Source organism: Cydia strobilella, chromosome 27 (genome assembly GCF_947568885.1).
Source record: "Cydia strobilella chromosome 27, ilCydStro3.1, whole genome shotgun sequence".
NCBI classification, from domain to species: Eukaryota; Metazoa; Arthropoda; class Insecta; order Lepidoptera; family Tortricidae; genus Cydia; species Cydia strobilella.
In genome coordinates, this window is record NC_086067.1 from 6,213,398 (window position 1) to 6,696,754 (window position 483,357).

Sequence of the window (483,357 nt, forward strand, 5' to 3'; positions counted from 1 at the left end):
AGATCCTCTGTAAACAAACCCCTTGATGCATCAATGTCATATTTTATTATCTTTGAAAACTTGTATGTATAAGTTACTCTATGGTTTACTAAAAAGGCTAGTACTGCACTCTGGTGGCAGAACATTGCAGTAATATCCCCCATTATCTGGGATATAAAAACGCTTAGCGACACTTGCACCGTCCCACTAACCCGGGGTTAACCGGTTAAACCGTTAACCCAGTGTCAAATTGTACTGGTAACCATGGCAACTTCAGGTTTAACCGGTTAACCCCGGGTTAGTGAATGGTGCAAGTGTAGGGTAAGAATAATACTCAGGTTTCAATAAACAAATTTTCTATTCATTTATTTCACGGATAAAAAAAAACTAAAAACTACCAACAGTAAAAAAAAAGAACCTCTCCCCCGCTGTAACACATTACCCTCCCAGTGGCGGTAGGTTAAAAACGCTCTAACAAAGTTCGTAAAACTTATAACGCGAATTGGCAGTTGATTTTTTTTTATATAATATATACAATTTTTAAATTATAATTTAACGAAATACCTCAATGCTTTACCGACATATGTAGTAAATTTTCACTATTTAAAAAAACATTCAGTTAGGCATAACTACTAAAGGGAGATTAATTTGACTATCAGCTAATGTAGATGGCGCTAATATGCGGTAGCACTGGTTGCCAGTTGATTGACTATTGAGTTACCAAAAAACATGGACAGCGCCATCTAGTTCGGTTGTCAAGCTAACACAATCAATTAATGTTTGATAAAGTCCTTACTTTAAGCGCGAATCATTTCGGACATGACCCGCCATATCTCTATCGCACGAGGGATGATGACACATGTTGAATTTTATAACAAAATCTAGTAAAATAGATAGCAAATGAGCAATTTATCACAATAATGTGGATATTAAAATTAAAATAATACAAAAATACAGGATCAGGATTAATTTTTTTTTAACTTTCAAAAAGGAATAAAGTAAAGATACCATTCGATCCCTTGCATTTTATCCAAATAAAGATTGTATGGCAATTATATGCATAAACGCAATATTTCACCGACAAAATCGCAATTTTATCTATTTTCCATATATTCAAGATGGGCTCTCAGTGACCGTGACGTCACGTTCACATATCGTTTTATTAGGAGCGTTTCGCGAGTGAAGTACGACTGTCGGACTTTGACTATCATTTCTGACGTTTATATATATAACTTTAATGCACTGGTCCCATACAGACATTTGATCCCAAAAACAAACCTTATCGATTAATACCATTCATAATAATTTGTCATCATGCCTATTTTATAGCTGTCCCGCCGATGATAACAGCGGTCATTGTCACTGTGCGAGAGGGACAGCTATATAAGTACGCGCTCGCGATAGAGATAGGAGATGGCGGGTCAATGAACTAAATGATTCGTGATTAGCGTAGTTACTTTAGTAGTTATAACGATAAAATTTTTGACTAATTTAAGTATTTTTATTTGGCTATATGCATGGCAGTGGCGCGTTCAGCACGCGTTTTATAATTGGTTAGAAATCTTGCTGTCAGCTGGTTTATATTAACGCCACAGCGTGCGCTGTAATTAAAGTTTTGAAAGGATTAAGGTATTTCTTACATATCGCAATAAATGTTTATACAATAGACTAATTTTAGTCTAAAATTTTTGAGTCGTTCTGAGAAAAAAAAAAGGTTTTTACATTAATTTCAAGCTAGTCACATTAAGTTAAACAAATGTCGAAATGTGATTTTGCTGTTGAGGACCGACTTTTTGATAAAAGCGAATTTGAAAAAAAAATACGTCGCTTTTCTTAAGCGAGAAAATTGTAAAAAATCAATCCTCATTTCAGTTTATAATCCATGAATTTTTTATGGACTGAAAAACATATATCCTCCATAATGTTAAATTCAATGGATATTTTTTTGATTTTTATTTATATTATTTAAACCCCGTGCTGTAATAAATAGATCTATTTAGATGTATTAACTAAGTTTAAACGTTACCTGTTTTATTTCTTAATATTTACATAAATAAATGAATAAATGGTTATAAAGGCTTTTTTAATATTAATATTACATATTGGCTGTCTATTCATGTCAATTTTCATTTTTTTTTTACATAGGAAAATTATTTTTTTGTGATGGCAAAATAGTTCAATTGATTATTACATGAAAATTGACAAGAATTGTACGTAAAATGTTAAATTACATAAAACATGTAAAGATTTGTGTAACGTACTCGACAGTGCGTTTTGAATGTCGAAGCGGTCGTTCATCTCACTCTAACGCGTTAGAAAGAGAGGGACGAAGGCTTACAAGTCTTACAACGAATAAACCTAAGTGAGAGACTTTTTCCTGCCTTATTGTGTTAATGCGACCAAGTATTCATTTTTATACCAAAATTACTAAAAATCAGATTCCTGTTTAGTCGAATAGGGTCAGTATTAAAGCCACGGGTATTTTAAATTAGCAAATAACAGGGTTCGAAATTATCCAGATAATTATAGTCTTTGATAATTATCGGATAATTATCTCAGGTATGGATTGGTGCTATATTTATTTTCTTTGAACACTGATTGTAAAAAATAATGATTGGGGCGTTTTTCAAATAAAAACTGACCAAATATTCGTGACGCATATCGGTTTCATACATTTTCATCACACTCGCTCAGTAAATGTAGAATTGCACGCAGGACCAAATATTCGTGACGCATATCGGTTTCATACATTTTCATCACACTCGCTCAGTAAATGTGAAATTGCACGCAGACTTAGCGGGAACTATAGAAAAAGCGTTTTCCCTAGGGAGTTATGAAGTTTCTAGTATTATAATTAACAGTTTTTTGTCTTTATACTTCATTTTTGTATCGCAAGTGTGATAAAAACCATTGTGTATAACTCGGGGCGTAATAATATTGCAAATTCGTGTCTATAAATCGCTCCGACAAGCCGTCGCGATTTAACTATACTCTCGTTTGCAATATTTAACTTACGCCCCATGTTGCACAATGTACTATTAATATGATTGCGTGCACATTAGTCGACGCAGCGTGCATCAGATAAATGTGAACACAACCTTATGTGTGTCAAAATTATCATCATTTAACAATCTAATGATATTTCGTAAATTTTAGGTTAGTATCAGGCATAAAAATGAAGATAATTATCGCGATAACTATCATTGATAATTATCCTTTCGAACCCTTACAAATAATAACCACTCAGATTTGTAAATTAACATTGCGCTTTGAAGAACACTTAAACCCAAGCCTCAAAGCGCCTAAATAACTGATCAGAAATACAGGTATTAAATCACATTTACTATCGGGTCTAACGCGAATTTACTAGACCCGATTGTAAATGTGATTTATTATGTGTTCAAAATGTTATAAAAATACAGGTTAAGAAAGAAAATTTGTTAGTACAGATCTTTTGATTTTTTTAAGATTTTGACGCCAATGACGGATATATCCGCACCGTAGGTAACGCCGAAGACGGATTAATCCGTCACAGACCACAGAGCAACATAGACCTACGTGCATATGCATAAAGTTCAATTTCAGTTTTGACACACGGCGTCGAAAAGGTTAAAATATTAAGTTCTAAGAGTAGATTTGATATTTGTTTTTCAAGGCGCAACAATTTCACAAAGCAAAGGTTGGCATTTTGACAATTGAAAACCCCCATGGCTACAGTTGGTATCTTTGTACACTCACACACTAGGAATCGTATAAATACGTTCATTTTTTGTGCAATATTATCTACAAATATCACAAAATTCATGATAAGTGAAAAATAGATGTAATTGCACGAAAATTAAGCATATGTAACGTCATAAAAACTATCGTGTTCCGAGTGGGTGATTCATATAAGGCCTGAGATACACTTGTAAGTTTTACCAAAGAGAATTAAGACAGTGTTCACTCCATACATCAGTTTTGTTACCAAAACGACTATTATTTTCGTAGTATACATCTAGCGTCATCTTCACTTTCTTGACACGTGCACAGGGCGGATACGCTATACATCAAAAATCACTTGCGTTTCTATGTGTGAACGGCACGTCTGTACACGCATCATGCGTCATATTGTGAGTAAGTTGCTTAAAAATAGCAAAGATAGATATAACTCCGTAATACGAGTAGATGGATACAGTCTAAGGAAAAAACGTGCCTCGAAAATCAAGAAAATTTGATTCTCGTTCAGAGGGCGCTACTAAGCTTTGGCTTACTGTCGTATAGATGGCGTTGACGGTTTCGTTTGTTATTTAACAATTTTAACGCATAGCAGTGAAAGAACATGGGTCAAAATCGTAAAAATAATTAATGCAAATAAAAAAAATCATTTATCCATATTTAAATACATTTTATCGTATTTTTATAAATCTTCATTTTTATTAGTTTTAAAGTGTGTCGACAGATGGCAGTGAATTTACTGGGGTTACAAAATTTACTATGACAGTACCGCTCTAGTATAAGTTACTCTATGAAAATAGTACTGAGCGGCCGGCTAACGGTCGTCAATCTGGTGTCGCGGGGCGAGGTAATTCGAGTCGGGGCGGGGCGGTGCGCGGCCGTTCTGTATGATACTATTACTTATTCTTTAACACGTGGCAAACCAATAACAAGCGGGCATCTCGCTCGTTTTTGTCCAAAACGTGCAAGTTGTGTAATGAGCTACCTTCTGAGGCGTTTCCCTTGCGCTATAACATGGGGTTCTTCAAGTAGCAGGTATTTAGGGTTCTCAAATGTTGGCAACACATAAGTGGCTCCTCTGATGTTGCTTATGTATGGGCGGCGATGACTGATTCCCATCAGGCGGCTCGTCTGCTCGTTTGCTTCCTATTACTTAAAAGTAGCGGAATTATCAGTACTGCTACTCGACACTAGATGTCACATGTGTCGCGACTGACGAAAAGTGTTTTGCTCAACAATTTACAACTAATATTACAAGCAGGAATTGAAAATAAAGTTTCGGTCAATCCGGTTATAATATTAGCTGAAAATCGTTAAGCATTAGACTTTCCGTTCGTCGCGACATCTATTGTCGTAGCAGCGATAAGGAATTCATGGCACGGCCGGTTGTGTACTTGAGTGGGAGCTATTTTGTTTTACCGGCCAATAATTTTATTTCTTGTAAAATAAAACTATGAAAACGGATTATATCGCGTATATTGAATTTATAATACATCCCGACCCGACCCGTTGACCACGAACGCTGTAAAGAGTTCGAAACGTCGGGATGTATTATAAATTCAATATACGCGATATAATCCGTTTTCATAGTTTTATTTCATGAGTAACTATCGCGGTAACCGAAGACAATATTTTATTTCTTGTAATTAAGTAATCTCATTTTTGACTTTATATAATTCTTGTTTTTCCTACGTACCACAACAATGTTTAAATGTAAAATGTATCCACGAATACAGTGTCGATACAAAACCGATAGGGTTTCATGGCACCATAGAGTAACTTATACTAGAGCGGTACTGTCATAGTAAATTTTGTAACCCCAGTAAATTCACTGCCATCTGTCGACACACTTTGAAACTAAAAATGAATATTTATAAAAATACGATAAAATGTATTTAAATATGGATAAATGATTTTTTTTTATTTGCATTAATTATTTTTATGATTTTGACCCATGTTCTTTCACTGATATGCGTTAAAATTATAAATAACAAACGAAACCGTCAACGCCCTCTATGCGAGTATAGGCCAAAACTAGTGGCGCCCTCTGATCGAGAATCAAATTTTCGTGATTTTCGAGGCACGTTTTTTCCTTAGACTGTATCCATCTATTACGGAGTTATATCTATCTTTGATGGCACTTTTCTGTCTGATGTAATGTAAGATTTTAATATAGAATAAAAAAAAATACTGAGAGTTCCGCTACTTGACGCTAGATGTAGACTACGAAAATAAGTATTTTTTTTAACGAAACCGATGTATGGAGTGAGCCCTGTCTTCTTAATCCTCTTTGATTTCGAGTGACGTTTTCTATAATCAATTTTTATTTGGCTATCTCCTCTGGTGTACACCAAGCTGTAAAAGTGCATGACCACTTGTGCCCTTTTCAACCAAAAGGGTACTTATTGTCGGTTGTCAATAAGGCGCTATTTCCATATAGCTTCAATTCGAAATCAACCTTATCGACAAGCGACAATGTGGTACCTTTTGATTGAAAACGTCACACTTTATTCATAATGTGTATGTTCAATTTTGCAGCTCGCTGTATCTACCGATGTATGTACGACGTGAGTGACAAGAGTTACCTTATTCATAACTTAGCAAACATTTAATTGTTGTCCCTTTCTAAAAAACATTTAACGTTTCAACGATATAGAAAAAAAAACTGATAATCTCCACTCATATTTTTTTTAAAGTTGACCAGCTAAAGAAAATATTTGGGTCTGAAATTTGTCATATAAACATCTAAACCAACTTACTTGGAGGAATACAAAATACAACTTCGTATGGAGATTATAGTCTTTATTTTCTATTAAATATATGTGCCATTCTCAACCAAAAGGGTACTTATTGTCGGTTGTCAATGAAGCGCTATTTCCATATAGCTTCAATTCGAAATCAACCTTAAAATAATGAATGAAATTATTTAATCCAGAAGATATTTCCATATGAGGTCAATAACAGGTCACTCACGTATTTTAAGTCGAAAAACGCTCATGTTTCACTCCGTACCGAGGAGTATCATCAGGAGCTTGCGTTTCTGCTTGTGATTTTGTGGTATGTTTCTATTTTGAGCCAATAAACGAAACGAGTTAAAAAACATTTCAAAATGTTTACTTATACTACATTTTCGAGAACTAAATGTAACGTTGCAAATATTATATGCACGTAAAGTATTCATTATTATTCACAACTACGGGACTTAATCGCGTAAAATGAGATTTAAATTTACCTCCGATGTTTCGAGGACGGCGTTGTCCCCGTGGTCTCGGAGAAGACTAGCTAAAGTTGACATCAACATTTAGGCGCAACGCCGTCCTCGAAACGTCGGAGGTAAATTTAAATCTTATTTTACACGATTAAGTCCCGTCGTTGTGAATAATAATGAGTAAAAATCGTGAAAGTTTAAATCGTATAAGTATTGTCTGGGTTATCAACATTTGTGTATACATGTTTATCGGTGTATCAACTATTTGTGACATTATCAACCAAAAGGGTACTTATTGTCGTAGTAAGGCGCTATTTCCATATAGCTTCAATTATAAATCAACCATATCGACAACCGACAATGTGGTACCTTTTGATTGAAAACTTCACATTTCTTGTGGTTATAAACTGAAATAGATATCATACACAAAATATCTTGTTGTTATTCGTTATTGTCTTTTTAACAAAATAGAAAATTAAATGTGTACAAACTATTTGTCAAAAATTTACTGAATTGCATTGTAAGGCATTTATCAGTTAGAAATGACGCATCTGTAAGAAAAATATTCCCAACCATTGTGTCACATAAGATATCGTAGTGAAAACTAGGGACTGGAAACCGGTTTTTAATTGTATGGGAAAACCGGTTAATAACCGAAATTTCATATAAATAAAAACCGGTTTGCATTCCCTTCTGAAAACTGACATACACGTCTATTGATCAGTATGGAAAGATCTGTAATTTCAACACTTTTGTTTTGTTTGTTCTTCAAGGCGCAATAATTTCACAAAGGTTGGCATTTTGACAATTCAAAACCCCGCGGCTACTTTGTTAAGAAAAATAATCGAGATCGTTGTCACAGCATAACACCCACATATTGTCAACTTAGTGCCAGTTGCACCATCCACACTTGACAGACTGATCAACGTCACCGGGCGCGCCGCGGCGGTTTACTATAAAACTTTCATAGAATAAAATTTAGCGAACTCTTTAACGATGACAAACAGTTTGGTGCAACCGACCCTAAGTAGTGTTAAATGTAAGAAAACATCGCGGCATCAATGTCGCTGAAAAAATAAAAAAAAATAACACGCGAATGCGAAGCGAAGCGATGCGGCGCGTGGTGAATCAATCCTTTGATACCTATAGAAGTGTCCTACGTGGGCGATCTCGTTGCGAACGCGAGCGCCGTGGGCCCGCCGCGCCGCGCCGCTTCGCGTTCGCGAGTTGTTCGCTTACGTAAGACGCAGCTTTAGACGGTTCTAGAACTTGGGATTTTCATTGCATTGCGATATTGTACTCTGTAGTTAGCAATGTATCGAATATTGCATGCAAGTCTTAATGGGGCTTTATGATAGTCAAATGTAAGACGATGCGAAGGTATGTTTTTTTTTTCAATATCAGTACAGTCGTGATAATGTGTAACCTTTTATGATATATTTTTGACACTTTACCGAGCGTGACCGATATTTGTCAAGGTTATGAATTACTGGCTAAATATGACGCAAATAGTTGCCAGCTACAAATGACGCATAAAATAATTACTGCTGTTGAACTCTTACACTCAACATTGCTCGCAAGTAAAGCAATGATTTCAGCTACATATGACGCTTTATCGTCTAAGATGTTGACCATTGTCTGTTATTTAAAACCGAATACTTCCTAGAATATTTTGTGTTGCAATAATAATAAAATTAAGATACTTTCACACCCATTTCTTATTTTCGTAAGTTCGCCTATTTTTCGTGGGCTTACAAGAGATGCTACTATTTTCAGTACATTACTTATCTTTTTGCGTACATGACTTAGTCTTTTATTTATTATAGATGACGAGCGCGCTAAATGTGACGCACGCTAACACCTATTATCAGCACTATTTACCTGTAGGACCTCTATATTCGTCCTAGAGACCTAGACTCCGGTAGTTCAAATTGAATGGTATCTTGTTTGCTGTTCGCGATGTGACGCGATTTTCATCGTTACTCCCATGACACAGTGTTTTCAACGTGTTTACTATGACGCATGATAAAACGTAACCATCACCAGCATAGATGTTTTAGTATTTGTTCCGGGACTGGAATTCCGTGATGGAATAGTAAATTGTTTTCCGGTGGCTTAATTATGCGCTTTCCATCTTTCTTTGTAGTGTTTTCAACGTGCTAACTATGACGCACGATAAAATGAACCATCAGCAGAGATGTTTTAACAACTGCTCCGTCACATCAGCTTTAGACAAATCAGCAAATTCAGCGCTTTTTCCTCTCTGTAGAATTTCTATAGTGGTCCTAGATTCTAGTTGTTTCAAATGGAATAGTAGTTTGTTTGGTAGTAGTGGTGTGACGGGTTTAGCGACCGTTAGAGTGGTGGTTTTGAGAGCTCTAGCGAGGGTTTTGAGGAATTTGTACCACTGGCGCTCGTTGGAGGTGGCCTCAGGGGTGTTGACGAGGAGAGACGCCTTCTCTATTAGGGCGCAGACGCAGCTTAGGGTTAGCTGAAATAAAAAAAGCAATATACAGTTACAGTACAGACAACAGGCAAAGCTTATCGCGGACAACCATTGCAAAGTAGTATGAATTGAAATCTTAAATTTTTTACAGTTTAATCATTTTAACAAACAGTGTCTAATTTGGCCAACAAGGATAGGTATATTTTATTACTTATTTTATATATAAAAAATTTCATTTCAAAGATAAACACCAAAATCCCAAATAAAATTGGCCGTTTCGTACAGCCCGCAGGGCCGCTCGGATGCCGATGTTTTATATGGAACACATTTTATTGCTAATTAGTGAAAGTTGTTTAGTATCTTTTACCTCTTAATACAGGTTTGAAAAACCGTCGGCATTATCTTTATAACACGACTACCTAGTAGAGCCTAGGCTCAAAGATTGACGCAGAGGGAAGCCTAGGCCTTATTAGGATAAAGGTCTAGTCACTTCTGGACTTAACGCTCTTTAAGAGTTACAGACTTCAACAAATGTTAATTTAAGGCGTAACTTACGGGTGTGGTGAGTGCGTAGGGCGTCCTCGCCGGGTCTAACGCTTCTGCTAGTAGTCCGCACGACTCCAAGATTGGGTTCCAGCCTGTGGCGCTTTGGATGTATCTGTTAAGAAATCAAAGGTAATTGTAAATTTTTGATACACATTTTTTTTATTCAACTAGGGAACAAATCAAATTATTTTCGGAGGACGGTCACTTTTTCTTTAGTGTATGTTGTCTATTTCAGTTTCCTTTTTTTTCCGACTTTATCTACTACTTAAACAGCCTGCTGTCCACTATGGGACATTAAATGCAGGGCGATTGTTACTCGCTAAGCTGAGCTGCTTTTATTATGGAACCAACCCAGAAATTGCGAAAAAAATTGTTTTTACACAGAAAACTTCGACATCTGACTAGCCAAAATGTATGAAAATCCAGATTTTATTTCGCGATTTTGGGATTGTAAAGTGTAAAGTAGCTCAGTTTAGCGAATAGAAACGACCGTTTGTATTTAAAGCCCCATGGTGGGAGCCACGCTGGGTTGTGTGCCGCAGGGAGTCATGTCACCAAGGTCTGAGGATGTGGACAGTAGTACTGTAGTACTCACTTCCTATAGTGAGGAGCCAGTATCGCCAAGCCTCCCCCGTCTCGCCGCGCGGCCTGGGGCAGCGCCCGCAGCGCGCGCGCCCACACGGCGCGGGCGTGCGCGTGCGCGTGCGCGTGCGCGTGCGCGTGCGCGTGCGCACCCAGCCGCGCCAGGAACCGCGCCACCAGCGCCTGAGGACAACCACACGATACAACAAACGTAGTCACCCTCAGATATATCGAAGCTGCCGAGTGCTCAAAAATATCTGAACCCGCACTCTAACTCTCTCTTTACTCTCTAACTCTAACTTTTTATAAGTATTAATGTTGAGGTTAGTTTTAATTAGTTTCCATGTTCCTACTCATATCTGTACTCCTAGCATGTAAGTGAATTGGTTTTAAACTGTAAACTTACATTGTTTCCAATAAATAATAATAAATAAATAATAATAACCCCTTGGGAAAACCCCTTTATAGAGGCGTGTTCAGATATTTGTTAACACCTTTGAACGCTCCGATGTATCTGATGGCGACTACATAACCAAGGAATGAAAGGCACTAATTTCTGCCAAGGTAGTCCGAGGCTAAAATGACGCCTTTCACCCGAGTTAAACAGTTTAAACTTTTGTCTTTGTAAATTCCTCTAGAAGGTTCATGACTGGCGGCGGCTTTTGGTTCACTGCTAGGTTCACCTGCAAGGCTCTAAGACAGAGAGAGGTTCAACTTACCCGTCCTTTTCTGACAGTGAGCATTTGCGCGAGCCTGTCGGCGTATAGTAAGCCGGCGAACATTTTGTCGACCAGCTCATGTTTGTAAACTCCTCTAGACGGTTCTTGACTGGCGGCGGCTTTTGGGTCACTGCTAGGTTCACCTGCAAGGCACTAAGACAGAGAGAGGTTCAACTCACCCGTCCTTTTCTGACAGTGAGCATTTGCGCGAGCCTATCGGCGTGTAGTAAGCCGGCGAACATTTTGTCGACCAGCTCGTCTTTGTTTTCGTCCAGAAGGTTCTTGACTGGCGGCGGCTTCTGGTTCACTGCTAGGTTCACCACCTAAAAGGCATTTTATGTAATTTTTTGTGCTTAATCTAATAATCCGAATATTGTGGCTCTAGAATACTCTAGATGAAGATCCTCATTTTTTATTTTCCATACATTTTTTGAGAAACTTTGAGAAACAAAATTGTTTATAGTGAATACGTGCCCTTTTTTTATAAATTTAATATGTCTAAGTCGCACGGAAGTTTTGTTATGGTATACAAATTTCGGTGTTAGGGGTCGATAATGAAAAAGGTTTTTTCTGTAACCTTCTAAGGCTCACGGTCCTACCTTTAGTACTTATTAAGTTGCATTTGTTTGTTTCAACCTATTTTGAAACAAAGCACATTTAACTGCATTTCCTACAATCTACAATATAAGTTCAAATTTCACTGGCATACAGTAGAATCCGCTTATAATGACATCAAAGGGAAGTGACAAACACGTCATACTAAGCGGATGTCATATACAGCATATTGGATTAACTTCTTATTTTTGTTAATTTTTCCAAATTCATCTCAAATTTGTTTGTGAGAAATTAGTTTTATTAACCTTGTACCAATTATCAGCTTTCACCGAGAATCAAAACTAAAACAACTTAAAAGCCATGCACGCTCCAAACGTCCTCGCAGGGAAAGACGTGCCAGTGCAAAAACCAGCGAATGTGTCAGTATAACCAGACATAATTTAATAAAAATTGGATTTATAGGTCATAGTAAGCGATAAGTAAGTCTAAGCGAAGTCATCTTATCCGAATTTGTCACAAAGAATTTTATATGAAAATCAAACTTCGCACAGTAATTGCGTCATAGTAAGCGGTTGGTCAGTATAAACGGAGTCATGATAAACGGATTCCACTGTATTTAAACTTTTTTTGTATGCCTGGGCCTCAGGAGGGTTAAGGCCGTTCCATCGGTTTCATCGGTTTGCCGCTGTCACTGTCACGTTCACATTTTGCAAGAAAGAACGGGAAAGATCATGCGCGCCAAGTGTCCATTTTGATCGAATTTTGTCGATTTTTATTTATTTTAAAAACGTTACCTTACAATATCGAAATTCGAAAGCTATGAACTTACTATTTAAATTATTATTGTTATTTCTTCTTTTTTTATTAAAAGTTTGATTAAAAGTCCGAGTTAGAGGTTACTTTGGGAATTAATTGTATCGAGCGAAGTGTCATAATTCGTGTATCGGAAGCTATGTTATTAAAGATAATTGAAATTGAAATTTGAATTTGAAAATCTTTATTTCAGGTCTGTCGGCCCATATTTTGTTAATATAGTCAAGAACTACATATATTTTTTCCACATCTATGAATATCAACGACTCTTAGAAAAACATGATCATAGAAGGAGATTTTTCGGCTTCTGGCTCAGGGAACCGCCTTAATTACCTGTCTCTTATCCACGCTCTCGCTCTTAGGGCTATCCTGCTTAGGCCTCCTCTGCACCGATTCAATGTTTCTCAGAAACACGTTCGAGTCTTCTTCTAGCTCGCTCTCTAGCGCTTCCTTCTGCGCTGCTTCTAGCTGCTTCTGTTTCTCTTCTCTTTCCTGCAATGGTAGAAATGCCATTTGTTAAAATAGGCTGTAAGCCAGCGGCAGATTTTTGTGATCAAGTTCTTTTTAGACCAAAGTGGTTCAGGCAGGAGTATTATAGTGAATCCTCGTAAAAGTAAGCTTCCGCTCCGTGGGTTGAGGAACGGTAGTTAGCCATAATACTATATGTACTATTGTACTTGTAATGAGGGCTATCGTTTTTTTGCTCACCAGTTGGCGCCTCTGTAGATGGTGGTCCAAAAGACTAAAGAACAGCTGTCAGTCATTGAAGTGACAAGTGACATTTGACATTTCGAACTATGAAAAAGACCACCATCTACACTACCGCCCCTAGCGGCGAATTCATACGCGTTAGCCCTCATTTCTTCCCTACTGAGATTGTATTGTACATATTACATAGATAAGAAGTTATATTGAAGTAACAGATATAAAAAATCATCTTATAAAAATAATTATGCTGTGTTGATATACTAAATTTTAAAATAACAATTCAGTTGGCCATTCTGGTTCTTTTCTCTATTAATATAAGGATAGTCACACAAATTGTGATATATATAAATGTATAAATACTAAATACCTTGAGTATGAGCGCGTTAGATATCGCCAGAGGATCGTTCAGCTCCTCAAGCCTAAGCAGTATGAGATATAGTGCCTCAATGTCCAATAGTAGTTGCTTCGTTCTGCGCATTTCTCGAGGGACCTGAAATAACATAACGTTTTTATATATTTTAGAATTACCTAGCATTTATCTGTAAACACAAATATTTGTACCTGAGTTATGGATGTTAATTATGTATTTGTCGATATAAGACTGTCCCTAAAATCAAAGTGAATTAAGAAGACATAGAGTACTCACTCCATACATCAGTTTTGTTACCAAAAAAACTATTATTTTCATAGTCAACATCTAGCGTCAAATAGCGAAACTATCAGTAGTGCTAGTGTAGTATATTTCGCTGAAAGAAGACTTTATGGTTTTTTTATTCCTTTCTTGTAAGATACCATGTTACTTAAGATGAATTCTTATTTTTGGTCCATTTTTTCGATTAGCATCATAAAAATAAGGGTGTTTTTTTTTTCACATTCGGTTCGATTCCCAGACGAAGCCGGCCAAGTGCGAGTCAGACTCGCCGTCCAAGGGTTCCGTACATTACACAATTTAGACAATGTATTTTTTATGTGAAACGTGAGTGAAATGTCTTTAAAAAAACCCGTAGGGGTCGGATCAAAAACTAAGTAATTAAGTCCGACTCACGCTTGACTGCAATTTCTAATAGGTTTTCCTGTAATCTATAGGTAAAGATCTATTTTGTGTATTTTTTTCAAAATTTTAGATCCCGTAGTTTCGGAGATATAGGGGGGGAATGGTCATTTTTTGCCTATTTTCTTGAATAACTTCTAATTTGTTTATCCTAAAATTATAAAAATATATATATGAGATTCTCACAATGAGCTCTTTCATTTGATATATAACACGATATGGTTTGAAAAACTTTATTTTTTAATTTTCTCATTAACCATCCAAAAGTGGCCCCCATGTTTAAAATTCATTTGATTATGTTACACGTCCGTCTTTGGGTCACAAACTTACATATGTATACCAAATATCAACTAAAGATTTCAACGAGAAAATAGGCTGTGACAGACGGACAGACAGACAGACAGACGCACGAGTGATCCTATAAGGGTTCCGTTTTTTTTCCTTTTGAGGTACGGAACCCTAAAAAAGTTAGTTAGAGTGGGACTAGGATTTGTTATATTTTATTAATTTATTTAGTTCCAGCCACTGACCTCGGCGGGGTTGGTGGTGCTGGCCACGCTGTTGGCCCTCGAGGGCACCGCGGAGGGCTCCGCGCCGCCGACCAACTCCACATCGATGATCTTACGCGGCGCCGTCACGCTGCCACACTACACACATAATAACACATAATATGTTAAAAAAAACAACAATAGGGTATTTGACTGTGTTTAATATAAAATATTTTACACCATGCATGAAATAAAGTACCAAAATATTAATAGAGAAACGTAGACAGCAGTTATTTTTAGCAAAGATAGATATAACTCCGTAATAGATGGATACAGTCTAAGGAAAAAACGTGCCTCGAAAATCACGGAAATTTGATTCTCGATCAGATGGCGCCACTAGTTTTGGCCTACACTCGTATAGAGGGCGTTGACTGTTTCGTTTGTTATTTATAATTTTAACGCATACCAGTGAAAGAACATGGGTCAAAATCATATAAAAATAATTAATGCAAATAAAAAAATCATTTATCCATATTAAAATACATTTTATCGTATTTTTATAAATCTTCATTTTTAGTTTTAAAGTGTGTCAACAGATGGCAGTGAATTTACTGGGGTTACAAAATTTACTATGACAGTACCGCTCTAGTATAAGTTACTCTATGTTTTTAGACATAATTTCTATTTTAAAACCCTATAAAACTATAAAGAGTAGGTAATTTGATTGTGACGTCACATGCTAGTGTTTCATATAAATTCCATAGTTGCAAAATCGTTTTGACAGTTCGAAAAAAGAAACCGATTTGACCAGTAGTCAAATACCCTATACGAAACAAACGGTCATACAAAAAATATTGCTACAGTAATTGCTTAATGACGACCAGTCTGGCCTAGTGGGTAGTGACCCTGCCTGTGAAGCCGATGGTCCTGGGTTCGAATCCCGGTAAGGGCATTTATTTACGAGCACAGATATTTGTTCCCGAGTCATGGGTGTTGTCTATGTATTTAAATATTAATATATTATATATATCGTTATCTGAGTACCCATAACACAAGCCTAGTTGGGCTTACCGTGGGACTTAGTCAATCTGTGTAAGAATGTCCTATAATATTCATTTATAATTAGATAGAATTAGATAAATGACGTCACGATATCTCATGTAAGCGCTATGAGCGTGAATCGGTCCGATCGTGAGTGTACTGTGAGCGCTGTGAGCGTAATTCGGAACATAGCCCTATAGTTACCTGTAGCTTTCCTAGCGAGTTCTCAAACTGTGTAGGCACATAGGCGCGTTGGGGCGCGTCCTCACTTGTAGAGTTGTGTCGGTTGGAGTTGTGGCGCTCGCGTACGTGGGTCTCTTGTTTTACACCTGAGAAATATATTCTTGACTTTTGTATATCTTTAAGACAATGATACTTATACATATACATACATACATTAAATTTGATCCTCAAAACAAACCTGATCAACTTTTCTTATGTGATTTGTTTGATATGTTACATTACATTTTTATATTATATCTTTGTCTTATGTTTGTATACAACTTAGTTTTAGATTAATTAAGGTTTTTTAAAAATGCTGCCACGCCCTAGTAGGGTCCATGTATGTACTGTCTAATAAATGAACCAACACCTTGTAATACCATGGTTGCAATAAATGATTATGATTATATGATCAATGTGGAGAAGACCGGCATATAAAATGTACAGGGTAAGAGCGACATAGGGCAAGAACTCTCGTATTTGAATACAAGAGACCATAGGTACCAATTCTTGGGAGTAGTTGTCAAGGGAACCCCAGGCTTGAGCCGTGGCTAAAATGCCGGGATAACGCGAGGAAGATGATGATGAGGTGATAGCAAAATTATTTCCACCTTGGGCGTTAACACTTGAAATACTTGAATCCCTCACTACGCTCAGCATTCAATGTACTCCCACGCCGTAAATATGTCATTTAGCTCCCTTGTGACTCAATCTAGTTTTTTCTACATATGATTTATGACAAAGAAAAATGTATGATAGGGATGACTGTAATAAAAACGGTTTTATTGTGTAAATGCTATACTTTTGACCTGTGACGGTTCTGTGTTTGTGTAAAAGGTGTTAAGGAACTCGGAACATTAAATTTAAGAACCAACGAGAGCGGGGGCTCTGCCCCTTGCCCCATTGAAGCCGGCTTCGAGGCGGTTAGCAACAGGTAATTACCGTGTTATTTGTTTGTGTAGTTGATGATGTGTATTTGCCTGAACATGGGGTTTATGAGAGTATGTATGTATGTATGTATGTATGTAAACACTTTATTGTACATAAGACAGATTACAAACACAATAAAAGAACATAAATATATACAATGTACAAAGGCGGACTTATCCCTATAAGGGATCTCTTCCAGTCAACCTTTGAGCAATTGAGAATGAAACAATAAACAGATCAAGATAGACAAACGAACACTATGAACAGAAAGTAAATTATGGTTCAATTATTACAAACGTAAATTATTAAAACCTGTAATCTAGAATATAAAATAAACATATATATACATATATATACAATACATATCCATATAAACACAAATATATACCCATATATATATATATATATATTATCACAACTAAATAAATAATCTTAGTACTCAACTAAGTACAACACAAGTCATCAGAGTATAGTTATTAACACATACATAAATTAAATTTGATCCTCAAAACAAACCTGATCAACTTTTCTTATGTGATATTGTCTTCGGTTACCGCGATAGTTACTCATGAAATAGTTTTATTTTCTTATGTGATTTGTTTGATATGTTACATTACATTTTTATATTATATCTTTGTCTTATGTTTGTATACAACTTAGTTTTAAATTAATTAAGGTTTTTTAAAAATGCTGCCACGCCCTAGTAGGGTCCATGTATGTACTGTCTAATAAATGAACCAACACCTTGTAATACCATGGTTGCAATAAATGATTATGATTATATGATCAATGTGGAGAAGACCGGCATATAAAATGTACAGGGTAAGAGCGACATAGGGCAAGAACTCTCGTATTTGAATACAAGAGACCATAGGTACCAATTCTTGGGAGTAGTTGTCAAGGGAACCCCAGGCTTGAGCCGTGGCTAAAATGCCGGGATAACGCGAGGAAGATGATGATGAGGTGATAGCAAAATTATTTCCACCTTGGGCGTTAACACTTGAAATACTTGAATCCCTCACTACGCTCAGCATTCAATGTACTCCCACGCCGTAAATATGTCATTTAGCTCCCTTGTGACTCAATCTAGTATTTTCTACATATGATTTATGACAAATAAAAATGTATGATAGGGATGACTCACCACCGCTGTAGAATGGATGGTTCTGCTGATTCGCCTTGTGCGCTTCTTTCACTCCTTCTTTCTCTTTCTGCGACTGTCTCTCTAAGAACACCTGAAATAACAAAATATAGGTAAGAACCAGGAAAATATTATAATTTATCCACATCAGATACCCGTTTATTATGCATATACAATGAAATAAGTTTATTATGACGCCGCTTATACTGACCAACCGCTTACTATGACGCAATTACTTCCCTAAGTTTGGTTGTCATATAAAATTATTTGTAACAAATTTGGATAAAACGACTTCGCTTATAGAACAAAATATATAATAGTACTAGGTACAAAGATTTACTCCCTAACAAAACACGTCTACTACGCGCAAGGCGGCGCAAGCGCGTGTAGGCGTGCGTTCCGTTGCGGTGCGCGGCAATTACTATGCAAAAACCTCAAAATTGAGGAGGAAGGTACTTGTAGCGACGCGACGAAATCGCGGAGTGAGACACGCCTGCTTATAGTGACATATCGCTTACTATGACCTACAAATCCTATTTATATGAAATTATGACACATTCGCTGGTTATAATGGCCATCTACACGTCTTTACCCGCGAGGACGTTTGGTGCGTCCGACTTAAGCCGCGGCCGACAAGAGGAGTTGGAGCTACTAAAAGTCAGCTACCCCCACAGAGTAGATATTTTCTATTTTTTTTATCAGGTGGCCTTCATGCAGCCAGCCACCGGACACTCATCACTCACCGTATAATAGAAGTCGTGGATGTAAGGCGTCCCAGTGTTTAGCTGAAGCATCTGAATGTTGATGAGCCACTGTTTTTCGCGTTGCGTCATAAGACCGCTATACTCGTCGGTGTCGCTTAATACGGTCACGTCGTCGCCGTTCATATGCCTGAAAAGTGGTACGTTGTTAACGATCCATCTAATATACAGGGTGGCCCAAAAATACGTTTACAAGGTTTTTTCAATTTATTTTATTAAGTAGTTACGTAACTAGTAAAAATTAAGTTAAAAATTAAAACTACAGTCTTTTTGAAAGCATACAAGCTACCGTACGGTATTAATTAATTGGGGTATTTTCTATGAAAAGGGACCTTATTGTCGATGGCGCTTACGCCGCACAGCGTCGCAGAGCCGCGCATCGTTTATAATGGCGTAAGCGCCATCGACAATAAGGTCCCTTTTTATAGAAAATACCACAATTAGCTGTGGTTGAAAAAATACTTTATAAACTTTAGCGGTCCCCCGACGCGACGACGCTTGGAAAATAAAAATATTTGAACTTACATAATATATGTGACGACAATAATTAAAATATTATTTAAAATATTATTTGTTAGTTTTAAATTTATTTTTGACTGCGCATAATGAATTACTATTAATTTTTAAGCTTAATTTTAGTATTTTTTTTTTTTTAATCAGAATTTAATCAATCTATTATTTTTAGTACCAGTATCCATTATTATAATCAATCTATTAAATTTAAATGTCAAGATTTATTTATTATTAATTTTAACATAATTTTAATTTTAATAATTTTAATTTTATAATTTTATTTTAATTCTTATTATAATTGCAACTGTTGTCTTATTGTGTTATGCTTATTATGTATATGGACCAATGTTGTCTGCAATAAATGATAAATAATAATTTAAGTTTTTTTGTGTCGGGGCGTTTTTAAAATTTTTAGATTTTACTTTTATGTGCAATTTTTACTACTAAAGCAAATATTGTAAATACTAAAGCAAATATTGCAAATATTGTAAATAGTAAATACTCTCTTTAATATCTGCAAAGGTCACTTTAACAGTATAGACCTGCTGGAGCTCATACGGTTCAGTCCCAGCTCGATGCGGCTCGCGCTCTAATGCTTTGTTCTCGGTTTCCACCGCCTCTAGTAACGCCGGTTTGCGAGCCCCCTTACGTCGTATTTGTAACACTTACAATAAAGAATTTACTTCCATCGATATATTCAATGTCAATATTCAATATTCTCAACGGCCAACATAGTGTTCGTCAGTAATGTGTCGTCATCATTGCTATAGTATCGCTTATTTATTAGTATCGCTACTGTCATTGTACTTAATTGCACTTAATGTTACATATATTGCTTTGATTGGTTGTCAGTATGTCCAAGTTTTTGGTAGTTTTCTTTTCTTTTCTCTTTCATTTTAATTGTAGTACCTAATTACAGTACACATACGCATGGTCTGGAACACTTGGTAAACTTGTATGTAAACATTCCTGTTAGTTAAGTCCGTTTATTTTAAGTATGTTTTAGTGAGAGCGTTTAAGGAAGTAAGTGTCATCTCAATCATATATGTACCTAACAATGTAACCTATTATCCTGTCGCATACCTCTGTTGTTTCACCAATAAATAAAATAAAATTACTCACCTATGATTATTATTGAACGTCCCATTCGGCCTCTGACCAAACGCCATATTATTAGGAAACTGCCCAAAGCCCCTGTTCAGCATCGGGTGATGGCTGGCGTTGTGATAACTATTATTGTACTGCAACATTGGGTGCGTATTCTGTATCAACTGAACCAGGTTCTGCGATGTCATATTTTGAGTCGGAGCGGTTTTCGAGTTGTTGTAGACGCGACTCTTCTGCAGTTTCGGTGGAGTTTTGCCGTTTTTAGGCGGGGATAGGTTCGGCTGGCTCTTTTGTGGGTGCATCTGCATCATTGGTTCGGGGTTTGACGGGATGGATGGGCCCTGTAAATGAGAAAATAATTAGTGTCAATGTCGGGTGAAAAATTTGTATGTGCAGATGTAGTGCATAATCCTTTTTCATTTCTCATGCTCTGAAAGAGGGTCGGCCTTCCAAACCGTCAACGCCATCGAGCCGAGAATAGGCCCAAGGTTGGTATTGGTGGTAGCGCCATCTGTGCGAGAATCAAATTTTCTTGATTTCCGATGCACGTTTTTTCCTTATACGGACTTACATAGGTTGGTGGTAATTTAACACGTTCGCTGTCCGTGCTCCTATATGGGTCACGGCTCACGCCAAATATATTATTCTTATGCATATTTTAGTTTTGTATTTTTAATATGGATAGTTAAGGCCAGGAGGATATAACCAAACGGAGCCGCCACGTCTGTAATTTGCTGTACAAAAAAGTCTGGCAATCAGATAAACGTCAGTCCATACATTGCGTATGACAATTGGCCGACTATTTTCGACAGAGGGGAACGCCTGTTAATGGCTACTCCGTTTGGTTATATCCTCCTAGAGTTAAGGGGTTAAAGCGTAACGAATACTTACACGAAAATTATGATTAAACTGCCCAACATTCGGATTAAAATTCTGCCTCGGCATTCCCATCCCAGGAGGAGGCATCATCCTGGGCATCATGTGCGGAAACTGATTCATGCCGGGCTGATTCATATTCGGAAACTGGTTGCCATTCGGCATCATCTGATTCTGACCCATGTTCATGTTCGGGCCCATATTGACTTGATTAGGCATCTGGTTCATATGCATGTTCGGATGCATGTTGTTCTGCATGTTGTTTTGGTAGTGGTTGGCGTTTTGCATGAACTGGTTGACGCTTTGGCCCATCTGGTTGACGTTTTGGCCCATCTGGTTGACGTTTTGGCCCATCTGGTTGATGTTTTGACCCATCTGGTTGACGTTTTGGCCCATCTGGTTGGGCATGTTGTTCATGTTGTTGGGGTGGCCCATGGGCATCATGTTGTTCATGGGCATGTTCTGTGGGGCGAAGGGGAGCGGCACGGGGGCCTGGAGGCCCGGGGGTCGCTGCAGGATGACTGGAGGGAATCGCGGCTAAAAAATATATATATTAGTATTATATACGCGGTCAATCTTAAATTTTTAAGGTTATACCTATTGTTGTTATTCCATGATAAAGCATAGTTAAACATCTTAGCGTTCTTAGACCCACTTTACAGATTCAATTCAGATTCAATAGTAGATTTTCGCCTATTTATTTATTTATTTAAACTTTATTGCACACAATATACAATATACACAACAATGTACAACAGGCGGACTTAATGCCAAATGGCATTCTCTACCAGTCAATCATAGGGCCAAATAGAGACACTTACAATTGGTGCAGAGAACAGGGACCGGCCCGCTATCCCTTATAGGGGTTTTATAAGGGTATTGCATAAGGCTTAACTCACCATACCCTTTGCCAGACGAAACCCTTTGTTTTGGTTTTAAAAACCCTTATATAAAGCTACCACATTTGAGTAATCGGTAGCCCAAATACCCTTACAAAACCCTTATCATCCGCTCACCAACACCTTGCATATTGCTTATAAGGGTTAGCCTTATAAAGGGCTTCCCTTTTAGCATATATGCGTGCTAATTTAAGTCGTCTACCTTGTTCATAAAGCACACATTACTTCGAATCCGAGCGATCGTCAGCGGCGACGGCGGCGTTCTTTGACTAGGCACGTATTTTCTTTCCTTTTCATACACTACCGTAGATATATACTAATTCTGTCTCTTTCACGCAAAGGGAAGCCTTTATAAAAAGCGCTTAAAGATAAGGGTAACCCTTATTAAGAGCTAGCCTTATTTTTGGTTAGCTTTTCGGTAAGGGTTAGTCAAAGGTAAGGGTATGAATGGGCTTGCAGTTCAAAAGGGAAAGTCTTTCAATGTATTAGCCATGTTTAAGTGTCACCCATTGAAAGGGTTTTATCGCGGAAAGGGTTGTCCGGTCCCTGGCAGAGAACGGTGAGAGGTGGGTTATTTAATCAATCAATCAATATCATTTATTTGCAATTTTTTTACTTAAATAACTCCCAAGTTATTAAATTCACAATTATAAAAAAACCGGCCAAGTGCGAGTCGGACTCGCGCACGAAGGGTTCCGTGCCATTACGCTAAAAATGGCAAAAAAATCACGTTTGTTATAAGGGAGCCCCACTCTAATATTAATTTTATTGTTTTTAGTATTTGCTGTTATAGCTGCAACATAAATACATCATCTGTGAAAATTTCAACTGTCTAGCTATCACGGTTCAGGATATGTGACGTTTTCATGAATCTAGTATAACTGGATCGGTCATGAGGAGTGGGGGAAAATGACCGAACGGGATAGTCTTATGTATCTTTCAGTAGGAGTAGCAGAGAAAGCGCTGTTATTGTTTGTCCTTGTCATAGTTTCACTTTTCCACCGCTGCCACAACCGAGGTTGTGGCAAACAAATAAGTACGTGACATGTCATGTTTGTTCGTTGCTTGTTTAATTATCGTTGTTTTGTATGAAATTGTGCTTTCTCTTATAAAATATAGTGATGGTTAGCGTTTTGAATGCTTGAACTTTAATAAAATACTGGTGAATTGTTCTGTAATCGGCTGTAATAGCCGCTCTGAGCAAAAATATGAGATCATAACCTTTCACACGTAAGTACGGTATTTTACACCTTCCTCTTAACGCAATATGTGAGAATAACATCGTAAAATTACGTTACACTCAAAGCAATGTAGAATCAAACGATTTCAATAAAAATATCACAATTATTTACGCAAATTAACAAAACATTATTTGTAAAATTATCCGCCCAAATTACGTAGGTAGGTAGGCGTCTGAGGTCAGCCATTTTTAAACTTCTTCTTAATTTAGCTGCATAACAATCATGTTAGGGATACCAGATGAAAATATCATAATTTTATGGGTAATTTTGACCTCGAAGTTTTTTCGTACTTCTAATTTCAAAAAATAAATAAACAAATGTTGTGAAGATTAAATGTGGTGTACATTAATTGGTGTGATTGCGATTTGTGATTTCTTTAAATTAAAACCCATAATACATTTTATTTTACGTTTTATTTACTAAACATGTTTAATTTTGTACCACCTGCGCGAATTATAGGAGGTATTTCATTGTTCATACGCCTAAAAAGAACGGCCCATTGACATTTTATTCAACAATTTTAATACCGTCAAACTTTGCCTCCAGGGTAATCGCCCCAACGTGATATCAAATATTGAGGTAATTTTTACCAATATGGTATCCCCACGTTTATGACGTCATCTATGTCTATCCCTTACGGGCGCACGCGTATAGCTGGTCTATGTAATGCTAGGTCTATGGACGTTTTCAACCAAAAGGTACCACATTGTCGCTTGTCGATAAGGTTGATTTCTAATTGAAGCTATATGGAAATAGCGCCTTACTGACAAGCGACAATAAGTACCCTTTTGGTTGAGAATGGCACATATACAGCCTGGTGACAGACGGACAGCGGAGTCTTAGTAATAGGGTCCCGTTTTTACCCTTTGGGTACGGAACCCTAAAAACAATGAAATTAAATCGCGGAAGACCTGTTCGTGTAATTAAACATGTGCCATTTTCAACCAAAAGGGTACTTATTGTCGCTTGTCAGTAAGGCGCTATTTCCATATAGCTTCAATTAGAAATCAACATTATCAACAAGCGACAATGTGGTACCTTTTAGTTGAAAATGTCACATATGTGTTCAAAACGCGAGATTTTAGTGTTATATACCTGGAAGTAATTCTGAGAGGGTGGAAATGGCGCCTGTTTCTGCCGCAGCTGCCGCTCGATCTCCTCCACCGTGCACAGATTCTTGAGGACCGATGCCGGCTATACAGAAATACAGACTTTATTGGTAAATATAAACATAGTACAGTCGCCATCAGATATATCGGAGCGGCCGAGGTGCTCACAAATATCTGAACACGCCTCTATTGTCAGGGCGTTAGAGTGCGTGTTTATATATTTGTGAGCACCTCGGCCGCTCCGATATATCTGATGGCGACTGTACATTTTACACGTCATAAATTTAACACTATTGAGTACTTAAATATGACCTTATCATTAGATATAAGTTACAAACAAGTAACATTATTAGTAGGTAGGTAGGTACTAGAACCTGTTTTCGAACGGTGCTGGATCAATTACTTACCGGCGCACTCGTAAAGTCAGCAATACGATAGTATGCCTGATCTATTAGAAATGATTTAAGTTTCTTTTTGTATATCGCATCGCTAGTCGAGTCTTTAATGACATTTGGTACGGAGTTGTAGGCAATCGGTCCCATGACGTCGAGCGATTGTCGATGCTTTGAGATTTGCAACCGTGGTCGCCTTCGCGTCGACGTGTCACAAATTTTAGCGCTAGATTTAATTTAATTTTAGCGCTGGAAACATTACACATCTTAAGATCTGGTTTCCTATGAAAGCGGTGACGTCATATACAGCGGCCGTAATACCGCGGTGAATGACGTCACTACAACGTTGTCTATGTCAAAGATAGATATAACTCCGTAATAGATGGATACAGTCTAAGGAAAAAACGTGCCTCGAAAATCTCGAAAATTTGATTCTCGATCAGAGGGCGCCACTAGTTTTGGCCTACACTCGTATAGAGGGCGTTGACGGTTTCGTTTGTTATTTATAATTTTAACGCATATCAGTGAAAGAACATGGGTTAAAATCATAAAAATAATTAATGCAAATAAAAAAAATCATTTATCCATATTTAAATACATTTTATCGTATTTTTATAAATATTTATTTTTAGTTTTAAAGTGTGTCGACAGATGGCAGTGAATTTACTGGGGTTACAAAATGTACTATGACAGTACCGCTCTAGTATAAGTTACTCTATGTCTATGTAAACAAAATGGCGGTTCCCTAGAGGGCGGCGATTGACACCGTAACGTCAAAAAGCTGTGCCGCCATTTGCATGACGGCCGTATTGACGGTGTCGATAGTTTCCTGAGCGTTTTATTTGCGTTTAAATCCCAAATGTACCTTCTGTACCACGAGATTTGAATAAATGATCTTCCCGCACTACGATTATTTTCTTCTTCTGATGATAGTTCATCCTCCAAGTAAAACATCCATAGAAAACATCCATGACTCAGGAACAAATGTCTGTGCTCATCACACAAATAAATGCCCTTACCGGGATTTAAACCCAGGACCATCGGCTTCACAGGCAGGGTCACTACCCACTAGGCCAGACCGACCGTCGTTAGTAAACCTAATATGTGACATTTTTAATCAAAAGGTACCACATTGTTGCTTACCATAAGCAAAGATAGATATAACTCCGTAATAGATAGATACAGTCTAAGGAAAAAACGTGCCTCGAAAATCAAGAAAATTTGATTCTCGTTCAGAGGGCGCTACTAGTTTTGGCCTACAGTCGTATAGATGGCGTTGACGGTTTCGTTTGTTATTTAACAATTTTAACGCATATCAGTGAAAGAACATAGGTCAAAATCATAAAAATAATTAATGCAAATAAAAAAAATCATTTATCTATATTTAAATACATTCTATCGTATTTTTATAAATCTTCATTTTTAGTTTTAAAGTGTGTCGGCAGATGGAGGTGAATTTACTGGGGTTACAAAATTTACTATGACAGTAACACTCTAGTATAAGTTACTCTATGCCATAAGGATGAAATTGGATTGTATCTTTATACGAATAACCTGTCAGAGCGTCCTTATGGCAAGCGACAATGTGGTACCTTTTGGTTGAAAACGTCACATATGCTTACCGTCTGCGTTTGCGGCGGTTGGTATTGAAAAGGCGCATCGTGACGCCACACGGTCGAGCCGAGCGCTGAGGTGTGCTCGCTCTCATCAAGCACTAGCTGGGATAGTGACGCTTCTGAAAACGGTAACAATAGTTCATTATAATTTTAATTTAATTACTTATATAACAATTCAAGTCTTGGAGACCCTTTACACCTAAGGATAATTCGATGATCGTTTTTTTTAATTATATATATTTTATCTCTGACACCTAGAGACTTTTACATTTTACATAAGGCAAGTTGTAATGTTGTGTATAAAATAGTGCTTACCCAGTTGCATATTGGCATCGTCCAAGGTGCTGTGGTGGCGGCGGCTGCTCTCGATCTGAGAAGCCATCTGCTCGTGCTCCTCGAAATCGAAGCCGTCCGCTGTGGAAATAAAATACACATTTATTGGTTGAAAAAACATAAAGACTATGAATCTTTGTTTCAAAGGGTCAGCAAAGTATAGAACGGGCAATTGATATAGAGTATAGCCTCGTAAGACCCACCATATAAAGTTTTTCAATTTTTAACTTGAACCTTATTCTATAAGAAAATTGGAACGAATTTCGTTTGTTTTACAACACAGTGAAACAAAAGAAATGCTACTCTATTTGTTTTATGAAAAGGTTCAAATTAGATTGCAATGAATATGTACATTTGAATGTACATTTAGACTCACGAGGTTATACATTAAGGATATGATAAATATTGCCAGTCACAGGTCCGGATTTGAACCTGGGACTTCCTGTTTCGTGCGTAGGATCACTACCGAGTAGTCTGTAATTGGGTAAAAATATAAAGAGACTTACCCTGCCCAAAGGTCTCATCATTGAGAGCGTCATATTCATCTTCTGACGGCTCGCCGGCTCCTTCATCGTCATTTAAGTTCTGAAAAAAAAAAACAAATTGTTGGAATGAGGGCTATCGTTTTTTTGCTCACCAGTTGGCGCCTCTGTTTTTTTTTTTTTGCTATCTGGCTTTTACTCCCCGCAATTTTGCACGGGGTGAATTTGCCAATGTCGGTTTTTGACTTTCACACGTGAGGAGAATGTTCGGTAGTCTGGGAGGTGTGGTTGGGAAAACCTAAAAACGAATAATGAATCTCTGTTGATGGTGGTCCAAAAGACTAAAGAACAGCTGTCAATCATTGAAGTGACAAGTGACATTTGACATTTTGAACTATGGAAAAGACCAGGCACTTACAACCCCTCTGGTGTTGCGGGTGTCCGTGGGCGGCGGTAATCGCTTTCCATCAGGTGATCCGTCTGCTCGTTTGCCTCCTATTTCATAAAAAAAAAAAAAAAAAACCACTACACTAGCGCCCCTAGCGGCGAATTCATACGCGTTAGCCCTCATTGGAATTGTTTTGATTATATTTATGATGTAATAATGTTTACTAATTTATTTATTTAAGTTTGACATTACATTAGTTTTATTTCTTATCTCTTTTATATTTTGCACTGACATTTGTTTTTATTATTATAATTTTTTAAACTATAAATAATAAATTAACCGCGCAAGCACAAATCATGTGTTTCAGATTGGGAAAAATGGTTTTCTGTTTCTGGCTGTCCCGCTGTTCACCTCTAAACAGTCTCGTATCTTTTTGTGAAATTTTGTAAGCAGGACCAATAATTATATGGATTTTTTTGTAAATTATTGAAATGGCTGAGTCAGAAAACCCACGAGAATACTCAGTCAATAAATTGTAAAAATACTGGTTGCTGCCATTTGCAGTCAGAGAATCTGGTGGGGCTCTTTCCCAGTGAACATCCCGTTTTTAATAATTGTAAGTATGTTTCGAACGATTGTTCACGCTATACCCCTACCTAGTTCTACCTACAAACAAAAGGTCACCACAGTTGCTAACCATATGTAGATGTAAACAAAAGATAAGAAAGTAAAGCTCTTTGTCCTTTGACGACCGACTGGTCGCAATATCTGCATGGGATTTCTAAGAACGTTTTACAAATGGTTCATTAAAAACCATCGCTACACCCGAAATCGCTATATCCACATGAATCTTGTACTAATGTATGGTTTAAATTCATGTGACTTGAATTTTACGTTGCTATAGCTGAATGGTCGCTACAACCAAGGTCATAATAAATGAAAACCACTGTATATGAAAATTTGAAATCAAATAATTTACACAACACTGTCATTCAAAACAACACAGAACTGATGTATACCAGCGAAGAGGTTATGAGTCCTTCCGATATTACAATATGAAAATGTTAGCATCTACTAAAAACAATCCTTAAAAAACAAGATATATCATTGGCTGATACTGTATTTATGTAAGCAGTATGGAAATAGCTCCAGGATATACTTACAGCAACAAGGTATATATTATTATGCGTTTCATAATGATGAAATCATCTTTCAAATATAATTCATCTTATAGCATTAAGATCACTCATAAGAATCACATAAAGATAAGTAACAATGTTCGTAGATGTTTATAAAGATTTCAAGGATGAAAGAGGAGCGGAGACATTCGAAACCTACATACATGATAAATATGTTTGCAGCTTGGATGTAAACAAGTAACAGAATGAAGGCACTTGGTACATATATGTTATACACGACACAGCATTTAAGTATTTTGCCATGGAAAACTTTGATATTATGGAGCAAAAAGTTATAGGTCGCGATAAAAAGGCTGTAATACCAATAAATCACGCATAGAAAGGTGAGAAAGTTAAGAAAACTGGCTCGAATTGAGTCATAACTTTGCAATATAGCACGCTGGCACGACCACTATGTAAGAGTTAAGGCTTATCCCTCGCTAATTTTGCTTTTGAAATGAAAAGAAAACTCAACAAGCTTACCGATGACGAAGTATTGAACCCGAAGAAATTATCTGCCATTGGATTTTCTCATATATCATGGACAAAAATGACATGACTTGTCACACAAATAACGTTGCAACGGCGATGGCGGCGGCCATTGTAGCTGGGTTGCCAGTTGCAATTGTCAAGTAAAAATTCTACTATAGTTTGTCACAGGACTGTCTCATTTCAAACATAGACAGAGAGAATCATACTATAGTTGGTCAAGCAAATCTTGTCAGTAAATAGGAACAAAGAAAACTATACTCATCGTTTTCTTTTGGGTGCTAGTACTTATTTCTTTTTAGCCTTGTTTATATTTGTGTATATCGTCTTCTGTGACTTGTATCTTGTATAACAGTCTGACCTAGAACTCTTTCGCATAACGGACTTGCCAGTATATATTATACTACTCTTTGGTTTTATGTCTCGTCTACCCACGTACCTCCATAGATGCGCTCTAGTTTTTTTCAGATGCCCAAAGAGCATATAATCACTACAGATGCCTTTGGCGGAATCTAATAAATTGATCTTTGCAGAGTGCCATCGAACATGTTTTTAGTAAACAAAATTTTAATTACGCCAATACATTTTCAAAATTTGATTTATTTTTTTCATAGCTAGTTGAACACTATTAACATTTTAAACCTCCAGGTTTTGTAATATTAGAAGTCTAATTTCCCTATTTGAATCTACTCGAGTTTAATGCTTGCTCCATTTTTAAGGTTCCGTACCCAAAGGGTAAAAACGGTACCCTATTACTAAGACTCCGCTGTCCGTCTGTCTGTCTGTCACCAGGCTGTATCTCATGAACCGTGATAGCTAGACAGTTGAAATTTTCACAGATGATGTATTTCTGTTGCCGCTATAACAACAAATACTAAAAACAGAATAATATAAAAATTTAATTTTTTTTTTCCGTAATGGTACGGAACCCTTCGTGCGCGAGTCCGACTTGCACTTGGCCGGTTTTATTAATCAGCTACCCTAATCCCTAAAGCTAACCCTATCAGGAACCCTAAAAACTAATAGGTATTTCAATAAAACAACCAACAACAAAATACTTTCATTTATTGTCATTCACTTATATAACGTAAATGAACATGAATATTAAACATAATTTTACATTTTGAAGTCTTAGAAAAATCTTAACACTAAAACTGCCCCTAGCTTTCACTGATGACATATGACTGACATGGATCAATACGTCCGTGCATTAGGGCTCTACACGATGGCCCAGCGTAGGTCAGTCCAAGGGACGCATTTATGCGTTAGAGGGAGCAAGTGATATTGCTCTCCACCGCATAACTGCGTCCCTTAGACTGGCCTACGCTGGGCCATCGTGTAGAGGAGCCATAACAGGTAATGCACAAATGTATAGAGCCATCCATTTCTGACGTCACGTAGACGTGACAGAGTAGTTTGACGGTGCATGTCATGTAATACACGGACAGTAAGTGTTAATACAATTAAATTAGAAGCTAAAAGAAATAAAATAGTATAGAAATACAAAGGACAATTTCTTGGAAACATAAAGTACCTAGAGTAAAGAGAAAGCAACTTAAAAAGCACCCCATGTAGTTTTTTTTAAGGCCATAAATATAAAAAAAAAGTTTTATTTAATCAGCGAATCTAAAATTTAAATATGGAACCACATTCTTAGCTGGATACTTTTTTCTTTATTGATGCGAAGTATAAATGTTTAGTTTAAGCTTCCCATATAATATAGCCCACAAGATGTCAGAACCTACAACGCACACGAAAACGTACGTGAGCTGTAGAGGGCAGCACCCGCTTTAGCGTGAAGTCAATGTAAAGTTTAAGTTTCCTATTCAGGCCACAAGATGGCAATACCTCCAACGCGCACGGTCCCTATAAGATTTACAAACTGCTCAAAGAGGGTGGAAAAAAATAATGGGCTTTTACTTAAAGGAAACATTCTTGTTTTTAAAAAGAAACAAAACTGCATTCAAAGATTTTTTATATTTTTTTTTTTCAATTTCGCTTGTCGAAAAATATTCTTGACTACTAAATATTCGAATGTATGGATATTTTGTACGACAGACGAGTGTAAGGCCTAATGTTTCTTGGAGAAATGTTATCATTAAAATGTGCATTCTCAAGCAAAAGGGTACTTATTGTCGGCTGTCAATAAGGCGCTGTTTCCATATAGCTTTAATTTGAAATAAACCTTATCGACTTGCGACAATGTGGTACCTTTTGGTTGAAAACGTCACAAATAGTGTTTATTTTTTGAAATTTTTGGTCTGTTCTATTCCCGGGCGAGAGAAGCGAATTAAAAAAATATTTAAATGCAGTTTTGTTTCTTTTTAAAAATAAATGAATGTTTTCTTTAAGTAAAATGAGCTAACTTAAGGTTTTAAGGCACTTTCCCTCCAGGGCCCATAATTTTTTCTCACACTGTATAGTAGAAGAGATGTATGTATGTATGTGACCTAGTTTGACGGCTGAAATAGTTCGCGCTGTACTGCGACAGATTTGTTGGTCACAATTTAATATACCGTGTAATGTACAAAGCCGTACAGCGCCATCTACATCAGTTGTCTAATTGGATGCATATACAATCAGTGCATCTTTGGTATTGTCAGTAAATAGTGTGGGTAAAGACAAATACACGAGAGGCACTTCCTAAGTTTTAGTACATAGTGCAACATAGGGCGTAAGTTAAATATTGCAAACGAGAGTATAGTTAAATCGCGACGCTTACCGGAGCAGAGACTCGAGTTTGAAATATGATTACGCCCCAAGTTACACACAAAGTTTTTCATCACACTTGCGATACAAAAAATTAAGTATAAAGACTGTTAATTATTATATTAGAAACTTCATAATTCATAACTCTCTAGGGAAAACGCTATTTCTATAGTTCCCGCTAAGCCGGAGTGTAATTCCACAAGCGAGTGTGATGAAAAGTATATTATACATATGTATAATATTTGTGACATCTAGCAATCATAACAAAGTATTTCACTGTATTTTTGGTTTATCTACAATCTAAAAAAACTTAATCTAAAATACATTATAACATATCATAATTATTATTAGCAATTCAATTGCGTTTAAATATTAAAAAAGGTTTAAAACGCTTACGTCAAGGAATCTAAAGCTTTTAAGGCATCATTATTTACCCAGTACAGTAACTAACTATATCAGGTATATACCCTTTAATATTTTGACCGCCACGTCTGTTTAAATGACATGCAATAGTATATTTTACTACAGTGTATTAAGGTTCATTTTATACGGTAGCATTTGACGGCGATGGCCGACTGTGGCGGTTAAATGGTAAAACATACTTGAACAAAACATTATACAATATTGAAGCATAATTTATACAATATTCTTCTCAATCAAGTAGAAAATATGGTCATTTAACCTCATAAGTCGTACACAAGATTTTACACGTCGTTTTTTTAGCAATATCTGGGAGACCGCAAATAAAAACTGTAAAAAATGCGCGTTTTCCTAGAGATAAGACCTAGCTAGACCGATTCTTAGCCCCCGAAAGCCACCATATAGCAAATTTCATCGAAATCTTTAGAGCCGTTTCCGAGATCCCCGAAATATATAAATATACAAGAATGGTCGTTTAAAGGTATAGAAAGAAGGAGTGTATTTTTATTGAAAAAGGCTTTTGAAAAAAGTTCCAGCTAATATACCGGGTGTTTCCTGTAACAGGAGCAATAAATTAAACTGTAGGCTGTACTCCTCAAACTGACCAACATTAGTTCAGCAACTTTTAAAAATAACGTGATTTGATTTTCATTACACTTTAAAGTTTATTTTAATACGCAATGTATTGCAAAATTTGTTATGTTTAAGGGGTGACAAGCAACGTCAAACACACAGATGAAATGGATGAAAATAATGTTTAATTAGTATGAAAAAGGTATAATCTAAATGTCATAATTTTAAAAAGTTGCTGAACAAATGTTGGTCAGTTTGAGGAGTACAGCCTACAGCTTAATGAGGGCTATCGTTTTTTTGCTCACCAGTTGGCGCCTCTGTTGATGGTGGTCCAAAAGACTAAAGAACAGCTGTCAATCATTGAAGTGACATCTGACATTTCGAACTATGGAAAAGACCACCATCTACACTAGCGCCCCTAGCGGCGAATTTATACGCGTTAGCCCTCATTTATTGCTCCTGGTTCAGGAAACACCCGGTATAACAAATATAGCATATATGATTAATATCAGTATAATAAATTGAAGTTAATATTTTTTTAATAGCGTTTATCAATAAAAAGACACATCAAGATCGTATATAGATGTACCATTTTTCTAATGCTAAAAAAAACGAAGTATAAAGAAACATTAAAATACTTGGCGTAAAACAGATCTATGGTGAATACAAACAGAGAGTTTAAATTAGTATGAGGTACAGACGCCAAGGATATGTTAAGGAATAGGCAAAAGTGTAATGTGAACATATATTTCACTTCGACTGTACAACAGCTGTCTTTTCGCCCATAAACCCAGCTTGTCTAACTAATGAGCATATATATGTATATGTTTTGCTGTGCCCTAACAGGGTATCATGTACCGACTATATTTTATTTACCACCTGTATGAAATGAACATGATTGCAATAAATAAATGGAAATGGATATGTATAGAGGAGTTTTTGGAGTCTGACGCTTAACCCGTGAAGCGCCCTAATGTCACACGTGTGTCAGTAGTTAGTATTCCATACTACTGTGAAACTGAGGCTCTCCAGGGGTTAAGTGTGTGCTTCTTAATGCTATAACACCACAGATCAAGCCATCTTCAAACTTTTACTTCAAACCAATTTAGATGTCGTGTATATGGCGTTCAAAAACGTCATATGTCATAAGCCGGGTCCACACAGAGCGAGCATATACGCGAGGCAATTTCCTCGCGTACAGAACGGCCAGTGTAGACGTGCCTCGGCCGAGGCGGCGCCTAAAAATGTCGATAAAACACGCGCGCCTCGGCCGAGGCACGGCTACACTGGCCGTTTTGTACGCGAGGAAATTGCCTCGCGCGTATGCTCGCTCTGTGTCCCGGCTATAGGCGATTAAAGCATTAAGATGTGTTTCATAAAATAGTATTAGGCACAAACAGCACTTTTTCTCCCATAATTCCAGCTTGTATAACTTGAGGAGCATATACGTAGGCGTTTTTAGATGTGTATAGCGGAAGATGGCGTCCAAAAGCGTCATAGCATTAAGGAGTGTTACACAAAGTGGTGTTAGGTACAAACAGCACTTTCTCCCCCATAAGTTCAGCTTGCCTGATCGAGGAACATATCTGTAGAGGAGTTTTGGGTGTTTTCTGGTAGCGGGGGGTTCTTTGAATCTTGATGCCCCAGTGGCTGCTGAGGCGGGCGCTGCGGCGCACGGGGGTCACGGTGTGCGTGGGCTGCTCGGACTGGTTGGACTGGCGTCTGTAAAATTACATACATAAATAAATAAATTTTATAGGACAATCTACAACAAAACGACCTAGTCTCACGATGAGGTTGGCAACTGTCAAAGGTTAGCAGAGATGGCGCCATCATAGCTTGCCCCTTTTTCTATGAGATCTGGCTTAAAGGGCTGGCATCCAGGGCATTAAAAAAACAAAAATTTGACACAATTCTACGGATTGACAGGGCAAGCTATGCTGGCGCCACCTGCTAATTATTTCGACCGGCCAACCCCATTCAATTAACAAATATATCTATGAATAAACATGCAAATAAATGCCTTTACCAGGATTAGATAGGGACTCCTGGGGCGGTAAAAGAAAAGAAAAAACAGACGAAAAAAAACCGGCCAAGTGCGAGTCGGGCTCGCGCACGAAAGGTTCCGTACCATTACGCAAAAAAACGGCAGAAAAGTCACGTTTGTTGTATGGGAGCCCCACTTAAATATTTATTTTATCCTGTTTTTAGGATTCTGTACCCAAAGGGTAAAAAACGGGACCCTATTACTAAGACTCCGCTGTACGTCTGTCTGTCACCAGGCTGTATATCTCATGAACCGTGATAGCTAGACAGTTGAAATTTTCACAGATGATGTATTTCTTTTGCCGCTATAACAACAAATACTAAAAAGTACCGAACCCTCGGTGGGCGATTCCGACTCGCATTTGGCCAGTTTTTAGTATTTGTTGTTATAGCGGCAACAGAAATACATCATCTGTGAAAATTTCAACTGTCTAGCTATCACGGTTCATGAGATACAGCCTGGTGACAGACGGAAAAACAGACAGCGGAGTCTTAGCAATAGGGTCCCGTTTTTACCCTTTGGGTCATCCTCATTAATTGAAGAGCCTAGCCGACAAGAGTCGGTGGAGCAATTTCCATGTATCTCTTTCCTGAGCCGTTCGTTTGACCGCCTGATACGACACGACGTTTGTCTTTTCCTTTAGTTAATCCATGTATGTTCTTCTTGGTCTCCCTCTCTTCCGCCTTCCTTCTACTTTCCCTTTGGGTACGGAACCCTAAAAACCTATAAAAACATAATATTGTCTTCGGTTACCGCGATAGTTTTTTATCGCGTATATATATATATATATCTTTACTTGAAAATAATTGTAGTGTATAACTAGCCTTGTGAACCGATTTTGCATGTACAACCAGCCTTAAAGTTTATAGTCTATGATTGTTCATTATTTTTAGTATGTGGGTATTTTTGCACTTTGTAATTTTTCCTCAGTCACCCGTTGACCACGAACGCTGTAAAGGGTTCGAAACGTCGGGATGTATTATAAATTCAATATACGCGATATAATCCGTTTTCATAGTTTTATCCATACTAATATTATAAATGCGAAAGTTTGTCTGTCTGTGTGTTACCTCTTCACGCTTAAACCGCTGAACCGATTTAGTTGAAATTTGGTATACAGATAGTTTGAGTCCCGGGGAAGGACATAGGATATTTTTTATCCCAGAACTCACCCCTCAAGGGGGTGAAAAGGGGGGTGGAAATTTGTATGGGAAATCAATAACCGCTGAACCGATTTAGATGAAACTTGGTATGGGGATAGTTTGAGCTGTGGGAAAGGATATATAATAACTTTTGTCCCCGAAATCATCCCTTAAGGGTGTAAAAAATGGGGTGGAAATGTATAGTGTGGACCAATTTGGGGGTGAAAAAAGGGTGGATTAAAAAGCAGATCTGTTTATGAATTACCCAAATTACTAATTCCACGCAGACGAAGTCGCGGGCAAAAGCTAGTTTCTTATAAAAAGCAGTTTTTCTTCTACTCACAATTTAGCCTGCTGAACAGCGAACCTTATGATGGTACTCTTGAACACGTTCTTCACGTCCACCAGCTTGGGGTCCACGCGGTCCCGCTTCCCACTGTTGGGACTTATCTTGAGCTGCATGAACTTGTCTAGCAGCTGGTCTAGGTTCGCGTCCACTACCGAGTGCTGGAAGTTAAAAATTTCAAATTTAAACTGCTGTGAGACATATTAACATTAAATGTGTCGTTTTCAAGCAAAAGGTACTTTGTCGCTTACCATAAGGACTCTCTGATAGGTTATTCGTATAAAGATACTAGCAAATTTCGTTCTTATGGTAAGCGACAATGTGGTACCTTTTACTCGAAAACGTCACAAATAATTACAAACACACCACTATGCTCGCCTACAACCAGACCTCCCCCAACCGGCTTTCTCGGCGCGCGGCAGTACGCGATACACGGCCGTCGTGAACGCTGCTCGCACTCAGTGCTTGAGAAAGGAGACCTAGGCTCTCCGAAACATGTCGCGTGAGTGACTAAAACAAGTGAGTCTAAACCGTGAAATTATTTAAATGATTTCATGTACTTAGTCCATACATTTATTATTGTTTTTTATTTATTATTATTATTTATAATCCAACCTAGATATAAGAAATGTATAGACTTAGGCTAGTCCTGTAACGTTGCATTTTGTTAAATAAATTGAAATTAAAAAATGTTATTTTAGATTTTAAGTCACAACACTGATAACTTTGACACTCTGCACCTTCGTTGAGCTCTGGCAACCTTACTCACCGGCAGGAACACAACACTATGAGTAAGGTCTAGTGTTATTTGGTTGCGGTTTTCTGTAAGGTGGAGGTACTTCCCCAGTCGGGCTCTGCTCTAGATCTGGAATGACATCTGCTGTGCTGTGCCCTACCACAAAGCGAGATGACATTCACACAGTGCCCACTAGACCAGCCATTCTCAAAGTATGCTTCTGCTGCTTCGTGTACCCCTAGGGCTCCGCAAAACCTCTATTGGGGCTCCGCGAGGATACTTGTAATAAGAAAAAAAGCTGGCCAAGTGCGAGTCGGAGTCGCCCACCGAGGGTTCCGTACTAGGGTCCCGTTTTTACCCTTTGGGTACGGAACCCTAAAAACCAGCTCTCCTATCCAGTGACGAACGAAATCCCCGAGAACAGCTGCACTAAACTAACTAGTAATATGTTACCTGTGTTCCCTTGGCTATAGCTTCTTCCCAGCATTGCACAGAGGCGGGTAAGTCCCCGCGAGTCTCCTCCAGTGCGGCGCGACACTCCCAATAGGCGGCCAGAGACGGCGCGTGCGGGAAGCGGGTGCGGACAGCGCGCAACCAGCGCGCGCATTGCTCCCAGTCGAAGCCCTGGAAGATATTTTATTAGTGACGATTATTACACAAATTTGTCAGTCCAAGCTCAGCTTGACCCGGTTATAGACTTATTGGCAGTGCCGGCGGCTCGCACTGTGTCGCGTAAGAACTCGCCACTTCTTCGTGCTCAAACACTATTTAATGCGCTCCTGACATCAGCTACTGACTGCGATATGTTTGCGTGGCGATGGACGGCTGAGTGCAGTGAATGTCTGAGGTTTTGTGAGAGGATGGATGACAGGTGCTCAACTGTAGTAATTTAGTATTGTAAATATATCATAGTACTAGTTGTAATTTAAATGTAATTAACTTTCATGGCGCATTAGTTTTACACTGTAATGTCATGTAAATGTGTTTTCAATCAAATAAATAAATAAATAGTGACACTTCACACTTTGTCATTGTAAGATCAAAGTTAGACTAACTGATTTGGTAAGTAATACAGTAAGCTGGGAGTGCGCACAGGAACTGCACGACCTGATCCCACCTTCCCCTTTCCATCATCGGACATCCAGGCGCGGGGAGCGAATGCACCCGTTCGTGGTCCATGTTCCATTTGTTCGCACGATACGTTTTGCCTCCTCCTTTTCGGTACGGACGGCTAAAGAATGGAATGCGCTAACGCCATCTGTAGGTATTCCACTTATAGCCTTTCCACTGCGCTACCACTAATAAGCACGTTTATGGATTGTTGTTGGATGCCGGTAGGCCTCCAACAAGATGGAGCGACGACCTGGTGAAGGTCGCGGGAATTCGGTGGTTGCGAGCGGCACAGAATCGGTCGGAGTGGCGAGCCTTGGGGGAGGCCTATGTCTAGCAGTGGACGTCTATCGGCTGACATGATGATGATGATGATGATGGATTGTTATACAACATTCCGTCTAACAAACTGTACTAATATTTTCCCCTGGCTGACGGGACACAATAACAACAAGAAATACTTTATTCACCCTTAAAGCACGAGTGAATAGGCTATTACTGAACCGGTGAGCTCCATCTTAGGCCCTGTCTGCACTTTCCATCAGGTGTGACTAGGGCCAATCGCCGATCAGTTTATAAAAAGTAGCAGAGATACCTGCCCCCAGCCCCCCCCCCCCCCCTGCAAACAAGTTTCCCTACTTTATCACTGATATTGCGGTTTGGATCTTTATTAAAAAGTAAAAATATAGGTCTTACCTCACGCAGCAACTCCGTAAGATCATTAAGCGCTCCCAACAACACATCATCCTCATCAGAATTCAGCGTAGTATCATGATCGCTATCATTCATACACACACTGTCACTCACATAGCTAACCCGACCCCTCCACTTAGTCTTATCATTAAGATCATCATTAGGTTCATTCATGCAGTCACTGTAAGAATCATTGTCGCTATCATGCTCCAATTCTATATTCTCTTTATTCTCTTCATCAAAATCTTCCTTATTTCCTTTATCCTGTTCAACTTGCTTTATGAACAGCGGTTTAATAGGTTTCTCAGCCAAATGATGTATCCCAAAGCACTGTAAGTGTTGGTAGGAGTGTACGGATTTCCCTCGGGACTGCAGCCATTTCTGCAGTCTGTGTTGCATCTCGGCCGGTCTAGGAGTGAATGTCGGTGTTTGTAGGCGGACGCGCTTGCGTTCGCTCTTGATGGCTGATTGTATGGTGTCTTGTGTCACTTTGTCATCTTCGTTTGTGGTTGTTAAGTCGATTTCGTTGAGTTTTTCGCCTGCAAGATGTTTTGAATAAAATTTTGTTATAAGAATGGACGCCTAGCATGAGCAATTTCAGCACAGCAATATAGGGGGCGATCAAATATTACGTAACGCAATTTTCGAAGATTTTTGAACGCCCCCATAATTATATTGCTGTACCGCGCGCGTAGTGCCATTGACTGCTGTCATCATAGTTGGGACAGTAATATAATTACGCGCTAGAAATAATGCTAGGACTCCTGTCATTACACATATATATTCAGAAAGAAGCGGCTGTAACGGCTCTTCGGTTGAAAAATCTAAACCTATAGACATCCTTCAGCTCATCGCACAAGAAGATCTATCGTAATACAATCTCAAAACTGCCCATGCTGGAAGCAAGACTGCAAACAGGTAGAAGTATACAGGAGCAAATACCTAGGAACTCCGTGCACACTAAAAGAGGCAGTTAGCAACCTAAGGTGCGTCTACGCTAGGCGAACCGAGCACGAGCGAAGCACGAGCGGAGCCGTTCTCGGCTTCGTCGTTCGCGGCGTCAACTGTGGACGTACAACGAACCTGCAACGATTACTTCCCTCGAACGTAGTTTTCCGCAGTGTGCTCGCGGCACGAATATGGACGATGTTAATAATATTGCGGCAGCCGCTGCTGTTGCAGCGATTATTATAGCAGTAGTCAGCAAAAAAGGAAAAAGGCCAAGACGATGGGGATCTACAAATCTATATAAAATGAGAACCAAGCAACAAAATTTTTCAACAAAATCCTCTTTTTTTTTTTCTCGGCGATATGAAGCCAATAAACTAATAATTTTATTTTTGCACAATTCCACATCCTTATTCAATTCTTGGGATATACGAGACCATGCATCAATCTTTTTATTTTTTTTATAGTAATCCTCATGTTTTGGGTCCCATATCAATGAATTATTTTGATATAAATCAATTAATTGCAAAGAAGCATCTTCGGTCCACGTTTCCAGGATGCTCGGCTCGAGCGACCGACGTCTGTCACTAAACACGTCCACGAGCGCACTGCGAGCGCGAGGCAAATCCCTTTGTGTTCGTCAAAAAACCGACAACCGGCGGAACGCAAACGAGCACGAACGAAACGCTCGCAGCGCGCTCGTTCGAGGCTTGTAAGTCGGTCCACATTAGACGAATTGTGTTCGGCTCGTGCTCGGCTCGTGCTCGGCTCGCCTAGCGTAGACGCACCTTGAAAACATTGCTAGGCTTCATGGAGGAGCTGGGGTGGTTAGAGTAGCGCTACCTCGTTTCACGCAAAATAGGCACAATAGTTGTTGAGTTGCGGAAAATGCCCAGGAGCACTAACTAATTACGCGCGAGCGATAGAGATAGGAAGGGTCTGCCAGCTAAAAGTGGCACAGAGAGTTATGGAGCGCGCGATGCTCGGGATCTACCTGCGAGACAGAATTCGGAATGAAGTGGGAGTGGCATATCCGATGGGGCCAGCAAGTACTGTTATGGAGACCTCGACTGGGACCAAAGGGAAACCAACGAAGCCAGATGGTCGGACGACATTAGAAAGACGGCAGGGCCGACCTGGCATAGAACTGCTGCATTCAGAACAACATGGAAATCCATGAGAGGCATATGTTCAGCAGTGGACGCAAATATGCTGAGAAGAAGATAGAGATAGGAACAGGCGGGTCAATGTAGATTGATGTAGATAAGCGTCCTTTTGTTAGATATACAGGGGGCACTGAAGTCTTAGGAATTGATAGACTTTGATGGATGATCCTGGAGCACTGTAGAAGTGTAGACTAGACACAGAAAGAAAAATGTTGATATGGCACATTAAACGCAATAGAAAATAAAGAAAATTAATTTCACACCAATAGATGACCACTTCTGGTAGCAGTTCCCTAGCTCCTTCCTGCTGATCCGTTTCAGATGGATGGCGGAGATGGACCTGCGCACCGGCTCCTTTGTCACGGGCTTGGCGAAGCTAGGGCCGAATATTGTGCGCCTTTTGTTGGCAATCAGGCTTCCCTGCTGCATTACCTACAACAGTATTTTTACTGTTAGAAGTATTAGAACAAATTAAATTATTTACAGAAACTACTTTAATTTGTTTTTATTTTAAGTAGAAACACTACTATATAAATTAAATACTGAAATAAACTGACAATAAGTACCCTTTTGGTTGAAAATGGCACAAATGATCTAAAATATTACTATTATTAGGAAAATATTACTTACCTTATGTAAAAATATTGGATCTCTCTGAAGTCTATCAGTATCACTCAATTCAGTCTTATGAACTGTTTTAGGCTTGTACAGGCGATCAAACACAGATTCTCTCTTTTTCGTCGCACTGAGTGGCCGCATCGGTATCATACTCTTTCTAGACGACTCCATAGGTTTTTCAGATATTATTGACTGGTTGATTGGTGCCATACTTTTTCTGGCAGTTAGCTTTGGTTTATCAAATGGCTGATTTGGTAGCATGCTTTTTCTAGTAGATTCTTTAGCTGTCTCAGACATTTTAGACAGATTTTCTGACAATTTCAATTGGCTAGCCATCTTGATAGGGGCCAAAGTTTTTCTAGCAACATTTGGGACACTTTTAACTCCATTAACCGGCAGTTTAACAGAATTGGAAATAATTTTATTGCTGCTAATAAAATCCTTTTTTACAGTATTCATAACAGTTTTTGTCACCATTTTGGCGTCATTCTTAACTTCAGTTACTTTTGGAACAGCGCTTTTCATAACTGGCTTAATTTCTGCAGTTGGTTTCTTTAGTGGCATCGCGGTCGTAAGAGGTCTTTTGTCATTAATGCCAAAATTATTCTTGACCTCTCTAATAGTGCTGGGACATTTGAGATTGCTCTTTGAGAAGTCATTTTTGGGTTTAATGGTATTATTACGTGTTTTAGAAAGGGAAGCGGTCGACGACGCCTTAGTAAGACCCTGGGGCTCGATTTGATTGTATTTCTTGAGGTTCAACTCCCGTAACTGAAAGGAGGATAATAATGAAATAGTAATAAATTTGCAATTACTCAGTAGATTACCTTAGTAAATTACTTACAATAATGTAAATTTGGTGTACCCAATTAGAATTTCTAGATTAAACACAAATAAAATGGATCTTATAAAGATTTTACAAAATGGAATACCTTATCGATCCTCGCTTTTTCTCTAGCAATGCGCTCTTGACGAGCCTTATTCAAGCGTTCTTCCACAGATTCCATGATTGAATAACACAAAAACACTTATTCCACTAGCAAATCCCGTTTACAAATGGGAACCAAACAATACACAACCCAACCGCTTTTCAACATTTGACGATTTTGACGGTTAACCGCCCATATTCGAAAAACTTTGAATTTTTCGGTAGGGTTGTTTGAGCAGCTGCTATAAGCGCGTCAAAGGCTTCATGCTTCAACGGCAAAATGCGTGCACATTATCCATAGACAGTATCAACATAGTATTGTGGTATATATATACATATACGCAAGTAGACATTATCTAAACATTTGTTTTTTTTTAGCCATGCTATGCTAGCGTGACTTGTTAATTTTGACGTACATAGTTTACAGTTTAATTAAATAATTACATGGTAAAAGTACATATTATACTTTTAAGACCAAGAAAATTTTCATAAAATGACGCCAAAAAGAGAAGAGCTTCTAAAAAGATTTAAAGAAGAAAGAATCGCAAGAGAAAAGGCCAGAATACAAATGGTAAGTTTAACATTATGTTCTCAGCAAAATCATCGTAAACATTGTCATACTTTACAGTGCAATATGTATTAAAAAAATTAACATTTGATTTATTTACAGTTACATGATATGAATCGAAGAAAATACAATAAAAATGATGAGAACGCATGGAAATATTCAAAATCGAATACATCTTTAAATATATCAAATGGGAAATCACCGGTTAAGAATACAGCTTACCAAAATGGTCCTCATTTTGCAAGGGGTATAAAGAGTCCAATCAATACAGCGAAATTTCAGAAACACATTAGTCTTACTAGCTTTGGTGAGAATTTTTTAAATGTCTCAGCACCTGTCTGGAGTAATACATCTTTGTCCAGTGATTTGAACACAAAAAGAAGAAGCATGCATAATTCTACAACTGCTGGGCAGAATGAGTCCATGAATACAAAATAAGTTATAACCACTTTTTTTGGAACCGTTTTTAGAAACAAATTTATGTAAGACGAAATTCTATGAATAGATTGATTGCTTTGTCCCTGTCTTGACATAAGCTAGTAATACATTTTAATTTTTTAATGTTAATTATTAAAGAAGTTACGAATGTTAATCATAATAAGTAAATCAGAAACTTAAATTAATTGATTTTATAATATAATTGACTGTAATGTAATATAAATATTTAATCAACTTTCTTATAATTGTTTTAGTTATTTTATGTTTATGAGGGTAGTTCATAAAAAATAAAAATATTTGAACTCATTTGAACTGCATAATTTAACCAGAACCCTGAACTATTTTATAGTTTGTCAAATTTTGTTCCTTATTTTTAAATATGTTCATTTGCTTTAGTGAGTAGGTAAATATCTTTAGATATTAATTAAAATACATAATTATTTTGAATTGGTAATAAAATGTATAATATAAAAAATAACAATACACAACTTACCTTTTAACGCAGTTTAAAACGTGACTCAAATAGCTTGACCTCGGTTTTGTTACTTCGGTTTGACATATGTCAAACAATTCATGAATGGTGAAGCGACAATTATTTAATTCATTAATTCACGATGAATTATCAGAAAAAAACTTGCTTAGTGCTTATTCAAATATATACCATATGAATATTCTTACTGCTTCATAAGAAATTAACAGTATTATACTTGATTCATGATTTATGATCATCTTTATTCACACTGGAAACACTTCTGACACAATCACCAACCGATTGATAAACACCGTTGCGTTGGCAGTACCGCAAGTGCTAATGCCCGGTCGGTCACGAGTCCACCAGCCGCCAGACATTCCGCTTTTAAATACATGTGTTATCAGAACTAAGTGAAGGATTATTTGTGCAACGAAATAAAACAAACGTGAGTACTTCTATTTACATTACGCATAAAAGTTTTCATTTTACTTTTCAGCTAAACGGCATTTTAAAAAGACGGCCTATCAAAAAAGTAAAAAAAAGTTGCCTCGCCGGCCGCGCGAATTCACCGATAGTGAGATTTTTGCAAAACAGGTTTTCAATAGTCTTTGTTAAAGGATACGTTTAATTTTAAGTGTGATAATATTAATAAGGTTTTATTTTATAAGATATTCAATTATATTATTAGTTTTCACACAAAGATTGAGGGTAGAAGAAATTACTAGTTTACAGTAAGTAAACATGGTTTCTTCAAGCTCAAAAGATTATTGCAAACTAACTTTTTACATAAATAAGTAATTAATATTACGAATGTGATAACGTGCATACTGTTTCAGTTTTTATGTATTTACCACACTACAATGACACTACAATTAATATTTAAAACTAGGTAGGTAATTTTGTTTTCAATGGGCAAATTACTTACTTACTCTTTAAATACTTACATTGTTTCTATTTTTACAATTACTATGTATGCCATACGAGTTACGACTAAATAAATAAATAAAATGGGCAAATATAGCTGGGCCCGTTTCTTAAAAGCTTGTAGCTTGTATTACAAGATTTACAAGACTAGTCCCTTTCTAACAAAAGTTGTCAAAAAGTGACATCCGCTTGTATTACAAGTTACAAGCTTTTGAGAAACTGGGCCCTGTGCCCTGTTTATCAAAAGCTTGTAAGTTGTAATACAAGTGGAAGTCCCTTTCTAACAAAAGCTGTCAATAAGTGAGTTCCGCTTGTATTTTACAAGTTACAAGCCTTTGAATCCTTTGATAAACTGGGCACTGGTCAAACAGCTTTGTCAGTAAAAAAAAGGCGCGAAATTCAATTTTTTATGGGACGATAACCTTTCGCGCCTACATTTTTTACATTTGCCGCTTTTTCTACTGACGGAAATGGCTTGACAGACTATAGATACCTAACTACTAACCCTTTTTAGGGTTCCGTACCCAAAGGGTAAAAACGGGACCCTATTACTAAGACTCCGCTGTCCGTCTGTCTGTCTATATCTCATGAACCGTGATAGCTAGACAGTTGAAATTTTCACAGATGATGTATTTTTGTTGCCGCTATAACAACAAATACTAAAAAGTACGGAACCCTCGGTGCGCGAGTCCGTCTCGCACTTGGCCGGTTTTTTTATATGGCCTGGTTACGACGAGACCTATAAGCCATCCGTTGATTATCGCGATAATCCCAGTGTGGCCGTATGAAAAACGTCGAATTAACGCGTTTCCCGTTAGCGTGGCCCCACCCCCACCATATGAAAAACGTCGAATTAACGCGTTTCCCGTTAGCGTAGCCCCACCCCCACCATATGAAAAACGTCGAATTAACGCGTTTCCCGTTAGCGTGGCCCCACCCCCACCATATGAAAAACGTCGAATTAACGCGTTTCCCGTTAGCGTGGCCCCACCCCCACCATATAAAAAACGTCGAATTAACGCGTTTCCCGTTAGTGTGGCCTGTGGCCCCACCCCCAGCATATGAATAACGTCGAATTAACGCGTTTCCCGTTAGCGTGGCCCCACCACCACCATATGAAAAACGTCGAACTAACGCGTTTCCCGTTAGCGTGGCCCCACCCCCACCATATGAAAAACGTCGAATTAACGCGTTTCCCGTTAGCGTGGCCCCACCCCCACCATATGAAAAACGTCGAATTAACGCGTTTCCCGTTAGTGTGGCCTGTGGCCCCACCCCCAGCATATGAATAACGTCGAATTAACGCGTTTCCCGTTAGTGTGGCCCCACCCCCAGCATATGAAAAACGTCGAATTAACGCATTTCCCGTTAGTGTGGCCTCACCCCCAGCATATGAAAAACGTCGAATTAATGCGTTTCCCGTTAGTGTGGCCCCACCCCCAGCATATGAAAAACGTCGAATTAACGCATTTCCCGTTAGTGTGGCCTCACCCCCAGCATATGAAAAGCGTCGAATTAAGGCTTGGCCAAACACACGGCGTAACGCAGCGCCGCGTGGACGCAAGGGGCCGGCGGGACACAGTCTGTTTGACGTCGCTAACCTGTTAGCATGGGCGGCGCCTTGTGTTTTGGCCAAGCCTTTAACGCGGTTCCCGTTAGTGTGGTACTGTGGTCCCACCCCCAGCATATATTATATTATGAAAAACGTCGAATTAACGCGTTTCCCGTTAGTGTGGCCCCGACCCCAGCATATGAAAAACGTCGAATTAACGCGATAATTAACGCGTTTCCCGGCGTTTCCCGTTAGTGTGACCCCAGCATTACACATATTATACGAACGGTCACTTTTTTAGCTATACCAAAGATAGATATAACTCCGTAATAGATGGATACAGTCTAAGGAAAAAACGTGCCTCGAAAATCACGAAAATTTGATTCTCGATCAGATGGCGCCACTAGTTTTGGCCTACTCTCGTATAGAGGGTGTTGACGGTTTCGTTTGTAATTTATAATTTTAACGCATATCAGTGAAAGAACATGGGTCAAAATCATATAAAAATGATTAATGGAAATAAAAAAATCATTTATCCATATTTAAATACATTTTAACGTATTTTTATAAATCTTCATTTTTAGTTTTAAAGCATGTCGATGGCAGTGAATTTACAGTGGTTACAAAGTTTACTATGACAGTACCGCTCTATCTTATTATATCCTCATTGGCTATACCTATCTAGCACAAGTATTGACTGTCTTTGACTAAAAAGTAGGTATTTACCTACTGCAATGCAGTAACAGGCGTGACTAAGATAAGGCATGACAAACAAATAATTATAACTTTGATCTTTTCAAATCGAGAATGAATAGAATTAGACCAAGCCAAGCTAAGTTGGCACTGGCAGAGTTTGATAGCCCGGACTGTGCAAGTGTTATTTTAATTTTAAACGTCAAACTTCTATAAAATTATAAACGTTTCGTCAGTGAAGTGCGGGACCCAAGACTTTGAGCATCATTTGTGAAAAAAAACTTTTGTATTGCTTTAAGACAAATGGGTCCCATACAGACATTTGATCCTCAAAACAAACCATGATACCATTAATAAAAAAATTGTGGAATACCCTATTATAAACTACATCTGTACAGTCGCCACCAGATATATCGGAGCGGCCAAGGCGCTCACAAATATCTGAACACACCTCTATTGTCAAGGCATTAAGTGCGTGTTCAGATATTTTTGAGCACCTTGGCCACTCCGATATATCTGATGGCGACTGTACATAAATCTGATATTAGGTTATGTATGTACATTACATGCGTAACACTAACAACTACCTACGACCTAGGTTAGTTAATGATAAGTAGGCATCGTAAACTGCGAGCGAAATCCATTAAAGTTGGTTGTTGTCAAGTCAAAGTACGTCATTTCAATGGATTTCGCTCGCAGTTTACGATGCCTAATGATAAGACTTTCATCTTATTTCTTATCGCGTTCGAGTTTTATACTTGGTAAATACCTAGTCTGAGAAATTAGCAAAGAGTGGCAGAGAACTTGAAGAAATGGCAAAAAAGAACTAACAGCACAAGATACAAGACATTTATTGGTAAAAGTTAATGTTTTACAGGTCAGTAAATAGGTAGGTGGGTGCACAGTGAGAGCATTTATAGGTCTACCGCGTAATTGAGACGGTTGGTAAGAAGACATTGTAAAAACCCGCGCGACGGCCATGTCCTCCGTCCTCATCAGCCACCCCACACTAGCGTCTATACAGGCTACAGCCATATAAGTTTCGCGCGGTGCGCCATATTTTCAGGGTTCCGGTTCCGTACCCAAATACATATATATATATATATATATATATATATACGTCAAAATTCTATGAAATTATGACGATTAAATAAATTTTACCGTAACTGCAACTAATGTAAAAAACTGTAACTTACCTATAGTGGAAGAGCGGTATTCTCTTAATACCGGTATTTACAATATTTAAAAAGAGATACTATATAGCCCAATTGCTGAAACATTGTATGCTACCAAAAAAAAATATATATATATTTTTAAATAACACTTGGGTAGCCTGTCCAATCAAAAACGCTGCCAACTTAGCTTGGTCTAACTAATACTCACTAGAACTATGTACTTACCTACTCAAGAGTGTACAAGACACATGAATGAGTCATAGAGGACATGCAATCCATTGTGTTATGAAAATCGCAAAATAAAGGCGCCATTGTCTTGTTCGAGTTATATGATTGATTTATTTATATAAACCAGTTGTAATAATGATGCATTCAATTTACTAAATAAATAAAATTATTCTCAAATGCGTGTGGTCATCATCAGTTCGTAAGAAGTAGCAGCAAAATGTCATGTTTTTCTTCTGCATTTCGGACAGACGGACGGACAGCAGTCTTAGTAATAGGGTCCCGTTTTTATGGGTACTGAACCCTAAAAAACCGTCACCAATGTTTGCCTAGGCCGGCAATGTTGTAGGAAAATCCATTACCGGCGCGTCTTACAGGCGTTTAATAGGATATATATGAATTCGATGTGGATTAGATACCGGTCGTATCTGTCGGTGTCAAAAGTGACGTTTTTGGTTGAAGAAGTGACACTTTTGACACTGACATATCCGATCCATATCTAATCCAGATCGAATTCATATCCTATTATACGCCTGTAAGACGCGCCGGTAATGGATTTTCCTACAACATTGACGGCCTAGGCGAACATTAGTGACGGTTTTTTAGGGTTCCGTACCCAAAGGGTAAAAACGGGACCTTATTACTAAGACTCCGCTGTCCGTCCGTCCGTCTGTCCGTCTGTCTTTCCGTCTGTCACCAGGCTGTATTTCATAAACATTGATAGCTAGACAGTTGAAATTTTCACAGATGATGTACTCATATTTCTGATGTTGCCGCTATAACAACAAATGCTAAAAACAGAATAAAATAAATATATGTGGGGCAAACAAAAAAAGGTGATTATTTTGCCGTTCTTTGCGTAATGGTACGGATCTCTTCGTGCGCGAGTTCGACTCACACTTGGCCGGTTTGTTTATACTGCGTGTGGCGTGTGGCAATGGCGTTGCAGACTTATCTTGATCTAACTATGTATGTATTAACTCTTTATTGTACAGAATACAAATATGACACAGGGATAGGCGGTACAAAGGCGAACTTATCCCTTTAATGGATCTCTTCCAGTTAACCTGAGTAGATGAGAGTTGTCCCTTGGGGAAAGAGAAATAATTACAATGTCATTTAAAACTGTCAAATCAGTATTTTTATTTAAAATGCCTTTGATGTTATCGCTTGTGTACAAGTTTGTATCTCCAATGTGTCACTGTCTGAGAATTAGTCTAATACCGCCGCCATCTTTGTTTGACGTCATACCTTATCATACAATGGTTTTTTTAAAGGGCCGACGATTGTGCCTTATGCATTAACTTGCAACCTATTTAACACATTAAGGAACCTATTTAACACGTAGACCTCCTAAGGATCCATCAACAACGACATGACTGTTACCAGTTACGCATCGAGGCGAACAACACGCGAACGAGAAGCGAAGCGATGCGGCGCGGGATGAATCAATCCTTTTGATACCTATAGAAGTGTCCTACGTGGGCGATCTCGTTGCGAACGCGAACGCCGTGGGTCCGCAGCGCCGCGCCGCGCCGCTTCGCTTCGCGTTCGCGAATTGTTCGCGTAAGACGCAGCGTTACGCGTAATAGATTATGCACTAGATCAGCGTAATAGATGATTTTATGCACTAGATCATAAAAATCAACTTTACGAAATTAACAAACTACGAGCATGAGAAGTAAAATTTATAAAACACAATCAAAAATCGCCAACACAACATATCGCCGCTATACTTACTCAACCTCGTATCTGCAACACTCATTTGATGACAAAAACACCCGTATTCCGAATGAAAGAAAAGCGACATTTCCATCAAATGATTGTTGCAGATATGAGGTTGAGTAAGTATAGCGACGATATATCCATTCGTGACTCAGTATAGAAATTAATTCGCCCCGCCTCGCTTCAGTAGTGCATGAATCAGATGTGACGGTACAAAAACTGTACATGGTTCTGTATGTACAAGTGTTTTATAGTGTAGGTAATAACTATCATTGCACCTTATAAAACAAAAGTCCCCCGCCCGCCCCGTCTGTCTGTCTGTATGTTCGTTCGCGCTAAACTCAAAAACTTACGGAACGGATTTTCATGCGGCTTTCACCAATCAATAGAGTGATTCCTGAAACATGCTTTTTAGGGTTCCGTACCCAAAGGGTAAAAACGGGACCCTTTCACTAAGACTCCTCTGTCCGTCTGTCTGTCACCAGGCTGTATCTCATGGACCGTGATAGCTAGACAGTTGAAATTTTTACAGATGATGTATTTCTGTTGCCGCTATAACAACAAATACTAAAAACAAAATAAAATAAATATTTAAATGGGGCTCCCATACAACGTGATTTTTTGCCGTTTTATGTGTAATGGAACAGAACCCTTCGTGCGCGAGTTCGACTCGCACTTGGACAAGACGGAACCCTAAAAAATGTTATTTTCTCTAAATGTCTAAATCAATGTGTAGTGTTTGTCTAACTACAATTTAATTTCTAACACTCAAATGAAGAATTCGTGACGTACGCAATATGATACTCTCTGGCGCTGATTTAAGGATCATAATCAAAATCAAAATCAAAATCAAAAATGTTTATTTTCTTTAACAATCTCATCATCTTAAAAATTAGTGGTTGGAACCTCCTTTTAAGCTTTAAAAGCCTGTGCCAGGAGGTACCGCCCTTCCTTATCTGGAGAATATTAACAATAGCGCGTGCTACATTTATGAGTAGGTATTTATGCTAGGTAAATATTACATTAAGATTTACTTACAGTTACAAATGTTACAATAATAATGCTGAGAAGCTTTATACAAGACATGCAAAAGGTATGTACATATAATTAGAAAAATAAACAGATGTAAAATCCCTCGTGTGTGTGTGTGTGTGTGTGTGTGTGTGTGTGTGTGTGTGTGTGTGGGTGTGAAAATTTTTTGTACGGCTGTGTGTACATATTTTATGTTCAATAGGTTAGTCAAATGAGCAATTCTTCTGTTTCCTCATATGTCTGTGTTAAAAGCCAAGCCGGTATAATCTTTTTGCACTCATAATAGTTTTTACTGTGAATATTAAGGTGTTTGTTAAAGAAGTTATATAAGTGTGCAGATAATGCTACGTAATGCCGTTTTGCAAATTTAGTATTATTTTGAGGTACAGTAGCAACTTTATACATTCGTCTTCTTTGTGTGCAAGTGTTATCATATGGTAATAAGTTATGTTTTTTCAGAACTATGTAAAGAATAAACAATCTTCTTATGGAAAGAAGTTTTGTCATACTATATAGTTTTTTAGTGGGAAATCTTTTTTTCTTAAAATACATGACCTTTAATAGGCTGCGCTGTGCACGTTCCAGTTGTAAGAAACGCGTTTTGGCTGCGCCTCCCCAGATAGGTATACAGTAAATTATGACGGACTGTACCAAAGCAATATATATCTCTTTGAGTAAATCTTTGGCAGAGTCTCTAGATTCATCCACTCCCCTTGGCACCACATATCTTAAACTTTTAAAGATCCAGATTAATTTTCTTATTCGTGAGGAGACATATTCAAGGTGTGGGTACCAAGAGAGCCGCTGATCCATGAAAACTCCTAGGTATTTGGCTTGTGCAACTTTTTGGATGATTGGACAGCTACAACTACATATTCCAGAGGTCAGCGTATCTTCGCAAATATGTATTTTAATAGTAAAATTACTGCTAGGTTGTGTGTTGTTAGAAATACTAAAGCAAACATAGTTTGTTTTTGCTGTGTTAAGCGTTAGTATATTATTATGCAACCATTTCTGGATTTGTCGTAATCCTTGCTCAGCGTGAACTCTAACTTCATCCCAAGTCGCCCCTGTAAAAACGACAGCGGTGTCGTCGGCATACGAGAAGATTTTAGCATTAGTGATTTGCATACCGCAGAGATCATTTATGTAAACTAGGAATAAGGTTGGACCAAGAACGCTTCCCTGCGGTACGCCGTAAGTGATTTCCTTAAGCCCCCCTGTACAGTTTTCTAGTTTTACTTTTTGTTTTCTATCAGACAGGTAGTCCTTAAGTAAAAGAAGCGGAGTTCCTCTTATTCCAATTTTTTCTAGTTTATGTACAAGGATGGGAACAGAAACGGTATCGAAAGCTTTTTTCAAGTCTAGGAATACGGACATACACTTTTGCCGGTCATCTAATTGCTCTACTACTAGTGAGGTTAACGCTGCTACCGCATCTTCGGTTGATTTACGTTGCCTAAAACCAAATTGAGTGTTTGATAGGATATCAAATTGGTTTAGGTAAGCTATTAATCTGGAATTAAGCAATTTTTCAACAACTTTGGAGATTGCTGGTAGCACCGATATGGGTCTGTAATTACTAATATCGTCTCTGCTCCCTCCCTTGTAAACTGGCGTGATAACTGCCGTGATAATGCAGTGGTTTACATGAATGCACGTGTGGATACTTATGCAAATATATTTACATCTCTATTCAGGTTAACTACAGTTGGCAGTGGAGGTAGCAAAACTCGCGCACGAAGGGTTCCGTACCATTACGCAAAAAACAGCAAAAAAATCACGTTTGTTGTATAGGAGCCCCACTTAAATATTTATTTTATTCTGTTTTTAATATTTGTTGTTATAGCGGCAACAGAAATACATCATCTGTGAAAACTCAACCGTCTAGCTATCACGGTTCAGAAATCAGAAATATTTATTGTGTAACTGCCTGGTGACAGACGGACAGACATCGGAGTCTTAGTAAGAGGGTCCCGTTTTTACCCTTTGGGTGCGGAACCCTAAAAAACAGTAACTAATATGTCTTAGAAATATAATATGTATTTGTCTTCTAATATGTCTGTAATGTGTATTAAAGGCTGCCTGCCCTACCCGAACCGAATTATGACGTTTTCAATTTCCGTTTTTCGCGGCAGAGCCTCTATTTACTCAAATGTGCATTCTTGTACGTAAATACCTGTTACGTAAAATGAATTTTGGTTGTCGTTGTCATCATACTGGTTGAAATGCAGCTCGTTAAAGTAATTCGCGACAGGACCAAAAACATTTCACTTTATTTATACCGGTCGCGGATTTCGTTTTCACTTGTGCTTTTACTTTTGTTTTACTCATGTCTTCAAGAGAAAGGACAGCCAAAAGTATTCCACATTTATAAACTGATATATAGTTGGTCAAACCAAATTGGCAGTAAATAAGAACAAAAAAAACTATACTCATCCTTTTCTTTTGGGTGCTAGTACTAGTGCAAGACAAAGATAGTATGATTATCTCTGTCTATGTTTAAAATAAGACAGTCCTTTGACAAACTATAGATGTCGCATACAAAAGAAAAAAGTGACAAAGGCCACCAGTTCAGCTTACGCGGCTTACGCCCCTGGATTTCTAGGCTATAGTATGAATTTTCTCAAATGATTTTTACGCCTCCCATCCCATCCTAATCTGTTAAACAAAAGCCTTTGTTTCTTTTGTTCAGCGGTTACCAATGCTACCACTACTGGCTGAACGGGAACAAAGTCGTTGAAATTTTTTTTACCGTCCTATGGTTCAAATTTTCACAGATGATGTATTTCTGTTGCCGCTATTGTTATAGCAACAAATACTAAAAACAGAATAATATAAATATTTAAGTAGAGCTCCCATACAACAAACGTAATTTTTTTGCCCTTTTTTGGCGTGATGGTACATTGGTACAGAACTCTTCGTGCGCAAGTCCGTCTCGCACTTGGCCGGGTTATTTTAAGAATTTTATATTGACAAATCAAGGCACACTTCGAAATATTGATCGGTGAAAGGAGATCGGAGAAATAATTGACAGGAAATTCAACTTTGAATAATATCAAAAAACCGGCCAAGTGCGAGTCGGATTCGCGCACGAAGGGTTCCGCGCCATTACGCAAAAAACGGCGAAAAAATCACGTTTGTGGGGCACAAAATCGGTGAGCTCCACTTAAATATTTATTTTATTCTGTTTTTAGTTTTTGTTGTTATAGCGGCAACATAAATACTTACATCATCTGTGAAAATTTCAACTCTCTAGCTATCACGGTTCATGAGATACAGCCAGACAGACAGACTGACGGACAGACAGCGGAGTCTTAGTAATAGGGTCTAGTTTTTACCCTTTTGGTACGGAATCCTAAAAATTACCTTGAACGTTTTATATTTTTATCTAATTATCTATACCTACCTACCTATTTTATTATACTCTACTATAAGGTTTACTATAATTATATAAGTATAATACTTTAAATTAAATATACTATAAACGATAAAATAACTCGATTATCTATAATCCGGATTAACGTAAGATAAAAATAATGTCTTCGGTATGTTTATTGTATTCTAAGGATAAAGACCTCTGGTTATGAATCTTGTGTAGGTAAAATAGGTATTCAGTCTCTCCGTATAAGATGAATAAAATGTAAGGAAGAAACGTGCCTCGGAAATAAAGAAAATTCTATTTTCGTACAGATGGCGCTACCACCAATACCTACCTTTGGCCTATTCTCGGCTAGATGGCGTTGGCGGTTTCGTTTGTCATTTATCCCTCCTCATCACATGTCCATACCACGCTAACATCAATAACGTTGTATTAATAATAGACGCCTGAAGTTCATAGTTGACAAAACTAAAATGCAGGCAATATTTAGTAGATGATTGTGACAATCTTGACACATTGATCTTGACACAATCTTGACACTTGACACATTGGTTCCGGAACCTATATTTGATGGCTCACGTCGAGCGCCTGGTGCCATAATATCTACCTACCTTTACTTACATCCTTGGCTAACTAACCTACTACTTCTCATCTTCTCCGTTACCGCCTACTTTCAAACTTCCTCTAATATCGTTCTTAATCCTATCCTTTCTCGTCACTCCACATATCTACAAGTATCACGTCAGTATGAATAACGGTAATTGCTCAAAATTAATATTAATGAGTTCGATACGCAAACACTTTCTCTTTCTCTCATCTCAATGATCGGAATTTAACTGCAATAAAACACGGTTAACGGAATATATATGTGAATCAAAATACATACGGCGGACTAGATACTGAAATTGAGATTTTAGGCGGGTCAAAAAAACCGGCCAAGTGCGAGTGGGACTCGCGCACAGAGGGTTCCGTACTTTTTAGTATTTTGTTGTTATAGCAGCAACAGAAATACATCATCTGTGAAATTTTCACGATTCATGAGATACAGCCTGATGACAAACAGACGGACAGCGGAGTTTTAGTAATAGGGTCCCGTTTTTGCCATTTGGGTAACCCTAAAAATTAAATAAATAAATTAATTATTCTGTTCCTGTGATCTGCCGAAATTAAAAATTTGGCTATAATTTTTTATCTAAATTAAAAAACAAAATCGAGATTTCAGGAACAGATAAAAATGTGACGTTTTCAACCAAAAGGTACCACATTGTCGCTTGCCGATAAGGTTGATTTCAAATTGAAGCTATATGGAAATAGCGCCTTACTGACAATGACAACCGACAATAATTACCCTTTTGGATGAAAATGGCACAAATATTAGAAACGTATAGATCTGGGATGATCAACTACTATAAGTATACTAGGGTGTCCGCTAGCGTGGGCGGGGTACACGAAGCGGGCGCAGGCGCGCGGGTGCCATTGTAGGTATAGTATGAATTTTCTCAAATGATTTTTAGGCCTCAGACCCTTATCCGTTAAACAAAAGCTTTCTTTTATGGAGGGGCGCCTTAGTCGCGTGCCGAGCGCGTGCCAAAGCATCCATGTCGTTAAAAAGCAACTATCGTGATAGTATTAAGGTTCAAAATGTAACAGCTCATTCTGAGATAACGAGTTTGGGTAATGAAGGACGGACGGTTGCCTGTGTGTGGCCTCAGAATACAAAGCTGCTACATACATTTGACTCCTAGCAGGGCTGGTAACCCATGGAGTTTATTACCACGCCTCCTTCTTCTCCCTGAAGGAGAGGCCATTTCAAATTTGAATTAATTCGTTAAATAAATAATAAGCAATGAATGTAAAAAATGAAACAATGTACGTAAGATAAGCATGTGTCAATTTAATAAATGGCTATTCTGATTCTGATTCTGACATACATTTGAACCATATAAATAGGACGGTAACATTTCTTTTTAAACGAGTTTGTTCCCGTTCAGTCAGTAGCGGTAGCATTGGTAACCGCTGAATAAAAGAAACAAAGCCTTTTTTTTTTTCAAAAAATGGACGGCAAAGTCGACGTTGCCGGTTAAAAAGTAGGTCGCGAAGGGCGTAGTTTATGGTCCGTCAAAAAATTAAAAAGTTAAAAACATTGCAGTCTCGATTTCGGGACTGCAATGTTGCATACAAATTCCATTATTTGTCGAGTTCCAAACTTTTTAAAAGTTGAAGTGGCCATATCAAATGAAGGCATAGGTCCATTAAACAGCCAAACAGATGATCAGTACTTATTATTATAATGTTGGTACCGCGACTATTTAGGTGTCTCAAATAGGTTGGCGTATTTTCAGCAGAAAAATACACTTCCATTTTTAATTAAAAAAATAAAACGGCGGCAAAGCAAATCTTTTTACTTTTTTCTGTGAAAATATATACATAAGAATGTTGCTCCTGTAAAATATTTCTATTATATTTGCATTTTTTGCGCCATTTTTGAGAAAAGCACTATATATGACTCGGCTGGAAGGCTACTTGCTGGCTTCGGATTCAATTAAACGGACTCCCAAGGTCGTCCGTTTAAAACGAATCCTCAGCCAGCAAGTAGCTACTTCCGAGCCTCGACAATAATGTACTATTGTTTAACAGATTAGGGTGTGAGACGTAAAAATCATTTGTGACAATTCATACTATAAGTACCTAAAATGCGTCGCCGCCGCGGCAAGCGTCCGCGTCAGTTAGCGTTGCTCATACTATTAATACTATACACTTATGACGTTATTCATAAACGCGTTACTTAACCTGAATTAGCTATGAATCGTTTGCCTTTATCTGTCATTTTGACTTGTATTTGTATGAAAGGGATAAAACATAAATTAATTAAATCAGGACTGTAAAGTTTTATGAATAAGGGGGTTATACAATTCTTTTTAGAAACTTGTAATTGAGAAACTGATGTAGAGATAAGTAACACGCTTTTCTCACAACCATTTTGAGTGGCTTATCAGAGTTATCTGACAGTGTCAACACCGTATCAAAATGTATCTTTTACGATCTGATAGCCTTTGTTATATACTCATTCCAATTTTTAAGACTTCCTTTCCTATAAGTTTCCAACAAACCACCGTGTGGTTTGAATGGCAGAAAAACATATGTATTTAATTGTACGTATAATAAACTTGCATTGCTGACTGTACTTTATAGGATTGTCAATAACTATTTACCCCCCCCCCCAAGCGGCGCGGGCGGCGGGCGGGATAAAGAAATTTCGATTTCCGTTTTTCGCGGTAAAGCCCCAGGTATAGTTTGAATCTTCTCAAATGATTTTTACGTCTAAGACCCTAATCTGTTAAACAAAAACCATTGTTTCTTTTATGCGAGCGGTCGGCCATTGTATGCCATTGTGGCTGAGCGTAAGAATCATTTGAGAAGATTCGTACATACCACAGGGCGGACACGCGGACACGCTATACATCAAAAATCACTCGCGTTTCTATGTGTGAACGGCACGTTCGTACACGCGTCATGCGTCATAGTGTGAGTAAGTTGCTTAAAAATAGTACTGAGAGCACGCCAGAAGTCCGCCAGATTTCTGTCGCGGGGCGAGGTAATTCGAGTCGGGGCGGGGCGGTGCGTGGCCGTTCTGTATGATAATACTATTACCTATTCTGTGACTATACTGTAGAGTCCGACCAGAATAAGGCCGCTTCCCCACTTGGCGGTGCGGTATCGGTGCAGTACGCAGTATTTCTTCCTGAATAGCGCGGAGTCGCGGGCGTACCGATACCGCACCGCCAAGTGGGGAAGCGGCCTAACTCTGCATGGCATTTGCAATGTCAAATCGGTTAAAAGTTAGCTTAGAGGGAATCTCACAGTAATGAGGGCTATCGTTTTTTTGCTCACCAGTTGGCGCCTCTGTTGATGGTGGTCCAAAAGACTATAGAAAAGCTGTCAGTCATTGAAGTGACAAGTGACATTTGACATTTCGAACTATGGAAAAGACCACCATCTACACTAGCGCCCCTAGCGGCAAATTCATACGCGTTAGCCCTCATTCTTGGTCATAGATACTTTGGTATTTATAAATAAATCGTAGACAATAAGTAGATTACGAGTACTCCTAAGCCATTTCAAGCCTACGTAATATCTCACAAACTAGGGCTTCTCTCAAGGTTTTTACGACAATTGTAACGGAATATAATATGAATAATATCAATTAATGTGTTACGTATGTTTATTTTCATTTCTCATGCTATGAAAGAGGGTCATTGTTGTTCTATAAGGTGTGCAGAAAATGATACGTGTCTGCACTAGAGAATTTTACGTTCGAAGTACGATTTTTTTAATTTTTTTACGATTAACAATTGAAATTTGAGTTTAAATGGATTTGTTATACAATTTCCATTCTGATATTTGACTCTCCATTCCATAAATAACGATACTTTTGCCTAAATTGTTAATTGAAAGTACCCTCAAGAAATACTTATAAAAATGTATACTTAGTCATGTTTTAAAACAAACACATTCATTTTACTTTCCTCGTATTCGAAATGAAAAGTAGAGTGTTTAACTCGGGTGAAAGGCAACATTTCAGCCTCGAACTTAAAATAGACATATTTTTTTATATTTGCAGAATGATATCGGCGGTCAGTGACTTCTTAGATGACCTGCGGTAAGAGCAGTTGCTTGAGCTTTTGTTGGTTTGACTTTAATAGTGGGGGGAGCTCTTGCTTCGTTAGTTGTATATTAACTTATGTTTTATGTTTATTACTAATACATAGAATAGAATAGAATAGAAATAATTTATTCGTTAGCACACACAGATAGAAAATTATACAAAACAGAGAAACATAAAAAAGAAAGTGCCACGAAATGGTCTCACCTCAGCACATGTTGTAAGTGTAACTAACTTATTGTTAAAATACAAAAGTTATATTAATACATTTCAAGGTTTCCTTCTACGTAGTATTACCTGTACCTATATAGGTACAGGGTAATACTTAACAAGAAATTTCAAATGAACATTCAAGTAATATTATGTCTGTCTGTAGCTGTACCCCCTTTTTTTCTCGGTGTGGGAATGCTGTTACGAATCGTCCCCCAGACCTGGGTGGGCCCATTATGGGGGGGCATGTGGGACTCTCACCAACCGGCTCTTTCCATTGAGAAAAGAGGGGGAGGAGCCTACCCACTAAACCAACCCACAATACTTTTACTATGGGACCAATCACAAAATCGCGAAAAAAAATTTTACCCTCCCATAGAAAATGGACCAGCCAAAATGTATGAAACACCCAAAACATTTTCGCGATTTCGGGGTTGGTCCCATAGTAAAAGTTGCTCAGTATAATCCCAAAATCCCCCTGGCAACGGGAATGCACATATTTTTGGCCACCCTGTATATATTTATGCCCTTGATTTTTAGCGCTTGTTAAGCTTTTCATTATTAAAAGCGTTTATAAATATGTTTAAATAAAAATAAATAAGCACCTAAATCTACGTCACATGCTGCGAGCGGCTGTTTCGCAAGGTTGATTCTCTCTGCCTCAGTGGACAGCCGCCCTATTCTTAAAACATGACACGCCTGTATCTATACATAGGGGGTGGATAATTTTAAATGGGTCAGCTTGATGTGAATGCAGTATAGTATATGACATTCAAACCTTCATGAAAAGAGCGCACTCCCACCTTATTTATTTTTTATATAAATAAAATAAAATAAAATAAAAATAATTTATTTTCAGACAGTTACAGTCCATAGTTGTTAGTTTAAATAAAACGTTTATATTCAAAAATCTTATAACTAGATACATATTTTCTTCTGCCAAACCACACAGTGGTTTGTTGGCAACACAGTGGTTTGTTGGCAGTTGGCTTAAAGGCCGGCAATGCACTTATAACCCCCATGGTGTTGCGGGGTCCATGGGCGACGGTAATCGCTTATTTTCAGACGATTCGTCTGCTCGTTTCCCTCCTATATCATAAGAAATTGAAAGTAATATTTGTTAAGAGAAATTATAGAAATATATTTAAAATATCACCTGTCACCTCTTCACGGTCATCGTAAGCACTTTCTAAGGAAAGAGTGAAGTGTAGTGTGTGGTCAGAATAAAAACCCGGCCAAGTGCGAGCCGGACTCGCGCACGAAGGGTTCCGTACCATTACGACCGTGCGTTTTGACGACCGGTTTGGCCTAGTGGGTAGTGACCCTGCCTTTGAAGCCGATGGTCCTGGGTTCGAATCCCGGTAAGGGCATTTATTTGTGTGATCAGCACAGATATTTGTTCCTGAGTCATGGGTGTTTTCTATGTATTATTTATATATTTATTATTTATATCGTTGTCTGAGTACCTATAACACAAACCTCCTTGGGCTTGCCGTGGGACTTAGTCAATCTGTGTAAGAATGTCCTATAATATTTATTTTTATATTTATAACGCAAAAAACGGAAAAAAAATCACGTTTGTTGTATGGGAGCCTCACTTAAATACTATTTTTATACAGCCTGGTGACAGACGGACAGACAGACAGACAGCGGAGTCTTAGTAATAGGGTCCCGTTTTTACCCTTTGGGTACGGAACCCTAAAAAGTAGGAAAGCGGACCCCGTACGGGACAAACAGTAGGAGGATGATGATGTGATGATGTTTGAATCTGCCGTATCATTATTTAATCTATGACAGCGTCGTGAGTCGTGACAGCGCCATGGCGTACTTATTTAATATTCCATTTGGACATAATTTGTATGTATTAACTGCCCAGGCGCCGACGATATAACACGACCTTGCAAAGTGATGGCGTGAGTCGAATGGCAACTATGACCTGATTACTGGCCGAAAGTCCGTCCAAGCTAATGCCGGCTGTACACACTCGTCGAGAGACCCGAGCTGTGTATTGTATTCTTTTGACCCGAGTCAGGCCGAGAACAAGTGTGTACATAGTACATACTGCTCCCTTCTCCCTCTTATTCGCCTCGTCTCGTTCTCCAATTGGGTTGGATCATTGCCGAGACTCTCGTCGAGAGGTTCTCAACAAGCGTGTGCACTTGTATAGCCTGTAATTATTAATTTTGCCTTTGTATTTATTTTTGGGTCATAACTGTAATGAGTTGGGGATTAGCCTTCCGCAGCGACTTGTGCCTTTATTTTATGCCTAATGTTTACGCCATAATTTCCAACGTAGAAAATTATGTAACCAGGTACAATTCACTTATTTTTAGCGATTTAAACCCTTCTGGCTTACGAGATAAGGATGTTGTTGACAACTGTAAAGTAATACGACGATCTATTTAACATAATTTACACCAATTTATCACGTCAACTTCTTCAAAGAACGATAATTGATCGTGAAAATACGTTGGCTGTTCAGTAACCGCCTTTGTCTTCATCAGTTGATGCGGTCTAGTTTAAAAAAAAGTCGCGTTCCAAATTAATTTTTTCAAATCTGTGTCGTCCGATTAAAAAAGAGCCGGTCGCGCGAATCGGAGTTCGATTTTTGAAACTTAGGGTTGCCAGGTTTTTAAATTTGGTAGTTTATGGCAAGAACTCTAGAAGACATATTTATTTTGAAACGAACCGCTTTACGTTACCTATTCGCGAGGGAATCTAGACTCTTAGCTTTAGGTAAAAAGCCGGTGAATAAGAAAATCGCTAACTATATAAAAAGTCATCAAGAGAATGACGTGTGGAATAGTTTTATGGACTCATTGAACGAGGATTTGACTCGTAACATAAACGTTTTCGCATGGAAAGTGGTGGAGGAGCATAAAAGTGTTGCCAGGAGATTTCGATTGGATTCTACTTCGAGGGATATTCTTGTGCATTACGACATGGGTTTCTGGTAAAGTTTAAAATTACTTTTATACCATATTGGCTAAGTGTGTGACTGCTGCCCGTAGGTAACAGTGACAACTACCCCTCCACACTCATGTGTATAAAACGCGAGAGAGAAAAAACCTCTACAAAAAAGAGGTAAAAAAATATGAATCTTGTAAGATGCGTTGCCAAGAAAAAAGTTAAAACTATTGTCAAGAAAATGCAAGATCGCGTGTTTCATAAAATATTAAATTACCTTATTTCCCACGGACCGTCTATGGTTTTCATGATAATGTTTATTTATTGTCAGTTAATCGACTTCACTGGCCTTCGTGGAATTTTATTGTCGTTTGGGAAGAATTGCACCTGTTACGTTATACCGTATCTGTATTTTTCACACACACGTCCACGTTGCTATAACGATGGTACAGTCCGGGACATTCCCGGTGAACCACTTCAGAAAAATGTTATACCTCGATCCTTACGAGCGAGCGAAACTCCGCCTCATAGAGATAACCAATTACGATGCATTTAGGATTCTTTATGTTAATAATGAAAAGGGTAAAAACAGGTAATGAGCTAATGAGACGCACATTGTTGTTTAGGCTAAGCATCGCCTCCCTATAAAGATAACCAATTAGGATGCATTTTGGATTCCTTAATTGTCTTATCTTAGTTTGCAAATGCCGTCCGTCACAAAGACAGTGGACGGCATTTTTAAGTGCCATGCTATTGGTCATCACTTGTATGATATCGCCTGACCGTCTGCAAGACGTTTAGACGATTTTTGCCCTTAAGGTGGTTCACCGGGAATGTCCGCGATTGTTGTTGTGAATTATCTTCAAAAATATTGGTACGGTACCTAAGATACATAGAAACTCCTTATATGATGTAGAGCGTAAATTATGTACTTATTCCCAGTTTAGACTGACAGTAAGGCGTGGTGATAATCACAGCAAAACATAATCATTACACCAAGGCTTTAACTTAATAGGCGTTGTTTATAATTATTGTTAATGATAGTTGGCGTCATTAACTGAATACCCTAAACACTAACACATGCACAACATTGCTCTATACACTACCGTTCATAATTATTTGGGCATTCGTAATTTTTTCTATACAGTTGTATACAAAATCGACTTTCAGAATTATACCGCTAAGTCGCAGTCGGGTAACAGTTTTTTGTGCAGTTTACTTTTTTAATTAAAAACTCGTTTTATATTGTATGAACTAGTACATAAGGGTTTTTTAAATCGGTGCATAAAGTAAACTCGAAATTTTAAAGGATGTCTTTGGCAACAATTTGAGGCTCAATATATTAACCTAAATAAAAATTCAATCCAACATGTAAGAGAGAATTGTATGGTGAAAATTGCGGGTGCCTAAATACTTTTGAGTGGTAGTGTACATCAGTTTCCTTACTTAATAAGTTGTATGGGAGGTATGGTACGTAACGAGCGTAGCGAGTAGGGAGTGATTCGAAAAGTGTAATGAATTGTGTTACGAGGGTTAATTAAACAAACTACTCCAGAGTGAAACATAACATTTTTCACCACACCAACGCGTGGAAAATACTAACTGTAAACTGTAAAACATTACAAATCAATTATTAATCATTCGGAATCATCACTTAAAAGGCAATTCTATCAGCCATCATGAGGAAGCCAGTTTTCATAAAAAAGGGTACCATTTAGTTTTTTTTTGAAATCCATTAACTTTTGGGTTATTTAGACTCAGAATCACGAGTATTGTATGAGATAAAGAAAAAAAGTGTCCCCAGTTTTTCATACAAATTTTAGGTGTCAGTTTTGTAACGGTCCATATAAAATGTATGTGCAAATGCGTTACAAAACTGTCATTTTTTTGGGGACATTTTTTTTTCTTTTGAAATCGATAGTCCTTGTGATTCTGAGAGAAATAACCCAAAAGTTGATGAATTTTCGAAAAAAAGTAAATGGTACACTTTTAAGTGAAAATGGAAACAACTGAAAATTGGTACGGTTTCACTCACTATTATTTTTAGTCGCGACAACGACAATATGTTTTGTTGTTGGTGTGGGGTACTGATCTAAATATTTTGAAATATGTCTTACGATAGTTTAATTTCGATAACTGAAAATTGGCATCAGATTACGTTGATTTGGATAAAACGCAACTATCACATTAGATTTTGAAGTACATATGTATATTAAATAGGGTGATTACGAGCTGTGTTGAATAATATTTTAACAAGACATCATATCTTAATCCTGTTGTAACAAAATTATTCACGAATTCTCTCTAAATATAGTGATTCATCATTTCGTAACCGTACAATATGTTATATATTATCTTATCATTATCATATCAATGTCTATCTGCCTGAAATTTAGTATGTAACGTACTCCTCTTTGTGTGGCTGTGTTGATTTTTTTTGGTGAGTGTTTTTATCTATATTCTAAACTAAGTAGATTAAACAAGGCACTAAAAGTATCTGGAATACTTTCCAAATAGAGATACATATATCTCTACAGAGAGCATAAAAAAATGTGTAGTTTCCAAGCAAAAAGTCCCACTTGGTCGCTTGCCATAAGGACGCTTTCGTACAAGCATATCCCGGCTGAAACTAATTGCTATAGTTTCGGCCGGGATATGCTTGTACGAACCTTCGATTTCAGCAAACTTTTCAGTTTCGGTCACTATAGATTAACTGGAAGCCTAGGTAAACCCCAATTCACTTTAATTTTTTGTGGTGACATATGGGAATAATCCTTAAGATAAATGCGCGTAGGACGTAATTCATACTAAAGTTTCACACCTTTTTGGAGTACCTACTTACTTAGATATAGTATTTAGGATTTATGTTTCATATTATTAATTTATTAGTGCTAATTTCGATCTAACGTGTTTATAAATTTGGTACTTATTTATTTTTAACCTCAGCAACTCGAACTTACTTAAGCCTATATATATAGTCATATATGGCATATATATATATGGTATGGTGTGGTGGTATGGTATGGTGTATATATATGGCATATAGTCGAGAAATTCGGACGGGCACCGCCGTGGCGGGGTGGCCTAGGGGTTCATGGCGTTAGCCGCGATAGCTAAAGACGCCGGTTCGAATCCGGCCTTCACCACTGGAGGGCTTCGTCACTTTTTCTTTAATATATGACATCTATTACAGTTTTTACTTAAGCCTACTTTCGTTACTTTCGTCACTCCCTGCGGTGTCAGCATGGTTGCATTTTTATCACCTGTCACTATGCCTATCACTTTCGCACTTACTTACTTGTTATAACGTGACAGGCATGGTGACAGGCGATAAAAATGCGACCGTGCTGAGCCCGCTGGAGTGAAGAAAGTGCGACTTTCGTCACTTTTTAATTTAGTGAAGGCCATGAACTGCCACTTAATTACAAATTCGAAATACATTTTAACCTTCACTATTGAGGTGTAAAATTATATGTGTTAAGTCCCTCGCTACGCGCAAGATTCTGACTTAAAATCACTCGCTTCGCTCGTGATTCAATTATGGAATCTTTCGCTTTCTCGAGACTCAAAATCAACACTCGCCAGAAAAACCAACTTTCCTCTCTTGTTGCACGAATAACTATACATACAAGATATATACAGTGGTACTACTGAACGAAATTAATAACTAGGTTAAATCTAAAATAAGCCCTTGAGGCGTACCAAGGATGCTGGCGGCATTTCCTCGCTGTATCGCAATGCTGATGGTGTGCGAGGAAGCCGCCAGCTCTTCGGTTACCAGTTACGTCAACCAGACGCTGTTTATTATATTACAATTATTAAATACATCATTTTCTATACAAAAACTTTTGCATGATGAAAAATAACCCCTTAATATAAGGTTTCATAGAATAAAATTAACGACCGTTATTATATGTGACGTTTTCAATCAAAAGGTACCACATTGTCGGTTGTCGATAAGGTTGATTTCTAATTGAAGCTATATGGAAATAGCGCCTTACTGACAAGCGACAATAAGTACCCTTTTGGTTAAAAATGGCACATATGTATAATAATTATGCTATATTATGTTTCCTTTGCACATCATTTGCATATAAACACTAATCCGTATCAAACTCAGGGCTATTAACCGATTGCGTTATCCAATGCGAGATAAACGCAGTTCTGTGTTTTACGCAATCTCATTTTTGATCGCTGATCATAATTCGCATTATCAATCATTCATTCAGTCATCAATTTTAAATTCCAAGAAGATAGTGATATTCATCATCATATATCATATAGTTAAGAGTAAGTCTCTTGTCGGTGGAGCAATTTCCATGTTTCGCGGTCCTCTGCCTTCTCTTTGTCAGCCTGATACGACACGACGTTGAGTTTTTCCTTTATTTGATGCATGTACGCTCTCCTTGGTCTTCCCTCCTTCCTCTTTGCTTCAACTTTCCCTTCTATGATGTTTTTGATAAATTCGTCGTGTCGTATCAGGTGCCCAAGCATCTTTGCTCTTCTATTATCTATAGTTCTTAACAAACTCCTTCTCCTACTATACATAAAACCTCCTCGTTGGTTTTCTTTAGTTGATAGTGATATTAAAAGTACGCTTTTTCCAGGGGCGGTAGAATGACAGAGGCACCGGTAGTATGTGTGGAGCATGGGGAGCTACAAGGAAGAGTGGTCGAGAGCCCCAGCGGGAAGGCTTACTACAGCTTCCAGGGCATCCCTTACGCCAAACCACCGCTAGGAACTCTGCGGTTCCAGGTAAATAAAACTTTAATAGTTATTGAGCTATGAGGTTCCGACCTATAAAGCCTCCATCTGAACCTTTTTAGGGTTCCGTACCTCAAAAGGAAAAAACGGAAACCTTATAGGATCACTCGTGCGTCTGTCTGTCCGTCTGTCACAGCAATTAAGCTGAAATTTGGAATACATATGTAAGTTTGTGACCCAAAGATGGACATGTAACGTAAACAAATAAAATTTAAACATGGGGACCACTTTTGGGGGGTAAATGAGAAAAATAAAAAAATAGTTTTTCAAAATATATCGTGTTACATATCAAATGAGATGATTCTCATTGTGAGAAACTCAAATATATTTTTTTTATAATTTTAGGATAAACAGTTTAGAAGTTATTCGAGAATCTATACAAAAAATGACCATTCCCCCTTTATCTCCGAAACTACTGGGTCTAAAATTTTGAAAAAAATACACAAAATAGTTCTTTACCTATAGATCACAGGAAAACCTATTAGAAATGTGTAGTCAAGCGTGAGTCGGACTTAATTACTTAGTTTTTGATCCGACCCCTACGGGTTTTTTAAAGACATTTCACTTACATTTCACATAAAAAATACATTGTTTAAATTGTGTAATGTACGGAACCCTTGGAACGCGAGTCCGACTCGCACTTGGCCGGTTTTTTAAGTAAAACTTCTTTAGGCGCGACTAGAGGGTAACTCAGATTTTTTTCTGACGGAAGTAACGCTCAGTAGTGTTATGTCAAACAACGGGATCCCGTGAAAGATAGATGAGTACCCCAGCCATTTTTGTCTGTAGCTTTAATCCGAATGCGGCTTAGTGTATACATAAGATTTCCTGCTTTTTTTAAGGTATTTTATGTAGAATATGTAGATCCTATACCTATATCATCCAAACGTAAAAGACAAATCGATTGGCATTTGGCACCTGTCTTTTGGTTATCTTTTGGTTTTGGCTCATTAATTTTAATGCGACGCAAATACCTGGATTCCAGTGAAAAATTCAATTGAAAGAATAAAATCCTTAAGTCTGTTAGAAATCACGTTTAATCTAGCACAGCTAAGTTCCCCAGGAGGCTGACTATCTCTTATCACTTATCACGTATTTGCCCAGATAAAGTCATCACTTCTCGAGCATTCAGCAAATATTTGTTTTGCTGAAATCGCCTTGCAGTTGTGGCGTCACATGCTTAAGACTTTTTATTATAATTCTTATGCAATAGTTATAATTACATTGTTAATTAGCGAGCGCCCTGCTAGCGGTCGCACACAGGCACAGGTGCCATTGTAGGTAAAATCCGTCGAACGCGTCCGCGCTTTTCAGGGTTTCGTATTCACCTAGAAACCCTTATAGTTTCGCCATGTCTGTCTGTCTGTCCGTCTGTCCGAGGCATTGCTCCGTGATCATTAGTGCTAGAAAGCTGCAATTTGGCATGGATACAAAAATCATGCATTGCGATTGCGACAGAACGGTAAAATAGAAACTAAAATAGTACATTTTACAACTAGTGTGAAAAGACATTTCACACGTGTTGTAAACGACGTTTTTTAATACAATTGCGAAAAAATAATAAATTAATATATCATTAGTAGAATCATACCACCAAACCAAACCAAAACCAAAAGTACCTATACAGCCCGCGATACTTGAGCTGCCGCAGCCCGCGATACCTTCATACTCGCCGCCGCGGGCCCGGCGCGGGTTGGTCAACGACACCTCCTCATAACTCATGAGGCCCTGGTACCTGCTCCGCGCTAAAATCAATTTTAACTGCGTTTCGAAAGTATAGTTTGGAACTAAAAAGTAAAAAGCACTAGTTCGAGAAATTGAGCTTCTCGCACGCTACGCAGCCACAAAAAGTACCACTTTTTGAGCAACTGTATTAAAAAAAAATTTTTAGGGTACAATATGTTTTTTTATTTTTTAGCTTTGTCCCAATAGTCTGGGGTATCGTTGGATAGCAGTACTGATAATTCCGCTACTTGACGCTAGATGTCGACTACGAAAATAATAGTCGTTTTGGTAACAAAACTGATGTTTAGAGTGGGCACTCTCTCCAACTCTCGCGTCGCGTCGCGTGTGTTTTGTTTAGCCAACTTAAACTCATGCGTTTCCAGGCCTAGAATTCAGTTCTGATTCTGAGGACCAACATCACACATGTACAGTCAAGGGCATAAAATATATACATTCCCAAAGTTTCAAAAATATGTGTGCGCTCTTACACCTTAGACAATAAAGACGTGTTCACATATTTTTTTGCCATTTGTCTGGATCGATATTTTTGCCTTCAACTGTACTTTACTATAGTTGAGTTAAACACTCACTGCACGTGAATACGTAGTATGTAGTATGCTCTCTGTCACACCTACCTGCGGTGGGCGGCGTCCTGGAACCCTAAAAAAAGGGTTCCGTACCCAAAGGGTAAAAACGGGACCCTATTACTAAGACTCCACGGCCTGTCCGTCCGTCTGTCCGTCTGTCTGTCTGTCTGTCTGTCTGCCTGTCTGTCTGTCTGTCCGTCCGTCTGTCTGTCACCAGGCTGTGTCTCATGAACCGTGATAGCTAGACAGTTGAAATTTTCACAAATTCCAAATTATTTATTTGATAAACGTAGGTGCAACAGTAGGTCACAGATGATTTATTTCTGTTGCCGCTATAACAACAAATACTAAAAAGTATGGAACCCTCGGTGGGCGAGTGCCGACTCGCACTTGTCCGGTTTTTTACTTGCTTCGCGTGCAGCGAGTTTTTAATTCAACTATAGTAAGTAATATCTCCGGTGTTGCAGGCGTCCATAGGCTACGGTAACTGCTTACCATCAGGCGGGCCGTATGCTTGATTGCCACCGACGTGGTATTAAAAAAAAGTAGTAGTTTGTAAGTTCTACTAATAAAAATATGGGTCCATGTTACACGCAATAAAAATATTCATTCATTCGTTCATTCAAAGCAAACTCTTTGATTAACTATTGTGCTGGATACTCTTTAGGAAATGCTTGACAGAAAAACAAAAATGGAGACATTAGGAACTAACGTTTTGTTGACATTAGAGAATATCATCGAAAATAGCTTAATTCGTAATATTAGACAGGTTATTGTCAATTTTTTACATTTTTTACAGTTGGTAAGTTTCTCTTTAAAACAGATAGCTTAAGTACAAAATTCACCCAAAATTATTTCAGAACAATATGCAAAATAATTCTTATAAACATCTTGTGGCCACAATTTTCAGTTGTTTTTTAGAAACCGGTGTTCCTCTATATTCGTTCCCGCAATTTTGAAGATCTCCAATACAATGTGTTTTTTTTCGCATCGCCTCAATCCTCAGTAATAAAATACCGTAACAATAAAATATCATATTAAGAATAAGAATAAATTTATTGAAACTAACTAAGTATACAGGTACAGTAGCATACACAAACGGTGTCCGGTGAGCCCCAAACTAGGCTGAGCCACAGAATAAGTAAGAATAGTATATACCTATAGTATTATCATAAAGAACGGCCACGCACCGCCCCGCCCCGATTCGAATGACCTCGCCCCGCGACAGCAGATTGACGGCCGTTTGCCGGTCGCTCACTACTATTTTTAAGACACTTACTCACACTATGACGCATGACGCGTGTACAGACGTGCCGTTCACACATAGAAACGCAAGTGATGTTTGATGTATAAGCGTGAGTGTGTGAGCGTGTGCGTGTGTCTGAGCCTGTATATTGGGACTCACTACAATATCGAACCAACCGTTACACAATGAGTCATTTATTTGACCTTAAAACCTTACCATTAATCAAACACTTATAATTCCAGGCACCTCAACCCCTGGAGCCATGGGATGGCGTCCGTGACGCGACATCAGAAGGCAACATCAGCGCGCAAATAAAATTCGACATGTTCGAGGGTGACGAGAACTGTCTCTACCTCAACGTCTACACCCCCAACATTGACGGAGAATTCCTCCCAGTCATGGTCTACATCCACGGAGGAGGTCTGCAGTTCGGCTCAGGTAGTGCCAGCGTAAGGGGAGCTGATTACCTTGTCGAAAAAGATGTTGTAGTCGTAACTATTAACTACAGATGCGGAGCGCTTGGTTTCCTAAGCTTAAACACCCCTGAGGTCCCTGGGAACGCTGGCTTGAAAGACATGATTGCAGCGTTACGTTGGGTTAAAGAGAATATCAAGAATTTCGGCGGTAATTCTGGAAATATAACGCTTTTCGGTACAAGCGCTGGCGGTGCTTCAGTATCTGTACTCACAGCTAGTCCTTTGAGCAAAGATTTGATCAGCAAAGCTATAATTCAGTCTGGGTGTGGGCTCTCAAGCTGGGCATGGCAGAAGCAGCCTTTGGAGAACGCTAAAAAGCTGGCCCATTTACTAGGCGGCGAATCCGATGAAGCTGATGATATCCTCGAATTCTTAAGAGCGACACCTGCAAAAGAAATCGTGAAAGCTACTAGAAAACTGTTTCCTTCTCAAATGATATTCGAAGCAGGAGTATTAGGTTTCACTTTTGTTGTAGAGAAAGAGTTTCCTGGCGTAGAAGCCGCCATTACAGAATCTTTCACAGATCTATTAACTTCTGGTCGCGTTGCTGAAGTCCCTGTCATGATCGGTTCATCAACATTGGAATTCTTGCATAAAGTCGACACTGATGACTTGCAAGTCTTTATTCCTCAGGAATTAAACGTGCAGAGAAATTCTGAAGAATCTTTGGAGATCGCCAACAAATTTAAAAGCTTATATTTCAAAGGGAATCATACGGCTATCGAAAATCTGAATGGGTATTTCGAACTGATTTCCGATAAACTTATAACCGTCGATACGCATAGATATGTACAGTATTTGGTACATGCAACAACTAAACCAGTTTACTACTACAAGTTTGATTATGTAGGCGAATTGAATATGTCGAAGAAGTTAATGGATTCTCTGAATGTGCATCACGCTGGACATTCGGATGAAGTGGGGTATCTCTTCAAGATGGATTCGCAGGGTGGATTGGAACCCACAGCCCAGGATATTAAGATGAGGGAGAGGATGCTGCGACTTTGGACCAACTTCGCTAAGTCTGGGTAAGGGTACCTATAATTGTGGCGCATAATGCCAGGAGCCCAAAAACTGCAAAACTTCCTATCTTCACATTAGGACCATATGAATATGGGAAGTTTTGGAGTTCGCGATACATGTCATATACAATTATAAAATGTCTTATCGGAAAAACGTTTGTTAGTTTTGCTACGCGTCTAGTCTTAAGATTTCATCTGATTTTAAAGCTGTCTTTGGCAAAAACTTTCTTTGCACTTGTTAGATTTATATTACAATACTTGTAATGCTTTGATACCTAGTTATTTACATAAACTAGCGATCACACGAAATTGTATGTAGCTTTCTTCGATTTCTCAGCCAGAAGTACCAACAGTTTTAGACAAGAGTGGCCTTCAATCTAGCATTAACCTTCTAAAGCTCACTATTCTACCTTTAAATATTAGTCGGATCACTGAAATTCGAATCATTTTGGACCACTTGCATTCACACACCTCTTACTTCCTGCGGCGCTTACTTGTCTTGGTTTCCTCTCCAGTGTTTTTCCATTTGCTGCGGTCCTTTGCCACCTTCCTTCAATTTGTTTACTTCCCATTTTTCGACGATCCTCTCCCACGGAGTCTTATCTATCGAAGTATCCACCGTGTTGTGGCTTGGTCCCTTTTGTTGGAGTTTCCCCTTATTAATTTAGTCGCCCTTATCCCTCATTCTTTCTGTTTAATATATAATCGGCGATAATTTTTACAGCAACCCAACCCCAGACGAGAACCACTACATCACCGTAACCTGGCAACCGGTCACCAAGGACAACCTCTACTACCTGAACCTGAGCAACGAACTCTCCCTCAACACTAGTCCGGATAAAGACAAAATGGCCCTTTGGGAAAACTTGTACAGCAGGCATTTCAAAATCTGGGAGCACCCTCGAGTCAATAATGAAGAGACGCCTGTTAAAACTCAAAAAGTGGAGCCCGTCATTGGTAAGATGATTTTTCCCGGAATTTTGACACGGCTCTTAAGCGTGGTTTAGACTAGCAAAAACTTGCATGCAATTTCGTTACATTGCTGACTAATAAGGTAAACTGCATTCAAAATGTTTATCAGATAATTCAGATACCGCAATGTAATGAAAATTGCATGCAAGTTCTTGCTAGTCTAAACCTCACTTTATAGGGAGCCAGCCTAGGGTTCGCTCGGCAACCTAATCCCAACAATCGGCACAGGCAAATAGTTTTTACAAAAGCGTGACCTTTAAACCCAGAGGGGAACTAGAATTTAGGCTGACGAGCTGATGATTTTTTTATTTTCAATTTCAGAAGCAGCGACAATCGAGCCGGAACCAGCCATAATCAATCCTGAACCTGTCGTAACCATCTCAGAACCTGAAACCAGCCCAGAACCAGTACCCAGTCCCATTGAAGTACCAGTGACCAGTCCCATTGAAGTACCAGTAACCAGTCCCGTTGAAGTACCAGTAACCAGTCCCGTAGAAGAACCAGCTGAACCGGTACCCGTAGCTCAGCCACTAGTAGAAACTGCTGAACACAATGGCGCTGTGAACGGCACAAATGGTGACGTAGAAAGAAAAATAAGGCCATCTAACGAGATCAAAATGGTCCAGAATGGGAACGGGGTACCTAAAGATGTGATCCGAGCCAACGATCCGCCTGAAGACGATTTGCCGAAGAATATCGGGGTGAATAAGTTTGTGAATTTCTTCGAATCGCTCGGCGGCAAGAAGTAATGCCATTGTATTTTTGTATTATTCGATTCGAGCTATATTTTAGTTGTAGACAAAATGATAATATTTTTCATAAAGGGTACGCTGACAGATGTCATCTCAGTACAATTGTGCCATTCTCAATCAAAAGGGTACTTATTGTCGGTTGTCAATAAGGCGCTATTTCCATATAGCTTGAATTTGAAACCAACCTTATCGACAACCGACAATGTGGTACCTTTTGGTTGAAAACGTCACAATTTTAGCGAGACTTGGCGTTTTAAGGTTGTAAATTATATAGAAATGTCACCTGTCACCATACCCTTCGTGTTTGAAAAATACTATGAGCGTAAAGTGCATATTGTAGCCGCTTTTTTGGCAACTGAAGTACCTAGATGGCGCTGTTGCGTTTTGTGGGGACGGGATTGTCAAATTTTAGTGCTTGACTAGTCTAGGTTTTTTAACACCACGTCGGTGGAAAACAAGCTTACGCCCCGCTTGACGCTAAGCTGTCACCGTTGCCTATGGACGCTTACAACTTCAGGGGTGTAACATTTGAGTTATCGACCCTTTAAAAAACTTAACACTTCTTTTTTGAAAAACCACCTCCCTCGACAGAATATTTGCCGCATAAATAACGAAGAACATACAGCGCCATCTACTTTAGCTGTCAAATTTTGCCTACAATATTTTCATTATAGTATGAATCTTCTCAAATGATTTTTACGTCTAAGACTGTTAAACAAAAGCCATTGTTTCTTTTGTTCGAGCGGTCGGCCATTGCGTGCCATTGTGTCTGACAATGGCTCGCGCCGTAGCACGCGCTCAGACACAATGGCCGACCGCTCGCATAAAAGGAACAATGGCTTTTGTTTAACAGATTAGATTAGGGTCTTAGACGTAAAAATCATTTGAGAAGACTCATACTATACAAGTCTTAGTATCGCTTTGTCTATGATTTTTGTTATAGGTTGTGTATTTATTGGCTTGGATAATTTGATATTTGTATAAGAATGTTTGAGGCGATCGGTAAAACTCTGATCGGATATAATTCAGATAATTTTAATTATAAACATTCCAGTGATTTGTTATTCTATAAAAATCATACAAATCGTACAGTCAGCGGCAAAAGTATTAAACAATCGTCGTTTATTGTACGTGTGTAAGTGTCATTATGTAGTTTTCCCGTGTCTTATTCGCCTGCGGCTCATAAAAGGGACTCGTGCGTAATGATAGTCAGTGGCGGCCTGATAGTCAGTGGGCCCCTTTAGAAGTCCAATCTTCGAATATTCTGAAACATTTTCGTTAGAAAACTAGTCTATTAGTTATGTGGTTGTCATTAGCCATTATTTATTGTTAAGAACAACATGCCATTTAAATTTGAATTATTATTATAATATTTTTGACCATTCAAAGTATTTACATTTGTTACTTAGAATGGTGTTTAAGTAAAATAACTTTTCATCAGTCTTCTTATACAGGATAAAAAATAAAAATAAAAAATAAATTTCCGTTACCAGGGAGGTTTTGGGATTATACTGAGCATCTTTTACTATGGGACCAACCACGAAATCGCGAAAATAAAATGTATCCTTCCATAGAAAATGGACCAGCCAAAATGTATGAAACAGCTAAAAGTTTTTCGCGATTTCGTGGTTGGTCCCATAGTAAAAGATGCTCAGTATAATCCCAAAACCTCCCTGGCAACGGGAATGCACTTAATTTTTAGCCACCGTGTATATAAATAATAATTGAAGGCATATTCTTCATAATCAACATTCCAAATTATAATATTATTATTATGTATGTTGTACATGTGCTAATGATTAGTATTGACTTTATAAATAGTTATACATTAGTTTGCGAAAGAATGTGTATTTTTATATATATCTACCATTAATTAGTAAATAAATTATGAGAGTACCTGGCGTTTTATTTAAAGTCTGTCAAGCCATTTCAGTCAGTAGAAAAAAGCGGCAAATTAAAAAAAAATTGCGTGTAGGGTAATTATCCCGTAGAAAATTTGAATTCCGCGCCTTTTTCTACTGACAGAGTTGTTTGACCGACTATATATTTCTGACTGAGCAACATACTCTGGCAAATTAATTTTGTTCGTAGAAAAAGACGAAAAATACAACATTTGTAAGGGAGATCGATTATTCAAATTTTTAGGGTTCCGTAGTGTACCTATACAATACAAGATGGAAAAGAATGGACCCTGGAGGGAAAGTGCCTTAAAACCTTAAGTTAGCTCATTTTATTTAACCCCTAAATGCATGATTTTTTCTTTCTGCCTGAAATTAATATGTTACATAATTGTTTACTGATTCTGGGAAAAAAAAATGAAAACATCGATTTTCACTGCTAAATCAGTGTTAGAATTTACACAGGGCATAGGGGGGTTTATATTTACAATAACATAACATAATTTATGGTAAAAGAAATGTTTCCTTTAAGTAAAATGAGCTAACTTAAGGTTTTAAGACTTAAGGCACTTTTCCTCCAGGGTCCATAATCCATACTAATATTATAAATGCGAAAATATGTCTGTCTATCTGTCTGTTACCTCTTCACGCTTAAACCGCTGAACCGATTTAGTTGAAATTTGGTATAGATAGAGATAGAGTCCCGCGGAAGGACATAGGGTAGTTTTTATCCCAGAATAGATTTTATCCTTTAAGGGGGTGGAAGTTTGTATGGGGAATCGATAAAAAGCCGATTGGATAAAAAATAAGGTATAGTTTGTCAAAGGACTGTCTCATTTCAAACGTAGACAGAGAGAATCATACTATCTTTGTTTTACACTAGTACTAGCACTCAAAAGAAAAGGATGAGTATAGTTTTTTTGGTTCTTATTTACTGCCAATTTGGTTTGACCAACTATACCCAAATTACTAACCACGCAGACGAAGTCGCGGGCAAAACCTAGTTATGATCCTACCTTTTAAATTTTGAACCACATTTCCGAACGCAAACGACCTTATTCAAGCAAGTCATTCACTCAATCCGACGACGAATATCATTATTCATTCGTTCATTCTAGAACTGACAGTGACACTGACAAGTTGCATTATTTGAAAAATGGCTTTTACTTCGGCTGTACGCTTTTGTTCCAACAAATAATTTTATTTATAACGTGAATATTGCATTTTTGGTGTTGAAAAAAACTGTTTTAGTTTCCATATCGTAGTGCTGGTGATATATTGTTTTGTGCTTCACGTGCATCGTTTGATTGGGATCAGCTGACATCTGATATTTTTCCGATTTGGGTAAGTTTTTTTTAAATACCCTACAATTTAATTGATTTGATCCTGATTAAAATTCTTGCACTACAGTATTCCACTTCCTTTATTGTGCTTTTATCACGGTAGTGCATTATAATATGGTGTTTAAATATTACGAAAGTAAAATAGTTTTTAATTTAATTTCTTAAAATTTAGGTAGGTTTATTAAAAGTTTTATAACTGATTACGTACTCTCCGAATATATATTTCTGTCTTAAAGAGCCTGAGCTAAATAATATTATGAAATATGCGTTTGTTAGTCACTGAATAAATATTTCATCATATTTTCAGTTGTGCTAAATAGACGTAAGGTTTTTTTTTATAAAATCAACTGATATTAACTTATTACGAAATGTAAGTCGTGACAAATAGAAAGAAAGCTTCATTAGTGAGTATTACAAAAGTTGTAATTATGTTATAATATCCATTATCCATTAAATTAGACCGTGTTATAAAAATTAAAGTTACATTAGAGTTTGTGAAATTAGGACTTGTAGACGTAGAAGCTTGGCTCAACAAGAGATCTAATAACTTTTTGACAGTGCAAGTCTTATGGTTTCGTCTTGGCAATATTTTACATAAAAATATTTTTGGTCGGGTTTCACTTCTTTTTGTAAGTTGCTTATGACAATCTTCCATATCCTAATATAAAGGGTTGAGGGTAATTTACTATTAAAAATCCTGAAATTCGTATCTGGGGGCATCTTTTATACAATCTGCTTTTTAAGGTTCCGTACCCAAAGGGTAAAACCGGGACCCTATCACTAAGACTCTGCTGTCTGTCTGTCGTCTGTCTGTCTGTCTGTCGTCTGTCTGTCTGTCTGTCTGTCATCTGTCTGTCGTCTGTCTGTCCGTCTGTCACCAGGCTGTATCTCATCAGCAGTGATAGCTAGACAGTTGAAATTTCCACAGATGATGTATTTCTGTTGCCGCTATAACAACAAATACTAAAAACAGAATAAAGTAAATATTTAAGGGGCTACCTGAGGTTTTCATCGATTTTTGACTAGTTTTGAATCGTATCTCCTACTTTTGCACTACACATAGAATTATAAGACAAGCGGCTATCGGTTCTTCAATCTTTTATCTCCATTTTTGTCTACCGGATTGTGAAAAAAATTAATACTTATTTATTTATGATTGTTTTAAACATTGTCTAAAAAAACACTTTTTTCGTATCTCGATTGCTGTGAAAGATCTTACTTATACGAAATCTACATATTTGGGTTCGACTTAGACGTCTCTAAAAATTTATCTAAGGTTTTCATTTTAAACTAATTAACACAAAAGTTATGGCCAGACAGTTTTTTGGCCTAAAATTGTTCAACTTTGATGCCAAATATTTCGAAAACACTGAACTTTGAAGTAAATATGGGATACTATATCTTGGGATCTTTGTAGTGCACAATAAAGTATTTTATTATTATTATTATTATACTATATTGCTAAAATCCGTTGCTGTTAATATGATAAGCTACAAAAAACATTAGAAAACTAAGGGAAGGGAAGGGAAGTGGGGCTCCAACTTCCATACAACAAACTTGAACCCTTGCACCAGTCCGACTCGCACTTGGCCGGTTATTTTTGTAAACCTGTGTTGTGAACAATAAAGTGATTACCTTATAGTCACTTAGTTGAAAATATGTGACGTTTTCAATCAAAAGGTACCACATTGTCGGTTGTCGATAAGGTTGATTTCTAATTTAAGCTATATGGAAATAGCGCCTTACTGACAAGCAACAATAAGTACCCTTTTGGTTGAAAATGGCACATAGAAAAAACACAGACACACACACACACGCATATACAGACTGATTTAGTTTTACTTTAAATTTTATTTATTCTATACAGTGAGTCGCAGAAGATAATTAGTTCCATTCCATCTTTACTAGAATTAATTGTTTATGAAAATACTTTAAAGAAAATGCTGCTGCACTTTGAAAATATCACGTCATGCATACAAAGTCATAAAGTACACATGAAGTTAATATTATCGACCTTATAACCTAAGCAACACGATTCAGTTTCATTTATCCTTCACCAATGTTCGTTTATCTCAAACAATTAATATTTATTACAAACACATACCATATTGCACTAAGCTAGCTGAGTAAATCCAAAGTAAGAAAAAAAGACGGCCAAGTGCGATTAGGACTCGCGCACGAAGGGTTCCGTATCATTACGCAAAAACCGGCAAAATCACTTGTTGTATGGGGGCCCCACTTAAATATTGATTTTATTCTGTTTTTAGTATTTGTTGTTATAGCGCCAACAGAAATACATCATCTGTGAAAATTTCAACTGTCTAAGCCAGGGGTCGACAACCTTTTAGCAGCCAAGGGTCACATAGCGGTTAGCAAAATTGCAGCGGGCCGCACACTATTAATAATTCGTGAATTAAGGTCGTTTGTCAAAAAGGACTACTTTTAATATACATTTTTATGCAAAGAGTGCCGCGATTCAGAGCGCGCTTCGCCCGCTCTTACATGGACGGCGCCTGCGGCGTCCCTCACACTAAAAAGTCGGGTGATGCTCGACATTCAGCGCGCTTTGCGCGCTCTTACATACAGGGCGCCCCTGTATGTAAGCCCCTTATCTTACATGCAGGGCTCCTGCGGCGTCCCTCACAGTTATTCAGCGCCCTTCGCGCGCTCTTACATACAGGGCGCCCCTGTATGTAAGCCCTTTATCTTACATGCAGGGCTCCTGCGGCGTCCCTCACAGTTATTCAGCGCCCTTCGTGCGCTCTTACATACAGGGCGCCTGCGGCGCCCCTCACACTTAAAGGTCGGGCAGAGCCCGACATTCATCGCGCTTGGCGCGCTCTTACATGCAGGGCGCCTGCGGCGCTCCTCACACTTAAAGGTCGGGCGAAGCTCGACATTCAGCGAAGCGCGCTCCGCGCGCATTTACATGCAGGGCGACTGCTCCACACTTAAAGGTCGGGCGAAGCCCGACATTCAGCAAACCCTCCACGCTTACAGGTCGGGCGAAACCCGACATTCAACGCGCCTCGCGCGCTCTTACATATTGAGTAATCAGCACATTTAATGTAGATCTTGTGATAATGGGTCCCAACTCCAAAAAAATAAATTGAAATGAAAGATTTTTCTTTTTCACTAGATCACTTTAGTGACGTAGGACTGATGTAACCCGAAGGCTCGCGGGCCGCAAGCGAGCAGTTCGGCCGCCGGTTGCCGACCCCTGCGTTAATCTGACTGTTGCATTTTCGAAACCCGATTTTTACATTCCCTTTACTCTGCCCAACTCCGGCAACTCCGAACTTTTAGCTATCTTCTAGTGATGTTTAAAAAAACCCTGACACACGTCAAGTCCATGAATGACATGAATATATGAAACACCACAACTATGGAGTAAATAAGAGAGACGTTTTGAAGTCACATGTCACCAAATGTTATGAGTTCGTCTGTTGTTGCTAATTTAAATTCATTGCAGGTGCAAAACGACGTTTGACCTTGTTTTTTCAGTGTGTTTGAGAATTAAATTTCATGTATGTTGTGAAATAATGTGTCTATATTTATACTAGTCTATTGTGAGTATTCAGAGTTCAGACGTCTAAAGCAAAGATAATTAAGTAGACATAGAGTGCTCACTCCGTTCATCGGTTTGTTAACAAAAAAAACTATTATTTTTGTAGTCTACCTACATCTAGCGTCCAGTAGCGTAATTATCAGTACTAAAATAAAAATAAATTAAATATATCTTTGTTTCAGATTTCAGACCCATAAGTGGTTAGTTACATCAACTTAAAAGCTATATTAGTTACCTAAACTAAGTATTGCCTGTTGCCGCTATAACAACAAATACTAAAACCAGAATAAAATTAATATTTAAGTGGGGCTCCCATACAACATACAACAAACGTATTTTTTGCCGTTTTTTGCGCAATGGTACGTAACCCTTCGTGCGTGAGTCCGACTCTCACTTGGCCGGTTTTTTTGTTAGATTTGGATAAAAATTTACTGGTTTGAAGCACTCAATATAGGCGAGATATAAATACGAAAAAATTTCCGAAAAAAATGTATACGTAATTTTTCTTTTAATTACAAAATAATCAAAATATCCATCCTTTTTCGTAACTGTGACATTTCGCTAATAATGTACAGAATAGGGAACTCTACCAATCCGTTTTGCTTAATGAGAGAGTAAGACGAAATGCACATTTAGACCAAGATATGGACAGATAGAATCATCTTCCTCGCGTTATCCCGGCATTTTGCCACGGCTCATGGGAGCCTGGGGTCCGCTTGACAACTAATCCTAAGAATTGACGTAGGCACTAGTTTTTACGAAAGCGATTGCCATCTGACCTTCCAACCCAGAGGGGGAAACTAGGCCTTGTTAGGATTAGTCCGGTTTCCTCACGATATTTTCCTTCACCGAAAAGCGACTGGTATAAATATCAAATGATATTTCGTACGTTCCGAAAAACTCATTGGTACGAGCCGGGGGTTTGAACCCGCGACCTCCGGATTGAAAGTAGCACGCTCTTACCGCTAGGCCACCAGCGCTTCTGGACAGATAGAATACCACCCTGAAATAAATACAACACGGAGGCTAAAAAATAAGTGCTTTCCCGTTGCCAGGGATATTTTGGGATTATACTGAGCAATTTTTACTATGGGATTTAACCCCAAAATCACGATAAAAAATTTGGCTGTTTCATACATTTTGGCTGGTCCATTTTCTATGGGAGGGGTGGGGAGGGTATGGGTGGGCGACATTTGTTATGTGTGTATCTCTTGCTCTTTTGACATGAAATCATTATTAATATGAATTTAAATTTAAAAAATAGTAAAATTTTTACATTCTAATTATTATTCTAGTCCAAGTATATTATTTTAAATCTGACATATTAATTATTTGTATCTCATATTAATTATTATTATTATATTCATTATTTAAATTTATTGGATTGTGATTTCATTGTTGAAAGTTTTGTTTTTATTTTTAATTTATTTAATAACACATAGCTATAACGATGGTATACTAACAATATTCGAATTTAAACTGTTGTGAGACATACTAACATTAAATCATTTTACGGTTTAGACTCACTTGTTTTAGTCACTCGCGCGACATGTTTCGGATTTTCTCGGCGAGCGACGCGGCGCGCGGCATCGGCAGTACGCAATACACGGTCGTCGTGAACGCTGCTCGCACTATTAGTGCTTGAGAAAGGAGACCTAGGCTCTCCGAAACATGTCGCGCGAGTGACTAAAACAAGTGAGTCTAAACCGTAAAATGATTTAATACTAACAATATTGTATGGAATTTTGAACGTTCCGAAATAAAGATTTTATTTTTATTTTTTTAAATTTTTTTTCGCGATTACGTTTTTGGTCCCATATAGTAAAAGTTACTCAGTATAATCCCATAACCTCTGGCAACGGGAATGCACTTATTTTTTTGCCACCCTTTAAATATCATCACACTTGCGTATGACTGTATTGTCAACATTTTAAAAGACAGTTGGGGCATTTTCTATGAAAAGGGACCTTATTGTCGATGGCGCTTACGCCGCACAGCGTCGCGCGGCATTCGGAGCATAGTTAATAATGGCGTAAGCGCCATCGACAATAAGGTCCCTTTTTATAGAAAATACCACAGTTAATCTCGAAGGGCAATTTTACGACATATATACTTCTAAACATACGTGTTTATACTACATGTATATAAGTGGCATATTTCGAAACAGCTTTAAAAGTAACTACGGCTATTCAGAATACCTAAAGACTGCACGATGAAACCCGGCCATGCACGATCCGGTATATCTTTTAACCGAATGCACATATTCAAGCAGTTGTTTTATTTTAATAATCTGTAATTATTCTAATTTATAATAAAAAATACAATCATATTACATTGTATGTGATATGTATGTGTATTACTCTGTGAGTTTTCGCCGAATATATTCCATCATACCTTAAATTTTTTGCCCAGTGTTTTTTGATAATCTTCACTCGCTTCTTATAAATACTACACTATACTACAACGCCACAAATTGTATTTATATTTTCAAAAGCTGTTTTATGCTTATTAGAATGTAATCTCACCAAAAACATACTTTTTGAAACTCTTTTCTACTTGAGGTAGTCAGGAAAACTTTCTACTCCAAGCACTGAAAGTTGTTTTTATATGGGAGGCTTTTTTTTTTGTCATAAAGTCATATTCATCAAAGTTAAAACACCTCAGAAGCTCAGAACTATCTCAATCTGAACACAATCAGAATTTTTTTAAGTATTGTGAAAAGAGAATGTAATAAGGCATAATTTGGTTAATATAATAAAAAAAATATAAACTATTTTTAAATTAAAAATTTGGTAAAGACTGTCTGAAGACCGTAAGCAAAAAAAAATTGATACTGTGGAATGTATAACGCTCAAAGTCACATACAGTCTTACTTTATATTATGTTTCTAATTTTATTATGTAGTTTGATAACCACAAATTATAATAGGAAAAGTGTTGCTTGACAATGTACATGAATTTAAAAGATTTACCACATCTAGCGTGGCCGGCTTTCATCGTGATCGCTTTTAACTTATACATTTTTTTTTAATAACCTGTAGTGTCCCACTGCTGGGCAAAGGCCTCTCCCTTTGATTTCCATGACTCCCGTTGTTGAGCTGTTTCCGGCCAGTTATTAGTGAAGGTGTCTAAGTCGTCCCGCCATCTCCGCCTGGGCCTGCCACGTCCGCGCTTCTTTTGCGGCATCCACTTGGTGGCTATACTAGCCCACCTATCCGGATGCATGCGGCAGACGTGACCTGCCCAGTCCCACTTCAGCCTAGCGGTCTTCTCCCCTACGTCAGCTATGCCTGTTCTGGAGCGCAGTGTACTGTTTCGGATGCGACTTATACATATTATAAATAAAAAAATCCGGCCTTCACCACTGGAGGGCTTCGTCACTTTTTCTTTAATATATGACATCTATTACAATTTTTTATTTATATACAGTAGTGAGACTACCTAAAAACACAAATCAATATATTTAATAAAATAATTTGATTTGTTCCCAAACTTGTTTATACATATTATAGTTATATCCGTATCGGAAGTTGACACTTGTATCCCGTTAATCCCGGGTAGGATAACGCATATCATGTTTTTGAATTTTAATATTTTGTAAGTTTTAAGGTTTTTGTAAGGTTTTAACAAACAAAAAAAAACTGAGTTCGATCAAAAATAAAACTGCGCAGTTTAAGAAGCAATTTAGATTTATAGCTTTTGTGCAAAAATTGTTACAAGTTTTTAAAGTGCGTTTTAGTAAATAAGGGCATAAATGTATCTACATTCCCAAAGTTTCAAAAATATGTGTACGCTCTTACACCTTAGACAATAAAGCCGTGTTCACATATTTTTGAGCCATTTGTCTGCATCGATATTTTTGCCTTCGACTGTACGTGATTTTTTTCTATTGAGCGAAAAATAAAGAAATCAGGTTTAGTTTAGAATCGACGAAATTACTAGAGAAGGGCCTCAAGATTACTAATTACATTTTTGGCAACCGTATTGTTATCTAAAAAGCGCTACGATTTTTCAAAAACTGCTGGCTGAACCTAAGGGTTAAGGTGCAGTACCTTAACCCTTAAATGCATGATTTTTTTCTATTTGCCCGAAATGAATATATCTGTTGCGTAAATGTATGCTGATCATGGGAAAACGGATTAGTTCTATTGAAATAATATATAGGAACAAATAGATTTTATATAATTTTGTATAAAATTATATGTTTTTGTTGTGTAGGCTGCATCCATCAAAATTAGAAAGAAAGAAGAAAGAAAGAAGAAAGAAAGAAAGAAAATACATTTATTTGACGCCACAACATAGTACATAAAAAAGAAAAGCATGCAGACAAAAAACATTTGGACGCCAAAAAGGATCCCCACTCAGCATAGTGCCGCGGCAAACCGTGGCGCTGGTTTTCTGTGGGGACCTGGCTTAATCTAAAAATAATGGCGACACGTACGCCAACGACACACAAATAAAATTTACATTGACATAAAATTAAATTAAATTAAAATTAAATAATCATTTATTTTCAGGCATGGCCCATAGAAGTGTTAGTAACAAAAAACTTAAATACTAATGTTAAACAGTAAGTAGTATTAATTAAAACCTACCATGCAAATCAATATACTTAGAGCTAGGACTAGGACAATACAATACCGGGTGAGCCGTACACATTTACATTACATAAAACATTTACTATTACATTAAAATTTAAAATTTGACTAGTATCACAATCATAAAAACATGTCAATAATCGCACTTAAACTATCGTGAGACATATTTCAAAATATTTATCAGTACGGTTTTTACTCACTATTATTTTTAGTCGCTATTAACATGTCGCCAAAAGCGACTAAAACATAATAGTGAGTAAAAACCGTACTGATAAATATTATGTCAATAATCAGAATAATTTATAAAATAGCAGCGAAATTATACATATAAAACTATGCATTTAAGGGTTACGGTCAACGGAACATAAATTGGAATCAATTGACATACTAGTATCAGAATTATTGGACTAATCTAAACTCGTACAGTGCAATTCAGATGATATGTAATCATAGTCATATTGGTTGTATGTTGTGTATGCAACTTGATGCACCCAGCTGTCATGACGTCGGTAATATATCGAGTGCGCTATGTGGTGCAATAAAAAATTGTTTTAATTACAATTGGGTAGCTGACAATTTTTTTAATGGTATCAGTCGATCAGGTTTGTTTTGAGGATCAAATTTCTGTATGGGACCCATTTTCTTATAGCACTTTACTGAGCAAACGTTCTAACAAAATGGCAGCATATGGATGGTATAGAAATGATGCCAATCTCTTACGGCAGAATTGTTGCAAAAGTGACCGCTTTCAGCTTTAAATAATAGTTCCTAATCTCTCCGGTGGCGCTAGTTAGGCTCTGGGACATGAGTATAACGAACCATATAAGGCAACAAATAACCCGACCAAAATTACGTAGGTTGTTTTTGGTAGTATTTCGGTGTATGGTGGCGCCGCTTAATTTCTGTTTTTTGATGGACACTTTTCATACATAGAGATTTGGCTCCTTTATATAGTCTCCATGTGGCAGCACATGTCACTGTGTCACTTTGCGTCTAGGAGGATATAACCAAACGGAGTAGCCATTAACAGGCGTTCCCCTCTGTCGAAAATAGTCGGCCAATGGTCATACACAATGTATGGACTGACGTTTATCTGACATGGCTATTTTGGCGTTACGTATACATTTGACGTTCCCCTCCTCCGCAAAAATCGGCAGACTTTTTTGTACAGCAAATTACAGACTTGTCGTCTCCGTTTGGTTATATCCTCCTAGCTTTGCTTAGAAGCCGTTTAATTGTATGGAAAACAAGGAATTTTTTTTTTGTCAGTGAAATGTTGCGTTTAATTATATTGTTGCTATACAATATTTTTTTAATAAAATTTAAGGAATCGAATGCTTACGTATTTTTTTTCCTATTTAAAAGTTTAAAAAAAAGTTTTTTTTACACAGGGATTTTTTTATTATTCCCATATATTTTTTAAGTTTCCAATTTATTTTGATAAATTGCTCATTTTCTATCTATTTAACTAGATTTAGTTATAAAATTCAACATGTCTCAATTACTCTAAGAACAAATTAAATTATTTTCTATGAAAATATTTTAATTTGTGTTTTTTCAAGTAGACACACTACTATTTAAACGAAATATAACTTTATTTATTTACATACAAGATATATACAGTGGTACTACGTAAACAAAATTAATAACTAGCTTAAATCTAAAATAGGCCCTTGAGGCATTGTACCAAGGATGCTGGCGGCATTTCCTCGCTGTATCGCAATGCTGATACGTTGTGCGAGAAAGCCGCCAGCTCTTCGGTCACCAGTTTTTAAACTATATACTGAAATAAATGTCATACGAAGGAAAAAAATGACCAAAGCCTCCAGTGTCCAGAGCTGGAATCGAACCAGTTATTTCAGTTTATTTCAGTTCAGTTTATTTCAGTTTATGTCTCAATTACCCTATTATCCAAAACTTATTAGATTGATGAATGAAAATGTGAACTTAACACTGCCGATTGCCACTTACTATAGGACTAACTTAACTGTAAGTCTGCTATCCGACTTATGTAAGTAATGTCGACTACCTTGATGCTGCGATTTTCCGCATTTCTGACACGATAGTCCGAGGCTAACTGTATTTTATTTTTATTTTATTTCAATGGATACAATAAGGCTGCGTGTCCACCAGAGAGATGGGACCTCGCTACGCATCCTCGTACCTCGTACACGCTCAAATACCAGGAACCGAAAAAACCCCTCTTTAAAATTAAGTCATTTATGTGGATTAAGCCTATCAAAAAGCGCTGGTGGCCTAGCGGTTAGAGCGTGCGACTTGCAATCCGAAGGTCGCGGGTTCAAACCCTGGCTCGTACCAATGAGTTTTTCGGAACTTATATACGAAATATCATTTGATATTTATACCAGTCGCTTTTCGGTGAAGGAAAACATCGTGAGGAAACCGGACTAATCCCAACAAGGCCTAGTTTCCCCTCTGGGTTGGAAGGTCAGATGGCAGTCGCTTTCGTAAAAACTAGTGCCTACGCCAATTCTTGGGATTAGTTGCCAAGCGGACCCCAGGCTCCCATGAGCCGTGGCAAAAATGCCGGGACAACGCGAGGAAGATGTATGTGGATTAAGCCTATCGCCAATTAATCGTTATTTTGGGTTATAACACTTTAAACTCTCGCGTTTTGTACACATGTCATTACCGGGTCAAACGCGATTAAATCTCATTATTTTACCTTTTTTTCCGACGTTGCACTAGCTGTGGTCACGGAAGACTGACGTCCCAGCAAAACCTAAGCCCGTCGGAAAAAAGGTTAAATAATTAAATTTTCATATTTCATATATCTTTATTGCGATCATGTTCATTACAGAGGATGGTACAAAACATTTTGAAGTAGGTACATGATACCCCGTTAGGGCACTGCAACAATCTTAATACTAGGTACTGAACTATTTACAAATAATACATTATTGAACTAGGAAATTGCTAAATAAATTATGATAATAAACAAAAACTTTGGTTAAATGTCATTCATATTGCATTATTACTCATTTATGATTGTATATTTAATTCATCAATCAATTTAATCGCGTTAGACCCGGTAATGACATTAATTCTAATACAAAACGCGAGACTTTAAAGTGTTATATGGACAGGATACAAGCACTAAAATCAGCCAAGTATAAGGCCGAAAAGTGAGCGTAGCCGTCGGCCGTACGCAAACCGGTATAGAAACTACCCATAGAAAGTAATCGCTACATAGATATATGCTTGTGTAAGTTGTGCATATTAAATGTCAATTTGCATAGCAAGAGGAGCCTAAGCAGTAGATATCACCAGTTTTAGGATGCTCAAAGAGTCGTGTTGTTTTCAGGGGTCTGAGAGCTCAAATGTAAATTTTTGGGCGACTTGAAGAGCCGCAATTGGACAGTCGAAGGCAAAAATATCGATCCAGATAAATGGCTCAAAAATATGTGAACACGACTTTATTTCTTTAGAGTTAATACTAACAACTATGGACTGTAACTGTGTGAAAATATATTTTTTTTATTTTTTTTATTGTCTAAGGTGTGAGACCGTACACATATTTTTGAAACTTTGGTAATGTATATATGAAGGGTACACGGAAAGAACATGTCTAGTCACTTTATTCGGAAAATGTAGAGCTCCTAATGAACTATTAGTTATATCTTTTGCTACCACTGTATAATATATGTAACACAACATTTTTTAGGTAGAAAAGACCTGGTCACGGAATTACGATACATTATGACATGGTTCCAAATTTTAAAACCGCGATTACTCAAAATGTTACTTAAGTGACTAGACATGTTCTTTCCGTGTACCCTTTATATATTTATGCCCTTGACTGGACCTAAGCTGTGTAACATCACAGATCATATAATACTATACTAGTGTAACATATTAAATGTCAATTTGCATAGCAAGTTAGATTCATTTATTTGCTGTATATGATTAATTGATTATTAATACATATTAGTAGAAAACATGCTTCATCGGCGAAGGAAAACACGCAGATAAATAATAATAATAAATAAATAAATATTATAGCACATTCTTACACAGATTGACTAAGTCCCACGGTAAGCCTAAGGAGGCTTGTGTTATGGGTACTCAGGCAACGATATATATAATATATAAATACTTAAATACATACAAAACACCCATGACTCAGGAACAAATATCTGTGCTCATCACACAAATAAATGCCCTTACCGGGATTCGAACCCAGGACCATCGGCTTCACAGGCAGGGTCACTACCCACTAGGCCAAACCGGTCGTCGGATATAACTTAGGTCACCGGCATACTTACAATACCTGAGAAATAAAGTCAGGGGGGCGAAACTAATCCTTTCGGACATTCTATTCTCGGCTTCGTTCGGCTCAGCATAGCTCCGAGCAATTATTAGGGTTGGCACAACTTGACATCCCTTTTACGACCACAGATAAGACAATGACCTGAATTTTGACTACCCTAAATAGCCTAAATCGCTGACAAACTTCGGTTTTGTAGGAAGTTTCTAGTCTGTACGGTAGTACTATTACTTATTCTGTGGTAAAGTGTAAAATATGTATAATCCTCTTCATTGCACTACTCTCCAACAATAATACCTACTACTTACATATACCATGAATAATCAATATGAATATAATTGTACCAGACAGTGTGTGCATTTTGTCTTAAATATTTTATTTACTCTTGCATTTGTCAGCCTCTCACCTTTGCTACGATATAAACAGCTATACAAACAGTTGTTTAGTCTAGAATTCTAGATATTTATTGGGACTATCCCACACTAGCGTTTTTTGAGCGTCTGCGTCTAATCAGCGCTATGGAAAATGGCGTCGCTGAGCGGGATGTTGCGTCTAGCAGCTGCCATACAGGGGCGTAGCTAGAGGATATGGCGCCCGGGGCAGTCACCAAATTTGCGCCCCCTGACGACTGACAAAAGTTTCCTTGCTGCTGCCTTTTGCCCATTTTGGCGCCCCCCCTTGGATGGCGCCCGGGCACTTGCCCCCTCTGCCCCCCCCTAGTTACGCCACTGCTGCCATAGAGTTGACTAGACCAGGGGCACAGAATAAGTAATAGTATTATCATACAGATACAGAACGGCCACGCACCGCACCGCCCCGCCCTGCGATATAACCGCGAAAATCGAAGTTCGCAAATTGCGGGCATTTTTCTCTGTCACTCTAATTACGCCTTGGCGACAGCAGATTGACGACCGTTTGCCGGCCGCTCAGTACTGTTTTTAAACAACTTACACAATGACGCATGTACAGACGTGCCGTTCACACATAGAAACCGTCCTGTGATTGAGCGGTCGGCAAAAGCTCGTCAATCTGCTGTCGCGGGGCGAGGTAATTCGAATCGGGGCGGGGCGGTGCGTGGCCGTTCTGTATGATAATACTATTACTTATTCTGTGCCGCTATGCCACCAGCGCAGTTAAACTGTAACTAATCTTGCACCATGTTAAGTAAATGACAGAGAAAATGTATGCATTTGTTTGTAAAGTCTTAATAATCTCTTTGTTTCGGAGGCAAATAGAAGCAGTGTACTTGTTTTATCTTCATCAAACATTGCGGATAATGTGCCCTTTATACATACATAGGGTGACTGTAGCGTTGCCACCTTTTTTCTATACACATATAGTATTTTTGGCAACATATTGAAAAAATATAGTACTTACTGGGAAATTTGAACAAAAAAATAAGACGCCGATTTGAGGCGAATTAAAAATCCAAGTCGCATACAATGCGATATCGGTGACATTTGAATACCCCATTCTTGAGTGATGAAAATATAGTATTTTTCGTACTATATTGTTTTTGTATAATATATAGTACAAGTGACTAAAATATAGTACCATACTATATATTATAGTATGGGTGACAACCCTAGGTGACTGCTATAGTTGTGACGTTTTCAACCATAAGGTACCACATTGTCGCTTGTTGATAAGGTTGATTTCTAATTAAAGCTATATGGAAATAGCGCCTTACTGACAAACGACAATAAGTACCCTTTTGGTTGAAAATGGCACAGTTATTGGCCACTACATAGTAATTTATTGGATTTTGATTTTATTGTTGAAAGTTTTGTTTTTATTTTTAACGTATTTACTAACACATAGCTATAACGATGGTACTAACAATATTGTATGGAATTTTGAATGTTCCGAAATAGTTTTTTTATAGTAATTGGCCACTTCTAACAACTTAGAAAGAAACAAGCCAATTGAAGCCTTATTGTTAAGGGTCCCCGGCAAGCTCGGTTCTCCATACAAACGTAGTTACGCTCTCATTTTAAAACGACAGATAGTCTGCGACAGATTGCTCTGAAACTTTGTACTTACAATATGATAAGGTATATCTATGTCTGTAATTAGTTTATGTAGCGTCAGATACCATAGTTAAAAAAATACAGCGAATTTAAGTTTTTCATACAAAATTTGTTTTTGCTCTATTTCGTTTGTTTTATAAACTAGAGCTATACCAACTAATTACAGACGTAGATATACCTCATGTCATTGTATGTGCAAAGTTTCATTACAATCCAACACGTAGTTTTGAAATGAGAGCGGAACTACGTTTGTATGGGTGCAATTCGGCCGAGCTTGCCGGGGACTCTTAAGAATGGCCAATAACTATGCAATGGCCAATAGCTATAGCAGTCACCCTATTCATTTATAGGGTCCTTTGTGAGCATAGACATAGTATATACAAGTAGTTATAGACGCGCCACCGAGCGACCGAGGGTAAGAGAAAGAATATTCATATAAAATTTGGGCAGCAATCAGCATAGGATTTTTTCTCTTTCACTCTATATATTTTGGTATTTTGCCATCGCCTCCTACCTATGATGCCACGCGGTCGGTCATAAGGACAAAGCATGGCACTATTTGTGACGTTTTCAACCAAAAGGTACCACATTGTCGCTTGTTGATAAGGTTGATTTCTAATTGAAGCTATATGGAAATAGCGCCTTACTGACAAGCGACAATAAGTACCCTTTTGGTTGAAAATGGCACATTTTCTCTTTCCTCTTATAGGAATCGCAATAAGACGATCTTACTCTATCAAAAAGTGTCAGGCCCGTGTTTGTGAGCGTTGGCGTCAAGTCAGCGCTATGGACAATGGAGCAACTGCCAACGTTGCGCCGAGCAGCAGCAGTAGGCATAGAGTTGACTTGACGCTCGGGAGACGCTAGTGTGGGGTGGCCCTCAAGAGACCAACGGAAATGTACGAGTATATCTTTTTATACTACGTCGGTGGCAAACAAGCATACAGCCCGCCTGATGTTAATAAGCAGTCTCCGTAGCCAATGTACGCCTGCAACTCCAGAGGAGTTACATGCGCGTTGCCGACCCTAACACTCCTCACCCTCGTTGAGCTCTGGCAACCTTACTCACCTTATCTATATATTTGTTTTCAAGGAACTTTCCTAAGAATACATAACAATAAAGGTGTTATACTAATGTACTGTATGTTTGTGACGTACATCACGAAACAAACATCTCATGATGTCATCTTCACACAACGAATTTGATATAGGTACAAAAATAAGTGATTTCCCGTTGCCAGGGAGGTTTTGGGATAATATTACTGAGCAACTTAATTACTATGGGACCTACCTGAAAATCGCGAAATATTTTTTGCCTGTTTCACACGTTTTCACTGGTCCATTTTCTATGGGAGGGTAATTTTTTTTCGCTATTTCGTGGTTGGTCCCATAGTAAAAGTTGCTCAGTATAATCCCAACATCTCCCTGGCAACGGGAATGCACTTATTTTTTAGCGACCGTGTATATGTATAAGAATATTCAAAGAATAGGTGACACAGTTTGCGATCAACGAATATGGAAATCTCGTTATCTAAAGGGGAGCTCAATAGGGTATCCTTCTAGTTACTCTGGAGAGAGTGTCAGATTAAGTTCCACTAGACTTATATTGACCGGGATATAGACCGTGATTACCTTTTGTATTATTTATAAGCTCCCGATATTTCGACGCAGTTACATGCATCATGTTCACGGGTGACTGAAGATAGCGGGAAAAGGTAATCACGGTCTATATCCCGGTCAATATAAGTCTAGTGAAACTAACCGTGAATCATTCAAAACTCAGAATAAGTTATTCTGTTATGAAATGAAATGAATATCTTTATTTTCAGGCAACTATTAGCCCATAGATACATACCTTAAAACTAGCATACATATTACTATAAAATATATCTTAAAACTAAAACTAAAAATACACGTTTATGGCTTCCGCGGCCGGCCGCGGAACCGCCGGAAATTTACACTTCCAAAACTCCTCCTTGGTGATACCTAATGTGTTTGGTTTCTCATAATCGTGTGCGAGTGTGACTTACAGGTTTCAAACAACTGTTCTCACTATTCAACAGTTTTCAAAGCATTACTCATATGTCTGCATCGTTTTCATAACAATGCTGTATAGGAAATGGCCGATAATCGACCACTAATATCAATGATTTATTTATCTTTTTAACATATAAACAACGAACTAGAATGAGTGGATCTGAGTTGCAGATAAATTAATATATTGCTCCTCAGACCGAAAAGGGGATGGCGGGACGACTTGGACGCATTCTACCCCAAATGGTGGGAAAATGCCGATGAGAGGGTCGAGTGGAAAAAACGAGGGGAGGCCTTTGCCCAGTAGTGGGACACCAAAGTAGGCTAATTAAAAAAAAAATGGCTCCGCCATATTGAAATTCGAAAATATTCATCTACAAACAAAATGTAGGTAAAAAAACCGCCGCCGCGGACACTCGTGCCTGAGGATGGATTCCCAAAGAATCCGAAACATGTCGCAAAAAGCGACTAAAATAATAGTGAGTAAAAACCGTACTGATAAATATTTTGAAATATGTCTCACGATAGTTTAAGTGCGAAAATGTTGGTATATCAATTGTCGTGAAATTTTGTGAGCAGCTTCGGTAGATACTTAGATAAAATTTCTCTGTCCTTTTGTTTTTTGGAAAATGTTAGAAATGGCGAAAATCTACCAAAGGACTTGAGCGATAGTAGGGTCTATGGTCTATGGCACTTAAGACTAGGGTATTCTACTAGTCAAATCAGTGTCTTTTTTACAATTGTCAAAAGGATTTGCTAATATTGAATTTATATGGAACATTACACAATGACGTCACGGTCAACACACCTTCTTTTTTTTTATATATATTTATTATTTAAAAAAAAGAGGTACATTAATTATTACCTTCTTTTTTTTTATATATATTTATTATTTAAAAAAAAGAGGTACATTAATTATTGCTCCTTATCTGCCAAACTGCATAGCAGTTTGTTGGCAGAAAACTTATTCTACCCTTCACCAATGTAAATTAAGTTATTTTATCGTTATACATAGTTATACGTTTTACGGTAACACGTGCAAAGGTATAGTTTATACTTCAATCCGATTGATTAAGTAGAAATTGTGTTTAAAAATAACTACTACCTATCTATGTTTTTCTAATAATTATCTGGTGCTTTATTTCATGCATGGTGTGAAATAATTTATTTTAAGTACAGTGTATGTATAGATATATATGTATAAACAGTGTAGATATATATGCTCAATACTTAATACTCAATATTTTATTGCAAATTCACAAAGTAATTGTACAGATGGTAAACTTATAAGCTAGGTCTTTGTGAACCCTGTTGGGCACTGCAATATACTATAACTATAATTTACAATTATATTATATATATATATGTATAAACTCTTTATTGTACAAAACACAGAACACAAATATGGCACGGAATAGGCAGTGCAAAGGCGAACTTATCCCTTTAAGGGATTTCTTCCAGTAATACCCTATTTTAAGTTCGCTTAGCATGGATAATGATTAAATTTGGCGAAGTAAGTTTTTTACGTTTTTTAAGCTTATCGCGAGGTTTACACTACAGCTCACAGAGCCAATTAGGTATAGTTAATTAGTTTCATTTACTTTCCGAAAATAATTCCCAGCCTTCGAGGGTCAATCGCCACAAGGTTATACAGCAAAAAAAGGAGTGAATGTCACAATCGTCCACGTGATTATCAACCTTAACATGGTATTAATAAGACACAAACTCCTTTATAGTTTGTTGATTGTTGTCGTCTCTGTGAATAATTAATTTTTGACGTCTCATTTGACTGGTTGTGTGACTGTTATTAACTGTCCTTGTAAGACCTGTGGCTACGCTTTGTTTTTAAGTTGTACAGTAGCCATCAGATATATCTTAGCGGCCGAGGTGCTCACAAATATCTGAACACGCCTCTGTTGCCAAGGTGCTAGTGTGTACTTTTTTTTTTTATACCACGTCGGTGCCAATCAAGCATACGGCCCGCCTGATGGTAAGCAGTTACCATATCCTATGGACGCCTGCAACACCGGAGATATTACACGCACGTTGCCGACCCTTTAAAAACCTGTACACTCCTTTTTTGAAGAACCCCATACTGTAGCCCCTCGGGAAAACCTCGGCAGGGAGCTCATTCCACAGCCGAAGCGTACGCGGGAGGAAATTCCTCTTAAACCGCACAGTACGCGACCGTGAGGATGAACACCCTGCCGATGGCGAGCGGTGCGGTGATAGAAAGCGGCCGTTGGCATCATGTCAAACAGTTCTTCAGAGCACAGCCCGTAATTGCGTGTAATTAATTGTGTACGTAATTGCGTGCGTGTTTGCAAAATCGTACTAAAAAGTACGACTAAGTAAATTGATTCATAATTGTCAAAAATATTTTTTTACGTTACTACGACTTATAAGGGGGTTTTCAGAAAAAATAGTACCTATTACTTTTTTTGAAACCATCAACTTTTGGGTTATTTAGACTCAGAATTACGAGTACTATTGAATGAGACAAAGCAAGTGTCCCCAGTTTTTCATACAAATTTTGGGTGTCAGTTTTGTAAAGGTCCATACACAATGTATGTGAAAATGCGTTACAAAACTGATTTTTTTTTGGGACATATTTTTTTTTCTTTATTAATCGATAGTCCTCGTGATTCTGAGTAGAAATAACCCGAGTTGATGGATTTTTGAAAACCGGCCAAGTGCGAGTCGGACTCGCGCACGAAGGGTTCCGTACCATTACGGAAAAAAACAGCAAAAAAATCAAGTTTGTTGTATGGGAGCCCCATTTAAATATTTACATTATTCTGTTTTTAGTATTTGTTGTTATAGCGGCAACAAAAATACATCATCTGTGAAAATTTCAACTGTCTAGCTATCACGGTTCATGAGATACAGCCTGGTGACAGACGGACAGCGGAGTCGTAATAGGGTCCTGTTTTTACCCTTTGGGTACGGAACCCTAAAAAGTAAATGGTACACTTTTAAGTGAAAATGCCCATAAACGCAGATTACAGAACGGCTTTTACTTTAACACTCACCATATTTTAGTTTTACGTGCGTCAGAAGCTTAATGGTGATCGGAAAGGTCACGGTGTCAAGGTCGTCGTGATTTAATGGGTCGGGAAACACGGGCATTGTGATTTGTAGCCGGACTGGTCGATGCGATTTACATAGATATGGACATTATGTATTTAGGTACTAAAGATTCACTTTGCAATGGTTCCAAGAGCGCTAGCTATTGTAAATGCATAGGATTATGTTAACTTATATCAGGGTATAATATTCTTGAGATGGACTGGCGAAAGTTCCAGGTTGAAATTATTCGAAAGTGTAACTCGGATGCAATTCACCCATTCTGACTAGAACTATTAGCGCTTTCACATCGTTCGATCGCCAAAATATTTCGTCAGAAACGGGTGCAGTGCCTGGTTAACAATCTATTATTCCCCTTTTTTCCGCACTTGCACAGAATAAATAATAGTACCTGGTACACAAGGTTCACTCTCTAACAAAACGCGTCTATTACGACAGATATGACCGCTAGGTGGCGCAAGCGCGAGCGGCAACTACTATGGCTAGACACCAAAATTGGTGTTGGCCGCATGTACTTGTAGCGACGCGACGAAATCGCAGAGTGAGCCACTCCTGTTACAAGTGTGATGAGAAACGTTGTGTCTGCCACGGGCTTCGGCTTCAATTCAACCTCGTTCGTAAATTCTTGTTTACCCCCCTTAATACACTAAGTCAGGGTTCGGCAAACTGTGGCTCTTTGGGGATACTATTGCGGCTCTTCAGGCAACACCATTTGCGGCTCTTTGACATTCGTAAAACTGGTGATTTCTACTGCGGTTGGCTCTTTTCAAAACCTCTGCACTAAGTATTAAATAACCTACATTTGTAGGTTAGTTAATGCTGGCACCACACTTCGTTATGTGTTATTAGTTATGCGCGTTATTCGTCCGAATACGACGAAGTGTGGAGGACTTATTCGTCTGTATTTGCCTTATTCGCACGCATAACGCATAAGCGCAAATAGCAAATACGCGTATCCGTTCACTTGCCGGTTTTTTGACACACTTCAAAGGACACGATAAAGACGCAGCGCAATTATTCGCCAAATACGGCGAAGTGTGGTACCCCTATTTGTTGTTCGCTTCACATAAATATATTTAGGCAAATACAGCGAAGCCGCATAACGAATAACACATAACGAAGTGTGGTGCTAGCATAATACTTGGTGCAGGGGTGACCGACCGATGACTAATTTTTAAGCGATCATATAAAAAAGATAAGGCAATCAATCACGTTATCAGGCAATACCAATACTAATACTAATACTTGGTGATCTTGGTATCCATTGCCAACATTACATGAGTTGAGATAACTTATCATTATCACAAGGTCTGGTTACTCTAGTAATCTAGTTACATGCTCCAGTTATGTACAAGTACCAGTCAAGTTGAAAGCTTTTGCTGCTAAGCAAGTTTTTAGGGTTCCGTACCCAAAGGGTAAAAACGGGACCCTATTACTAAGACTCCGCTGTCTGTATGTCACCAGCCTGTATCTCACGAACCGTGATAGCTAGACAGTTGAAATTTTTACAGATGATGTATTTCTGTTGCCGCTATAACAACAAATACTAAAAACAGAATAAAATAAATATTTAAGTGGGGCTCCCATACAGCAAACGTGATTTGTTTGCCGTTTTTTGCGTAATGGAACCCTTTGAGCCCGACTCGCACTTGGCCGGTTTGATTTAATATTAAAATAAATAGTTTAGTTTAGAAGTTATTTTTAGAAAATAAGCAAACATTACAATCCATGCACCCTTATCTCCGAAACTAAAATTCAAAGAAAATAAATATAGCACCACCCATACATGGTTATCAAACACTATAATTATCTGGATAATTTCGAACCCTGCAAATACGAGCGTTTCCGAGGAAGTACGAAACAAAACAATTATGCATTACATCAAAAGCCGCAACTGTTAAACCTAATAAACAGAAACGATGTATTAGAAGGCCGATTTTTTTGGTAACTCCAGAGACATTTTGAGTAACGCAAGAGACACACAACTGTTGGTCAAAACTTGATTCGCTTAGATATCTGTGCGTATATCCTTGTCTAAAGCCCAAAGACCACGGGGTCATCATCTAATCGCTTCGTGAGCGGTGTTATGCAAAAACAGCCAATTAGCATAGTGACCTCAAAAACACGTGCTGTGTACAATCATAATGCACTCGGGTCGTTCAACTCGACACTATAGCCTTGTCTTTAAGGGGGCGTCCATTATTTTTTTTTATTTTAATTATCGCTCTACATGTCAGGCCTCGGAACTCCCGGATTGCATAACATAGTTTTGTTTAATTTTAAAATTTTAATTTATATTTTACACTGTTTTAATTTTCAAAATTTCAGAATTATCCGGGACATGCTTAAATATTATAATCTTGACAATTACTTTAAATAATTTTATTTTTAAATTTTTTATTTGTACCTAAGATATAAAAGTGAATTTTGAATTTTAGAATAGTTCAATTTTGTTTTTATTATGATCTGCGTTACTTTAATTTAATTTATTTGACTTAGGGTGTGTTGTTATAGTGAATTTGTCATAAATTTATTAATTTATCTATTTTTAATGATGTTTGTAATTAAGTTATGTTTATAACATGGACTACTTGTATGAAATAAATGATACAATACAATACAATTAATTACGTAAGGGGTTTTTGAGGATGTGTGCCCTGCACACATCACGCCAGCGGTGTGCCGTCTCTCATAAGGATCTGTTTATTCCAACGCAACTTACGCAACTAATATAACCTTTTCTTTTGTTACAGATAAAATGCCGTAACCAACAGTGCCAATCTACAATAAGTGTTTACATTCGTACTTAAATAAGTTTTAACATGGACCCAGGGTACTTCGATATAGAAAGAAAGCAGAATCCGAGGGAGACGGCCAATCTCATATCGAAATCATGTTTTTGGTAAGTATGGGTTGGCACTGTTCGCACATTGTTATTGGTGAATTCTCAATACATATACATAACATAGGTAACTTGAGACTCCGGTAACAGGGCGGACACGCTATACATCAAAAATCACTTGCGTTTCTATGTGTGAACGGCACGTCGACATTGTGTAAGTTGCTTAAAAACAGTACTGAGCGGCCGGCAAACGGCCGTCAATCTGCTGTCGGGGGGCGAGGTAATTCGAGTCGGGGCGGGGCGGTGCGTGGCCGTTCTGTATGATAATACTATTACTTATTCTGTGTTGTTACGATGAATTCTCAATAGTACTCAATACATATGTGACGTTTTCAATCAAAAGGTACCACATTGTCGGTTGTCGATAAGGTTGATTTCTAATTGAAGCTATATGGAAATAGCGCCTTACTGACAAGCGACAGTAAGTACCCTTTTGGTTGAAAATGGTACATATACATAGGTAGAGTTGCCATATGGAAGAATTAAGGGTATCCGGCAAGCTCGATTCTCCATACAAACGTAGTTCCACTCTCATTTTAAAACGACTAGCTAGATTGCTCTGGAGCTTTGTATTTACAATAGGATAAGGTATATCTATGTCTGTAATTAGTTTATGTAGCTTCAGATACCATAGTTAAAAAAATACAGCGAATATAAATTTTTCATACAAAACTTGTTTTTGCTCTATTTCGTTTGTTTTATAAACTGGAGCTATATAAACTAATTTCAGACCTAGATATACCTCATGTCATTGTATGTGCAAAGTTTCATTACAATCCAACACGCAGTTTTAAAATGAGAGCGGAACTACGTTTGTATGGGAAGGTGCAATTCGGCCGAGCTTGCCGGGGACCACCACCACCTAAGACACTATTGTAACTACTTATTCCTTATTCTTTGCAAATAAATACTTACTTACTTATAAGGTGGTTCACCGCCAATGTCTTTCGATTGTACAAAATGGGTCTTGGAAAGCGAGTCCGACTCGCGCTTGGCCGGTTTTTTTGACTGATGACCTTAATTAAATCTTCCAGGTACACAAGGCCACTGTTTGTAAAAGGACGCAAAGGTCAACTGAGCATATCAGATGTATACAGGTGCGTATTTATTTTTAACTTTTTATGACCGAAACTATCTTATGACACTTAGATGTTTGGCTTGGCAGGCCTCAGCTGTGCGTTTCTCCAGAAACTTCCTGCCTCGCACACAGCTGAACTGTGGAATGAACTGAAAATCGAAATTTCGTTATACATCTCTGTCACTCTTGCATATTCGAGCGATAAAGAGCGAATCTATGTAATAATATGAGCGCTCGCCTACATTGAGGTGGTCGATGGTCTTACAATACCAAAACATGTTACATGTACATAGACTTGAACCTTAAAACCACCACGATACAGCCGCTATTTCAACGACATTGTCGCTTCGGCACGCGCTCAGACACGGTAGCCCACCGCTAGCAGAAAAGAAACAATTGCTTTTGATTAACAGATTAAAAAATCATTTGTGAAAATTCATACTACACATTTGACGTTTGGGCTCACGACTCCAAAATCATCCAGTATAAGTATGTAGATCGGTGACTGCTATAGTCAGTGGCCACTACATAGTAGTTGGCCACTCTTAACAAATCTGAAAGAAACAAGCCAAAAGAAGTCCTATTGTTAAGACTTTAAGAGTGGCCAATAACTATAGCAAGTACAGGCTATATTTCAATTTTAATTTTATTTTGCCATGTAGGTATACAAAGATACACTTATGTCCGTCAATTATTGCACATTATTTCCTTAAAACTATAACATTTTTAATTATTCGACTAATACAATTAACAAATACAATTATCCCATACCTACATCTTTTTCTTCCAAGTAATCTGACACTTTATAGCAAGATTTTTCTATTAATTTATGTTTGACAATTTTCTTAAATTTATAATCTGGCAAATTAGTTATATGATTAGGAATTTTATATTTATATGTCATCATCTTCCTCGCGTTGTCCCGGCATTTTGCCGCGGCTCCATGGGAGCCTGGGGTCCGCTTGGCAACTAATCCCAAGAATTGGCGTAGGCACTAGTTTTTACGAAAGCGACTGCCATCTGACCGTCCAACCCAGAGGGGAAACTAGGCCTTGTCGGGATTAGTCCGGTTTCCTCACGATGTTTTCCTTCACCGAAAAGCGACTGGTAAATATCAAATGATATTTCGTACATAAGTTCCGAAAAACTCATCGGTACGAGCCGGGGTTTGAACCCGCGACCTCCGGATTGCAAGTCGCACGCTCTTACCGTTAGGCCACCAGCGCTCTTCTATAATAAATACATATAAATATAATAATTTTATATTTATATGTATTCATTATTTAATGTTTTGTTTTTCAGATGTACGCCAGGGCATAGGGCGGCGCCCCGCGGAGACACGCTGGCCGAGAAATGGAAACAAGAACTGGATAGCCGGGGTAAGACTAACACTTCAAATTATACTCTTCACATATACTATAGCCGCCGAAATTGAACAATTAGTTGCTGAACCAAACATCATTGGTGTTACAAAGGCGCAAAGGCTTCGGTGGCTCGGCCATCTGGAGCGAATGGGAGACGATCGGGCGGTGAAAAGAGCGTTTGAGGGAAAACCGACAGCTCGCCGCCCGGTCGGGCGACCTAGATACCGATGGGCGGATGTGGTGGACGCTGATCTGCGCGAGCTCCAGGTCCAAGACTGGCGAGAAACTGCACAGGACCGGGATCAGTGGCAAACTGTCGTGTTGGAGGCCAAGACACACTTTGGGTCGCTGCGCCAGAGGAGTAAGTAAGTAAGTAAGTACATATACTATAGTCAAAGGGCGGACACGCTATACATCAAAACACACTTGCTTTTCTATGTTGGAACGGCACGTCTGTACACGCGGCATGCGTCATTGTGTGAGTAAGTTGCTTAAAACCAAAACTGAGCGGTCGGCAAAAGGTCGTCAATCTGCTGTCGCGGGGCGAGGTAATTCGAATCGGGGCGGGGCGGTGCGTGGCCGTTCTGTATGATAATACTATTATATTATGTGCTATAATTGAGTCAGACACTCGCTCCACGCGAATATTTAGTGTGCTCTCTGTAAGCGTCTTACGTAAGCGAACAACTCGCGAACAAGAAGCGAAGCGGCGCGGCGGGCCCACGGCGTTCGCGTTCGCAACGAGATCGCCCACATAGGACACTTCTATAGGTCTTATGGCTCCTCTACACGATGGCCCAGTGTAGGCCAGCCCAAGGGACGCAGCTATGGGATGGAATGAGATAGCAATATCATTTGCTCCCTCTAACGCATAAATGCGTCCCTTGGACTGACCTACGCTGGGACATCGTGTAAAAGAGCCATCAATGGATTGCTTCACAAATACAAAAAATACAAATACAAATGAGTTTATTTCATTACTTTTTACAGCTTTTCTTAGCTCCGCTTAGCTTCGCTTCGCGTTCGAGTGTGGTTCGCCAACGTAGTACGCTGCGTAACACCTACCTGCGGCGGGCGTAGTATAAATCTGAACTTTTAAAGTTGTCCAGGAGACGTAACCTTGTTAACGAATGTAAAATAATCTCTAATTTAAAATGTATTCTCGACTCTAAAATCTAATAATATTCTGTATCCAAGTTGTATATGTTTGTTATGTTTCAGAAAAAGGCAAGAATCCGTCCCTACTGCGTGCTATTATTAAGATATACGGTCTTAAGTTTATCATAGGAAATATATTGTTCGCCATCGTCGACGCTAGCATAAGGTAAGTTTGTAAAAAAAACCCGGCCAAGTGCGAGTCGGACTCGCGCACAAACGGTTCCGTACTATTACGCAAAAAACGGCAAAAAAATCACGTTTGTTGTATGGGAGCCTTACTTAAATATTTATTTTATTCTGTTTTAGTATTTGTTGTTATAGCGGTAACAGAAATACATCTGTGAGAATTTCAACTGTCTAGCTATCACGGTTCATGAGATACAGCCTGGTGACAGACGGACAGACAGACAGACGGACAGCGGGGTCTTAGTAACAGGGTCCCGTTTTTACCCTTTGGGTACGGAACCCTAATAAAAAGTACGTTAATTTCGTACATTGACCCGCTTTGGCTCTCGTGGGCATGGGCGGTTTAGCATTTACATTTTGTTCATTGGGAGTGTTAAAAAAACTTTTAGACATTCTTTACGCCGTAACACAGGAGACAAAATTATAATAAAAAAGATTTTCAATATCCACTCAAGTTACGCGTGACGGTGGTTACTTATAGCTGCATTATAAGTCCTAGTAATTAGACTAGTTTTGCAATATAAACTAAAATAGATATCATATACTAAAGAAAAAGTGACCAAGTCCACCGGCTAACATCCTGACCACTGGACCACCAATAATTAGCAATAATTTGTGTTTATTTTCAGGCTATCCATTCCAATGTGTCTCGAGGGTTTAATAAACTATTTCTCACCAAACCACGCCGGCGTCAGCACCACACTGGCGTACTTTTATGCGGCGGGGGTAGTCGGGTAAGTATTTTATATCATAAATTTACCTCAAATCCCTTGGGATTTACAACATAGTACCAAAATATTTAGATCAGTACGGTTTTTAGTCGCTTTCCAAAAGCGACTAAAAATAATAGTGAGTGAAACCGTACTGATCTAAATATTTTGAAATATGTCTCACGATAGTTTAATTTCGATTAACATATCCACATCGTGCATTACTGGTCTTTAAGATGGGCCCACAGGCGCAATTTTACGTTATGCGTGTATGTAGGGTTATAGGTTTTCGCGGGCTAGGTTTCCGCAACTATAACCTATAATCCCTACATATACGCATAACGTAAAATTGCGCCTGTGGGCCCATCTTAAAGACCAGTAATGCGTATATGTAATGAGCATTCTTTCATAAGCTCTTATCCTTAAAACCACCACGATACAGCCTCTATTTAAACGACTTTGTTGCTTTGGCACGCGCTCAGACACGGTAGCCCAGCAGCACAAAAGAAACAATGGCTTTTGTTTAACAAATTAGGATCATAGGCGTAAAAATCATTTGAGGAAATTCATACTTATACTTCTAAGTAAATGATTAATAAAATATTTCTTTTAACAATTTTTTTCGTTGCAGTTTTATGGCGATAAATGCAAGTATGATGCATCCTATGCTGTTGTGGCTACTGGACATGGCTATGAAAATAAGAGTAGCTTGCTGCTCCCTCATATACAGGAAGGTATGCATTAGAATATATAATAGAGTACCCGGTACTCTTCGTCATCTTATCGTATTCGTTGAAATAAAAGTACGAAAAATATTTCTACAGTCAAGTTTGTATGAAAATTATTTCTGTCAAAAAAAAATTGTTATTACAAGCTTTTTATTAACTTGCAATGTACCTATGTAAGTATGTATGTAATATTGTATGTAACATGTTTGTAAGGGTCAAATCTCGCAAGTTAAATTTGACCAACTTCCCGGTTTCCGTTGTAGCTGAAAATTTGCATACATATGTAAATCGTGTGACAGTGCAATATTATGGTACCATTGATCTGATCTGATGATGGAGACAAACCTAATTGTGTTTGGAGTTTTTAGAATTGTCTCGATGAGTATTAGTTGTTCGTGGAAAGAAAAGTACAGTCAGCGATAAAAGCTTGTACCAAAAACGATTTTTTTGCCAAAAACTTATTTTAAAATACACATTTTTTTTTGTTTCAGCTCCTTCGATTAGAAACCAGCGAAAGCGGTCTCTCCGGTCGAGTACTAACTCTTCTAACCGCCGACGCCCCACGATTCGACATGGCTTGCCTGTTCATGGTGGACCTAGTTCGAACGCCCATTGAAAGCCTGCTGATTGTGTACTTAATGTACAGGCAAATCGGTGTGGCTACATTAGTTGGAGTGGCGTTTCTGCTAATGTTCATACCTTTACAAGGTTAGAGCTATATCTACTTTCAATGCGTGTCGCGTTAGTCACGCACAGGTGCTGTATCAACTTTTTGTCTCCTGGGTTACCAAACGAAAAAGTCTGTGGTAACCACTTACGACTAGAAACAGGCGAGAGCGTTCTCCGGCCGAGTACTACACATTCGACATGGCTTGCCTGTTCATGGTGGACCTAGTTCGAACGCCCATTGAAAGCCTGCTGATTGTGTACTTAATGTACAGGCAAATCGGTGTGGCTACATTAGTTGGAGTGGCGTTTCTGCTAATGTTCATACCTTTACAAGGTTAGAGCTATATCTACTTTCAATGCGTGTCGCGTTAGTCACGCACAGGTGTTGTATCAACTTTTTGTCTCCTGGGTTACCAAACGAAAAAGTCTGTGGTAACCACTTACGACTAGAAACAGGCGAGAGCGTTCTCCGGCCGAGTACTACACATTCGACATGGCTTGCCTGTTCATGGTGGACCTAGTTCGAACGCCCATTGAAAGCCTGCTGATTGTGTACTTAATGTACAGGCAAATCGGTGTGGCTACATTAGTTGGAGTGGCGTTTCTGCTAATGTTCATACCTTTACAAGGTTAGTGCTATATCTACTATCTATGCGTGTCGCGTTAGTCACGCACAGGTGTTGTATCAACTTTTTGTCTCCTGGGTTACCAAACGAAAAAGTCTGTGGTAACCACTTACGACTAGAAACAGGCGAGAGCGTTCTCCAGCCGAGTACTACACATTCGACATGGCTTGCCTGTTCATGGTGGACCTAGTTCGAACGCCCATTGAAAGCCTGCTGATTGTGTACTTAATGTACAGGCAAATCGGTGTGGCTACATTAGTTGGAGTGGCGTTTCTGCTAATGTTCATACCTTTACAAGGTTAGTGCTATATCTACTATCTATGCGTGTCGCGTTAGTCACGCACAGGTGCTGTATCAACTTTTTGTCTCCTGGGTTACCAAACGAAAAAGTCTGTGGTAACCACTTACGACTAGAAACAGGCGAGAGCGTTCTCCGGCCGAGTACTACACATTCGACATGGCTTGCCTGTTCATGGTGGACCTAGTTCGAACGCCCATTGAAAGCCTGCTGATTGTGTACTTAATGTACAGGCAAATCGGTGTGGCTACATTAGTTGGAGTGGCGTTTCTGCTAATGTTCATACCTTTACAAGGTTAGTGCTATATCTACTTTCAATGCGTGTCGCGTTAGTCACGCACAGGTGCTGTATCAACTTTTTGTCTCCTGGGTTACCAAACGAAAAAGTCTGTGGTAACCACTTACGACTAGAAACAGGCGAGAGCGGTCTCTCCGGCCGAGTACTAACTCTGTTAACCGGCGATGCACCACGATTCGACATGGCTTGCCTGTTCATGGCGGACCTAGTTCGAACACCAACAGAAAGCCTGCTGATTGTGTACTTAATGTACAGGCAAATCGGTGTGGCTACATTAGTTAGTGGCGTTTCTGCTGATGTTTATTCCTCTACAAGGTTAGTACCATTAAATCAACGTTTGGACCATTTTTTGTCTCCTGAGTTACCAAAAGAAACGTGTCTAATTTTTTATTTCACATCATGCAACAAAGTTGTTCTAGCTCAAGCAACAAAAAATATTACCGCAGTGGGTTACTCAGGCTAGAAAAGAAAGGAAAAAAAAAGATTTCTTAAAAAAAATCTTTCGAATACCTACCTTTTCTGTTTTCAGGTTACCTGGGCAAGATATCCAGTAAACTACGTCGGAAAACTGCCATGCGGACAGACAACCGAATAAGACTAATGAACGAAGTTATTCAGAGTATAGAAGCTATTAAGATGTATGCTTGGGAAAACGCGTTTGCTAGGATCATAGGAGAGGCAAGGAAGTAAGTATATATGTGGCGTTCCATGCCTAAAGGGTCCTTATGCTAGTTATGCTTAAGTAAAAGATGCTCAGAATAATCCCAAAGCCTGCCTGGCAACGGGAATACACTTATTTTTAGCCACCGTGTATATTTTTTTTGATATTTTTATTTTTAGTTTTAATCGTGTGTCGATAGATGGCAGTAAATTTACTGTGACTACAAAATTTACTATGACAGTACCGCTTTATCCTACATATTCTCTTTGCTTGGTCTAACTGTACTTTACTTTTTCTTTACAGAAAAGAAATGAGCATAATAAAAAAGATGTCGTGGCTGCGCGCAGTCATGATTTCCTGCGTCAAACTTAACACGAAAGTGGCCATATTTCTCTCCATAATATCCTTCCTTTCCTTCGACAACGAGTTAACTGCCGCGAAAGTGTTCGTTATATTCTCCTACTACGAGATACTGAAGTACACATTAGTGGATTTCCTGCCTCTTGCTATCACTTTCACTCTGGAGGCGTACGTGAGTGTGAAGAGGATGCAAGAGTTTTTGTTGTTGCCGGAGGTGGATAATAAGGATGGGGTGGATTTGATGATAATTGATGAGAAGGTCAAGGTTAATGGGGTCTTTGAGAAGATTGGTAATGGGTTAGTATTAATTGTTTTTATATCCTAAACATAATTCCAGATACAATATGATTGCCCACTATCATCTTTTTTTTAAATATTTATATCACTACGGTTTCACTCACTATTATATTTAGTCGCTTTTGGCGGTGCGTGCACGTACAGCTGCCGCGGACACTCGTGCCTGAGGAAGGACACCCGAAGAGTCGCCAAAAGCGACTAAAAATAATAGCGTTGTAAAAGCGTTTAAAAATGCGGCAGTGTTTATAAAAGCGCACAATGGATAGGTTAAGGTTAAAGGGTAACCCAGGAGACGCAACCATAGCAAAAAGAGATTATGTATACATTATTAAATTGTAAAACGGGACTTAATCACGTATTTAAGTTTTAAGATTTACCTCCGTCGTTTCGAGGACGGCGTTGTCCCCGTGGTCTCGGAGAAGACTGGCTGAAGTTGACATCAATATCTTCTAGCCGCGCCAGTTTTCCGAACTACCCGCACTTGGTCTTTTTTATTAGCTTGAACGTTTTGCGCACTAGGGATGTTACTCTGTCTGTGTGTGAGATTATCTATAATTTATATGTTCACAGGCAACAGGCGTACATAAAATCGGACACGAACCTCGAGAAGCTAGCGAAGCCACAGGTCCTTGTGGCCATGAAGAACTACACGGCGTATTGGAAAAACGCCGAGTCAGGAGACAGCGGGGACAATACGGACAGAAAAACGCTGGCGCTTAGCGATATCAATCTAGTTGTAAGTACAGATTATAAACAAATATTAAATAAATAGGTGAATCAACTTTTTGGTGTCGCTCGTTCCCCTGGACAACTCTTTAAACTCTGATTTTGGCACTGAACAGAAAAACGCTAGCGCTCAGCGATATCAATCTAGTTGTAAGTACAGATTAAAAGCAAATATTAAATAAATGGGTGAATCAACTTTTTGGTATCACTCGTTCCCCTGGACAACTATTTAAACCCTGATTTTGACACTATTAACAGAAAAACGCTAGCGCTCAGCGATATCAATCTAGTTGTAACTACAGATTAAAAGCAAATATTAAATAAATGGGTGAAACAACTTTTTGGCATCACTCGTTCCCCTGGACAACTCTTTAAACCCTGATTTTGACACTATGAACAGAAAAACGCTAGCGCTCAGCGATATCATATCAATCTAGTTGTAAGTCCATACAGATTAGACCAAAATATTAAGTATAGGCTGGCAAACCAATTTGTCAATAGAAAAAGCCACGAAATTAAAATATTATTCGTATATAACACTTTAAACTCGCGTTTTGAACACATATTTAATTATACGAACGGGTCTACCGCGATTTAATTACATTGTTTTTACCTTAAATTCCGACGTTTCAGCTGAGTTGCACCAAAGTCAAATTAGTCTCGTATTTTCGGCCGAATATTCGGTTGGGCTAAAACCAGGGACCAGACAACCCTTTCCGCGATAAAACCCTTTCAATGGGCGACACTTAAACACGGCTAACACATTGAAAGACTTTCCCTATTGAACTGCAAGCCCATTCATACCCTTACCTTTGACTAACCCTTACCGAAGAGCTAACCAAAAATAAGGCTAGCTCTTAATAAGGGTTACCCTTATCTTTAAGCGCTTTTTATAAAGGTTTCCCTTTGCGTGAAAGAGACAGGATTAGTATATATCTACGGTAGTGTATGAAAAGGAAAGAAAATACGTGTCTAGTCAAAGAACGCCGCCGTCGCCGCCGACGATCGCTCGGATTCAAAGTAATGTGTGCTTTATGAACAAGGTAGACGACTTAAATTAGCACGCTTATATGCTAAAAGGGAAGCCCTTTATAAGGCTAACCCTTATAAGCAATATGCAAGGTGTTGGTGAGCGGATGATCGGGGTTTTGTAAGGGTATTTGGGCTACCGATTACTCAAATGTGGTAGCTTTATATAAGGGTTTTTAAAACCAAAACAAAGTCTGGCAAAGGGTATGGTGAGTTAAGCCTTATGCAATACCCTTATAAAACCCCGATAAGGGATAGCGGGCCGGTCCCTGGCTAAAACTGATTAAAACGCTGAAAACAAGTTCATTCAGGTCCGAGGTCTGCACTCATAACGTGTTTTTGACCCTTCTCCCGACCGACCGGGCATGTTTATGAAAAGAAACGGAAAAGTCTCATACCTGATCGCGAAGTGTTTAAAAAAATGTTTATTCGGTAAATATTCGGCAGTTCAAATCGAACTATTCGGTACATTGAAAAATATGCCGAACACCGAATAATTACCGAATATTCGGCACCTAGAACAAATGAAATTTTTGGCAAAAAACTTTGTTTTTCAGATAAAACCTGAAACCCTCACCACTATAGTGGGCACGGTCGGCTCCGGCAAGTCCACGATACTGCAAGCCATCCTGCGCGAGCTGCAGCCGAGTCAAGGGCACTTGGAGGTCACGGGGACGGTGGCGTACGCCGCACAGGACCCTTGGCTCTTCGAGGCTTCTGTAAATACATATAATATATAATACTTCCCTCTCTCTCTCTCTCTCTCTCCCTCTCTAATCGTGTATCTTTGTCAAGTTTCTGTAACTAGAAAAAAATGGTATGAAGGTTAATTTCAGAACGATTGATTGGATAATTTTTGTTAAAATGATTAATGAAAGAATAAATGATAAGTGAGTGAAGGTTAATGGTATGAATGATAATTTCAGATCGGTTGATTGAATTATGCCAGAATGATTAATGAACGAATAAATGAATGAGTGAGTGAATGATTAAAAATGCGATTGAAAATAGTATAAAATGAGCGTGTCTTGTTGTGTGACCCAGGGTTTTTTTTTGTAAAACTCGAAATAGCCAAATATTTTTATTATTTTGTGCTCTTTACGTAGGACTGTATTATGTATTTAGGCAACATCCCTCCTGGAGTGAGCGCATGCCACGCGCTCAGACACAATGGCCGACAGCTCACATAAAAGAAACAATGGCTTCTGATTAACAGATTAGGGTCTTAGGCGTAAAAATCATTTGAGAAGATTCATACTATAGTTCAGAGTACAGGTATCTGTGCGTAAATAAATAAACGTTGATGCTATATTATGGTTTGCTTTTGTTTTAGGTCCGTCAAAACATCCTGTTCGGTCAAGAACTGGACCTTAGGAGATACAAGCAGGTCATCAAGTGTTGCCAGCTGAAGAGCGATCTGGAAATACTGTCGCACGGCGACAAGACCATCGTCGGGGAAAGAGGTACTACAGGAATAAATAAAATCAAATAAATAAATATTTGGGGACGATCTTACACAAATCAACCTAGCCCCACATTAAGCTCAATAAGGCTTGTGTTGTGTTATATACATCGATATACAGGTTGATTTTGTTATCACTGACCAAACTCTGAGGGGTGAATATGTAGGTCATATGGTCATACTGAACAACTTTTACTATGGGGCCAAACCTGAAATCGCGAAAAAAAATTCTGCCGTCTCAATACATACTTAATACATGGAATATTTACTTACTTACTTACATTTCGGTGAATCAGTCGGTAAACATTCTGTGAACTGATTTTTAGGGTTCCGTACCCAAAAGATAAAAACGGGACCCTATTACTAAGACTTCGCTGTCCGTCTGTCTGTTTGTCTGTCCGTCTGTCACCAAGCTGTATCTCATGAACCGTGATAGCTAGACAGTTGAAATTTTCACAGATGATGTATTTCTGTTGCCGCTATAACAACAAATACTAAAAACAGAATAAAATAAATATTTAAGGGGGGCTCCCATACAACAAACGTGATTTTTTTTGCCATTTTTTGCGTAATGGTACGGAACCCTTCGTTTGGTCCATAACAAAAGCATCCTGTGTATATAAATATTAATATAGTTAATGAAAACCTATTTCATTGTCACAGGGGCTTCACTATCCGGCGGGCAGCGAGCTCGCATATCGCTGGCGAGATGTGTGTACCAACACGCCGACGTGTACCTACTGGACGACCCGTTAGCCGCTGTCGATGCTAAGGTTATTCATTTAATCATACATAGACAATACTTGATTTTAATTATTGTAATACTGTAAATATTTGATTTTAATTACCTATTCTATTTGTTATTATTGTTTATAGATCTATTTTATAAGAGTGCCTTAGAAATAAGTATACATAAAATGTTGTTACGCCCTAGTAGGGTCCAGGGACCGGCCCGCTATCCCTTATCGGGGTTTTATAAGGGTATTGCATAAGGCTTAACTCACCATACCCTTTGCCAGACGAAACCCTTTGTTTTGGTTTTAAAAACCCTTATATAAAGCTACCACATTTGAGTAATCGGTAGCCCAAATACCCTTACAAAACCCTTATCATCCGCTCACCAACACCTTGCATATTGCTTATAAGGGTTAGCCTTATAAAGGGCTTTCAATGTGTTAACCGTGTTTAAGTGTCGCTCATTGAAAGGGTTTTATCGCGGAAAGGGTTGTCCGGTCCCTGGTAGGGTCCATGATTGTACTCACTTTATTTTAAGAACATCTGTAATACAAAGGTTGAAACTAATTATTCATTATGAATAAATGAATGAATGAAAAGAAATACAGTAAAAATAAAATAGAATAAAAAACCACTAAAGACTAAACTACTTACGGTTCGGTTGCTGATGCGCGGACAACCGGTTAACAATACGGTTTGATTTATAAATGAAATCGTTATGTTCTCCACAGGTAGCCCAGGCTATGTACGAGGAATGCATTCGAGGGTTTCTAAAGCATTCTGCAGTTGTGCTGGTCACACACCACGCGCACTACGCGCGTCACGCGGACAACGTTTGCGTCATGCGTTCTGGAAAGGTAAGACTAATAGTATGAATTTTGATTTAAACTCACGATTTTTACTCATTTTTATTCACAACGACGGGACTTAATCGCGTAAAATAAGTTTTAAATTTACATCCGACGTTTCGAGGACGGCGTTGTCTCGCGCGCCTAGAAGATGTTGATGTCAACTTGAGCCAGTATTCTCCGAGACCACGGGGACAACGCCGTCCTCGAAACGTCGGAGGTAAATTTAAAACTTATTTTACGCGATTAAGTCCCGTCGTTGTGAATAATAATGAGTATGAATTTTCTCACACGTTTGGACACGTTTGGACACGTGGAAAGAATGAGTGAAAGAAGGCTAACAAAGAGAGTGTATAAGGGAGAGGTAGAAACGGGAGTTGGAAGGGGCAGACCTCGGCAGACTTTCTCTGATCAGATCGGGGAAATCCTGAAGAAAGGCCAGGTCAAGAGCACCCTAAACCGGCGAGCGTGTATGAGGAATGTTATCAAAGTGAAGGAAGCGAAAGAGGTATGTCAGGATCGTAGCAAGTGGAAATCCGTGGTCTCTGCCTACCCCTCTGGGAAATAGGCGTGATTATATGTATTTATGTATGTATGAATTTTCTCAAATGATTTTTACGCCTAGGAACCTAATCTGTTGAACAAAAACCATTGTTTTTGTTTGTCATTTGTGACGTTTTCAACCAAAAGGTACCACATTGTCGCTTGTCGATAAGGTTGATTTCTAATTGAAGCTATATGGAAATAGCGCCTCACTGACAAGCGACAATAAGTACCCTTTTGGTTGAAAATGGCACATTTGTTTAACAGATTATGTTCTTAGGCGTAAAAATCATTTGAGAACATTCATACTATAACTATACAGATATATTCATTATTGCACACCACAGTAAAAAAAGTAAAAAGTAAAGTAAAGTAAAAATCATTTATTGTACACAAAGAATTAGGCAGAAACAAAATTAACTGGTCTTAAAACTAAGGGACAATTTATGTACATTTATGCATTTACAATGACGGTTGTACCGGTTCCTACACTAGGCGTGGCCTGTCACGTAGGTAACCAATCCAGACACGAAATATCAGTGACATGATTTGTGCGAAATGCCAATAAAAGTAAGCGTGATTAGTAGTTTTCGCAAAAAAAAACCGGCCAAGTGCGAGTCGGACTCGCGCACGAAGGATTCGGCACCATTACGCAAAAAAAGGTAAAAAATCACGTTTGTTGTATGGGAGCCCCACTTAAATATTTATTTTATTCTGTTTTTAGTATTTGTTGTTATAGCGGCAACAGAAATACATCATGTGTGAAAATTTCAACTGTCTAGCTATCACGGTTCATGAGATACAGCCTGATGACAGACGGACGGACAGACAGACGGACAGAGGAGTCTTAGTAATAGGTTCCTGTTTTTACCCTTTGAGTACGGGATCCTAAAAATAGGCTACTTTCCTAACAAGTAAAGTCAGTCATTTCTTTATGAAAGGCTAAAACTATTTTTTATAGGTTTTCTGTAAGTGCAAGCTTGTTTTTACAGACTATATTTGTGAACCTTAGAAAAAAAAATTATCTTTAGGAAAATAACCGAATAAAGTAATACATTTTTGATTAATCCTTTAAATCAAGACTCAAAGCGTACCTAATGGACCAACAAAGTTTTGCTGCCTGAAGCTAAATATTTAAAAAATTCCGGATCCCGTCATCGTCATTATTACCTATTCTGTTCTGTTCTTTAGTTATTCACCAGTTAAGTTATGTATATTTGTATATATATAAATTCGATGTATATATTTATATTAGTAGTATTCAATATTATTATGTCACGTCGTCCACAACGTGTCCCGTCCCGCACTATGCTGTCCCGCACACTCCGCTGGCTCCACAGAAAACCAGCGCCGTTGACCACGCTAGTCGTGCCAGCTGCATTGCTGAGTGGAGACCATTTCGGCTTCACATCTCTATTTCTACTATTTCGTTTATCTTTGTCTTGTATTTTCTATATATGTGTTGTATTGATGTGTTGTCTGAATAAATGATTTCTATTCTATTCTATTCTATTAGTCAAATAACCAAAATGTGAATGTCATTATTTTAATGTCAATTAAATGATTAATTGAATAACATAATGAATAAAATGTATGATCGAAATGATTAAACTGTTGCCTGCATAGTTAAATAATAATTAAATACTTTTTGTGATCTTAAAATATTCTTCGCTTTCTATTTTAATATTATTTTATTTAATAATATTTATATCATTTAGATTGTGGCACAAGGCACCTACCACGAACTGCAAAACGGTGTGCAGGAGTTCAACGCACTCATCGAGATGGGGGAGAAGATAGAAGAGAAAAAACAGAAGGAGAAGATAGTCTACGAGAACCAGGACAGCGTGGTATGTTACTCTCCTTTAAAAAAAAATATGGTACATTTTAAGCTTATACTTAGGCGCCATTCATTTATTTATCATTTATTCGTAAGACGATTTTTGCCAGTTTTTGATCCCCTCCCTCCCCTTTATAAGAAAAAATAAGAATAGGCCTCCCCCTGTTTAATATTTATTACGTAAGAATCTAATTTTTATTTTTTGGTAATAATCAATTTTGGTTTTATTTTAAAGTTTATTTTTATCATTCATCTTTACATAAGATTTTGATCAGTCCAGGGGCACAAAACCCACTCAGAAAGTGGATCTGCCTCTGGAACATCTCTGGAACAATGGGTTTTCAAAGTTATCAAAATTTTTGTGATCTTACGTAAGAACTATTAAAACCCCCTCCCACCCCCTTGTAAGAAAAAATAAGACATGGTCAAACTCCCTCCCCCCTAAATCGTCTTACGTAATAAATTAATGGAACCTTATTAGGTTAACCAAACGCTACGTTTAACAGCGAAATAAGGCACTCATTCTCAACTTCAGTACCTTAATAATTAGTAGGTCTGTGAGCTGTAGACCTCCCGACCCTCCATGATTTTGAAGTGGCAGACTATTTTTCTTTCCAAAACCTAAATCGCCAAATGCGATAACCTCAGGGGCGTAGCTAGAGGATATGGCGTCCGGGGCAGTCACTAAATTTGCGCCCCCTGATGACTGACAAAAGTTTCCCTGCTGCTGCCTTTTGCCCATTTTGGCGCCCCCCTTGGATAGCCCAGGGGTACTTGCCCCCTCTGCCCCCCCCCTAGTTACGCCACCGGATAACCTGCACAGGAAAATTTGATATATAATAGTTGTCCGTAAACGGGCAAATTAATGAATGCCAGTGTGGCGATCGGGATCAGACGGTACACCACATTGTTTTTAAGTGTCCCATCACCAAGTTTAGCGAGAAAATAGCAGGTCTTAAGCGTAATCTGCATCACCTGATTGGATTAATCAAAATCGACTTCAGGGTTTCACTGCCATATTTTTTGTGTGGTAAGGGTTTTACCAGAATCTGAAAGTGTTGTAGAATCGATATTTGTAATAAAATTCATATAATTTCAAAGGTATACAGCTGTGTATTTGGCGCTGAAAACTTAAGAGCGGAATGCAAAAGGAGTGTACGTTATATAAACTGATTTTGGTAGTTTTACTTGTTTGTGAACAATCATAGATTCACGTATGTTAAATTTAGGTGTAGTTGTATTAATTAAAAAGTAAATTTCTACTGTCATTACCTTAGAATAGTTATGTTATAGCAGTATCCTAGGTACTGGGTAGTATTGATTGAATTTACGACAATATTGCTTTTATTTTAATTAACGATAGAACATACGGTATGGTTGAATGAATATTCATACATTTTTCATAATTGCTTATATTACATAAAAACTCTTTGTGGACACATTTCGCGAAATGTGTCATCAGGAGCAGATTAAAGTATTACGCTAAACACGAATAATTTCGTACACAGCGTACACTGACCCGCCTGTTCCTATATCTATAGCACACGCGTAATTATGATAAGTTAACCTGGATGCAAAGCTCCAGGTCCACAGAGGTCAGGTCCTCCAAAGTTCTATTCTACTGCTTGTCTGCTCTGTAGTACACCAATCAGCCGCATTTCAGGGCAGTTTTCGATATGCCGCTACCAAATGTTGGAACAACCTGCCTCCACCTATTAGAACGCTAAAAACAATTAACGGCTTCAAGTCGAAATGTCGAATGCCGTTTTTCATTTTTCATTTTATTTATTTTTCTGAATTACTTTCCTTCGTCTTCTTCACGCACTAGGCAAAATCTAGACATCTGTTTTAACTTAGTGACGGCAATAAATTGTTATCTTCTACTCATTTTATTGTTATTTTTTTCTCTCTTTATTTGTTTGTTGTTTTGTTGTTTCTTCTTTTTGTGTTCTCATTAATGTTAGTCTTTAGTTAGTTATAAGTTAGGTCCCTATCTAAAATCAGCGCTGCAGCTTACCGTGGCATTACGCTTAGTGGAATTATAGAATAGAATAGAATAGAATAGAATCGGTTTTATTCGTTAACACACAGACAATAGACATACAACATTAAAATAACATAGTGAAAATAAAGTGTCACTAAATGTATGCGCGTGCGATAGAGCTAGGAACATGCGGGTTGTACGAAATTCTAACCTAACTATAAATAAAATAGTTAATTGTTTTTCTCATCAGGAACACAGTCACAAGTTGCGATCGCAGCGGTCCATGTCGGAAGCGTCTCAGTTGTCTTTCAACCTCGATTTGGATAGCAATTTGGACCCGACTTACGAAGGTAAATATTTACATAAAGTATAGTAAAGTCAGAAGTCCAAACTCGGGGTTTGCCAGAGAGCTATGGAGCGCAGCATATTAGGTGTAAAATTAAGAGATCGAGTCCGAAACACCACGCTGCGCTCTAAGACTCAAATAATAGACGTAGCTCGGAAAGCGGCCAAGTTGAAATGGGACTGGGCTGGTCATGTCTGCCGAATGCCGGATGACTTGTGGGCCAAGTTAACCACGGAGTGGGAGCTCCACGAGTCTAACCGGGGATCCGGCAGACCTCGTCGGCGATGGCGGGATAACTTTGACTCCTTCTTGACAGGCTGGCCGGATATAGCATTAAACAGAGACGAGTGGAAAAAGAGGGGGAAGGCCTTTGCCCAGCAGTGGGACACAGTGGGCTCTGAATAAATAATAGTAAAGTGTAGTAGTAGTAGTTTTGGGTCTATTGGGTCAGCCGCATTCGAGCGAAGCCAGTGCTGTCAAACTGGTTTAACTTGGCAGACATTCTGAATCAGATTAACTAACCACTTTATTAAACGTACACAAGGCCTTCCGGTTCGATCGCCATCTTGATAGTAGCCTCGTGATTAATTTCTTTGTTTTTTGCTCATTAATATTGTTTAATGTGTAATATCGATAGCTTTATTATACAGTAATCTAATGTGGTAGTGTGCAGTGAATGGAGAATTAATCTCAAAGCGTGTTTAACCACCATTCTGGAGTCAACGGCCGGTAGTTCACGTGCTTCTCGTAAAATCCAGCTATCGGTTTTACGAGACAACTACAACAACCACCGAACAACGTCGTGCTCTAAGAGCATTTGGTATTTCTACCTCTAACCGTGTCTGGCTAGAGCCCTAGAGGCCCATAATTTTATTGTTTACCGTACACTGGCTATGGCCGATGGCCGATATGTTTTAATCAGGAAATATTAATTCGATCCCACGTGGATCCCACTCTGACGTTGGCGAAATCATCGACAGTATCGATGGAGCCATACTACCTGAAACATTGAATTGAAACGTACACAATGTCAAAATGGAAAAGTAATGTCTTCAACTTCAAATATTACTGCATAAAAATCATCCATGCGGGCTTTAGCAAATGGATGCGCTGCAAAAACAGCATTCTATATCCGTTATTGAATGGGGTTGGCCGGTTGATATAATTAGCAGATGGCGCCAGCATAGCTTGCACTGTCAATCCCTAGAATTGTGTCAATTTTTTGTTTTTTTAATGCCCTGGATGCCAGCCCTTTAAGCCAAATCTCATAGAAAAAGGGGCAAGCTATGATGGCGCCATCTCTGCAAACCTTTGACAGTTGCCAACCCCATTGGACACGAAAGGCGCTGTAAGCTTTCTTGGTATAGTTAATCCATAGCTGCTCGTGTAGAACGACTGGCAATAAGACCTAAAAAGTGTCTCCTTAACCTCAGCCATTATGCCACGGAGTCACCGATTATAATTAGACTTACATACGCTCGATAACACATATCCCTCCTTAATTTTTAGGGTTCCGTACCCAAAAGGTAAAAACGGTCCGTCTGTCCGTCTGTCTGTCACCAGGCTGTATCTCATGAACCGTGATAGCTAGACAGTTGAAATTTTCACAGATGATCTATTTCTGTTGCCGCTATAACAAAAAATAATAAAAAGTACGGAACCCTCGGTGGGCGAGTCCGACTCGCACTCGGCCGGTTTTTTTTTTAATGGATACTTATAATTTTACTTTTTTTAGGAGAAGTCCAGCATAAAGGATCTGTGGATAACAGCGTGTACATCGCGTATATAAAGAGCGGCGGCACCAAATGGTCAATGGCCTTAATGTTCACGTGTTTCCTACTAGCCCAAGTGTTCTACTCGTCTACAGACATATGGCTTAAGGAATGGTTAGTTTCATTCATTCAATCATTCGTTCACTGACTTACGCGGGGCCTTAATGTTCACGTGTTTCCTACTAGCCCAAGTGTTCTACTCGTCTACAGACATATGGCTTAAGGAATGGTTAGTTTCATTCATTCAATCATTCGTTCACTGACTTATGCGGCGTATATAAAGATCGCAAATGGTCCATGGCCTTAATGTTCACGTGTTTCCTACTAGCCCAAGTGTTCTACTCGTCTACAGACATATGGCTTAAGGAATGGTTAGTTTCATTCATTCAATCATTCGTTCACTGACTTATGCGGCGTATATAAAGAGCGCAAATGGTCCATGACCTTAATGTTCACATGTTTTCTACTCGCCCAAGTGTTCTACTCGTCTACTAACTACTGATATATGGCTTAAGGAATGGTTAGTTTCATACATTCAATGGTTCATATAACACATAAAGAGTGGCGGCAAATGGTCTATGACCTTAATGTTCACGTGTTTCCTACTTGCCCAAGTGTTCTACTCGTCTACTGATATATGTGCCATTTTCAACCAAAAGGGTACTTATTGTCGCTTGTCAGTAAGGCGCTATTTCCATATAACTTCAATTAGAAATCAACCTTATCAACAAGCGACAATGTGGTACCTTTTGGTTGAAAACGTCACATATGGCTTAACCCTTAAATGCATAATGATGTATATATGCATCGTAAAAAATATATGTTTTTTTAAATACTATGATTTTTTTCTTTATTTTTCCCTCAATCTATACAACATGACACATCTATTTCAATTTATTGAAAAGTTATACAAAAAATCATGCATTTAAGGGTTAAGGAATGGTGAGTTTCGTTCATTTATTCATTCATTCATTGACTTATGCGGCGTATATAAAGGGCACAAAATGGTCCATGACCTTAATGTTCCCTTGTTTCCTACTCGCCAAGTGTTTTACTCGTCTACTGATATATGGCTTAAGGAATGGTTAGTTTTATTCATTCAATCATTCATTCAACACATAAAGAGTGGCGGCACCAAATAGTCAATAACCTTGATTTTTATACTGGCCCAAGTGTTCTATTTATCTACTTACATAAGGCTTAAGGAATGGTTAGTTTAATTAATTCAATCATTCATTCAACACAAAGAGAGGCGGCAAGTAGTCAATGACCTTAATGTTCACGTATTTTTATTTTTTACTAACCCAATTGTTCTACTCGTCGATTGTCATATGGTTTAAGGAATGGTCAGTAATTTCATTATTCGGTCAATCATTTATTAATTCATTTTAATAAATAATAATTAATTTTGTATTTCATTTATTTATTCAATAAGGTAGATTTATGTTTATGGAAGTGATCAAAATTAGAGATGGCTAGTTTTATTAGTTATTCAATCAATCAATCAATCATGTCATCATTTATTTACCAGCACATACATGTGGTAATTTTATTCAACAGAACATAAGGTACATTTGTATTTTAAGCCGTGATTGGCTTTAGTGTGTGGGACGTATTCGGGACAAGGCATACGAAAAGTTTAAATAAGTCTGCATCTTTTCAAATGATTTTTACGCCTAAGAGCCTATTGTTTCTTTTTGTGGGCGGTCGGCCATTGTGTCTGACAATGGCACGCGCCGTAGCACGCGCTCAGACTCAATGGCACGCAATGGCCGACCGCTCGCTCGGTCTACTATATTATGCAGGTATTTTGTTGTCAAAATATCAAGAAATTCAATCAAATGTTGTGCAAGAAAATGTTGGAAATGTTTGTTGTGTATGGAAATGTTGTTCTATATTATTTATATATATTTGTGACGTTTTCAAGTAAAAGGTACCACATTGTCGCTTACCATAAGGACGAAATTTGCTAGTATCCTTATACTAATAACCTGTCAGAGCGTCATTATGGCAAGCGACAAAGTGGTACCTTTTGCTTGAAGACGACACATTTAATAACGATTGATATTATTTACAGGGTAAATATGGAAGAGGCTAATAGCGCAGCGGTGCGGGCCGCCAAGAACCAAACACCACCTGTACCTACCCCAGGTAAAAATCCGTATTTCCATACTAATAATATTATAAATGCGAATGTGACTGTCTGTCTGTCTGTTACCTCTTCACGTTTAAACCGCTGAATGAAACTCCGTTTGTATGGGTGAAATTCGGCCGAGCTTGTCGAGGACTCGCTATCATCAATACACGCTATCATAGACGGGATAGCAATATAATTACAGGATCAAGCGGGTCTATGTGCGTAATTACTCGTTTTGAGCGTCCTTTCTTTAATATTTTTATTTTTTTCAGAATTCACCGAAGTGTCCGGCAACATGTTCCACCTAACCCGCAACCAGTGTGTGTACGTGTACGCGAGTCTTATCGGAATCTGCATATTCTTTACTTGGAATAAGCTGGTGCTCTTCTACAACACTTGTATACGCGCGTCCATCACATTGCACGACACTATGTTCAGGTGCGGTCTCTTTCTACCCAAATTATACGCTCTCTTTCACTCACTATGGGTTTTAATGAAATGTGACGTTTTCAATCAAAAGGTACCACATTGTCGCTTACCATAAGGACGAAAATTGCTTGTATCTTCATACGAAAAACCTGTCATAGCGTCCTTAGCGACAATGTGCTTGAAAACAACTCAAATAAAGATTTTGAAGGGTTGATAATGCGCATGTGACAACTTTTGAATTGTCTATAGGCAACGCCATCCGCTTACCATTTGATACTGAGATAAGATAAAACTCGCTTTGCCCTGTAGTCTAAGAAATTTGTCTTGACAAATGACAAATCGTGACAAATGTTAAATATTGCCAAACTTGACAATACTATTAACAATTTACTGATAGAAGATTTGACGTATGTGAATATTCTAACAAAGAAATAAAAAGAAGTTGCATACTATAGATAGTAAACAAGCACGATAAAGATATGATTAAATGATTGAATAAATAATTAAAAATGATACACTATCTAGTTTGTAACAGCGAATTCACTTCTAAACGACCCATTTGCATGCTGCCAAAAAACAGCTAAAAAGGCTAGAACTTTTATAATATCTTCTATGTAAAACCCTTTTTAAATAAATAAATAAATAAATAAATATTATAGCACATTCTTACACAGATTGACTAAGTCCCACGGTAAGCCTAAGGAGGCTTGTGTTATGGGTACTCAGGCAACGATATATAAATACTTAAATACATAGAAAACACCCATGACTTAGGAACAAATATCTGTGCTCATCACACAAATAAATGCCCTTACCGGGATTCGAACCCAGGACCATCGGCTTCACAGGCAGGGTCACTACCCACTAGGCCAAACCGGTCGTCGTTTATGTGCTAATAAATGATTATGATTAAAAAATTAGTAACAGGTTTCTTATAAGTGATCCTATTTTAATGTTATTTTTTTTTCAGGGGAGTGACCAACGCGCCGATGTGGTTCTTCCACCATAACCCATCCGGCCGCATCCTAAATCGGTTCTCAAAAGACATGGGGCAAGTTGATACACTGCTGCCGGTCGCTTTGGTTGACTGCCTTGGGGTGAGTTGTAACCATAGAGTAACTTATACTAGAGCGGTACTGTCATAGTAAATTTTGTAACCACAGTAAATACACTGCCATCTGTCGACACACTTTAAAACTAAAAATGAAGATTTATAAAAATACGATAGAATGTAATGATTTTTTTTATTTGCATTAATTATTTTTATGATTTTGACCCATGTTCTTTCACTGATATGCGTTAAAATTGTTAAATAACAAACGAAACCGTCAACGCCATCTATACGACTGTAGACCAAAACTAGTAGCGCCCTCTGAACGAGAATCAAATTTTCTTGATTTTCGAGGCACGTTTTTTCCTTAGACTGTATCCATCTATTACAGAGTTATATCTATCTTTGGTTGTAACGTATAGTTTTTACCCTTCTGTAATTTAAATGGGGTTAGTTGATACACTGCTGCCGGTCGCTTTGTTCTAGCCTTGAGGTGAGTTGTAACGTATAGTTTTTACCCTTCTATCATTTTAATGGGGTAAGTTGATACACTGCTGCCGATCGCTTTGGTAGACCATCTGGTGGACCATGATTGAACCATGCAATTGACTTTCTTGATTTATCACCATCCTCCTGTAATTGTCCTGGCTTCATGCCATTAATACATTTAAAAATAGTAAGTTTTTTGATACAAGTTTTTATTGCTTACTGTTACGCTTTTCTTTCAACAGGCAAAAACTATTGACTCATCGAGACATTCGAGACAATCTAACAAATCCAAACACAATTATAGTATGAATTTTCTCAAATGATTTTTACGCCTAAGACCCTAATCTGTTAAACAAACACCATTGTTTATTTTGTGCGAGCGGTCGGCCATTGTGTCTGAGCGCGTGCCAAAGCAACAATGTCGTTTAAAAAGCAGCTGTATCGTGGTGGTTTTAAGGTTCAAATCTATGTAATAATATGAGCGCTCGCCTACATTGAGGTTGGCGATGGTCCTACGTTACCTTTTGTTTATAGTCTGCATCTTTTCAAATGACTTTCGTCTAAGACGGTAATCTGTTAAACAAAAGCCATTGTTCCTTTTAAGTGAGCGGTCACCCATTGTGTACCATTGAGTCTGAGCGCGTGCTACGGCGCGTGCCATTGTCAGTAGTCAGTAGTAGTCAGTATAGTTGGTCAAACCAAACTGTCAGTAAATAAAAACAAAAAAAAACTATACATCCTTTTCTTTTGGGTGCTAGTACTATTGTAAGACAAAGATAGCATGATTCTCTCTATGTTTGAAATGAGACAGTCCTTTGACAGACTATGAATATAAAATTGTCGTTGTTTCAGTTCTTCCTCGAAGTGGTATCCATCCTCGTGGTGGTGTGCCTGGTGAACTGGTGGCTGTTGCTGCCCACGGGCGTGGTGGCTGCCCTGCTGTTCCTGCTGCGGAGCCTGTTCCTCAGCACCAGTAGGGAGCTCAAGAGGATTGAGGCTATAGGTAAATTATTCATTCACCTATCCATCAATTTATTAATCTTTTATTCATTCATCAATCCATAAATCATTCCTTCTTCAATCCATCAATAAATCAATCATTGTCAAACTATCAATCCATCAATCAATCCAACCGTCAATCCATCCACTCTGTTCCTCAGCACGAGTAGGGAGCTCAAGAGGATTGAGGCTATAGGTAAATTATTCATTCAATCAACCATCCATCAATTTATTAATCTTTTAGTCATTCATCAATCCATAAATCATTCCTTCTTCAATCCGTCAATAAATCAATCATTGTGTCAAACTATCAATCCATCAGCCTATCGATCCAACCAACCATCAATCCATCCAGCTTTTCTGAAGGTGAAATAGCTTTCCTGTAGATACTTATTAGGGTTCCGTACCCAAAGGGTAAAAAAGGGACCCTATTACTGAGACTCAGCTGTCCGTCTGTCTACCCGTCCGTCTGTCACCAGGCTGTATCTCATGAACGTGATAGCAAGATAGTTGAAATTTTCACAGATGATGTATTTCTGTTGCCGCTATAACAACAAACACTAAAAAACAGAATAAAATAAATATTTAAAGGGGGCTCCCATACAACAAACGTGTTTTTTTCCCCTTTTTTTGCGTAATGGTACGGAACCCTTCGTGCGCGAGTCCCACTCGCACTTGTCCGGTTTTTTCGTTCGCTGGTTATACGCGATATAATTCCGTTTCCATTGTTTTATTGAATGTCACTGTTTTGTTTCAGCTCGCAGTCAATCGCTCAACCACACTACCGCCACGGTGGGTGGTCTCGCCACCATCAGATCGACGAAGGAAACACAGGTCACCCTTGCGCGCGAATTCGACAAGTTACAGGTACTTTTTTTAAGATGTATAAAAATACCATAAAACGTATTTATACAATTGATAAATGACTTTTTTTATGTGCATTAATTATTTTTATATGATTTTGACCCATGTTCTTTAACTGATATGCCTTAAAATTGTTAAATAACAAACGAAACCCTCTACGCCATCTATCCGAAAGTAGGCCAAAGGTAGTGGCGCCATCTGTTTGAGAATCAAATTTGATTTTTGTGGCACGTTTTTTCCTTAGACTGTATCCATCTATTACGGAGTTATATCTATATTTAATGAAACTTTCCGTTTGCCGCGACATCTATTATCGAGTAACAGTACTGAGAGTTCCGCTACTTGACGCTAGATGTAGACTACGAAAATACAAAAAATAGTATTTTGGTAACAAAACCGATATATGGAGTGAGCACTGTAAGTCTTCTTAAAGCCCGGTTTACATTTGTCTGATGTGTCGTGTTGTGTTGTGTCGTGACTAGTGTTGTGGATTTAAGCTTTGAGGCGTAAACTACAAGACTTGAGTCGCGACTGCTGAGCCTTGAAGCCTCGAACCTTAAAGCCTCGGAACCTTAACGACTCGAACGAAGAGTTCGTGTTGCTGCTTACGAGCAAAGAAACCTCGAGTCTTTTGGCCTCAAGCTTTAAAGCCTCCTAAGCTTTGAAGGTTTAAGTCTGTAAGGTTTTTAGCAGTAAAGGTTTGGAGCAAAAAGTAAAAGCTTTTAACAAAAAAGATCAACCTATGCTATAGGGTAGGGTGAAATTGAATACGTTTTTGTGAAATAGGGAAAAACAGAAAAAGATAATTATGACTTATCGCGTTTTTAGAGTCGTGACACATATCGGTTTCATACATTTAATATAATTGCGTGCACATTTGTCTGACGCAGCGTGCATTAGAAAAATGTGAACGCAACCTTATTAACCTTTTTGACGCCAATGACGGATATATCGGCACCGCAGGTCCAACGCCAAAGACGGATTAATCGGTCACAGACCACAGAGCAACATAGACCTACGTGCATGTGCATAAAGTTCAATTTCAGTTTTGACACTTCAGTGACGTGGCGTCTGAGTGACAGCTTTTGTTTGACACGGCGTCGAAAAGGTTAAATGTATGTAACCGATATGCGTCACGACACAACACAACACGACACGACAGACATGTGATCTGGGCTTAATTTCTCTTTGGTTATCTTAACTTTTTGACCACAGGACCTTCACAGTTCATCATGGACCCTGGTCCTCAACACGAACAGAGCTTTCGGATTCTGGATGGACATGGTCTGCTGCCTCTACCTCGCCTTCGTTACCTTCAGCTTCTTTCTATTTAGCGACGGTAAGAACGCCTTATAGAATTATCGCAGCAATCAGTCTTGGTGTGTTTTGATAGGACATTGCTATGATATTTTGTCCAGGCGTTATTATTTTCGTGTGTACGTTATAATATTAAATATATTAGCTCCTGATGACTCTACTCGGTACGGAGTGAAACATGTCGAGCGTTTTCGACTTAAAATACGTGAGTGACCCGTTATTAATCTATACTAATATTATAAATGCGAAAGTCTGTCTGTCTGTCTGTCTGTGTGTTCCCTCTTCACGCTTAAACCGCTGAATCGATTTAGATGAAATTTGACATAGAGATAGGTTGAATCCCTGAGAAGGACATAGGATAGTTTTTATCCCGAAAATCATCCCTTAAGAAAGTAAAAAGCCGGGTGAAATTGAGATAATTAATGAAGTGCCTGCTAATTTGTGTGTATAATATGCTCAAATTGAATTGCTATGAGAATTTTTCCAGGCGCTATACTTACTTTAGCTGCTGTTACTAAGTCCACGCAGACGAAGTCGCGGGCAAAAGCTAGTATATTTAATATGTCTGTGTCTCACGGAAGTTTTGTTATTAAAATGTACGTTATAATGTTAAACTGATGCAATTTTTTTTGAATGCAGTTTTGTTTCTTTTTTAAATCAAAGTATGATTCCTTTAAGTAAAATGAGCAAACTTAACGGTTTAAGGCACTTTCCCTCCAGGGCCCATGATTTTTTTCCAGGCTTTATATATTATTTGTTTTGTAGATACGATCGGAGGCAACGTCGGGTTGGCCATAACACAGGTTATAGGTTTAGTGGGCATGTGTCAGTACGGCATGCGGCAGACAGCTGAAGTGGAGAATCAGATGACATCCGTAAGTTAACACTTAACTAGCGATGTACCGACTATTAATTTGGCCGACTAATCGGCGCTCGGATGGCCGATTAGTCGTCCGACTAGTCTACTAGTCGGCCAGTAGGCCGAGCACATGATTGACGCGCCAGTATCTCGCCGCGAGATAGACTACCCGTCTTTTACTAACTGTATGAATTAAAGAGGGACGGGTAGTCTATGTCGCGGCTAGATACTCTCGCGCCAATCATGTGCTAGCCCGGCAGATCATTAGTTTCGTCTAAGTTCGGTTCACTTGCACTTAAAATGCACTTAAAAAAAACAATCGTTTTACCCCTTTCGTCGCGCTATTCATCATATTATATAGGGTGGGCCAGTGATAAATTCTCTTTTCGTATTGACATCTTTCGTTAATAGTACATTATTGTCGAGGCTCGGAAGTAGCTACTTGCTGGCTGAGGATTCGTTTTAAACGGACGACCTTGGGAGTCCGTTTAATTGAATCCGAAGCCAGCAAGTAGCCTTCCAGCCGAGTCATATATAGTGCTTTTCTCAAAAATGGCGCAATAAATGCAAATATAATAGAAATATTTTACAGAAGCAACGTTCTTATGTATATATTTTCACAGAAAAAAGTAAAAAGATTTGCTTTGCCGCCGTTTTTTTTTTTTTATTAAAAATGGAAGTGTATTTTTCTGCTGAAAATACGCCAACCTATTTGAGACACCTAAATAGTCGCGGTACCAACATTATAATAATAAGTACTGATCATCTGTTTGGCTGTTTAATGGACCTATGCCTTCATTTGATATGGTCACTTCAACTTTTAAAAAGTTTGCAACTCGACAAATAATGGAATTTGTATGCAACATTGCAGTCCCGAAATCGAGACTGCGATGTTTTTAACTTATTAGTTTTTGACTGACCATAAACTACGCACTTCGCGACCTACTTTTTAACCAGCAACGTCGACTTTGCCGTCCATTTTTGAGAAACATGCATTTATCATTGGCCCACCCTATAGTAACGCTAAAAATATAATAAAATAAATTAAAAATAGGACAATCGGACATAAGAAAGCGACCACACGGTGTCAATAATTCGAACAAAAGTTTTCATAAGCACCCTATAAATAGGACTTGGGGTAAATAGGTGAAAAGCTTATGGTAAATATTTGCGCTTTATTTCTTTTTGTCCTGTTTTTCTGTCACATAAAGTGCCGACTAAACGGCCATTTTTGCCGACTAGTCGCCGACTAATCGCCGAATACAAATAAGGCCGCATAGTCGGCTTTCCCGACTAGTCGGCGACTAGTCGGTACATCCCTACACTACAATATTTTAGATTTGACGGACGGGAATCTCACGTACGTCACAAATAACGTATTTTGAATAAATAAGAATTCAAACATACAAACTTACACATTTTATTATTGAAATTAAATTAATATTTTGACAGAACTTACTGTTTCACAGGAGCTAGAAACATTACAAACTTTACAAACAGATACTATGTGGATTATTCCATCAAGTTTTTTTTTAAATGACAAGAAAAACAGTAGTTTGTCTATGTGTACAGTCGCCATCAGATATATCGGAGCGTCCAAGGTGCTCACAAATATGTGAACACACTTCTATTGTCAAGGCGCTACGTGCGTGTTCAGATATTTTTGAGCACCTCGGCCGCTCCGATATATCGGATGGCGACTGTACAATGATCATAAATTGTTCGCTTACAGGTGGAAAGAATGTTGGAATACACAAACCTACAGCCAGAAAAACCGGTGGAAGTGGACACGGAAGCACTGAAGTCCAACCATCCGACCTTAAACTTCGAGAAATGGCCCGAACAAGGTAAAGTGGAAGACCTCCGAATATTTACAGACATGAGACACTTGTACTATTGTCACAGGGCGGACATGCTATACATCAAAAATGACTTGCGTTTGTATGTGTGAACGGCACGTCTGTACACGCGTCATGCGTCATAGTGTGAGTAAGTTGCTTAAAAATAGTACTGAGAGCACGTCAGAAGTCCGCCAGATTTCTGTCGCGGGGCGAGGTAACTCGAGTCGGGGCGGGGCGGTGCGTAACCGTTCTGTATTACTTATACTATTACTTATTCTGTGACTGAGCTCGGCTTTCAGGCTTCGCATTAAAAAAAAAAACTGTTTATTTCATTAAAAAGACATGCAATATTTACAGAACTTAACTACTAATCTTAAATTAAAATTTAAAATTTAGACACTTGTTCGTAAAAATACTTGGACCTTAAAACCACCACGATACAGTTGCTTTTTAAATGACATTGTTGCTTTGGCGCGTGGCTTATACGAGAGCTAACCGCTAACCGCTCCCACAAAAGAAACAATGGCTTTTGTTTAACAAATTAGGGTCTTAGGCGTAAAAATGATTTGAGAAAATTCATACTATTGTAAGGACTAGATGGTTTAAACAACGACATCTTGGAAGTGTTCTTTATTCATGAAGCGCTATCTTACTCTAACATTATTGTTTTTAAACATATTAATATCGGGTCACTCACGTATTTTAAGTCGAAAACGCTCGACATGGAGGGCTGCGGCCCGCAGTCTGCACCGTCGACGCAAGCTCCTGATGACACTCCTCGGTACGGAGTGAAACATGTCGAGCGTTTTCGACTTAAAATACTTGAGTGACCCGTTATTAATATGTCTGTGTCTCACGGAAGTTTTGTTATTAAAATTATTGTTATTGTATATGTCTATCCTTATTACTCTTAAGTTGTTATTACATATCGATTATGAGTATTATGGTTCGACTTGGATATCGACTTTGCCCTTACACTATAATTAAATTGCAGGTGAAATCGCCTTCGAGGACGTATCCCTAGAATACGAGAAACCCCCCAAAAGGGAAGAACTTCAGAAACCCCATAAAAAGCACAATGATATCGAAGCCCCCAAAGTGGTTGATGCGAAAGATCTTCCAACGTATGCTATAAAGGGTGTGAGTTTCGTTGTGAGGCCTGCTGAGAAGGTAGCTGTCGTTGGGAGAACCGGAGCTGGGAAAAGCTCACTCATACAGGCTTTATTCAGGTAGGTAATACTATAGTAAATACTTAGCGCCTACATATAATGTTGGAGCAATTTTTCTAAACTGTAGTTGTTGCTATGATATCTCTATCAGGCGCATTCATATTCATCATCATTCTAGCCTTCAGTCGCCCACTGCTGAGCATAGGCCTCTCTTCGTGTACGCCACTTATCCCGGTCCTGGGCTAGTCTCATCCAAAAGTGCCCCGCGATTTTACCAACGTCGTCCACCCAACGAGCCAACGGACGCCAGGCGCTTCTTTCATTCGACAGCGGCCACCAATCTGTCAACTCCTGAACCGTGGCAAAGAATGGGACAACGCTAAGACCAGGGGCCCCTTCCTAGAAAAAAGCCTTTAAATGGCTTTATCGTTTATTTGTCAGCACCGCTGCCTACTGGGCATCCATCGTATGAAAAGGAACCTCGACACGAAAAGAAGAAGAAGAATCGTTTATCGAATAGCCCCAACGATTGGCTTTCCCTTTGAATTGCTTACCCGTTCATTTGACTAAGCTCTAGGAAGGGGTTTCCCTTTCAGAGATACCGCTATGAAATGAAAGGATATCCCATTCGTAATTCAAAAAATTACGACATCTGTGCCGTCAACGCGCTAGACATCCAGTCCTTTACTTTAAACATAAATAAGTAATATTTAATTCTATTTTTACGAAGAGCAAGTTGAAAATGGAATAAGAGTTTTAATTTATAATCGATACCCCTTCAAGAGGTTAGCGCTTAAGGAACGGGTATCCAATGGGTATGGGTATGGGTATGGGTAATGGGTTAAGACATAATGACATGTAAAAATATTTTTTATCAATAAATGATCGTATCGTATCAACCCGTATTTTGAAGCTCTTAAAAAGCCAAATTAAAGGGTTTTCGTTAGCAACGCCTTTGGTAAGCGAGATATTGGATGGGATACCGGGCGGGTCCCTGAAAAAGACTATAATTGAACTATAAGACATATTTATTACAGGTTAGGTAAAACGTCAGGCAAGATCTCAGTGGACGGCGTGACGCCCGAGGAGGCCGGGCTCCGCGCGTGGCGCCAGCGCCTCGTGGCGCTCCCACAACGGCCTGCCTTGTTCGCCGGACCGCTACGGGACAATCTAGACCCGCAGCATATATATACTGATGCTGAGATATACAACGCACTTCACGAGGTGAGATTCTAAGCGCCATAACATATTGATTCAATGTTAGAGCGCCTGATAAAATACTTGGTGCAAAGTTTACTTTTTGTAAATTTTGCTGTCATGGTCATATCAGGCGCTAACATGGAGACAATTGTGAGTGGTATGATAATTAGTGGTAAAGACAGCGTCTCGACGCGCTCCTGCAACGGCCCTGTTCGCCGGACCGTTACGGGACAATCTAGACCCGCAGCAATATACACTGATGCTGAGATATACAACGCACTTCATGAGGTGAGATTTTAAGCGCCATAACATATTGTTTCAATAACCGAATTTAAACTATCGTGAGACATATTAACTTAACTAACTTAGCGGTTTCACACACGTATTTTTAATCACTTGCGCGACATGAGTGTTTCAATGTTAGAGCGCCTGATAAAATACTTGGTGCAACGTTCACTTTTTGTAAATTTTGCTGTCATAGTCATATAGAATAGAATAGAATAGTTTTTGTTCGTAAATACACAGACAATAGACATACATTAAAAGAACATAGTGAAAATAAAGTGTCACGAAATGGCCCCATCTCAGCATGCTGCTGGCGACTTCCAGCGCTGATCTTCCGATGAGACCATATAGATATGTTAATCTGGAGATAATTGTGCGTTGTATGATAATTGGTGGTAAAGACAGCGCCTCGACGCGCACCTGCAACGGCCGGCGTTGTTCGCCGGACCGTTACGGGACAATCTAGACCCGCAGCATATATATACTGATGCTGAGATATATAATGCTTTACATGAGGTGAGGATTTACTCAAATTAATAGGGTTTTGACACATGTTGAATTTTTTAACTAAATCTAGTTTAATAGATAGAAAATGAACAATTTATATTAATTTATTTATAAATTAGAAACTTAAAAAATGTATGGCGATAATAAACAATACCTTAGTTTCCAAATTTTATTTTTAACTTCCAAATAGAACAAAATAATGGTAACATTATAATCCTTACATTTTATTATTCTTTTTGGTAACAAATTCGATCTATAGAGTGAGCACTCTGTCTTCTTAATTCTCTACTTATACATACAGTGCATAGACATTATACAAGTAGTTATAGACATTATACAAGTAGTTATAGACGCGCCACCGAGCGACCGGGGGTAAGAGAAATAATATTCATAAAAAAAAATTCTCTTTCACTCTTATAAATTTCGGTATTTTGCCATCGCCTCCTACCTATGATGCCACCCGGTCGGTGATAAGGACAAAGCATGGCAGTATTTTCTCTTTCCTCTTATAGGAATCGCAATAAGACTATCTTTATCTATCAAAGATTGTCAGGCCCTTGATACAGTGCCTTAAACTGTTTTTTGACAAGTTTTCACAGACAATAAAATATGACATTGATGCATCAAGGCGGTTTGTTTATCTTAGGGCCTACCGGGAAACGCGAGATTCGAAATTTAGTTATCTGCCTCTTTATCGCTCGAATATGCAAGTGATAAAGAGGTTAGATAACGAAATATCGATTTTCTTGTTTCGCGGTAGACCCTCAGATTGTGATGGATTGTGGTAGTGGCGCGCCCTACGCTGAGTTTCGCGTAATATTCCCTATCCCTTGTGTTTAGTTTCCGAGACAAAAACATTAATATCAACTCTTTATTCGTAGGTTGAGCTAACAGAAATGATAAACAACATGCCGGCGGGCCTGTCGACCATGGTGGGCGACGGCGGAGGCAACTTCTCCGCCGGGCAGAGGCAACTGGTTTGCCTCGCGCGGGCCGCCTTAGCTCGCTGTCGAGTGCTGGTACTCGATGAGGCCACGGCCAATGTGGATACCGAGTGAGTTTACATATTTACATACTGTCGAGGCAACTTCTCCGCCGGGCAGAGGCAACTGGTTTGCCTCGCGCGGGCCGCCTTAGCTCGCTGTCGAGTGCTGGTACTCGATGAGGCCACGGCCAATGTGGATACCGAGTGAGTTAACATATTTACATACTGTAGAGGCAACTTCTCCGCCGGGCGGAGGCAACTGGTTTGCCTCGCGCGGGCCGCCTTAGCTCGCTGTCGAGTGCTGGTACTCGATGAGGCCACGGCCAATGTGGATACCGAGTGAGTTTACATATTTACATACTGTCGAGGCAACTTCTCCGCCGGGCAGAGGCAACTGGTTTGCCTCGCGCGGGCCGCCTTAGCTCGCTGTCGAGTGCTGGTACTCGATGAGGCCACGGCCAATGTGGATACCGAGTGAGTTAACATATTTACATACTGTCGAGGCAACTTCTCCGCCGGGCGGAGGCAACTGGTTTGCCTCGCGCGGGCCGCCTTAGCTCGCTGTCGAGTGCTGGTACTCGATGAGGCCACGGCCAATGTGGATACCGAGTGAGTTTACATATTTACATACTGTCGAGGCAACTTCTCCGCCGGGCAGAGGCAACTGGTTTGCCTCGCGCGGGCCGCCTTAGCTCGCTGTCGAGTGCTGGTACTCGATGAGGCCACGGCCAATGTGGATACCGAGTGAGTTAACATATTTACATACTGTCGAGGCAACTTCTCCGCCGGGCGGAGGCAACTGGTTTGCCTCGCGCGGGCCGCCTTAGCTCGCTGTCGAGTGCTGGTACTCGATGAGGCCACGGCCAATGTGGATACCGAGTGAGTTTACATATTTACATACTGTCGAGGCAACTTCTCCGCCGGGCAGAGGCAACTGGTTTGCCTCGCGCGGGCCGCCTTAGCTCGCTGTCGAGTGCTGGTACTCGATGAGGCCACGGCCAATGTGGATACCGAGTGAGTTAACATATTTACATACTGTCGAGGCAACTTCTCCGCCGGGCGGAGGCAACTGGTTTGCCTCGCGCGGGCCGCCTTAGCTCGCTGTCGAGTGCTGGTACTCGATGAGGCCACGGCCAATGTGGATACTGAGTGAGTTTACATTTCACTGGCAAAAAAGTGTGATTGTAAGCGGCTCACGTACGAGTAGCCTATGGACGCTTGAAAGTCCATAGTTGTGACTTGCACATTGCAGAGTCGTTTAATAATCATATATAAATTTTATGAAAACCCTATACAGTAGTAGTTTCATCATCATAGCGTTCGCGAAGAGAAATCACTAAAATCGCATAGTATATATATGTACAGATACACAATACACATAACATATTTACATACTGTCGAGGCAACTTCTCCGCCGGGCAGAGGCACGTGGCGTCCGAATGACAGCTTTTGTGTTCGACTTAATTGGCGTCGAAAAGGTTAAATGCATAAATAAATACAGAGAAACACGTATATCATACATTCTACTTCCTTCCGACATCTGATATTGGATCGGATAATGTGAAAACGCTCTTAAGCTAAGATTTTGTTCCAGAACCGACAAGCACATCCAGAACACAATTCGCACCAAATTCGCGCACTCCACTGTGCTGACCATCGCGCATAGACTCAACACCGTCATGGACTACGATAGAGTCATCGTCATGGATCGGTAAGATATATAAATATGTATTATTATAGGACATCTTATCTAATCAAATATTTTATTATTTTTAATTAGCCTCATAGAGTAACTTATACTAGAGCGGTCTGAGCGGTACTGTCATAGTAAATTTTGTAACCACAGTAAATTCACTGCCATCTGTCGACACACTTTAAAACTAAAAATGATGATTTATAAAAATACAATAAAATGTATTTAAATATGGATAAATGATTTTTTTTATTTGCATTAATTATTTTTATGATTTTGACCCATGTTCTTTCACTGATATGCGTTAAAATTGTTAAATAACAAACGAAACCGTCAACGCCATCTATACGACAGTAGGCCAAAGCTAGTAGCGCCCTCTGAACGAGAATCAAATTTTCTTGATTTTCGAGGCACGTTTTTTCCTTAGACTATTACGGAGTTGTATCTATCTTTGATTAGCCTACTTTGGTGTCCCACTGCTGGGCAAAGGCCTCCCCTCGTTTTTTCCACTCGACCCTGTCATCGGCATTTTCCCACCATCTCCTTTTCGGTCTGCCTGAACCCCGGCCTAATCAAATATTTTATTAAGTCATAAGTCATTTATTCATAAAGCTAATTTACACGTTATAAAAATGGAACATATTTACATATGCCGTTAACAAATACACAAAATCAATTTGAAATAAACATAACATCACCAGGGGGGTGTCACTGCGCAGTTTAGGTATATTTGGCCGGCGCACCGCCCGGGCAGGTGTATGGCAGTGGGCTGCCGCTCGCGCAAAATTGAAAATACGCAATGGCTTCGAAACCTAAATCACGATCTAATCTGTATAAAAGATAATGTTCTGTTTACGGATGTCTGAATAAACGGAAGAACAAAGAAAGCAGAAAAAACATTTTTTTTTAAATTCCGGACTATATTGACCGACATATTTTCAAAGGAATAAGTACTTCTGTGGCATACCTACTTCCGTGAGAATCAGCATACTATCTCCGGCTAAAAATTTCATGTTTACGTTTGTAATTCCTACATATTTATCTTAAAAATAATAAATCAGTAGGTATAGGTACAAAAACTTGTCAACGCAGCTCGGTCATAAAACTGCGGCGCGCAAAGATTCACGGTTCGTGCGCGGTTATAAGTTTCAATTTTGCTTGCAGGCGGCGAGTGTAGGTATAATTTTGTACCTAAATCTGGCTTTTGTGAAGGAGTGAATTTTCTGTACGGTAGTACTATTAGTTATTCTGTGACATCACATAAATCACATTATTCGTAATAATATAGAAATAAAAGAATTAGCTAGTTAACATCCCTTTTGTGGTTATCATTTTCAATTATACAGGGTGGCCAAAAAATATGTGCATTCCCGTTGCCAGTGAGATTTTGGGATTATACTGAGCACTTTTTACTATGGGACCACCAACGAAATCGCGAAAAATTTGGCTGGTCCATTTTCTATGGAAGGATGAATTTTTTTTTCGCGATTTCCTGGTTAGTCTCATAGTAAAAGTTACTCAGTATAATCCCAAAACCTCCCGGCAACGGGAATGCACATGTTTTTGGCTACCCTGTATAAACCAAATGATACCTCATTACATTCTCTTTTCACAATACCTAACATTTTTCTGATTGTGTTCAGATTGAGATAGTTCTGAGGTGTTTTAACTTTGGTGAATTTGACTTTTTCACAAAAAAATGCCTCCCATATAAAAACAACTTCCAGTGTTTGGAGTAGAAAGTTTTCCTGACTACCTAAATAGAAAAGAGTTTCAAAAAAACTGGCCAAGTGCAAGTCGGACTCGCGCACGAAGGGTTCCGTACCGTTTACGCAAAAAATCACGTTTGTTGTATGGGAGCCACTTAAACCAGTCTGTCTGTCACCAGGCTGTATCTCATAAACCGTGAGTCTCATTTGAAATTTTCACAGATGATGTATTTTTGTTGCTGCTATAACAACAAATACTAAAGAGTACGGAACCCTCGGTGGGCAAGTCCGACTCGCACTCGTCCGGTTTTTTTACGGTTCCATACATAGATATAGTATATACAAGTAGTTATGGACGCGGCACCGAGCGACCGGGGGTAAGAGAAAGAATATTCATATAAAATTTGGGCATCATAGGATATTTTCTCTTTCACTCTTATAAATTTCGGTATTTCGCCATCGCCTAACTATGATGCCATCCGGTCGGTGATAAGGATAAAGCATGGCACTATTTTCTCTTTCCTCTTATAGGAATCGCAATAAGACTATATTTGTCTATCAAAGAGTATCAGGCCCTTGAGGCCCAAGGTCCTACCTATATTACTTCTTTAGTTCGATGAAATTTAAACCATATTCAATTGGAACAGTTGCATTTCTTGTTTCTTTAAATTTTCAAACAAATACAAATCAACTCTATTGCTGCACTATAAGTATAGTATGCGGTCTATCTACTGAGCTCGTTCACTTACCTGTACATGGCATTATGTTAAACAAAAACCATTATTTCTTTTGTACCTGAGCGCTTGGCCTTTGTGCCTGATCGCGTGGCTATTGTGTGGGAGCCTCAGGCACAAAGGCCACCTGGCGAGGCTGCGAAAGAGTGCTCCAGTGTTCCTGTGGCCTCGCCTTATAGCCCTGAGGCGGTCAAGAGGGGTTTTTAGTTGGTAAACCGTGGGTCCCATGAGCCTATACGGGAGTCCCACATAACCATCCCAGGCCCGTCCCCGCGCCTGGGTGGTATGCGAAAAGCATTTTCCCCTCTATAAAAAAAAAAGGCACAAAGGCCACGCGCTCAGGCACAAAAGACATAATGGCTTTTGTTTAACATAATGCCATTGTTAGTACGTAAGTGAACGAGCTCAGTAGAGATAGCGTTAACTATACACATTTGTTCCACGGCTGAACCGTACCATAGAGTAACTCATACTAGAGCGGTACTGTCATAGTAAATTTTGTAACCCCAGTAAATTCACTGCCATCTATCGACACACTTTAAAACTAAAAATGAAGATTTATAAAAATACGATAAAATGTATTTAAATATGGATAAATGATTTTTTTTATTTGCATTAATTATTTTTATAATTTTGACCCATGTTCTTTCACTGATATGCGTTAAAATTGTTAAATAACAAACGAAACCGTCAACGCCCTCTATATGAGAGTAGGCCAAAACTAGTGGCGCCATCTGATCGAGAATCAAATTTTCGTGATTTTCGAGGCACGTTTTTTCCTTAGACTGTATCCATCTATTACGGAGTTATATCTATCTTTGACCGTACGTAATGTAATTGCAGAGGGCGCGTGGTGGAGTCCGGGCATCCGTTCGAGCTGCTGTCCCCGCAGGGCCGCGACGCCCCGCGCCGGTCAGTGCTGCTGTCCAAGAGCCAGGTGAAATAATCTAACGCATTTTTACAAGCTTTTTGTTAAGGCCGTTCCATCGGTTTGCCGCTAGCACTGTCACTTTTTTGCAAGAAAGAACATAACATAAACATAATTTATTATTGTCTTCGGTTACCGCGATAGTTACTCATGAAATAAAACTATGAAAACGGATTATATCGCGTATATTGAATTTATAATACATCCCGACGTTTCGAACCCTTTACAGCGTTCGTGGTCAACGGGTGAATGAGGAAAAATTATGATAAAGGAGCAAGCGAGACATAGACTGTGAGACCTTAGTTTTGGATGATGTTGGACATTCTGAGTATAATATGTTTTGAAAAGATGTGTCCCGCCGAGTTTGTTGCCGGTCCCATATTGGGATACCCTCCTACAATTTAGGAGGGAATTAAATCTTCTCGGGTCCGTGGTGTAGGGTTGGAGCCGGCGTAGTTTTTATCGCGTATATATATATCTTTACTTGAAAATAATCGTAGTGTATAACTAGCCTTATGAACCGATTTTGCATGTACAACCAGCCTTAAAGTTTATAGTCTATGATTGTTCATTATTTTTAGTATGTGGGTATTTTTGCACTTTGTAATTTTTCCTCAGTCACCCGTTGACCACGAACGCTGTAAAGGGTTCGAAACGTCGGGATGTATTATAAATTCAATATACGCGATATAATCCGTTTTCATAGTTTTATTTCATAAACATAACTTATTAAAAACACGTGGCATGCTTACATTCATACAAAACAAAGACTTACAAAATAGTGACGTTTTACATGTGCCTGAACTAGGGTACCCTGTGTTTCAGGCGAGAGCGGGAACGGGAAAGACAATGCGCGCCAAGTGTCAATTTTTTATCGAATTTTGTCGATTTTTATTTATTTTAAAAACGTTGCCATACAATATCGAAATTCGAAAGCTGTCAAATTACGATTTAAGATGAGATTGTGTTTTACTCATTTTTTGTTTATAGTGTCACATAATAAATAATCGAGTAAAGTTTGAAAACTGTAATAGATGTCATATATTAAAGAAAAAGTGACGAAGCCCTCCAGTGGTGAAGGCCGGAATTTATATATAGTACTGTGACTACTTAAGGCCGTTCCATCGTTTTGCCGCTGTCTTTGTCAAATTTCGCAAGAAAGAACGGGAAAGAACCTACGCGCCAAGTGTCAATTTTGATCGAATTTTGTCGGTTTTTATTTATTTTAAAAACGTTACCTTAAAATATCGAAATTCTAAAGCTATGAAATTACCATTTATGTTAAGATTGTTTTTTCTTTTTTTTTGTTTATAGTATCACATAATAAATAATCGAGTAAAGTAGGATTAAAAGTCCGAGTTAGAGGTTACTTTGGGAATTAATTGTATCGAGCGAAGTGTCATAATTCGTGTATCGGAAGCTATGTTGTTAAAGATAATATAGTCAAGAACTACATATATTTTTTCCACGCCTACGAATATCAACGCCTCTTAGAAAAACATGATCATATAAGGAGATTTTTCGCCTTCTGGCTCAGGGAACCGCCTTAAAAAAAAAAACACAAATCAAAATATATAATAAAAAATAATTTGATTTGTTCCCAAACTTGTTCGAGTAAAGTTTGATTAAAAGTCCTATTTATTACTATTTTTTATTTATTATAATCAAATGTTAAAAATTACAATTTAACAAAGCTCCACAAAACTGTAATTAACTGTGGAGTCAAGTATCAATCTCTTTTTACACTAAGTTCTATAATTAGGCATATTAAGTAGGGAACATATAACACAATTTGGAGTTAGAGGTTACTTTGGGAATTAATTGTATCGAGCGAAGTGTCATAATTCGTGTATCAGAAACTATGTTATCATAGAGTAACTTATACTAGAGCGGTACTGTCATAGTAAATTTTGTAACCCCAGTAAATTCACTGCCATCTGTCGACACACTTTAAAACTAAAAATGAAGATTTATAAAAATACGATAGAATGTATTTAAATATAGATAAATGATTTTTTTTATTTGCATTAATTATATTTATGATTTTGACCCATGTTCTTTCACTGATATGCGTTAAAATTGTTAAATAACAAACGAAACCGTCAACGCCATCTATACGACTGTAGGCCAAAACTAGTAGCGCCCTCTGAACGAGAATCAAATTTTCTTGATTTTCGAGGCACGTTTTTTCCTTAGACTGTATCCATCTATTACGGAGTTATATCTATCTTTGGTCATAGTAAATTTTGTAACCCCAGTAAATTCACTGCCATCTGTCGACACACTTTAAAACTAAAAATGAAGATTTATAAAAATACGATAGAATGTATTTAAATATAGATAAATGATTTTTTTTATTTGCATTAATTATTTTTATGATTTTGACCCATGTTCTTTCACTGATATGCGTTAAAATTGTTAATTAACAAACGAAACCGTCAACGCCATCTATACGACTGTAGGCCAAAACTAGTAGCGCCCTCTGAACGAGAATCAAATTTTCTTGATTTTCGAGGCTCGTTTTTTTTCTTAGACTGTATCCATCTATTACGGAGTTATATCTATCTTTGATGTTATTAAAGATAATATAGTCAAGAACTACATATATTTTTTCCACGTCTACGAATATCAACGTCTCTTAGAAAAATATGATCATATAACGATATTTTTCGCCTTCTGGCTCAGGGAACGGCCTTAATGTGGGCGTTTACTAAAATAAATAATGAAAACCTCTCTTACAGATCCTGGTGTTGTTGGGCTCTTTCAACTCAGAATCACTAGTACAATTAAACCTAATGATAAAAAAAGTCCCAAAAATTTGTACCGGATTGACCGGAACTCTATTTTCAACATCTGCCTATAATATTAGTTGTAAATTGTTGAGCAATACACTCTTCGTCAGTCGGGACACATGTGAAATCTAGTGTCGAGTAGCAGTAATGATAATTCCGCTATTTGACGCTAGATGTCGATTATGAAAATAATAGTCGTTTTGGTAACAAAACTGATGTATGGAGTGAGCACTCTATACCTACTTAATAGGGGATGTTACTGCAGTTCTGCCACCAGAGTGCAGCACTTAGACTTTTTAGTAAACCATAGAGTAACTTATACATATTGTACCTTTAACAGGTTTTTGAAAAGTTTTCAGAGATAATAAAATATGACATTGATGCATCAAGGCGGTTTGCTTACAGAGGATCTACCGGGAAAAGCAAATACGAAAATTCGCTATCTGCCTCTTTATCGCTCGAATATACAAGAGTGACAGATTTTCTTGTTTCACGATAGACCCTCAGTTTGTGGTAGTGGCGCCCTGGCGCCCCCTACGCAGAGTTTTGAGTAATATTCCCTATTCTCCGATTATATTTATTTATTGTAATGTTTTTCCCCCAGGCTCCTTTAGCGATCCCAGAGAATTTCCCATTCGACCCGTCTGCCGAGCGCGACGTCGACCCGAACGAGACGCTCATCGTGTCGCGCGACAGGACAAGGACTTACTCCAACAGGTGAGAGTCGGACCACGCTAACTCTGCACTCGGACCGTCTGCCGAGCGCGACGTCGACAAATTACCAGGCATTCGTTAATTATCTCAATTCCACCCCGCTTTTCAATCGATGATTTTCGGAATAAAAATTATCCTATGTCCCTAGACTCATATTGATTGGGATATAGACCGTGATTACCTTTTGTATTGTTTTTGTTGCTCATAAACAATACAAAAGGTAATCACGGTCTATATCCCGATCAATATAAGTCTAGTGAAACTAACCGTGAATCATTCAAAACTCTTATCCTATGTGCTTCTCTGGGACTCGAACTATCTCTATGTCAAATTTCAATTTAATCGGTTCAGCGGATTAAGCGTGAAGAGGTAACACTCACACAAACAGACAGACAGACTTTCGCATTTATAATATTAAGTACTAGCTTTTGCTCGCGACTTCGTCTGCGTGGACTTAGTAACCGCAGCTAGTGTAAGAATAGCGCCTGAAAAAATTCTCATAGCAATCATTCAATTTGAGCATATGCTTAATTGTTTACACAAATTATCAGGCGTTTCATTAATTATCTCAATTCCACCCCGCTTTTGACCCTCTTAAGAGCGTTCTTACAAGAAAAGTCGAAATAATGTAAAATTGATGATATTCCCGACCAGATTTAAGATTTTACGCTCATTATTAGAAATAAAGAGTACTTGTTCCAGTAAGAGCGTCTTCTTATCTTTAGGAATATCGTTGTACATTTTAGAAAAAGGACTAATTAAATTAGTAATGATTTTTTTTCTGATGGTCGTTTACGAAAAACCGCGTGAAGCACTGAATTGTGAGCTCTTATTTGTAAATTTTGAGAAGTTTACTCTGCTGAAGTTGGATATTTTGTATTACTAATATCCTGTACTTTAGGAATATCGAACGATATTCTTCCTACATGCTTTTAAGAAAGAGAAAATCAATGTTAAACGAATTGAATTTTCTCTTCGAAACAAGTGTAAATTCCTACGAAAATCTACTTAGTATCGAAGTCATTTTTATACACGAGCAATCTACAACGTTTGCTTATACTGTTGGTATACATTTGTGTTAATCAAATTCTACTTTAATTTTTTGGCAATTTTTTGAAAACTACTCTATATTGCCGATGACGCGCGCTGGCGATCTCAGTACCGCGGCAGAGCTTGAAGAGGTCGGACCTGTGTCGCTCGGCTCCGCACGTTTTCGACGGCGACAACGAGGTTTTTTATCGTTGTGTGCGGTAGGCGCCGTGTAAAACGCTATACTGTGTGCGTGTAAACTGCGACTGAGAAACTTTAATCCGAGTACTGTATTTGTTGTTATAGTATTATAATATAGTATAGTAACATAACAAACTTCCGAACAACAATAAAAATATTTGAAATTACCTGACATTTTATAGATAGCAAATTAAAAAAAAAACAGCCAAGTGCGAGTCGGACTTGCGCACAAAGGGTTCCGTACTACGCACAAAACGGTAAATAAATCACGTTTGTTGTATGGGAGCACCACTTAAATATCTATTTTACTCTGTTTTTAGGGTTCCGTACCCAAAGGGTAAAAACGGGACCCTATTACTAGGACTCCGCTGTCTGTCTGTCTGTCCGTCTGTCACTAGGCTGTATCTCATGAACCGTGATAGATAGACAGTTGAAAGTTTCACAGATGTATTTCTGTTGCCGCTATAACAACAAATACTAAAAACAGAATAAAATGTGGTATTTCCTATAAAAAGGGACCTTATTGTCGATGGCGTTTACGCCATTATAAACGATGCTCCGATATAACTAAGACAGAACTTGTATAAGTTTTGAGTATGTATTACTCATCCTCCTTATGAACCCTGGCAGTACCTACTGGAACTTAGGTTTGGTGCAACATAGGCGGACACTGTTTTGATCATTCGACTCGTCTTGATGAGCAACTTGGGAGAGCAGTACTCATGATAGAGCTGATGCTGAACCGTGGCAGTACCTAGTGGAACTTAGGATTGGTGCAACATAGGCACACGCTGTTTTAGTCATCCGACTCGTCTTGATGAGCACTTAGGAGAGCAGTACCCATGATAGAGCTGATGCTGAACCGTGGCAGTACCTAGTGGATCTAAGGTTTGGTGCAACATAGGCACACGCTGTTTTAGTCATCCGACTCGTCTTGATGAGCACTTAGGAGAGCAGTACCCATGATAGAGCTGATGCTGAACCCTGGCAGTACCTAGTCGAACTAAGGTTTGGTTGACATATCAGTCAAATTTGACAGATTGACAGTTTTTGTCATTTTCAGAGAAAATTATCTTTTTGGGATAGAATTTAGCACGAAGTAACATTGTTAAGTGTAGATTTATAATAGCTGTCAAAATTGACATTTTTGACAGTTTTGGATCCCAGATCGAAACGGCTTGTCCAATTTTGATAGGACCTTCAACATTAGTTATGGGATGGAAAATGTAGTTTGACACATCTGTCAAAACTGTCAAAATTGACAGTTTGACAGTTTTTGTCATTTTTTGTGAAAATTAACATGTTTTGTTAAAGTTTTGTACTAAGTGACATAGTTTAGTGTTCTTTGACATATCAGTCAAATTTGACAGATTGACAGTTTTTGTCATTTTCAGTGAAAATTATCTTTTTGGATATAATTTAGCACCAAGTGACATTGTTAAGTGTAAATTTATACAATCTGTCAAAATTGTCATTTTGCGACATTTTGACATTTTTGGATCCCAAATCGAAACGGTTTGTCCGATTTTGATAGGACCTTCAACATTAGTCAAGGGATGGAAAATGTAGTTTGACACATCTGTCAAAACTGTCAAAATTGACAGTTTGACAGTTTTTGTCATTTTTTGTGAAAATTAACATGTTTTGTTAAAGTTTGGTACTAAGTGACATAGTTTAGTGTTGTTTGACATATCAGTCAAATTTGACAGATTGACAGTTTTTGTCATTTTCAGTGAAAATTATCTTTTAGGGATATAATTTAGCACCAAGTCACATTGTCAAGTGTAGATTTATACAATCTGTCAAAATTGACATTTTGTGACAGTTTGACATTTTTGGATCCCAAATCGAAACGGTTTGTCCGATTTTGATAGGACCTTCAACATTAGTTATGGGATGGAAAATGTAGTTTGACACATCTGTCAAAACTGTCAAAATTGACAGGATTTGTCATTTTTAGTGAAAATTAACATGTTTTGTTAAAGTTTGGTACTAAGTGACATAGTTTAGTGTTGTTTGACATATCAGTCAAATTTGACAGATTGACAGTTTTTGTCATTTTCAGTGAAAATTATCTTTTTGGGATATAATTTAGCAAACAAACCATGTTCATTTTCACTAAAAAAGACAAAAACTGTCAATCTGTCAAATTTGACTGATATGTCAAACAACACTAAACAAAACTTTAACTTCAATGGCCATTAACGTCTCAAAAATTTAATTCGAATTAACTTTAATGCAATTGGTGCGTAATGCAATTGGTTAATGGCGGAACTAATGGTTAATGCAATTGATCAATGGTTAATTAAAATTAACAATTACGGCCAACACTGCTACATATAGCTAAAATAGTTTCGCTACCCAAGCGGTACGGTTACCCTGTACCTGTACCAAATGTAATGACGAAACATGTAAACAAGCGAGTATAATTTCTTTCTAGTATTTTCGGACCAAATAACAATAATTAGGATTTTAAAATTTAAGTACAGTTAGTGTCGTTATAATTGTTTTCAGTATGCTTCACGAAGGATCAAGATTATTTAATCCATCATTGTAGTGCGAGCGAGCGGGAAAACGTGGTAGAAGGGATCGGCATACTGAGCTCGCACAGCCCGCCGCAGCGCGTAAAATACCTAAACTCGCTCAACGCCGAAATGTAATAGCGCTCTTAAGGGATGATTTTCGGGATAAAAACTATACTATGTCCTTCTCCGGGATTCAAACTATCTCAATGTCAAATTTCAAGTAATCGGTTCAGCGGTTTAAGCGTGAAAAGGTAACACAGACAGACAAACTTTCGCATTAATAATGTTAAGTATGGACATAGAGTAACTTATACTAGAGCGGTACTGTCATAGTAAATTTTGTAACCCCAGTAAATTCACTGCCATCTGTCGACACACTTTAAAACTAAAAATGAAGATTTATAAAAATACTATAAAATGTATTTAAATATGGATAAATATTTTTTTTTATTTGCATTAATAATTTTTATGATATTGACCCATGTTCTTTCACTGAAATGCGTTAAAATTGTTAAATAACAAACGAAACCGTCAACGCCATCTATACGACAGTAGGCCAAAGCTAGTAGCGCCCTCTGAACGAGAATCAAATTTTCTTGATTTTCGAGGCACGTTTTTTCCTTAGACTGTATCCATCTATTACGGAGTTATATCTATCTTTGGTATGGATATTTACATGCTTATTTGAGACGTTTTTAATCAAAAGGTACCACAGAGCTTACCATAAGGACGAAAATTGCTAGTATCTTTATACGAGCTGTCAGAGCGTCCTTATGGCAAGCGACAATGTGGTGCTTTTTGCTTGAAAACGACACATTTTATTTGTTAACTCAATGAATGCATATTAACAGGTCTGAAGTGAGCGACGTCGACGGAGGTATTTTCAAGACGCTAGTGGACCAAACGGGCCGAGATACTGCCGCGATGCTATATCAGATGGCTGAGGAGGTGAGTTAACAGAACATATGTGGCTTTCCATCAGCGAAGGGTCCTTATGCACATTGGACAAAGATTTTAGGTTAGGTAGTGTAAGAGTAACACTAGGGCAAGACAAACTTGTAGTTAAAATAAACAGAGATACTTAAATACATTAAAAGATAATAATAAAAATAAAACTAATGCATAAATAAAATTAATTTAAATATACTTACGGAGAAGGATACCTACTGTTTCTCTTGCCCCGAGCAAAATAACCGATGCTTATCTTACCCCAACCTGATCTTTGTTTTTTTTTGTTGTTTTATATGTATTCCTCCTTGTTTGATATTTTTCACCTCATCAGTTCGAACAAGCCTACTTATGTCACTCCAGGGAGTGAAACAAAGTAGTTTTTAATTTAGTGAAGGCCATGAACTGCCACTTCATACTTCTATTACAAATTCGTTTTTTTTTTTTGTTTTTGCTTCTCTGTATTATTCTGTGTAATTCGAAATACATTTTAACCTTTAATATGTTCTCCCTACTGAGGTGAAAAATTATATGTGCAACACGAGAGCGAAGATATTTTACATCTCGTGTTTTTGAGTCCCTCGCTACGCTCAAGATTCTAACTTTCTTCTCTTGTTGCACAAATAACTATTTATTATTTATTTTCAGAGCTACAACAAAATGCTGGCAAGGAAGAGCAAAGTTGAATAACTGGTTCTACTCGCTATATAAAAAAATGGTGCATTAAACAATTAAATACCTTAGGTGCCTTGCCAAAAGGACTATAATCGTAAAGAAATCTTCCAATACTTAAGAGGAAAAGGGGCGACTTCTCCATACAAATGTAGTCCCCGTTTTCCTCTCTCGTCGCCCCTTTTCATCTTAATGATGTCTGATGTTTTTTTTATCGCTTATGTCTCGAATTTAAACTGTATATTTTTCGTATAAATTAAAAATATTTTTACTGTATCCACCATATATATACAGGTCTTAGATTTAAGGCCGGTCCAGACGGGACAATTTTTCGCCAATCTGATTAAACTGTCCGATCAAATCAGGCCGATTATGACCAATATTACCAATTTCAATAACAAAACTTCCGTGAGACACAGACATATCTTCCTCCTCCTCCTCGGTACGGAGTGAAACATGTCGAGCGTTTTCGACTTAAAATACGTGAGTGACCCGTTATTAATATGTTTAATATTACCGATAATAAAATGGAGGTGGGCGTTTTCTAAAATGAATATTGAAAATCTGATTCTCACAGATCCTGGTGTTTTTGGGTGTTTTTAATCAGAATCACTAGCATATTCAATCGTGGTGATAAAAAAATGTCCCATAAATTTGTATGAAAAAAGTACATTCCACTACGTCACGCACAAGTGAAAAAAAGATTCACGCTAAAACGTGACGTAATGGAATGGACATTTCGGGACATCTTTTTTTAATGGCAGGATGGAGAATGCTGTCGATTCTGAGTAGAATGAGCCCAAGAATGTCCAGATTTGAAAGAATCAGATTTTCAATATTTATTTTAGCTAAAACACCCAGGTGCGGTCACAGGAATAGCAATTTGTGACGCTAGTATATTCGTTTGGGGGGATTTTTATTAATTTAGAGGTCTCAAATATCAAGATCTCGCTTCCCACAATCTCCCCCACACCAATCTCATTGGGGTCTTCTCGCTTTCTACAATCCTGCACTAACTACACGTTTCTGTTTGACCCAATGGTTGACTGGTAGAGAATGCCTAAGGCATTAAGTCCGCCTTTTCTACAATTTTATATCGTGCAATAAAGTTTAAATAAATAAATCTAAAATTGGTGATTAAATTGAAGATTGACGCCAATTTCATTTTTGATCAAATCGGTCGATATGATCATCCCGTCTGGACTCTATTTCCCGAATGTTGAGAACATTCGTGATAAATACCCACAATTTTAATGATACAGAAAACTAGGTCGCGATTTAAATCACATTAAAATTATGCATTTCTACTTAAATATTATATAATAATGCCTTTTGCATTTAAACAATGAACGGTTATTGGCCAGGTTTAATATGGCAACATTTTATAAATCATCATAACACCTACGTTTTAACTATGACCAAAAATATGATATTTTTTTACAATAATTGGCTAAGCCATTTTTCATTGGAAAATATGCTGTGAAATTTTTTTTGATTACTATAAGCATCACTTACGAAATGAAGAGAACAACAAATCTCAATTCGTAACATAATTGCGAAACGATCCCTCTGTTCGTAACCAGTTACGAACAAAAAATATTCTTGTTCGTAACTAGTTTGTGCCTTTGTTACGTTTAAATACACCACAACCGTCAGAGATTCACCTACCGGCTATAAGTATCTAAAGTGTGATTAGGTATACTTAATTGCAACTTTGCCCATGCAATGCATTTACTGTCAACTGTACAGTCGCCGTCACATATATCGGAGCGGCCAAGGTGCTCACAAATATCTGAACACGCCTCTATTGTCAAGGCGTTAGAGTGAATGATCAGATATTTTCCCCGCTCCGATATATCTGATGGCGACTGTATGTTGTTGATCACTTAGCTTATACGCAAGGCATTGTAGGAACACCTAATATAATTATAAGACACGGTGTGTATAATTATAAATATGTTTTAGTAAAAGAGGGTCAGTAATCAACCTATTTTTCTGTTGTGTCCTGTGAGCCAGGGGACAACAGAAACACACTTGTAACACGATCATGATGTACATAGTCCATAAATAATTTGTTTTTAAATTATGTACCACTAATATCCCTTTCTGGTGCAATTAAATCCCAGTTTCAATATGTGACCCAGGAGACAAAAAAGTGAATTCACCCTAGAAAAAAGGATTGTTAGGCAACATAATGAAACATATAGGACACAGAGTACTTAAGTATTACTTACTTAAAGCACCAACAAGAAAAATAACGAAATAAAATCCACTTGTTCCATTATTGGATTCCCTAATTGAAGCTAGTACTCTCTAGTACCTGACCCGTCAGGGTTAAACACTTCAGAAAAACTGTGGACAATAGGTACCGTAAAACGGGGTGGCTTTAGGAAAATTTGGGGCTACTTTGATGGTTTTAAAACGGCCATAAAATTACCATTATTCATTATTTACTGAAACTGTTCGTGTAACTAGTTAGATTACTATAATATTGATGTTCACCTGTAAAAAATCTCGCATTAAATATATTTATGGCTTAAAAACTAAAATTTCAAAGTCCACCCCGTTTTACGGTACATTAAAAATTAACGACCCGGGTACATGTATATTGTTATTTCAGTCTCAAGTACTGAAATAAACATACCATAAGGCTATAAAATGTGTATGACCCGTAACGTCAGTGTCTTCTGCTAAAATAAATGTCAATTCAAACTGAAGCTTGCCTTATTAAACATGGTGCTCTATTACTTTTATTAATTTAAAATAATTAGCAAATTATAAATATAGCTATTATTACGTAAATAACGTGCTATTTCGAATTATGTCATTCGTTATAACATTATTTTATCTAATAAGTGTTTCACATAATAAATTTTTTTAGTTGTCAATTATTTAAAAAGTAAAAAAAAAGTGATTCGAATAAGTAACGCCAGTATTAGATTTAATAGTTTTATTGTTATCAACATTAGGTGAAACTTTATTAGGTGAAATAATATTAAATATGCAATTTATCAGTATTCGGGCTCCACTATTTATTTGCCCTTACTTTAATTATGTATTATTTATGATTTTTTATCCCAATCTTTATGTTCTGTACTTATTAGTGTATATAGTGTTATGTACTTAAGTGATCGAATATAAAATGTTATATTGGTTGCATGTACATTGTGATATTTAAAGCGAATAAATATTTTAAATATGAATCTTTGTTTTATTTAGTGAGATCTATAAAAGTGTGAGTTACGCGTAACTTTGTTTCGTAACTAGTTACGATCGACAGGCTGTATCTCATAAACCGTGATAGATAGAAGGTTAACATTTTCACAGATGATGTATTTCTGTTGCCGCTATAACAACAAATACTAAAAACAGAATAAAATAAATATTTAAATGTATCCCATACAACATACAACAAACGTGATTTTTTGCGTAATGGTACGGAACCCTTCGTGCGCGAGTCCGGCTCGCACTTGGCCGGTTTTTCAGATACAACTATCCGTCGGGTAGCACCCCCTACACATTATGCCAAAAATGCCTTAGGTACTTCATTTTGAAAAAGAGCCGACTTCAAAAAAAGGGGGGGGGGAATTTTGAATTTCGATCACTCGAAATTCGGTAGAAAACGGCGAAATGCAAATTTTTAAAAATACTCGCGATACATATCGGAAATCTATCTATTGGTATTGGCCACTCGTTTTCGATTCTATTAGTAGAATTTAAATGCCTAGTAGTGGAAATATTATTGAACGAAATACACGAAATCCAGCGGTCGATATTAAAAAATATAGCTACCAAAATATATATACCAGTTTCTCTCGCTATATCGTAATTCGGTAAGGAATTCGTTTAGGAGGTGCAAGCGCGCACTGCTTGCCCTTAGAGTTGGTCAAAGACGCCTAGTCTTACTAAGATAGCATATAGGTATAGTCGAGAAATTCGTACGGGTTCCGCCGTGGCGGGGTGGCCTAGGGGTTCATGGCGTTAGCCGCGATAGCTAAAGACGCCGGTTCGAATCCGGCCTTCACCACTGGAGGGCTTCGTCATTTTTTCTTTAATATGACATCTATTACAGTTTATAAAAATATAGCTAAAAAAACACCGCTTTCAAGATTATAAAATGGCACTTTTTATTTATATTATAGTCGTATCCTTCATCAGATATCGGATTGGACGATGTGAAAACGTTCTAGCTTATCTTATTGCCGCCAACGGACCGTAAAAGTTGCGCAAGGGCGTCGCCACAAAAATAAATATAGGTATATACTATAGAAGACGCAAATGCATCTACTTCGCCTGTCCGAACCCCGACCAAGCGTCGAGGTTGACCGTCGCTCTTTACAGTCCACGCCGCCACTTGTTGCAGCCGGACGTCCGTGAAAACTTAAAAAATGCTTCGTTGCATGATAATAAACTGCAACAGCCCAAAAATTGCGAGCACCTAAAGGCAAGAACATATTTCCTATCACAGATAAGTAATTTTAAAATTATATTATGCGTAAATTTTGTTTGAAAAAGTCGTCACGCATGGTTTCAATACAAATCGTGGTATTTGCGTCATCTAGCGTATATATTAAATCTGTGGTCGTCGCGGCTGACATTGCGTATTATTGGTCAAGGTCTAAAATAGCTCCTTATTCGCCAAACCGTTTGTTCGTCCATTTCCCTCAAGTTTGCTCAAATATAAGAGTGATAGAGGCAATACAGAGTAGGTACATAGGCAACACTGAAAATTCTTATAACGGTTCTTATTATGTTCAACCTATAACTAGGGAATTTGCGTAGTCTTTTAGGAGATTTAGAGTTAACAACTGACTATGCTAAATGATATATATATATATATAATAGGTACTAAAACTTGTGTATGTACCTTACCTACTCCAAAATTATTTATCTTAAAATACATACTGTTAACTTGACATATTGCTGCCATCACTTTAATATTAATTGACATTCATTAAATAAATAATAATTATAATAATTTGACAAGTTAATTCAATCAGAAATTATTGTATCGGTGCATTGTTGACGTTGACACAGATTATATAATACTATACTAGTACAGATACCCAATCCCATAGTAAAAAAGCGCACCGTCCTAAGTAGCATATACTTGTAGGCTATTTTTTAGTTCACAGTAACGAACTAGATGGCGCACGGAGCTAATACAACTCTTACGACTAACATGCGTTGAAACACCTATCTTGCGACATCTGTTGTAGCTTCCACGCAATAAACCAATACGTCACATTCACTTTTAAGGTAAATTATTACTAGATGGCGTTTCAGATATCAGCGACAAAATTAAAATTTATTTGCATGATTTTGAAGTTTGATTGGGTACTTTAGTAAGGCGTCAAAGTTTCGTTACAAACACTAATTAATAAACTAGTGGATGCGAAATGACTGCTTTTAGTATAAAAACCAGTGTCGCTAAACTCACACATTCATAGCCACGTTAAAATACGTTACACACTTACACAATTGCTTTGATTCGTAGCAACTTTCCATACCAATAGGTTATTACCGGTTGACATTTCTCGAACGGTTATCAACTGTAGGCTACACGAGCGACGGTCTAAGATATAATGTCAAAGTTATAAGACATACGACTCTTTAATTATCTCATTCATCTCACAAAAGCTCGCTCATCGTTCACCTAATACAACTACTGAACACCAGATGGCGCTATTTTTTTAAATATTTTAAAATCACTTACTTATTATAGGCGAGAAAAGGGCTAAAGAAACCAGTATAAGTAAGATCTAATTACGCATGGTTTGTTACGGATCTCACGGTCACGTTACACTGGTGTTTTCGAGATCTCTACACGCCTGCGAGTAGCTAACCGTTGGGAACTTCTTTCATTCGATGTAGGGAGGGGACAGTGTAATCCGAGTGTTTTATCGATATTTGTGTGTTCGGTTAGGAATTGATATTTCATTACCGTATGTTTTATAACATTTAGATTATATTTTATTTATGATCATAATATAGGTAGTGATAATCGTGATTGTATGAAAAATAATATGTAGTACAGTACAACAAATATCTAACTAAAAATTTGTTTCTTATTTATTGACCAACTAGGTTGTTAATGGAAACATTAAATATATCTTAAGGTTAAATAGATAAAATCATAGTTCTTTAAAGTCTATTAACTCGGTATTGTTGTTATTTTGCAATCACAAATCTGCAATTACCTATGTCAGTATTCGTCTTTAATAATTTGTAGCAGCATTTAAGCCCAATCTAGACGGGACAACCTAATTCAATTGTCAAATTAATTGTATGGTGTGTAAGCAAACATTAAACTGGATCATCGATCCCATGCCTATCAAATCAGGAAGGGGCGCTGCAAAATTTCAATATTTGACGCTAGTTTGCGTGGTAAGATACACTTTTTATTAATTTAGTGAGCCCGAATGTCACTAATAATTACTAAATTAATAATTAAGTTTTAGGCGTGTGGACGCTAGATGAGATCAGATGTATGTCAATTTTATCCCCAGAAATCTTTCTCTAAGAAATGCTGCGAGCAAATGGTGCTTTATTTTTGGGGAAACTAATTTTCTTGCCCAGGAGAATTAATCCATTTATTTTTAATATCGGCATCTTTTGGAAATCTAAAACATTTAATAATAAAGAAATGGAAAATATAAATCGTTTATTCATGGCACGTTGCATGCATTGTACGCATAAGTACATTAAGTACCTAGTCTAATTATATTAACGATGAAAATATGATGGGTGTAAAAAACAAGAACAAATAAATGTATATAAAGGAATACAAAGGTTTGAAAGGTTGCCATGAAATGACCCCGACTTAACTTAGTGCTTGATGACCAGAGCTGCCATATTTACTTATAGACATTGATTATCCCAAATAATAATTTATTACCTACTAACCAAACATCAAACTTGAAATATCGTAACAGTAAGCTTTAACTTTATCGATATAAATATCGACATTGCGCAGCATTTAAGTAGCGAAGTTATTTGACATTTAGGATAGCGAATATTCCAGATAAACGTAAAGAATAGTGACAAAGGATTATGAACTCTAAGTTCAAACAAATAAAATATAGTTTTACTTACATTCGTAAATAATGCAAAATAAACAGATTTTTCGTATTTATCGGATTATATTGAAAGAAATAACCACCGGTGATAGGAAATACCTCCACGTGAAAGATTTTTTTAAACCGCTGTGATTTCTGCAGCTTAAGACTGCACAATATGGCATTTTAAATTGAATTAGGTATAAATTTTTGTTAGACGAGCGTACGTATGACGTGAATGTCATTTGAGCATGAAGTTTACACAACAAACTGAGCATAGTCTGTGCATAAAGTGAGTCGGCCGCTCGCTACTATTACAATTGTGGTATTTTCTATAAAAAGGGACCTTATTGTCGATGGCGCTTACGCCATTATTAACGATGCTCCGATATAAATGCAATGCCGCGCGACGCTGTGCGGCGTAAGCGCCATCGACAATAAGGTCCCTTTTCATAGAAAATGCCCCAATTATCGGTCGGTGTCGGTACCTACTACCTAGTACCTACCCATCGTTTCATCGTCTTAATTTGTGCAGTAGACACGCGAGAGTCAATTAGCGTGACTCGCGCCATAGAATATTGTGCTAGCCTCGGGCCTCGCCGCACTTGCCGCTCGCGCTCTCGCTGGGCGACTGGACGAACGGGTGTTGCTTTGCGTGGTTTTAACTCTAAGATTGCATTAAAAAATGAAACGCAGAAAACTTTTTTTTAGTATTTATGGATTTTATGGACTACTACCTAAGCGTGTTTTGTGGCTTATTCAGTGCGGCTACCATGAGTTGACATTAGAAGTTTATGCCGATCGCAGTCTATTAAGCTCGTACCCCTATAATATATTTTTTAATACAGTTGCTCAAAAAGTGCTACTTTACGTAGCTGTTTAGCGTGCGGAAAGTTGGTATTCGCTTCGCTTTTTACTTTTCCAATTTTTGAAATTAATACTTGTTTTAATTCATGACTACTTATTGATGAGTGTTAATATTAGTTTCCTACGTCGTAACCAACATAAAAACCTACTGTTAATGTAAGAATACGAAAAATATACATATTTCATTACTTACCTCTTTATCATTATAACACGTTTATTTTTTAATATTGATAATTGAAAATCCGTTCTTTATAAGTTGTCTGTATGGAACGGAATAGCTCTGGAAGGTAGAGGTAGGAATAGCTGCCGAAACGCCTGTCAAAGAAGAAGCGTTTTTTCTTACTGTTTCCAAAGGCAACATGCGATATTGTTTTCATTCCTTACTTGTTGTTTTTCTTATTTGCGCTTTCAACCAAAAGGGTAGTTATTGTCGGTTGTCAATAACGTTGGTTCTTCCCATAAAGCTTCAATTTGAAATCAACCTTATCGGCAACCGACAATGTGGTACCTTTTAGTCACATTTTATCGCAACTGTATTAAAAAACGTCGTTCGATACACGTGCGGAAATGTCATTCTTCACTCGTCCCGAGTCTTGCCAAGAGCCGTAGGTATATCTCGGTACTCGTAATGACATACTTTCCGCACTAGCATCGAAATGTACTATAAAGGCTCCGTCACACACGCGCGTTTTGCGGACGAAGCGGACGCCGGCGCGACGGGAGCGCTTTCATTGCGCTCCGCTCACGCGCCGCCCGCAAAACGCGCGTGTGTGACGGAGCCTTTATGCGGTTTTCACCTATGAAAAAGTAGGGTGATTCTCGAGGAAAGTTAAGGGTGGTTATGGCGTATAGTTTGTTAAGGTTTTGTGTAAATTGGTTGAAATATGAAGATATTTGCTAATGCAGTCAGCTTTCATTGGTTTATCTACTAAAAAGTCCGCGATGGCACGCGATGATAAATGTCTATCTTTTAAGGATAACTTACTAAGTATACCCATTCTTATCTTCTACAAACAGAAACAGATTTCATAGTATGTGGTATTTGCAAAGCTATTTACACGGATACAGTATTAATAATTATCAAATTAAATACGTTAGTTTTATTAAGCATTTCATACAGATTACAATGGTCCCTTACAAGATACAATTAAAATGAATATCTCAGGAGTAATCGTAAATTAAAGTTTCATTTCGACCCATAAGTATAACTTGTATGAAATGTTAAAGACGCTAACGTCCGTTAGTTGCCAATTTTTACCACCTTATGCGCTGCGATCGTTTTACTTACCCCCACCATAATCTTCGCACGGTGCCAGTTAGCCAACATGAGGAAACAACTCAAAATTTGCATCAAATGCTTTGCCACTTTGCTCAGTAGATAAATAAAATACAACTGTCCCATATGTTTCTTAAATATATATAGAGCCTTCAGAACTGGTATGTCAAAAAAATATCCCTACCTACTTTTAAAAAACCGGACAAGTGCGAGTCGGACTCGCCCACCGAGGGCTTCGTACTTTTTAGTATTTGTTGTTATAGCGGCAACAGAAATACATCATCTGTGAAAATTTCAACTGCCTAGCTATCACGGTTGATGAGATGCAGCATGGTGACAGACAGACGGACAGAGGAGTATTAGTAATAGGGTCTCGTTTTTACCCTTTGGGTACGGAACCCTAAAAAAGCAAAGCATGATAATATCAGGTTCTGTGTGATTCTATTTCTTAAAGATAAACACAAATTGTATTCCTATAAGTAAATTGCTAAAACATAGAGTTAAATAAAAACAACAACAAGAATGAGGAGAGGAGGATATGTTTATTTTTGATAGCTAAAGATAACCGTGGAGAAGACAACCTGTCATTTAATGCCTCAAATCCCTTATAAGCATTTGATTACCTTATTTGTGTTATAGGCTCGCTCGCTCACTGAATACATTGCAGGTTCAATATAATGACGCATTCAGGGTGCTGTTGCGGCTGCCGCGGCAGCACCCTGAACGTCTGGCATGTTTGCGCACGCGCACGTGGACGGCTGGACGGTTTCCATGCGACGCCACACAAGCGCTGCGCCGCGACGCTCTACAAAGTCTGCGTCAGCCGCCACACTCATAGCCTCCTGAGCGTAGTAGCGGGTAGGTGGGACAGTGGCATAGTCAGGAACTGGGCCTCGCTTCACAGACGCACAGCTGTCCATAGCCAAGACACGACAACGGATGATCGCCCTACACGGTGAGGCGCGACAGTCTCCAAAGCAGAAATGCGGACGAGAACTCTCACATGCACCCTTCCACAGGAAGGGTGTCGAATGATTAGGAATAGATTTAGCGCTTAAATTTATTAATTTCTTATTCTGAATTTTTTTCTGCAATCGCCTATGCTTCATTCTTTCTTTCTTTGGTATCTTCAATAAAAGTTTTTAATCTTTTACAATTCGGTGTGTCGCTATCGGCTAGTCGCTTGCGTTTTTTCGGTGTCGTAAATATTTCTGTGTCATATAAATCGCCTTCCTCCTCATTTTTTTCTTGATTTTTAACACCAGGGTAAACTTTTTTGGTGTTAATACTTTTAATTCTGTCGGTCCTTGGCCTAGAAAAAAAAATAGGTACATAATATTGTAACGAACTGCTTTATAATAATATACCTACTATTTTTTAGGGTTCCGTACCTCTAACGGAAAAAAAGGAACCCTTATAGGATCACTCGTGCGTCTGTCTGTCCGTCTGTTACAGCCTATTTTCTCCGAAACTACAGGACCAATTAAGTTGAAATTTGGTATACATATGGAAGTTTATGACCCAAAGACGGGCATGAAACGTAAACAAATACATTTTAAACACGGTGGCTTTTGGGGGGTAAATGAGAAAATAAAAATAAAAAGTTTTCAAACTATATCGTGTTACATACCAAATGGAAGAGCTCATTGTGAGAATCTGAAATATATTTCTTTATAATTTTAAGATAAACTGTTTAGAAATTATTCAAGAAACGACCATTCCCTCCCTTTATCTCCGAAACAACTGGGTCAAAAATGTTGATAAAAAATACACAAAATAGATCTTTACACGCGCATAGGAAAACCTATTATACATGTGCAGTCAAGCGTGAGTCGGACTTAATTACTTAGTTTTTGATCCGACCCCTACGGGTTTTTTAAAGACATTTCACTTTAAAAATTCATTGTTTAAATTGTGTAATGTACGGGACCCTTGGAGCGCGAGTTCGACTCGAACTTGGCCGGTTTTTTTTTATTAGCGTAATTTAGTGTCCCACTGCTGGGCAAAGGCCTCCCCAAAACGCTGCAAATTGTGTTAAAGTTATGAAAATCGGCAAGATTGATCTTTAGTCCATATAAATAAATTTGACCCGAAGCACCAGAAAAAAAAAACAGGAGTAGAGTCCTATCGTAACGTGTGTAGTATTCAATAAAAGGGCATCTTAAGCCGGTTCTAAAAATATATTACATCATTACATTGCAGTGACGATAATTTTCAAAACATACCAAGTTTGGGCTCCTTCAGATACGATAGCGTTGAATAATTTTTTTGTAAAATGTATCTCAAATAATACCTAATATCCAAGAAAGTAATTTTGAAAATAATTTCATAACTTTTTTTTTAAACTGGTATGTCAAAAAAATATCCCTACCTACTTTTAAAAAACCGGACAAGTGCGAGTCGGACTCGCCCACCGAGGGTTCCGTACTTTTTAGTATTTGTTGTTATAGCGGCAACAGAATACATCATCTGTAAAAATTTCAACTGTCTAACTATCACGGTTCATGAGATACAGCCTGGTGACAGACAGACGGACAGACAGACAGACAGCGAAGTCTTAGTAATAGGGAACGAGACTTTTGGCACAGAATAACTAATAGTACTACCGTACAGAAAATTCACTCCTTCACAAAAGCCAGATTTAGGTATAAAACTACTATACCTACACTCGCCGCCTGCAAGCAAAATTGAAACTTATAACCGCGCACGAACCGTGAATCTTCTTACGTACTTTTTAGTATTTGTTGTTATAGCGGCAACAGAATACATCATCTGTAAAAATTTCAACTGTCTAACTATCACGGTTCATGAGATACAGCCTGGTGACAGACAGACGGACAGACAGACAGACAGCGAAGTCTTAGTAATAGGGAACGAGACTTTTGGCACAGAATAACTAATAGTACTACCGTACAGAAAATTCACTCCTTCACAAAAGCCAGATTTAGGTATAAAACTACTATACCTACACTCGCCGCCTGCAAGCAAAATTGAAACTTATAACCGCGCACGAACCGTGAATCTTCTTTGCGCGCCGCAGTTTTATGACCGAGCTGCAAGTGTCGGCACGGGGTTGTCACTTGACAAGTTTTTGTACCTATACCTACTGATTTATTATTTTTAAGATAAATATGTAGGAATTACAAACGTTGATTCTGTAAACATAAAATTTTTAGCCGGGGATAGTATGTCTGATTCTCACGGAAGTAGGTATGCCACATAAGTACTTATTCCTTTGAAACTATGTCGGTCAATATAGTCAGGAATTTAAAAAAAATGATTTTTTCTGCTTCCTTGTTCTTCCGTTTATTCAGACATCCGTAAACAGAACATTATCTTTTATACAGATTAGATTGCGATTTAGGTTTCGAAGCCATTGTCTATTTTCAAATTTTTCAACTTTGCGCGAGCGCCAGTTGAGCACGTGACACGACTATCGTGCGAGCCGAGCGGCATCCCACTGCCATACACCTGCCCGGGCGGTGCGCCGGCCAAATATACCTAAACTGCGCAGTGACACCCCCCCTGCTTATGGAAAGTCTCGTAAAATAGGTACTGAAGTAGAACTGTGTTACTTTGTAATTTTGAAAATAAATAAAAAAAACAATGAAATTATTTTCAAAATTGCGTTCTTGGGGTTAGATATGAGGGTATCACGTATGATTTGTAGTATATTATACAAAAAAAAAATCTGCCATATCGTATCTGCAGTATCGTATCGTATCTGGGAGGAGGAGGACTTGGTAGGTATTGAAAATTATTTTTATTTTAATTTAAAACACGTGACTAAAATGTAATGAGACATATTTTTAGAACCGGCTTAGAATGCCCTTTCATTTAATACCATACACGATATAATAGGTTTCTAAACAAACACAAATTTCTCCTGTTTTTTTTGGTGCTTCGAGTCAAATTGATTTATACAGGGTGTCCCTAGCCATTGGACACAGCCGAAATATACATATGCATTAGGGTATTTAGAACCAGTATACAAAGTAGGTATCAAAACCCGGTGTAGCAGTTACGAAGAAATTAACAAATTACGATTTTTTACTTTGGAGCAGCCTGTATGTGTTAGTAGCTCCTGAGGTAATAAATAGTATGAAACCTTCTTCGACCTTTGTGATTATCTTTTTTATTTATGACACTAATACGATTCTGACTTTTGACAAATGTCATCATTGCCGCACATTTTCGAACAAATTGGCAACAGCACTGCCAATGATTAATACAATATGTTTATTTTTGTTGTCGATTATTGGAAATAACTTTTGTTTGAACATTTTTTATTTTTATTTTTGTTCTAATTAAAAAAATGTTAACGTTATAGAGCATTAACAAGTTTTGGGAACAAATCAAATAATTTTATTAAATATTTTGATTTTGTGTTTTTTTTAAGTAGTCACACTACTATATATAAATTAAGAACTGTAATAGATGTCATATATTTAAGAAAAAGTGACGAAGCCCTCCAGTGGTGAAGGCCGGATTCGAACCGGCGTCTTTAGCTATCGCGGCTAACGCCATGAACCCCTAGGCCACCCCGCCACGGCGGTGCCCGTCCGAATTTCTCGACTATATGCCATCTTAGTAAGACTAGGCGTCTTTAACCTGCTCTAAGGGAAAGCAGTGCGCGCTTGCACCTCCTAAACGAACTCCTTACGGATTTACGTTGTAGCGAGAGAGAGACTGGTGCTGCCATCTATGAACAAGTTTTGGAAGTTATAGAGCATTCCTGAGAAGTAACCCTACGTGGGATTTCAGGGTCTGTCGAATGGCTAAGGTCACCCTGTATAGACTAAATATCAATCATGCCGATGTTCATAGCTTTAACACCATTTGCAGCATTTTAACCAGCATCCGAACACCGAAGTTCGCAAACGGGCATCTTTTTTCACATCACCAACAAAGACACTGAATATATACATACGATAGGTATAGGTAACGACATGCACGATCTAATTAATTATAGGTAATCACATACCTTCTGATGTTGATGCAACTGGTGAATCTGGGAAGTTCTCTGTCGATTGATCTCGTTTGTAATGGACAGGTACGGCTAACTTATTCAATCTTTTATGTTTACCATCTTCCTGTTGAATGAACCGCTTTTCGAAATGATCAATGCAGATATATTTGTGTCGAAGAGCATCTCGAGACAAGTGGGCAATGGTCATAATGTTACCTGAAAATTATATTTATTTAAACTCTATTTTTAGTTTTTTGTCAAAAATTTCATTTTTGATACAAACTTTTATTGCTGACTGTAAGTACTTCTCTTGCGTTGCCTGTGGAAAGCCCAAACCCAAACACAATTAGGTGGCGTTGTTTTATCTCAGAGTTCCAATGGCCACCTCCTGTCTCCATCATCAGATCAGCTCGATGGTACCACAATATTGCATTGCCTTCTTACATATGTATGCAAATTTTCAGCTTCATTGGAAACCGGGAAGTGGGCCTGGCCCTAAGCCTAACTTGCAATACTTGAATACAGACGTCCACCAGACGTCTGTCTGTGTCTACACTACACAGGCAGCAACAAGACAGGTGAAACTAAAAGCTTGTATTAAAGAGGATTTAATGCAAAAAGGTATTTACTACTACTTATGCAAGGCAAACATTGTGTCAGCAAACAATTATTAAATTATAAGAACAAGAACTTTTCACTGGTATATGTAAATATCAATATAAACCAACTAAAATATGGCTACATACTTTACATATAATATACAAAATATCAACTAATATTATTTCCATATAAATAACCGCTGGTAGCCTAGCGCTAAGAGCATGCAATTTTCCATCCGGAGGTTGCAGGTTCAACCCCCGGCTTGTACCAATGAGTTTTTTATAAGTTATGTAACTAACTAGCTCTTCGTTGAAGGACAATATTTATGTGATCTGTGACAATATTATGAGAATCAGCGGGATTGGAAAATCAGCGGGAAATCACTTTCATTAAAACTAGTGCCTATGCCAATAGTTAGAATTAGATGCCAAATGTACATAATTTCCATTGTTTTTAAGGCTAAATTAGATGCTTGTAAAATGATGTAGGTGGGTATTTGGAAAACTTGATTTCCTAAACATCTATCCATGTTGAATTATGTTTCATACTTAAAGTTTAACTGCCCATAATTAATACTTTCCAAGACAAAAGACAAAACTAAAATTTCAAAATGCAATGGATTGGAACACAACGATACACTAGGATTGTATGATCTGTGACAATAACATTATTTGTCACTGTATCTCTGTAATATGTAACATACCTGTTACACAAAAAAATATAATTTATTGAAACAAAATCTGTTTAGGTATATTTTATATCAATAGACAAATATGTACATTGTCAATACAACATACCTAAACTGCAAACACTTTTTAAGAGAAAAGGGGATGGCCGTATCTCCATACTATGTTAGTCCCCATTTTCCTCTCTGGATATTGACATTATGGAAAATATTTTTACATAATTGGATGTACATATGTATATTAACCATAGCTATGCCCCTATGTTTGACTATTTTGAAAATTAGGAGCGAAAACAGATTTCATACAAATTTTTAAAAGCTTTTAACTCTTATAATAATTAAAAATTCCAAAAAAATCTAACATAGCTGTGGTTTATATACAAAAAATTGTGTCAAAATATTCTCAATAATGTTAATATCCAGAGAGGAAAATGAGGACCGTTTGTATAAAAAGGCGATTTCGCGCGGGTCCTCCACTTTCGTCTTAAATCAATTATTGAATTGGTTAGAGGAAAGTTTAATGTAAGAAAGCTTTAAGAAAGTAGTAAAGACTTACCACAGTTGTCAATCCAAGTTTGCAATCGAGCACTGTCGCCAGTTGGGAAGCGGAACATCGACTTCTGACCGGTCATGGCCTTGCATTGGTAATACGAACACGTGGGCGGCATTTTTCTGCATTACTTCTGTTTTCGAAAGCGTACGGTACGGCGTATCAAATCGTAGCAGATTTTCGAGTCCAAATCCAAGCCAGGTCGTCGTGAGTGCTGCAGTAATTGTCGGAGTCCTATTAATTGCCAGTCGCGTATGTGGAATGTCCGTCAAAAGTCCGTTTGAATGCCAGGTCGTCGATTGCAATTATTGGTTGCAGGAAATTAGTAAATAAAAAGGTACCTAAGGTGCGCGTTTGACTCGGAAACCAAGCGAAGTGAAAACTCCAAAAACTTGGATTCTGTTTACAAAGTATTCTTGCGTTTTGATAATGCAGTTGTGAAAGACATTGCGCTTTGCGTTTTTAATTTGTATTTTAACATCAGGCCTACTTTAAAACACCCATTTAGATTATATGTATTCACCGGTCCCTTTTTTACATTTTGTGATAATTTTCGTAATTTATAACTTATACGTAATTCTTTGAAATCAAACATATCATCACACCTTAAAAAAGAGAAAACGAGAAACAAAACGCAGGATAGATGGATGAAACGGAACGCACACACTCGTCCCGTTTTGATGAACATAAAAAGAGGGCCTACCGCGAAGCACGTTCGACGTATTGCCTCTCTGTCGCACTTGTAAATTCGTATGTAAGTGTGACGGGGAGGCAACACGTCGAACGTGGTTCGCGGTAGGCCCTCAGGGCAAAGTATGTTATCTTCATGCAACGTGATACAACGCACCGCGCGCGGTTTGTATGTGTGCGCGACTTGTATCTATGGTCGCCGCACGCACACTCAAACAAAATCTCGACCCGCGTTTCTCAGTGCGCAGGTCGGCTCCATCTAGTGACAATATTCAATATTATTTGGAAAGCCCAAAAACTGTCGCGTGCTGTTACTTATGTGTGTTTACGTCGAAGACGGTCGCCATATAGTTGTGATTTATAACTTTCTAAAATAATGCATTGAATTCGTGCTTTTATTGATGTTTGTATTTAATTGATAATGTTTTGAATTAATGACACTTTAAATACCATTAATTAAGTCTTAATCTGTAGGATAAAAATTTCGTAATGGTCGATCGTGACAGTTGGCGCCATCTATTGATATCGATTTGAAAATAATTATAACGCCTTCGGGATGGGAGGGCATGACGTTGATATTGTTGAAGTTACTAAATTAATTTATGAGACTAACTAATAGGTTACTAAACCACTGATACGCTAATATGTTAATTTTATGATGTTACCTTAATTGCAATGTGTAAATTAGAATTAATAGAATAGAAAAACTGTACTATTGTGTGCCCTTACAGGGTGTCATGAACTGGCTATATAAAATGTAACACCTTATTATGTACATGACAATGCAATATTGAATAAATGACTAAATGACTACTTAGTCGGCGTCCACATTCTTTCACTACACTTACGAAACTATGTAAGTATATGTATAATATCTAGTTTTTGTTTAGTAAACAGATAGATTACAGAAACGTGAAAAGCGAAGCGAAAATGTTGCTGAGTCAATGACATTATACTATTGGCGGTCAAATCTTGCTATAATCAGATTCAAATTCATGCCAATTTTACTGCTCAAAGATGCTTTACAACCAGCATACGTGCGGTCTTTAATTACGCAAAATTAGTACAGAATTCGAGACCAACTCATTCTGGTTAGTAAGAATCCAACTATAATGTAGACGAGTTGAACAACGAATCTTGTTACACGCTCAGTGTACGTTGATAAGCCGCCCCGCGAACATCGATCCCATCATGATTACCAAATTAATTTTTATCGTCACATTTGTCGGAGCTGGTCTCGGTTTACAGTTAAAACAAGTGGTTTTGCTGTCCAGGCACAACATACGGACGCCTTTGACCACGAATTTGCAGTTATTGACCCCTAAACGATGGCCGAAGTGGAACGGGGACACGGGGTATCTCACTCCAAAAGGACGGATCCTCGAACAAGCTATGGGGAGGTATTTCGCCGACTGGATTATCGAAGAGGAGTTACTGTCGGATAAGTGCTCAAGAAATCAAGTGTTTGTGTTTTCTAATACGAGAGAAAGAACTATACAAACCGCGAAGTCGTTCGCTGAAGGCGCTTTTGGCGACTGTGCGGAAGTTTATTATAAAAACATAACGGAAATGGATCCAGTTTTTAATCCAGTTATAAGGAATGATTCAGAAGAGTTTATAAAGACAGTGTTAAGTGAAATGCAAGCGCAATTGAATAAAATCGACTTAAAAGATGCGCTTTTAAGGCTAAATAGAATAGTCGATATTAAAGATTCAGAATATTGTAAAACTGAAAACATTTGCGATTTGAGTGAGGTGAAAAATAAAATAGTTTTCGAGTTAAACAAGGAACCAGATGTTGCTGGCGCGTTACAACTTGGAAATACACTGGTTGATGCTTTTTTGATGGCGTATTACGATGGAATGAAAGAAGACGAGGTAGCATGGGGCCGAATTCGAACGGCAGAAGAATGGGAGTCGTTATTGAAGATATTAAAAGCTTATCATAAGATCCGTTTTCAAACTAAGCTCTTGGACAAAGATCTAGCTTCGACGATGCTTAAATATTTGGGGGATGTGTTTCAAAACGGTATTAAAAAGTTCTATGTACTTGTAGGACACGATGCTAACATACTGTCGTTGATGTCTTCTTTGAATTTTAAAGATTATACGTTGGATGGTCAGTTTGAGAAGACGCCTATTGGTGGGAAAGTGGTGTTTGAGAAGTGGTACGACGACGTGAATGGTAGAGATCTGCTGCGCGTGCGCTACGTGTATCAGTCCTCGACGCAGATCAGAGATGGCGTTGAAGCTAGTTTACTACACCCGCCGCTGAAGGCGCTGCTGCAAATGGAAGATTGTGCTGTTGACGAAAACGGGTACTGTCCGTGGAACGATTTTATAAGAAAATTCAACATAAATAGTTTAGTCAACAATAGTAATAGTCAGACGGTCGGTGAAGGAGCGTTGTTTTAGTTAGGCTCACAAAAATATTTAACAGTCTTTTGTCGGGTGGCAATAAAGTGCGCGCCTTCAACGCCTGGGTAATGCCCCTACTCACATACCTATACTTCTTTGGCATACTAAGGTGGACTCAGACCGATCGGAAAGATCGGAGGGTACGATTACTGCTCACCACACCACACAGCGTATTGTAGCCAAGCCTGACTTCGTGCTGATAGATCAATCGCAGCGCCGGGCCGTGCTCGTCGACGTCACCATCCCCCATGATGAGAATCTCGTGAAAGCCGAGAACGACAAGTCCAGCAAGTACCTAAACTTGGCTCACGGGATAACCGTCATGTCATAGTCGTGTCAGCAAACGGTCTCATAGCGAAGTCCCGACCAACACCTTGAGAGACTCGCTAGGTGGCTAGTATGGATAAAGGGGTTAGATGCAGAAGGCGGTTATGTTGGGCTGGGCACGGCGCGTATACGCGTACATCAGTTCCTCTCTTCGGTCCTGTCTCGCTGGCGGCACCCTAGGTTAGGTTTTTCATAATGTGATTATATGTATTTTGTATTGCTTTTGTTTTTATATTCATATTATAAATGACCTAACTATCGTGTATCGTAAACTTTTTAGTATAGGGACAGTACATGTTATGAAACTATTCTCAATACGTAATAAACTTATAAAGTAGTTATCCTCATGTCAATTGCATCAGTTGATAATGAACTGCGTTAGTATATACTACAGGGAAATTACTATTATCTTGTAACACGTCATTATGAAGAATGATAACAAACAAAAATAGAACTTAAGTTTTAGTCTTTTAGATGTAAGTAGGTACAATATCCTACTTTAACCATAAAGGCTCTAAGATCTAGAGCAGAGCCCAACTGGGGAAATAACTCCACCTTACAGAAAACCGCAGCCAAATAACAGTAGACCCTACTCATAGTGTTGTGTTCCTGCCGGTGAGTAAGGTTGCCAGAGCTCGAGGGTGCGGAGTGATAGGGTCGGCAACGCGCATGTAACTCCTCTGGAGTTGCAGGCGTACATAGGCTACGGTGACCGCTTACGATCAGGCGGGCCGTATGCTTGTTTGCCACCGACGCAGTATGAAAAAATAAAAAGGTTATGTCTTTTCTATTTGATAAAAATAAACAATACTTTTTACCACAAATTATGCTGTAGTCCTTAAATTTTGCAAACAGAACAAACAGGTTTGCTTTTTCTGTGTTGTGTACTATGTTACGACTCTATGATTAGTTTACACTCAGTGACTTTTTTTCCTTGATGATTTTGACGATAGGTATTTTATCTCGTTGGTATTTAATGTATAAAAAAGACAATGTTTTAAATTTTAGGTATATTAGACAGGTAAAATGCTGTAAAATTAATATTATAAAATACCTACTAAAATTGTCAAATTATTTTTATAATTAAAATATAGTAAAAAGTTCGTAGATTTCATATCATCATACAAGTATTTAGAAGTTAAGTTTTAGCTTGACAAATAGTTTTATTTTATTCCATTTCATTTTCTATTTTAACACAAATAAAATTAAGTCAATACTTACAACTCAAATATGGAAACACAAGGCCATAGCGATTTGCCCATTATTACCTATTCTACAATTCACTCTTACAAACTAACAATCAATTAGAGTTTATTATTGTACAAAGTTGTTATCCATGGTCTTCCCGCTGATATTGAAGATGATTTGAAAGAAGAATTGAACACGCTTGGATATAAAGAGGTCACGGTAATTAAAATGAAACTTTCTTCGGATGATCAAAGCCAAGGTCCGTATCTCGTGCAATTACCACCAGGTTCCGATATAACTAAGTTTCGACGAATCAAGTATCTGTGTCATTGTGTAGTGCGCATACAAAAATACAAACCAAACTCGATAACTGTCACACAGTGCTACAGATGTCAACGTTTTGGCCACGCATCTCGGAACTGTAACTTACCTCCACGCTGCGTTAAGTGCGTGGAAGGCCATCCTACGAAAGAATGTCCTAAAAAAGATCGATCTTCTCCAGCTCAGTGCTGTAACTGTAAAGGTAATCACCCAGCTAATTTCAAAAACTGCCCTGAATGCCTGAAATACATTGAGAAGATGAATGCATTGAAGACCGAACGAAAAGCTCAACAACGTTCCTTGCAACCAAAGACCGGGTCTACTCGTGAAAACCATATCCCTGCTTCTCAACAGCGCTGTCGAAATGTATCCTTAACAAAGAGGTTAATACGTGAGCCCAATCCTCAAACAAGCAATCCACCGCTGCAGTCTAGGCAACAAACAACACACCAGTCACTCCCTCGTGGAATGAAGCATAGTTTCAGTGAGACTCTACAAACCAGAAAAGACAACATGGAGCATGACGCTACAATAACTGAAATGATTGATATAATGATGATTTTGAAATCCGTAAAAAGCGAATTTCAAGCATGTGAGTGTATGATGGACAAGGTTATCCTAATTTTAAATCATTTGGGTCATTATGTATAGTACACCTAAGTTAAATATACTTTCATGGAACGCTGACGGAGTGCGTGGCAAGCGATCTGAGCTCGCTGATTTATTGGTGAGTATTACAGCTGATGTGATAACACTTTGTGAAACTAGACTGACTCATAATATACATTTTGATTTACCTGGCTACACTTGCTATCGTGCCGATAAACATCCCAGTGGGAGAGGCCAAGGAGTAGCAATCTTAGTTAAATCTAGTCTTAAACATACACTAGTCCATACACCCCCAACCCAACACCTAGAAGCAATAGGTTTAGAAATTTACTTTTCAAATCGTAAATACGTATTATTTTCCATATATCAGTCCCCAAATCTAACACTATGCCCAAGCGACATTCTGTCCTTGTTCAAAATGAGTCGAAGCGTTCTACTAGCGGGTGATTTTAATGCAAGGCATCCTCACTGGTATGGTCAAGTCTGTAACAAACATGGTAAGACTTTACATAACCTCATGAATGAAAATGACTTTTATATCCACGCTTCTAAAACACCAACACTAATACATTATCGTCCGGAATCAACTCCTACCTTACCAGACTTAGTTATATCAAACCAAATCCACAATATAGAAGAAATCAAAACAATTCAAGCACTTTCTTCAAATCACCTACCCATTCATTTTTACATAAATGATACAGCGTTAATTGGTAAATCTCAAAGTAAAAATAATTACTCAAAAGCTGACTGGGCTAAGTTTAAAACTTGTCTTAATAACAACATTACATTGAGCCCGTCAGTTTATAATTCTAGGGAAGATATCGACAAGGCCGTCAACTTGCTACAATCACTCATTCTCGAAGCCAGAGATGCAAGTATACCTAAATCTGAAGCCATAAACACTAATTCGCAAGAGCCCCTTCCCCGTAATATACGCCGCTTAATCAAGCATAAAAATAGACTTAGAAGCCGTCAACAACGAGTGACTGACCCGGCTGTTCGCAGGCATTTTCAAACGCAAATAAACTTTGCTCAGAAGAATATTAACCAAAAAATTAAAGTTTTCAATGATAAAAAATGGCAATCTAAACTAGCTAAAATTGACAAACCCGGCACCGGCCTATGGCGTTTAGTAAGATCCTTGAAACCTAAAGCAGATAGCATAAACCGTATTAAAAAACCAGATGGCACTTTTGCCACAGAATCATACGAAAAATGTGAAGAATTAGCAACTGCATTCTCATGTAACATGTCATTAACGTATAACTGGAGTAACAGTGATTCCGAAAACATAGTCTCACAGTCAGCATCTGAAATTCAAAACTCGCCAACATCAAATTTCGAATTTCTAGTAAGACCATCTGAAATATATAGATATCTACGTGCATTAAAAACTAAAAAAGCCCCCGGGGATGATAATATAAGCAATGTTCTCTTAAAACACTTAACTAGTAAAGCGGTAGTGGAACTAACCAGAATATTTAACTCATGTTTACGGCTTTGCTATTTTCCTGATAAATGGAAAACTGCTAAAGTCATAGCTATAAATAAACCGGGCAAAGATCCAACTATAGCGTCAAATTACCGACCCATCAGTTTATTACCATGCTTAGGTAAGTTGCTGGAGAAAATTATTTGCAATCGCATCAAACGAACCACATCTGATTTATTAAAGAACGAACAGTTTGGTTTTCGCGACTATCACTCTACAACGCAGCAACTTGCTCGAGTGGCGGAACAAGTTGCTCATAACCTCAATCTGGGAATGTCCACAGGCATGTTTTTACTAGATATCGAAAAAGCCTTCGATACAGTTTGGCATCGCGGGCTGCTACATAAAATGCTGATGTGTCAAGTACCCATGTCTCTAATAAAAATGGTCGATTCTTACCTTTCTAATCGTTTCTTCAGAGTGCACATTGGAGATTTTTCTTCTAAACCACGTCCTATTATAGCCGGGGTACCGCAGGGTTCGATTTTAGGGCCGTATCTATTTCTGATTTACTTAAACGATATACCTGTACAACCTAGAACTACATTAGCATGTTTTGCTGACGATACTGCGTCTCTTACTACTTCAAAGGACACAGATCTTGTTATATCCCGGCTTCAAATGTCTATTGATCTTCTTCACCAGTACTTTACTACATGGAAACTAAAGCTGAATGAGGCTAAAACTGAAGCCATTATTTTTACCAGGCGACGCAGACTACCTAACAGAAGACTAAAAATAAATAGTCACGAAATTCCGTGGAGCTTATGCGTCAGATACCTAGGAGTGAATCTGGACAATAAACTAAATTGGAGCCCTCACCTTAGATTATTATGTTCAAAGGGAACACAAGCTCTTGGTGCACTATCTCCAGTAATGAATCGCCAGTCATGTCTTGGTAGCCAAGTTAAATTAGCTATCTACAAAACTCTTGTGAGACCTGTTATTACCTACGCCTGCCCTGTCTGGAGCAGCACCTGTAACACTAATTATGAAAAGCTTCAAATAATTCAAAATAAAGCACTTAAAATTGCATACAACACCCCTTTTTATACAAATCTACGTAAATTACATTTTAAAATCAATTTACCATTACTAAAAGAATTCATACTTAAACAAACAAAAACATTTTATTTAATTAAAAACCCTCAACACAAAAATAAGCTCGTATGCAACATCGGTCGCAGTCGATTAAAAGATTTGCCTTATATCGACAAGTACAAACGATATAGGTTACCCCATCACTACGTTCTCGAGTCAGACGTGACGTCGCGGGACCGGTCCTGACGGCCGGCCGACCGCGTACCGCCAGCCGGTCGCTTGTTATGCACTCAGCATGCTTATCGTTAGTTACGATTACCCACAACTTATTCGTTGTGCCTTATTGTTTACTTTATAATTGTAACATATATTCAACTTTAGTTTGGGTTAATGTTTTAATTGTAGATGATTATTGTGTATGCAAAAAACGTAAGCTATCTGTGCGAACGTACTAATAGTTATGATGTTGCTTACTTGTAATAAGCATTAGTGGTATTATGATATTACCCATGCCAATGTAATAAACACTGAGTTGTTAAAAAGTTTATAATGAGCGCCTACAGCTCACTAAACTGTATTAAATTATTGTTATTACTGTCTAGGATGCCAAATGTACACTAGATTAAGTAATTACCTTGTAATATATTGTTAAATAAAGAACTTATAAAAAAAAAAAAAAAAAAAAAAAAAAATTATTGTATTCAAATAATCATAATAATTATATTGTTATAGAAAATTATATGTTTCTAATTTCGATCCTGTTTCAAATTGGAAAGTTACGGACAGTCCAAAAAGTTGAATAATTTCTCAAAATAAAGCGAGAAAAATCGTTACTCAATATTACTCATACATGCATAAATGTGAGAAGATTCCGAAAATATCGTAGTTTTTGGAAACTTTCGTTATTTCACAACTTACGGTACGTAAACTAAGTATCCGTAATATCTCACGGGTGCAAATGCTACAACTAAGTGACCCAGATAATAATCCCGTAGCGTAACACAGACGATACGTATCCGTAATACGCTTTGCGTCTTTCGAGACAATCGCTCTTTGCGTATATCACGGATAAAGCTACTGATGAGTTGCCCCAGATTATAAGCCCGTAATTCAATACACACGATACCTATCCGTGATCCGCCCTAAAAACAGTTATTCTCTGCGTTGCAAGGAAGGATTTTTTGTATTTCATACATTTTGGCTGATTAGATGTTGATGTTTTCTATGGAAAAGTGTATTTTTTCGCGATTTGTGGTTTAGTCTCATAGTAAAAGTAGCTCGATTTAGCGAGTAGAATAGAGATTTAAAGCCCCATGATGGGAGACACCCTGTTTAAGAAAGATGGTGCGTATCCGTGAAACACGGAGAATAATTGTCTTAAGGACAGATCACGGATAGGTATCATGTGTACTAAGTTACGGGCTTATAATCTGGGGCAACTCATTAGTAGCTTTATCCGTAATATACGCAAAGAGCGATTGTCTCAAAAGACGCAAAGTGGTGGGAGACATACTGTAGAATTTCTATGTTTATGGAAACATTTTGTGGTATACAGTTTAGAAGTTAACAGCCACATCATAGTCGATGATGATGATGCATCAGATGTTCTGGCGGTAGATTGGGAGCGGCGAGCGGCCTCTCGCGCAGTATGGCGACCAGGTCTCTGAGCAGTTCCACTCCTTGGGCTACGGCCTCCGCTTGCTTCTCGGCCGCTAGGGCGCTGCGCATGGCCGCCTGTTGGAAAAAAACTGTATTAAAATAAGTTAGAGTTTTGAATGATTCACGGTTAGTTTCACTAGACTTATAGTGACCGGGATACATGATGCATGTAACTGCGTCGAAATATCGGGAGCTCACAAATAATACAAAAGGTAATCACGGTCTATATCCCGGTCAATATAAGTCTAGTTAAAATAAGTTTTTGGCAAAATTTCGATTTGACTTTTCTTTCAACAGGCAAATATACTAAGATCAAATTAAATTACTTTCTAAGAAAATATTTTAATTCGTGTTCTTTACAAGTAGTCACACTACTATTTAACAGACAAATAATATTAATCGAGACAATTCTAACAACCCCAAACACAATTAGGTTACGTTGTTTTATCACTTACCTATGGCCACCTCTTGTCTCCATTGTCAGATCATCTCGATGGTACCATAATATTGCATTGCCGCCCAATTTACATGCGTATGCAAATTTTTAGCTTTATCGGGAACAGGGAAGTGGGTGAAATATAACTTGCAGGATTTGACCCGTACAAACATAGTTACATATATTGCAAGTTAAAGAAAAGCTTGTAAAAACCGATGCATTTATTTATCCCTAATCCGGGTTGGTAGTTAAACAATGTCAGTGGAATGTCAGTCTTACACATTGAACATAAAACACAAGGGTTAAGTGACGCTTGTAATCATTGACTTTCCTTTGATAAGGGTAATCGCATGTTTAGATTGAATGACCAATAATACAAAGTTTAATGTAGTTTGTGTACACAAAGATAGATATAACTCCGTAATAGATGGATACAGTCTAAGAAAAAAACGTGCCTCGAAAATCACGAAAATTTGATTCTCGATCAGATGGCGCCACTAGTTTTGGCCTACACTCGTATAGAGGGCGTTGACTGTTTCGTTTGTTATTTATAATTTTAACGCATACCAGTGAAAGAACATGAGTCAAAATCATATAAAAATAATTAATGCAAATAAAAAAATCATTTATCCATATTTAAATACATTTTATCGTATTTTTATAAATATTTATTTTTAGTTTTAAAGTGTGTCGACAGATGGCAGTGAATTTACTGGGGTTACAAAATTTACTATGACAGTACCGCTCTAGTATAAGTTACTCTATGGTGTACATAATTCAAGACCGTGAATGTGGACGTGAACTATCGTAGAAAAATAGATTTTTAATAACCATTGTCCGCATTCAATTATGATCTATCTCCTAATGCGTTTTTTTTTTTCATTTGCATGGCGGTTTCCCTAGTAATGGTCATTTTTATTCCTATTGAATTTGTAAAAAAATCTAACACGTCGTCGTTTATGTCCGGCTTACGATCGTCGTCCAAGCTGTCGCCATAATGTCGCTACTGGTATGTATAATGGTGACTCACCTCAGCGAGAAGTTCCTTAGTAGACAGCTTGTCCTCGGTGGCCCGTGTAGACCACACGTTTATGTGCCGCGGTTGTATCTGTATCTAAAATGTCGCTACTGGTATATAATGGTGACTCACCTCAGCGAGAAGTTCCTTAGTAGACAGCTTGTCCTCGGTGGCCCGTTTAGAGCAAACGTTTATGTGTCGCGGTTGTATCTGTATCTAAAATGTCGCTACTGGTATATAATGGTGACTCACCTCAGCGAGAAGTTCCTTAGTAGACAGCTTGTCCTCGGTGGCCCGTTTAGAGCAAACGTTTATGTGTCGCGGTTGTATCTGTATCTAAAATGTCGCTACTGGTATATAATGGTGATTCACCTCAGCGAGAAGTTCCTCAGTCGACAGCTTGCCTTCCGTGGCCGGGGCGGAACCCTCGGAACACATGTCGTCGTCTATGCCCGGCTTGCGGTCGTCGTCGGAACTCTGTCGCCGTCCGCTTGAAGCTGACAACAAAATATATCTTTATTTAATCGACTGCCATAGGAGAGATACCTAGCCGTTATTCGAAGTGTTTTCAATGGGCTATATGCATGAAATAGTACATTGTGCAACATGGGGCGTAAGTTAAATATTGCAAACGAGAGTATAGTTAAATCGCGACGGCTTGCCGGAGCGATTTATAGACTCGAGTTTGCAATATTATTACGCCCCGAGTTACTCACAATGTTTTTCATCACACTTGCGATACAAAAATGAAGTATAAAGACAAAAAACTGTGAATTGTAATACTAGAAACTTCATAACTCCCTAGGGAAAACGCTTTTTCTATAGTTCCCACTAAGCCTGCGTGCAATTCCACATTTACTGACCAAGTGTGATGAAATAGTATATTTCGATGCTAGTGCGGAAAGTGGCATGTGTAAGTAAAGTCCATATTCCGCGTTAATATGGACTTTACTTCATTTACAACAGACTTTAGAATATCATTTACGTAAAAGTGAGTTTCCTTGGGCTGGTTCTTACTGTTCTTAGCTGTTATAGAAATCGATCCAGCAGTTTGAAGAGTATCAGCTATCAGCTCTTTTCCTAAGGCATTTTGGCATTTTTTTTTTTTATTGGCATAGGCGCATGGCGCACGCGTAGCCAGTTTGAAGTGGGAATGGGCTGGGCATATAGCACGAACGACCATTTCGTGGAGTAAACGACTACTCCAGTGGCTACCATGGTGGGAAGAGCGTCCTCAAAGTAGACCCCAGATGCGTTGGGACGACGACATCAAGAGGACTGCGGGGAAGAAGTGGCTCCAGGTCGCATAGAACCGTGACGAACGGCGCAAAATGAAGGAGGCTTACACCCAAAGAAAAGGGCTAAAGAGGGAGGAGAGAGAGAGAGGCGCTTGGCATTTTTAGGGTTCCGTACCCAAAGGGTAAAAACGGGACCCTATTACTAAGACTCCGCTGTCTGTCTGGCTGTCTGTCTGTCACCAGTCTCATTCCGAGAGTGGGCAGTCAACGTGAAAAAACGTTCAATGGCTTGTAATGGCTTAGTGTCAAAATGTACACATCATCGTGGTCACAATGGTTTAGTGACAAATGGTACACATCTCAAAATGCAAGTACAACAAAAGGGGTGATGGACAAAACGCTTGATTGATATAACATGCTTAAGTTTAAATGAATAACTGTCAAAAACTTAACTAGCACGTGAAAAAAAATTGGTGCTTTTGTAATTAAAAAAACATTTCCTTCTCAACTTAACTAGACGGAGCCCCGCTTCGCGGGGCTCCTATTTTTGGGCGGTTTGCCCTTCGGGCATCTGAAGCTACCTAACAAACCTAACCTACAACCTACGCTTTTTTCCCCAGTGTAATGTGTTCACGGATATCACACTAAATCAATAGGTATTAGGTAGGTTAGGTTCGTTAGGTAGCTTCAGATGCCCGAAGGGCAAACCGCCCAAAAATAGGAGCCCCGCCAAGCGGGGCTCCGTCTAGTTAAGTTGAGAATTCAACGTTTTTAGAATTCAACATTTTCTCATGTACTTGTTTTCCTCGATGCATTTACACACGTGTTCGCGTTAGCTATTATACATTTTGGCACTTGTTCGATTGGACCCGAACACATTTTAACTGCCGTCTATTTTAACCATTGCACTTTTTCCATATGGACATTTTGACCCCTGCACTTTCCAGCCATTGAACGTTTTTTCACGTTGACTGCCCACTCCCGGAATGACTAGTCTGTATCTCATGAACCGTGATAGCTAGACAGTTGAAATTTTCACAGATGATGTATTTCTGTTGCCGCTATAACAACAAATACTAAAAACAGAATAATATAAATATTTAAGTGGGGAATTGGGGATCCCATACAACAAACGTGATTTTTATGCCGTTTTTTGCGTAATGGTACGTACCCCTTCGTGCGCGAGTCCGACTCGCACTTGGCCGGTTTTTAACATTTTAATGCAATAGTTATAATACTTACACGCTGCGCTACTCCCGAGCAGCCTTTCCAAGCGCTCATCAACACTGGACAGGTCTCCTAGGGCTCCGCCGGCCGCTGTCTTCTTGCGCGCCTTGTATTTGATGTCTGCCCAGTACTGGAAAGAAAAATGAGTGAAATTTAGTGGCAGGCGTGGGCGATAGGGCTCCTAACCAACCCTTAACATATTTTGACGTTTCCTAAAATAAATATTGAAAACCTGATTTTTTTCAAATCTGGACATTCTTGGGCTCATTTTACTCAGAATAGTCAGAATAGACAGCATTCTCCGTCCTGCCTTTAGAAAAAGATGTCCCAAAATGCTCATTCCATTACGTCATGTTTCAGTGTGAAATTAGAATTAGTGTTAATGACGTAGTGGAATGTACAATTTTCATACAAATTTTTGGGACTTTTTTTTTTATCATCAGGATTGAATATACTAGTGATTCTGAGTTGAAAGAACCCAATAACACCAGGATCTGTGAGAATCAGGTTTCAATATTTATTTTAGAAAACGCCCATTTACCACTGAGGTACGGTCGTACCGTTACGTCGTAGCCGATAACATGGATTTCCCGGTATGTAGCAAAAATGCTTCGTAGAGCCCAAACAGTAACTTGTCTTGGTCTTGATTAGTGCTGAATGGGTCTTACCCCATTCAGCCCCTCTTAAGGGGGCTAATGCAAAATAGTACTTTTTATATTAAATTGTTACACATTTACACAAAAGTATTTTGAATTTTAATGAAATGCGTGCGTGAAATGCTTGCGTGCGAGCAAGATTCCACAAGCTACTGGTACTGGTACTACTTACTACTAAAATCAAGTCAAAAACTTACACGACACCACTTGTCCGGCGATTTTCTCGCGCCACCACAATCCTGGGCAACGGCGTTCAGCCTTTCAGCCAACAAACGCCAAAGCTTGCACGAACTGAGTCTGGAATAGACCGACTGCTTGCTGGCTGCAAAGTCGGGGTGCTCTTCCATAAACGACAGAAGGAGTTCAAGTTGCTCGCTGCTCACCCGACTGCGGGTCAGGGCCGCGCCTTGGCTCATTTCCCATGTAGTTTAGACGTTTAAATTGTGCATTGTTTTATTTCGATAGCCGACAAACCACGACAAACACTTCCTGAAAAGCTTCGTTTTTTGTTTGACATTGACACTATTGACAGTTATGGCATTTGATTTGTCGCATGACGTTAAGTATGGTGTTGCTAGAATGTGTTGATAGACCTAGACGGTTGCTATCATAGTATTTAACGCAACCCGTTTAAGGCAAAGAATATAATACTCACTAGGTTTAAGGGCCCTCCCATGGCCCTCCACACTCGTACGCGAATCGCGACGCGAAGCCGCGATCGCGAGTGTGGAGTCTAGTTCGCTAATCAGCGAAATCGACTCCACACTCGCGTTCGCGCCTTCGCGCCGCGTAGTCTGGTCTGGAGCGGGCTATAAATCTTAAAAACAGTCGTAGAGGTTATATAGTTGGTCAAGCAAATCTTGTCAGTAGAAAACGGCGCGAAATTCAAATTTTCTATGGCGCGATAACCCTTCGCTCCTACATTTTTTAATTTGCCTCTTCTTTTGTAATGACAAGATTTGCTTGACCTACCATAGTGCACTTAATTCCTTTTATACAATTTGGGTAATACCTATACATATACAAGCAGGCAAACATAATTGACTGTTTATGAGGAGCTAGGTTTCAAGCGGGCACAATTCTTTGAACGCCTGATAATTTTGAATAGCAAAATAATCCAGAGGCGTTATTAAAAACATCTTGCCGTCTATGTAAAAAAAAAAATAGCACGTCGGTGGCAAACAACCATACGGCCCGCCTGATGACCTACCTACCAATACCATTGTGATTGGAAGTTTTAAATTCAGAAATAATATGTGATTGCGTTTAATTAATTGCTTTTGCAACAGTATATTAACTTGAAAATGTTTCGCCTTTTCACTATCTGAGTTGTCAGGAAGAGATCGCTATGTAGCGATAAGTCCGCCTGTTGTTACCTACATACTACATATTTATACCTGTTCATACTTATGTACCATTTCTTTTGGTACTGTGCAATAAAGCAATTTATAATTATTATTATTTTAATTTTTAGAAATGTCCAAATTAAAATGTTATTAAGTAATACTAACTCATTTTAGTGGTAGTATCTTAGTTTTTTAGTATATAGTATTAATAATTTTAGTTTTAATTTTTAGTTAAGAACTTACTAACAATGCTATGGACCTATGAGTTGTCTTAAAATAAACGAATTTTATTTATTTATTTTTATTATTTTTGTCCTTGCCATATCTCGTCGTAGCGGAAGCCGCTCGACCCCAATTACAAAGAAACACCGCAAATCGATGTACAGGTTAGCCGTTTGGCACACGCATACTAGAGGTCAAAACAAAAATTTTTGACACGCAGTTCCTAAAAAAATTCCCGGGGGGGGGGAGTGGCAAAATATTTTTTTTTATGGAAAAAAAATTTTTTTCCAAAACCTATCGTGTGTGGTATCATACAAAAGGGCTATTTGAGGCGATTCTAAAAATATATTACATCATTACATTTCGGCCCTTTTTTAAATTAAAACAAAAAGAATTTTCGAAAGGAGCCCATCAAACTTGGTATAGTTTGATGGGCTCCTCCAGATACGATATGGCTAATTTTTTTTTTGTACAATATACCACAAATGATACGTGATATCCTCATATCCAACCCCAAGAAAGCAATTTTGAAAATAATATCATTAACATTTTTTTTTTAATTTTTCAATTTTACAAATTGACACAGTTCTACTTCAATACCTATTTTGTGAGACTTATGGAACTGTACTGCAGATACGGTACATATTAATCATAAAATGATACGTAATCTCCATGTATCGAACGGGAAATACCTCTTTAACCCTTTAACTGCGCCTTTTCATCAGTTGGTATAGTTTGTTTTGTTTTTGACACAAAATATCAAGATTGTATCCTTCAGATACGATATAATATATGTACCTTACTGTTTTTTTTTTGTACAATATACCATAAATAATACGTAATATCTTGATATCTAACCGCAAGACAGCAATTTTGAAAATAATTTCCTTAAGTTTTTTTTTTTATACTTTTCATGTGTATAATTTTTGAATATTGAAAAATAAAAATAAAAAATCCTAATGAAAAAAAAATAATGTTTTACCACTCCCCCCCCCTCCCCCGGGGATTTTTTTTAGGAACTGCGGGTCAAAAATTTTGCTTTGACCTCTAGTATGCGTGTGCCAAACGGCTAACCTGTACATCGATTTGCGGTTTTTTTAATTCGAACGGGTTACACTATCGGGACCATGGGGTCCCGGACCTTTAGGAGGCATGCGTGGGGCCGAAGCTAATAGCGCAGAGGCCCTTTTAGACATTTTTTATGTACACCAGCTAGAACCCATTCACTGGTAAAACCATCTATTTGTACCCGTGACTGGTACTGGTGGCTGGTACCTACCCGTAAATCGGTACCAGCTGGCGTAGGGGCTATTGTAAATAAAGATAGTTTATTATTCAAATAGGCATATTACCTATACAATGCGCTTATGAACGTCAAATAACCCTACACCGGCTCTAACCCTGAACCCCTGCCTCGAAAAGTGAAGAAAGTGGAGAAGAGGGCCGGGTATGGTCTTGAAGTTTGGCTGGTCAAAAGATTGGGCTATTGTAAAGATGTCCGGACAGGTGTCCGCCATAACAATGTTTTACACGTTATCGAGGCGGTGACTAGATGGGCCCCTGAACCTGAAACTGCCGCCGTGTTCATTTTCACCTCTGGAGCATATAGCTCTAACGACTCCTCTCTGGCAAGCCAGCGTAGAGTCCTGCACGAAAATTGCGATTACGATGGTGAAATATTGCGTTTAATGTTTAAAAGGTAGTCTTTTTAATAAAATATAAAAAAAACGAATAAAATTGAACCTGTTTTAAGGTGAAATTTTTATTCTATCGCCCCAAATTTTTTGGGCTGTCTATAATAGTTAATCTATAAACACAAAGTCACCACTGCAGTTGCTAACCGTATGTCGATGTAAACAAAATGTCGACTGTCGCAATATCTGCATGGGATTTCTAAAAACGTTTTACAACTATATTTTTTTTTAAATAGTTCGTTCGTTTTACAAATAGTTCATTAAAAACCATTGGTGCACCCGAAGTCGCTATATCCACATGAATCTTGTACTAAAGTATGCTTTAAATTCACGGGACTTGAATTTTACGTCGCTATAGCCGAATGGTCGCTACAACCAAGGTCATAATAAATGAATCCACTGTATATGAAAATTCGAAATCAAATAATTTACAAAAAAATCAAAATCACAAATTCTACTTTATTTCTAGTACTTAGAGTACATTCATCAGTTCAGTCTTTAAAATAAGCATACGACTTTTTGTTTTCGAACATCACGGATCCAATACTTCATTCATTAAGGCTGATATTTCCTTGTAATTTCATACACAATTTTAAGGACAGTAGACCTTATAAACCTTAAATACGGTGGGCTTCTGTCAAATTCAAATAGAATCAGTCAAAATCACAGACAAATTTTAGGTCTTTTGCTTACGCATATAGTGTAATTAGTGCTTACGTATCTATGTGTTCAAAATACATAGATACGTATGGATACTAAGCATAAATTTTAGGTCTGTGATGGATACGTACGTTAGTAAAATCAACCTCTTTGGTAAAATTCAACTTTAATTCTTGTACATACTAGTTATAGTTCATAGTCTTTTGTCATTATTTTTGATATTTATCTAGATAAACTTTGTAACCTAGCAACAGCTGTTGTTTACTGTCACACAAAAGTAAATGTCGTAAACAGAAATATTTATAAGCTTTTTTTCTCTATTAATTTTAAAGTGTTACCAAAGAAAAATGGAGCAAGCATTAAACACGAGAATGATGTAAATAGGGAAATTAGCATCCCAATATTATATTTAAGTATAGTCCTCAAGACAATTTTAATTTTGTTCACGACAACCATGTCCGATGAGATTCTGCAGAAAATAGTGCGATTTGATTCCGCTAAAGGCACGTGGGAGGAAGTAGCACATGCATCTTTGGAGGTACCTGCTTATACAAGAGATAAGAGCTATGCCTGAAATTCTTCAGCTACAAGATGGACCCGAATCATGACATCAATTTTAAAGAATGGAGCAAACTGTGTACGGAGCTACAGAGCGTGGCGATGGCGTGACGATATTACCCGAAATTCTCCTAATGTGCTACATAATTATCGCAATGAAAATGGATATAGAGTCAGACACTGCAAGCGGTAGATTCAACCTACTTGGTACTTATATGCTCTTATTATCTTATTGAAAGCAATGTAAATACTTACTTTGCTATTATGTTTTTGTTATTTTCATTCCACTCTCTAAAACGTTTTTTATATAATATTCACTAAAATATATAATTTTTCGAAAATTTTCAGTTAAATACCTACAATCTGAAAAAAGTTTCACTTGCATCGTGATTTCCTAAAACCACACAATATTTTTTTTATATAAGTATTTCCTTTTTGGAAATTTAAAAAAAAAGCTTAAGTTTTGAAAATTTGATGTGTTTATTTATTTTATTATCATTTCAATATATTTTTTGTGTCTAATATATTACATTTTCATATCAATATTTTAGCATGTCGTTTTAAAACGAGAATGAGACGTCGATTGTATGCTGGCGGTCAAAATAGTTATATTAGTTACCTATTTAAGATACAAGTGCGGAAAGTAGGACATTCGCACTGAGTGCTGATAAATTAAAACACGATCGAAGGGAGTGTTTCTAAATCGACACGAGTTGCGAATTAGGTAGGTTCGTTTAGGCGCGCGTGTATCGTACAATGTTTTACTGTATAGCAGGTACATTTTCGACATAGGCACAGAAAGTGCTTATTACCGGACTAGTGCGGGAATAGTTATTTTCGATACAAGTGCGGAAAAGAGGAAATTCGAAACGAGTGGCGATAAATTAAAACACGACCGCAGGGAGTGTTTTAAATCGACACGAGTTGCGAATTACCTATTCGCACGTGTATCGAACAACGTTTTACAGTACATATGGCCCTTTAAACTTTCGACATATGCACAAAAAGTGCACTTTCCGCACTAGTGCGAGAAAGTAGCACCATATGTACTGTAAAGTACTTTTCATATCTCATGCTCTGAAAGAGGGTCATTGTTGTTCTAAAAAGTGTGCAGAAAATGATACGTTTCTGCACTAGTGCATTTTACTTTCCAAGTACGATTTTATTCACTTTTTTACGATAAGCAATTGAAATTTGGTTTTAAATGGATTTGTTATACAATTTCCATTCTAATATTTAACTCCCCATTACATAAATAACGATACTTTTACTTAAATGGTTAATTGATAGTACCCTCAAGCAATGCTTATATAAAATACGGATCAAATGATTTGAAATTAGTCATGTCATGATTTAAAAAAAAACATGTATTCTACTTTCCTCGTATTCGATTCGAAATGAAAAGTAGTGTATAATTTGGATAAAAGGCATCATTTCTGCCGAAGTAGTTTGACGCTCGAACTATTTTCAAACTGATGTAAATTTACTTTTCGTTTCGTTTTTACATTAAAAATACGTACTACACGGCCTATTACGTATAGTTTGCAGGGACCCAGTGAAGAGCTAAAGCAACGATTAGCCGGAGTTGCAAGCGTCCATAGGCTGCAATATCCGTTTACCAATAAGTCTGTCAAAGGACTGCCTCATTTCAAACATAGACAGAGAGAATCATACTATCTTTGGCTTACACTAACTACTAGCACCCAAAAGAAAAGGATGAGTATAGTTTTTTAATTTTTATTTACTGACAATTTGGTTTGACCAACTATATTTACTGATACTGGCAGAATGCACACGTAAAAACTTGAGTCTATGTCATTCACCGCTATCGGCAGTCGCAAAGTCACGCAAATCATTATGATTGCGTCAACAATAAAATTAATATGCATACTACATTCTTACCACTACGGATGACCCCCCCCCTCACTTTCGCCGCCAGAAGTGGGGGGTGGACATCAAGAGATCACAATAGTCAATCTGCAACTGTAATATCATAACCGACTCGACGCACTCGCCTCTTAAAAATTAAACGCGCGAAATAAACGGAGTTGTAACCTAGAAAACCGTGAGATTCGGCTGACTGCATAATAGCGAGCCCAGCGGCCATTTTTATGTAATACGATGTAATAAATAGTTATGCAACGATCATTTTGACCTCATAATTTGGCGGGTTGCGAACAGTCCGTCGCCATGATAGCACACGCTCGCGCGCTTTCTCATTGACAGTTCAGTGTTCGAAATTTGAATTTGTGCCAGTGACATTTAGTGCAGTGACTTTGGATTTTAAAAAGTAAGTTTTCCCGCTGTTGTGGCTAACCCGGTTGTGTTTTTTTTTTCTGCGAATGTGAAAGTCATCGGTACGGAAATGTGCCGTTGTTTTTTATGAAGCGTATGTAGGTATGTATGCTGAGATATCGTAACGTAAAATTACATAGTATTGCCCAATTTTTCTCGGCTCGCTTCCGCGGTCTTGCTTGCATTTAACTATTTTGAAATATCGACAGCGTTCTTATTTAGATACATAAAGGATGATATGAGCTTTTTTGAAAAACGTGCTGTAGCTATAGTTTTTTCGGTAGTTTTGAATATTTTGGGTAAAATAAAGTGCAACCTTTTGATTGAAGAAAAAAGGAAATCACATAAAAAACAAAAGAGAAGAAAAACATAAGAAAAGAGTGTACTCGGTGTACTTCCATCTTAAAGGCTGGCAACGTACTTGCAAGCTGTCAGGTGTTGCAGGTGTCCATGGGCGGCGGTAATCGCTTACCATCAGGCGAATCGTCTGCTCGTTTGCCTCCTATATCATAAAAAAGGCTATATTATGAACACAGAAGATACAGCTTATAAAGACTGAACGTGAACATAGGAGCTCTTTTAAGAGTCCCCGGCAAGATCGGTTCTCCATACAAACGTAGTTACGCTCTCATTTTAAAACGACTAGCTAGATTGCTCTTAAACTTTGAACTTACAATAGGATAAGGTATATCTAGGTCTGTAATTAGTTTATGTAGCTTCAGATACAATAGTAAAAAAACAGCGATTTTTTTAAATACAAAACTTGTTTTTGCTCTATTTCGTTCGTTTTATATACTAGAGCTATATAAACTAATTACAGATTACAGACCTAGATACGTCATGTCTTTGTACAGTCGCCATCAGATACATCGGAGCGGTCGAGGTGCTCACAAATATCTGAACACGCCTCTATTGTCAAGTCGTTACAGTGCGTGTTCAGATATTTATGAGCACCTCGGCCGCTCCGATATATCTGATGGCGACTGTATGTGCAAAGTCAGTAGAAATACGCGCATATTTCAAATAGACCGCGGGCCAGGAACAGATTTCATGACCAATCGCCTCCCGGGCGAAAACTCGTATAGTGGTTAACGGCTATGTATGATGAACCCTCGTGAACGTCAGCTGCTGCTCCGTTGGTGGGTTGAGGAATGGCAGCAAATAAAGTCTATAAAAAAATTTTTGTCATCGCCTCCCGCTTGATACTTTGTCAGATGATAGTTCAGATGCTATTGTAAATAAACAAAATCGTCAGCCGATTGTATCGCAGTGGAAAGTCAATCGGCGTCATCGCGTCGTTGTTAGATGATAGTTTAGATGCTATTGTAAATAAACAAAATCGTCAGCCGGTTGTATCGCGGTGGAAAGACCGTGTTACGCGCTTCGGTGGCTGCCATTCCTCAACCCACTAACGGAGCGGCAGCTGACGTTCACGAGGGTTCATCATACATAGCCGTTAACCGCTATACGAGTTTTCGCCCGGGAGGCGATGACTGACGTAATTTGCGCCTGGCTCGCGGTCCAAAATTTTCTATGGGAAGTCAATACTTCGCGCCTACATTTTTTAAATTTGTCGCATTTTTGTACTAACAAGGTCTCTGTGCCAGAGTATACAGTATACCTACCACCATAGAATAATTCCAAAATTTAAATTCAATATCAAAATTTATGACAAATTTTGGAGCAAAGGTACATGGTCGCGTTCAGTATTATAATAGGGCCGTGTCGTACAGCTGCGTTCGGGGCCCACAAACGGTCTCGCCGGAAGATCAGCAGCGCTGGGCTATAACCGCGAAAATCGAAGTTCGCAAATTGCGGGCATTTTTCCCTGTCACTCTAATTACACCTTCATTGGAGTAAAAGAAAAAGATCCCCGCAATTTGTGAATTTCGGTTTTCACGGTAGCCCCTTTGACTTTTGGGTTAGCATTATGCTGAGACCATTTCGTCGTGAACTATTTATTTATTTTTACGTTTATATTTCTTTGTTGTTTTATACTTTTGTATATTGATGTGATTTCTGATGTTACAGTAAAAAATTCCCCGAAAATAATTAATAATTTTTTATTTTCTATTTTTCTTTTTGTAATTTTTGTAATGTGTTAAAATATGGGTTTGTAAGACCTGAAATAAATGATATTTTTTTTATAAAAAAAAAAAAATATTTTCTACTTTTTATTTTTCCACCGTCGATATGATTGATATATTAACCCTTTGTCTGTCAGGCGGTTAAAAACGTGCCTATCTATATGAAAACGTGTTATTTATCGATTTTCTGCTCTCCTCCGCGTTGCAACACTGATTTGATCACGTAGGTTCGCGAAACGGCAATAGCTACACGGAAAGTGGAGTAATCAATAATCATATGATAAATATTAATTAAATGTGCTGAAACTATCAGAAATTCAGTACCGCAAATCTTTTAAGTCATGAAATAATTAAATTAAATGTTAATATTTTTGGTTTGTGCAAACAATTAATGTTCCAAATTCAAATTCCAAATTATTTATTTGTTAAACATAGGTATGTACAACAGGAATTTGGTGTTGAGGGGCTATCCTGATGTTTGGATGCTAAATATGAACTCCATAATAATTATACTATGAGTTTAATGATATAAAAATATCTACAAATGCAACGGAACCGAGTTATGGCCGCGGTGGCTAGTTGGCAAGTCATCGGTCACTTGGCTGCCCCCCCGCTCGCACCTCACCCCGCGGTCGCCCTGCTGGAGTGGTACGCGACATGCCGGCGGACCTTGAAGTATCGTCTTCAACTGCAGTGTCCACAGGTAAGGGGCAGATCTTGGTAAAATCTCTGCGCAGCAGCCCAGTGGCAGTTTGAATTTCTGCGACTCGGGTAACACCGTCGCGCCCTGGGAAGACTCGTTGTATTCTCCCTAGGAGCCATTTTATTGGAGGCTGTTGCTTATCTTTAATAACGACGAGGGTCCCAATCTTTAGTTGCCCGTTCGTCGATTGCCTCCATTTAGTTCGGATCTGAAGTTCGCTGATGTACTCCAGTTGCCAACGTGCCCAGAAGTGCTGGCGTAGCTGCTGGATCTTCTGGTATCTGTCCACTAATCTGGTACGTGAAGTGAGATCTACCTCCGGGATCGCTGTCATACTTCGCCCGATTATGAAGTGGCCAGGTGTGAGTGGCAATAGGTCATTCTGGTCCGAGCTAAGTGGGGTCAAGGGTCGAGAATTTAAAAGTGCCTCTATATAAGTCAGTGTAGAATACAAATCCTCATAAGTTAGGTTAGCCGAACCTAGTACGCGGCGCAAATGATGTTTTATAGATCGTACACCGGCCTCATGTAGGCCACCGAAGTGTGGCGCATATGGAGGCAAAAAATGAAAATTTATTGATTCTGAAGTTATAGCGTCTGAAATGTCAGAAGCGTTTTGTGCAATAAAAGGTTTGAGCTCGTTAGCCGCTCCTACAAAGTTCGAGCCATTATCGCAAAATATGTCTAAAGGTTTTCCTCTGCGAGCAATAAACCTCTTGAGAGCGGCAATAAAGTTAGCTGTGCTCAAATCGCCCACCAGCTCGATATGTATGGCCTTAGTTTTGCAGCACACAAAGATACAAATATAGGCCTTTATGAGACGACAACCACGCCCCTTACGATTAGCCATCATTACGGGCCCAGCGTAGTCCACATTGACTTCCAAAAACGGAGAGCCTGGTTGAAGTCTTTGTTTGGGTAGATTGCCCATGATTGGAGTTACGGTACGACCACCAAAACGACGGCAAGTTACACATTGGTGTGAAATTGATCTCGCTATACCGCGTCCCCCAATAGGCCAATACCGTTCCCTTACCGAATAAAGCAAGTGCTGAGGACCGGCGTGCATGAGAGCTTTGTGTTGACATTCGAATAACAATTTAGTTATACGATGATTTTTGCTTAATAGAATCGGATGAACCTTGTCATACTCATAATCCGAATTCGACAATCTGCCACCTACCCTAATTAAATTGAAATCATTTGTGTCTATGAACGGGTTCAGTGACGAAATTGTAGATTTTTTGATGGACGTTCCCGATTTCAACTTAGTATATTCTGTGGGAAACGATTCCTTTTGTGAAATTAATATTAAATGTTTTAATGCATTGTCTAATTCCTCAGCACTGAGTGGGCCATTTCTTTTGTTGGACTTAAAGCGCGTGTTGTGAATGAATCGTGCAATATAAGCAAACGTGCGTTGCATGCGCTTCAGGTCTGAGAATTTGTTAAAGGGAAATGGCTCATCCGTGCCGGAATTGACTACCAGGCATGTATTTTGGGTTTTGACTTCAGGTAAGTTACTACTATTTAGTTCTGATTTTAATTGAGGCCATGAGTGCTCTGGTTGGGATAAAAATTGTGGACCGTTCCACCATAACTGGTTGTGCACTATTTCGTTGGCTGTCAATCCACGTGAAATGTGGTCTGCGGGATTTTCGTTGGTTGGAACATGTCTCCAAGTATGGTTGGCACAAGTGGACTGTATCTCTGCTATTCTGTTACGAATGAATGTTTGCAACTTACTTGGATGCATGCTCAACCAACACAATACAATAGTTGAGTCAGACCACAGAAAGCAACTGTCAAATTGCAGTCTCATGGATGTCAAAATCTTGTCTAGCAACCGAGAACCTAGTAGGGCTGCGCATAATTCCAGACGGGGGGTGGTCAATGGTTTAAGTGGGGCCACTTTCCCCTTTGAGCACAGCAAGTTAACAGTCACTTCGTTGTTTTCGTTTGTTGAACGCACGTATGCACAAGCACCATAGGCTACTTCGGATGCGTCCACGAAGATATGTAGTTGTAAATTGACAGGACTGTGACATATTGCGTGTCTGGGGATTTGTACCTCGTTGAGGTTGTGCAACGTGAGCACAAAAGCTTGCCAAACATCTTTAATGTCATCAGGGACAGCTGAGTCCCACGATAACTGGTGCAACCACAACTTCTGCATCATGACCTTGGCTTCTAAAACAGTTGGTGCGACTAAACCTAAAGGGTCAAAAATCTTAGAGATAGTTGACAATATGCTGCGCTTAGTGACAGAGCCCTTAAGGTCTACATTGGTTATGATGCACAAGCTATCGGAGATGCTGTTCCAGGTAATGCCTAAAACCTTGGAACTATGCTCAGGGCATAGGTCCAGGTTTCCTTCGGCGTCTACAGTCTTGTCATTAGCTATATTTTGAAGTACGCTAGTGTCGTTTGATCTCCATTTTCTCAGTGGAAAACAAGCACTATTCAAAACTTCTGTAAGTTTTGTGTAGATCCTAGTGGCGCCCTCCGCAGAGGAGCACCCGGTGATAAGGTCATCGACATAAAAATCCCTAGCTATGATTTCTTTTATAATAGGATCATCACACTCAATTGATAATTGTCGTAAACAGCGGATGGCCAGAAAAGCCGCCGACGACGTACCATAAGTCAAGGTATTTAATTGAAAGGTTTTTATAGGTTGGGAGGGGTCGTCCCTCCACAATATTTGTTGCAAAGGTCGTTGCGATTCAATGACGTCGCACTGGCGATACATTTTTGCGATATCTGCAGTCAAGGCCACATCATGCTGTCTAAAACGCATTAAAATTGAAAACAAATCGTCTTGTATAGTCGGGCCAACTTGCTGCAAATCATTGAACGAGTAGCCAGATGACGATTTAGCTGAGCAGTCGAAAACAGCCCTTAATTTGCTAGTGATACTGTCGCTTTTTAACACAGCATGATGTGGCGCAAAATAGGTAATTTGCGACCTATCGTTATGTGATTCACTCATGTGACCTAACTGTATATATTCATGAATGAATTTTGTGTAGGATTCTTTTAAGCTAGGGTTTTTTTGTAGTTTATTTTCTAAAGAAAGAAACCTTTGCTTTGCTAAGCAATAGCTATCACCTAATACGGTAGGCGATTCTTTGAGTGGAATGGTAAGTAAAAATCGACCGTCAGGTAAACGTGTCGTGTTTTGTACAAAGCTTTGTTCACATTCCATCTCCTCTACACTCAAAGACGTAGAATCATTTGTTATGGAATCTAGTTCCCAAAACCTTGCTAATTGTTTTTGTATAGTGCAATTTTCTATGTTAATTTTGTTTTGTAATTGTGTACTTGTGATATTTTGTGCATGCGCAAACCCGCATATGTCAGTCATGCCTGGTTCCGCGCCTCCTAGGACCCAACCGAATTTTGTTTCATGCAAAATTAAATTTGTATTATCTAAGTCGATTTGTTCTGAGCCTAATAAACCCCAAAATATCTTGTTCCCTAGTAGGATGTCAATATTGGACTTTTCATAAAAATTAGGATCAGCCAACTTGATGTTTTTGGGTATATTGAATGCTTCAATATTCATTGGTTCACATGGCCACGGCCTAGTTATGACAGGTATGACAGTACAGCTTATTTCAATAGAATAATCACTGTATTTTGATATTAAATTAACCGTACAAGTTTTATTTAAAATAGATTCATGTTCGTTTATTCCTGTTATCGAAATTAAAACGTCTTTCGTTTCCAGATTCAACTCTGTGCACAACCGCTCAGTTATAAAATTTGTTGTACTACCACAATCTAGCATAATACGTACTGGATAAGTGTTATTATTAGCAGCGCGCACGTCAACTATAGCTGTTGTCAATACCCCTTCTTCCGGCTCGGCGCAAACCAGGCCAATAGGCGCAGGTGCGGTGGTCGCGCCGTCCGCCCGGCCAGCAGGCGCAGACGCGGCCGGTGCGGCCGGCGCGGGCGCAGGTGGCGCGACCGCGACGGGCAGTGCGAGACCGCTTGTGCTAGGTACCGAGGTACTCGGCGCGTTGTTGTCACGCGCAGTCGGTGTAGTCGAGTGCATAATAGTGTTATGTTTTTTTTTGCAAATTCTGCACGGGCTTAAACGACACTTATTGGTAGGATGCCCGTGGCGGAGACAATTGAGACACAGATTTAAACCTAGGGCCTTGTTTTCCCTATCTTTTGCATTCAAATCTAGAAATGTTTTGCAATTGTAAATGGTGTGAACGCTCGAATTGCATACAGGACACGATTTTTTATTATTATTGGTAATATTCGTTTTAGTAGGTGAATCATAAGTGAGCAAGGCTCGCGGCTTCTCTTGCCTAACATTTCTTTGCTCGAGAGTTTCTAGTAAATCGGCCCGCATCCTAACAAATTTGACCAAGTCGTCAAATGTGTTAGAATCGCCTTCTAATGTTAATTTGTATTTTTCCCACTCAAATAATGTTTGGGTGTCGAGCTTGGTACACACAATGTAAGTCAACAATGTATCCCACTTATCAACTGGTTCCTTTAATATTTGCAAGGACTTTAGGTTTTTTATGAAAGTATCAATTAACCTGCGTAACTGAAAAGCTGTATCTTTTTGCACTGCAAATACGTTAAATAAGGCTTTAACGTGATTCGATATAAGTAAGCGTTTATTATTGTATCTGTCACACACAAGCTCCCATGCAATTTGGTAGTTCGATGCGCTAAATTCGATTGATTTAATCACGAGCAATGCACTGCCTTCTAAGTAAGATCGTAAGTAATGAAACTTCGTAATATCGGATAAGCTAGTATCATTATGAATCATAGATTCATACATGTCACGAAACTCCAACCATTGACTGTACGTACCATCAAACTTACTGAGATTTATTTCAGGCAATTTTACCTTTGTGCGCTTCATATCCGTCACCTGCATATCGGCTGGTGACGATTTAGCATTACTGACTGCAGGTCCCTCCGCCTCGCTCAGCAGGAGCTGGGCGCGAGCGATGCTGCTGTAGTACGTTGCCTCGAAAGTATTTCGCTGGTTGTATTGCTCGGCAGCATCCTCATGGGCACATTCGATCTGTAATTGTACGTCATGGAAGTCATTAAACACTAATTCCAACCTCGAAATGCGCAGCTCGAGCTCAAACCTTTGATGAGGAGTTATTTTTCCTGGTAATTCACTCAAATAGGTATTGAAATTAGTTAACTGAGCCTTACAAGTACCACGACGTTTAATATTTTCTTTTAAAATGGCTTCAGTCATTTTTCACCTCCACAAACGACACTGCAATGCAAAAACAATCAACAGGAAATGAATGTAAATAACACTTACTCGTAATTAGTAATTTTAGGTTAAGATTATTTGCACTATTATCTTTGTTGGTCTAAATAATATCTTTGAACACTAGTTGTATTTATTGAAAATGTATATGTAATACTCTTGTTTTATGCACTAGAAGTTTAAATAACTGCACTTTGATCACAATAGGTAAGGATTTCTAGTTAATTTAGTTGTAATTGCGATAAGCCGGCAACTAGTACTGACGGCGTAAACATGTGATTTTTACCGTTAACTGCAACTAGATAACGATGGCTAAGTAGATATCTATAGTTGCACTTTATGAGGATTCGTATTTAAATTCACTGCTTATTATGTAAATAAGGTATGATTTAAGTTGTGGTCTAGTTTTAATAAGATTACACTAGTAATTTTGAAATGATATATACCTAAGTAGGCACTTATAACAAAGGGAGTGGATGGGAACTTAGCTGGTTTCTAGTAATCCTGCGCTTCTGGTTCCTTAAATCCGTCCATATAGGCTTGTAGATCCCTTGTTGAAGTATTTTTAGTGGACTTAGCTTCTAATTCTTAATTACTCGGATTTCTTTGTTATTGAAAATTACTTATTTACCTGTATTTAGTAAGAAATGAAATGAAAGTTTATTCACGAGAACATATGGTACAGTACAGTAGATATTATTAAGTGTAGGGTAGGGTAGGCAACAGTGGCTCAGCTCGAACAGTGGCTCAGTCGCCCCAATATCGCCTCTATCATGTTGGAATTAGGTTGAGTTAGCCACTGTACCCGGCATTTTTTTTCCAAGCCACTGTTTCCTACCTTACCCTACATTATGGACCCATGATATGATCGGCCTTAGGTCTTAGGGCAGGTGAAAATTGTTTGTATTGACACAGTTCATGCATATCAAAGGAAAATACTTTATATAAATAAAAATATTATCAAAATTAAAATTATTAAGTACAAACGTCAAGTTTTAAGCGTCAAACAGTTAAACAGTTTCTCAGTCAGTTAGTTATTCAAATTCAGCGCATAAGGGTCTCCGGCAAGCTCTGTTCTCCATACAAACGTAGTTCCGCTCTCATTTTAAAACGACTAGCTAGATTGCTCTGAAACTTTGTACTTACAATAGGATTAAGGTATATCTATGTCTGTAATTAGTTTATGTAGCTTTCGATACCATAGCTAAAAGCATATAGCGAATTTAAGTTTTTCATACAAAACTTGTTTTTGCTCTATTTCGTTTGTTTTATAGACTGGAGCTATATAAACTAATTACAGACCTAGATATACCTCATGTATGTGAAAAGTTTCAATACAATCCAATACGTAGTTTTAAAATGAGAGCGGAAATACGTTTGTATGGGAAGGTGCAATTGCGCCGAGCTTGCCGGGGACTCAAAGTTCATCAAACTATATTGAATTTAAATCTATTTTTTTAAACACGTTTTGGACAAGTAATTTTCAAGTGATTTTCACAAAGGAAATACTAAAATATATTAATGCAACTAACATTCAGTATAAAATAGGTACTAGGTAGGTAAATATTCCCATTTACCTACCTATTTTAAAAAATGGATTTATATACTCTGATTTGTAATTATTATTATTATTATTTATTCTATATCAGACAGAAAAGTGCCGTGAAACCCTATCGGGTTTGTATCGACACTGCATTCGTGGATACATTTTACATTTAAACATAGGAAAAATAAAAATTATATAAAGTTAAAAGTGAGATTACCTAATTACAATAAGAGTTGTCGTCGGGTAAAACAAAATATCTCCCACTCAAGTACACAACCGGCCGTGCCGTGAATTCCTTATCGCTGGGCGATTTACGTGTCCAGAAAGTCGTAAGCGGCTCAGGTTTTCCTAATAATTAAATTCCAAAAAACTAACCTCACTCAAATCCTTTTTCTTTCGTAATAATGGAAAATATGTAAAGAAGTAAACTCAAATTTCCCTTTTGCATACTCTAGCATTTAAAATAAATATAGTTGTATCCTTTTAGCTTTGTTTAGTTTCTTAAAATATACGGAAAAGAGAAAAAGTGAGGTTAGATTATTGGAATTTAATTATAAATCAGAGTTTAGATTTGGTTCCGGTTATTGTAAATAACGATTTTCTTCCTCAAAATCAGTAGCACTGTCCGGATCGTCACGGTCGTTTTAGCACGGGCTTTTTTGTTTTGTTATTTGGTTTTAAATTATTAGAATCCAAAAACTAACGATTTGAGTAAGAAAAATTCCTATAGTGAAAATACATATATAATTTTAGTCAAATGACCGCCTGAGCTTACTAAGTTGGTATTACCTATTTTTTTTTAAGAATACTTTTAATACTATTTCCTCCTCTTCTTCTTGCGTATTGCCATAGCTCATGGGGGGGGTCCGCTTGGCAACTAATCCCGAGAATTGGCGTAAGCACTAGTTTTTACTAAGGCGACTGCCATCTGACCTTTCAACCCAGAGGGGAAACAAGGCCTTATTGGGATTAGTCCGGACAGAAAAGCGACTGGTAAATATCAATTGATATCGTACATGTATAAGTTCCGAAAAAGTCATTGGTACGAGCCGTTGTTTGAAGCCGCGGCCTCTGGATTTATTTGCTACAAAACTTAAAATTAAATTTAAAATTTAAAATGATTATGTTGTGGATAAATATCCGGATTTAAAGTAGAGAATCACTAAATAGGTACTATCATATTGTAACACTTATTAAAACTTAGGTAATAGTATTTTATACAATCGTGATAATTATAATACTTAGAGCTCTTCGGTCGAGTACCATGGTACGCGATTGAAAAGCTTGATTATATCACTATTGTGCACAATACTTTATCTACGATTTATCTAAAATAATACTTTCTCTAGTTACAAGTATACAGGGTGTCCTTAGCCATTGGACAAAGCCGAAATGTACATATGCATTAGGGTATTTAGAATCAGTATACCAAGTATCATAACAACCGGTGTAGCGCTTACGAAGAAAATAAATTACGATTTTTTACTTTGGAGCAGCATGTATGTGTTAGTAGCTCCTAAGGTAATAAATAGTATGAAACCTTCTTCGACCTTATTGATTATCTTTTTTATTTATGACATTAATAAGATTCTGACTTTTGACTAATGTCATCATTGCCGCACATTTTCGAACAAGATGTCGAGGTGTTCCGGTTCGAGCGCCATCTTGATAGTTAGCATCGTGATTAATTACTTTGTTTTTTGCTCATTAATATTGTTTAAAGTGTAATATCGATAGCTTATTATACAGTAAACTAATGTGGTAGTGTGCAGTAAATGGAGAATTAATTTTGAAGCGCGTTTAACCACCATCTTGGAGTCAACGGCCGGTAGTCCACGTGCTTCTTGTAAAGTCTAGCTATCGATTTACAAGAGCTAACAAATCACAAATTTTATTTTTTGTTTTAATTAAAAAAATATTAACGTTGGAGCATTCCTGAGAAGTAACCCTACGTGGGATTCCAGGGTTTGTCCAATGGCTGTCTATTACAAGTATCTCGTTTATGTCTTTTCTATGGAAGCGCGGCAGCACGTACGTGATTGGTTTTTTTTTTATAGTTGTCTACAATCGAAATGAATATTATAGTTGAGTTGGGAGTCTATACATGAAAAGTACGCAATTATAGTTTGGTATACGAAATCTTAATTCAACTTGGTACCAAGTACCAACAGTCGACGAGTAGATTTTTTTTTTTATTAAGTCTGGACCTTGGCATCGATGGAACCCGTTTCTCGTTCGGATTACGAGATGTAACATTTACCACTTCATTCACTTTCATGTTAATCGCCAGGCTGTCTGTCTAGCTCGTTGTACGGTTATAGCAAAGATAGATATAACTCCGTAATAGATGGATACAGTCTAAGGAAAAAAGGTGCCTCGAAAATCAAGAAAATTTGATTCTCGTTCAGAGGGCGCTACTAGCTTTGGCCTACTGTCGTATAGATGGCGTTGACGGTTTCGTTTGTTATTTAACAATTTTAATGCATATCAGTGAAAGAACATGGGTCAAAATTATAAAAATAATTAATGCAAATAAAAAAAATCATTTATCCATATTTAAATACATTTTATCGTATTTTTATAAATCTTCATTTTTAGTTTTAAAGTGTGTCGATAGATGGCAGTGAATTTACTGTGGTTACAAAATTTACTATGACAGTACCGCTCTAGTATAAGTTACTCTATGTTGTTACGAGTATATTAGCTGCACAAATTTCGAAAAGCTGCGTGGTAGCGCTACTACTACAAGTTATTATACATCATTGAAGAAATTTGTGCAGCGTAATAATAATCTGTATGTAACGCTTAATGTAATAAACTTATTTAATGTAAGTAACCGTGTAAATAACTTTGTAAATACCACATTATATGTGATATATGAAAAATTCACTAAGCTCCATTGCCTGCTATATTCGGAATATTACTAAATAACCGTCGCCTTCGGTATTTCCGAACCGATACGACCTTCAAACCTTCAAGAAAAGAGCGTACTTATGCACTTACAACCCTGGTTTTGCGGGTCTCCATAGGCTACGGTGACTGCACTGTTTGTCGCCGATGTGGTATATATAATATATCTCGATGATAGTAACAATGTGGTTAGAGATTCAACCGCTGAGACCTTGGCCCGCTGCCGGGTTACATATGACTTATGACATAACACAACTTGTTGCGTGACCTGCGTATATATGTAGGTACATTAGTACATCAGCGCGGTGTTCCGACTTTCAAGCTTTATAACAAGTGAATTTTAAAAGTTTTTAAATTATATTGAATTATTTTGGATACTGGTTATTGAAAGATATTATAAATTCAATATATGGCATATAATTCGATTTCATAGTTTTATTTTACAGGTTCTTGAAAATGTATATAAGTAGGGTAGGGTAGGAAACAGTGGCTTGGAAAAAATAGCCGGGTACAGTGGTTCACTCAACCTAATTCCAACATGATAGAGGTGATATTGGGGCGACTGAGCCACTGTTCGAGCTGAGCCACTGTTTCCTACCCTACCCTACATATTTATAATATTTGTCTTTGGTTACGGCGATAGTTACTCATAAAATAAAACTATGGAAACAAATTATATCGCGTATAATGAATTTATAATACATCCCGAACCGATATAATCCTTTTCCATAATTTTATTTAATGTATGTAAATACACCTGCGGACCTGCGGGACGTTTAGGAAACTCAAAATCCCATACAAAATGACACTTAACACAAACTCATACGTTACGTCTCCGTATCGAATGAAATTTACCTACACTAGGTACAGAATACGCTTCTAAAATTCGCGTAGAGTCGGACCAAACTAACTTTGCATGGCATTTGCAAAGATAAAGTGTGGCCATGGCCATGTCATCATTAAGAGTACCCGGAAAGCTCGGCCGAATTGCACCTTCCCATACAAACGTAGTTCCGCTCTCATTTTAAAACTACGTGTTGGATTGTAATGAAACTTCGCACATGACATGAGGTATATCTATATATAACTCCGGTTTATAAAACAAACGGGTACAGTTAATGGTACTGGTAGCGTAAATGATGAAGACTTGATTCTGCAGTGAAGAAATAGCAAAGTAGTGTAACATCTAAATAGCGGTACATATAATTAAAGCATCTTTTCGGTCGAGCGGCCTAGCGTAACGTTACACCATAGGTGTAAGCGGCAAAGTATAATATTGCACTACATCAACGCACTTCTCAAGTCGGCTCCGGACTGTGACGTTTTTGCCGGTAGTTGGAGGCTAATTTGTGAGGAATGCAAAAACCTTTGTGAGGCAATGGATGACCGTCCGTCCTTAGTTAGTTATTAATATTTCTTTGTATATTGTTTTATTTTGTGTATATACCTCGTTTCTTTGAATTTGTGTAAAAAAAAAATGTCATACCTAGTCCCAGATTGTATACTGTACCTTGTTTGTATGTATTACTTTCTGTCCTAAATTTCGCAGTGCATTAGTACCTACTGTAATGCTGTGTAATTTTTTTAATCAATAAATAAATAAATAATTCCATGCTATCTAACACATCATATATCGTCGCTATACTTACTCAACCTCATATCTGCAACAATCATTTGATGGAAATGTCGCTTTTCTTTCATTCGCAATACGGGTGTTTTTGTCATCAAATGAGTGTTGCAGATACGAGGTTTAGTAAGTATAGCAGCGATATTTTCGAATGGGGTCAGATATTCAGATAGAAAATACTACTTATATTTGTAAGCACATATAAAATAGAATATAATAGAATAGAATAGATTTATTTAAGTCACATGATGGTTGGATTGGTTGGTTACATAGCGTCGGGTGAGAATACGTTTGTGCTATATGCTACCAAAGATAGATATAACTCCGTAATAGATGGATACAGTCTAAAAATCATTTATCCATATTTAAATACATTTTATCGTATTTTTATAAATCTTCATTTTTAGTTTTAAAGTGAATTATGTTCAATGCCAGCGCGAGCTACGAGCGAAGCTGATAACACGTGGTTTCCGCTTTGTAGCTATTAGCGCCTAAGAATAGAGAATCCGCCAAGCGGGTCACTGGCAGTGAAAGTGTTATGACTTATTGGCTTGTACTCTAAACTAAATGAGATGACAGATGCCTCACTGACGCGGGGGTGGAAGTGCGTTCGGAAAAGTGATAAAAAAGTGTGAATTCTCGTTGATTTTTTTTTATTTTTACTCTCTCTCTAAAAGTCATGATCATAGGCACGCTGATAGCGCCTACTAAAAGTTATTTTACATCATTTCGAAGTTTGTGCAGCTCATGTAATTAGAATCGAACTTCACTTACAGGTAAGGTAAGTTCGTTTAATTCCTAATTATATCCGCTTTGATACATATTACGAACAAACAAACATTGCAAGTTAAATAAGAGCTTGTAAAAGTAAATCCACAAACAGACAAAACTACATTTAATATATTTAATAGTTTCGTCAGTATTGTTTGACGTCTGGTGGCATCGGAATGTTTTGTATTGTTGTGCACTTGACCTCAATTAACTGCACGTTTTTACGTTTACGTAAAAAACGGAAACGACATCGACATTATCGAGGGAATCTGTTGGACTCTACGTAATGCCATGACGCAAATGTATATGGGATGCCAATATACAGGTTGAAATATTATAATAACCAACCATATACTGACTTTACAGGTCATACTAAAAAACTTAGGTATATAAGTTATGCGAGTATGGGATCAATAAATAAATATTAGGGGACATCTTACACAGATCAACCTAGCCCCAAACATAGAAATACTTTGAAAACACCCATGACTCAGGAACAAATATCTGTGCTCATCACACAAATAAATGCTCTTACCGGGATTCGAACCCAGGACCATCGGCTTCACAGGCAGGGTCACCAGTGTCACTACACTACCCACTAGGCCAGACCGGTCGTCACAGTCAGCCTTAAGTTTTCTTTCACCTTTTAGTGTTTGTTCCTTTCACATTTCTCAAAGGTTATCTGGAATAGATCCCCTTTAGGCATAAGTTCGCCTTTGTACATGCAATTTATTTATTTTTAAATAAATTAATTTTTTTAAATAAATAAATAAATATTATAGGACATTCTTACACAGATTGACTAAGTCCCACGGTAAGCCCAAGGAGGCTTGTGTTATGGGTACTCAGACAACGATATATATAATATATAAATACATAGAAAACACCCATGACTCAGGAGCAAATATCTGTGCTCATCACACAAATAAATGCCCTTACCGGGATTCGAACCCAGGACCATCGGCTTCACAGGCAGGGTCACTACCCACTAGGCCAGACCGGTCGTCTAGGCCAGACCGGTCGTCAATTTATTTATTTATTTATTGAAAACACATTTACATGACATTACAGTGTAAAACTAATGCGCCATGAAAGTTAATTACATTTAAATTACAGCACTAGCTGTTTGTGTGTTTTTATACGTGCAATATAAATATTAAATATAGTATTCTTATGTATCCATGTATGTCACTTTATTACACATAAATAAGAAGTACTAACTATGATATATTTACAACACTAAATTATTACAGTTTGCAAAGCAATGCAATATTTCTTTACTTTGTTTTGTCTGCTTTGCGTAAACTTATTTATGTGTAATAAAGTGACATACATGGATGCATAAGATTACTATATTTAATTTTTATATTGCACGTATAAAAACAACTCACACCTCACACTCATCACACTGCTATGATTTCTCCTAGTTCTAATTGAACTTCAGATAGTGTAGAACGTCCAAAGGCACGAAAGGACAAAAACACTTTCTGTAGTCTGTATTTTTTTGCAATCTGTGTGAGGTTAGGTTATTCAACAATAGGTATTTATCATTTTTCCTATCAAATTGGCATCATTTTCATAACCCTTTAGTTTTGAATCTTATCATTAAATTAAATAATATTTATTAATCGGTAAACCTATATGTAATTGTACAAATGACTTTGGTAATAAATTCTTTATTTACATACAAGATACATACAGTGTACTTACTTACTTACTTACTGCTGTGGCGCGACGACCCGAAGTGGATCTTGGCCTCCGTCACCAAAGACCGCCATGCTACTCTGTCCAAAGCCGTTTCTGTCCAGTCGACGGCGCCGAGTACAGCCGGATACAGTGGTACTACGTAAACGAAATTAATAACTAGCTTAAATCTAAAATAGGTCCTTGAGGCATTGTACCAAGGATGCTGGCGGCATTTCCTCGCTGTATCGCAATGCTGATACGTTGTGCGAGGAAGCCGCCAGCTCTTCGGTCACCAGTTACGTCAACCAGACGCTTCGCGATTAAATTAAATGTACATTTTTTTGTTCACAGAATGTGCTGAACTTCCACAATGGCGACTCTCGACACCAATAGTAACATTATCGAAACACTGGACATGAAAATAGAGAACAGGAATGCACAGGAAGGCGCGGACGGGAGCAGGAACTTTAAACAGACAATCGACAGGAATCAAGAGGTAAACGGAAACATGGAACAAGAGAACAGAAATTTGGAGAATATAAATAATTTGAGCAGTAAAAATATCGACGAGTGTTTAGAATGTCGGAAAGATGAGAAGAAATTGACTGAGATACAAAAGTTTTATGATGGGAAGAATATTATGATCACCGGTGCGACAGGTGAGTTCAATCTGTTTTTTTCTACGGGCTATATTTTTTTGTACAAAAATGTCTCCCTTGTCTTCAATCTTACATTTATCTTTGTTTGAATCAAAATCATTTGTGCTATCAATCGAAAAATCCAGACTATAAAAATCCATTTTTTTTCGTTCCGGATCGTCACGTTCTAGTGGGTACTGTTATGCTCGTAAGTAAGTAACTACGTGACGCAACGGAAATTTAATATTCCACACAAAAATATTTAAGCCTTTTTTAACAAGATCAATAGAGCGGATTCTTTACTATTAAGTGAATACAACAAAAAATCCGAGACAAATGGTTTTAAGTTAATTACAACATAATTTTACACCAATTGGGTGACCTTGACCTCGTTCAAGGTTTTTTTTTTTTTTTTTTTATACCACGTCGGTGGCAATCAAGCATACGGCCCGCCTGATGGTAAGCAGTTACCGTAGCCTATGAACGCCTGCAACACCAGAGATATTACACGCGCAGGTTATCACAACGTTGATGCATTTTAACTTTTGATGTTTTGTAAAAAATATTTCTTTGATTTTTTAAAGGGTTCCGTATCTTAGGTCTGTTTTTTTCTTAAACATTGTGTTTTTAATGTTCTTATTTTGGCGGATATCGTTTTAAAACGGGTACTTACGATGTGCCAATCTAGTTGTAGTGGTATAGGCCCTATTTTGTCTACAATGTCGTGTATGTATGTGTATTATGTCGTTTTTAATTTTTTTATATATTTTATATCTTATCTCTTCACTAAATCTTTCTTCTGAGCGATGTGGCAATAAGAAATAAAATTTAATTTTTAATTTAGATTATGGATGGTAAAGAAAGGATCGCAATCTCTTATGGCAGAATAGTTGTAAAAGTGACCGCGTTAAGCTTTAAATAATAGTTCCTAATCTCTCCGGTGGCGCTAGTTAGGCTCTGGGACATGAGTATAACATGAACCATATAAGGCAACAAATAACCCGACCAAATTACGTAGGTTGTTTTTGGTAGTATTTCGGTGTATGGTGGCGCCGCCTAATTACTGTTTTTTGATGGACACTTTTCATACATAGAGATTTGGCTCCTTTATACAGTCTCCATGATTTAGATATTTGTTTTTTTTTATGACTTGGCAATCGCACGGCTACATAATGACATAAGTTTAATACGTAAATCAAATTTTATATTAAAGGAAAAAATGGAAAAAGTTACACTTCCGGCAGGATTTCCCGCAACCTCCGCAATCCGTGCGTTGCTCTTAACCAATTGAACTACGGAAGCCCAGAACCTTGCAAATCTTTCCATTCCTTCCCTTATGTATGTCGCTCGCAGACGTATCTGCATGTTAAAAAATTGATTTTAATTCGTAAATATTTGAAATAATCCTAATTGAACATAGCGCTAGCCCTAATAATGACATACAGTTTGAGCAAAGTAGGGGGTGGTCTGTGGAGCAAAGTAAAGCACTGTGTGCGATTGCCAAGTAATTATATGTATTAAAAAAAATAAAGGTAAGTAACTAATATTGTTACGGTTTTAACACCCCCTGGCATTGACTAAAATAACCGACTTGGTATCACATTACATCTCAAAACTTTTTTGTAGTAGAAGAACTGGGTTGCGAGACTTGCATATTTTTAAGTTTGTGCGGTTCATATAATTAGAATCGAACTTCACTTACAGGTAAGTTCGTTTAATTCCTAATAATGTTTTTTTGATGGGATTTCGGTATTTCGCCATCGCCTACCTATGCTGCCATAACCCGACCATAAAAAAAACCCGGTCGGTGATAAGGACAAAGCATGGCACTATTTTCTATTTCCTCTTATAGGTATCGCAATAAGACTATCTTTCTCTATCAAAGACTGTCAGTCAGATGATTGTAAACAACTGAAACTCGACCTTATATTTTCACTATCCTCGGCCTAATTTCTAAATAAGTAAACAATGTACCTATAATCTCGTTTAATCGATCATCTGATCGCAGGAAGTGATCGTCATAATATTACATAATTGCAACACAACCGGACTTATCCCATTTCCCTAGCCTAGCCTAGTTTCCTCTCCGGGTTGGAAGGTCAGATGGCAGTTGCTTTCGTAAAAATTTGTGCCTACGCCAATTCATGAGATAGTTGTAGGTTTAAAGGTAATTATCGATTTTAACTCACCTGTTTAAACACGGCAACCTCATAATAGTGACCGGAAAAACATAGGCAACCTAATTTATTCATGTTGTACAAGTTGTATACTTTCCATTAGAACTTATTCCGTTCGTCAGACAAATCGGTGAAATTTGAAGAAAAATTTTTTTTTCAAAAATTTATGTTAAACGAACGAAAAATGATGTGTTTTTAAACTTTATTGCACAAATACAAATGATGCCTGACCCTAATATATGAGACTTTACTTATTTTATACGGAATAATATATATCAGGGGTCACCAATTAGTTTCTTCAGGGGTCCGGTTCTTAGAATAAAATAACCATCGCGGTCCGTTTGTCACATAAGCAAAAAAATAAAAAACCGGCCAAGTGCGAGTCGGACTTGCGCACGAAGGGTTCCGTACCATTACGGAAAAACAGCAAAAAAAAACACGTTTGTTGTATGGGAGCCCCATTTAAATATTTATATTATTATGTTTTTAGTATTTGTTGTTATAGCGGCAACAGAAATACATCATCTGTGAAAATTTCAGCTGTCTAGCTATCACGGTTCATGAGATACAGCCTGGTGACAGACAGACGGACAGCGGAGTCTTAGTAATAGGGTCCCGTTTTTACCCTTTGGGTACGGAACCTTAAAAACGTCGGCGGTCCGGATGCGGACCGCGGTCCGCCATTTGGTGACCCCTGACATATATCTTTGATTATAGTGTAAAAATTAAAGGTTCAATAAGATCTAGGCACAATTTCACGTTTTTGTGAGAGCTAGTTACCTACCTATGAAATAAATCGGTCAAGTGCGTGTCGGACCACGCATAATGTAGGGTCACTACAAAAAGTATAAAGGGGTCCACTGATTACCAGTCCGCCGGACGATATCGGCCTGTGGTTGTTCGGAACTGTCAAATTTTTGTTCTAACTGACAGATATCGTCCGGCGGACTGTTAATCAGTGGGCCCCTTAAGTAGTGTAACTACCTACTACCTACATCCACTGATTAAAGTTCTCCATTCTTCTCCAGGCTTCCTCGGCAAGGTTCTCATGGAGAAGCTTCTCCGCTCGTGCCCCGGCGTGGAGAACATCTACCTGCTGGTGCGGCAAAAGCGTGGGAAGGACATCTACACTAGGATAGAAGAGATTCTCGACGATCCTGTAAGTTTATTTAATTAAAGATAACTTTAGCGAAGCTAATCGATAGTTAGATTCGTTCGTTAAAATTATAGTCCCCGGCAAGCTCGGCCGAATTTCACCTTCCCATACAAGCGGATTACGGAACGGAATTTAAAAAGTATAAAAATAAAAATTCCCCATGAAATAAAACTATGAAAACGGATTATATCGCGTATATTGAATTTATAATACATCCCGACGTTTCGAACCCTTTACAGCGTTCGTGGTCAACGGGTGACTGAGGAAAAATTACAAAGTGCAAAAATACCCACATACTAAAATAATGAACAATCATAGACTACAAACTTTAAGGCTGGTTGTACATGCAAAAAGTTAAAGCCTTAAAGTTTGTAGTCTATGATTGTTCATTATTTTAGTATGTGGGTATTTTTGCACTTTGTAATTTTTCCTCAGTCACCCGTTGACCACGAACGCTGTAAAGGGTTCGAAACGTCGGGATGTATTATAAATTCAATATACGCGATATAATCCGTTTTCATAGTTTTATTTCATGAGTAACTATCGCGGTAACCGAAGACAATATTAAAAATTCCCCATTCAAAAGTGACTCACCCTAATGTATAGTAGTCCTTAGTCCCTCTCGTGCATGAGAGGAGGCCTGTGCCCAGCAGTGGCACGTATATAGGGTGAAATTTTATTATATTATTATTATATATATATATATATATATATATATATATATATATAATATATATATATATATATAAATTCGATGTATATATTTATATTAGTAGTACTCTATGTTATTATGTCACGTCGTCCACAACGTGTCCCGTCCCGCACTATGCTGTCCCGCACACTCCGCTGGCTCCACAGAAAACCAGCGCCGTTGACCACGCTAGTCGTGCCAGCTGCATTGCTGAGTGGAGACCATTTTGGCTTCACATCTCTATTTCTACTGTTTCGTTTATCTTTGTCTTGCATTTGCTATATATGTGTTGTATTGATGTGTTGTCTGAATAAATGATTTCTATTCTATTCTATTCTATTCTATTCTATTCTATTCTATTCTATTCTATTCTATTCTATTCTATTCTATTCTATTATACACGGTGTTTCAAGACCCACTGAAAACCTAAAAACAGTTTGTTCAGAATCGATTGCGCTATATTTTAATGGGGGTAATTTTTTGATTATTTTTTATTATTTTTACATGCCCATTCTACAAGTTTGTAATGCAACAATATCAATAACTAGCATATACACGTTATTTGTCAATGAGCAACACCCTTAACTGGCCATTGGTAAACCTTATCTCGTTGCAGTAAGGTATGCAAATGGTCAGTTAACAGTGTTTACGATGGTAACTAGCAATTGTTTGATGTCACTAAAACGACAAAGTATCTTGTGTAGAATTACCAGTCGAATAGAATTGTTAAGAATACTAAGCAACTAATATTTTTCTAAATATTTATCGGATTAAAGAATAAATACTCAAGATGAGTTTAAAAAAAAACTATTGGGGTGTCTCAGGTTTTCAGTGGCTCAAGTAACACCGTGTATAATTATAATAAAATGATGTAGCGGGAAAACATTAACACCCGCGGAATGGCCATGTTTTTTGCGCGGTGCCATTATCTTTTGTTCCCTTCTAAATTCCTGACTGTTACGACACTTAGGACCTGTAAAGTTATGGCACCTCCACACGATGGACCACTAAAATGGGCCAGCGTGTAGAGGGTATTGGTGTCGGATGGCTTACGGCGCGGCGGGATGGGCTATAAGGCCATAAGCCATCCGGAAAGAGGAGCCATTATAAATTTCGCAAAGGCAAACGCACATTTGTGCGATTGCTCATTATTCATTTGTTTTGAATGGGCCTGCCATACATTTCATATTTATTCTTGCAGCAATGGATGTCTCAATGAGACGTGGTGACCATACAAATATGCAGTGTGGGTGCATTGCAATTTTCAATTGATAGGTTAGGTGGACGTTGCGGAAAATTCGCGAATAAACCATTTACTACGATATATTAAATTGATTAATCAATAGTAATTTAGTTTTATAATATACGCTATTTCTTCCCCCTAGTTAAGAACCTTAAACGAGATCGAATATGTAGCCATTTGAGGGTAGATGAAAACATTACACGATTAAATAAAATAGGTTAAAGCCAGAACGGTGAGAAACAGATCCAGGCAGTTTTCTATTTGATTGGTTTTCTATCTGATAAATGTTTCAAGTACCTGAAAATGTTTACACATTGTTTACAAAAGATATAGACTAATAGATCGGAATTGCAACCACAAGAATGCCTTTCTATTCCATAACCTTGAGGCCCTTTAATCTGAGGTGAGGTTTACCACAATTATCATGATGGTAAATTACGATTTACCATAATGATTTTGACCTTAAAAATGGTTAGGTACAGTTGAGTTAAACTTTTGAGCACTTTGTGTCATTTAATTGCGACTTGAACAAGAACCCCTAGTGCAAATTTCATTCGACAGCGTGACGGAGGTACGCGTTTGTGTTAAGTGTCATTTTGTATGGGATTTTGAACGGCGCGCCAAGCGGGACGTTTTGGAAACTCAAAATCCCATACAAAATGACACTTGACGCAAACGCGTGACGTCACTTCACGCTATCAAATGAAATTTACACTAGGTACAGAATACGCTTCTAAAATTCGCGTAGAGTCGGACCAAATTAATTTTGCATGGCATTTGCAAATAAAGTGTGGCCATGGCCATGTCATCATTAAGAGTCCCTTCGCACCTTCGCTCTCATTTAAAAAACTACGTGTTGGATTGTAATGAAACTTTGCATATACAATAAAATGAGGTATATCTAGGTCTGTAATTGGTTTATATAGCTCCAGTATATAAAACGAACGAAATAGAGCAAAAACAAGTTTTTGTATGAAAAACTTAAATTCGCTGTATTTTTTTAACTATGGTATCTGAAGCTACATAAACTAATTACAGACATAGATATACCTTTTCTTCCCCTTTACTTCTATAGGTATGTCAGGTCCACCGTGACAGACGAATTTTTTTTTATGTGGGGCTGCGTCTAATATTTCGCTTTTCGGAAGGGTTCCGTCAACAGTAAAGTTTTAGATCCCCCGAGCTTTTATCCGGGCGTTTTCTAAAATAAATATTGATAACCGGATTCTTTCAAATCTGGACATTCTACTCAAAATCGACATCATTCTCCATCCTGCCATTTAAAAAAAATGTCCCAAAATGTCCATTCCATATTCCATTAAGTCACGCTTAGTGTGATTTTTTTTTCATATGTTTGTGCGTGATGTAGTGGAATGTACAATTTTCATACACATTTTTGGGATATTTTTTTTACACCAGGATCAAATATGCTAGTGATTCTGAGTTCCATAAACACCAGGATCTGAGAATCAGGTTTTTAATATTTATTTTAGAAAATGCCCATCCACGCTGTCTCAAAGCGGGTTGAGGACTTAGTTGTATTTAAACATCAATATTATTATACTTTAGTATGCATCTGTTTGCATCACTGGCATTGAACCATATTTGTGACGTTTTCAATCAAAAGGTACCATATTGTCGCTTACCATAAGGAAGAAAATTGCTTGTATGTTTATACGAAAAACGTGTCAGAGCGTCCTTATGGCAAGCGACAATGTGGTACCTTTTGCTTGAAAACGACATATTTGTTTATTGCACCAACAGAATCAATATGTGTCAATTTGACCGTAGGGCCCTTGACGACGTTGACACAAGACAAGTGTTTTTCTTTGACATGCACGTGTGTTGTGTTTAAGGTTGTGTCAGTAAATATGTCAAGGTAATGTGGGTTTTCCTTATAGGTAAAAGGTACAAACCAAAATGATACCGTAAAATGTGCTTTGCTTCCTATTGGGTAATGGTGCTCCAAATGTATACAGTACCGGCCAATAATATATCACCTCCATGTTTTTACAGTATAACTTTTTATTTTTATTTTTGAGTGACTTCCACCTCACTGCTTTAGGTAGCCTAGTGGTATTACTTTGTACGGACAGTGAAAAAAATTGGTCTCATGTAATTGTTTTTTCATAGAGGTTTTTTTTTAAATGTATTGTCAACTTCATTTTTTTACTAGAGGTTTTTTAGTGATATGCTGAGTATCCTATTGTAATTCACAGTATTTCATTGCAATATTCATCATAAATTTGTATAAAATGACTGGTACAATATGCAATCTACAAACTAACCTCTATATTGTTTACTCTATACGAACTCATACAAAAACACTCAAAAGGTGATATATTATTGGTACTATATGAAAACTATATCATAGTCACATTTAAGTGTATTTATTCATATATAAGGTACAAAAACATGTCAAATACAATAATTACAAGGGTGAATCAACTTTTTCTTGTCACTCCTTGCCATGGTTCTCCTGGGTTACTCTTAAAACCCTGATTTTATGGTAATTAAAATAGCCAAACATGCATGTTTGTGGTAGATATAAGGCATTTCCATTGTGCTACCACTAATAAGCACGTTTGTGGATCATTATACAACATTCCGTCCAACTGGGGTTACAAAATTTACTATGACAGTACCGCTCTAGTATAAGTTACTCTATGTTCCGTCTAACAAACTGTGCTAATATTGTCCCCTGGCTGACGGGACACGATAACAACAAGAAATAGTTGTTTCACCCAAAAACAACTTATCACTACAATTGTGATATTTTCTATAAAAAGGGACCTTATTGTCAATGGCGCTTACGCCTTTATAAGCGATGCTCCGATATAAATATAATGCCGCGCGACGCTGTGTGGCGTAAGCGCCATCGACAATAAGGTCCATTTTCATAGAAAATGCCCCAATTAATCTAAATACAAACTATTAAAAAAAAACTATTACACTAAACTAGACTAAATCTAAAAACCGGCCAAGAGCATGTCGGGCCATGCTCAGTGTAGGGTTCCGTAGTTACCCTTCCGTCACAATAGGGTAAGCTGGAGCTGGGTATAGACGATTGAGAGAGAACAAAGGGATGAAATGATGCTTGGTGCCTTTCACCCGAGTTAAACAATCTACTTTTCATATCGAGTACGAGGAAACCAAAAAGACAAGGCAAATTTTCATATTCGGTAATTAAAATTAAAGTAATAGACTTACAGCCATGATTTTTTCCTTCGCACATACTTTCAATCGGAGACTGCATGTCTGGTCGTAATAATCCATAGCGTAAAACTTTAAATTACAATTTTAACCTAGTTTCACAGTTAGCTCAATAAAGAGGCCCACTGACTATCAGTCCGCCGGACGATATCGGCCTGTCAGTTGTTCAGAACTGTAAAATTTATGTTCTAACTGACAGGCCGATATCGTCCGGCGGACTGATAGTCAGTGGGCCCCTTTATGCTTCACTCAGGAGCAAATATTAAAATAAATAAAATTCATTTATTTCGGACAATTCAGAACCCAATCACATATAAAATATTAAAAATAAAATTTAAAATACAATCAACTTTTAGAAATTAAAATTTAAATCACAACATTGTTTAAATGACAATTAAAATAGAATTAAAATAAATAATAATATTTTTATTATTATTATTGAAGTGTTTTTATTGTTCCCAGGTATTTGATAGACTGAAACAAGACGTCCCGAAGTTCCGACACAAAGTGGTGGTGATGCCCGGAGACTGCGAGGCGGTGGGGCTGGGATTGTCACTATCTGATAGACAAATACTTACGGAGAAGGTAACAGAATAAGTATAACTATTAAGAGTCCCCGGCAAGCTCGGCCGAATTGCACCGTCCCATACAATACAAACGTAGTTCCGCTCTCATTTTAAAACTACGCGTTGGATTGTAATGAAACTCTGCACGTACAATGACACGAGGTATATCTTAGTCTGTAATTAGTTTATATAGCTCCAGTTTATAAAACAAACGAAATAGAACAAAAACAAGTTTTGTATGAAAAACTTAAATTCGTATTTTTTTAACTATGGTATCTGAAGCTACATAAACTAATTACAGACATAGATATACCTTTTTCTATTGTAAGTACAAAGTTTCAGAACAATCTAGCAAGTCGTTTTAAAATGAGAGCGGAACTACGTTTGTATGTAGAACCGAGCTTGCCAGGGACTCTTAGATTAAAAAAATAAAAAAACCCCTACGCTATATTCCAAAAGTACCTAATGTACCTATCAATTTTATGCCAAAAAATGCCTTACGTCATTTTGGAAAAGATCTGATTCTCATCAAACTGCTGGATCGATTTCTATAAAACATAGCTAAAAACTACCGCATGGAAACTCGCTTTCACGTAATAAAACCGCATCGAAATCGGCCCATCCGTTTGAGAGCTACGATGCCACAGACAGACAGACACACAGATATTGGCGTCATACATATTTACCAACCCTCTTCTTGCGTCACAGGTTAAAAATAGAATGAGCCTTTATTGCATTCATATCTCATTAGACATCGATCCTAGCAAAAAAGTGCACAGAAAGTTATTCAGCTTATTATAGATTTAAAAGTGGAAAAAATACTGCCTTGGGTGAGACTTGAACTCACGGCCATTTAGTTTCAGTTTCAGTTTATTTATTCAAGAACAATTTACATCGTTTTGAATGATTCACGGTTAGTTTCACTAGACTTATATTGACCGGGATATAGACCGTGATTACCTTTTGTATTGTTTATGAGCTACCGATATTGTTTTGGGAGCTCATAAACAATACAAAAGGTAATCACGGTCTATATCCCGGTCAATATAAGTCCAATTTACATCGTGTTTGAATATTCATTATACCTATATACTATTATTCTTAACCCAGTGAGATTTTGGATCGATACTCCAGCGCTCTGCAAACAGCCACCAAGCTGAGCTGAGAGCGCTGCCCAAGTAACATGGAGTATTGATCCAGAGGTCGTGAGTTCAAGTCTCACCCAAGGCAGTAATTTTTTCCACTTTTAAATTTATTCTAAGCTTAATAGCATCATTCGCAGACGTTTCTGCTTGTTAAAAAAGAATTTAGAAACTTATTCGTAGAAAATTTTATGTATAAAAACATTTTTTGCTAAATGGCCAACGTTTACGAGTTATTTAGGAAAAACTAGTAAAAGGTACCTTTCAAGGATATCCTTGAAAGGTACCTTTTTCTAGTTTTACGTGGGTCATGTCATATGACCCACGCTAGAACGTGACGGTGCGGTCCGGATCCGGCACTTCATATTCTATGATGGGTGATCGATGATCACGTGATGCTTTCTCTAGAAAACTGAAGTGTTGGGGGCTTCGGCCCGGACCCGGACCGTTATATCACGCTATCATTTACACCCCTACCTGTTGGCTTAAAAATTCGCTTTTTTCTCATATACACGAATTATTTTCCGTATTTGGCAGCTTTTGGTCTTCGTTTGGTGAGCCTATTATCCCTATTCGTTTCGTTTCGTTTCGTTTTATTCGTTCCATGTTTCAGGTAAACGTGGTGTTCCATTCGGCGGCCACGGTGAAATTTGACGAGCACCTCCGAGCGGCGCTCGCCACGAATGTTCGCGCGCCACTACATCTGCTGAGGCTTGCGAGAGATATGAAGGATTTGAGCGTGAGTATATTTTATGAATTCACGGTGACGACGAGCACCTCCGAGCGGTGCTCGCCAGCTCGCCACGAATGTTCGCGCGCCGCTGCACTGGCACCTACTGAGGCTTGCAAGAGACGTGAAGGATTTGAGCGTGAGTTTTGGCCTAATTTTTTTTTATACCAACTCTATTTTTTATTAATCGGTGGCCAAAGTTATACGGCCCACAGAATATAATACAAAACAAATTATACTCTTTATTGTACACCTCAGACAGAAAACACAATGTAACAGCAACTCAAGAAAAGGTAAACAACAGTCTTTTCGCTAAAAAGCGATCTCTTCCAGACAACCTATAGGTATACAATATACATGAATATACGAATAACCACTAGCACTATATATACCTAAATTTTTCCAAAATAAGTTAAAAATATTCCTTATTAATAAGTGCTTTTATAGTGTGAAAGATTACTTTAACGAAAAATATGATTAAAATTATCTTATAAGGAATATGTAATAATTTTTTTAAATTAAATCATTTTACGGTTTAGACTCACTTGTTTTAGTCACTCGCGCGACATGTTTCGGAGAGCCTAGGTCTCCTTTAGGAGGTCTCTTTAGGTTCTTAAGGTGGGGTTTTGATTTAATGTTAGTATGTCTCACAACAGTTTAAATTCGAAAATTTTTAAATGTTTAAAATGTTTAATATTGTTTTAAGTTACATGGCGTCACTTGAACTAATCCGATAATAAATGTACCACCTTTATAACTGGTTTGTGACATGCAAATAATGATTATATTCAATTCCATTCTACCTGTAATTCTTCATAATTTCTAGGTGTTCATGCACGTCTCAACGGCATACTCCAACTCCCATCTGGAAGCGGTTCAGGAGAGGTTCTACCCCTGCGCAGCCAGCTGCGACCACCTCGAGACGGTGATAGACAAACTGACAGATGACCAGATCAACCAGATGTTACCCACGTAAGTCAGTTTTGCTGGGCATTTTCCGCAAATCGACGACTGCCTATTTTGCGTAAAAACGGGGTACCGCTACCACAGGGCGGACACGCTATACATCAAAAATCACAGTTACTATGTGTGAACGGTACGTCTGTACACGCGTCATGCGTCATAGTGTAAGTAAGTTGCTTAAAAACAGTACTGAGCGGTCGGCAAACGGCCGTCAATCTGGTGTCGCGGGGCGAGGTAATTTGAGTCGGGGCGGGGCGGTGCGCGGCCGTTCTGTATGATACTTACTTATTCTGTGCCGTTACTCTAACCATAGAGTAACTTATACTAGAGCGGTACTGTCATAGTAAATTTTGTAACCCCAGTAAATTCACTGCCATCTGTCGACACACTTTAAAACTAAAAATAAATATTTATAAAAATACGATAAAATGTATTTAAATATGGATAAATGATTTTTTTATTTGCATTAATTATTTTTATATGATTTTGACCCATGTTCTTTCACTGGTATGCGTTAAAATTATAAATAACAAACAAAACAGTCAACGCCCTCTATACGAGTGTAGGCCAAAACTAGTGGCGCCATCTGATCGAGAATCAAATTTTCGTGATTTTCGAGGCACGTTTTTTCCTTAGACTGTATCCATCTATTACGGAGTTATATCAATCTTTGCTCTAACTTACCCAGCTCCTCCACAAAGCCTAGCAAGGTCTTCAGGCCACTAACTGCCTCCTTCAGTGTGCACGGATTCCCTAGGTATTTGCATGTGTGGAAAGAATGAATGGGCCCTGGAGGGAAAGTTTTCTTTGTTCAAAGAAACCATTCTTTAGTTTTAATAAGAAACAAAACTGCATTCAAAGATTTCTTGAAATTCGCTTGTTTCACCCGGGAATCGAACCGACTAAAAGTAAAAAATAATAAACACTCGCTATTTTATTCTACTATTCGATACAGTTAATGTTAATGATAATATTACTCCAAGAAACATTAGGCCTTACACTCGTTTGTCGTACAAAATATGTATAAAATCGAATATTTAGTACTCATGAATATTTTTAGACAAGCAAAATTACCCTCGGCGGGCGTGTCCGATTCTCACTTGGCCGGTTTTTTACCCACGTCGTTCCCGGTTACATTCTAAAGGAATCCAGGAGATTCTACCCCTGTGAAGCCAGCTGCGACCTGGACACGGTGATAGGCTTAAGGTTGACTGGTAGAGAATGCCTTGTAGCATTAAATCCGCCTCTTGTACATTTGTATTCTCTTTTGAGCAATAATTAATAATAATAATAATAAGCCCGCAGGGCAGCTTGTGGCGAGCTGTTGGGGAGTAACGACCCCACGGACCCGAGTGCTCCCGAGAGTCGGTCAGGGTCTCCGTCTCCGGCGTGTCTTCATCGGTCGGAGTGGACCCCAAGGGGACCCGCAGGACTCTCAGCTCTGGCTTGCCTTCATTGGCCGTCCAGAGAGGAGTCGCTAGAGCTATATGCTCCAGGGGTGGAAGTGAAAGATGCATAAGACGCGAGTTGGCACAGTGGCTGGTAACAGCCACTGGGTAGAAAGCGGCGCACACCTCTCGACACCTCTGAGCCGCTCACACCGGTGTTGCTCCTGGTCGTCTTCACGAAGGCAGTTTCAGGGGCCCATCTAGTCGGCGGCGAGTCACCACCTGCCTCGATAAGGTGTAGAGACATTGTTATGGCAGGTGTCCGGACCTCTCAGCAATAGCCCAATCTTTTGATCAGCCAAACTTCAACACCATAACCGGCACTCTTTTCCACTGTGTTTATAATAGCCCCTACGCCTGTTGGGACCGATTTACGGGTATCTATTTGTACCCGTGAATGGGTTCTAGCAGGTGTATTACATAACAGCAAACTTCTCCAAAGGGCCTCTACGTGTTGGATCTGTATCCCCACGCACGCCTATCAAATGACCGGGATGTATATACCCGTGAGTTTATACGAGATACAAATAAAAATAAAAATAAAATCATTTATTTCGACCAACTTAGGATCATATCACATTACATTGGGACATTACATTAAATAATAAAATTATAGCTAAGTTAAAATTAACATTAAAATTAAATTAATTAATTAAATCATAATAAATAAATAAATAAATAAAATAGGCAAACTGACAGTTGAGCAGATAAACCTGAGGGCCAATATGCCAGTCGTCTGCGCCGTAGCGGTTATCTCTCTCTAAGTCTCTATAACTCTTTCATATTATTTAGAGCGACAGAGACATTAGCGTAACATAATATCAAAGATAGATATAACTCCGTAATAGATGGATACAGTCTAAGGAAAAAACGTGCCTCGAAAATCAAGAAAATTTGATTCTCATTCAGAGGGCGCTACTAGCTTTGGCCTACAGTCGTATAGATGGCGTTGACGGTTTCGTTTGTTATTTAACAATTTTAACGCATATCAGTAAAAGAACATGGGTCAAAATCATAAAAACAATATATGCAAATAAAAAAAAATATTTATCTATATTTAAATACATTCTATCGTATTTTTATAAATCTTCATTTTTAGTTTTAAAGTGTGTCGACAGATGGCAGTGAATTTACTAGGGTTACAAAATTTACTATGACAGTAACGCTCTAGTATCAGTTACTCTATGATAATATACATCGTAAGAGGAAAATGGTTACTACGTTTGTACGGAAAAGCGTTCGTCCCTTTTCGTCTTAACTCTAATGTAAATTAACATATGTGCCATTTTCAACCAAAGGGGTACTTATTGTCGGTTGTCCATAACGCGCTATTTCCATATAGCTTCAATTCGAAATCAACCTTATCGACAAGCGACAATGTGGTACCTTTTGGTTGAAACCGTCACATATTATCGTATTCCAGCATCCTAGGTCCGTGGCCGAATACCTACACGTTCACCAAAGCACTAGCAGAGAAAGAGTTGAGGAAAAGCGTTGGCCAACTTCCTCTGGGCATCTTCAGGCCTGCGATAGGTGAGTAATAGGATTACCGCAAAATGTGAATACTTTGCTCCCCACTGGGTAATTGTCCTCTAATATTTTTTATGTATGAAAACTAGGTATATCACAACCATTGACTTATATATTATTTCGTAAAGACGGGCACCAGGAATGGTGCCAGGCTGTCGGTGACACCGCGCGAGCCAAGCGTTCAGTACAACGCAACTAATAGTTGCGAGTTGCGACCAGTCGCGCGCGTGATGTGAACTCAACAACCAATCGCGTTGTAGCATTCCACCGATATATGTGGTATTTTCTAAAAAAGGGACCTTATTGTCGATAGCGCTGTCGTCCTTTTCAAATCTAAGAAAATCGGGACGACACTACAGTATTGCAACTTTTTTATTTCTACTCTTTTTTGCCACATTATAATAATTTTAGTTTAAATTTAATTTCGAATTTTGGTGCAAAGTTGGCACATTTTACGGTACAATTTATTGTATATATTTATCCATCATCTTCGCGTTGTCCAGGATTTTTGCCACGGCTCATGGCCCGGTGTCCGCTTGGTAATTAATCCCAAGAATTGGCGTGGCACTAGTTTTTACGAAAGCGACTGCCATCTGACCTGACTGTATTTATATGTTACAGTAACATCAACTGCGAAAGAGCCATTAGTATGCTGGCTGGACAACATGTATGGACCCACGGGAGTCGCCATTGGCACTGGTGGGTATCACTACGACTTCGCCCACCTATACGACCATAGACATAGTATATACTAGTAGTTATAGACATGAAACCGAGCGACCACCGGGCGCAGCACGGTTCCATTTTTGTCGTCTATCACTATGCCCCTCACTTTCCCACTTACATACTTGTTAGAACGTGACACGCATGGTGACAAGTGATAAAAATGCGACTGTGCTAACCCCGCAGGGGTAAGAGAAAGACATATTCATGTATTGACAGTTTCATGTATGGCAGCATAATCCTTTTCCTCTTTCACTTATAAATTTCGGTATTTCGCCATCGCCTCTTTGCTATGATGCCATAACCCGACCATGAAAAAACGCCCGGTCGGTGATAAAGCAAAGCATGGGACTTTTTTTCTCTTTTCTCTTATAGGAATCGCAATAAGACTTTCTTTCTCTATCAAAGAGTGTCAGGCCCTTGTAAACGACACGAGTACATGCACCAAAGAAGGCCTATCTTTATTTTATTTTTCTTATGTGTTTGCAGTTTACGGTACCCGGGTCAAAAATTTTTTTTGTTCTAGTTTTTCATCCCGAAAAAATGTGACGTAGTGGAGCTTTTTGTATGGGGTGAAATTAAGTTTTTATTTTTTATCAAGAGAATTATAATCTAAAGCTAGAAAGACATGCAAGTTTTGACCCAACTGTTGTTTCAGTAACGGGTATCCTCCGAACTCTGCAGTGCGACGAGAAAGTCACAGCGGACATCGTGCCCGTGGACATGACGGTCAACTGCCTCATGGTGGCCGCTGCCAACGTCCACAAAATTTACAAGAGGCATGTCATCATTTTTCTGACGGAAGTAACGCTCAGTAGTGACACACGCACAATAGGACACACGTAAAAGTGCCAACATAGCGATAAACGTCATCGTCAAATAAGTTTTATTTCAATCACGCGCACAGACCTGTCATTTTTATGGTGATTGCGCGTAAAGATTACTTTTTTTAAAACGGAACACTTATTTAAACATATTAAGTTTAACTACGACTTTAAGTGTAATTTTATAACCTTTGTCGTATTAACAATCGTTTTTTAACAGTCTGCTGGAACATTTAGTAATATAGAACTCATTAATTATATTATATATTATATTTATCATTTATTGCAGACAACATTGGTCCATATACATAATAAGCATAACACAATAAGACAACAGTTGCAATTATAATAAGAATTAAAATAAAATTATAAAATTAAAATTATTAAAATTAAAATTATGTTAAAATTAATAATAAATAAATCTTGACATTTAAATTTAATAGATTGATCATAATAATGGATACTGGTACTAATAATAATAGATTGATTAAATTGTGATTTAAAAAAAAAATACTAAAATTAAGATTAAAAATTAATGCAGGTAATTTGAGATTTAGGAATTATGACACTACGTCGATTGTAAGTATAGTTATTTTGGGTATGTGCATCTATGTTATGCCGTGTATTTTTTGTCCAGGTCACCGCCCCCCGAGCCCCCGATCTTCAACTACGTGAGCTCCGTGGAGAACCGGATCACGTGGGGCGAGTTCATGACGCACAACCTCAAGCATATAGATAAGAACCCCTTCTCCAACGCTGTGTGGTAAGACATTTTCTTCCCTGCTAGGAGGGATCAAAGTGGCACTTTTCTATTCTTGGACATATTTATTGCCAGTATAAAATATTTATTTATTTGTTTTAATTGTATTGCACAAAATAGTTTAGTTTATTTATTTCACAATACAATGTTCGTACAACAATGTACAAATGACGGACTTAATGCTAAATGGCATTCTCTACCAGTCAACCATAGGGCCAAAACAGAGACACTATAACAATGAAACATGAAAATAGTATGCACATATTTGATTAAAGTTTATTTATAATACTTCTACTATATTTTAGCCTAAATAGTAAATAATATGGCCGATGAGCACGGTTGTTTATTCCTTTGTCTAGGTGTTTTCTATGTGTTTTAAGCAGAGCGAAACTTTGGTGCCGATGACAGACGTATGACGTCAAGCTAAATACAGTGTGTTGTTATCTTGATACTTAATCAAATAACAACTTATTACTTAGCCTCTTTAGTTTACTGATATTGAACCTTGAGAGTTTTTATACGTACTGGCCACGTATAAAAACATAACTAACTGTCTTTGTCATGTTAAAAACAAGATTGTTGGAAAAGACAAGCAATTTCTGTTTACTTATTTTTGTGTAAATTACCAAGCATTTTTATAAATAAAAATCCTACATGCGACTTAACGTCATACGTCTGTCTCTCTGGTTTTAAGTATTTGTATATTTAGATATTATCGTTGTCTGAGTACCCAACTACCCACAACACAAGCCGCCTTAAGCTTATTGTGTACAGAATAAATAGTAGTACAGAAGGTACACTCTCTAACAAAACGCGTCTATTACGACAGATATGACCGCTAGGTGGCGCAAGCGCGAGCTGCGTCCGTTCCGTAGCGGTGCTCGGCAACCACTATGGCTAGACACCAAAATTGGTGTGGGCCGCATGTACTTGTAGCGACGCGACGAAATCGTGGAGGAGGAAATTTGTGTAATAATGTCCTAAGTATTATTATTCTTCTTAATTTCCAGGTACGTGTCGCTGACGCTGCACCGGTCCGCTTTCATGAACCAGCTGTACATTATCTTCTTGCATCTGCTGCCAGGAGTGCTGGTCGACGCGTTGGCTGTCTGTCTAGGAAGGAAACCAAAGTGAGTCACTAAATAAGTACTTCAGACTTCAACATTTATTCAGCAAATAGGCCACAAGGGCACTTTCACACGTCACATTGAATTTACAAACAAGCAAAAAAAACCGGCCAAGTGCGAGTCGGACTCGCGCACCGAGGGTTCCGTACTTTTTAGTATTTGTTGTTGTAGCGGCAACAGAAATACATCATCTGTGAAAATTTCAACTGTCTAGCTATCACGGTTCATGAGATACAGCCTGGTGACAGACAGACAGACGGACGTACAGACGGACAGACGGACAGCGAAGTCTTAGTAATAGGGTCCCGTTTTTACCCTTTGGGTACGGAACCCTAAAAATGACATCAACAATTATAATATACCACTAACTGCAACTATACCAATTTAAACTAACGTATTACAATTACTTATATAAGGTCTCTTAATGTCGAATTTCATAAAAAGCCGGCCAAGTGCGAGTCGGACTCTAAACATTTGACTAAACATTTCTAATAGGTTTTCTTGTGATCTGTAGGTAAAGAGCTATTTTGTATAAAAAAATTTAAATTATAGACAGTAGTTTCGGAGATAAAGGGGGGAAATGGTAATTTTTTGGCTATTTTCTTAAATAACTTCTAAATTATTTATTTTAAAATAACAAAAATAAATATTTGAGATTTTCATAACGAGCTCTTTCATTTGATATATAACACGATATAGTCTTAAAAACTTTATTTTTAAATTTTCTCATTTTTCCCCAAAAAGTGGCCCCCATGTAAAAAAATTATTTGTTTACGTTACATATCGTCGGCCTAAATGGCATACCTCGTAACTCCATTTTTTTTGAAAATCATGTTTTTACACTTAGATATATATACTATTCTGAACGCATCTAACGGCAAAACTCTTAAATACCAAAAATAAACCGTCTACGTTTAAAAAGCAAAATAGAAAAACTCCCGACCGCCATTTTAGTTTGTCTAAATGTTTCGTACGATGTTTCAGATTTCAAATCAGCGGGTAGATGTTCATAGAACTTTGGTCCTATTAGGCCAGGATTACACTTGTAAGTTTTACTTACGTAAGTAGGGACAAAGCTATTTGCTATAATGAGATAACGATATTCATATCTCACTCTGTAGTATAGCTGTGTCCCTACTTACGTAAGTTAAAACTTACGAGTGTAATCCTGGCCTTACGCGTGGGTTCTTTGTCGCTAGTGCCGACTGCCGTCCGATGCGAATTGTTTGTTAGATGTCTCGATGAGTATTAGTTGTCTGTTAGAAGCAAAGTACAGTTAACGATATAAGCTTGTATCAAAAAAATTATTTTTGTCAAAAACTTATTGTTACAGGATGTTGAAGGTGTACCGCAAGATCCACAAGTTCTCTTCTGTTCTCTCCTACTTCTGTACGCGGGAGATACATTTCTGCAACCGGAATATAAGAAATATGTGGGACAGGACGCCTGATGACGATAAACAGGTAAGATAAGATAAAATTTATTTTATTGAAATAAATTCAAAAATTAAGGGGGTTTCCAGTAAAAATGGTACCATTTACTTTTTTTCGAAAAACTATCAACTTTTGGGATATTTAGACTCAGAATCACGAGTTTAATAAGACAAAGAAAAAAAGTGTCCCCGGTTTTCGTACAAATTTTGGGTGTCAGTTTTGTAACGGTCCATACAAAATGTATGTGAAAACGCGTTACAAGACTGTCATTTTTTTGGATACATATTTTTTTTCTTTTTAAATCGATATTCCTCGTGATTCTGAGTAGAAATAACCCAAAAGTTTATGGATTTTCTAAAAAAAGTAAATGGTACACTTTTAAGTGAAAATGCCCATAAATACGCTTAAATAGTACTTAAATACTGTAAGTATACAAACATGATGGTTTAGAAAAGAAAACATATATTTAGCCCGTAAATTATTGCAGGTGCAAAAGGTACCACATTGTCGCTTACTATAAGTACGAAAATTGCTTGTATCTTTATACGAAAAACCTGTCAGAGCGACCTTATAGTTAGCGACAATGTGGTACCTTTTGCTCGAAAACGACACAAATAAACAAACTGTATATATGTGACGTTTTCAACCAAAAGGTACCACATTGTCGCTTGTCGATAAGGTTGATTTCAAATTAATGCTATATGGAAATAACGCCTTATTGACAACCGACAGTAAGTACCCTTTTAATTGAGAATGGCACATATTTATTTGATTTTTCCAGATGTTTCCATTCAGTATGGCCGAAGTGAGCTGGGAGCTATATTTCCAACAGTACCTCATCGGAATCAGGCGATACCTGTTTAAGGAGAGCGACGACACGCTGCCGCAAGCGAGGATCAAGTGGCGAAGGTATTTTTTTTAAATTAGTTTAAAAAAAAATCGGCCAAGTGCGAGTCGGATTCGCGCACGAAGGGTTACCATTACGCAAAAACGGCAAAAAATCACTGTTGTATGGGAGGACCACTTAAATATTTATTTTATTCTGTTTTTAGTATTTGTTGTTATAGCGTCAACAGAATTACATCATCTGTGAAAATTTCAACTCCCGTGTCCCGTTTTTACCCTTTGGGTACGGAATCCTAACAACACACACTGCCTCGGGAGAGACTAGCTAATACGATACGCTTAGAAAATATTAGCATAAAGTTTCCCATAAAGTTTTAAGTTATGCTTACTGTATTGTTTGTCCGCATTTTCGTTAGTCATAATTTGTTTTTTTTCGGAAACGTTGAAAAGGATTGCCATAAAAAAAACCTAACCTAACCTAGCTATCTATAGGATAACCTTATGAAAATCCTAAAAGTTAACAGTTTCAGAATTATGAGTAATAATATATAATATGACAATCATTACTTTTTTTTTTTTACTAGCCTAATTTAGTGTCCCACTGCTGGGCAAATGCCTCCCCTCGTTTCCTCCACTCGACCCTGTCGTTTGTAGTGTCCCCCGCCAATCCGGATAAAATGCGTCCAAGTCGTCCCGCCATCTCCTTTTCGGCCTGCCTGCACCCCGGCCAGCACTATGGTGTTCCGAGGGTCCAACTCGGTAACCATTTTGGCCCACCTTTCAGGGTGCATGCGGCAGACATGCCCAGCCCAGTCCCACTTAAGCTTTAAGCTTAGCGGTCTGGATACCTACATCTACAACTCGAGTTCTGGAGCGCAGTTCCGTGTTTCTGATTCTATCAGTTCTGCGAACACCTAGTATACTGCGCTCCATCGCTCGCTGGCAAACCTTGAGTTCATTACATTATGACTCAATAATTATGTCAAACAAAGGGACCCGAAATAGCCATTACTGGGATTCAAACCCTATTTGTGGTATTTTCTATAAAAAGGGACCTTATTGTCGATGTCGGTTACGCCATTATAAACGATGCTCCGATATAAATACAATGCTGCGCGACGCTGAGCGGCGTAAGCGCCATCGACAATAAGGTCCCTTTTCATAGAGAATGCCCCATTTTGTGTGTGTTTTGGTGTTTATTGTAATACGGTTTTTTGTTTGTTTCAGACTATACTACCTACATCAGTTAGTAAGGTTAATTTTCTCTGCTCTAGCCCTCTACGCTCTATGGTCCATATTAACTACACTATTTTAGAATTTTTAGAACCAAAGAGTTATACTTTTTAAAGTAAGAACTCTAAGAGCCACCCGACTCTAGCGTCTAGTCAACTCTATGGCTGCTGCTCGACGCAACGTTGGCGCAACTGTGCGGCGACGCCATATTCCATAACGCTGAGGCGCTGACTAGATGCCAACGCTGAAGATGCTAGTGCGTGGTGGCCCTAACCATGAAGAATATCTTACAGTGACCCGCCTGTTCCTATCTCTATCGCATGCGCTTTTTTTTTCTTGAACAGTATAATTGTGTATGAAATATAGAAATATATAAAACATCTTCACGTTACTTAACAATAAAAAAATTATTAACAATTATCTTAAAAATAAACAAAATTAATATTTACAAAATATCATACAATAACAAATTATGTGTTGTGTAAGTACTTAATGGGATAATAATAAAAAAATACAATAATAATAAAAAAAATGACACAATTTTCGATCCCCCTCCCCCCCGTGTAACGCGCCGTAACGTTTTCGTGCCCCCTTCCCCTACCGAAAAGTTACGTTGAAGAAATGAGCGAGCGTGTATGAGGAATGTTATGCGAAAGAGGTATGTCAGGATCGTAGCAAGTGGAAATCCGTGGTCTCTGCCTACCCCTCCGGGAAATAGGTGTGATTATGTATGTATTTTATTAAAAAAAATACATTGTCACGTAATGCCTTGTTCCATACTTTTGTAAACATTCACATTATTTTATTACAAAATATTTAAAATATTGAAAAATTTTGAGCGGTTGAAACGCTTATAATTTTTGGCGCGAATTCGACAGAGCGTGATGACGTCACACGTTGGACGGTCCAGCTACTTATAACACTTATGTGAACTAATCCGTCGAACGCGTGACGTCACGTGACGTTTCGCTCACTAGCTTTTCGCGAAAAAAATTTTGTACTTTTTATTAGCAATTAAATGATAGTTTAATAACGGAAATGCATTTGTAACATGATATAACATTAACAAACATCCGAATAAAAAATATTTCGTTCAAATATAAACTTCATGCATGAGGCTAATTATGCGAGTGCGATAGAGATAGGAACAGGCGGGTCGCTGTACGAAATTATTCGTGGTTGGCGTCCTTACTTTAGTGGAGATGTAAAGTGTAAGACAAAATTGTGGCCTCGAACTTGACATTCGAACGAAAATTTAAAAATGTAGTCGCGAAGGTTTTTGCCATATAACATTTGAGTTTCGCGCCTTTTCCTTCTGAGAAATTAGTTTTCACCACACCAGCTGGCAAATGCTCTCTAATACTTCAGAAGCTGATGAGAAAGTTGCATTTTGTCCACAAGAGTGGCAAAGTAATTAGATGCAAATTATGAGTTGTTTCCTCATTTTGGCTGGTGGAATTTACTTTTAAGTGATGATTTTGAATGATACATGTTTAGTAGCGTTCATTTGGTTTTTATTTGTAATGTTTTACAGGTGCATAGTATTTTTCTCGCGTTGGTGTGTAAACTATTGTTTCACTCGGTGGCAAAGTTTGAGTCGTGCCTTAAAACCCTCGCAACGCTCAAGATTCTTCCGCTTGCTCGGGTATCAGTATTAGCAAAGATAGATATAACTCCGTAATAGATGGATACAGTCTAAGGAAAAAACGTGCCTTGAAAATCAAGAAAATTTGATTCTCGTTCAGAGGGCGCTACTAGTTTTGGCCTACAGTCGTATAGATGGCGTTGACGGTTTCGTTTGTTATTTAACAATTTTAACGCATATCAGTGAAAGAACATGGGTCAAAATCATAAAAATAATTAATGCAAATAAAAAAAATCCTTTATCTATATTTAAATACATTCTATCGTATTTTTATAAATCTTCATTTTTAGTTTTAAAGTGTGTCGACAGATGGCAGTGAATTTACTGGGGTTACAAAATTTACTATGACCAACTATGACAGTACCGCTCTAGTATAAGTTGCTCTATGCTATGACAGTACCGCTCTAGTATAAGTTACTCTATGGTATTAGCACGAGTGGTTAAACAACAACTTTGCCCCCTTGTAATACAAATAACTATTCCCAAACTATAGATACGCCATATATTGTGTATTTACACTATTTACTGAATTGTCAAACGCAAAATTTTGACAGTCAGAATTACCAAATTCTAGTCTAGTTCAGCTGTCAAATACGGCCTGCTCCGTAGGTAGGTAGGTAAGCTACACATTTTTTTTTCAAACTACACTTTTGCTTTTAATAGGTTACTCTATAGAAATAAAAATGATTGCAATGTGTACAGAGACAATATTATGCATATTTTAAAAACAATTTTTTATGAAAATTGTATAAATTACTTTAAAAAGTTATATAATATAAGTATTTTAGTTATTTTTTGTACCTAATGTTGTTAAATACTAAGCTATTTTGATAAATGTGATTAAGTCCAGCAATTTTAAATTTTCTAGCAGTTGTTAAAAATTATGATTTTGTAAATATTAGTTAAGAGTACATACTATTTACAATAATATTTTTATATTTTATAAAATACAGTATTTGATTAAGTTACAATTACAATATACATATAAAGGGTTAATATAAATAAAAATGTTAATACCAAAATGTTTTTTTTTTCTGTAGTGTATTCGCAATTGTAGTTTAACTTTCTGGAAGGGGTTTCCAAAATTAGACTTATATTGACCGGATACCGGTATTTTTTCGTTCTTTGTTAATTATTTATTCTACTTGGGCAATTTAATAATACGAAGCCTTTACCTAATAACACACACAAACTGAGTCCTACATTTCGTGTATAAAATAATTTGAAGTATATGGTTATTTCCAAGTTTTTGCAAAAAACCGGTTCCGATCCCTGCGCGAGCTATGGCTCGTGATTACCTTTTGTATTGTTTTCGAGCTCCCGATATTTCGACGCAGTTACATGCATCTTGTTCACGGATAACTGAAGAAAGCGGCTGGGTGTCAAAGTTGTCTAGACCGCGCGTTGTGTGTCAATAAAAGTCTAGTGAAACTAACCGCGAATCATTCAAAACTGGTTTCCAAAATTATCTGAACAGAACTTCATTATGAACATCACAACTGCACGTGTTGAAATAGAAAAAAAAAACTTCGAATTTTCTCAAGGGCAAGTGAATATAAAACACAAAATTGTCATACATTTTTTATTAAAAAACAAAAATTTGCACTAAACATACAAGGCTGAAAAATACATTTAGAATACACAGATAAATAATAAATTAATTACAAAAATACACTTCGACAAAATACTGGAAAAAATAAAGTTATTATAAAGCATACATTTACAAAATATTGTAATCACTCGAAAGAAGCGTAGAAAAATCTATATGCATCCTCCTAAGGCCAGGCCGCCCCAATTTTGAGGTTTTGCCACAGTAATTGCCGCGCACCGCTACGGAACGGACGCCTGCACGCACTTGCGTTTTGTTAGAGATTGAATCTTCTATACCTAATACTATTATATATTCTATGCTGTGCATACAAATGAAAAACCCAAAATTTGCCACTGAAATGTGTATCTATAGTGCAGGGAATAGAGTTGATTATTATTTGTTTGAAAATTTAACAAAACAAGAAATGCAACTGTTCCAATTGAATATGGTTTAAATTTCATCGAACTAAAGAAGTACTATATTTAGGACCTTGGGCCTCAAGGGCCTGAGACTCTTTGATAGAGAAAGATAGTCTTATTGCGATTCCTATAAGAGGAAAGAGAAAATAGTGCCATGCTTTGTCTTTATCACCGACCGGGTGGCATCATAGGTAGGCGATGGCGAAATAGAAATTTATAAGAAAGAGAAAAAATCCTATGCTGCCCAAATTTTCTATGAATATTATTTCTCTTACCCCCGGTCGCTCGGTGGCGCGTCTACAACTACTTGTATATACTATATCTTTGTTGGGCCTAAGAGGATATGAGATTCTACAAAACTTGTCAATCCTGTGCAAATAATATCAGACTAAAGAGATTCATTAATGTTACTGATATAGTTACAAAAGGCTTAAAAACGTCGATAGAAAAAAAACTAATACTAACATTTGATAAATAGAGAAAAATCATTAGTTAGCGAAAGGTCTCCGTTTTAGCTTGAGCAAAAATGTGGCGTTCTCAATCAAAAGGTACCACTTTGTAGCTTACCATAGACGAAATTTGCTTGTATCTTTATACAAATAAATTGTCAGAGCATCCTTATGGCAAGCGACAATGTGGTACCTTTTGATTGAGAACGTCACAAATGCTTTCGTACGTTCGAATGTTCTCCTCTACAGGTCGCAATTCTCATGTTTGATTGTTAAATAGATATTTTTGTCGATCCAATTTTTGGAATATTCTTTTGTTTTAAAATTGCTCCCATAAAATTTATTTTGATTTCGCTAATGCCAAATACTGCTGGCCAAACCTAAGGCCCAGCCATACAAATGAAAAATCCAAAATTAGCCACTGAAATTTGAACCTATAATCTAGGAAATAAGAGTTTATTTTGCGTTGGTTGAAAATTTAACAAATCAATGCAAAAGCGACTCTGTTCCAATTGAATATGATTTAAATTTCATCGACCCGAAGAAGTACTATAGGTAGGACATTGGGCGTTACGAGGCTATAATCGCTAAGACAATGTATAACGACGTATTTTTCTCTATTTAACATAAAAAGTCTTACCATTGGATGGAATCAATCAAAATACAGTCAAAATTATGTAAATCTAAAGCTTTTAGTTACATCTTTTCTAAAAATAATACAAAATCGAGAATCTCCCTCATCTTAAAAATCTAAATTACGAAATATACAATACATAAAGAGCAATGTTTGAATTTATTTTATAAATCAAAACAGGAATGGTATTTTGGAAGAATCGGTACCTATGTCATATCAAGATTAATTATTCTATACGCAAAATATGTGGCAAAAAATACTAAATACAAGTTAAAAAATAATTTTGGTAGTACAAAAATCACATACTTTCTTACTGAACAATAATTGAATATTTCCCTCAGTTGTACAAAAACTACAATTCACTTATTACTTCTACTAAATCAATAAGTATAATTAATAATTTTAGAGAACATTCTTTAGAATTATTCATTATTCCTAATACATCGATGTATCTTATCAAGTATTCTTGCCTAAAATTCTTTTTATACTATAGTAGTGTTATAAAAAAATCATTTGTGACGTTCGACGAAAAAAGTCACGCTTATGTCAAGGGGCGCTTATGTCACGTGGCATACCGCATTAGTATTGGAGCGTCGTGTATAATAGCGTAAGCGCGAACCGCCATAAGGTACCTTTCTTCGGGGAACGTCACATTTTATCCGCCGTTGCGATTTTAAAGCTGGCTTTTAAATTATTAAAAAAAGCAGGTGATCTGTGAAATCTTTTACTACATTGACACACGCTATGACTTTTTTACTTTCATATTATAGTATAAAAATAGTACTTAAGGCCGTCATTATATCATATTATTTAACTTTCATTTTGAAATCCTGAAAAGTTCTTCAGAGCCCGACTAAGCTACAGTCCGACAAGAAATTGTAGAAAATTATTGAGGGCGCCACTTCCTACGTAACTGTCACATTTTTGGCGTAAAACGCACATGGCAACAATTTAGCATGGATTTTATTTATTTTCTACTATTTTATGTCGCACTATACATCTGTCCGTGTATAAGGCAAGTTTGGTGTTATCAGAAATTTCGTATTTATGGTATCACTGCCAAACACGGCTGTCAGTTTGTGCAGAGTTAGCTTGGTCGGACTTTACTAAACATTATTAAGAGGTACGTGTATCTACTATAAGCTTTTATATAAATGCGTGTATACTACATGTTACTAAAGTGCTATAGGCAAGTCAACTAGACTTAAGGGCCACCACACACTAGCGTGTTTTGAGCGTCGCCGTATAGTCAGCGCTATAGCAAATAGCGTCGCCGCGCAGCTGCGCCACCTTGCGGTCATATTTGTCGTAATAGACGCGTTTTGTTCCTTTGGTCCGTTTTCATAACTGGCTGCCAAAGAAGATTTATTTTTGTAAACCTTCTGTACTATTATTAGTATACACTTCATATTTTCAAATGATTTCTACGTTTAAGACGGTTATCTGTTAAACAAAAGCCATTGTCTCTTTTGTGCATTATTTTTATTGTGGGTCGGCCTTTGAGTGCCATTGTGTGATGGCGCGTGCCACGGCACGTGCGGCGCTCACACACAATGGGACACAAAGGCCGATCGCTCGCTCAAAAGAGACAATGGCTTTTGTTTAACAGATAATTCATAATTCTTTATTGCAACCATGGTACAGTACAGATGTAAATTATAATTTATTCTGTGACTAGACTCCAACGCTCGGGAGACGCTAGTGTGGTGTTGCTCTAATAGTACAAAAATAAAACCAAATGGTGTCAAATGACAATTGTCAACTGACAACATTGAGTTGTCAAGTAATTCATGTAATAGTCAATTACCATGTGAACAAAAGGCCTAACATGGGGTGTAAGGTACCTAATGGCGGTCGGCGCTTACGTCACGCAGCACCGCATTAGTATTGGAGCGTCTTTAATAATAGCGTAAGTGCCAACCGCCGTAAGGTACCTTTACCTGTGGGACGTCACATGTGTTTTGAACTTTTATGAAGATTTATGACTGAAATTAATTATTTTTATAAATTTGTGATCACTGTTCAGTACAAATACAAAAACACAACCATTATTAAATCTAGAGTTGTATATGTAATACAAAAGAAATACAAGTCATACCGAAATTCTGTTTTACGTATTTTTTACTACTAAGTAGTAGTAAAAACTAAGATTTTTCGTTTTCGTTCTTCAAAAAAGCTTAAGAATTAGTCTACTTTTTGCCATAGAATAGGAAGCAGATAATTTAATAATTTTACATTAACTTCTTTGTAAATGGCACAGTTATTGGTGTTTTAGTGCAATACGCAAATATAAGACACTTAAAACGGCATTTGACATTTGTCAAAATGACAACACACTTATGACACTGAAATTGACAGTATTTTTTTTTGCTGGTGCCACTTTTAAAAACGATCTGCTTAAACAGACGAGGTGTCCAAATTTATCTCTACACGGTTTTCCTTAAGAAAGGTCTGCTAAGATTATTTTGAGCACTTCGGCCGGTTAGAATATTTTACTGCAGACTACTTGGTCCATAGATAAAACCTCTGCATTTGGTATATTATTGTTTTTTTCACGATCATGTGTTTATTATTAAATTTAAATTATCTACCAATTGTGATGTTTCGTTATCCTTAATAATATAGCGATTCTTATTGCATTTGAGTTACTATAACAAATAATTAATATTAATACATTCCTACACTTTAGGGACTAAGGGCCGATACAGGCGGACTGCAACCCAGCTGCAATTTGTATGGGAACTGCATACAAGTTTCCGTCTGTACCGGCCCTAAGATTAGGGTCACACACAAGATTTAATTATAATTTCTTTTCTTTGAAAAGTTGTGAAAATGGGGTACACAAAAGGCCACATTTTTTTTCTGTATAAACCCTAAAATTTAGGTCACACAAGATTTAATGTTATCATTTGTCTTTTCTGTATAAAGTTGTGAAAATGGGGTACACAAAAGGCCACATATTATTTTTCTGTACCGGCCCTAAGATTTGGGTCACACACAAGATTTAATGTTATCATTTGTCTATTTTGTGAAAATGGGGTACACAAAAGGTCACAATTTATTTTTCTGTACCCGCCCTAAGATTTGGGTCACACACAAGATTTAATGTTATCATTTGTCATTTCTGCGAAAATGGGGTACACAAAAGGACAATATTGACGCTCGAAAGCTCTAAAGTAAGGACGCTGACCACGAATAATTCTGTACATTGACCCGCCTGAGGAATCTCCGCTGACCCACCCATGTTGTCAGCGGTATATGTACCCGGGTTAACTTTTTATTACTTGTCCACTGAAGTGACCTTTTCTGAAATTTGACCCTTAACTTTAAAACAAACAGTTATTGTTTGCGAGAACCACTGTATTAAAGTATAAACTTAGCTGCCATTTTAAACAAATAGAACAGTACTAACGATATGTGTATGTTTGTGTGTATGTTCGTCGCTCTGCTGTATCTGCCGTAGTAGAGCGGATCCGGACGCAGGCCCGGATAGTTAATATCTGGGATTGGCGATTCTGAAAAAAAAAAAGTTTTTTTTAATTGATAGAAATATTTATCGCTGACTGTACATTAGATGCCACGAATATTCGGCAACTATTCGGCCACTTTGCCGAATATTCGATATTCGGCCAAATGTTGCCTATTTTGCCGAACACCGAATATCTGTTGCACCTGCCTAAAAAGAAAAATTACACAATAATAAATAACCAAAAACTAGGTATATTTAATATTTAAAATGTATTCCTGGAAATTTATGAAATACGAAGACCCTTCATTTTGCTGTGAGAAAGGTGCTTGCAAAATGATATACTAATGTACATACAGCTGCAGAAAAGTAACCCTCCTAGCAAAGAAGTTTGTATGCGAAGGTGCTAAGCGAATAGTATTGCTGAGTGTACATTACGTATAAGGCTGCGTTTTGACTAGAGATGCAACGGTAAGTTGTTTGACCGGATACCGGATGTTCGGCCTCATCGGCCGAATATACGGTATCAAACGTACACGTTCAAATTTTAGTGGCAAATTTTGGATTCTTCATTTGTATGTGTCCCGATGTCCTTTTAAAAGGACAAATTGAAATTAGTCGTAGTAGGCGGCGCAGGCGCGGGCATACCGGAATAATGGTTTCTACAAACATGCCACAATAACTACTGATACAAGACATACATACCTTCTTATAGCATGCTTAGCGTAGACAGTCATTATCACGCTATAACCTTGTCTTATCTTACGTCCACGGACGAATTAAGTGAACATTCCGCTCACCAAAGTCCACAGATCTAATAAACAAACACCGGATGGACGGGGGCAAAAGTGCACCAGTGCTAGTGATTAATTAAAAATCGACTTAATTTATCGACATCGTAAAAAACAATACAAAGTTTGAATACATTTAATTGTGTGCAAACCTCTTTCATTTATACTTATTACAAGTATAAAGAACGAATATCTGACATTGACGGTGTCGAGTGACAAGTATTGAATTTACTTTAAATAATTAATTCAGTACAACAATATTTTTCAGCATTCCGATTAATTACATAATGGATATTGTCGCCCAGGCGACGAAGATTAAAGTCTGAAAATGTGGAAAAATGTTGATTGTATTTTATGAAAATTATATAAAATATTAAAAAGGTTAATTGCTCATAAAGTTTATTTATGTGTATGTAGTTTTCTTCTTAATTCTTATTCTTAAAATCACACAACGGTTGTACGTCATTTTTATCGATATCAAGTAATAAAATTAATTTAATTTGTCCTCGCACTTTTAAACGTCAGTTCAGATTTGCCCCCATCAATCCGGTGTTTGCTAATAAATCGAAGTCAGGTAACATTCCGCCCACCAAAATCCACAAAACTAATTGATGTCCGAAGTCGTGCTATGAACATCAGTGCTATATATAACTATACATACCTCCTTAAAACGTGCGTAGCATATAATCCACACATGAGCAGCGCTGAAGGAGCGAGCGAGGCGGCGCCGCCGCCGTACCGCGTCTGCCCGCAGGCGGGCGGGCACACCGGGATTATGGTTTCTACAAACATGCCACAATAACTACTGTCAAAATGGCTACTGACGTCAAAAATTACAACCGACTTCCAAAAGGCATAATTGTTAAAATAAAAACGCACAGAGTAGCCACCGAACAAACGGTATAATACTCTGGGGTGCTAGTACGGACGCACACCAGCTCTTTGTTAGTCAAAAGGAATGTATACGTATCTTGACCAACACGCAAATACCTAACAGCTGCCGTCCGCATTTTGAACGACATAAAATTCTTACTTTACCAAGTATCTACATAATGGAAGCGGCAATGTTCGTTAGGAATCACCCGAACTTATTCCCATTGCAAAAAATCATATCAAACAGACTTAATCCTAAACAAAATAAAATCCAGTACTTCTTACCAATCTCGAAACTAGCTATGTACAGAAACGGTCCTTATTGTAGATGCGTCATCATAGCAAACAAACTACCCGAAATATATCGCATTGTATAACTTCTTAATTTAATTAATATTGTTTTGACATACCTTTGCTTTGCATGAACTATCTTAGCTTTAAATTATATTAATTATTTTGATTTTCGCTAGAATTGTAAGTACCTATCTGTTAGCATTTTGTGCCCTATCAGGGTGTCATGTACTTACCAACTACCTGTAACTAACATCTTTTGTAATGCACATGACATGTAATGTTGAATAAATATAAACACGGCATACAGGCAATGAATAATTTTAAAAACGCACTTTAAAATGGCTCAAAAAGACAAACTTGACAACCATATCACGATTTGTCGACCGTTTTGGCCTAGTGGGTAGTGACCCTGCCTATGAAGCCGATGGTTCTGGGAACAAATCCCGGTAAGGACATTTAATTGTGTGATGAGCACGGATATTTGTTCCTAAGTCTTGGAATCAAGAATCAAATGTTTTATTCGTTAAAAACTGTAATAGATGTCATATATTAAAGAAAAAGTCCACCACTGGAGGGCTTCGTCACTTTTTCTTTAATATATGACATCTATTACAGTTTTTAATTTATATATAGTATTGTGACTACTTTAAAAAACACAAATCAAAATATTTAATAAAATAATTGTATTTGTTCTCAAACTTGTTTTATTCGTGATAAACTCAAAACTAAAATTACATACAGAAGTATAACTAAAACTATAAGCATTTATAAAATAGGTAGGAGTTTAAAGTTTACCACGAAAATGGTCTCGCCTCAGCATAATGCCGACCCGAAAGTCAGCGCTGATCTTCCGGCAAGACCATTTTGGGCCACGAGTCTTGGGTGTTTACTATGTACATATATATAACATATGTCGTTGTCAAGTCTTAGCCTGAGTAATATTATGTTATAACAAACAAGTTACAAACCTAGGTTTTTTGGTTTATCAAATGAGAACTTTTGGAAGTCGGTTGACAAAAACATGCTAAAATAACACTGTAAATTACTGAAACTTTACCAAGCAGAAACGTCTGCAAATTTTTTAATATACTTCAGCAGGGGCATTCCATGAGAATGTCGCTTACGTAACGCCAGGCCTATGGAACTCTCCACGCGAACTCGGATTTATACCTACGACTCGCTTCCCGCCGGCGGTACTAAAGCTAAAGCTAGCCACACGCACGTCACCGAGCGCTATGTCAAAGAAATGCACAAACACAGTTTGTAGTGTGGATGGATGGAGAAGCTACAAAACAAATAAAAAATATAGTTTTTTCCTCTTTCGACGGATGAGGAAAAGTAAGTAGACATTCTCAATATTAGGTATAGTTAACTGAGCTCGTTCACTTACGTACTAACAATGGCATTATGTTAAACAAAAGCCATTATTTCTTGTGTGAGCGCTTGGCCTTTTTGTGCCTGAGGCTCACAGACAATGGCCACGCGCGCAGGCACAAAGGCCACGTGCATTATTTGTACGATACTTACAAGCTACGTTGGTACTATTAAATTGTTTTAATAAAGATGTAGGTAATGTTTTTACGACACATTTATAGCTAGATATCTACCTAAGACAACTAAGTGTTTGAAAGAAGCGTCGGGAACCCTAGCGTTGTGTCGGCGCGCGCGGTGCGGGGAGCGGCCCGCCGAAGGTCACTCCATTGTATTTTTGTGTAGGTATAAAAACGGTAGGTATTTTCGTTTTCTTTGAAAGATGAGTATCTGTTCGTAAGAACTATTATATAATCTGTGGTAACGCCACTCTTCTTATACTTCTAAAAATGCTCAGAAAGTGAAATTAGGTCACGTAATATTTCATGACTTGGCTAACAAATTCGCAGTATTTCACGGATTTAACTGACGTAGCTGCCATACAAGACAAAAGCGTTACGTAAGCGACAAAGTAGTGAAATGCCCCAAAAGCAAAGGGAAATTCCTAATGGAACCACGGGTTTACATCACTAGCGATAGTAGCGATTGAAAATAAAAAAACTCAAAGTAAATGATGTTATGGACAATAAAAAAAATGAAAAATGGTTTTATTTTTCATAAGCAGATTAGCAACACTGAAACAGTTTCGACTAGTTGAAATACCAAATATTTAGAATTACAAGCCAATAGGGAATATTACGCGAAACTCTGCGTAGGGGGCGCCACTACCACAATCTGAAAGTATCGTGAAACAATAAAATTTCTTTATGTAACATCTCTGTCACGTGTCTCTGTAGCGAATTTTCGGTTTCCCGGTAGGTCCTCTCTAAGCAAACCGCCTTTCAGGTTTTTGACAAGTTTTCAAAAATAATAAAATATGACATTGATGCATCAAGGAATTTCGATTTTCTTGTTTCGCGACTCTCAGATAGTGGTAGCGGCGCCCCCTACGCAGAGTTTCGCGTAATATTCCGTATAGAATACATACCGAATAATTCGACATGCCCCTCGTCCGTGCCCAGCTTGTTGGTGGCCTTGCAGGTGAACATGCCGTACTGCCGCTTCTCTATGGTGATGACGCGGAGTGTCGTGTCGGTGAACTCGTCGGCGGTCGCGAAGTGGGAGATGCTGTGAGGAATATCTAAATTGTAGTTGTTGCGGCTCCTACCAATGGAGGGGAAGTGGGGAACATACACCGCTAAACTAGTTGGCCCATCTACCGCTCCCCCCGCCGCCTATAGACGCCTAGCGAGCCACTTGGCTCTGAGATACACGCTCGTGTGCGCGTCATACACGCAATATATTTGTCTCATACATACATTTAATCTTAAGTACCTTTGTGGAACCAGAATTAGAAGCTGTTTTTAAGTATCTGCGAATTTTATTTAATACTCAAGACTCCAAGCTTGAACAGTAGTTTTTAGGGTTCCGTATCAAAAGGGTCAAAACGGGATCCTATTACCAAAGAGAATATATAGGATAGAGAGGTACTGTCATAGTAAATTTTGTACTCACAGCTATGGAAGGTAGAGGTAAGGAAATGAATCTTTATGTATCAAAAAGTGACAGTAAAAAACAGTAAATAGGCGGCGCCACCATACACTGAAGTACCTAGACCATCATACACCTAGTATTTATATAGATGTGCACCCGTGCGACCGTGAGGGACAGAACATACGCAATGCGACAAAATTAAAAACACGTTTTAACATTCCTGACAACATACCAGAAACAACCTACGTAATTTGGTCGGGTTATTTGCTGCCCCTTCCCCATTTCATCTCTACATTATTATACCACTATGGTTCATGTCATAGAGTCTCCTATATATTACAATACTGTTTGGTCTCAGAGCCTACCTAGCGCCACCGGAGAGATTAGGAACTATTATTTAAAGCTGAAAGTGGTCACTTTTGCAACAATTTTGCCATAAGAGATTGGCATCCTTTCTATACCATCCATAGTCACAGCAAAGAGGATATAATAGAATAGAGCGGTACTGTCATACTAAATTTTGTAACCACAGTAAATTCACTACGATAAAATGTATTTAAATATGGATAAATGTTTTTTTATTTATTTGCATTAATTATTTTTATATGATTTTGACCCATGTTCTTTCACTGATATGCGTTAAAATTGTTAAATAACAAACGAAACCGTCAATGCCCTCTATCCGAAAGTAGGCCAAAGGTAGTGGCGTCATCTGATCGAGAATCAAATTTTCTTGATTTTCGAGGCATCATTTTTCCTTAGACTGCATCCATCTATTACGGAGTTATATCTATCTTTGCTATTACTAAGACTCCGCTGTCCGTCTGTCTGTCACCAGGCTATTCGTACTATATTTACCTGTAGTGCTGGTTGTTGGCAATCTGGAACTCTCCTTTGAGCCAAACGATGGCGGGGGGAGGATACGCCTCCACGTGGCACTCCAAATCCATATCGTATTGCAGAGCCTGGAATAACAAACCACTGTTAATAAGAGATTTTGGCAAAATAAATAAATTACGTAGTGACAGTCTGGCAAAAAAGAGTAGAAATTGAAGTGGCAACACTGTAGTGTCGTCCCGTTTTTCTTAGATTGATTTGAAAGGGACGACACTAGTGTTGCCACTTTTTAATTTCGACTCTTTTTTGCCAGACTGTAATTTCTTCTTTTTTACTTTTTTTATTTAGGTAAACAAACAGTCACTACAAGAGAAACTTAAATTTAGAAGTTTTAACAGCTCTTTGAATTACTTATATAATAATTCAAGTCTTGGAGACCCTTTACATCTCTAAGGATTATTTGATGATCGTTTTTTAGGGTTCCGTACCCAAAGGGTAAAAACGGGACCCTATTACTAAGACTCCGCTGTCCGTCTGTCTGTCACCAGGCTGTATCTCATAAACCGTGACAGCTGTCCAGTTGAAATTTTCACAGATGATGTATTTCTGTTGCCGCTACAACAAATACTTAGAACAGAATAAAATAAATATTTAAATGGGGCTCCCATACAACAAACGTGATTTTTTTGCCGTTTTTTGCGTAATGGTACGGAACCCATCGTGCGCGAGTCCGACTCGCACTTGTCCGGTTTCTTGACTAACCTGTCCAAGCCTGGGCCTCGGGACGGTGATGACGGGCGCAAACTCGATCTCCAAGTTGATATTACGACGAGCGCCCTTGCCGACGCCGTTTTCTGCCACACAGTAGTAAGTGCCGCGGTCTTCTTTATGTACGGCGGCGATTTTGAACGTGTTGCCTCTGAAAATAATACGTTTATCCCCTTTAAATTAAACAAATGTGCCATTTTCAACCAAAAGGGTACTTATTGTCGCTTGTCAGTAAGGCGCTATTTCCATATAGCTTCAATTAGAAATCAACCTTATCGACAAGCGACAATGTTTTTTTTTATACCACGACGGTGGCAATCAAGCATACGGCCCGCCTGATGGTAAGCAGTCACCGTAGCCTATGGACGCCTGCAACACCAGAGATATTACATGCGCGTTGCCGACCCTTTAAAAACCTGTACACTCCTTTTTTGAAGTGTGGTATCTTTTGGTTGAAAACGTCACAAATTAATTAGCAGAAATTTAATTAATTAATTAATTAAATGTAATTAAAAGTGATACAGGTAAGTAATTTCCAAATTATATTATGCGTAAATTTTGTATGAAAAAGTCGGCACACTTGGGGTTCAATACAAATCGTGATATTTGCGTCATTTAAAATATTATAGGGACATTCTTTTAAATAACATAGGGATATTCTTACACAAATTGGCTAAGTCCCACGGTAAGCTCAAGAAGGCTTGTGTTGTGGGTACTCAGACAACGATATATATAATACTTATACAAATACTTAAATACATAAAAAACATCTATGACTCAGGAACAAATATCTGTTGTTCATCACACAAATAAATGCCCATACCGGGATTCGAACCCAGGACCATCGGCTTCACAGGCAGGGTCACTACCCACTAGGACAGACCGGTCGTCAATTTTTTAGCGTCAAATTTAGCGTATATATTAACCCCCTTGATCATAAACGTCTACCAAAGAGAGGAAAAAACGTACCTCAAAAATCGCGAAAATTTGATTCTCGATCAGATGGCGCCACTAGTTTTGGCCTACTCTCGTATAGAGGGCGTTGACGGTTTCGTTTGTTATTTATAATTTTAACGCATATCAGTGAAAGAACATGAGTCAAAATCATATAAAAATAATTAATGCAAAATAAAAAAATCATTTATCCATATTTCAATACATTTTAACGTATTTTTATAAATCTTCATTTTTAGTTTTAAAGTATGTCGATAGATGGCAGTGAAATTACAGTGGTTACAAAATTTACTATGACAGTACCGCTCTATCTTATTATATCCTCATTGATAATACTTATACAAATACTTAAATACATAAAAAACATCCATGACTCAGGAACAAAAAATATCTGTTGTTCATCACACAAATAAATGCCCATACCGGGATTCGAACCCAGGACCATCGGCTTCACAGGCAGGGTCACTACCCACTAGGCCAGACCGGTCGTCAATTTTTTAGCGTCATATTTAGCGTATATATTAACCGCCTTGATCATAAACGTCTACCAAAGAGAGGAAAAAACGTACCTCGAAAATCGCGAAAATTTGATTCTCGATCAGATGGCGCCACTAGTTTTGGCCTACTCTCGTATAGAGGGCGTTGACGGTTTCGTTTGTTATTTATAATTTTAACGCATATCAGTGAAAGAACATGAGTCAAAATCATATAAAAATAATTAATGCAAAATAAAAAAATCATTTATCCATATTTCAATACATATTAACGTATTTTTATAAATCTTCATTTTTAGTTTTAAAGTATGTCGATAGATGGCAGTGAAATTACAGTGGTTACAAAATTTACTATGACAGTACCGCTCTATCTTATTATATCCTCATTGATAATACTTATACAAATACTTAAATACATAAAAAACATCCATGACTCAGGAACAAAAAATATCTGTTGTTCATCACACAAATAAATGCCCATACCGGGATTCGAACCCAGGACCATCGGCTTCACAGGCAGGGTCACTACCCACTAGGCCAGACCGGTCGTCAATTTTTTAGCGTCATATTTAGCGTATATATTAACCGCCTTGATCATAAACGTCTACCAAAGAGAGGAAAAAACGTACCTCGAAATCGCGAAAATTTGATTCTCGATCAGATGGCGCCACTAGTTTTGGCCTACTCTCGTATAGAGGGCGTTGACGGTTTCGTTTGTTATTTATAATTTTAACGCATATCAGTGAAAGAACATGGGTCAAACTAATATAAAAATATTTAATGCAAATAAAAAAATCATTTATCCATATTTAAATACATTTTAATGTATTTTTATAAATCTTCATTTTTAGTTTTAAAGTGTGTCGATAGATGGCAGTGAATTTACAGTGGTTACAAAATTTACTATGACAGTACCGCTCTATCTTATTATATCCTCTTTGCGTCTACTAAAGCTGACAAGCCGCTAATAATCGTTTGTCCCTTTCCGAAGCGGCTTTAGCGGCTTGTCAACTTTAGTAGACGCATAGAGTAACTTATACTAGAGCGGTACTGTCATAGTAAATTTTGTAACCCCAGTAAATTCACTGCCATCTGTCGACACACTTTAAAACTAAAAATGAAAATTTATAAAAATACGATAAAATGAATTTAAATATGAATAAATGATTTTTTTTATTTGCATTAATTATTTTTATGATTTTGACCCATGTTCTTTCACTGGTATGCGTTAAAATTGTTAAATAACAAACGAAACCGTCAACGCCATCTATACGACAGTTGGCCAAAGCTAGTAGCGCCCTCTGAACGAGAATCAAATTTTCTTGATTTTCGAGGCACGTTTTTTCCTTAGACTGTATCTATCTATTACGGAGTTATATCTTTCTTTGGTAGACGTGTATGAAGGGTTAATCTGTGAACTAATAATACCTATAAACTGAGACAAATGTCATATAAGAAGGAAAAAATTACGAAAGCCTCCAGTGTCCAGAGCTGTAATCGAACTAGCGTCCCCCGTTTACCGGACAGGTGCCTAAACCGCTCGGCTATTCGGTCACAGTCCGGTCCCATTCAGTTTATAGTTTAAACAGTAGTGTCTACTTGAAAAAACACAAATTTAAATATTTTCATAGAAAATAATTTAATTTGTTCTTAGAGTATATAATACCTGTAAATCGATCCGCCGGTCGGCAAGATGGCGTTGTTCTCGCGACGCCACGAGACCTTCGCTGGCGGGAACCCACCGGCGTAACATTCCATCAGAGCACCTAGAATAATACAACTTTGTTAATTTACTACATATTAGAGAAGATTGCGCTTTTTAGGGTTCCGTACCCAAAGGGTAAAATGGGGATCCTATTACCGACTCCTCTGTCAGTCTGTCTGTCACCAGGCTGTATCTCATGAACCGTGATAGGGGTGATGTCCTGATACTATTAGAAGTATTAGAGCAAATTAAATTATTTTCAGAAAATATTTTAATTTGTTTTTATTTAAAGTAGAAAAGTTAAACCAAGAAAGGTACTACACTACTATATAAAATTATGAACTGAAATAAATGTCATATACTAAGAAAAAGTGATCAAGGCCTCCAGTGGAATCCTCCTGGAATCGAACCAGCGTCCTCTGCTATCGCGGCAGGTGCCTGTGCCATTCGGTCACCGGGCCATAGGTCGAATTTTTCCAAGTATATGCACTTCATACTGAAGGCTAAGGCGCCCCCTGGCCATCCCTAAGGTAGAACAGTATGGTTCGACCTTCTAACTGAATCATCCATATGATCCCAAGGGGGTCCCTTTGTCACCAAAGTCATAATGTAATGATTGTCAGATCATCATTAGTCATAATTCTGAAACCGTTAACTTTACAGTTTTTTCGTTAGGTTATCCTATAGATAGGTTAGGTTAGTTTTATGGCAATCCTGAAAAGTTACGCGTTTCTGAGAAAAACCAAATTATGACTAACGAAAATGTGGACAAACAATACATTATGACGTAAAACTATATGGGAAACAATAGACCCGTGCTAAATAAATGTGACGTTTTCAACCAAAAGGTACCACATTGTCGCTTGTCGATAAGGTTGATTTCAAATTAATGCTATATGGAAATAGCGCCTTATTGACAACCGACAATAAGTACCCTTTTGATTGAGAATGGCACAAATAAATAAGAAATATGACGTTTTGTTCAACTTACTTTCCCCTTCGCTAGCGACGAGATTCCTTGTGGAATTGTCAGAGATGATGGGCGGTGTTCGGACCTGCAGTTCCACTTCCGCTGTGATCTTGTTCGAGGCTGAAATGATGACCTGGCACTGGTACCAGCCGGCGTCCGTCTCTTGGATATCTTTGACCTGACGAAACAAGTTAAATTGGTTACAAAAACCCAAGAATGAGGGCTAACGCGTATGAATTCGCCGCTAGGGGCGCTAGTGTAGATGGTGGTCTTTTCCATAGTTCGAAATGTCAAATGTCACTTGTCACTTCAATGACTGACAGCTGTTCTTTAGTCTTTTGGACCACCATCAACAGAGGCGCCAACTGGTGAGCAAAAAACGATAACCCTCATTACATAAGGCACTTGGGGTGCACTGAGTTCAGCTAACGGAGTTTTTTAAAAATCGTAGCGCTTTATTAGATCATAATAGGGTCCTAGTAGGGTCCATGATTGTACTCACTTTATTTTAAGAACATCTGTAATACCATGGTTGCAACGAATAAATGAAATGAAATGAAATGAAATGAAATAATATGGCTGCCAAAAAAGTATGAATAACAATATTGAGGCCTTTCTCTAGTAACTCAATTGATTCGAAACCAAACATTCAAATATACGTAACGCAGTTTTCGAAGGTTTTTGATAATTTTTAAAAATAAAATAATGTTTCCTTTAAGGCGGTTCCCTGAGACAGAAGGCGAAAAATCTCCTTACATGATCATGTTTTTCTAAGAGGCGTTGATATTCGTAGACGTGGAAAAAATATATGTAGTTCTTGACTATATCATCTTTAATAACATAGCTTCCGATACACGAATTATGACACTTCGCTCGACACAATTAATTCCCAAAGTAACCTCTAACTCGGACTTTTAATCCAACTTTACTCGGTTATTTATTATGTAATACTATAAACAAAAAAAGAAGAAAAAACAATCTTAACTTAAATAGTAATTTCATATCTTTCGAATTTCGATATTGTAAGGTAACGTTTTTAAAATAAATAAAAATCGACAAAATTCGATCAAAATGGACACTTGGCGCGCATGATCTTTCCCGTTCTTTCTTGCGAAATGTGACAGTGACAGCGGCAAACCGATGGAACGGCCTTAAAGTTTCGAGGTACTCTCCCTCCAGGGCCCATTCATTCTTTCCACACTGTATATGAACTGGTGGATACTTACCGATAAAGTGTAAGTGGCAGAGGCCGCATCATACCGCAGCGAGAACCTAGAGTCTCGGATGATCAGACCGGAGTTGTATGACAGAGGCAGAGCTTCGGTGGTCTTTATCCGGTCGAATCTTAACTGAAACCAAACAAGTTTAAGGTTAGATCCCAACTTCGAAGAATCCAAACTAGGTCCATGGTCCCAGCGCGCACAGGTTGTTTGGGTTCATCCACTAATTACGTCACACGAATTTCGAGGTTTTTTGACCCCTCCCCCCCTCCTTGTCACACTTGGTCACATTTGGCAAATCCCACCCCCCCTGGTGTGACGTCACATTTTTTCAATGAAATCGGCAAATCGAATTAAGTATTATTAATATTTTATCAAAATACTTTTAACAACAGAAATATTAGCAATTTTATAACCCAAAACTGATTAGGAGAGAAAATTAAACGAATAAAAACGATTATCGTTCCAAAAACTTGTTATTTAACTGTACAGCGAATAAAATAATTTAAATAAGTTAAAGTGACGTCACAAAGTTTTTGACTTCCCCTCCCCCTTGTCATATGTCAAATTTTCTTGACCCCCCCCCCCTAACCGTGTCATGTAATTAATGGATGACGTAACTGGTGACCGAAGAGCTGGCGGCTTCCTTGCACAACGTATCAGCATTGCGATACAGAGGAAATGCCGCCAGCATCCTTGGTGCAATGCCTCAAGGGCCTATTTTATATTTAAGCCAGTTATTCATTTAGTTTAGTACTTGTACAGTTACTGTAATATCTCTGGGTGTGCTATCAAAATTGTTGCACTTTTCTTGTTCTAACTCTAGTAAAGGCACTCAAGTGTAAAGTTGGATAGTCTAGTCTAGATGACTTATTTCACTTTGATAGGACCAAAGATGTGCCTCGAAAATCACGAAAATTTGATTCTCGATCAGATGGCGCCACTAGTTTTGGCCTACTCTCGTATAGAGTGCGTTGACGGTTTCGTTTGTTATTTAACAATTTTAACGCATATCAGTGAAAGAACATGGGTCAAAATCATATAAAAATAATTAATGCAAATAAAAAAATCATTTATCCATATTTCAATTCATTTTAACGTATTTTTATAAATCTTCATTTTTAGTTTTAAAGTATGTCGATAGATGGCAGTGAATTTACAGTGGTTACAAAATTAACTATGACAGTACCGCTCTATCTTATTATATCTTCAATGGACTAAACAGAGATACCTATACCTATACCTACTAATATAGATAATATTAAGTATCACATTTGAAATCGTTATTCTACGCAGTTTAAATAACGTCCTTCATAAAGGACCGCCTATTTAAAGCCCAACCAAATGTCATTTTAATATCACAATTCAAGCATAACGCAATAAAAATACCAACTATAACTTCCTTTCCACAGAAAAGGTCCTAAATGCGTACTAATTCTTCACACATAAGACCTTGTCGTATTAGGGGTATGATCAAAATTCAATGGTGCCAGTGGCCCCCTATAGAAAGCAGTGATGCGTTGACGGTGACCCTAGTCATTGACAATGTTTGAGTTACAATAGAATCTTGATTGTGTGTTTGTCTTCAAATTGAACATGGGGGTACGGCAAGGAGTGACTTTAGTGTCTTTTAATATAGGAGTTTAGTTCGTTGGAATGTACCTACAGCACAGAATAAATGATAGTACTAAGTACATGGCCTTTTATGTCGTCATGACATCTCACCGGCAGATTAGATGGCGCTGATCGCCGCACATTCGCCGCCGCAGTCGCGTTCAGTTTTAAAATAAGGCCGTGTCGTAAAGCTGCGTTCGTTCGTGGCCCTCAAAATGGTCTCGCCGGAAGATCAGCTCTGACTTTTGGGTTATCATTATGCTGAGGCGAGGCTATTTTTATATTTATATTTCTTTGCTGTTTTTATACTTTTGTATGTTATAGTTTATCACGAATAAATGCAATGATTTCTGATTTCTGATGTACAGAAGGTTCACTCCCTAACAACGTCACACCCCCACAATTCTAGCAAACACGAACACAACTAGGTTACGTTGTTTTATCACAGAGTTCCCATGGCCACCTCTTGTGTCCATCATCAGATTATCTCGATGACACCATAATGTCCTGACCACTAGACCACCAGGCCACGGCGGTACCCGTCCCAAATTCTCTGGTGGTGGCGCCTTTGACCAACTCTAAGGGCGAGCAGTGTGTGCTTGCACCTCCTATACGAATCTTTTACTAGATTACGGTATAGCGAGAGAGATGGTGCTGCCATCTATCCAACTAGGGAACAAATCAATCTTTTTATGAAATATTTTTCATTTTCCTTCACACTTTTCGGGCCACCTCGGTCACCGGTGGACTTGGTCACTTTTTCTTTAGTGTATGATATCTATTTCAGTTTATATTTTTCTTTCAACAAAAAGAGACGTCAAGGAACTGTGATAGGGACTTACATTCAATGTGAGAGGTGTCTATAGTTGAAACTTACCCATAGCACAGGATATTCTTGTGCGTAGTGAACGGAGCATTCTAATTCCACCTGGCTGCCAATGTCCCTGATTTGCTCTTGAGTTATGTGAGAGATTGTCGGTGTCCGTTGCCCCCATGCTGGAATAAAAGTACAACGTCGTCATAATTTTTTTCATTATGAAAGTCAAGTGAAATGACATATTTTTATAGCATACGCAGAACAAGTGTTATTTATACATCATAATTTCATAGAAGTTTGACATTTAAAATAACACTTGCACTGCATGTGCTTTAAAAATCGTTGCAGACTTTTTTTGGTGTAACTAGCACCACATAGATTTTGTAAATAGCTGCTTGCCTGTAATTACAAATAAAAAAAAAATGCATTTTACTTTCATATTGATGTTAAATATATAAGCAACCTAACTTAAAGCGAGGTTTAGACTAGCAAGAACTTGCATCCAATTTTTATTCCATTGCGGTAACTGATCAAACTTTTGAATGTAGTTTACCTTAGTAGTCGCCAATGTAACGTAAATTGCATGCAAGTACTTGCTAGTCTAAACCTCGCTTAAGAAGGAAAATAAATAAAGATAATAATAATATATGTAAATTCACCACTTACATAGGTAAGAGTAAAGTAAAAAGAAGAGGAAAAGTTTGTAAGAATGTGTACCTTTTTAAAGAATGATTCCTATTTTAAAAATGCTTAAAAATAAATCTCACTCATTTTCAGTTATTCATTTGTTTTAAATTGGAACTACTCTAAAACAAACGTTTGCAACATTATCTTCTCTAACAATAATCTACAACTGATAAATAAAGTAAAAGCAGGTGAAAAAAAACATCTTACACCAGTTGTCCACATTTAAATATCAACAAAAGCATAATTGAATAAAAGCTCCAATGATACCATCAAAAAATCACAAGCATTGACACCCTAATTGTCACTATTATTTAACAAATGGGTGATTTAAAAGCTTAACAACCGGTAATTTATTACCTACATCCCTTTATCGCGCTTCGGATCACCCCTAGTATCCTGTTTTTACTCAATGAAGCGGCAAAATGAATCGATAGAAGGGTGGCCGGTCGCGACCCGAAAACGCATTTTACGACATCAATTTTGAGTGGTAAACCTATTATTAGGGCCTAAATTTAATTCGTAACTAGATGAAAGTGTTTTAACGTTCGAAAAGTCCGTTAGACGATGTATTAATAACAGTACGTAGATGATTCATAAACTAAATGTGAATTCTAAATTGATTTTATAAATTTCGTAACTTTAAGCAAAAATTTGGTTGTTTACAAGGTGTTTTCTTAAGAAACGTGATAAAAGGGTGTGTCTGTTAATTACAATACGTGCATGGAACCAAAACAATCGAGTACGCGAACAGCTTTGTGTACGAATTAACAATTACATACCGGTTTTAAGAGTGTTTTTTAACATTAAATGCACACTTTAAGATATGTTTCAATATGTCCCTTAATAGTTTTAACTTACCTTTCGTTGTTAAGCACAGTAATAACGTAATGAATTCATAAGATGCCATTTCACTAATCGTTACACCACAACGCACAACCAAAACTTTCTTAGCCGCTATAGGCGTTATGCCTTATGCCGCTCCCTGCGTTAAAACGAACGAAATTCAAATGAATGGATCACGCGAACGAATGGAAGTGGCAGGCAGGTGTACATTGGGGTTGCTAGTTTAAATAATGACATTTCCCTCGTTATACTGCTACGGGAAATACGGCAAAACCCAAAACGAAGGGGTGATTTAAATAGTCTTACCATTAAAACGTAAATACTAAATAGTTCTACCCAGAACAGGGACTTCTGCGGCCTCTTGTATAAACTAAGAAATAAAGTGGCAACTAACAAACGGACGATTGAAGATGTTGACCAGTAGGTCCTCAAAGATCATCTCGAATTCTCGATAAAGCGGAAACACGTTACAAAATTGACACAATATTATATATTTAAGGTTAGCTGGAAGAGATCCCTTATAGGGATAAGCTCGCTTTTGTACCTGAATTTATATGAATTTCATGTTAACATTTTTTTGTACAATAAAGTGATTTACTACTACTACTACTACTACTAATATGTCTATATTATAGACCTCTTTAATTCCTTTAACGTCTGGCTGGGGCTAGACTGATGTCACTGATGTAATATTTGATTTATTTTAGCTTTCTCAATTACAAGATTTACAAGCCTATCAAATTTAATAAAAATTGGCCAGGAATATTTAAAATACCGTCTACACATATTTTTCGGAATTACATACATACAATCATTTTCAAAATTAAATTTACTTATAATATATTATTTCCATAATTTCGGATTCATGTTGACCTCTAGCAACATTCAGCAATCAAATCCTCAGAACCATTCACATAGCTCTGTGGGTAAAGCAGATGCATTCTTTCATTCGTTTATTTTTAGTTCCCTATTCAAGGTTAGATGGCGCTAAGTTTAATATTTTTTAGTTCCTCTATTCACTACTAGATAGCGTTAAACATAGTGATAGCAAAATAGGAGTTTAGCCCTTCTGTTGCAGAATGTAAAGTAAATTAATTAATAAATTTATCATCTTCTTAAAATATGATAATAGCAGCGGAGCAGGGCTTAAGTTGCCAGTGCTACCGCCGGACTATCTGCGCCGTTTTTATGACCACCGACTTCTGCATATGACATCTGACCCTTGACCCATCAATCTAGAGAGTCTCTTTATGTGTAAGTCAAGACCAAGACTCTTCACTGCTAAATCGTTCGGTGAAACGACTATCGGGACGATTATCGTCGAATCAACTTCCCACGTGGCGGTTATCTCCTCAGCTAAGTCACGTCAAGTTCACGGCTTCTACGAGAATCTCGTCACTGAGGGCAGTGACGTCGAGAAGCACGGCGTTAAGATCGATCTATTAGCATGATGTCAGGCTTATTGGCAATATATTGGTTGATATTGGCAATATTAATTACTAGTGGTTCTGTGAGCTGTATACTTCATAAGCTTTAAAGGTGTAAAATAAAAAAAATATTGCGTTGGGTCATTATCTTATGTTATCACAGCGAACTCCCAATGGTCTTACGTGGCATGGAGACTATCGGTACAGTGCGGACACGCTATATACCTACATCAAAAATCACTTGCGGACACGCTATATACCTACATTAAAAATCACTTGCGTTTCTATGTGTGAACGGCACGTCTGTACTCTCTGTACACGTGGCATGCGTCATTGTGTGAGTAAGTTGAAACAGTACTGAGCGGCCGGCTCTTTTTTTTTTGAACCTGACGGGCTCTATTGCACCTAAGGCAATTAGAGCGGTAGGACTGTGTGGGGGGACGGTAGCCTGTGGAAAATCCAGGACCCTTCCGCATCACACGAGACGGTTTTGCTACGCTGGAATTTAATACTTTTTATAATTTTCATATTCTAGAAATCATAATAAGTATAAAAATTATGCAATCCTTGTAATCAGAGCCGCCTGCTACAGATTTTTTGGAATTGCCGCGTTTTTTCAAGTTCAACTTTCATTAGCCAGACTATTATCGATCAGGGGCTCTGTACGTGTGATGTTGAACATGTTCATTTTAATATTGTCTCCAACAGAACACTTAAAAGTTGATTCACCCAATGACATTAGTTATGTCAAAGATAGATATAACTCCGTAATAGATGGATACAGTCTAAGGAAAAAACGTGCCTCGAAAATCAAGAAAATTTTATTCTCGTTCAGAAGGCGCTACTAGTTTTGGCCTACAGTCGTATAGATGGCGTTGACGGTTTCGTTTGTTATTTAACAATTTTAACGCATATCAGTGAAAGAACATGGGTCAAAATCATAAAAATAATTAATGCAAATAAAAATAATATCATTTATCTATATTTAAATACATTCTATCGTATTTTTATAAATGTTATGTGTACCTACAAAACGCGAGAGTAAAGTGTAATGATTATGTAAACGTGGGTTATCATTGGAGTATACGACAAGACAATAACAGTTCGTTATCTGTATACAGGATGGTGAAAAATCCCTATTATCTATCTATATTGTAGGATAAGAAGTGATTTGCAAAAATTCAACCCCCAAGGGGTTAAAAGGGGCTGAAAGTTTGTATGCGGTACAAGTTTTAGTTAGAAACTTGAAACTTTGTAAAAAGGTATATATACTGGCAAACCCACTTTAGTAGAAAAGGCGCGAAATTCAAATTTTCAATGGGAGGAAAACTCTTTGCGCCTACATTTTTTATATTTGCCGCATTTTTCTAGTGACGGCCTATTACTTACTTAATATAATGAGAAACCCGTGCGTTGGACATTTCTTCTGTCGCAATTTTCGCGCGACGCGTATTTTTTTATTTATACTACGTCGGTGGCAAACAAACATACGGCCCGCCTGATGTTAAGCAGTCTCCGTAGCCTATGTACGCCTGCAACTCCAAAGGAGTTACATGCGCGTTGCCGACCCTAACACTCTTCTCCCTCGTTGAGCTCTGGCAACCTTACTCACCGGCAGGAACACAACACTATGAGTAGGGTGGTAGGGTCTAGTGTTATTTGGCTGCGGTTTTCTGTAAGGTGGAGGTACTTCCCCAGTTGGGCTCTGCTCCAGATCTGGAATGACATCCGCTGTCCTGTGCCCTACCACACAAAGCGAAAGGTCATTCACAGTGCCCATACCTCTCTTTTGGACGTAGTTTAAGGACATACCCCCGGGTCCGGACGTAGTTTAAGGACATACCCGGGTCCACAATCTATGTTCCCTTCTAATTTCCTGGATTTACGCGTCTCTTTTTTTATGTTTATACAATTTACATAACTATTATACAAATTAAAAATAAACTAAACCTATCTTAGCCTATGGAGTCAAAATTATATCTACAAATATCCACAGACATTCTTACACAGATTGACTAAGTCCCACGGTGAGCCAAAGGAGGCTTGTGTTATAGGTACTCAGACAACGGTATATATAGCTTAGAATAAATTTAAAAGTGGAAAAATTACTGCCTTGGGTGAGACTTGAACTCACGGCAGTAATTTTTCCACTTTTAAATTTATTCTAAGCTTAATAGCATCGATCGCAGACGTTTCTGCTTGTTAAAAATTAATTTAGAATGGGTAGCACATCGTAACTGGTGAATTTCCAATATGACTTGGAACTCTAGTGGCCGTTTAAGAAGTGTAACACTCTTACGGTAGATGTCGCTAGGGTCCCCTAGACCCATATAGTGGGAAGATTTGCTGACTATGGATGAGGTCTTGGTGGCTCAGTTGGCAGAGCGCTGGAGTATCTATCCAGAGGCCGTGAGTTCAAGTCTCACCCAAGGCAGTAATTTTTCCACTTTTAAATTTATTCTAAGTTTAATAGCATCGATCGCAGACGTTTCTGCTTGTTAAAAATTAACGATATATATAATATACAAATACATAGAAAACCCCAATGACTCAGACACAAATATCTGTGCTCATCACACAAATAAATGCCCTTACCGGGATTCGAACCCAGGACCATCGGCTTCACAGGCAGGGTCACTTTTTTAAGAATTCTTAAGAGCTGGAAAGGGATTAAAGCATCGTCAGGTATTATCAGGTATCGTCAGGTTTTTTTTAGCTTGTTATAAAAATTAATGCATTTTTATAACAAAGTTACCTTGAAATTTAAGTTACATTTGATAAAGTTTCACTGCCCCGGCCCCCAAGTATGCCCACTCTGTATGTCAATGATTATATCGTGCAACTCGTGCATCGTTAACAACAATTGTTATTTTAATCGAGCTCGTGAACAGACGACTGGTAAGTTATTGTACAAAAACAAATCATTTAGTAATATTCCATTTGAAGAGGAAATTTACAGATTTAGATAAAATGACAGTACCTACATTTAATCCTTTAAACATTTGACATTCCTTTCTAGTTATTCGATTTAGACACGTAATTCTATTGTAGAGATGCGTTTTTAGGGTTCCGTACCCAAAGGGTAAAAACGGGACCCTATTACTAAGACTTCGCTGTCTGTATGTCCGTCTGTCACCAGGCTGTATCTCATGAACCGTGATAGCTAGACAGTTGAAATTTTCACAGATCACAGATATTTCTGTTGCCGCTATAACAACAAATACTAAAAACAGAATAAAATAAATATTTAAGTGGGGCTCCCATGCAGTAAACGTGATTTTTTTGTCGTTTTTTGCGTAATGGTCTCGCCGGAAGACCAGCGCTGACTTTAAGGTTAGCATTATGCTGAGGCGGGACCATTTCGTAGTAAACTAGGTATATACTTTTATGTTTTAAATATACTTTTTCTTTGTAATACGTTTGTATGAAATGTAGTTTACCATGAATAATTGAATTCTATTCTATTCTAATGGCACGGAACCCTTCGTGCGCGAGTCCGACTCGCACTTGGCCGGTTTTTTCAATCTGTCAAATATTTGAGAGGAACGCTAACCTTCAATTAGGTATAAAAGCAATTTTGCTGAATATTATGAAAAAAACTTTTTTTCTAGTCAAGTTCAAGTTTTTATTGCAGGATTTTTCAAAATTCCCGTTACATTTAATGATTCTGTTTTCACCATCATAATCTAATAATGCCAACGATAACTATCATATGTATATTATACTATGTATACATTCAATTTGACAAGGGGACGATCTCTTTTGATGCATACTACAAATTAATAAAATAAAAATATGTGACGTTTTCAACCAAAAGGTACCACATTGTCGCTAGTCGATAAGGTTGATTTCAAATGGAAGCTATATGGAAATAGCGCCTTATTGACAACCGACAATAAGTACCCTTTTGGTTGAGAATGGCACATATAGTCCTTTTACAGGGTCAGTATTTTTAAATGAGATATTTCCATCGATAAAAATCTCGAATCGTGTACATCACTAGTCCTTGTTCAATTTCATATAAAATATGGAGGGGTAATTTCAACTACCAAATAGTCGAAATTAGCCGCCATCTTAATTTTAGCGGGATTATTTAGACTATCACCAAAATTCACCAAATTACTATTAAAACAAACTACATTAGATTCAGTGACACACAAACATAGAATAGGCTATAAATGTGGGACTCACATTTGAAAAACTTGTTAAGACCCATTAAAACTACTATTTTCATAGATTATTTAAAGAGCCAACTCGCACATGCCCACAACGAATTTCGTCGAAAACAAAATGGCCACGTAACTCAGAAAACAATTAGTCTATTAACACCATATGTAGTAAAATTATGAACAATCTTTTCCGCTATCTGGACATATATGGCCAATTTAATAATGTAAAACATGGAAGATATTGTGATTAGTTGAAATTTCCCGCAGTCGAAATTGCCCCCTGTACCTTAAATTGTTACAGCTTTAAACATGGAAGCTGTAGTGTTCAACGGTGCCAACCTCACCTTAAAGTACGAGAGCAAGTACCCGCTCCCTAAAATCATTGAGGACCATGATGTCATCGTGAAGGTGCATTACTCGGGCATATGCGGCACGGATCTGCACATTATCCAGGTAACCGGTCCCGGCCAATGTAATTGAGGAATTCTATGTAAGCAATGTATGGGAAAATGAAACAAATTAATAAAGTTTTCAAACCTGTGTGGCATGATACATCTAGGTGTACTCTTTAAAATTTACCACTCTCCCCCTCCCTCCACCTGACGCTACACCCCCCCCCCCTCACCTTGAAATGTGTCCGTGTTGGTGGTTTTTTGACATTCTCACGAAAACTATAATAGATATCAAAAAGTGTCAAGCACAGAATTAACCCTCATTAAATTTGGAACAAAAAAGGCTTTATGTGTTTTTGTATAAGTTGGACGGTATTCAAGCTATAAGTACTTGTATAACCTTAAAATTACAAAAAAGTCTTCCATTAATGACACCCAGGCGCAGGGACGGGCTGGTTATGTGGGACTTCCATACAGGCTAGTGGGACCCATGGTTTACCCACTAAACCCCCTCTGTTGCCGCCTCACTGCTATACGGCGAGGTTCCAGGAACGCCGAAGTACTATTCCGCAACCTCGCCAGCGGCCGTCCGGACTCGGACCCGACTCTTGGGGAAATTACCCCTTCACCTTAGTGGGCGCCTTGATTGCGCCCGCCCACGCAGGGACCTTTGTGTAGGCGACAGACGTCCCCGAGCCTGCCGCCCACAGGTACCCCCATAAGGTACCAACCGCCGCCGCCCCACGCGCTTGCGGCGTATCGGCGAGGCCGGATCTTCCTCCCTGCCGCGCTCCGCTCCCTCCTTCTGCACCATCACGTCCCCTGGTGTATCCCTGGCTCAGCTCTCAAGGGGCAACTCTCTACAAAAAAAAAAACAAATTTAGTTATATTTATTCTCAAAGTTAAATAGCTAAATTATTTATTTGTTTCCAGGGCGAGTTCCCCGCACGTAAGGACCGTCCGCTGCCCATGGGGCACGAGTTCAGCGGCGTCATCACCGAGGTCGGGAAGGCTGCCAACTTTACAGTGGGACAGAAGGTGGTCGTTGACCCTAACAGGTAACCTTTCATCTTCTAATCCGTGGTCAAACTCATAACCCTCAGTTACTAGCCCTTGTCCCGTTTCAAGTATGCCCACAGCAGTATTCAGTTGCGCCCTCGTCGCCGCGCCCTGTTCGCAGCCCCGGCGGCGCGGACCCGGGCATTATCCCACTCGCCGCTGCACCGCGCGCTCTCTCCTGAACGATATATTGGACAAAGACAGCAAACTGGACATATTCCAAACCACTGAAGCCAGTTTTATGACAGCTAGTAACCGATACCTCTGGAGTATATAACGACGCCGAGCTCAATTATTGTATAGTTAGCATTTAACGACTTTGCCCACATGTAAAACTAATACATTTTGTTACAGTGCTTGCAATCGATGCGATTTCTGCCACAATGGCAACTACCATTACTGTCTTACGGCTGGTATTAACAGCACTATTGGAATCTGGCAAGATGGCGGCTGGGCTGAGTACGTGCGGTGCCCGGACACGAACGTCTTCGCGCTGCCGGATGAAATCACTACTAAACAAGGTACCAGTAATAGTGTTTTAATTGTAGTAGATTAAGTACCTAGTTTTTATAATATAGGAGGCAAACAAGGAGACGATTCGCCTAATGGTAAGCAATAATCGTTGCCCATGGTCACCCGCAACGACAGGTTTGGAAGTGTGTTGCCAAAACCTACTGCAAAAAGGGAAATATTTGTAGTGCTGAACAAGGTATATCCCTAGTAAGTATAGTCTGCATCTTCTGTTAAACAAAAGCCATTGTTCCTTTTCTGCGAGCGGTCGGCCATTGTGTCTGACAATGGCACGCGCCGTAGCACGCGCTCAGACTCAATGTCACGCAATGGTCAATCGCTCGCACAAAAGGAACAATGGATTTTGTTTAACAGATTACCGTCTTAGGCGTAAAAATCATTTGAGAATGTGTCAATTGTTCAGGAGTAGGTTAGAAAATGCATGAAAAAGGGAATATTTGTAATGCTGATCACTATTTACATAAATGGCGTGTGGCTGGTATTACCAACACAGTATTATATAATCTGTGCGGTCTGTGCCAACACTATCGGAACCTGGCAAGATGGCGGCTGGGCCGAGTACGTGCGGTGCCCGGACACGAACGTCTTTGCGCTGCCGGACGAAATCACTACTAAACAAGGTACGATTAAGAGCGTTTTCACATTGTCCGATCCGATATCGGATGTCGGAAGGAAGTAAAATGTAAGATGTATGTGTTTCTCTGTATTTATTTATGCATTTAATAAGTCATTATTACTAATAAACGATAAATAACGCAAAAAAGACGGACTTAATGCCCATGGTACTCTCCTGCAGCTGTCTTTGTCATAGGCGCCTACCGACATCCGATATCGGCGGATATCCGAAAGGCGCTTCCGACCCATGTCGGAGTCCCCCGTCAGCTGTCGGACCGATAATACTTGTTTGTGTGCGTATGTAGGCATAATGCTTGTTGTAGTGTACGTGACCGCTGTAGACGGCGCCCGGGCGCGCCCCTGCGGCCTGACCTATCGGATGTACGATATCCGATATCGAATCAGACAATGTGAAAAAGCTCTAAGGTAGACTTCCGAGCAAAGACGCAGTGACACTGACGCTAGTATTAGCAAGTATTAGGTATACATACAGAGCTACAGTATTAGGTGTGCACCGTGTGCAGCATGAAAATGTATGAACATACTTAATATTATTAATAATAGCATGCATGGCCTGTAAATGTAATTTAGTAATAAGCTAGATATAAGACAATTTGTGTGCCCTGACAGGGTGTCATGGAAGCTTCCTTTATAACTTCAATAACATCTCATGTACATGACTTTTACAAATAAACATCTTATCTTATCTATCTTATCTTATCTACTTCCGAGCGCAGCGTCACTGTCGCAGCACTCGCAGCGACGTTTCAACTAAGTAAGTAAATACACTTTATTGCACCACAAAGAAAAGTCAATACATATTTACAAAGTAAATAAAGGTAGCACCAGGCGGTCTTATCGCTGTAAGCGATCTCTTCCAGACAACCTTAGGGTAGCAGGATATAAAGAACAGAAACTAAAAAAACAGGTAGTGCATTACTAAATTACAGGAATAAGAAGATTACACAATACACATACAAATACAATTAAATAAATACGTACCAATAGTTAAATATATATCAGATGCATATATACAAATATATAAATACATACATACGTACATACATAATATATATAAATATATAATATATACACAGCGGCACACTAAGGAAGAGACAAGTAATGATTCTTCAGAAGGTTTTTGAAGCTATGAAGAGTTTTAGCACACCTAATGTCTAACGGTAAGTTGCACCAGCTGTGGTTATACGGATTATTTGTGGTATTTTCTATAAAAAGGGACCTTATTGTCGATGGCGCTTACGCCATTATTAACGATGCTCCGATATAAATACAATGCCGCGCGACGCTGTGCGGCGTAAGCGCCATCGACAATAAGGTTCCTTTTCATAGAAAATGCCCCATTTGAGGTATCGCGGTAGAACTGTTAATATCACTGAATATTCGAGCTGATAATATTGTCTTTGGTTACCGCGATAGTTACTCATCTTTTTTATCGCGTATATATATATATCTTTACTTGAAAATAATTGTAGTGTATAACTAGCCTTATGAACCGATTTTGCATGTACAACCAGCCTTACAGTTTATAGTCTATGATTGTTCATTATTTTAGTATGTGGGTATTTTTGCACTTTGTAATTTTTTCCTCAGTCACCCGTCGACCACAAACGCTGTAAAGGGTTCGAAACGTCGGGATGTATTATAAATTCAATATACGCGATATAATCCGTTTTCATAGTTTTATTTCATTCGAGCTGATGTTTTGTTGTGAAAAGAATTACGTATAGATCTTGTAGTTAACTAACAGTAAGATTAGTAAGTAATATAAAATCATGATGACATAGTATGTTTTGTTTTGCACATGCGCCAAATATATCATATCAAATATCGGTATAAAACAAATAACATTATAAAAATATATTACATGCACTCAAGATAATAAAAAGATTGTACTCGCTTTATCTTTTTAAATTTGTCACAAAATACCATAAAATACTTAACAGTTTATCCCTGCAATCAATAGTAATAAGGATTAAATAATAAGCTTTACGGTTATTGTTTATGTATATATATAATATTATTGTATTATAGTCTGTTGGTGGTGATTATGAAAACTGATAAGTATTGGCCCCAGCTGGACATACGAAATCGGTGAAACGGTAAATATGAATAAAAGTTTTCGTATACACCATAAATGAGGAGGATTTCACACTGGTATCAAGAAAGAAGAGGGCGCGCACGGCGCTTCGTAAGACTCATGGTACCGCTGAACCGGCTAATGGCATGCGGATTGCTACACCGAGTAAGGCGCTATGCGTATCGCGCACTCAGTGTGGTACTGGTACCGCCTAACCGGCTAATTCTGACTTGCGGATTACTACACCGAGTGTATGTATCGCGCTTGCATTACACCGCCACGGTTGCTGAAGTGGTGGAGTATGTACACCAGAAGACCGGTTAGACGCTGAAGGTGTTCCAGCTTCGATCGCGCCACTACGTGCACTTCAACTTTTTTGTGGTGCGCGTGCCGCGACCGCTGCAGGGGACCATCGCGTGCGCAGACTTCTGGCCGAAGGGTGTCGTGTTTCGGAGGTTCCGGGGCAAACTGCCGAATCCGACACAAGAGCAGCCGGTTCAACGGAGCCACGCCGCTTTGTCGCATAATATGTGGTATTTTCTATAAAAAGGGACCTTATTGTCGATGGCGCTTTCGCCATTATTAACGATGCTCCGATATAAATACAATGCCGCGCGAAGCTGTGCGGCGTAAGCGCCATCGACAATAAGGTCCCTTTTCATAGAAAATGCCCCATATAGTGTTTAGTTTTAAGTTTATATAATACATATATGTATGTTAGTCTGTAAGGTCTTTGTAATATAGTTTTTGTCCCGTTTGCCTTCTCGGCCTTTTTTGCCGACTAGTCGCCGAGCCGCATATTTTGACTAAGGTGTGGAGTTTGTGAAGTTACGGCTTGTAGAGTTAGAACCTTGGCTCTACGAGAGATCTGATAACTTATTGACAGTGCGAGCTTTATGGTTTCGTCTTGGCAACATTTTACATGATTGTTTTTGGTGTGATTTCACTTCTTTTTGTAAGTTGCTTATGACAATCTTCGATCTCATAATTTAAAATTTAAAGGGTTGGGGGTAATTTACTATTAAAAAACCTGAAATACGTATCTGGGGGCATCTTTTATACAAAATACTATATGTAATATGGGGAATCTGCGTTTTACTCATTCCCCATACAAATTTCAATCAATCAATCAATGTTTTTATTTGTTAAACATAGGTACGTATGTGTTACAATTAATTGTGACGTTTTCAACCAAAAAGTACACATTGTCGCTAGTTGATAAGGTTTATTTCAAATTGAAGCTATATGGAAATAGCGCCTTATTGACAGCCGACAATAAGTAACCTTTTGGTTGAGAATGTCACAATTACTTAGTATCACTATGTTTTACTAGCATTAGGTATACAAATTTGTTTGTGTTAGTAAGTTTAATAATAAACTGTATGCATAAATCTTACCATTACTCTAAACATTATTTAAAAAAGTTTTGCATTAAATTAAATTACTTATTGTCTCTTTTATATTCGTAAATGCGGATAAGGATGCAAACAGACGTTTTCCACCCCCTTTTCACCCTTACGGGTTGATTTTGGGGTTGAAAACTATTATATATCCTTCCCCATAACAAAACTAACGTGCCCCCAGATAAATACGTATTTTGTATGTGTTTTTATATCAAAAATTTATATATAAAATGAATAAAATAATAACCTATATCATTTCAATTTTCAGGGGGTCTTTGCGAGCCCTACTCGTGCGTATCTCACGGATTTGACCGAGCCGCCCCTCTGCAGATTGGAGAGAAGATACTTGTGGTCGGTGCTGGCATCATTGGTAATTATTATATTAATATTTTAAAGCCAATTTTACGGTTTAACTAACATTTTTTTATAACACTTAAAACTCGCGTTTTGTACACATAATTAATGTCATTAGCGGGTCTAACGCGATTAAATTTAATTATTTTACCTTTTTTTCCGACGTTTCAGCTAGGTTGCACTAGCTGTGTTCACGGAAGACTGACGTCCCAGCAAAATATCAATTGAGATTTTGGTAAACAACACTAAACTACCCGACATTGGTTTATATAAGTGTTCGGGTAGACCAATAAATGTATCTACCCGTCTCTGTTTAATGTTTATTGTCCGCGGCACGACACGCAACACTAACAATATCCGCACACTGGTCCGAAGATAGATCTCTCGGTTTCAACATCTGAATCACTGGTTCCCAAGTGGACGATAATTTGTACCCGTCTTCCCTGTTGAAATTTTTCGGGTGTTTTTTTAATTTCGATAGCTTCTCTTGCGTAGGTAAAATAATGACATTTGACCGCGTTGAACCCGGTATTTTTTTAGTCTTTATAATATCAGTCATGCTCACAGTGGTTTAAATGCGACTATGAAAAGTTTTATGTATAAGCAAACTGAAAGGTTTTTGTGTTTTTAAACGGTGTTGTTCTCCGCAATAAGTTTCATTGCTAGCTTAAATATTTAGGCTTACTGTAAAATGTATTTCAGGCAACTTGTGGGTGACTGCGCTTCATCATCAGGGTCACCGGGAGGTCACAGTCTCAGAGATGAACAAATCCAGGCTGGAGATCGTCAAAAAACTGAGTAAGTACTTAAATATAAATTATAAACTGAAATAGACGTCATATATACATTCGCGACGGCTTCCGGAGCGATTTATAGACTCGAGTTTGCAATATTATTACGCCCCGAGTTACACACAATGTTTTTCATCACACTTGCGATACAAAAATTAGGTATAAAGACAAAAAACTGTTAATTATAATACTAGAAACTTCATAAGGAAAACCCCTAGGGAAAACGCTTTTTCTATAGTTTCCGCTAAGCCTGAATGAATTTTGAAGCAATTTACCACGAGGTTGTTTATTTTTATAATTTCAGACACTGGATACCGGCTCATATCCCCTGACGTGCTCTCCAAAGAAGACAAATTGTATGATGTCATCGTTGATTGTACAGGTAATTAATATTAATAATATATGTACCCGTAAATGGGTTCCATTAGCAGGCGTTCTACATGACATCAAAGATAGATATAACTCCGTAATAGATGGATAAAGCCTAAGGAAAAAAACGTGCCTCGAAAATTAAGAAAATTTGATTCGAACATATGGCGCCACTATCTTTGGCCTACTCTCGAATAGATGGCGTTGACGGTTTCGTTTGTTATTTAACAATTTTAACGCATATCAGTGAAAGAACATGGGTCAAAATCATATAAAAATAATTAATGCAAATTAAAAAAATCATATTTGTGGTATTTCTTATTAAAAAGGACCTTATTGTCGATGGCGCTTACCCCAGTATAAACGATGCTCCGATATACATACAATGCCGCGCGACGCTGTGCGGCGTAAGCGCCATCGACAATAAGGTCCCTTTTCATAGAAAATGCCCCATTTATACTTTCACATTTCCACAGGCGTCGGGAAGGTGATGGAGATCAATTTTAAATACCTGAACCACGGCGGTAAATATGTCCTCTTCGGTTGCTGTCCTCCCACACACCAAGCTACGTAAGTTATACCAAAGATAATTAAGAAAAAAGACCAGTGCTCACTCCATACCTTTTGTTACCAAAACGACTATTATTTTCATAGTCTACATCTATCGTCAAGTAGCGGAACTATCAGTACTGCTACTCGACACTAGATGTCCCATGTGTCGCGACTGACGAAAAGTGTATTGCTCAACAATTTATAACTAAAATCAAATCAAATCAAATGTTTTATTCGTGATAAACTTAAAACTAAAATTACATACAAAAGTATACTAAAGCTATAGGAACTTATAAAATTTGTAGGAGTTGAAGTTTACCACGAAATGGTCTCGCCTCAGCATAATGCTGACCCGAAGGTCAGCGCTGATCTTCCGGCGGGACCATTTTGGGTCACGATCGCAGCCGTACGACACGGCCCAACCATAAGCTGAACTAAAATTATAAGCAGAAGGAGTTGAAAATAGAGTCCCGGTTAATCCGGTTATAATATTAGCTGAAAATCGTTGAGTAATAGACTTTCCGTTCGCCGCGAAATCTATTCTCGAGTAGCATTACTGGTTCCGCTATTTGACGCTAGATGTAGTAGACCGCGGGCCAGGAACAGATTTCCATGACCAATCGCCTCCCGGGCGAAGACTATGTCTTCTTAATTCTCTTTGCTGTAAGTCGTTTTCGATAAAATTATAGACAACTAGCTTTTGCCCGCGACTTCGTCTGCGTGGAATTAGTAATTTGGGTACCTTAATTCTTAAACAAATCTGCTTTTTAATCCATCCTTTTTTCACCCCCAAATTGGTCCACACTATACATTTCCACCCCATTTTTAAGGGATGATTTCGGGGATAAAAGTTATTCTATATCCTTTCCCAAAGCTCAAACTATCCCCATACCAAGTTTCATCTAAATCGGTTCAGCTTGGTTCAGCGGTTATTGATTCCCCATACAAATTTCCACCCCCCTTTTCACCCCCTTGAGGGATGAGTTCTGGGATAAAAAGTATCCTATGTCCTTCCCCGGGACTCAAACTATCTGTATACCAAATTTCAACTAAATCGGTTCAGCGGTTTAAGCGTGAAGAGGTAACACACAGACAGACAGACAGACAGACAGACAGACAGACAGACTTTCGCATTTATAATATTAGTATGGATGAGGGCTACCGCGATTAATTTCGCCGCTAGCGTAAATGGAGGTCTTTCAAAATGTCAAATGCATAGAAGGTTTGGGGGTTTCAAGCTTTTTTATCGGGAATTTTCACTCCTTGTTCATAATTGTGGTAAATCTTTGTCCATCTTTAATTAATCATGGTAAACAATAGATATAGCTCAATAAATGTTAGCGGTTTAAAAAACGTGCCAACTAAAATATATGCAAAATTACACATGTTGAAAAAATGACACATAGACGTTAATTTTTTTGTGTATATTAGAACGTATTGATTTTATAAAAATAAGCATAGAAGAATTTTGAGATCTGTTTTTCTGGACCTACATCTACAGTGGCGCCTACAGCCGGGCTAGGACATGATTGGCGCGAAAGTATCTCGCCGCGACATAGACTGCCCGTCCCCCTTTAATTCATACAGTTAGTAAAAGACGGGTAGTCTATATCGCGGCGAGATACTGTCGCGTCAATCATGTGCTCGGCCTACTGGTGAGCATAAAAACGGTAGCCCTCATTAAAATATTGCCGACTTGACTTGATCTTTTCATTGTTTTTCCTCAGGGTTAATCCGTTCCAGATCTACAACAAGGAAATAACAGTTATTGGCGTCAAGATCAACCCGCACACTTTCCCGAAGACCATTGGGTGGCTAAAGGCCATGGGAGAAAGGTGAGCATACAATGAACGCCAATTATAAACTGAAATGTGGTATTTTCTATAAAAAGGGACCTTATTGTCGATGGCGCTTAAGCCATTATTAACGATGCTCCGATATAAATACAATGACGCGCGACGCTGTGCGGCGTAAGCGCCATCGACAATAAGGTCCCTTTTCATAGAAAATGCCCCAAATAGATGATATATAGGATGGCTAAAAAGTAAGTGCATTCCCGTTTCCAGGGAGGTTTTGGGATTATACTGAGCAACTTTTACTATGGGACCAACCACGAAATCGCGAAAAAAAATTTACCCTCCCATAGAAAATGGACCAGCTAAAATGTATGAAATAGCAAAAAATTTTTTCGCAATTTCGGGGTTGGTCCTATAGTAAAAGTTGCTCAGTATAATTTGGTTGTACTAAAGAAGCAGTGACCAAGTCCTCTAGCCAGCGGCCGAGGCCGGAATAGCAATAGAGAGAGAGATATCTGAATCCCACTGCAAACATTAAACATCAAACATTTATTTAGCAAATAGGCCACAGAGCATTAGGAAGGCATTAGTTGGAGAGACAGGATAACGAATGAGGAGATGCTAAGAAGAGTGAGTGAAAGAAGAGCTATTCTGAACACTATTGCAATAGACGCGGGAAAATGATTGGACACTTAATACGACACGACTACTTTTTTAAAAGTATCCTGGAGGGGCGGATAGGAAGGAAGCGGGGTAGAGGAAAACCCAGACGCAGCTTTTTAGATCAAGTGAAAGAAAAAGTAGGGGTCGTGTCGTATCAAAAAGTCAAAGAGCTGGCGCGGGATAGGGAAAGCTGGAAGATACTCCACCGACAAGAGAATAACTCTTAAGTTAATGATGAGACCACAGAGGCACGTTTACATGTAAATTTTTACAAGCAATAAAATTAACCAAAAATTACATAAAACAATCACAAATATGGAATCATTAAAAACAACCACCCACGTTGACCAGAGTTGATCATCGTTGATTTATTCATTGTGATTGATATCTGTATATCTGTGTGTGTTGTGTGTGTTGTTATAGACAATAAAAACAAGTTTCTATCCAGGGGGGTCAGTTATCCCTGCACCTTTAAATAAAATGGTCTATCTAATAATGAACTAAATGGTCTGGCTTTTACTCGACTCGGAGGCCAAGCCAAGACTCATTGTGGGTGCTGCCGAGCTGCGCCATTAAGTAGTAGTATCTAATAATGATATGCAGGTTTTAAGCTTTAAGCGTTTTATTCCTTTCAGATACTTGAGCTACGAAAACCTGGGCATCAAGACATACAAATTGTCAGAGTATCAAAAGGCCCTGGACGACTTAAAAACCGGCACCATCTCCAAGGCTGTGTTTAAACTGCTCAAGTAAATAATGATGATCAGAGCCCGGAATTTACTTCTCTATTCTTGCTTTTCTCTATCCTTATTTCTGTTTTCCTTTTCTTTTCGTCCTTGGTGGTAACGCGGCCCTTTCGGCCAAGGCACCAATCTTCTCATAAAAAAGCAGTCGCTGGTCACTATGTCGACCAAACTGTGTAAAAAAAAGCCCGGAATTTTCGCGGCAAAACAAAAGACTGTCACAATCTTGCTAGAGTTAGAAACATTTTTTAACGATATCGATATTATTCATTTTTTATAGAAATTTTCGTTTTCTGTGAAAGTTTCGTGAATTTCCGAAAACTTTTTTGAAAATTTCTGGAAACTCCAGCAGCATCCCCATACTGTATTAATGCAAATAAATAATTTCTGATTTCTGATTTCAAATTGCACATCTGTCAAAGTCGGTGCAGAGTTACCTTAGACGAACTTTATTCGGTATGTGGATTGTAGAGGGGGAATTGAAATGACACTTGTCAACTGTCAAATTGACCCACTAGACGAGCGGTACGAGAGGTTTTTCTGCATTTTTTTGTTATTTTTTTATATTTAGGATTTTGAACAATTTTTTTAATTGTAAATAATGGCTTAGTACACTGGATTCGATTTTGTATTTTTTTTACTAAATGTACAGTCAACTGATTAAGCCTATTTTTTGTTAATAAAAATATTACTAATGAATGTTATTATTTCATTTATAAATACATACATACATACATATAATCACGCCTATTTCCCGGAGGGGTAGGCAGAGACCACGGATTTCCACTTGCTACGATCCTGACATACCTCTTTCGCTTTCTTCACTTTCATAACATTCCTCATACACGCTCGCCGGTTTAGGGTGCTCTAAATTATAGTTACTTATATTTATTAACCATATCTGTAACCAGTAAATTCTGTATAGGGTATTTGACTGTATTAAAAAAAATATTTTACTCCATCCATACTAATATTATAAATGCGAAAGTGTGTCTGTCTGTCTGCTACCTCTTCACGCTTAAACCGCTGCACCGATTTAGTTGAAATTTAATATACATATAGTTTGAGTTCCGGGGAAGGACATAGAATACATTTTATCCCAGAACTCACCCCTCAAGGGGGTGAAAAGGGGGTGGAAATTTGTATGGGAAATCAATAACCGCTGAACCGATTTAGATGAAACTTTGTATGGGTATATTTTGTCCCGTCCCGTATTTACGTACGGAACCCTAAGATAGAAGATAAAATTACATAACTAGTCAGTGGTCCCACATCACTACATACATTTTTCATACATCTGACACATATGTTAGTGACGAATCATCTTGGTATGGTAATTGGTTAGTAATCCATCGATCGGCAATTCGGCATATATCGGTCATTGTGCCACACAGTCTCTACAAGACAACGAAATCTGTGGAGTTGGGTCTGTAAATATTTTGAGGGAGGGACAGGGTAAAAACGGGACCCTATTACTAAGACTCCGCTGTCCGTCTGTCCGAATGTCCGTCCGTCTGTCACCAGGCTGTATCTCATGAACCGTGATAGCTAGATAGTTGAAATTTTTACAGATGATGTATTTCTGTTGCCGCTACAACAACAAATACTAAAAAGTACGGACCCACAATGGGTGAGTCCGACTTGCACTTGTCCGGTTTTTTTGTACTCAGGTTGGAAAATACATACACACACACATCTAACACACACACACACATCTGCTAATTTTCTACTAGGATTCAAAATACTTTGTTTCGGTTGTATAATATTTTACGGTCTAAGGATACGAAATTAATTCGGTATTAGTAAGCGAGTTGTAGAGATTTCAAGGGGATTGTATTTCAGGAATAATTCTTACATTATCTCTATTGATATATTATTTCAGCGTCTACCTTAGTCGAGTAAATTCATAATTGAAAGCAGACTCCAGTTGTTCTATGCTAAGTCTGTGTTTTGGGAACTTTACACATTAAATAATTCAATGAGTTATGGAACGATCTGAATTTAAAATCCGAATTTTTGTTTTTTAAATGTAGATAAGTATGTACTTATTTGGTTTTGTTTTGGATATAGTTGGTCAAGCGAATCTTGTCAGTAAATAGGAACAAAAAAAACTATACTCATCCTTCTCTTTTGGGTGCTAGCAGTGGCGTAACTTAAAATATATAACAAACTCGGCGACGATATTAAACTTCAGACATCAGATAAACATTTTAACAAACTGTTGAAGAACTTATTAGTTAACAAATGCTACTATAAATTGAAAGATTTCTTGGAAGATAAAAATGATCACGAATGTTACTAGTTTTAATTGAATTTAATGTTAAGGTTAATGATCACGAATGGTATTATTTCTAATCGAATTTAATGTTAATTATTACTCACATTATTTTTTTTATTCCATTTATTTTTTACCAATTCTTTTTAAACACTGCATGACATACAAACTCTTAATCTTGACATTCTTGACATAACTATTAAATAAACAAATATTATACATATACCCTACATTTTTAATGTTAAATTTAATTGTTAATAATATGTCAAGACATTAATAAATTTGTTGCAATATAATTTTAAATTACAATGTCTTAACCATTGTCATAAGACCTAGTTTATATAATGATTACATTAATACCAATACCTAGCATACTTTAGATTTAAGACTATTGCTGTGCCCTACCAGGGTCCATGTGAAACCCACTATGTATGTACCACCAAATGTAAACCATGTACGCAATAAATAAATTATGAATTATAACTAGGGGCGGCAGAGGGGGCAAGTACCCCGGGCGCCATCCAGGAGGGGGGGGGGGGGCAAAATGGACAAAAGGCAGCAGCAGGGAAACTTTTGTCAATCGTCAGGGGGCGATCCTCTGGCTACGCCCCTGGGTGCTAGTACTACAGTAAGACAAAGATAGTATAATTCTCTCTGTCTATGTTTAAAATGAGACAGTCCCTTTGACAAACTAAAAATCTCAAAACTGGCTTACAGCCTATTGATGTGTGTAAATTTGTAAAAGTAAAGATCTTTTTATTTTATTTAAAAAATCAAATTTATACAGTAGAAATAGCCAAACTTTTACAGTTTTGCAAAAAAAAACCCCATTAATAAGTTAGTAGTAAAATTAAATAGAAAGTAAGTCCTCTCCATACTTTTTTGTAATGTAAATCTACATCATAATCGTCTCCGTAGCATTGTTACAGCAATTCGTGGGTGGTTCTCAGTACATGTGAATTATAGTATCGAGAGATATAACGGCAAAAGAATACTCCTTTCTACAATAAAACTGTTAATAAAGTTGTTTATTCGGAACCAAAAACTACTGAATGAATCTAAAATTAAGGGATACAAAATTTAGAATAACGTAAATGCAAAAAAAGAACAATGATCATCATATCAGCCGAAAGACGTCCACTGCTGGACATAGGCTTCCCCCAGGGATCTCCACAACGACCGGTCTTGCGCTGATCCATCGGCTCCCCGCGACCTAAACCAGATGAGACGTTTTCACGCAAAAGGTAGGTACCACAATTTTCGAATTTAAACTGTTGTGAGACATACTAACATTAAATCATTTTACGGTTTAGACTCACTTGTTTTAGTCACTCGCGTGACATGTTTCGGAGAGCCTAATAGCGAAAAATAATGAGCGAAACATGTCGCGCGAGTGACTAAAACAAGTGAATCTAAACCGTAAAATGACTTAATACCACAATTTTAGTCATTATTTTATTATTCTGTATTAACATCTTTATTACCGTTGGCCAAGTTGATAGATCAATCATCGATGACGTTAACATTATCATCGCGCTTATGTAAATAGATTATCATTTGAAAATGACAAATGATGCGGACTTACTGACACGTGTTCCTTTATAACAGTTTTGGACGAATATTTGTTCTTGGTGGCCAATTGTAACACATTTTGTCAAAATAATGTCATTTTGTTACCATCCGCCCGCGCGTCTCACTCGTGCCAATACATGTTCGAGCGGAATGCATGTTCGAATTGGCCTCTTGGTTTGATGATATCAAAGAGAATTTAGAAGACATAGTGCTAACTCCATACATCGGTTTTGTTACCAAAACAACTATTATTTTCGTAGTCTACATCTAGCGTCAAGTAGCGGAACTATCAGTACTGCTACTCGACATGGAATCGTAACTGGTGAATTTCCAATATGATTTGGAACTCCGGTGGCCATTTGAAGTGTACTTCTCTCACGGTAGATGTCGCTAGGGTCCCCCAGACTCGTATAGTGGGAAGATTTGCTATGGATGAGGTGGCTCAGTTGGCAGAGCGCTGGAGTATCGATCCAGAGGCCGTGAGTTCAAGTCTCACCCAAAACAGTAATTTTTCCAATTTTAAATTTATTCTAAGCTTAATAGCATCATTCGCAGACGTTTTTGCTTGTTAAAAATTAATTCAAAAAGCTTCAGTTTCAAAAGGGTCGCACCAACCACAATCAGAGAACTATGAAACTTATCCCATTGACGTTTTGGTGCAACGTGCAACCGATATTTGGTGATCGATCTAGTGACATCCTAACACGCCTAACACCTATTGTTGTACCAAAATAAACATGTGTTACACTACGCCTACGCAAACCGTACTAATACCATTGACCGATGTCACTTAACCTCCTGACGACCCGCGTCCTACACGTAGGACATAGGCCCCAATTAAATTTAGACTCTTTGTCAACTAAACAGAGTTCAATTCAAGCTGGCAAATATTTAAACCCGGTCGTCAGGAGGTAAGACATTTCAATATGGCTGCCTGGCCTGATATTGGAAAGTAAACTTGCTAGTAGGTACAAGGGTTCTGTATATCACACAATTTTTTACTGGCGTTTACAATTTCGAACCCCGATTTTCACATTGTGACAGTCAGATTAAGAAAATGCGGACAAATAATTGTCATATTAAGTAATAGCACAAATTATAGCATTAAGTTGGACCGAAATTACCAAATCCACAATCTACTTAACGAGCTTAAGTCTGTGCTGGCAAGATTTTTTTTTTCGAATTAATTTTGGGCCATAGGACGGAGCTTTTTTACTATAGTTGGGTCTGGGTGGTCTTACATTACGGACGGTATGTACATTACGGAACCCTGAAAAAAATTGCCTTGTGAGTTTGTGACTTCCTTACTAACCCACTGACATTTGCTATCGTACAATGCTGATTGTGATGATTCATCAAGATTACTGGGGCGATTCCAGACTACGCGGCGCGAAGCCGCGAACGCGAGTGTGGAATCGATTTCACTGATTAGCGAACTAGACTCCACACTCCTGTGATGTTGCTTACTTCCATGGGCGACGATGACTGCTTCCCATCAGGCGACTCGTCTGCTAGTTTGCTATCACTTTAAAAAAAAAACACTCGCTTTCGCGGCTACGCGCCGCGATTCGCGCACGAGTGTAGAGGGGGCTTTAGATTTGAGGTTAGGAGTTTCCTGTAAGGAATCCTTGTCCGGTTTTTTTTATTTACGAATAAGTATACAGATATATTCCCGGCAATATTTTAAAGTCTTGGCAATATTTTCTGTATTCCAAGAATACTTAATACACGTGGCTATATTTCCCGCATTCCCGAAATATTGCAATTCACTTTATAATTTTGTCATCGTTCCAAATATTAGGAGGTAGAGATAAAGATAAATACCAAAATATATACGTGCTAATATTTCCAGCATTCCCGAAATATTGCAATTCACTCTATAATTTTTTCATTGTGCCAAATTTTAGGAGGCGTGTGAATTGTGACATTTGACATTGTGACAAATTTATTCATTATGCTGCTGATGATGATGAGTGGTTAGTTGGTTACAAATATTGCACCAAATTCCGACAATGTTTGGACAGTTCCGAGAATCGAGTCGGATCAGATCGTTTGATTCGGTTCGGTTACATAAAAAATAAGCAATGAATTTGACAGGAAAACTGCTCCGATCAGAGGTTGGCAACCTTTTAATGGGTATATGTTTAAAAGTTCAAATATACTTTGGCAAACCCAGTTTGTTAATAGAAAAAGGCGCGAAAATTCAATTTTCCATGGGAGGACAACCCTTTGCGTCTGTATTTTTAAATTTCACCGTCTTTTTCTACTGATGGAAATGGTGTACCAAAATATATTGTCACATTGTCACCCTTTTCTTGGCAATTAAATAAGATCGTGAGTTTTACCAAAGATAGAAATAACTCCGTAATAGATAGACACAGTCTAAGGAAAAAACGTGCCTCGAAAATCAAGAAAATTTGATTCTCGTTCAGAGGGCGCTACTAGCTTTAGCCAACTGTCGTATAGATGGCGTTGACGGTTTCGTTTGTTATTTAACAATTTTAACGCATATCAGTGAAAGAGCATGGGTCAAAATCATAAAAATAATTAATGCAAATAAAAAAAATCATTTATCCATATTTAAATACATTTTATCGTATTTTTATAAATCTTCATTTTTAGTTTTAAAGTGTGTCGACAGATGGCAGTGAATTTTCTGGGGTTACAAAATTTACTATGACAGTGCCGCTCTCGTAAAATTTACTCTATGGTTTTACGCAGCGTATGCATGCGTACGCATGTAGGCGAACAACAAGCGAACGCGAAGCGACGCGGCGCGGGGCGGGGTGAATTAATCCTTTGATACCTATGGATGTGTCGTGTCCTACGTGGGCGATCTCATTGCGATCACGAACGCCGTGGGACCACCGCGCGACGCCGCGCCGCTTCGCGTTCGCGAATTGTTCTCTTACGTAAGACGCAGCGTTAGCCGCGATTGCACCTCATAGAGCAAAAAAAAAATTGTAGTATATTTCATTTTGGCTATGTATAGAGCGAGCACTCTAAGCTTATTTATTTCTCTATGTTTATGTAAAGTAATATACAATAGGGGATATTACTGCAATGTTCTGCCACCAGAGTGCAGGACTAGCCTTTTTAGTAAACCATAGAGTAACTTATACATACTGTACCTTTAACAGGTTTTTGGCAAGTTTTCAGAGATAATAAAATATGACATTGATGCATCAATAAGGCGGTTTGCTTACAGAGGACCTATCGGAAAACGCGAATCCGAAAATTCGCTATCTGCCTCTTTATCGCTCGAATATGCAAGTGACAGAGATGTTAGATAAAGAAATTTTCTTGTTTCACGATAGACCCTCAGATTGTGGTAGTGGCGCCCTGGCGCCCCTCTACGCAGTGTCGCCTAATATTCCCTATTAGGTAACTAATAATATTCGTATTTTTAGTATTTTTACGAATGACTCAACAGTTGCCAACCCCTGCTGCTGCTGTATTGTATGCAACGAGATGCGATCTCAGTACAGTTACACCCACTAAATGTCACTCCGTATGAATCAGTAAGAAAGTGTGTCGACGCATTCCATTTTGTCTTTATGTAACCCGTTTTAGATCAAAAACTCATCATCATTTTAGCCTCCATTGCTGAGCATAGCAACTTATCCCGGTCCTGGGCTAGTCTCATCCAGAAGTGCCCCGCGATCCTCCGAATGTCGTCCACCCAACGAGCCACCCACCCAAAGAACTTAGCTTATCACGTCACCATGTGGGGGTGCAGTGAGAATAGTGAGATGATGGCAGGAACATTAAAGTACGACCGCGTTGTGTAAAATACAAGGTTTATTAACTGTAACGTACATAATCTTGATGTCTACAATATTAGTTTTAATAACCTAAAATACACGTGTATAATTCTTCTTCTTCTTCTTCTTCTTCTTTTAAAATTATGGCTTCAGCCCAGTGGGACTATTTCGCCAGTATCAAGGTATTGAGAGGTTTACAAACGACAAAAATTGTACGGTTGTACAAGACAGTGTACGGTGATTTGTTAGCTCTTGTAAATCGATAGCTAGTCTTTACAAGAAGCACGTGGACTACCGGCCGTTGACTCCAAGATGGTGGTTAAACGCGCTTCAAAATTAATTCTCCATTTACTGCACACTACCACATTAGTTTACTGTATAATAAGCTATCGATATTACACTTTAAACAATATTAATAAGCAAAAAACAAAGTAATTAATCACGATGCTAACTATCAAGATGGCGCTCGAACCGGAAGTCGTGTATAATTCTCTGGGTCTTTATCTCTCTTTGTCAACATGACAGCTTAGTGTTGCCGTGGTTATTCTGTAAAGGTGGCTTCACACGAGTGTACGTGGTCGCCACAAGCTAACGGACGCCAGGCGCTTCTTTCATCCGAAAGCGGTCACCAATCTGTTAACATTTCAACCGCTTAACGTCAGTTTATCTAAGCTAAAGAAGAGACTCTCCATGGGACAGGCGCGTAAGCACAGAAACACACACATATCCCAAAGATCTGACACACATAATTAATACTCACTCACGCGCGCATACATATACATCATAGTTTCACGTGTTTGAATCTTTCTCTAATTTAAATATTGTTAAAATTGTACCTATTATAAAATGTTTAACATTGTAACCTTACGCTTGAAATCGGAAAGGACATGGCTCTTAAGACACAGGGAAACCTACTTTGAGAGCCAGGAATCAATGTTATATAATAACTTAAAGTTGCAATAAAGTTTTTTTTCCACATTTTAGTACATTGACCCGCCTGTTGCTATCTCTATTGCATTATATTACTGTATTACTGTCAAGCTGGTACAATCACATTGACAATCGGCATCATGGGCGGGACCAAGGCGGGACAGTTATGTAACTGCACGTGCATTTTGGTTGGTTTAATGGCTCCTCTACACGATGGACCATCATACTGGCTCACTAAGATGGGCCAGTGTCATGGTGATGGCTTATGGCGCGGCGGGATGACGATGGGATAGCCACGTTGTCACTTTTTCGTCCGCACATCAAAGGTACGCATCTACAGGTGGTCCATTCCATGTGCGTGCTCTCAACCATCGCCTGGGCATCTCGCTGGTCCAGCGCTGGGCCATCGTGTACGACGCCATTAAAAGCTCCTCATTCTGGGCGGAATAAATGTGGTATTTTCTATAAAAAGGGACCTCATTGTCGATGCCGCTTACGCCATTATAAACGATGCTCCGATATAAATACAATGCCGCGCGACGCTGTGCGGCGTAAGCGCCATCGACAATAAGGTCCCTTTTCATAGAAAATGGCCTAAATACGAAATATAAACATGTCCTGAAAAATGTACCTGAGTATGTAATTTTCCGTTGGTTGAGTTTTGAGTTACGACTTGTGTTATTCAAAGGAAGATTTTTTAAATATACCTAAAGTCAAATTACGCTTATATAATAGGGAACCATAAAATTTTTGCTAAAACACCCAGGTAGCAAAATGACGTAAAATGACGTCAGCGACGTCATAATGACGGCATTATTACGTCATTACGACGTCGCTGACGTCATTTGACGTCATTTTGCTACCTGGGACAAGAGTTCGAATAATATCCATCATTATTACCCATCCAAGTACTACATGGACTATTTAACAAACATCTTTTTATAACAGGGGTCACAGACAGTCCCATATGCAGAGGATGCATAGAGACAGAGGAAACAGCCTCTCACGTGGTGCTGGAGTGCAGCGGAGTGGCCCCATACAGGGCAAAACATCTCGGATCCCCGAGAGACCTCCCCGAGGTCCTACTCAACATCAAAGGTTTGATAGGTTTCCTCGAGGAGCTGGGCTGGCAGGACTAGCCCACCCCCATGTCACGCAAAATAGGCGCCAGTCGTCGAGTTGCGGAAAATCGCCCGAACTACAATACAATACAATCCATCATTATTATATTTATAGTAGGTATTTTACAAATATGTGGTAGTCTCGGTAGTCTATATATATTTTATTTATGTACTTTATAAGTATAGTTTGCTGTTTTTAATATAACTCAATATATTTTTTCTCTCTGCACCAATTGTAGGTACCTCTGTATGGCCCTATGGTTGACTGGTAGAGAATGCCATTTGGCATTAAGTCCGCCATTTATACATTGTTGTATATATTTTGTGCAAGAAAGCTTAAATAAATAAATTATTTTTTATGGAAATCTGACAACATTAACAATATTTAACAATATTTAATCTGCAATCGCAATGTAAAATTACATTTTAATGTAAATTTAATAATATTTGATCTCTTATCTAATGTGAAATTCAATAACATGTAATATAATCTTTAATTGGAATGTCAAATTTGATATATTATGTATTGTAACCTATAATCGTGATCCTTAGCTACTTATTACTAATTACTTAGTTAGTAAGTTGCGTAGATAAGAATGTAGTTAATTAGTGAGTATTAAGTTGCAGTGCCCTACAGGGTTCATAGCTGATCAAAATTATTATGTAACATCTTATTATGTACCTATGAAGGCAATAAATGACTGAATGACTGAATGACAAAAATAAAAATTCGACAAGAAATAAAAAATTGAAACTTTTATGATTTGATGAATCGCATGAATAGAAGTACTTAATGAATGAATAACGCCACAACCTTGTAAATACATAGTAATTTATTAATAGAACATAAGGGTAGTAACCTTGACTACAGACAAATGTTCTTGACACAGAAAATTGATTGTTTAATTACTAAGTCAAAGAAATTATGCATATTAGCTCAAATCACCCTTCACACTGTTTAGATTCTTACACAGATTGACTAAGTCCCACGGTAAGCCCAAGGAGGCTTGTGTTATGGATACTCAAACAACGACTATGACTCAACAAACAATATCTGTGCTCATCACACAAATAAATGCTCTTACCGGGATTCGATCGGGAGCTCATAAACAATACAAAAGGTAATCACGGTCTATATCCCGGTCAATATGTCTAGTGAGTGAAATAACATGAAATTTGACATGCAGCTCGGTTCTCCATACAAACGTAGTTACGCTCTCATTTCAAAACGACTAGCTAGATTGCTCTGAAACTTTCTACTTACAATAGGATAAGGCATATCTATGTCTGTATATATTTAGTTTATGTAGCTTCAGATACAATACCTAAAAAAAATAAGTTTTTTCATACAAAACTTGTTTTTGCTCTATTTCGTTTGTTTCATACACTAGAGCTATATAAACTAATTACAAATTACTATATACCTGTCATTGTATGTGCAATGTTTCATTACATTCCAACACGTAGTTTTAAAATGAGAACGAAACTCCGTTTGTATGGGAAGGTGAAATTCGACCGGGCTTGCCGGGGACTAACTTTTTAGGGTTCCGTACCCAAAGGGTAAAACGGGACCCTATTACTAAGACCCCGTTTTCTGTATGTCTGTCTGTCCGTCTGTCACCAGGCGGTATCTCGTAAACCGTGATAGCTAAACAGCTGAAATTTTTACAGATGATGTATTTCTGTTGCCGCTATAACAGCAAATACTAAAAACACAATAAAATAAATATTTAATTAGGGCTCCCATACAACAAACGTGATTTTTTTTTGCCGTTTTTGAGCGTAATGGTACGGAACCCTTCGTGCGCGAGTCCGACTCGCACTTGGCCGGTTTTTTTCTCCTTTACACCCTATCAAAGATAGATATAACTCCGTAATAGATGTTTACAGTCTAAGGAAAAAAAATGCCTCGAAAATCAAGAAAATTTGATTCTCGATCAGAGGGCGCTACTAGCTTTGGCCTACTGTCGTATAGATGGCGTTGACGGTTTAGTTTGTTATTTAACAATTTTAACGCATATCAGTGAAAGAACATGGGTCAAAATCATAAAAATAATTAATGCAAATAAAAAAAATCATTTATCTATATTTAAATACATTTTATCGTATTTTTATAAATCTTAATTTTTAGTTTTAAAGTGTGTCGACAGATGGCAGTGAATTTACTGGGGTTACAAAAGTTACTATGACAGTACCGCTCTAGTATAAGTTACTCTATGACCCTATAGATCGATTAGCTGTATAACACGTCTGATGCAACTCGACCTAATGTTGCGGGAAAAGTAAAACACCATTATTAACACATTTTTGTTGGTAGGGTTAGGAAAATAGCATAGGCGATGACTGCTAAGGATAAAGAAATATCAACAATAGGTTAATATTAAATCACATTTAGAAACGGGTCTATCGCGAATTTATTTTGTTACCTTTATTTACATTTTGCTTTGACATTATCTTATCTGTTTTGACATTTTGCTGGGACGTCAGTTAGCCGCGACCGCGACCAGGGGCCCTATTCGAGATGCACAACTGTCAGTTTCGGCTTCAACATCAGTTCAACAGTGGAATGAATCATTTGTTCATCAACTGTGGAAAGTATCATTTGGTACAACCAAAACTCATTCATTGAAAAAATTATGCAACAAAAATCAACTTTGTTTTCTTACTACTATACGGTTTAAAATGGCTCTGAACTCGGCGTGGTTCGGTTTGGTTTCGTTGTCACCTAACTGTGTATTGCTAATGTCAAATTTACCTATTCGACAACACACGATTTCTTCCATTCAACTGAAGTTCAACACGAAACGTCACTTAACGCATGTCAAATACCGCTCCAGTGAAACCTGTGTCGAAACGTCGGTAAATAAAGGTAACAAAATAAATTCGCGATAGACCCGTTTCTAAATGTGATTTAATATGTGTTCAAACCGCGAAAGTTTTAAATGTTATAATAGGTTAATAGTTAAATTTCCAAGAAAATACTTTTAAAAATTTCGATGAATTTAATGAAATGAAATCGTCTAACCAATCTAGATTAGTTTATTTATTTAGTAGTGAAATTATTATTTTCGCAGGCATAAATAAAAAAAGGCCCCTTAGGTGCCCTAAGGACAATCCTTGTAATAGAAAAATTAAATTTACATACATTTTTCGTAAGTAGCGTTCGTTCCGTTATCGTCATGTAAAATGTATAAAAAATAGTATCGGAACATTCGGAACAAAAAAAATGCTTCAATCAATCAATCCATCAATCAATCAATGTCTTTATTTTGCACAAACAGTGGTACATAATAGAAGTAATTAAAATATATTTACAGGTTAACACAATTTATTACATCTGACATGCAAAATATGGAATCAAATATTATTCCGAAATTTAAAAACTACCATGCATATTATTATACCTATGAATGCTTATTATTATACCTATGAAGGCTATGTCAATACATTTATTAGCTATCATCATCATCATATCAGCCCTTTATCACCCACTGCTGAGCATAGGCCTCTCTTCCAGTACGCCACTTGTCCCGGTCCTGAGCTAATCTCATCCAGAAGTGACCCGCAATCTTCCGGATGTCGTCCACCCAACGAGCCGATGGACGATGGCTGGATGGGTTTATTAGCTATATGTGGTATTTTCTATAAAAAGGGACCTTACTGTCGATGGCGCTTACGCCATTATAAACGATGCTCCGATATAAATACAATGCCGCGCGACGTTGTGCGGTGTAAGCGCCATCGACAATAAGGTCCCTTTTTATAGAAAATACCATATATACACACTATACAGTCGCATTTCAGCTACTTTTTTCTCTTTATTAAGGTACCTACCTGCACTGTGTAGTACTTTTATAGACGGTTCTTTGAGTCAAAGATAATATTATTACTACTCTATCTATTTTATTATATATCCGTATCGTGGTTTAGGCGGTTTAGCACAACACAAATAAAGATAAAGATATATTAAATATAATAATAACGGGTCACTCACGTGTCACGGGCTGCGGCCCGCAGTCTGCGCCGGTCCGTCACCGTCGACGCAAGCTCCTGATGACGCTACTCGGTACGGAGTGAAACCTGTCGAGCGTTAATATATTTAATATGTCTGTGTCTCACGGAAGTTTTGTTATTAAAGATAAAGATAGTTTATTATTAATATTACATATTACAATGCGCTTATGAACGTCAAAATAAAGCTACACCGGCTCTAACGCTATACCTCTGCCTCGAGAAGGAATTAAATTTAAATTCCCAACATACAAGCCCTATTAAGCTAATTGCCTAGTCCAAAATAGTGTAAGACTGTTCCATAATATTTATATTAATATTTAGACATGATATACAATAAGGTGGACTGATGCCATCAGGCGGGCCGTATGCTTGATTGCCACCGACGTGGTATAAAAAAAAAACCTGGTAAAGGTCGCCGGAGTCCGCTGGATGCGGGTGGCGTAAGACCGGTCATTGTGGCACTGGGCGAGGCCTATGCCCAGCAGTGGACGTCCTGTGGCTGATATGATGATGATGATACAATACAATTGTTTCGCAGACGGTACTTACACGGCCTCTATATTGTGGGTCAAAGTTACGTGTAGATTATTATGCTAATGCAGTGCTCAGCTGTAAATATGGCACCAAAACTGGGGCAGGCTTAAGCGGGCATCGATTCCTTGCTTAAAACATACAGTATACTTATATATTTGTTTGTATGTAACTAGATACTTTAGCAAATAGAAAAATACTGTTTTTCTTTTTTATACTACGATTGTGGCAAACTGGCAAACAAGCCGCCGGTCTGCCTGCTGAAAAGCGATCACCATATGACCCGTGTGTGGAACATGCGCGTTGTTCTTTAAACTGGACACTTCTTTTTTGAACAGTTTTTGAAGTCTAAAATATACTAAATTTATTAATAACGGGTCACTCACGTATTTTAAGTCGAAAAACGCTCGACATGTTTCACTCCGTACCGTACTAAAATGTACGTTGAGTTTCGTATATATACATATTCCATCGCTATTCGCTACATATACCTAACTCTAAAAACCAATGCGACATATCTATGCAAAACAGCGAACGGTTCGTGATATGTTTATGTTACATAACCTCAAATATTCCATTCAAGTGATAATTTACAGATATCTAGATAATTATGTTACTTTTTCCTTGAAAATACGTCAGCGAATGCAATTTGAAGATTATTTAGGTTAGAGAAAATTAAAAAAAAACCTTGATTCTCTTGAATTTAATTAAGACACAAATTTGATTGATCAAAAAACTATTAGGAAACTAGTTGCTTACACAAAAACATATAATGTAATGTATGTTAATATTTATTAGGCAATATTTACAGAAAATATAAAAAGAAATACTTTCGGAAACATTGCCAAAAAATAGGTTGTATAAAACGGGTTTTGTTAGGTTGAAAGTTGGCATTTGTATATTAAAATAAAAATGACACTTCGGATAATACCAAAATTTTAATTAAAAACCAGGATAGAAATAATAATGTAGTTTACTGATTATTGACCGAAGCGTTGGCGAAGGCCTCCGTTTTGACTCGGGCAAGATGCTTTCGTATCTGCGGATGTTTCGTATGTCGTAATTCTGTTTCTGAACCGATTTTAGTGAAATTTTGGGAGTATTTCGGTAGTTAGATACTTATAATTTTTCTGGCGTTTAGTTTTTTATCGAAAAAGGTCAAAATGGCGAAATTGGCAATAAGGCTAAGCGACTTAAGCTCATTGTGAACTTGCTGTGATAATGACTCAACGAAGTATTTTCAATATTCGGGGTCTACAGCTCACAGAGGCACTAGTTTTTTTTTCTAATAAAAAATTAAATAAAAAATTAAACATGCACGTATAATTTACAATTCACTTATAGCTGACTAAAATATTACCATTTTTAATGAATAAATTTAATGAAATGAACCTTTTATTTTTAGAACTCTAGTTTAATTTTTATAAAAATAAAAGTACAAAATAAAAACCTATAAGTAGGTACAATATATTTTCATTGGACGGAACAGAATCCCCAAATGTGTGATTAAAATTATAAATTTAATTTCTATTTTTAAAACACAAAATTTTCGTTAATCATGAACCTCAAAATCGTCAAAAAATCCAAATTATAGATGTAATAGTGTAAGAATCTAACCAGATGACCTTTCAGCAAAAAAAAAACAGTTCCACATTCATTGTTCAATTAAATTGAACGATGTTTAAGAGTCCGAATTGGACCTTCCCATACAAACTTAGTTCCGCTCTCATTTTAAAACTACGTGTTGGATTATAATGAAACTTTGCACATACATTGACATGAGGTATATCTATTAGTTCTGAACAAAGATAGATATAACTCCGTAATAGATGGATACAGCAGTCTAAGGAAAAAACGTGCCTCGAAAATCACGAAAATTTGATTCTCGATCAGATGGCGCCACTACCTTTGGCCTACTCTCGTATAGATGGCGTTGACGGTTTCGTTTGTTATTTATAATTTTAACGCATAACCGTTAAAGAACATGGGTCAAAATCATGTAAAAATAATTAATGCAAATAAAAAAATCATTTATCCATATTTAAATACATTTTAAAGTATTTTTATAAATCTTCATTTTTAGTTTTAAAGTATGTCGATAGATGGCAGTGAATTTACAGTGGTTACACAATTTACTATGACAGTACCGCTCTATCTTATTATATCCTCCTTGGTTTTGAAATTAGTGTACATAGCTCCAGTTTATAAAACAAACGGAATAGAGCATTGAACAAGTTTTGTATGAAAAACTTAAATTCGCTGTATTTTTTTAACTGTGGTATCTGAAGCTACATAAACTAATTACAGACATATATACCTTATCCTATTGTAAGTACAAAGTTTCAGAGCAATCTAGCTAGTCATTTTAAAATGAGAGCGGAACTATTTACGTTTGTATGGAGAACCGAACCGGGGACCCTTAAGATGTTAAGGCCCATTTGATGCGCCTATTGTATTATTTATAATTGCATGTATGGAAATTTTCAATGTCAACTTTCGTTCATAACGGGACGCGACATGAATTTAAATTAAAAGTAGGTACATATTATCCAAGGTTTACCTATAGCAATGAGGATATAATAAGATAGAGCGGTACTGTCATAGTAAATTTTGTAACCACTGTAAATTCACTGCCATCTATCGACATACTTTAAAACTAAAAATGAAGATTTAAAAAAATATGTTAAAATGTATTTAAATATGGATAAATTATTTTTTTATTTGCATTAATTATTTTGACCCATGTTCTTTCACTGGTATGCGTTAAAATTATAAATAACAAACGAAACAGTCAACGCCCTCTATACGAGTGTAGGCCAAAACTAGTGGCGCCATCTGATCGAGAGTCAAATTTTCGTGATTTTCGAGGCACGTTTTTTCCTTAGACTGTATCCATCTATTACGGAGTTATATCTATCTTTGCCTATAGCGATATTGGTATGATTCATTTCGACGTTTAATTTTGGAGAATACCTATGTTTGAAGAATATCTTTTATTTTGTTTAAGGCTGTTTTTGACAAACTTTGGTAATTTTGAGTTCGTCATTCTGGGCGGAATAACCAAAAAAAAACGGCAATAAAATCACGTTTGTTGTATGGGAGCCCCACTTAAATATTTATTTTATTCTGTTTTTAGTATTTGTTGTTATAGCGGCAATAGAAATACATCATCTGTGAAAATTTAAACTGTTCTAGCTATCACGGTTCATGAGATACAGCCTGGTGACAGAAGGATAGACAGACGGACGGACTGACAGCGGAGTTTTAGTAATAAGGTCCCGTTTTTACCCTTTGGGTACGGAACCCTAAAAATGCTTTAAATATAGTCTTGCAAACCAATTTGTCAGTAAAATTGGCGCGAAATTCTAAATTTCTTGAGATATATTTATTTCTACCCGATAAATTGATTTGACAGACTAGTTTAAAAATAAATATATTTTTTTATTTTATTTCGAGTAATTGAAACTCATATTTATTTATAGACGAACTTATTTAAAGATGCATTGAAATATTTGAAATGTAGTTCAAACGTATCCACTTGAAAAAGTTTCTTTTTAACCTATTTTCTCTATTCAAGTCAAAAGTGCAGTGTTTACATCCACTTTCCAACTCCTACTTTATTTGTCCATTGACATTGACACGACTCAAATAAAAAGAAATCGGATTCCTTTTTCAAAACCATCATTTAAATTAGATCGTTAGCGTTGACAATAGTTTTTTTTAATCACACAATGCTCGCACCAGTGACACAGATCTGTAAAAAAAGCTATAGTGTTCGATTAAATCATCCTTCATTCTGAATTTGAAAGTCGCAAGGCGCGCACGCTCAAAAAAAGAATGTAAACATCTCCAAAGCGCGCCAAAACTGTAATTTTTAATCTAATTTTTTTACCAGTGAAAATGTTGCCAGTAGTATTCTTTATAATGTACGCTAGCTTTTCGAATGCGGATTATTTTGTGAATAGAATAAATCATATGGAGTTTTATAAGAATAGAACGCGGCCTTCGAAGGCGTTTTCTAGTTTTTCCAATAGTTATTTTAATCAGAATTTGTTGCAAAGGCCTAGTAAGGTGAATAAGGTGCAGTGCGGTACTAGGACTGTAGATTTTAATCCGAGAAGAATGGCGAAAATTGTTGGTGGCACTGAAACGCCGTATGGAGCTTTTCCTTGGCAGGTAAGAATGTACATATAGTTGGTAAAACCAAATTGTCAGTAAATAAGAACAAAAAAAACTATACTCATCCTTTTCTTTTGGGTGCTAGTACTAGTGTAAAACAAATATAGTATGACTTATATTGATCGGGATATAGACCGTGATTATCTTTTGTATTGTACGGTCTATATCCCGGTCAATATAAGTCTACTGAAACTAACCGTGAATCATTAAAAACTCTTAAAGATAGTATGATTCTCTCTGTCTATGTTTGAAATGAGACAGTCCTTTGACAAACTATATGTTAATTTAAATTAACACTATTTTCACTCATAATTATGCTCTGCTCATATTAAGCGATGAAGAATAAAGTCGTCGTCATTAGGAGCAAATAATGTAAATAAATATGACAGATTTTGTTAGCGTTTGACACATAACCTAACATTTTTACAAAGGTAATTTTCCCTGAAATACATTTAATTTGACTAAAAATTTATAAATAAATAAAATTCATATAAATAAAATATTTAAGTATATAGACTGTTGATAAGGTTATGGTTGTCCTTTTAAAGAGCCAAATTAAGAAGTAATTAAGGTAGAGTTAGACCAAGAAATGTCTGCACCTATTTTGATAGCATACGCAGTGCAAGTGTTATTTTTACGTCACAATTTCATAGAAGTTTGACGTTTAAAATAACACTTGCACTGCGTGCTATCAAAATCGTTGCCGACTTTTCTTGGTCTAACTCTAAAATGGTTTGTTTACATTATTTTCAAGTTCTATTGACGACGACTTTAATATAAATCTTAATTACCTTGATAGAGAAACATTAATTTAATCATAGCCATTTTTACAAACCTTTCATATCAGAAATCATGGGTTCAAAAATCGTTCTCGAATTTTTTTTATAACACCTCTGCTTCTGCCTCTCTATCAGTCTTGCATATTCTAACGATTGAGAAGTAGATAACGAAATTTAAACGAACCGCCTTGATGCATCAATTTCATATTTATTCGCAACAAATGAGGGCTACCGCGTTTAATTTCGCCGCTAGGGGCGCTAGTGTAGATGGAGGTCTTACAAAATGTCAAATGCATAGAAGTTTTGGGGGGTTTCAAGCTTTGTTATGGGGATTTTTCAATCCTTATTCATAATTGCGGTAAATCTTTGTCCATCTTTGATTTAAGGGGCCAACTGACTAGGGCCTGTCAGTTAGAACAAAAATTTGACAGTTCCGAACAACTGACAGGCCGATATCGTCCGGCGGACTGATAGTCAGTGGGCTCCTTAATAAACAATAGATACTCGTATAGCGTATAGTATAAATGTCAGTGGTTTAAAAAAAGGCCCAACTAAAATATATGCAAAAATAAACAGGTTAAAAAATGGCACATTTAGACGTTAAAATACCTTTGTCTATATTAGAACGTATTGATTTTATAAAAATAAGCATAGAAGAATTTGGAGATCTGTTTTTCTGGACCTACATCTACAGTGGCGCCAACTGATGAGCACAAAAACGGTAGCCCTCATTATCTGTGAAAACTTGTCAAGCCCAATTTGCGTAACTGCAAACAAATCTAATTTTTAACAACAGAAACGTCTGCGAACGATGCTATTACGCTTAGAATAAATTTAACTTTTCGGACGCCAATGACCGATATATACGCACCGTAGGTTCAACGCCAAAGATCGATTAATCGGTCATAGACCACAGAGCAACATAGACCTACATGCATATGCATAAAGTTCAATTTCAGTTTTGACACTTCTGGCGTCTGGATGACAGCTTTTGTGTTTGACACGGCGTCGAAAAGGTGAAGAGGAAGAGGCGGAAAAGTGGAAAAATTACTGCCTTGGGTGAGATTTGAACTCACGGGCTCTGGATCGATACTCCAGCGCTTTGCCAACTGAGCCACCAAGACCTCATCCATAGCTAGCGAATCTTTCCCCTCTATATATGGGTCTAGAGGACCCTAGCGACATCTACCGTAAGAGAGTTACACTTCTTAAACGGGTACCGGCGTTCTAAGTCATATTGGAAATTCACCAGTTACGATACTAATACTAATCCATACTAATTTAATTTAAAGGCAAATAATTTGTCCACTTTTAAAATTCCATGCAAACAAATCATTAAGCACAACAAAAACAATTGCATAATTCTTATGGCAACAAACAATGCACACGAATTTAACAAAAAGAGTGCTAAAATTAGCAATGCAAAGTTTACTTTGCGCGCGAGAAAATATCAACTCAGAGTTCAGTCAGAATTGTCGAAGTAATTAGGCAGCCATCTTTTGTTTCGTTCGGGAATTGTTCGTTTTGTTTAACGCGCTTTCACTTTTGCCGCCATAATTGATTTGTTTTGTTTTTTTCTGCAATGCTTGCGTTGTCTTGTGCATGCTGCACCACATATGATGGAGGGTTCCGTACTTTCATAAAGTAGGTACACAGAGCCATTCAAGCAAAAGGGCGTATCTTCGCAGCACTTATGCTGTTTTAAGGAGATAGGTACCTAAGTTTTTTGGAAAAACTCGTTAATCGATCAAACTCAAAATAATATTTTCGTGGAAAGTGTTTATTAAGTCCTCGGCAAGCTCGTTTCTCCATACAAACGTAGTTACGCTCTCATTTTGAAACGACTAGCTAGATTGCTCTGAAACTTTGTACTGACAATAGGAGAAGGTATATCTATGTCTGTAATTAGTTTATGTAAGTTCAGATACCATAGTAAAAAAAATACAGCGAATTTAAGTTTTTTATTCAATACTTGTTTTTGCGACACCAGTACCCTATCTACACGCTGGCTTATCTTAGGGCTAGTATGATGGCCCATTGTGTAGAGGAGCCATAAGGGGTTACCTACAACTCCTGGGCGCGTAGCCAACGTGCCAATCGTCAACGCTCCGTAGTGTATCGTAGTCATCTCTCTCTATCACTCTTCCCCACTAGTGCGACAGTGACAGTTGCGTTTCGTTCGCTACGGAGCGTTAACATTTGCACGTTGGCTACGCACCCTAGGTGTTACATACGCGTTACCGCTTATAAAATGTAGTGTGCTCTATTTTTTTTTGTAAAAAATGAAGACTAAAGAGACCGGAATATCCTCGAATATTACACCGTGTAATGGCCATCCTATGCAATAGGCTATTTGACTAATTTTTGAAAATGGTTTTAATTTATTGTTTATGACTTAATAATTACACTACATTGATATTTCCGTGAAATTTCCTGTATTAAATATAAAAAAACAATGTTAAAGTTTATTTATTTTGAACGCGCCTTAAACGCTGTTTTTGCAAAGGGGCTAATCACGTGACACGTGTGACGTCACACGCGAGTAAACTCAGTCAATGACCTTAGTAAATCTTATAGTTTATGTGCATTGAATTGATTATTTCACTGTAAAATGGTATATAAATGGTGTATAGTGCCGCAATGTTCAAGTACGACTATAAAAAATCCAGATAAATTGTTTGTTTCCGTTCCAACGAATCCCAAAAAAAGAAAAATGTGGTTAAAACTAGCGCGAAGAGACCCAAAGAGCATTTTAGCGCATACAAATGTTTTTATGTGTGAAGACCACTTCGATGTAAGTAATATTGAATTGTAAATAAATATGGTAATTAAAGCAGCGGATTTTGTTATTTAACGAAACAAGATCTAGGTATTTATATTTAATGTATTACTACATAACCTCATAACATAGCTCTTTCAGCATTAGTAGGTAGTTAGTAGCATACTTTTTCTTTCAAACTAAAGTGCAGTATGGAGATATTATTCTCGTCATCGTATTCTATATATATATATATCGTCGTCGTATTCGTATCATCGAAATCGAAATGTTCGTAAGTAAACAATTTCTACGTATACTCACACAGCTATTTTTACATTTCTAAGTTCCGCAGCATAGTAATCCGGATTATCTTAAAAGAAAAGTGCAACCATTAATGCGTCTGTCTGGTAGGTTGCGCTATCAGCTTTCAAATATTTCGGCTCCATTTTGAGATTCTTATGAATATTGTGCTACTGCTAGATATATGGATAAATCGGAATATATCAGAAAACTGTGGAACAATAACTAAAATTAACTAAATACAAATAAAACAGTTAAAACACTCAAGGCAATCAAGAATTTTTACACGCGTGTGACGTCATCCGAGCGTTGACCAATCACAGAGCGTTCACGTCCCTGATGAAATTTCAAAAAATATTAAATTTTCTTTCGTTTATTTTCCAAAAAATAAACATAATTTACATTCAAATATAGTGAAATATACTTTATTAGTTTATTATCTTTCAGGATGACAGCAATTCGTTTTATATTTTTAATGTTGTCAAATACCCTATACATCCCAATTAGTTGCAGATATTGTCACATAATTACGTTTTGCGGAGCCCCAACAAAAAAAATTGTTATGAAAAATCCTAAATTATATTGAATATAGTGTACACTGTTTATTTTAGTTTCTAAATGGAAAAAAGATTAATAAAAATAGGAATATCCTTGCATTGTACCGTGTGCGTGGTCATCATACTGGACTTCCGAACTGGTTGTTACGTAAGGCGTGTAACGTAAGTAACGTAACCCACATATTGCAAGTTCTCGGTAGTTAGGGTACCGCTGGTAGTACGAGCATAAGTGTAAAATATTAGTTTTCTTGTATTCAGTATTTTCGGTTTACAAAAATGGTCGCTGATGATGGATATTTCAATGATAAGTACGTGTATCTTAACCTATATATTTAAAGGTCACGGTAGGACGTGTTAACTTAAAAATAGTAAAAAAATATTGCTTTATTTATTTATTTTTAGTTTAAAAAATGCACTGATGAGAGACAATAAAATTAGAATATGCAATAGGTTAGGTGGTGCAAAGAAAAAATAAGTATAACTATTAACAAAGATAGATATAACTCCGTAATAGATAGATACAGTCTAAGGAAAAAACGTGCCTCAAAAATCAAGAAAATTTGATTCTCGTTCAGAGGGCGCTACTAGTTTTGGCCTACAGTCGTGTAGATGGCGTTGACGGTTTCGTTTGTTACTTAACAATTTTAACGCATATCAGTGAAAGAACATCGGTCAAAATCATAAAAATAATTAATGCAAATAAAAAAAATCATTTATCTATATTTAAATACATTCTATCATATTTTTATAAATCTTCATTTTTAGTTTTAAAGTGTGTCGACAGATGGCAGTGAATTTACTGGGGTTACAAAATTTACTATGACAGTACCGCTCTAGTATAAGTTACTCTATGCTATTAACGTACATAAGCATGCGTACCTACATACATAAACAAAGTATATATTAAATAAAGAAACAACAGTGTCAATATTATCAAAGCTTACGCAGCGTACTACTTACGTAGGCGAACAACACGCGAACGCGAAGCGAAGCGATGCGTCGCGGCCGTCGCGGGGTGAATCAATCCTTTAATGGAAGTGTACGTGGGCGATCTCGTTGCGAATGCGAACGGGATCGCCGTGGGCCCGCCGCGCCGCGCCTCGCTGCTACGCGTTCGCTAGTTGTTCGCTTACTTAACACGCAGCGTAAGGAAGGTAAAGATATTTCTCAAAGTTTAAGTTGTGCAGAGTTAATAATGAACCCACGTATGTTTTTTTAAAATGGCTGCTGAATACATAAAGGATATTAAATTGTTATACACAGTTATAATTGTGCGCGTTCGATTCAACGGTTCCATTTTATAATTTTGGCGATCGGTTATTTTTATTTTGTATCATTTTATGAGTACAACAGAGTAAAAAGAACATGCCCTATACAGGGGGTTAGTGTTAAACAGTTTTAGGTGATTTTTAGGGTTCCGTACCCAAAGGGTAAAAACGGGACCCTATTACTAAGACTCCGCTGTCTGTCTGTCTATCTGTCTGTCTGTCTGTCTGTCTGTCCGCCTGTCACCAGGCTGTATCTCATGAACCGTCATAGCTAGACAGTTGAAATTTTCACAGATGATGTATTTTTGTTGCCGCTATAACAACAAATACTAAAAAGGACGGAACCCTCGGTGGGCGAGTCCGACTCGCACTTGTCCAGTTTTTTTATCTTATTTTTTCTCGCGGAGCTTAATTCCTATATCTATAAGCATTACCAAGAAAAAACTTATTATCGCTTGATTAAAGTTAAATATAGGCTATATTCATTTTTGTTTCTACAGAGGCTTTGCGGAGCCCACAAGGGCTCCGCGGAGCACACTTTGAGAACGGCTTCCTTATGGCATTAAGTTCGCCTTTTGTACTGCAAGGTATTCTTTTGTGCAATAAAGGTTAAATAAATAAAAAATAATACTCGTAGTTCAGGATTATTAAAAAAGTTCTAAAATTTATTCCGTAGGTACCTAGGCCATTATTAAATAGTATAGTATGCGGCACGCAGCGGCACGTTCTACATTTAATAAAAAAGTATAATTAAACATAACAAATATTGGTATTTTAAAAACTGTTTTTTTTTTGGGTGTTAATTTAGTAACAGTCAAGAGTCCCCGGCAAGCTCGGCCGAATTTCACCTTCCCATATAAACGTTCGTTCTCATTTTAAAACTACGTGTTGGATTGTAACGAAACTTTGCATTACAATGACATGAGGTATATAGGTCGGCGCGGGGTGAATCAATCCTTTGATACCTATGGATGTGTCCTACGTGGGCGATCTCATTGCGAACGCGAACGCCGTGGGCCCGCCGCGCCGCGCCGCGCCGCTTCGCGTTCGCGAGTTGTTCGCTTACGTAAGACGCTGCGTTACAGTATAGCATATGAGACACTTGTTTCAACGTTCGTCTTACTTTTTTCAGGTGGAAATCCAAATGCTTGACACAGAGAAACTGACTTTCGAGCATCAGTGCGGCGGGGCGGTCATCGCGGAGCGGCTTGTCCTGAGTGCGGCACACTGCTTCGACAAAGTATTAATTTATTTTACAAAGTATTTTTTTTTTCACGACAGGTGGTTAAAGCCGAAATTAATGTTTCGCTGTGAATTTAATTCAAGATTAAACCAGTCCTTTTTTGCACTTCACCTCTTCATACAAATGTCTAATATCTTTGCTGACTGTACATGCCAGTGAAATCTCCCATTACCGTTAAAAATCTTTCTCTTCCATACCTTTTAAACTTACAAAAACCTTTCTTGACTACCCTCTAGACAGGGGTGTCTCGTAAAATGTGTCTCAAATATTTCCAGCACCCTCTACAAGTGGAACGGATCCGTCTGGTGATGGGGGAACACCGTCTCAACATCCAGGATAAGCACGAGCATCGGTTCCTCGTAGAGAAGGTGGTGCCACACCCTGAGTTCAGGAAAGGTGAGTTGAGTACAGTAAGAGCGTTTGGTCGTCTGGTGTTGCGAGTGTCCATGGGCGGCGGTGATCGCTTACCATCAGGTGATCCGTCTGCTGGTTTGCCTCCTATATCATAAATCATAAAAAAACCGGCCAAGTTTTTAGTATTTGTTATAGCGGCAACAGAAATACATCATCTGTGAAAATTTCAACTGTCTAGTTATCGCGGTTCATGAGATACAGCCTGGTAACAGACAGACAGTGCAGAGATATTTTGAGTCTTTTGAGTGAGCGCCTTCTTGAATGCCTGTTACTTACTAATTTATTATTCTTTTTTTTTTACCTTAATCCTCATTATGTTGCTAATTTAATTTGTATTTTATTTACTCCCAAATTATCTTTATTAGGTATCATTTGTATTCGCTCTGTTCACATATGTGGCTGCGATAGTGGGTAACCTTAGTATAGTACCTATTAGTTTAGTATCATTCATGTCACAACACTCACTACCTGTGAGTTCCTATAAATGGCTTCCTGTATCTACTATAATTTTTATGTTAACGTCACAGCTGTTGGATCTCGAAAAAAAAAATATTTTTTATTTTTTATTTCAGACGGACCCCACAGCAACGACATAGCCCTAATCCTTGTGGCCCGCTCCAATCACGTGCAGTTCAACTCCCACGTCCGCCCCATATGTCTGCCCGACGCAGGCGCGGAAAGCGCAGGGAGATGGTGTGCTGTGACAGGCTGGGGATACCAGACAGGTGCGTTTTTGATGCGTTTTTAGTGTCTTTAAGAATAATACTTACACCCGAGCTTTACCCGATAGGTGCGTTTTTGTTGCGTTTTTACTGCGTTTTTAGATTAGGACACCAGAAGAGTAATAAGACTTGCTGCGTTTTTGATGCATTTTCACACTAGAATTAGAGCATTTTTGTACGTCCCACGCCACCTATAAAAATGGCTTGGTAGCAATCTTAATGGTTTGGTAGAGATTGTGGTAGTAATTGTAGTAAAGGGTGGTTAGGTATGATGTGTATAATGATGTGGCTCCCGCGCCACTTTGAAAAGCGTGTGTTGGTATTAAATAAGTATGTGAGTGGATGGTGCATGGTGTTAGGTTTACGTCGTCGGGCCGGGGATGTCGTTGGCGGCATGGTGTGCGTGTAAAGGGGTCCACTGACTGTCAGTCCGCCGGACGATATCGGCCTGTCAGTTAGAATAAAAATTTGACAGTTCCGAACAACTGACAGGCCAATATCGTCCGGCGGACTGATAGTCAGTGGGCCCCTATAAAGACGCCGTTGGCGCGGCCGTTGAAGGGGTAGTAGGAGCTGTCTATTGAAGTTATTATAATAGGTATGAGTAGTGTGAAATAGAGTGTTTTAAATGAAACAATGAAATTAATTATGTTAAATCTTTATTTACAACAAGTAAAACAAACATATACCGGGTGTTTCCTGTAACAGGAGCAATAAATTAAACTGTAGGCTGTACTCCTCAAACTGACCAACGTTAGTTCAGCAACTTTTAAAAATAACGTGTTTTGATTTTTATTACACTTTAAACTTTGTTCTAAGACGCAATGTATTGCAAAATTTGTTATGTTTAAAGGGTGATAAGCAATTTCATAATTGTAAAAAGTTGCTGAACAAATGTTGGTCAGTTTGAGGCGTACAGCCTCCAGTTTAATTTATTGCTCCTGTTACAGGAAACACCGTGTAGACATTTATGGTTGATTAATAGCGTAATGACCCCAAGGTATTGTTTTTTATTCATGATGAATCTTTTATCTTAATCCAGGTATATAAACCTGAATCTCATTTTTGTCCTCAATTGTAAAAATATCATTCTAGTTAACTTAATTTCTATTACATTAGAGAGAAAAAGAGGCTTATTATTAAGTGATATCATTGTTAAAAGTTATTTGTAACACGCATGCAAAATAAAAAAATAATTTGATTAATATTTGGTATTTTCATTTCAAAGTTACTTCCTATTTTTGGCAAAAAATCCCGGGATTCCGGTATTCAAGTTGCCAATACCGGTATTAATACCGGTATTGCGAAAGGTCCGGTATTTGGAAGCCCTACCCCTAGCCCGAGGAAACCTATGCGGTGGACCGTGAGCTCGGTCGCCACCGCCGCCCTCCTGAGTGGCCACCAGTGTGTCATCCGTATAACACACGATGACCATACGCGGAAGTGGGACCCCCGGATGACTAACCTACCTTACCCTACCTTATCTTATCTTTTACAGAGAGCACAGAAAGCTTCGCTCCCGTGTTGCGAGCCGCCGCCGTGCCGGTTTTGGACTTGGCTACCTGCAGAAAAGACCAGATCCTGGGTGGACGGCAGCAAGCGATCCTGGACTCTATGATATGCGCAGGTAAGTATCATTTAGGGACGTTGTTTCAACTTACCTTTGTTTTAACTCACCTCGGTCCCTACGTAAGTGTGTTTGAGATATTTGTAAGTAAACAAGCATACGGCCCGTTTGATGTTAAGCAGTCTCTGTATCCAGAGGAGTTACATGCGCTTTGCCAACCCTAACACTCCGCACCCTCGTTGCCTTTTACGAGTAGGTACCAGGTATTAAAATTTTGTCAATTTTGTTTACAGGAATACTCTCAGGAGGTGCAGACGCTTGCAAGGGCGACTCAGGGGGTCCCCTGGCCTGCACGCAAGGGGGTCGCTGGCAGCTCCACGGGGTTGTGTCCTGGGGGTCCGGCTGCGGCCGGAGAGCCCGGCCAGGGGTCTACACGAGGGTCGCTGCCTACGTGGACTGGATCACGAGGACGGCGAGTGCTTTAGGACATCGGTTATAGATATTAGTTTATTTTGTTGACCTTTTCAAACTTTCAGAGAGTAATTAGAAAGACAAAGCAAAAAATCATGTTTGTTGTATGGGAGCCCCATTTAAATATTTATATTATTCTGTTTTTAGTATTTGTTGTTATAGCGGCAACAGAAATACATCATCTGTGAAAATTTCAACTGTCTAGCTATCACGGTTCATGAGATACAGCCTGGTGACAGATAGACAGACGGACAGACGGACAGACAGACAGACGGACAGACGGACAGACGGACAGACGGACAGACGGACGGACAGACGGACAGCGGAGTCTTAGTAATAGGGTCCCGTTTTTACCCTTTGGGTACGGAACCCTAAAAACGTGTGTGTGTAATCTTTACGCGCGATTGAAGTAAAACTTTTTGACGATGACGTTTATTGCTATGTTGGCATTTTGACGTGTGTCACTATTGAGCGTTACTTCCATCAGAAAAAAATCTGAGTTACCCTCTAGTCACGCCTAAAGAAGTTTTACTTCAAAAATGTTTTTATGAAAAAAATATTGTCACACTTTGTTCTGGCAATGTGTGAGTGTTAATTCATTCTTTTAAAATTTGGGACTATTTCGCCAGTATCAAGGTCTTAGGAGCTTTATACGACTAAAATTGTACGGTTAGTACATGCAAAGAGGATATAATAAGATAGAGCGGTACTGTCATAGTAAATTTTGTAACTGCTGTAAATTCACTGCCATCTATCGACATACTTTAAAACTAAAAATGAAGATTTATAAAAATACGTTAAAATGTATTTAAATATGGATAAATATTTTTTTTATTTGCATTAATTATTTTTATATGATTTTGACCCATGTTCTTTCACTGATATGCGTTAAAATTATAAACAACAAACGAAACCGTCAACGCCCTCTATATGAGAGTAAGCCAAAACTAGTGGCGCCCTCTGATCGAGAATCAAATTTTCGTGGATTTTCGAGGCACGTTTTTTCCTTAGACTGTATCCATCTATTACGGAGTTATATCTATCTTTGGTACAAGACAGTGTACGGTGACCGATAATTTTTTTCCATCCTGTATACCTGAACTAAGCCTGTGCTTTGGGACATAGGTTATAAACTGGTTTTAATAAGAAATAATATATGCATAAGAAACGTATGGATGAATCTTGGTCCTGGGTTCGAATCTTGGGCAGTTGTTTGTGTGATGTGCAGATATTTGTTCGTGCACATCACACAATGAAATCGAACGAAAAATAAAATTCGACACGAATATGATAATACTTTTCCCGTAATACTTTTAACTTGTATTTAATCTTCTAGGTTGATTCAATAAAGAAAGAAAGAAATAGGCTGAAATCGAAGCGCCTGCTAAAATTATAAGAGCAATGTGTTGTATACGTAGGTACTAAGAGATTGAACCTCAAGTATTGGCGCTAATGGCGAAATTTGGTGTATATATGAAGATAAATGAAATATATGGAGTTTTGAGTCCCGGATAAAATACGATAATTTTTCACGGAAATAATCAATTAAAGCAGTGAAAAGGGGGCCAATATTTACTTAGCTCAATGTTGGGAGGATCGGACCTTTAAAATGTTTCTTTTTTTTATGCCGGTCGGCATTATGCAAGTGCCAGCGCTGATCTCCGGCGAGTCCATTTATATAATGGTATATGACCATAGAAATAATGTTCATCATAATGTTCTGTTATTGTTTTTACGACACCCTGCGCTATAATAAGCACATTACGTAACTACGTCGCAATTTTAAAGGGCCATATGTAATTACTGTAAAACGTTGTACGATATACGTGCATTTAGGTAATTCGCAACTCGAGTCGATTTAAAACACAACGTGTGTTAAAATTCGCCACTCGTTGCGAATTACCTATTTTTCGCACTTTTATCGTAAATAACTATTATAATATAAGCAAAGATAAATATAACTCCGTAATAGATGGATACAGTCTAAGCATAGAGTAACTTATACTAGAGCGGTATACTGTCATAGTAAATTTTGTAACCCCAGTAAATTCACTGCCATCTGTGGACACACTTTAAAACTAAAAATGAAGATTTATAAAAATACGATAAAATGTATTTAAATATGGATAAATGTTTTTTTTTATTTGCATTAATTATTTTTATGGTTTTGACCCATGTTCTTTCACTGAAATGCGTTAAAATTGTTAAATAACAAACGAAACCGTCAACGCCATCTATACGACAGTAGGCCAAAGCTAGTAGCGCCCTCTGAACGAGAATCAAATTTTCTTGATTTTCGAGGCACGTTTTTTCCTTAGACTGTATCCATCTATTACGGAGTTATATCTATCTTTGGTCTAAGGAAAAAACGTGCCTGGAAAATCAAGAAAATTTGATTCTCGTTCAGAGGGCGCTACTAGCTTTGGCCTACTGTCGTATAGATGGCGTTGACGGTTTCGTTTGTTACTTTAAAACTAAAAATTAAGATTTATAAAAATACGATAAAATGTATTTAAATGTATTTAAAGTAACCTCTATGATATAAGTATGACATACTGTCGTCATGACACATAACAGTTTGACAGAGGTGTAAGGTAATTTATGAATCTATCCTGCACCAACATTTATGTCTCTGTTTGACCTAATGGTTGACTGGTAGAGAATGCCTTTTGGCATTAAGTCCGCCATTTGTACATTTTTCTTTGCTTGTGCAATAAAGTTTAAATAAATAAATAAGGTCAGAACAAACTGTTAAAACTGTCAATTGTAAATTATACTTGAGGCAAGAGTTCCGTATACTTCCGCTAAAGTAAGGACGGTAAGCAAAGAGAATAGAGTGTAGTACCAATAGAGATATGATTATAGTTACTTGTGCAACAAGAGAGGAAAGTTGGTTTTTCTTGCGAGTGTTAGTCCCGAGAAAGCGAAAGATTTTATAATTGATTCTAAGTTAGATTCTAGTAGCGAGGGACTCAAAAACACGAGATGTAAAATAACTTTGCTCTCGTGTTGCACATATAATTTTTCACCTCAGTAGTGAGAAAATATTAAAGGTATAAGGTATTTCGAATTACACAGAATAATTCAGAGAAAAAAAATTAAATTGTAATTAAAGTATGAAGTGGCAGTTCATGGCCTTCACTAAATCAAAAAGCTACTTTGTTTCACTCCCTGGAGTGAGGTAAGTCGCACTTTCCTCATTCCAGGGAGTGACGAAAGTAGGCTTGTTCGAGCTGCTGAGGTGAAAAGGTAATTTTCAAGCTAGGTGTTTATTTTATATTATGCGATTTAGTACAGATTCAGTTGGTTTCAGCAAAGATAGATATAACTCCGTTATATATGGATACAGTCTAAGGAAAAAAACGTGCCTCGAAAATCAGGAAAATTTGATTCTCGATCAGAGGGCGCCACTATCTTTGGTCTACTCTCGGCCGTATAGATGGCGTTGACGGTTCCGTTTGTTATTTAACAATTTTAACGCATTTCAGTGAAAGAACATGGGTCAAAATAATATAAAAATAATTAATGCAAATATTGCAAAAAAATCATTTATCCATATATAGGTACATTTTTTGATATTTTTATTTTTAGTTTTAATCGTGTGTCGATCGATGGTAGTGAATTTACTGCGGCTACAAAATTTACTATGACAGTACCTCTCTATTCTCTTCAGTGAACACAGTGTAAAAATCATTAAAGTGTAAATCATTGTTATATCGAGTTGTAAGCGTAAATATACTACCGTGTCTAACAGGTCTGGTGGTCCGTATGTTTGTCACTATGGTAGAAAAACCTGTATTACATATAAGATAAGATAACCCTCATTTTTGTATATTAGATTAATAATTTAAAACTAATACGGGACTTAATCGCGTACAAACTTACGTTTATTTATGGCCTGACGTTTCGAACGTGACGTTACGTTCGTGGTCACAGGCAGACTGGCGAGGAATTGTATCAACATCTTGCCGCGCGGGTTTTGCGAATTACCCGCACTTGATCTTGATTATTAACTTGTACGCTAGGGTTGTCACTTTGCCTACACACAACGACATCCTCACGACTAACTCACGACATCCAATGGTATGTGGCGGGATGTTTTTTCCCCTTTACATTTGCTAATCACTGAATTCCACGAAGACGAAATCCCCTGTCCCTCATTTTGATTGAAATTTCGATGTTTTCTGATTTCAATTGCTTCACGTACCTTCCTGCTAATTATGAGTGAAAATCGTGTTAGTTTAAATCAGTATATTAGATTAATGCCAAAGAATTGCATAAGTTACATTTGTGACGTTTTCAACCAAAAGGTACCACATTGTCGCCTGCCGATAAGGTTGATTTCAAATTGAAGCTATATGGAAATAGCGCCTTATTGACAACCGACAATAAGTACCCTTTTGGATGAAAATGGCACATTTACTTTATATTTGTATAAAACTTAAATTTTGCATGCAGTCCTGCTGGAGTAAGACAAAGCTATTTACTAGAGTGAGATGGTAATCTAAGGTTAATGTGGTTAAGACATATATGTTTTTTGGTTGGGCTGTCATAGGGCAACTCAAATTTTCAATAACTACTTTGCTCAGTTACAGTTAGAAAGGCCACGACATTGCGTGACTGGCATCGGCTAAGGCGAAAACCATAGGTGGGAACGAAAGGTCCGATCGCTGTGTCTCGCTCCAACCTATGGTTGCCGCCTTAGCTGAAGCCAGTCGCGCAATATCGTGGCCAGCGCGTTAAAAGCGACGAAGGAGCTTGTAGACGGTATTACCCACATTGACCTAATCTCAATTATTATATACCTTAATATACACGGTGGCTAAAAAAATAGTGCATTGCCGTTGCCAGGGAGGTTTTGGGATTATACTGAGCAACTTTTACTAAGGGACCAACTCCCAAAAATTGTCTGTTTCATACATTTCGGCTGGTCCATTTTTTATGGGAGGCTTAATTTTTTTTCGCGATTTCGTGGTTGGTCCCATAGTAAAAGTTGCTCAGTATAATCCCAAAACCTCCCTGGCAACGGGAATGCACTTATTTTTTGCCACTGTATAGCTGCCTCTTGTTTTTGCGGGACTGTTTAATTTGGTTTTATATTAAAGTACTTAGTTGTTAAGAAATATGTTCCGATAAATAACTAAAATACGTAAATATTGACTGTAAGAGAACGCTATTTAGTAGTAAGGCCGGCAGTTGTCCATCTATGATTATTGTATTGTATTATTTTTTTGTAAAGGCATACAATAAAGAATATTTTGTTGTATAATATTGTAGACAGAGTTTTTTTTTGTATAACATTTTATTTATTTGTAGTTAATATGTAAGATGTTAATTTTATTTGCAATAAATATGATATTAAATTGTATACTTAGACCATAAAGCATTTATTTCATTTATTGTCCTATCTTGGCTAGGCTCCCAGTAGAAAAAGGCGTGAAATTGAAAATTACTACAGATGATGAACCATCGTGCCTAAATGTAAAATAGTGATTTTCATTTAAAAAAAGCGAACCTATAAACCTAGAATATATTATGCTGAAGCGATCGAAGTGGAAATGGAAATTTGATAGAAAAAGTACCGTTATTTCATTAGGATTACAAAGCTCTTCTGTCGCAAATGTTACATTTCTAAATTAATGAATGTGCTAAATTAATGAATGTGCTAAATTAATGAATGTGCTAAACTAAAAAAAAAATAACTACAAACATTTTAAGTGACAGGGACTATTATTCGGCGCGATAGGCCGCTTCATAAACATAGTATATACAAAGATAGATATAACTCCGTAATAGATAGATACAGTCTAAGGAAAAAACGTGCCTCGAAAATCACCAAAATTTGATTCTTGATCAGATGGCGCCACTACCTTTGGCCTACTCTCGTATAGAGGGCGTTGACGGTTTCGTTTGTTATTTAACAATTTTAACGCATATCAGTAAAAGAACATGGGTCAAAATCATAAAAATAATTAATGCAAATAAAAAAATCATTTATCTATATTTAAATACATTCTATCGTATTTTTATAAATCTTCATTTTTAGTTTTAAAGTGTGTCGACAGATGGCAGTGAATTTACTGGGGTTACAAAATTTACTATGACAGTACCGCTCTAGTATAAGTTACTCTATGGTATATACAAGTAGTTATAGACGCGCCACCGAGCGACCGGGGGTAAGAGAAAGAATATTCATATAAAATTTGGGCAGCATAGGATTTTTTCTCTTTCACTCTTATAAATTTCGGTATTCCGCCATCGCCTCCTACCTATGATGCCACCCGGTCGGTGATAAGGACAAAGCATGGCACTATTTTCTCTTTCCTCGCAATAAGACTATCTTTCTCTATCAAAGATTGTCAGGTCCTTGGGTATAATAATATTGACGTACAACATGGCCGCAAGATTACTTTCGTCATTAATTTTAAGTCCGGCTTTATATCTGTAGGTTTTCCCTTAATACGTGACCTTTTAGATTGTCTCCCGGACACACTTAAAATAGTCCTTAGGCAAAATAAACGAATTAAGAGCAACAAAAGCGGAAATATGAAAGAATGCAAAGTTCTATACTAATAGTAGATTGTATCACAAGGGAGCAAAATGGCATATTTACGGCGTTGGGCGTACATTAAATCTTGAACTTAGGTATTTAGGTGTTCCAAGGTGGAAATAATTTAGTTAAGTACCATGTGACACATCTGCCTTTCAAAAATAGTGTCCTAAAACAGATAAGTGCCACTTTGATCCCTCCTAGCAGGGAAGAAAAGTGCCACTTTGATACCATCTCGTAGGGAAGAAATACTTACGAATTTTCATTAACTATAGTAAAAAAATATTATTTTAGATAACTCGTAGGAAAAGTATTGTATAAAATAGTGATATAATCAACCTTTCCAATCTCGTACCATATTTAGGCAACTCAGCAAGCTTCATTGCCTAAACACGGTACTCGACTGAAAAGCTCTCTATTATATCACGATTGTATAAAATATACCTACTATTAAAATATAAGTACATTACATTTACACATACATTTACGATAATTAAACCATTTTATTGTATAATACATTAGGTATGATGATATCCCACATTAACAGTTCCTAGATATCTAATCCAACTAACTTAAGAATCATCAAGCTAAATTTGAAAAATTTTAACTACAAAAAATTGGTTTGACTATTTTAAGAGAAAAACTTGCCTCTATTTTAAATATCACAATTTTAGAACTTGGCCTAATTTTACAGATATGTTTTTAACAAGACCCACAACCACAGCACAGTTTATCAGCGGCATCACTTCCAAAACGTCCTATTTTTATTTTAGCAACTCGGCCATTCTGATATTTTTCCGTTCACACGTGCTCTGACCTGACCCTATGTTCGACGAAAAGATTAATTTTATATACATATTTGCATAATGGACAGGCATGTTTAGCCACGTGAATTGAAGAATATAATATATAAGGAGCTGTATTATATGTTTTCAGTTCTAAATGCGGCAATGACAGAGTAGTGGCCACTACGGTTCGGTATAATTTTACGTTTAACGTTTATATTTATATAGTATAAATAGTTCTGGGTTAGATAACTGTCAGAGCTAGTTTAGGAACTTAAATAAGATAGAATAAACGCTGTTTATTATTACACCAAAGTATATGGAGATAAGTAATATTTATATTATTACATAACGTATTTTATACGATACAAGAGCAAACGATTAAACAGAGCCACGCTGCTTTGTCGCCTAAATAGTGTTTAGTTTTAAGTTTGTAAAATATATATTACTAGCGACCCGCCCCGGCTTCGTACGGGTAAACCTTAATAAATTGTGGTATTTTCTATAAAACGGGACCTTATTGTCGATGGCGCTTACGCCATTATTAACGATGCTCCGATATAGATACAATGCCGCGCGACGCTGTGCGGCGTAAGCGCCATCGACAATAAGGTCCCTTTTCATAGAAAATGCCCCAATTATATTCCTCAAGAATAGCTCTATCGATAGGTGAAAGCAGAATGAAAATGCGTTCAGTAGTTTTGCAGTTAATCGCGAACATACAGACAGACAGAAGCGGCGGGGGGGTTTTGTTTTATAATATGTATAGATATGTAACAAACATTTAAACTAAGTATAAGGTATTTTTAATATCGATCTTGTTGCCTGATTTAAATTTTGAATAAATAAATACAATATACGATACGCGCATTTTTGTTAACAAACCATGAAAAATTTTTACAGTACATATGGTGCTACTTTCTCGCACTAGTGCGTAAAGTGCACTTTTTGTGCATATTTCGAAAGTTTAAAGGGCTATATGTACTGTAAAACGTTGTTCGATACACGTGCGAATAGGTAATTCGCAACTCGTGTCGATTTAAAACACTCCCTGCGGTCGTGTTTTAATTTATCGCCACTAGTTTCGAATTTTCTCTTTTCCGCACTTGTATCGAAAATAACTATTACCGGGGTGTTTATAGTTAGTTCCTAATATGTACTTGTATACTGCTGTAATTTAAGCTTATTGTACCACTACTGTTTTCTTTTCTGCGACAATAAATGACTTTTTTTTTCATAATAGTACCTAGTAGTTATAATATAGCTCTTAGTCTTTAACGTCTATTTCACATGAAAAATCGAGCAAACACGTGGATGGCTAATTTTATTTTTAAAATGAATAACACTGTTTCGCAAACAAAGGCCAGGAGTCTAGTGTCAACAATAATTTAAATTGTAATGTAATATGTAATTATAAATAATCGTAGTTTAGCAACAGCAATCTTTTTAATGGTGCCGTGGTGACCCGGGGTTAGCTTTTAGATCGTTTCCGGTTCGTCACGACACGTAAATTGTATATACTATATACTATAACCACCACCATAATTTACTTTCTGTTCATAGTGTTCGTTTGTCTATCTTGATCTGTTTATTGTTTCATTCTCAATTGCTCAAAGGTTGACTGGAAGAGATCCCTTATAGGGATAAGTCCGCCTTTGTACATTGTATATATTTATGTTCTTTTATTGTGTTTGTAATCTGTCTTATGTACAATAAAGTGTTTACATACATACATACTATACACGGTGGTTAAAAAATAAGTGCATTCCCTTTTCCACGGAGGTTTTGGGACTTTTGGGATTATACTGAGCAACTTTTACTTCATTTCATTTATTTTTTTCATTTATATCATTCACAAGCAATATTTACATCGCATTGGAAATTATACATTAAAATACTTAGGCTAACACAAAAAAAATACACAATAAACGTTAGGAATAAACGTTAATTTGCTCAAATATAACAAAATATATACTATAGGAATAACAACGAAATTGCGAAAAAAATTGGCTGTTTTATTGAAATTGAAATTGAAAATGTTTATTTCAGGCACAGAACAGAACCCATATAGTGTTAGTACAAAAAATATAATATGCTACCTATATCTATGTTAGTCTGTACACTATGTAGTAAAACAATAAATACCTAAAAAACTAATTAAAACTAATTATTTCGATGATACGCTGGGCTCATGTAATTGGTTCCAACGCCTCATCAGTAAAGTAACTAGTAAAAGTTGCTCAGTATAATCCCAAAACCTCCCTGGCAACGGGAATGCGCTTAGTTTTTAGCCAGCCTGTATAATCACAATGTTGCGCCGCCTACAAATTCTCTGCTTTGCCCGAAGGTCGACTGGTAGAGAATGCCTCATAGCATTAAGTCCGCTTTTTGTACGATTGTATTTTCTTTTGTGCAATAAAGATTAAATAAAGAAATATTTACAGCACATTTTTTACACAGATTGACTAAGTCCCACGTCCCACAGTAAGCCCAAGGAGGCTTGTGTTATGGCTACTCAGACAACGATATATATCCATACTAATATTATAAATGCGAAAGTCTGTCTGTCTGTCTTTCTGTCTGTGTGTTACCTCTTCACGCTTAAACCGCTGAACCGATTTAGATGAAATTTGGCATAGAAATAGGTTGAGTCCCTGAGGACATAGGATAGTTTTTATCCCGAAAATCATCCCTTAAGAAAGTGAAAAGCGGGGTGGAATTGAGATAATTAATGAAGTGCCTGCTAATTTGTGTGCATAATATAATATGCTCAAATTGAATGATTGCTATGAGAATTTTTCCAGGCGCAATACTTACTTTAGCTGCTGTTACTAAGTCCGCGCAGACGAAGTCGCGGGCAAAAGCTAGTAATAAATAAATATACATAGAAAACAGTAATAAATATCTGTGCTCCTCACACAAATAAATACCCTTACCGGGATTCGAACCCAGAACCATCGGCTTCGCAGGCAGGGTCACTACCCACTAGGCCAGACCGGTCGAATAAAATAAAATGTTTAAAAATAAATTTAAAGTGGAAAATGCACTGTCTCGGGCGAGACTCGAACTTGCGGATCTGAACAACTAGCCCATCTTTCTGCTGAGCTACCGAGACTACATTCGATGACAGCGAATGAAGTCTCGATTCTAAGTCACAGGGAGGACACGCACATCCAAAATCACTTGCGTTTCTATGTGTGAACGGCACGCCACACGCATCATGCGTCATAGTGTGAGTGAGTTGCTTAAAAATAGTACTGAGCGGCCGGCAAACGGCCGTCCATCTGCTGTCGCGGGGCGAGGTAATTCGAGTCGGGGCGGGGCGGTGCGTGACTGTTCTGTATGATAATACTATTACTTATTTTATGTCTAAGTAGTAAGTATCCCCAGCCAACTTTTTTTTGAATATCTTCCATCTACAGACTTTCGACCCTCTTCAGCTTTATTATATCAAAGATAGATATAACTCCGTAATAGATGTTTACAGTCTAAGGAAAAAACGTGCCTCGAAAATCAAGAAAATTTGATTCTCGTTGAGAGGGCGCCACTAGTTTTGGCCCATTGTCGTATAGATGGCATTGACTGTTTCGTTTGTTATTTAACAATTTTAACGCATATCAGTAAAAGAACATGGGTCAAAATCATAAAAATAATTAATGCATTTAAAAAAAATCATTTATCCATATTTAAATACATTTTATCGTATTTTTATAAATCTTAATTTTTAGTTTTAAAGTGTGTCGACAGATGGCAGTGAATTTACTGGGGTTACAAAATTTACTATGACAGTACCGCTCTAGTATAAGTTACTCTATGGTATATACAAGTAGTTATAGACGCGCCACCGAGCGACCGGGGGTAAGAGAAATCATTTATCCATATTTAAATACATTTTATCGTATTTTTATAAATCTTAATTTTTAGTTTTAAAGTGTGTCGACAGATGGCAGTGAATTTACTGGGGTTACAAAATTTACTATGACAGTTACCGCTCTAGTATAAGTTACTCTATGATTATATGTAAGTATAAAAGATTGATAATTGCAGTTCATTGACACACTAAACTTATTAGATACATAATTATTATTGTTTATCGGTTATCGAAAAAACTGATTTACGAAATGGATTAATGATAACTTAAAGACAACAAATTCTAGAAATTTATTGAGGGCGCTACGGAGCTTCAAAAGGTAACATTCATCTTCTGGCGCATAAGTTTAGTGCGTCCTTTTTTGTTGTGTGACATTTGACGTTTGACGTTGACATATAAAATGGATATTTTCATCTAACCTCAAAACTTTACAAAAATAAATTGGACCAAAATACAACATATGTGATATTTTCTATAAAAAGGGACCTTATTTTCGATGGCGCTTACGCCATTATAAACGATGCTCCGATATAAATACAATGCCGCGCGACGCTGTGCGGCGTAAGCGCTATCGACAATAAGGTCCCTTTTCATAGAAAATGCCCCATATTTCTTCAATAATTGTAATAATTGTACAGTCAGATGCCTTGGTTTATAAGTATACTCGCGTATTTCCACCACACAAGTCATATACACGCTATAATGCTCTCACGATGTCGCTAGGCACCTCCCCAAGGCGCGTATATGAGTGATATGATGGAAATATTATCAGGTATTAACCCCAGGCGTCGCCGAAGCTGAAAACAACCTGCATTTAAAATCTGGGTGGCTCCACTTCTAAAATACATCAGGATCGCATAAATTTATTCTGTCAAAGAACCCTTTGGTTCAGAGAAAGCTGTATTTGGCTTTTAATGTCGTCTCCAAACGCAACTGGTTCCCTATTGTGTCGCAGAAAGTTTTTGATATATTTTTGTATTGCATAATGTTACTTGGCAGAAATGTCGCTTAGCAGAATTACCTTTCGCATACTGCTTTTCGCATAATCCATCCATACTTATATACTTATATATACTTATACTTATATATACTTATACTTATATACTTATAATATTATAAATGACAAAGTCTGTCTGTCTGTCTGTCTGTGTGTTACCTCTTCACGCTTAAACCGCTGAACCGATTTAGTTGAAATTTGGCGTAGAGATAGTTTGAGTCCCGGGGAAGGACATAGGATAGTTTTTATCCCGAAAATCATCCCTTAAGAGGGTGAAAAGCGGGGTGGAATCATGGTGGAATTGAGATAATTAATGAGTTGCCTAATATTTGTGTGCATATTATGCTCAAATTGAATGATTGCTATAACACTTTCTCCAGGCGTTATTCTTCCTCTAGCTGGGGTTACTAAGTCCACGCAGACGAAGTCGCGGGCAAAAGCTAGTACTTAATATTATAAATGCGAAAGTCTGTCTGTATGTTTGTGTGTTACCTCTTCACGCTTAATCCGCTGAACCGATTTAGTTGAAATTTGGCGTAGAGATAGTTTGAGTCCCGGGGAAGGACATAGGATAGTTTTTATCCCGAAAATCATCCCTTAAGAGGGTGAAAAGCGGGGTGGAATCATGGTGGAATTGAGATAATAAATGAGTTGAACCCAACGCAACTACATTCTAATATTCCCTGCTATGGTAAAAACAAAATTTTTTATATTCGCGATTCATGTCAACATCCCTATAGGAAACGTGCATAAACTGTAGGGGGCAGCACAGGAGACGTCAGATTTTTGGCGCGAGGCGTAAATGTGTAGTTTATGCTTCCAAAGTAGCCCACAAGATGGCAGCACTTGCTTTGGCGTGAAGTGTCAATGTACGTGATGTACATGTTTATGGTTCCGATTCAGCCCACAAGATGGCAGACCCCCCAACGCGCACGGTCCCTATTGTATTGTATCAGTCCTAAATTTTAACGGCTAGAAAGAGATAGTAGGAATTTATTAGAGTTATCGGGTCGAGAGTAAGTAGAGCAAAAGCGTGATGATAATATGACACACATATATGTATTATCTAATCGGCATTTCACTCTATCATTGGGTGCATTGACATGTAGTTTTGATTTGCCGATGACCCATTTAATCTAAATCCCTCCGAATATTAATACCTATATATATATTAATTAATATTAATAGTGCGAGTCGGACTCGCGCACGAAGGATTCCGTACCATCTTAAAAAACGGCAAAATCACGTTTTTTTTATATATTTTTTTATTATAAACTGATCGGCGATTGGCCCTAGTCACACCTGATGGAAAGTGAAGACAGGGCCTAAGATGGAGATTGTTTGTTGTATGGGAGCCCCTTAAATATTTATTTTATTCTGTTTTCACTATTTGAAGGGTACTCGGAAAGAACATGTCTAGTCACTTTTTTCGAAAAATGAGATTTTCATCTCAAAATGTAGAGCTCCTAATGAACTATTAATTATATATTTTGCTACCACTGTATAATATATGTAACACAACTTTTTTTTGTTAAAAATGACCTGGTCACGGAATTACCATACGGTCTGACATGGTTCCAAATTTTAAAACCGCGATTACTCAAAATGTTAGTAAAGTGACTAGACATGTTCTTTCCGTGTACAGTCGCCATCAGATATATCGGAGCGGCCGAGGTGCTCAAAATATCTGAACACGCACCTAGCGCCATGACAATAGAGGCGTGTTCAGATATTTGTGAGCACCTTGGCCGCTCCGATATATCTGATGGCGACTGTACCCTTCATTCGTTGTTATAGCGGCAACAGAAATACATTATTATCTGTGAAAATTTCAACTGTCTAGCTATCACGATTCATGAGATACAGTCTGGTGACAGACGGACAGACAGACAGACAGACAGCGAAGTCTTAGTAATAGGGTCCCGTTTATGCCCTTTGGGTACGGAACCCTAAAAACGCGATAGAAACTGTCTGTCTGTTAGTAGGTATGATTTTTCTCAAATGATTTTTACGCCTAAGACCCTCATCAGTTAAACAAAAGCCATTGTTTCTTTTGTACGAGCGGTTAGCTCCCGTATAAGCCACGCGTCAAACCAACAATGTACTTTAAAAAGCAACTGTATCGTGGTGGTTTTAAGAGTCCCCGGCAAGCTCGGCCGAATTTCACCTTCCCATACAAACGTAGTTCCGCTCTCATTTTAAAACTACTTGTTGGATTGTAATGAAACTTTGCACATACAATGACATGAGATCGGGATCGAGACGACCGGTCTGGCCTGGTGGGTAGTGACCCTGCCTGTGAAGCCGTTGGGCCTGGGTTCGAATCCCGGTAAGGGCATTTATTTGTGTGATGATACAGATATTTGTTCCTGAGTCATGGGTGTTTTCTATGTATTTAAGTATTTATATATTATATATATCGTTGTCTGAGTACCCGTAACACAAGCCTCCTTGGGCTTACCGTGGGACTTAGTCAATCTTTGTAATAATATCCTATAATATTTATTTATTATTTATTTATATACTTCAGTAATACTGAAGTCAGTATGTTCAGTTTCATTACAATCAAAGACTTATATAACTCCGAATAAGATGAATAGTCTAAGGAAAAAACGTGCCTCGGAAATCAAGAAAATTTGATTCTCGCACAGATGGCGCTACCACTAATACCAACCTTTGGCCTATTCTCGGCTAGATGAAGCTGACGGTTTCGTTTGATATTTAACAATTTTAACACATCAGTGAAAGAACATGGGTCAAAATCATATAAAAGTAATAAAAAAAAAACATTTATTTCAGGTCTTAAAAACCCATATTTTATAACATTACAAAATATAAAATAAAAATGAAAAATAGGAAATAACATTGATAAAAATTAAAATTGATAAGTAAATACAAATAAAAAAATCATTCATTATATTTTTTGATATTTTTAGTTTTAATCGTGTGTCGATAGATTTAAGTAAATTTAGTGTGACTACAAAGTTTACTATGACAGTACCTTTTTTTTTTTTAACTGATCGGCGATTGGCCCTAGACACACCTGATGGAAAGTGAAGACAGGGCCTAAGATGGAGCTCACCGGTTCAGTAACAGCATATTCACTCTTGTTTTAAAGAGACCGAGGTCATATTGATCAGGGAATACAGATGGCGGGAGCGCATAACTCTCTATCCTATATATTCTCTTTGATTACAATCCAACACGTGGTTTTAAAATGAGAACGAAACTCCGTTTGAATTCTTTGAATGTGAAGGTAAAATTCGGCCGAGCTTGCCGGGGACTCTTAATTTAGAGCAAATGAAAAAATTATCACGGAAACTACATACTATAAACGTGCATTACATCGCAGTATAATTTTAGTATATAACAGCTAGTGATGAGTGGTATAGTGATATACATAGATTAGTAATATTAGTATATGTTAAAATATTTCAGTACGGTTTTTACTCACAATTATTTTTAGTCGCTCTTGGCGACATGTTTCAAATTCTTTGGGAATCCATCCTCAGGCATTTTGAAATATGTCTCACGATAGTTTGAGTGCGATTAGTATATGTTATTTATTACTGTGATATAGCCCAGGGATCTGACAAGCAATATTAATACGTATATTTTCAGAGTAAGTTGAATTAAAATTCTAATTGTAGGTGTTTTGCAAATTTTGTAATAAAACTCATTACATCCATACTAATAATATAAATGCGAAATGTCTGTCTGTCTTTCTGTCTGTGTGTTCCCTCTTTACGCTTAAACCGCTGAATCGATTTTAATGAAATTTGGCATAGAGATTAAGTCCCTGAGAAGGACATGGGATAGTTTTTATCCCGAAAATCATCCCTTATGAAAGTAAAAAGCGGGGTGGAATTGAGATAATTAATGAAGTGCCTGCTAATTTGTGTGCATAATATGCCCAAATTGAATAATTGCTATGAGATTTTTTCCAGGCGCTATACTTACATTAGCTGCTGTTACTAAGTCCACGTAGACGAAGTCGCGGGCAAAAGCTAGTATTAAATATATGAAGAACGGTGTAGCATCTCATACCTGGTTCCTAACTCCCAGTCTTTACTCCCACGGGGTGATCCTCTGGATTCCACAATGTGCTATAATTCCTACATGCTTCTGTTTTTGTCTTCCTGTCTGATTCCCGTTTTCCAAATTACTCCCTGAAACTTTTGATTTAAAATGTTTACTTTCTGGCTACCATTTCTAAATTCTCTCTAAACTCCTTCTACCCTAATGCGGCCCTGAGCCATCTGGTTGCTTACCTTTTATTCTCCAATGGTAAGAGCATTATGTAACGATGTATTTTACATCTTTTCCCTAGATTTCTGTTATTTCTATTATTTTGACATGTTTATTTCTGTTTGAGTAACTTAATCCGTCAAATTGTTAATTTATTCTAAATTCTTTACCATGAAGTTTAGGTAGTATTGTTTTCGAGTAGGTTATTCGAAATTAATTTCAAATTGTTACTGGTTTACAAATATTTTTAAGATGGCCGGTAGGCCGCTTATATAGGAAGACCTGACGGATTTCTAGAATTTAATTTAAATTTTAAAAATAGTTGTAAATCAGTAACAATTTGAAATTAATTTTGAATAACCTACTCGAAAACAATACGACCTAAACTGCATGGTAAAGAATTTAGAATAAATTAACAGTTTGACGGATTAAGTCACTCAAAGAAAATAAACATGTCAAAATAATAAAAATAACAGAAATCAAGGGAAAAGATGTATAATACATCGTTAAATAATGCTCAAGCCATTGGAAAATAAAATGTAAGTAACCAGATGGTTCAGGGCCGCATTAGGGTAGAAGGAGTTTAGAGAGAATTTAGAAATGGTAGCCAGAAAGTAAACATTTTAAATCAAAAGTTTCAGGGAGTAATTTGGAAAACGAGAATCAGACAGGAAGACAAAAACAGAAGCATGTGGGAATTATACCAGATACCAGATTGGAGAATCCAGAGGATCAGCCCGTGGGAGTAGAGTGAGAGTTAGGATCCAGGTATGAGATGCTACAACGGGTCACTCGCGCAAGTTTTACCTTTAAAATTTTACCTCTTGCTTCGAATGTGCCCAATGACATTTACTTCATCACCTTCATGTATTTCGTTGGGCCATAGAGTAACTTATACTAGAGCGGTACTGTCATAGTAAATTTTGTAACCACAGTAAATTCACTGCCATCTGTCGACACATTTTAAAACTAAAAATAAATATTTACAAAAATACGATAAAATGTATTTAAATATGGATAAATGTTTTTTTTTATTTGCATTAATTATTTTTATGATTTTGACCCATGTTCTTTCACTGATATGCGTTAAAATTATAAATAACAAACGAAACCGTCAACGCCCTCTATACGAGTGTAGGCCAAAACCAGTGGCGCCCTCTGATCGAGAATCAAATTTTCGTGATTTTCGAGGCACGTTTTTTCCTTAGACTGTATCCATCTATTACGGAGTTATATCTATCTTTGGTTGGGCATAAGGCCCCGTAGGTTCGTGTTATCTCACTCTCACAGAGCCTAGGCTTGAGCGAGATGGATGTGCGTGATCGGGACCGCGGATATCAAGGTTTTGAATTTAAAAAAAAAGTAATCGATGAGTTCCCTCAAAACTAAAATTGTGCTGAAAAACAATTTTATTTTTAACCTTTGTGCATAAATCGTCATAAATTTTTAAAGTGCGTTTAGGATGTTTGTGATTTTTTCAATCGAGCGAAAGTCAAAACATTGGATTCAAATCGATGATCATGAGCAAATCCTCAATATTGGTAATTAAATTTTTGCCAATCGTATTGTTTTCTAAAAAAGCGGTAGGTATTATTTTTCAAAAATATATAGTTGCATTATAAAAATAAAATAAAAATAAAAATAAAATTCATTTATTTCAGACATACATGGTCCATATTTTGTTAGTTGTTAATTAAAACTTATAACTACGGTTAACTTAAAAATAAACTTAAATAACTATCTTAGGTGCTAAAGATAAATGCAGAGAGGACCAGTGCCTTATCAGGCCACTGTCCCATCTGTCAGCCACGACGGCCAGGAGACTGTGGCGGCTTATATATTTTTACCAAAAATTACGGCTTCAGTCCTGTGGGACTATTTCGCCAGTATCAAGGTCTTAGGAGCTTTAAATACGACCAAAATTGTACGGTTAGTACAGTCGCCATCAGATATATCGGAGCGGCCGAAGTGCTCAAAAATATCTGAACTCGCACCTAGCGCCTTGACAATAGAGGCGTGTTCAGATATTTGTGAGCACCTTGGCCGCTCCGATATATCTGATCTGTACAAAACAATGTACGGTGATTTTATTATCTCTTGTAAAGCGATAGCTGGACTTTACAAGAAGCCGGCTACCGGCCGTTGACTCCAAAATGGTGGTTAAACGCGCTTCAAGATTAATTCTCCATTCACTGCACTTACCACATTAGTTTACTGTATAAGCTATCGATACACTTTAAACAATATTAATGAGCAAAACCAAAGGAATTAATCACGAGGCTAACTATCAAGATGGCGCTCGAAATCGAAAGCCCGCTTAAGTTACATTTCTAAACTTTGCTTAGCTTTCAAAAGATCAACATACTTGTATGAATTATTTATCTGTCAAATTCTTATCAAACTCCTGCCGTATTACGTATTGTGAACTGATTATTCGTTCCAATATATAATTTACTTATTTACATTAGTAATTAGACGATATCTGCGTCGGACACACGTTTGCGCGTCTTGTGCGAATTGAGCGGTTTTTATTCGTGTGTGAATTTGACCATGGGGGATTCGAGAGCACGTGGTGAGTTTTATATTTTTTCTTAAGGATACATACAGCGGTTGAGTGTGAGTAATATTTTGTAAATTTTGCAAATTCATATTTTGCAAATTTTTAATAAACTTATTATTTAATGAAATTAAACAGTAATAGGGATTTTAAAAGCACGTCATAAAACTTTCATATAAAAAATAAAATTATAGTGAAATTAAAATTAACATGAAAATTAAAATTTACAATAATATAAAAAAACTGCTACTTATTGTTTAAAAAAACAAATGTTTGGTAACTTTACTCAATAAGGTCAAAAACATGAGTCCTATTTATTTAAAAAGTGTCTCGTTTCCCATACATAATTTATGGGTCAGTTTTGTGACAGATCATACAAATTGTAAAAGAAAAGTTAGAAAAGCCATCTATAACAGGTTAAAATAACTAACATAATAATAAACTGAAATAGATGTTATATATTAAAGAAAAAGTGACGAAGCCCTCCAGTGGTGAAGGCCGGATTCGAACCGGCGTCCTTACCAATCTTGGCTAACGCCTTGAACCCCTAGGCCACCCCGCCATGCCAATCAATAAAATAATTAATAAAATAAAATAAATAATTTGATAAAATAATTTGATTTGTTCCCAAAGTTGTGTAACATAATAATAGTTTCTTATTTTAAAAAGGGGCTCCTCGCGCTAATATTGATATCCGAGCAAGCGAAAAATTTATGGTGATAATTGAGCCCTCAAGATAAAAAACCGGCCAAGTGCGAGTCGGACTCGCGTTCCAAGGGTTCCGTACATTACACAATTTAAACAATGTATTTTTTATGTGAAATGTCTTTAAGAAACGGGGTCGGATCAAAAACTAAGTAATTAAACTAATTTAGTCCGACTCACGCTTGACTGCACATTTATAATAGGTTTTCCTGTCATCTATGGAGTGTTGAGGAGTGTTAGGGTCGGCAACGCGCATGTAACTCCTCTGGAGTTGCAGGCGTACATAGGCTACGGAGACTGCTTAACATCAGGCGGGCCGTATGCTTGTTTGCCACCGACGTAGTATAAAAAAAAATCTATAGGTAAAGATTTATTTTGTATATTTTTTTCAAAATTGTATACCCAGTAGTTGCATAAATAAAGGGGGGGGGGGATAGTCGTCATGTTTTAGCCATTTTCTTAAATAACTTCTAAACTATTCATTTTCAAATTATAAAAAATATATATTTGAGATTCTCAAAATGAGCTATTTCATGTGATATGTAACACGATGTAGTTTATAAACCTTTATCTCATTTACCAAAGAGGATATAATAAGATAGAGTGGTACTGTCATAGTAAATTTCGTAACCACTGTAAATTCACTGCCATCTATCGACATACTTTAAAACTAAAAATGAAGATTTATAAAAATACGTTAAAATGTATTTAAATATGGATATATGATTTTTTTATTTGCATTAATTATTTTTATATCATTTTGACCCATGTTCTTTCACTGATATGCGTTAAACAAAAATTATAAATAACAAACGAAACCATCAACGCCCTCTATACGTAAGTAGGCCAAAACTAGTGGCGCCATCTGATCGAGAATCAAATTTTCGTGATTTTCGAGGCACGTTTTTTCCTTAGACTGTAAGTATCCATCTATTACGGAGTTATATCTATCTTTGCATTTACCCCCAAAAGTGGCCCCCATGTTTAAAATTCATTTATTTACGTTACATGTCGGTCTTTGGATCACAAACTTACATATGTGTACCAAGTTTCAATTTATTTGGTCCAGTAGTTTTGGAAAAAATGGGCTGTGACTGTGACAGACGGACATACAGATAGACGCACGAATGACCCTATAAGGTTTCCGTTTTTTCCTTTTGACGTACGGAATCCTAAATATATGACGGGATGACAGATACTACGAAAAGTCACGTTTACAATTACAATTAATATAACAGGTATAACTGCTAAATAAATGAGTTTTGTATAAATATTTTAACTAATACTTTTAACTATAAGTACTTAATGAAGAAGTCCATTAACTTCTTCATTAAGTACATGAATGAAGTCCATTAACTTAAACTTCACGTGTATAGATCACGTGCGTGGTCACATGTATTATAGCTTGTCAAAGGACTGTCTCATTTCAAACATAGACAGAGATAATCATACTATCTTTGTCTTACACTAGTACTAGCACCCAAAAGAAAAGGATGAGAATAGTTTTTTAGGGTTTCGTACCCAAAGGGTTAAAATGTGACCCTATTACTAAGACTCCGCTATCCGTTTGTCCGTCTGTCGTCTGTCCGTTTGTCCGTTTGTCCGTTTGTCTGTCTGTCCGTCTGTCTGTCTGTCACCAGGCTGTATCTCATGAACCGTGATAGCTAGACAGTTGAAATTTTCACAGATGATGTATTTCTGTTGCCGCTGTAACAACAAATACTAAAAAGTACGGAACCCTCGGTGCACGAGTCCGACTCGCACTTGGCCGTTTTTTTTGTTCTTATTTACTACCAATTTGGTTTGACCAACTATATTTAATAGGAACATTAGTCCATAGCTACACAATAAATTACGATAAATTAAATTTAACTATACCTATAAATGAACTACTTAAGTAACTAAATTCGACACTTTGTGTCAAAATATTTTCAATAATGTTAATATCCAGAGGAAAATGAGGACTAAGTTTGTATGAAAAGACGATTTCGCGCGGGTCCTCCACTTTCGTCTTAAAGTTTCAAATTTACCTCTGACGTTTCGAGGACGGCGTTGTCCCCATGGTCTCGGAGAAGACTGGGACATCCCTAGTGCCCAAAACGTTTAAGTTAATAAATAAGACCAAGTGCGGGTAGTTCGAAAAACTCGCGCACCTAGAAGATGTTTATGTCAACTTTAGCCAGTCTTCTCCGAGACCACGGGGATAACGCGGTCCTCGAAACGTCGGAGGTAAATCTTAAAACTTAATTATACGCGATTATGTCCCGTTGTGAATTGTGTGAAGTGTTGTGAATTGAGTGTAAATCGTGAAAGTTTATATCAATATAATGTATGTCATATGGGTTACAAAAATCGATAAAAAATATTAAAATTTATTCAACTTTGACGCTATGTTGGAACACACGGTTCAGTTGACGTCAAAAATATGTTAACACTTTTGCACCTTACTCTTCACTAAATATTATAAAACAAAGTCGCTTTCCGCTATATTTAGGTAAGTCTGTGCCTATGTATGCTTAGATCTTCAAAACTACGCAACGGATTTTGATGAGGTTTTTTTAATAGATAGTGATTCGAGAGGTAGGTTTGTATGTATAATTATGTAAGATAACGAAATTTAGATTTTCTTGTTTCGCGATAAACCCTCAGATTGTGGTAGTGGTGGTGGTGAAGTTTCGCGTACTATTCCCTATTGCCTAAATGCAGCCTTTAGTTTATAAAATGTATAATGGTTTAATAATTTTATTAATTCTCATTGTTTCAGGTATCATAGCTGTGTTGAATTATACATAAAATAAATTTTAAGTGAGAAATAAAAATCGTTTTGCATTCAATATATTTTTTATTAAATTAAAAATAAAATTCGTTATTCCGTACTTTAAAATCTGTGTTCTCAAAAAAAGTTCCGTGTAGTTTAATAATTTTAAGTGGTGTAATAAATAACAATAATATTAAAATCAAGAGCTACAACTGGAAGGCAGCCATGATTACGTTTGGACGTAAGTACTTTTTTATTCATAAAAAAACCCTGAACTATAAGAAAGCCAAAAAATTCAAAAGATTTTCAGTTTAAATAAAAAAAATTACAAGCAAATTTAAAAAGAAAGTAAATATTTTCCCTCCAAACATTGTCTTTCTAAATATAGTTTTTAAAAGTATACAATACATATGTGATAGGCCACCTCTTCGTTTCATATTTGTCTATTACATAACTTATCTAGTGAGTTCAAGGGCCTGACACTCTTTGATAGAGAAACATAGTCTTATTGAGATTCCTATAAGAGGAATGAGAAAATAGTGCCATGCTGTGTCCTTATCACCGACCGGGTGGCATCATAGATAGGAGGCGATGGCGAAATACCGAAATTTATAAGAGTGAGACTAGTGAGAGAAAAATAATCCTATGCTGCCCAAATTGTATATGAATATTTTTTCTCTTACCCCCGGTCGCTCGGTGGCACGTCTATAACTACTTGTATATACTATGTCAGACATAGTGACCTATGTAACTAAGTATGAATTGTAATAAAACATAGATGATTATATATTACGAGTAGATCATTACACGAACATGAACCCAGATAGAGTTGTTTTTTAAGATCCATGTCTATTTATTGCTTATTAATAATGTCAAGTGTAATAGATAACTACATATTTTACGATAATGTACAGTCAAGGGCATGAATATATATACATTCAAAGTTTCAAAAATATTTGTACGCTCTTACCACCTTAGACAATAAAATCGCGTTCACATATTTTTGAGCCATTTGTCTGGATAGATATTTTTGCCTTCGACTGTACTTAGAGGATATAATTAAACGGAGTAGCCATTAACAGGCGTTCCCCTCTATCAAAAATAGGCGGCCAATGGTAATACACAATGTATCGACTTTTCCGAATTACCCGTTATCCCTTATTGTATGTAATCCTTTAATTCCGTTTCCCCATTTTACTCGTTTGGCTGAATGCGCCAGGAGCGCGATGCCATAAAAAAAAAAAATGTATTGACTGACGTTTATCTGACATGGCTATTTTTACGTTAAGGCCGCTCCAGACTACGCGGCGCGAAGCCGCGAACGCGAGTGTGGAGTCGATTTCGCTAATTAGCGAACTAGACTCCACACTCGCGTTCGCGGCTTCGCGCCACAATTCGCGCACGAGTGTGGAGGGCCCTTTACGTATACATTTGACGTTCCCCTCCCCCGCAAAAATCGGCACTGTTTTGTACAGAAAATTACAGACAAGGCGTCTCCGTTTGGTTATATCCTCTAAGGTTTAACCGCTTAACCCCGGGTTAGTGGGATGGTGCTAGTGGGCCTTAGGCATTTACCTATTGCGCCTTAGCACCTTGACATTATGTTTACAAATAGATGCTTTTAGGGTTCCGTAACTGAATGGTAGCAAAACACTGATTTAAACTTTCACGATTTTTACTCATTATTTTAAAACTTATTTTACGCGATTAAGTCCCGTCGTTGTGAATAATAATGAATGGTAGCAAACGGAACAATTGAAAATAAAAACCGGCCAAGTGCGAGTACTTTTTAATATTTGTAATTTTGAGTGGTTTTAGGATACTTTTTTATAGTTTTAGGATAGTTTTTGCTCCTTATATTTCTTTCTTGCTGTGCATGCTTGCTTTGGATGGCATTCTTATGCAATACCTACCACTCATGTACTCTTTGTAACTATGTTGAATGTTGTGTGCTTTTTAAATAAAATAAAATAAAAATAAAATTTGTTGTTATAGCGGCAACAGAAATAGGTACATCATCTGTGAAAATTTCAACTGTCTAGCTAGCACGGTTCATGAGATACAGCCTGGTGACAGGCAGACAGACGGACAGACGGACAGACAGACGGACGGACTCTTAGTAATAGGGTCCCGTTTTTACCCTTTGGGTACGGAACCCTAAAAACGTGACCATTGGTGATAAGCAATAAATATAACAAATATAAAAAAAATGAATTCACTAAAGAGAAAAATATTGAAAATAGTAATTTTTACCGCATCAAATCGTAAAGGATTTCTTTATTCTTCAAAACCTGATGAGAAAATTGCATTTTATCTGCAAGAGTGGCAAAGTGATATCATGGATGTTTTGAGTTGTTTCCTCATGTGGGTGTAGAATAGAGTATTCGACTATGAATCAAATCAGTTTCTTTTCTCGAACTGTCAAAACGATTTTGCTACTATGACAGTACCCCCTCTATCCTATGTATTCTCTTTGCTAATACTGAACAACATTTGACTTAATTAACTCAATAATGCATACCTACGTCTAAAAAAAATGTGTGGAAAACAAACTATAAACTAAACACTCGGAGCGCATCTGACTCGCTTTTATCCTATTCGTCCTATTTTTTAGGGTTCCGTACCCAAAGGGTAAAAACGGGACGCTATTACTAAGGCTCCGCTGTCCGTCTGACTGTCTGTCTGTCTGTCTTTCTGTCTGTCTATCCGTCTGTCACCAGGTTGTATCTCATGAACCGTGATAGCTAGGCAGTTGAAATTTTCACAGATGATGTATTTCTGTTGCCGCTATAACAACAAATACTAAAAACAGAATAAAATAAATATTTAAGTGGGGCTCCCATACAACAAACGTGATTTTATTGTCGTTTTTTGCGTAATAGTTCGACTCGCACTTGGCCGGGTTTGGAAAATATGACGTCACGAAATGCACGAGCGGTCAGAGATCATTCACGTCACAGTTTCTTTTGTACATTATAATTAGATGCCGACTGACGTCAGTAAATATGGCAAAAAATGTAAATAAGTCAAGATCCTGCGAAAAATATAAAGATGTAAAGGACCCTCCATTCCATACTCGTGCGCGAATTGCGGCGCGAAGCCGCGAACGCGAGTGTGGAGTCTAGTTCGCTAATCAGCGAAATCGACTCCACACTCGCATTCGCGGCTTCGCGCTGCGTAGTCTGGAGCGGGCATAAACCTAGTTAAAAATAACATGCATCGAAAAATAACATGAGCTTTGAAGGACTTTTGTGGCTAGCCCCGGAAACAAACAGATGTGATCTTCAGAAATTTTTCTTGACTATATGATAAGGGGTTTGATACTACTCGAAACAGGAATGCTTAAAATTTTGCTTACAAAACAGGGTATTTGACAAATTTTTATTAAACTACCCGGGGTTTTCATCGATTTTTTACTAGTTTTGAATAGTATCTCCTACTTTTGCACTACATATACGGCTATCGGTTCTTCAATCTTTCGTCTCCATTTTTGTCTACCGGATTTTGAAATAAATGAATACTTATTTATTTATGATTTTTTTAAACATTGTCTAAAAACCACTTTTTTCGTGTCTCGATTGCTGTCTTACATTATACAAATTTACATATTTGGGTACGTCTTTGACGTCTCTAAAAATTTGTCGAAGGTTTTAATTTTAAACTAATTATGGCCAGAAAACCAGTTTTTTTTGCTACTTTTTTTTTGCCAAACATACAGTTGCTAACCGTTAGGTTGGGAAATGAAATTAAGCTAATAATTAGGGTTCCGTAACCCAAAGGGTAACAACGGGATCCTATTACTAAGACTCCGTCCGTCCGTCTATCACCAGGCTGTATCTAATGAACCGTGATAGCTAGACAGTTGACATTTTCACAGATGATGTATTTCTGTTGCCGCTATAACAACAAATACTAAAAACATAATAAAATAGATATTTAAGTTAGGCTCCCATACTAAAAACGAGATTTTTTGCCTTTTTTGCGTTATGGTACGGAACGCTTCGTGCGTGAGTCCGACTCGCACTTGAGCGGTTTTTGGTTGCGAAATGATATGCGGCAAAATAATTTTCTGCAATAATAGAGAAACCATCTGATAGTGACGTACAGAAATTCAAATATCAAATAGATAAATCATTTAACTTTGACCTCCGTTCGTTATGACGTCAAGCACACCCACGATGGAGTCTCGGGTAATTCAACAAACTTACTTACTTCGCTGGCTCAGCGACCTGAAGTGGATCTTGGCCTCCGATACTAGGTTTCGCCATTCGTTCCTATCCTGTGCGATCCGACGCCATTCAGCCGCCTGGATGTCACTTAGGTCCTCCTGGACCTCATCGATCCACCGGTACCTAGGCCTTCCGACCGGACGTCTCCCAGTTAGTCGCCCAGATAAGCTCTCTTGGCCGCACGATCCTCTCCCATCCTCTCCACAAACCCACAAACATTCCACAAACTAAGTATATGAAACTATACAATCTATAGGTGTGTCGTTTAAGAGTCCCCGGCAAGCGGTTCTCCATACAAACGTAGTTACGCTCTCATTTTAAAATGACTAGCTAGATTGCTCTGAAACTTTGTACTTACAATAGGATATATTTGTACTTACAATATTTCCAAAATTGCCAAATTTTCACATGTATCCTATCGAAAAAATTTTAATGGGTAGGTATCGAATTTTTCATTCTCCAAATATAAGTTACTCTTGTTTCCTGAAATTTCTGAGAAATTTTCCAAGTTTTTGGCAAACTTTCGGCAAACTAAACCAACAGTCAGTTAAGAATCTTCGGCAAGTTTGGCCGAATTGCACCTTCCCATACAAACGGAGTTTCGTTTTCATTTCAAAACTACTTGTTGGATTGTAATGAAAATTTGTGCATACAATGACATGAGGTGTACCGTGTACCTAGGTCTGTAATTAGTTATAGCTTTATTATGTAAAACAAATGAAATAGAGCAAAAACAAGTTTTGTATGAAAATCTTAAATTAGCTGTATTTTTTCGACTATTGTATCTGAAGCTACATAAACTAATTATAGACATAGATATACCTTATCCTCTTGTAAGTACAAAGTTTCAGAGCAAACTAGCTAGTCGTTTTAAAATGAGAACTACATTTGTATGGAGAACCGAGCTTGCCGGGGACTTAACTAACAGCATAGAAGGTATTTGTATGGCTTTGAAAAGTCTGTGGAAATACCAGCAAGATGTTCTTTATATGTTAATTGTATATTTATGAGGCTATGATATATGTCCTTGGAATTGACACGTATAAACTGGTGTAAATAATATTATTCTAGAACCCACAACATTAGACTTTGATCAAATAGTTAATTAAAAAGAAAAAGTGTTTCACGACCTGTTTTCAAAAAAACTGGCCAAATGCGAGTGGGACTCGCGCACGAAGTGTTTCGTACCATTACGCAAAAAACGGCAAAATCACGTCTTTTGTATGGGAGCCCTACTTAAATATTTATTTCACTATATTTTTAGTATTTGTTGTTATAGCTATGAAAATTTCATCTGTCTACCTATCACGGTTCAAGAGATACAGCCTGGTGCCAGACAGACGGATAGACAGACAGACGGACAGATGGACAGACGGATAGCGGAGTATTAGTAATAGGGTCCCGTTTTTACCCTTTGGGTACGGAACCCTAAACAATACTCATTTTGGTTCTGACCAACTTTGGTTTGGACTCAAAAAAAATCCGGATTCTTTTATTGATGTGAAACGTTAGGTGAACTTCTTTAAAAACCCGTAGAAGGGGAGTCGGACCAAAAACCAAGACCTTATTGTACCTATGAAAGCAATAAATTACTGATAACGAAAAGTGTTATGGCACGGTGTCTTATATCTCTGTAACTATATAATACCGAAGACTTCAAGCCTTTGAAATGTGGTGCTGGCGGCGGATAGAGAAGATTAGTTGGACCGAGAGAAAAATCTAACGAGGAAGTTCTCAACCTTGTGCAGGAGAGGAGGTCCCTGTTGCAAATCATTGAGAGCAGAAGAGGGAAGATGGTTGGGCACCTGTTACGACACGACGAATTCATAAAAAATATTGTGGAAGGGAAAGTAGAAGGGAGGCGGAAGAGAGGGAGACCAAGAAGAACATACATGGACCAAGTTAAGGAAAAGATAAACGTCGTGTCGTATCAGGCGCTCAAACGAAAGGCTCATGAAAGAGATACATGGAAATTGCTCCACCGACAAGAGCTAGGCTCTTAAGGCTCTTCCATCGGTTTGCCTGTCACTGTCACATTTCGCAAGAAAGAACGGGAAAGATCATGCGCGCCAAGTGTCAATTTTGATCGAATTTTGTCGATTTGTATTTATTTTAAAAACGCTACCGTACAATATCGAAATTCAAAAGGTATGAAATTACTATTTAAGTTAAGATTGTTTTTCTTCGTTTTTTGTTTATAGTTTTTTTTTTATTAGCCTATTTTGGTGTCCCACTCCTGGGCAAAGGCCTCCCCTCGTTTTCTCCACTCGACCCTGTCATCGCCATTTTCCCACCATTTGGGGTAGAATGCGTCCAAGTCGTCCCGCCATCTCCTTTTTGGTCTGCCTGAACCCCGGCCTGCACTGTCTATGGTGCTCCGTGGGTCCCACTCAGTAACCATTTTGGCCCATTTTTCCGGGTGCATGCGACAGACATGTCCCGCCCAGTCCCACTTAAGCTTAGCGGTCTTGACGCCTACATCTGCAACTCTAGTTCTATATATATGTTTATTGTATCACATAATAAATAACCGTGTAAAGTTGGATTAAAAGTCCGAGTTAGAGGTTACTTTGGGAATTAATTGTATCGAGCGAAGTGTCATAATTCGTGTATCGGAAGCTATGATATTAAAGATAATATAGTCAAGAACTACATATATTTTTTCCACGTCTACGAATATCAACGCCTCTTAGAAAATCATGATCATATAAGGAGATTTTTCGTCTTCTGGCTCAGGGAATCGCCTTAAATTAATGATGATGAACTATAATACCTATATGTGCGTATAGTTTTTACTAATTTATAGTTTTGAGATTTTTCTCTGTACTTGTACTGTAAGACGATATTACTTACCAAATTTCATAGTTCTAGGTCAACGGGAAATACCTTATAAATTTTGATTCCCTTGAGAGTGTCGAAATATACGTTTTTTGCGGCGTAAACGGCCGTCTTTTTTTAGGGTTTACTTAGAAATTTGTTTTTTCACAGCTTGTTTCTCATAAAGTTTCAAGTCATAATGTATTGTTTGTCCGAATTTTCGTTAGTCATTATTTGGTTTTTGTCAGAAACGCGTAATTTTTCAGGATTGTCATAAAACAAACCTAACTTAATCTATCTCTAGAATAACCTTACGAAAATCCTGAAATATTAACGGTTTCAGAATTACGACTAATGATAATCAGACAATCATTACATTAATGACTCAATAATTATGTCAAACAACTTGATCCCTGTATAACATTTACACGCTGTATAAATAAATAAATATTATAGGACATTCTTACACAGATTGACTAAGTCCCACGGTAAGCCTGTATATTTCAATTATCTTCAGAAAATTAGTATAATATCTTGTTTACCCTCACGTCCTTAATTATTATATAAAGTCGTTGTAATTCATAGTTATGTAACAATATGTAATTGTTTTCCTTGCCAGGACATGCATGTTGACGTAGGTATATTACGTGTTTGTTTTATCGATTATATATGTGGTATTTTCTATAAAAAGGGACCTTATTGTCGATGGCGCTTACGCCATTATAAACGATGCTTCAATATAAATACAATGCAGCTCGACGCTGTGCGGCGTAAACGTCATCGTCAATAAGGTCCCTTTTCATAGAAAATGCCCCATATATTATATAATACATACTACTTATACGTTAAAGTCGTCGTCAATAGAACTTGCAAATAATGTAAACAAACCATATTATCTACGTTACTTCGTACTCTCGCTCTTTAAAAGGACAACCATGACCTTATCAATAGTACCTATATATACTTATTTATTTTGTTATATATTTTGTTTATATAAATGGATGCCAGAAGAGGGGCGCGGACCCGGCAGGCCCAGACGGAGATGGCGGGACGACCTAGACACCTTTCTCAATAACTGGCCGGAGGAGGCACTATATCGGGAGTCGTGGAAAACAAGGGGAGAGGCCTTTGCCCAGCAGTGGGACACCATAATGGGCTAGTAAAAAAAAAAAATGTTTAGTTAAATTAAATGTTAATTACTAATATTTCAGGGACAATAACCTTAGTAAAATTTTTAGGTTATTTGTCAAACGCTAACAAAATCTGTCATATTTGTTTACATTATTTGCATGTTCTATTGACGAGGACTTTAAGTTAATATTATGCATACAAGATATCTACAGTTAACATAATTGTAATATTTAGTTATTTGTGCAACAAGAGAGGAAAGTTGGTTTTTCTTGCGAGTGTTTATTTTGAGTCCCGAGAAAGCGAAAGATTCTAAGATAGAATCTTGAGCGTAGCGAGGGACTCAAAAAACACGAGATGTAAAATAACTTTGCTCTCGTGTTGCACACATAATTTTTAACCTCAGTAGTGAGAACATATTAAAGGTTAAAATGTATTTCGAATTACACAGAATAAACAGAAAAAAAAGTATTATAATATGTACGATACGATAAGATACGATACGATACGATACGATACGAGACGAGACGAGACCGGACCGGACCGGACCGGACCGTACCGTACCGTACCATTAAAAAAATGTAATAAAAGTATGAAGTTCACGGCCTTCACTAAATTAAAAAGCTACATTGTTTCACTCCCTGGAGTGAGGAAAGTCGCACTTTCCTCACTCCAGGGAGTGACGAAAGTAGGCTTATTCGAACTGCTGAGGTGAAAAATATATAAAATACCTAACTTCGGCAGCCGTCCCAAACTTAGCCTAACCTTTTTTATGATAATGATACTAAAATATGTTGAATAAAGCCCTAAACAAAAACACACATGATACAAAGATAGTGGCAGGCGAAGTTCTGTACTAAACGCGAATTTAGGGTACATTTTGCCAACCCTTACGCAGCGTCTTACGACGTAAGGGAACAACTCGCGAACGCGAAGCGGCGCGGCGCGGCGCGGCGCGGCGCGACGGGCCCACCGCGTTCGCGTTCGCAAATAGATCGCCCACGTAGGACACTTCTACCTATATAGGTATCAAAGGATTTATTCACCCAGCGCCACATCGTTTCGCTTCGCGTTTTGTTCGCCTACGTAGTACCAAAGATAGATATAACTCCGTAATAGATGGATACAGTCTAAGGAAAAAACGTGCCTCGAAAATCACGAAAATTTGATTCTCGATCAGAGGGCGCCACTAGTTTTGGCCTACACTCGTATAGAGGGCGTTGACGGTTTCGTTTGTTATTTATAATTTTAACGCATATCAGTGAAAGAACATGGGTCAAAATCATAAAAATAATTAATGCAAATAAAAAAAATCATTTATCCATATTTAAATACATTTTATCGTATTTTTATAAATATTTATTTTTAGTTTTAAAGTGTGCCGACAGATGGCAGTGAATTTACTGGGGTTACAAAATTTACTATGACAGTACCGCTCTAGTATAAGTTACTCTATGGTAGTACGCTGCGTTATTTTCAATAAACAGCATTGATAATGGGGTATGATGATGATGGTATATAGTATAAACACGTGTCCTAAGTTTAAGACTATGTAAAGTGAAGAATGCATAGTCATTACTCATTGTAAATAATATGTTTGCTTGCAAGAAGGTAATCATAACTGTATTGTATGTTTCCATGATTAGGAGTTCGTTCGTCTGGCTATAATCATCATATCATCATCATCATCAATCATCGTATCATGGTGATATTACTGTTGTCGGTGCGATCTCAGGCTTACACAGCGTACTACGTAGGTGAACAACACGTCTTACCCTACGAGCGTCCGGATTTTTGAAGCGCGTAATGTAGCGCGCGTACATGTGGTATTTTCTATGAAAAGGGACCTTATTGTCGATGGCGCTTATGCCGCACAGCGTCGCGCGGCATATTGTATTTATATCGGAGCATCGTTAATAATGGCGTAAGCGCCATCGACAATAAGGTCCCTTTTCATAGAAAATGCCCCATATACGGTCGTTTGCCGAAACGTATACGCGCGTAAAAATACGCTAGTCTGAAAGTTCTGGAACCACCATATAATTCGTTTTTAGGGTTCCGTACCCAAAGGGTAAAAACGGGACGCTATTACTAAGACTCCGCTGTCCGTCTGTCCGTCTGTCTGTTTGTCACCAGGCTGTATCTCATGAACCGTGATAGCTAGACAGTTGAAATTTTCACAGATGATGTATTTCTGTCGCCGCTATAACAACAAATACTAAAAAGTGCGGAACCCTCGGTGCGTAAGTCCGACTCGCACTTGGCGCACTTTTAAGCGATCTTGACGTGTTTTTTTTATTAAAAATCACTTTTGAAAAATGAGTCACAGCAAATATGTTACAAATATAAATCATATACGATCTTTTACATTCCTTTGCTTTCATAAATATGGTAAACTATTTTTTTAGAAGCGTTTTTCAATATTTTTAAATAAAAAGACGTCAAGATTGTTTACCTTTGTTCCTAGGAGGATATAACCACAGATTAATAAATAGTTACTACGTAACAGATACATCATTCCCATACTAAAGCGAAAATACCTACGCTATAATAGCCTACAAAATCTTAATAATAATACCTGCTGCTCAGGACGAGAAGAAATGTACCATAAGTACGCGCACAAAGAGTCGAGACTGCGTTGCTCGCCGCGCGAGTCACGTGCCAACGCGTCATCGTGAGAATGCGCTAGGGTTGTACTTGGTTGTACCTATGATGATTATTGTAATAAAACGAATGTTGCGAATCAACCATATTTTTATTACTTGGTCAATCAAATATGTTTTAGTTTTATATAATGATTTATAATTTTTTTCCCTTCTCGGAATTCTCTGTTAGGTATTAAATTGTATAGATGAAAATGTCCCAAATCGCGTAAATAATTAAAAAAAAAATCAACACACCCATCTACTGCACAATAATCACAATTACGTGCTTTCGGCATTTCGAAGCGTAAGCGGGAAACGTGCGGTTCAGTGCGGTGCGAGCGCTCAGGCGGGCGTTCGGCGGCCCTCTTTCGGTTGTATCGTCGACGATACGCCGAGCGGTAGGCATATAGCGCGTGGCCTTAAGCGAGTGACGGAGGCCAGATATAACCAAACGGGGTAGCCATTAACAGGCGTTCCCCTCTGTCGAAAATAATCGGCCAATGGTCACAATGTATGGACTGACGTTTATCTGACATGGCTATTTTGGCGTTACGTATACATTTGACGTTCCCCTCCCCCGCAAAAATCGGCAGACTTTTTTGTACAGAAAATTACAGACGTGTTGTCTCCGTTTGGTTATATATAGCCTTTATTCTAATGCTAAAAAAACGAACTTACTTCAATACAGTTTCCATTAGCGCTTTCTAGAGCAAACTGGGCATCTTTGGAGGAGGCCTTCACCTGCGGAGGGGTTCTTGCAGATTAAGCACTTTTTTATAATCGCAAATAACTTAATTATAAATGTAAATAAAATTTAGTAATACGTATTTTAGTTATGTAAATCTGATGTAGTTGTAAGAAATAAAAGGCTTTTTTATTTTTATTTTATTTATTATCAAAGATAGGTGGACGGAATACTACAAAGAGCTTCTTAATATAACGCATCCCAGAAACCACAATTATCATCGTCCAAATGTAACTTATGGCCCGATCCCGGCGATCGAACCTCAGGAGGTTAAAAGAGCTATACAGCAATCTAAAAACAACAAATCACCGGGCCCAGATGAAATACCTAACGAAGTTTTTAAGCACTTAGGCGAAGAAGGCATTCTTTTCCTATACAGACTCTTCAATAAGTTTGTTCAGGGTCAAAACATACCAAACTCGTGGAGAAATAGCTATTTAATTCCATTTTACAAGGGCAAAGGCGATGTAAGAGAATGCAGCAATTACAGAGCGATCAAACTGATGACACATACTATGAAAATCTGGGAACGAGTTATTAACAGTAGGCTAAACAACATTATAACACTAACGCCTAATCAGTGTGGCTTTGTGGCTCAAAAAGGTACAGCTGATGCTATTCAGACAGTTCGAATAATGTTAGAGAAGACAAAAGCGAACCACAAAAATCTCCACATGATCTTCATAGACCTGGAGAAAGCGTTTGACCACATACCACGGGACCTGATCTGGGAAGCACTGAGACAACAACTAGTGCCCGAGTGCTATGTGAATCTAATCCAGGATATGTACACAGCGGTCACCACACAGGTGCTAAGTCCAGCTGGTATCAGTGAAAGGTTCGAACTGGAGGTCGGAGTGCATCAAGGCTCTACTCTCAGCCCTCTGCTTTTTAATACAACATTGGACTATCTTACAAGAAAATGCCAAAAGTCACTACCCTGGAATGTTTTATACGCTGACGATGTTGTTTTAATGTCGGATGACGTGGACGAGCTTCAACACAACTTCAACTCCTGGGTAGAGGCACTCGAAGACAATGGGCTGAGAATAAGCAGAAAGAAAACAGAGCACATGTCATGTATATTTGACAGTATCACAACATCCGATAGCGTAAAGTTCACTATTGGGACAACTCAAGTACCTACTATAACTCAATTTAAGTACCTCGGTTCTGTAATTAGTAACGATGCAAAAATTGATGTGGATGTAACAAATAGAACCAACTCTGGCTGGCTCAAATGGCGACAACTTACAGGGGTTCTGTGTGACACAAAAATTCCAATAAAAACGAAAGGCCATGTGTATAAAACTGCTGTACGTCCCGCAATGCTGTATGGGTCAGAATGTTGGGCTACTACCAAACAGCACCTCAACAAACTACACACAACTGAAATGCGGATGCTTCGCTGGTCTGCGGGTGTCATCAGGTTAGACAAAATCCGGAATGAGTTTGTCAGGGGAAGCTTTAAGGTTCTGCCTATCACAGAAAAAGTTAAAGAAAACCGCCTCCGCTGGTACGGCCATATCCAAAGACGGCCAGAGGACCATATGGTAAAGCTAGCCCTAGATTTGCCAACGACGAAACGGGGACCTGGAAGGCCACCCACCACTTGGCTTACGACGGTCGAGAAAGACCTAAAACAATTAGGATTGGACGCCTGCACAGCTCAAGACCGAGCACAGTGGAAGAGAAGGATAAGGAGGGCCGACCCCAAGTAGATGGGAAAAGGTCGCGACAAAAGAAGAATTCATAACCCCTCGAGCGGCAAAGAAATATTTTAAATTTTCGCGCCGTGCGGCGCGCAGCCGCCAGGAGGCGTGTTTTCCATATTAAAAATGGCGGCCCGCCGCACGCGCGGTTTTCTGACTCAGAGAGCGTGGTTGTCAGAGAGCGTCCCATTCGAGGTAGCTTGCCGCCCGAGGGGATAATACTATTAATACTGTATACAAGTGATACTGATAAGAGTGATAGTACAGTGACTCGTAGTAATATCGCAGTTTTACATTTTACGTGCTAAACAATATTAACGCACATTATCTATACCGTAAAATGGGGTGAGTAGGAGCAAAACTGACATTCAAACCTCGATAACATTTTATTTTTACATATGCAAACTGAATGGTGTATATAATAAGTGTTCCAAACGTTTGTATTATAGTTTTTATTTTATTTTGGGTAGTTCCATTACATAACTATGACGATAAACAGGAAATCCCACCTCACCCCGTAGTCCCTCGTAATGAGGGCTAACGCGTATGAATTCGCCGCTAGGGGTGCTAGTGTAGATGGTGGTCTTTTCCATAGTTCGAAATGTCAAATGTAACTTGTCACTTCAATGACTGACAGCTGTTCTTTAGTCTTTTGGACCACCATCAACAGAGGCGCCAACTGATGAGCAAAAAAACGATAGCCCTCATTGGGGTGAGATGGGTTTTCATACAAAGGTGATTTTGGAAGATTGTTGGATCGATTTTTTTATTATGAGTATTACTATAGCTCCATTTTAAATTGGAATAGGTACATTATTTTTGTAGACGTAGCCTTAAAAATCAATCTCACCCCCCTTTCATACCTTCTCTCCCCATTCATAACCCAACTCTCCCCGCGAACCCTACTCACCCCATTTTACGGTACTGAATAAAAGTTCATTTGTCTGTGATAATAGTCACAGGTTATCACTAATAATGGATGGATGTAGGCCATTCACTCTATATCTTCTTCTTCGTGTTATCCCGGCATTTTGCCACGGCTTATGGGAGCCTGGGGTCCGCTTGACAACTAATCCCAAGAATTGACGTAAGCACTAGTTTTTACGACAGCGACTGCCATCTGACCTTCTAACCCGGAGGGGAAACTAAGGCCTTATTGGGATTAGTCCGGTTTCCTCACGATGTTTTCTTTAGGCATATTATGTCGATTAATGGAGCCATGGGAGTTTATCTACAGCTCACAGATACTCGTTTTGTAAACGTTTGAAAATTAAATGATTTGCCACACTGGATGCGTTCAGCGGTCAGCGGTCAGGTCAAACCCGCATTATGTATGAACAACATTGACAGCAACCAGTTGAAGTTTGACCTGACCGCGGCCCGCAGAACGCACCCAGTGTGGCAAATCCTTAAGAGGAATATTTATATTTTCTTGAAATTATCGAATGAATAGGTATTGAACTGAGATTAAAGAGCTTAGAACCATAAATAATCATGGCCGGGGAGCCCAAGAGGGGATTTTTGTAGTTACTCGAGCGCGTCAGATTAAATATGAGTGATATCTTGCTACCCCGTGGAGTCCACTTTACCACTTTTAGCCGTCTATTTATTTATTTAAAAATTTAACTCAGGCAACAAGATCCATATTACAAATACCTTACATACTAACATGTATATATGAATTTTATAAACTATAAAATGCATACTATCACTATGTTGAGCCGTTGGTTGGTGGGGGGATCAACAAATCGCTAAGCAGATTATGGATTTGGTCATTTTAGCCCAAATCAATAACAATTATTTGTACCGGACGGACGGTTACAATGTGAAAATCGGGCGTCGAACTTTTAGTCGTCAGATTTTCAAGCAAATGCATACAAATAAATGTCATATTAAGTTACAGAAAAATTATAGCATTAACTTCGATCAAAACGGCCAAATCCACAATCTACTTAACGATTTTTTTAACCCTTCACCAACCCCCCGAAATTTAAAAAAATCGGTAGAAGGTTTTTTCCTGCTCGCTGAAAAAAAAACCTTATATATAACCTTTTTTTCATCTTATTATCTAATCTTTCGATTCCAAAAGGTCTCTACGACGCTCGAGTAACTACACATTTAGCATCGCCGGCTCCCCAGCTATCATATTATAATGATAAAAGTGGCATCACGTCATAATTGGCCATAAACCATTCAATTATAATATTGATCTTGGTTCAATGACAAGGTTATGGGAAAACCAGCGACCGAAGAATATATAAAAACCGGCCAAATGCAAGTCGGATACGCGCACGAAGGGTTCCGTACCATTATCTATAAAATGGCATAAAAATCACGTTTGTTGTATGGGAGCCCCCCTCAATATTTATTTTATTTTGTTTTTTAGTATTTGTTGTTATAGCGGCAACAGAAATACATCATTTGTGAAAATTTCAACTGTCTAACTATCACGGTTCATGAGATACAGTCGGGTGACAGACGGACAGACGGACAGACAGACAGACAGACAGACAGACGGCGGAATCTTAGTAATATGGTCCCGTTTTACCCTTATATATCCCGAAACAACTGATAATATATTATAATATAATTATTATTTGCTGAACAAGAATTGTAGCTCGATTTATTTATTTTATTTTATTTTATTAGAAGACCAACAGCTTTTTACAAACAGTATAGACTTATAACTAGGATACAATCATGAAGCCAATAATAGGTCTCCCTAATTTATATAATTTTAGCACTGGTCGAGCCTGCATCGTTCCCTAGCTAAGTATGTATTGTAGTTGTAGATATCTAGTAAGTTAAGTAATAATTAATTGTATCTAACATAGTTTTAAGTTCCTGCATGTTCGACTAACCTGTTATGGATTTCTGTGGTCCGAAATAAATGATTTTTATTTTATTTTATTTTATAATATATTGCCAGATTTTTTTTTTGTATGCTGTCGAATGATTTAATGGCAATTTTTTTTTGCAGTTCATTTTTATATACGGCTGATCATTTGATTACTTCCCTATATCTTTTATGTCAATAAATGCTTCGTATATTTATTTTTTACTATCTGATTTAAAATTAAAATTTGTCAGTTCAAGGTGTGAGGATTTAAGAATAATAAACTAGTTTTAAAATTACCGAACCATATCAAAAATCTTTCAAAAATAATATTATAATATAATATAATAATAATAATAATATATTTTAATAATATTATCAGTAATTAATAATCGTATTTTTGAAAGATTAATTTTGGATCGCTTACTGCTGATCAAATCATTAATTTGCCAACCAAATTAATTTAGAGCAGCAGAGCTCAGTATGACATTAATTGCGGATTGGTTTAGAAATACTTGCTAACCTTGAGTTGCTGACCATTTGACCAAGTCATGATCAAGTATACATTTTGGCTGATCAAATATATATTTTTGTTCATCAAAATAAGAATATTTTGCAGATCAATTAAATGACACCCAAAGATATATATACAGTAGTACTCGCACTTAAACTATCGTGAGACATATTTCAAAATATTTATCAGTACGGTTTTTAATCACTATTATTTACAGTAGTACTACTAAACTAAATAAATAACTAGCTTAAATCTAAAATAGGCACTTGAGGCATTGTATAAATTCGGCATTTCCTCGCTGTATCGCAATGCTGATACGTTGTGCGAGGAAGAGGAAGCTCTTCAGTCACCAGTTACGTCAACCAGACGCTTCGCGATTTCTGCAAACAAAAATTGACAAGATTATGTACTTCTTTTGTGTGAACTATGAGTGTGAGTGCATATGCGCACAATAATTTATGTTTTTATTACTCTAACCGGTTTTAACATTAATCTTTAATTAATAGTTGCAGTTCCGTGTGGCGCAGTTCATTATTTAAAAAAACAACCTACTTTAATGCATAAAACATTAAATTATATCATCAGTGTTAAAAATAAGTATAAAATAAATCAAATAATTTTATTATCTAAAAAATAACAATACATTTAATATTGTCTTCGGTTACCGCGATAGTTACTCATGAAATAAAACTATGAAAACGGATTATATCGCGTATATTGAATTTATAATACATCCCGACGTTTCGAACTCTTTACAGCGTTCGTGGTCGGGATGTATTATAAATTCAATATACGCGATATAATCCGTTTTCATAGTTTTATTTCAACAATACATTTCTTAAAAACGAACTTATCTATAAAATAAAACTAAATTAAAACTAAAAACTAAAACTAAAATACATCTAGAAAATGTGGCCTGTGGCATGGTGCCGAGGATGCTGGCAGCATTTCCCCGCTGTATTGCGATGCTAAAATTAAATGTAATGTAATAATGTAAAATAAATTAATTTTACAGTACATATGGTGCTACTTTCTCGCACTAGTGCGGAAAGCGCACTTTTTGTGCATATGTCGAAAGTTTAAAGGGCCATATGTACTGTAAAACGTTGTTCGATACACGTGCGAATAGGTAATTCGCAACTCGTGTCGATTTAAAACACTCCCTGCGGTCGTGTTTTAATTTATCGCCACTCGTTTCGAATTTCCTCTTTTCCGCACTTGTATCGAAAATAACTATTATACATACACACACACATACATACATATAATCATGCCAATTTCCCGAAGGGGTAGGCACTTCCACCACGGATTTCCACATGCTACGATCCTAACATACCTCTTTCGCTTCCTTCACTTTCATAACATTCCTAATACACGCTCGCCGGTTTAGGGTGCTCTTGACATGCCCTTTCTTCACGATCTCCCCGATCTGATCATAGAAAGTCCGCCGAGTCTACCCCTTCCCACTCCCATCCATTAATTTTGTCATTAAAAACGTCTGCAAACGATAATACAAAGCCTAGAAATAAATGACGCCTCCCTAAGGCGCATATGAGTGATAGTGGAAATATTCGCTGTCGTCGAGTAAAGACTCGGTAGCTCAGTTGGCAGAGCGATGGGCTAGTGATCCAGTGTCGCTAGTTGCTAAAGCTATAGCTGAACTGAATCTCTTGTCACCTCAGCCTGTAATGCAGCTATTGTACAGCCGTTCTATGTCTAAATAATGCAGCCGTTGCTAGTTGATGCACAATATAAGTTGCACACGAAATATAACGAAACGTGTTTTATAATATTGTCTTCGGTTACCGCGATAGTTACTCATGAAATAAAACTATGAAAACGGATTATATCGCGTATATTGAATTTATAATGCATCCCGACGTTTCGAACCCTTTACCCGCGTTTGATTTTACTCTCCATAAATTTTCATACATCTCGGTACATTACATACATATCGGTTAGATAGCGTTGACGGTTTCGTTTGTTTAACAATTTTAACACATAAAAGGACATGGGTCAAAGTGTATGATTAATATTAATTAAATAAAAATCTATCTATCTATCAAAATCATATAAAAAGATTAAATACAAATAAAGAAAAGCATTTATCCATATATAAATGATATTTTTAGTTTTAATCTTAGGCTCTCCGAAACATGTCCGAAACCACTAAGGGCCTGTTTCACAATGTCCAAGTAAAGTATTGGATAGCTAATTAACAAATAAATTAACTGCCAAATAAAATTTCCTACAAAAAAAGCACTTTATCCAGCAGATAAAGCTTATTTGGAGATTGTGAAACGCCAACGATGACTTTATTCGTCAGATAAGTGGCAAGTAGCTTATTCAGGACTTTACTTGGACATTGTGAAACAGGCCCTAAGTTAGCTAAGTTAATATGTCTCACGATAGTTTAAATTCGATGACAGTACCCCTCTATCCTATATATTCTCTTTGCTCGTATATATCAAGGTCGATTCTTAAGTTGTCAACTCCAAAAAAGCTTGCCCATCTGTACACGAAGCCAATAGTTGACCCTGTGGCCATGGCGTAAGTGCATTGCCTAAGAGTGCATCGAACTCACGGAGAATGCAATTTGACCTTCACAACATTGCATATTAATATCTTATAAAAATGATTTCGCGATTAAGACGTAATGAAAATTTTCGAACTAAATAGCAAAGTGTGTCTGTCTGTCTGTCTGTTACCTCTTCACGCTCAAACCGCTGAACCGATTTAGTTGAAATTTGGTATAGAGATAGTTTGAGTCCCGGGGAAGGGCATAGGGTAGTTTATATCCCAGAAGTCTGCCTTTAAGGGGGTGAAAAGGGGGTGGAAGTTTTTAAGGGAAATCGATAAAAAGCAGATTGAATAAAAAATAAGTTACCCAAATTACTAACTCCACGCAGACGAAGTCGCGGGCAAAAGCTAGTACAGCCAATAGAACCCAATCAAATTAGATTATTTCGAAGATTTAATTTCCAGCAAGCTGGAAATCGTTTTAATACCTTCATTTAGTCCTAAATGTGTAATCCGAGTTTGTTGAATACCAGGTGTGCATACATTTACGCTCTTTGTCAGTTTTTGCAAAGATAGATATAACTCCGTAATAGATGGATACAGTCTAAGGAAAAAACGTGCCTCGAAAATCACGAAAATTTGATTCTCGATCAGAGGGCGCCACTAGTTTTGGCCTACACTCGTATAGAGGGCGTTGACGGTTTCGTTTGTTATTTATAATTTTAACGCATATCAGTGAAAGAACATGGGTCAAAATCATAAAAATAATTAGAGCAAATAAAAAAATCATTTATCCATATTTAAATACATTTTATCGTATTTTTATAAATATTTATTTTTAGTTTTAAAGTGTGTCGACAGATGGCAGTGAATTTACTGGGGTTACAAAATTTACTATGACAGTACCGCTCTAGTATAAGTTACTCTATGGTTTTTTACTTGTAGATCGGAAACTATATGTGGTATTTTCTATAAAAAGGGACCTGGCACTTACGCCAATATTAACGATGCTCCGATATAAATACAATGCCGCGCGACGCTGTGCGGCGTAAGCGCCATCGACAATAAGGTCCCTTTTCATATAAAATGCACCATATGTCAGACGGAAAAATTGTTCAAATCATGATGCGAATCCTAAAAACCGTAATGGAACAGCCTAGTGCAGGTGTCACGGGCAATTTCTATACAACATCTAACAGTGTTAAACTCTGTAGAATAAGTTTGCTTAACCTTGTTTAAATCATAACTTCATAAGATTCACTGTATCAATAAACTATTTTTTTTTAATTTATATCTGAGGATCCGAAAGGTACCTTAATATGAATTCATGTTTAAAGTTGTAAATAAAAACTTTTATAAAAAAAAAGATAAACCGACTTCAAAAAGGATGAAATAAAATATTATCCTTTTTAGGGTTCCGTGTTTAAGTATATGCGTTACCAACTGATATGTTTGAAGTCGGTGCCAAGCCAAATTTTAAACCAGGGATTTTGGTGCAATTCGATAAAGATGCGGCTATATAAGTATGTACGTTGGATTACCTAATGCAGCGTACTACGTAGGCGAACAACACGCGAATGCGAAGCGGCGCGGCACGGTGCCTTAATTAATCCTTTGATACCTATATAGAAGTGTCCTACGTGGGCGATCTCGTTGCGAACGCGAACGCATTGGGCCGGCCGCGCCGTGCCGCGTCGCTTCGCTTCGCGTTCGCGAGTGTTCGCCTATGTAAGACGCAGCGTTACACGACGACAATAAACGAACTTTCAGTACACCTCAGAACAGAACACACGGTTGAACCTTCTTGGCGCAGTTCGTACCATGCTTGTCGGCACGTTAGTGTAAATCTAATACGTTTTGTCGTCGTATTTTTTTAAAGAGCATTTCTTACTAATTCTTAAACAGTCATAGCACGCAAGTGTGGGATTGGGACTGAGTTATTTTCTGTCGCTTATCCAGAGGACTACATTTCAAAATATAAAACAATTCAAGGAACCTTCATGCAAAATTTCAGCTAAAGCGGTTCAGTTGTTTAGCCATGAAAAGGTAGCAAAGAGGCAGACATAATTGCTTTCACGTTTATAACATTTGTACAGTTGTAATGGGATTTATAGACATAAAGCTGATTATTTTTGACTGGTATTGTTACTACTTGGAGTACTTGGCTTGGCACCGACTTCAAACATATCAGTTGGTAACGCATATACTTAAACACGGAACCCTAAAAAGGATAATATTTTATTTCATCCTTTTTGAAGTCGGTTTATCTTTTTTTTTATAAAAGTTTTTATTTTTCCATTTTTAGTTTTAAGACATTATTAAGAGCGTGACGCATGAATGAAAAACATAATCATGTTTATCTGTAAATTCGTAAACTTTATTAAATAATCAGAATTTTCCTCGAGTCCGTCTGGGAAATCATTCCTGTCAGTAAATCCATTCTCCGCCCCGCCACTGACCCAATCCCTCAAACCCCCCGATCACTCAACCTCACAGCACATCAACCCCTGATCACTGAACCCCTCAACCCTAAACCACCAACCCTTCAACCGCCATTCCCCGACCCCTAACCCCAGACCCCTTAACTCCTAACCCTAACCCCCAATCCCACTCCCAACCCCTCAGTCTCCGACCCATCAACTCACCTCCCCTCAACCCCCAACCTCAAACCCCCCAAACACTAATACCCTCTACCTTCACCTCTCAGTCTCTTTGGTTGTTTCCAACACTACCTACATCAAAAATCATAATACACATACGAGGGAAGTTATCAGTAGCCTTACCACGAGTTTGACATTGATATATTCGCTATCGTGTGCGTAACTTACTGTTTATGCATCTCGCTCGTACTGGCGTATTAGTGTACAAAGTAAGTTACGAAGAATATTTAGTGCCAAACTCGTGGTTAGGCTACAGTTGCACTACATCAAATTGGTGGTTTTGGTGAGGAAATGCTTGAGTTACTTTAGAAAACACCGAAATTACCATACACGTGCCTTTAAAAATTAAGGAGTTCCCTCAATTCCTCACGGATTCCATCATCAGATCAAAACCAAAAATATTACGAAAACACCTTGGAGAGGTAACTTCTTTCAAACAGAAAAAGAATAACTCAAATCGGATCATGGGTGCCGGAGTAATCGCTGAAATCATTATCATCAAAACAATCATCATCATCAGCTCCACTTCATCAAATTGGTGGTTTTCGAGAAAAAATGATCAAGTTGCTTAAGAAAACGACCAAATCACCATTCATGTGCCTTTAAAAATTGAGGAGTTCACTCAATTCCTCATGGATCCCATCATCAGAACAGCACCAGATTAATGTGGAACCACCTTGGAGGTAGTTCCTTTCAAACAAAAAAAGAATTGTTCAAGTCGGACAACGGGTCTCGGAGTAATCGCTGAACATCCTACATTAAAAAATCATCATCACTACCTTCAAAACAATCATCATCATCAAGTCCACTTCATCAAATTCGTCGTTTTCGAGAGAAAATGCTTAAGTTGCTTATGAAAACACCCAAATCACCATACATGTGCCTTTAAAAATTGAGGAGTTCCCTCAATTCCTCAGGGATGCCATCATCAGATCAGAGCTAGATTAATATGGGACCAACTTAGAAGTAGCTCCTTTCGAACAAAAAAATAATGACTCAAATCGGACCACGGGTCTCGGAATAATCGGTGAACATACATAAAAAAAAAAAAAAAAATAGCCACAACCGAATACAGAACCTCCTCCTTCTATGAAATTGAAGTCGGTTAAAAATGGCCGCTATTTTGAATTTCTTTATTTTTAGTATGATCATGTTAAAATCAAGAATTGTCGTAGGTACTAGTTTTTTACGACAGCGAACTCTACCTTTCTAACCCAGAGGGTAAACTAGGCCTTATCGGGATGAGTCCGGTTTCCTCACGATGTTTTCCTTTACCAAAAAGCGACTGGTAAATATAAGTTCCGAAAAACTCATTGGTACGAGCCGGGGTTTGAACCCGCGACCTCCGGATTGAAAGTAGCACGCCCTTACCGCTAGGCCACCAGCGCTTAATTGGCGTTAAATTATGTCCGGCTGACTCCGGCTACATGTCAACAATTTCAACTAGGTCAAGACATTCTTTCAATCATTAACGACTTTTTAATGATTCATTAATGACGACATTCTAATCAATATTATCGATACATGTGTCAAAATATAGCTGTTTTAATAATGGGGTTGGCAACGTTTTGTTACCAAAACGACTATTATTTTCGTAGTCGACATCTAGCGTCGAGTAGCGGAATTATCAGGACTGCTACTCGACAATAGATGTCGCGACCAACGGAAAGTCTAATTGCTCAACGATTTTCAGCTAATATTATAACCGGATTAACCGGAACTCTATTTTCAACTCCTTTTGCTTATAATAGTTATAATATTAGTTGTAAATTGTTGAGCAATACACTTTTCGTCAGTCGCGACACATGTGACATCTAGTGTTGAGTAGCAGTACTGATAATTCCGTTACTTGACGCTAGATATGATAAAACTTACCCTTATTCTGTGGCTGATGTGGACTACGAATATAATAGTCGTTTTTATATCTCCAGCAATTGGGTCCCAAGCGGTTCAAAATTAAATACGGTACGGTACATACATAGTTGCACAATTCCACACTGACGCACAAACCGCCATTATCCTATTAACTATCCATATAAATAATTATAATCGGCTCATTTTCCATACAAACATTTATTAATTCAGCTTCGACCGCAAACGGCAATTCCCGCCCTTTTACGTGAAAAAACTAAAACTGACTCATTGTTTACAAAGAAATAAACGACGTATGTTTTAAAGATATCTGTATGATTTACGACCTTTTAAAAATAGCTACGCTCGAAGGTTCTGTTTGTGGTTTCATATATACTCGCTATGATCGTAAATTCTCGCTTTGATCGTAAATTTAAATAATAATTGTCTTATTTTTCCATAGTTCAAACGCCTTCTATGGCTCTGTGGGTGGTTCGATCTTTTCTTACTCTTACTGAGTAAAGCGTGAGCGAGATGGAAGGGCGTGCTCCCGCGGATATCATGTTATTCAATTTTAATATTTTTGAATTTAAAAAAAAATCGATGAGTTGTATCAAAAATAAAATTGGACATTTTTAGAAGTAATTTACATATTTGTAGCTTTCGTGCCAATTTTTATACAAATTTTTAATGTTTTTCTATCTAATTTAAGCCAGTTATTAATTTAGTTTAATATTTGTATTGTGGTACCTCTGTATATTTAATTACTTGTGTAAATAAATGGTTTAAAAAATATATATGTTTCTATAGCGTGAAGGAATATTTGGAATGTAATTTGCAGTACCTAAGAATTAATGGTTGAAAAATGTATTTATTTTAAGTTGTGTTCTTATTATTAATTAATCAATCAATTACTTATTATGAATTTTAATATTGCAATTTTAATCTATTATACTATTAGATAATTTTTTTTTGTAAATTTGCATGTCGTTATGCGACTGAATACTGTACACCATATTTTAACAAAACAACACCTGTATTTTATAATTAAATATTCTTGCAAATAAATAATCTTTATCTTTATATATATCCTATTTAAATTTATTTTTGTCGGTTTTAAATACAGGCTTCTACGTAGAATTATTGGATTCCGGCCATTTGGTTAAATTACGTAAATGTTAGCACCAAATTATCGCCGCTTTATAAACCAATCATTTATAAATAATAGCTTTGTGTGTACAAAGTGGCCTTTAATTATTCATTATATTATATATATATATATATATATATATATATATATATAATAAAATATCTAAATTCTTCACCCATTGAGCAGTGTCACGTGGCTCACTCCGCGATTTCGTCGCGTCGCTACAAGTAAATACATGCGGCCCACACCAATTTTGGTGTCTAACCATAGTAGTTGCCGCGCACCGCTACGGAACGGAGCCTGCTCGCGCTTGCGCCACCTAGCGGTCATATCTGTCGTAATAGACGCGTTTTGTTAGAGAGTGAACATTCTGTACTTATTACTATAATTTATTCTGTGGCAGCGTTTGAATTAGGTGTGACCATAGACATAGTATAGTAGTTATAGACATGAAACCGAGCGACCAGGGGTAAGAGAAAGACATATTCATGTATTGACAAGTTAATGTATGGCAGCATAATCCTTTTTCTCTTTCACTCTTATAAATTTCGGTATTTCGCCATCGCCTCCTACCTATGCTGCCATAACCCGACCATAAAAAAAACCCGGTCGGTGATAAGGACAAAGCATGGCACTATTTTCTCTTTCCTCTTATAGGAATCGCAATAAGACTATCTTTCTCTATCAAAGAGTGTCAGGCTCTTGGGTGTGACGATTAGATTCCATAGACAAACGCATTAGGAAGCTTATTGGAAATGCGGGATTGGTAGAGGCTAGACTGCAGAACCTTGGACACCGCAGAAAGGTAGCTTGTTTATCGGTATACTACAGGATACATTTCGGGGAGTGTGCGATGGGATTACATACTCTAATCCCGCCATCTCCGTTCTGCCACCGTGGAACTAGACGCGGACTTGCGTTTCACCCTTACGTAGTTACTCTGCCACTGATTCGTACTATGCATCCAGCTTTATCATGCGAACGGCTGAGTGGAGTTCACTTCCTGCACTATTCCCAGTCCATTATAACTCGGATCTTTTTAAATAGAGTGATTAGACATCTTTTAGGTAAGCATGTTCCATCCTAGACTGCATCGGTACTTACCATGAGGTGGAGTTGTGGTCAAATGCTCACCTTTTCCTAATAAAAAAAGAGAAGGGCCCAACTAATAATCGCATTGCCAGAACATGTTGACATGTGCATGTCAACATGTTCTGGCAATGCGATTATGCACTCTAACGTATTGATTTAACCTTGTTAAATAAGTTTCCCGATCATAATTCCCGAGAATTGCTACCTGTGGATAAAATGCAACTCAACAACAATCAACAACAACAAACAACAACAACAATGCAACAACAACATCAAATGCTCAACAATGCATCAGTTTTTGAATTATTTAGGCAATGCTACGGCACTTACCATCAGGTGAAGTTGTGGTCAAATGCTTCATCATCATCATAATTTAAGAGCATGGCTCTCGTCGGTGGAGTATGCGCCAGTTTTCTCGGTCCTCGGGCAGGCTCTTTAGGTCCCTGTAAGACACGACATTTGCTTTCGCTTTCAGTTGTTGTGTGTAGCTTGCTCGTGGTTTTCCGCGGCCTCTTCTCGCTTCTATCTTGCCTTCGAATATAGTGTTAAAGAAAGTGTCATGTCTTATCAAGTGACCTATCATTCTGCCTCGTCTATTTTCTATGGTGCTCAGCAGGTTTCTCTTTTCTCCCACAATCAAAAAAATGCCAAATGCTTACCTTTTTCTAATAAAAAAAAGTGAAAGTCTAGGGCCCAACTAATAATCGCATTGCCAGAACATGTTGACATGCACTCTAACGTAATGATTTAACCTTGTTTAATAAGTTTCCCGATCGTAATTCCCGAGAATTGCTACCTGTGGATAAAATGCAACTCAACAACAATCAACAACAACAACAATCATCAACAACAACAATCAACAACAACAAACAACAACAACAATGCAACAACAACATCAAATGCTCAACAATGCATCAGTTTTTGAATAGAAGAATAAAGAGAGTCTACGAGCTGCTGGTGTATAAATGTGCCATTTTCAACCAAAAAGGTACTTATTGTCGCTTGTCAAGGCGCTATTTCCATATAGCTTCAATTAGAAATCAACCTTATCGACAAGCGACAATGTGGTACCTTTTAGTTGAAAACGTCACAAATATTACACGTCTATCGCCGAACTTATGGATTTACAAATAACAAAATGAGGTTTAGGAAGCGAAACTACCAGATTTTTTATATAATTTACATTTTAAAGGCTAAAATTAGGTAGACTTTTAATATAGAACTGTTTATAATTAGAATACCAGTTCAGACACTTACGATAATCATAATCATAATCATAAATTTTTATTTGCAACGATAATAAACTTACGGCAATCGTTATTAAGTCTAAATATCTTGTGAATCTTTAATGATTTTATACAACTTTATATTTAGAAGTACCTACGTAAATGTTAAACAAACATAAAAATATAAAATCAAAAATTTAACCAAAAATATCTATACACATATTTACATGTAAAAATACTAAACCGGCCAAGTGCGAGACGGACTCGCGCACTAAGGGTTCCGTACTATTAGGTACGCAAAAGACGTCAAAAAAATCATGTTTGTTATATAGGAGCCACACTTAAATATTACTTTATTCTGTTTTTAGTATTTATTGTTATAGCGGCAACAGAAATACATCATTTGTGAAAATTTCAACTGTCTAGCTATCACGGTTCATGAGATACAGCCTGGTGATGGTGGTCTTAGTAATAGGGTCCCGTTTTTACCTTTTGGGAACGGAAACCTAAAAATGGGAGCTAGCTCGGCACCGGATGGTAGGGTGCCCAGAAGGCTGGTGGCATTGCCGCGCTGTATGGCGATGCCAATTTGCTGGGCAAGGAAGGAATCAGCCCTCTGGTCACCCGTAACATCAGTGAGACGCTTCTTTAGCTCCCTGAATATACAGTGTGCTCTGGGTCCCCAGGGCCCTAGGGTCTCCGCCCCAAACGGCTCAAACATGCAACCAGTATCAATGGCTGCATATTTAGGTTGTTTGAGGTCGAGGTCTCTGGAAGGTGGGACGCTGCAAGGGTATCAACACAGTACTTAAACACGTAAATCATAGAGTAACTTATACTAGAGCGGTACTGTCATAGTAAATTACAAACCCCAGTAAATTCACTGCCATCTGTCGACACACTTTAAAACTAAAAATGAAGATTTATAAAAATACGATAGAATGTATTTAAATATAGATAAATGATTTTTTTTATTTGCATTAATTATTTTTATGATTTTGACCCATGTTCTTTCACTGATATGCGTTAAAATTGTTAAATAACAAACGAAACCGTCAACGCCATCTATACGACTGTAGGCCAAAACTAGTAGCGCCCTCTGAACGAGAATCAAATTTTCTTGATTTTCGAGGCACGTTTTTTCCTTAGACTGTATCTATCTATTACGGAGTTATATCTATCTTTGACGTAAACATACTTAAAATGTATTTTTAGACCTAACAAATTTAGATTATAAATTTAGAGATGCCACGAATATTCGGCAACTATTCGGTAACTATTCGGTCGGTATGTTGACATGTAATATCTTAAGAATATTATCAATAAATGAGTATGAGTATGAGTATTCGGCCTATTCGGCCACTTTGCCGAATATTCGATAATCGGCCGAATGTTGCTGAAAATGAAAAATTACACAATGAAAATAATCAAAAACTAGGTATATTTAATATTTAAAATGTATTCTTGGAAAGTTGTTAAATAATAAGACCTTATGGGTCTGATTTGATTGACTCTAACATTCAAATATACTTCGTTGGCAAACAGTTTTCAAAATAATTGTGATTCAAAATCTTCGCATGTCATGCCGAATATTCGGTAGTAGCTTTTGCCCGCGACTTCGTCTGCGTGGAGTTAATAATTTGGGTGAGCAATTTTTTATACAATCTGCTTTTTATAGGTTCTCCATACAAATTTCCACCCCCCTCTTCACCCCCTTAAAGGGTGACTTCTGGAATAAAAACTACCCTATGTCCTTTCCCGGGACTCAAACTATAAACTATCTCTATACCCAACTCAAAAATCGGTTCAGCGGTTTAAGCGTGAAGAGGTAACGGACAGACAGACAGACACACTTTCGCATTTATAGTATTAGTATGGATTCGGTATTCGGCCAAAACCACTATTCGGGGTATCTCTAATTATAATAACTTACGAGTCCCCGGCAAGCTCGGCCGAATTTCACCTTCCCATACAAACGTAGTACCGCTCTCATTTTAAAACTACGTGTTGGATTGTAATGAAACTTTGCACATACAATGACGAGGTATATCTAGGTCTATAATTAGTTTATATAGCTCCAGTATATAAAACAAACGAAATAGAGCAAGAGCAAGTTTTATATGAAAAACTTAAATTCGCTGTATTTTTTAACTATGGTATCTGAAGCTACATAAACTAATTACAGACATAGATATACCTTATCCTATTGTAATTACAAAGTTTCAGAGCGATTTAGCAACTCGTTTTAAAATGAGAGCGGAACTACGTTTGTATGGAGAACCGAGCTTGCCGGGGACCCTTACCGACACAAATAAGAGGTAGACCGAATGCCACATAAGAGCAAAAAAATTGATTCGTGGGTCATTTGCGGTGTGGAAAGGAATTTTAGTTCGGAATATTCCATTGAGCCAAATGCATGGAAAGATTTAAGGCGGAAAGGTGCAACAAGTATTATATTCGGATTTAAATGCTTTTTTTCCTGTCGATTTTTTTTTATACCACGTCGGTGGCAATCAAGCATACGGCCCGCCTGATGGTAAGCAGTTACCGTAGCCTATGGACGGTCTGCAGCACCGGAGATATTACACGCGCGTTGCCGACCCTTTAAAAACCTGTACACTCCTTTTTTGAAGAACCCCATAGTAGCCCCTCGGGAAAACCTCGGCAGGGAGCTCAATCCACAGCCGAAGCGTACGCGGGAGGAAATTCCTCTTAAACCGCACAGTACGCGACCATTTAGGTGCTAGGGTGTGAGGATGAACACCCTGCCGATGGCGAGCGGTGCGGTGATAGAAAGCGGCCGTTGGCATCATGTCAAACAGTTCTTCAGAGCACAGCCCATTGTACAAGCGGTAGAACACGCATAAGGAGGCGAAGTCTCTCCTTAGACTTAGATTCTTTGTTCGGTGTCGAAACTAACTTATCATCTTATGTAAATTATGTAAAATGATGGAAATATGATGTAATATTAACTATGTTCGCAATAAAGATTGATTGGATTCAAAATTCAAACCTTAAAAAGTTGATATTCTGAAAGGAGTCTTGTAGCCGGCTAACTAGAGCGGTTGAAAATGAAAACTAGGTTCTTATAGTAAAACAATATAATAGTAAAAATATGTACAATAAATTAAACTAATTTCTGTCAGTACACGAGTCAAAACCAATAAAATATCGTCACTGGCCTTAACGTTTTCGATTTCCAATCTTCGTCGAGCCGAACGATGAAATTCCGCAGCGGTAGTAGCAACTGCGGGCTACGCGGGCTCACCAGACGCAAGCAGATAAAAACTTCAGGAGCGAATATCCAGAAAATAAGTAGCTTCAATCATGCGTCTTCAGTTTTAAACCAAAAGAAAGGGCTGCAACAATCGTGCGTTCTTAGTTTTAGGGTTGAAACCTAACCTAACCCAAGCCTCATTCAGTTACAAGAACCAGTGACGTACAAATAAGACTTGGATTAGGTTTAATTTAAACATAAACTTAATACTATATATACTATTATACAAATTTTACCTGCATTAGACGCAGCCCTCGTATTACTATCGTATTAGTACTTTTAACACAAATCATAAGCATGGAGTCACATTAAATAAATATAAGTAATCAGAGTTGTGGGTTATTTCCATCAAAATTCCAAGAGAAAATTTATGAGAAAAAACAAAAGACGGGCGAATGGCTTAGTATTTTTTACAACCGGCCAGTGCGCGCGGTGACTGCACTATGCAGGTTTGTCATGTTACAGTCTTCAAGGGCTCTTTTAGAAGTCAATACAACATAAAGTGTCATTTAAAAATACGACACCCAATAGGTACAGTCAAGGGCATAAATATACATATATACATTCCCGAAGTTTCAAAAATATGTGTACGCTCTTACACTTTAGACAATAAAGTCGTGTTCACATATTTTTGAGCCATTTGTCTGGATCGATATTTTTGCCTTCGACTGTACTTGGGAAAATATAAAATTATAATAATCTTAAAATAAATAATTACTACATTATAGCAAAGATCTCTATGGTTAATAAAAAACCGGCCAAGTGCGAGTCGAACTCGCGCACCGAGGGTTCCGTACTTTTTTAGTATCTGTTGTTATAGCGGCAACAGAAATACATCATCTGTGAAAATTTCAACTGTCTAGCTATCACGGTTCATGAGATACATACTGGTGACAGACAGACAGACAGACAGACAGACAGACAGACGGACAGACGGACAGACGGACAGCGGAGTCTTAGTAATAGGGTTCCGTTTTTACTCTTTGGGTACGGAACCCTAAAAAGGTACCCAATGTCAGAGTAGAATATCTAATACTAATACGATTTGGAGGTGTAAAGGTTCTCCAAATTGGTAGATTGAACCCGGGACCATCGGCTTCATAGCCAGGGTCAGTACTGACACTGACTAGGCCAGACCGGTCCGCATTACGAGTTGAAGCTAATGTATTGCTTGCATTTTAATAATTTTGTTAAATAAATTGATATTCAGAATCATCATTAAGTAACATCATTAAGTCCCTGGCAAGCTCGGTTCTCCATACAAACGTAGTTCCGCTCTCATTTTAAAACGACTAGCTAGATTGCTCTGAAACTTTGTATTTACAATAGGATAAGGTATATATATCTCTGTAATTAGTTTATGTAGCTTCAGGTACTACCATAGTTAAAAAAATACAGCGAATTTTCATACAAAACTTGTATGGGAAGGTGCAATTCGGCCGAGCTTGCACTCTTAACTGCACTAAACCAGCTGTCATCGCTAAAACAAGCTAACCAGTGTAACCATTAAAGCGGTCAACCATTAATAATAATATGACCACTAATACCATCTAATACGGTCACGTTATGATGTAACATGGCCATTTAGCCTGTCCGGCGTACAAAGCTAGAAATCCCGGATTCGAATGCCGGTAAGGGCAAACCAAGGCTCGTAACCGGTTTTTTTGAAAAAAAAACCGAAATAATCCAATATTTTTAATTATTTTATGCTCTTTACGTAGGACTGAATTACGTATTACGTAGAAAGGCCAGGTCAAGAGCACCCTAAACCGGCGAGCGTGTATGAGGAATGTTATGAAAGTGAAGGAAGCGAAAGAGGTATGTCAGGATCGTAGCAAGTGGAAATCCGTGGTCTCTGCCTACCCCTCCGGGAAATAGGCGTGATGATATGTATGTATGTATGTATGAATTACGTATTTAGGAACAACTTCGTATTATTAGATTGTCCCATTAAAATGAAATAATAAACCAAAGAACATACTAACGCCGGTATTTTTTGTACGAAGAAAAAAACCGGTTCCGAGTTCCGAGCCTTGGGGTCAAACACATTTTAGAAAAAGGTCACTTCTGTAAACAATAAAAGTTAACGACTGGTCTATGGGTATTATATGTTATATCACCATGTTTGCTGAGGCGCGTACACATATGTGCCATTTTCAACCAAAAAGGTACTTATTGTCGCTTGCCAGTAAGGCGCTATTTCCATATAGCTTCAATTAGTAAACAACCTTCTCGACAAGCGACAATGTGGTACCTTTTGGTTGAAAACGTCACATATAGTCTACATCTTCTCAAATGTTTTTTTCGCCTAAGACGGTAATTTGTTTTGTATGCGAGTGCTCCGCCATTGTGTGCCATTGTGTCTGACAATGGCACGCGCTCAGACACAATGGCACACAATGGCCGACCGCTCGTAAAAGAAACAATGGCTTTTGTTTAACAGACTAGGGTCTTAGACGTAAAAATCATTTGAGAAGATTCACACTATAGCTTCACTGCTATCCGACGCATGAAAACGGTCTTAACGGATTAACCGATTTTTAAAATTGACATCTAAAAATCTGGGCAACCATGGACTGGACCAACATTTAAATAAGGCAACCAATTACAGTTAGATTAAAATAATCCAATTACAAATACCATTTAATGGTCAAAAATACAAAACATTAAATAACAAAAAAACTTTCCGTAGATCGGTTAGATTAAATATATAAAATAAGCTTTCGTTTGATACGATTAAATAACAAAAAAAGTAAAACAAACAATTTTACTTTCCGCAGGTTGTCTGGAAGATAGCTTTTTAGCGATAAGACCGCCTGTTTTTACCTTACTTGTGTTTTCGTTTTCTTTTTGTATTGTTTTCTTTTATTGCGACGTGCAATAAAGAGTATTTGTATTGTATTGTACGCAAATAAACTATAAGTAGTTTGTCAAAGGACTGTCTCATTTCAAACCAATCAAACATAGGCAGAGAGAATCATACTATCTTTGTCTTACACTAGTACTAGCAACCAAAAGAAAAGGATGAGTATAGTTTTTTTTATTCTTATTTACTTCCAATTCGGTTTGAACAACTATAGGCAACCTATTTGAAATGGGTCAACGTTAATATCATCTATTATTTCTTATCATAAATATAGAGGGCAGGTAAGTATATATATGGGGCATTTTCTATGAAAAGGGACCTTATTGTCGATGGCGCTTACGCCGCACAGCGTCGCGCGGCATTGTATTTATATCGGAGCATCGTTTATAATGGCGTAAGCGCCATCGACATTAAGGTCCCTTTTTATAGAAAATACCACATATTTCTTATACTGTATCTCCTACTATAAGTTAGGTATTATATTTTATAACTCATCATGACTAGTTAAAACCTCAGTAAAATTGCATTGTTAACAACATTTCCAAGAATTACGTACTAATGTGCAATATTTGTATTATAATTGTTTACCTATTTACTGAACCTAACCGTAACCAAAGACTAGTAAATAAAGAAGAAGAGAATCGTCAATTTTGTAACTTGTAGGCTTGTAGATAACATTAAATATTATTTTCCCCTACTAGCTCGGAAAGCCGTCTTTTATCCTTTAAAACAAGCGCTGCGGGGAAAAACGCATTTTATCCACTAGTGGGGAAAGTAATTTGACCTTGGATGGAGAGTGTTTAAGTAGCTTGACAGATAACAAAACGTTAAACGCTCATAATAATGGTTCGTTCGATATTAATTATCATTAAATAAATAAATAAATGGTTTGAGAATCTAATAAAAAATACCTAATTTAGCTTTATTTAATAATTTTAAGTCATAAACCTTAAAATTCCATAAGAAACGTTAGATTTTTTATAATGATGTTAAATATAATTTTGAACGCACAAGTTGAGTCGATGCAATTTCAAAACGCATCGTTGACATTTCATACGTAGGAACAGAAATGTCAACATTGTCAAGTGTCAACAAAATTTTTACTTATAAACACATCTCACCGACTCACGTAAAAAACAGAATTTCCAGTGTTTTCTGTTATAATATCGTAAAAAATAAGTGATTCCAGTGATGAAGATGATCTAACGCCTGTAGATGTTGCACTTTCCTCGCTATAGTGAAGGGAAAAGTTTTGTGTTACACACGGGTGCAAATGTATTTTACTTCTCGTATGTTGAAACACTCGCGGGTAAAATACAACTTTGCACCCTTGTATAACAAATAACTATTTTACATTCTAGTTTAGTATCAAAACTGCCACGCTACTGCTTCTTATAGTTTCAAAACGTTTAACTTTTAAATAAAACGAGTTATTTCTAAAACAAGAGTTCAAATAAATAAATAAAATAAATAAATAAATATTATAGGACATTCTTACACAGATTGACTAAGTCCCACAGTAAGCTCAAAATAATAAATAATATTACATACATACATACATATATAATCACGCCTATTTCCCGGAGGGGTAGGCAGAGACCACGGATTTCCACTTGCTACGATCCTGACATACCTCTTTCGCTTCCTTCACTTTCATAACATTCCTCATACACGCTCGCCGGTGCTCTTGACCTGGCCTTTCTTCAGGATTTCCCCGATCTGATCAGAGAAAGTCCGCCGAGGTCTGCCCCTTCCAACTCCCTTTAATATTTAATTTGATTAATTTAATAGCTTTTCAATTGTGGCTGAATGCCGATGGGTCTGTGCCTTCGATGCCTAAACTGCCAAAAAATTACAAAATGGCGGACGAATGTTTGAAATGTCACCGTATTTAAGAATGATTTCGCTCAAAATTTAGTTTTTTCTTCGCATGTGTGATGAAAAACATTGTGAGTAACTCCGGGGTTAAGAATATTGTTACTCGAGTCTTTAATTCGCGCCAGCCTGCGGTTGTCGTGAATATATAAACTCGTACAATAATTCACTTACCCCCTACGTTGCACAATGTACTATTGGTCCCTATGACCAAAGATAGATATAACTCCGTAATAGATGGATACAGTCTAAGGAAAAAACGTGCCTTGAAAATCATGAAAATTTGATTCTCGATCAGATGGCGCCACTAGTTTTGGCCAACTCTCGTATAGAGGGCGTTGACTGTTTCGTTTGTTATTTATAATTTTAACGCATACCAGTGAAAGAACATGGGTCAAAATCATATAAAAATAATTAATGCAAATAAAAAAACAAAATTATCCGTATTTAAATACATTTTAACGTATTTTTATAAATCTTCATTTTTAGTTTTAAAGTACGTCGATAGATGGCAGTGAATTTAAGTGGTTACAAAATTTACTATGACAGTACCGCTCTATATATCTTATTATATCCTCATTGCTATGACAGTTCCTTTTGAAGGGGCCAGTCAGTTGTTCAGAACTGTCAAATTTTTGTTCTAACTGACAGGCCGATATCGTCCGGCGGACTGGGCCCCTTTATATGCAGTACTTAGCTGTTAGCTGTCACGTAGGTACCTAGGGTACCCCATCAACCCATCAAATTCAGTCTTTTTTCCAATTTCATGTGTGCAAATGTGTGGTGTTATTTGAATAATAACACCACACATTAATAGCTACATATTTTACGAATATCCGCCCATCAATCTATTTCAATAAAAAAATACACACAGTTAGATTTGCGTTACTGATTTCGCTTATTACCAAAATTAGATGTAAATTGGCAAAAAATGCAACAATAAATGTAAATATTATTATTTACTAAATATTATTATTTTTTAAGATTTTCTTTATAAATAAAATTAAAACCATATTTAAAACTTTATAAATGTAATATAATAGTGAAACTTCAATATTTATTGCCTGTTTATAATTATCATTGTGTTAGGCTAAGAACGTTTTCACATTGTCCGATCCGATGTCGGATGTCGAAAGGTTGTAAGATATATGTGTTTCTCTTGTATTCATTTATGAATTTAGTAGTAGTAGTTAGTTAAGTAGTAATCACTTTATTGTACACAACACAGGTTTACAAAAATAAATTACAGTAATGGAAGTACAAAGGCGAACTTATCCCTATAAGGGATCTCTTCCAGCTAACCTTCGAGTATATGAGTGGAAAACTAAAGCCAGGTCAGATAGACAAACTTACAGGATGTACAAATTAATATTTAAAAGAGTAAACTATTTAACATATTTGTCTACTCATAAAATAAAGAAATAACATTATAGATTAAAAATAAAGGCTAGTACTTAACCAGATCACGCTAATTGGAAAGCCAAAGCTTCTTTGGCTGAAATTATCGGAAGCGCATTTCCGATATCGGATGTCGGAAGGCGCCTATGAGTTGCCCCTGTCGCTCAAACAGTCCCAGTCTGTAGCATCACTCAAGGCTAAAGGCTAATTTAGCCTTGAGTGATGCTACAGACTGGGACTGTTTGAGCGACAGGGGCAACTCGTTCCACAACTTCACAGCGCGAACCGTGAAAAAATTTGCATACGTTCGCGCGTAATAAATCATTATTACTAAAAAACGATAGATAAAGCAAAAAAAGGCGAAATTAATGCTATATGGCACTCCTGTAGCCGTTTTCTTATAGGCGCCTTCCGACATCCGATATTGGAAATGCGCTTCCGATAATTTCAGCCATGTCGGAGCCCCCCGTCAGCTGTCGGACCGATAATATTTGTTTGTGTGCGGATGTGTAGGCGTAATGCTTGTTGTATTTAGTGTGCGTGACTGGTATAGACGGCGCCCGCGACCCCGTGCCTGCGGCCAGAGGGCCTGACTACGCGGATGTAGGATCCTTCCTATATTCCTTATTAAAATATTCCTTATCTAGATTTCTTTGACAATAATTATCTAAATTATAAATAAAGAAAGAAAGAAGAGGGGTAAATTCTTATCTTTCGTCGGGTAGTCACACAAATCTCTGTTTTGACATTTTGCTGGGACGTCAGTTAGCCGCGACCACGACCAGTGAAACCTGTGTCGAAACGTCGGTAAATAATGGTAATAAAATAAATTCGCGATAGACCCGTCTATAAATGTGTTGATATGTGTTCAAAACGCGAAAGTTTCAAATATAAATTCTTATCGTTTGTTGTGTTTACCCGATTCAGACTAGAGGGTAGAATAATAAATAAATATCAGGGGACATCTAGGCCTCCCTCACTTTAGAGGTAGTGCGTGATTTACATCGTTGAGAATGCCAAATCCGTTATAAGGTATTAATTAATTATTAGTTTAATTTATAAGTAAGTCAAACTATCTTAATACTAACATAAAATTAAAACTAACTAAGAATAACAACTTATAAATAATGAGATTAAAAAAACGATTAATTAAAAAACATCTAAATAAGCGGCATTGTGCCAAAGATGCTGGCAGCATTCCCTCGCTGAATGGCAATGCTTATGCGGTGCGAGAGAGAGCCGCCAGCTCTCTGGTCACCGGTTGCATCGACGAGCTTTTTGCTTAGTTCTTTAAAAAGAACTTGAAATTAATTAATTTGATTAAAATCGCGCACATACCGGATTTGGCATTCTCAACGACGCTATTGACATATCGTTTAACTAAAGCGGATGGTAAGATATTAAAAACCGGCCAAGTGCGAGTCGGACTCGAGCACGAATCCGTTCCGTATCATTACGCAAAAAACAGCAGGAAAATCACGTTTGTTGTATGGGAGCCCCACTTAAATATTTATTTTATTCTGTTTTTAGTATTTGTTACGAGTATTATAGCGGCAACAGAAATACCTCATCTGTGAAAATGTCAACTGTCTAGCTATCACGGTTCATGAGATACAGCCTGGTGACAGACAGACAGACAGACAGACAGACGAACAGAGGAGTCTTAGTTGTAGGGTCCCGTTTTTACCCTTTGGATACGGAACCCCAAAAGTACGACGAAAGTAGAGGACTCGCGCGAAATCGCCTTTTCATACAAACTTAGTCCTTATTTTCCTCTCTGGATATTAACATTATTGAAAATAATAAACTGAAATAGATATCATATATTTAAAAAAAAGTGGCGAAGGTGAAGGGGAAGTTGGTGAGTGAAGTTTACAATTTATATTTAATAAAATAGTTTAATTTGTTCCCAAAGTTGTGTATTATTGAAAATGTTTTGACACAATTTGTTGTAAGTATATCAACCACAGCTATGCCCCTAAAGATTGTTTTTTTATTATAAAAGCATTTAATAATTTGTATGAAATCGCTTTTTCGCTCCAAATTTTTACAATAATCAAAAAATCCAAAAAAGTCAAACGTAGGTGCATAACTACTATGGTTAATATATCTACATCAAATTGTGCAAAAATATTTTCCATAATGTCAATATCAAGAGAGGAAAATACGTTTATATGGAGAAGCGACCGTCCCCTTTCCTCTTAAGTCCCAAAACTCAGCTATGTTTACTGGAAAATTACCGCACAATATACCTATTATTTTTAATCACCCAACGAAGGGGGGTTATGATACTTATGATCTAGTGTATAATTATTTTCATCATAATAGGTTTTTTTTTAGAAGCGCTGGTGGCCTAGCGGTAAGAGCGTGCGACTTGCAATCCGAAGGTCGCAGGTTCAAACCCTGGCTCGTACCAATGAGTTTTTCGGAACTTATGTACGAAATATCATTGGATATTTACCAGTCGCTTTTCGGTGAAGGAAAACATCGTGAGGAAACCGGACTAATCCCAACAAGGCCTAGTTTCCCCTCTGGGTTAGAAGGTCAGATGGCAGTCGCTTTCGTAAAAACTAGTGCCTACGCCAATTCTTGGGATTAGTTGCCAAGTGGACCCCAGGCTCCCGTGAGCCGTGGCAAAATGCCGGAACAACGCGAGGAAGATGATGATGAATAGGATTTTTTTTGTTTTTTTTTTAATTGTTTAGCGGCGAGACAAAAACATACCAATCATTTGAAAATTTTGAACTTGTCATTCTCATTACAGTTTTTGATATATAGCCTGCTGCTAGACTGACATAATGGAATATAAGGTACCTAGAAGCTGAATACCTACTATAATTTGTCAAATGACTGTCTCATTTCTAACATAGAGAGAATCATACTATCTTTGTCTTACACTAGTACTAGCACCCAGAAGAAAAGGATGAGTATAGTTTTGTTTTTTGTTTTTATTTACTGACAATTTGGTTTGACCAACTATATATTCCATTGCTAAAAGGTAGAAGCGGCAAATTAAAAAATAATGTGGAGTCAACCTTACGTTTACAATTTATGCATTTCACGCTTTTTTATGACGGAAATGTACGCCAGACTATATGCATAAATGTTATAATGCCAAATGAAAAAACTGTTTTGTTATTTTTAAATCCAAAGGGCACTTATTGACGTCACTAAGGAATAATTTAACTGTAGCAAACGAGTATCTATAAAAGCAAAAACAATCCAAAATGAAGGATAAGGACTAGAATGTACGATTTTAAAAATTCAAGCCTGTTCCACTCACACAAACGCAAGTGACGTAGTGCTTACGCATTTGGAACGCGCCTGTGTGCGTAGCGTTGCGAAATTTTATATAAGAACAAGTAAGCGCGAGCGCCTCACTAGTCAGCTGTTCAAAGTGAGCCTTTGACATTGTATGCTTAGAAAAAAAAAACTTTGACACAGCGACGCGCGGTGATTTTCCCGCCCGATTTAAAACTTTAAGAAAAAATATTATAAAGCAAAAATTTAAACTGTTATAACGAGGATTTTTAAATGTGTTTTGTTTATACTTAAAATGTACTTCCATCATGTGAGGAAAAGAGTGCAGTGTTTTATTATGTGATTACATGTCTTTATAGTGTTTACGTGATTTTTGAACTGACGTATTTTTTGCTTCGTTGCGAAACTGGCATTGCTCGAGTTCGAGTTTGTGACATTGAAAAAAACCAGTGTGATTAAAAAAACGATTAATAAACGTTGGTGTTGAAAGTGTCTTAAACTCCTTGTGAATCATAGACAATATTAACTTTTTAAAATGAAAGACTTTGGTCAGATCTGGGGCCGAGTGGCGGGTCGGCGATTTTCCGGTGTCAACACTGAGTTGAAGGAGATCGGTAACAATCGATTGACGAAGGGCGATTTTGACACGTCGACTTTCGAATCGAATATCGCCGAGTGCGAGGGACTGAACAATAAGTTTGAGGACTTTGAGTTTAATGAGAGGAAAGATGCGATTATCAATCGATTATTCGAGAGGAGGAGAAATGGACAGCTCACCAGGCAACCGAAATGTGAGTCTATTGATATTATCTCTATGGTTCTTCTTTTTCAACCTAGCGTTTTCCCGGCTTAGCGCCAGGGTCCGCTTTCCTACTCAATGTTTTCCACTTGACCGGGTCTTCGGCATCCGCAAGTGTGAGATTGTTCTTCCATATCTGATATTACGACGTCCAGCCTACACTTATTAGGCCTACCGCGGCCGCGTGATACAATATAATATAATACAAATGTTCTCTATTGCTCACCAATATGAAAGAGAACATGACATACAAATTAAGCACGATCTAGGGCTATATGGTTGTAAATAAATATTATTTAGGTTTTTTTTTATTTTTTATTTATCCAATCTCGCTTAAGCATACACTGTAATATTTTATTTTATTGTAAATTTCTAAGTGCACTGAATTTTTGTAAGATTAGTTCCCTCCGTCCACTAAAATCTATTCGGTAGGATCCATTATGGACCCGAGTGGACCTTTTGTGTGTTCAGATCTATCAATGGATTTGAACGGATTTATTGGTAATTAAATTCTCTTCTGTCATTAATCATTATTCTAATGTTTAACAAACATAAGTGGAATCATTTATTAAATATATTAATAACGGGTCACTCACGTGTTTTAAGTCGAAAACGCTCGATTTGTTTCACTCCGTACCGAGGAGCGTCACCAGGAGCTTGCGTAGCTTGGGTGTTGCCGTGACGCTTCTCGGTACGGAGTGCAACATGTCGAGCGTTTTCGACTTAAAACACGTGAGTGACCCGTTATTAATATATTTAATGTGTCTGTGTCTCACGGAAGTTTGGAATCATTTATGTTATGTTTTTTATGTAGATCTTTTTTCTATCTTTTATTTTCCGAGATATTTTTTAATTTAGTCCACTGTTCGTCGTCAATAGTTTTTCGTTTATTATTTTATTTAAACTGTATAATGTAGGTACTTAAGCAAATCTTGTCAGTAGAATAAGGCGGCAAATTTAAAAAATGTAGGCGCGAAGGGATATCGTCCCATAAAAAAAATTAATTTAGCGCCTTTTCTACTTACAAGTAGAATTTAAAAAAATACGATATATCTCATTTTATTTAAAAAAAACCGGTTAAATAAAACTATGAAAACGGATCATATCGCGTATATTGAATTTATAAATACATCCCGATCCCGACGTTAATCAGTTTTCGTAGTTTTATTTCATGAGTAACTATCGCAGTAACCGAAGACAATATTAAACCGGTTAAATTTGTATCCTCATGAATTTTGTTTATCATAAATTATAATTTAAAATTTAAACATTGAGAACGTACAACGGAATTAAAGTATTTATGCTGAAATTAGTCATATAAACGACTATGACGCCATCAAACGGGTACAGGTTTATCTTAATCGTTATTTAATTGATTTTATAGAATTCAAATACACAGGTAATTACGGAATACAGGTCCGATTATAACAGAAAATTAGGAACTACACTGTATGCACTCCTGGTACCTTCAAAAAGGGCGCACTTACACTTGAAGAATACGATTTTGTAGTGAAAACGCTCTTACGATCAAAAAATATTAGCTTGTACAAGGGCATAAAGCGATCCATTTTTATCCGAGGCAATTTATTGGTTCGAGCGCAGCGAGGACCAATATAGACGAGGATAAAAATGGACATTTATGCCTGAGTTATACATTCTGCTTTTCACTTAGAGTGCGAGTAAAATAAACACAAAAATATCCAATATTTTAGGTTATTTTACCGTATTTATTCACGACTAAAGTAAATTGTACTCGGCTGTGTCGGGGGGCGGGGCACGCCCCGGCAGGGCTGGCAGTTTGTATGGCAGATTTTGGACTTTATTGCTAAGTCAATAAAGGTCGTAATAGATGATTTTACTTTATGCTCTAGAACATAATAAGCAACTTTATGTCGTCTACGCCCGACTTAAAGTCGAACTTTACGAGCATGAGAAGTGAAAAAATATTATTTCTGTTAGATTATCGTGACCGTGATCTTCCAATCTTACAAAACAGCTAAATATTGCAAAATTGCATTCATGGACATCTTGTGTAACCCGTTAACCAGTTTTTGATCAATGTCGCGTGAAATGTACAGAATTCCGTCAACATATACTCGTAATGGGCTCTAATATTGCCATCAGAGCCCGGAATTTTCGCGGCAAAACAAAAGCCTGTCGCAATCTTGCTAGAGTTAGAAACATTTTTTATCGATATCGATAGTTGGGTAATGGATATGACATAATTTATATCATATTCAGACCAGGAATTCTAGACGGCATAACTTATTAACAGGAAGAAGGTGCCTATATTTGATGCTTTCATGCACTCATGGACAAATTTAGAGGAACGCAAAAAAAAATTTACAAATTTTTAAATTACTTTAAATCCAGTAATTAAACCTTTTTTTGTTTTCCTCTAAATTTGTCCATTAGTATATATGATACTAGTGATCACCCCAAGTTTTGTTTGTGAAAGTATAATTTTATAGAATGTATTAACAAGAAACAAAATAATACCTAAATTCCCTTTTTCTTTATTTTAAAGGGATTCTGAAACAGTTTAAACCACGCTCATAATTTTTTTTTGTAACCTACCGATCATATAAAATATATGCTTTGTGTATACTTTATCAATTTTATCATCGACCCCGAAATAATACTTTCAAATAACCCTAGTAGCATTTTGGTAGGGTATTTTGTTGCCAAAATGCCAACTTAAATGCTACTAGGGAATAAACAGTTAAAAACTAACCTTGGGGCGATCACTAGTATTAGGGAAAAGTATCGATAATTAAATTTATCGTTATAGGAACTCCCTACCTGAAATAATTTTTGCTCCCCATAATCCGAAATTTGGTCATATTATTTTCTTTATTACTCGCTATAGTCGCTATTAGACTTCCAATCCTCCCGATTAACCGCAGCATCCGTCCAGTTTTTGAGAAACGCGCCCAGGTCGTCCCGCCATCTCCTCCATGCCATCCACCATGCCATGCCGGCGTTTACATTGTGGGTCTTACTCCGTGGCTAGTTTAGCCCACCTCTGTGGGTGCATCGTTAGGGTCAAAACCGCCAGGCTAAAGTGGGACTGGGCAGGTCATTATACATACGACGGATAAAATACTAATAAACAATAATCGAATTTAAACTGTCATAATAACGCTAAGTTATCGTGAAAGACTACTCATAGTACTCATGCACTGCTACTACTGCTAGTGCTTAAAAATGGAGACGTAAGGCTCTCCGAAACATGTCGCATGAGTGACTAAAACACGTCAATTAAACCGTATAATTAAGCTTAGTACTAATACACACAAAAAACCTAACCTAAATTGCCCAGGCAGCGCCCAAGGTACCGGTGGTCACGGCCGCAGTGAGAGGAACCGACGGATCCGCGCCGTCCAAAACGTTATGTCATAATTATTATGTCAGGGCACGCCGCCGGTATAGCATGTTATGTTATGGCAATAAAACCGGCTAATTACTAATTATTGATGCTAGATTTTCAATGTCAATGTATCATTACATCGATATTGGAATTAAAACTTCCCTATCCTCATTCTGCGCTTTTGATTTTTAAAGTACATATTCCATTTTACCAAGTTAGGAATAAAAAGCCTGGATAGGTTATAAAATATGTCTCACGATAGTTTAAGTGCGAATTTCAATTACTTACACTGAGTAGGTATGATGGGCTGACGGGCATAGCTATAGAAGCCCCTGCAAAGTTTTTTCAGTGGTTTACACTCTGTATAAGGGGGGGGGGGGGGGGCGATTTTTTAAATTCAAACCAATTAACCAACCAAAAGAGAGGTAAAATAACTGTCATCCGACGCGACTGGTATCCGTTTTATTATTCTTAGAAATTATAGTGTAATTATATCAATAAAATTATACGAATTATACTGTTTTTTATCGCGTATATATATATATCTTTACTTGAAAAATAATTATAGTGTATAACTAGCCTTATGAACCGATTTTGCATGTACAACCAGCCTTAAAGTTTGTAGTCTATGATTGTTCATTATTTTAGTATGTGGGTATTTTTGCATTTTGTAATTTTTCCTCAGTCACCCGTTGACCACGAACGCTGTAAAGAGTTCGAAACGTCGGGATGTATTATAAATTCAATATACGCGATATAATCCGTTTTCATAGTTTTATTTTATACGAAATTAGGCAAGAAATATATCAAATGTCGCATATTGACTATAGACAGAAAATTATAGGAGGGCGAGGGGTAATGATCCCCGCTTTGGATCTTGGCCGGCCCAACAAGTTTCCGTCGCTATCTAGCGTGGGAATGCTGCAAGCATAATGGGAACTTTTGGGCTGATTGGTGCAGGGTGGGGATTGGCATTTGTGGTTGTTTTTGACGAAGCTTGTTGCAGAAATTATGATTTGTATTAGTTTTAATGCAGAATAAGGTCAGGACGCAGATGCTTGTGCGGATTACGTTTGTGTTTTGACGAAGCATGTGGCGGATTACCTTTGTGTTTGATTAGTTATGTTTGAATGAAATAAAGTATAATTATAATTATAGATGTTTACAAGTTTTAGAAACGACGTATTACGTTTTACGGCTAATAATCGTAGAAAAAAAAGAATAACATCCGCACATCTAAATATAACCAATCTATGGTAAAAAAATAAATTGTTATTGTCACGATAAACCGGGTTTTTGTATCACTGCGATGGAATTATGTTTTTCACATCACCAATTCGAAAAAGGGGTTTTTCTTCCCTGCTAGGAGGGTTCAAAGTGGCACTTTTCTTCCCTGCTAGGAGGGAAGTAACACTTTTCTGTTCTGGGGCACTATTTTTAATTTTTTTTTGCACATTATCTTTTTAGCTTAAATAATATTTTTCAACATAATAATTACCTCATAGGTGATGTGAAAAGCAGTATGTGTCACATGGTAGCAATAGTTATTTGTTATACAAGGGTGCAAAGTTGTATTTTACCCGCGAGTGTGGAATTGAAACATGAGCTGGCGAAAGGATTCTATAGTTGAACCACTAGCGAAGCGAGTGGTTCTAAAATAGAATCCTGAGCGTAGCGAGTGTTTCAACACACGAGAAGTAAAATACATTTGCACCCGTGTGTAGCACAAAACTTTTCCCCTCACTATAGCGAGGAAAGTGCAACATCCACAGGCGTTAGATCATCTTCATCACTGGAATCACTAATTTTTTTTACGATATTATAACAGAAAACACTAGAAATTCTGATTTTTACGTGAGTCGGCGAGAAGAACAGTAAAAATTTTGTTGACAATGTTGACATTTCTGTTCTGACGTATGAAATGTCAACGATGCGTTTTGAAATTGCATCGACTCAACTTGTGCGTTCAGAATTATATTTAACATCATTATAAAAAATCTAACGTTTCTTATGGAATTTTAAGGTTTATGACTTAAAATTATTAAATAAAGCTAAATTTGGTATTTTTTATTAGATTCTCAAACCATTTATTTAATGATAATTAATATCGAACGAACTATTATTATGAGCGTTTTACGTTTTGTTATCTGTCAAGCTACTTAAACACGCTCCATCCAAGGTCAAATTACTTTCCCCACTAGTGGATAAAATGCGTTTTTCCCCGCTTGTTTTAAAGGATAATAGACGGCTTTCCGAGCTAGTGAGGGGAAAAATTATTTCCATCTTGGGCGTAACACAATTGAACTCGTTACTCTCGGGATTCTATTATTGAATCCTTCGTTTAGGATTCAATGTACGCCCTCGCCGTAAATATGTCATTTTGCTCCCTTGTAACATAATCTACTATTTTTGTAAAACACCAGGATGCCTATCGCGAACCTTCGAAATCGATATTCCTTTATTTCACAAATCTTGTAAGTGCAATAAAGAAAATTTTTGTATTACGATTTTTGCAGTTACAACCAGGATGTAAATAACTGTAAGAAAAGAACATTTCTGAAAAAGTTTGTACTTCGTGAAAAGGTGTTTTATTAAAAGAGAAGAAAACTAATTTCAGCGTTTTTCAAAATTCATCCCCCAAAATGGTGAAAAAGGGGTTCAAAGTTTGTGCGGAGATCAAACGTTTTTTTTTAGTGCGGGACTTGAATCTGTGTATAAAGGCATCTTAATAGAATAAAAGAAAAGTAATTTCAGCGTTTTTAAAAAATCATTCCCTAAAAGGGTTAAAAGGGGTTGAACGTTTGAATCCCTTACAAATACTTTTAAACTTATTAAAAGGGCATAATATAAGATTACAAAAAAAATTCAACCTTATTGAAAATTCAACCCCTAAGGGGGTTAAATAAAAAAAAAGGGAACAAAAGTTTGTATGGGGTTCAAATTTTATTTTAAGCCAGGAACTTGAAACTTCGTAAAAAGGTATTTTGTTCAAAGACAAGGAAACTAATTTCAGCGTTTTTGAAAATTTAAGCCCGCTATTTGTACATAATTTTTATGTTTTGTGCAATAAAGCTTAAATAAATAAATTACAAATCGACATATTTATTTATTATTTATTTATTTATTTCAAAACAACACTTAGAACTTGGTATACAATATTTTCGCCAAACTGAAGACAGTTTCTCTCAGTCACTGACTCAGTCTCTTACTTTTATGTGTACTTTCTTGAGTCACAAAAAAAAATGAAATGAAAATGATGAGTGCCAAGGGCTGGAATCGAGCGTTCTCTCCGTGTAGGTACTGACGATCTATACAGAACTGTTTTAAATATTTAGACAATTCTATTTAGAAATCGAGACCAACACCAAATTTACCAAATACTTAGGTAAAGTTCAAAATACAGACAGACAGCACACACAGACAGACAGGTTGGACACAGTAGCATGGCGGTCTTTGGTGTCGGAGGCCAACATCGACTTCGGGTCGTTGCGCCACAGCAGTAAGTAAAGTTCAAAATATGACGTTCAAGAACAAAAGGGTTATGTTCTGTTACATCGCGTCAATAAATGCGTCGTCATCATCATCATAACTTGCTTTGCTCTTGTCGGTGGAGTAATTGTCAATCCTTTCTTTCCCGAGCCAGTCTTTTGATTTATTAGTAATTAACGGTTGTTGGAAGAGCGGGACGTCCCAACACAGGCCCTGTAAGCCTAAAGGTATCAGCAAATGTACATTATACTTGTTGATAATAAATATAAGTATCTTTAATTTTAATTTTCAGGGTTCCGTACCCAAAGGGTAAAAACGGGACCCTATTACTAACTACTACTACTACTACTACTCTGCTGTCCGTCTTTCTGTCACCAGGCTGTATCTCATGACCCGTGATAACTAGAGAGTTTAAATTTTCACAGATGATGTATTTCTGTTGCCGCTATAACAACAAATACTAAAAACAGAATAAAAGAATAAAATACAACAAACGTGATTTTTTGCCGTTTTTGTGTGTAATGGTACGGAACCCGGAAGTCCGACTCGCACTTGGCCGGTTTTTTTGCTCGTACGATGCATTCTCTTTCACTTGGCTAAGTGATAAAAACGCCAAGAAACGATTGATAAAAGTGTATCTGGATTGCGTTGTATGCGAGTGAGACGTGGACACTGAGACAAAAAGACAGAAAAAGGTTGGAAGCTTTTGAAATGTGGTTGGCGGAGGATGGAAAGGATTAGCTGGACTGAAAGAAAGACGAATGAAGGGGTTTAGAGTATGGTAGGAAAAAGGCGAAAGCTTACTAAATACCATAAGAATTAGGAGAGACAAGATGTTAGGACACCTGATACGAAACGACAAATTTATTCCTAAAGATTCTGCGGTGTCAGCATGGTTGCATTTTTATCACCTGTCACTATGCCTGTCACTTTCGCACTTACATACTTGTTAGAACGTGACAGGCATGGTGACAGGCGATAAAAATGCTACCGTGTAGGCAAAATTGAAAAGACGAGAGGCAGTGGAAAGCCTAGAATAAATGCGTACACAGCGAAAACGGTGCTCTTCTATGGAAATTATATGCAAAGTTATCCGTTTCAAACGATCTTGAGTGTATCATTGTTCGCATCATGGAGGATTTACCCTAGTAGCAAAGTGACGTCAGCGACGTCGTAATGACGTCATTTATACGTCATATGACGTAACGGTATCCATGTTAAACTACTAGTCATTATTATCATCAATCATTATGGCGATTGGCGAGTAGTTCATTAAGAAACTGCATATTTTTCTAGTAATTAGGTTTTCTTATTAAAGTGAATCAAGGTAAAACTACAATCAATTATTGGAGCGTTTTCACATTGTCCGATAAAATTAAGTTGAAATTTGGTACACATATGTAAGTTTGTGACCCAAAGACGGACGTGTAACGTAAACAAATGAATTTTAAACAAGGGGGCCACTTTTGGGGGGTAAATGAGAAAATTAAAAGAAATAGTTTTTCAAACTATATCGTGTTTACATATCAAATGAAAGAGCTCATTATGAGAATCTCAAGTATATTTTTGGCGTCATGAATACAAAAAACACATACCTATGTACAATGATTTTTTTTCTGCTAAAACATTAAACACAGATTTTTGAAATGTAGACAGTAAGTCATATAAGTAATAAAACTAATAAATATAACAAACTTTATTACTTTAAAAGACTTATAAACATACACCTAACTTGTACAGGTAGGCAGTTTCTTTATGCACCACTTTGTCTCGTAAATCGTCATGATGCCATATTACTTATGTATCGCACACTACTCCGTGATCGCACACAAACGTTTAAACACGTCACTGCCGCTCTAACTCATAAAGACGTATGTGACAATGAAACATGTGCACATACGTCCTTTTGACTTAGTTTTTATGTTAGAAAAAATGTATGTGTCGCACAGCGTTAAAATAAGGCACTGCCGTCCTAATTCAAAAGGACGTAAGTGTCTATAACGTGTGGACATACGACTTAAGTTTTATGTTAGATAAAACTTATATGTGTCACACAGCGTTCAAATAAAGCATTTAAACTTAAAAATACATAAATGATAATGAGGCATATGCAAACCGCTTCGCGTTTATGACGGCGCAATTGTAAACGGCGAATTCTTACAAAATGCCTGCGACAGACATGCGACGTTGTGACTAAGTTTTTAAATTCAACAAAACTTAGACATGTATTGTGTCACACGGCGTTTTACCGCGCTGCCGTATTAACTCAAATAGACATGTGACATGACACTTGTGGCCCGCTTGTGGGCGACGAAAGTGACGGATGAAAGAAGAGTGCACGCAGCGGAAATGAGAATGTTGAGATGGATGTGTGGAGTGACGAGAAAGGATCGGATTAAGAATGAGTATATTAGGGGAAGTTTGAAAGTAGCACCAGTAATGGAGAAGATGAGAAGTAGTAGGTTAGCGTGGTATGGGCATATGATGAGGAGGGATGAATGCCATATAGGCAAAAGAATATAAGGGATGAATGTTGATGGACGGAGAGCGAATGGTAGACGAAAAAACGATGGATGGATTGTGTGAAAGAGGATATGAGAAAGAAAGGAGTGTGCTGAGGTGACGAAAGATAGAGGAGAATGGAAGAGAAAAACATATTGTGCCGACACCACATAACGTGGGATAAGGGCAGGAAGAATAAGAAGAAGAAGAAGACTTGTGGCCCGCTTGTGGGCATACAATTTTTGAAGTAAAACTTCTTTAGGCGCTACTAGACTAGAGGGTAACTCAGATTTTTTTTCTGACGGAAGTAAGGCTCAGTAGTGACACACGCACAATAAGGACATACGTCAAAGTGCCAACATAGCTATAAACGTCATAGTCAGTCTTACTTCAATCGCGCGTAAAGATTACACGCACACGCTTTTTTTATTAAGTTTTTATGTTAGATAAAACATAATGTGCACAGCGTTTAATTACGGCAATGATACTTGTGGACATACGACTTTGTAACTTAATGTTTTAAGTCATAATACAACTGTTTCCTGCTCGAGATTATGCTGAGGTTAAGGTCGATAACATCTGAGGGCCTACCGCGAAACACGTTCGACGTGTTGCCTCCCTGTCACGCTTACGTACGAATTTACAAGTGCGACAGAAGCAACATGTCGAACGTGGTTCGCGGTAGGCCTTCAGAGCTTTGAATAGAAAAAAGGCTTTATGTGTACTTCTGTACCTACAGTCAACATCAATAATAGCCGATGAAACAACGCGCCAAAAGTAAATTGTTAACCAAGGGATGAAAGGCACTCATTTGCACAAACCGCTGAGGTAGTTTGGCGCTCGAACGCAGTGAGAGCGCCTATAGTCCGAGGCGGAAATGATGTCTTTCACCCCCAGTTAAACACTACTTTTCATTTCGAATACGAGGAAAGTAAAATGCATTTGTATTTTTAAAAACATGACTAAGTTATACATTTTTCTAGTATTTCTTGAGGGTACTTTCAATTAACAATATAGGTAAAAGTATCGTTATTGGAATGGGAAATTAAACGTCAGAATGGAAATTGTATAACAAATCCATTTAAAACCAAATTCCAATTGCTTATCGTAAAAAAAATAACAAAATCGTACTTGGACAGGAAAATGCTCTAGTGCAAAAACGTATCATTTTCTGCACACTTTCCCGTAATATTGTCTTCCGTTTCCGCGATAGTTACTCATGAAATAAAGCTATGAAAACGGATTATATCGCGTATATTGCATTTCGAACCCGACGTTTAGAACCCTTTACAGCGTTCGTGGTCAACGGGTGACTGAGGAAAAACTACAAAGTGCAAAAATACCCACATACTAAAAATAATGAACCATCACCCGATCCCGTTTTTACCTTTTTGGTACGGAACCCTTAAAACTACCCTATGTCCTTCCCCGAGCTTAAAACTATCTCCATACCAAATTTCATTTAAATCGGTTTACCCTAAAGAGGTAACAGACAGACAGTGTTACATTTAAAATATTAGTAGGGATTGAATTTATTTAATACAATTGTGCTTATTTAATCACGGTGGTATTTGGGCGTGTACTAAATAAATACTAATGTACGTGTTTATATAGTTTTTACGTAAGTTTCTATCAAAACAATCTGAATCCGTCTACTTGTTTTTGTGTATTAAGTATGTAAATTATGTAATCAAACACCATTTTTAGGGTTCCGTACCCATAGAGTTAAAACGGGACCCTATTACTAAGACTCCACTGTCCGCATGTCTGTCTGTCACCAGGCTGTATCTCATCAACCGTGATAGCTAGACAGTTGAAATTTTTACAGATGATGTATTTCTGTTACCGCTATAACAACAAATACTAAAAAGCGGAACGCTCGGTGCGCGAGTCCGACTCGCACTTGGCCGGTTATATACCTTATCCTATTGTTAGTACAAAGTTTCAGAGCAATTTAGCTAGTCGTTTTAAAATGAGAGCGGAACTACTTTTTTTTATTATTTATTTATTTAATAAAATACAGAGTATTCTTACAATAATCATAGCCCCGCAATACTCAGTAAAGAGTTTCTGTTGGGTCATCAGTCTGTAGTTACATATGTACTTAACTTAATTTTATAGTAGTGCAATTACTACAAAATATTGAGGTAGTGTATTTTTAACATAGATTTAAATTTAGACTTCTAATTTTTACATCTTATGGCTTCGAGCAAACTATTAAGTAAGCATGGAAATCCGTTTCCTAAGGGTTCTATCCCGTAGTAGTTATTAATTCTAGGAACGCATAGTTTGCCTGAAGTCACAGCCTTTGTGTATGGAGAACGGCGGGGACCCTTATATGTTGGTAAATAACTAAATACCTTTAGACGCTTGTCGATTAGACGTCTTTGTTATATAGGAAAATCGAGTCTAGTCTCGCGGTCATGAGAACATGGAATTCCATTAATCGAGGGCAGAGGCACGTGCCCATTATGATCCGGGAAAACCATTAAAAAAATAAAGGTTATTTATAGTTATGGTTCTGGGTTCGGATCCCGGTAAAGGATGGCTCAAGCTACAAAACGGTCGAAATGCTGAGCCGAACGGAGCCGAGAATACCCAAAAGGAGTTTCGCGTCCCTGCCTCAACTTATCCAGGTTTTCCAATCATAACTTGCTAAAAATGTATTTACTACAATATTTATTTATTTACCTATACATGGGTGTCCAGTAAACCCTGTTTGAATTGAGAATGCTCAATATCACAACTTGACACTTCTACAAGGTGTTCACGAGGAAACCGAAAGATTTTAACCACGCTTTTCTGAGGCCAAAAGAAGGAAAAATTGTAATAAGTTTAAATCAAATTCGCCAAAAAAATTGTTGTTTTTTTGTTTTTTTCGATTTTTCAGATGTATTTGTACATAAAAAGTAAATATTATTGGTAAACTTGTCACTTAAAATGGACTATTACTTTTTTTTCGTAAAACGTAGTTTTTACAAAGTGTTACTTGTTACTTTATGACATCTATCAATAAGGTTACTTAGACTACATCCCACAGTGGCAACATCTACATCAAAAATGCGTTTTGCACTATGTAACAATAAAACCTTGTTTTTTTTTTTTCAAATTGGTATTAACTCTGAAACTAGGCAAATTACAGAAAGTTTATAGGACATTTTAGTCTTTAAATATGATCAGGAATACGCTGTTAAAATTATTCGGTATCCTCATGTTACACCGTGTATATTTGCAATGACTCACTGAAATCAATCTGTACTCTGCAGTCCACTTTCTGCGATTGGTTTCAAATTTTCTCGGGCATAGTATCAAATGTATGTAATTACTAATTACCATATCAAATGGACGTTTATGAGAAAGCGATACGTTTGCTATTCCATAAACATAATTAATTATGTGAATAACTAAGTAAAGAATTTTACTGCCGGTATAGTCGAAGGCAAAATTATCGATCCAGTCAAATGGTTCAAAAATATGTGAACACGACTTTATTGTCTAAGGTGTAAGAGCGTACACATATTTTTGAAACTTTGGAAATGTATATATATTTATGCCATTGATTGTACTGTAACCCCGTACTTTACATACATACATACATTGCAATTTAAATAAAAGCTTGTAATATGTCTACGAACTCCGCATAAGTCACCGTGTTTCAGTAATTGTGTTGTAGAATGGAAACGCGTCAAATGACCGGTTATTACTAAATGACGTATCAATTTATTAACAACAACATTGTTGACGCAGACGGGAAATTTCCCCGTCTCCTTTATTTCTTGTTTTATATTGACGACCGGTCTGGCCTAGTGGGTAGTGATCCTGCCTGTGAAGCCGATGGTCTGGGTTCGAATCCCGGTAAGGGCATTTATTTTTGTGATGAGCACAAATATTTGTTCCTGAGTCATGGATATTTTCTATGTATTTAAGTATTTGTATAAGTATTATATATATCGTTGTTGAGTACCCACAACACAAGCCTCCTTGGGCTTACCGTGGGACAGTCAATTTGTGTAAGAATATCCCTATAATATTTATTTATATATATTGGCCTTAGGGTCTCCGGCAAGCTCGGTTCTCCATACAAACGTAGTTCCGCTCTCATTTTATAACGACTAGCTAGATTGCTCTGAAACTTTGTACTTACAATAGGATAATGTATATTTATGTCTGTAATTAGTTTATGTAGCTTCAGATACAATAGTTAAAAAAATACAGTGAATTTAAGTTTTTCATACAAAACTTGTTTTTGCTCTATTTCGTTTGTATTATAAACTGGAGCTATATAAACTAATTTCAGACCTAGATATACCTCATGTCATTGTATGTGCAAAGATTCAATACAATCCAACACGTAGTTTTAAAATGAGAGCGGAATTACGTTTGTATCGGAAAGGTGCAATTCGGCCGAGCTTGCCGGGATCTCTTAGTCACCGATATCAGTAATTGTGTTGTAATTGTAATTGTAATATGGGTTTCTCGTCAATTGACCGGTTTATTACTAAATGACGTTTCAATTTATTAACAACAATATTGTTGACGCAGACGGGAAATTTCCCCGTCTCCTTTATTTCTTGTTTTATTCCCTTAATAGGAAATGGGACGGCCGCTTCTCCATACAAATGTAGTCCCCATTTTCCTCTCTGGATAACATTACGGAAAATATCATTACACCTTATAGAACAAAGTCCCCCGCCGTGTCTGTCTGTTTGTATGTTCGCAATAAACTCAAAAACTACTGAACTGATATTCATCCGGTTTTCACCTATCAATAGTGATTCTTGAGGAAGGTTTAGGTATGGTAGTAGTAGTAAAACTCTTTATTGTACAAAAAGAAACATAAAAGAAGAGAAAAACGCATCATTTGTACAAAGGCGAACTTATCCCTTTCAGGGATCTCTTCCAGATAACCTATATATATATGTATATTTTGTTATGGTTTTGTATAACCTGTGCGAAGCCAGGGCGGGTCGCTAGTTTTTACATAATTTGATGTACATTTGACTTCTTTTGATATTATGATTATTGTAAAAATTAGAAGCGAAAAATAGATTTCATACAATTTTTAAATACTTACTCTTTTCATGTGCAATAAGGACCTTTCTATCAAAATTTCTGTTGGAATTTCAGATAAAAAGGACAATGCACTTGAAGCATAAAGACTCTTCTGTGATGGAAAGCCACATATTTTAAATGAGAAAAATTAAAAACTAAATTTGACCCCACATAAAAAGCTCCACTTCGTCACATTTTTTGGGAACAAAAAACAAAACAACGAACTAATTTTTATTTTTATTTTGTATGTATGTATAAACTCTTTATTGTACAAAACACAGAACACAAATATGGCACAGAAATAGGCAGTACAAAGGCGAACTTATCCCTTTAAGGGATTTCTTGCAGTTAACCTTTGAGTAGATGAGAATTGATGAAGAACGGATTTTTGTTTTGTCTCTTGTGCAATGTTTTTTATTTTTTCTGATATTGGCAATAAAACATTTTTTTTTTTTTGACCAGGGTACAACTTTAAATACAAATGCAGAACATTCAGTTACTAAGCCGTTTTCTAAACAAGTTCTCACATAAATAACACTACATAATGAATAAAACGTGATCTAATACATTTATACAGAAAAAATCACACACATCACTATAATAGTGTTGTATCATTGCTTACATAAGTATATTATGGTAATTGGGAATGTCCAGTCTATAACCTTTTTGCTGGTAGCAAAAAAAGTATGCAGTACCTAATGTTTAAATTTATTTTGGGTTCCGTGACCGAAGGGTGACCAACTGTAACCGTAAATTTCATTCAAAACATATTCGATTGTGTGACGTATGCCTTTGCGTTAAGATGTCATTTTGTATGGGATTTTGAGTTTCCATATAGTCCCGCTTGGCGCGCTGTTCAAAATCACGCTATCGAATGATATTTACACTAGGGGTTCGGAACTCTATTTGTGCCTTTCTCAATCAAAAGGGTACTTATTTTCGTTTGTCAGTAAGGCGCTGTTTCCATAAAGCTTCAATTAGAAATCAACCTTATCAACAAGCGACAATGTGGTACCTTTTGGTTGAAAACGTCACATTTGACCGCGCAAGTGCGAAGCGTCCCGTTTCATCTTGGGCAAAAATGTGACACTATAAACAAAAAAAAAAGAAGATTTTGACCGCTTTTGAATATCGATATTGTAAGGCAACGTTTTTAAAATAAATAAAAATCGGCAAAATTCGATCAAAATTGACACTTGACGCGCACGGTCTTTCCCGTTCTTTCTTGCGAAATATGGCAGTGATACCAGCAAACGGATAAAACGGCCTTAATTTATATTCAAAATTAATAAAATACAAATAAAGATCTCTTAGATGTAATGTATAAAGTTATTGCAAAATACCGACACCCGTTTCATACTAAATTTGTTACAAAATGGCGGATAGTTTGAGGCTATATCCGTTTAATTCTAAATATAAATGCACTGTATCTAAATAAACTTCGTTATTTTATTGACTAGGTAGATATTAACACATAAATGTCTAAGAAACCTATGACTTGGAAACCTAAGGAGTGCCACAAGGTTGTATATTGGATACAATGTTTCTAAATATATATTAACTGCCTGCAACTTCATATGTAATAAAATATTAAAAGAAAGAAAAAAAAAATACATTTATTTAAAGCCACAACATATTACATATGGAAAAGTAAACATACAGACAAAAACATTGGACGCTAAAATAGGACCCCACTCAGCATAATGCCGCGGTAATCCGTGGCGCTGGTTTTCAGTAGGTATACCTGACCATCTGACTTAAAATTATAAGTTGGTGGCGACACATACGCCAATTTGATGTTTGATGTAATATAAAATAAAATAAATAAAATATTGCTAGTCGATTTGAACCTACTTCAAGCAGTTGCTATCGCTCTGAGTTTTCTATCGCATGTATAACGGGGAACGCTCCGAGAAATTGTTCTGATTAATCCCTATCGCTTCTTTCCGCCATCGCACTACGCGACAACATTTCTAGTTGGTCAAGTAAATCTTGTCAATAAATAAGAACAAAAAAAGCCGGCCAAGTGCGAGTCGAACTCGCGCACCGAGGGTTCCGTACTTTTTAGTATTTGTTGTTATAGCGGCAACAGAAATACATCATCTGTGAAAATTTCAACTGCCTAGCTATCACGGTTCATGAGATACAGCCTGGTGACAGACAGACGGACAGATGAACCGACGGGCAGCGGAGTCTTAGTAATAGGGTCCCGTTTTTACCCTTTGGGTACGGAACCCTAATAAACTATACTTATCCTTTTCTTTTGGCGGCTAGTACTAGTGTAAAACAAATATATTATGATTCTCTCTGTCTATGTTTGAAATGAGACAGTCCCTTGACAAGCTATATCTTCACCACTTACGCAGCGTACTACGTAAGCGAACAACACGCGAACGCGAAGCGAAGCGAAACGGCGCGGGGTGAATTAATCCTTTTGATACCTATAGAAGTGTCCTACGTGGGCGATCTCGTTGCGAAAGCGAACGCCGTGGGCCTGTGGGAGTAAAATGGACTTTAGCTCCCGCTGCACATGCGTGAATATTGTTACTGTTACGCAAATATTTATTTTAGCTAAAGCTGTAATAAAGAAGCTAAAGCTGTAATAGTACAATGCTATGTACTATCTATACTTTATTATGGTGTTGAAACATGGACCTTAAATAAAACAATGGAGAGGAAAATAGAGGCCTTCGAAATGTGGCTGTACAAGCGTATGCTGAGAGTATCATGGACCGCAAGAATAACGAACATAGAGATCCTAAAAAGAATGAAGAAGAAAAGGAAGTACTAGCCACAGTTAAGCGGAGAAAGATTGCATATTTTGGACATCTACATAGACATGAAAAGTATAATCTGCTGAAAGTTATAATAGAAGGAAAAATAGAGGGAAAACGGGGAAGGGGAAGAAGGAGGATGAACTGGCTCGATAACATCAAACAATGGACAAACATCAAGGACGCGGCCACGCTAACAAGACTGGCCAAGAGTAGAAGTCGAAAGCTCTAATCAAAGGGTTCAACGGCAAAACTGCTAAGGAGCTTCTAAGGCTCAAAAGATATAAAACCTGCGCAGTGACTAGAATATTGACTGGACACTGTAAGTTGAACAAACACATGTTCTGAATTGGGAAGAAACAGAATGCGACATGCAGGTTCTGCCAGGAGTCAGAGGAGACTGCAATGCACATTCTCTGTTCCTGTGGACCACTAATGTCAAAAAGAAGTATCCACTTAGGGCGGCACATACTGCAACCCTATGAGGTACAGAACATTACGGCCCAAAGAATCTGGAATTTTCTGGACTCAACGGGCATTAGTAACGAACTTTAAAGGGCCGTCACAATAGATCACTGCTTGGTCGACGTGACACTCACAGGCCCACAACACCCCAACAATAAATAAAATAAATAAGAGTAGAAACGACTTTGCAAAGGTGGCCACCGACGCCCGCTAGGGCATGGTAGCAGAAGAAGAAGAAGTAATAAAGAAAAATTGTTAGCATCTGTTGGTGGTAGTCTATGGTTTAACGACACTATCGGCATTTCACACATTATCACACATACATAAACAGTACGAGAATTATTGCATAACTTTTATTTACTTAGTCCGTTATTTACTTAGTTAACAACTAATGATTGCTTTAATGTCTGTTAAGCGCGAGCGTATTATAATAATTTCTATAGTACGAATTATCTGAAATGATTTTTTCGCCCAGACCCTAAGCTGTTAATTAAAAGGCATTGTTTCTTTTGTGCGTCGCGGTGGTTACCTCATTTCTCATCAGTGAAAAGGATCACGCTTAAAAGGCAATTTTAGCGTTCTACTTTTATGGTTCAAATTCAGATAACAGCATACACGGTTAAAGTAACAGTTGACACGTTTGGGTAATGTAGGACAGGGAATATTCGGAGATAGAAAAAAGCTGTTACATAAATTTGAGCCCTATGTGTAGCACGCTAAAATTGCCTTTAAAACGGGCGTGATCCTTTTCACTAATGAGAAATGAGGTAGCCACCGCGGTGCACAAAAATAAAAATGCCTTTTGTTTAACGGCGTGGGGTTTGGGCGAAAAAATCATTTGAGATAATTCATACTTTACTAGACTTATTCTAAATAGCAGGTGCTTATGATTGTTTGAAAAAATTATCTTGCTTGGGGCTTGTCTTATCGTCAGAGGGAGCGCATTCCAGAGACGTATAGCCTGTACTTATATTATTACATACAAACCGGTTACAAAGCGCAAACAACCAATTAGCCCGAAGGTTTGTATGTTCGTTAAAAAGTATACAACTAATAAGGTGGACGATTCGAATTCACGAGTTTGTGCAATTTGATTTCATTATAACAACATTCGCCCGTGCATCTTGCTAACATGTGAAAGTTACGGAAAGTTATCAAACAATTGAAATATTCTCGGAAATTATGTTCTCGAAAATAATTGATAAATAGTACAGTTAAGGGCATAAATATATATACATTCCCAAAGTTTCAAAAATATGTGTACGCTCTTACATTACCTTAGACAATAAAGTCGTGTTTACATATTTTTGAGCCATTTGTCTGGATCGATATTTTTGCCTTCGACTGTACATTACGATACACGTGTGAAAAGTAGGAAATTAGCAGCAAGGTGCGAAAAATAAAACAAGACCGAAGGAAGTGTTTTAATTCACCACGTGTTGCGAGTTACCTATTCGCACATGTAACGTACAACGTTTTACAGTACATATGGCCCTTTAAATTTTCGACATAGTTACGTAATGTGCACATTATCCCACTAGTGCGGTAAAGTAGCACCATATGTACTGTAAATCATTTGTTTTCTCAAAGTTGTATATCAATAACGAATCCATAGAATATTTTGGAAATTCGAATGGCCTCCATTAATCGTTTTAAATATTTTAATAATAACAAAATTTTGCCAGTTGGAGAATTAAGTTATTAAATATAATTGTTGACGAGTTCAGAAACGGCATTTCCTGAATTCTTTTCTTTAGATAATTTTCTGTAACCATTGCTATTATACAGGAAATATCAGGATGGAAGAATCGAATGCGAAAAAGGGCTTTAAAACTAAAACTAAAATTAAAAAATATATAAAACTACAACTAAATTAATAAATAAATGATCATCATCATCTTTGCTCTTGTCGGTGGAGTAATTGCCAATCCTTTCTTTCCTGAGCCAGTCTTTTGATTTGCTTGTACGATGCACACATTCTGTTTTACTTGGCTCTGATATGTGATTCTAGGCTTTCCTACTTAAGGGGCCCACTAACTATCAGTCCGCCGGATTATATCGGCCTGTCAGTTGTTCGGAACTGTCAAATTGTTGTTCTAACTGACAGGCCAATATCGCCCGCCGGACTGATAGTCAGTGGGACCCTTTACTGAGCATTTTGTATGACTAACTAGCACACTGCCTTTTTAAGGTTCCGTACCCAAAGGGTAAAAACGGGACCCTATTACTAAGCTCCGCTGTCCGTCTGTCTGTCTGTCACCAGGCTGTATCTAATGAACCGTGATAGCTAGACAGTTGAAATTTTCAAAGATGTATTTCTGTTGCCGCTATAACAACAAATACTAAAAAGTGCGGAACCCTAGGTGCGCGAGTCCGACTCGCACTTGGCCGGTTTTTTTTATAATATGTAGTGATGTGTATGGAATTTATTTATATCACACAAGCCTACACGAGTTGTCAAAGCAATGATTTGTGTCATATTTGATACGGAAGATTTACAGAACCTTGACAATGTCAATTGTGCCTGCAATTTGCTATAGCTGTATGATTATGTCATTCTGAGTGCCTAGATCTAGAATTTAGCAATTATAGTGTTTAACTTTACTTCCTCTTGTTTATTATAAATTATATTGTTGAATAAATATACAGGGTGACTGTGTTAAAAGTGTCCGACTTGATGACAAACTAATTTCTAATTTAAATTCTCCCCTTATCTACTCGAAGGTTAACTGGAAGAGATCTCTTATAGGGATACTACTAATACACACAATACCAACTTATCTGCTTTGCCTAAAGACTATAAAAAAAAAACGTATATGCACGTAAACGTATATACGTGTAAAATGTATATTTTATCAATAAAACATTGAATTGAATTGAACTGGTAGAGAATGCCTTATGGTATTAGGTTCGCCTTTTTGTATAATATGTTTTCTTTTGTACAATATATACCACTATTCTCTTTTTAAGGTTAGAAACCCCAAAGGGTAAAAACGGGACCTTATTACTAAGACTCCGCTGTCCGTCCGTCCGTCTGTCCGTCTGTCACCAGCCTGTATTTTATGAACCGTGATAGCTAGATAGTTGACATTTTCACAGATGATGTATTTCTGTTGCCGCTATAACAACAAATACTAAAAAGTACGGAACCCTCGGCGCGCGAGTCAGACTCGCACTTGGCCGGTTTTTTAAGGTTCCGTACCCAAAGGGTAAAAACGGGACCTTATTCAGTTATTACTAAGACTCCGCTGTCCGTCCGTCCGTCCGTCTGTCACCAGCCTGTATCACATGAACCGTGATAGCTAGACAGTTGAAATTTTCACAGATGTATTTCTGTTGCCGCTATAACAACAAATACTAAAAACAGAATAAAATAAATATTTTAGTGGGGTTCCCATACAAACGTGATTTTTTGCCGTTTTTTGCGTAATAATGATAATGAACCCTTCGTGCGCGAGTCCGACTCGCACATGGCCGGTTATTTAGTATTATCTTCCTATATCTGTGTTCTTCCCCAATAAAATAAAATTAAGATTCAATAAATAAAGACCCCAGTCCAGCCATAAATTCTGTACCTCCGCCTCGCTGTTAAGGGGCCCACTGACTATCAGTCCGCCGGACGATATCGGCCTGTCAGTTAGAACAAAAATTTGACAGTTCGAACAACTGACAGGCCGATATCGTCCGGCGAACTGATAGTTAGTGGGCCCCTTTACTGTCACTCGAATCGAACCTAGCCGCCGCCAATCGAAATAACGCTCTCATTATACTCGTAACATGAACTGACTGAACTAAAATGTTACGTACGAAACTTCTACTCGGTCTATATTTTCTGTGAATCATTTTTGTGCAACAATAACTATTACCAGATATAGATATATCTTACGTAAATGTTTATGCCAAGTTTCATTTAATTCAAGCATGTAATTTTAAAATGAGAGCGTAATTTCGTATGTACGGCGGCGTCTTTAAAACGCTGTCGATAGGGCATTTTTAACTGTATTAAAAATAAATTATTTTTAATACAGTTGCTCAAAAAGTGCTACTTTTCGTGGCTGTTTAGCGTGCGGAAAGTTGGTTTTCGCGAACAAGTGCTTTTTACTTTTCCAATTTTTTTTAATTTTTACTTGTTCCAATTCATGACTACTTATTGATGAGTGTTAATATTAGATTCAAAAGATTCAAAGATTCAAAGATTTATTTGTTCAACATAGGTAAGTTACAAGATGTTAAATACATATTTCAGTATCACTATGTCGTGCCTATTGGCATACAAATTCAATAAAAATACACGCTAATCATAATATCACAGAAAAACAATAATAGTCAAAACAGGGTTATGTCATGCAGTAAATTATTATAAAGATTAGTTTCCTTTAAACGTCGTGATCAACATAAAAACTTACTGTTAATGTAAGAATACGAAAAATATGCATATTTCATATTTTATTACTTACCTCTTCATCATTATAAGTATTATAACACGTTTATTTTTTAATGTTGAAAAACCGTTCTTAATAAGTTGTCTGAATGGAACGGAACGCCTGTCAAAGAAGAGGCGTATTTTCTTACTGCAAGAATGTTTTAAGTTTCCAAAGGCAACATTCGATATTGTTTTTATAAATAAACGATATACAAATAATCGTAAATAACGATATTTAGTTAATAATAGTACAATGTTTTAATATTTACAATTGTTTCTGTCTTATAGAACATGCATTTGAAAATAAAAAACTTTCATTGAAGTGGGTTCAATAATAGTAACAAAATATATTCTAGTCGAATAAAAGCTAGAAAAACACCTCTTCATAATGTCAATGTCAATGATGTCAGTGTCACAGAATTAATAATATAAAAGTTTCGAATTCCATTCCTTACTTGTTGCTTTTCTTATTTTTTCGCAACTGTATTAAAAAACGTCGTTCGATACACGTGCGGATATGTCATTCTTCACTCGTCCCGAGTCTTGCCACTCACCTACGGCTCGTGGCAAGATATCTCGGTACTCTTGAAGTAATGACATGCTTTCCGCACTAGCATCGAAATGTACTATTACATGAATGAAATAAAGCACCAGAATATTAATGGAGTAACGTAGACAGCAGTTATTTTTAGGCCAGGATTACACTTGTAAGTTTTACTTACGTAAGTAGGGACACAGCTATACTACAGAATGAGATATGAATATCGTTATCTCATTCTAGCAAACAGCTTTGTCCCTACTTACGTAAGTAAAACTTACAAGTGTAATCCTGGCCTTAGACACAATTTCTATTCTAAAACCCGTATAAAACTATAAAGAGTAGGTAATTTGATTGTGACGTCACATGCTAATGTTTCATATAAATTCCATAGTAGCAAAATCGTTTTGACAGTTGTTCGAAAAAAGAACTAGTAACTAGTAAAATCAGTTTCTTTTTTCGAGTAGTGTAATACCCTATTATAATGTCTTATTAAACGTAATTATAATATTGTCTGGACTACTAAGAACATAATAAATATTGTGGTATTTTCCGCATTAAATACGAAACAACGTAATAATGACACCATTATCATTAAATAATACCCGCGGCGCCTCTTATAAAACAATAATTACCTAGTCGGCTCATAAGTTCTGTCATATACATAGTATCAAATAAAATCAAAAGTTTAAGTTTATTCCGTATAATTTGTACAGCGTTTGAAAGCTTATAAACTAGAGAATCTAAATGTATAACATTTATTCAAAATGACCGCCATAATTATCTACACAGGCTTGAAGTCTTCGTGGCCAGTCGTCAATGGATTCACGCACCACTTTCATGTCGATATTGGCCACTGCCGTAGCAAGAGATTTTTTCAGCGAGTCTAGATTTGCATGAGGTTTTGAGCACACCTTTTCCTCTAAATACTGCCATATTTTATAGTCTAAAGGATTAAGATCTGGGCTAGAGGAGGGATAATCTTCATGCCGTATATAGTCGATTTTATTGGAGGCGAGCCAGGCTTGTGTAGACTTTGCCTTATGGGCTGGAGCAGAGTCCTGCTGGAAAACCCAATGCTGGTTTAGAAACATCGTATGGGATAGTGGTTTCACAATATTAGTCAACACCGTGTCTTGGTACACTTTGGCACTAGTTTTTACTCCTTTCTCACAAAAATGCATACTAGTGACGCCCGCATAAGAAACTCCCAGCCAAACCATCACAGATGAAGGGTGATGACCTCTTTGAATACGGGGAATGCTATTAGACGCTTCTTTACTATTGCGAGCGTACACTCTATCATTTTGTTTATTACAGTTTTCTTCTATGTCAAACATTTTCTCGTCCGAAAACAGTATACAACGGTGCTTATTTTTAGCGTACTTCTTCAATAAAGCTTTAGATCTTTTAAGCCTTAAAGCTTTAAGCCGACCATTGAGAAGATGGCCAGTTTTTCGTTTATAAGCACGAAGTCTCAGGTCTTGATTAAGCACTCTTTTCACCGTGTTTTTGCTAAAACCCATCTGGAGGGCCATAACTTTTTGTTTCCTAGCGGGATTTCTGGCAATGCGTGCCCTAATTGCTTGTACAACCGCTGGAGCCCTAGCTGTACGCGGACGACCGCTTCTTTTCTTGTCATTTAAACTAGAGACCTCACTGTATCTTTCTATGGTACGATACACAAATCTTAGAGAGAATTTTAAATTTTCAAGTAGCTTAAAAATTTTAGTCGGCGAGTGACCACAACGATATAGTGCAATTATTGCGGTACGGCTATCTTTAAGCGTCCACTCCATGTTGAAGAAAACAAAAAATTGCAAAATTATACTACTCAAATATTTAATAAAGATTCGAAATTCAAATGCAGAACGGTTTTTGTTTTAGGAGTTCCATTTAAATTTTAAAGGCCAGTGACAGAACTTATGAGCCGACTAGGTATAATATGACTGTTCCGTTCATGAGAAACAATTAGTTGACCTATTATTTATAAATTATACCAGAAATATTGTCTATTTTAATTAAGACTACATTATAATTATGACAACATAACAGTATTTTGTACAACCGGTGCTCTTAAAATTCAAGGGCATAGAAGTCGAGTTTAGTAAAGACAGACCCGAGAATTATAAGACCTAATTATGTACTTAAATCACATTTAGAAACGGGTCTATCGCGAATTTATTTTGTTACCTTTATTTACCGACGTTTCGACACAGGTTTCACTGGTCGGTCGGTCAGTTAGCCGCGACCACGACCAGTGAAACCTGTGTCGAAACGTCGGTAAATAAAGGTAACAAAATTAATTCGCGATAGACCCGTTTCTAAATGTGATTTAATATGTACTTAACGCTGCACTCAAGATTTTTTTCTAAGACAGCAGCAAACAACTTGTTAAATAAAATCAAAGTACACATACCTATAAAAGAATAATCATTTTGGTTTGTAGATCTTTGTCTAGCATTAAAAAAAAACAACAATTTGTACTATAAACTATAATGTATGAATATTCATAATAACACTGCTATTATGATCATAGACACGCGCCGCTTCGCACCACGCGCCGCGCTTCTAATGAAGTTGATTTAGAATTTTAGAGAGTATTTGACTGTATTTAAAATAACTTATTTTAAAACATGCATGAAATAAAGCATCAGAAGATCAATAGAGAAACGTAGACAGCAGTTATTTCTATTTTAAAACCCGTATAAAACTATAAAGAGTAGGTAAGTTGATTGTGACGTCACATGCTAGTGTTTCATATTTAATTCCATAGCAGCAAATCGTTTTGACATTTCGAAAAAAGAAACTGATTTTTCCCCTCACTAGCTCGGAAAGCCGTCTTTTATCCTTTAAAACAAGCGGGGAAAAACGCATTTTATTCACTAGTGGGGAAAGTAATTTGACCTTGGATGGAGCGTGTTTAAGTAGCTTGACAGATAACAAAACGTAAAACGCTCATAATAATGGTTCGTTCGATATTAATTATCATTAAATAAATGGTTTGAGAATCTAATAAAAAAATATTATTTACAACGACGGGACTTAATAATAATGAGTAAAAATCGTGAAAGTTTAAATCTAATAAAAAATACCAAATTTAGCTTTATTTAATAATTTTAAGTCATAAACCTTAAAATTCCATAAGAAACGTTAGATTTTTTATAATGATGTTAAATATAATTCTGAACGCACAAGTTGAGTCGATGCAATTTCAAAACGCATCGTTGACATTTCATACGTCAGAACACTCAGAACAGAAATGTCAACATTGTCAACAAATTTTTTACTGTTCTTCTCACCGACTCACGTAAAAATCAGAATTTCTAGTGTTTTCTGTTATAATATCGTAAAAAAATTTGTGATTCCAGTGAGGAAGATGATCTAACGCCTGTGGAGGTTGCTCTTTCCTCGCTATAGTGAGGGGAAAAGTTTTGTGTTACACACGGGTGCAAATGTATTTTACTTCTCGTGTGTTGAAACACTCGCGGGTAAAATACAACTTTGCACCCTTGTATAACAAATAACTATTACTAGTAGTTCGAGTATCGCTAGTTTTAAAAATAAAAGAATGTTTTCTTTAAGCAAAATGAGCTAACTAAAGGTTTTGAGGTCCTTTCCCTCCAGGGCCCATTCATTTTTTCCACACTGTATAAAACACACATTAATTGGAATCACGTTAAAACCGGCCAAGTGCGAGTCGGACTCGCCCACATAGAAATACATCATCTGTGAAAATTTCAACTCTCTAGCTATCACGGTTCATGAGATACAGCCTGGTGACAGACAGACGGACAGACGGACAGACGGACAATGGAGTCTTAGTAATAGGGTCCCGTTTTTACCCTTTGTGTACGGAACCCTAAAAACCAACTACATATTATGTTACATTAATTAAAATTTATTAAAACATAAAAACGTCTCGCTTTACATTTACCAAAGATAGATATAACTCCGTAATAGATGGAGATAGACAGTCTAAGGAAAAAACGTGCCTCGAAAATCAAGAAAATTTAATTCTCGTTCAGAGGGCGCTACTAGTTTTGGCCTACAGTCGTATAGATGGCGTTGACGGTTTCGTTTGTTATTTAACAATTTTAACTCATATCAGTGAAAGAACATGGGTCAAAATCATAAAAATAATTAATGCAAATAAAAAAAATCATTTATCTATATTTAAATACATTCTATCGTATTTTTATAAATCTTCATTTTTAGTTTTAAAGTGTGTCGACAGATGGCAGTGAATTTACTGGGGTTACAAAATTTACTATGACAGTACCGCTCTAGTATAAGTTACTCTATGCATTTACTTTAGCTTAAGAAACAATAACAATTTGTCAAAAAGAAGGCCGGCCATAACCATTAACTCAATGAATGACTTTAACACCATATGGTCATTCAACTTCCATAAATACCTGTACATTTGACACCTTGCGAAAACATTTCCTTAATATCTTCTTCCTAGTAATAAATAGTAGATTGTGGTACAACTTACAAGGGAGCAAAATGACATATTTACGGCGAGGGCGTACATTGAATCTTAAACGAAGCGAAGGATTCTATAATAGAATCCCAAGAGTAACGAGGGATTCTAAAGTAGAATACTGAGCGTAGTGAGGGATTCAAGTGTGTTACGCCCAAGATGGAAATAATTTTGCTACCATGTGACACATACTGCTTTTCACATCACCTATGAGGTAATTATGATGTTTAAAAATATTATATAAGCTAAAAAAATAATGTGCAATAAAAATGCAAAAATAGTGTCCTAGAACAGAAAAGTGTTACTTTCATCCCTCCTAGCAGGGAAGAAAAGTGCCACTTTGATCCCTCCTAGCACGGAAGAAAAACCCCTTTTTTGAATTGGTGATGTGAAAAAGAAGTTATACTTATCTTATCCTAGTATGGAAAAAGTTCAGGGATATTATTATCAAATCTAGCAATCTGCCCCGCTGGATAGCAATGCTGATCCGCTGAGCAAAATATTGGCCAGCCCTCTGGTCACCAGAAGCTTCAATAAGGCGCTTTGATACATGGAGACTATATAAAGGAGCCAAATCTCTATGTATGAAAAGTGTCCATCAAAAAACAGTAATTAGGCGGCGCCACCATACACCGAAATACTACCAAAAACAACCTACGTAATTTGGTCGGGTTATTTGTTGCCTTATATGGTTCATGTTATACTCATGACCCAGAGCCTAACTAGCGCCACCGGAGAGATTAGAAACTATTATTTAAAGCTTAACGCGGTCACTTTTACAACAATTCTGCCATAACAGATTGCGATCCTTTCTATACCATCCATACTTTGATAGCTTCTTATAGACGCAACGCGCGGGCGCACGGCCCAAGGGTTTCAACTTTCAACCCCAGACGCCGCAAATATGTAGCTAGGTCATTCTACTTTTTACTGCAGGCAAAGAGGAAATATAGGATAGAGGAGTACTGTCATAATAAGTTATGTTTCGTTTTTAAGTTATGTTTTATCAGTTTAAAACTGTTTCGCAGTTTGGCAGTAATATTTCAATGTAACACCTATGTACCGTGTCTTATGAAAATAAATGAATAATAATAATATGTAGCCACAGTAAATTCACTGCCATCTATCGACACACGATTAAAACTAAAAATGAAGATGGTTAAAGATACCATAAAATGTATTTATATATGGATAAATGGTTGCATTTATTATTTTTATATGATTTTGACCCATGTTCTTCACTGATATGCGTTATAATTGTTAAATAACTAACGAAACCGTCAACGCCATCTAGTCGAGAATAGGCCAAAGGTTGTAAAACGTGGTGGCACCATCTGTTAGAGAATCAAATTTTCTTGATTTCTGATGCACGTTATTTCCTTAGACTGTATACTGTATCCATCTTATACGGAGTTATATAAATCTTTGCTGCAGGTTTTTACGGTTTCAAACAATCTTGAAATTTTAATATTAGTAATGTATTTTAACTTACACTAGCTACTAAAAATGATAGGCACAGAATAGGCCTCAATATTTGACCCTTGGCTTTTTTTATTTTTAGTATTTATAGCCTGGAGTAGGCAAATATACAACTTTGTTACCGTCCCCAGCTCTTTCACTCATAATCAACTTTGTTACCTTTAAAAAACCGACCAAGTGCGAGTCGGACTAGCGCACTGAGGGTTCCGTACTTTTGAGTATTTGTTGTTATAGCGGCAAGAGAACATCATCTATTCTGTGAAAATTTCAACTGTCTAGCTATCACGGTTCATGAGATACAGCCTGGTGACAGACAGACCGACGGACAGACGGACGGACGGACAGCGGAGTCTCAGTAATAGGGTCCCGTTTTTACCCTTTGGGTACGGAACGCTAAAAAATATATAAAAATGGATAAAATACTTTTTACTTTGGCTACAAGGTATCGTTTAGTGCAGCCTTAAAATGTGCTTTTTATTGATATACAATTAAATACATTACATAATTTACAAATATAAAATTCAAATACTTTCTTCTGGGGACAAAAAAGTCTGCAGTAAAAGTAGAATGACCGAGCTACTGCCGAGGGTGACATACTTACGCTGAGATATATGATATGATATGATATGATTTATTTATCTCACAATATACAATTGCACTTAAAATTACACATGGTAGATTCTTAGGAATTTATATTGTGATTGTCGGTTTTTTACATTATGAATAATTGAATATGAAAAATAACAGAGACAATCAGAATTACATTTAAAATTAATAAATTACAATAGTATTTCAGCAGTTTCGTTAAATTCAAAATAATAGGTTAAAAATCATTCAATAAATTAAACAATTATTTAGAAAATAAAGTCTCCAGGAATGGGTCGTTATTAAGCTATAAAATAAATAAACAAAATTGAGCACTTATGTCACAGAAATTAAGGTCACCATTAAACTAACAAATAAGTAAATTACAATAAACCTTACAATTCCGATGTCAGCAAAGTACTATTTAAATAAATCTAATTAGTGATTTCATAAAACTCCTTTATGGAATACAGTGGATTATCCAATAAAAAGTTTCTCAAACGGCTCTTAAATTTTCTGTCAGAAGGCTCGTCTCTCAAGTCTTGGGGTATATTTAAACTTATTTAACAATTACATTTTACTGGAAAAACCATGATTCAGCGGTTATTTCCACAGGTTAATCTTTTGATTCATTACCAATATCTGACAGAAAATGGCAAAATACCCCTTTACATCCGGGTACAGAAGGCCATGTTAACAGTTAAATATGTATATCGATTAACACACTAAGAAACTTTATATACAACAAAGATAGATATAACTCCGTAATAGATGGATACAGTCTAAGGAAAACACGTGCCTCGAAAATCAAGAAAATTTGATTCTCGTTCAGAGGGCGCTACTAGCTTTGGCCTACTGTCGTATAGATGGCGTTGACGGTTTCGTTTGTTATTTAACAATTTTAACGCATATCAGTGAAAGAACATGGGTCAAAATCATAAAAATAATTAATGCAAATAAAAAAGATCATTTATCCATATTTAAATACATTTTATCGTATTTTTATAAATCTTCATTTTTAGTTTTAAAGTGTGTCGACAGATGGCAGTGAATTCACTGGGGTTACAAAATTTACTATGACAGTACCGCTCTAGTATAAGTTACTCTATGTATATAATAAACATAGAAATAGGTACACCTACGCCCTTTTTCAAGTTGTTTCAATACGTTAGCCGCGACCACGACCAGTGAAACCTGTGTCGAAACGTCGGTAAATAAAGGCATAGAGTAACTTATACTAGAGCGGTACTGTCATAGTAAATTTTGTAACCCCAGTAAATTCACTGCCATCTGTCGACACACTTTAAAACTAAAAATAAATACTTATAAAAATACGATAAAATGTATTTAAATATGGATAAATGATTTTTTTATTTGCATTAATTATTTTTATATGATTTTGACCCATGTTCTTTCACTGGTATGCGTTAAAATTATAAATAACAAACGAAACAGTCAACGCCCTCTATACGAGTGTAGGCCAAAACTAGTGGCGCCATCTGATCGAGAATCAAATTTTCGTGATTTTCGAGGCACGTTTTTTCCTTAGACTGTATCCATCTATTACGGAGTTATATCTATCTTTGATAAAGGTAACAAAATAAATTCGCGATAGACCCGTTTCTAAATGTGATTTAATATGTGTTTCAATACGTGTTTGTTTCTTAAATTTTCCATGCAGTTATTTATAGATAATGGTTATTAATTAGTTTTATTTTTAGCTGAGGCAAAAAGTTGTTTGCAAAAAGTTGGGTTTAAATACGAGGAAGCGTTTCGTTTCAAATATTTAAAGTTAGATTGTTTTTTTTAACCATGAGCAAGATAAATTGCATATGCAGATGTCAATCACAATGAAAAAACCGGACAAATACGAGTCGGACTCGCCCACCGAGGGTTCCGTACTTTTTTAGTATTTATTGTTGTAGCGGCAACGGAAATACATCATCTATTCTGTGAAAATGTCAACTGTCTAGCTATCACGGTTCATGAGATACAGCCTGGTGACAGACAGACAGACAGACAGACGGACAGACGGACGGACAGACGGACAGACGGCCAGACGGACAGACGGGCAGCGGAGTCTTAGTAATAGGGTCCCGTTTTTACCCTTTGGGTACGGAACCCTTAAAAGCGCTACTATATTTTAAAAACTCTGCTGGCTGAACGTATTGCACCTTAAGGTCTTAATATTTATCAAAGCAATAGGTTTTTTCCTCAAAGCGGTTAATGACTAGACTATGACGTAAAAAAGAGTTATATTTAGCCACGGAAGATAAAAAAAAGGCAAAAATGTTTCCAAGGTCCTAACGGCGATTTGAGAAAATTGGCCTCAGTTGCGGAAATAATACTAAACTGGTTTGGCTACTTTTCAGTCAGTTATTTAATTATTTCAGACAAAGAGAATCGAAGCAACAGGCATAGTGGATTTTTAATGCTACATTGTTAATTTTATTATTTTTAGGGTTTTTTTTTTTTTTTTATAAACTGATCGGCGATTGGCCCTAGTCACACTTGATGGAAAGTGAAGACAGGGCCTAAGATGGAGCTCACCGGTTCAGTAACAGCCTATTCACTCTTGTTTTAAAGAGACCGAGGTCATATTGATCAGGGAATACAGATGGCGGGAGCGCATTCCATTCCTTAGCCGTCCGTACCAAAAAGGAGGAGGCAAAGGCAGGGTTCCGTAGCCAAAGGGTAAAAACGGGACCCTATTACTAAGACTCGTCTGTCCGTCTGTCACCAGGCTGTATCTCATCAACCGTGATAGCTAGACAGTTGAAATTTTCACAGACGATGTATTTCTGTTGCCGCTATAACAACAAATTATACTAAAAAGTATGGAACCCTCGGTGGGAGAGTCCGACTCGCACTTGGCCAGTTTTAATTTTAATTACTTAACATGAACTGCCGAGGTTTTCTATAAAGTGACGTTCGGATGTCAATTGTAGCTGCATTTCTGTTTCGGCGTCTTTGTATCAGTCAACTTCAACACCAACAGTCTTTGTAGTTTGTGCAACAAGAAAAAAAAGTTGGTTTTTCTTGCGAGTGTTTATTTTGAGTCCCGAGATGGCGAAAGATTCTGTAATTTTTCTAGCGAAGTGAGTTAGAATCTTGAGCGTAGCGAGGAACTCAAAAACACGAGATGTAAAATAACTTTGCTCTCGTGTTGCACATATAATTTTTCACCTCAGTAGTGAGAACATATTAAAGGTTAAAATTTATTTCGAATTATACAGAGAAAAAAAAACAAAAAAAAATTGTAATAGAAGTATGAAGTGGCAGTTCATGGCCTTCATTAAATGAATAAAAAACCGGCCAAGTGCGAGTCGGACTCGCGCAGTAAGGGTTCCGTACCATTATGCAAAAAACGGCGAAAAAATCGCGTTTGTTGTATGGGAGCCCCACTTAAATATTTAATTTATTCTGTTTTTAGTATACAGAAATACATCTGTGAAAATTTCAACTGTCTAGCTATCACGGTTCATGAGATACAGCCTGGTGACAGACAGACAGACGGACAGACGGACAGTGAAGTCTTAGTAATAGGGGTCCCGTTTTTACCCTTTGGGTACGGAACCCTAAAAAGCTACTTTTTTCACTCCCTGGAGTGAGGAAAGTAGGCTTATTCGAGCTGCTGAGGTGAAAAAGCTAGTGCTTAATAAAGGTGTAAGATTAATATCGTTTCGCTAATCAACAACTAGGTTAGGAGCTTATAGGAGACGGATATATCATATTTCTGTATATATGTCATGGCGAATAGCGAATACTACATGTTTTATTTAAAACCAGTATATGTTTACAAACATATTGTTTATCAAACTATGCTTTATGTCCAAGACCTTAGATAAAATGTTATGTCATATAAAACTATGTCAAATTATATGTTAGTGATGAATCGTGTCACAAGTCACGTAGTGTCCTCAATTTTTTTATTGATTTGTGGAAATCTTTTTTTGACATAGAAAACAGAGGCAAGCAAAAGTTGCCACTTTGTCGCTTGCCATAAGAACGCTCTGAGAGGTTTTTTGTATAAAGATACGTACTAGCAAATTTCGTCCTTATGGTAAGCGACAATGTGGTACCTTTTACTTGAAAACGTCACAAATTCTGCCCTATTAGATACTCTATATCCATTAAACCATCTAAAAAATTATAGCCGGTCAAATAACTTTGTCAGTAGAAAAAGGCGCGAAATTCGAGCATTTACAAGATCCGATTTATATATGTACCTATATGTATATGTAAGTATATCTTAGGTCACAATACGCCTTGTCGTGAAAGCAAAATTATTGAATAAACCTATTTTAAGGTATAAATTACAGAAAAGTAATTTTAATATATGTTTATTATATGATAACATGACTTATTAGTATATGATAATTAGCTCCGTGCATGAATTTATTTTTATTTTTGGATTCATAATTTATATCGTTGGAACACCGGAAATGATAAAAATACTTTTGTAAACCTTAACATTATTTTATTAAAAAATATTTAAAATGTTGAAAATTTTTCAGCGGTTGAAACGCTCATAATTTTTGGCGCGAATTCGACAGAGCGTGATGACGTCACACGTTGGGCGGCCCAACTGACGTTTGCTACTAATGACACTAATCTGTCGAACGCGTGACGTCACGTGGCGTTTCGAGCGTTTCGCTCACTAGCTTTTCGCGGGCAAATTTTTGTACTTTTTATTTATAATTTTAAGTAATTAAATGGTAATTTAAAAACGGAAATGCATTTGTAACATGATATAACGGTAACAAACATCCGAATAAAACATATTTAGTTCAAATATAAACTTCTTGCATGAGGCTAATTATAATTCGTTAAACACAAGCACGTGTCCCGAAATCAAATACATAGGGTCATGATCTAATTATATTATATTTACCAATATAATGTCAACACGAACCATAACTCTTTTAATAATCAATGGACCTTAATGTCATTGAAGTAAAGTTCACATTCTCAGTTACAACGAGGGTACAATAACAATCGCAAAACTTAGTAGTACCTCTCAATAGGCAGTATTACTGCTATGTTCTGGCGCCAGAGTGCAGCACTAGTGCACGTGCTAAACCATAGAGTAACATACATCTTATACATACTATGCCTTATCACAGAATAAGTAATAGACGGGGGCATGGTGGAAGAATGAATGCGCGAGCCCATGATGCCCCCATACAACGTCTGAGAGGGTGACGCCGCAGGGGATGTTAGTGGGTATTCTCCTCCCCATCCTCTGGGGTTCCACATAACACCCCCCCCCCCCCCCCCCCCCGGCTTCCCCACGTTACCCCTGCGTCAAAAAAAAAAGAATAAAAGTAATAGTACTACCGTACAGATAGGAAACTTCCTAACAAAACCGAAATTTGACAGCGGTTCAGGGTCGAATCATGCTATGAATAAAAAAACCGGCCAAGTGCGAGTCGGACTCGCGCACGAAGGGTTCCGTACCATTAAGGAAAAAAACAGCAAAAAAAATCACGTTTGTTGTATGAGAGCCCCATTTCAATATTTATATTATTCTGTTTTTAGTATTTGTTGTTATAGCGGCAACAGAAATACATCATCTGTGAAAATTTCAACAGCCTGGTGACAGACAGACAAAAGGATGGACAGACGGAAAGCGGAGTCTTAGTAATAGGGTCCCGTTTTAACCCTTTGGGTACGGAACCCTAAAAATGAAAAGTCTAGACAATTATATTTGAATTCAATGTATGGCTTAATGAGATAAAATGCGGAATACGTAAATATAACAGTTAAATACTACCATATGCGTATAGAAGTTTTTCAAGGCAAATACAGACAAACTGGATCATTCTTTATACGTAGGTATAGTCAGTTACAAAGTAATATAATATACTTAAATTATATTTAATTTTCTCAACAGTGACAGCGTTAATCGAAATTAAACTATCGTGAGACATATTTCAAAATATTCACGGAGCACGGATTACAGCCGCCGCAGACACTCGTGCCTGAGGAAGGACTCCCGAAGAGTCCGAAACATGTCGCCGAAAGCGACTAAAAATAATAGAGTAAAACCGTAGTGATCTTAATATAGTGACAGAAAAATAAAATAGTGACAAAAACCGGCCAAGTGCGAGTCGAAATCGCGTTTGTTGTATGGGAGCCCCTTGAATATTTATTTTATTCTGTTTCTAGTATTTGTTATTATAGCGGCAAGAGAAATACAGCATCTGTGAAAATTTCAACTGTCTATCTATCACGGTTCATGAGATACAGCCTGGTGACAGACAGACGGACAGACAGACGGACATCGGAGTCTTAGTAATAGGGTCCCGTTTTTACCCTTTTGGTACGGAACCCTAAAAAGGATCAAACATGTTATATTTATTTATTTATTCATGTTAATACAGACAATATCCAACTTATTTAATTACAAAAGTACCGTTAAACCAGTAAGGTTTGTCTCGATACACCATCCGCAGTACATTTTATACAAAAATAAAATATCTTTTAACCTTTTGGACGCCAATGACCGATATATACGCACCGTAGGTTCAACGCCAAAGACCGATAATTGGTCATAGACCACTGAGCAACATAGACCTACATGCATATGCATAAAGTTCAATTTCAGTTTTGACACTTCGGTGACTTGGCGTCTGGATGACTGCTTTTGTGTTTGACACGGCGTCGAAAAGGTTAACAACAACATAAGAAAGTTCATAACATGCTCAATTTAATTAATCTATTATTTTAATTATAACAACAAGAACTGAGCGCAAAAAAAAATGTTTCCTTATCCTATTGTTCTGCTGCACTCTCTCGAGAACAGGATGCTCCAATTATGTTTGAATAAGATTTTAATTATTACCAGTGATGGCAGTGATCGGAATAGACAGGTATAAAAACCTAAACTTAGTAGAATATAGACAAAAAGTGGAGACTTCCTTACGACTACAATTTTTTGCGTGACAAAAGTCCCGGAAACGTAATAAGTAAATAATCTTATTTTATTTTTATTTTTTATTCATTACATTTCACAGCATAACAGTGATCCAAAGCACTGTGAAACCAATAGACATTTCATACACATAGTACACAAATCTAAATTAACATATAACAGAAGAAGGCCGTTCATTCCTCGTCTCGCAGAACCTCAAGCATTCATAACACACGTCCAACCATCCACTCGCAAACACATCACAGTTTGGTGCTGATTCGAGGAGCGAGTTTAGCAGGTGCACCTTATACCTTATACCTTATACCTTATACCTTATACCTTTAAACGAGCAATTCTTGTATATATGTGTCGGAGAATGACTGAATTGTGCCATCTATCGCCTTTCATAGGCGTTTTCATGCAATCTTTGACAAATAGAGCAAACTAGGGTGTTACAGTACATCTGAGTGGCGTTCAACGCAGTTCCACCAAGTCGTCATAGAGTGCGCTGCCTAAACAATAGAATGCAGAACAATTGAAGTGATACTGTCAATCAATCTGCTGATGAGCACGAACGGGAGATGACGACGTTGGCGGTTCCTGGGTCTAATCCACTGGTTTGCTTTGGAAAGGAAATGTAACGTGCTGTGATTTGTAAACAGTCTTGTGTAGTAAAGACTGTGAGTTGAATATCGTATTTCATTGAAAGCCCTCGTCATCCACGATTGAAGGTTCTGATGCGCTGCCGATAGTAAAATACGCCCACGATTCCGACATATGTTTATATATATTTCGGGGATCTCGGAAACGGCTCCGATTTCGATGTAATTTGCTATATGGGGGTTTTCGGGGGTGACGAATCGATCTTGCTAGGGCTATCTCTGGGAAAACGCGCATTTTTGAGTTTGTATATGTTTTTCGAGCATAGCTCGGTCTCCCAGGTACTAGTCTTAAATATGGTAAAAAAACAATGCATTCCTCTTTTTTGTCCAATACAATGAATATAGGCGTAAATAATATTTTTTGTAACTCTCTAAATATATTTCTTAAATCTAAATACAAAATTATATATCGTCAATATCGTCAGAATCAGAATCATATTCAAAACTATTATAATTTTCTTGTAGATATATTACTATTTCTTTCCATATTTTCAATCACATGTCTGTTTCTTTTTGACGCTTAAAATCCACTTGTACGTTAAAAACGATCTTTAAACATCCACAGACATTACTATAATTTTAATCCGGAAAGTCCCGGATTTGTTAATCCGGGAAGTCCCAAAAAAATAATGCAAGGAAGTCTCCACTTCATGACTGTTCTAATAAGTTTAGGTATTTATACTATTGCGATCACTGCTTATTAGTAAGGCCTTATTACTTACACTTATTAATCCTACCAATTATTTCCTGTTTTTGCAGCGTGTGTGTTTTGCGCTATCGTGCAATTATCGGGCAATTGTTTAAAATTGATAGAATCTCACGTTGTATTTATGACATTAAGACGTTTCGCAATGTATTGATTTCACTAATTGGTACCTACCTCCTAAGTCCTGCGGTACCAAATTTTGTACATAATAAAATTCACCCGTCAGTCCCAGCATTAAGTAAGTTACTATAGTAATAAACACCGATAGTACATATTTCGGTACAAAATATTTAGATGCCCCCCGCTTTCAAATTGGAATGCTCGCGCGGAGTATTCTGACATATGTCCATAGAGTTGTCAATAGTCTGTTCAGAACTGACAGCAAATATTTATTATGTGCAAAAAAATGAACAAGAGGCCTCTAGGACTATGACGTGTAAAAAAAGCTGGGACTTGGGAGGTGTACAGTCAGCAGCAGAAGTTGCTACGCGGGCGAGGTGTTCAAAATTACCTTGACACGCTCTTATTCTTTTAACAATAAAGTCGCGTCAAGATCATTTTGAACACTTCGCCCGCTTAGCATCTTTTGCTGCGGACGTACTAAATTTTAGCATATTTTTATACATTTTGCAAATAGTTAATCAATTAATTTCATAAAATGTATAATTAATTAAATTAATTCATTTGAATTATTTTGCTATTATTTAAATTTATGACGATCACACTGTAGATTCTTATAAATTGACATTATTGTAATTTGTACTGTAATCATATGTTGTGAAATAAATATTTAAAAAAAAGTAGTTTATGTGACTGCTACGTAATGAAAGGCATTAAAACTCGAGTGTGGGTTTATGAAACAAATGAAATGAGTTTCATAAAAGGATCACACGAGTATTTTAATGCCTAATTATGTACAGTTACATACACTGCTTTATCTACACCTATATCATAAGCTTCAACAAAACAAAGTAATTTTATACTTACAAACTAATTAAACGTCAAATGGCGGTAATGCAATGTTTTTCGCGTATGTCACGCATCCGTTTTTTTTAAAATTCTGAAACAAACTAGAGTCGGGGGCCGACTGCCATATCGTTCGACGTCAAGTAACATGCGAAATTTGAAAAAATTGTTTGCAACTGACAAAATTGTTTTTATGCGGTATGAATAGAGTGATTCTTGAGGAAGGTTTAGGAGTATTTAATAAGGTTTTGTGTAAATTGGTTAAACTACCCGTGCGAAGCCGGGGCGGGTCGCTAGTTTACTATAAAAAGTATAGTGTGTCAGTCGGTGCCCATATTGTTTTAATAAAATACGAATTCATATTAACACACGGTTGCTGTGGAGACTGCTGCACCCTGGGGTAATAAGGCTCTGGAGCTTTTTAGGGAGTTGGGCAGGCGTTTAAGGGAGAGGGGTAATGATCCCCGCTCTGGATCTTGGCTGGTCCAACAGGTTTCCGTCGCCATACAGCGTCGGAATGCTGCAAGCATAATGGGAACTTTTCGGCCGGGCTTGGTGCAGGGTGGGAATGGGCATTAGTTTATGGTTGTTTTTGACGAAGCTTGTTGCAGAAATTGTGTTTTGTATTTGTGGTTATGTAGAATAAGGTCAGGACGATGCTTGTGCGGATTACTTTTGTGTTTTGACGAAGCATGTGCTGGATTACCTTTTTATTTATTTAGAAATGTAACATTTCAATAAGCTTAATAAAGACCACACTCTTCAAGGCGTATCAACACAACTCATAACATCCGGCGTCTCGACGTCGACTCACAACACTGTCAACACTAAACCCGTCATTTCAAAGGCTACATATATACAACCGGCACCTATTAGTCCACCTTGACTTAGTACTTAAATCCGTGGTAATTATACAAATGTTCTAAGAAAATTCCTCCTGTTCTAAGAAATGCATCGTCATTTGAGAAATACACATATTTGATTTCAAGCTAACATGGTCTTTACCATTAGCTTAAACTGTAACTACTTTGCTCCCCACTGGGTAACTGTACTTTTTTGTATTATTGCAATGTTCTGCCGCCAGAGTGCAGCACTAGCACAAGCTGTGAACCATAGAGTAACATAATATACATTACGACCGGTCTGGCCTAGTGGGTAGTTACCCTGCCTGTGAAGCCGATGGTCCTGGGTTCGAATCCCGGTAAGGGCATTTATTTGTGTGATGAGCACAGATATTTGTTCCTGAGTCATGGGTGTTTTCTATGTATTTGAGTATTTATATATTATATATATCGTTGTCTGAGTACCCATAACACAAGCCTCCTTGGGCTTACCGTGGGACTTGGTCAATCTGTGTAAGAATGTCCTATAATATTTATTTATTTATTTATTATATTATGCCGTAAACAGTTTTTTGACAAGTTTTCACAGATTATTTGTTACGAATAAAGAATAAATATGGCATTGATACAACAGGAAATAAAATAAATAAATAAATAAAATAAAAAGTCATTTATTGTCGCAGTAAAAAATTAACAGATTAGTAGGCACAATAAGCTTAAATAAGGTTTGTTTACTGTTTGTGCTAGTGGCGCCTCCTACGGAGTTTTGCATAATATTCCCTATGCCAAAGATAGATTCCCTTATTACAAGTTACCTTAATTACAATATGTAAATTAGAATTAATAGAATAGAAAAACTGTACTATTGTGTGCCCTTACAGGGTGTCGTGAACTGGCTATATAAAATGTAACACCTTATTATGTACATGACAATGCAATATTGAATAAATGACTAAATGACTAGATATAACTCCGTAATAGATGGATACAGTCTAAGGTAAAAACGTGCCTCGAAAATCAAGAAAATTTGATTCTCGAACAGATGGCGCCACTACCTTTAGCCTACTCTCTAATAGATGGCGTTGACGGTTTCGTTTGATATTTAACGATTTTAACGCATATCAGTGAAAGAACATGGGTCAAAATCCTATGAAAAAAATTAATGCAAATAAAAATAACCATTTATCCATATATTAATAGTCGTAACACTCGTAACCGCGATGCTGCTTGAAACATCTGACACAGATGACAAAGGCCTATTTATTATTATTATATATTAATAAATTTTATGTTGTTTTTATATATCTTCATTTTTAGTTTTAATCGTTTGTTGATAGATGGCAGTGAATTTACTGTGGCTACAAAACTTACTATGACAGTACCGCTCTATCCTATTATATCCTCTTTGCCTATACACTACCTTATTTCTTACTGCTAAGTTAGGGTCTGAACCTACTGCATGGAGTGTAAAATTATTTTATTTTTGTTACAGGTCTGTTTATACTTCTGATGCTGGGATTCTTCGCTATCGGTGCTGGCTGTTTCATCTTAATAGCACATCCCTACGAATTCCTCTTTAAACAGGTTAGTTTACGTTTTCCACAACGAGGGCTACCGTTTTTTGTGCTCACTAGTTGACGCCACTGTAGATGTAGGTCCAGAAAAACAGATCTCAAAATTCTTCTATGCTTATTTTTATAAAATCAGTACGTTCTAATATACACAAAGGTATTTTGACGTCTAACTGCGCCATTTTTTCAACCTGTATAATTTTTTATTCACTAACATTTATTGAGCTATAGGTATCTATTGTTTACCATGATTAATCAAAGATGGATAAATATTTAGCAAAATTATGAATAAGGAGTGAAAATTCCCTAAAATATTAAAAAACGGCAAAAAATCACGTTTGTTGTATGGGAGGCCCACTTAAATATTTTTATCCTGTTTTTAGTATTTGCTGTTATAACGGCAACAGAAATACATCATCTGTGAAAATTTGAAATTTCTAGTTATCACGGTTCATGAGATACAGCCTGGTGACAGACGGACAGACAGACAGACAGACAGCCTTTGGGTACGGAACCCTAAAAATCGTTTCAACAGTTTGAAGTATGCTCTTTTCCAAAATGATGTAAGGCATTTCGCATAATTGCGTAGGTTTTAATTTTTTTTCCCCTCACTAGCTCGGAAAGCCGTCTATTATCCTTTAAAACAAGCGGGGAAAAACGCATTTTATCCACTAGTGGGGAAAGTAATTTGACCTTGGATGGAGCGTGTTTAAGTAGCTTGACAGATAACAAAACGTAAAACGCTCATGATAATGGTTCGTTCGATATTAATTATCATTAAATAAATGGTTTGAGAATCTAATAAAAAATACCAAATTTAGCTTTATTTTATAATTTTAAGTCATAAACCTTAAAATTCCATAAGAAACGTTAGATTTTTTGTAATGATGTTAAATATAATTCTGAACGCACAAGTTGAGTCGATGCAATTTCAAAACGCATCGTTGACATTTCATACGTCAGAACAGAAATGTCAACATTGTCAACAAAATGTTTACTGTTCTTCTCACCGACTCACGTAAAAATCAGAATTTCTAGTGTTTTCTGTTATAATATCGTAAAAAAATTAGTGATTCCAGTGATGAAGATGATCTAACGCCTGTGGATGTTGCACTTTCCTCGCTATAGTGAGGGGAAAAGTTTTGTGTTACACACGGGTGCAAATGTATTTTACTTCTCGTGTGTTGAAACACTCGCTACGCTCAGGATTCAATTCCACACTCGCGGGTAAAATACAACTTTGCACCCTTGTATAACAAATAACTATTTTAATTTAATTCACAGAAAGTAGTTCTCCAAGATGGCGGCGAGATTTTCGAAATGTGGAAGAAACCGGAAGTCGACTTGTACATCCGTATATTCCTGTTCAACGTGACGAATGCCGAGGAGTACATGGCGGGTAATGCCGAAAAAATAGTCGTGAAAGAAGTGGGACCGTATGTTTACAGGTAAGTTTAGTTTGCGTGAGGAAATAATACAGAATTCATTTAAGCCAGGAAATTTGAATGGAGCAAACAAGGGCCTTAGACTCTTTGATAGAGAAAGATAGTCTTATTGCGATTTAAGAGGAAAGATAAAATAGTACCATGCTTTGTCTTTATCACCGACCGGGCATTTTTTCATGGTCGGGTTATGGCATCATGTGGGCATCATAGCAAGAAGGCTATGGCGAAATACCGAAATTTATAAGAGTGAAAGAGAAAAGACATTGGACTTCTTCTTCAGAGTGCCATATCCTAACGGATGTCGGCGATCAACATGCGAAAGTCCTCTCTGTGTTTCGCCACTCTGCCCAGAGTGGTAGCGTCCGTAATACCGGTCCAACTCTTTATGTTATCACACCATGATGTTCTGGGTCTTCCTCTACCTCTTTTTCCATTAATTTTTCCCTCAATAATGTTTTTTAGTAATGCATATTTGGTGTTCCTGTAAATATGTCCAAAATATGCTGTTTTCTTTCTTTTGATTGTCAATACGACGAAGACATTGGACATGCATTGGATAAATTGCGTAGTATACATTTTATATGAATATTATTTTTCTTACCCGGTCGCTCCTGCCGGTGAGTAAGGTTGCCAGAGCTCGAGGGAGAGGAGTGTTAGGGTCGGCAACGCGCATGTAACTCCTCTGGAGTTGCAGGCGTACATAGGCTACGGAGACTGCTTAACATCAGGCGGGCCGTATGCTTGTTTGCCACCGACGTAGTATAAAAAAAAAAAAACAGGCCCCATTGTCTGCCCTCGCAAATATAGTCTACATAGTTTCCGAGTGAATTCATTTTCATGACATTTACCTTTGTTTAAAAAAATTAAATATAAAAACCGGACAAGTGCGAGTCGGACTCGCCCACCGAGGGTTCTGTACTTTTTAGTATTTGTTGTTATAGCGGCAACAGAAATACATCACCTGTGAAAATTTCAACTATCATGGTTCATGAGATACAGCCTGGTGACAGACAGACGGACAGTGGAGTCTTAGTAATTGGGTTCCGTTTTTACCCTTTGGGTACAGAACCCTAAAAACTACAAATTTGCATTAGCCCCTTCTTAAGAAACCTGTAGATTCCTTCTCACCTTTTTTGGGTTTAATCATGTCTTGTTACTGAGCGCATTTATGAATTTCTTCCTGCTGACTAGTAAATAACAAACTCCTTATTTTATACATAATTCATATAATTATATACACTCCGCTAAACAATGATTGTAAGTAATTTCACAACGATGCGGATATCGATTTCAATACGAAATTATCTCGGCATATATTGTGACATTTAATTGTTCGTAATAATAGTTTGAGAGATAACATTGCAAGCTGGACAAAGAAGTTATTTAATGTTATTAATTTATGTTGTCGTAATACGAGGTGTATTTGTATGAATGAAATGCTTACAGTTTAATTTTGATGAATGAATATGTGTCACACAATGGTTCAAAGTATTGAAAAAAAAAATTGTTTTGTAATTACCTCTTGTTTCAACCGAATTGTCCTCGTGGTCTCTGAGAAGATTGGCGAATTTTTTTTTAACAAGCAGAAACGTCTGCGATCGATGCTATTAAGCTTAGAATAAATTTAAAAGTGGAAAAATTACTGCCTTGGGTGAGACTTGAACTCTCTCTTTGACTTTTATGCTTGTTCAAAAAAATTTAAAAATGAAGATTGGCTAAAGTTGACATGAACATCTTCTAGCTGCGCGAGTTTTTTGATTACAATTCCGTTTTGTAAACTATAATACATACATACCTTACGTACATCACTACATAGTATAAAACAAAGTCGCTTTCCGCTCCGTATGTATGCCCCTATCCCTATGTATGTCTGTCCCTATGTATGCTTAGATCTTTAAAACTAGGCAACGGATTTTAATGCGGTTTTTTAAATAGTGATTCAAGAGGACGGTTTATATGTAGAATTTGTAAAGGTTTTGTGTAAATTAGTTGAACTATCCGTCAGTAGAAAAAGGCGGCAAATTAAAAAAAAATTAGGAGCGACAAAATTAACCTCTCAAATTTTTTTTGTTCGACGACTTTTTCTACTGAAATGTGGTTTTGCCAGAGTATAGATTCCATTTCGTAAAATAGATACTTCTTTTTCAGAGAAGACCTAGAACACAAAATAGTGAAGTTTAACGACAACGGGACGATATCTGCCATCCCCCGCCACCCCCTCACGTGGGTCGATGACCTCTCTGAGGGGAACAAGGAGGACGATCTTCTGTTTCTGCCCAACATAGCTTTACTGGTAAGTTAAGCTAAACATAACATTTTAGCATAAATAAAATACCGTTTACACATCACCGATTAGAAAAAGGGCTTTTTCTTACCTCCTAGGATGGATCAAAGTGGCACTTTACTTCCCTAGTAGGAGGTATCAAAGTAACACTTTTCTGTTCTAGGACACTATTTAAAAAAAATTGTCTATTATTTTTTAAGCTTGAATAATATTTTTAAACATCCTAATTACCTCATAGCCCTCATAGGTGATATGAAAAGCAGTATGTGTCACATGGTAGCAAAATTATTTCAACCTTTAGGATTCAAACCTCGGCTCGTACCAATGAGTTTTTCGGAACTTATGTACGAAATATCATTTGATATTTACCAGTCGCTTTTCGGTGAAGGAAAACATCGTGAGGAAACCGGACTGATCCTAACAAGGCCTAGTTCCCCCTCTGGGTTGGAAGGTCAGATGGCAGTCGCTTTCGTAAAAACTAGTGCCTACGTAAATTCTTAGGATTAGTTGTCAAGCGGACCCCAGGGTCCCAGGAGCCGTGGCAAAATGCCGGGATAACGCGAGGAAGAAGAAGTACGCACTCGCCGTAAATATAACATTTGGCTCCCTTGTGACACAATCTAAAACGAGGTTTAGGCTATCAAGAACTTGCATGCAATTTAAGTTACATTGCCGACTACTAAAGTAAACTGTATTCAAAAGGTTGATCAGATACCGCAATGTAACGAAAATTGCATGCAAGTTCTTGCTAGTATAAACCTCGCTTAAGTACTATTCTTTCCTTTTAATCAATATTTTAATCCCAAAAACATGGTCATGTAAAATTTTGCCACGACGAGACTATCTGGCTTGCACTGTCAAAAATTATTAGATCTCATGTAGATCCAAGCTTCTAACGTTACACGCCCTAACTTCACAAACTACATCTTACTCAAAGCATAGAGTAACTTATACTAGAGCGGTACTGTCATAGTAAATTTTGTAACCCCAGTAAATTCACTGCCATCTGTCGACACACTTTAAAACTAAAAATGAAGATTTATAAAAATACGATAGAATGTATTTAAATATGGATAAATGTTTTTTTTTATTTGCATTAATTATTTTTATATAATTTTAACCCATGTTCTTTCACTGGTATGCGTTAAAATTATAAATAACAAACGAAACAGTCAACGCCCTCTATACGAGTGTAGGCCAAAACTAGTGGCGCCATCTGATCGAGAATCAAATAGTCGTGATTTTCGAGGCACGTTTTTTTCTTAGACTGTATCCATCTATTACGGAGATATCTATCTTTGCTCAAAGTATGTGGCTCGGCAGTTTCGGCTAAAAAATTAAAAAATAATAACTCAAAATTTGTCTGTGTCCCCGTTTAATTTTGTCCTATATCTGCAGGCTGGCTAAAAAATAATTGCATTCCCGTTACCAGGGAGGTTTGGGATTTTTTTTCGCGATTTCGTGGTTGGTCCCATAGTAAAAGTTGCTCAGTATAATCCCAAAACCTCCCTGGTAACGGGAATGAACTTTTTTAGCCAACCTGTATAATTCAACCCCAATTATCCTGTATAATGAGACACCATGTGTTGACGAAAATGGCAATAATTATATTTCACAAAATAAACTCGTTAAGTATGTGTTTACTATGAAATTGCGATGCGCTGCAAGTGACCTTTAAGTTGCGAAAGATCAGCATACACGGAAAATTCTAGACATTGATGATACAAGTTGCTTCACCTAAGTCAGTGTTTTTCAAACTGTGGGTCGCGACACGGGGGTCGCGGCACTTATTTTGATATTGGGTCGAGAAATTCAGCTTCGAGAGAAGATTAGATTTTTGTAAATAGTTGACATTTATTATTGTATTATTATGATGATGATTATGATGACGGGCACGTCATGAGGCGAGACGATAGCCACCCCGTAAAAACAGTGCTGGACATTAATAGCACGCAGCGAACAAGAGGCAGAGGCAGACCGCCCGCCACTTGGTGGTACACCGTCGAGAGGGACCTAAAAACCCAGAATATCCCATTGTTGACAACCCAGGACAGACTGGCCTGGCGCAAGCACACAAGAAGGCCCGACCCCAAATGAAGTTGGGATTAAGGGCAGGAAGAAGAAGAAGATGATGATAATTAATTTGAATCTCATGAGCTTCACCGCCGGACCGCCTTTCACGTTAAATATTTGTATGCCTCATATGGCCAAAAGTGGAGCACTTAATTATATGTAACATCTGTTTGTAACACTACCTGCTTTTCGACAAATAAATGTATTGTATTGTATTGTATCCTTTAAAATTTAAAGGATGTAAATGTACTTAACAAATCATTTTTTAGGTAGGCACCTAAACTGAATTTATTTAATTATATTCAGTGTCTGTATTCAGAAAGAGCTTGTTTGATTTACCTTTGTTGAAAATGTCAGCTCGCACAAATAAGTAGCAAATGATACTTAGGTCCTAAGTTATACGATAGGTCATTAAAGCCAATAGCAAAAATAGATATAACTCCGTAATAGATGGATACAGTCTAAGGAAAAAACGTGCCTCGAAAATCACGAAAATTTGATTCTCGATCAGATGGCGCCACTACCTTTGGCCTACTCTCGTATAGAGGGCGTTAACGGTTGTGTTTGTTATTTAACCATTTTAACGCATATCAGTGAAAGAACATGGATCAAAATAATATAAAAATAATTAATGCAAATAAAAAAAAACATTTATCCATATTTAAATACATTATATCGTATTTTTATAATCTTCATTTTTAGTTTTAAAGTGTGTCGATAGATGGCAGTAAATTTACTGTGGTTACAAAATTTACTATGACAGTACCGCTCTATCCTATTATATCCTCTTAGCCAATAGCAATCAAGTTTTGGAGACATAATTAGAGTTAGACATAGAAGGTTTGACGGGTCCCTATTATATATACAGTAGGACCTCGATTATCCGAACGCCGACTTAGTTTATCCGAACCCTCGATTATCCAAAATCTGCAAATGTTCGTCAATTTAAATGTCGTTGTAATTAGTACATTACGATGGTTTCCTGATGTTTCGGCGAAAATTACTTGACAAACTTTCAGTTTCCAAACTATTTATCCCATATTTTTAGTTGGGCGAAATTTCATTTCGCAAATTTACATAATCCAACCTAACCTATCCCAACCTAGTACGTCATTTTCATTTCGCAAGTATGGGGTTGGGAAATGAAATGGTTGCGAAGTAAGGTTATGCCAACGATTGGTTTGCCAAATGAAACTTTGGCGAAAAGTTGGTTGCCAAGTGAAATTTGGCGAAATAAATTTCGCCAAAAAGGAAGTACACCTATTACGATACAATTGCGAAAAGTAGGAAATTAGTAACGCGTGTTGATACATTAAATCACGATCGAAAGGAGTGTTTTAAATCGACACAAGCTGGGGAAACAAATCTTACGTACAATGTCCGATTGTTGTCGTCTACAGATCGCATTTTTTCAACTAATTCTCGTGAAATTTGGTGAGCAAGTTTAATAATTATATGTAGAATTTATTTGTATTCAGTTTTCGGATGTTTTTCAAAATGGCAAAGAATAGGGTTCACGAGGTCCCTACAGTTCTAGAAGCCACTACTTGTTTATTTAAAATTTTAAAATATTCAAGTGTGATAAAATATGATAAAAATATGATTCTAGGTAAAACCTTTGTGTTTTTCTCTAATACTAATACAATATGAGATTCATTATAATATTCTGTATTTTTCTATGAAAAGGGACCTTATTGTCGATGGCGCTTACGCCGCACAGCGTCGCGAGACATTGTATTTATATCGGAGCATCGTTTATAATGGCGTAAGCGCCATCGACAATAAGGTCCCTTTTTATAGAAAATACCATGAAAATACCACGTATTTCGATTCCTGTGATAAATCAACTCATTACAACACAAAACACAAAAGGCAACACAAAATTAATTAAATAAAAATTTATTTTTATGTATAAATATAGATTTGTATGAAACGTATAGAACGTTTCGTCACAGTAGTACAGTCAACGATAAAAGCTCGTATCAAAAATTACAAAAACATTTCTTTTCCAGAGCATAGCAGACGTAGTAGCGAAACAGTCTCTCCTCACCCGCTTCGGTCTGAACAACCTCATCTCAATCGGCAACATCCAGCCCCTGGTGCAGATGACAGCTAAAGAGTTCATGATGGGATACAAGTCCAACCTTATGACACTGGGCAACACTTTTATGCCTGGCTGGATATACTTTGACAAGCTGGGACTCATTGATAGGGTAAGTAATGTTATATCTCTGTGGCCCTAGTAATAAGGGTACAAGTCTCGGGCATCGCAGGTTTTAAAGGAAAGTTCTACGTAACACTTGTACCCTTTTTCACTAGGTCTACATTTTTCCTTTCGCTGTCGTATCGGTCTGATTTATTTTGTGATTGATCTTTTAATTCAGCGTGTCTATCTCTATCTTTGCCTCTTTCTCAATTTGAAGCTTCTCAAATGGGAGTTTTATCATCTCGACTCTTTTATTCCATACTGATAGGAGTAAAGTCCAGACTCGCATAGTTTTAATTTTTATTTATATTATTTTATTCAAGACAACAAATGGTCCAATGAGTGTTAGTTGATCCTAGCCTACGTTAATACTTAATAGTAAACATACCTATAGATTTAGTCCTTTGACAAAGTTTCCACATCAAAGGACAATCAAGCTTATTAGCTATCATGTTTAAGCTATCATGCATATACTAGAGGAAATTTCACACCCATGCCGCTGCGACCCGCCGCATCAGCCACGATTGCAGAGTATGCGGGTTCGATTCCAGCCCTGGGCACTAGAAGCCTCTGTCACTTTTTTTTCGTTCTATCAGTTTCAGTTTAGCCTTTTATTCCATCTCTCCCCTTAATTTCTCTTTTTGGCAACCTTATTCTTTCTACTTCGTCATTATCTCTTTCTCTCGCTCACTTTCTCTATTAAACACGATATTGGTGTTTGAAAATCTTTGAATGTATTTTTTCTTAACTCTAAGAATAAGTGGTATATCTAATAGTTTTGTTCCACTTTATTTCAAACTGAAAATGTCCTCTCACGGTATTTTAAATACTTATTTGTTTTAAAATGAAGTCTCATTTCAGATGTACGACTTCGAAGGCGACTACGAGACCATTTACACCGGCGAGGCCGACGTCCGAGACTCCGGCCTCATAGACACTTATCGCGGGTCCAAAGACCTCCCCCAATGGCAGGGGACTCACTGTTCTAATGTGCAAGGGGCGTCTGATGGCACCAAGTTTAGAGGAGGCGTTACGAAGAACGAGTCGCTGCTGTTCTTTAGGAAGAGTTTGTGCCGCGCTGCGCCTTTGGTAAGTTTTAGATGTTTAAATACGTTATTTTCCCTTATATATAAATTTGCTTGGTACCTATTATAACACAATGAAATGTTTTTACTTATTACGTTGCTACGGAAGTCGGAAACTCAACGAAACTTCACATATAATGGCTGATTAAATGAGATCCGTTTATTTACATACTAGATACTACTACTACTACCACTGATACTTGATATAGATACTAGATATAGTGGTACTACGTAAACGAAATTAATAACTAGCTTAAATCTAGAATAGGCCCTTGAGGCATTGTACCAAGGTGGTACCAAGGGTGCTGGCGGCATTTCCTCGCTGTATCGCAATGCTGATACGTTGTGCGAGGAAGCCGCCAGCTCTTCGGTCACCAGTTACGTCAACCAGACGCTTTGCGATTTAATACATATAACCACGCCTCTATTTCCCGAAGGGTCAGGCAGAGACCACGGATTTCCACTTGCTACGATCGTGACATACCTTCTTTCGCTTCCTTCACTTTCATAACATTCCTTATACACGCTCGCCGGTTTAGGGTGCTCTTGACCTGGCCTTTCTTCAGGATTTCCCCGATCTGATCAGAGAAAGTCCGCCGAGGTCTACTCCTTCCAACTCCCGTTTCTACCTCTCCCTTTGTTAGTCTTCTTTTACTCATTCTTTCCACGTGTCCAAACCATCTCAACATATCGTTCTCAATTTTTGTCACTACATCTTCGTTCAGTCCACACTTAATAAATGATGATTGATTGCTTATTTAATAAAGGTATTAAATATTAAATCACATTTACAAACGGGTCTATCGCGAATTTATTTTGTTACCTTTATTTACCGACGTTTGGCGACCACGAAACCTGTGTCGAAACGTCGGTAAATAAAGGTAACAAAATAAATTCGCGATAGACCCGTTGGTAAATGTGATTTAATATGTGTTCAAAACGCGAAAGTTTTAAATGTTATAAGGTATTAAATGTTTATTTCCAGGTCCCAGTGGAAGAAGGAGTGAAGAGTGGCCTGAAAGCCTATATGTACACGTTCCCTGAACATCTGTTCGACAACGGCAAGCATATACCAGAGAACAAGTGCTTCTGTAGAAATGGTAAGTTGAAATCTATCAGGAATTTGTTTGTCGCTTTTAAGGACACACCCTAGAAAAGTCTGGGCCGCGACTTCCGACTAATTTTGGCGAATTCATTATTACTTGATGGAAGCCATTTTCTAAAACAAGAAGAAAGACAAAGACATGTAGACATTTATGTAAACATTTTGTATTCTCGGTAAAAAATCGGTGTACTTACACTTCTATTTTTAGCCCCCGGTAAATGTGGTGTTATATGTTTGAAGCCAATGTCTGTCTGTATGTCTGTGTCATCGTAGCTCTTAAACGGATATACCGAATTCGATGAAGTTTTTTTTAATGGGAAAGCGAATTTCCTTGCGGTGGTTCATAGCTAAATAAATAAATAAATAAATAAATAAATAAATATTATAGGACATTCTTACACAGATTGACTAAGTCCCACGGTAAGCCCAAGGAGGCTTGTGTTATGGGCACTCAGACAACGATATATATAATATATAAATACTTAAATACATAGAAAACACCCATGACTCAGGAGCAAATATCTGTGCTCATCACACAAATAAATGCCCTTACCGGGATTCGGTCGTCAAATAACTATGTTTGATAGAAATCGATCCAGCAGTTTGAATAGTATCAGCTCTTTTCCAAACGGATGTACTTTTTTTTATTTATTTAATAGTTATTAGTTATTTATCTAGAACGAGTTAGAGTATGTAAGCAAACAGAACAAAAGGATTAGTTACTTGTGCACAAAACTAATTCATTTGAGAATCTCCTTTTGAATTTTATCAACTTATCAACCTGTGGCGTCTCCTCTGTTACTGACAACGTTGTGCCACAAGATTGTAAGATATGGCGTTACCACTTTCTACACCGCGTTTGTGAAGTTCCGAAAGTCAGTTCCTATAAATACTAATTCTGAACAACTCTGTGTACTTCGGTCCCCAGGCACAACAGACAAGAGTACTCCCTATTGGTCCTTTCTACTTTCTACAAACCCACTCGAAACTCAAAATAGAACCATATGACGACCGGTCTGGCCTAGTGGGTAGTGACCCTGCCTATGAAGCCAATGGCCCTGGGTTCGAATCCCGGTAAGGGCATTTATTTATGTGATGAGCACAGATATTTGTTCCCGAGCCATAGATGTTTTCTATGTATGTATTGAAGTATTTGTATATTATATATATCGTTCAAGCCTTCTTGAGCTTACCGTGGGACTTAGTCAATTGTGTAAAAATGTCCCTATAATATTTATTTAATACTTAACCATATCTTACCCTTCCTAGGCAACTGTCTTCCGGAAGGCCTGATCGACGTGACCGAGTGCTACTACGGGTTCCCCATCGCGCTGTCCTACCCCCACTTCTATAAGGGGGACGACGTGCTCTTCAACAAGGTGAAGGGACTCAGTCCAAATAAGGAGCTGCATGAGACTAGGTACGTGAAACTGCAAACTGAGGGTCTCCGAGGGCAAAAGTCGATTGAAAAAACCTTTTCACATCACCAATTTGAAAAAGGGGTTTTTCTTCCCTGCTAAGAGGGATCAAAGTGGCACTTTTCTTCCCTGCTAGGAGGGATCAAAGAAACACTTTTCTGTTCTAGGACACTATTTAAAAAAAAATTGCACATTATTTTTTTAGCTTAAATAATATTTTTAAACATCATAATTACCTCATAGGTAATGTGAAAAGCAGTATATGGCACATGGTAGCAAAATTATTTCCATCTTGGGCGTAACACACTTGAATCCCTCACTACGCTCAGGATTCTACTTTAGCATCCCTCGTTACTCTCGGGATTCTATTATAGAATCCTTCGCTTCGTTTAGGATTCAATGTACGCCCTCGCCGTAAGTATGTCATTTTGCTCCCTTGTAACACAATCTACTATTATGTCTGCGCAATAAGAGCGAAAAAGTCGTCATTCGGCTCGGCTCGTATCGGCCGACCGACGCCTCTTTCCCTCTTATTTCGCAGACATAAAGGTTTTTTCTTTCAGCGTTTGCCGATTCCGCGTCGACATATGTAGGGAGACCCTTATATCATCATTTCCTTCAACTTCTTATTGATAAGGATATCATACACAAGCAAGAGAGAGAAAGAGACAGAGAGGTTAAAGAAATTCTTTAGGCAGGAAGGATCCTGGCCGAATTTTTAGCATTTTAATATTTTTGCATTTTTTGGAGAACGTTTTTTTCTGCTCTATACAGCACAACCAAGGTTTGATCCCACGATATTTGATCACCACATACATGAAAGGCTAAAATCAGAATAATTTACATAGTATTTACTACTCGTTCGCAAATATTTCTTATAATTGCATTAAAAGTGGACCAACATAACTCAAAATATTCTTCTTTTTAACAGATTCTGGGTCCAGCCTGAATCCGGTCTTCCTCTCGACGTCAGCGCCAAGATCCAAATCAATATGGCGCTCGGAGACCTCAGCAAAATCACCAACGCTGACCGCTTCTCCAACGTGTACTTGCCCATGCTTTGGTTTGATATTGTGAGTATCATCAATACTAATATCATCATTATTACTAACATCTAAATCGATGTACTGCTCGGAGACAGCAAAATCACCAACGCTGACCGCTTCGCCAATGTGTACTTGCCCATGCTTTGGTTTGATATTGTGAATATCATCAATACTAATATCATCATTATCACTAACATCTAAATCGATGTACTGCTCGGAGACAGCAAAATCACCAACGCTGACCGCTTCGCCAATGTGTACTTGCCCATGCTTTGGTTTGATATTGTGAATATCATCAATACTAATATCATCATTATCACTAACATCTAAATCGATGTACTGCTCGGAGACAGCAAAATCACCAACGCTGACCGCTTCGCCAACGTGTACTTGCCCATGCTTTGGTTTGATATTGTAAGTATCATCAATACTAATATCATCATTATCACTAACATCTAAATCGATGTACTGCTCGGAGACAGCAAAATCACCAACGCTTACCGCTTCGCTAATATATACCTACTCATCCTTTGGTTCGATATTGTAAATATCAATAATGTCAAGATCATCATTATCCTGCTTTTGATCAAAAATAATTGTACACTCAAAATATTCAGATGTAGACCCCAGATTTGTGCATGTACTAAATGATTGTGAGAGCTTAGCTTAATCTATTTGTCGTTATTGTTTCAATTTTTTTATTTTATTTATAAGCGACAGTGTTTTATTTTCAGATAGCATGTTATAATTGTTATATGTCAATATTGTCAATACAGAAATAAGAAATAGTTTCAAAATTAATCTACAAGTTCTTTAAAAAATAACCCTTATTAGTTCTATTGTGAACATCAAGCAAAAATTAAACAAAAATTAAAATTTTATAACATTAACAATATGATTCAATAGGATAATTTCTCACCATAGCTCTGCACTAGCAAGTCATAATGTTTTCCAATACTCATATTTATCTTATTTTTTTCAGAGAATGTACTCTCTCCCGAAGTCCTTAGAAGAGCGCTTCAAGATGTATCTAAACGTGCTCCCATTTGTAGAAGAAGGAGCACTGTACGTTCTCTTCTTAACTGGCTCCCTCCTCATCCTCCTGTCTGTCTACCGGCTGGCCTTCAAGATCATGTTTAAGACCTTCGACGGAAAGAAGAAGCAGAAAAACTACATCATAGCAACAAACCAAAAGGACAGAGCTAAGAAACCTCAAAATATATACGCTCCTTGTGAAATAGCACTTAATGATACAGAATCAGATAATTCAGATCCTCAATTCGATGAAGAAAGACGGCCATCATTCTTCAAAACGCACAGTGACAGAATAAAAGAACTTAGCCATAGATTAGGTGATAAAGTGTACGATTCCGTCGGTAGCGTCAAAGATAGGGTTACTGAAATTATTCATGTGCAAAAAGTTTTTGATAATAGAAAGAATTCGCTCATCACAAAAGATGAATCTATAGCTAATGATGGTTTTAAAAGTGATTCTTCTGGAGATGAAAGGACAGCTAACTATGAAGCAGTTAGACAATCTGATAGCGAAGATGAGTGTAGGTATTTAGAAGTTCTAGACGATGACATTGAGTTTGATGAGCCGGTTAATAGTTTCCATTTAAGGAGAGGGTCACAGTTTAAAGATTTAGATGCAAATGAAGTTATAGTACAGATTTCTGATTAGTTATCTGATGAATATATATTTGGTCCATGACGTTGATCGAATATCTGGGAAATATAGAAATGAAACTAAAAGCTGTCGCTTTTAAGTTATGTTAAAGGGTTCCAATTGTCACCCTTCGGGTACGGAACCATAAAAAGAGCCTGAGTGTGCCAATAAGACCAATAGAAATGTTATATAAGATTTAAAACTGAGTTTTGAGGACAAAATAGATGGTGTGGTAGAACAAAATTAAATATTATTATTTATAGACAGCTTATAATGATCAGATAAGTTTTCTAAATATTTTATAGGAATCAAAATTTTGGTCTGCCATTTTTGGACTGTGATAAAAAAGCATGAAAATAACAGCACAAAAAAAAAGAATATCTTGCCATACTTAATAAAATATTGGATGTAGATGACATTAAACAAATTGGAAATTACACGACTGATGAAATTGCTCAATGTTTATATGAGATTGTACGTAAAAGTACTGATTGTATATTTTGTAAATAAAAAAAGTATTATTAATTAGATTATAATATTATTTTTACTTGTAAGATGCGATTACATTCCTAGCCTGCTCAATGTAGAATATAGGTATAAGTTATAACTATAAACTTTTATTTTAATCGATTTTATGCCAGTGACATTTTGAAAATCTATTATATTGTTTTCGTTATGTTAACTTGCACCTGCAATTCTCAACTAAATGAAATGGTATAAAAATCATATAAGGTGTAAAAAAGTGGAGATTCGTCTGAAGGCATATTCGATATCGTGTTCTGATTAGGAAAAGAAGATTTTTTTTCCTTTGTGTGGAGCGATGGCCGACTTAAACGACCTGCTTCATATACCATTAAATATTTTTAGTGTTCCGTGCAAAACTTTGTTTTGACAAACGGAACACTTATGGGATCACTTCGGTCTTGCAAATCAGTTAAATGCGTTTTTTTCTTCTACTTTTCCTAATCAGAACAAGACACCGAATATGCCCTTAAACGGATGCTTAGGGAGAACAACTGGTATAAAATACATGTCTTCCAATTATTTAGGTACTTAAATAATTTATGACCTAAAATATGTAAGTAGGTAATAAAGTTATGTATACGAGTTAAAAGAAGACTACTTTCGTACAAGTTGTTTCAGTGTTCTTTTAAAATACATTCTAGAATGTATTTTTAAAAATGATATCAGGTATCAGGGAGACTTGATCCTGGGAAGGACTTGGTCACCTAAATAAAATAATTAATTGCCAATAAATAAAAAAATAACAGTCCTAAAAGGAACCTAGAAAATTTAAATATAATATAATTAAAAAAAGCGCTAAAATGTTATAATTTTGACAACGTAGAAGAGTTAGAATTGCTATTTGCTATTTTGAAATAAATTAGAAATTTAATAACCTTATAATTTAGGGGACCAAGTCCCCCTAGGATCAAGTCAGCCCAGTCTCCCCTTCATCACCGTTGAATTATGTCAACTTAATTATCAGTGCCAATATTAAAAAAGTTGATACCTATTGATTAGATACCTTCGAGCAACACCGGCTTCCGACACGTCGGACCGGAGGAGCCCAAGCGATATCTTACCGTAGAAATCGTTCTGCCATTTTTGCGGGGGGAAACGTGCACACAGTCACACTTCTCGCTCGGGGAAACATGCACACAGTTACACTTCTCGCTCGGGGAAACGTGCACACAGTCACACTTCTCGCTCGGGGAAACATGCACACAGTTACACTTCTCGCTCGGGGAAACGTGCACACAGTTACACTTCTCGCTCGGGAAAACGTGCACACAGTTACACTTCTCGCTCGGGGAAACGTGCACACAGTCACACTCCTCGCTCGGGGGAAACGTGCACACAGTTACACTTCTCGCTCACTACATACAAAATCCAATCTGTAATGACACAAATACATAGAAAATTACACACGTCAAGCACACCTCGATATCTTTTTTTGTACGGATGAGTCACAACACGCACCGCACTAGTTGTGAGTTGTGAGCCCGCCCTGCTGGGCATGTGCTTCGGCAGATAAGAGAAATAGTGCGAATGCAGACTCCCTTCCCGGTGTTGCTCGAAGTTAGACACAGTCAAAATCTTATATCGATGCAACCAATGTAGAAAAACAATTTACATCATTATCATAGTAGGTATAGCAATAGGGAATATTACGCGAAACTGCATAGGGGGCGCCACTACCACAATCTGAGGGTCTATCGCGAAATAAGAAAATCGAAATTTCGTTATATAACTTCTGTCACTTGCATATTCGAGCGATAAAGCAGATAGCGAAATTTCGGATTCGCGTTTCCCGGTAGGTCCTCTGTAAATAAACCGCCTTGATGCATCAATGTCATATTTTACTATATGAAAACTTGTCAAAAACCTGTTAACCTTTTCGACGCCGTGTCAAACACAAAAGCTGTCACTCGGACGCCACGTCACCGAAGTGTCAAAAATGTAATTGGACTTTATGCTCATGCACGTAGGTCTATGTTGCTCTGTGGTATGTGACGGATTAATCCGTCTTTGGCGTTGGACCTGCGGTGCCGATATATCCGTCATTGGCGTCCAAAAGGTTTAAGGTATGTATAAGTATCTCTATGGTTTACTAAAGGGCCTAATGCTGCTCTGGTGGCAGAACATTGCAGTAATACCCCCTATTCCGAAAACGTCTGAAGTTTCCTCTTAGGAAGTTCCCGTTCAGATTATCACTGTTCTTAACTGTTGACGACTGTTTCATTTAACATTTGCCCCACCTTAATAGTGAAGAGGCTATCGTTACTCCACAATAATTGTGTCGAGAGCTCCGCTTACGTCACTCTAATAGAGTATATTTCAAGTGTCATAGAAATCGAAACTAACTGTAAGAGGATTTGGCAATAAACGTGTAGAAAAAATGGGAACTGCAATTTTATTAAATTATCTTTAACACATTGCTAAGTAGGTACAAAGGTAGTATATATATTATAATCCATACTAATATGTGCTAATATTATAAATGTGAGTCTGTTTGTCTGTCTGTGTGTTACCTCTTTACGCTTAAACCGCTGAACCGATTCAGCTGAAATTTGACAGAGATATATGATCTGTGGAGATAGTTTGAGTCCCGGGGAAGGACATAGGATAGTTTTTATCTCGGAAATGATAATTTAAGAGGGTGAAAATTATCTCACTTTCTAGGTGGTTGATGTATCGCCTGACAATGATGTAACTATTATGCTCAGATTGAATCTTTGCCTTTACATTTTATCAAGGCTTTAGAAATTAGAATTGTCTCTCAAAAATGGTTATAAGGTAGTTGCATCAATAAAAAGCAGTCTGTAAAAAAGAAGCTACCCAAAATACTAATTCTACACAGACGAAGGCAAACGCGGGCAAAAGCTAGTAATATATAAGTGTGAGAGATGATATGAATATGAAACGAATGCGAGTGAGTGATGAGATGACGGGCGAGAGAGAGGTATGGAAGAAAAAGACATGCTGCGCCGACCACGAATGAATGGGATAAGGGCAAGCGAATGATGATGATGATATAAGTATGTATATTTTTGGAAAATTGGCTGCATCGATATTTAAGATAGACATAAGACGTTATCTTCAATTAACCCAAATAGTTCAACCGATAGCATTATTCATCGATTAAATGTATAGTGTGTTAAATAAATTTTAAGGTGATTGTATTATATAATACCTAGTACTATGTAGTTAGGGTACACAGCATTTGTCGAAACCTAATCGGCTTAAGCCGATCAGATATAACTCCGTAATAGATGGATACAGTCTAAGGAAAAAACGTGCCTCGAAAATCACGAAAATTTGATTCTCGATCAGATGGCGCCACTAGTTTTGGCCTACTCTCGTATAGAGGGCGTTGACGGTTTCGTTTGTTATTTATAATTTTAACGCATATCAGTGAAAGAACATGGGTCAAAATCATATAAAAATAATTAATGCAAATAAAAAGTCATTTATCCATATTTAAATACATTTTAACGTATTTTTATAAATCTTCATTTTTAGTTTTAAATTACGTCGATAGATGGCAGTGAATTTACAGTGGTTACAAAATTTACTATGACAGTACCGCTCAATCTTATTATATCCTTTTTGGATAAAGTTATATGTACTATGAATATGTTATATGTGACATTGGTAAGAAACTTACCTAATACTTCGTTTTCTTAACATGATATAAAGGGTAAACAATCTCGACGTGTATTTTTATTGAAAAACACCTTTGAAAAATAAGTCACAGCAAATATTTAAGAATTATATACTCATAGCATATATGATCAACGGATCATTTATAATCTTTTGGGGTCATAAGTATTTTTTAAAACGTTTTTCAATATGACACACGTCAGGCGCGTCAAGATTGTTTACCCTTTTTCAAATCCAAGCATAAACATTCTAGGTCTGTGTTCAAATCCTAAATATCGAAGTAGCTAAAGTTTATTTTGTAGTTTTGACAGTTATAAATTAACCCTTATATGAATGATGGCTAAAAAATAAGTGCATTCCCGTTGCCAGGGAGGTTTTGGGATTATACTGAGCAACTTTTACTATGGGACCAACCCCGAAATCGCGAAAAAAAAATTGGGTGTTTCTTACATTTTGGCTGGTCCATTTTCTATGGGAGGGTAAATTTTTTTCGCGATTTCGTGGTTGATCCCATAGTATAATCCCAAAACCAAAACCTCCCTGGGGAAGGGGAATAATGCACTTGTTTTTAGCCACCTTGTATATGACACTAAGGCTATCAGTTAAACGGTAAGATATAGCTTCGTAAATATGAGGGTCAATTTATAAGTGTCAAGATTGACTTCTTAAATTACAGCGACTCCCTAACAGCATGTATAACGTCATTATGACGTCAGCGAAATCATTGTAACGCCATAATTACGTCATTATGACGTCGCTGACGTCACTTTGCTACCTGCTATAATATGGTAAGGTTTGCAGATTCTTTATTTACTTTATTAAGAAGTTAGAAGTTGTCACTGAGTCGGTCACTTTTTGAAAATTTACCACAACTTTCTGTAGAATGTTTCCAATACGAAATTTTAAGTATGTCAATGGCTCAAGCCGATTTCAATTCGATAAATGCGAAGCCCTTAAAGACTTGCAATAAAGCGAACCTTTAAGCTACTCATTGTGATAACTAAATATCGTCGCTATACTTACTCAACCTCATATCTGCAACAATCATTTGATGGAAATGTCGCTTTTCTTTCATTCGGAATACGGGTGTTTTTGTCATCAAATGAGTGTTGCAGATACGAGGTTGAGTAAGTATAGCGGCGATATGTTTTAATACTGAATAATAATTAAAAGTATTTTACTGTACTTTACAGAAATGCCTATGTTTGTATTTAAAAAATTGGTATTTGGTAATGTTTACACAGTAATATGAAGAAAATAAATGGATTTTAATGTTTTTTATTTTTTTTATTGATATCCCGAAATATTTTCGTTGTTAGGGTTCCGTACCCAAAGGGTAAGAACGGGACCCTATTACTAAGACTCCGCTGTCCGTCTGTCCGTCTGTCCATCCGTCCGTCCGTCCGTCCGTCTGTCTGTCTTATGAACCGTGATAGCTAGGCAGTTGAAATTTTCACAGATGTATTTCTGTTGCCGCTATAACAACAAATACTAAAAAGCACGGAATCCTCGGTGGGCGAGTCCGACTCGCACTTGCCGGTTTTTTTAGATTATTATAAAATCATCTATACAATATAAAATATGAACTTCTGACACTGACAAAATTTTTACAAGTTAAAATGCAAAAACATGATACAGTTAAACTAAGATAGTCCATATTTTAAACGACAAACTTCCATGAAATTATGACGTATAAAACACTTGCACCGCGTGTGCTGTTAAAATCGTTGCAGACTTATCTTGGTCTAACTCTATCCGCGGTCCCAAGCACGCACATCCCTCTCGCTCACGCTTACACTTAGTGAGAGTGAGAGAAAAACCAAAGATAGATATAACTCCGTAATAGATGGATACCTAGTCTCAGGAAAAAGGTGCCTCGAAAATCAAGAAAATTTGATTCTCGATCAGGTGGCGCCACTACCTTTGGCCTACTCTCGTATAGATGGCGTTGACGGTTTCGTTTATTTAACAATTTTAACGCATAGCAGTAAAAGAACATGGGTCAAAATAATATAAAAATAATCAATGCAAATAATGCAAATAAAAAAAATCATTTATCCATATATAAAGAAATTTTTTGATATTTTTATTTTTAGTTTTAATCGTGTGTCGATAGATTGCTGTGAATTTACTGTGGCTACAAAATTTACTATGACAGTACCGCTCTATCCTATTATATCCTCTTTGGAAAAATTAACCTACGAGGCCTTAAGGGATGAAAATTGGGTTAACCCAAGTACTTATTAAAGACCTCTACACGTGTAAATAAGTTGCGGAAGATAGGTACTTAAATTATTAAAAATATATTCACACAAACAAAAACTCATCGTTTATTTTTATATCAAGAAAATTGTACATTCATCCATATTACAAACCTTATGTAAAAATATTAATATTAGCTATTCTGATCACAAGATTTTGGTAACTTTATGCTTTGGTTAATATTTGGAAACATTTTCATTTGATACCTTAAACAAAGATAGATATAACTCCGTAATAGATGGATACATTTAAAAACGTGCCACGAAAATCAAGAAAATTTGATTCTCGTTCAGAGGGCGCTACTAGCTTTGGCCTACTGTCGTATAGATGGCGTTGACGGTATCGTTTGTTATTTAACAATTTTAACGCATATCAGTGAAAGAACATGGGTCAAAATCATAAACATAATTAATGCAAATAAAAAAAATCATTTATCCATATTTAAATACATTTTATCGTATTTTAATAAATCTTCATTTTTAGTTTTAAAGTGTGTCGACAGATGGCAGTGAATTTTCTGTGGTTACAAAATTTACTATGACAGTACCGCTCTAGTATAAGTTACTCTATGCCTTAAATTATTGTTTACTTATGCGAGGTTATTTATAGATAGAAAAGATACATATACAACCTTTTTTTTTAAACTAATGTATTTAATAAATATCGCACTGCGACTGTAAGGAAATGAATGCTCAAAAAAAGTTATAGAGGGAAATGCTTGGAACACAATTTTTGACTCCGTAGCTTTGTATGGACTAGTTAGATGAACATATCACGTCAGAATTTGGCATTTATACGAAAACGATACCAAACATGGCCCAGTAGCTTCATTGATGTAGATACCAAGATAAAAATGAGAGCCCTAAATAAACTTTCAAGAGTGGATTTTTCAAAAACTATACAAGGTATCGAAAAACTTGACTTAATAAAACTTGTAACAAATTAAATTACGTTTCATTTTGTATAAATAGCCATGTCGCACGGACGCATAGTTTCCGAGATATAATCGAAAAACCGAAAACTGGAACCTTCAAACCCCCCTCCGCCCCGGCACCAGGGTTACGGCCGGGGACTTTTGATATGTTCACTTCCTAACTAGTCCAAACAAAGCTACGGAGTCAAAAATTGTATTCCTAGCATTTCCCTATATGCCTTCTTATTGCTTGGCATACTGACTATAAAATACAAATTTACCAGAATTGACTCAAATTAAAACATTAGAATAGTTCCTTGAAACCGATTATGAACTCCTGAAGATAACTTGAATTGACAACCTTCCAGAATATGAATCCGTAGAAAACGCAGTTGACGAATTTGTCCATCCAGTATACTCTGAAAAAGAATACAAATTGAAAAAATCATTTTTTCTATCATTATTTACGAAAACGGGACTTAATAGCGTATAAATTTTAAAATTACTACGACTTATACACAGATTAACCTAGCCCCAAACTAAGCAAAGCTTGTACTATGGGTGCTAGTAGGCGACGATATACATACTTATATAGATAAATACATATTTATATACATAGAAAACACCCATGACTCAGAAACAAATATTTGTGTTCATCACATAAATAAATGCCCTTACCGGGATTCGAACCCAGGTCCATCGGCTTCGCAGGCAGGGTCACACACTAGGCCAAAGTGGCCAGACCGGTCGTCATTACATTAGGCATAATAATAATAATAATCATCATCATTATGTCAGCCGATAGACGTCCACTGCTGGACATAGGCCTCCAACGAGATAATAATAATAATAAATAATAGACATTACCATATGCCAGCAAGTTCGGCGGAACAGGGGGGCCCTCTCGGCCGCCTGGATTGACTATAAGAAGGCCTATGATTCGGTGCCTCACTCATGGCTGAGAAGGATATTGGAGCTGTATAAACTTGATGCAGCTTTAATATCCTTCCTAAGTGCATGTATGAGGCAGTGGATCACAGTCCTTCGTCAACCAGGAGGTGGAGATGACCGCCCTGGCCCGCAGGACTTTATAAGGATCGAGCGAGGAATATTTCAGGGTGACAGTCTGAGTCCCCTGTGGTTCTGCCTAGCTCTGAATCCCCTCAGCACCCTGCTGAAGGATTCAGGGTTAGGTTGCCAGCTTCGGAGAGAGGGTGAAGTCATTTCTCACCTACTGTACATGGATGACCTCAAGCTATTTGCGCCAAATAACCAAGACTTGATGGTGCTATTGAAAACCACAGAAGTTTTCAGTACCGCCATCAGAATGGAGTTTGGTGTCGATAAGTGTGCGGTTATGCATGTACAGCTGGGGGAGGTTGTAAATTCAACAAATTTACAACATTCTGAGACAATGTCTTTCAGATCTATCTCTGAATCAGAAACCTATAAATACCTTGGTATGTCACAGTCGTTAGGTATTGAGGGCGAGGGTATTAGACGGTCGGTGAAGGAGCGCTTTTTCAGTCGGCTCACAAAAGTCCTTAACAGTCTTTTGTCAGGAGGCAACAAAGTGCGCGCCTTCAACGCCTGGGTAATGCCCTTACCCATATACTCCTTTGGCATACTAAGGTGGACTCAGACCGAGCTGGACGCCCTGGATCGGAGGGTCCGTCTAATGCTCACCACACACCGTATGCTACACCCACGCTCGTCAGTTATGAGATTGTACATCTCACGGAAGTGTGGAGGTCGAGGCTTCCTTAACGCCAAAGATCTCCACAACCGCGAGGTGTGCAATCTCAGGAATTATTTCCTTAACAACGAGTGTGGTGTGCATCGTGATGTGGTGGCAGTGGACAGGAACTTCACGCCGCTCTCCTTGGCAAACGAGAACTGGCACAAACCTGTGGTACAAAGTGCTGCGGGCCGCAGGGCGATATGGGAGAGTAAGGTGCTACACGGGCGGTTCTACAAGGCCCTCATGGGACCCGATGTAGACCTGCTCGCGTCGGTGAACTGGTTACGATTCGGGGACCTCTTCGGAGAAACCGAGGGTTTTGCCTGTGCAATTGCGGACGAAGTTATGATGACGAACAACTATCGGAAATATATCCTGAAGGACGGTACGGTCGACATTTGTCGGGCATGCCGCCGTCCCGGAGAGTCACTCAGGCATATCATTTCCGGTTGTTCTCATCTTGCTAACGGCGAGTACTTGCACAGACATAATCTCGTAGCCAGGATTATTCACCAGCAGCTTGCTCTTCTATACGGCCTTGTGGACCGCGAAATACCGTACTACAAGTATTTACCTGTGCCAGTTCTCGAGAATGGTCGTGCCACGCTCTATTGGGATCGATCTATCATCACTGACAGGACTATTGTAGCCAATAAGCCTGACATTGTGATAATAGATCGATCGCAGCGCCGGGCCGTGCTCGTCGAGATCACCATCCCCCATGATGAGAATCTCGTGAAAGCCGAGAAGGACAAGTCCAGTAAGTACCTAGACTTGGCTCACGAGATAACCGCCATGTGGGATGTTGATTCGACGATCATTGTCCCGATAGTCGTTTCAGCGAACGGTCTCATAGCGAAGAGTCTCGACCAACACCTTGAGAGACTCTCGCTAGGTGGTTGGATCAAGGGTCAGATGCAGAAGGCGGTGATCTTGGACACGGCGCGGATAGTCCGCCGGTTCCTCTCTCTGCGGCCCTGACCACCGGCAGCTTGGGCCCTGCCCCGCTGCTGGCGGCACCCTAGGTTAGGTTTTTTATAACGTGTTTATTGTAAGTGTTTTTATATTTTACTTTTATATGCATATTATAAAAAACCTAACATAAGAAAAATAATAAATAAAGAGAATAATAAATAATAAAGAAAGAATTTTATTTCGGGCATAAATCCATAGTTGTTAGTTACATATTACATTAACTTATAAAATAGTGTTAGAAGAATTACAAAACTAATCTTAACCAGGGGCCCACTGACTATCAGTCCGCCGGACGATATCGGCCTGTCAGTTAGAACAAAAATTTGACAGTTCCGAACAACTGACAGGCCGATATCGTCCGGCGGACTGATAGTCAGTGGACCCCTTTATAATATGATGTTTTCTCAGACTAAACTATCTGTTTATCTCTACTCAAATCATTCCTGTACCGAAAACACCGATGTATGCTCACGACAGATTAAATTCGGTGGTTACCTTTGATAGTGCGCCCTGGCCTTGGGTAAGTCCTCGTCTTTTTCCTTCAGCAAGTATTTGCGGCCGCCAATGATGCACTGCATGAAGTAATCGTATTTATCCACGTTTTCAACGTCGTAGTAGAACTCTTCCTTGTCTTCTTTTTTTATCCTGAAAAATTAAACATATTTTAAACTAAAATATCCCATCAAAAACATTACATGTAAAAAGATGCATGTCTCGCAACGCAATTTTTCTATGAAAAGTTTTGAGATGTAATGTGATACTAAGTCGGTTATTTTATTCAGTGCCAGGGGGTGTTAAAACCGCATCAATATTATATATCTTATCCATAACTTACTTATGCACAATATTATATATCTTATCCATAACTTACTTATGTAGTTCCTGAATCTATAAAACGTGACTGATATTTTTGGGTTTTTTATGGCCGTTTATGCTAAAAACTACTTATGTTTAAAATTTGAAGCTTGTGGGTTGGCTAGAAGTACCTTAAAATTATGATGATCGGTGAGTGAGTGTGTCAGTGACAAAAGTAAGGAACTTTGACGTGCAATAATTCTTAAACTACAAGTTCAAATTGAATGTTCTTGAGCCATAAGCCATATCATGCCCTATATGTCACTGAAAATTCAGGGTTCTAGCTTTAGCCAACACAAAATTACTGGCATAGAATGGCTTCGAGAAAAGGATGGTACGGCCGTGCCACTGCCACGTGGCAGTGGCACGGCCGTACCATCCTTTGTTTTGCTCGACTTGGCGGGGGCACTGTCGTGCCCCTAGATATCAAAGAAAATGTGACCAAGGAATTGAACCTGGGTCTTCAGCATTGGTGGGTGATGTCATAACACCTAGGCCACAAAAGTCGCGGCATATAACAAAACATATTTTAAAAACGAAAGAAAAACAGACCAAGGCCTCTTGAATCTGCGTCTTCAGCATTCGCGGCTTTTTAGCTCAAATAATATTTTGAGACATAATAATTTATGTGAATTAGAACCCCTCGCTACTCTCGGGATTCCATTATAGAATTCTTCTCTTCGTTCAAGATTAAACGTACGCCCTCGCTGTAAATATGTCATAATGCTCCCTTGTGACACAATCTACTATTAAATTCCCTCCCTGATTCAAGGGCATCCTATGTAATTTACCTGGATCTAAGCTTCACAAAGTTCTGGTTGGCGAAAGTCCATTGCTTGGTCACGTAGTAGCGGAGTGCCAGATTCGCAATATAAATTCTCCTTTGCACTTTTATTAGCCTGTGAAGAAACGGCAAGTTGTAAATTAATAAAAAAACCGGCCAAGTGGGAGTCGGACTCGCGCACCGAGGGTTCCGTACTTTTTAGTATTTGTTGTTGTAGCGGCAACAGAAATACATCATCTGTGAAAATTTCAACTGTCTAGCTATCACGGTTCGTGAGATACAGCCTGGTGACAGACAGACGGACAGCGGAGTGCCGTTTTTACTCTTTGGGTACGAAACCCTAAAAACAGTCGTAAGGAAAATAAACAACCTGACTGCGGTTAAGCTTTGCTAGAAATTGTAATTATACTTAGAGATAATATAACATAAGACACTTCCACAAATGTAAAATACATTGCAATCCATCAAATACGGTGTATTCAGGCGTTTTGAAGAATAAGACATACAGAGATTAATTCATACGCTCGAATAACATAAACTACCTTCGGCAGTCTGGTAAAAAAGCCATGGTAGCCTAGCGATAATGCGTAATACAAACCAAACCAAACTACTTCCAAACCAAAAGGCGCAGGTTGCAAGTCCGACTGACCAATGAGTTTCTCGAAACTCCCAAGCGGGACATGGAGACTTTTGGCATTCGGACCGACGGTTGGGAGAAACGTGCCGAAATGAAACCGGAATGGCGTCACGACATTAAAGTACAACGATCAAAGCACGACGATGACTGGCTGGAGAACCTTAAGCAGAAAAGTCTTCGTCGTGCTCTACCACCTCCTGCGGACTCGCGTTTTGTGTGCGATCGATGTGGCAGCAATGCCGCGCTGCGATAGGACTTTATAGCCATCAACAGCGATGCGGGACCCCATAAACCCACAAGCGCCGCAACAAGCATCTACAACAGATGATGTGGCCAATCATCTTATCTTATGGTTTTCGGGGGCCCTTGCGGATACACTTCGACCCATAGGGATCTTTTGTGCAGTTACCCCTAGGAAAGATCCGTCCGCTACTCAAGAGCTTTTCCCACCATCTCCATGTGCCGGATGATGGAGCTCATGGGTAGCGTTATGAATTCCTTTGGTTCCAAATAGCCTGTTCCAAAGTCCTTCGTTCTTTGTCTGACGAGGGCGTGGCATACACACATAAAGTGTTCTACTGTCTCTTCCTCTTCGCCACACATACGACAATCGGTGTTGTCAGCGTGTCCCATCTTGGCCAGGATTCCCTTGACCCCGTAATGGCCAGTAAACACCCACGTTATTATTTGGAGTTGTCGTTTGCTAAGTTTCCAAAGCTTTTTGCGGCCATGTGGCCAATGATGATGTCCTACTACGAATTAATTAAGTTAGTATCGTTTGATTTACCAGTCGAATTTCGGTAAAGGAAAACATCGTGAAAATAATGTACACACATTACTTGTCACGTCAACATACTTGTCACGCGTTGCGTACGTGGACTAAGTGTGTAGCTTTAGCGCTTAGGGTGGATGATCAAATGGCAATTTCTTTCGTGAATGGTGACTTAGAATACTTAGATTGTTGGAATTACGCCAAGCAGATAATGTTTAAATAAAGTTTAAATAGGCATAACTTAAAACTAAATGTTATTATGCATATATTATTGTCTATTACAGTTTGCTATTTTGTTGTGCGAGACTTGTGCGAGAACCCCCGAGATAGGGGACGACCAAAAGCAACGTGGTGGTCAAGTGTCACGAAGGATTTGGAAACCGCAGCACTTCAAGAAACGACAACCCAGAACAGCAATGTCTGGCGCACCCGATCAAGGAGACCCGATCCCAAGTAGATGGGACAAGGGAAAGAAAAAGAAGAAGACAGTTAGCTATTTTGTTGATGTGATAAGTTACCAATAAGTTGCTTAAATTCTCACTGTATTTCAGAGAACATTTCGACTTTCGGACTTCACACTTTACACTAGCCCTGACTTTTTAAACTAAGTTACCGAACTATTTCTTGATGCGTGTCTTTGGAGTCTTTGATCGTGTCGTGTCACTCGTGTCAAATTGACGCGTTGACTTATTTCAACGAGTGGGTGTTTATGATTAGGTTCTCGTTCTCGAGAACATTCTCAGAAGTTACCGAGAAATTCTCATGTGCAAAGTTTCGCAACTGGAAAGTTCTCGTGAGTGCATTGCTAAGCAGATCTCAGGCTCCCTTAGCAAGACGAAACATAAACACTGTGATCAGTGCCTACGAGCTGGAGGTCCTGGGTTCAAATCCCAGTAAAAGCTTTATTTGTTTATAAAAAAATGTTCTGCTGTTTTGGTTGCGTTACAAGTTTTTTTTTTCTTATACTTACATAGGTTTCTTTCCGAGTATCCACAGAACGATATCGATGAAAATAGCCGGTATAAGGTGCAAAAATAAAACCTGAAAAAGAAAACAAACGATCAAACAAAAATATAAAAAAAACTTTATTGCTGATATCTTAATTAATCTTTATTTATTCATACCTTACATTACATTTCACATAAAATTTTATTAACATATGAAACAGGGTGTACCTATTATGTTAGGAAATAGTTCTGCGGGCTGTCATTTAAACCAATTTAAATTGGAAACGAGTTGTATTTCTTCCGTTTCGTTCGATTAAAAACGGTAGAAATTCATTATCAACTACACCGCCAGTTGATCTGTAAAATCCTTATAGCAGGCCCATATTATATTGTCGATTCCTCGTGGCATGTTCAGCTAAATCGTCATTGCTTAATGTTATATATCTATACATTCATCCCTCATGTAATGTTGAATAAGCATTGCGATACATCGCGAAAATGCTGCCAGCATCTACGGCACCATGCCGCACGGGAATAGTTTTTAGTTGTTTATTTTAAGAGTGGCTTTATTTATTTTTAGATTTCGTTTTTAAGTTTTATAACTGTTATCTTCGGTTACCGCGATAGTTACTCATGAAATAAAACTATGAAAACGGATTATATCGCGTATATTGAATTTATAATACATCCCGACGTTTCGAACTCTTTACAGCGTTCGTGGTCAACGGGTGACTGGGTGTATTATAAATTCAATATACGCGATATAATCCGTTTTCATAGTTTTATTTCATTTTATAGCTGTTGTTTAATTCTGTTTTATTTATATATAGTCTATTTAGGTATATTGAATAAGTATGTTGATTTAAAATTATTTCATATTATATATTGAATTAGACCGCCATATATCATATTCATATTCTAACCTTGATGTAATGTATAGTTTTAGAGGTGGTAATGGACCCCCCCACCATCCACAAACTGTCGTTAAGGGGGACCTCCGCCCCCATTCTCTTGCCGGTCTCAACTAGCTCCCCCATTGTTATGTTGTTCAGTTTTCCTGCGCAGGAGTTGTAGATCTCGATGTCGTCTGTGGGCTCCAGGCTGTAAGACAAAACCAAGTAAATATCTAGGTCACACAAGCAGACTAACCGTTATGCTCCCTAAAGGGGCCCACTGACTATCAGTCCGCCGGACGATATCTGCCTGTCAGTTGTTCGGAACTGTCAAATTTTTGTTCTAATTGACAGGTCGATGTCGTCCGGCGGACTGAGTCAGTGGGCCCCTTAAAAATAAGCCTTTTAGTTCTTTTCAAAGGCACACAACAGATAAAAGTACTACGCAAATAATTTTCACAATTTTTGTGAGCATGTTTTAATAACCTTAACACATTATACTCTTACACCAAAACCTTCCTCAAGAATCTTCCTCCTTTTCTTGACGATAATTCACCAATTCAATGTTATATATTTACCACGAATTGATTATTATTATATTTCCACTGAAAGTACCAATTTAAACATATCTTGTTTTGTATAAATTAACTTTTTAGCTTTAACTAGTTTTCAAGACATTGCTACACGCCCTTGCAGGGTGATCATGTACCAAATCTCTATGTAACACCTTTTATAACCAAGGTTTTTGCATTAAATAAATGAAATGAAATGAAATGAGAATAGAAATTAGAATCACTCTATTGATACGTGAAAATCGCATGGAAGGGTAGTTCCAACGGGATTATTCAGTCGCACTAATCGCTTCATTACCATTCTTACATTATTGACGAACTGCGTATAAATGAAGTCATTTTCGGTTATCTTGTAGCACTCCCGTGCTTCTGGTATTCTTGTCACAATGATCCTTTTTGCTTTAAACGGCCAATAATGTGGTGATAGTAATGAAGAATCAAACCGCAGTACAAAATCGCAAGCAGAAGCACCCGAAAATCCGTTCAGTAGATTTTTGATTTATTGAAAGAAATAAAGAAAATACATTTATTTGACGCCACAACATAGTACATAAAATAGAAAGGCATGCAGACAAAACATTTGGACGCCAATAAGGGTCCCTCAGCATAATGCCGCGGCAAACCGTGGAGCTGGTTTTCTGTGGGGACCTGGCTTAATCTAAAAATTAATGGCGACACGTACGCCAACGACACACAAATAAATTTACATTGACAGGGTCAAGGGAATTGCAACGTAGTGATGCAATGTATTTGTCTAATCGCTCTTAGAAATTTTTCAAAATGGCGGAGTTAGGTGTACAGCTCAGAGAGGTACTAGTTAATAGTATTAGTTATCTGCTTATCAGACTTACGGTTTAGTTCCTCTAGCCCAAGCAGCAGTGATGATATTCTTGATAGAGACATCGACAGGTATGTAGTCAGCTATGAGGGATGGATCCGAGTATAGACTCCGCATGATCCCTGAAAACAACTGGAAATGCTCTAGAGGCTAGCTGGTATATTTTGTTGATAGGATTGGCACAAGCGGTGGTGGCCGAGTGGTGGTAGTTCGACTTTCAATCCGGAGATCGTGGGTTCAAATCCTAACCAATGAGTTTTTCGGAACTTATGAACGGAATACCACTAGCTTTTCGGTGAAGGAAAACATCGTGAGGAAACCTGCATACATCCGCGTAGAATTTCAAAGGTGTATGTGAAGTCCCCAATTCGCATTGGGCTAGAGTGGGGGCTATAGAGGAGAGGGAGAGTCCCTGACTTCTTCGCCATTCTGAGAGCCAGGTCGGCTGCCTTCCGGGCGAGACTGCTACTACTGCTAGCCTCTAACAATGAAATTCTGTCACTGGTAGCTAAAGACTACAGTGACGAATTTAACAAACATTGGCGAAAACTGCACCGGTCCGAGAACGGCCATCTTTAGTGCATAAGTTTGTAAATGTTTTATTTCATTGTTTTAGGTTGTAAGTTTTAGTATTTTGTACTGTATTTTTTGCTTATTTGTACACCTTTTATATTAGATTGTAAAAATTGGGTTTCTTGCCTGCCAAATAAAGAATTTATTATTATTATTATTTGTATGTCTTTTCCATATCTCGGGACCATGGGGTCCCGGACCTTTGGGAGGCGTGCGTGGGGCCGAAGCCAACAGCGCAGAGGCCCTTTAAGACAATTTAATCTAAAAGTAAGGGATACACGTGGCGGATACCATCCCCGAAACCACAATGTGATACATCCAGAGATGGTCCCCGCCAGGTGCAAAGACTATTGCAGTGCAGCACTTTTGTGCTGCGATGGAAACTTAGGTCATGGGTTATTGATTTGAATGTTGGATGGACTGGATAATGGGCTATGGGGGGAGACCCGGGAGACTAGCGGACACCTGCCGTGACAATCAGTCTCAAAATTGTGTAAGACAGGTGGTGACTCGCCTACTCATTTAGTGGGCCCCACAACGGCCGCACGCACAGTGCGACAATAGAGCAACACTTCAGAGCGACTGTGAGGTTGTCGAGAGGTGAGTCTGCGGTAGCCAGTTCCCGGTAATCCGTTCAGCAGGCCGCCGGCGTTATGACATTTTACACTTCCAACCTGGAGCATATGTAGCGTCCAAATGTATCATTCTCAACCAAAAGGGTACTTATTGTCGGTTGTCAAAAAGGCGCTATTTCCATTTGAAATCAACCTCTTGACAACCGACAATGTTGGTTGAAAACGTCACAAATGCTGATTTGTTTTGACATGTCTACTAAGAATGGTATCTATTACGCTGATGTGGTACCTTTTCCACAGGCGACAAGGATCCCAACTGGTCCGTTGAAGTTTTCAATCCATCCCGGCATCGGCTCGGAGACACTTGAAATTACTGGAAATATAGAGAAAATAACATTAAAGCCACCGGGACGGGATCTTTCGTCTCTTTCCTATAAAGTGTATACGAAAGAGGTGGGTAATCTAACAGTGAATTACCAATGGAAGGCCTGATGATGACGGCGGGGAGCTGCCCCTTTTGCTCGTACACAACATGCTCGGCCAATTGCTTCGAAAAGACGTAGGTGTTTGGCAGCACGCCGAGGTACCTAGAGAATGAAAATATAGAGATATAGGTGACGTTTTCAATCAAAAGGTACCACATTGTCGCTTACCATAAGGACGAAAATTTGCTTGTATCTTTATACGAAAAACCTATCAGAGCATCCTTATGGCAAGCGACAATGTGGTACCTTTTGCTTGAAAACGACACATAGCATAGTCAGAGTCAGACCAAGATATCACTGCACCGACTTGGGAAGCGACAGAGTATGGAAAAGTCACTGAAAACGTCAAATATTGAAAATATTACGTTTATACCCACTTTAGTAGTAAATATTAACTCTTTATTGTACAATATAAAAAGATGTGTATTAGTAAATATGGTACTCACGTTGAAAGTTTCAGTCAACATGCAAGTACCACGGGGTCCCTTTGTTTGACCATAATTATTGAAAGTCATAATGTAATGATTGTCATATTATCATTAGTCATAATTCTGAAACCGTTAACTTTTCAGGATTTTCCTCGGGTTATCCTATAGATAGGTTAGGTTAGATTTGTTTTATGGCAATCCTGAAAAGTTACGCGTTTCTGAGAAAAACCAAATTATGACTAATGATAATATGACAATCATTACATTATGACTTTCAATAATTACGTCAAACAATAGAGACCCAAGTACCACATTCAGGAGAATATGGTCTCTGTCATACTTACTTAGGCGTAACGATCCTCAATGTATGTTCGTCGATATTCTCGCACACTTTGAGAGTATCCCGCCAGTCAGCGTGAGGGGGGTACATCACCTCCTCAATGGGGTCTCTGTTGGTGTTAGAGTACGATGTAGAGACGTGGACTAGAGCCTGGAAATTATTAAAAATATACTTTACAAAATAGTCTTTGCTGGTAACTTCATAAAAATACTACTTACAAATCTATACAGTAATTTTTTCTGTAGTAAGAATGTTAATACAATGTTGAATTTTATACAATAATTCAGTTAAGTGGATAAGAGACTGAGGAATAATCATGATACCGTATATAAAACCTTAAAGGAGTCATCCATTAATTACATGAATTAGGTACATCACACGTTTAGGGGATGGAAGGGGGTCAAGAAAATGTGACAAGGGGGAGGGGGGAGTCACAAACTTTGTGACGTCACTTTAACTTTATGGTCCGACAAGAAATTGTAGAAAATTATTGAGGGCGCCACTTCCTACGTAACTGTCACATTTTTGACGTAAAATGCTTAAACATGGCAACAATTTAGTATATAATTTTTTTAGTTCCATTTTATTTTATTTCTACTATTTTATAAAACACTATAAATTATTTTATTCGCTGTACAGTTAAATAACAAGTTTTTGGAACAATAATCATTTTTATTCGTTTAATTTTCTTTCCTAATCAGCTTTGGGTTATATAATTACTAATATTCCTAAAACTATTTTGACAAAATACTAGTAATACGTACGTAATTAGATTTGCCGATTTCGTTGAAAAAATGTGACGTCACACCATGGTTTGCCAAATGTGATCAAGTGTGACAAGCAGGGGGGGAGGGGTAAAGAACCTAGAAATTCGTGTGACGTAATTAATGGATGACCCTAAACTTTTCAAAGATTTTTTACACGTAAAAGAAATGTAAATTTGTATAATTTTAAGGTCAGTCCCATGACATTTGAACCTCCACCAAGCCCGCCTGATGGTAAGCGTTTATCGTAGCCCACGGATGTTTGTAACTCCAGACGGAGGTGCCACTTGCGCATTGCCGGCTTTTAAAACTAACCTTTAGATCGGTAATTTCTCTCGCCAAATCAACGATTTCTTTCGTCCCTCGCAAGTTCAATTTGCAAGCAAATGTCAGAGGGTCGTCGAATCTGTAAAAAAATACAAATAGGTCATGCATACATTTATAGACATTAATACAATAGATAACCTACCCAAACACTAAACAACCCGCTTTAATAAAGCCGATGTGTGTAATGACCAATGCACACGTGTTTCATACGACGTTTTTCAACACACTTGAGAAGAAAAAAACAGAACTCATATAATTATTAAGGGCCCCCGGCAAGCTCGGGAGCAGAACTACGTTTGTATGAAAAGGTGCAATTCGGCCGAGCTTGCCGAGGACTCTTAAATGAATTTTAATTCTTAAGTTACGAGCAAGTGTGTTGAAAAACATTTTACGACAGACCACAAGTGGAAGAGAAAATTACCGGTAATCGAAAGTGTTTTGATTGAAATCTTATAATCTTACCTAACACTGGCCGCGACGTGGAATATGATGTTGACTCGGTTGACAAGGAGAGTGCGGTCTTCCTCGGAAAGTCCTGAAGAACAAAACGTCAGTGTTGTTAAAAAAATTGTTTAGTCACTAATTTTTTAACCTTTTCAAACACAAAAGCTGTCACTCGGACGCCACGTCACCGAAGTGTCAAAACTGTAATTGAACTTTATGCATATGCATGTAGGTGAAATTGATGAAACTGAAATGTAGGTCTATGTTGCACTGTGGTCTATGACCGATTAATCGGTCTTTGGCGTTGAACCTAAGGTGCGAATATATCGGTAATTGTCGTTCAAAAGGTAAAGGACAGGAGGTTTCATGGGAATTTTATCATGAAAGTTTCCACAAATTTAGGAAATTTTGAGAATGTTTTGCAACTTGCACATTGGACCGTACCTGCAGGGCTTTAGAACTATTTCACCTCACCAGTTTAGGACAGTAGATTGTGTCACAAGGGAGCAAAATGACATATTTACGGCGAGGGCGTAAATTAAATACTAACAACGAAGCGAGCGAAGCAACTTCGACAAAGCGAAGGATTCTATAATAGAATCCCGAGAGTAGCGAGGGATTTTTAAAATATAATCCCGAGCGTAGTGAGGAATTCAAGCGTGTTACGCCCAAGATGGATATAATTTTGCTACCATGTGAGACATACTGCTCTTCAAATCACCTATGAGGAAATTATGAAGTTCAAAAATATTATTTAAGCTAAAAAAAATAGTACCCATGGAAGAAAATATAAAAAGTGTGTCCTAGAACAGTGTTACTATGATCCCTTCTAGCAGGGAAAAAATGTGCCACTTAATTCCCTCCTAGCAGGGAAGAAAAAGTCATTTTCCAAATTGGTGATGTGAAAAAGTTATATTTATATTATTTAAATATAATTTTAAATTGGAATTAGGTCGTCATCAGATACTTTCCTTGCAATGAGTAAAAATTGTACTTCGCGGGGCAGCAAATATAAATATACTATTCAACGTATCAGCATTACGATACAGCGAGGAAACACCGCCAGCATCCTTGGTACAATGCCTCAAGGGCCTATTTTAGATTTAAGCTAGTTATTAATTTCGTTTACGTAGTACCACTGTATATATCTTGTATGTAAATAAAGAGTATTAAATATACTATATTTTGGGTCTAACCTAATCCGTTTTCCAGTATGTCTCCGGCTATCACGTGAACTTTAGATTCGAACACGCCCGGTCTTTCTCTCTTCAAACGGTCGTAGAGATACTGTAAACAAAACAAATGAGTATACTACGTATTTGTGGTATTTTCTATAAAAAGGGACCTTATTGTCGATGGCGCATACGCCATTATAAACGATGCTCCGATATAAATACAATGCCTCGCGACGCTGTGCGGCGTAAGCGCCATCGACAATAAGGTCCCTTTGCATAGAAAATGCCCCATTTTATACTAGCAACCCGCCCTGGCTTCGCACGGGTTAACAAATTATACACAACCTTACTCAAGAATCACTATTGATAGGTGAATGTTTATGTGTATGTGGCACGGCTCCCCAAACGATGAAACCAGTGGCGTAACTAGGGGGGGGGGGGGGCAGAGGGGGCAAGTTCCCCATCCAAGGGGGGGCGCCAAAATGGGCAAAAGGCAGCAGCAGGAAAACTTGTCAGTCAGGTGGCGCAAATTTGGTGACTGCCCCGGACGCCATATCCTCTAGCTCCCCCCCCCCCCCTCTAGCTCCCCCCCTAGCTCCCCCTCTAGCTCTAGCTCTAGCTCCTGGATGAGCCACATGCTGTCCTGCCCAGCGTACCCGCACACATGTTCCGAGTAAGATTCACGGGACGCAACAGACAGGGCGTTAAGGATAACTCATGTTAGACCAGGCCGTGACCGGGCCGGAGCTTCCGGCGCTTACTTTTCTATGACATGACAGGTGATCACGTGATGCTTTCCATAGAAAACGAAGCGCCGGAAGCTCCGGCCCGGTCACGGCCCGGTCTAACGTGAGTCATCCTTTAAGCGTCGCTACCTTCTGGTCCCGCTTAATATGAAATACGAAACCATCGACACGAGAAGAAGAAGATAGGTGAAAGCCGCATGAAAATCCGTTCAGATTTGAACAAACATCAGGCGGGCCGTATGCTTGTTTGCCAACGACGTAGTATAAAAAAAAAATTTAACAAATCTGAACGGATTTTCATGCAAGTTTATCGCGAATATACAAACAGAGACGCGGCGGGGGACTTTGTTTTATAAGGTGTATTGATGAACACAATTTCTATATGTATGTATGTATGTATTTCTGCATGTATATGCGGATCCGCTATAAGGGAGTCCGCTAGCTGGCGCAAGTGCCGTGCCATTGTAGGTAAAATCCGTCGCACAAAACTTACATTTGTGGAGTAAAGAGTAGCCAACCGACCCTCTGACGCCTTTTTTGGACCGCATTAGTAAGTAAATACTAAGTAATTAGTAAGTAAGCAAGTACTTGTATATGTACTTGTATAATACTGCTGTAAGTTAAGCTTTTTGTACCTATTACTGTTTTTTTTATTGAGACAATAAATGACTTTTTTTAATGCAGTCCAGGTCCGTGCAATAGTATAGCAGCTTCTCTCTCGACATTTTGTATAGTAGCAGAGTTCGACGGACAGACAGACAGACAACACAAATACTTACATTAGTGGAGTAGAGGTCCGCTAACCGGTCCTCCGACTTGACGCCCTTTTTGGACCGCATGAGTAAGTATATGCGGTCCAGGTCCGTACATGAGTATAGCAGCTTCTTTCTCGACATTTTGTATAGTAGCAGAGTCCGACGGACAGACAGACAGACAACACAAATACTTACATTAGTGGAGTAGAGGTCCGCTAACCGGTCCTCCGACTTGACGCCCTTTTTGGACCGCATGAGTAAGTATATGCTGTCCAGGTCCGTACATGAGTATAACAGCTTCTCTCGACTTTTTTTTAGTAGTAGAGTCGGACAGACAGACAGACAGACAAACAACACAAATACTTACATTAGTGGAGTAGAGGTCCGCTAACCGGTCCTCCGACTTGACGCCCTTTTTGGACCGCATGAGTAAGTATATGCGGTCCAGGTCCGTACATGAGTAAAGCAGCTTCTCTATCAACACTTTGCCCATGAAACCTGAAACAGAAACAGAAACAGTATATTAGTAAGTACCTATTGAAAATATACGTATTTTCCTTATAAATAATTTTACTAAAAATTTAATATCTTATAAAAAACTACATTAAATATGAAATATGAGATTCGAACTCGCATTATTTTGGTGACACGCCTAATTCGGTGATACAAGTTAAAGCATGACACCCAGGAAAGCTAGTGAATTAGCCTCATGCATGAAGTTTATATTTGAACGAAATATGTTTTATTCGGATGTTTGTTACCGTTATATCATGTTACAAATGCATTTCCGTTTTTAAATTACCATTTAATTACTTAAAATTATAAATAAAAAGTACAAAAATTTGCCCGCGAAAAGCTAGTGAGCGAAACGCTCGAAACGCCACGTGACGTCACGCGTTCGACAGATTAGTGTCATTAGTAGCAAACGTCAGTTGGGCCGCCCAACGTGTGACGTCATCACGCTCTGTCGAATTCGCGCCAAAAATTATGAGCGTTTCAACCGCTCAAAAATTTTCAACAATTTAATTTTTTTTTATAAAATAATGTTAAGGTTTACAAAAGCATTTTTATCATTTCCGGTGTTCCAACGATATAAATTATGAATCCAAAAATAAAAATAAATTTAGCATGGAGCTAATTAGGGCCTTTTAAATGGAACCTCACGGCTTCACGGCTTCGGCGGCTTTGCCGTGAGGCCTATTTAAAAGGCCCTAATTCACTAGCTTTCCTGGGTGTCATGCTTCAAAACTTGTATCACCGATTTAGGCGTGTCACCAACTAATGCAAGTTTACCCTATCTATGTCATTGTAATTGTTTCTTATTGCGATGCAATAATATAAGGAGTGCAGACAAAAGCATCTTTTTTAGCTCACCCGCAGTTAAAATGCATCTACGAATGCACCGCTGCACTATTCTTAAGTTGCATAATAATCATAAGGTCTCGATTCACGTCATATCGTGGGAAAATTGCATAACTGCATTATTAGAGGGGGCGAGACAATAGAACGATTAAAGCGAGACAGGCTGTATGGGAAATACGTCAATTAAGTGAGATCGATGAATATTGTTACTATATGGGGCATTTTCTATGAAAAGGGACCTTTTTGTCGATGGCGCTTCCGCCGCACAGCGTCGCGCGGCATTGTATTTATTTCGGAGCATCGTTTATAATGGCGTAAGCGCCATCGACAATCAGGTCCCTTTTTATAGAAAATACCACATTTCTTAACGTATTGATAGTAAGGACAGCTTATCATAAAGGGGCCCACTGACTATCAGTTCGCCGGACGATATCGGCCTGTCAGTTAGAACAAAAATTTGACAGTTCCGAACAACAACTGACAGGCCGATATCGTCCGGCGGACTGATAGTCTGTGGGCCCCTGGTTAAGATTAGTTTTGTAATTCTTCTAACACTATTTTATAAGTTAATGTAATATGTAACTAACTTTAGTCATAACTCAGACAATTAATATACCGGGTGTTTCCTGTAACAGGAGCATTAAATTAAGCTGTAGGCTTTACTCCTCAAACTGACCAACATTTGTTCAGCAACTTTTAAAAATAACGTGTTTTGATTGTCATTACACTTTTAAGTTTATTCTAAGACGCAATATATTGCCAAATTTGTTGTTTAAAGGGTGACAAGCAACGTCAAATACACAATGGCAGCGTTTGAAAATAATATTTAATTAGTATGACAAAGGTAAAATAAAAATTTCATAATTTTAAAAAGTTGCTGAACAAATGGTGGTCGGTTTGAGGCGTACAACCTCCAGTTTAATTTATTGCTCCTGTTTGTTGTTGTTGTTGTTGTTGTTGTTGTTGTTGTTGTTGTTGTTGAGGAAACATCGTGTATTATATACGGCGCGACTGATTGACACCGCAGGAGACCCCAGGGCTGGCGGGTACTTCTCGAAACGTATCGCCCTGTAGTCCATGGGCCAGCCAAGATATCGGTATAATTTGGGGGTACCAAATTATACTATTTTCCAAATTTTGGCTAGCTGGCCCATGGACTACTGGCGGATCAGCGAGGAAACGCCGCCAGTGAGGCACCATGCCGCAGGCGGACCTGCTATATTCTGTGTTTTAGGGTTCCGTACCCAAAGGGTAAAAACGGGACCCTATTACTAAGACTCCGCTGTCCGTCTGTCTGTCCGTCTGTCCGTCTGTCACCAGGCTGTATCTCGTGATCTGTGATATCTAGACAGCTGAAATTTTCACAGATGATGTATTTCGGTTGCCGCTATAACAACAAATACTAGAAACAGAATAAAATAGAGATTTAAGTGGGGCTCCCATACAACAAACGTGATTTTTGATCGAAGTTAAGCAACGTCGGGCGGGGTCAGTACTTGGATGGGTGACCGTTTTTATAGTTAATGGTACGGAACTCTTCGTGTGTGAGTCCGACTTGCACTTGGCCGGTTTTTTTTTATTCCGTAGACTAAAATGACATTTCATGTGGTACTAAGAAATGTCATGTCATACACATGAAACGTCATTTTAGTCTACGGAATAGATGGGGTAATATTTTTGTGATGAGGTATTTTTTATAGGTAAGTTTACTTTTATTTTAGTATTAATTTTAATTCTTTTGTAGTTTTAGTTTATTTAATAAGTTAGTTTATAATTATATTTGTTATTTAAGGATATAGGTGCCTATTTAAATTACGTATTGATTAAATTATAAACGCGATAGGTTTCAAAGGTATGTTTGTACTTTTTTACGAAGAGATTATTTCCTGGAGAAATGGAAAAAAGCCGATGTGTGTAATGACCAATGCACACGTGTTTCATACGACGGTTTTCAACACACTTGCAAAGAAAAAACAGAACTCATATAATTATTAAGGGTCCCCGGCAAGCTCGGTTCTCCATACAAACGTAGTTCCGCTCTCATTTTATAACGACTAGCTAGATTGCTCTGAAACTTTGTGCTTACAATAGGATAAGGATTTAGGTCTGTAATTAGTTTATGTAATTGTGTACAGATATTTTTGAGCACCTCGGCCGCTCCGATATATCTGATGGCGACTGTACAATACGTCAGTAAACACTTCCTAATAAATCGTATTTTATTGGTATGCTGCGAGCGTCCGTCTTCTGTTATACATTTTGGTCGCGGGCAACGAAGGCCGGTACACTTAGGTAATATTTAATCGTTTTCCTTGTTGCTAATTTAAGATTTTATTTGGAATGTGGTTAGGTGGGGTCACCAGTTGGCGCCTCTGTTGATGGTGGTCCAAAAGACTAAACATGGAGACTATATAAAGGAGCCAAATCTCTATGTATGAAAAGTGTCCATCAAAAAACAGTAATTAGGCGGCGCCACCGTACACCGAAATACTACCAAAAACAACCTACGTAATTTGGTCGGGTTATTTGTTGCCTTATATGGTTCATGTTATACTCATGTCCCAGAGCCTAACTAGCGCCACCGGAGAGATTAGGAACTATTATTTAAAGCTGAAAGCGGTCACTTTTGCAACAATTGTGCCATAAGAGATTGCGATCCTTTCTATACCATCTATAAGACTAAAGAACAGCTGTCAGTCATTGAAGTGACAAGTGACATTTGACATTTCGAGCTATGGAAAAGACCACCATCTACACTAGCGCCCCTAGCGGCAAATTCATACGCGTTAGCCCTCATTGTAGGGAAATAAACAGAGAGATACTTAAAGATCATCTTTGTCGCGTTATCCCGGCATTTTTCAACGGCTCATGGGAGCCTGGGGTCCGCTTGACAACTAATCCCGTGAATTGGCGTAGGCACTAGTTTTTACGAAAGCGACTGCCGTCTGACTTTCTAACCCAGAGGGTAAACTAGGCCTTATTGGGATTAGTCCGGTTTCCTGACGATGTTTTCCTTCACCGAAATGCGACTGGTAAATATCAAATGATATTTCGTACATAATTTCCGAAAAACTCATTGGTAAGAGCTGGGGTTAGAACTCGCGACCGGATTATAAGTCGCACGCTCTTACCGCTAGGCCACGAGCGCTTTTTTTACTAAGATAAAAAACTAAATTAAATTATAACTAAAGTGATTTGAGTTCGATCAGAAATAGCATTATGCATTTTGAATCAGTTTTCATTTTAGTAACTTGTACAAAAATAGTTACCTACAAATTTTTAATGGTGCATTTTAAAATTAATCAGGTTACGAATCGATGAAGGAATTTCTCAAGATTGCTATTCATATTTTATATCAAACGTATTATATTATAATCTAAAAAACTGGACAAGTGCGAGTCGGGCTCGCCCACCGAGGGTTCCGTACTTTTTAGTTTTTGTTGTTATAGCGACAACAGAAATACATCATCTGTGAAAATTTCAAATGTCTAGCTATCACGGTTCATTGAGATACAGCCTGGTGACAGACAGACAGACAGACGGACAGTGGAGTCTTAGTAATGGACCCTATTACTAAGAATCCACTGTCCGTCTGTCTGTCTGCGTTTTTACCCTTTGGGTATGGAACCCTAAAAAGCGCTACTATTTTTAAAATAAATGAATAAACAGACTTATATAGACCGTGATTACCAACAAACAAAGCTCACAAATAATACAAAAGGTAATCACGGTCTATATCCCGGTCAATATAAGTCTAGTGAAACTAACCGTGAATCATTCAAAACTTAAAATAAACTTAGCTGGCTGAACGCATGGACCTTGACATATAGGTACTAAAACCAGTTGTAGACCCAAAACTAAGCTAATACATTCTACTAGAAAAACGGCGCACAAATTCTTTATAGCGTCGCCCGCGAAGTGGTAGACCTTTAAAAACCTGTACACTCCTTATTTAGAAAATCTGGGCAAGGAATTCATTCCATAGCCCGAACGTTCGCTGGGGGAAATAGAATTGAATGAGATTCGTATAAAATTTGTTAGACTAAGAAAAGTCTGCAGAGATTTTGACAGCACACGCGGTGCCAGTGTTATTTATCCATACTAATATTATAAATGCGAAAGTGTCTGTCTGTCTGTGTGTTACCTCTTCACGCTTAAACCGCTAAACCGATTTAGTTGAAATTTGGTATACAGATAGTGGCAGTGGGCGGGGCACATTGCTCGCAGAACTGATGGCCGGTGGGGCCGGAAGGTTCTGGAGTGGCGTCCGCGTACCGGAAGACGAACTGCCGGTAGGCCTCCAACGAGGTGGAGCGACGACCTGGTGAAGGTCGCGGGAATTCGGTGGATGCGAGCGGCACAGGATCGGTCGGAGTGGCGAGCCTTGGGGGAGGCCTATGTCCAGCAGTGGACGTCTATCGGCTGACATGATGATGATGATGATGGTGATACAGATAGTTTGAGTCCCGGGGAAGGACATAGGATACATTTTATCCCAGAAGTCACCCCTCAAGGGGGTGAAAAGGGGGGTGGAAATTTGTATGGGGAATCAATAACCGCTCAACCGATTTAGATGAAACTTGGTATGGGGATGGTTTGAGCTGTGGGAAATGATATAAAATAACTTTTATCCCCGAAATCATCCCTTAAGGGTGTAAAAAATGGGGTGAAAATGTATAGTGTGGACCAATTTGGGGGTGAAAAAAGGATGGATTAAAAAGCAGATTTGTTTAAGAATTAAGATACCCAAATTACAAATTCCACGCAGACGTAGTCGCGGGCAAAAGCTAGTACGTCATAATTTCGTAGAAGTTGACGTTTAAAATAACACCTGCACTGCGTGTGCTTTCAAAATCTCTGCAGACTTTTCTTCGAGAATCATATACACCGTTGTTTTTATTTTTATTCCGTTAACTCCGGGATATGGGTAACTAATTTTTTTTTTTTTTTACTTTTTATATTTTTCTAAAAATATAAGTACACTGCATATAGCGTTGTCGTACCAACAGCATTATAATTAATTCGAACAAATATAGTTTGTCAAAGGACTGTCTCATTTCAAACATAGACAGATATAATCATACTATCCTTGTCTTACACTAGTACTAGCACCCAAAAGAAAAGCATGAGTATAGTTTTTTTTTGTTCTTATTTACTGCCAATTTGGTTTGACCAATGTTTTTTATTTATTTTTTTATCAAACAAGTTAAACAGTATGACAGTAAATATAATTGAAAACTATGACACATGGAGACTGTATAAAGGAGCCAAATCTCTATGTATGAAAAGTGTCCATCAAAAAACAGTAATTAGGCGGCGCCACCATACACCGAAATACTACCAAAAACAACCTACGTAATTTGGTCGGGTTATTTGTTGCCTTATATGGTTCATGTTAAACTCATGTCCCAGAGCCTAACTAGCGCCACCGGAGAGATTAGGAACTATTATTTAAAGCTTAACGCGGTCACTTTTACAACAATTCTGCCATAAGAGATTGCGATCCTTTCTATACCATCCATACTATGACATATCAATGACATTACGATTTCGATCGATGGTCCGAGATAGTACTTGCGTTTAGTAGCAAATGTATATAAACTCATATTAAACACTAATCAATATGTAAACAGGTCCTAGGGCAAGTACACGCTCGGGTGTTCCCGGCCTGATCAGTTAAAAATAAATTATTGAATCTACGAAATGGAGTTAATTAAAATACCAGTGTCTTTAAGAAAGTAACATAATTTAAGCTCAGGAAATTGTACCAAAGTCAAAGTCAAAGTCAATATAATCTTTATTCAAATAGGCCTAACAACAAGCACTTTTAAATTGTCAAGTTTTAAATATTACCTTAATCTAAATATCAGAGCAATTTATTGATGCAGTTATTATTATTCTTAAAAACATTGAATTATTATAGATATGTCAAACTTAATAATAAGAATTCACAAAAGGATCGTCAAACACCAAAATTGTATAAAAAATACTAGTCTAGAAACTTTCTAGAATAAAAATCTAAATGTCAAAAAATACAGATTACCTAATATAGGTATTCATTGAATTAGGTACCCTTGAAATTAACGGAAATAAAAAAAACACGGTGTAAATGTTTACTATTAGTCTACTTTTTTCAACTTAGAGGTTACCTACTATCTACTACCACAAATCGTATAGGTTTTTTTATATGTTAGTGATGATAAATATTTAATAGCGTTCATTCAATTCTGGAAGCGTCTGGTTGACGTAACTGGTGACCGAAGAGCTGGCGGCTTCCTCGCACAATGTATCAGCATTGCGATACAGCGAGGAAATGCCGCCAGCATCCTTGGTACTGCCTCACGGGCCTATTTTAGATTTAGGCTAACTAGTTATTAATTTCGTTCAGTATTTGTCCAGTTACTGTAATACCTCTATATAATTATGTCTATTATGTAAATCAATGAACTTATTTTGGATTTGATTTGTATCTTTCAGTTAGTATTTTCCTCGTATTTGTTTGGTGAAAAAAAATCGTGTTTCACTTCGCTCTTGGTTCAATTTGATTTGATTTGTTAATTAAAAATACATAGCAATACAGATCATGAAGTCGCTTGCTCTAAGTTACAAAATAAAAAATAAAATAAAAAATCTATAGAATAAACATTCGAATACTATTAAAATACATTTATGGAGTCATTAGTAATTACAAATTTAAGATTATTCAGATAAACAATATACAAATTAAAATTTAAACAATGTAAGTCATAAGTCGTGCTCTCACACTATTGAATGCGCTCCTGACATCAGCTACTGACTGCGATATGTTTGCGTGGCGATGGACGGCTGTGTGCAGTGAATGTCTGAAGTTTTGTGAGAGGATGGATGATAGGTGCTCAACTGTAGTAATTTAGTGTTGTAAATATACCATAGTACTAGTTGTAATTTAAATTTAATTAACTTTCATGGCGCATTCGTTTTATACTGTAATGTCATGTAAATGTGTTTTCAATAAATAAATAAAAATAAAAAGCCGAGCAAGCGAAACATTCAATCATAATCATAATCATAATCATTTTATTCATAAAACCAATTTACATGTCAAAAACTTATAATTACAATACAGTTAAAATATAAATCGAGATAAAACTTAAAATTAATATCTAAACAATAAATATACAATGTCCGCCACTATATGCCGTCCGTGGTTACGGGACTTCCCCCTAAGTTTAGTAATCTGACGTTATCTTGCCGTACTCAATATTATCAAAACTAAAATCTATATTTTAGTTAGATTTATCTTATCATTATCAAATCGTAACAATGTATCACATGTATTAAGTTATGTATTAAATGTAAAACTAAAAGTAACTAAGAATAACAAATTATAAATTAAAAAAATTAAAAAACAAAACTACTCTTAATTAAAAAACATCTAAATAAGGCCCCCGCGGCATTGTGCCAAAGATGCTGACAGCATTCCCTCGCTGAATGGCAATACTTATGCGCTGCGAGAGAAAGCCGCCAGCTCTCTGGTCACCGGTTGCGTCGACGAGCTTTTTGCTAAGTTCTTTAAAAAGAACTTTTGCGCTTGGAAAATATACAATTAGGTGTAACAAAAACAAAAAATTAAATAACAAGGTCGAAATTAGAAATAAATATCAAAAACAAACAAAAAAAAACAAAAGTCAATTTACATGTCACAAAAAAAATTATATTGAATTTATTATAATTATAGAGGTTCAATATTGGAATCTTTCGGTTTCTCGGGTATTTAGACAATTTAAAAAAGGATCTATGCACGAGGATTTAAACAACTTCTCGCCCTTGTAAAAATCATTATTAACCGTTTCGCTAAAACGTTAATACCTACCAAAGAGGATATAATAAGATAGAGCGGTACTGTCATAGTAAATTTTGTAACCACTGTAAATTCACTACCATCTATCGACATACTTTAAAACTAAAAATGAAGATTTATATATATACATATTTATTTATATTTATTGATATTTATATATTTATTGTTGTACCTATATATTTTTTTATCTACATATTACATTTATATTTGTGTCTATTAAAGCATTTAGTTTTAGTGTTCTTTACATACCCCGCACCAACTATGTTTCTCTGTTTGGCCTAAAGGTTGACTGGTAGAGAATGCCGTGTAGCATTAAGTCCGCCTTTTATCACTGTATATTCTTACTGTGCAATAAAGTTTAAAATAAAAAATAAAATAAAAAAAAAGATTTATAAAAATACGTTAAAATGTATTTAAATATGGATAAATTATTTTTTTATTTGCATTAATTATTTTTATATTATTTTGACCCATGTTCTTTCACTGATATGAGTTAAAATTATAAATAACAAACGAAACCGTCAACGCCATCTATACGACAGTAGGCCAAAGGTAGTAGCGACATCTGATCGAGAGTCAAATTATCGTGATTTTCGAGGCACGTTTTTTCCTTAGACTGTATCCATCTATTACGGAGTTATATCTATCTTTATACCTACGTATCCTTATGATAATGTTAAACTAACAACTATTTTATAAATCAAGGCAAAGGTGAAGAGTTATAATCGGTTGCAAGTGCATCAAGGCTATGCAACAAATTGCATATAACAACTGCATACTCACGATATTAAAGACTTGACGTAAAAAGTCATAAGCGCCTGCTGAGTTTCTACATAAGCCATATCTGTCAGTAGAAAAAGGCGGCAAATTTTAAAAATGTAAGGGTTGTCCCATAGAACAGCTATTCTCAGTGTGCTCCGCGGACCTCTAGGGCTCCACAAAGCCTCTGTTGAGGCTCCGCGAGATTACTTGTGATAATAAGAAAAAAAACCGGCCAAGTGCGAGTCGGACTCGCGCACCGATGGTTCCGTACTTTATAGTATTTGTTGTTATACAGAAATCATCTGAGAAAATTTCAACTGTCTATGACATGACATGTCACGGTTCATGAGATACAGCCTGGTGACAGACAGACGGACAGACGGACAGCGGAGTCTTAGTAATAGGGTCCCGTTTTTATCCTTTGGGTACGGAACCCTAAAAAACAGCTCTTCTATAGGTATATCTGGTCCACAGTAACGAACGAAACATTTTGATTTGGGGCTCCGTCAAATATTTCGCTTTCCAAAAGGGTTCCGTCACCAAAAAAGTTTGAGAACCGATGATGATCACAATGATGGTCCCTATGACAATTCCTGTGTCAAAATCTTAGAGGATATAACCAAACGGCGACGGTTGGTCAGTAATATTCTGTACATAAAAGTGCCGATTTTTGTGGGGGAGGGGAAAGTCAAATGTATACGTAAGGTAAAAATTGCCATGTCAGATAAACGTCAGTCCATACATTGTGTATGACCATTGGACGACTATTTTCGTCAGAAAAACGCCTGTTATTGGCTACTCCGTTTGGTTATATCCTCTAAGGTCAAAAGTGACGTTAGTTCAAACAAAACGTCGCTTTTGACACTGACATATTCGATCCCTATCGTATCTTTGGCAAACTTTTGACATATATTTAAGTTCGAATCAGGCCGTAAGTCATGTTACTCACGTAATAGTTTATTAACGATAATAAATGGTGGTTAATGATATTAAAGATGGAAATTAAGTATTTTGGATATCACTGTAAATCTGAGCCCACGTAACGCAACGTACCTATGCAATGAACTATGAAATCTGGACTGAAATTTGTATGCTTAAAAACCATGAAACATACTTGTTTGTATTGCGTATGACAGGTATGTTTCTAAGCATAATAGTCAGCAGCAAAAGTTGCTAAGCGGGCGAGGTGTTCAAAATTACCTTGACACGCTCTTATTCTCTTAACAATAAAGTCCCGTCAAGATCATTTTCAACACCTCGCCCGCTTAGCAGCATCTGATGCTGACTGAAAAAAAAACAGATATCAGGAAGTGCATGGTTCAAATTTAAGTTACAAGATTTGAATCAATCTTACATATATGTAAAAACATATAAACAAATATGCGCAGCGAAGCTAAATTAAACTTTGGAATAGTTATTTACGATACAAGTGCGGAAAAAAGGAAATTCGAAACGAGTGGCGATAAATTAAAACACGACCGTAGGGAGTGTTTTAAATCGACACGAGTTGCGAATTACCTATTCGCACGTGTATCGTACAATGTTTTACAGTACATATGGCCCTTCAAACATTCGACATATGCACGAAAAATGCTCTTTTACGCACTAGTGTGAGAAAGTAGCACCATATGTACTGTAACAAGTATTGAACTCATTTGACGACGGAGGTAAACGAACATACGGCTCGCTTTTTGAGCGGTCAACGGAGCTTATGGACGATTGCAACTGTCAAACGGTTCAGTTAACAACTGCATTATAGACGCTCATAATACGTTGGCCCTACCACCCTCAGATTTTAGAAAAGGGTGAAAATTGGGTCAAAATTTATTTAACTATTTCGAGGATGAAGCCGATGAAGCCACAGGTCATAACTTTAAGCCATAATGCCCATTTAATACCTTTAGGGGATGAATTTTTAAAATCCCTTTCTTACTGGAGATGTATGTACAGTCGCCATCAGATATATCGGAGCGGACGAGGTGCTCAAAAATATCTGAACACCCACTCTAACGCGTTGACAATAGAGGCGTGTTAAGAATTTTTGAGAACCTTGGCGGCTCCGATATATCTGATATATCTGACATTCAAACCTCGATAACATTTTATTTTTACATATGCAAACTGTTTTTTTTTTCTTTATTTCCATTAACAATACAAGATTGTGTTTGAAATTACATAACACATAATACACATTACATAACAATTTTTAACCTACAAACTACAACACTTAAATTATATATACATATGTCAACGACTCGGGCAAGTTGAAATATCCAATAAAATTTATATAATTAACATGTTTCACGTAAAATATGAACTAAAAAAAAATGACGATATAATAAGAATGAATGTATGGTGTATATAATAAGTATTTCGGACGTTTGTATTTTAGTTTTTATTTTATTTTGGGTAGTTCCATTTAATAAATTTGTACGATAAACGGGAAAACCGAGGTGGGTTTTCCCCGTAGTCCCTCGTAATTGGGGTGAGATGGGTTTTCATACAAAGGTGATTTTGGAAGATTGTTGGATCGTATTTTTTTTTATTATGTGTATTACTATAGCTCCATTTTAAATTGTAATACATTATGTTTGTAGCAGTAGCCTTACAGTCCCATCTCACCCCCCTTTCAAACCTTGTCTCCCCATTCATAACCCAACTCTCCCCGCGAACCCTACTCACCCCATTTTACGGTACCTACATGATTTGAATAATGTATTCCAAATAGAAAAGTTTTATATTAACGGTTTAGTCTGCGTAGTCTGTTTTTACTCATTATCCACTAAACGGAACTGTTTTATAAAATATAAATATATATTTGACGACGGGTCTGGCCTAGGGGGTAGTGACCCTGCCTGTGAAGCCGAGGTCCTGGGTTCGAAACCCGGTAAGGGCATTTATTTGTGTGGTGAGCACAGATATTTGTTCCTGAGTCATGGGTGTTTTCTATGTATTTATATATTATATATATATCGTTGTCTGAGTAAGTACCCATAACACAAGCCTCCTTGGGCTTACCGCTTAATCTGTGTAAGAACGTCCTATATATATATTAATAAATTATATCTCAAAAAACTCACCAGTACCGCCTGTGATCAAAATTGTCTTTCCATTATAGAACTCCTTTATCGTCGGCACTTTATCAAAATCCCTCTCTTCCAAAAAACCCATTTTTAATCCTTTGACTTAAAGAACAACTGGCAAAATACAATTTTTACAAAATCAAATAACAACTGGCAGAATAGAATTTAAAAAAAACTGGCCAGCGCCTGCCAGCACTGGCTGGTAAGAATTAAAAAGTTAAAATGTCACAGCATAAATATTTATCGGCAAAATCCGCGGTGTCATGAGCGTCGCGCGCGGCGTTCTAAGTTCAAATGTCGAACGTAATGTTATGCGTCGAGTCCCATTCTTGTTAAGGGCGATGTTAAGGCGACGTTCCGTTTTCATTATTAATTGGGTCGTTTAGAAAAATGCTCTCCTTTTTATTTGCAGCACCTAACATACACTACATTGACCTACTAACACGAAATTCCTAAAATACAAGTATTAAGTTACTTATTTTAGCCAGTTATAATTTTCGCTTACAAGATTTTGTATTTTATATTTACTTTTCTAAACCATATTTGTAAGTTAATAGCATTTGTTTTGTTTAATACTAGGTCTCGTCCACGCCACGACTTAGTAGGTTGGGTCATTGCGCAAGTTTTCGTCCAGCTCTAGTTTTCGTCCACTTGACGAAATTTGAATATAAACGTACATCGCTGCACAAATTTGGACTTATTGCAATTCTTAATGTCAAAAAAAATATATCTATCTACATAAAAATGATATTTTGCACTATATCCATTACTTACGTCCTTATTTGCTTACGTCCATGGGCGACGATGACTGCTTCCCATCAGGCGGCTCGTCTGCTCGTTTGCTGAACATCACATAAAAAATAAAAAAAAATCAAATATATTATTTGCTAATCCGTCAAGTGTACGAAAACTAGAGCATGGACGGAAACTAGCGCAATTTTTTTATTTTATTAATTCAAAAAATTTACACAGCATTACAACGAACTAATACACTGAGAAATTTATAATAGAAAGTATTTATACAACTAGGTACATGATACAGTCTAGAAAGGACAACAGAACAAATGTAAGAAAGAAGAACTAATACAAAACAGATGATTCACGCTTATCCATCACCTCACAGTACTTCATACATTCTTTACACAGGTCCATCCAACTACTTTACTTATATTCTTTCGGTTTCACAAGTAATAGAACAGTTGCTATTTCTTAAAAGCGTTCTAATGCTAAAAAACGAGGTATAGATTTTAATTATATAATTGATAGTAGATAATTAGCAAAGTGGATCGATCGTGCGGTTTATAATCAAACAGAAGGTCGAACGCTTATTACCTGAAAATAATCGTAAGATATGTCCGAAGACAACAAAGTAACATAATTAAGGTATATGAGCATTATTCCGTAAGCGGGGAAATTCTGTAATAATTAACTACTTGATTACCGTATTCGGGTTTGAAAAACACGTAGTGAAAAACTCAAACAGATTATGACTGCAGAGGAACTCGGGGACAGAAAGTCGAGCCCCACGTTGGAGTTGTGGAACTTCTATTCTTGGTATAAATAAATAATCAATTAACAAATAAGAAATCAACTAATTATATTTTCTTCTGACAAATCAAAGAACAATATTTTACATCAGTCAGTTTTGATTAACGAGAAGTACATAATCGGCTTAGCACCGGTGTGAAGTTAGCGGCCAAAAGTTGGCGGCCAAATGTTGGCGCCAATCAGCCGCCAACATTTGGCCGCCAACTTCACACTAAAATTAACCTACCAAATTAAGAAGTCCGTAATAAATCTCCCCATACATAACAGAAATGGTATAAACATAAATTATTAATATAGAAAAATAACTATTTACTCAACGTTAAGGAGTGCTTAAGGCAGTGTCCCGTTAAATCATGATATTTTTTTCACCTAACTACTAGATCGATGATTGGGGTCGCACTATATATGTCTCATTAGATATGTAATAGGCAATTCAAGTCAGCTTTTAGTAGAGCTGTACTGTACCTCGTTTAGTTTGGACGCTATGAGTCAGCGGCCGAAATATGTCTCAACTTGTGGAGAACTATGTGTTTAAGATTTAATTTTTTTCACCTTACTTCTAGATCGATGAATTTGGTCGCACTATATACGTCTCATTAGACATCTAATAGGCTATTCAAATCAGATTTTAGTAGAGCTGTACCTCGTTTAGTTTGGACGCTATGAGTCAGCGGCCGAAATATGTCTGAACTTGTGGAGAACTATGTGTTTAAGATTTAATTTTTTTCACCTAACTTCTAGATCGATGAATTTGGTCGCACTATATATGTCTCATTAGACATCTAATAGGCTATTCAAATCAGATTTTAGTAGAGCTGTACCTCGTTTAGTTTGGACGCTATGAGACAGCGGCCGAAATATGTCTGAACTTGTGGAGAACTATGTGTTTAAGATTTAATTTTTTTCTCCTAATTTCTAGATCGATGATTTTGGTCCCACTATATATGTCTTATTAGACATCTAATAGGCTATTCAAATCAGATTTTAGTAGAGCTGTACCTCGTTTAGTTTGGACGCTATGAGTCAGCGGCCGAAATATGTCTGAACTTGTGGAGAACTATGTGTTTAAGATTTTTTTTTTTTCACCTAATTTCTAGATCGATGATTTTGGTCGCACTATATATGTCTCATTAGACATCTAATAGGCTATTCAAATCAGATTTTAGTAGAGCTGTACCTCGTTTAGTTTGGACGCTATGAGTCAGCGGCCGAAATATGTCTGAACTTGTGGAGAACTATGTGTTTAAGATTTAATTTTTTTCACCTAACTTCTAGATCGATGAATTTGGTCGCACTATATACGTCTCATTAGACATCTAATAGGGTATTCAAATTAGATTTTACTAGACCTGTACCTCGTTTAGTTTGGACGCTATGAGTCAGCGGCCGAAATATGTCTGAACTTGTGGAGAACTATGATTAACATTTAATTTTTTTCACCTAACTTCTAGATCGATGATTTTGGTCGCACTATATACGTCTCATTAGACATCTTATAGGCTATTCAAATCAGATTTTAGTAGCGCTGTACCTCGTTTAGTTTGGACGCTATGAGTCAGCGGCCGAAATATGTCTGAACTTGTGGCGATCTTGTTAAGATTTAATTTTTTTCACCTAACTTCCAGACCGATGAATTTGGTCGCACTATATACGTCTCATTAGACATCTAATAGGGTATTCAAATTGATTTTAGTAGAGCTGTACCTCGTTTAGTTTGGACGCTATGAGTCAGCGGCCGAAATATGTCTGATCTTGTGGAGAACTATGTGTTTAAGATTTAATTTTTTTCACCTAACTTCTAAATCGATGAATTTGGTCGCACTATATACGTCTCATTAGACATCTTATAGGCTATTCAAATCAGATTTTAGTAGAGCTGTACCTCGTTTAGTTCGGACGCTATGAGTCAGCGGCCGAAATATGTCTGAACTTGTGGAGAACTATGTGTTTGAGATTTAATTTTTTTCACCTAACTTCTAGATCGATGAATTTGGTCGCACTATATATGTCTCATTAGACATCTAATAGGCTATTCAAATCAGATTTTAGTAGAGCTGTACCTCGTTTAGTTTGGACGCTATGAGACAGCGGCCGAAATATGTCTGAACTTGTGGAGAACTATGTGTTTAAGATTTAATTTTTTTCACCTAATTTCTAGATCGATGATTTTGGTCGCACTATATAGATCTCATTAGACACCTAATAGGCTATTCAAATCAGATTTTAGTAGAGCTGTACCTCGTTTAGTTTGGACGCTATGAGTCAGCGACCGAAATATGTCTGAACTTGTGGAGAACTATGTGTTTAAGATTTAATTTTTTTCACCTAACTTCTAGATCGATGAATTTGGTCGGACTATTTACGTCTCATTAGATATCTAATAGGGTATTCAAATTAGATTTTAGTAGAGCTGTACCTCGTTTAGTTTGGACGCTATGAGTCAGCGGCCGAAATATGTCTGAACTTGTGGAGAACTATGTGTTTAAGATTTAATTTTTTTCACCTAACTTCTAGATCGATGAATTTGGTCGCACTATATACGTCTCATTAGACATCTTATAGGCTATTCAAATCAGATTTTAGTAGAGCTGTACCTCGTTTAGTTTGGACGCTATGAGTCAGCGGCCGAAATATGTCTGAACTTGTGGAGAACTATGTGTTTAAGATTTAATTTTTTTCACCTAACTTCTAGATCGATGAATTTGGTCGCACTATATACGTCTCATTATACATCTAATAGGGTATTCAAATTAGATTTTAGTAGAGCTGTACCTCGTTTAGTTTGGACGCTATGAGTCAGCGGCCGAAATATGTCTGAACTTGTGGAGAACTATGTGTTTAAGATTTAATTTTTTTCACCTAACTTCTAGATCGATGAATTTGGTCGCACTATATACGTCTCATTAGACATCTTATAGACTATTCAAATCAGATTTTAGTAGAGCTGTACCTCGTTTAGTTTGGACGCTATGAGTCAGCGGCCGAAATATGTCTGAACTTGTGGAGAACTATGTGTTTAAGATTTAATTTTTTTTACCTAACTTCTAGATCGATGAATTTGGTCCCACTATATACGTCTCATTAGACATCTTATAGGCTATTCAAATCAGATTTTAGTAGAGCTGTACCTCGTTTAGTTTGGACGCTATGAGTCAGCGGCCGAAATAGGTCTGAACTTGTGGAGAACTATGTTTAAGATTTAATTTTTTTCACCTAACTTCTAGATCGATGAATTTGGTCGCACTATATACGTCTCATTAGACATCTAATAGGGTATTCAAATTAGATTTTAGTAGAGCTGTACCTCGTTTAGTTTGGACGCTATGAGTCAGCGGCCGAAATATGTCTGAACTTGTGGAGAACTATGTGTTTAAGATTTAATTTTTTTTACCTAATTTCTAGATCGATGATTTTGGTCGCACTATATAAGTCTCATTAGACATCTTATAGGCTATTCAAATCAGATTTTAGTAGAGCTGTACCTCGTTTAGTTTGGACGCTATGAGTCAGCGGCCGAAATATGTCTGATCTTGTAGAGAACTATGTGTTTAAGATTTAATTTTTTTCACCTAACTTCTAGATCGATGAATTTGGTCGCACTATATACGTCTCATTAGACATCTAATAGGGTATTCAAATTAGATTTTAGTAGAGCTGTACCTCGTTTAGTTTGGACGCTATGAGTCAGCGGCCGAAATATGTCTGAACTTGTGGAGAACTATGATTAACATTTAATTGTTTTCACCTAACTTCTAGATCGATGAATTTGGTCGCACTATATACGTCTCATTAGGCATCTTATATGCTATTCAAATCAGATTTTAGTAGAGCTGTACCTCGTTTAGTTTGGACGCTATGAGTCAGCGGCCGAAATATGTCTGAACTTGTGGCGATCTTGTTAAGATTTAATTTTTTTCACCTAACTTCCAGACCGATGAATTTGGTCGCACTATATATGTCTCATTAGACATCTAAAATGCTATTCAAATTAGATTTTAGTAGAGTTGTACCTCGTGTAGTTTGGACGCTATGAGTCAGCGGCCGAAATAGGTCTGAACTTGTGGAGAACTATGTTTAAGATTTAATTTTTTTCACCTTACTTCTAGATCGATGAATTTGGTCGCACTATATATGTCTCATTAGACATCTAATAGGCTATTCAAATCAGATTTTAGTAGAGCTGTACCTCGTTTAGTTTGGACGCTATGAGTCAGCGGCCGAAATAGGTCTGAACTTGTGGAGAACTATGTTTAAGATTTAATTTTTTTCACCTAACTTCTAGATCGATGAATTTGGTCGCACTATATACGTCTCATTAGACATCTAATAGGCTATTCAAATCAGATTTTAGTAGAGCTGTACCTCGTTTAGTTTGGACGCTATGAGTCAGCGGCCGAAATATGTCTGATGTTGTGGAGAACTATGTGTTTAAGATTTAATTTTTTTCACCTAACTTCTAGATCGATGAATTTGGTCGCACTATATACGTCTCATTAGACATATAATAGGCTATTCAAATCAGATTTTAGTAGAGCTGTACCTCGTTTAGTTTGGACGCTATGAGACAGCGGCCGAAATATGTCTGAACTTGTGGAGAACTATGTGTTTAAGATTTAATTTTTTTCACCTAACTTCTAGATCGATGAATTTGGTCGCACTATATACGTCTCATTAGACATCTTATAGGCTATTCAAATCAGATTTTAGTAGAGCTGTACCTCGTTTAGTTTGGACGCTATGAGTCAGCGGCCGAAATATGTCTGAATTTGTGGAGAACTATGTGTTTAAGATTTAATTTTTTTCACCTAATTTCTAGATCGATGATTTTGGTTGCACTATATATGTCTCATTAGACATCTAATAGGCTATTCAAATCAGATTTTAGTAGAGCTGTACCTCGTTTAGTTTGGACGCTATGAGTCAGCGGCCGAAATATGTCTGAACTTGTGGAGAACTATGTGTTTAAGATTTAATTTTTTTCACCTAACTTCTAGATCGATGAATTTGGTCGCACTATATACGTCTCATTATACATCTAATAGGGTATTCAAATTAGATTTTAGTAGAGCTGTACCTCGTTTAGTTTGGACGCTATGAGTCAGCGGCCGAAATATGTCTGAACTTGTGGAGAACTATGTGTTTAAGATTTAATTTTTTTCACCTAACTTCTAGATCGATGAATTTGGTCGCACTATATACGTCTCATTAGACATCTTATAGGCTATTCAAATCAGATTTTAGTAGAGCTGTACCTCGTTTAGTTTGGACGCTATGAGTCAGCGGCCGAAATATGTCTGAACTTGTGGCGATCTTGTTAAGATTTAATTTTTTTCACCTTACTTCTAGATCGGTGAATTTGGTCGCACTATATAAGTCTCATTAGACATCTAAAAGGCTATTCAAATAAGATTTTAGTAGAGCTGTACCTCGTTTAGTTTGGACGCTATGAGTCAGCGGCCGAAATATGTCTGAACTTGTGGAGAACTATGTGTTTAAGATTTAATTTTTTTTACCTAATTTCTAGATCGATGATTTTGGTCTCACTATGTAAGTCTCATTAGACATCTTATAGGCTATTCAAATCAGATTTTAGTAGAGCTGTACCTCGTTTAGTTTGGACGCTATGAGTCAGCGGCCGAAATATGTCTGAACTTGTGGAGAACTATGTGTTTAAGATTTAATTTTTTTCACCTAATTTCTAGATCGATGAATTTGGTCGCACTATATATGTCTCATTAGACATCTAAAAGGCTATTCAAATCAGATTTTAGTAGAGCTGTACCTCGTTTAGTTTGGACGCTATGAGTCAGCGGCCGAAATATGTCTGAACTTGTGGAGAACTATGTGTTTAAGATTTAATTTTTTTCACCTAATTTCTAGATCGATGAATTTGGTCGCACTATATATGTCTCATTAGACATCTAAAAGGCTATTCAAATCAGATTTTAGTAGAGCTGTACCTCGTTTAGTTTGGACGCTATGAGTCAGCGGCCGAAATATGTCTGAACTTGTGGAGAACTATGTGTTTAAGATTTAATTTTTTTTACCTAATTTCTAGATCGATGATTTTGGTCGCACTATATAAGTCTCATTAGACATTTTATAGGCTATTCAAATCAGATTTTAGTAGAGCTGTACCTCGTTTAGTTTGGACGCTATAAGTCAGCGGCCGAAATATGTCTGAACTTGTGAAGAACTATGTGTTTAAGATTTAATTTTTTTCACCTAATTTCTAGATCGATGATTTTGGTCGCACTATATATGTCTCATTAGACATCTAATAGGCTATTCAAATCAGATTTTAGTAGAGCTGTACCTCGTTTAGTTTGGACGCTATGAGTCAGCGGCCGAAATAGGTCTGAACTTGTGGAGAACTATGTTTAAGATTTAATTTTTTTCACCTAACTTCTAGATCGATGAATTTGGTCGCACTATATACGTCTCATTAGACATCTATTAGGGTATTCAAATTAGATTTTAGTAGAGCTGTACCTCGTTTAGTTTGGACGCTATGAGTCAGCGGCCGTCTGTCTGTCACAGCCTATTTTCTCCGAAGCTACTGGACCAATTAAGAGGCCGGGCCGGTGTCGATTTTAGTCGCAAAAATGTAAAATTGATAGATTTTGTCTGTGAAATTGTACACCTTTTGTTACCTAATTGAAATAACAAGTACTGGTTTCTATTAGCGCATCTTCTTATCTTACCCTTTATCAGATAAATTTGTTGAAATCAGACTCACTAAATTAGTAATGTTTGCTTTTCTGATGGACGTTTAGGTAAACGCGCGTAAAGCACTGATTTTGTCGCTTATATTTGTAAATTTCGTAAAGTTTGGACAGCTAAATATGGTAATTTTCTATTACACATATCCTGTACTTGACGTTTATCAGACTACATTTTTATAATTATGACTTTGAAGTAGTGTAAATGAAAGTTAGACGAAATCAATTTTCTCCAGAAATTACTTCAAAACAAGTGACAATTTCTCTGAAAATCGACTTAATTTCAACGTAATTTTGATACTTAAACAATCTACAACATTTGTTGAAACTATTCTTATACATCAATTTGTATAATTTACCACCATAAATTTTTGATGAATTTTTAAAAACTGCCCCTTCTTTTCATATATTACCGGTGACGCACGCTTGCGACCTCATTATTAAAAGGCAAGATGAGAAGACGTGCTAATAGAAACCAATACTTTTTATTTGGATATTACGTAACAAAACGTGTATAATTTCAACGACTACATCTATCAATTTAAAATTTTTGCTCTAAAATCGACTACGGCCTCTTAAGGTAAAATTTGGTATACATATGTAAGTTTGTGACCCAAAGACGGACATGCAACGTAAACAAATGAATTTTAAATACTGGGGGCGTTTTTGGGGGGTATATGAGAAAATTAAAAAATAAAGTTTTTCAAACTATATGGTGTTACATAGCAAGTGAAAGAGATCATTGTGATATTCTCAAATATATATTTTTTTTAATTTTATAATAAACAGTTTAGAAGTTATTCAAGAAAATAGGCAAAAAATGACCATTCGCCCCTTTATCTCCGAAACTACTGGATCAAAAATTTAAAAAAAAATAAACAAAATAGATCTTTACCTATAGATTACAGGAAAATCTATTAGAAATGTGCAGTCAAGCGTGAGTCGGACTTAATTACTTAGTTTTTGATCGGACCCCTACGGGTTTTTTGAAGACATTTCACATAAAAATTACATTGTTTAAATTGTGTAAAGTATGGAACCCTTGGAACGCGAGTCCGACTCGCACTAAGCCGGTTTTTATTTTTATCTAACTTCTAGTTCGATCGAATTCTAGAAACTATACGTAACCGATATGCCCGATACTAACGGATTTAAAAATAGACGCCTTAAGTTGAGTTATTCATTTAGAATATATATGAGTTTTCCAGTTGTTGATGTTACACGATGTGTACGTATATTTACATACACCGGGTTGACGTTAATTTAAGATTTGCCCAAATATATATTGCACAACTGGCACCCGTTATTTAGAGATTTTATTTTTTGTTCTATTGTCATATGTGTTCGTTTTTCTGCGATTGACATTATGCAACTGGTGTTTAAATGAATTTTCCTATAGCAAAAATGACATTGATAATATCCCCCGTCGTTGTCTGTGATAGTTTTCGAACAAAAAAAGCATAGTTTGTCCATTTGGTCACTTTTTTCCAGAAGAATATATTTTATTTCATCCCTGAATGCATCAAAATCCATTTTGTTATTGATCATGGAGGTTTCATTAACCAAGCACGAGAAAAAGAAAACCAACATAGGGCCACAATTATAAGAGTCCATTTGCTTTGTATGCTTCACGGTTTCGAATTTAGATATATGCATGGTAAAATTCTTTTCTTTTAATAATTTATTCACTTCTGCCAAATACATATGGCCAAGTGCGTTTTCATGCCCTAGCGGATCAATGACCGTCATTGTTTTGCGTTTAATGGACAACAAAACCATTGTGAAATGTTGATACAGACATATTAAAAATACAGTGTCAGTCTCGGTGGTTATTGGTAGATTCTCCACAAAATCATGGTTGCGGACACTACCCCCAAAAATAAACGTTGATTTCTCCACGTTCACAATGTTGTATTTGCCGTTATTGTATATATGACACGCATGCTCCACAACAAAACCGGACAAGTATTGTTGCGGCTGCAGGGTCGCGTAGTCATCATAGGGTAGTAAGTCAAGGGAAAATTTTAGGGAAGCCATCTTTGATACGGTGTATCCTCTATCGATTCGTGCGTAATATTTTGTATCCTTAGCTAATCCGTTCGGAAAGACTTCAAGGGTACAGACCTCAAGATTTGGGTATGAATAGTTGGGCTGTGGGCATTCGAATACTTTGGTTGAATTGAAATGTGTCCCAGTACGGCAATATTCACAGACGAACTCTTCAATATCTTCAAAAGAACATGTCTCATATTCTGGCCGGGCACATGTTTGATGGACCCACTCGTTGCACACATTGCAGGAAACCCATGAGGTTGTCAAGTCCTCCTGACTTGTGCCTCGTCGGCAATAGGTACAGAATGTACTGTCATGTAATTCGAGTAATTCGGCCTTTATTTTAATCTCTTTTAGAAATCGCCCATCGAAGTGGCTGTGGGAAGGTCTTTTTCTTCTTTGCCACATTTCTTCTACTTGACCTGACTTTGGTTGTTTGGTCAGCCTCTTTTTAGGAATACCATTTAAAATTTCGGTGGACAGTGATATTACCTCTGTTCTCAATTTTCTTATTAACTGAGTGCATTTTAAATTACTTTGTCCATTTAAACTATACTGTTTTATTTGTCCAAAGTAATTCTCCACAGCTGAATTGCTCGTACGCATGTCTTTCCTCAAATTACTCCACAAGGGCACATATGCCATGTATTTAGATACAAAGGTGGCATATAGTGAGGGGTCGTAATATTTACTTAACGTATGACCCGACGATTCGATGTTTATGTTTTTTTCAATATTTTTACACCTGATGTAGTAAGGGCTACTGGCATATATTGATTCCTTATTAGTGTTAGAGTCACTAAAAAGCGACGAAGAAGTGTGTTCCATTTTTTCTAATAACTCTATAAGGTCTTTTTTTTCAATATTATTGCGACAAAGTGCGACCAGTTTATTATACGCATTTGCAACTGAGGTTGTGTAATATTTGGTATTGAATAGAATATAAGCATTTGCAATGAACGCATCCACCGTTGATAAATCTTTCATTAATATCACGCTTACTAAAAGTTCTTTTACGGCATTTTTGTCACTGGCCTGTGATTTATTGACATCTTTGCAAATGCACTTCACTAAATGTGCGCAGCACAAAAACATAGGTGTATGACAATCCCTTTTCAACATATTATCGTAACATAGTCTTAGGTACTCAAGCAACGTGCAATTGTTGAATGACTTGCACACTGCATTTATTAGTGCGAAACTAAAGTCTGTCACTACTCCTGAAAATGCAGGCCAACAGTTATGAGCCTCACAAAAGACTCTAAAATCATTTAGCAATTTGAAAATGGTATTTGCATCATGCATTGCCGATATCATCGAGAAAACGGAAAATACTCGCTCTGTCAATTCAAGGAGGATTACCCCACTGTACAAAAATATTCTTTTAATTGACTTATCTCCATTAGGAGGCCTGCATACACTGCCTGTTGCATCAAAATGCAACAGGGTCTTTTTCGTGTTTTTCATTACTTTCAACTGTTCGTTACTAAAGAGTTTTACAACAAGAGGAAACGATAATTCCTGTATATACTCTGGATGATCTTTTTGATATAAATATAAGTCAATAATATCATTTTTTGACCGATCATTGATACCCATAGCCTCAGATCTCACTTTTCTAATCGTGGAGTCCGATTTAACACGTTGGAGGTTTTTTGCTTGCTCTAAACAAGCCTGGTTTAAATTTAAGAGACTTTGTTTTTTATGTACAAGTGGCTTTGTTTTGATGAGTTTACGTTTTTCTATTTTCCTTTCAAGGCCGCGCAATTGAGCAGTTAAATAATGGCTGTGACAGAAATTTAGATTTGTACTGTGTACTGTCACAATATGATCAGAAAGTGTGATTTTAAACTGTTTGCAATTTGTGTGCCTGCATGACGCTGATATTATGATTGTCCCGTCTTTCAAATACTTTTTGTGATTAATTTTTATAGTACATGTATTGTTTATGTATTTTTCTATTGTCTTTTTTAGGATGTAAGGGTACGTAAAAGTATTTAGAGTACCATCTGTAAACATCTCGTTCCACAGTTTTTCATTTATAGTGTACGACCCCTCAATAACGTCATCAATCGTAAGGTGATCGACATTTTTGGACCCTGTAGGGAGTATATCAGCCGAAATATCTGGACTTGAAATATTTAGAACTACTTTCTGTACATGCTGTATGTCAGGTGATACTTTATGCTTTTTATCACTATGACAGTCATTTTCACTTTTTTTCATTGGGCTCACATTATCGATATAAGAGGCAAGGGAAGGTGATTTATCACTATGATCGTTATTTTCATTTTTTCCCAATGAACTCACAGTATCGATATAAGGGGTCAGTGAAGGTGATTTAACACCATGACCGTCATTTTCTTTTTTTTCTATTGGGCTCACATTATCGATATAAGAGGCCAACGAAGCCGATTTACCACTATGACCGTCATTTTCTATTATTTCCATTGGGCTCACAGTATCGATATAAGGGGCCTGGATTTCGTCGTATGTCGGTGAATTCGTGGGAAGATACTTGTCTGACGACTTTGCAGCATCTCTATGTATCTTCCACCAAACCTTATAAATTCTTGTACGATTGCGTAAAGTGTTGGGTAGCTGGAAGAAGTTGCACAATAATTCATAGCTCACGTGAGACGATGTTGTGATAGAGTCTGGCTTGGAACATAAGTGATATTTGGCTATAGCCAATTTCAAGCCATCTGTTGTGAGCGCAGTTTTGTTTATTTCTGGATTGTAAAAATGAAAGTTTCTGAAACCCTCATTTTCATTTATTATTTTAAAGATATGTACAAAATGTTTATATTTACAGTTCTTTAAAGCCAGAGAAAGCTTTTTACAGTCGTCAACTGTCACCTTCTCATTCTCTTCTAGCTGAGGTTTAAGTTTATGCAGTTCGGAAGAGATTTGTTTGAAGGAGCTTATTTTTGAAATGTACATTATTGAAATGCTGCATAGATAATATGAAACCAAGCAATTAAACAACAGTTAAATTTTAATAATATTTTCGATGAAAACAAAACAAAAAAAATCTCTTGTATCTACATCTGATTTCCGATACAATCATAAAAGTTTTGCTCCAATTATAATTATAATTTCAATGTTCGATATCAAGGAAACGTAACGTAATTAAACTAATTAAGCACTACACAAATACGAAATAAGTTGTTAATACATAACAAGTAAGCAATTCCCTCAATATTTTTTTACCCTTTGAGTCGATGCCAAGCTAACATACCTACCTGCCTTACCAAATCAGCTAAATTACTTACATACCTAAATACTAACTAAGACTTATCTAACAAAAGCACGCAGGAGTACCTACTTAATAACCTAATAATTACAATACAGGAACAACGAATACATATATGTACTACTATTTATACAACGATACCTTAGTACCTGATCATATTATATAATCTAAGCTAACTAATAATATATATATATACAAATGATAATGATACCTATTTATTATTAGTAATAAGAGTAATTTACACAAGAATCAAAACTAATATATATATATATGTAGGTAATTAGATAATATCAATTGAATCTCAAAGCAGAAGCACGAAGGGTAGCAATAAAGCACACAATACTAAAATATGCCGCCAATATACTATTTGAGAGTATTTTTTTATGAAATTTCAACCCCGCTTAGGTAACCTCGGTTCGAGAAAATAACAAACAAACGATAGCGTCTTCTAACTCGATGCCACTGCCATCTATGTATGTGCGACAATTAAACAACTCAGTTTTTTCTATTTTCTCGATAGATGGCCTAGGTAGTAGTATTATTACACTGCACGCGCGCCATCTTTTATAACACTATTCATTTTATCATTCGGCATCGATTTTAAAGAGTGATAAATGTTGTTATTTAAGAAATTGTATATAATTTTTACTTGTTTACGCTGCTTAGTGTACTTACCAGAAACTAGAAAATAAAAATTATTATACCAAACGGAGTTCCATATACAACCTATGTGACCTCTGTTCTTTTCTGGACAGTAATCATGCAAGACGGGTAACAATATAGTCTTCTCGAGTTGGATTCTAAACCCCAGTTTTCGACACTATGTTAGTGGATTAAGTATTTATCGGATTTTTTTCTAAGACTAAAATAAAAACGTGGGTGTAATAATACTACTACCTAGGCCATCTATCGAGAAAATCGAAAAAACTGAGTTGTTTAATTGTCGCACATATATAGATGGCAGTGGCATCGAGTTAGAAGACGCTATCGTTTATTTGTTATTTTCTCGAACCGAGGTTACCTAAGCGGGGTTGAAATTTCATAAAAAAATACTCTCAAATAGTATATTGGCGGCATATTTTAGTATTGTGTGCTTTATTGCTACCCTTCGTGCTTCTGCTTTGAGATTCAATTGATATTATCTAATTACCTACATATATATATTAGTTTTGATTCGTGTGTAAATTACTCTTATTACTAATAATAAATAGGTATCATTATCATTTGTATATACCTATATATATATTATTAGTTAGCTTAGATTATATAATATGATCAGGTACTAAGGTATCGTTGTATAAATAGTAGTACATATATGTATTCGTTGTTCCTGTATTGTAATTATTAGGTTATTAAGTAGGTACTCCTGCGTGCTTTTGTTAGATAAGTCTTAGTTAGTATTTAGGTATGTAAGTAATTTAGCTGATTTGGTAAGGCAGGTAGGTATGTTAGCTTGGCATCGACTCAAAGGGTAAAAAAATATTGAGGGAATTGCTTACTTGTTATGTATTAACAACTTATTTCGTATTTGTGTAGTGCTTAATTAGTTTAATTACGTTACGTTTCCTTGATATCGAACATTGAAATTATAATTATAATTGGAGCAAAACTTTTATGGTTGTATCGGAAATCAGATGTAGATACAAGAGATTTTTTTTGTTTTGTTTTTATCGAAAATATTATTAAAATTTAACTGTTGTTTAATTGCTTGGTTTCATATTATCTATGCAGCATTTCAATAATGTACATTTCAAAAATAAGCTCCTTCAAACAAATCTCTTCCGAACTGCATAAACTTAAACCTCAGCTAGAAGAGAATGAGAAGGTGACAGTTGACGACTGTAAAAAGCTTTCTCTGGCTTTAAAGAACTGTAAATATAAACATTTTGTACATATCTTTAAAATAATAAATGAAAATGAGGGTTTCAGAAACTTTCATTTTTACAATCCAGAAATAAACAAAACTGCGCTCACAACAGATGGCTTGAAATTGGCTATAGCCAAATATCACTTATGTTCCAAGCCAGACTCTATCACAACATCGTCTCACGTGAGCTATGAATTGTTGTGCAACTTCTTCCAGCTACCCAACACTTTACGCAATCGTACAAGAATTTATAAGGTTTGGTGGAAGATACATAGAGATGCTGCAAAATCGTCAGACAAGTATCTTCCCACGAATTCACCGACATACGACGAAATCCAGGCCCCTTATATCGATACTGTGAGCCCAATGGAAATAATAGAAAATGACGGTCATAGTGGTAAATCGGCTTCGTTGGCCTCTTATATCGATAATGTGAGCCCAATAGAAAAAAAAGAAAATGACGGTCATGGTGTTAAATCACCTTCACTGACCCCTTATATCGATACTGTGAGTTCATTGGGAAAAAATGAAAATAACGATCATAGTGATAAATCACCTTCCCTTGCCTCTTATATCGATAATGTGAGCCCAATGAAAAAAAGTGAAAATGACTGTCATAGTGATAAAAAGCATAAAGTGTCACCTGACATACAGCATGTACAGAAAGTAGTTCTAAATATTTCAAGTCCAGATATTTCGGCTGATATACTCCCTACAGGGTCCAAAAATGTCGATCACCTTACGATTGATGACGTTATTGAGGGGTCGTACACTATAAATGAAAAACTGTGGAACGAGATGTTTACAGATGGTACTCTAAATACTTTTACGTACCCTTACATCCTAAAAAAGACAATAGAAAAATACATAAACAATACATGTACTATAAAAATTAATCACAAAAAGTATTTGAAAGACGGGACAATCATAATATCAGCGTCATGCAGGCACACAAATTGCAAACAGTTTAAAATCACACTTTCTGATCATATTGTGACAGTACACAGTACAAATCTAAATTTCTGTCACAGCCATTATTTAACTGCTCAATTGCGCGGCCTTGAAAGGAAAATAGAAAAACGTAAACTCATCAAAACAAAGCCACTTGTACATAAAAAACAAAGTCTCTTAAATTTAAACCAGGCTTGTTTAGAGCAAGCAAAAAACCTCCAACGTGTTAAATCGGACTCCACGATTAGAAAAGTGAGATCTGAGGCTATGGGTATCAATGATCGGTCAAAAAATGATATTATTGACTTATATTTATATCAAAAAGATCATCCAGAGTATATACAGGAATTATCGTTTCCTCTTGTTGTAAAACTCTTTAGTAACGAACAGTTGAAAGTAATAAAAAACACGAAAAAGACCCTGTTGCATTTTGATGCAACAGGCAGTGTATGCAGGCCTCCTAATGGAGATAAGTCAATTAAAAGAATATTTTTGTACAGTGGGGTAATCCTCCTTGAATTGACAGAGCGAGTATTTTCCGTTTTCTCGATGATATCGGCAATGCATGATGCAAATACCATTTTCAAATTGCTAAATGATTTTAGAGTCTTTTGTGAGGCTCATAACTGTTGGCCTGCATTTTCAGGAGTAGTGACAGACTTTAGTTTCGCACTAATAAATGCAGTGTGCAAGTCATTCAACAATTGCACGTTGCTTGAGTACCTAAGACTATGTTACGATAATATGTTGAAAAGGGATTGTCATACACCTATGTTTTTGTGCTGCGCACATTTAGTGAAGTGCATTTGCAAAGATGTCAATAAATCACAGGCCAGTGACAAAAATGCCGTAAAAGAACTTTTAGTAAGCGTGATATTAATGAAAGATTTATCAACGGTGGATGCGTTCATTGCAAATGCTTATATTCTATTCAATACCAAATATTACACAACCTCAGTTGCAAATGCGTATAATAAACTGGTCGCACTTTGTCGCAATAATATTGAAAAAAAAGACCTTATAGAGTTATTAGAAAAAATGGAACACACTTCTTCGTCGCTTTTTAGTGACTCTAACACTAATAAGGAATCAATATATGCCAGTAGCCCTTACTACATCAGGTGTAAAAATATTGAAAAAAACATAAACATCGAATCGTCGGGTCATACGTTAAGTAAATATTACGACCCCTCACTATATGCCACCTTTGTATCTAAATACATGGCATATGTGCCCTTGTGGAGTAATTTGAGGAAAGACATGCGTACGAGCAATTCAGCTGTGGAGAATTACTTTGGACAAATAAAACAGTATAGTTTAAATGGACAAAGTAATTTAAAATGCACTCAGTTAATAAGAAAATTGAGAACAGAGGTAATATCACTGTCCACCGAAATTTTAAATGGTATTCCTAAAAAGAGGCTGACCAAACAACCAAAGTCAGGTCAAGTAGAAGAAATGTGGCAAAGAAGAAAAAGACCTTCCCACAGCCACTTCGATGGGCGATTTCTAAAAGAGATTAAAATAAAGGCCGAATTACTCGAATTACATGACAGTACATTCTGTACCTATTGCCGACGAGGCACAAGTCAGGAGGACTTGACAACCTCATGGGTTTCCTGCAATGTGTGCAACGAGTGGGTCCATCAAACATGTGCCCGGCCAGAATATGAGACATGTTCTTTTGAAGATATTGAAGAGTTCGTCTGTGAATATTGCCGTACTGGGACACATTTCAATTCAACCAAAGTATTCGAATGCCCACAGCCCAACTATTCATACCCAAATCTTGAGGTCTGTACCCTTGAAGTCTTTCCGAACGGATTAGCTAAGGATACAAAATATTACGCACGAATCGATAGAGGATACACCGTATCAAAGATGGCTTCCCTAAAATTTTCCCTTGACTTACTACCCTATGATGACTACGCGACCCTGCAGCCGCAACAATACTTGTCCGGTTTTGTTGTGGAGCATGCGTGTCATATATACAATAACGGCAAATACAACATTGTGAACGTGGAGAAATCAACGTTTATTTTTGGGGGTAGTGTCCGCAACCATGATTTTGTGGAGAATCTACCAATAACCACCGAGACTGACACTGTATTTTTAATATGTCTGTATCAACATTTCACAATGGTTTTGTTGTCCATTAAACGCAAAACAATGACGGTCATTGATCCGCTAGGGCATGAAAACGCACTTGGCCATATGTATTTGGCAGAAGTGAATAAATTATTAAAAGAAAAGAATTTTACCATGCATATATCTAAATTCGAAACCGTGAAGCATACAAAGCAAATGGACTCTTATAATTGTGGCCCTATGTTGGTTTTCTTTTTCTCGTGCTTGGTTAATGAAACCTCCATGATCAATAACAAAATGGATTTTGATGCATTCAGGGATGAAATAAAATATATTCTTCTGGAAAAAAGTGACCAAATGGACAAACTATGCTTTTTTTGTTCGAAAACTATCACAGACAACGACGGGGGATATTATCAATGTCATTTTTGCTATAGGAAAATTCATTTAAACACCAGTTGCATAATGTCAATCGCAGAAAAACGAACACATATGACAATAGAACAAAAAATAAAATCTCTAAATAACGGGTGCCAGTTGTGCAATATATATTTGGGCAAATCTTAAATTAACGTCAACCCGGTGTATGTAAATATACGTACACATCGTGTAACATCAACAACTGGAAAACTCATATATATTCTAAATGAATAACTCAACTTAAGGCGTCTATTTTTAAATCCGTTAGTATCGGGCATATCGGTTACGTATAGTTTCTAGAATTCGATCGAACTAGAAGTTAGATAAAAATAAAAACCGGCTTAGTGCGAGTCGGACTCGCGTTCCAAGGGTTCCATACTTTACACAATTTAAACAATGTAATTTTTATGTGAAATGTCTTCAAAAAACCCGTAGGGGTCCGATCAAAAACTAAGTAATTAAGTCCGACTCACGCTTGACTGCACATTTCTAATAGATTTTCCTGTAATCTATAGGTAAAGATCTATTTTGTTTATTTTTTTTTAAATTTTTGATCCAGTAGTTTCGGAGATAAAGGGGCGAATGGTCATTTTTTGCCTATTTTCTTGAATAACTTCTAAACTGTTTATTATAAAATTAAAAAAAAAAATATATTTGAGAATATCACAATGATCTCTTTCACTTGCTATGTAACACCATATAGTTTGAAAAACTTTATTTTTTAATTTTCTCATATACCCCCCAAAAACGCCCCCAGTATTTAAAATTCATTTGTTTACGTTGCATGTCCGTCTTTGGGTCACAAACTTACATATGTATACCAAATTTTACCTTAAGAGGCCGTAGTCGATTTTAGAGCAAAAATTTTAAATTGATAGATGTAGTCGTTGAAATTATACACGTTTTGTTACGTAATATCCAAATAAAAAGTATTGGTTTCTATTAGCACGTCTTCTCATCTTGCCTTTTAATAATGAGGTCGCAAGCGTGCGTCACCGGTAATATATGAAAAGAAGGGGCAGTTTTTAAAAAATCATCAAAAATTTATGGTGGTAAATTATACAAATTGATGTATAAGAATAGTTTCAACAAATGTTGTAGATTGTTTAAGTATCAAAATTACGTTGAAATTAAGTCGATTTTCAGAGAAATTGTCACTTGTTTTGAAGTAATTTCTGGAGAAAATTGATTTCGTCTAACTTTCATTTACACTACTTCAAAGTCATAATTATAAAAATGTAGTCTGATAAACGTCAAGTACAGGATATGTGTAATAGAAAATTACCATATTTAGCTGTCCAAACTTTACGAAATTTACAAATATAAGCGACAAAATCAGTGCTTTACGCGCGTTTACCTAAACGTCCATCAGAAAAGCAAACATTACTAATTTAGTGAGTCTGATTTCAACAAATTTATCTGATAAAGGGTAAGATAAGAAGATGCGCTAATAGAAACCAGTACTTGTTATTTCAATTAGGTAACAAAAGGTGTACAATTTCACAGACAAAATCTATCAATTTTACATTTTTGCGACTAAAATCGACACCGGCCCGGCCTCTTAATTGGTCCAGTAGCTTCGGAGAAAATAGGCTGTGACAAACGGACAGACAGACAGACAGACAGACGCACGAGTGATCCTAAAAGGGTTCCGTTTTTTCCTTTTGAGGAACGGAACCCTAAAAATTAGAACAGTATCTTCACTAGTTCAGAAATATTTCATTTTATAATATTTCTAATAGTACAGCTCTACTAAAATCTAATCTGACTCATTGCGTCCAAACTAAACGAGGTACAGCTCTACGAAAATCTGATTTGAATAGCCTTTTAGATGTCTACTGAGACATATGTAGTGCGACCAAAATCATCGATCTAGAAGTTAGGTGAAAATAATTAAATCTTAAACACATAGTTCTCCACAAGTTCAGACATATTTCGGCCGCTGACTCATAGCGTCCAAACTAAACGAGGTACAGCTCTACTAAAATCTGATTTGAATAGCCTATAAGATGTCTAATGAGACGTATATAGTGCGACCAAATTCATCGATCTAGAAGTTAGGTGAAAAAAATTAAATCTTAAACATAGTTCTCCACAAGTTCAGACCTATTTCGGCCGCTGACTCATAGCGTCCAAACTAAACGAGGTACAGCTCTACTAAAATCTGATTTGAATAGCCTATTAGATGTCTAATGAGACGTATATAGTGCGACCAAATTCATCGGTCTAGAAGTTAGGTGAAAAAAATTAAATCTTAAACATAGTTCTCCACAAGTTCAGACCTATTTCGGCCGCTGACTCATAGCGTCCAAACTAAACAAGGTACAGCTCCACTAAAATCTGATTTGAATTGCCTATTAGATGTCTAATGAGACATACATAGTGCGACCAAATTCATCGATCTAGAAGTAAGGTGAAAAAAATTAAATCTTAAACACATAGTTCTCCACAAGTTCAGACATATTTCGGCCGCTGACTCATAGCGTCCAAACTAAACGAGGTACAGCTCTACTAAAATCTGATTTGAATAGCCTATAAGATGTCTAATGAGACGTATATAGTGCGACCAAATTCATCGATCTAGAAGTTAGGTGAAAAAAATTAAATCTTAAACACATAGTTCTCCACAAGTTCAGACATATTTCGGCCGCTGACTCATAGCGTCCAAACTAAACGAGGTACAGCTCTACTAAAATCTGATTTGAATAGCCTATTAGATGTCTAATGAGATATATATAGTGCGACCAAATTCATCGGTCTGGAAGTTAGGTGAAAAAAATTAAATCTTAACAAGATCGCCACAAGTTCAGACATATTTCGGCCGCTGACTCATAGCGTCCAAACTAAACGAGGTACAGCTCTACTAAAATCTGATTTGAATAGCCTATTAGATGTCTAATGAGACATATATAGTGCGACCAAATTCATCGATCTAGAAGTTAGGTGAAAAAAATTAAATCTTAAACACATAGTTCTCCACAAGTTCAGACATATTTCGGCCGCTGACTCATAGCGTCCAAACTATACGAGGTACAGCTCTACTAAAATCTGATTTGAATAGCCTATAAGATGTCTAATGAGACGTATATAGTGCGACCAAATTCATCGATCTAGAAGTTAGGTGAAAAAAATTAAATCTTAAACACATAGTTCTCCACAAGATCAGACATATTTCGGCCGCTGACTCATAGCGTCCAAACTAAACGAGGTACAGCTCTACTAAAATATAGTTTGAATACCCTATTAGATGTCTAATGAGACGTATATAGTGCGACCAAATTCATCGATCTAGAAGTTAGGTGAAAAAAATTAAATCTTAAACATAGTTCTCCAAAGTTCAGACCTATTTCGGCCGCTGACTCATAGCGTCCAAACTAAACGAGGTACAGCTCTACTAAAATCTGATTTGAATAGCCTATTAGATGTCTAATGAGACATATATAGTGCGACCAAATTCATCGATCTAGAAGTAAGGTGAAAAAAATTAAATCTTAAACATAGTTCTCCACAAGTTCAGACCTATTTCGGCCGCTGACTCATAGCGTCCACACTAAATGAGGTACAACTCTACTAAAATCTAATTTGAATAGCATATTAGATGTCTAATGAGATATATATAGTGTGACCAAATTCATCGGTCTGGAAGTTAGGTGAAAAAAATTAAATCTTAAACACATAGTTCTCCACAAGATCAGACATATTTCGGCCGCTGACTCATAGCGTCCAAACTAAACGAGGTACAGCTCTACTAAAATCTTATTTGAATAGCCTTTTAGATGTCTAATGAGACCTATATAGTGCGACCAAATTCATCGATCTAGAAGTAAGGTGAAAAAAATTAAATCTTAACAAGATCGCCACAAGTTCAGACATATTTCGGCCGCTGACTCATAGCGTCCAAACTAAACGAGGTACAGCTCTACTAAAATCTGATTTGAATAGCCTATTAGATGTCTAATGAGACATATATAGTGCGACCAAATTCATCGATCTAGAAGTTAGGTGAAAAAAATTAAATCTTAAACACATAGTTCTCCACAAGTTCAGACATATTTCGGCCGCTGACTCATAGCGTCCAAACTAAACGAGGTACAGCTCTACTAAAATCTGATTTGAATAGCCTATTAGATGTCTAATGAGACATATATAGTGGGACCAAAATCATCGATCTAGAAATTAGGAGAAAAAAATTAAATCTTAAACACATAGTTCTCCACAAGTTCAGACATATTTCGGCCGCTGACTCATAGCGTCCAAACTAAACGAGGTAAAGCTCTACTAAAATCTGATTTGAATAGCCTATAAGATGTCTAATGAGACGTATAAAGTGTGACCAAATTCATCGATCTAGAAGTTAGGTGAAAAAAATTAAATCTTAAACACATAGTTCTCCACAAGATCAGACATATTTCGGCCGCTGACTCATAGCGTCCAAACTAAACGAGGTACAGCTCTACTAAAATATAATTTGAATAGCCTATTAGATGTCTAATGAGACATATATAGTGCGACCAAAATCATCGATCTAGAAATTAGGTGAAAAAAATTAAATCTTAAACACATAGTTCTCCACAAGTTCAGACATATTTCGGCCGCTGTCTCATAGCGTCCAAACTAAACGAGGTACAGCTCTACTAAAATCTGATTTGAATAGCCTATTATATGTCTAATGAGACATATATAGTGCGACCAAATTCATCGATCTAGAAGTTAGGTGAAAAAAATTAAATCTTAAACACATAGTTCTCCACAAGTTCAGAGATATTTCGGCCGCTGACTCATAGCGTCCAAACTAAACGAGGTACAGCTCTACTAAAATCTGATTTCAATAGCCTATTATATGTCTAATGAGACGTATATAGTGCGACCAAATTCATCGATCTAGAAGTTAGGTGAAAAAAATTAAATCTTAACAAGATCGCCACAAGTTCAGACATATTTCGGCCGCTGACTCATAGCGTCCAAACTAAACGAGGTACAGCTCTACTAAAATCTGATTTGAATAGCCTATTAGATGTCTAATGAGACATATATAGTGCGACCAAATTCATCGATCTAGAAGTAAGGTGAAAAAAATTAAATCTTAAACATAGTTCTCCACAAGTTCAGACCTATTTCGGCCGCTGACTCATAGCGTCCAAACTAAACGAGGTACAACTCTACTAAAATCTAATTTGAATAGCATATTAGATGTCTAATGAGATATATATAGTGTGACCAAATTCATCGGTCTGGAAGTTAGGTGAAAAAAATTAAATCTTAAACACATAGTTCTCCACAAGATCAGACATATTTCGGCCGCTGACTCATAGCGTCCAAACTAAACGAGGTACAGCTCTACTAAAATATAATTTGAATACCCTATTAGATGTCTAATGAGACGTATATAGTGCGACCAAATTCATCGATCTAGAAATTAGGAGAAAAAAATTAAATCTTAAACACATAGTTCTCCACAAGTTCAGACATATTTCGGCCGCTGACTCATAGCGTCCAAACTAAACGAGGTACAGCTCTACTAAAATCTGATTTGAATAGCCTATTAGATGTCTAATGAGACATATATAGTGGGACCAAAATCATCGATCTAGAAATTAGGAGAAAAAAATTAAATCTTAAACACATAGTTCTCCACAAGTTCAGACATATTTCGGCCGCTGACTCATAGCGTCCAAACTAAACGAGGTAAAGCTCTACTAAAATCTGATTTGAATAGCCTATAAGATGTCTAATGAGACGTATATAGTGTGACCAAATTCATCGATCTAGAAGTTAGGTGAAAAAAATTAAATCTTAAACACATAGTTCTCCACAAGATCAGACATATTTCGGCCGCTGACTCATAGCGTCCAAACTAAACGAGGTACAGCTCTACTAAAATATAATTTGAATAGCCTATTAGATGTCTAATGAGACATATATAGTGCGACCAAAATCATCGATCTAGAAATTAGGTGAAAAAAATTAAATCTTAAACACATAGTTCTCCACAAGTTCAGACATATTTCGGCCGCTGTCTCATAGCGTCCAAACTAAACGAGGTACAGCTCTACTAAAATCTGATTTGAATAGCCTATTATATGTCTAATGAGACATATATAGTGCGACCAAATTCATCGATCTAGAAGTTAGGTGAAAAAAATTAAATCTTAAACACATAGTTCTCCACAAGTTCAGAGATATTTCGGCCGCTGACTCATAGCGTCCAAACTAAACGAGGTACAGCTCTACTAAAATCTGATTTCAATAGCCTATTATATGTCTAATGAGACGTATATAGTGCGACCAAATTCATCGATCTAGAAGTTAGGTGAAAAAAATTAAATCTTAAACACATAGTTCTCCACAAGATCAGACATATTTCGGCCGCTGACTCATAGCGTCCAAACTAAACGAGGTACAGCTCTACTAAAATATAATTTGAATACCCTATTAGATGTCTAATGAGACGTATATAGTGCGACCAAATTCATCGATCTAGAAGTTAGGTGAAAAAAATTAAATCTTAAACATAGTTCTCCAAAGTTCAGACCTATTTCGGCCGCTGACTCATAGCGTCCAAACTAAACGATGTACAGCTCTACTAAAATCTGATTTGAATAGCCTATTAAATGTCTAATGAGACATATATAGTGCGACCAAATTCATCGATCTAGAAGTAAGGTGAAAAAAATTAAATCTTAAACATAGTTCTCCACAAGTTCAGACCTATTTCGGCCGCTGACTCATAGCGTCCAAACTAAACGAGGTACAACTCTACTAAAATCTAATTTGAATAGCATATTACATGTCTATTCTAATAAGATATATATAGTGTGACCAAATTCATCGGTCTGGAAGTTAGGTGAAAAAAATTAAATCTTAACAAGATCGCCACAAGTTCAGACATATTTCGGCCGCTGACTCATAGCGTCCAAACTAAACGAGGTACAGCTCTACTAAAATCTGATTTGAATAGCCTATTAGATGTCTAATGAGACATATATAGTGCGACCAAAATCATCGATCTAGAAATTAGGAGAAAAAAATTAAATCTTAAACACATAGTTCTCCACAAGTTCAGACATATTTCGGCCGCTGACTCATAGCGTCCAAACTAAACGAGGTACAGCTCTACTAAAATCTGATTTGAATAGCCTATTAGATGTCTAATGAGACATATATAGTGGGACCAAATTCATCGATCTAGAAGTTAGGTGAAAAAAATTAAATCTTAAACACATAGTTCTCCACAAGATCAGACATATTTCGGCCGCTGACTCATAGCGTCCAAACTAAACGAGGTACAGCTCTACTAAAATATAATTTGAATAGCCTATTAGATGTCTAATGAGACATATATAGTGCGACCAAAATCATCGATCTAGAAATTAGGTGAAAAAAATTAAATCTTAAACACATAGTTCTCCACAAGTTCAGACATATTTCGGCCGCTGTCTCATAGCGTCCAAACTAAACGAGGTACAGCTCTACTAAAATCTGATTTGAATAGCCTATTATATGTCTAATGAGACATATATAGTGCGACCAAATTCATCGATCTAGAAGTTAGGTGAAAAAAATTAAATCTTAAACACATAGTTCTCCACAAGTTCAGAGATATTTCGGCCGCTGACTCATAGCGTCCAAACTAAACGAGGTACAGCTCTACTAAAATCTGATTTCAATAGCCTATTATATGTCTAATGAGACGTATATAGTGCGACCAAATTCATCGATCTAGAAGTTAGGTGAAAAAAATTAAATCTTAAACACATAGTTCTCCACAAGATCAGACATATTTCGGCCGCTGACTCATAGCGTCCAAACTAAACGAGGTACAGCTCTACTAAAATATAATTTGAATACCCTATTAGATGTCTAATGAGACGTATATAGTGCGACCAAATTCATCGATCTAGAAGTTAGGTGAAAAAAATTAAATCTTAAACATAGTTCTCCAAAGTTCAGACCTATTTCGGCCGCTGACTCATAGCGTCCAAACTAAACGATGTACAGCTCTACTAAAATCTGATTTGAATAGCCTATTAAATGTCTAATGAGACATATATAGTGCGACCAAATTCATCGATCTAGAAGTAAGGTGAAAAAAATTAAATCTTAAACATAGTTCTCCACAAGTTCAGACCTATTTCGGCCGCTGACTCATAGCGTCCAAACTAAACGAGGTACAACTCTACTAAAATCTAATTTGAATAGCATATTACATGTCTATTCTAATAAGATATATATAGTGTGACCAAATTCATCGGTCTGGAAGTTAGGTGAAAAAAATTAAATCTTAACAAGATCGCCACAAGTTCAGACATATTTCGGCCGCTGACTCATAGCGTCCAAACTAAACGAGGTACAGCTCTACTAAAATCTGATTTGAATAGCCTATTAGATGTCTAATGAGACATATATAGTGCGACCAAAATCATCGATCTAGAAATTAGGAGAAAAAAATTAAATCTTAAACACATAGTTCTCCACAAGTTCAGACATATTTCGGCCGCTGACTCATAGCGTCCAAACTAAACGAGGTACAGCTCTACTAAAATCTGATTTGAATAGCCTATTAGATGTCTAATGAGACATATATAGTGGGACCAAATTCATCGATCTAGAAGTTAGGTGAAAAAAATTAAATCTTAAACACATAGTTCTCCACAAGTTCAGACATATTTCGGCCGCTGACTCATAGCGTTCAAACTAAACGAGGTACAGCTCTACTAAAATCTGATTTGAATAGCCTATAAGATGTCTAATGAGACGTATATAGTGCGACCAAATTCATCGATCTAGAAGTTAGGTGAAAAAAATTAAATCTTAAACACATAGTTCTCCACAAGATCAGACATATTTCGGCCGCTGACTCATAGCGTCCAAACTAAACGAGGTACAGCTCTACTAAAATCTAATTTGAATACCCTATTAGATGTCTAATGAGACGTATATAGTGCGACCAAATTCATCGATCTAGAAGTTAGGTGAAAAAAATTAAATCTTAAACATAGTTCTCCACAAGTTCAGACCTATTTCGGCCGCTGACTCATAGCGTCCAAACTAAACGAGGTACAGCTCTACTAAAATCTGATTTGAATAGCCTATTAGATGTCTAATGAGACATATATAGTGCGACCAAATTCATCGATCTAGAAGTAAGGTGAAAAAAATTAAATCTTAAACATAGTTCTCCACAAGTTCAGACCTATTTCGGCCGCTGACTCATAGCGTCCAAACTAAACGAGGTACAACTCTACGAAAATCTGATTTGAATAGCCTTTTAGATGTCTAATGAGACATATGTAGTGCGACCAAATTCATCGATCTAGAAGTTAGGTGAAAAAAATTAAATCTTAAACACATAGTTCTCCACAAGATCAGACATATTTCGGCCGCTGACTCATAGCGTCCAAACTAAACGAGGTACAGCTCTACTAAAATATAATTTGAATAGCCTATTAGATGTCTAATGAGACATATATAGTGCGACCAAAATCATCGATCTAGAAATTAGGTGAAAAAAATTAAATCTTAAACACATAGTTCTCCACAAGTTCAGACATATTTCGGCCGCTGTCTCATAGCGTCCAAACTAAACGAGGTACAGCTCTACTAAAATCTGATTTGAATAGCCTATTATATGTCTAATGAGACATATATAGTGCGACCAAATTCATCGATCTAGAAGTTAGGTGAAAAAAATTAAATCTTAAACACATAGTTCTCCACAAGTTCAGAGATATTTCGGCCGCTGACTCATAGCGTCCAAACTAAACGAGGTACAGCTCTACTAAAATCTGATTTCAATAGCCTATTATATGTCTAATGAGACGTATATAGTGCGACCAAATTCATCGATCTAGAAGTTAGGTGAAAAAAATTAAATCTTAAACACATAGTTCTCCACAAGATCAGACATATTTCGGCCGCTGACTCATAGCGTCCAAACTAAACGAGGTACAGCTCTACTAAAATATAATTTGAATACCCTATTAGATGTCTAATGAGACGTATATAGTGCGACCAAATTCATCGATCTAGAAGTTAGGTGAAAAAAATTAAATCTTAAACATAGTTCTCCAAAGTTCAGACCTATTTCGGCCGCTGACTCATAGCGTCCAAACTAAACGATGTACAGCTCTACTAAAATCTGATTTGAATAGCCTATTAAATGTCTAATGAGACATATATAGTGCGACCAAATTCATCGATCTAGAAGTAAGGTGAAAAAAATTAAATCTTAAACATAGTTCTCCACAAGTTCAGACCTATTTCGGCCGCTGACTCATAGCGTCCAAACTAAACGAGGTACAACTCTACTAAAATCTAATTTGAATAGCATATTAGATGTCTATTCTAATAAGATATATATAGTGTGACCAAATTCATCGGTCTGGAAGTTAGGTGAAAAAAATTAAATCTTAACAAGATCGCCACAAGTTCAGACATATTTCGGCCGCTGACTCATAGCGTCCAAACTAAACGAGGTACAGCTCTACTAAAATCTGATTTGAATAGCCTATTAGATGTCTAATGAGACATATATAGTGCGACCAAAATCATCGATCTAGAAATTAGGAGAAAAAAATTAAATCTTAAACACATAGTTCTCCACAAGTTCAGACATATTTCGGCCGCTGACTCATAGCGTCCAAACTAAACGAGGTACAGCTCTACTAAAATCTGATTTGAATAGCCTATTAGATGTCTAATGAGACATATATAGTGGGACCAAATTCATCGATCTAGAAGTTAGGTGAAAAAAATTAAATCTTAAACACATAGTTCTCCACAAGTTCAGACATATTTCGGCCGCTGACTCATAGCGTTCAAACTAAACGAGGTACAGCTCTACTAAAATCTGATTTGAATAGCCTATAAGATGTCTAATGAGACGTATATAGTGCGACCAAATTCATCGATCTAGAAGTTAGGTGAAAAAAATTAAATCTTAAACACATAGTTCTCCACAAGATCAGACATATTTCGGCCGCTGACTCATAGCGTCCAAACTAAACGAGGTACAGCTCTACTAAAATCTAATTTGAATACCCTATTAGATGTCTAATGAGACGTATATAGTGCGACCAAATTCATCGATCTAGAAGTTAGGTGAAAAAAATTAAATCTTAAACATAGTTCTCCACAAGTTCAGACCTATTTCGGCCGCTGACTCATAGCGTCCAAACTAAACGAGGTACAGCTCTACTAAAATCTGATTTGAATAGCCTATTAGATGTCTAATGAGACATATATAGTGCGACCAAATTCATCGATCTAGAAGTAAGGTGAAAAAAATTAAATCTTAAACATAGTTCTCCACAAGTTCAGACCTATTTCGGCCGCTGACTCATAGCGTCCAAACTAAACGAGGTACAACTCTACGAAAATCTGATTTGAATAGCCTTTTAGATGTCTAATGAGACATATGTAGTGCGACCAAATTCATCGATCTAGAAGTTAGGTGAAAAAAATTAAATCTTAAACACATAGTTCTCCACAAGATCAGACATATTTCGGCCGCTGACTCATAGCGTCCAAACTAAACGAGGTACAGCTCTACTAAAATATAATTTGAATAGCCTATTAGATGTCTAATGAGACATATATAGTGCGACCAAAATCATCGATCTAGAAATTAGGTGAAAAAAATTAAATCTTAAACACATAGTTCTCCACAAGTTCAGACATATTTCGGCCGCTGTCTCATAGCGTCCAAACTAAACGAGGTACAGCTCTACTAAAATCTGATTTGAATAGCCTATTATATGTCTAATGAGACATATATAGTGCGACCAAATTCATCGATCTAGAAGTTAGGTGAAAAAAATTAAATCTTAAACACATAGTTCTCCACAAGTTCAGAGATATTTCGGCCGCTGACTCATAGCGTCCAAACTAAACGAGGTACAGCTCTACTAAAATCTGATTTCAATAGCCTATTATATGTCTAATGAGACGTATATAGTGCGACCAAATTCATCGATCTAGAAGTTAGGTGAAAAAAATTAAATCTTAAACACATAGTTCTCCACAAGATCAGACATATTTCGGCCGCTGACTCATAGCGTCCAAACTAAACGAGGTACAGCTCTACTAAAATATAATTTGAATACCCTATTAGATGTCTAATGAGACGTATATAGTGCGACCAAATTCATCGATCTAGAAGTTAGGTGAAAAAAATTAAATCTTAAACATAGTTCTCCAAAGTTCAGACCTATTTCGGCCGCTGACTCATAGCGTCCAAACTAAACGATGTACAGCTCTACTAAAATCTGATTTGAATAGCCTATTAAATGTCTAATGAGACATATATAGTGCGACCAAATTCATCGATCTAGAAGTAAGGTGAAAAAAATTAAATCTTAAACATAGTTCTCCACAAGTTCAGACCTATTTCGGCCGCTGACTCATAGCGTCCAAACTAAACGAGGTACAACTCTACTAAAATCTAATTTGAATAGCATATTAGATGTCTATTCTAATAAGATATATATAGTGTGACCAAATTCATCGGTCTGGAAGTTAGGTGAAAAAAATTAAATCTTAACAAGATCGCCACAAGTTCAGACATATTTCGGCCGCTGACTCATAGCGTCCAAACTAAACGAGGTACAGCTCTACTAAAATCTGATTTGAATAGCCTATTAGATGTCTAATGAGACATATATAGTGCGACCAAAATCATCGATCTAGAAATTAGGAGAAAAAAATTAAATCTTAAACACATAGTTCTCCACAAGTTCAGACATATTTCGGCCGCTGACTCATAGCGTCCAAACTAAACGAGGTACAGCTCTACTAAAATCTGATTTGAATAGCCTATTAGATGTCTAATGAGACATATATAGTGGGACCAAATTCATCGATCTAGAAGTTAGGTGAAAAAAATTAAATCTTAAACACATAGTTCTCCACAAGTTCAGACATATTTCGGCCGCTGACTCATAGCGTTCAAACTAAACGAGGTACAGCTCTACTAAAATCTGATTTGAATAGCCTATAAGATGTCTAATGAGACGTATATAGTGCGACCAAATTCATCGATCTAGAAGTTAGGTGAAAAAAATTAAATCTTAAACACATAGTTCTCCACAAGATCAGACATATTTCGGCCGCTGACTCATAGCGTCCAAACTAAACGAGGTACAGCTCTACTAAAATCTAATTTGAATACCCTATTAGATGTCTAATGAGACGTATATAGTGCGACCAAATTCATCGATCTAGAAGTTAGGTGAAAAAAATTAAATCTTAAACATAGTTCTCCACAAGTTCAGACCTATTTCGGCCGCTGACTCATAGCGTCCAAACTAAACGAGGTACAGCTCTACTAAAATCTGATTTGAATAGCCTATTAGATGTCTAATGAGACATATATAGTGCGACCAAATTCATCGATCTAGAAGTAAGGTGAAAAAAATTAAATCTTAAACATAGTTCTCCACAAGTTCAGACCTATTTCGGCCGCTGACTCATAGCGTCCAAACTAAACGAGGTACAACTCTACTAAAATCTAATTTGAATAGCATATTAGATTTCTAATGAGACATATATAGTGCGACCAAATTCATCGGTCTGGAAGTTAGGTGAAAAAAATTAAATCTTAACAAGATCGCCACAAGTTCAGACATATTTCGGCCGCTGACTCATAGCGTCCAAACTAAACGAGGTACAGCTCTACTAAAATCTGATTTGAATAGCCTATAAGATGCCTAATGAGACGTATATAGTGCTACCAAATTCATCGATCTAGAAGTTAGGTGAAAACAATTAAATGTTAATCATAGTTCTCCACAAGTTCAGACATATTTCGGCCGCTGACTCATAGCGTCCAAACTAAACGAGGTACAGCTCTACTAAAATCTAATTTGAATACCCTATTAGATGTCTAATGAGACGTATATAGTGCGACCAAATTCATCGATCTAGAAGTTAGGTGAAAAAAATTAAATCTTAAACACATAGTTCTCCACAAGTTCAGACATATTTCGGCCGCTGACTCATAGCGTCCAAACTAAACGAGGTACAGCTCTACTAAAATCTGATTTGAATAGCCTATTAGATGTCTAATGAGACATATATAGTGCGACCAAAATCATCGATCTAGAAATTAGGTGAAAAAAATTAAATCTTAAACACATAGTTCTCCACAAGTTCAGACATATTTCGGCCGCTGACTCATAGCGTCCAAACTAAACGAGGTACAGCTCTACTAAAATCTGATTTGAATAGCCTATTAGATGTCTAATGAGACATATATAGTGGGACCAAAATCATCGATCTAGAAATTAGGAGAAAAAAATTAAATCTTAAACACATAGTTCTCCACAAGTTCAGACATATTTCGGCCGCTGTCTCATAGCGTCCAAACTAAACGAGGTACAGCTCTACTAAAATCTGATTTGAATAGCCTATTAGATGTCTAATGAGACATATATAGTGCGACCAAAATCATCGATCTAGAAATTAGGTGAAAAAAATTAAATCTTAAACACATAGTTCTCCACAAGATCAGACATATTTCGGCCGCTGACTCATAGCGTCCAAACTAAACGAGGTACAGCTCTACGAAAATCTGATTTGAATAGCCTTTTAGATGTCTAATGAGACATATGTAGTGCGACCAAATTCATCGATCTAGAAGTTAGGTGAAAAAAATTAAATCTTAAACACATAGTTCTCCACAAGTTCAGACATATTTCGGCCGCTGACTCATAGCGTCCAAACTAAGCGAGGTACAGCTCTACTAAAATCTGATTTGAATAGCCTATTATATGTCTAATGAGACATATATAGTGCGACCAAAATCATCGATCTAGAAATTAGGTGAAAAAAATTAAATCTTAAACACATAGTTCTCCACAAGTTCAGACATATTTCGGCCGCAGACTCATAGCGTCCAAACTAAACGAGGTACAGCTCTACTAAAAGCTGACTTGAATTGCCTATTACATATCTAATGAGACATATATAGTGCGACCCCAATCATCGATCTAGTAGTTAGGTGAAAAAAATATCATGATTTAACGGGACACTGCCTTAAGCACGCCTTGACGTTGAGTAAATAGTTATTTTTCTATATTAATAATTTATGTTTATACCATTTCTGTTATGTATGGAGAGATTTATAACGGACTTCTTAATTTGGTAGGTTAATTTTAGTGTGAAGTTGGCGGCCAAATGTTGGCGGCTAATTGGCGCCAACATTTGGCCGCCAACTTTTGGCCGCTAACTTCACACCGGTGGCTTAGCGGCCTGCGTTCGCAGGCGGACGTAAGCCGACCAAAGAGGTTCGCCACAGGTTCTAGCAATTCATATTTAATAATATATGTTACGGTCCACAGCCCTCAGCATATAAAGAAAGAAATAAAGCATTTTATTTACATAAAATATATACAGTGGTACTTCCAAAATATGAATAACTAGCTTAAATCTAAAATAGGCCCTTGAGACATTGTACCAAGGATGCTGGCGGTATTTTCTCGCTGTATCGCAATACTCGCAATGCTGATACGTTGTGCGAGGAAGCCGCCAGCTCTTCGGTCACCAGTTACGTCAACCAGATACTTCGCGATTTCTGCAAACAACTTGTGCGCGCTGGGACCCCATGGACCTAGTTTCAACTCCAAAACTCCTAATATCCAAAAATAAATTTACTACGAAAACTTTGTAAATATTGACGACCGGTCTGGCCTAGTGGGTAGTGACCCTGCCTGTGAAGCCGATGGTCCTGGGTTCGAATCCCAGATGAAATTTACTCTAGGGGTTCTGTGTATAGAAACCTACATTCGGGTAATTTTCTATGAAAAGGGACCTTATTGTCGATGGCGCCTACGCCGCACAGCGTCGCGCGGCATTGTATTTATATCGGAACATCGTTTATAATGGCGTAAGCGCCATCGATAATAAGGTCCCTTTTTATAGGAAATACCACATTTTAGGTGAGCTGCCCCTTAACACATATTAATCAGCGTTTTCCAACTCGCTGATACTTTCTGCTGTGCTGTGCTTGGGTAATCGGGTATTCGGTTACATTACCGATGCATAAAAACACAAATGCAAATGTTACCGATTTTTGTCGTTTGCTACTAAAAAACGCCATTTAGTGAGTTATAAATAAATAATAAATATGAAATAAATGTCATATACGAAGGAAAAAATTACCAAAGCCTCCAGTGTCCATAGCTGGAATCGAACCAGCGTCCCCCGTTTACCGGACAGGTGCCTGAACCCGCTCGGCTTTTTTTCCTTCGTATATGACATTTATTTCAGTTTATAGTAGTGTGTCTACTTGAAAAAAAACACAAAATATTTTCATAGAAGGATATGTAGGATAAATAAATATTATAGGACATTCTTAAACAGATTGACTAAGTCCCACGAAAAGCCCAAAGAGGCTTGTGTTATGGGTACTCAGACAACGATATACTAATATGTATAAATACTTAAATACATAGAAAACACCCATGACTCAGGAACACACTGACTGACTGTGCTTATCACACAAATAGATGCCCTTACCGGGATTCGAACCCAGGACCATCGGCTTCACAGGCAGGGTCACTTCCCACTAGGCCAGACCGGTCGTCA

General features: G+C 37.4%; 13 protein-coding genes and 1 long non-coding RNA gene across 18 annotated transcripts; 8 read left to right on the top strand and 6 right to left on the bottom strand.

Annotated features, from left to right (window-relative positions):
• Nucleotides 1–7,059: 7,059 nt before the first annotated feature.
• On the bottom strand, nt 7,060–29,659 carry LOC134753598 (GATA zinc finger domain-containing protein 14). Its single transcript, XM_063689522.1, has 17 exons — nt 29,525–29,659; nt 27,500–27,578; nt 26,976–27,074; nt 26,667–26,779; nt 24,639–24,737; nt 21,419–21,940; nt 20,543–20,868; nt 18,890–19,037; nt 18,150–18,240; nt 16,058–16,182; nt 14,855–14,971; nt 13,641–13,763; nt 12,899–13,057; nt 11,377–11,520; nt 10,492–10,661; nt 9,906–10,008; nt 7,060–9,395 (listed from the first exon to the last, which is right to left on the bottom strand). Exons 1-17 carry the CDS (start codon nt 29,561–29,563, stop codon nt 9,093–9,095), a joined length of 2,760 nt encoding a protein of 919 aa, XP_063545592.1. The 5' UTR covers nt 29,564–29,659; the 3' UTR covers nt 7,060–9,092.
• LOC134753608 (putative fatty acyl-CoA reductase CG5065) lies at nt 18,217–434,961 on the bottom strand. The gene is made up of 14 exons (XM_063689544.1): nt 434,847–434,961; nt 433,343–433,433; nt 432,165–432,237; nt 431,691–431,781; nt 430,616–430,761; nt 429,836–429,945; nt 429,648–429,731; nt 428,224–428,332; nt 426,831–427,008; nt 425,931–426,001; nt 423,559–423,666; nt 422,408–422,557; nt 419,460–419,615; nt 18,217–18,226 (listed from the first exon to the last, which is right to left on the bottom strand). Exons 1-13 carry the CDS (start codon nt 434,904–434,906, stop codon nt 419,501–419,503), a joined length of 1,386 nt encoding a protein of 461 aa, XP_063545614.1. The 5' UTR covers nt 434,907–434,961; the 3' UTR covers nt 18,217–18,226; nt 419,460–419,500.
• Nucleotides 34,552–43,127, bottom strand: LOC134753603 (uncharacterized). The gene is made up of 7 exons (XM_063689532.1): nt 42,971–43,127; nt 42,051–42,809; nt 41,684–41,852; nt 39,310–39,845; nt 37,957–38,127; nt 36,765–36,928; nt 34,552–34,954 (listed from the first exon to the last, which is right to left on the bottom strand). Exons 1-7 carry the CDS (start codon nt 43,043–43,045, stop codon nt 34,735–34,737), a joined length of 2,094 nt encoding a protein of 697 aa, XP_063545602.1. The 5' UTR covers nt 43,046–43,127; the 3' UTR covers nt 34,552–34,734.
• LOC134753593 (uncharacterized) lies at nt 43,318–44,279 on the top strand. Its single transcript, XR_010128833.1, has 2 exons — nt 43,318–43,537; nt 43,637–44,279. It is a non-coding gene; the product is annotated as an uncharacterized LOC134753593 (long non-coding RNA).
• On the top strand, nt 44,757–76,367 carry LOC134753601 (juvenile hormone esterase-like). Of its 5 annotated transcripts, none has more exons than XM_063689527.1 (6): nt 44,770–44,889; nt 59,774–59,812; nt 67,540–67,687; nt 71,497–72,758; nt 73,477–73,709; nt 74,046–76,367. In XM_063689527.1, exons 2-6 carry the CDS (start codon nt 59,775–59,777, stop codon nt 74,471–74,473), a joined length of 2,109 nt encoding a protein of 702 aa, XP_063545597.1. In that variant the 5' UTR covers nt 44,770–44,889; nt 59,774; the 3' UTR covers nt 74,474–76,367. The 5 variants fall into 5 exon arrangements, with proteins under 5 accessions (XP_063545599.1, XP_063545597.1, XP_063545598.1 ...); XM_063689528.1 differs by having other exon boundaries at nt 74,049–76,367; XM_063689529.1 differs by lacking the exon at nt 59,774–59,812 and having other exon boundaries at nt 44,757–44,889.
• Nucleotides 77,495–151,221, top strand: LOC134753617 (probable multidrug resistance-associated protein lethal(2)03659). The gene is made up of 34 exons (XM_063689554.1): nt 77,495–77,718; nt 100,075–100,223; nt 101,258–101,320; nt 102,604–102,680; nt 103,887–103,989; nt 104,639–104,743; nt 105,351–105,453; nt 105,939–106,155; nt 107,868–108,024; nt 108,303–108,656; nt 109,227–109,392; nt 110,969–111,130; nt 111,745–111,874; nt 112,537–112,646; nt 113,340–113,465; nt 115,718–115,849; nt 118,074–118,173; nt 119,905–120,055; nt 122,019–122,092; nt 122,351–122,516; nt 123,478–123,604; nt 124,900–125,050; nt 125,804–125,913; nt 127,126–127,249; nt 127,993–128,102; nt 129,819–129,933; nt 130,922–131,156; nt 132,134–132,320; nt 133,970–134,142; nt 135,668–135,784; nt 139,053–139,146; nt 142,534–142,646; nt 147,250–147,346; nt 147,995–151,221. The coding sequence occupies exons 2-34, from the start codon at nt 100,144–100,146 to the stop codon at nt 148,034–148,036; spliced, it is 4,371 nt and encodes a 1,456-aa protein (XP_063545624.1). The 5' UTR covers nt 77,495–77,718; nt 100,075–100,143; the 3' UTR covers nt 148,037–151,221.
• On the bottom strand, nt 157,757–164,540 carry LOC134753630 (uncharacterized). The gene is made up of 3 exons (XM_063689566.1): nt 164,030–164,540; nt 162,204–162,404; nt 157,757–158,531 (listed from the first exon to the last, which is right to left on the bottom strand). Exons 1-3 carry the CDS (start codon nt 164,139–164,141, stop codon nt 158,395–158,397), a joined length of 450 nt encoding a protein of 149 aa, XP_063545636.1. The 5' UTR covers nt 164,142–164,540; the 3' UTR covers nt 157,757–158,394.
• LOC134753609 (glucose-1-phosphatase-like) lies at nt 165,844–313,715 on the top strand. The gene is made up of 2 exons (XM_063689545.1): nt 165,844–168,106; nt 313,570–313,715. Exon 1 carries the CDS (start codon nt 165,905–165,907, stop codon nt 167,126–167,128), a length of 1,224 nt encoding a protein of 407 aa, XP_063545615.1. The 5' UTR covers nt 165,844–165,904; the 3' UTR covers nt 167,129–168,106; nt 313,570–313,715.
• On the bottom strand, nt 173,154–178,835 carry LOC134753613 (uncharacterized). The gene is made up of 4 exons (XM_063689550.1): nt 178,544–178,835; nt 177,706–177,820; nt 175,598–175,722; nt 173,154–173,846 (listed from the first exon to the last, which is right to left on the bottom strand). Exons 1-4 carry the CDS (start codon nt 178,760–178,762, stop codon nt 173,688–173,690), a joined length of 618 nt encoding a protein of 205 aa, XP_063545620.1. The 5' UTR covers nt 178,763–178,835; the 3' UTR covers nt 173,154–173,687.
• Nucleotides 184,782–226,690, top strand: LOC134753625 (fatty acyl-CoA reductase wat-like). The gene is made up of 14 exons (XM_063689562.1): nt 184,782–185,116; nt 202,072–202,379; nt 205,564–205,694; nt 211,301–211,423; nt 213,160–213,285; nt 214,103–214,248; nt 217,111–217,220; nt 217,839–217,916; nt 218,599–218,719; nt 219,402–219,527; nt 220,535–220,654; nt 221,985–222,114; nt 222,866–222,993; nt 224,158–226,690. Exons 2-14 carry the CDS (start codon nt 202,091–202,093, stop codon nt 224,243–224,245), a joined length of 1,716 nt encoding a protein of 571 aa, XP_063545632.1. The 5' UTR covers nt 184,782–185,116; nt 202,072–202,090; the 3' UTR covers nt 224,246–226,690.
• On the bottom strand, nt 228,909–248,358 carry LOC134753562 (lachesin). Its single transcript, XM_063689471.1, has 10 exons — nt 248,214–248,358; nt 246,729–246,847; nt 244,244–244,366; nt 243,039–243,195; nt 242,009–242,108; nt 238,889–239,045; nt 238,148–238,254; nt 236,784–236,923; nt 233,820–233,940; nt 228,909–232,416 (listed from the first exon to the last, which is right to left on the bottom strand). Exons 1-10 carry the CDS (start codon nt 248,260–248,262, stop codon nt 232,395–232,397), a joined length of 1,095 nt encoding a protein of 364 aa, XP_063545541.1. The 5' UTR covers nt 248,263–248,358; the 3' UTR covers nt 228,909–232,394.
• Nucleotides 254,093–265,859, top strand: LOC134753611 (uncharacterized). Its single transcript, XM_063689547.1, has 9 exons — nt 254,093–254,247; nt 255,120–255,244; nt 255,600–255,766; nt 260,161–260,262; nt 260,949–261,044; nt 261,342–261,419; nt 261,883–261,976; nt 263,686–263,793; nt 265,053–265,859. Exons 1-9 carry the CDS (start codon nt 254,104–254,106, stop codon nt 265,168–265,170), a joined length of 1,032 nt encoding a protein of 343 aa, XP_063545617.1. The 5' UTR covers nt 254,093–254,103; the 3' UTR covers nt 265,171–265,859.
• Nucleotides 283,063–293,653, top strand: LOC134753586 (serine protease 27-like). Its single transcript, XM_063689509.1, has 6 exons — nt 283,063–283,543; nt 290,341–290,448; nt 290,727–290,847; nt 291,438–291,590; nt 293,086–293,214; nt 293,448–293,653. Exons 1-6 carry the CDS (start codon nt 283,268–283,270, stop codon nt 293,651–293,653), a joined length of 993 nt encoding a protein of 330 aa, XP_063545579.1. The 5' UTR covers nt 283,063–283,267.
• LOC134753602 (scavenger receptor class B member 1-like) lies at nt 356,157–417,298 on the top strand. Its single transcript, XM_063689531.1, has 10 exons — nt 356,157–356,689; nt 397,445–397,536; nt 398,808–398,971; nt 401,117–401,261; nt 405,338–405,538; nt 406,393–406,620; nt 407,602–407,716; nt 408,991–409,141; nt 410,071–410,212; nt 411,168–417,298. The coding sequence occupies exons 1-10, from the start codon at nt 356,434–356,436 to the stop codon at nt 411,867–411,869; spliced, it is 2,196 nt and encodes a 731-aa protein (XP_063545601.1). The 5' UTR covers nt 356,157–356,433; the 3' UTR covers nt 411,870–417,298.
• Nucleotides 434,962–483,357: the final 48,396 nt, after the last annotated feature.

Excerpts from the sequence above, each read along its gene's own strand:
- LOC134753608 (XM_063689544.1), bottom strand. The coding sequence starts at position 434,906 with ATGCGGTCCAAAAAGGGCGTCAAGTCGGAGGACCGGTTAGCGGACCTC. Across the intron at positions 423,667-425,930 it reads ATACTCGGAAAGAAACCTAT|GCTAATAAAAGTGCAAAGGA; the intron begins GTAAGTATAAGA and ends GTTTCTTCACAG. Across the intron at positions 422,558-423,558 it reads TTTGTGAAGCTTAGATCCAG|GATAAAAAAAGAAGACAAGG; the intron begins GTAAATTACATA and ends TTAATTTTTCAG.
- LOC134753603 (XM_063689532.1), bottom strand. The coding sequence starts at position 43,045 with ATGGAATCTGTGGAAGAACGCTTGAATAAGGCTCGTCAAGAGCGCATT. Across the intron at positions 38,128-39,309 it reads TTACGGAGTTGCTGCGTGAG|GGCTTCGACTGGGAGCAATG; the intron begins GTAAGACCTATA and ends AATATCTTCCAG. Across the intron at positions 36,929-37,956 it reads CTATAGCCAAGGGAACACAG|CACTCGGTAGTGGACGCGAA; the intron begins GTAACATATTAC and ends TTTAACTTCCAG.
- LOC134753602 (XM_063689531.1), top strand. The coding sequence starts at position 356,434 with ATGAAAGACTTTGGTCAGATCTGGGGCCGAGTGGCGGGTCGGCGATTT. Across the intron at positions 406,621-407,601 it reads TGTGCCGCGCTGCGCCTTTG|GTCCCAGTGGAAGAAGGAGT; the intron begins GTAAGTTTTAGA and ends GTTTATTTCCAG. Across the intron at positions 410,213-411,167 it reads CCATGCTTTGGTTTGATATT|AGAATGTACTCTCTCCCGAA; the intron begins GTGAGTATCATC and ends TATTTTTTTCAG.
- LOC134753617 (XM_063689554.1), top strand. The coding sequence starts at position 100,144 with ATGGACCCAGGGTACTTCGATATAGAAAGAAAGCAGAATCCGAGGGAG. Across the intron at positions 100,224-101,257 it reads ATATCGAAATCATGTTTTTG|GTACACAAGGCCACTGTTTG; the intron begins GTAAGTATGGGT and ends TAAATCTTCCAG. Across the intron at positions 120,056-122,018 it reads GACATATGGCTTAAGGAATG|GGTAAATATGGAAGAGGCTA; the intron begins GTTAGTTTCATT and ends TATTATTTACAG.
- LOC134753598 (XM_063689522.1), bottom strand. The coding sequence starts at position 29,563 with ATGGCAGATAATTTCTTCGGGTTCAATACTTCGTCATCG. Across the intron at positions 24,738-26,666 it reads AACCGCCGCAAACGCAGACG|CCGGCATCGGTCCTCAAGAA; the intron begins GTAAGCATATGT and ends ATTTCTGTATAG. Across the intron at positions 19,038-20,542 it reads ACGTTCAATAATAATCATAG|GCATATGAACGGCGACGACG; the intron begins GTGAGTAATTTT and ends ACCACTTTTCAG.
- LOC134753613 (XM_063689550.1), bottom strand. The coding sequence starts at position 178,762 with ATGAGCCAAGGCGCGGCCCTGACCCGCAGTCGGGTGAGCAGCGAGCAA. Across the intron at positions 177,821-178,543 it reads CGCCGGACAAGTGGTGTCGT|TACTGGGCAGACATCAAATA; the intron begins GTAAGTTTTTGA and ends TTTTCTTTCCAG. Across the intron at positions 173,847-175,597 it reads CTGAGGAACTTCTCGCTGAG|GCGGCCATGCGCAGCGCCCT; the intron begins GTGAATCACCAT and ends TTTTTCCAACAG.
- LOC134753601 (XM_063689525.1), top strand. The coding sequence starts at position 62,836 with ATGGACTCATTGAACGAGGATTTGACTCGTAACATAAACGTTTTCGCA. Across the intron at positions 62,979-67,539 it reads CATTACGACATGGGTTTCTG|GGGCGGTAGAATGACAGAGG; the intron begins GTAAAGTTTAAA and ends CGCTTTTTCCAG. Across the intron at positions 67,688-71,496 it reads TAGGAACTCTGCGGTTCCAG|GCACCTCAACCCCTGGAGCC; the intron begins GTAAATAAAACT and ends TTATAATTCCAG.
- LOC134753562 (XM_063689471.1), bottom strand. The coding sequence starts at position 248,262 with ATGGCATCTTATGAATTCATTACGTTATTACTGTGCTTAACAACGAAA. Across the intron at positions 239,046-242,008 it reads ACCGGCGGATCGATTTACAG|AGGCAACACGTTCAAAATCG; the intron begins GTATTATATACT and ends TATTATTTTCAG. Across the intron at positions 232,417-233,819 it reads GCTACGCACGTTTTAAGGAG|AATCGCCAATCCCAGATATT; the intron begins GTATGTATAGTT and ends TTTTTTTTTCAG.
- LOC134753586 (XM_063689509.1), top strand. The coding sequence starts at position 283,268 with ATGTTGCCAGTAGTATTCTTTATAATGTACGCTAGCTTTTCGAATGCG. Across the intron at positions 290,449-290,726 it reads CGGCACACTGCTTCGACAAA|CACCCTCTACAAGTGGAACG; the intron begins GTATTAATTTAT and ends AAATATTTCCAG. Across the intron at positions 290,848-291,437 it reads ACACCCTGAGTTCAGGAAAG|ACGGACCCCACAGCAACGAC; the intron begins GTGAGTTGAGTA and ends TTTTTATTTCAG.
- LOC134753611 (XM_063689547.1), top strand. The coding sequence starts at position 254,104 with ATGGAAGCTGTAGTGTTCAACGGTGCCAACCTCACCTTAAAGTACGAG. Across the intron at positions 255,245-255,599 it reads GTGGTCGTTGACCCTAACAG|TGCTTGCAATCGATGCGATT; the intron begins GTAACCTTTCAT and ends ATTTTGTTACAG. Across the intron at positions 261,045-261,341 it reads GGAGATCGTCAAAAAACTGA|ACACTGGATACCGGCTCATA; the intron begins GTAAGTACTTAA and ends TTATAATTTCAG.
- LOC134753630 (XM_063689566.1), bottom strand. The coding sequence starts at position 164,141 with ATGCCGCCCACGTGTTCGTATTACCAATGCAAGGCCATGACCGGTCAG. Across the intron at positions 162,405-164,029 it reads AACTTGGATTGACAACTGTG|GTAACATTATGACCATTGCC; the intron begins GTAAGTCTTTAC and ends TATAATTTTCAG. Across the intron at positions 158,532-162,203 it reads AGTTGCATCAACATCAGAAG|GCCAAGGACCGACAGAATTA; the intron begins GTATGTGATTAC and ends TTTTTTTTCTAG.
- LOC134753609 (XM_063689545.1), top strand. The coding sequence starts at position 165,905 with ATGATTACCAAATTAATTTTTATCGTCACATTTGTCGGAGCTGGTCTC.
- LOC134753625 (XM_063689562.1), top strand. The coding sequence starts at position 202,091 with ATGGCGACTCTCGACACCAATAGTAACATTATCGAAACACTGGACATG. Across the intron at positions 217,221-217,838 it reads CATCTTCAGGCCTGCGATAG|TAACATCAACTGCGAAAGAG; the intron begins GTGAGTAATAGG and ends TATATGTTACAG. Across the intron at positions 222,115-222,865 it reads CGCCTGATGACGATAAACAG|ATGTTTCCATTCAGTATGGC; the intron begins GTAAGATAAGAT and ends TGATTTTTCCAG.